At 55.4% G+C, this 576,716-nt stretch overlaps 1 long non-coding RNA gene across 2 annotated transcripts; it reads left to right on the top strand.

Annotated features, from left to right (window-relative positions):
• Positions 1 to 164,669: 164,669 nt before the first annotated feature.
• LOC308197140 lies at positions 164,670 to 549,614 on the top strand. 2 transcript variants are annotated; one of them, XR_013952625.1, is made up of 5 exons: positions 164,670 to 164,980; positions 322,046 to 322,205; positions 439,717 to 439,876; positions 529,203 to 529,362; positions 548,129 to 549,614. It is a non-coding gene; the product is annotated as an uncharacterized lncRNA (long non-coding RNA). The 2 variants fall into 2 exon arrangements; XR_013952626.1 differs by lacking the exon at positions 164,670 to 164,980 and having other exon boundaries at positions 321,509 to 322,205.
• The last annotated feature ends 27,102 nt before the right edge of the window (positions 549,615 to 576,716 follow it).

Below are 576,716 nucleotides of genomic sequence, written 5' to 3'. Positions count from 1 at the left end.
TCTGGACTCACTGCACTGCATCACCAGTGGTGCCAGTGCACTCTCTGCACTCACTGCACTGCATGTCCAGTGGTGCCAGTGCGCTCTCTGGAGTCACAGCACTGCATCCCCAGTGGTGCCAGTGCAATCTCTGGACTCACTGCACTGCATCCCCAGTGGTGCCAGTGCACTCTCTGGACTCACTGAAGTGCATCCCCATTGGTGCCATTGCACTCTCTGCACTCACTGCACTGCATCCCCAGTGGTGCCAGTGCACTCACTGGACTGACTACACTGCATCCCCAGTGGTGCCAGTGCGCTCTCCGGAGTCACAGCACTGCATCCCCAGTGGTGGCAGTGCACTCACTGGACACACTGTACTGCATCACAGGTGGTGCCAGTGCACTCTCTGCACTCACTGCACAGCATCCCCAGTGGTGCCAGTGCATTCACTGGACTCACTGGACTGCATCACCAGTGGTGCCAGTGCACTCTCTGGACTCACTGCAGTGCATCCCCAGTGGTGCCAGTGCACTCTCTGGACTCACTGCAGTGCATCCCCAGTGGTGCCAGTGCACTCTCTGGACTCACTGCAGTGCATCCCCAGTGGTGCCAGAGCACTCTCTGGACTCACTGCACTGCATCCCCAGTGGTGCCAGTGCACTCTCTGGACTCACTGCACCGCATCCCCAGTGGTGTCAGTGCACTCTCTGGACTCAGTGCACTGCATCCCCAGTGGTGCCAGTGCACTCTCTGGACTCAATGCACTGCATCCCCAGTGGTGCCAGTGCACTCTCTGGACTCACTGCACTGCATCTCCAGTGGTGCAAGTGCACTCTCTCGAGTCACTGCACTACATCCCCAGTGGTGCCAGTGCACTCTCTGGACTCACTGAAGTGCATCCCCAGTGGTGCCAGTGCACTCTCTGGACTCACTGCAGTGCATCCCCAGTGGTGCCAGTGAAGTCTCTGGACTCACTGCACTGCATCCCCAGTGGTGCCAGTGCAATCTCTGGACTCACTGCACTGCATCCCCAGTGGTGCCAGTGCACTCTCTGGACTCACTGCAGTGCATCCCCAGTGGTGCCAGTGCACTCTCTGGACTCACTGCACTGCATCCCCAGTGGTGCCAGTGCACTCTCTGGAGTCACAGCACTGCATCCCCAGTGGTGCCAGTGCACTCTCTGGACTCACTGCACTGCATCCCCAGTGGTGCCAGTGCACTCTCTGGACTCACTGCACTGCTTCCCCAGTGGTGCCAGTACACTCACTGGACTCACTGCACTGCATCCCCAGTGGTGCCAGTGCACTCTCTGGACTCATTAAACTTCATAACCAGTGGTGTCTCTGCACTCTCTGGACTCACTGCACTGCTTCCCCAGTGGTGCCAGTGCACTCTCTGGACTCACTGCAGTGCATCCCCAGTGGTGCCAGTGCACTCTCTGGACTCACTGCACTGCATCCCCAGTGGTGTCAGTGCACTCTCTGCACTCACTGCACTGCATCCCCAGTGGTGCCAGTGCAATCTCTGGTCTCACTGCACAGCATCCCCAGTGGTGCCAGTGCACTCTCTGGACTCACTGCACTGCATCCCCAGTGGTGCCAGTGCAATCTCTGGACTCTCTGTAGTGCATCCCCAGTGGTGCCAGTGCACTCTCTGGACTCACTGCACTGCATCCCCAGTGGTGCCAGTGCACTCTCTGGACTCACTGCACTGCATCACAGGTGGTGCCAGTGCACTCTCTGGACTCACTGCACTGCATCCCCAGTGGTGCCAGTGCACTCTCTGGACTCACTGCACTGCATCCCCAGTGGTGCCAGTGCACTCTCTGCACTCACTTCTCTGCATTCCCAGTGGTGCCAGTGAAGTCTCTGGACTCACTGCACTGCATCCCCAGTGGTGCCAGTGCAATCTCTGGACTCACTGCACTGCAGCCCCAGTGGTGCCAGTGCACTCTCTGGACTCACTGCACTGCATCCCCAGTGGTGTCAGTGCACTCTCTGGACTCACTGAAGTGCATCACCAGTGGTGCCAGTGCACTCTCTGCACTCACTGCACTGCATGTCCAGTGGTGCCAGTGCGCTCTCTGGAGTCACAGCACTGCATCCCCAGTGGTGCCAGTGCAATCTCTGGACTCACTGCACTGCATCCCCAGTGGTGCCAGTGCACTCTCTGGACTCACTGAAGTGCATCCCCATTGGTGCCATTGCACTCTCTGCACTCACTGCACTGCATCCCCAGTGGTGCCAGTGCACTCACTGGACTGACTACACTGCATCCCCAGTGGTGCCAGTGCGCTCTCCGGAGTCACAGCACTGCATCCCCAGTGGTGGCAGTGCACTCACTGGACACACTGTACTGCATCACAGGTGGTGCCAGTGCACTCTCTGCACTCACTGCACAGCATCCCCAGTGGTGCCAGTGCATTCACTGGACTCACTGGACTGCATCACCAGTGGTGCCAGTGCACTCTCTGGACTCACTGCAGTGCATCCCCAGTGGTGCCAGTGCACTCTCTGGACTCACTGCAGTGCATCCCCAGTGGTGCCAGTGCACTCTCTGGACTCACTGAAGTGCATCCCCAGTGGTGCCAGAGCACTCTCTGGACTCACTGCACTGCATCCCCAGTGGTGCCAGTGCACTCTCTGGACTCACTGCACCGCATCCCCAGTGGTGTCAGTGCACTCTCTGGACTCAGTGCACTGCATCCCCAGTGGTGCCAGTGCACTCTCTGGACTCACTGCAGTGCATCCCCAGTGGTGCCAGTGCGCTCTCCGGAGTCACAGCACTGCATCCCCAGTGGTGCCAGTGCACTCACTGGACACACTGTACTGCATCACAGGTGGTGCCAGTGCACTCTCTGCACTCACTGCACAGCATCCCCAGTGGTGCCAGTGCACTCTCTGGACTCACTGCAGTGCATCCCCAGTGGTGCCAGTGCACTCTCTGGACTCACTGCAGTGCATCCCCAGTGGCGCCAGTGCACTCTCTGGACTCACTGCACTGCATCCCCAGTGGTGCCAGTGCACTCTCTGCACTCACTGCACTGCATTCCCAGTGGTGCCAGTGAAGTCTCTGGACTCACTGCACTGCATCCCCAGTGGTGCCAGTGCACTCTCTGGACTCACTGCACTGCATCCCCACTGCTGCCAGTGCACTCTCTGGATTCACTGCACTGCATCCCCAGTGGTGCCAGTGCACTCTCTGGACTCACTGCACTGCATCCCCAGTGGTGCCAGTGCACTCTCTCGAGTCACTGCACTACATCCCCAGTAGTGCCAGTGCACTTCACTGGACTCACTGTACTGCATCATCGGTGCTGCCAGTGCACTCTCTGGACTCACTGCACTGCATCCCCAGTGGTGCCAGTGTACTCTCTGGACTCACTGCACTGCAGGCCCTGTGGTACCAGTGCACTCACTGGACTCACTGTACTGCATCACCAGTGGTGCCAGTGCACTCTCTGGACTCACTGCACTGCATCCCCAGTGGTTCCAGTGCATTCACTGGACTCACTGCACTGCATCCCCAGTGGTGCTAGTGCAGTCTCTGGACTCACTGCAGTGCATCCCCAGTGGTGCCAATGCACTCTCTGGACTCACTACACTGCATCCCCAGTGGTGCCAGTGCACTCTCTGCACTCACTGCACTGCATCCCCAGTGGTGCCAGTGCACTCTCTGGACTCACTGCACTGCATCCCCAGTGGTGCCACTGCACTCTCTGGACTCACTAAACTTCATCACCAGTGGTGTCTCTGCACTCTCTGGACTCACTGCACTGCTTCCCCAGTGGTGCCAGTGCACTCTCTGGACTCACTGCAGTGCATCCCCAGTGGTGCCAGTGCACTCTCTGGACTCACTGCAGTGCATCCCCAGTGGTGCCAGTGAACTCTCTGGACTCACTGCACTGCATCCCCAGTGGTGCCTGTGCACTCTCTGGAGTCACAGCACTGCATCCCCAGTGGTGCCAGTGCAATCTCTGGACTCACTGCACTGCATCCCCAGTGGTGCCAGTGCACTCTCTGGACTCACTGAAGTGCATCCCCAGTGGTGCCAGTGCAATCTCTGGACTCAATGCACTGCATCCCCAAGGGTGCCAGTGCACTCTCTGGACTCACTGCACTGCATCCCCAGTGGTGCCAGTGCAATCTCTGGACTCTCTGTAGTGCATCCCCAGTGGTGCCAGTGCACTCTCTGGACTCACTGCACTGCATCCCCAGTGGTGCCAGTGCACTCTCTGGACTCACTGCACTGCATCACAGGTGGTGCCAGTGCACTCTCTGGACTCACTGCACTGCATCCCCAGTGGTGCCAGTGCACTCTCTGGACTCACTGCACTGCATCCCCAGTGGTGCCAGTGCACTCTCTGCACTCACTTCTCTGCATTCCCAGTGGTGCCAGTGAAGTCTCTGGACTCACTGCACTGCATCCCCAGTGGTGCCAGTGCAATCTCTGGACTCACTGCAGTGCATCACCAGTGGTGCCAGTGCACTCTCTGGACTCACTGCACTGCATCCCCAGTGGTGCCAGTGCACTCTCTGGACTCACTGCAGTGCATCCCCAGTGGTGCCAGTGCACTCTCTGGACTCACTGCACTGCATCCCCAGTGGTGCAAGTGCACTCACTCGAGTCACTGCACTACATCCCCAGTGGTGCCAGTGCACTCTCTGGACTCACTGAAGTGCATCCCCATTGGTGCCAGTGCACTCTCTGCACTCACTTCTCTGCATTCCCAGTGGTGCCAGTGAAGTCTCTGGACTCACTGCACTGCATCCCCAGTGGTGCCAGTGCAATCTCTGGACTCACTGCACTGCAGCCCCAGTGGTGCCAGTGCACTCTCTGGACTCACTGCAGTGCATCCCCAGTGGTGCCAGTGCACTCTCTGGACTCACTGCACTGCATCCCCAGTGGTGTCAGTGCACTCTCTGGACTCACTGAAGTGCATCACCAGTGGTGCCAGTGCACTCTCTGCACTCACTGCACTGCATGTCCAGTGGTGCCAGTGCGCTCTCTGGAGTCACAGCAGTGCATCCCCAGTGGTGCCAGTGCAATCTCTGGACTTACTGCACTGCATCTCCAGTGGTGCCAGTGCACTCTCTGGACTCACTGAAGTGCATCCCCATTGGTGCCATTGCACTCTCTGCACTCACTGCACTGCATCCCCAGTGGTGCCAGTGCACTCACTGGACTGACTACACTGCATCCCCAGTGGTGCCAGTGCGCTCTCCGGAGTCACAGCACTGCATCCCCAGTGGTGCCAGTGCACTCACTGGACACACTGTACTGCATCACAGGTGGTGCCAGTGCACTCTCTGCACTCACTGCACTGCATCCCCAGTGGTGCCAGTGCATTCACTGGACTCACTGGACTGCATCACCAGTGGTGCCAGTGCACTCTCTGGACTCACTGCAGTGCATCCCCAGTGGTGCCAGTGCACTCTCTGGACTCACTGCAGTGCATCCCCAGTGGTGCCAGTGCAGTCTCTGGACTCACTGCACTGCATCCCCAGTGGTGCCAGAGCACTCTCTGGACTCACTGCACTGCATCCCCAGTGGTGCCAGTGCACTCTCTGGACTCACTGCACCGCATCCCCAGTGGTGTCAGTGCACTCTCTGGACTCAGTGCACTGCATCCCCAGTGGTGCCAGTGCACTCTCTGGACTCACTGCAGTGCATCCCCAGTGGTGCCAGTGCGCTCTCCGGAGTCACAGCACTGCATCCCCAGTGGTGCCAGTGCACTCACTGGACACACTGTACTGCATCACAGGTGGTGCCAGTGCACTCTCTGCACTCACTGCACAGCATCCCCAGTGGTGCCAGTGCACTCTCTGGACTCACTGCACTGCATCCCCAGTGGTGCCAGTGCACTCTCTGGACTCACTGCAGTGCATCCCCAGTGGTGCCAGTGCACTCTCTGGACTCACTGCACTGCATCCCCAGTGGTGCCAGTGCACTCTCTGCACTCACTGCACTGCATTCCCAGTGGTGCCAGTGAAGTCTCTGGACTCACTGCACTGCATCCCCAGTGGTGCCAGTGCACTCTCTGGACTCACTGCACTGCATCCCCACTGCTGCCAGTGCACTCTCTGGACTCACTGCACTGCATCCCCAGTGGTGCCAGTGCACTCTCTGGACTCACTGCACTGCATCCCCAGTGGTGCCAGTGCACTCTCTCGAGTCACTGCACTACATCCCCAGTAGTGCCAGTGCACTTCACTGGACTTACTGTACTGCATCATCGGTGCTGCCAGTGCACTCTCTGGACTCACTGCACTGCATCCCCAGTGGTGCCAGTGTACTCTCTGGACTCACTGCACTGCAGGCCCTGTGGTACCAGTGCACTCACTGGACTCACTGTACTGCATCACCAGTGGTGCCAGTGCACTCTCTGGACTCACTGCACTGCATCCCCAGTGGTTCCAGTGCATTCACTGGACTCACTGTACTGCATCTCCAGTGGTGCCAGTGCACTCTCTGGACTCACTGCACTGCATCCCCAATGGTGCCAGTGAGCTCTCTGGACTCACTGCACTGCATCCCCAGTGGTGCTAGTGCAGTCTCTGGACTCACTGCAGTGCATCCCCAGTGGTGCCAGTGCACTCTCTGGACTCACTGAAGTGCATCCCCAGTGGTGCCAGTACACTCACTGGACTCACTGCACTGCATCCCCAGTGGTGCCAGTGCACTCTCTGGACTCATTGCACTGCATCCCCTGTGGTGCCAGTGCACTCTCTGGACTCACTGTAGTGCATCCCCAGTGGTGCCAGTGCACTCTCTGGACTCACTGCAGTGCATCCCCAGTGGTGCCAGTGCAATCTCTGGACTCACTGCACTGCATCCCCAGTGGTGCCAGTGAAGTCTTTGGACTCACTGCACTGCATCCCCAGTGGTGCCAGTGCACTCTGTGGAGTCACTGAAGTGCATCCCCAGTGGTGCCAGTGCACTCTCTGGACTCACTGCACTGCATGTCCAGTGGTGCCAGTGCACTCTCTGGACTCACTGTACTGCATCCCCACTGGTGCCAGTGCACTATGTGGACTCACTGCAGTGCATCCCCAGTGGCGCCAGTGCACTCTCTGGACTCACTGCAGTGCATCCCCAGTGGTGCCAGTGCACTCTCTGGACTCACTGCACTGCATCCCCAGTGGTGCCTGTGCGCTCTCTGGAGTCACACCACTGCATCCCCAGTGGTGCCAGTGCAATCTCTGGACTCACTGCACTGCATCCCCAGTGGTGCCAGTGCACTCTCTGGACTCACTGAAGTGCATCCCCAGTGGTGCCAGTGCAATCTCTGGACTCTCTGTAGTGCATCCCCAGTGGTGCCAGTGCACTCTCTGGACTCACTGCACTGCATCCCCAGTGGTGCCAGTGCACTCTCTGGACTCACTGCACTGCATCACAGGTGGTGCCAGTGCACTCTCTGGACTCACTGCACTGCATCCCCAGTGGTGCCAGTGCACTCTCTGGACTCACTGCACTGCATCCCCAGTGGTGCCAGTGCACTCTCTGCACTCACTTCTCTGCATTCCCAGTGGTGCCAGTGAAGTCTCTGGACTCACTGCACTGCATCCCCAGTGGTGCCAGTGCAATCTCTGGACTCACTGCAGTGCATCACCAGTGGTGCCAGTGCACTCTCTGGACTCACTGCAGTGCATCCCCAGTGGTGCCAGTGCAGTCTCTGGACTCACTGCACTGCATCCCCAGTGGTGCCAGAGCACTCTCTGGACTCACTGCACTGCATCCCCAGTGGTGCCAGTGCACTCTCTGGACTCACTGCACCGCATCCCCAGTGGTGTCAGTGCACTCTCTGGACTCAGTGCACTGCATCCCCAGTGGTGCCAGTGCACTCTCTGGACTCACTGCAGTGCATCCCCAGTGGTGCCAGTGCGCTCTCCGGAGTCACAGCACTGCATCCCCAGTGGTGCCAGTGCACTCACTGGACACACTGTACTGCATCACAGGTGGTGCCAGTGCACTCTCTGCACTCACTGCACAGCATCCCCAGTGGTGCCAGTGCACTCTCTGGACTCACTGCACTGCATCCCCAGTGGTGCCAGTGCACTCTCTGGACTCACTGCAGTGCATCCCCAGTGGTGCCAGTGCACTCTCTGGACTCACTGCACTGCATCCCCAGTGGTGCCAGTGCACTCTCTGCACTCACTGCACTGCATTCCCAGTGGTGCCAGTGAAGTCTCTGGACTCACTGCACTGCATCCCCAGTGGTGCCAGTGCACTCTCTGGACTCACTGCACTGCATCCCCACTGCTGCCAGTGCACTCTCTGGACTCACTGCACTGCATCCCCAGTGGTGCCAGTGCACTCTCTGGACTCAGTGCACTGCATCCCCAGTGGTGCCAGTGCACTCTCTCGAGTCACTGCACTACATCCCCAGTAGTGCCAGTGCACTTCACTGGACTCACTGTACTGCATCATCGGTGCTGCCAGTGCACTCTCTGGACTCACTGCACTGCATCCCCAGTGGTGCCAGTGTACTCTCTGGACTCACTGCACTGCAGGCCCTGTGGTACCAGTGCACTCACTGGACTCACTGTACTGCATCACCAGTGGTGCCAGTGCACTCTCTGGACTCACTGCACTGCATCCCCAGTGGTTCCAGTGCATTCACTGGACTCACTGTACTGCATCTCCAGTGGTGCCAGTGCACTCTCTGGACTCACTGCACTGCATCCCCAATGGTGCCAGTGAGCTCTCTGGACTCACTGCACTGCATCCCCAGTGGTGCTAGTGCAGTCTCTGGACTCACTGCAGTGCATCCCCAGTGGTGCCAGTGCACTCTCTGGACTCACTGAAGTGCATCCCCAGTGGTGCCAGTACACTCACTGGACTCACTGCACTGCATCCCCAGTGGTGCCAGTGCACTCTCTGGACTCATTGCACTGCATCCCCAGTGGTGCCAGTGCACTCTCTGGACTCACTGTAGTGCATCCCCAGTGGTGCCAGTGCACTCTCTGGACTCACTGCAGTGCATCCCCAGTGGTGCCAGTGCAATCTCTGGACTCACTGCACTGCATCCCCAGTGGTGCCAGTGAAGTCTTTGGACTCACTGCACTGCATCCCCAGTGGTGCCAGTGCACTCTGTGGAGTCACTGAAGTGCATCCCCAGTGGTGCCAGTGCACTCTCTGGACTCACTGCACTGCATGTCCAGTGGTGCCAGTGCACTCTCTGGACTCACTGTACTGCATCCCCACTGGTGCCAGTGCACTATGTGGACTCACTGTACTGCATCCCCAGTGGTGCCAGTGCACTCTCTGGACTAACTGCAGTGCATCCCCAGTGGTGCCAGTGCACTCTCTGGACTCACTGCACTGCATCCCCAGTGGTGCCTGTGCGCTCTCTGGAGTCACAGCACTGCATCCCCAGTGGTGCCAGTGCAATCTCTGGACTCACTGCACTGCATCCCCAGTGGTGCCAGTGCACTCTCTGGACTCACTGAAGTGCATCCCCAGTGGTGCCAGTGCAATCTCTGGACTCAATGCACTGCATCCCCAGTGGTGCCAGTGCACTCTCTGGACTCACTGCACTGCATCCCCAGTGGTGCCAGTGCAATCTCTGGACTCTCTGTAGTGCATCCCCAGTGGTGCCAGTGCACTCTCTGGACTCACTGCACTGCATCCCCAGTGGTGCCAGTGCACTCTCTGGACTCACTGCACTGCATCACAGGTGGTGCCAGTGCACTCTCTGGACTCACTGCACTGCATCCCCAGTGGTGCCAGTGCACTCTCTGGACTCACTGCACTGCATCCCCAGTGGTGCCAGTGCACTCTCTGCACTCACTTCTCTGCATTCCCAGTGGTGCCAGTGAAGTCTCTGGACTCACTGCACTGCATCCCCAGTGGTGCCAGTGCAATCTCTGGACTCACTGCAGTGCATCACCAGTGGTGCCAGTGCACTCTCTGGACTCACTGCACTGCATCCCCAGTGGTGCCAGTGCACTCTCTGGACTCACTGCAGTGCATCCCCAGTGGTGCCAGTGCACTCTCTGGACTCACTGCACTGCATCCCCAGTGGTGCAAGTGCACTCACTCGAGTCACTGCACTACATCCCCAGTGGTGCCAGTGCACTCTCTGGACTCACTGAAGTGCATCCCCATTGGTGCCAGTGCACTCTCTGCACTCACTTCTCTGCATTCCCAGTGGTGCCAGTGAAGTCTCTGGACTCACTGCACTGCATCCCCAGTGGTGCCAGTGCAATCTCTGGACTCACTGCACTGCAGCCCCAGTGGTGCCAGTGCACTCTCTGGACTCACTGCAGTGCATCCCCAGTGGTGCCAGTGCACTCTCTGGACTCACTGCACTGCATCCCCAGTGGTGTCAGTGCACTCTCTGGACTCACTGCACTGCATCCCCAGTGGTGCCAGTGCACTCTGTGGAGTCACTGAAGTGCATACCCAGTGGTGCCAGTGCGCTCTCTGGAGTCACAGCACTGCATCCCCAGTGGTGCCAGTGCAATCTCTGGACTCACTGCACTGCATCCCCAGTGGTGCCAGTGCACTCTCTGGACTCACTGAAGTGCATCCCCATTGGTGCCATTGCACTCTCTGCACTCACTGCACTGCATCCCCAGTGGTGCCAGTGCACTCACTGGACTGACTACACTGCATCCCCAGTGGTGCCAGTGCGCTCTCCGGAGTCACAGCACTGCATCCCCAGTGGTGCCAGTGCACTCACTGGACACACTGTACTGCATCACAGGTGGTGCCAGTGCACTCTCTGCACTCACTGCACTGCATCCCCAGTGGTGCCAGTGCATTCACTGGACTCACTGGACTGCATCACCAGTGGTGCCAGTGCACTCTCTGGACTCACTGCAGTGCATCCCCAGTGGTGCCAGTGCACTCTCTGGACTCACTGCAGTGCATCCCCAGTGGTGCCAGTGCAGTCTCTGGACTCACTGCACTGCATCCCCAGTGGTGCCAGAGCACTCTCTGGACTCACTGCACTGCATCCCCAGTGGTGCCAGTGCACTCTCTGGACTCACTGCACCGCATCCCCAGTGGTGTCAGTGCACTCTCTGGACTCAGTGCACTGCATCCCCAGTGGTGCCAGTGCACTCTCTGGACTCACTGCAGTGCATCCCCAGTGGTGCCAGTGCGCTCTCCGGAGTCACAGCACTGCATCCCCAGTGGTGCCAGTGCACTCACTGGACACACTGTACTGCATCACAGGTGGTGCCAGTGCACTCTCTGCACTCACTGCACAGCATCCCCAGTGGTGCCAGTGCACTCTCTGGACTCACTGCACTGCATCCCCAGTGGTGCCAGTGCACTCTCTGGACTCACTGCAGTGCATCCCCAGTGGTGCCAGTGCACTCTCTGGACTCACTGCACTGCATCCCCAGTGGTGCCAGTGCACTCTCTGCACTCACTGCACTGCATTCCCAGTGGTGCCAGTGAAGTCTCTGGACTCACTGCACTGCATCCCCAGTGGTGCCAGTGCACTCTCTGGACTCACTGCACTGCATCCCCACTGCTGCCAGTGCACTCTCTGGACTCACTGCACTGCATCCCCAGTGGTGCCAGTGCACTCTCTGGACTCACTGCACTGCATCCCCAGTGGTGCCAGTGCACTCTCTCGAGTCACTGCACTACATCCCCAGTAGTGCCAGTGCACTTCACTGGACTCACTGTACTGCATCATCGGTGCTGCCAGTGCACTCTCTGGACTCACTGCACTGCATCCCCAGTGGTGCCAGTGTACTCTCTGGACTCACTGCACTGCAGGCCCTGTGGTACCAGTGCACTCACTGGACTCACTGTACTGCATCACCAGTGGTGCCAGTGCACTCTCTGGACTCACTGCACTGCATCCCCAGTGGTTCCAGTGCATTCACTGGACTCACTGTACTGCATCTCCAGTGGTGCCAGTGCACTCTCTGGACTCACTGCACTGCATCCCCAATGGTGCCAGTGAGCTCTCTGGACTCACTGCACTGCATCCCCAGTGGTGCTAGTGCAGTCTCTGGACTCACTGCAGTGCATCCCCAGTGGTGCCAGTGCACTCTCTGGACTCACTGAAGTGCATCCCCAGTGGTGCCAGTACACTCACTGGACTCACTGCACTGCATCCCCAGTGGTGCCAGTGCACTCTCTGGACTCATTGCACTGCATCCCCAGTGGTGCCAGTGCACTCTCTGGACTCACTGTAGTGCATCCCCAGTGGTGCCAGTGCACTCTCTGCACTCACTGCAGTGCATCCCCAGTGGTGCCAGTGCACTCTCTGGACTCACTGCACTGCATCCCCAGTGGTGCCAGTGAAGTCTTTGGACTCACTGCACTGCATCCCCAGTGGTGCCAGTGCACTCTGTGGAGTCACTGAAGTGCATCCCCAGTGGTGCCAGTGCACTCTCTGGACTCACTGCACTGCATGTCCAGTGGTGCCAGTGCACTCTCTGGACTCACTGTACTGCATCCCCACTGGTGCCAGTGCACTATGTGGACTCACTGTACTGCATCCCCAGTGGTGCCAGTGCACTCTCTGGACTAACTGCAGTGCATCCCCAGTGGTGCCAGTGCACTCTCTGGACTCACTGCACTGCATCCCCAGTGGTGCCAGTGCACTCTCTGGACTCACTGCAGTGCATCCCCAGTGGTTCCAGTGCACTCTCTGGACTCACTGCAGTGCATCCCCAGTGGCGCCAGTGCACTCTCTGGACTCACTGCACTGCATCCCCAGTGGTGTCAGTGCACTCTCTGCACTCACTGCACTGCATTCCCAGTGGTGCCAGTGAAGTCTCTGGACTCACTGCACTGCATCCCCAGTGGTTCCAGTGCACTCTCTGGACTCACTGCACTGCATCCCCACTGCTGCCAGTGCACTCTCTGGACTCACTGCACTGCATCCCCAGTGGTGCCACTGCAATCTCTGGAGTCACTGCACTGCATCCCCAGTGGTGCCAGTGCACTCTCTCGAGTCACTGCACTACATCCCCAGTAGTGCCAGTGCACTTCACTGGACTCACTGTACTGCATCATCGGTGGTGCCAGTGTACTCTCTGGACTCACTGCACTGCATCCCCACTGGTGCCAGTGTACTCTCTGGACTCACTGCAGTGCATCCCCAGTGGTACCAGTGCACTCACTGGACTCACTGTACTGCATCACCAGTGGTGCCAGTGCACTCTCTGGACTCACTGAGGTGCATTCTCAGTGGTGCCAGTGCACTCTCTGGGCTCACTGAAGTGCATTCTCAGTGGTGCCAGTGCACTCTCTGGGCTCACTGAAGTGCATCCCCAGTGGTGCCAGTACACTCACTGGACTCACTGCACTGCATCCCCAGTGGTGCCAGTGCACTCTCTGGACTCACTGTAGTGCATCCCCAGTTGTGCCAGTGCACTCTCTGGACTCACTGCAGTGCATCCCCAGTGGTGCCAGTGCACTCTCTGGACTCACTGCAGTGCATTCCCAGTGGTGCCAGTGAAGTCTTTGGACTCACTGCACTGCATGTCCAGTGGTGCCAGTGCACTCTGTGGAGTCACTGAAGTGCATCCCCAGTGGTGCCAGTGCACTCTCTGGACTCACTGCACTGCATGTCCAGTGGTGCCAGTGCACTCTCTGGACTCACTGTACTGCATCCCCACTGGTGCCAGTGCACTATGTGGACTCACTGTACTGCATCCCCAGTGGTGCCAGTGCACTCTCAGGACTCACTGCAGTGCATCCCCAGTGGTGCCAGTGCACTCTCTGGTCTCACTGCAGTGCATCCGCAGTGGTGCCAGTGCACTCTCTGGACTCACTGCACTGCATCCCCAGTGGTGCCAGTGCACTCTCAGGACTCACTGCAGTGCATCCCCAGTGGTGTCAGTGCACTCTCTGGACTCACTGTACTGCACCCCCAGTGGTGCCAGTGCACTCACTGGACTGACTGCACTGCATCCCCAGTGGTGCCAGTGCGCTCTCTGGAGTCACAGCACTGCATCCCCAGTGGTGCCAGTGCACTCTCTGGACTCACTGCAGTGCATTCCCAGTGGTGCCAGTGAAGTCTTTGGACTCACTGCACTGCATGTCCAGTGGTGCCAGTGCACTCTGTGGAGTCACTGAAGTGCATCCCCAGTGGTGCCAGTGCACTCTCTGGACTCACTGCACTGCATGTCCAGTGGTGCCAGTGCACTCTCTGGACTCACTGTACTGCATCCCCACTGGTGCCAGTGCACTCTCTGGACTAACTGCAGTGCATCCCCAGTGGTGCCAGTGCACTCACTGGACTCACTGCAGTGCATCCCCAGTGGTGCCAGTGCACTCTCTGGTCTCACTGCAGTGCATCCCCAGTGGTGCCAGTGCACTCTCTGGACTCACTGCACTGCATCCCCAGTGGTGCCAGTGCACTCTCAGGACTCACTGCAGTGCATCCCCAGTGGTGTCAGTGCACTCTCTGGACTCACTGTACTGCACCCCCAGTGGTGCCAGTGCAGTCACTGGACTGACTGCACTGCATCCCCAGTGGTGCCAGTGCGCTCTCTGGAGTCACAGCACTGCATCCCCAGTGGTGCCAGTGCACTCACTGGACTCACTGCACTGCATCACAGGTGGTGCCAGTGCACTCTCTGGACTCACTGCAGTGAATCCCCGGTGGTGCCAGTGTACTCTCTGCAGTCACTGCACTGCATCCCCAGTGGTGCCAGTGCACTCACTGGACTGCATCCCCAGTGGTGCCAGTGCACTCTCTGGACTCACTGCACTGCATCCCCAGTGGTGCCAGTGTACTCTCTGGACTCACTGCAGTGCATCCCCAGTGGTGCCAGAGCACTCTCTGGACTCACTGCACTGCATCCCCAGTGGTGCCAGTGCACTCTCTGGACTCACTGCACTGCATCCCCAGTGGTGTCAGTGCACTCTCTGGACTCACTGAAGTGCATACCCAGTTGTGCCAGTGCACTCTCTGGACTCAATGCACTGCATCCCCAGTGGTGCCAGTGCACTCTCTGGACTCAGTGCACTGCATCCCCAGTGGTGCCAGTGCAATCTCTGGACTCACTGTAGTGCATCCCAGGTGGTGCCAGTGCACTCTCTGGAGTGACTGCAGTGCATCCCCAGTGGTGCCAGTGCACTCTCTGGACTCACTGTACTGCATCACCAGTGGTGCCAGTGCACTCTCTGGACTCACTGCACTGCATCCCCAGTGGTGCCAGTGAACTCTCTGGAGTCACTGAAGTGCATCCCCAGTGGTGCCAGTGCACTCTCTGGACTCACTGCACTGCATGCCCAGTGGTGCCAGTGCACTCTCTGGACTCACTGTACTGCATCCCCACTGGTACCAGTGCACTCTGTGGACTCACTGTACTGCATCCCCAGTGGTGACAGTGCACTCTCTGGACTCACTGCAGTGCATCCCCAGTGGTGCCAGTGCACTCTCTGGACTCACTGCAGTGCATCCCCAGTGGTGCCAGTGCACTCTCTGGACTCACTGCACTGCATCCCCAGTGGTGCCAGTGCACTCTCTGGACTCACTGCAGTGCATCCACAGTGGTGCCAGTGCACTCACTGGACTCACTGCAGTGCATTCCCTCTGGTGCCAGTGCACTCTCTGGACTCACTGCACTGCATCCCCAGTGGTGCCAGTGCACTCTCTGGACTCACTGCACTGCATGCCCAGTGGTGCCAGTGCACTCTCTGGACTCACTGTACTGCATCCCCACTGGTACCAGTGCACTCTGTGGACTCACTGTACTGCATCCCCAGTGGTGACAGTGCACTCTCTGGACTCACTGCAGTGCATCCCCAGTGGTGCCAGTGCACTCTCTGGACTCACTGCAGTGCATCCCCAGTGGTGCCAGTGCACTCTCTGGACTCACTGCACTGCATCCCCAGTGGTGCCAGTGCACTCTCTGGACTCACTGCAGTGCATCCACAGTGGTGCCAGTGCACTCACTGGAGTAACTGCAGTGTATCCCCAGTGGTGCCAGTGCACTCTCTGGACTCACTGAACTGCATCCCCAGTGGTGCCAGTGCACTCTCTGGAGTCACTGAAGTGCATCCCCAGTGGTGCCAGTGCACTCTCTGGAGTAACTGCAGTGTATCCCCAGTGGTGCCAGTGCACTCTCTGGACTCACTGAACTGCATCCCCAGTGGTGCCAGTGCACTCTCTGGACTCACTGCATGCATCCCCAGTGCTGCCAGTGCACTCTCTGGACTCACTGCACTGCATCCCTAGTGGTGCCACTGCACTCTCTGGACTCACTGCACTGCTTCCCCAGTGGTGCCAGTGCACTCTCTGGACTCACTGCACTGCATCCCCAGTGGTGCCAGTGCACTCACTGGACTCACTGCAGTGCATCCCCACTGGTGCCAGTGCACTCTCTGGACTCACTGCACTGCATCCCCAGTGGTGCCAGTGCACTCTCTGGACTCACTGCACTGCATCCCCAGGGGTTCCAGCGCACTCTCTGGACTCACTGCACTGCATCCCCAGTGGTGCTAGTGCACTCTGTGGACTCACTGCAGTGCATCCCCAGTGGTGCCAGTGCGCTCTCCGGAGTCACAGCACTGCATCCCCAGTGGTGCCAGTGCACTCACTGGACACACTGTACTGCATCACAGGTGGTGCCAGTGCACTCTCTGCACTCACTGCACAGCATCCCCAGTGGTGCCAGTGCACTCTCTGGACTCACTGCAGTGCATCCCCAGTGGTGCCAGTGCACTCTCTGGACTCACTGCAGTGCATCCCCAGTGGTGCCAGTGCACTCTCTGGACTCACTGCACTGCATCCCCAGTGGTGCCAGTGCACTCTCTGCACTCACTGCACTGCATTCCCAGTGGTGCCAGTGAAGTCTCTGGACTCACTGCACTGCATCCCCAGTGGTGCCAGTGCACTCTCTGGACTCACTGCACTGCATCCCCACTGCTGCCAGTGCACTCTCTGGACTCACTGCACTGCATCCCCAGTGGTGCCAGTGCACTCTCTGGACTCACTGCACTGCATCCCCAGTGGTGCCAGTGCACTTCACTGGACTCACTGTACTGCATCATCGGTGCTGCCAGTGCACTCTCTGGACTCACTGCACTGCATCCCCAGTGGTGCCAGTGTACTCTCTGGACTCACTGCACTGCAGGTTCTGTGGTACCAGTGCACTCACTGGACTCACTGTACTGCATCACCAGTGGTGCCAGTGCACTCTCTGGACTCACTGCACTGCATCCCCAGTGGTTCCAGTGCATTCACTGGACTCACTGTACTGCATCTCCAGTGGTGCCAGTGCACTCTCTGGACTCACTGCACTGCATCCCCAGTGGTGCCAGTGAGCTCTCTGGACTCACTGCACTGCATCCCCAGTGGTGCTAGTGCAGTCTCTGGACTCACTGCAGTGCATCCCCAGTGGTGCCAGTGCACTCTCTGGACTCACTGAAGTGCATCCCCAGTGGTGCCAGTACACTCACTGGACTCACTGCACTGCATCCCCAGTGGTGCCAGTGCACTCTCTGGACTCATTGCACTGCATCCCCAGTGGTGCCAGTGCACTCTCTGGACTCACTGTAGTGCATCCCCAGTGGTGCCAGTGCACTCTCTGGACTCACTGCAGTGCATCCCCAGTGGTGCCAGTGCACTCTCTGGACTCACTGCACTGCATCCCCAGTGGTGCCAGTGAAGTCTTTGGACTCACTGCACTGCATCCCCAGTGGTGCCAGTGCACTCTGTGGAGTCACTGAAGTGCATCCCCAGTGGTGCCAGTGCACTCTCTGGACTCACTGCACTGCATGTCCAGTGGTGCCAGTGCACTCTCTGGACTCACTGTACTGCATCCCCACTGGTGCCAGTGCACTATGTGGACTCACTGTACTGCATCCCCAGTGGTGCCAGTGCACTCTCTGGACTAACTGCAGTGCATCCCCAGTGGTGCCAGTGCACTCTCTGGACTCACTGCAGTGCATCCCCAGTGGTGCCAGTGCACTCTCTGGACTCACTGCAGTGCATCCCCAGTGGTGCCAGTGCACTCTCTGGACTCACTGCAGTGCATCCCCAGTGGCGCCAGTGCACTCTCTGGACTCACTGCACTGCATCCCCAGTGGTGCCAGTGCACTCTCTGCACTCACTGCACTGCATTCCCAGTGGTGCCAGTGAAGTCTCTGGACTCACTGCACTGCATCCCCAGTGGTTCCAGTGCACTCTCTGGACTCACTGCACTGCATCCCCACTGCTGCCAGTGCACTCTCTGGACTCACTGCACTGCATCCCCAGTGGTGCCAGTGCACTCTCTCGAGTCACTGCACTACATCCCCAGTAGTGCCAGTGCACTTCACTGGACTCACTGTACTGCATCATCGGTGGTGCCAGTGTACTCTCTGGACTCACTGCACTGCATCCCCACTGGTGCCAGTGTACTCTCTGGACTCACTACACTGCAGGCCCAGTGGTACCAGTGCACTCACTGGACTCACTGTACTGCATCACCAGTGGTGCCAGTGCACTCTCTGGACTCACTGCACTGCATCCCCAGTGGTTCCAGTGCATTCACTGGACTCACTGTACTGCATCTCCAGTGGTGCCAGTGCACTCTCTGGGCTCACTGAAGTGCATTCTCAGTGGTGCCAGTGCACTCTCTGGGCTCACTGAAGTGCATCCCCAGTGGTGCCAGTACACTCACTGGACTCACTGCACTGCATCCCCAGTGGTGCCAGTGCACTCTCTGGACTCACTGCAGTGCATCCCCAGTGGTGCCAGTGCACTCTCTGGACTCACTGCAGTGCATTCCCAGTGGTGCCAGTGAAGTCTTTGGACTCACTGCACTGCAACCCCAGTGGTGCCAGTGCACTCTGTGGAGTCAATGAAGTGCATCCCCAGTGGTGCCAGTGCACTCTCTGGACTCACTGCACTGCATGTCCAGTGGTGCCAGTGCACTCTCTGGACTCACTGTACTGCATCCCCACTGGTGCCAGTGCACTATGTGGACTCACTGTACTGCATCCCCAGTGGTGACAGTGCACTCTCTGGACTAACTGCAGTGCATCCCCAGTGGTGCCAGTGCACTCACTGGACTCACTGCAGTGCATCCCCAGTGGTGCCAGTGCACTCTCTGGGCTCACTGCAGTGCATCCCCAGTGGTGCCAGTGCACTCTCTGGACTCACTGCACTGCATCCCCAGTGGTGCCAGTGCACTCTCAGGACTCACTGCAGTGCTTCCCCAGTGGTGTCAGTGCACTCTCTGGACTCACTGTACTGCACCCCCAGTGGTGCCAGTGCACTCACTGGACTGACTGCACTGCATCCCCAGTGGTGCCAGTGCGCTCTCTGGAGTCACAGCACTGCATCCCCAGTGGTGCCAGTGCACTCACTGGACTCACTGCACTGCATCACAGGTGGTGCCAGTGCACTCTCTGGACTCACTGCAGTGAATCCCCGGTGGTGCCAGTGTACTCTCTGCAGTCACTGCACTGCATCCCCAGTGGTGCCAGTGCACTCACTGGACTGCATCCCCAGTGGTGCCAGTGCACTCTCTGGACTCACTGCACTGCATCCCCAGTGGTGCCAGTGTACTCTCTGGACTCACTGCAGTGCATCCCCAGTGGTGCCAGAGCACTCTCTGGACTCACTGCACTGCATCCCCAGTGGTGCCAGTGCACTCTCAGGACTCACTGCACTGCATCCCCAGTGGTGTCAGTGCACTCTCTGGACTCACTGAAGTGCATACCCAGTTGTGCCCGTGCACTCTCTGGACTCAATGCACTGCATCCCCAGTGGTGCCAGTGCACTCTCTGGACTCAGTGCACTGCATCCCCAGTGGTGCCAGTGCAATCTCTGGACTCACTGTAGTGCATCCCCAGTGGTGCCAGTGCACTCTCTGGAGTGACTGCAGTGCATCCCCAGTGGTGCCAGTGCACTCTCTGGACTCACTGTACTGCATCACCAGTGGTGCCAGTGCACTCTCTGGACTCACTGCACTGCATCCCCAGTGGTGCCAGTGCACTCTCTGGAGTCACTGAAGTGCATCCCCAGTGGTGCCAGTGCACTCTCTGGACTCACTGCACTGCATGCCCAGTGGTGCCAGTGCACTCTCTGGACTCACTGTACTGCATCCCCACTGGTACCAGTGCACTCTGTGGACTCACTGTACTGCATCCCCAGTGGTGACAGTGCACTCTCTGGACTCACTGCAGTGCATCCCCAGTGGTGCCAGTGCACTCTCTGGACTCACTGCAGTGCATCCCCAGTGGTGCCAGTGCACTCTCTGGACTCACTGCACTGCATCCCCAGTGGTGCCAGTGCACTCTCTGGACTCACTGCAGTGCATCCACAGTGGTGCCAGTGCACTCACTGGACTCACTGCAGTGCATTCCCTCTGGTGCCAGTGCACTCTCTGGACTCACTGCACTGCATCCCCAGTGGTGCCAGTGCACTCTCTGGACTCACTGCAGTGAATCCCCGGTGGTGCCAGTGTACTCTCTGCAGTCACTGCACTGCATCCCCAGTGGTGCCAGTGCACTCACTGGACTGCATCCCCAGTGGTGCCAGTGCACTCTCTGGACTCACTGCACTGCATCCCCAGTGGTGCCAGTGTACTCTCTGGACTCACTGCAGTGCATCCCCAGTGGTGCCAGAGCACTCTCTGGACTCACTGCACTGCATCCCCAGTGGTGCCAGTGCACTCTCTGGACTCACTGCACTGCATCCCCAGTGGTGTCAGTGCACTCTCTGGACTCACTGAAGTGCATACCCAGTTGTGCCCGTGCACTCTCTGGACTCAATGCACTGCATCCCCAGTGGTGCCAGTGCACTCTCTGGACTCAGTGCACTGCATCCCCAGTGGTGCCAGTGCAATCTCTGGACTCACTGTAGTGCATCCCCAGTGGTGCCAGTGCACTCTCTGGAGTGACTGCAGTGCATCCCCAGTGGTGCCAGTGCACTCTCTGGACTCACTGTACTGCATCACCAGTGGTGCCAGTGCACTCTCTGGACTCACTGCACTGCATCCCCAGTGGTGCCAGTGCACTCTCTGGAGTCACTGAAGTGCATCCCCAGTGGTGCCAGTGCACTCTCTGGACTCACTGCACTGCATGCCCAGTGGTGCCAGTGCACTCTCTGGACTCACTGTACTGCATCCCCACTGGTACCAGTGCACTCTGTGGACTCACTGTACTGCATCCCCAGTGGTGACAGTGCACTCTCTGGACTCACTGCAGTGCATCCCCAGTGGTGCCAGTGCACTCTCTGGACTCACTGCAGTGCATCCCCAGTGGTGCCAGTGCACTCTCTGGACTCACTGCACTGCATCCCCAGTGGTGCCAGTGCACTCTCTGGACTCACTGCAGTGCATCCACAGTGGTGCCAGTGCACTCACTGGACTCACTGCAGTGCATTCCCTCTGGTGCCAGTGCACTCTCTGGACTCACTGCACTGCATCCCCAGTGGTGCCAGTGCACTCTCTGGACTCACTGCACTGCATCCCCAGTGGTGCGAGCGCATTCTCTGGACTCACCGGGGTGCATCACCAGTGGTGCCAGTGCACTCTCTGGACTCACTGAGGTGCATCCCCAGTGGTGCCAGTGCACTCTCTGGAGTCACTGAAGTGCATCCCCAGTGGTGCCAGTGCACTCTCTGGAGTAACTGCTGTGTATCCCCAGTGGTGCCAGTGCACTCTCTGGACTCACTGAACTGCATCCCCAGTGGTGCCAGTGCACTCTCTGGACTCACTGCATGCATCCCCAGTGATGCCAGTGCACTCTCTGGACTCACTGCACTGCATCCCTAGTGGTGCCACTGCACTCTCTGGACTCACTGCACTGCTTCCCCAGTGGTGCCAGTGCACTCTCTGGACTCACTGCACTGCATCCCCAGTGGTGCCAGTGCACTCACTGGACTCACTGCAGTGCATCCCCACTGGTGCCAGTGCACTCTCTGGACTCACTGCACTGCATCCCCAGTGGTGCTAGTGCACTCTCTGGACTCACTGCACTGCATCCCCAGGGGTTCCAGCGCACTCTCTGGACTCACTGCACTGCATCCCCAGTGGTGCTAGTGCACTCTGTGGACTCACTGCAGTGCATACCCAGTGGTGCCAGTGCACTCTCTGGACTCACTGAAGTGCATTCTCAGTGGTGCCAGTGCACTCTCTGGACTCACTTCAGTGCATCCCCAGTGGTGCCAGTGCACTCTCTGGACTCACTGCAGTGCATCCCCAGTGGAACCAGTGCACTCTCTGGACTCACTGCAGTGCATCCGCAGTGGTGCCATTGCACTCTCTGGACTCACTGCACAGCATCTCCAGTGGTGCCAGTGCACTCTCTGGACTCACTGCACTGCATCCGCAGTGGTGCCAGTGCACTCTCTTGAGTCACTGCACTGCATCCCCTGTGGTGCAAGAGCACTCTCTGGACTCACAGCAGTGCTCACCAGAAGTGCCAGTGCACTCTCTGGACTCATTGCACTGCATCCCCAGTGGTGCCAGTGCACTCTCTGGACTCACTGCACTGCATCCCCAGTGGTGCTAGTGCACTGTGTGGACTCACTGTACTGCATCCCCAGTGGTGTCAGTGCAATCTCTGGACTCACTGCAGTGCATACCCTGTGGTGCCAGTGCACTCTCTGGACTCACTGCACTGCATCCCCAGTGGTGCCAGTGCACTCTCTGGACTCACTGCACTGCATCCCCAGTAGTGACAGTGCACTCTCTGGACTCACTGCACTGCATCCCCAGTGGTGCCAGTGCACTCACTGGATTCACTGCACTGCATCCCCAGTGGTGCCAGTGCACTCTCTGGACTCACTGCACTGCATCCCCAGTGGTGCCAGTGCACTCTGTGGACTCACTGTACTGCATCCCCAGTGGTGACAGTGCACTCTCTGGACTCACTGCAGTGTATCCCCAGTGGTGCCAGTGCGCTCTCTGGACTCACTGCAGTGCATCCCCACTGGTGCCAGTGCACTCTCTGGACTCACTGCACTGCATCCCCAGTGGTGCCAGTGCAGTCTCTGGAGTAACTGCACTGCATCCCCACTGGTGCCAAAGCACTCTCTGGACTCAGTGCAGTGCATCCCCAGTGGTGCCACTGCACTCTCTGGACTCACTGCAGTGTATCCCCAGTGGTGCCAGTGCACTCTCTGGACTCATTGAAGTGCATTCTCAGTGGTGCCTGTGCACTCTCTGGACTCACTGCACTGCATCCCCAGTGGTGCCAGTACACTCACTGGACTCACTGCACTGCATCCCCAGTGGTGCCAGTGCACTCTCTGGACTCACTAAACTGCATCACCAGTGGTACCACTGCACTCTCTGGACTCACTGCACTGCTTCCCCAGTGGTGCCAGTGCACTCACTGGACTCACTGCAGTGAATCCCCACTGGTGCCAGTGCACTCTCTGGGCTCACTGCAGTGCATCCCCAGTGGTGACAGTGTACTCTCTGGACTCACTGCACTGCATCCCCAGTGGTGCCAGTGCGCTCTCTGGAGTCACAGCACTGCATCCCCAGTGGTTCCAGTGCAATCTCTGGACTCAGTGCACTGCATCCCCAGTGGTGCCAGTGCACTCTCTGGACTCACTGCACTGCATCCCCGGTGGTGCCAGTGCAGTCTCTGGAGTAACTGCACTGCATCCCAACTGGTGCCAAAGCACTCTCTGGACTTCCAGCACCGCATCCCCAGTGGTGCCAGTGCACTCTCTGGACTCACTGCACTGCATGCCCAGTGGTGCCAGTGCACTCTCTGGACTCACTGTACTGCATACCCACTGGTGCCAGTGCACTCTGTGGACTCACTGTACTGCATCCCCAGTGGTGCCAGTGCACTCTCTGGACTCACTGCAGTGCATCCCCAGTGGTGCCAGTGCACTCTCTGGACTCACTGCAGTGCATCCCCAGTGGTGACAGTGCACTCTCTGGACTCACTGCACTGAAGCCCCAGTGGTGCCAGTGCACTCTCTGGACTCACTGCACTGCATCCCCAGTGGTGCCAGTGCACTCTCTGGACTCACTGCACTGCATCCCCACTGGTGACAGTGCACTCTCTGGGCTCACTTCAGGGCATCCCCAGTGGTGCCAGTGCACTGTCTGGACTCACTGCAGTGCATCCCCAGTGGTGCCAGTGCACTATCTGGACTCAAAGTACTGCACCCCCAGTGGTGCCAGTGCACTCACTGGACTGACTGCACTGCATCCCCAGTGGTGCCAGTGCACTCTCTGGACTCACTGCACTGCATCCCCACTGGTGCCAGTGTACTCTCTGGACTCACTGCACTGCATCCCCAGTGGTGCCAGTGCACTCACTGGACTCACTGGACACATCCCCAGTGGTGCCAGTGCACTCTCTGGACTCACTGCAGTGCATCCCCAGTGGTGCCAGTGCACTCTCTGGACTCACTGCACTGCATCCCCACTGGTGCCAGTACACTCTCTAGACTCACTGCAGTGCATCCCCAGTGGTGCCAGGGCACTCTCTGGACTCACTGCACTGCATCCCCACTGGTGCCAGTGCACTCTCTGGACTCACTGCACTGCATCCCCAGTGGTGCCAGTGCAATCTCTGGACTCACTGTAGTGCATCCCCAGTGGTGCCAGTGCACTCTCTGGACTCACTGCAGTGCATCCCCAGTGGTGCCAGTGCACTCTCTGGACTCACTGTACTGCATCCCCAGTGGTGCCAGTGCACTCTCTGGACTCACTGCAGTGCATTCCCAGTGGTGCCAGTGCACTCTTTGGACTCACTGCACTGCAGCCCCATTGGTGCCAGTGCACTCTCTGGACTCACTGCACTGCATCACAGGTGGTGCCAGTGCACTCTCTGGACTCACTGCACTGCATCCCCAGTGGTGCCAGTGCACTCTCTGGACTCACTGCACTGCATCCCCAGTGGTGCCAGTGCAATCTCTGGACTCACTTCTCTGCATCACCAGTGGTGCCAGTGCACTCTCTGGACTCACTGCACTGCATCCCCAGTGGTGCCAGTGCACTCTCTGGAGTAACTGCAGTGCATCCCCAGTGGTGCCAGTGCACTCTCTGGACTCACTGCACTGCATCCCCAGTGGTGCAAGTGCACTCTCTCGAGTAACTGCACTGCATCCCCAGTGGTGCAAGTGCACTCTCTCGAGTCACTGCACTACATCCCCAGTGGTGCCAGTGCACTCTCTGGACTCACTGCAGTGCATCCCCAGTGGTGCCAGTGCACTCTCTGGACTCACTGCAGTGCATCCCCAGTGGTGCCAGTGAAGTCTCTGGACTCACTGCACTGCATCCCCAGTGGTGCCAGTGCAATCTCTGGACTCACTGCACTGCATCCCCAGTGGTGCCAGTGCACTCTCTGGACTCACTGCAGTGCATCCCCAGTGGTGCCAGTGCACTCTCTGGACTCACTGCACTGCATCCCCAGTGGTGCCAGTGCACTCGCTGGAGTCACAGCACTGCATCCCCAGTGGTGCCAGTGCACTCTCTGGACTCACTGAAGTGCATCCCCAGTGGTGCCAGTGCACTCTCTGGACTCACTGCACTGCATCCCCAGTGGTGCCACTGCACTCTCTGGACTCACTGCACTGCTTCCCCAGTGGTGCCAGTACACTCACTGGACTCACTGCACTGCATCCCCAGTGGTGCCAGTGCACTCTCTGGACTCACTAAACTGCATCACCAGTGGTGTCTCTGCACTCTCTGGACTCACTGCACTGCATCCCCAGTGGTGCCAGTGCACTCTCTGGACTCACTGCACTGCATCCCCAGTGGCGCCAGTGCACTCTCTGGACTCACTGCACTGCATCCCCAGTCGCGCCAGTGCACTCTCTGGACTCACTGCACTGCATCACCACTGCTGCCAGTGCACTCTGTGGACTCACTGAAGTGCATCCCCAGTGGTGCCAGTGCACTCTCTGGACTCACTGCAGTGCATCCCCAGTGGTGTCAGTGCACTCTCTGGACTCACTGAAGTGCATCACCAGTGGTGCCAGTGCACTCTCTGCACTCACTGCACTGCATGTCAAGTATTTCCAGTGCGCTCTCTGGAGTCACAGCACTGCATCCCCAGTGGTGCCAGTGCAATCTCTGGACTCACTGCACTGCATCCCCAGTGGTGCCAGTGCACTCTCTGGACTCACTGAAGTGCATCCCCATTGGTGCCATTGCACTCTCTGCACTCACTGCACTGCATCCCCAGTGGTGCCAGTGCACTCACTGGACTGACTACACTGCATCCCCAGTGGTGCCAGTGCGCTCTCCGGAGTCACAGCACTGCATCCCCAGTGGTGCCAGTGCACTCACTGGACACACTGTACTGCATCACAGGTGGTGCCAGTGCACTCTCTGCACTCACTGCACAGCATCCCCAGTGGTGCCAGTGCATTCACTGGACTCACTGGACTGCATCACCAGTGGTGCCAGTGCACTCTCTGGACTCACTGCAGTGCATCCCCAGTGGTGCCAGTGCACTCTGTGGACTCACTGCAGTGCATCCCCAGTGGTGCCAGTGCAGTCTCTGGACTCACTGCACTGCATCCCCAGTGGTGCCAGAGCACTCTCTGGACTCACTGCACTGCATCCCCAGTGGTGCCAGTGCACTCTCTGGACTCACTGCACCGCATCCCCAGTGGTGTCAGTGCACTCTCTGGACTCACTGAACTGCATCCCCAGTGGCGCCAGTGCACTCTCTGGACTCACTGCACTGCATCCCCAGTGGTGCCAGTGCACTCTCTGCACTCACTGCACTGCATTCCCAGTGGTGCCAGTGAAGTCTCTGGACTCACTGCACTGCATCCCCAGTGGTGCCAGTGCACTCTCTGGACTCACTGCACTGCATCCCCACTGCTGCCAGTGCACTCTCTGGACTCACTGCACTGCATCCCCAGTGGTGCCAGTGCACTCTCTGTACTCACTGCACTGCATCCCCAGTGGTGCCAGTGCACTCTCTCGAGTCACTGCACTACATCCCCAGTAGTGCCAGTGCACTTCACTGGACTCACTGTACTGCATCATCGGTGCTGCCAGTGCACTCTCTGGACTCACTGCACTGCATCCCCAGTGGTGCCAGTGTACTCTCTGGACTCACTGCACTGCAGGCCCTGTGGTACCAGTGCACTCACTGGACTCACTGTACTGCATCACCAGTGGTGCCAGTGCACTCTCTGGACTCACTGCACTGCATCCCCAGTGGTTCCAGTGCATTCACTGGACTCACTGTACTGCATCTCCAGTGGTGCCAGTGCACTCTCTGGACTCACTGCACTGCATCCCCAGTGGTGCCAGTGAGCTCTCTGGACTCACTGCACTGCATCCCCAGTGGTGCTAGTGCAGTCTCTGGACTCACTGCAGTGCATCCCCAGTGGTGCCAGTGCACTCTCTGGACTCACTGAAGTGCATCCCCAGTGGTGCCAGTGCACTCTCTGGACTCACTGAAGTGCATCCCCAGTGGTGCCAGTGCACTCTCTGCACTCACTGCACTGCATGTCAAGTGGTTCCAGTGCGCTCTCTGGAGTCACAGCACTGCATCCCCAGTGGTGCCAGTGCAATCTCTGGACTCACTGCACTGCATCCCCAGTGGTGCCAGTGCACTCTCTGGACTCACTGAAGTGCATCCCCATTGGTGCCATTGCACTCTCTGCACTCACTGCACTGCATCCCCAGTGGTGCCAGTGCACTCACTGGACTGACTACACTGCATCCCCAGTGGTGCCAGTGCGCTCTCCGGAGTCACAGCACTGCATCCCCAGTGGTGCCAGTGCACTCACTGGACACACTGTACTGCATCACAGGTGGTGCCAGTGCACTCTCTGCACTCACTGCACAGCATCCCCAGTGGTGCCAGTGCATTCACTGGACTCACTGGACTGCATCACCAGTGGTGCCAGTGCACTCTCTGGACTCACTGCAGTGCATCCCCAGTGGTGCCAGTGCACTCTGTGGACTCACTGCAGTGCATCCCCAGTGGTGCCAGTGCAGTCTCTGGACTCACTGCACTGCATCCCCAGTGGTGCCAGAGCACTCTCTGGACTCACTGCACTGCATCCCCAGTGGTGCCAGTGCACTCTCTGGACTCACTGCACCGCATCCCCAGTGGTGTCAGTGCACTCTCTGGACTCAGTGCACTGCATCCCCAGTGGTGACAGTGCACTCTCTGGACTCACTGCAGTGCATCCCCAGTGGTGCCAGTGCACTCTCTGGACTCACTGCACTGCATCCCCAGTGGTGCCAGTGCAATCTCTGGACTCACTGTAGTGCATCCCCAGTGGTGCCAGTGCACTCTCTGGACTCACTGCAGTGGATCCCCAGTGGTGCCAGTGCACTCTCTGGACTCACTGCAGTGCATCCCCAGTGGTGCCAGTGCACTCTCTGGACTCACTGAACTGCATCCCCAGTGGCGCCAGTGCACTCTCTGGACTCACTGCACTGCATCCCCAGTGGTGCCAGTGCACTCTCTGCACTCACTGCACTGCATTCCCAGTGGTGCCAGTGAAGTCTCTGGACTCACTGCACTGCATCCCCAGTGGTGCCAGTGCACTCTCTGGACTCACTGCACTGCATCCCCACTGCTGCCAGTGCACTCTCTGGACTCACTACACTGCATCCCCAGTGGTGCCAGTGCACTCTCTGGACTCACTGCACTGCATCCCCAGTGGTGCCAGTGCACTCTCTCGAGTCACTGCACTACATCCCCAGTAGTGCCAGTGCACTTCACTGGACTCACTGTACTGCATCATCGGTGCTGCCAGTGCACTCTCTGGACTCACTGCACTGCATCCCCAGTGGTGCCAGTGTACTCTCTGGACTCACTGCACTGCAGGCCCTGTGGTACCAGTGCACTCACTGGACTCACTGTACTGCATCACCAGTGGTGCCAGTGCACTCTCTGGACTCACTGCACTGCATCCCCAGTGGTTCCAGTGCATTCACTGGACTCACTGTACTGCATCTCCAGTGGTGCCAGTGCACTCTCTGGACTCACTGCACTGCATCCCCAGTGGTGCCAGTGAGCTCTCTGGACTCACTGCACTGCATCCCCAGTGGTGCTAGTGCAGTCTCTGGACTCACTGCAGTGCATCCCCAGTGGTGCCAGTGCACTCTCTGGACTCACTGAAGTGCATCCCCAGTGGTGCCAGTGCACTCTCTGGACACACTGCACTGCATCCCCAGTGGTGCCAGTGCACTCTCTGCACTCACTGCACTGCATTCCCAGTGGTGCCAGTGAAGTCTCTGGACTCACTGCACTGCATCACCAGTGGTGCCAGTGCACTCTGTGGACTCACTGAAGTGCATCCCCAGTGGTGCCAGTGCACTCTCTGGACTCACTGAAGTGCATTCTCAGTGGTGCCAGTGAACTCTCTGGACTCACTGCACTGCATCCCCAGTGGTGCCAGTGCACTCTCTGGACTCACTGCACTGCATCCCCAGTGGTGCAAGTGCACTCTCTCGAGTCACTGCACTACATCCCCAGTGGTGCCAGTGCACTCTCTGGACTCACTGCAGTGCATCCCCATTGGTGCCAGTGCACTCTCTGCATTCACTTCTCTGCATTCCCAGTGGTGCCAGTGAAGTCTCTGGACTCACTGCACTGCATCCCCAGTGGTGCCAGTGCAATCTCTGGACTCACTGCACTGCATCCCCAGTGGTGCCAGTGCACTCTCTGGACTCACTGCAGTGCATCCCCAGTGGTGCCAGTGCACTCTCTGGACTCACTGCAGTGCATCCCCAGTGGTGTCAGTGCACTCTCTGGACTCACTGAAGTGCATCACCAGTGGTGCCAGTGCACTCTCTGCACTCACTGCACTGCATGTCCAGTGGTGCCAGTGCGCTCTCTGGAGTCACAGCACTGCATCCCCAGTGGTGCCAGTGCAATCTCTGGACTCACTGCACTGCATCCCCAGTGGTGCCAGTGCACTCTCTGGACTCACTGAAGTGCATCCCCATTGGTGCCATTGCACTCTCTGCACTCACTGCACTGCATCCCCAGTGGTGCCAGTGCACTCACTGGACTGACTACACTGCATCCCCAGTGGTGCCAGTGCGCTCTCCGGAGTCACAGCACTGCATCCCCAGTGGTGCCAGTGCACTCACTGGACACACTGTACTGCATCACAGGTGGTGCCAGTGCACTCTCTGCACTCACTGCACAGCATCCCCAGTGGTGCCAGTGCATTCACTGGACTCACTGGACTGCATCACCAGTGGTGCCAGTGCACTCTCTGGACTCACTGCACTGCATCCCCAGTGGTTCCAGTGCATTCACTGGACTCACTGTACTGCATCTCCAGTGGTGCCAGTGCACTCTCTGGACTCACTGCACTCCATCCCCAGTGGTGCCAGTGAGCTCTCTGGACTCACTGCACTGCATCCCCAGTGGTGCTAGTGCAGTCTCTGGACTCACTGCAGTGCATCCCCAGTGGTGCCAGTGCACTCTCTGGACTCACTGAAGTGCATCCCCAGTGGTGCCAGTACACTCACTGGACTCACTGCACTGCATCCCCAGTGGTGCCAGTGCACTCTCTGGACTCATTGCACTGCATCCCCAGTGGTGCCAGTGCACTCTCTGGACTCACTGTAGTGCATCCCCAGTGGTGCCAGTGCACTCTCTGGACTCACTGCAGTGCATCCCCAGTGGTGCCAGTGCACTCTCTGGACTCACTGCACTGCATCCCCAGTGGTGCCAGTGCACTCTGTGGAGTCACTGAAGTGCATCCCCAGTGGTGCCAGTGCACTCTCTGGACTCACTGCACTGCATGTCCAGTGGTGCCAGTGCACTCTCTGGACTCACTGTACTGCATCCCCACTGGTGCCAGTGCACTATGTGGACTCACTGTACTGCATCCCCAGTGGTGCCAGTGCACTCTCTGGACTAACTGCAGTGCATCCCCAGTGGTGCCAGTGCACTCTCTGGACTCACTGCACTGCATCCCCAGTGGTGCCAGTGCACTCTCTGGACTCACTGCATTGCATCCCCAGTGGTTCCAGTGCACTCTCTGGACTCACTGCAGTGCATCCCCAGTGGCGCCAGTGCACTCTCTGGACTCACTGCACTGCATCCCCAGTGGTGCCAGTGCACTCTCTGCACTCACTGCACTGCATTCCCAGTGGTGCCAGTGAAGTCTCTGGACTCACTGCACTGCATCCCCAGTGGTTCCAGTGCACTCTCTGGACTCACTGCACTGCATCCCCACTGCTGCCAGTGCACTCTCTGGACTCACTGCACTGCATCCCCAGTGGTGCCAGTGCACTCTCTGGACTCACTGCACTGCATCCCCAGTGGTGCCAGTGCACTCTCTCGAGTCACTGCACTACATCCCCAGTAGTGCCAGTGCACTTCACTGGACTCACTGTACTGCATCATCGGTGGTGCCAGTGTACTCTCTGGACTCACTGCACTGCATCCCCAGTGGTGCCAGTGTACTCTCTGGACTCACTACACTGCAGGCCCAGTGTTACCAGTGCACTCACTGGACTCACTGTACTGCATCACCAGTGGTGCCAGTGCACTCTCTGGACTCACTGCACTGCATCCCCAGTGGTTCCAGTGCATTCACTGGACTCACTGTACTGCATCTCCAGTGGTGCCAGTGCACTCTCTGGACTCACTGAGGTGCATTCTCAGTGGTGCCAGTGCACTCTCTGGGCTCACTGAAGTGCATTCTCAGTGGTGCCAGTGCACTCTCTGGGCTCACTGAAGTGCATCCCCAGTGGTGCCAGTACACTCACTGGAGTCACTGCACTGCATCCCCAGTGGTGCCAGTGCACTCTCTGGACTCACTGTAGTGCATCCCCAGTGGTGCCAGTGCACTCTCTGGACTCCCTGCAGTGCATCCCCAGTGGTGCCAGTGCACTCTCTGGACTCACTGCACTGCATCCCCAGTGGTGCCAGTGAAGTCTTTGGACTCACTGCACTGCATCCCCAGTGGTGCCAGTGCACTCTGTGGAGTCACTGAAGTGCATCCCCAGTGGTGCCAGTGCACTCTCTGGACTCACTGCACTGCATGTCCAGTGGTGCCAGTGCACTCTCTGGACTCACTGTACTGCATCCCCACTGGTGCCAGTGCACTATGTGGACTCACTGTACTGCATCCCCAGTGGTGACAGTGCACTCTCTGGACTAACTGCAGTGCATCCCCAGTGGTGCCAGTGCACTCACTGGACTCACTGCACTGCATCCCCAGTGGTGCCAGTGCACTCTCTGGTCTCACTGCAGTGCATCCGCAGTGGTGCCAGTGCACTCTCTGGACTCACTGCACTGCATCCCCAGTGGTGCCAGTGCACTCTCAGGACTCACTGCAGTGCATCCCCAGTGGTGTCAGTGCACTCTCTGGACTCACTGTACTGCACCCCCAGTGGTGCCAGTGCACTCACTGGACTGACTGCACTGCATCCCCAGTGGTGCCAGTGCGCTCTCTGGAGTCACAGCACTGCATCCCCAGTGGTGCCAGTGCACTCACTGGACTCACTGCACTGCATCACAGGTGGTACCAGTGCACTCTCTGGACTCACTGCAGTGAATCCCCGGTGGTGCCAGTGTACTCTCTGCAGTCACTGCACTGCATCCCCAGTGGTGCCAGTGCACTCACTGGACTGCATCCCCAGTGGTGCCAGTGCACTCTCTGGACTCACTGCACTGCATCCCCAGTGGTGCCAGTGTACTCTCTGGACTCACTGCAGTGCATCCCCAGTGGTGCCAGAGCACTCTCTGGACTCACTGCACTGCATCCCCAGTGGTGCCAGTGCACTCTCTGGACTCACTGCACTGCATCCCCAGTGGTGTCAGTGCACTCTCTGGACTCACTGAAGTGCATACCCAGTTGTGCCAGTGCACTCTCTGGACTCAATGCACTGCATCCCCAGTGGTGCCAGTGCACTCTCTGGACTCAGTGCACTGCATCCCCAGTGGTGCCAGTGCAATCTCTGGACTCACTGTAGTGCATCCCCAGTGGTGCCAGTGCACTCTCTGGAGTGACTGCAGTGCATCCCCAGTGGTGCCAGTGCACTCTCTGGACTCACTGTACTGCATCACCAGTGGTGCCAGTGCACTCTCTGGACTCACTGCACTGCATCCCCAGTGGTGCCAGTGCACTCTCTGGAGTCACTGAAGTGCATCCCCAGTGGTGCCAGTGCACTCTCTGGACTCACTGCACTGCATGCCCAGTGGTGCCAGTGCACTCTCTGGACTCACTGTACTGCATCCCCACTGGTACCAGTGCACTCTGTGGACTCACTGTACTGCATCCCCAGTGGTGACAGTGCACTCTCTGGACTCACTGCAGTGCATCCCCAGTGGTGCCAGTGCACTCTCTGGACTCACTGCAGTGCATCCCCAGTGGTGCCAGTGCACTCTCTGGACTCACTGCACTGCATCCCCAGTGGTGCCAGTGCACTCTCTGGACTCACTGCAGTGCATCCACAGTGGTGCCAGTGCACTCACTGGACTCACTGCAGTGCATTCCCTCTGGTGCCAGTGCACTCTCTGGACTCACTGCACTGCATCCCCAGTGGTGCCAGTGCACTCTCTGGACTCACTGCACTGCATCCCCAGTGGTGCGAGTGCATTCTCTGGACTCACCGGGGTGCATCACCAGTGGTGCCAGTGCACTCTCTGGACTCACTGAGGTGCATCCCCAGTGGTGCCAGTGCACTCTCTGGAGTCACTGAACAGCATCACCAGTGGTGCCAGTGCACTCTATGGACTCACTGCACTGCATCCCCAGTGGTGCCAGTGCACTCTCTGGACTCACTGCACTGCATCCCCAGTGGTGCCAGTGCACTCTCTGGACTCACTGCATGCATCCCCAGTGCTGCCAGTGCACTCTCTGGACTCACTGCACTGCATCCCTAGTGGTGCCACTGCACTCTCTGGACTCACTGCACTGCTTCCCCAGTGGTGCCAGTGCACTCTCTGGACTCACTGCACTGCATCCCCAGTGGTGCCAGTGCACTCACTGGACTCACTGCAGTGCATCCCCACTGGTGCCAGTGCACTCTCTGGACTCACTGCACTGCATCCCCAGTGGTGCCAGTGCACTCTCTGGACTCACTGCACTGCATCCCCAGGGGTTCCAGCGCACTCTCTGGACTCACTGCACTGCATCCCCAGTGGTGCTAGTGCACTCTGTGGACTCACTGCAGTGCATCCCCAGTGGTGCCAGTGCACTCTCTGGACGCACTGAAGTGCATTCTCAGTGGTGCCAGTGCACTCTCTGGACTCACTGCAGTGCATCCCCAGTGGTGCCAGTGCACTCTCTGGACTCACTGCAGTGCATCCCCAGTGGAGCCAGTGCACTCTCTGGACTCACTGCAGTGCATCCGCAGTGGTGCCATTGCACTCTCTGGACTCACTGCACTGCATCTCCAGTGGTGCCAGTGCACTCTCTGGACTCACTGCACTGCATCCCCAGTGCTGCCAGTGCACTCTCTTGAGTCACTGCACTGCATCCCCTGTAGTGCAAGAGCAGTCTCTGGACTCACAGCAGTGCTCACCAGTGGTGCCAGTGCACTCTCTGGACTCACTGCACTGCATCCCCAGTGGTGCCAGTGCACTCTCTGGACTCACTGCACTGCATCCCCAGTGGTGCTAGTGCACTGTGTGGACTCACTGTACTGCATCCCCAGTGGTGTCAGTGCAATCTCTGGACTCACTGCAGTGCATACCCTGTGGTGCCAGTGCACTCTCTGGACTCACTGAAGTGCATCCCCAGTGGTGCCACTGCACTCTCTGGACTCACTGCACTGCATCCCCAGTAGTGACAGTGCACTCTCTGGACTCACTGCACTGCATCCCCAGTGGTGCCAGTGCACTCACTGGATTCACTGCACTGCATCCCCAGTGGTGCCAGTGCACTCTCTGGACTCACTGCACTGCATCCCCAGTGGTGCCAGTGCACTCTGTGGACTCACTGTACTGCATCCCCAGTGGTGACAGTGCACTCTCTGGACTCACTGCAGTGCATCCCCAGTGGTGCCAGTGCACTCTCTGGACTCACTGCAGTGCATCCCCACTGGTGCCAGTGCACTCTCTGGACTCACTGCACTGCATCCCCAGTGGTGCCAGTGCAGTCTCTGGAGTAACTGCACTGCATCCCCACTGGTGCCAAAGCACTCTCTGGACTCATTGCAGTGCATCCCCAGTGGTGCCACTGCACTCTTTGGACTCACTGCAGTGTATCCCCAGTGGTGCCAGTGCACTCTCTGGACTCATTGAAGTGCATTCTCAGTGGTGCCTGTGCACTCTCTGGACTCACTGCACTGCATCCCCAGTGGTGCCAGTACACTCACTGGACTCACTGCACTGCATCCCCAGTGGTGCCAGTGCACTCTCTGGACTCACTAAACTGCATCACCAGTGGTGCCACTGCACTCTCTGGACTCACTGCACTGCTTCCCCAGTGGTGCCAGTGCACTCACTGGACTCACTGCAGTGCATCCCCACTGGTGCCAGTGCACTCTCTGGACTCACTGCACTGCATCCCCAGTGGTGCCAGTGCACTCTCTGGACTCACTGCACTGCATCCCCAGTGGTGCCAGTGCGCTCTCTGGAGTCACAGCACTGCATCCCCAGTGGTTCCAGTGCAATCTCTGGACTCAGTGCACTGCATCCCCAGTGGTGCCAGTGCACTCTCTGGACTCACTGCACTGCATCCCCGGTGGTGCCAGTGCAGTCTCTGGAGTAACTGCACTGCATCCCCACTGGTGCCAAAGCACTCTCTGGACTTCCAGCACCGCATCCCCAGTGGTGCCAGTGCACTCTCTGGACTCACTGCACTGCATGCCCAGTGGTGCCAGTGCACTCTCTGGACTCACTGTACTGCATCCCCGCTGGTGCCAGTGCACTCTGTGGACTCACTGTACTGCATCCCCAGTGGTGCCAGTGCACTCTCTGGACTCACTGCAGTGCATCCCCAGTGGTGCCAGTGCACTCTCTGGACTCACTGCAGTGCATCCCCAGTGGTGACAGTGCACTCTCTGGACTCACTGCACTGAAGCCCCAGTGGTGCCAGTGCACTCTCTGGACTCACTGCACTGCATCCCCAGTGGTGCCAGTGCACTCTCTGGACTCACTGCACTGCATCCCCAGTGGTGCCAGTGCACTCTCTGGACTCACTGCAGTGCATCCCCAGTGGTGCCAGTGCACGGTCTGGACTCACTGCAGTGCATCCCCAGTGGTGCCAGTGCACTCACTGGACTCACTGGACACATCCCCAGTGGTGCCAGTGCACTCTCTGGACTCACTGCAGTGCATCCCCAGTGGTGCCAGTGCACTCTCTGGACTCACTGCAGTGCATCCCCAGTGGTGACAGTGCACTCTCTGGACTCACTGCACTGAAGCCCCAGTGGTGCCAGTGCACTATCTGGACTCAAAGTACTGCACCCCCAGTGGTGCCAGTGCACTCTCTGGACTGACTGCACTGCATCCCCAGTGGTGCCAGTGCAATCTCTGGACTCACTGCACTGCATCCCCACTGGTGCCAGTGTACTCTCTGGACTCACTGCACTGCATCCCCAGTGGTGCCAGTGCACTCACTGGACTCACTGGACACATCCCCAGTGGTGCCAGTGCACTCTCTGGACTCACTGCAGTGCATCCCCAGTGGTGCCAGTGCACTCTCTGGACTCACTGCACTGCATCCCCACTGGTGCCAGTGTACTCTCTGGACTCACTGCAGTGCATCCCCAGTGGTGCCAGGGCACTCTCTGGACTCACTGCACTGCATCCCCACTGGTGCCAGTGCACTCTCTGGACTCACTGCACTGCATCCCCAGTGGTGCCAGTGCAATCTCTGGACTCACTGTAGTGCATCCCCAGTGGTGCCAGTGCACTCTCTGGACTCACTGCAGTGCATCCCCAGTGGTGCCAGTGCACTCTCTGGACTCACTGTACTGCATCACCAGTGGTGCCAGTGCACTCTCTGGACTCACTGCAGTGCATTCCCAGTGGTGCCAGTGCACTCTTTGGACTCACTGCACTGCAGCCCCATTGGTGCCAGTGCACTCTCTGTACTCACTGCACTGCATCACAGGTGGTGCCAGTGCACTCTCTGGACTCACTGCACTGCATCCCCAGTGCTGCCAGTGCAATCTCTGGACTCACTTCTCTGCATCACCAGTGGTGCCAGTGCACTCTCTGGACTCACTGCACTGCATCCCCAGTGGTGCCAGTGCACTCTCTGGAGTAACTGCAGTGCATCCCCAGTGGTGCCAGTGCACTCTCTGGACTCACTGCACTGCATCCCCAGTGGTGCAAGTGCACTCTCTCGAGTCACTGCACTGCATCCCCAGTGGTGCAAATGCACTCTCTCGAGTCACTGCACTACATCCCCAGTGGTGCCAGTGCACTCTCTGGACTCACTGCAGTGCATCCCCAGTGGTGCCAGTGCACTCTCTGGACTCACTGCACTGCATCCCCAGTGGTGCCAGTGAAGTCTCTGGACTCACTGCACTGCATCCCCAGTGGTGCCAGTGCAATCTCTGGACTCACTGCACTGCATCCCCAGTGGTGCCAGTGCACTCTCTGGACTCACTGCAGTGCATCCCCAGTGGTGCCAGTGCACTCTCTGGACTCACTGCACTGCATCCCCAGTGGTGCCAGTGCACTCGCTGGAGTCACAGCACTGCATCCCCAGTGGTGCCAGTGCACTCTCTGGACTCACTGAAGTGCATCCCCAGTGGTGCCAGTGCACTCTCTGGACTCACTGCACTGCATCCCCAGTGGTTCCACTGCACTCTCTGGACTCACTGCACTGCTTCCCCAGTGGTGCCAGTACACTCACTGGACTCACTGCACTGCATCCCCAGTGGTGCCAGTGCACTCTCTGGACTCACTAAACTGCATCACCAGTGGTGTCTCTGCACTCTCTGGACTCACTGCACTGCTTCCCCAGTGGTGCCAGTGCACTCACTGGACTCACTGCAGTGCATCCCCAGTGGTGCCAGTGCACTCTCTGGACTCACTGCAGTGCATCCCCAGTGGTGCCAGTGCACTCTCTGGACTCACTGCACTGCATCCCCAGTGGTGCCTGTGCGCTCTCTGGAGTCACAGCACTGCATCCCCAGTAGTGCCAGTGTACTCTCTGGACTCACTACACTGCAGGCCCAGTGTTACCAGTGCACTCACTGGACTCACTGTACTGCATCACCAGTGGTGCCAGTGCACTCTCTGGACTCACTGCACTGCATCCCCAGTGGTTCCAGTGCATTCACTGGACTCACTGTACTGCATCTCCAGTGGTGCCAGTGCACTCTCTGGACTCACTGAGGTGCATTCTCAGTGGTGCCAGTGCACTCTCTGGGCTCACTGAAGTGCATTCTCAGTGGTGCCAGTGCACTCTCTGGGCTCACTGAAGTGCATCCCCAGTGGTGCCAGTACACTCACTGGAGTCACTGCACTGCATCCCCAGTGGTGCCAGTGCACTCTCTGGACTCACTGTAGTGCATCCCCAGTGGTGCCAGTGCACTCTCTGGACTCCCTGCAGTGCATCCCCAGTGGTGCCAGTGCACTCTCTGGACTCACTGCACTGCATCCCCAGTGGTGCCAGTGAAGTCTTTGGACTCACTGCACTGCATCCCCAGTGGTGCCAGTGCACTCTGTGGAGTCACTGCAGTGCATCCCCAGTGGTGCCAGTGCACTCTCTGGACTCACTGCACTGCATGTCCAGTGGTGCCAGTGCACTCTCTGGACTCACTGTACTGCATCCCCACTGGTGCCAGTGCACTATGTGGACTCACTAAACTGCATCCCCAGTGGTGACAGTGCACTCTCTGGACTAACTGCAGTGCATCCCCAGTGGTGCCAGTGCACTCACTGGACTCACTGCACTGCATCCCCAGTGGTGCCAGTGCACTCTCTGGTCTCACTGCAGTGCATCCGCAGTGGTGCCAGTGCACTCTCTGGACTCACTGCACTGCATCCCCAGTGGTGCCAGTGCACTCTCAGGACTCACTGCAGTGCATCCCCAGTGGTGTCAGTGCACTCTCTGGACTCACTGTACTGCACCCCCAGTGGTGCCAGTGCACTCACTGGACTGACTGCACTGCATCCCCAGTGGTGCCAGTGCGCTCTCTGGAGTCACAGCACTGCATCCCCAGTGGTGCCAGTGCACTCACTGGACTCACTGCACTGCATCACAGGTGGTGCCAGTGCACTCTCTGGACTCACTGCAGTGAATCCCCGGTGGTGCCAGTGTACTCTCTGCAGTCACTGCACTGCATCCCCAGTGGTGCCAGTGCACTCACTGGACTGCATCCCCAGTGGTGCCAGTGCACTCTCTGGACTCACTGCACTGCATCCCCAGTGGTGCCAGTGTACTCTCTGGACTCACTGCAGTGCATCCCCAGTGGTGCCAGAGCACTCTCTGGACTCACTGCACTGCATCCCCAGTGGTGCCAGTGCACTCTCTGGACTCACTGCACTGCATCCCCAGTGGTGTCAGTGCACTCTCTGGACTCACTGAAGTGCATACCCAGTTGTGCCAGTGCACTCTCTGGACTCAATGCACTGCATCCCCAGTGGTGCCAGTGCACTCTCTGGACTCAGTGCACTGCATCCCCAGTGGTGCCAGTGCAATCTCTGGACTCACTGTAGTGCATCCCCAGTGGTGCCAGTGCACTCTCTGGAGTGACTGCAGTGCATCCCCAGTGGTGCCAGTGCACTCTCTGGACTCACTGTACTGCATCACCAGTGGTGCCAGTGCACTCTCTGGACTCACTGCACTGCATCCCCAGTGGTGCCAGTGCACTCTCTGGAGTCACTGAAGTGCATCCCCAGTGGTGCCAGTGCACTCTCTGGACTCACTGCACTGCATGCCCAGTGGTGCCAGTGCACTCTCTGGACTCACTGTACTGCATCCCCACTGGTACCAGTGCACTCTGTGGACTCACTGTACTGCATCCCCAGTGGTGACAGTGCACTCTCTGGACTCACTGCAGTGCATCCCCAGTGGTGCCAGTGCACTCTCTGGACTCACTGCAGTGCATCCCCAGTGGTGCCAGTGCACTCTCTGGACTCACTGCACTGCATCCCCAGTGGTGCCAGTGCACTCTCTGGACTCACTGCAGTGCATCCACAGTGGTGCCAGTGCACTCACTGGACTCACTGCAGTGCATTCCCTCTGGTGCCAGTGCACTCTCTGGACTCACTGCACTGCATCCCCAGTGGTGCCAGTGCACTCTCTGGACTCACTGCACTGCATCCCCAGTGGTGCGAGTGCATTCTCTGGACTCACCGGGGTGCATCACCAGTGGTGCCAGTGCACTCTCTGGACTCACTGAGGTGCATCCCCAGTGGTGCCAGTGCACTCTCTGGAGTCACTGAACTGCATCACCAGTGGTGCCAGTGCACTCTCTGGACTCACTGCACTGCATCCCCAGTGGTGCCAGTGCACTCTCTGGACTCACTGCACTGCATCCCCAGTGGTGCCAGTGCACTCTCTGGACTCACTGCATGCATCCCCAGTGCTGCCAGTGCACTCTCTGGACTCACTGCACTGCATCCCTAGTGGTGCCACTGCACTCTCTGGACTCATTGCACTGCTTCCCCAGTGGTGCCAGTGCACTCTCTGGACTCACTGCACTGCATCCCCGGTGGTGCCAGTGCACTCACTGGACTCACTGCAGTGCATCCCCACTGGTGCCAGTGCACTCTCTGGACTCACTGCACTGCATCCCCAGTGGTGCCAGTGCACTCTCTGGACTCACTGCACTGCATCCCCAGGGGTTCCAGCGCACTCTCTGGACTCACTGCACTGCATCCCCAGTGGTGCTAGTGCACTCTGTGGACTCACTGCAGTGCATCCCCAGTGGTGCCAGTGCACTCTCTGGACGCACTGAAGTGCATTCTCAGTGGTGCCAGTGCACTCTCTGGACTCACTTCAGTGCATCCCCAGTGGTGCCAGTGGACTCTCTGGACTCACTGCAGTGCATCCCCAGTGGAGCCAGTGCACTCTCTGGACTCACTGCAGTGCATCCGCAGTGGTGCCATTGCACTCTCTGGACTCACTGCACTGCATCTCCAGTGGTGCCAGTGCACTCTCTGGACTCACTGCACTGCATCCCCAGTGCTGCCAGTGCACTCTCTTGAGTCACTGCACTGCATCCCCAGTAGTGCAAGAGCAGTCTCTGGACTCACAGCAGTGCTCACCAGTGGTGCCAGTGCTCTCTCTGGACTCACTGCACTGCATCCCCAGTGGTGCCAGTGCACTCTCTGGACTCACTGCACTGCATCCCCAGTGGTGCTAGTGCACTGTGTGGACTCACTGTACTGCATCCCCAGTGGTGTCAGTGCAATCTCTGGACTCACTGCAGTGCATACCCTGTGGTGCCAGTGCACTCTCTGGACTCACTGAAGTGCATCCCCAGTGGTGCCAGTGCACTCTCTGGACTCACTGCACTGCATCCCCAGTAGTGACAGTGCACTCTCTGGACTCACTGCACTGCATCCCCAGTGGTGCCAGTGCACTCACTGGATTCACTGCACTGCATCCCCAGTGGTGCCAGTGCACTCTCTGGACTCACTGCACTGCATCCCCAGTGGTGCCAGTGCACTCTGTGGACTCACTGTACTGCATCCCCAGTGGTGACAGTGCACTCTCTGGACTCACTGCAGTGCATCCCCAGTGGTGCCAGTGCACTCTCTGGACTCACTGCAGTGCATCCCCACTGGTGCCAGTGCACTCTCTGGACTCACTGCACTGCATCCCCAGTGGTGCCAGTGCAGTCTCTGGAGTAACTGCACTGCATCCCCACTGGTGCCAAAGCACTCTCTGGACTCATTGCAGTGCATCCCCAGTGGTGCCACTGCACTCTTTGGACTCACTGCAGTGTATCCCCAGTGGTGCCAGTGCACTCTCTGGACTCATTGAAGTGCATTCTTAGTGGTGCCTGTGCACTCTCTGGACTCACTGCACTGCATCCCCAGTGGTGCCAGTACACTCACTGGACTCACTGCACTGCATCCCCAGTGGTGCCAGTGCACTCTCTGGACTCACTAAACTGCATCACCAGTGGTGCCACTGCACTCTCTGGACTCACTGCACTGCTTCCCCAGTGGTGCCAGTGCACTCACTGGACTCACTGCAGTGCATCCCCACTGGTGCCAGTGCACTCTCTGGACTCACTGCACTGCATCCCCAGTGGTGCCAGTGCACTCTCTGGACTCACTGCACTGCATCCCCAGTGGTGCCAGTGCGCTCTCTGGACTCACTGCACTGCATCCCCAGTGGTGCCAGTGCAATCTCTGGACTCAGTGCACTGCATCCCCAGTGGTGCCAGTGCACTCTCTGGACTCACTGCAGTGCATCCCCAGTGGTGCCAGTGCACGGTCTGGACTCACTGCAGTGCATCCCCAGTGGTGCCAGTGCACTATCTGGACTCAAAGTACTGCACCCCCAGTGGTGCCAGTGCACTCACTGGACTGACTGCACTGCATCCCCAGTGGTGCCAGTGCACTCTCTGGACTCACTGCACTGCATCCCCACTGGTGCCAGTGTACTCTCTGGACTCACTGCACTGCATCCCCAGTGGTGCCAGTGCACTCACTGGACTCACTGGACACATCCCCAGTGGTGCCAGTGCACTCTCTGGACTCACTGCAGTGCATCCCCAGTGGTGCCAGTGCACTCTCTGGACTCACTGCACTGCATCCCCACTGGTGCCAGTGTACTCTCTGGACTCACTGCAGTGCATCCCCAGTGGTGCCAGGGCACTCTCTGGACTCACTGCACTGCATCCCCACTGGTGCCAGTGCACTCTCTGGACTCACTGCACTGCATCCCCAGTGGTGCCAGTGCAATCTCTGGACTCACTGTAGTGCATCCCCAGTGGTGCCAGTGCACTCTCTGGACTCACTGCAGTGCATCCCCAGTGGTGCCAGTGCACTCTCTGGACTCACTGTACTGCATCACCAGTGGTGCCAGTGCACTCTCTGGACTCACTGCAGTGCATTCCCAGTGGTGCCAGTGCACTCTTTGGACTCACTGCACTGCAGCCCCATTGGTGCCAGTGCACTCTCTGGACTCACTGCACTGCATCACAGGTGGTGCCAGTGCACTCTCTGGACTCACTGCACTGCATCCCCAGTGGTGCCAGTGCACTCTCTGGACTCACTGCACTGCATCCCCAGTGCTGCCAGTGCAATCTCTGGACTCACTTCTCTGCATCACCAGTGGTGCCAGTGCACTCTCTGGACTCACTGCACTGCATCCCCAGTGGTGCCAGTGCACTCTCTGGAGTAACTGCAGTGCATCCCCAGTGGTGCCAGTGCACTCTATGGACTCACTGCACTGCATCCCCAGTGGTGCAAGTGCACTCTCTCGAGTCACTGCACTGCATCCCCAGTGGTGCAAATGCACTCTCTCGAGTCACTGCACTACATCCCCAGTGGTGCCAGTGCACTCTCTGGACTCACTGCAGTGCATCCCCAGTGGTGCCAGTGCACTCTCTGGACTCACTGCACTGCATCCCCAGTGGTGCCAGTGAAGTCTCTGGACTCACTGCACTGCATCCCCAGTGGTGCCAGTGCAATCTCTGGACTCACTGCACTGCATCCCCAGTGGTGCCAGTGCACTCTCTGGACTCACTGCAGTGCATCCCCAGTGGTGCCAGTGCACTCTCTGGACTCACTGCACTGCATCCCCAGTGGTGCCAGTGCACTCGCTGGAGTCACAGCACTGCATCCCCAGTGGTGCCAGTGCACTCTCTGGACTCACTGAAGTGCATCCCCAGTGGTGCCAGTGCACTCTCTGGACTCACTGCACTGCATCCCCAGTGGTTCCACTGCACTCTCTGGACTCACTGCACTGCTTCCCCAGTGGTGCCAGTACACTCACTGGACTCACTGCACTGCATCCCCAGTGGTGCCAGTGCACTCTCTGGACTCACTAAACTGCATCACCAGTGGTGTCTCTGCACTCTCTGGACTCACTGCACTGCTTCCCCAGTGGTGCCAGTGCACTCACTGGACTCACTGCAGTGCATCCCCAGTGGTGCCAGTGCACTCTCTGGACTCACTGCAGTGCATCCCCAGTGGTGCCAGTGCACTCTCTGGACTCACTGCACTGCATCCCCAGTGGTGCCTGTGCGCTCTCTGGAGTCACAGCACTGCATCCCCAGTGGTGCCAGTGCAATCTCTGGACTCACTGCACTGCATCCCCAGTGGTGCCAGTGCACTCTCTGGACTCACTGAAGTGCATCCCCAGTGGTGCCAGTGCAATCTCTGGACTCAATGCACTGCATCCCCAGTGGTGCCAGTGCACTCTCTGGACTCACTGCACTGCATCCCCAGTGGTGCCAGTGCAATCTCTGGACTCACTGCAGTGCATCCCCAGTGGTGCCAGTGCACTCTCTGGACTCACTGCAGTGCATCCCCAGTGGTGCCAGTGCACTCTCTGGACTCACTGCACTGCATCACAGGTGGTGCCAGTGCACTCTCTGGACTCACTGCACTGCATCCCCAGTGGTGCCAGTGAAGTCTCTGGACTCACTGCAGGGCATCCCCAGTGGTGCCAGTGCACTCTCTGGACTCACTGTACTGCATCCCCACTGGTGCCAGTGCACTATGTGGACTCACTGTACTGCATCCCCAGTGGTGACAGTGCACTCTCTGGACTCATTGCAGTGCATCCCCAGTGGTGCCAGTGCACTCTCTGGACTCACTGCAGTGCATCCCCAGTGGTGCCAGTGCACTCTCTGGACTCACTGCAGTGCATCCCCAGTGGCGCCAGTGCACTCTCTGGACTCACTGCACTGCATCCCCAGTGGGGCCAGTGCACTCTCTGCACTCACTGCACTGCATTCCCAGTGGTGCCAGTACACTCACTGGACTCACTGCACTGCATCCCCAGTGGTGCCAGTGCACTCTCTGGACTCACTAAACTGCATCACCAGTGGTGTCTCTGCACTCTCTGGACTCACTGCACTGCTTCCCCAGTGGTGCCAGTGCACTCACTGGACTCACTGCAGTGCATCCCCAGTGGTGCCAGTGCACTCTCTGGACTCACTGCAGTGCATCCCCTGTGGTGCCAGTGCACTCTCTGGACTCACTGCACTGCATCCCCAGTGGTGCCTGTGCACTCTCTGGAGTCACAGCACTGCATCCCCAGTGGTGCCAGTGCAATTTCTGGACTCACTGCACTGCATCCCCAGTGGTGCCAGTGCACTCTCTGGACTCACTGAAGTGCATTCTCAGTGGTGCCAGTGCACTCTCTGGACTCACTGCACTGCATCCCCAGTGGTGCCAGTGCACTCTCTGGACTCACTAAACTGCATCACCAGTGGTGTCTCTGCACTCTCTGGACTCACTGCACTGCTTCCCCAGTGGTGCCAGTGCACTCACTGGACTCACTGCAGTGCATCCCCAGTGGTGCCAGTGCACTCTCTGGACTCACTGCAGTGCATCCCCAGTGGTGCCAGTGCACTCTCTGGACTCACTGCACTGCATCCCCAGTGGTGCCTGTGCGCTCTCTGGAGTCACAGCACTGCATCCCCAGTGGTGCCAGTGTACTCTCTGGACTCACTACACTGCAGGCCCAGTGTTACCAGTGCACTCACTGGACTCACTGTACTGCATCACCAGTGGTGCCAGTGCACTCTCTGGACTCACTGCACTGCATCCCCAGTGGTTCCAGTGCATTCACTGGACTCACTGTACTGCATCTCCAGTGGTGCCAGTGCACTCTCTGGACTCACTGAGGTGCATTCTCAGTGGTGCCAGTGCACTCTCTGGGCTCACTGAAGTGCATTCTCAGTGGTGCCAGTGCACTCTCTGGGCTCACTGAAGTGCATCCCCAGTGGTGCCAGTACACTCACTGGAGTCACTGCACTGCATCCCCAGTGGTGCCAGTGCACTCTCTGGACTCACTGTAGTGCATCCCCAGTGGTGCCAGTGCACTCTCTGGACTCCCTGCAGTGCATCCCCAGTGGTGCCAGTGCACTCTCTGGACTCACTGCACTGCATCCCCAGTGGTGCCAGTGAAGTCTTTGGACTCACTGCACTGCATCCCCAGTGGTGCCAGTGCACTCTGTGGAGTCACTGAAGTGCATCCCCAGTGGTGCCAGTGCACTCTCTGGACTCACTGCACTGCATGTCCAGTGGTGCCAGTGCACTCTCTGGACTCACTGTACTGCATCCCCACTGGTGCCAGTGCACTATGTGGACTCACTGTACTGCATCCCCAGTGGTGACAGTGCACTCTCTGGACTAACTGCAGTGCATCCCCAGTGGTGCCAGTGCACTCACTGGACTCACTGCACTGCATGTCCAGTGGTGCCAGTGCACTCTCTGGTCTCACTGCAGTGCATCCGCAGTGGTGCCAGTGCACTCTCTGGACTCACTGCACTGCATCCCCAGTGGTGCCAGTGCACTCTCAGGACTCACTGCAGTGCATCCCCAGTGGTGTCAGTGCACTCTCTGGACTCACTGTACTGCACCCCCAGTGGTGCCAGTGCACTCACTGGACTGACTGCACTGCATCCCCAGTGGTGCCAGTGCGCTCTCTGGAGTCACAGCACTGCATCCCCAGTGGTGCCAGTGCACTCACTGGACTCACTGCACTGCATCACAGGTGGTGCCAGTGCACTCTCTGGACTCACTGCAGTGAATCCCCGGTGGTGCCAGTGTACTCTCTGCAGTCACTGCACTGCATCCCCAGTGGTGCCAGTGCACTCACTGGACTGCATCCCCAGTGGTGCCAGTGCACTCTCTGGACTCACTGCACTGCATCCCCAGTGGTGCCAGTGTACTCTCTGGACTCACTGCAGTGCATCCCCAGTGGTGCCAGAGCACTCTCTGGACTCACTGCACTGCATCCCCAGTGGTGCCAGTGCACTCTCTGGACTCACTGCACTGCATCCCCAGTGGTGTCAGTGCACTCTCTGGACTCACTGAAGTGCATACCCAGTTGTGCCAGTGCACTCTCTGGACTCAATGCACTGCATCCCCAGTGGTGCCAGTGCACTCTCTGGACTCAGTGCACTGCATCCCCAGTGGTGCCAGTGCAATCTCTGGACTCACTGTAGTGCATCCCCAGTGGTGCCAGTGCACTCTCTGGAGTGACTGCAGTGCATCCCCAGTGGTGCCAGTGCACTCTCTGGACTCACTGTACTGCATCACCAGTGGTGCCAGTGCACTCTCTGGACTCACTGCACTGCATCCCCAGTGGTGCCAGTGCACTCTCTGGAGTCACTGAAGTGCATCCCCAGTGGTGCCAGTGCACTCTCTGGACTCACTGCACTGCATGCCCAGTGGTGCCAGTGCACTCTCTGGACTCACTGTACTGCATCCCCACTGGTACCAGTGCACTCTGTGGACTCACTGTACTGCATCCCCAGTGGTGACAGTGCACTCTCTGGACTCACTGCAGTGCATCCCCAGTGGTGCCAGTGCACTCTCTGGACTCACTGCAGTGCATCCCCAGTGGTGCCAGTGCACTCTCTGGACTCACTGCACTGCATCCCCAGTGGTGCCAGTGCACTCTCTGGACTCACTGCAGTGCATCCACAGTGGTGCCAGTGCACTCACTGGACTCACTGCAGTGCATTCCCTCTGGTGCCAGTGCACTCTCTGGACTCACTGCACTGCATCCCCAGTGGTGCCAGTGCACTCTCTGGACTCACTGCACTGCATCCCCAGTGGTGCGAGTGCATTCTCTGGACTCACCGGGGTGCATCACCAGTGGTGCCAGTGCACTCTCTGGACTCACTGAGGTGCATCCCCAGTGGTGCCAGTGCACTCTCTGGAGTCACTGAACTGCATCACCAGTGGTGCCAGTGCACTCTCTGGACTCACTGCACTGCATCCCCAGTGGTGCCAGTGCACTCTCTGGACTCACTGCACTGCATCCCCAGTGGTGCCAGTGCACTCTCTGGACTCACTGCATGCATCCCCAGTGCTGCCAGTGCACTCTCTGGACTCACTGCACTGCATCCCTAGTGGTGCCACTGCACTCTCTGGACTCACTGCACTGCTTCCCCAGTGGTGCCAGTGCACTCTCTGGACTCACTGCACTGCATCCCCAGTGGTGCCAGTGCACTCACTGGACTCACTGCAGTGCATCCCCACTGGTGCCAGTGCACTCTCTGGACTCACTGCACTGCATCCCCAGTGGTGCCAGTGCACTCTCTGGACTCACTGCACTGCATCCCCAGGGGTTCCAGCGCACTCTCTGGACTCACTGCACTGCATCCCCAGTGGTGCTAGTGCACTCTGTGGACTCACTGCAGTGCATCCCCAGTGGTGCCAGTGCACTCTCTGGACGCACTGAAGTGCATTCTCAGTGGTGCCAGTGCACTCTCTGGACTCACTTCAGTGCATCCCCAGTGGTGCCAGTGCACTCTCTGGACTCACTGCAGTGCATCCCCAGTGGAGCCAGTGCACTCTCTGGACTCACTGCAGTGCATCCGCAGTGGTGCCATTGCACTCTCTGGACTCACTGCACTGCATCTCCAGTGGTGCCAGTGCACTCTCTGGACTCACTGCACTGCATCCCCAGTGCTGCCAGTGCACTCTCTTGAGTCAATGCACTGCATCCCCTGTAGTGCAAGAGCAGTCTCTGGACTCACAGCAGTGCTCACCAGTGGTGCCAGTGCACTCTCTGGACTCACTGCACTGCATCCCCAGTGGTGCCAGTGCACTCTCTGGACTCACTGCACTGCATCCCCAGTGGTGCTAGTGCACTGTGTGGACTCACTGTACTGCATCCCCAGTGGTGTCAGTGCAATCTCTGGACTCACTGCAGTGCATACCCTGTGGTGCCAGTGCACTCTCTGGACTCACTGAAGTGCATCCCCAGTGGTGCCACTGCACTCTCTGGACTCACTGCACTGCATCCCCAGTAGTGACAGTGCACTCTCTGGACTCACTGCACTGCATCCCCAGTGGTGCCAGTGCACTCACTGGATTCACTGCACTGCATCCCCAGTGGTGCCAGTGCACTCTCTGGACTCACTGCACTGCATCCCCAGTGGTGCCAGTGCACTCTGTGGACTCACTGTACTGCATCCCCAGTGGTGACAGTGCACTCTCTGGACTCACTGCAGTGCATCCCCAGTGGTGCCAGTGCACTCTCTGGACTCACTGCAGTGCATCCCCACTGGTGCCAGTGCACTCTCTGGACTCACTGCACTGCATCCCCAGTGGTGCCAGTGCAGTCTCTGGAGTAACTGCACTGCATCCCCACTGGTGCCAAAGCACTCTCTGGACTCATTGCAGTGCATCCCCAGTGGTGCCACTGCACTCTTTGGACTCACTGCAGTGTATCCCCAGTGGTGCCAGTGCACTCTCTGGACTCATTGAAGTGCATTCTCAGTGGTGCCTGTGCACTCTCTGGACTCACTGCACTGCATCCCCAGTGGTGCCAGTACACTCACTGGACTCACTGCACTGCATCCCCAGTGGTGCCAGTGCACTCTCTGGACTCACTAAACTGCATCACCAGTGGTGCCACTGCACTCTCTGGACTCACTGCACTGCTTCCCCAGTGGTGCCAGTGCACTCACTGGACTCACTGCAGTGCATCCCCACTGGTGCCAGTGCACTCTCTGGACTCACTGCACTGCATCCCCAGTGGTGCCAGTGCACTCTCTGGACTCACTGCACTGCATCCCCAGTGGTGCCAGTGCGCTCTCTGGAGTCACAGCACTGCATCCCCAGTGGTTCCAGTGCAATCTCTGGACTCAGTGCACTGCATCCCCAGTGGTGCCAGTGCACTCTCTGGACTCACTGCACTGCATCCCCGGTGGTGCCAGTGCAGTCTCTGGAGTAACTGCACTGCATCCCCACTGGTGCCAAAGCACTCTCTGGACTTCCAGCACCGCATCCCCAGTGGTGCCAGTGCACTCTCTGGACTCACTGCACTGCATGCCCAGTGGTGCCAGTGCACTCTCTGGACTCACTGTACTGCATCCCCGCTGGTGCCAGTGCACTCTGTGGACTCACTGTACTGCATCCCCAGTGGTGCCAGTGCACTCTCTGGACTCACTGCAGTGCATCCCCAGTGGTGCCAGTGCACTCTCTGGACTCACTGCAGTGCATCCCCAGTGGTGACAGTGCACTCTCTGGACTCACTGCACTGAAGCCCCAGTGGTGCCAGTGCACTCTCTGGACTCACTGCACTGCATCCCCAGTGGTGCCAGTGCACTCTCTGGACTCACTGCACTGCATCCCCAGTGGTGCCAGTGCACTCTCTGGACTCACTGCAGTGCATCCCCAGTGGTGCCAGTGCACGGTCTGGACTCACTGCAGTGCATCCCCAGTGGTGCCAGTGCACTATCTGGACTCAAAGTACTGCACCCCCAGTGGTGCCAGTGCACTCACTGGACTGACTGCACTGCATCCCCAGTGGTGCCAGTGCACTCTCTGGACTCACTGCACTGCATCCCCACTGGTGCCAGTGTACTCTCTGGACTCACTGCACTGCATCCCCAGTGGTGCCAGTGCACTCTCTGGACTCACTGGACACATCCCCAGTGGTGCCAGTGCACTCTCTGGACTCACTGCACTGCATCCCCAGTGGTGCCAGTGCACTCTCTGGACTCACTGCACTGCATCCCCACTGGTGCCAGTGTACTCTCTGGACTCACTGCAGTGCATCCCCAGTGGTGCCAGGGCACTCTCTGGACTCACTGCACTGCATCCCCACTGGTGCCAGTGCACTCTCTGGACTCACTGCACTGCATCCCCAGTGGTGCCAGTGCAATCTCTGGACTCACTGTAGTGCATCCCCAGTGGTGCCAGTGCACTCTCTGGACTCACTGCAGTGCATCCCCAGTGGTGCCAGTGCACTCTCTGGACTCACTGTACTGCATCACCAGTGGTGCCAGTGCACTCTCTGGACTCACTGCAGTGCATTCCCAGTGGTGCCAGTGCACTCTTTGGACTCACTGCACTGCAGCCCCATTGGTGCCAGTGCACTCTCTGGACTCACTGCACTGCATCACAGGTGGTGCCAGTGCACTCTCTGGACTCACTGCACTGCATCCCCAGTGGTGCCAGTGCACTCTCTGGACTCACTGCACTGCATCCCCAGTGCTGCCAGTGCAATCTCTGGACTCACTTCTCTGCATCACCAGTGGTGCCAGTGCACTCTCTGGACTCACTGCACTGCATCCCCAGTGGTGCCAGTGCACTCTCTGGAGTAACTGCTGTGCATCCCCAGTGGTGCCAGTGCACTCTCTGGACTCACTGCACTGCATCCCCAGTGGTGCAAGTGCACTCTCTCGAGTCACTGCACTGCATCCCCAGTGGTGCAAATGCACTCTCTCGAGTCACTGCACTACATCCCCAGTGGTGCCAGTGCACTCTCTGGACTCACTGCAGTGCATCCCCACTGGTGCCAGTGCACTCTCTGGACTCACTGCACTGCATCCCCAGTGGTGCCAGTGAAGTCTCTGGACTCACTGCACTGCATCCCCAGTGGTGCCAGTGCAATCTCTGGACTCACTGCACTGCATCCCCAGTGGTGCCAGTGCACTCTCTGGACTCACTGCAGTGCATCCCCAGTGGTGCCAGTGCACTCTCTGGACTCACTGCACTGCATCCCCAGTGGTGCCAGTGCACTCGCTGGAGTCACAGCACTGCATCCCCAGTGGTGCCAGTGCACTCTCTGGACTCACTGAAGTGCATCCCCAGTGGTGCCAGTGCACTCTCTGGACTCACTGCACTGCATCCCCAGTGGTTCCACTGCACTCTCTGGACTCACTGCACTGCTTCCCCAGTGGTGCCAGTACACTCACTGGACTCACTGCACTGCATCCCCAGTGGTGCCAGTGCACTCTCTGGACTCACTAAACTGCATCACCAGTGGTGTCTCTGCACTCTCTGGACTCACTGCACTGCTTCCCCAGTGGTGCCAGTGCACTCACTGGACTCACTGCAGTGCATCCCCAGTGGTGCCAGTGCACTCTCTGGACTCACTGCAGTGCATCCCCAGTGGTGCCAGTGCACTCTCTGGACTCACTGCACTGCATCCCCAGTGGTGCCTGTGCGCTCTCTGGAGTCACAGCACTGCATCCCCAGTGGTGCCAGTGCAATCTCTGGACTCACTGCACTGCATCCCCAGTGGTGCCAGTGCACTCTCTGGACTCACTGAAGTGCATCCCCAGTGGTGCCAGTGCACTCTCTGGAGTCACTGAAGTGCATCCCCAGTGGTGCCAGTGCACTCTCTGGACTCACTGCACTGCATCCCCAGTGGTGCCAGTGCAATCTCTGGACTCACTGTAGTGCATCCCCAGTGGTGCCAGTGCACTCTCTGGACTCACTGCAGTGCATCCCCAGTGGTGCCAGTGCACTCTCTGGACTCACTGCACTGCATCACAGGTGGTGCCAGTGCACTCTCTGGACTCACTGCACTGCATCCCCAGTGGTGCCAGTGAAGTCTCTGGACTCACTGCAGGGCATCCCCAGTGGTGCCAGTGCACTCTCTGGACTCACTGTACTGCATCCCCACTGGTGCCAGTGCACTATGTGGACTCACTGTACTGCATCCCCAGTGGTGACAGTGCACTCTCTGGACTCATTGCAGTGCATCCCCAGTGGTGCCAGTGCACTCTCTGGACTCACTGCAGTGCATCCCCAGTGGTGCCAGTGCACTCTCTGGACTCACTGCAGTGCATCCCCAGTGGCGCCAGTGCACTCTCTGGACTCACTGCACTGCATCCCCAGTGGGGCCAGTGCACTCTCTGCACTCACTGCACTGCATTCCCAGTGGTGCCAGTACACTCACTGGACTCACTGCACTGCATCCCCAGTGGTGCCAGTGCACTCTCTGGACTCACTAAACTGCATCACCAGTGGTGTCTCTGCACTCTCTGGACTCACTGCACTGCTTCCCCAGTGGTGCCAGTGCACTCTCTGGACTCACTGCAGTGCATCCCCAGTGGTGCCAGTGCACTCTCTGGACTCACTGCAGTGCATCCCCTGTGGTGCCAGTGCACTCTCTGGACTCACTGCACTGCATCCCCAGTGGTGCCTGTGCACTCTCTGGAGTCACAGCACTGCATCCCCAGTGGTGCCAGTGCAATCTCTGGACTCACTGCACTGCATCCCCAGTGGTGCCAGTGCACTCTCTGGACTCACTGAAGTGCATTCTCAGTGGTGCCAGTGCACTCTCTGGACTCACTGCACTGCATCCCCAGTGGTGCCAGTGCACTCTCTTGAGTCACCGCACTACATCCCCTGCGGTGCAAGAGCACTCTCTGGACTCACAGCAGTGCATCACCAGTGGTGCCAGTGCACTCTCTGGACTCACTGCACTGCATCCCCAGTGGTGCCAGTGCACTCTCTGGACTCACTGCACTGCATCCCCAGTGGTGCTAGTGCACTGTGTGGACTCACTGCACTGCATTCCCGGTGGTGCCAGTGCAATCTCTGGACTCACTGCACTGCATCCCCAGTGGTGCCAGTGCACTTTCTGGACTCACTGCACTGCATCCCCAGTGGTGCCTGTGCGCTCTCTGGAGTCACAGCACTGCATCCCCAGTGGTGCCAGTGCAATCTCTGGACTCACTGCACTGCATCCCCAGTGGTGCCAGTGCACTCTCTGGACTCACTGCACTGCATTCTCAGTGGTGCCAGTGCACTCTCTGGACTCACTGCACTGCATCCCCAGTGGTGCCAGTGCACTCTCTGGACTCACTGAACTGCATCCCCAGTGGTGCCAGTGCACTCACTTGAGTCACCGCACTGCATCCCCTGTGGTGCAAGAGCACTCTCTGGACTCACAGCAGTGCATCACCAGTGGTGCCAGTGCACTCTCTGGACTCACTGCACTGCATCCCCAGTGGTGCCAGTGCACTCTCTGGACTCACTGCACTGCATCCCCAGTGGTGCCTGTGCGCTCTCTGGAGTCACAGCACTGCATCCCCAGTGGTGCCAGTGCAATCTCTGGACTCACTGCACTGCATCCCCAGTGGTGCCAGTGCACTCTCTGGACTCACTGAAGTGCATCCCCAGTGGTGCCAGTGCACTCTCTGGACTCACTGAAGTGCATCCCCAGTGGTGCCAGTGCACTCTCTGGACTCACTGAACTGCATCCCCAGTGGTGCCAGTGCACTCTCTTGAGTCATCGCACTGCATCCCCTGTGGTGCAAGAGCACTCACTGGACTCACTGCAGTGCATCCCCAGTGGTGCCAGTGCACTCTCTGGACTCACTGCAGTGCATCCCCAGTGGTGCCAGTGCACTCTCTGGACTCACTGCACTGCACCCCCAGTGGTGCCTGTGCGCTCTCTGGAGTCACAGCACTGCATCCCCAGTGGTGCCAGTGCAATCTCTGGACTCACTGCACTGCATCGCCAGTGGTGCCAGTGCACTCTCTCGACTCACTGAAGTGCATTCTCTGTGGTGCCAATGCACTCTCTGGACTCACTGCACTGCATCTCCAGTGGTGCCAGTGCACTCTCTGGACTCACTGCACTGCATCCCCAGTGCTGCCAGTGCACTCTCTTGAGTCACCGCACTGCATCCCCTGTGGTGCAAGAGCACTCTCTGGACTCACAGCAGTGCATCACCAGTGGTGCCAGTGCACTCTCTGGACTCACTGCACTGCATCCCCAGTGGTGCCAGTGCACTCTCTGGACACACTGCACTGCATCCCCAGTGGTGCTAGTGCACTGTGTGGACTCACTGTACTGCATTCCCTCTGGTGCCAGTGCAATCTCTGGACTCACTGCAGTGCATCCCCAGTGGTGCCAGTGCACTCTCAGGACTCACTGCACTGCATCCCCAGTGGTGCCAGTGCACTCTCTGGACTCACTGCAGTGCATCCCCAGTGGTGCCAGTGCACTCTCTGGACTCACTGCACTGCATCCCCAGTGGTGCCAGTGCACTCTCTGGACTCACTGCACTGCATCCCCAGTGGTGCCAGTGCACTCAATGGATTCACTGCACTGCATCCCCAGTGGTGCCAGTGCACTCTGTGGACTCACTGCACTGCATCCCCAGTGGTGCCAGTGCACTCTCTGGACTCACTGAAGGGCATCCCCACTGGTGCCAGTGCACTCTCTGGACTCATTGAAGTGCATTCTCAGTGGTGCCAGTGCACTCTCTGGACTCACTGCAGTGCATCCCCAGTGGTGCCAGTACACTCACTGGACTCACTGCACTGCATCCCCAGTGGTGCCAGTGCACTCTCTGGACTCACTAAACTGCATCCCCAGTGGTGCCACTGCACTCTCTGGACTCACTGCACTGCTTCCCCAGTGGTGCCAGTGCACTCACTGGACTCACTGCAGTGCATCCCCACTGGTGCCAGTGCACTCTCTGGGCTCACTGCAGTGCATCCCCAGTGGTGCCAGTGCACTCTCTGGACTCACTGCACTGCATCCCCAGTGGTGCCAGTGCGCTCTTTGGAGTCACAGCACTGCATCCCCAGTGGTGCCAGTGCAATCTCTGGACTCACTGCACTGCATCCCCACTGGTGCCAAAGCACTCTCTGGACTCCCAGCACCGCATCCCCAGTGGTGCCAGTGCACTCTCTGGACTCACTGCACTGCATCCCCAGTGGTGCCAGTGCACTCTCTGGACTCACTGCACTGCATCCCCAGTGGTGCCAGTGCACTCTCTGGACTCACTGCAGTGCATCCCCAGTGGTGTCACTGCACTCTCTGGACTCACTGCAGTGCATCCCCAGTGGTGCCAGTGCACTCTCTGGACTCACTGAAGTGCATTCTCAGTGGTGCCAGTGCACTCTCTGGACTCACTGCAGTGCATCCCCAGTGGTGCCAGTACACTCACTGGACTCACTGCACTGCATCCCCAGTGGTGCCAGTGCACTCTCTGGAGTCACAGCACTGCATCCCCAGTGGTGCCAGTGCACTCTCTGGACTCACTGAAGTGCATTCTCAGTGGTGCCAGTGCACTCTCTGGACTCACTGCAGTGCATCCCCAGTGGTGCCAGTACACTCACTGGACTCACTGCACTGCATCCCCAGTGGTGCCAGTGCACTCGCTGGAGTCACAGCACTGCATCCCCAGTGGTGCCAGTGCACTCTCTGGACTCACTGAAGTGCATCCCCAGTTGTGCCAGTGCACTCTCTGGACTCACTGCACTGCATCCCCAGTGGTGCCACTGCACTCTCTGGACTCACTGCACTGCTTCCCCAGTGGTGCCAGTACACTCACTGGACTCACTGCACTGCATCCCCAGTGGTGCCAGTGCACTCTCTGGACTCACTAAACTGCATCACCAGTGGTGTCTCTGCACTCTCTGGACTCACTGCACTGCTTCCCCAGTGGTGCCAGTGCACTCACTGGACTCACTGCAGTGCATCCCCAGTGGTGCCAGTGCACTCTCTGGACTCACTGCAGTGCATCCCCAGTGGTGCCAGTGCACTCTCTGGACTCACTGCACTGCATCCCCAGTGGTGCCTGTGCGCTCTCTGGAGTCACAGCACTGCATCCCCAGTGGTGCCAGTGCAATCTCTGGACTCACTGCACTGCATCCCCAGTGGTGCCAGTGCACTCTCTGGACTCAATGCACTGCATCCCCAAGGGTGCCAGTGCACTCTCTGGACTCACTGCAGTGCATCCCCAGTGGTGCCAGTACACTCACTGGACTCACTGCACTGCATCCCCAGTGGTGCCAGTGCACTCGCTGGAGTCACAGCACTGCATCCCCAGTGGTGCCAGTGCACTCTCTGGACTCACTGAAGTGCATCCCCAGTTGTGCCAGTGCACTCTCTGGACTCACTGCACTGCATCCCCAGTGGTGCCACTGCACTCTCTGGACTCACTGCACTGCTTCCCCAGTGGTGCCAGTACACTCACTGGACTCACTGCACTGCATCCCCAGTGGTGCCAGTGCACTCTCTGGACTCACTAAACTGCATCACCAGTGGTGTCTCTGCACTCTCTGGACTCACTGCACTGCTTCCCCAGTGGTGCCAGTGCACTCACTGGACTCACTGCAGTGCATCCCCAGTGGTGCCAGTGCACTCTCTGGACTCACTGCAGTGCATCCCCAGTGGTGCCAGTGCACTCTCTGGACTCACTGCACTGCATCCCCAGTGGTGCCTGTGCGCTCTCTGGAGTCACAGCACTGCATCCCCAGTGGTGCCAGTGCAATCTCTGGACTCACTGCACTGCATCCCCAGTGGTGCCAGTGCACTCTCTGGACTCACTGAAGTGCATCCCCAGTGGTGCCAGTGCAATCTCTGGACTCACTGCACTGCATCCCCTGTGGTGCCAGTGCAATCTCTGGACTCACTGTAGTGCATCCCCAGTGGTGCCAGTGCACTCTCTGGACTCACTGCAGTGCATCCCCAGTGGTGCCAGTGCACTCTCTGGACTCACTGCACTGCATCACAGGTGGTGCCAGTGCACTCTCTGGACTCACTGCACTGCATCCCCAGTGGTGCCAGTGCACTCTCTGGACTCACTGCACTGCATCCCCAGTGGTGCCAGTGCACTCTCTGGACTCACTGCAGTGCATCCCCAGTGGCGCCAGTGCACTCTCTGGACTCACTGCACTGCATCCCCAGTGGTGCCAGTGCAATCTCTGCACTCACTGCACTGCATTCCCAGTGGTGCCAGTGAAGTCTCTGGACTCACTGCACTGCATCACCAGTGGTGCCAGTGCACTCTCTGGACTCACTGCACTGCATCCCCACTGCTGCCAGTGCACTCTGTGGACTCACTGAAGTGCATCCCCAGTGGTGCCAGTGCACTCTCTGGACTCACTGAAGTGCATTATCAGTGGTGCCAGTGCACTCTCTGGACTCACTGCAGTGCATCCCCAGTGGTGCCAGTACACTCACTGGACTCACTGCACTGCATCCCCAGTGGTGCCAGTGCACTCTCTGGACTCACTAAACTGCATCACCAGTGGTGTCTCTGCACTCTCTGGACTCACTGCACTGCTTCCCCAGTGGTGCCAGTGCACTCACTGGACTCACTGCAGTGCATCCCCAGTGGTGCCAGTGCACTCTCTGGACTCACTGCAGTGCATCCCCTGTGGTGCCAGTGCACTCTCTGGACTCACTGCACTGCATCCCCAGTGGTGCCTGTGCGCTCTCTGGAGTCACAGCACTGCATCCCCAGTGGTGCCAGTGCAATCTCTGGACTCACTGCACTGCATCCCCAGTGGTGCCAGTGCACTCTCTGGACTCACTGAAGTGCATTCTCAGTGGTGCCAGTGCACTCTCTGGACTCACTGCACTGCATCCCCAGTGGTGCCAGTGCACTCTCTTGAGTCACCGCACTACATCCCCTGCGGTGCAAGAGCACTCTCTGGACTCACAGCAGTGCATCACCAGTGGTGCCAGTGCACTCTCTGGACTCACTGCACTGCATCCCCAGTGGTGCCAGTGCACTCTCTGGACTCACTGCACTGCATCCCCAGTGGTGCTAGTGCACTGTGTGGACTCACTGTACTGCATTCCCGGTGGTGCCAGTGCAATCTCTGGACTCACTGCACTGCATCCCCAGTGGTGCCAGTGCACTTTCTGGACTCACTGCACTGCATCCCCAGTGGTGCCTGTGCGCTCTCTGGAGTCACAGCACTGCATCCCCAGTGGTGCCAGTGCAATCTCTGGACTCACTGCACGGAATCCCCAGTGGTGCCAGTGCACTCTCTGGACTCACTGCACTGCATTCTCAGTGGTGCCAGTGCACTCTCTGGACTCACTGCACTGCATCCCCAGTGGTGCCAGTGCACTCTCTGGACTCACTGAACTGCATCCCCAGTGGTGCCAGTGCACTCTCTTGAGTCACCGCACTGCATCCCCTGTGGTGCAAGAGCACTCTCTGGACTCACAGCAGTGCATCACCAGTGGTGCCAGTGCACTCTCAGGACTCACTGCACTGCATCCCCAGTGGTGCCAGTGCACTCTCTGGACTCACTGCACTGCATCCCCAGTGGTGCTAGTGCACTGTGTGGATGCACTGTACTGCATTCCCGGTGGTGCCAGTGCAATCTCTGGACTCACTGCACTGCATCCCCAGTGGTGCCAGTGCACTCTCTGGACTCACTGCACTGCATCCCCAGTGGTGCCTGTGCGCTCTCTGGAGTCACAGCACTGCATCCCCAGTGGTGCCAGTGCAATCTCTGGACTCACTGCACTGCATCCCCAGTGGTGCCAGTGCACTCTCTGGACTCACTGAAGTGCATCCCCAGTGGTGCCAGTGCACTCTCTGGACTCACTGAAGTGCATCCCCAGTGGTGCCAGTGCACTCTCTGGACTCACTGAACTGCATCCCCAGTGGTGCCAGTGCACTCTCTTGAGTCATCGCACTGCATCCCCTGTGGTGCAAGAGCACTCACTGGACTCACTGCAGTGCATCCCCAGTGGTGCCAGTGCACTCTCTGGACTCACTGCAGTGCATCCCCAGTGGTGCCAGTGCACTCTCTGGACTCACTGCACTGCATCCCCAGTGGTGCCTGTGCGCTCTCTGGAGTCACAGCACTGCATCCCCAGTGGTGCCAGTGCAATCTCTGGACTCACTGCACTGCATCCCCAGTGGTGCCAGTGCACTCTCTGGACTCACTGAAGTGCATTCTCAGTGGTGCCAATGCACTCTCTGGACTCACTGCACTGCATCTCCAGTGGTGCCAGTGCACTCTCTGGACTCACTGCACTGCATCCCCAGTGCTGCCAGTGCACTCTCTTGAGTCACCGCACTGCATCCCCTGTGGTGCAAGAGCACTCTCTGGACTCACAGCAGTGCATCACCAGTGGTGCCAGTGCACTCTCTGGACTCACTGCACTGCATCCCCAGTGGTGCCAGTGCACTCTCTGGACACACTGCACTGCATCCCCAGTGGTGCTAGTGCACTGTGTGGACTCACTGTACTGCATTCCCTCTGGTGCCAGTGCAATCTCTGGACTCACTGCAGTGCATCCCAAGTGGTGCCAGTGCACTCTCAGGACTCACTGCACTGCATCCCCAGTGGTGCCAGTGCACTCTCTGGACTCACTGCAGTGCATCCCCAGTGGTGCCAGTGCACTCTCTGGACTCACTGCACTGCATCCCCAGTAGTGCCAGTGCACTCTCTGGACTCACTGCACTGCATCCCCAGTGGTGCCAGTGCACTCAATGGATTCACTGCACTGCATCCCCAGTGGTGCCAGTGCACTCTCTGGACTCACTGCAGTGCATCCCCAGTGGTGCCAGTGCACTCTCTGGACTCACAGAAGGGCATCCCCACTGGTGCCAGTGCACTCTCTGGACTCATTGAAGTGCATTCTCAGTGGTGCCAGTGCACTCTCTGGACTCACTGAAGTGCATCCCCAGTGTAGCCAGTACACTCACTGGACTCACTGCACTGCATCCCCAGTGGTGCCAGTGCACTCTCTGGACTCACTAAACTGCATCCCCAGTGGTGCCAGTGCACTCTCTGGACTCACTGCATTGCTTCCCCAGTGGTGCCAGTGCACTCACTGGACTCACTGCAGTGCATCCCCACTGGTGCCAGTGCACTCTCTGGGCTCACTGCAGTGCATCCCCAGTGGTGCCAGTGCACTCTCTGGACTCACTGCACTGCATCCCCAGTGGTGCCAGTGCGCTCTTTGGAGTCACAGCACTGCATCCCCAGTGGTGCCAGTGCAATCTCTGGACTCACTGCACTGCATCCCCACTGGTGCCAAAGCACTCTCTGGACTCCCAGCACCGCATCCCCAGTGGTGCCAGTGCACTCTCTGGACTCACTGCACTGCATCCCCAGTGGTGCCAGTGCACTCTCTGGACTCACTGCACTGCATCCCCAGTGGTGCCAGTGCACTCTCTGGACTCACTGCAGTGCATCCCCAGTGGTGTCACTGCACTCTCTGGACTCACTGCAGTGCATCCCCAGTGGTGCCAGTACACTCTCTGGACTCACTGAAGTGCATTCTCAGTGGTGCCAGTGCACTCTCTGGACTCACTGCAGTGCATCCCCAGTGGTGCCAGTACACTCACTGGACTCACTGCACTGCATCCCCAGTGGTGCCAGTGGACTCTCTGGACTCACTAAACTGCATCACCAGTGGTGCCACTGCACTCTCTGGACTCACTGCACTGCTTTCTCAGTGGTGCCAGTGCACTCACTGGACTGACTGCAGTGCATCCCCACTGGTGCCAGTGCACTCTCTGGGCTCACTGCAGTGCATCCCCAGTGGTGCCAGTGCACTCTCTGGACTCACTGCACTGCATCCCCAGTGGTGCCTGTGCGCTCTCTGGAGTCACAGCACTGCATTCTCAGTGGTGCCAGTGCACTCTCTGGACTCACTGCACTGCATCCCCAGTGGTGCCAGTGCACTCTCTGGACTCACTGCACTGCATCCCCAGTGGTGCCAGTGCACTCTCTGGAGTCACTGCACTGCATCTCCAGTGGTGCCACTGCACTCTCTGGACTCACTGCACTGCATCCCCAGTGGTTCCAGCGCACTCTCTGGACTCACTGCACTGCATCCCCAGTAGTGCTAGTGCACTCTGTGGACTCACTGCAGTGCATCCCCAGTGGTGCCAGTGCACTCTCTGGACTCGCTGCAGTGCATCCCCAGTGGAGCCAGTGCACTTTCTGGACTCACTGCACTGCATCCCCAGTGGTGCCAGTGCACTCTCTGGACTCACTGCACTGCATCCCCAGTGGTGCCAGTGCACTCTCTGGACTCACTGCACTGCATCCCCAGTGCTGCCAGTGCACTCTCTTGAGTCACTGCACTGCATCCCCTGTGGTGCAAGAGCACTCTCTGGACTCACAGCAGTGCATCACCAGTGGTGCCAGTGCACTCTCTGGACTCACTGCACTGCATCCCCTGTGGTGCCAGTGCACTCTCTGGACTCACTGCACTGCATCCCCAGTGGTGCTAGTGCACTGTGTGGACTCACTGTACTGCATCCCCAGTGGTGCCAGTGCAATCTCTGGACTCACTGCAGTGCATCCCCAGTGGTGCCAGTGCACTCTCTGGACTCACTGAAGTGCATTCTCAGTGGTGCCAGTGCACTCTCTGGACTCAATGAACTGCATCCCCAGTAGTGACAGTGCACTCTCTGGACTCACTGCAGTGCATCCCCAGTGGTGCCAGTGCACTCTCTGGACTCACTGCACTGCTTCCCCAGTGGTGCCAGTGCACTCTTTCGAGTCACTGCAGTGCATCCCCAGTGGTGCCAGTGCACTCTCTGGACTCACTGCAGTGCATCCCCAGTGGTGCCAGTGCACTCTCTGGAGTCACAGCACTGCATCCCCAGTGGTGCCAGTGCAATCTCTGCACTCACTGCACTGCATCCCCAGTGGTGCCAGTGCACTCTCTGGACTCACTGAAGTGCATTCTCAGTGGTGCCAGTGCACTCTCTGGACTCACTGCACTGCATCCCCAGTGGTGCCAGTGCACTCTCTGGACTCACTGAACTGCATCCCCAGTGGTGCCAGTGCAATCTCTGGACTCACTGCAGTGCATCCCCAGTGGTGCCAGTGCACTCTCTGGACTCACTGAAGTGCATTATCAGTGGTGCCAGTGCACTCTCTGGAGTCACTGCACTGCATCCCCAGTAGTGACAGTGCACTCTCTGGACTCACTGCAGTGCATCCCCCGTGGGGCCAGTGCACTCTCTGGACTCACTGCGCTGCATCCCCAGTGGTGCCAGTGCACTCTCTGGATTCACTGCACTGCATCCCCAGTGCACTCTCTGGACTCACTGCAGGGCATCCCCGGTGGAGCCAGTGTACTCTCAGGACTCACTGCAGTGCATCCCCAGTGGTGCCAGTGCACTCTCTGGACTCACTGCACTGCATCCCCAGTGGTGCCAGTGTACTCTCAGGACTCACTGCACCGCATCCCCAGTGGTGCCAGTGCACTCTCTAGAGTCACTACGCTGCATCCCCAGTGGTGCCAGTGCACTCTCTGGACTCACTGTACTGCATCCCCAGTGGTGCCAAAGCACTCTCTGGACTCCCGCCACCGCATCCCCAGTGGTTCCAGTGCACTCTCTGGACTCACTGCACTGCATCCCCAGTGGTGCCAGTGCAATCTCTGGACTCACTGCACCGCATCCCCAGTGGTGCCAGTGCACTCTCTGGACTCACTGCACTGCATCCCCAGTGGTGCAGGTGCACTCTCTGGACTCACTGCAGTGCATCCCCCGTGGTGCTAATGCACTCTGGACTCACTGCACTGCATCCCCTGTGCTGCCAGTGCTCTCTCTGGACTCACTGCACTGCATCCCCAGTGGTGCCAGTGCACTCTCTGGACTCACTAAACTGCATCACCAGTGGTGTCTCTGCACTCTCTGGACTCACTGCACTGCTTCCCCAGTGGTGCCAGTGCACTCACTGGACTCACTGCAGTGCATCCCCAGTGGTGCCAGTGCACTCTCTGGACTCACTGCAGTGCATCCCCTGTGGTGCCAGTGCACTCTCTGGACTCACTGCACTGCATCCCCAGTGGTGCCTGTGCGCTCTCTGGAGTCACAGCACTGCATCCCCAGTGGTGCCAGTGCAATCTCTGGACTCACTGCACTGCATCCCCAGTGGTGCCAGTGCACTCTCTGGACTCACTGAAGTGCATTCTCAGTGGTGCCAGTGCACTCTCTGGACTCACTGCACTGCATCCCCAGTGGTGCCAGTGCACTCTCTTGAGTCACCGCACTACATCCCCTGCGGTGCAAGAGCACTCTCTGGACTCACAGCAGTGCATCACCAGTGGTGCCAGTGCACTCTCTGGACTCACTGCACTGCATCCCCAGTGGTGCCAGTGCACTCTCTGGACTCACTGCACTGCATCCCCAGTGGTGCTAGTGCACTGTGTGGACTCACTGTACTGCATTCCCGGTGGTGCCAGTGCAATCTCTGGACTCACTGCACTGCATCCCCAGTGGTGTCAGTGCACTTTCTGGACTCACTGCACTGCATCCCCAGTGGTGCCTGTGCGCTCTCTGGAGTCACAGCACTGCATCCCCAGTGGTGCCAGTGCAATCTCTGGACTCACTGCACTGCATCCCCAGTGGTGCCAGTGCACTCTCTGGACTCACTGCACTGCATTCTCAGTGGTGCCAGTGCACTCTCTGGACTCACTGCACTGCATCCCCAGTGGTGCCAGTGCACTCTCTGGACTCACTGAACTGCATCCCCAGTGGTGCCAGTGCACTCTCTTGAGTCACCGCACTGCATCCCCTGTGGTGCAAGAGCACTCTCTGGACTCACAGCAGTGCATCACCAGTGGTGCCAGTGCACTCTCAGGACTCACTGCACTGCATCCCCAGTGGTGCCAGTGCACTCTCTGGACTCACTGCACTGCATCCCCAGTGGTGCTAGTGCACTGTGTGGATGCACTGTACTGCATTCCCGGTGGTGCCGGTGCAATCTCTGGACTCACTGCAGTGCATCCCCAGTGGTGCCAGTGCACTCTCTGGACTCACTGCACTGCATCCCCAGTGGTGCCTGTGCGCTCTCTGGAGTCACAGCACTGCATCCCCAGTGGTGCCAGTGCAATCTCTGGACTCACTGCACTGCATCCCCAGTGGTGCCAGTGCACTCTCTGGACTCACTGAAGTGCATCCCCAGTGGTGCCAGTGCACTCTCTGGACTCACTGAAGTGCATCCCCAGTGGTGCCAGTGCACTCTCTGGACTCACTGAACTGCATCCCCAGTGGTGCCAGTGCACTCTCTTGAGTCATCGCACTACATCCCCTGTGGTGCAAGAGCACTCACTGGACTCACTGCAGTGCATCCCCAGTGGTGCCAGTGCACTCTCTGGACTCACTGCAGTGCATCCCCAGTGGTGCCAGTGCACTCTCTGGACTCACTGCACTGCATCCCCAGTGGTGCCTGTGCGCTCTCTGGAGTCACAGCACTGCATCCCCAGTGGTGCCAGTGCAATCTCTGGACTCACTGCACTGCATCCCCAGTGGTGCCAGTGCACTCTCTGGACTCACTGAAGTGCATTCTCAGTGGTGCCAATGCACTCTCTGGACTCACTGCACTGCATCTCCAGTGGTGCCAGTGCACTCTCTGGACTCACTGCACTGCATCCCCAGTGCTGCCAGTGCACTCTCTTGAGTCACCGCACTGCATCCCCTGTGGTGCAAGAGCACTCTCTGGACTCACAGCAGTGCATCACCAGTGGTGCCAGTGCACTCTCTGGACTCACTGCACTGCATCCCCAGTGGTGCCAGTGCACTCTCTGGACACACTGCACTGCATCCCCAGTGGTGCTAGTGCACTGTGTGGACTCACTGTACTGCATTCCCTCTGGTGCCAGTGCAATCTCTGGACTCACTGCAGTGCATCCCCAGTGGTGCCAGTGCACTCTCAGGACTCACTGCACTGCATCCCCAGTGGTGCCAGTGCACTCTCTGGACTCACTGCAGTGCATCCCCAGTGGTGCCAGTGCACTCTCTGGACTCACTGCACTGCATTCCCAGTAGTGCCAGTGCACTCTCTGGACTCACTGCACTGCATCCCCAGTGGTGCCAGTGCACTCAATGGATTCACTGCACTGCATCCCCAGTGGTGCCAGTGCACTCTCTGGACTCACTGCAGTGCATCCCCAGTGGTGCCAGTGCACTCTCTGGACTCACTGAAGGGCATCCCCACTGGTGCCAGTGCACTCTCTGGACTCATTGAAGTGCATTCTCAGTGGTGCCAGTGCACTCTCTGGACTCACTGCAGTGCATCCCCAGTGGTGCCAGTACACTCACTGGACTCACTGCACTGCATCCCCAGTGGTGCCAGTGCACTCTCTGGACTCACTAAACTGCATCCCCAGTGGTGCCAGTGCACTCTCTGGACTCACTGCACTGCTTCCCAGTGGTGCAGGTGCACTCACTGGACTCACTGCAGTGCATCCCCACTGGTGCCAGTGCACTCTCTGGGCTCACTGCAGTGCATCCCCAGTGGTGCCAGTGCACTCTCTGGACTCACTGCACTGCATCCCCAGTGGTGCCAGTGCGCTCTTTGGAGTCACAGCACTGCATCCCCAGTGGTGCCAGTGCAATCTCTGGACTCACTGCACTGCATCCCCACTGGTGCCAAAGCACTCTCTGGACTCCCAGCACCGCATCCCCAGTGGTGTCAGTGCACTCTCTGGACTCACTGAAGTGCATACCCAGTTGTGCCAGTGCACTCTCTGGACTCAATGCACTGCATCCCCAGTGGTGCCAGTGCACTCTCTGGACTCAGTGCACTGCATCCCCAGTGGTGCCAGTGCAATCTCTGGACTCACTGTAGTGCATCCCCAGTGGTGCCAGTGCACTCTCTGGATTGACTGCAGTGCATCCCCAGTGGTGCCAGTGCACTCTCTGGACTCACTGCACTGCTTCCCCAGTGGTGCAGGTGCACTCACTGGACTCACTGCAGTGCATTCCCTCTGGTGCCAGTGCACTCTCTGGACTCACTGCACTGCATCCCCAGTGGTGCCAGTGCACTCTCTGGACTCACTGCACTGCATCCCCAGTGGTGCGAGTGCATTCTCTGGACTCACCGGGGTGCATCACCAGTGGTGCCAGTGCACTCTCTGGACTCACTGAGGTGCATCCCCAGTGGTGCCAGTGCACTCTCTGGAGTCACTGAACTGCATCACCAGTGGTGCCAGTGCACTCTCTGGACTCACTGCACTGCATCCCCAGTGGTGCCAGTGCACTCTCTGGACTCACTGCATGCATCCCCAGTGCTGCCAGTGCACTCTCTGGACTCACTGCACTGCATCCCTAGTGGTGCCACTGCACTCTCTGGACTCACTGCACTGCTTCCCCAGTGGTGCCAGTGCACTCTCTGGACTCACTGCACTGCATCCCCAGTGGTGCCAGTGCACTCACTGGACTCACTGCAGTGCATCCCCAGTGGTGCCAGTGCACTCTCTGGACTCACTGCACTGCATCCCCAGTGGTGCCAGTGCACTCTCTGGACTCACTGCACTGCATCCCCAGGGGTTCCAGCGCACTCTCTGGACTCACTGCACTGCATCCCCAGTGGTGCTAGTGCACTCTGTGGACTCACTGCAGTGCATCCCCAGTGGTGCCAGTGCACTCTCTGGACGCACTGAAGTGCATTCTCAGTGGTGCCAGTGCACTCTCTGGACTCACTTCAGTGCATCCCCAGTGGTGCCCGTGCACTCTCTGGACTCACTGCAGTGCATCCCCAGTGGAGCCAGTGCACTCTCTGGACTCACTGCAGTGCATCCGCAGTGGTGCCATTGCACTCTCTGGACTCACTGCACTGCATCTCCAGTGGTGCCAGTGCACTCTCTGGACTCACTGCACTGCATCCCCAGTGCTGCCAGTGCACTCTCTTGAGTCACTGCACTGCATCCCCTGTGGTGCAAGAGCAGTCTCTGGACTCACAGCAGTGCTCACCAGTGGTGCCAGTGCACTCTCTGGACTCACTGCACTGCATCCCCAGTGGTGCCAGTGCACTCTCTGGACTCACTGCACTGCATCCCCAGTGGTGCTAGTGCACTGTGTGGACTCACTGTACTGCATCCCCAGTGGTGTCAGTGCAATCTCTGGACTCACTGCAGTGCATACCCTGTGGTGCCAGTGCACTCTCTGGACTCACTGAAGTGCATCCCCAGTGGTGCCAGTGCACTCTCTGGACTCACTGCACTGCATCCCCAGTAGTGACAGTGCACTCTCTGGACTCACTGCACTGCATCCCCAGTGGTGCCAGTGCACTCACTGGATTCACTGCACTGCATCCCCAGTGGTGCCAGTGCACTCTCTGGACTCACTGCACTGCATCCCCAGTGGTGCCAGTGCACTCTGTGGACTCACTGTACTGCATCCCCAGTGGTGACAGTGCACTCTCTGGACTCACTGCAGTGCATCCCCAGTGGTGCCAGTGCACTCTCTGGACTCACTGCAGTGCATCCCCACTGGTGCCAGTGCACTCTCTGGACTCACTGCACTGCATCCCCAGTGGTGCCAGTGCAGTCTCTGGAGTAACTGCACTGCATCCCCACTGGTGCCAAAGCACTCTCTGGACTCATTGCAGTGCATCCCCAGTGGTGCCACTGCACTCTTTGGACTCACTGCAGTGTATCCCCAGTGGTGCCAGTGCACTCTCTGGACTCATTGAAGTGCATTCTCAGTGGTGCCTGTGCACTCTCTGGACTCACTGCACTGCATCCCCAGTGGTGCCAGTACACTCACTGGACTCACTGCACTGCATCCCCAGTGGTGCCAGTGCACTCTCTGGACTCACTAAACTGCATCACCTGTGGTGCCACTGCACTCTCCGGACTCACTGCACTGCTTCCCCAGTGGTGCCAGTGCACTCTCTGGACTCACTGCACTGCATCCCCGGTGGTGCCAGTGCAGTCTCTGGAGTAACTGCACTGCATCCCCACTGGTGCCAAAGCACTCTCTGGACTTCCAGCACCGCATCCCCAGTGGTGCCAGTGCACTCTCTGGACTCACTGCACTGCATGCCCAGTGGTGCCAGTGCACTCTCTGGACTCACTGTACTGCATCCCCGCTGGTGCCAGTGCACTCTGTGGACTCACTGTACTGCATCCCCAGTGGTGCCAGTGCACTCTCTGGACTCACTGCAGTGCATCCCCAGTGGTGCCAGTGCACTCTCTGGACTCACTGCAGTGCATCCCCAGTGGTGACAGTGCACTCTCTGGACTCACTGCACTGAAGCCCCAGTGGTGCCAGTGCACTCTCTGGACTCACTGCACTGCATCCCCAGTGGTGCCAGTGCACGGTCTGGACTCACTGCAGTGCATCCCCAGTGGTGCCAGTGCACTATCTGGACTCAAAGTACTGCACCCCCAGTGGTGCCAGTGCACTCACTGGACTGACTGCACTGCATCCCCAGTGGTGCCAGTGCACTCTCTGGACTCACTGCAGTGCATCCCCAGTGGTGCCAGTGCACGGTCTGGACTCACTGCAGTGCATCCCCAGTGGTGCCAGTGCACTATCTGGACTCAAAGTACTGCACCCCCAGTGGTGCCAGTGCACTCACTGGACTGACTGCACTGCATCCCCAGTGGTGCCAGTGCACTCTCTGGACTCACTGCACTGCATCCCCACTGGTGCCAGTGTACTCTCTGGACTCACTGCACTGCATCCCCAGTGGTGCCAGTGCACTCTGTGGACTCACTGCAGTGCATCCCCAGTGGTGCCAGTGCACTCTCTGGACTCACTGCAGTGCATCCCCAGTGGTGCCAGTGCACTCTCTGGACTCACTGCAGTGCATCCCCAGTGGTGCCAGGGCACTCTCTGGACTCACTGCACTGGATCCCCACTGGTGCCAGTGCACTCTCTGGACTCACTGCACTGCATCCCCAGTGGTGCCAGTGCAATCTCTGGACTCACTGTAGTGCATCCCCAGTGGTGCCAGTGCACTCTCTGGACTCACTGCAGTGCATCCCCAGTGGTGCCAGTGCACTCTCTGGACTCACTGTACTGCATCACCAGTGGTGCCAGTGCACTCTCTGGACTCACTGCAGTGCATTCCCAGTGGTGCCAGTGCACTCTTTGGACTCACTGCACTGCAGCCCCATTGGTGCCAGTGCACTCTCTGGACTCACTGCACTGCATCACAGGTGGTGCCAGTGCACTCTCTGGACTCACTGCACTGCACCCCCAGTGGTGCCAGTGCACTCTCTGGACTCACTGCACTGCATCCCCAGTGCTGCCAGTGCAATCTCTGGACTCACTTCTCTGCATCACCAGTGGTGCCAGTGCACTCTCTGGACTCACTGCACTGCATCCCCAGTGGTGCCAGTGCACTCTCTGGAGTAACTGCAGTGCATCCCCAGTGGTGCCAGTGCACTCTCTGGACTCACTGCACTGCATCCCCAGTGGTGCAAGTGCACTCTCTCGAGTCACTGCACTGCATCCCCAGTGGTGCAAATGCACTCTCTCGAGTCACTGCACTACATCCCCAGTGGTGCCAGTGCACTCTCTGGACTCACTGCAGTGCATCCCCAGTGGTGCCAGTGCACTCTCTGGACTCACTGCACTGCATCCCCAGTGGTGCCAGTGAAGTCTCTGGACTCACTGCACTGCATCCCCAGTGGTGCCAGTGCAATCTCTGGACTCACTGCACTGCATCCCCAGTGGTGCCAGTGCACTCTCTGGACTCACTGCACTACATCCCCAGTGGTGCCAGTGCACTCTCTGGACTCACTGCAGTGCATCCCCAGTGGTGCCAGTGCACTCTCTGGACTCACTGCACTGCATCCCCAGTGGTGCCAGTGAAGTCTCTGGACTCACTGCACTGCATCCCCAGTGGTGCCAGTGCACTCTCTGGACTCACTGCACTGCATCCCCAGTGGTGCGAGTGCATTCTCTGGACTCACCGGGGTGCATCACCAGTGGTGCCAGTGCACTCTCTGGACTCACTGAGGTGCATCCCCAGTGGTGCCAGTGCACTCTCTGGAGTCACTGAACTGCATCACCAGTGGTGCCAGTGCACTCTCTGGACTCACTGCACTGCATCCCCAGTGGTGCCAGTGCACTCTCTGGACTCACTGCACTGCATCCCCAGTGGTGCCAGTGCACTCTCTGGACTCACTGCATGCATCCCCAGTGCTGCCAGTGCACTCTCTGGACTCACTGCACTGCATCCCTAGTGGTGCCACTGCACTCTCTGGACTCACTGCACTGCTTCCCCAGTGGTGCCAGTGCACTCTCTGGACTCACTGCACTGCATCCCCAGTGGTGCCAGTGCACTCACTGGACTCACTGCAGTGCATCCCCACTGGTGCCAGTGCACTCTCTGGACTCACTGCACTGCATCCCCAGTGGTGCCAGTGCACTCTCTGGACTCACTGCACTGCATCCCCAGGGGTTCCAGCGCACTCTCTGGACTCACTGCACTGCATCCCCAGTGGTGCTAGTGCACTCTGTGGACTCACTGCAGTGCATCCCCAGTGGTGCCAGTGCACTCTCTGGACGCACTGAAGTGCATTCTCAGTGGTGCCAGTGCACTCTCTGGACTCACTTCAGTGCATCCCCAGTGGTGCCCGTGCACTCTCTGGACTCACTGCAGTGCATCCCCAGTGGAGCCAGTGCACTCTCTGGACTCACTGCAGTGCATCCGCAGTGGTGCCATTGCACTCTCTGGACTCACTGCACTGCATCTCCAGTGGTGCCAGTGCACTCTCTGGACTCACTGCACTGCATCCCCAGTGCTGCCAGTGCACTCTCTTGAGTCACTGCACTGCATCCCCTGTGGTGCAAGAGCAGTCTCTGGACTCACAGCAGTGCTCACCAGTGGTGCCAGTGCACTCTCTGGACTCACTGCACTGCATCCCCAGTGGTGCCAGTGCACTCTCTGGACTCACTGCACTGCATCCCCAGTGGTGCTAGTGCACTGTGTGGACTCACTGTACTGCATCCCCAGTGGTGTCAGTGCAATCTCTGGACTCACTGCAGTGCATACCCTGTGGTGCCAGTGCACTCTCTGGACTCACTGAAGTGCATCCCCAGTGGTGCCAGTGCACTCTCTGGACTCACTGCACTGCATCCCCAGTAGTGACAGTGCACTCTCTGGACTCACTGCACTGCATCCCCAGTGGTGCCAGTGCACTCACTGGATTCACTGCACTGCATCCCCAGTGGTGCCAGTGCACTCTCTGGACTCACTGCACTGCATCCCCAGTGGTGCCAGTGCACTCTGTGGACTCACTGTACTGCATCCCCAGTGGTGACAGTGCACTCTCTGGACTCACTGCAGTGCATCCCCAGTGGTGCCAGTGCACTCTCTGGACTCACTGCAGTGCATCCCCACTGGTGCCAGTGCACTCTCTGGACTCACTGCACTGCATCCCCAGTGGTGCCAGTGCAGTCTCTGGAGTAACTGCACTGCATCCCCACTGGTGCCAAAGCACTCTCTGGACTCATTGCAGTGCATCCCCAGTGGTGCCACTGCACTCTTTGGACTCACTGCAGTGTATCCCCAGTGGTGCCAGTGCACTCTCTGGACTCATTGAAGTGCATTCTCAGTGGTGCCTGTGCACTCTCTGGACTCACTGCACTGCATCCCCAGTGGTGCCAGTACACTCACTGGACTCACTGCACTGCATCCCCAGTGGTGCCAGTGCACTCTCTGGACTCACTAAACTGCATCACCAGTGGTGCCACTGCACTCTCCGGACTCACTGCACTGCTTCCCCAGTGGTGCCAGTGCACTCTCTGGACTCACTGCACTGCATCCCCGGTGGTGCCAGTGCAGTCTCTGGAGTAACTGCACTGCATCCCCACTGGTGCCAAAGCACTCTCTGGACTTCCAGCACCGCATCCCCAGTGGTGCCAGTGCACTCTCTGGACTCACTGCACTGCATGCCCAGTGGTGCCAGTGCACTCTCTGGACTCACTGTACTGCATCCCCGCTGGTGCCAGTGCACTCTGTGGACTCACTGTACTGCATCCCCAGTGGTGCCAGTGCACTCTCTGGACTCACTGCAGTGCATCCCCAGTGGTGCCAGTGCACTCTCTGGACTCACTGCAGTGCATCCCCAGTGGTGACAGTGCACTCTCTGGACTCACTGCACTGAAGCCCCAGTGGTGCCAGTGCACTCTCTGGACTCACTGCACTGCATCCCCAGTGGTGCCAGTGCACGGTCTGGACTCACTGCAGTGCATCCCCAGTGGTGCCAGTGCACTATCTGGACTCAAAGTACTGCACCCCCAGTGGTGCCAGTGCACTCACTGGACTGACTGCACTGCATCCCCAGTGGTGCCAGTGCACTCTCTGGACTCACTGCAGTGCATCCCCAGTGGTGCCAGTGCACGGTCTGGACTCACTGCAGTGCATCCCCAGTGGTGCCAGTGCACTATCTGGACTCAAAGTACTGCACCCCCAGTGGTGCCAGTGCACTCACTGGACTGACTGCACTGCATCCCCAGTGGTGCCAGTGCACTCTCTGGACTCACTGCACTGCATCCCCACTGGTGCCAGTGTACTCTCTGGACTCACTGCACTGCATCCCCAGTGGTGCCAGTGCACTCTGTGGACTCACTGCAGTGCATCCCCAGTGGTGCCAGTGCACTCTCTGGACTCACTGCAGTGCATCCCCAGTGGTGCCAGTGCACTCTCTGGACTCACTGCAGTGCATCCCCAGTGGTGCCAGGGCACTCTCTGGACTCACTGCACTGCATCCCCACTGGTGCCAGTGCACTCTCTGGACTCACTGCACTGCATCCCCAGTGGTGCCAGTGCAATCTCTGGACTCACTGTAGTGCATCCCCAGTGGTGCCAGTGCACTCTCTGGACTCACTGCAGTGCATCCCCAGTGGTGCCAGTGCACTCTCTGGACTCACTGTACTGCATCACCAGTGGTGCCAGTGCACTCTCTGGACTCACTGCAGTGCATTCCCAGTGGTGCCAGTGCACTCTTTGGACTCACTGCACTGCAGCCCCATTGGTGCCAGTGCACTCTCTGGACTCACTGCACTGCATCACAGGTGGTGCCAGTGCACTCTCTGGACTCACTGCACTGCACCCCCAGTGGTGCCAGTGCACTCTCTGGACTCACTGCACTGCATCCCCAGTGCTGCCAGTGCAATCTCTGGACTCACTTCTCTGCATCACCAGTGGTGCCAGTGCACTCTCTGGACTCACTGCACTGCATCCCCAGTGGTGCCAGTGCACTCTCTGGAGTAACTGCAGTGCATCCCCAGTGGTGCCAGTGCACTCTCTGGACTCACTGCACTGCATCCCCAGTGGTGCAAGTGCACTCTCTCGAGTCACTGCACTGCATCCCCAGTGGTGCAAATGCACTCTCTCGAGTCACTGCACTACATCCCCAGTGGTGCCAGTGCACTCTCTGGACTCACTGCAGTGCATCCCCAGTGGTGCCAGTGCACTCTCTGGACTCACTGCACTGCATCCCCAGTGGTGCCAGTGAAGTCTCTGGACTCACTGCACTGCATCCCCAGTGGTGCCAGTGCAATCTCTGGACTCACTGCACTGCATCCCCAGTGGTGCCAGTGCACTCTCTGGACTCACTGCAGTGCATCCCCAGTGGTGCCAGTGCACTCTCTGGACTCACTGCACTGCATCCCCAGTGGTGCCAGTGCACTCGCTGGAGTCACAGCACTGCATCCCCAGTGGTGCCAGTGCACTCTCTGGACTCACTGAAGTGCATCCCCAGTGGTGCCAGTGCACTCTCTGGACTCACTGCACTGCATCCCCAGTGGTTCCACTGCACTCTCTGGACTCACTGCACTGCTTCCCCAGTGGTGCCAGTACACTCACTGGACTCACTGCACTGCATCCCCAGTGGTGCCAGTGCACTCTCTGGACTCACTAAACTGCATCACCAGTGGTGTCTCTGCACTCTCTGGACTCACTGCACTGCTTCCCCAGTGGTGCCAGTGCACTCACTGGACTCACTGCAGTGCATCCCCAGTGGTGCCAGTGCACTCTCTGGACTCACTGCAGTGCATCCCCAGTGGTGCCAGTGCACTCTCTGGACTCACTGCACTGCATCCCCAGTGGTGCCTGTGCGCTCTCTGGAGTCACAGCACTGCATCCCCAGTGGTGCCAGTGCAATCTCTGGACTCACTGCACTGCATCCCTAGTGGTGCCAGTGCACTCTCTGGACTCACTGAAGTGCATCCCCAGTGGTGCCAGTGCAATCTCTGGACTCAATGCACTGCATCCCCAGTGGTGCCAGTGCACTCTCTGGACTCACTGCACTGCATCCCCAGTGGTGCCAGTGCAATCTCTGGACTCACTGTAGTGCATCCCCAGTGGTGCCAGTGCACTCTCTGGACTCACTGCAGTGCATCCCCAGTGGTGCCAGTGCACTCTCTGGACTCACTGCACTGCATCACAGGTGGTGCCAGTGCACTCTCTGGACTCACTGCACTGCATCCCCAGTGGTGCCAGTGAAGTCTCTGGACTCACTGCAGGGCATCCCCAGTGGTGCCAGTGCACTCTCTGGACTCACTGTACTGCATCCCCACTGGTGCCAGTGCACTATGTGGACTCACTGTACTGCATCCCCAGTGGTGACAGTGCACTCTCTGGACTCATTGCAGTGCATCCCCAGTGGTGCCAGTGCACTCTCTGGACTCACTGCAGTGCATCCCCAGTGGTGCCAGTGCACTCTCTGGACTCACTGCAGTGCATCCCCAGTGGCGCCAGTGCACTCTCTGGACTCACTGCACTGCATCCCCAGTGGGGCCAGTGCACTCTCTGCACTCACTGCACTGCATTCCCAGTGGTGCCAGTACACTCACTGGACTCACTGCACTGCATCCCCAGTGGTGCCAGTGCACTCTCTGGACTCACTAAACTGCATCACCAGTGGTGTCTCTGCACTCTCTGGACTCACTGCACTGCTTCCCCAGTGGTGCCAGTGCACTCACTGGACTCACTGCAGTGCATCCCCAGTGGTGCCAGTGCACTCTCTGGACTCACTGCAGTGCATCCCCTGTGGTGCCAGTGCACTCTCTGGACTCACTGCACTGCATCCCCAGTGGTGCCTGTGCACTCTCTGGAGTCACAGCACTGCATCCCCAGTGGTGCCAGTGTAATCTCTGGACTCACTGCACTGCATCCCCAGTGGTGCCAGTGCACTCTCTGGACTCACTGAAGTGCATTCTCAGTGGTGCCAGTGCACTCTCTGGACTCACTGCACTGCATCCCCAGTGGTGCCAGTGCACTCTCTTGAGTCACCGCACTACATCCCCTGTGGTGCAAGAGCACTCTCTGGACTCACAGCAGTGCATCACCAGTGGTGCCAGTGCACTCTCTGGACTCACTGCACTGCATCCCCAGTGGTGCCAGTGCACTCTCTGGACTCACTGCACTGCATCCCCAGTGGTGCTAGTGCACTGTGTGGACTCACTGCACTGCATTCCCGGTGGTGCCAGTGCATTCTCTGGACTCACTGCACTGCATCCCCAGTGGTGCCAGTGCACTTTCTGGACTCACTGCACTGCATCCCCAGTGGTGCCTGTGCGCTCTCTGGAGTCACAGCACTGCATCCCCAGTGGTGCCAGTGCAATCTCTGGACTCACTGCACTGCATCCCCAGTGGTGCCAGTGCACTCTCTGGACTCACTGCACTGCATTCTCAGTGGTGCCAGTGCACTCTCTGGACTCACTGCACTGCATCCCCAGTGGTGCCAGTGCACTCTCTGGACTCACTGAACTGCATCCCCAGTGGTGCCAGTGCACTCACTTGAGTCACCGCACTGCATCCCCTGTGGTGCAAGAGCACTCTCTGGACTCACAGCAGTGCATCACCAGTGGTGCCAGTGCACTCTCAGGACTCACTGCACTGCATCCCCAGTGGTGCCAGTGCACTCTCTGGACTCACTGCACTGCATCCCCAGTGGTGCCTGTGCACTCTCTGGACACACTGCACTGCATCCCCAGTGGTGCCAGTGCAATCTCTGGACTCACTGCACTGCATCCCCAGTGGTGCCAGTGCACTCTCTGGACTCACTGAAGTGCATCCCCAGTGGTGCCAGTGCACTCTCTGGACTCACTGAAGTGCATCCCCAGTGGTGCCAGTGCACTCTCTGGACTCACTGAACTGCATCCCCAGTGGTGCCAGTGCACTCTCTTGAGTCATCGCACTGCATCCCCTGTGGTGCAAGAGCACTCACTGGACTCACTGCACTGCATCCCCAGTGGTGCCAGTGCACTCTCTGGACTCACTGCAGTGCATCCCCAGTGGTGCCAGTGCACTCTCTGGACTCACTGCACTGCATCCCCAGTGGTGCCTGTGCGCTCTCTGGAGTCACAGCACTGCATCCCCAGTGGTGCCAGTGCAATCTCTGGACTCACTGCACTGCATCCCCAGTGGTGCCAGTGCACTCTCTCGACTCACTGAAGTGCATTCTCAGTGGTGCCAATGCACTCTCTGGACTCACTGCACTGCATCTCCAGTGGTGCCAGTGCACTCTCTGGACTCACTGCACTGCATCCCCAGTGCTGCCAGTGCACTCTCTTGAGTCACCGCACTGCATCCCCTGTGGTGCAAGAGCACTCTCTGGACTCACAGCAGTGCATCACCAGTGGTGCCAGTGCACTCTCTGGACTCACTGCACTGCATCCCCAGTGGTGCCAGTGCACTCTCTGGACACACTGCACTGCATCCCCAGTGGTGCTAGTGCACTGTGTGGACTCACTGTACTGCATTCCCTCTGGTGCCAGTGCAATCTCTGGACTCACTGCAGTGCATCCCCAGTGGTGCCAGTGCACTCTCAGGACTCACTGCACTGCATCCCCAGTGGTGCCAGTGCACTCTCTGGACTCACTGCAGTGCATCCCCAGTGGTGCCAGTGCACTCTCTGGACTCACTGCACTGCATCCCCAGTGGTGCCAGTGCACTCTCTGGACTCACTGCACTGCATCCCCAGTGGTGCCAGTGCACTCAATGGATTCACTGCACTGCATCCCCAGTGGTGCCAGTGCACTCTCTGGACTCACTGCACTGCATCCCCAGTGGTGCCAGTGCACTCTCTGGACTCACTGAAGGGCATCCCCACTGGTGCCAGTGCACTCTCTGGACTCATTGAAGTGCATTCTCAGTGGTGCCAGTGCACTCTCTGGACTCACTGCAGTGCATCCCCAGTGGTGCCAGTACACTCACTGGACTCACTGCACTGCATCCCCAGTGGTGCCAGTGCACTCTCTGGACTCACTAAACTGCATCCCCAGTGGTGCCACTGCACTCTCTGGACTCACTGCACTGCTTCCCCAGTGGTGCCAGTGCACTCACTGGACTCACTGCAGTGCATCCCCACTGGTGCCAGTGCACTCTCTGGGCTCACTGCAGTGCATCCCCAGTGGTGCCAGTGCACTCTCTGGACTCACTGCACTGCATCCCCAGTGGTGCCAGTGCGCTCTTTGGAGTCACAGCACTGCATCCCCAGTGGTGCCAGTGCAATCTCTGGACTCACTGCACTGCATCCCCACTGGTGCCAAAGCACTCTCTGGACTCCCAGCACCGCATCCCCAGTGGTGCCAGTGCACTCTCTGGACTCACTAAACTGCATCCCCAGTGGTGCCAGTGCACTCTCTGGACTCACTGCACTGCATCCCCAGTGGTGCCAGTGCACTCTCTGGACTCACTGCAGTGCATCCCCAGTGGTGTCACTGCACTCTCTGGACTCACTGCAGTGCATCCCCAGTGGTGCCAGTGCACTCTCTGGACTCACTGAAGTGCATTCTCAGTGGTGCCAGTGCACTCTCTGGACTCACTGCACTGCATCCCCAGTGGTGCCAGTACACTCACTGGACTCACTGCACTGCATCCCCAGTGGTGCCAGTGCACTCTCTGGAGTCACAGCACTGCATCCCCAGTGGTGCCAGTGCACTCTCTGGACTCACTGAAGTGCATTCTCAGTGGTGCCAGTGCACTCTCTGGACTCACTGCAGTGCATCCCCAGTGGTGCCAGTACACTCACTGGACTCACTGCACTGCATCCCCAGTGGTGCCAGTGCACTCGCTGGAGTCACAGCACTGCATCCCCAGTGGTGCCAGTGCACACTCTGGACTCACTGAAGTGCATCCCCAGTTGTGCCAGTGCACTCTCTGGACTCACTGCACTGCATCCCCAGTGGTGCCACTGCACTCTCTGGACTCACTGCACTGCTTCCCCAGTGGTGCCAGTACACTCACTGGACTCACTGCACTGCATCCCCAGTGGTGCCAGTGCACTCTCTGGACTCACTAAACTGCATCACCAGTGGTGTCTCTGCACTCTCTGGACTCACTGCACTGCTTCCCCAGTGGTGCCAGTGCACTCACTGGACTCACTGCAGTGCATCCCCAGTGGTGCCAGTGCACTCTCTGGACTCACTGCAGTGCATCCCCAGTGGTGCCAGTGCACTCTCTGGACTCACTGCACTGCATCCCCAGTGGTGCCTGTGCGCTCTCTGGAGTCACAGCACTGCATCCCCAGTGGTGCCAGTGCAATCTCTGGACTCACTGCACTGCATCCCCAGTGGTGCCAGTGCACTCTCTGGACTCACTGAAGTGCATCCCCAGTGGTGCCAGTGCAATCTCTGGACTCAATGCACTGCATCCCCAGTGGTGCCAGTGCACTCTCTGGACTCACTGCACTGCATCCCCTGTGGTGCCAGTGCAATCTCTGGACTCACTGTAGTGCATCCCCAGTGGTGCCAGTGCACTCTCTGGACTCACTGCAGTGCATCCCCAGTGGTGCCAGTGCACTCTCTGGACTCACTGCACTGCATCACAGGTGGTGCCAGTGCACTCTCTGGACTCACTGCACTGCATCCCCAGTGGTGCCAGTGCACTCTCTGGACTCACTGAAGTGCATCCCCAGTGGTGCCAGTGCACTCTCTGGACTCACTGCAGTGCATCCCCAGTGGCGCCAGTGCACTCTCTGGACTCACTGCACTGCATCCCCAGTGGTGCCAGTGCACTCTCTGCACTCACTGCACTGCATTCCCAGTGGTGCCAGTGAAGTCTCTGGACTCACTGCACTGCATCCCCAGTGGTGCCAGTGCACTCTCTGGACTCACTGCACTGCATCCCCACTGCTGCCAGTGCACTCTGTGGACTCACTGAAGTGCATCCCCAGTGGTGCCAGTGCACTCTCTGGACTCACTGAAGTGCATTCTCAGTGGTGCCAGTGCACTCTCTGGACTCACTGCAGTGCATCCCCAGTGGTGCCAGTACACTCACTGGACTCACTGCACTGCATCCCCAGTGGTGCCAGTGCACTCTCTGGACTCACTAAACTGCATCACCAGTGGTGTCTCTGCACTCTCTGGACTCACTGCACTGCTTCCCCAGTGGTGCCAGTGCACTCACTGGACTCACTGCAGTGCATCCCCAGTGGTGCCAGTGCACTCTCTGGACTCACTGCAGTGCATCCCCTGTGGTGCCAGTGCACTCTCTGGACTCACTGCACTGCATCCCCAGTGGTGCCTCTGCGCTCTCTGGAGTCACAGCACTGCATCCCCAGTGGTGCCAGTGCAATCTCTGGACTCACTGCACTGCATCCCCAGTGGTGCCAGTGCACTCTCTGGACTCACTGAAGTGCATTCTCAGTGGTGCCAGTGCACTCTCTGGACTCACTGCACTGCATCCCCAGTGGTGCCAGTGCACTCTCTTGAGTCACCGCACTACATCCCCTGCGGTGCAAGAGCACTCTCTGGACTCACAGCAGTGCATCACCAGTGGTGCCAGTGCACTCTCTGGACTCACTGCACTGCATCCCCAGTGGTGCCAGTGCACTCTCTGGACTCACTGCACTGCATCCCCAGTGGTGCTAGTGCACTGTGTGGACTCACTGTACTGCATTCCCGGTGGTGCCAGTGCAATCTCTGGACTCACTGCACTGCATCCCCAGTGGTGCCAGTGCACTTTCTGGACTCACTGCACTGCATCCCCAGTGGTGCCTGTGCGCTCTCTGGAGTCACAGCACTGCATCCCCAGTGGTGCCAGTGCAATCTCTGGACTCACTGCACTGCATCCCCAGTGGTGCCAGTGCACTCTCTGGACTCACTGCACTGCATTCTCAGTGGTGCCAGTGCACTCTCTGGACTCACTGCACTGCATCCCCAGTGGTGCCAGTGCACTCTCTGGACTCACTGAACTGCATCCCCAGTGGTGCCAGTGCACTCTCTTGAGTCACCGCACTGCATCCCCTGTGGTGCAAGAGCACTCTCTGGACTCACAGCAGTGCATCACCAGTGGTGCCAGTGCACTCTCAGGACTCACTGCACTGCATCCCCAGTGGTGCCAGTGCACTCTCTGGACTCACTGCACTGCATCCCCAGTGGTGCTAGTGCACTGTGTGGATGCACTGTACTGCATTCCCGGTGGTGCCAGTGCAATCTCTGGACTCACTGCACTGCATCCCCAGTGGTGCCAGTGCACTCTCTGGACTCACTGCACTGCATCCCCAGTGGTGCCTGTGCGCTCTCTGGAGTCACAGCACTGCATCCCCAGTGGTGCCAGTGCAATCTCTGGACTCACTGCACTGCATCCCCAGTGGTGCCAGTGCACTCTCTGGACTCACTGAAGTGCATCCCCAGTGGTGCCAGTGCACTCTCTGGACTCACTGAAGTGCATCCCCAGTGGTGCCAGTGCACTCTCTGGACTCACTGAACTGCATCCCCAGTGGAGCCAGTGCACTCTCTTGAGTCATCGCACTGCATCCCCTGTGGTGCAAGAGCACTCACTGGACTCACTGCAGTGCATCCCCAGTGGTGCCAGTGCACTCTCTGGACTCACTGCAGTGCATCCCCAGTGGTGCCAGTGCACTCTCTGGACTCACTGCACTGCATCCCCAGTGGTGCCTGTGCGCTCTCTGGAGTCACAGCACTGCATCCCCAGTGGTGCCAGTGCAATCTCTGGACTCACTGCACTGCATCCCCAGTGGTGCCAGTGCACTCTCTGGACTCACTGAAGTGCATTCTCAGTGGTGCCAATGCACTCTCTGGACTCACTGCACTGCATCTCCAGTGGTGCCAGTGCACTCTCTGGACTCACTGCACTGCATCCCCAGTGCTGCCAGTGCACTCTCTTGAGTCACCGCACTGCATCCCCTGTGGTGCAAGAGCACTCTCTGGACTCACAGCAGTGCATCACCAGTGGTGCCAGTGCACTCTCTGGACTCACTGCACTGCATCCCCAGTGGTGCCAGTGCACTCTCTGGACACACTGCACTGCATCCCCAGTGGTGCTAGTGCACTGTGTGGACTCACTGTACTGCATTCCCTCTGGTGCCAGTGCAATCTATGGACTCACTGCAGTGCATCCCAAGTGGTGCCAGTGCACTCTCAGGACTCACTGCACTGCATCCCCAGTGGTGCCAGTGCACTCTCTGGACTCACTGCAGTGCATCCCCAGTGGTGCCAGTGCACTCTCTGGACTCACTGCACTGCATCCCCAGTAGTGCCAGTGCACTCTCTGGACTCACTGCACTGCATCCCCAGTGGTGCCAGTGCACTCAATGGATTCACTGCACTGCATCCCCAGTGGTGCCAGTGCACTCTCTGGACTCACTGCAGTGCATCCCCAGTGGTGCCAGTGCACTCTCTGGACTCACTGAAGGGCATCCCCACTGGTGCCAGTGCACTCTCTGGACTCATTGAAGTGCATTCTCAGTGGTGCCAGTGCACTCTCTGGACTCACTGCAGTGCATCCCCAGTGGAGCCAGTACACTCACTGGACTCACTGCACTTCATCCCCAGTGGTGCCAGTGCACTCTCTGGACTCACTAAACTGCATCCCCAGTGGTGCCACTGCACTCTCTGGACTCACTGCACTGCTTCCCCAGTGGTGCCAGTGCACTCACTGGACTCACTGCAGTGCATCCCCACTGGTGCCAGTGCACTCTCTGGGCTCACTGCAGTGCATCCCCAGTGGTGCCAGTGCACTCTCTGGACTCACTGCACTGCATCCCCAGTGGTGCCAGTGCGCTCTTTGGACTCACAGCACTGCATCCCCAGTGGTGCCAGTGCAATCTCTGGACTCACTGCACTGCATCCCCACTGGTGCCAAAGCACTCTCTGGACTCCCAGCACCTCATCCCCAGTAGTGCCAGTGCACTCTCTGGACTCACTGCACTGCATCCCCAGTGGTGCCAGTGCACTCTCTGGACTCACTGCACTGCATCCCCAGTGGTGCCAGTGCACTCTCTGGACTCACTGCAGTGCATCCCCAGTGGTGTCACTGCACTCTCTGGACTCACTGCAGTGCATCCCCAGTGGTGCCAGTACACTCTCTGGACTCACTGAAGTGCATTCTCAGTGGTGCCAGTGCACTCTCTGGACTCACTGCAGTGCATCCCCAGTGGTGCCAGTACACTCACTGGACTCACTGCACTGCATCCCCAGTGGTGCCAGTGGACTCTCTGGACTCACTAAACTGCATCACCAGTGGTGCCACTGCACTCTCTGGACTCACTGCACTGCTTTCTCAGTGGTGCCAGTGCACTCACTGGACTGACTGCAGTGCATCCCCACTGGTGCCAGTGCACTCTCTGGGCTCACTGCAGTGCATCCCCAGTGGTGCCAGTGCACTCTCTGGACTCACTGCACTGCATCCCCAGTGGTGCCTGTGCGCTCTCTGGAGTCACAGCACTGCATTCTCAGTGGTGCCAGTGCACTCTCTGGACTCACTGCACTGCATCCCCAGTGGTGCCAGTGCACTCTCTGGACTCACTGCACTGCATCCCCAGTGGTGCCAGTGCACTCTCTGGAGTCACTGCACTGCATCTCCAGTGGTGCCACTGCACTCTCTGGACTCACTGCACTGCATCCCCAGTGGTTCCAGCGCACTCTCTGGACTCACTGCACTGCATCCCCAGTAGTGCTAGTGCACTCTGTGGACTCACTGCAGTGCATCCCCAGTGGTGCCAGTGCACTCTCTGGACTCGCTGCAGTGCATCCCCAGTGGAGCCAGTGCACTTTCTGGACTCACTGCACTGCATCCCCAGTGGTGCCAGTGCACTCTCTGGACTCACTGCACTGCATCCCCAGTGGTGCCAGTGCACTCTCTGGACTCACTGCACTGCATCCCCAGTGCTGCCAGTGCACTCTCTTGAGTCACTGCACTGCATCCCCTGTGGTGCAAGAGCACTCTCTGGACTCACAGCAGTGCATCACCAGTGGTGCCAGTGCACTCTCTGGACTCACTGCACTGCATCCCCTGTGGTGCCAGTGCACTCTCTGGACTCACTGCACTGCATCCCCAGTGGTGCTAGTGCACTGTGTGGACTCACTGTACTGCATCCCCAGTGGTGCCAGTGCAATCTCTGGACTCACTGCAGTGCATCCCCAGTGGTGCCAGTGCACTCTCTGGACTCACTGAAGTGCATTCTCAGTGGTGCCAGTGCACTCTCTGGACTCAATGAACTGCATCCCCAGTAGTGACAGTGCACTCTCTGGACTCACTGCAGTGCATCCCCAGTGGTGCCAGTGCACTCTCTGGACTCACTGCACTGCTTCCCCAGTGGTGCCAGTGCACTCTTTCGAGTCACTGCAGTGCATCCCCAGTGGTGCCAGTGCACTCTCTGGACTCACTGCAGTGCATCCCCAGTGGTGCCAGTGCACTCTCTGGACTCACTGCAGTGCATCCCCAGTGGTGCCAGTGCACTCTCTGGAGTCACAGCACTGCATCCCCAGTGGTGCCAGTGCAATCTCTGCACTCACTGCACTGCATCCCCAGTGGTGCCAGTGCACTCTCTGGACTCACTGAAGTGCATTCTCAGTGGTGCCAGTGCACTCTCTGGACTCACTGCACTGCATCCCCAGTGGTGCCAGTGCACTCTCTGGACTCACTGAACTGCATCCCCAGTGGTGCCAGTGCAATCTCTGGACTCACTGCAGTGCATCCCCAGTGGTGCCAGTGCACTCTCTGGACTCACTGAAGTGCATTATCAGTGGTGCCAGTGCACTCTCTGGAGTCACTGCACTGCATCCCCAGTAGTGACAGTGCACTCTCTGGACTCACTGCAGTGCATCTCCCGTGGGGCCAGTGCACTCTCTGGACTCACTGCGCTGCATCCCCAGTGGTGCCAGTGCACTCTCTGGATTCACTGCACTGCATCGCCAGTGCACTCTCTGGACTCACTGCAGGGCATCCCCGGTGGAGCCAGTGTACTCTCAGGACTCACTGCAGTGCATCCCCAGTGGTGCCAGTGCACTCTCTGGACTCACTGCACTGCATCCCCAGTGGTGCCAGTGTACTCTCAGGACTCACTGCACCGCATCCCCAGTGGTGCCAGTGCACTCTCTAGAGTCACTACGCTGCATCCCCAGTGGTGCCAGTGCACTCTCTGGACTCACTGTACTGCATCCCCAGTGGTGCCAAAGCACTCTCTGGACTCCCGCCACCGCATCCCCAGTGGTTCCAGTGCACTCTCTGGACTCACTGCACTGCATCCCCAGTGGTGCCAGTGCAATCTCTGGACTCACTGCACCGCATCCCCAGTGGTGCCAGTGCACTCTCTGGACTCACTGCACTGCATCCCCAGTGGTGCAGGTGCACTCTCTGGACTCACTGCAGTGCATCCCCCGTGGTGCTAATGCACTCTGGACTCACTGCACTGCATCCCCTGTGCTGCCAGGGCTCTCTCTGGACTCACTGCACTGCATCCCCAGTGGTGCCAGTGCACTCTCTGGACTCACTAAACTGCATCACCAGTGGTGTCTCTGCACTCTCTGGACTCACTGCAGTGCATCCCCTGTGGTGCCAGTGCACTCTCTGGACTCACTGCACTGCATCCCCAGTGGTGCCTGTGCGCTCTCTGGAGTCACAGCACTGCATCCCCTGTGGTGCCAGTGCAATCTCTGGACTCACTGCACTGCATCCCCAGTGGTGCCAGTGCACTCTCTGGACTCACTGAAGTGCATTCTCAGTGGTGCCAGTGCACTCTCTGGACTCACTGCACTGCATCCCCAGTGGTGCCAGTGCACTCTCTTGAGTCACCGCACTACATCCCCTGCGGTGCAAGAGCACTCTCTGGACTCACAGCAGTGCATCACCAGTGGTGCCAGTGCACTCTCTGGACTCACTGCACTGCATCCCCAGTGGTGCCAGTGCACTCTCTGGACTCACTGCACTGCATCCCCAGTGGTGCTAGTGCACTCTCTGGTCTCACTGAACTGCATCCCCAGTGGTGCCAGTGCACTCTCTTGAGTCATCGCACTACATCCCCTGTGGTGCAAGAGCACTCACTGGACTCACTGCAGTGCATCCCCAGTGGTGCCAGTGCACTCTCTGGACTCACTGCAGTGCATCCCCAGTGGTGCCAGTGCACTCTCTGGACTCACTGCACTGCATCCCCAGTGGTGCCTGTGCGCTCTCTGGAGTCACAGCACTGCATCCCCAGTGGTGCCAGTGTAATCTCTGGACTCACTGCACTGCATCCCCAGTGGTGCCAGTGCACTCTCTGGACTCACTGAAGTGCATTCTCAGTGGTGCCAATGCACTCTCTGGACTCACTGCACTGCATCTCCAGTGGTGCCAGTGCACTCTCTGGACTCACTGCACTGCATCCCCAGTGCTGCCAGTGCACTCTCTTGAGTCACCGCACTGCATCCCCTGTGGTGCAAGAGCACTCTCTGGACTCACAGCAGTGCATCCCCAGTGGTGCCAGTGCACTCTCTGGACTCACTGCACTGCATTCCCAGTAGTGCCAGTGCACTCTCTGGACTCACTGCACTGCATCCCCAGTGGTGCCAGTGCACTCAATGGATTCACTGCACTGCATCCCCAGTGGTGCCAGTGCACTCTCTGGACTCACTGCAGTGCATCTCCAGTGGTGCCAGTGCACTCTCTGGACTCACTGAAGGGCATCCCCACTGGTGCCAGTGCACTCTCTGGACTCATTGAAGTGCATTCTCAGTGGTGCCAGTGCACTCTCTGGACTCACTGCAGTGCATCCCCAGTGGTGCCAGTACACTCACTGGACTCACTGCACTGCATCCCCAGTGGTGCCAGTGCACTCTCTGGACTCACTAAACTGCATCCCCAGTGGTGCCACTGCACTCTCTGGACTCACTGCACTGCTTCCCCAGTGGTGCAGGTGCACTCACTGGACTCACTGCAGTGCATCCCCACTGGTGCCAGTGCACTCTCTGGGCTCACTGCAGTGCATCCCCAGTGGTGCCAGTGCACTCTCTGGACTCACTGCACTGCATCCCCAGTGGTGCCAGTGCGCTCTTTGGACTCACAGCACTGCATCCCCAGTGGTGCCAGTGCAATCTCTGGACTCACTGCACTGCATCCCCACTGGTGCCAAAGCACTCTCTGGACTCCCAGCACCGCATCCCCAGTGGTGCCAGTGCACTCTCTGGACTCACTGCACTGCATCCCCAGTGGTGCCAGTGCACTCTCTGGACTCACTGCACTGCATCCCCAGTGGTGCCAGTGCACTCTCTGGACTCACTGCAGTGCATCCCCAGTGGTGTCACTGCACTCTCTGGACTCACTGCAGTGCATCCCCAGTGGTGCCAGTGCACTCTCTGGACTCACTGAAGTGCATTCTCAGTGGTGACAGTGTACTCTCTGGACTCACTGCAGTGCATCCCCAGTGGTGCCAGTACACTCACTGGACTCACTGCACTGCATCCCCAGTGGTGCCAGTGCACTCTCTGGAGTCACAGCACTGCATCCCCAGTGGTGCCAGTGCACTCTCTGGACTCACTGAAGTGCATTCTCAGTGGTGCCAGTGCACTCTCTGGACTCACTGCAGTGCATCCCCAGTGGTGCCAGTACACTCACTGGACTCACTGCACTGCATCCCCAGTGGTGCCAGTGCACTCGCTGGAGTCACAGCACTGCATCCCCAGTGGTGCCAGTGCACTCTCTGGACTCACTGAAGTGCATCCCCAGTGGTGCCAGTGCACTCTCTGGACTCACTGCACTGCATCCCCAGTGGTGCCACTGCACTCTCTGGACTCACTGCACTGCTTCCCCAGTGGTGCCAGTACACTCACTGGACTCACTGCACTGCATCCCCAGTGGTGCCAGTGCACTCTCTGGACTCACTAAACTGCATCACCAGTGGTGTCTCTGCACTCTCTGGACTCACTGCACTGCTTCCCCAGTGGTGCCAGTGCACTCACAGGACTCACTGCAGTGCATCCCCAGTGGTGCCAGTGCACTCTCTGGACTCACTGCAGTGCATCCCCAGTGGTGCCAGTGCACTCTCTGGACTCACTGCACTGCATCCCCAGTGGTGCCTGTGCGCTCTCTGGAGTCACAGCACTGCATCCCCAGTGGTGCCAGTGCAATCTCTGGACTCACTGCACTGCATCCCCAGTGGTGCCAGTGCACTCTCTGGACTCACTGAAGTGCATCCCCAGTGGTGCCAGTGCAATCTCTGGACTCACTGTAGTGCATCCCCAGTGGTGCCAGTGCTTTCTCTGGACTCACTGCAGTGCATCCCCAGTGGTGCCAGTGCTTTCTCTGGACTCACTGCAGTGCATCCCCAGTGGTGCCAGTGCACTCTCTGGACTCACTGCACTGCATCACAGGTGGTGCCAGTGCACTCTCTGGACTCACTGCACTGCATCCCCAGTGGTGCCAGTGCACTGTGTGGACTCACTGCACTGCATCCCCAGTGGTGCCAGTGCACTCTCTGGACTCACTGCAGTGCATCCCCAGTGGCGCCAGTGCACTCTCTGGACTCACTGCACTGCATCCCCAGTGGTGCCAGTGCACTCTCTGCACTCACTGCACTGCATTCCCAGTGGTGCCAGTGAAGTCTCTGGACTCACTGCACTGCATCACCAGTGGTGCCAGTGCACTCTCTGGACTCACTGAAGTGCATTCTCAGTGGTGCCAGTGCACTCTCTGGACTCACTGCAGTGCATCCCCAGTGGTGCCAGTACACTCACTGGACTCACTGCACTGCATCCCCAGTGGTGCCAGTGCACTCTCTGGACTCACTAAACTGCATCACCAGTGGTGTCTCTGCACTCTCTGGACTCACTGCACTGCTTCCCCAGTGGTGCCAGTGCACTCACTGGACTCACTGCAGTGCATCCCCAGTGGTGCCAGTGCACTCTCTGGACTCACTGCAGTGCATCCCCTGTGGTGCCAGTGCACTCTCTGGACTCACTGCAGTGCATCCCCAGTGGTGTCACTGCACTCTCTGGACTCACTGCAGTGCATTCCCAGTGGTGCCAGTGCACTCTCTGGACTCACTGAAGTGCATTCTCAGTGGTGCCAGTGCACTCTCTGGACTCACTGCAGTGCATCCCCAGTGGTGCCAGTACACTCACTGGACTCACTGCACTGCATCCCCAGTGGTGCCAGTGCACTCTCTGGACTCACTAAACTGCATCACCAGTGGTGCCACTGCACTCTCTGGACTCACTGCACTGCTTTCTCAGTGGTGCCAGTGCACTCTCTGGACTGACTGCAGTGCATCCCCAGTGGTGCCAGTGCACTCTCTGGGCTCACTGCAGTGCATCCCCAGTGGTGCCAGTGCACTCTCTGGACTCAATGCACTGCATCCCCAGTGGTGCCAGTGCACTCTCTGGACTCACTGCACTGCATCCCCAGTGGTGCCAGTGCACTCTCTGGACTCACTGCACTGCATCCCCAGTGGTGCCAGTGCACTCTCTGGAGTCACTGCACTGCATCCCCAGTGGTGCCACTGCACTCTCTGGACTCACTGCACTGCATCCCCAGTGGTTCCAGCGCACTCTCTGGACTCACTGCACTGCATCCCCAGTGGTGCCTGTGCGCTCTCTGGAGTCACAGCACTGCATCCCCAGTGGTGCCAGTGCAATCTCTGGACTCACTGCACTGCATCCCCAGTGGTGCCAGTGCACTCTCTGGACTCACTGAAGTGCATTCTCAGTGGTGCCAGTGCACTCTCTGGACTCACTGCACTGCATCCCCAGTGGTGCCAGTGCACTCTCTTGAGTCACCGCACTACATCCCCTGCGGTGCAAGAGCACTCTCTGGACTCACAGCAGTGCATCACCAGTGGTGCCAGTGCACTCTCTGGACTCACTGCACTGCATCCCCAGTGGTGCCAGTGCACTCTCTGGACTCACTGCACTGCATCCCCAGTGGTGCTAGTGGACTGTGTGGACTCACTGTACTGCATTCCCGGTGGTGCCAGTGCAATCTCTGGACTCACTGCACTGCATCCCCAGTGGTGCCAGTGCACTTTCTGGACTCACTGCACTGCATCCCCAGTGGTGCCTGTGCGCTCTCTGGAGTCAAAGCACTGCATCCCCAGTGGTGCCAGTGCAATCTCTGGACTCACTGCACTGCATCCCCAGTGGTGCCAGTGCACTCTCTGGACTCACTGCACTGCATCCCCAGTGGTGCCAGTGCACTCTCTGGACTCACTGCACTGCATCCCCAGTGGTGCCAGTGCACTCTCTGGACTCACTGAACTGCATCCCCAGTGGTGCCAGTGCACTCTCTTGAGTCACCGCACTGCATCCCCTGTGGTGCAAGAGCACTCTCTGGACTCACAGCAGTGCATCACCAGTGGTGCCAGTGCACTCTCAGGACTCACTGCACTGCATCCCCAGTGGTGCCAGTGCACTCTCTGGACTCACTGCACTGCATCCCCAGTGGTGCTAGTGCACTGTGTGGATGCACTGTACTGCATTCCCGGTGGTGCCAGTGCAATCTCTGGACTCACTGCAGTGCATCCCCAGTGGTGCCAGTGCACTCTCTGGACTCACTGCACTGCATCCCCAGTGGTGCCAGTGCAATCTCTGCACTCACTGCACTGCATCCCCAGTGGTGCCAGTGCAATCTCTGGACTCACTGCACTGCATCCCCAGTGGTGCCAGTGCACTCTCTGGACTCACTGAAGTGCATCCCCAGTGGTGCCAGTGCACTCTCTGGACTCACTGAAGTGCATCCCCAGTGGTGCCAGTGCACTCTCTGGACTCACTGAACTGCATCCCCAGTGGTGCCAGTGCACTCTCTTGAGTCATCGCACTGCATCCCCTGTGGTGCAAGAGCACTCACTGGACTCACTGCAGTGCATCCCCAGTGGTGCCAGTGCACTCTCTGGACTCACTGCAGTGCATCCCCAGTGGTGCCAGTGCACTCTCTGGACTCACTGCACTGCATCCCCAGTGGTGCCTGTGCGCTCTCTGGACTCACTGCACTGCATCCCCAGTGGTGCCAGTGCACTCTCTGGACTCACTGCACTGCATCCCCAGTGGTGCTAGTGCACTGTGTGGACTCACTGTACTGCATTCCCGGTGGTGCCAGTGCAATCTCTGGACTCACTGCACTGCATCCCCAGTGGTGCCAGTGCACTTTCTGGACTCACTGCACTGCATCCCCAGTGGTGCCTGTGCGCTCTCTGGAGTCACAGCACTGCATCCCCAGTGGTGCCAGTGCAATCTCTGGACTCACTGCACTGCATCCCCAGTGGTGCCAGTGCACTCTCTGGACTCACTGCACTGCATCCCCAGTGGTGCCAGTGCACTCTCTGGACTCACTGCACTGCATCCCCAGTGGTGCCAGTGCACTCTCTGGACTCACTGAACTGCATCCCCAGTGGTGCCAGTGCACTCTCTTGAGTCACCGCACTGCATCCCCTGTGGTGCAAGAGCACTCTCTGGACTCACAGCAGTGCATCACCAGTGGTGCCAGTGCACTCTCAGGACTCACTGCACTGCATCCCCAGTGGTGCCAGTGCACTCTCTGGACTCACTGCACTGCATCCCCAGTGGTGCTAGTGCACTGTGTGGATGCACTGTACTGCATTCCCGGTGGTGCCAGTGCAATCTCTGGACTCACTGCAGTGCATCCCCAGTGGTGCCAGTGCACTCTCTGGACTCACTGCACTGCATCCCCAGTGGTGCCAGTGCAATCTCTGCACTCACTGCACTGCATCCCCAGTGGTGCCAGTGCAATCTCTGGACTCACTGCACTGCATCCCCAGTGGTGCCAGTGCACTCTCTGGACTCACTGAAGTGCATCCCCAGTGGTGCCAGTGCACTCTCTGGACTCACTGAAGTGCATCCCCAGTGGTGCCAGTGCACTCTCTGGACTCACTGAACTGCATCCCCAGTGGTGCCAGTGCACTCTCTTGAGTCATCGCACTGCATCCCCTGTGGTGCAAGAGCACTCACTGGACTCACTGCAGTGCATCCCCAGTGGTGCCAGTGCACTCTCTGGACTCACTGCAGTGCATCCCCAGTGGTGCCAGTGCACTCTCTGGACTCACTGCACTGCATCCCCAGTGGTGCCTGTGCGCTCTCTGGAGTCACAGCACTGCATCCCCAGTGGTGCCAGTGCAATCTCTGGACTCACTGCACTGCATCCCCAGTGGTGCCAGTGCACTCTCTGGACTCACTGAAGTGCATTCTCAGTGGTGCCAATGCACTCTCTGGACTCACTGCACTGCATCCCCAGTGCTGCCAGTGCACTCTCTTGAGTCACCGCACTGCATCCCCTGTGGTGCAAGAGCACTCTCTGGACTCACAGCAGTGCATCACCAGTGGTGCCAGTGCACTCTCTGGACTCTATGCACTGCATCCCCAGTGGTGCCAGTGCACTCCCTGGACACACTGCACTGCATCCCCAGTGGTGCTAGTGCACTGTGTGGACTCACTGTACTGCATTCCCTCTGGTGCCAGTGCAATCTCTGGACTCACTGCAGTGCATCCCAAGTGGTGCCAGTGCACTCTCAGGACTCACTGCACTGCATCCCCAGTGGTGCCAGTGCACTCTCTGGACTCACTGCAGTGCATCCCCAGTGGTGCCAGTGCACTCTCTGGACTCACTGCACTGCATCCCCAGTAGTGCCAGTGCACTCTCTGGACTCACTGCACTGCATCCCCAGTGGTGCCAGTGCACTCAATGGATTCACTGCACTGCATCCCCAGTGGTGCCAGTGCACTCTCTGGACTCACTGCAGTGCATCACCAGTGGTGCCAGTGCACTCTCTGGACTCACTGAAGGGCATCCCCACTGGTGCCAGTGCACTCTCTGGACTCATTGAAGTGCATTCTCAGTGGTGCCAGTGCACTCTCTGGACTCACTGCAGTGCATCCCCACTGGTGCCAAAGCACTCTCTGGACTCCCAGCACCGCATCCCCAGTGGTGCCAGTGCACTCTCTGGACTCACTGCACTGCATCCCCAGTGGTGCCAGTGCACTCTCTGGACTCACTGCACTGCATCCCCAGTGGTGCCAGTGCACTCCCTGGACTCACTGAAGTGCATTCTCAGTGGTGCCAGTGCACTCTCTGGACTCACTGCAGTGCATCCCCAGTGGTGCCAGTACACTCACTGGACTCACTGCACTGCATCCCCAGTGGTGCCAGTGCACTCTCTGGACTCACTAAACTGCATCACCAGTGGTGTCTCTGCACTCTCTGGACTCACTGCACTGCTTCCCCAGTGGTGCCAGTGCACTCACTGGACTCACTGCAGTGCATCCCCAGTGGTGCCAGTGCACTCTCTGGACTCACTGCAGTGCATCCCCTGTGGTGCCAGTGCACTCTCTGGACTCACTGCACTGCATCCCCAGTGGTGCCTGTGCGCTCTCTGGAGTCACAGCACTGCATCCCCAGTGGTGCCAGTGCAATCTCTGGACTCACTGCACTGCATCCCCAGTGGTGCCAGTGCACTCTCTGGACTCACTGAAGTGCATTCTCAGTGGTGCCAGTGCACTCTCTGGACTCACTGCACTGCATCCCCAGTGGTGCCAGTGCACTCTCTTGAGTCACCGCACTACATCCCCTGCGGTGCAAGAGCACTCTCTGGACTCACAGCAGTGCATCACCAGTGGTGCCAGTGCACTCTCTGGACTCACTGCACTGCATCCCCAGTGGTGCCAGTGCACTCTCTGGACTCACTGCACTGCATCCCCAGTGGTGCTAGTGCACTGTGTGGACTCACTGTACTGCATTCCCGGTGGTGCCAGTGCAATCTCTGGACTCACTGCACTGCATCCCCAGTGGTGCCAGTGCACTTTCTGGACTCACTGCACTGCATCCCCAGTGGTGCCTGTGCGCTCTCTGGAGTCACAGCACTGCATCCCCAGTGGTGCCAGTGCAATCTCTGGACTCACTGCACTGCATCCCCAGTGGTGCCAGTGCACTCTCTGGACTCACTGCACTGCATTCTCAGTGGTGCCAGTGCACTCTCTGGACTCACTGCACTGCATCCCCAGTGGTGCCAGTGCACTCTCTGGACTCACTGAACTGCATCCCCAGTGGTGCCAGTGCACTCTCTTGAGTCACCGCACTGCATCCCCTGTGGTGCAAGAGCACTCTCTGGACTCACAGCAGTGCATCACCAGTGGTGCCAGTGCACTCTCAGGACTCACTGCACTGCATCCCCAGTGGTGCCAGTGCACTCTCTGGACTCACTGCACTGCATCTCCAGTGGTGCTAGTGCACTGTGTGGATGCACTGTACTGCATTCCCGGTGGTGCCAGTGCAATCTCTGGACTCACTGCAGTGCATCCCCAGTGGTGCCAGTGCACTCTCTGGACTCACTGCACTGCATCCCCAGTGGTGCCTGTGCGCTCTCTGGAGTCACAGCACTGCATCCCCAGTGGTGCCAGTGCAATCTCTGGACTCACTGCACTGCATCCCCAGTGGTGCCAGTGCACTCTCTGGACTCACTGAAGTGCATCCCCAGTGGTGCCAGTGCACTCTCTGGACTCACTGAAGTGCATCCCCAGTGGTGCCAGTGCACTCTCTGGACTCACTGAACTGCATCCCCAGTGGTGCCAGTGCACTCTCTTGAGTCATCGCACTGCATCCCCTGTGGTGCAAGAGAACTCACTGGACTCACTGCAGTGCATCCCCAGTGGTGCCAGTGCACTCTCTGGACTCACTGCAGTGCATCCCCAGTGGTGCCAGTGCACTCTCTGGACTCACTGCACTGCATCCCCAGTGGTGCCTGTGCGCTCTCTGGAGTCACAGCACTGCATCCCCAGTGGTGCCAGTGCAATCTCTGGACTCACTGCACTGCATCCCCAGTGGTGCCAGTGCACTCTCTGGACTCACTGAAGTGCATTCTCAGTGGTGCCAATGCACTCTCTGGACTCACTGCACTGCATCCCCAGTGCTGCCAGTGCACTCTCTTGAGTCACCGCACTGCATCCCCTGTGGTGCAAGAGCACTCTCTGGACTCACAGCAGTGCATCACCAGTGGTGCTAGTGCACTCTCTGGACTCTATGCACTGCATCCCCAGTGGTGCCAGTGCACTCCCTGGACACACTGCACTGCATCCCCAGTGGTGCTAGTGCACTGTGTGGACTCACTGTACTGCATTCCCTCTGGTGCCAGTGCAATCTCTGGACTCACTGCAGTGCATCCCAAGTGGTGCCAGTGCACTCTCAGGACTCACTGCACTGCATCCCCAGTGGTGCCAGTGCACTCTCTGGACTCACTGCAGTGCATCCCCAGTGGTGCCAGTGCACTCTCTGGACTCACTGCACTGCATCCCCAGTAGTGCCAGTGCACTCTCTGGACTCACTGCACTGCATCCCCAGTGGTGCCAGTGCACTCAATGGATTCACTGCACTGCATCCCCAGTGGTGCCAGTGCACTCTCTGGACTCACTGCAGTGCATCCCCAGTGGTGCCAGTGCACTCTCTGGACTCACTGAAGGGCATCCCCACTGGTGCCAGTGCACTCTCTGGACTCACTGCAGTGCATTCTCAGTGGTGCCAGTGCACTCTCTGGACTCACTGCAGTGCATCCCCAGTGGTGCCAGTACACTCACTGGACTCACTGCACTGCATCCCCAGTGGTGCCAGTGCACTCTCTGGACTCACTAAACTGCATCCCCAGTGGTGCCACTGCACTCTCTGGACTCACTGCACTGCTTCCCCAGTGGTGCCAGTGCACTCACTGGACTCACTGCAGTGCATCCCCACTGGTGCCAGTGCACTCTCTGGGCTCACTGCAGTGCATCCCCAGTGGTGCCAGTGCACTCTCTGGACTCACTGCACTGCATCCCCAGTGGTGCCAGTGCGCTCTTTGGAGTCACAGCACTGCATCCCCAGTGGTGCCAGTGCAATCTCTGGACTCACTGCACTGCATCCCCACTGGTGCCAAAGCACTCTCTGGACTCCCAGCACCGCATCCCCAGTGGTGCCAGTGCACTCTCTGGACTCACTGCACTGCATCCCCAGTGGTGCCAGTGCACTCTCTGGACTCACTGCACTGCATCCCCAGTGGTGCCAGTGCACTCTCTGGACTCACTGCAGTGCATCCCCAGTGGTGTCACTGCACTCTCTGGACTCACTGCAGTGCATTCCCAGTGGTGCCAGTGCACTCTCTGGACTCACTGAAGTGCATTCTCAGTGGTGCCAGTGCACTCTCTGGACTCACTGCAGTGCATCCCCAGTGGTGCCAGTGCACTCTCTGGACTCAATGCACTGCATCCCCAGTGGTGCCAGTGCACTCTCTGGACTCACTGCACTGCATCCCCAGTGGTGCCAGTGCACTCTCTGGACTCACTGCACTGCATCCCCAGTGGTGCCAGTGCACTCTCTGGAGTCACTGCACTGCATCCCCAGTGGTGCCACTGCACTCTCTGGACTCACTGCACTGCATCCCCAGTGGTTCCAGCGCACTCTCTGGACTCACTGCACTGCATCCCCAGTAGTGCTAGTGCACTCTGTGGACTCACTGCAGTGCATCCCCAGTGGTGCCAGTGCACTCTCTGGACTCACTGCAGTGCATCCCCAGTGGAGCCAGTGCACTTTCTGGACTCACTGCACTGCATCCCCAGTGGTGCCAGTGCACTCTCTGGACTCACTGCACTGCATCCCCAGTGGTGCCAGTGCACTCTCTGGACTCACTGCACTGCATCCCCAGTGCTGCCAGTGCACTCTCTTGAGTCACTGCACTGCATTCCTTGTGGTGCAAGAGCACTCTCTGGACTCACAGCAGTGCATCACCAGTGGTGCCAGTGCACTCTCTGGACTCACTGCACTGCATCCCCTGTGGTGCCAGTGCACTCTCTGGACTCACTGCACTGCATCCCCACTGGTGCTAGTGCACTGTGTGGACTCACTGTACTGCATCCCCAGTGGTGCCAGTGCAATCTCTGGACTCACTGCAGTGCATCCCCAGTGGTGCCAGTGCACTCTCTGGACTCAATGAACTGCATCCCCAGTAGTGACAGTGCACTCTCTGGACTCACTGCAGTGCATCCCCAGTGGTGCCAGTGCACTCTCTGGACTCACTGCACTGCATCCCCAGTGGTGCCAGTGCACTCTCTGGACTCACTGAAGTGCATTCTCAGTGGTGCCAGTGCACTCTCTGGACTCACTGCAGTGCATCCCCAGTGGTGCCAGTGCACTCTCTGGACTCACTGCAGTGCATCCCCAGTGGTGCCAGTGCACTCTCTGGAGTCACAGCACTGCATCCCCAGTGGTGCCAGTGCAATCTCTGGACTCACTGCACTGCATCCCCAGTGGTGCCAGTGCACTCTCTGGACTCACTGAAGTGCATTCTCAGTGGTGCCAGTGCACTCTCTGGACTCACTGCACTGCATCCCCAGTGGTGCCAGTGCACTCTCTGGACTCACTGAACTGCATCCCCAGTGGTGCCAGTGCAATCTCTGGACTCACTGCAGTGCATCCCCAGTGGTGCCAGTGCACTCTCTGGACTCACTGAAGTGCATTATCAGTGGTGCCAGTGCACTCTCTGGAGTCACTGCACTGCATCCCCAGTAGTGACAGTGCACTCTCTGGACTCACTGCAGTGCATCCCCAGTGGGGCCAGTGCACTCTCTGGACTCACTGCGCTGCATCCCCAGTGGTGCCAGTGCACTCTCTGGATTCACTGCACTGCATCGCCAGTGCACTCTCTGGACTCACTGCAGGGCATCCCCGGTGGAGCCAGTGTACTCTCAGGACTCACTGCAGTGCATCCCCAGTGGTGCCAGTGCACTCTCTGGACTCACTGCACTGCATCCCCAGTGGTGCCAGTGTACTCTCAGGACTCACTGCACTGCATCCCCAGTGGTGCCAGTGCACTCTCTAGAGTCACTGCGCTGCATCCCCAGTGGTGCCAGTGCACTCTCTGGACTCACTGTACTGCATCCCCAGTGGTGCCAAAGCACTCTCTGGACTCCCGCCACCGCATCCCCAGTGGTTCCAGTGCACTCTCTGGACTCACTGCACTGCATCCCCAGTGGTGCCAGTGCAATCTCTGGACTCACTGCACCGCATCCCCAGTGGTGCCAGTGCACTCTCTGGACTCACTGCAGTGCATCCCCAGTGGTGCAGGTGCACTCTCTGGACTCACTGCAGTGCATCCCCCGTGGTGCTAATGCACTCTGGACTCACTGCACTGCATCCCCTGTGCTGCCAGTGCTCTCTCTGGACTCACTGCACTGCATCCACAGTGGTGCCAGTACACTCTCTGGACTCACTGAAGTGCATCCCCAGTGGTGCCAGTGCACTCTCTGGACTCACTGAAGTGCATCCCCAGTGGTGCCAGTGCACTCTCTGGACTCACTGAACTGCATCCCCAGTGGTGCCAGTGCACTCTCTTGAGTCATCGCACTGCATCCCCTGTGGTGCAAGAGCACTCACTGGACTCACTGCAGTGCTTCCCCAGTGGTGCCAGTGCACTCTCTGGACTCACTGCAGTGCATCCCCAGTGGTGCCAGTGCACTCTCTGGACTCACTGCACTGCATACCCAGTGGTGCCTGTGCGCTATCTGGAGTCACAGCACTGCATCCCCAGTGGTGCCAGTGCAATCTCTGGACTCACTGCACTGCATCCCCAGTGGTGCCAGTGCACTCTCTGGACTCACTGAAGTGCATTCTCAGTGGTGCCAATGCACTCTCTGGACTCACTGCACTGCATCCCCAGTGCTGCCAGTGCACTCTCTTGAGTCACCGCACTGCATCCCCTGTGGTGCAAGAGCACTCTCTGGACTCACAGCAGTGCATCACCAGTGGTGCCAGTGCACTCTCTGGACTCACTGCACTGCATCCCCAGTGGTGCCAGTGCACTCTCTGGACACACTGCACTGCATCCCCAGTGGTGCTAGTGCACTGTGTGGACTCACTGTACTGCATTCCCTCTGGTGCCAGTGCAATCTCTGGACTCACTGCAGTGCATCCCAAGTGGTGCCAGTGCACTCTCAGGACTCACTGCACTGCATCCCCAGTGGTGCCAGTGCACTCTCTGGACTCACTGCACTGCATCCCCAGTAGTGCCAGTGCACTCTCTGGACTCACTGCAGTGCATCCCCAGTGGTGTCACTGCACTCTCTGGACTCACTGCAGTGCATTCCCAGTGGTGCCAGTGCACTCTCTGGACTCACTGAAGTGCATTCTCAGTGGTGCCAGTGCACTCTCTGGACTCACTGCAGTGCATCCCCAGTGGTGCCAGTGCACTCTCTGGACTCAATGCACTGCATCCCCAGTGGTGCCAGTGCACTCTCTGGACTCACTGCACTGCATCCCCAGTGGTGCCAGTGCACTCTCTGGACTCACTGCACTGCATCCCCAGTGGTGCCAGTGCACTCTCTGGAGTCACTGCACTGCATCCCCAGTGGTGCCACTGCACTCTCTGGACTCACTGCACTGCATCCCCAGTGGTTCCAGCGCACTCTCTGGACTCACTGCACTGCATCCCCAGTAGTGCTAGTGCACTCTGTGGACTCACTGCAGTGCATCCCCAGTGGTGCCAGTGCACTCTCTGGACTCACTGCAGTGCATCCCCAGTGGAGCCAGTGCACTTTCTGGACTCACTGCACTGCATCCCCAGTGGTGCCAGTGCACTCTCTGGACTCACTGCACTGCATCCCCAGTGGTGCCAGTGCACTCTCTGGACTCACTGCACTGCATCCCCAGTGCTGCCAGTGCACTCTCTTGAGTCACTGCACTGCATTCCTTGTGGTGCAAGAGCACTCTCTGGACTCACAGCAGTGCATCACCAGTGGTGCCAGTGCACTCTCTGGACTCACTGCACTGCATCCCCTGTGGTGCCAGTGCACTCTCTGGACTCACTGCACTGCATCCCCACTGGTGCTAGTGCACTGTGTGGACTCACTGTACTGCATCCCCAGTGGTGCCAGTGCAATCTCTGGACTCACTGCAGTGCATCCCCAGTGGTGCCAGTGCACTCTCTGGACTCAATGAACTGCATCCCCAGTAGTGACAGTGCACTCTCTGGACTCACTGCAGTGCATCCCCAGTGGTGCCAGTGCACTCTCTGGACTCACTGCACTGCATCCCCAGTGGTGCCAGTGCACTCTCTGGACTCACTGAAGTGCATTCTCAGTGGTGCCAGTGCACTCTCTGGACTCACTGCAGTGCATCCCCAGTGGTGCCAGTGCACTCTCTGGACTCACTGCAGTGCATCCCCAGTGGTGCCAGTGCACTCTCTGGAGTCACAGCACTGCATCCCCAGTGGTGCCAGTGCAATCTCTGGACTCACTGCACTGCATCCCCAGTGGTGCCAGTGCACTCTCTGGACTCACTGAAGTGCATTCTCAGTGGTGCCAGTGCACTCTCTGGACTCACTGCACTGCATCCCCAGTGGTGCCAGTGCACTCTCTGGACTCACTGAACTGCATCCCCAGTGGTGCCAGTGCAATCTCTGGACTCACTGCAGTGCATCCCCAGTGGTGCCAGTGCACTCTCTGGACTCACTGAAGTGCATTATCAGTGGTGCCAGTGCACTCTCTGGAGTCACTGCACTGCATCCCCAGTAGTGACAGTGCACTCTCTGGACTCACTGCAGTGCATCCCCAGTGGGGCCAGTGCACTCTCTGGACTCACTGCGCTGCATCCCCAGTGGTGCCAGTGCACTCTCTGGATTCACTGCACTGCATCGCCAGTGCACTCTCTGGACTCACTGCAGGGCATCCCCGGTGGAGCCAGTGTACTCTCAGGACTCACTGCAGTGCATCCCCAGTGGTGCCAGTGCACTCTCTGGACTCACTGCACTGCATCCCCAGTGGTGCCAGTGTACTCTCAGGACTCACTGCACTGCATCCCCAGTGGTGCCAGTGCACTCTCTAGAGTCACTGCGCTGCATCCCCAGTGGTGCCAGTGCACTCTCTGGACTCACTGTACTGCATCCCCAGTGGTGCCAAAGCACTCTCTGGACTCCCGCCACCGCATCCCCAGTGGTTCCAGTGCACTCTCTGGACTCACTGCACTGCATCCCCAGTGGTGCCAGTGCAATCTCTGGACTCACTGCACCGCATCCCCAGTGGTGCCAGTGCACTCTCTGGACTCACTGCAGTGCATCCCCAGTGGTGCAGGTGCACTCTCTGGACTCACTGCAGTGCATCCCCCGTGGTGCTAATGCACTCTGGACTCACTGCACTGCATCCCCTGTGCTGCCAGTGCTCTCTCTGGACTCACTGCACTGCATCCACAGTGGTGCCAGTACACTCTCTGGACTCACTGAAGTGCATCCCCAGTGGTGCCAGTGCACTCTCTGGACTCACTGAAGTGCATCCCCAGTGGTGCCAGTGCACTCTCTGGACTCACTGAACTGCATCCCCAGTGGTGCCAGTGCACTCTCTTGAGTCATCGCACTGCATCCCCTGTGGTGCAAGAGCACTCACTGGACTCACTGCAGTGCTTCCCCAGTGGTGCCAGTGCACTCTCTGGACTCACTGCAGTGCATCCCCAGTGGTGCCAGTGCACTCTCTGGACTCACTGCACTGCATACCCAGTGGTGCCTGTGCGCTATCTGGAGTCACAGCACTGCATCCCCAGTGGTGCCAGTGCAATCTCTGGACTCACTGCACTGCATCCCCAGTGGTGCCAGTGCACTCTCTGGACTCACTGAAGTGCATTCTCAGTGGTGCCAATGCACTCTCTGGACTCACTGCACTGCATCCCCAGTGCTGCCAGTGCACTCTCTTGAGTCACCGCACTGCATCCCCTGTGGTGCAAGAGCACTCTCTGGACTCACAGCAGTGCATCACCAGTGGTGCCAGTGCACTCTCTGGACTCACTGCACTGCATCCCCAGTGGTGCCAGTGCACTCTCTGGACACACTGCACTGCATCCCCAGTGGTGCCAGTGCACTCAATGGATTCACTGCACTGCATCCCCAGTGGTGCCAGTGCACTCTCTGGACTCACTGCAGTGCATCCCCAGTGGTGCCAGTGCACTCTCTGGACTCACTGAAGGGCATCCCCACTGGTGCCAGTGCACTCTCTGGACTCATTGAAGTGCATTCTCAGTGGTGCCAGTGCACTCTCTGGACTCACTGCAGTGCATCCCCAGTGGTGCCAGTACACTCACTGGACTCACTGCACTGCATCCCCAGTGGTGCCAGTGCACTCTCTGGACTCACTAAACTGCATCCCCAGTGGTGCCACTGCACTCTCTGGACTCACTGCACTGCTTCCCCAGTGGTGCCAGTGCACTCACTGGACTCACTGCAGTGCATCCCCACTGGTGCCAGTGCACTCTCTGGGCTCACTGCAGTGCATCCCCAGTGGTGCCAGTGCACTCTCTGGACTCACTGCACTGCATCCCCAGTGGTGCCAGTGCGCTCTTTGGAGTCACAGCACTGCATCCCCAGTGGTGCCAGTGCAATCTCTGGACTCACTGCACTGCATCCCCACTGGTGCCAAAGCACTCTCTGGACTCCCAGCACCGCATCCCCAGTGGTGCCAGTGCACTCTCTGGACTCACTGCACTGCATCCCCAGTGGTGCCAGTGCACTCTCTGGACTCACTGCACTGCATCCCCAGTGGTGCCAGTGCACTCTCTGGAGTCACTGCACTGCATCCCCAGTGGTGCCACTGCACTCTCTGGACTCACTGCACTGCATCCCCAGTGGTTCCAGCGCACTCTCTGGACTCACTGCACTGCATCCCCAGTAGTGCTAGTGCACTCTGTGGACTCACTGCAGTGCATCCCCAGTGGTGCCAGTGCACTCTCTGGACTCACTGCAGTGCATCCCCAGTGGAGCCAGTGCACTTTCTGGTATCACTGCACTGCATCCCCAGTGGTGCCAGTGCACTCTCTGGACTCACTGCACTGCATCCCCAGTGCTGCCAGTGCACTCTCTTGAGTCACTGCACTGCATCCCCTGTGGTGCAAGAGCACTCTCTGGACTCACAGCAGTGCATCCCCAGTGGTGCCAGTGCACTCTCTGGACTCACTGCACTGCATCCCCTGTGGTGCCAGTGCACTCTCTGGACTGACTGCACTGCATCCCCAGTGGTGCTAGTGCACTGTGTGGACTCACTGTACTGCATCCCCAGTGGTGCCAGTGCAATCTCTGGACTCACTGAAGTGCATTCTCAGTGGTGCCAGTGCACTCTCTGGACTCAATGAACTGCATCCCCAGTAGTGACAGTGCACTCTCTGGACTCACTGCAGTGCATCCCCAGTGGTGCCAGTGCACTCTCTGGACTCACTGCACTGCATCCCCTGTGGTGCCAGTGCACTCTCTGGACTGACTGCACTGCATCCCCAGTGGTGCTAGTGCACTGTGTGGACTCACTGTACTGCATCCCCAGTGGTGCCAGTGCACTCTCTGGACTCACTGAAGTGCATTCTCAGTGGTGCCAGTGCACTCTCTGGACTCAATGAACTGCATCCCCAGTAGTGACAGTGCACTCTCTGGACTCACTGCAGTGCATCCCCAGTGGTGCCAGTGCACTCTCTTGACTCACTGCACTGCTTCCCCAGTGGTGCCAGTGCACTCTTTCGAGTCACTGCAGTGCATCCCCAGTGGTGCCAGTGCACTCTCTGGACTCACTGCAGTGCATCCCCAGTGGTGCCAGTGCACTCTCTGGACTCACTGCAGTGCATCCCCAGTGGTGCCAGTGCACTCTCTGGAGTCACAGCACTGCATCCCCATTGGTGCCAGTGCAATCTCTGGACTCACTGCACTGCATCCCCAGTGGTGCCAGTGCACTCTCTGGACTCACTGAAGTGCATTCTCAGTGGTGCCAGTGCACTCTCTGGACTCACTGCACTGCATCCCCAGTGGTGCCAGTGCACTCTCTGGACTCACTGAACTGCATCCCCAGTGGTGCCAGTGCAATCTCTGGACTCACTGCAGTGCATCCCCAGTGGTGCCAGTGCACTCTCTGGACTCACTGAAGTGCATTATCAGTGGTGCCAGTGCACTCTCTGGAGTCACTGCACTGCATCCCCAGTAGTGACAGTGCACTCTCTGGACTCACTGCAGTGCATCCCCAGTGGGGCCAGTGCACTCTCTGGACTCACTGCGCTGCATCCCCAGTGGTGCCAGTGCACTCTCTGGATTCACTGCACTGCATCGCCAGTGCACTCTCTGGACTCACTGCAGGGCATCCCCGGTGGAGCCAGTGTACTCTCAGGACTCACTGAAGTGCATCCCCAGTGGTGCCAGTGCACTCTCTGGACTCACTGCACTGCATCCCCAGTGGTGCCAGTGTACTCTCAGGACTCACTGCACCGCATCCCCAGTGGTGCCAGTGCACTCTCTAGAGTCACTGCGCTGCATCCCCAGTGGTGCCAGTGCACTCTCTGGACTCACTGTACTGCATCCCCAGTGGTGCCAAAGCACTCTCTGGACTCCCGCCACCGCATCCCCAGTGGTTCCAGTGCACTCTCTGGACTCACTGCACTGCATCCCCAGTGGTGCAGGTGCACTCTCTGGACTCACTGCAGTGCATCCCCCGTGGTGCTAATGCACTCTGGACTCACTGCACTGCATCCCCTGTGCTGCCAGTGCTCTCTCTGGACTCACTGCACTGCATCCACAGTGGTGCCAGTACACTCTCTGGACACACTGAAGTGCATTCTCAGTGGTGCCAGTGCACTCTCTGGACTCACTGCGCTGCATCCCCAGTGGTGCCGGTACACTCACTGGACTCACTGCACTGCATCCCTCGTTGTGCCAGGGCACTCTCTGCAGACACTGCAGTGCATCCCCAAAGGTGACAGTGCACTCTCTGGACTCACTGCACTGCATCCCCAGTGGTGCCAGTGCACTCTCTGGACTCACTGCACTACTCCAGCCGCGGCAGTCGCTCCAGCCGCGGTAGCCCTCCAGCCTCGGCAGCCGCGGCAGCCGCGGCAGCCGCTCCAGCCGCGGCAGCCGCTCCGTCCGCGGCATACGCGGCAGACTCTCCAACCGCGGCAGCCGCACCAGCCGCGGAAGCCGCGGCAGCCGCTCCAAACGCGGCAGGCGCTCCACTCGGTAGCGGCTGGAGCGGCTGCCGCGGCTAGAGCGGCTGGAGCGGCTGCCGCGGCTGGAGCTCCTGCCGCGTTTGGAGCGGTTACCGCGGCTGGAGCGGCTGGAGCGGCTGCCGCGGCTGGAGCGGCTGGAGCGGCTGGAGGGGCTAACGCGGCTGGAGAGGCTGACGCGGTTGAAGCGTCTAGAGCGTCTGCCGCGGCTGGAGGGGCTACCGCAGCTGGAGCGGATGACGCGGCTGGAGCGGAAACCGAGGCTTGAGCGCCACTCTCTGGACTCACTGCACTGCATCACCAGTGGTGCCAGTGCACTCTCTGGACTCACTGCACTGCATCCACAGTGGTGCCAGTGCACTCTCTGGACTCACTGCACTGCATCCCCAGTGGTGCCAGTGCACTCTCTGGACACACTGAAGTGCATTTTCAGTGGTGCCAGTGCACTCTCTGGACTCACTGCAGTGCATCCCCAGTGGTGCCAGTGCACTCTCTGGACACACTGAAGTGCATTTTCAGTGGTGCCAGTGCACTCTCTGGACTCACTGCAGTGCATCCCCAGTGGTGCCAGTGAACTCTCTGGACTCACTGCACTGCATCCCCAGTGGTGCCAGTGCACTCTCTGGACTCACGGCAGGGCATCCCCAGTGGTGCCAGTGCGCTCTCTGGACTCACTGCAGGGCATCCCCGGTGGAGCCAGTGTACTCTCAGGACTCACTGCACTGCATCCCCAGTGGTGCCAGTGCACTCTCTGGACTCACTGCAATGCATCCCCAGTGGTGCCAGTGCACTCTGTGGACTCACTGCACCGCATCCTCAGTGGTGCCAGTACACTCTCTAGAGTCACTGCGCTGCATCCCCAGTTGTGCCAGTGCACTCTCTGGACTAACTGCAGCGCATCCCCATTGGTGCCAGTGCACTCTCTGGAGTGACTGCAGTGCATCCCCAGTGGTGTCAGTGCACTCTCTGGACTCACTGAAGTGCATTCTCAGTGGAGCCAGTGCACTCTCTGGACTCACTGCAGTGCATCCCCAGTTGTGCCAGTACACTCACTGGACTGACTGAAGTGCATCCCCAGTGGTGTCAGTGCACTCTCTGGAGTCACTGCGCTGCATCCCCAGTGGTGCCAGTGCACTCCCTGGACTCACTGCACTTTCAGCCGCGGCAGCCGCTCCAGCCGCGGTAGCCCTCCAGCCGTGGCAGCCGCTCCACTCGGTAGCGGCTGGAGCGGCTGCCGAGCTGGAGCGGCTGGAGCGGCTGCCGCGGCTGGAGCGGCTGCCGCGGATGGAGAGTCTGGCGCGGATGGAGCGGCTGGAGCGGCTGCCGCGGCTGGAGCGGCTCGAGCGGCTGCCGCGGCTGGAGCGTCTGCCGCGGCTGGAGGGGCTACCGCGGGGTTGACTCGGCTGGAGCGGATGCCGAGGCTGGAGCGGCACTCTCTGGACTCACTGAAATGCATTCTCAGTGGTGCCAGTGCACTCTCTGGACTCACTGCTCTGCATCCCCAGTGGTGCTAGTGCACTCTGGACTCACTGCAGTGCATCCCCAGTGGTGTCATTGCACTCTCTGGACTCACTGCACCGCATTCCCACTGGTGTCAGTGCACTCTGTGGACTCACTGCACTGCATCCCCAGTGGTGCCAAAGCACTCTCTGGACTCCAGGCACCGCATCCCCAGTGGTGTCAGTGCACTCTCTGGACTCCCGGCACCGTATCACCAGTGGTGCCAGTGCATTCTCTGGACTCACTGCACTGCATCCCCAGTGGTGCCAGTGCACTCTCTGGACTCACTGCAGTGCATTCCCAGTGTTGCCGGTGCCCTCTCTGGACTCACAGCACTGCATGCCCAGTGGTGCCAGTGCACTCTCTGGACTCACTGCATTGCATCCCCAGTGGTGCCAGTGCACTCTCTGGACTCACTGCACTGCATCCCCAGTGGTGCCAGTGCACTCTCTGGACTCACTGCACTGCATCCCCAATGGTGCCAGTGCACTCTCTTTACTCACTGCACTGCATCCCCAAGGTGCCAGTGCACTCTCTGGACTCACTGCACTGCTCCAGCCGCGGCAGCCTCTCCAGCCGGACCAGGCGCGGCATCCCCTCCAGCCTCGGCATCCGCTCTAGCCGCGTTAACCGCTCCAGCCGCGGTAGCTCCTCCAGCCGCGCCAGCCGCTCCAGCCGCGGCAGCCGCTCCAGCCGCTCCAGCCGCGGCAGCCGCTCCAACCGCGGCAGCCGCTCCAGCCGCGGCAGCCGCTCCAGCCGCTCCAGCCGCGGCAGCCGCTCCAGCCGCTACCGAGTGGAGCGGCTGCCACGGCTGGAGGGCTACCGCGGCTGGAGCGGCTGCCGCGCTGGAGCAGTGCAGTGAGTCCAGGGAGTGCAAAGGCACCAGTGGGGATGGAGTGTAGTGAGTCCAAAGACTTCACTGTCACCACTGGGAATGCAGTGCAGTGAGTCCAGAGAGTGCACTGGCACCACTGGCGATGCAGTGAAGTGAGTGCAGAGAGTGCAATGGCACTACTGGGGATGCACTGCAGTGAGTCCAGAGAGTGCACTGGCACCACTGGGGATGCAGTGCAGTGAGTCCAGAGAGTGCACTGGCACCACTGGGGATGCCCTGCAGTGAGTCCAGAGAGTGCACTGGCACCACTGGGGATGCACTACAGTGAGTCCAGGGATAGCACTGGCACCACTGGGGATGCAGTGCAGTGAGTCCAGAGAGTGCACTGGCACCACTGGGGATGCCCTGCAGTGAGCCCAGAGAGTGCACTGGCACCACTGGGGATGCAGTGCAGTGAGTCCAGAGAGTGCACTGGCACCACTGGGGATGCACTGCAGTGAGTCCAGAGAGTGCACTGGCACCACTGGGGATGCACTTCAGTGAGTCCAGAGAGTGCACTGGCACCACTGGGGATGCACTGCAGTGAGTCCAGAGAGTGCACTGGCACCACTGGGGATGCAGTGCAGTGAGTCCAGAGAGTGCACTGGCACCAGTGGGGATGCAGTGCAGTGAGTCAAGAGAGTGCACTGGCAGGACTGGGGATGCAGTGCAGTGAGTCCAGAGAGTGCACTGGCACCACAGGTGATGCACTCCAGTGAGTCCAGAGAGTGCACTTGCACCACGGGGGATGCACTGCAGTGAGTCCAGAGAGCGCACTGGCACCACTGGGGATGCACTGCAGTGAGTCCACAGAGTGCACTGGCACCACTGGGGATGCAGTGCAGTGAGTCCAGAGAGTGCACTGGCACCACTGAAAATGCACTACAGTGTGTCCAGAGAGTGCACTGGCACCACTGGGGATGCACTGCAGTGAGTCCAGAGAGTGCACTAGCGCCACTGGGGATGCAGTGCAGTGAGTCCAGAGAGTGCACTGGCACCACTGGGGATGCACTGCAGTGAGTCCAGTGAGTGCACTGGCACCACTGGTGATGCAGTGCAGTGAGTCCAGAGAGTGCACTGGCACCAATGGTGATGCAGTACAGTGAGTCCAGAGAGTGGCGCTCCAGCCTCGGTTTCCGCTCCAGCCGCGTCAACCGCTCCAGCCGCGGTAGCCCCTCTAGCCGCGGCAGGCGCTCCAGCCGCGGCAGCCGCTCCAGCCGCTCCAGCCGCGGTAACCGCTCCAAACGCGGCAGGAGCTCCAGCCGCGGCAGCCGCTCCAGCCGCTCTAGCCGCGGCAGCCGCTCCAGCCGCTACCGAGTGGAGCCGCTGCCACGGCTGGAGCGATTGCCGCGGTTGGAGCGCCTGCCTCGTTTGGAGCGGCTGCCGCGGCTTCCGCGGCTGGTGCGGCTGCCGCGGTTGGAGAGTCTGCCGCTTATGCCGCGGACGGAGCGGCTGCCGCGTCTGGAGCGGCTGCCGCGGCTGCCGCGGCTGCCGAGGCTGGAGGGCTACCGCGGCTGGAGCGACTGCCGCGGCTGGAGTAGTGCAGTGAGTCCAGAGAGTGCACTGGCACCACTGGGGATGCAGTGCAGTGTCTGCAGAGAGTGCCATGGCACCACAAGGGATGCATTGCAGTGAGTCCAGAGAGTGCACTGGCACCACTGGGGATGCAGTGCAGTGAGTCCAGAGAGTTCACTGGCACCACTGGAGATGCACTTCAGTGAGTGTAGAGACTGCACTGGCACCACTGGGGATGCAGCGCAAAGAGTCCAGTGAGTGTATTGGCACCACTGGGGACGCAGCGCAGTGAGTCCAGAGAGTGCACTGGCACCAATGAGAATGCACTTCAGTGTGTCCAGAGAGTGCACTGGCACCACTGAGGATGCACTGCAGTGAGTCCACAGAGTGCACTGGCACCACTGGGGATGCGGTGCAGTGAGTCCAGAGAGTGCACTGGCACCACTGAGAATGCAGTGCAGTGAGTCCAGAGAGTGCACTGGCACCACTGGGGATGCAGTGCGGTGAGTCCAGAGAGTGCACTGGCACCACTGGGGATGCAGTACAGTGAGTCCAGAGAGTGCACTGGCACCACTGGGGATGCAGTGCAGTGAGTCCAGAGAGTGCACTGGCACCACTGGGGTGCACTGCAATGAGTCCAGAGTGCACTAGCACCACTGGGGATGCACTGCAGTGAGTCCAGAGCGTGCACTGGCTCCACCGGGAATGCACTGCAGTGAGTCCAGAGAGTGCACTGGCACGACTGGGGATGCACTTCAGTGAGTCCAGAGAGTGCACTGGCACCACTGGGGATGCAGTGACGCGAGTCCAGAGAGTGCACTGGCACCACTGGGGATGCAGTGACGCGAGTCCAGAGAGTGCACTGGCACCACTGGGGATGCACTGTAGTCACTCCAGAGAGTGCACTGGCACCAATGGGGATGCACTGCAGTGAGTCCAGAGAGTGCACTGGCACAACTGGGGATGCAGCGCAGTGACTCTAGAGAGTGCACTGGCACCACTGCGGATGCGGTGCAGTGAGTCCAGAGAGTGCACTGGCACCACAGGTGATGCAGTGCAGTGAGTCCAGAGAGTGCACTGGCATCACTGGGGATGCAGTGCAGTGAGTCCAGAGAGTGCACTGGCACCACAGGTGATGCACTCCAGTGAGTCCAGAGAGTGCACTTGCACCGCGGGGGATGCAGTGCAGTGACGCCAGAGAGTGCACTGGCAGCATTGGGGATGCAGTGCAGTGAGTCCAGAGAGTGCACTGGCACCACTGGGGATGCAGTGCAGTGAGTCCAGAGAGTGCACTGGCACCACTGGGAATGCACTGCAGTGAGTCCTGAGAGTACACTGGCTCCACCGGGGATGCCCTGCAGTGAGTCCAGAGAGTGCACTGGCAGCACTGGGGATGCAGTGCAGTGAGTCCAGAGAGTGCACTGGCACCACTGGGGATGCACTGCAGTCACTCCAGAGAGTGCACTGGCACCACTGGGGATGCGGTGCAGTGAGTCCAGAGAGTGCACTGGCTCCACTGGGGATGCAGTGCAGTGAGTCCAGAGAGTGCACTGGAAACACTGGGGATGCGGTGGCGGGAGTCCAGAGAGTGCTTTGGCACCACTGGGGATGCCCTTCAGTGAGTCCAGAGAGTGCACTGGCACCACTCAGGTTGCAGTGCGGTGAGTCCAGAGAGTGCACTGGCACCACTGGGGATGCAGTACAGTGAGTCCAGAGAGTGCACTGGCACCACTGGGGATGCACTGCAGTGAGTCCAGAGAGTGCACTGGCACCACTGGGGATGCACTGCAGTGAGTCCAGAGTGCACTAGCACCACTGGGGATGCACTGCAGTGAGTCCAGAGAGTGCACTGGCACCACCGGGAATGCACTGCAGTGAGTCCAGAGAGTGCACTGGCACCACTGGGGATGCAGTGACGCGAGTCCAGAGAGTGCACTGGCACCACTGGGGATGCAGTGACGCGAGTCCAGAGAGTGCACTGGCACCACTGGGGATGCACTGTAGTCACTCCAGAGAGTGCACTGGCACCAATGGGGATGCACTGCAGTGAGTCCAGAGAGTGCACTGGCACAACTGGGGATGCAGCGCAGTGACTCTAGAGAGTGCACTGGCACCACTGCGGATGCGGTGCAGTGAGTCCAGAGAGTGCACTGGCACCACAGGTGATGCAGTGCAGTGAGTCCAGAGAGTGCACTGGCAGCACTGGGGATGCAGTGCAGTGAGTCCAGAGAGTGCACTGGCACCACAGGTGATGCACTCCAGTGAGTCCAGAGAGTGCACTTGCACCGCGGGGGATGCAGTGCAGTGACGCCAGAGAGTGCACTGGCAGCATCGGGGTGCAGTGCAGTGAGTCCAGAGAGTGCACTGGCACCACTGGGGATGCAGTGCAGTGAGTCCAGAGAGTGCATTGGCACCACTGGGCATGCACTGCAGTGAGTCCTGAGAGTACACTGGCTCCACCGGGGATGCCCTGCAGTGAGTCCAGAGAGTGCACTGGCAGCACTGGGGATGCAGTGCAGTGAGTCCAGAGAGTGCACTGGCACCACTGGGGATGCACTGCAGTCACTCCAGAGAGTGCACTGGCACCACTGGGGATGCGGTGCAGTGAGTCCAGAGAGTGCACTGGCACCACTGGGGATGCAGTGCAGTGAGTCCAGAGAGTGCACTGGAAACACTGGGGATGCGGTGGCGGGAGTCCAGAGAGTGCTTTGGCACCACTGGGGATGCGGTGCAGTGAGTCCAGAGAGTGCACTGGCACCACTCAGGTTGCAGTGCGGTGAGTCCAGAGAGTGCACTGGCACCACTGGGGATGCACTGCAGTGAGTCCAGAGAGTGCACTGGCACCACTGGGGATGCACTTCAGTGAGTCCAGAGTGCACTAGCACCACTGGGGATGCACTGCAGTGAGTCCAGAGAGTGCACTGGCACCACCGGGAATGCACTGCAGTGAGTCCAGAGAGTGCACTGGGGATGCACTTCAGTGAGTCCAGAGAGTGCACTGGCACCACTGGGGATGCAGTGACGCGACTCCAGAGAGTGCACTGGCACCACTGGGGATGCAGTGATGCGAGTCCAGAGAGTGCACTGGCACCACTGGGGATGCACTGCAGTCACTCCAGAGAGTGCACTGGCACCACTGGGGATGCACTGCAGTGAGTCCAGAGAGTGCACTGGCACAACTGGGGATGCAGCGCAGTGACTCTAGAGAGTGCACTGGCAGCACTGCGGATGCGGTGCAGTGAGTCCAGAGAGTGCACTGGCACCACAGGTGATGCAGTGCAGTGAGTCCAGAGAGTGCACTGGCAGCACTGGGGATGCAGTGCAGTGAGTCCAGAGAGTGCACTGGCACCACAGGTGATGCACTCCAGTGAGTCCAGAGAGTGCACTTGCACCACGGGGGATGCAGTGCAGTGAGTCCAGAGAGTGCACTGGCACCACTGGGGATGCACTGCAGTGAGTCCAGAGAGTACACTGGCTCCACCGGGGATGCCCTGCAGTGAGTCCAGAGAGTGCACTGTCACTACTGGGGATGCAGTGCAGTGAGTCCAGAGAGTGCACTGGCACCACTGGGGATGCAGCGCAGTGAGTCCAGAGAGTGCACTGGCACCACTGGGGATGCCCTGCAGTGAGTCCAGAGAGTGCACTGGCACCACTGGGGATGCACTACAGTGAGTCCAGGGATAGCACTGGCACCACTGGGGATGCAGTGCAGTGAGTCCAGAGAGTGCTCTGGCACCACTGGGGATGCCCTGCAGTGAGCCCAGAGAGTGCACTGGCACCACTGGGGATGCACTGCAGTGAGTCCAGAGAGTGCACTGGCACCACTGGGGATGCACTACAGTGAGTCCAGGGATAGCACTGGCACCACTGGGGATGCAGTGCAGTGAGTCCAGAGAGTGCACTGGCACCACTGGGGATGCAGTGCAGTGAGTCCAGAGAGTGCACTGGCACCACTGATGATGCAGTACAGTGAGTCCAGTGAGTGCACTGGCACAACTGGGGATGTAGTGCAGTGACTCGAGAGAGTGCACTGGAAACACTGGGGATGCAGTGCCGCGAGTCCAGAGAGTGCACTGGCTCCACTGGGGATGCGGTGCCGGAGGTCCAGAGAGTGCATTGGCACCACTGGGGATGCAGTGCAGTGACTCCAGAGAGTGCACTGGCACCACTGGGGATGCAGTGCAGTGAGCCCAGAGAGTGCACTGGCACCACTGGGGATGCGGTGCCGGGAGTCCAGAGAGTGGTTTGGCACCGCTGGGGATGCACTGCAGTTACTCCAGAGAGTGCACAGGCACCACTGGGGATGCACATCAGTGAGTCCACAGAGTGCACTGGCACCACTGGGGATGCAGTGCAGTGAGTCCAGAGAGTGCACTGGCACCAATGGGGATGCACAGCAGTGAGTCCACAGAGTGCACTGGCACCACTGGGGATGCAGCGCAGTGAGTCCAGAGAGTGCTCTGGCACCACTGGAGATGCAGTGCAGTGAGTCCAGAGAGTGCACTAGCACCACTGGGGATGCAGTGCAGTCAGTCCAGTGAGTGTACTGGCACCACTGGGACTGCCCTTCAGTGAGCCCAGAGAGTGCACTGGCACCACTGGGGATGCACTGCAGTGAGTCCACAGAGTGCACGGGCTCCACAGGGGAAGCACTGCAGTGAGTCCACAGAGTGCACTGGCACCACTGGGGATGCCCTGCAGTGAGTACAGAGAGTGCACTGGCACCACTGGGGATGCAGTGCAGTGAGTCCGGAGAGTGCTCTGGCACCACTGGGGATGCTGTGCAGTGAGTCCAGAGAGTGCAGTGGCACCACTGGTGATGCACTGCAGTTACTCCAGAGAGTGCACTGGCACCACTGGGGATGCGGTGCGGTGAGTCCAGAGAGTGCACTGGCACCACTGGGGATGCAGTGCAGTGAGTCCAGAGAGTGCACTGGCACCACTGAGAATGCCCTTCAGTGAGTCCAGAGAGTGCACTGGCACCAATGGTGATGCAGTGCAGTGAGTCCAGAGAGCGCACTGGCACCACTGGGGATGGAGTGCAGTGAGTCCAGAGAGTGCACTGGCACCACTGAGAATGCACTTCAGTGAGTCCAAAGAGTGCACTGGCACCACTGGGGATGCACTGCAGTGAGTGCAGAGAGTGCACTGGCACCACTGGGGATGCAGTGCAGTGAGTCCAGAGAGTGCACGGGCTCCACTGGGGATGCAGTGCAGTGAGTCCAGAGAGTGCACTGGCAACACTGGGGATGCATTGCAGTGAGTCCAGAGAGTGCACTGGCACCACTGGGGATGCAGTGCAGCAAGTCCAGAGAGTGCACTGGCACCACTGGGGATGCAGTGCAGTGAGTCCAGAGAGTGCACTGGCACCAATGGGGATGCAGTGCAGTGAGTCCAGAGAGTGCACTGGCACCACTGGGGATGCAGTACAGTGAGTCCAGAGAGTGCACTGGCACCACTGGGGATGCACAGCAGTGAGTCCAGAGAGTGCATTGGCACCACTGGGGATGCAGTGCAGTGAGTCCAGAGAGTGCACTGGCACCATTGGAGATGCAGTGCAGTGAGTCCAGAGAGTGCACTGGCACCACTGGGGATGCAGTGCAGTGAGTCCGGAGAGTGCACTGGCACCACTGGGGATGCAGTGCAGTGAGTCCAGAGAGTGCACTGGCACCACTGGGGATGCACTGCAGTGAGTCCAGAGAGATCACTGGCACCACTGGAGATGCACTTCAGTGAGTGCAGATACTGCACTGGCACCACTGGGGATGCAGTGCAGTGAGTCCAGTGAGTGTACTGGCACCACTGGGGATGCACTACAGTGAGTCCAGAGAGTGCATTGGCACCACTTGGGATGCACTGCAGTGAGTCCAGAGAGTGCACTGGCACCACTGGGGATGCACTGCAGTGAGCCCAGAGAGTGCACTGGCACCACTGGGGATGCGGTGCCGGGAGTCCAGAGAGTGCTTTGGCACCGCTGGGGATGCACTGCAGTTACTCCAGAGAGTGCACAGGCACCACTGGGGATGCACATCAGTGAGTCCAGAGAGTGCACTGGCACCACAGGGGATGCAGTGCAGCAAGTCCAGAGAGTTCACTGGCACCACTGGCGATTCAGTGCAGTGAGTCCAGTGAGTGTACTGGCACCACTGGGGATGCACTGTAGTGAGTCCAGAGAGTGCATTGGCACCACTGGGGATGCACTGCAGTGAGTCCAGAGAGCGCACTGGCACCACTGGGGATGCACTGCAGTGAGTCCACAGAGTGCACTGGCACCACTGGGGATGCAGTGCAGTGAGTCCAGAGAGTGCACTGGCACCAATGGGGATGCACAGCAGTGAGTCCACAGAGTGCACTGGCACCACTGGGGATGCAGCGCAGTGAGTCCAGAGAGTGCTCTGGCACCACTGGAGATGCAGTGCAGTGAGTCCAGAGAGTGCACTAGCACCACTGGGGATGCAGTGCAGTCAGTCCAGTGAGTGTACTGGCACCACTGGGACTGCCCTTCATTGAGTCCAGAGAGTGCACTGGCACCATTGGGGATGCACTGCAGTGAGTCCACAGAGTGCACGGGCTCCACAGGGGAAGCACTGCAGTGAGTCCACAGAGTGCACTGGCACCACTGGGGATGCAGTGCAGTGAGTCCAGAGACTGCACTGGCTCCACTGGGGATGCAGTGCAGTGAGTCCAGAGAGTGCTCTGGCACCACTGGGGATGCAGTGCAGTGAGTCCAGAGAGTGCACTGGCACTACTGGGGATGCAGTGCAGTGAGTCCAGAGAGTGCACTGGCAGCACCACTGGGGATGCTGTGCAGTGAGTCCAGAGAGTGCAGTGGCACCACTGGTGATGCACTGCAGTTACTCCAGAGAGTGCACTGGCACCACAGGGGATGCACAGCAGTGAGTCCACAGAGTGCACTGGCACCACTGGGGATGCAGTGCAGTGAGTCCAGAGAGTGCACTGGCACCACTGGGGATGCAGTACAGTGAGTCCAGAGATTGCACTGGCACCACTGGGGATGCACAGCAGTGAGTCCAGAGAGTGCATTGGCACCACTGGGGATGCAGTGCAGTGAGTCCAGAGAGTGCACTGGCACCATTGGAGATGCAGTGCAGTGAGTCCAGAGAGTGCACTGGCACCACTGGGGATGCAGTGCAGTGAGTCCAGAGAGTGCACTGGCATCACTGGGGATGCAGTGCAGTGAGTCCAGAGAGTGCACTGGCACCACAGGTGATGCACTCCAGTGAGTCCAGAGAGTGCACTTGCACCGCGGGGGATGCAGTGCAGTGACGCCAGAGAGTGCACTGGCAGCATTGGGGATGCAGTGCAGTGAGTCCAGAGAGTGCACTGGCACCACTGGGGATGCAGTGCAGTGAGTCCAGAGAGTGCACTGGCACCACTGGGAATGCACTGCAGTGAGTCCTGAGAGTACACTGGCTCCACCGGGGATGCCCTGCAGTGAGTCCAGAGAGTGCACTGGCAGCACTGGGGATGCAGTGCAGTGAGTCCAGAGAGTGCACTGGCACCACTGGGGATGCACTGCAGTCACTCCAGAGAGTGCACTGGCACCACTGGGGATGCGGTGCAGTGAGTCCAGAGAGTGCACTGGCTCCACTGGGGATGCAGTGCAGTGAGTCCAGAGAGTGCACTGGAAACACTGGGGATGCGGTGGCGGGAGTCCAGAGAGTGCTTTGGCACCACTGGGGATGCCCTTCAGTGAGTCCAGAGAGTGCACTGGCACCACTCAGGTTGCAGTGCGGTGAGTCCAGAGAGTGCACTGGCACCACTGGGGATGCAGTAAAGTGAGTCCAGAGAGTGCACTGGCACCACTGGGGATGCACTGCAGTGAGTCCAGAGAGTGCACTGGCACCACTGGGGATGCACTGCAGTGAGTCCAGAGTGCACTAGCACCACTGGGGATGCACTGCAGTGAGTCCAGAGAGTGCACTGGCACCACCGGGAATGCACTGCAGTGAGTCCAGAGAGTGCACTGGGGATGCACTTCAGTGAGTCCAGAGAGTGCACTGGCACCACTGGGGATGCAGTGACGCGACTCCAGAGAGTGCACTGGCACCACTGGGGATGCAGTGATGCGAGTCCAGAGAGTGCACTGGCACCACTGGGGATGCACTGCAGTCACTCCAGAGAGTGCACTGGCACCACTGGGGATGCACTGCAGTGAGTCCAGAGAGTGCACTGGCACAACTGGGGATGCAGCGCAGTGACTCTAGAGAGTGCACTGGCAGCACTGCGGATGCGGTGCAGTGAGTCCAGAGAGTGCACTGGCACCACAGGTGATGCAGTGCAGTGAGTCCAGAGAGTGCACTGGCAGCACTGGGGATGCAGTGCAGTGAGTCCAGAGAGTGCACTGGCACCACAGGTGATGCACTCCAGTGAGTCCAGAGAGTGCACTTGCACCACGGGGGATGCAGTGCAGTGAGTCCAGAGAGTGCACTGGCACCACTGGGGATGCACTGCAGTGAGTCCAGAGAGTACACTGGCTCCACCGGGGATGCCCTGCAGTGAGTCCAGAGAGTGCACTGGCAGCACTGGGGATGCAGTGCAGTGAGTCCAGAGAGTGCACTGGCACCACTGGGGATGCAGCGCAGTGAGTCCAGAGAGTGCACTGGCACCACTGGGGATGCCCTGCAGTGAGTCCAGAGAGTGCACTGGCACCACTGGGGATGCACTACAGTGAGTCCAGGGATAGCACTGGCACCACTGGGGATGCAGTGCAGTGAGTCCAGAGAGTGCTCTGGCACCACTGGGGATGCCCTGCAGTGAGCCCAGAGAGTGCACTGGCACCACTGGGGATGCACTGCAGTGAGTCCAGAGAGTGCACTGGCACCACTGGGGATGCACTACAGTGAGTCCAGGGATAGCACTGGCACCACTGGGGATGCAGTGCAGTGAGTCCAGAGAGTGCACTGGCACCACTGGGGATGCAGTGCAGTGAGTCCAGAGAGTGCACTGGCACCACTGATGATGCAGTACAGTGAGTCCAGTGAGTGCACTGGCACAACTGGGGATGTAGTGCAGTGACTCGAGAGAGTGCACTGGAAACACTGGGGATGCAGTGCCGCGAGTCCAGAGAGTGCACTGGCTCCACTGGGGATGCGGTGCCGGAGGTCCAGAGAGTGCATTGGCACCACTGGGGATGCAGTGCAGTGACTCCAGAGAGTGCACTGGCACCACTGGGGATGCGGTGCCGGGAGTCCAGAGAGTGGTTTGGCACCGCTGGGGATGCACTGCAGTTACTCCAGAGAGTGCACAGGCACCACTGGGGATGCACATCAGTGAGTCCACAGAGTGCACTGGCACCACTGGGGATGCAGTGCAGTGAGTCCAGAGAGTGCACTGGCACCAATGGGGATGCACAGCAGTGAGTCCACAGAGTGCACTGGCACCACTGGGGATGCAGCGCAGTGAGTCCAGAGAGTGCTCTGGCACCACTGGAGATGCAGTGCAGTGAGTCCAGAGAGTGCACTAGCACCACTGGGGATGCAGTGCAGTCAGTCCAGTGAGTGTACTGGCACCACTGGGACTGCCCTTCAGTGAGCCCAGAGAGTGCACTGGCACCACTGGGGATGCACTGCAGTGAGTCCACAGAGTGCACGGGCTCCACAGGGGAAGCACTGCAGTGAGTCCACAGAGTGCACTGGCACCACTGGGGATGCCCTGCAGTGAGTACAGAGAGTGCACTGGCACCACTGGGGATGCAGTGCAGTGAGTCCGGAGAGTGCTCTGGCACCACTGGGGATGCTGTGCAGTGAGTCCAGAGAGTGCAGTGGCACCACTGGTGATGCACTGCAGTTACTCCAGAGAGTGCACTGGCACCACTGGGGATGCGGTGCGGTGAGTCCAGAGAGTGCACTGGCACCACTGGGGATGCAGTGCAGTGAGTCCAGAGAGTGCACTGGCACCACTGAGAATGCCCTTCAGTGAGTCCAGAGAGTGCACTGGCACCAATGGTGATGCAGTGCAGTGAGTCCAGAGAGCGCACTGGCACCACTGGGGATGGAGTGCAGTGAGTCCAGAGAGTGCACTGGCACCACTGAGAATGCACTTCAGTGAGTCCAAAGAGTGCACTGGCACCACTGGGGATGCACTGCAGTGAGTGCAGAGAGTGCACTGGCACCACTGGGGATGCAGTGCAGTGAGTCCAGAGAGTGCACGGGCTCCACTGGGGATGCAGTGCAGTGAGTCCAGAGAGTGCACTGGCAACACTGGGGATGCATTGCAGTGAGTCCAGAGAGTGCACTGGCACCACTGGGGATGCAGTGCAGCAAGTCCAGAGAGTGCACTGGCACCACTGGGGATGCAGTGCAGTGAGTCCAGAGAGTGCACTGGCACCAATGGGGATGCAGTGCAGTGAGTCCAGAGAGTGCACTGGCACCACTGGGGATGCAGTACAGTGAGTCCAGAGAGTGCACTGGCACCACTGGGGATGCACAGCAGTGAGTCCAGAGAGTGCATTGGCACCACTGGGGATGCAGTGCAGTGAGTCCAGAGAGTGCACTGGCACCATTGGAGATGCAGTGCAGTGAGTCCAGAGAGTGCACTGGCACCACTGGGGATGCAGTGCAGTGAGTCCAGAGAGTGCACTGGCACCACTGGGGATGCAGTGCAGTGAGTCCAGAGAGTGCACTGGCACCACTGGGGATGCACTGCAGTGAGTCCAGAGAGATCACTGGCACCACTGGAGATGCACTTCAGTGAGTGCAGAGAGTGCACTGACACCACTGGGGATGCAGTGCAGTGAGTCCAGTGAGTGTACTGGCACCACTGGGGATGCACTACAGTGAGTCCAGAGAGTGCATTGGCACCACTTGGGATGCACTGCAGTGAGTCCAGAGAGTGCACTGGCACCACTGGGGATGCACTGCAGTGAGCCCAGAGAGTGCACTGGCACCACTGGGGATGCGGTGCCGGGAGTCCAGAGAGTGCTTTGGCACCGCTGGGGATGCACTGCAGTTACTCCAGAGAGTGCACAGGCACCACTGGGGATGCACATCAGTGAGTCCAGAGAGTGCACTGGCACCACAGGGGATGCAGTGCAGCAAGTCCAGAGAGTTCACTGGCACCACTGGGGATGCAGTGCAGTGAGTCCAGTGAGTGTACTGGCACCACTGGGGATGCACTGTAGTGAGTCCAGAGAGTGCATTGGCACCACTGGGGATGCACTGCAGTGAGTCCAGAGAGCGCACTGGCACCACTGGGGATGCACTGCAGTGAGTCCACAGAGTGCACTGGCACCACTGGGGATGCAGTGCAGTGAGTCCAGAGAGTGCACTGGCACCAATGGGGATGCACAGCAGTGAGTCCACAGAGTGCACTGGCACCACTGGGGATGCAGCGCAGTGAGTCCAGAGAGTGCTCTGGCACCACTGGAGATGCAGTGCAGTGAGTCCAGAGAGTGCACTAGCACCACTGGGGATGCAGTGCAGTCAGTCCAGTGAGTGTACTGGCACCACTGGGACTGCCCTTCAGTGAGTCCAGAGAGTGCACTGGCACCATTGGGGATGCACTGCAGTGAGTCCACAGAGTGCACGGGCTCCACAGGGGAAGCACTGCAGTGAGTCCACAGAGTGCACTGGCACCACTGGGGATGCAGTGCAGTGAGTCCAGAGATCGCACTGGCTCCACTGGGGATGCAGTGCAGTGAGTCCAGAGAGTGCTCTGGCACCACTGGGGATGCAGTGCAGTGAGTCCAGAGAGTGCACTGGCACTGCTGGGGATGCAGTGCAGTGAGTCCAGAGAGTGCACTGGCAGCACCACTGGGGATGCTGTGCAGTGAGTCCAGAGAGTGCAGTGGCACCACTGGTGATGCACTGCAGTTACTCCAGAGAGTGCACTGGCACCACTGGGGATGCACAGCAGTGAGTCCACAGAGTGCACTGGCACCACTGGGGATGCAGTGCAGTGAGTCCAGAGAGTGCACTGGCACCACTGGGGATGCAGTACAGTGAGTCCAGAGATTGCACTGGCACCACTGGGGATGCACAGCAGTGAGTCCAGAGAGTGCATTGGCACCACTGGGGATGCAGTGCAGTGAGTCCAGAGAGTGCACTGGCACCATTGGAGATGCAGTGCAGTGAGTCCAGAGAGTGCACTGGCACCACTGGGGATGCAGTGCAGTGAGTCCAGAGAGTGCACTGGCACCACTGGGGATGCAGTGCAGTGAGTCCAGAGAGTTCACTGGCACCACAGGAGATGCACTTCTGTGAGTGCAGAGACTGCACTGGAACCACTGGGGATGCAGTGCAGTGAGTCCAGTGAGTGTACTGGCACCACTGGGGATGCAGCGCAGTGAGTCCAGAGAGTGCACTGGCACCACTGTGGATGCAGTGCAGTGAGTCCAGAGAGTGCACTGGCAACACTGGGGATGCAGTGCAGTGAGTCCAGAGAGTGCACTGGCACCACTGGGGATGCAGTGCAGTGAGTCCAGAGTGTGCACTGGCACCACTGGGAATGCAGTGCAGTGAGTCCAGAGATCGCACTGGCACCACGGGGGATGCACTTCAGTGAGTCCAGAGAGTGCACTGGCACCACTGGGGATGCACTGGAGTGAGTCCAGAGAGTGCACTGGCACCACTGGGGATGCACTGCAGTGAGTCCAGAGAGTGCACTGGCACCACTGGGGATGCAGTGCAGTGAGTGCAGGGAGTGCACTGGCACCACTGGGGATGCAGTGCAGTGAGTCCAGAGAGTGCAGTGGCACCACTGGGGATGCAGTGCAGTGAGTCCAGAGAGTGCACAGGCAGCACTGGGGATGCAGTGCAGTGAGTCCAGAGAGTGCACTGGCACCACTGGGGATGCAGTGCAGTGAGTCCAGAGAGTGCACTGGCACCACTGGGGAAGCAGTGCAGTGAGTCCAGAGAGTGCACTGGCACCACTGGGGATGCAGTGCAGTTACTCCAGAGAGTGCACTGGCACCACTGGGGATGCGGTGCAGTGAGTCCAGAGAGTGCACTGGCACCACTGGGGATGCACTGCAGTGAGTCCAGAGAGTGCACTGGCACCACTGAGAATGCCCTTCAGTGAGTCCAGAGAGTGCACTGGCACCACTGGGGATGCACTGCAGTGAGTCCACAGAGTGCACTAGCACCACTGGGGATGCAGTGCAGTGAGTCCAGAGAGTGTACTGGCACCACTGGGGATGCAATGCAGTGAGTCCAGAGAGTGCACTGGCACCACTGGGGATGCACAGCAGTGAGTCCAGAGAGTGCATTGGCACCACTGGGGATGCAGTGCAGTGAGTCCAGAGAGTGCACTGGCACCATTGGAGATGCAGTGCAGTGAGTCCAGAGAGTGCACTGGCACCACTGGGGATGCAGTGCAGTGAGTCCAGAGAGTGCACTGGCACCACTGGGGATGCACTGCAGTGAGTCCAGAGAGATCACTGGCACCACTGGAGATGCACTTCAGTGAGTGCAGAGACTGCACTGGCACCACTGGGGATGCAGTGCAGTGAGTCCAGTGAGTGTACTGGCACCACTGGGGATGCACTGCAGTGAGTCCAGAGAGTGCATTGGCACCACTTGGGATGCACTGCAGTGAGTCCAGAGAGTGCACTGGCACCACTGGGGATGCACTGCAGTGAGCCCAGAGAGTGCACTGGCACCACTGGGGATGCGGTGCCGGGAGTCCAGAGAGTGCTTTGGCACCGCTGGGGATGCACTGCAGTTACTCCAGAGAGTGCACAGGCACCACTGGGGATGCACATCAGTGAGTCCAGAGAGTGCACTGGCACCACAGGGGATGCAGTGCAGCAAGTCCAGAGAGTTCACTGGCACCACTGGGGATGCAGTGCAGTGAGTCCAGTGAGTGTACTGGCACCACTGGGGATGCACTGCAGTGAGTCCAGAGAGTGCATTGGCACCACTGGGGATGCACTGCAGTGAGTCCAGAGAGCGCACTGGCACCACTGGGGATGCACTGCAGTGAGTCCACAGAGTGCACTGGCACCACTGGGGATGCAGTGCAGTGAGTCCAGAGAGTGCACTGGCACCAATGGGGATGCACAGCAGTGAGTCCACAGAGTGCACTGGCACCACTGGGGATGCAGCGCAGTGAGTCCAGAGAGTGCTCTGGCACCACTGGAGATGCAGTGCAGTGAGTCCAGAGAGTGCACTAGCACCACTGGGGATGCAGTGCAGTCAGTCCAGTGAGTGTACTGGCACCACTGGGACTGCCCTTCAGTGAGTCCAGAGAGTGCACTGGCACCATTGGGGATGCACTGCAGTGAGTCCACTTAGTGCACGGGCTCCACAGGGGAAGCACTGCAGTGAGTCCACAGAGTGCACTGGCACCACTGGGGATGCAGTGCAGTGAGTCCAGAGATCGCACTGGCTCCACTGGGGATGCAGTGCAGTGAGTCCAGAGAGTTCTCTGGCACCACTGGGGATGCAGTGCAGTGAGTCCAGAGAGTGCACTGGCACTACTGGGGATGCAGTGCAGTGAGTCCAGAGAGTGCTCTGGCACCACTGGGGATGCTGTGCAGTGAGTCCAGAGAGTGCAGTGGCACCACTGGTGATGCACTGCAGTTACTCCAGAGAGTGCACTGGCACCACTGGGGATGCGGTGCGGTGAGTCCAGAGAGTGCACTGGCACCACTGGGGATGCAGTGCAGTGAGTCCAGAGAGTGCACTTGCACCACTGAGAATGCACTTCAGTGAGTCCAAAGAGTGCACTGGCACCACTGGGGATGCACTGCAGTGAGTCCAGAGAGTGCACTGGCACCACTGGGGATGCAGTGCAGTGAGTCCAGAGAGTGCACTGGCACCACTGGGGATGCGGTGCAGTGAGTCCAGAGATTGCACTGGCACCACTGGGGATGCAGTGCAGTGAGTCCAGAGAGTGCACTGGCACCACTGGGGATGCAGTGCAGCAAGTCCAGAGAGTGCACTGGCACCACTGGGGATGCAGTGCAGTGAGTCCAGAGAGTGCACTGGCACCAATGGGGATGCAGTGCAGTGAGTCCAGAGAGTGCACTGGCACCACAGGGGATGCAGTACAGTGAGTCCAGAGAGTGCACTGGCACCATTGGAGATGCAGTGCAGTGAGTCCAGAGAGTGCACTGGCACCACTGGGGATGCAGTGCAGTGAGTCCAGAGAGTGCACTGGCACCACTGGGGATGCACAGCAGTGAGTCCAGAGAGTGCATTGGCACCACTGGGGATGCAGTGCAGTGAGTCCAGAGATTGCACTGGCACCATTGGAGATGCAGTGCAGTGAGTCCAGAGAGTGCACTGGCACCACTGGGGATGCAGTGCAGTGAGTCCAGAGAGTGCACTGGCACCACTGGGGATGCAGTGCAGTGAGTCCAGAGAGTGCACTGGCACCACTGGGGATGCACTGCAGTGAGTCCAGAGAGATCACTGGCACCACTGGAGATGCACTTCAGTGAGTGCAGAGACTGCACTGGCACCACTGGGGATGCAGTGCAGTGAGTCCAGTGAGTGGACTGGCACCACTGGGAATGCAGTGCAGTGAGTCCAGAGAGTGCATTGGCACCACTTGGGATGCACTGCAGTGAGTCTAGAGAGTGCACTTGCACGACTGGGGATGCAGTGCAGTGAGTCCAGAGAGTGCACTGACACCACTGGGGATGCACTGCAGTGAGTCCAGAGAGTGCACTGGCACCAGTGGGGATGCACTGCAGTGAGTCCACAGAGTGCACTGGCACCACTGGGGATGCAGTGCAGTGAGTCCAGAGAGTGCACTGGCACCACTGGGGATGCAGTACAGTGAGTCCAGAGATTGCACTGGCACCACTGGGGATGCACAGCAGTGAGTCCAGAGAGTGCATTGGCACCACTGGGGATGCAGTGCAGTGAGTCCAGAGAGTGCACTGGCACCATTGGAGATGCAGTGCAGTGAGTCCAGAGAGTGCACTGGCACCACTGGGGATGAGTGCAGTGAGTCCAGAGAGTGCACTGGCACCACTGGGGATGCAGTGCAGTGAGTCCAGAGAGTGCACTGGCACCACTGGGGATGCAGTGCAGTGAGTCCAGAGAGTTCACTGGCACCACTGGAGAAGCACTTCAGTGAGTGCAGAGACTGCACTGGCACCACTGGGGATGCAGTGCAGTGAGTCCAGTGAGTGTACTGGCACCACTTGGGATGCAGCGCAGTGAGTCCAGAGAGTGCACTGGCACCACTGTGGATGCAGTGCAGTGAGTCCAGAGAGTGCACTGGCAACACTGGGGATGCACTGCAGTGAGTCCAGAGAGTGCACTGGCACCACTGGGGATGCAGTGCAGTGAGTCCAGAGTGTGCACTGGCACCACTGGGAATGCAGTGCAGTGAGTCCAGAGAGTGCACTGGCACCACTGGGGATGCAGTGCAGTGAGTCCAGAGAGTGCACTGGCACCACTGGGGATGCAGTGCAGTGAGTCCAGAGAGTGCACTGGCACCACTGGGGATGCACTGCAGTGAGTCCAGAGAGTGCACTGGCACCACTGGGGATGCAGTGCAGTGAGTGCAGGGAGTGCACTGGCACCACTGGTGATGCAGTGCAGTGAGTCCAGAGAGTGCAGTGGCACCACTGTGGATGCAGTGCAGTGAGTCCAGAGAGTGCACAGGCAGCACTGGGGATGCAGTGCAGTGAGTCCAGAGAGTGCTCTGGCACCACTGGGGATGCAGTGCAGTGAGTCCAGAGAGTGCACTGGCACCACTGGGGAAGCAGTGCAGTGAGTCCAGAGAGTGCACTGGCACCACTGGTGATGCAGTGCAGTGAGTCCAGAGAGTGCGCTGGCACCACTGGGGATGCGGTGCGGTGAGTCCAGAGAGTGCACTGGTACCACTGGTGATGCACTGCAGTGAGTCCAGAGAGTGCACTGGCACCACTGAGAATGCCCTTCAGTGAGTCCAGAGAGTGCACTGGCACCACTGGGGATGCACTGCAGTGAGTCCACAGAGTGCACTAGCACCACTGGGGATGCAGTGCAGTGAGTCCAGAGAGTGTACTGGCACCACTGGGGATGCAATGCAGTGAGTCCAGAGAGTGCACTGGCACCACTGAGAATGCACTTCAGTGAGTCCAGAGAGCGCACTGGCACCACTGGGGATGCAGTGCAGTGAGTCCAGAGAGTGCACTGGCACCACTGAGAATGCACTTCAGTGAGTCCAAAGAGTGCACTGGCACCACTGGGGATGCACTGCAGTGAGTCCAGAGAGTGCACTAGCACCACTGGGAATGTAGTGCAGTGAATCCAGTGAGTGCACTGGCACCAGTGGGGATGCACTGCAGTGAGTCCAGAGAGTGCACTGGCACCACTGGGGATGCACTGCAGTGAGCCCAGAGAGTGCACTGGCACCACTGGAGATGCAGTACAGTGAGTCCAGTGAATGCACTGGCAACACTGGGGATGCAGTGCAGTGAGTCCAGAGAGTGCACTGGCACCACTGGTGATGCAGTATAGTGAGTCCAGTGAGTGCACTGGCACCACTGGGGATGCAGTGCAGTGAGTCCAGAGAGTGCACTGGCACCACTGGGGATGCACTGCAGTGAGTCCAGAGAGTGCACTGGCACCACTGATGATGCAGTACAGTGAGTCCAGTGAGTGCACTGGCACCACTGGGGATGTAGTGCAGTGACTCGAGAGAGTGCACTGGCACCACTGGGGATGCAGTGCAGTGACTCCAGAGAGTGCACTGGCACCACTGGGGATGCACTGCTGTGAGTCCACAGAGTGCACTGGCACCACTGGGGATGCAGTGCAGTGAGTCCAGAGAGTGCACTGGCACCACAGGGATGCACAGCAGTGAGTCCACAGAGTGCACTGGCACCACTGGGGATGCAGCGCAGTGAGTCCAGAGAGTGCTCTGGCACCACTGGGGATGCACTGCAGTGAGTCCAGAGAGTGCACTAGCACCACTGGGGATGCAGTGCAGTCAGTCCAGTGAGTGTACTGGCACCACTGGGACTGCCCTTCAGTGAGTCCAGAGAGTGCACTGGCACCACTGGGGATGCACTGCAGTGAGTCCACAGAGTGCACGGGCTCCACAGGGGAAGCACTGCAGTGAGTCCACAGAGTGCACTGGCACCACTGGGGATGCAGTGCAGTGAGTCCAGAGATCGCACTGGCTCCACTGGGGATGCAGTGCAGTGAGTCCAGAGAGTGCTCTGGCACCACTGGGGATGCAGTGCAGTGAGTCCAGAGAGTGCACTGGCACCACTGGGGATGCAGTGCAGTGAGTCCAGAGTGTGCACTGGCACCACTGGGAATGCAGTGCAGTGAGTCCAGAGATCGCACTGGCACCACGGGGGATGCACTTCAGTGAGTCCAGAGAGTGCACTGGCACCACTGGGGATGCACTGGAGTGAGTCCAGAGAGTGCACTGGCACCACTGGGGATGCACTGCAGTGAGTCCAGAGAGTGCACTGGCACCACTGGGGATGCAGTGCAGTCAGTGCAGGGAGTGCACTGGCACCACTCGGGATGCAGTGCAGTGAGTCCAGAGAGTGCAGTGGCACCACTGGGGATGCAGTGCAGTGAGTCCAGAGAGTGCTCTGGCACCACTGGGGATGCAGTGCAGTGAGTCCAGAGAGTGCACTGGCACCACTGGGGATGTAGTGCAGTGACTCGAGAGAGTGCACTGGCACCACTGGGGATGCAGTGCAGTGACTCCAGAGAGTGCACTGGCACCACTGGGGATGCAGTGCAGTGAGTCCAGAGAGTGCACTGGCACCACTGGGGATGCAGTGCAGTGAGTCTAGAGAGTGCACTGGCACCACTGGGGATGCAGTGCAGTGAGTCCAGAGAGTGCACTAGCACCACTGGGGATGCAGTGCAGTCAGTCCAGTGAGTGTACTGGCACCACTGGGACTGCCCTTCAGTGAGTCCAGAGAGTGCACTGGCACCACTGGGGATGCACTGCAGTGAGTCCACAGAGTACACGCGCTCCACAGGGGAAGCACTGCAGTGAGTCCACAGAGTGCACTGGCACCACTGGGGATGCAGTGCAGTGAGTCCAGAGATCGCACTGGCTCCACTGGGGATGCAGTGCAGTGAGTCCAGAGAGTGCACTGGCACCACTGGGGATGCTGTGCAGTGAGTCCAGAGAGTGCAGTGGCACCACTGGTGATGCACTGCAGTTACTCCAGAGAGTGCACTGGCACCACTGGGGATGCGGTGCGGTGACTCCAGAGAGTGCACTGGCACCACTGGGGATGCAGTGCAGTGAGTCCAGAGAGTGCACTGGCACCACTGAGAATGCCCTTCAGTGAGTCCAGAGAGTGTACTGGCACCACTGGGGATGCACTTCAGTGAGTCCAGAGAGCGCACTGGCACCACTGGGGATGCAGTGCAGTGAGTCCAGAGAGTGCACTTGCACCACTGAGAATGCACTTCAGTGAGTCCAAAGAGTGCACTGGCACCACTGGGGATGCACTGCAGTGAGTCCAGAGAGTGCACTGGCACCACTGGGGATGCAGTGCAGTGAGTCCAGAGAGTGCACGGGCTCCACTGGGGATGCAGTGCAGTGAGTCCAGAGAGTGCACTGGCAACACTGGGGATGCAGTGCAGTGAGTCCAGAGAGTGCACTGGCACCACTGGGGATGCAGTGCAGCAAGTCCAGAGAGTGCACTGGCACCACTGGGGATGCAGTGCAGTGAGTCCAGAGAGTGCACTGGCACCAATGGGGATGCAGTGCAGTGAGTCCAGAGAGTGCACTGGCACCACTGGGGATGCAGTACAGTGAGTCCAGAGAGTGCACTGGCACCACTGGGGATGCACAGCAGTGAGTCCAGAGAGTGCATTGGCACCACTGGGGATGCAGTGCAGTGAGTCCAGAGAGTGCACTGGCACCATTGGAGATGCAGTGCAGTGAGTCCAGAGAGTGCACTGGCACCACTGGGGATGCAGTGCAGTGAGTCCAGAGAGTGCACTGGCACCACTGGGGATGCAGTGCAGTGAGTCCAGAGAGTGCACTGGCACCACTGGGGATGCACTGCAGTGAGTCCAGAGAGATCACTGGCACCACTGGAGATGCACTTCAGTGAGTGCAGAGACTGCACTGGCACCACTGGGGATGCAGTGCAGTGAGTCCAGTGAGTGTACTGGCACCACTGGGGATGCACTGCAGTGAGTCCAGAGAGTGCATTGGCACCACTGGGGATGCACTGCAGTGAGTCCAGAGAGTGCACTGGCACCACTGGGGATGCACAGCAGTGAGTCCACAGAGTGCACTGGCACCACTGGGGATGCAGTGCAGTGAGTCCAGAGAGTGCACTGGCACCACTGGGGATGCAGTACAGTGAGTCCAGAGATTGCACTGGCACCACTGGGGATGCACAGCAGTGAGTCCAGAGAGTGCATTGGCACCACTGGGGATGCAGTGCAGTGAGTCCAGAGAGTGCACTGGCACCATTGGAGATGCAGTGCAGTGAGTCCAGAGAGTGCACTGGCACCACTGGGGATGCAGTGCAGTGAGTCCAGAGAGTGCACTGGCACCACTGGGGATGCAGTGTAATGAGTCCAGTGAGTGTACTGGCACCACTGGGGATGCAGCGCAGTGAGTCCAGAGAGTGCACTGGCACCACTGAGAATGCACTTCAGTGTGTCCAGAGAGTGTACTGGCACCACTGGTGATGCACTGCAGTGAGTCCAGAGAGTGCACTGGCACCACTGTGGATGCAGTGCAGTGAGTCCAGAGAGTGCACTGGCAACACTGGGGATGCAGTGCAGTGAGTCCAGAGAGTGCACTGGCACCACTGGGGATGCAGTGCAGTGAGTCCAGAGTGTGCACTGGCACCACTGGGAATGCAGTGCAGTGAGTCCAGAGATCGCACTGGCACCACGGGGGATGCACTTCAGTGAGTCCAGAGAGTGCACTGGCACCACTGGGGATGCACTGGAGTGAGTCCAGAGAGTGCACTGGCACCACTGGGGATGCACTGCAGTGAGTCCAGAGAGTGCACTGGCACCACAGGGGATGCAGTGCAGTGAGTGCAGGGAGTGCACTGGCACCACTGGGGATGCAGTGCAGTGAGTCCAGAGAGTGCAGTGGCACCACTGGGGATGCAGTGCAGTGAGTCCAGAGAGTGCACAGGCAGCACTGGGGATGCAGTGCAGTGAGTCCAGAGAGTGCTCTGGCACCACTGGGGATGCAGTGCAGTGAGTCCAGAGAGTGCACTGGCACCACTGGGGATGCGGTGCGGTGAGTCCAGAGAGTGCACTGGCACCACTGGTGATGCAGTGCAGTGAGTCCAGAGAGTGCACTGGCACCACTGGGAATGCCCTTCAGTGAGTCCAGAGAGTGCACTGGCACCACTGGGGATGCACTGCAGTGAGTCCACAGAGTGCACTAGCACCACTGGGGATGCAGTGCAGTGAGTCCAGAGAGTGTACTGGCACCACTGGGGATGCACTGCAGTGAGTCCAGAGAGTGCACTGGCACCACTGAGAATGCACTTCAGTGAGTCCAGAGAGCGCACTGGCACCACTGGGGATGCAGTGCAGTGAGTCCAGAGAGTGCACTGGCACCACTGAGAATGCACTTCAGTGAGTCCAGAGAGTGCACTGGCACCACTGGGGATGCACTGCAGTGAGTCCAGAGAGTGCACTAGCACCACTGGGAATGTAGTGCAGTGAATCCAGTGAGTGCACTGGCACCAGTGGGGATGCACTGCAGTGAGTCCAGAGAGTGCACTGGCACCACTGGGGATGCACTGCAGTGAGTCCAGAGAGTGCACTGGCACCACTGGAGATGCAGTACAGTGAGTCCAGTGAATGCACTGGCAACACTGGGGATGCAGTGCAGTGAGTCCAGAGAGTGCACTGGCACCACTGGTGATGCAGTATAGTGAGTCCAGTGAGTGCACTGGCACCACTGGGGATGCAGTGCAGTGAGTCCAGAGAGTGCACTGGCACCACTGGGGATGCACTGCAGTGAGTCCAGAGAGTGCACTGGCACCACTGATAATGCAGTACAGTGAGTCCAGTGAGTGCACTGGCACCACTGGGGATGTAGTGCAGTGACTCGAGAGAGTGCACTGGCACCACTGGGGATGCAGTGCAGTGACTCCAGAGAGTGCACTGGCACCACTTGGGATGCAGTGCAGTTAGTCCAGAGAGTGCACTGGCACCACTGGGGATGCACTGCAGTGAGTCCAGAGAGTGCATTGGCACCACTGGGGATGCAGTGCAGTGAGTCCAGAGAGTGCACTGGCACCACTGGGGATGCACTGCAGTGAGTCCACAGAGTGCACTGGTACCACTGGGGATGCAGTGCAGTGAGTCCAGAGAGTGCACTGGCACCACTGGGGATGCACTGCAGTGAGTCCAGAGAGTGCACTGGCACCACTGGGGATGCAGTGCAGTAAGTCCAGAGAGTGCACTGGCACCACTGGGGATGCACTGCAGTGAGTCCAGAGAGTGCACTGGCACCACTGGGGATGCAGTGCAGTGAGTCCAGAGAGTGCACTGGCACCAGTGGGGATGCAGAGCAGTGAGTCCACAGAGTGCACTGGCACCACTGGGGATGCAGTGCAGTGAGTCCAGAGAGTGCACTGGCAACACTGGGGATGCAGTACAGTGACTCCAGAGATTGCACTGGCACCACTGGGGATGCACAGCAGTGAGTCCAGAGAGTGCATTGGCACCACTGGGGATGCAGTGCAGTGAGTCCAGAGAGTGCACTGGCACCATTGGAGATGCAGTGCAGTGAGTCCAGAGAGTGCACTGGCACCACTGGGGATGCAGTGCAGTGAGTCCAGAGAGTGCACTGGCACCACTGGGGATGCGGTGCAGTGAGTCCAGAGAGTGCACTGGCACCACTGGGGATGCAGTGCAGTGAGTCCAGAGAGTTCACTGGCACCACTGGAGATGCACTTCAGTGAGTGCAGAGACTGCACTGGCACCACTGGGGATGCAGTGCAGTGAGTCCAGTGAGTGTACTGGCACCACTGGGGATGCAGCGCAGTGAGTCCAGAGAGTGCACTGGCACCACTGAGAATGCACTTCAGTGTGTCCAGAGAGTGTACTGGCACCACTGGTGATGCACTGCAGTGAGTCCAGAGAGTGCACTGGCACCACTGTGGATGCAGTGCAGTGAGTCCAGAGAGTGCACTGGCAACACTGGGGATGCACTGCAGTGAGTCCAGAGAGTGCACTGGCACCACTGGGGATGCAGTGCAGTGAGTCCAGAGAGTGCACTGGCACCACTGGGAATGCAGTGCAGTGAGTCCAGAGATCGCACTGGCACCACGGGGGATGCACTTCAGTGAGTCCAGAGAGTGCACTGGCACCACTGGGGATGCACTGGAGTGAGTCCAGAGAGTGCACTGGCACCACTGGGGATGCACTGCAGTGAGTCCAGAGAGTGCACTGGCACCACAGGGGATGCAGTGCAGTGAGTGCAGGGAGTGCACTGGCACCACTGGGGATGCAGTGCAGTGAGTCCAGAGAGTGCAGTGGCACCACTGGGGATGCAGTGCAGTGAGTCCAGAGAGTGCACAGGCAGCACTGGGGATGCAGTGCAGTGAGTCCAGAGAGTGCTCTGGCACCACTGGGGATGCAGTGCAGTGAGTCCAGAGAGTGCACTGGCACCACTGGGGATGCGGTGCGGTGAGTCCAGAGAGTGCACTGGCACCACTGGTGATGCAGTGCAGTGAGTCCAGAGAGTGCACTGGCACCACTGGGAATGCCCTTCAGTGAGTCCAGAGAGTGCACTGGCACCACTGGGGATGCACTGCAGTGAGTCCAGAGAGTGCACTAGCACCACTGGGGATGCAGTGCAGTGAGTCCAGAGAGTGTACTGGCACCACTGGGGATGCAGTGCAGTGAGTCCAGAGAGTGCACTGGCACCACTGGGGATGCAGTGCAGTGAGTCCAGAGAGTGCACTGGCACCACTGAGAATGCACTTCAGTGAGTCCAAAGAGTGCACTGGCACCACTGGGGATGCAGTGCAGTGAGTCCAGAGAGTGCACTAGCACCACTGGGAATGTAGTGCAGTGAATCCAGTGAGTGCACTGGCACCAGTGGGGATGCACTGCAGTGAGTCCAGAGAGTGCACTGGCACCACTGGGGATGCACTGCAGTGAGCCCAGAGAGTGCACTGGCACCACTGGAGATGCAGTACAGTGAGTCGAGTGAATGCACTGGCAACACTGGGGATGCAGTGCAGTGAGTCCAGAGAGTGCACTGGCACCACTGGTGATGCAGTATAGTGAGTCCAGTGAGTGCACTGGCACCACTGGGGATGCAGTGCAGTGAGTCCAGAGAGTGCACTGGCACCACTGAGAATGCACTTCAGTGAGTCCAAAGAGTGCACTGGCACCACTGGGGATGCACTGCAGTGAGTCCAGAGAGTGCACTAGCACCACTGGGAATGTAGTGCAGTGAATCCAGTGAGTGCACTGGCACCAGTGGGGATGCACTGCAGTGAGTCCAGAGAGTGCACTGGCACCACTGGGGATGCAGTACAGTGAGTCCAGTGAATGCACTGGCAACACTGGGGATGCAGTGCAGTGAGTCCAGAGAGTGCACTGGCACCACTGGTGATGCAGTATAGTGAGTCCAGTGAGTGCACTGGCACCACTGGGGATGCAGTGCAGTGAGTCCAGAGAGTGCACTGGCACCACTGGGGTTGCACTGCAGTGAGTCCAGAGAGTGCACTGGCACCACTGATGATGCAGAACAGTGAGTCCAGTGAGTGCACTGGCACCACTGGGGATGTAGTGCAGTGACTCGAGAGAGTGCACTGGCACCACTGGGGATGCAGTCCAGTGAGTCCAGAGAGTGCACTGGCACCACTTGGGATGCAGTGCAGTTAGTCCAGAGAGTGCACTGGCACCACTGGGGATGCACTGCAGTGAGTCCAGAGAGTGCATTGGCACCACTGGGGATGCAGTGCAGTGAGTCCAGAGAGTGCACTGGCACCACTGGGGATGCACTGCAGTGAGTCCAGAGAGTGCACTGGCACCACTGGGGATGCACTGCAGTGAGTCCAGAGAGTGCACTGGCACCACTGGGGATGCAGTGCAGTAAGTCCAGAGAGTGCACTGGCACCACTGGGGATGCAGTGCAGTGAGTCCAGAGAGTGCACTGGCACCACTGGGGATGCACTGCAGTGAGTCCAGAGAGCGCACTGGCACCACTGGGGATGCACTGCAGTGAGTCCACAGAGTGCACTGGCACCATTGAGAATGCACTTCAGTGAGTCCAGAGAGTGCACTGGTACCACTGGGGATGCACTGCAGTGAGTCCAGAGAGTGCACTAGCACCACTGGGGATGCAGTGCAGTGAATCAAGTGAGTGCACTGGCACCACTGGGGATGCAGTGCAGTGAGTCAAGAGAGTGCACTCGCACCACTGGGGATGCACTGCAGTGAGCCCAGAGAGTGCACTGGCACCACTGGGGATGCGGTGCCGGGAGTCCAGAGAGTGCACTAGCACCACTGGGGATGCAGTGCAGTGAGTCCAGAGAGTGCACCGGCACCACTGGGGATGCAGTGCAGTGAGTCCAGAGAGTGCACTGGCACCACTGGGGATGCAGTGCAGTGAGTCCAGAGAGTGCACTGGCACCACTGGGGATGCGGTGCGGTGAGTCCAGAGAGAGCACTGGCACCACTGGGGATGCAGTGCAGTCAGTCCAGTGAGTGTACTGGCACCAATGGGGATGCAGTGCAGTGAGTCCAGAGAGTGCACTGGCACCACTGAGAATGCCCTTCAGTGAGTCCAGAGAGTGCACTGGCACCACTGGGGATTCACTGCAGTGAGTCCAGAGAGTGCACTAGCACCACTGGGGATGCAGTGCAGTGAGTCCAGAGAGTGCACTGGCACCACTGGGGAAGCAGTGCAGTGAGTCCAGAGAGTGCACTGGCACCACTGGTGATGCAGTGCAGTGAGTCCAGAGAGTGCGCTGGCACCACTGGGGATGCGGTGCGGTGAGTCCAGAGAGTGCACTGGTACCACTGGTGATGCACTGCAGTGAGTCCAGAGAGTGCACTGGCACCACTGAGAATGCCCTTCAGTGAGTCCAGAGAGTGCACTGGCACCACTGGGGATGCACTGCAGTGAGTCCACAGAGTGCACTAGCACCACTGGGGATGCAGTGCAGTGAGTCCAGAGAGTGTACTGGCACCACTGGGGATGCAATGCAGTGAGTCCAGAGAGTGCACTGGCACCACTGAGAATGCACTTCAGTGAGTCCAGAGAGCGCACTGGCACCACTGGGGATGCAGTGCAGTGAGTCCAGAGAGTGCACTGGCACCACTGAGAATGCACTTCAGTGAGTCCAAAGAGTGCACTGGCACCACTGGGGATGCACTGCAGTGAGTCCAGAGAGTGCACTAGCACCACTGGGAATGTAGTGCAGTGAATCCAGTGAGTGCACTGGCACCAGTGGGGATGCACTGCAGTGAGTCCAGAGAGTGCACTGGCACCACTGGGGATGCACTGCAGTGAGCCCAGAGAGTGCACTGGCACCACTGGAGATGCAGTACAGTGAGTCCAGTGAATGCACTGGCAACACTGGGGATGCAGTGCAGTGAGTCCAGAGAGTGCACTGGCACCACTGGTGATGCAGTATAGTGAGTCCAGTGAGTGCACTGGCACCACTGGGGATGCAGTGCAGTGAGTCCAGAGAGTGCACTGGCACCACTGGGGATGCACTGCAGTGAGTCCAGAGAGTGCACTGGCACCACTGATGATGCAGTACAGTGAGTCCAGTGAGTGCACTGGCACCACTGGGGATGTAGTGCAGTGACTCGAGAGAGTGCACTGGCACCACTGGGGATGCAGTGCAGTGACTCCAGAGAGTGCACTGGCACCACTGGGGATGCACTGCTGTGAGTCCACAGAGTGCACTGGCACCACTGGGGATGCAGTGCAGTGAGTCCAGAGAGTGCACTGGCACCACAGGGATGCACAGCAGTGAGTCCACAGAGTGCACTGGCACCACTGGGGATGCAGCGCAGTGAGTCCAGAGAGTGCTCTGGCACCACTGGGGATGCACTGCAGTGAGTCCAGAGAGTGCACTAGCACCACTGGGGATGCAGTGCAGTCAGTCCAGTGAGTGTACTGGCACCACTGGGACTGCCCTTCAGTGAGTCCAGAGAGTGCACTGGCACCACTGGGGATGCACTGCAGTGAGTCCACAGAGTGCACGGGCTCCACAGGGGAAGCACTGCAGTGAGTCCACAGAGTGCACTGGCACCACTGGGGATGCAGTGCAGTGAGTCCAGAGATCGCACTGGCTCCACTGGGGATGCAGTGCAGTGAGTCCAGAGAGTGCTCTGGCACCACTGGGGATGCAGTGCAGTGAGTCCAGAGAGTGCACTGGCACCACTGGGGATGCAGTGCAGTGAGTCCAGAGTGTGCACTGGCACCACTGGGAATGCAGTGCAGTGAGTCCAGAGATCGCACTGGCACCACGGGGGATGCACTTCAGTGAGTCCAGAGAGTGCACTGGCACCACTGGGGATGCACTGGAGTGAGTCCAGAGAGTGCACTGGCACCACTGGGGATGCACTGCAGTGAGTCCAGAGAGTGCACTGGCACCACTGGGGATGCAGTGCAGTCAGTGCAGGGAGTGCACTGGCACCACTCGGGATGCAGTGCAGTGAGTCCAGAGAGTGCAGTGGCACCACTGGGGATGCAGTGCAGTGAGTCCAGAGAGTGCTCTGGCACCACTGGGGATGCAGTGCAGTGAGTCCAGAGAGTGCACTGGCACCACTGGGGATGTAGTGCAGTGACTCGAGAGAGTGCACTGGCACCACTGGGGATGCAGTGCAGTGACTCCAGAGAGTGCACTGGCACCACTGGGGATGCAGTGCAGTGAGTCCAGAGAGTGCACTGGCACCACTGGGGATGCAGTGCAGTGAGTCTAGAGAGTGCACTGGCACCACTGGGGATGCAGTGCAGTGAGTCCAGAGAGTGCACTAGCACCACTGGGGATGCAGTGCAGTCAGTCCAGTGAGTGTACTGGCACCACTGGGACTGCCCTTCAGTGAGTCCAGAGAGTGCACTGGCACCACTGGGGATGCACTGCAGTGAGTCCACAGAGTACACGCGCTCCACAGGGGAAGCACTGCAGTGAGTCCACAGAGTGCACTGGCACCACTGGGGATGCAGTGCAGTGAGTCCAGAGATCGCACTGGCTCCACTGGGGATGCAGTGCAGTGAGTCCAGAGAGTGCACTGGCACCACTGGGGATGCTGTGCAGTGAGTCCAGAGAGTGCAGTGGCACCACTGGTGATGCACTGCAGTTACTCCAGAGAGTGCACTGGCACCACTGGGGATGCGGTGCGGTGACTCCAGAGAGTGCACTGGCACCACTGGGGATGCAGTGCAGTGAGTCCAGAGAGTGCACTGGCACCACTGAGAATGCCCTTCAGTGAGTCCAGAGAGTGTACTGGCACCACTGGGGATGCACTTCAGTGAGTCCAGAGAGCGCACTGGCACCACTGGGGATGCAGTGCAGTGAGTCCAGAGAGTGCACTTGCACCACTGAGAATGCACTTCAGTGAGTCCAAAGAGTGCACTGGCACCACTGGGGATGCACTGCAGTGAGTCCAGAGAGTGCACTGGCACCACTGGGGATGCAGTGCAGTGAGTCCAGAGAGTGCACGGGCTCCACTGGGGATGCAGTGCAGTGAGTCCAGAGAGTGCACTGGCAACACTGGGGATGCAGTGCAGTGAGTCCAGAGAGTGCACTGGCACCACTGGGGATGCAGTGCAGCAAGTCCAGAGAGTGCACTGGCACCACTGGGGATGCAGTGCAGTGAGTCCAGAGAGTGCACTGGCACCAATGGGGATGCAGTGCAGTGAGTCCAGAGAGTGCACTGGCACCACTGGGGATGCAGTACAGTGAGTCCAGAGAGTGCACTGGCACCACTGGGGATGCACAGCAGTGAGTCCAGAGAGTGCATTGGCACCACTGGGGATGCAGTGCAGTGAGTCCAGAGAGTGCACTGGCACCATTGGAGATGCAGTGCAGTGAGTCCAGAGAGTGCACTGGCACCACTGGGGATGCAGTGCAGTGAGTCCAGAGAGTGCACTGGCACCACTGGGGATGCAGTGCAGTGAGTCCAGAGAGTGCACTGGCACCACTGGGGATGCACTGCAGTGAGTCCAGAGAGATCACTGGCACCACTGGAGATGCACTTCAGTGAGTGCAGAGACTGCACTGGCACCACTGGGGATGCAGTGCAGTGAGTCCAGTGAGTGTACTGGCACCACTGGGGATGCACTGCAGTGAGTCCAGAGAGTGCATTGGCACCACTGGGGATGCACTGCAGTGAGTCCAGAGAGTGCACTGGCACCACTGGGGATGCACAGCAGTGAGTCCACAGAGTGCACTGGCACCACTGGGGATGCAGTGCAGTGAGTCCAGAGAGTGCACTGGCACCACTGGGGATGCAGTACAGTGAGTCCAGAGATTGCACTGGCACCACTGGGGATGCACAGCAGTGAGTCCAGAGAGTGCATTGGCACCACTGGGGATGCAGTGCAGTGAGTCCAGAGAGTGCACTGGCACCATTGGAGATGCAGTGCAGTGAGTCCAGAGAGTGCACTGGCACCACTGGGGATGCAGTGCAGTGAGTCCAGAGAGTGCACTGGCACCACTGGGGATGCAGTGTAATGAGTCCAGTGAGTGTACTGGCACCACTGGGGATGCAGCGCAGTGAGTCCAGAGAGTGCACTGGCACCACTGAGAATGCACTTCAGTGTGTCCAGAGAGTGTACTGGCACCACTGGTGATGCACTGCAGTGAGTCCAGAGAGTGCACTGGCACCACTGTGGATGCAGTGCAGTGAGTCCAGAGAGTGCACTGGCAACACTGGGGATGCAGTGCAGTGAGTCCAGAGAGTGCACTGGCACCACTGGGGATGCAGTGCAGTGAGTCCAGAGTGTGCACTGGCACCACTGGGAATGCAGTGCAGTGAGTCCAGAGATCGCACTGGCACCACGGGGGATGCACTTCAGTGAGTCCAGAGAGTGCACTGGCACCACTGGGGATGCACTGGAGTGAGTCCAGAGAGTGCACTGGCACCACTGGGGATGCACTGCAGTGAGTCCAGAGAGTGCACTGGCACCACAGGGGATGCAGTGCAGTGAGTGCAGGGAGTGCACTGGCACCACTGGGGATGCAGTGCAGTGAGTCCAGAGAGTGCAGTGGCACCACTGGGGATGCAGTGCAGTGAGTCCAGAGAGTGCACAGGCAGCACTGGGGATGCAGTGCAGTGAGTCCAGAGAGTGCTCTGGCACCACTGGGGATGCAGTGCAGTGAGTCCAGAGAGTGCACTGGCACCACTGGGGATGCGGTGCGGTGAGTCCAGAGAGTGCACTGGCACCACTGGTGATGCAGTGCAGTGAGTCCAGAGAGTGCACTGGCACCACTGGGAATGCCCTTCAGTGAGTCCAGAGAGTGCACTGGCACCACTGGGGATGCACTGCAGTGAGTCCACAGAGTGCACTAGCACCACTGGGGATGCAGTGCAGTGAGTCCAGAGAGTGTACTGGCACCACTGGGGATGCACTGCAGTGAGTCCAGAGAGTGCACTGGCACCACTGAGAATGCACTTCAGTGAGTCCAGAGAGCGCACTGGCACCACTGGGGATGCAGTGCAGTGAGTCCAGAGAGTGCACTGGCACCACTGAGAATGCACTTCAGTGAGTCCAGAGAGTGCACTGGCACCACTGGGGATGCACTGCAGTGAGTCCAGAGAGTGCACTAGCACCACTGGGAATGTAGTGCAGTGAATCCAGTGAGTGCACTGGCACCAGTGGGGATGCACTGCAGTGAGTCCAGAGAGTGCACTGGCACCACTGGGGATGCACTGCAGTGAGTCCAGAGAGTGCACTGGCACCACTGGAGATGCAGTACAGTGAGTCCAGTGAATGCACTGGCAACACTGGGGATGCAGTGCAGTGAGTCCAGAGAGTGCACTGGCACCACTGGTGATGCAGTATAGTGAGTCCAGTGAGTGCACTGGCACCACTGGGGATGCAGTGCAGTGAGTCCAGAGAGTGCACTGGCACCACTGGGGATGCACTGCAGTGAGTCCAGAGAGTGCACTGGCACCACTGATAATGCAGTACAGTGAGTCCAGTGAGTGCACTGGCACCACTGGGGATGTAGTGCAGTGACTCGAGAGAGTGCACTGGCACCACTGGGGATGCAGTGCAGTGACTCCAGAGAGTGCACTGGCACCACTTGGGATGCAGTGCAGTTAGTCCAGAGAGTGCACTGGCACCACTGGGGATGCACTGCAGTGAGTCCAGAGAGTGCATTGGCACCACTGGGGATGCAGTGCAGTGAGTCCAGAGAGTGCACTGGCACCACTGGGGATGCACTGCAGTGAGTCCACAGAGTGCACTGGTACCACTGGGGATGCAGTGCAGTGAGTCCAGAGAGTGCACTGGCACCACTGGGGATGCACTGCAGTGAGTCCAGAGAGTGCACTGGCACCACTGGGGATGCAGTGCAGTAAGTCCAGAGAGTGCACTGGCACCACTGGGGATGCACTGCAGTGAGTCCAGAGAGTGCACTGGCACCACTGGGGATGCAGTGCAGTGAGTCCAGAGAGTGCACTGGCACCAGTGGGGATGCAGAGCAGTGAGTCCACAGAGTGCACTGGCACCACTGGGGATGCAGTGCAGTGAGTCCAGAGAGTGCACTGGCAACACTGGGGATGCAGTACAGTGACTCCAGAGATTGCACTGGCACCACTGGGGATGCACAGCAGTGAGTCCAGAGAGTGCATTGGCACCACTGGGGATGCAGTGCAGTGAGTCCAGAGAGTGCACTGGCACCATTGGAGATGCAGTGCAGTGAGTCCAGAGAGTGCACTGGCACCACTGGGGATGCAGTGCAGTGAGTCCAGAGAGTGCACTGGCACCACTGGGGATGCGGTGCAGTGAGTCCAGAGAGTGCACTGGCACCACTGGGGATGCAGTGCAGTGAGTCCAGAGAGTTCACTGGCACCACTGGAGATGCACTTCAGTGAGTGCAGAGACTGCACTGGCACCACTGGGGATGCAGTGCAGTGAGTCCAGTGAGTGTACTGGCACCACTGGGGATGCAGCGCAGTGAGTCCAGAGAGTGCACTGGCACCACTGAGAATGCACTTCAGTGTGTCCAGAGAGTGTACTGGCACCACTGGTGATGCACTGCAGTGAGTCCAGAGAGTGCACTGGCACCACTGTGGATGCAGTGCAGTGAGTCCAGAGAGTGCACTGGCAACACTGGGGATGCACTGCAGTGAGTCCAGAGAGTGCACTGGCACCACTGGGGATGCAGTGCAGTGAGTCCAGAGAGTGCACTGGCACCACTGGGAATGCAGTGCAGTGAGTCCAGAGATCGCACTGGCACCACGGGGGATGCACTTCAGTGAGTCCAGAGAGTGCACTGGCACCACTGGGGATGCACTGGAGTGAGTCCAGAGAGTGCACTGGCACCACTGGGGATGCACTGCAGTGAGTCCAGAGAGTGCACTGGCACCACAGGGGATGCAGTGCAGTGAGTGCAGGGAGTGCACTGGCACCACTGGGGATGCAGTGCAGTGAGTCCAGAGAGTGCAGTGGCACCACTGGGGATGCAGTGCAGTGAGTCCAGAGAGTGCACAGGCAGCACTGGGGATGCAGTGCAGTGAGTCCAGAGAGTGCTCTGGCACCACTGGGGATGCAGTGCAGTGAGTCCAGAGAGTGCACTGGCACCACTGGGGATGCGGTGCGGTGAGTCCAGAGAGTGCACTGGCACCACTGGTGATGCAGTGCAGTGAGTCCAGAGAGTGCACTGGCACCACTGGGAATGCCCTTCAGTGAGTCCAGAGAGTGCACTGGCACCACTGGGGATGCACTGCAGTGAGTCCAGAGAGTGCACTAGCACCACTGGGGATGCAGTGCAGTGAGTCCAGAGAGTGTACTGGCACCACTGGGGATGCAGTGCAGTGAGTCCAGAGAGTGCACTGGCACCACTGGGGATGCAGTGCAGTGAGTCCAGAGAGTGCACTGGCACCACTGAGAATGCACTTCAGTGAGTCCAAAGAGTGCACTGGCACCACTGGGGATGCAGTGCAGTGAGTCCAGAGAGTGCACTAGCACCACTGGGAATGTAGTGCAGTGAATCCAGTGAGTGCACTGGCACCAGTGGGGATGCACTGCAGTGAGTCCAGAGAGTGCACTGGCACCACTGGGGATGCACTGCAGTGAGCCCAGAGAGTGCACTGGCACCACTGGAGATGCAGTACAGTGAGTCGAGTGAATGCACTGGCAACACTGGGGATGCAGTGCAGTGAGTCCAGAGAGTGCACTGGCACCACTGGTGATGCAGTATAGTGAGTCCAGTGAGTGCACTGGCACCACTGGGGATGCAGTGCAGTGAGTCCAGAGAGTGCACTGGCACCACTGAGAATGCACTTCAGTGAGTCCAAAGAGTGCACTGGCACCACTGGGGATGCACTGCAGTGAGTCCAGAGAGTGCACTAGCACCACTGGGAATGTAGTGCAGTGAATCCAGTGAGTGCACTGGCACCAGTGGGGATGCACTGCAGTGAGTCCAGAGAGTGCACTGGCACCACTGGGGATGCAGTACAGTGAGTCCAGTGAATGCACTGGCAACACTGGGGATGCAGTGCAGTGAGTCCAGAGAGTGCACTGGCACCACTGGTGATGCAGTATAGTGAGTCCAGTGAGTGCACTGGCACCACTGGGGATGCAGTGCAGTGAGTCCAGAGAGTGCACTGGCACCACTGGGGTTGCACTGCAGTGAGTCCAGAGAGTGCACTGGCACCACTGATGATGCAGAACAGTGAGTCCAGTGAGTGCACTGGCACCACTGGGGATGTAGTGCAGTGACTCGAGAGAGTGCACTGGCACCACTGGGGATGCAGTCCAGTGAGTCCAGAGAGTGCACTGGCACCACTTGGGATGCAGTGCAGTTAGTCCAGAGAGTGCACTGGCACCACTGGGGATGCACTGCAGTGAGTCCAGAGAGTGCATTGGCACCACTGGGGATGCAGTGCAGTGAGTCCAGAGAGTGCACTGGCACCACTGGGGATGCACTGCAGTGAGTCCAGAGAGTGCACTGGCACCACTGGGGATGCACTGCAGTGAGTCCAGAGAGTGCACTGGCACCACTGGGGATGCAGTGCAGTAAGTCCAGAGAGTGCACTGGCACCACTGGGGATGCAGTGCAGTGAGTCCAGAGAGTGCACTGGCACCACTGGGGATGCACTGCAGTGAGTCCAGAGAGCGCACTGGCACCACTGGGGATGCACTGCAGTGAGTCCACAGAGTGCACTGGCACCATTGAGAATGCACTTCAGTGAGTCCAGAGAGTGCACTGGTACCACTGGGGATGCACTGCAGTGAGTCCAGAGAGTGCACTAGCACCACTGGGGATGCAGTGCAGTGAATCAAGTGAGTGCACTGGCACCACTGGGGATGCAGTGCAGTGAGTCAAGAGAGTGCACTCGCACCACTGGGGATGCACTGCAGTGAGCCCAGAGAGTGCACTGGCACCACTGGGGATGCGGTGCCGGGAGTCCAGAGAGTGCACTAGCACCACTGGGGATGCAGTGCAGTGAGTCCAGAGAGTGCACCGGCACCACTGGGGATGCAGTGCAGTGAGTCCAGAGAGTGCACTGGCACCACTGGGGATGCAGTGCAGTGAGTCCAGAGAGTGCACTGGCACCACTGGGGATGCGGTGCGGTGAGTCCAGAGAGAGCACTGGCACCACTGGGGATGCAGTGCAGTCAGTCCAGTGAGTGTACTGGCACCAATGGGGATGCAGTGCAGTGAGTCCAGAGAGTGCACTGGCACCACTGAGAATGCCCTTCAGTGAGTCCAGAGAGTGCACTGGCACCACTGGGGATTCACTGCAGTGAGTCCAGAGAGTGCACTAGCACCACTGGGGATGCAGTGCAGTGACTCCAGAGAGTGCACTGGCACCACTGGGGATGCACTTCAGTGAGTCCAGAGAGTGCACTGGCACCACTGGGGATGCAGTGCAGTTAGTCCAGAGAGTGCATTGGCACCACTGGGGATGCAGTGCAGTGAGTCCAGAGAGTGCACTGGCACCACTGGGGATGCACTGCAGTGAGTGCACAGAGTGCACTGGTACCACTGGGGATGCAGTGCAGTGAGTCCAGAGAGTGCACTGGCACCACTGGGGATGCACTGCAGTGAGTCCAGAGAGTGCACTGGCACCACTGGGGATGCAGTGCAGTGAGTCCAGAGAGTGCACTGGCACCACTGGGGATGCACTGCAGTGAGTCCAGAGAGTGCACTGGCAGCACTGGGGATGCAGTGCAGTGAGTCCAGAGAGTGCACTGGCACCACTGGGGATGCACTGCAGTGAGTCCAGAGAGCGCACTGGCACCACTGGGGATGCACTGCAGTGAGTCCACAGAGTGCACTGGCACGACTGAGAATGCACTTCAGTGAGTCCAGAGAGTGCACTGGTACCACTGGGGATGCACTGCAGTGAGTCCAGAGAGTGCACTAGCACCACTGGGGATGCAGTGCAGTGAATCCAGTGAGTGCACTGGCACCACTGGGGATGCAGTGCAGTGAGTCAAGAGAGTGCACTGGCACCACTGGGGATGCACTGCAGTGAGCCCAGAGAGTGCACTGGCACCATTGGGGATGCGGTGCCGGGAGTCCAGAGAGTGCACTGGCACCACTGGGGATGCACTGCAGTGAGTCCAGAGAGTGCACTGGCACCACTGGGGATGCAGTGCAGTGAGTCCAGAGAGTGCACTGGCACCACTGGCGATGCACTGCAGTGAGTCCAGAGAGTGCTCTGGCACCACTGGGGATGCAGTGCAGTGAGTGCAGAGAGTGCACTGGCACCACTGGGGATGCAGTGCAGTGAGTCCAGAGAGTGCACTGGCACCACTGGTGATGCACTGCAGTTACTCCAGAGTGTGCACTGGCACCACTGGGGATGCGGTGCGGTGAGTCCAGAGAGTGCTCTGGCACCACTGGGGATGCAGTGCAGTGAGTCCAGAGAGTGCACTGGCACCACTGGCGATGCAGTGCAGTGAGTCCAGAGAGTGCACTGGCACCACTGGTGATGCACTGCAGTTACTCCGGAGAGTGCACTAACACCACTGGGGATGCAGTGCAGTGAATCCAGTGAGTGCACTGGCACCACTGGGGATGCAGTGCAGTGAGTCAAGAGAGTGCACTGGCACCACTGGGGATGCACTGCAGTGAGCCCAGAGAGTGCACTGGCACCACTGGGGATGCGGTGCCGGGAGTCCAGAGAGTGCACTGGCACCACTGGGGATGCAGTGCAGTGAGTCCAGAGAGTGCACTGGCACCACTGGGGATGCAGTGCAGTGAGTCCAGAGAGTGCACTGGCACCACTGGGGATGCAGTGCAGTCAGTCCAGTGAGTGTACTGGCACCACTGGGGATGCAGTGCAGTGAGTCCAGAGAGTGCACTGGCACCACTGGGGATGCCCTTCAGTGAGTCCAGAGAGTGCACTGGCACCACTGGGGATGCACTGCAGTGAGTCCACAGAGTGCACTAGCACCACTGGGGATGCAGTGCAGTGACTCCAGAGAGTGCACTGGCACCACTGGGGATGCACTTCAGTGAGTCCAGAGAGTGCACTGGCACCACTGGGGATGCACTGCAGTGAGTCCAGAGAGTGCATTGGCACCACTGGGGATGCAGTGCAGTGAGTCCAGAGAGTGCACTGGCACCACTGGGGATGCACTGCAGTGAGTCCACGGAGTGCACTGGTACCACTGGGGATGCAGTGCAGTGAGTCCAGAGAGTGCACTGGCACCACTGGGGATGCACTGCAGTGAGTCCAGAGAGTGCACTGGCACCACTGGGGATGCACTGCAGTGAGTCCACAGAGTGCACTGGCACGACTGAGAATGCACTTCAGTGAGTCCAGAGAGTGCACTGGTACCACTGGGGATGCACTGCAGTGAGTCCAGTGAGTGCACTAGCACCACTGGGGATGCAGTGCAGTGAATCCAGTGAGTGCACTGGCACCACTGGGGATGCAGTGCAGTGAGTCAAGAGAGTGCACTGGCACCACTGGGGATGCACTGCAGTGAGCCCAGAGAGTGCACTGGCACCATTGGGGATGCGGTGCCGGGAGTCCAGAGAGTGCACTGGCACCACTGGGGATGCAGTGCAGTGAGTCCAGAGAGTGCACTGGCACCACTGGGGATGCAGTGCAGTGAGTCCAGAGAGTGCACTGGCACCACTGGGGATGCACTGCAGTGAGTCCAGAGAGTGCTCTGGCACCACTGGGGATGCAGTGCAGTGAGTCCAGAGAGTGCACTGGCACCACTGGCGATGCAGTGCAGTGAGTCCAGAGAGTGCACTGGCACCACTGGTGATGCACTGCAGTTACTCCAGAGAGTGCACTGGCACCACTGGGGATGCGGTGCGGTGAGTCCAGAGAGTGCTCTGGCACCACTGGGGATGCAGTGCAGTGAGTCCAGAGAGTGCACTGGCACCACTGGCGATGCAGTGCAGTGAGTCCAGAGAGTGCACTGGCACCACTGGTGATGCACTGCAGTTACTCCGGAGAGTGCACTAGCACCACTGGTGATGCAGTGCAGTGAATCCAGTGAGTGCACTGGCACCACTGGGGATGCAGTGCAGTGAGTCAAGAGAGTGCACTGGCACCACTGGGGATGCACTGCAGTGAGCCCAGAGAGTGCACTGGCACCACTGGGGATGCGGTGCCGGGAGTCCAGAGAGTGCACTGGCACCACTGGGGATGCAGTGCAGTGAGTCCAGAGAGTGCACTGGCACCACTGGGGATGCAGTGCAGTGAGTCCAGAGAGTGCACTGGCACCACTGGGGATGCAGTGCAGTCAGTCCAGTGAGTGTACTGGCACCACTGGGGATGCAGTGCAGTGAGTCCAGAGAGTGCACTGGCATCACTGGGGATGCCCTTCAGTGAGTCCAGAGAGTGCACTGGCACCACTGGGGATGCACTGCAGTGAGTCCACAGAGTGCACTAGCACCACTGGGGATGCAGTGCAGTGACTCCAGAGAGTGCACTGGCACCACTGGGGATGCACTTCAGTGAGTCCAGAGAGTGCACTGGCACCACTGGGGATGCAGTGCAGTGAGTCCAGAGAGTGCATTGGCACCACTGGGGATGCAGTGCAGTGATTCCAGAGAGTGCACTGGCACCACTGGGGATGCACTGCAGTGAGTCCACAGAGTGCACTGGTACCACTGGGGATGCAGTGCAGTGAGTCCAGAGAGTGCACTGGCACCACTGGGGATGCACTGCAGTGAGTCCAGAGAGTGCACTGGCACCACTGGGGATGCAGTGCAGTGAGTCCAGAGAGTGCACTGGCACCACTGGGGATGCACTGCAGTGAGTCCAGAGAGTGCACTGGCAGTACTGGGGATGCAGTGCAGTGAGTCCAGAGAGTGCACTGGCACCACTGGGGATGCACTGCAGTGAGTCCAGAGAGCGCACTGGCACCACTGGGGATGCACTGCAGTGAGTCCACAGAGTGCACTGGCACCACTGAGAATGCACTTCAGTGAGTCCAGAGAGTGCACTGGTACCACTGGGGATGCACTGCAGTGAGTCCAGAGAGTGCACTGGCACCACTGGGGATGCAGTGCAGTGAATCCAGTGAGTGCACTGGCACCACTGGGGATGCAGTGCAGTGAGTCAAGAGAGTGCACTGGCACCACTGGGGATGCACTGCAGTGAGCCCAGAGAGTGCACTGGCACCACTGGGGATGCGGTGCCGGGAGTCCAGAGAGTGCACTGGCACCACTGGGGATGCAGTGCAGTGAGTCCAGAGAGTGCACTGGCACCACTGGGGATGCAGTGCAGTGAGTCCAGAGAGTGCACTGGCACCACTGGGGATGCACTGCAGTGAGTCCAGAGAGTGCTCTGGCACCACTGGGGATGCAGTGCAGTGAGTCCAGAGAGTGCACTGGCACCACTGGCGATGCAGTGCAGTGAGTCCAGAGAGTGCACTGGCACCACTGGTGATGCACTGCAGTTACTCCAGAGAGTGCACTGGCACCACTGGGGATGCGGTGCGGTGAGTCCAGAGAGTGCACTGGCACCACTGGGGATGCAGTGCAGTCAGTCCAGTGAGTGTACTGGCACCACTGGGGAAACACTGCAGTGAGTCCAGAGAGTGCACTGGCACCACTGAGAATGCCCTTCAGTGAGTCCAGAGAGTGCACTGGCACCACTGGGGATGCACTGCAGTGAGTCCACAGAGTGCACTAGCACCACTGGGGATGCAGTGCAGTGAGTCCAGAGAGTGCACTGGCACCACTGGGGATGCACTTCAGTGAGTCCAGAGAGTGCACGCGCTCCACTGGGGATGCAGTACAGTGAGTCCAGAGAGTGCACTGGCACCACTGGGGATGCAGTGCAGTGAGTCCAGAGAGTGCACTGGCACCACTGGGGATGCACTTCAGTGAGTCCAGAGAGTGCACTGGCACCACTGGGGATGCAGTGCTGTGACTCCAGAGAGCGCACTGGCACCACTGGGGATGCAGTGCAGTGAGTCCAGAGAGTGCACTGGCACCACTGGGGATGCACTTCAGTGAGTCCAGAGAGTGCACTGGCACCACTGGTGATGCACTGCAGTGAGTCCAGAGAGTGCACTGGCACCACTGGGGATGCACTGCAGTGAGTCCAGAGAGTGCACTGGCACCACTGGGGATGCAGTGCAGTGAGTCCAGAGAGTGCACTGGCACCAGAGGGAATGCATTGCAGTGAGTCCAGTGAGTGCACTGGCACCACTGGGGATGCAGTGCAGTGAGTCCAGAGAGTGCAGTGGCACCACTGGGGATGCAGTGCAGTGAGTCCAGAGAGTGCACTGGCAGCACTGGGGATGCAGTGCAGTGAGTCCAGAGAGTGCACTGGCAATACTGGGGATGCAGTACAGTGAGTCCAGAGAGTGCACTGGCACCACTGGGGCTGCAGTGCAGTGAGTCTAGAGAGTGCACTGGCACCACTGGGGATGCAGTGCAGTGAGTCCAGAGAGTGCTCTGGCACCACTGGTGATGCACTGAAGTGAGTCCAGAGAGTGCACTGGCACCACTGGGGATGCAGTGCAGTGAGTCCAGAGAGTGCACTGGCAACACTGGGGTTGCAGTGCAGTGAGTCCAGAGAGTGCACTGGCACCACTGGGGATGCAGTGCAGTGAGTCCAGAGTGTGCACTGTCACGACTGGGAATGCAGTGCAGTGAGTCCAGAGATTGCACTGGCACCACTGGGGATGCACTTCAGTGAGTCCAGAGAGTGCACTGGCACCACTGGGGATGCAGTGCAGTGAGTCCAGAGAGTGCACTGGCACCACTGGGGATGCACTGCAGTGACTCCAGAGAGTGCACTAGCACCACTGGGAATGCAGTACAGTGAGTCCAGAGAGTGCACTGGCACCACTGGGGATGTAGTGCAGTGACTCGAGAGAATGCACTGGCACCACTGGGGATGCAGTGCAGTGAGTCCAGAGAGTGCACTGGCACCACTTGGGATGCAGTGCAGTGAGTCCAGAGAGTGCACTGGCACCACTGGGGATGCACTTCAGTGAGTCCAGAGAGTGTACTGGCACCACTGGGGATGCAGTGCAGTGAGTCCAGAGAGTGCACTGGCACCACTGGGGATGCACTGCAGTCACTCCAGAGAGTGCACTGGCACCACTGATGATGCAGTACAGTGAGTCCAGTGAGCGCACTGGCACCACTGGGGATGTAGTGCAGTGACTCGAGAGAGTGCACTGGCACCACTGGGGATGCAGTGCAGTGAGTCCAGAGAGTGCACTGGCACCACTTGGGATGCAGTGCAGTGAGTCCAGAGAGTGCACAGGCAGCACTGGGGATGCAGTGCAGTGAGTCCAGAGAGTGCTCTGGCACCACTGGGGATGCACTGCAGTGAGTCCAGAGAGTGCACTGGCACCACAGGGGATGCAGTGCAGTGAGTGCAGGGAGTGCACTGGCACCACTGGGGATGCAGTGCAGTGAGTCCAGAGAGTGCAGTGGCACCACTGGGGATGCAGTGCAGTGAGTCCAGAGAGTGCACAGGCAGCACTGGGGATGCAGTGCAGTGAGTCCAGAGAGTGCTCTGGCACCACTGGGGATGCAGTGCAGTGAGTCCAGAGAGTGCACTGGCACCACTGGTGATGCAGTGCAGTGAGTCCAGAGAGTGCACTGGCACCACTGGGAATGCCGTTCAGTGAGTCCAGAGAGTGCACTGGCACCACTGGGGATGCACTGCAGTGAGTCCACAGAGTGCACTAGCACCACTGGGGATGCAGTGCAATGAGTCCAGAGAGTGTACTGGCACCACTGGGGATGCACTTCAGTGAGTCCAGAGAGCGCACTGGCACCACTGGGGATGCAGTGCAGTGAGTCCAGAGAGTGCACTGGCACCACTGGTGATGCAGTATAGTGAGTCCAGTGAGTGCACTGGCACCACTGGGGATGCAGTGCAGTGAGTCCAGAGAGTGCACTGGCACCACTGAGAATGCACTTCAGTGAGTCCAAAGAGTGCACTGGCACCACTGGGGATGCACTGCAGTGAGTCCAGAGAGTGCACTAGCACCACTGGGAATGTAGTGCAGTGAATCCAGTGAGTGCACTGGCACCAGTGGGGATGCACTGCAGTGAGTCCAGAGAGTGCACTGGCACCACTGGGGATGCACTGCAGTGAGCCCAGAGAGTGCACTGGCACCACTGGAGATGCAGTACAGTGAGTCCAGTGAATGCACTGGCAACACTGGGGATGCAGTGCAGTGAGTCCAGAGAGTGCACTGGCACCACTGGTGATGCAGTATAGTGAGTCCAGTGAGTGCACTGGCACCACTGGGGATGCAGTGCAGTGAGTCCAGAGAGTGCACTGGCACCACTGGGGATGCACTGCAGTGAGTCCAGAGAGTGCACTGGCACCACTGATGATGCAGTACAGTGAGTCCAGTGAGTGCACTGGCACCACTGGGGATGTAGTGCAGTGACTCGAGAGAGTGCACTGGCACCACTGGGGATGCAGTGCAGTGAGTCCAGAGAGTGCACTGGCACCACTTGGGATGCAGTGCAGTTAGTCCAGAGAGTGCACTGGCACCACTGGGGATGCACTGCAGTGAGTCCAGAGAGTGCATTGGCACCACTGGGGATGCAGTGCAGTGAGTCCAGAGAGTGCACTGGCACCACTGGGGATGCACTGCAGTGAGTCCACAGAGTGCACTGGTACCACTGGGGATGCAGTGCAGTGAGTCCAGAGAGTGCACTGGCACCACTGGGGATGCACTGCAGTGAGTCCAGAGAGTGCACTGGCACCACTGGGGATGCAGTGCAGTAAGTCCAGAGAGTGCACTGGCACCACTGGGGATGCAGTGCAGTAAGTCCAGAGAGTGCACTGGCACCACTGGGGATGCAGTGCAGTGAGTCCAGAGAGTGCACTGGCACCACTGGGGATGCACTGCAGTGAGTCCAGAGAGCGCACTGGCACCACTGGGGATGCACTGCAGTGAGTCCACAGAGTGCACTGGCACCATTGAGAATGCACTTCAGTGAGTCCAGAGAGTGCACTGGTACCACTGGGGATGCACTGCAGTGAGTCCAGAGAGTGCACTAGCACCACTGGGGATGCAGTGCAGTGAATCCAGTGAGTGCACTGGCACCACTGGGGATGCAGTGCAGTGAGTCAAGAGAGTGCACTCGCACCACTGGGGATGCACTGCAGTGAGCCCAGAGAGTGCACTGGCACCACTGGGGATGCGGTGCCGGGAGTCCAGAGAGTGCACTAGCACCACTGGGGATGCAGTGCAGTGAGTCCAGAGAGTGCACCGGCACCACTGGGGATGCAGTGCAGTGAGTCCAGAGAGTGCACTGGCACCACTGGGGATGCAGTGCAGTGAGTCCAGAGAGTGCACTGGCACCACTGGGGATGCGGTGCGGTGAGTCCAGAGAGAGCACTGGCACCACTGGGGATGCAGTGCAGTCAGTCCAGTGAGTGTACTGGCACCACTGGGGATGCAGTGCAGTGAGTCCAGAGAGTGCACTGGCACCACTGAGAATGCCCTTCAGTGAGTCCAGAGAGTGCACTGGCACCACTGGGGATGCACTGCAGTGAGTCCAGAGAGTGCACTAGCACCACTGGGGATGCAGTGCAGTGACTCCAGAGAGTGCACTGGCACCACTGGGGATGCACTTCAGTGAGTCCAGAGAGTGCACTGGCACCACTGGGGATGCAGTGCATTTAGTCCAGAGAGTGCATTGGCACCACTGGGGATGCAGTGCAGTGAGTCCAGAGAGTGCACTGGCACCACTGGGGATGCACTGCAGTGAGTGCACAGAGTGCACTGGTACCACTGGGGATGCAGTGCAGTGAGTCCAGAGAGTGCACTGGCACCACTGGGGATGCACTGCAGTGAGTCCAGAGAGTGCACTGGCACCACTGGGGATGCAGTGCAGTGAGTCCAGAGAGTGCACTGGCACCACTGGGGATGCACTGCAGTGAGTCCAGAGAGTGCACTGGCAGCACTGGGGATGCAGTGCAGTGAGTCCAGAGAGTGCACTGGCACCACTGGGGATGCACTGCAGTGAGTCCAGAGAGCGCACTGGCACCACTGGGGATGCACTGCAGTGAGTCCACAGAGTGCACTGGCACGACTGAGAATGCACTTCAGTGAGTCCAGAGAGTGCACTGGTACCACTGGGGATGCACTGCAGTGAGTCCAGAGAGTGCACTAGCACCACTGGGGATGCAGTGCAGTGAATCCAGTGAGTGCACTGGCACCACTGGGGATGCAGTGCAGTGAGTCAAGAGAGTGCACTGGCACCACTGGGGATGCACTGCAGTGAGTCCAGAGAGTGCACTGGCACCACTGGGGATGCAGTGCAGTGAGTCCAGAGAGTGCACTGGCACCACTGGCGATGCACTGCAGTGAGTCCAGAGAGTGCTCTGGCACCACTGGGGATGCAGTGCAGTGAGTCCAGAGAGTGCACTGGCACCACTGGCGATGCAGTGCAGTGAGTCCAGAGAGTGCACTGGCACCACTGGTGATGCACTGCAGTTACTCCAGAGAGTGCACTGGCACCACTGGGGATGCGGTGCGGTGAGTCCAGAGAGTGCTCTGGCACCACTGGGGATGCAGTGCAGTGAGTCCAGAGAGTGCACTGGCACCACTGGCGATGCAGTGCAGTGAGTCCAGAGAGTGCACTGGCACCACTGGTGATGCACTGCAGTTACTCCGGAGAGTGCACTAGCACCACTGGGGATGCAGTGCAGTGAATCCAGTGAGTGCACTGGCACCACTGGGGATGCAGTGCAGTGAGTGAAGAGAGTGCACTGGCACCACTGGGGATGCACTGCAGTGAGCCCAGAGAGTGCACTGGCACCACTGGGGATGCGGTGCCGGGAGTCCAGAGAGTGCACTGGCACCACTGGGGATGCAGTGCAGTGAGTCCAGAGAGTGCACTGGCACCACTGGGGATGCAGTGCAGTGAGTCCAGAGAGTGCACTGGCACCACTGGGGATGCAGTGCAGTCAGTCCAGTGAGTGTACTGGCACCACTGGGGATGCAGTGCAGTGAGTCCAGAGAGTGCACTGGCACCACTGGGGATGCAGTGCAGTGAGTCCAGAGAGCGCACTGGCACCACTGGGGATGCACTGCAGTGAGTCCACAGAGTGCACTAGCACCACTGGGGATGCAGTGCAGTGACTCCAGAGAGTGCACTGGCACCACTGGGGATGCACTTCAGTGAGTCCAGAGAGTGCACTGGCACCACTGGGGATGCAGTGCAGTGAGTCCAGAGAGTGCATTGGCACCACTGGGGATGCAGTGCAGTGAGTCCAGAGAGTGCACTGGCACCACTGGGGATGCACTGCAGTGAGTCCACGGAGTGCACTGGTACCACTGGGGATGCAATGCAGTGAGTCCAGAGAGTGCACTGGCACCACTGGGGATGCACTGCAGTGAGTCCAGAGAGTGCACTGGCACCACTGGGGATGCACTGCAGTGAGTCCACAGAGTGCACTGGCACGACTGAGAATGCACTTCAGTGAGTCCAGAGAGTGCACTGGTACCACTGGGGATGCACTGCAGTGAGTCCAGTGAGTGCACTAGCACCACTGGGGATGCAGTGCAGTGAATCCAGTGAGTGCACTGGCACCACTGGGGATGCAGTGCAGTGAGTCAAGAGAGTGCACTGGCACCACTGGGGATGCACTGCAGTGAGCCCAGAGAGTGCACTGGCACCATTGGGGATGCGGTGCCGGGAGTCCAGAGAGTGCACTGGCACCACTGGGGATGCAGTGCAGTGAGTCCAGAGAGTGCACTGGCACCACTGGGGATGCAGTGCAGTGAGTCCAGAGAGTGCACTGGCACCACTGGCGATGCACTGCAGTGAGTCCAGAGAGTGCTCTGGCACCACTGGGGATGCAGTGCAGTGAGTCCAGAGAGTGCACTGGCACCACTGGCGATGCAGTGCAGTGAGTCCAGAGAGTGCACTGGCACCACTGGTGATGCACTGCAGTTACTCCAGAGAGTGCACTGGCACCACTGGAGATGCGGTGCGGTGAGTCCAGAGAGTGCTCTGGCACCACTGGGAATGCAGTGCAGTGAGTCCAGAGAGTGCACTGGCACCACTGGCGATGCAGTGCAGTGAGTCCAGAGAGTGCACTGGCACCACTGGTGATGCACTACAGTTACTCCGGAGAGTGCACTAGCACCACTGGGGATGCAGTGCAGTGAATCCAGTGAGTGCACTGGCACCACTGGGGATGCAGTGCAGTGAGTCAAGAGAGTGCACTGGCACCACTGGGGATGCACTGCAGTGAGCCCAGAGAGTGCACTGGCACCACTGGGGATGCGGTGCCGGGAGTCCAGAGAGTGCACTGGCACCACTGGGGATGCAGTGCAGTGAGTCCAGAGAGTGCACTGGCACCACTGGGGATGCAGTGCAGTGAGTCCAGAGAGTGCACTGGCACCACTGGGGATGCAGTGCAGTCAGTCCAGCGAGTGTACTGGCACCACTGGGGATGCAGTGCAGTGAGTCCAGAGAGTGCACTGGCATCACTGGGGATGCCCTTCAGTGAGTCCAGAGAGTGCACTGGCACCACTGGGGATGCAGTGCAGTGAGTCCACAGAGTGCACTAGCACCACTGGGGATGCAGTGCAGTGACTCCAGAGAGTGCACTGGCACCACTGGGGATGCACTTCAGTGAGTCCAGAGAGTGCACTGGCACCACTGGGGATGCAGTGCAGTGAGTCCAGAGAGTGCATTGGCACCACTGGGGATGCAGTGCAGTGAGTCCAGAGAGTGCACTGGCACCACTGGGGATGCACTGCAGTGAGTCCACAGAGTGCACTGGTACCACTGGGGATGCAGTGCAGTGAGTCCAGAGAGTGCACTGGCACCACTGGGTATGCACTGCAGTGAGTCCAGAGAGTGCACTGGCACCACTGGGGATGCAGTGCAGTGAGTCCAGAGAGTGCACTGGCAGCACTGGGGATGCACTGCAGTGAGTCCAGAGAGTGCACTGGCAGTACTGGGGATGCAGTGCAGTGAGTCCAGAGAGTGCACTGGCACCACTGGGGATGCACTGCAGTGAGTCCAGAGAGCGCACTGGCACCACTGGGGATGCACTGCAGTGAGTCCACAGAGTGCACTGGCACCACTGAGAATGCACTTCAGTGAGTCCAGAGAGTGCACTGGTACCACTGGGGATGCACTGCAGTGAGTCCAGAGAGTGCACTAGCACCACTGGGGATGCAGTGCAGTGAATCCAGTGAGTGCACTGGCACCACTGGGGATGCAGTGCAGTGAGTCAAGAGAGTGCACTGGCACCACTGGGGATGCACTGCAGTGAGCCCAGAGAGTGCACTGGCACCACTGGGGATGCGGTGCCGGGAGTCCAGAGAGTGCACTGGCACCACTGGGGATGCAGTGCAGTGAGTCCAGAGAGTGCACTGGCACCACTGGGGATGCAGTGCAGTGAGTCCAGAGAGTGCACTGGCACCACTGGGGATGCACTGCAGTGAGTCCAGAGAGTGCTCTGGCACCACTGGGGATGCAGTGCAGTGAGTCCAGAGAGTGCACTGGCACCACTGGCGATGCAGTGCAGTGAGTCCAGAGAGTGCACTGGCACCACTGGTGATGAACTGCAGTTACTCCAGAGAGTGCACTGGCACCACTGGGGATGCGGTGCGGTGAGTCCAGAGAGTGCACTGGCACCACTGGGGATGCAGTGCAGTCAGTCCAGTGAGTGTACTGGCACCACTGGGGAAACACTGCAGTGAGTCCAGAGAGTGCACTGGCACCACTGAGAATGCCCTTCAGTGAGTCCAGAGAGTGCACTGGCACCACTGGGGATGCACTGCAGTGAGTCCACAGAGTGCACTAGCACCACTGGGGATGCAGTGCAGTGAGTCCAGAGAGTGCACTGGCACCACTGGGGATGCACTTCAGTGAGTCCAGAGAGTGCACGCGCTCCACTGGGGATGCAGTACAGTGAGTCCAGAGAGTGCACTGGCACCACTGGGGATGCAGTGCAGTGAGTCCAGAGAGTGCACTGGCAGCACAGAGGATGCAGTGCAGTGAGTCCAGAGAGTGCTCTGGCACCACTGGAGATGCAGTGCAGTGAGTCCAGAGAGTGCACTGGCACCACTGGGGATGCAGTGCAGTGAGTCCAGAGAGTGCACTGGCACCACTGGGGATGCACTTCAGTGAGTCCAGAGAGTGCACTGGCACCACTGGTGATGCACTGCAGTGAGTCCAGAGAGTGCACTGGCACCACTGGGGATGCACTGCAGTGAGTCCAGAGAGTGCACTGGCACCACTGGGGATGCAGTGCAGTGAGTCCAGAGAGTGCACTGGCACCAGAGGGAATGCATTGCAGTGAGTCCAGTGAGTGCACTGGCACCACTGGGGATGCAGTGCAGTGAGTGCAGAGAGTGCACTGGCACCACTGGACATGCAGTGCAGTGAGTCCAGAGAGTGCAGTGGCACCACTGGGGATGCAGTGCAGTGAGTCCAGAGAGTGCACTGGCAGAACTGGGGATGCAGTGCAGTGAGTCCAGAGAGTGCACTGGCAATACTGGGGATGCAGTACAGTGAGTACAGAGAGTGCACTGGCACCACTGGGGCTGCAGTGCAGTGAGTCCAGAGAGTGCACTGGCACCACTGGGGATGCAGTGCAGTGAGTCCAGAGAGTGCTCTGGCACCACTGGTGATGCACTGAAGTGAGTCCAGAGAGTGCACTGGCACCACTGGGGATGCAGTGCAGTGAGTCCAGAGAGTGCACTGGCAACACTGGGGTTGCAGTGCAGTGAGTCCAGAGAGTGCACTGGCACCACTGGGGATGCAGTGCAGTGAGTCCAGAGTGTGCACTGTCACGACTGGGAATGCAGTGCAGTGAGTCCAGAGATTGCAGTGGCACCACTGGGGATGCACTGCAGTGAGTCCAGAGAGTGCACTGGCACCACTGGGGATGCAGTGCAGTGAGTCCAGAGAGTGCACTGGCACCACTGGGGATGCACTGCAGTGACTCCAGAGAGTGCACTAGCACCACTGGGAATGCAGTACAGTGAGTCCAGAGAGTGCACTGGCACCACTGGGGATGTAGTGCAGTGACTCGAGAGAATGCACTGGCACCACTGGGGATGCAGTGCAGTGAGTCCAGAGAGTGCACTGGTACCACTTGGGATGCAGTGCAGTGAGTCCAGAGAGTGCACTGGCACCACTGGGGATGCACTTCAGTGAGTCCAGAGAGTGTACTGGCACCACTGGTGATGCAGTGCAGTGAGTCCAGAGAGTGCACTGGCACCACTGGGGATGCACTGCAGTCACTCCAGAGAGTGCACTGGCACCACTGATGATGCAGTACAGTGAGTCCAGTGAGCGCACTGGCACCACTGGGGATGCACTGCAGTGACTCGAGAGAGTGCACTGGCACCACTGGGGATGCAGTGCAGTGAGTCCAGAGAGTGCACTGGCACCACTTGGGATGCAGTGCAGTGAGTCCAGAGAGTGCACTGGCACCACTGGGGATGCAGTGCAGTGAGTCCAGAGAGTGCATTGGCACCACTGGGGATGCAGTGCAGTGAGTCCAGAGAGTGCACTGGCACCACTGGGGATGCAATGCTGTGAGTCCAGAGAGTGCACTGGCAGCAGTGGGGATGCACTGCAGTGAGTCCAGAGAGTGCACTGGCACCACTGGGGATGCACTGCAGTGAGTCCAGAGAGTGCAGTGGCACCACTGGGGATGCAGTGCAGTGAGTCCAGAGAGTGCACTGGCACCACTGGGGATGCACTGCAGTGAGTCCAGAGAGTGCACTGGCAGCACTGGGGATGCAGTGCAGTGAGTCCAGAGAGTGCACTGGCACCACTGGGAATGCACTGCAGTGAGTCCAGAGAGCGCTCTGGCACCGCTGGGGATGCACTGCAGTGAGTCCACAGAGTGCACTGGAACCACTGAGAATGCACTTCAGTGAGTCCAGAGAGTGCACTGGCACCACTGGGGATGCACTGCAGTGAGTCCAGAGAGTGCACTAGCACCACTGGGGAATGCAGTGCAGTGAGTCCAGTGAGTACACTGGCACCACTGGGAATGCAGTGCAGTGAGTCAAGAGAGTGCACTGGCACCACTGGGGATGCACTGCAGTGAGCCCAGAGAGTGCACTGGCACCACTGGGGATGCGGTGCCGGGAGTCCAGAGAGTGCTTTGGCACCACTGGGGATGCACTGCAGTTACTCCAGAGAGTGCACTGGCAACACTGGGGATGCAGTACAGTGAGTCCAGAGAGTGCTCTGGCACCACTGGTGATGCACTGAAGTGAGTCCAGAGAGTGCACTGGCACCACTGGGGATGCAGTGCAGTGAGTCCAGAGAGTGCACTGGCAACACTGGGGTTGCAGTGCAGTGAGTCCAGAGAGTGCACTGGCACCACTGGGGATGCAGTGCAGTGAGTCCAGAGTGTGCACTGTCACGACTGGGAATGCAGTGCAGTGAGTCCAGAGATTGCACTGGCACCACTGGGGATGCACTTCAGTGAGTCCAGGGAGTGCACTGGCACCACTGGGGATGCAGTGCAGTGAGTCCAGAGAGTGCACTGGCACCACTGGGGATGCACTGCAGTGACTCCAGAGAGTGCACTAGCACCACTGGGAATGCAGTACAGTGAGTCCAGAGAGTGCACTGGCACCACTGGGAATGTAGTGCAGTGACTCGAGAGAATGCACTGGCACCACTGGGGATGCAGTGCAGTGAGTCCAGAGAGTGCACTGGTACCACTTGGGATGCAGTGCAGTGAGTCCAGAGAGTGCACTGGCACCACTGGGGATGCACTTCAGTGAGTCCAGAGAGTGTACTGGCACCACTGGGGATGCAGTGCAGTGAGTCCAGAGAGTGCACTGGCACCACTGGGGATGCACTGCAGTCACTCCAGAGAGTGCACTGGCACCACTGATGATGCAGTACAGTGAGTCCAGTGAGCGCACTGGCACCACTGGGGATGTAGTGCAGTGACTCGAGAGAGTGCACTGGCACCACTGGGGATGCAGTGCAGTGAGTCCAGAGAGTGCACTGGCACCACTTGGGATGCAGTGCAGTGAGTCCAGAGAGTGCACTGGCACCACTTGGGATGCAGTGCAGTGAGTCCAGAGAGTGCACTGGCACCACTGGGGATGCAGTGCAGTGAGTCCAGAGAGTGCATTGGCACCACTGGGGATGCAGTGCAGTGAGTCCAGAGAGTGCACTGGCACCACTGGGGATGCAATGCTGTGAGTCCAGAGAGTGCACTGGCAGCAGTGGGGATGCACTGCAGTGAGTCCAGAGAGTGCACTGGCACCACTGGGGATGCACTGCAGTGAGTCCAGAGAGTGCACTGGCACCACTGGGGATGCACTGCAGTGAGTCCAGAGAGTGCACTGGCACCACTGGGGATGCAGTGCAGTGAGTCCAGAGAGTGCACTGGCACCACTGGGGATGCACTGCAGTGAGTCCAGAGAGCGCTCTGGCACCGCTGGGGATGCACTGCAGTGAGTCCACAGAGTGCACTGGAACCACTGAGAATGCACTTCAGTGAGTCCAGAGAGTGCACTGGCACCACTGGGGATGCAGTGCAGTGAGTCCAGAGAGTGCACTAGCACCACTGGGGAATGCAGTGCAGTGAGTCCAGTGAGTACACTGGCACCACTGGGAATGCAGTGCAGTGAGTCAAGAGAGTGCACTGGCACCACTGGGGATGCACTGCAGTGAGCCCAGAGAGTGCACTGGCACCACTGGGGATGCGGTGCCGGGAGTCCAGAGAGTGCTTTGGCACCACTGGGGATGCACTGCAGTTACTCCAGAGAGTGCACTGGCAACACTGGGGATGCAGTACAGTGAGTCCAGAGAGTGCACTGGCACCACTGGGGATGCACTGCAGTGAGTCCAGAGAGTGCACTGGCACCACTCAGGGTGCAGTGCGGTGAGTCCAGAGAATGCACTGGCACCAATGGGGATGCAGTGCAGTGAGTCCAGAGAGCGCACTGGCTCCACTGGGGATGCAGTGCAGTCAGTCCTGTGAGTGTACTGGCACCACTGGGGATGCAGTGCAGTGAGTCCAGAGAGTGCACTGGCACCACTGAGAATGCACTTCAGTGAGTCCAGAGATTGCACTGGCACCACTGGGGATGCACTGCAGCGAGTCCAGAGAGTGCACTGGCACCACTGGGGATGCAGTGCAGTGAGTCCAGAGAGTGCACTGTCACCACTGGGGATGCACTTCAGTGAGTCCAGAGAGTGCACGGGCTCCACTGGGGATGCAGTGCAGTGAGTCCAGAGAGTGCACTGGCACCACTGGGGATGCAGTGCAGTGAGTCCAGAGAGTGCACTGACACCACTGGGGATGCAGTGCAGTGAGTCCACAGAGTGCACTGGCACCACTGGGGATGCAGTGCAGTGAGTCCAGAGAGTGCACTGGCACCACTGGGGATGCAGTGTAGTGAGTGCAGAGAGTGCACTGTGAACACTGGGGATGCAGTGCAGTGAGTCCACAGAGTGCACTGGCACCACTGGGGATGCAGTGCAGTGAGTCCAGAGTGTGCACTGGCACCACTGGGGATGCACTGCAGTGAGTCCAGAGATTGCACTGCCACCACTGGGGATGCACCTCAGTGAGTCCAGAGAGTGCACTGGCACCACTGGTGATGCACTGCAGTGAGTCCAGAGAGTGCACTGGCACCACTGGGGATGCACTGCAGTGAGTCCAGAGAGTGCACTGGCACCACTGGTGATGCAGTACAGTGAGTCCAGAGAGTGCACTGGCACCACTGGGGATGCACTGCAGTGAGTCCAGAGAGTGCACTGGCACCACTGGGGATGCACTACAGTGAGTCCAGAGATTGCACTGGCACCACTGGGGATGCAGTGCAGTGAGTCCAGAGAGTGCACTGGCACCACTGGGGATGCACTGCATTGAGTCCAGAGAGTGCACTGGCACAACTGGGGATGCACTTCAGTGAGTCCAGAGAGTGCACTGACACCACTGGGGATGCAGTGCAGTGAGTCCAGAGAGTGCACTGGCACCACTGGGGATGCAGTGCAGTGAGTCCAGAGAGTGCTTTGGCACCACTGGGGATGCACTGCAGTGAGTCCAGAGAGTACACTGGCACCACTGGGCATGCAGTGCAGTGAGTCCAGAGATTGCACTGGCACCTCTGGGGATGCAGTGCAGTGAGTCCAGAGAGTGCACTGGCACCACTGGGGATGCAGTGCAGTGAGTCCAGAGTGTGCACTGGCACCACTGGGGATGCACTGCAGTGAGTCCAGAGATTGCACTGGCACCACTGGGGATGCACCTCAGTGAGTCCAGAGAGTGCACTGGCACCACTGGTGATGCACTGCAGTGAGTCCAGAGAGTGCACTGGCACCACTGGGGATGCACTGCAGTGAGTCCAGAGAGTGCACTGGCACCACTGGTGATGCAGTACAGTGAGTCCAGAGAGTGCACTGGCACCACTGGGGATGCACTGCAGTGAGTCCAGAGAGTGCACTGGCACCACTGGGGATGCACTACAGTGAGTCCAGAGATTGCACTGGCACCACTGGGGATGCACTGCATTGAGTCCAGAGAGTGCACTGGCACAACTGGGGATGCACTTCAGTGAGTCCAGAGAGTGCACTGACACCACTGGGGATGCAGTGCTGTGACTCCAGAGAGTGCACTGGCACCACTGGGGATGCAGTGCAGTGAGTCCAGAGAGTGCACTGGCACCACTGGGGATGGAGTGCAGTGAGTCCAGAGAGTGCACTGGCACCACTGGGGATGCACTGCAGTGAGTCCAGAGAGTGCACTGGCACCACTGGGGATGCACTGCAGTGAGTCCAGAGATTGCACTGGCACCACTGGGGATGCAGTGCAGTGAGTCCAGAGAGTGCACTGGCACCACTGGGGATGCACTACAGTGAGTCCACAGAGTGCACTGGCACCACTGGGGATGCTCTGCAGTGAGTCCAGAGATTGCACTGGCACCACTGGGGATGCAGTGCAGTGAGTGCAGAGAGTGCACTGGCACCACTGGGGATGCAGTGCAGTGAGTCCAGAGAGTGCACTTGCACCACTGGGGATGGGTTTCAAGCCAACTGCATTAACCGCTCATGCTTCTTTCTTATGAGATGTTAGTAAACCAATTACATAGCCTTGTCAAGACTAAATCACAGGTAAAAATCCTGTACATCTCATGTGGCCAACCACTCCCAACTAGGATTCCAAGAACCAGGAGGTTCGGTGAAAATAGGGCTAGTGCTATTAGAGGGGTGATTATTAGGGTAAGCCGTAAGCTGTCTTTAATGGAGAAGTATGGGTGGAATGGGATTTTGTCGCAGTCTGATACGATTCCTAGTGGGTTATTTGAGCCTGATTCGTGTAGGAAGGTTAGGTGGACTAGGGTGATTCCTGCAATTAGGAAGGGCAGTAGGAAGTGGATGGCGAAGAATCGGGTTAAGGTTGGATTGTCTACTGAGAATCCTCCTCAGGCTCATTCTACTAGAGTTTGCCCAATGTACGGGATGGCTGAGAATAGGTTGGTGATTACGGTGGCCCCTCAGAATGACATTTGTCCTCATGGTAGGACATACCCTACGAAGGCAGTTGCTATTAGGGTGAGTAGGAGGATTACTCCTGTGTTTCAGGTTTCTTTGTATAGGTAGGAGCCGTAGTAGAGGCCTCGTCCGATGTGTAAGTAGATGCAGATAAAGAAGAGCGAAGCACCGTTGGCGTGGAGGTTGCGGATGAGCCATCCGTACTGGACGTCTCGGCATGTGTGAGCTACTGAGGAGAAGGCGAGTGAAGTGTCTGCGGTGTAGTGTATGGCTAGTAGCAGGCCTGTTAGGATTTGTGTGGCTAAGCAGATGGCTAGAAGGGAGCCGAAGTTTCATCAGGCAGAGATGTTGGAGGGGGCGGGTAGGTCGATTAGGGAGTTGTTGATTATTTTTAGTAGGGGATGGGATTTGCGGATGTTAGGGGCCATTAGTGAGTCTGTGTGTTATTAGGATTATTACCAGGATGGAGAGGGCGAAGGATCCTAGGTAGGCCTTAATTAGCCCTGTGTGTATTGAGGTTGCGGCTTTGCTTGCGGCTACTTGTAGTTCAGCAAGGCCCTCTGGCCCTATTTTTTTGAGTCAGGAGAGGTCGATCAAGTGTAGGGCAATGTTTTGTCCCTTTTCTAGTAGGTTTTTGGAGAAGAATCGGTGTACTAGGGGGTTGAAGTACCCTAATGCAGAGGAGAAGTTTATGAGGGGGTTTGGTTTGGGGTGAGTGAGGGTGTGTGTTATGTTCGATAGTTCTAGGGCTAGGATGATTCCTAGGATTGTTATGAGGATGGCAGCGGTTTTGGTGATAAGGGGTATGGTTATTGGGGGGGTTTTGGTTGGTGTGATGAAAGAGGTAATGATTATTCCTGCTGTAATGCTGCCTAGGGCGAGTCGGGTTAGGGGGGCGGTGATTAGTGGGTTGTTTTCGTTTATTGATACTATTGGGGGGATTCGGGTTTGTCCAGCTTGGACTAGGATGGTTATGCGGATGCTGTAGGTTGCGGTGAATGCTGTGGCTATAAGGGTTAGGAGTAGGGCTCAAGTATTTAGGTATGATGTGTTTAAGCTTTCGATGATGAGGTCTTTTGAGTAGAATCCGGCTAGGAATGGGGTTCCTATCAGCGCCAGGTTTCCGATGGTTAGGCAGGAAGTAGTGACTGGGAGTATTTTCTGTAGGCCTCCTATCTTTCGGATATCTTGTTCTCCGTTTAGGTTGTGGATGATAGACCCTGAGCATAGGAATAGTATGGCTTTAAAGAAGGCATGGGTTGAGATGTGTAGGAAGGCTAGTTGTGGGAGGTTTAGTCCGATAGTGACTATTATTAGTCCTAGTTGGCTGGATGTTGAGAAAGCAATGATTTTTTTGATGTCATTTTGGGTTAGGGCGCATGTGGCAGCGAATAGGGTTGATAGAGCACCTAGGCATAGGCAGGCAGTTAGGGCTGTCTGGTTGGTGGCTAGCAGGGGGTGCATGCGGATGAGCAGGAAGATTCCGGCTACTACTATGGTACTGGAGTGCAGTAGGGCTGATACTGGGGTGGGGCCTTCTATTGCTGCGGGCAGTCATGGGTGGAGTCCAAATTGGGCGGATTTTCCTGCGGCTGCGAGGATTAATCCTATGAGGGGGAGGATTGGGGTTTGGTGGGGGTGTACGGCTTGTTGGATCTCTCAGGTGTTGAATGTTGAAGCTAGTCATGCTATGCTCAGGATCAGTCCGATGTCTCCGATTCGGTTGTAGATTACGGCTCGTAGGGCGGCGGTGTTGGCATCTGCTCGGCCTTGTCATCAGCCGATGAGAAGGAAGGACATGATTCGTACTCCTTCCCAGCCTACGAATAGGAGGAATATGTTGTTTGCGGTTGTTAGGAGGAGTATGGCGACTAGGAATGTCAGTAGGTAGGTGAAAAATTTTGTTACGTATGGCTCTGAGGCCATGTATCATATGGCGAATTGTAGGATTGATCATGTTACAAATAGGGCGATTGGAAGAAATGTTATTGAGTATTGGTCTATTTTTAGGCTCAGGGGGATTTTAAAGTTTATAATGAATTTTCACTCCCAGTGGCAGGTGACAGATTCTACTCCCGAGTAGATGAATGCGGTTGTAGGGGCTAGGCTAATTAGGAATGCGGTTTTAACAGCGCGGGTGGTGGCTTGTGGGGTGTTTTTAAAGTTTTTAAATAGAAATGGCAGGATGATTGGGGTTAGGAGGATTGTCAGCGTGAGTAGTGTGAGGGAGTTGATTAGTAGTGTGGGGTTCACTCCTTTTACTTGGATTTGCACCAAGATGGGTGGTTCCTAAGACCAGTGGATTGCTGTTATCCTTTAAAAGTAAGGGGGCTGAGGTTTTAGGCTCAGATGTAAGAGTTAGCAGCTCTTGTTGGTTAAACCCTCCCCTCGGCAGGTAAGAAGGTTTGAACTTCTATTCTTAGAATCACAGTCTAATGTTTGGTTTAAACTATACTTGCATGAGGGGATTCCGGAGATCAGTTCGGGTTTGAGGATTAGGAGGAATATTGGGATAATGTGGAGTGTTATGAGCAGGTGTTCTCGCGTGGTTGAGTTTTGCATAGATGTGATGTGGGAGGGGATTGAGCCTCGTTGGGTCATTAGTAGTATGAATAAGGTGTAGGAGGCGGTTAGTAGGGTTGCGATTCCTGTTAGGATGATCGTGAAGGCAGATCAGTTGAATAAGGTGATTATAATGGTTAGCTCTGCTATGAGGTTTGTTGTTGGGGGTAAGGCTATGTTTGTTAGATTGGCCAGCAATCATCAGGTAGCTATGAGTGGTAGGAGAGGTTGTAGGCCTCGTGTGAGTAGTAGAATTCGGCTGTGCGTACGTTCATAGTTTGTGTTGGCTAGGCAGAATAGTATGGAGGAAGTTAGTCCATGGGAAATTATTAGGATCATTGCCCCTGAGAATGATCAGTGGGTTTGGATTATTCCTGCGGCGATAACTAGGCCTATGTGGCTAACGGATGAATAAGCGATTAGTGATTTTAGGTCTGTCTGTCGTAGGCAGATTGAGCTAGTCATTAGGGCGCCTCATAGGGCCAGGGTTAGGAAGGGGTAGTGCAGGAGGTTGGACAGTGGGCCCATAAATAGAGTGACTCGTATAATTCCGTATCCTCCTAGCTTTAGTAGTAGGGCGGCGAGGAGTATTGAGCCTGCGATGGGTGCTTCTACGTGGGCTTTTGGCAGTCAGAGGTGTAGGCCGTATAGTGGGGCTTTTACTATGAATGCTATGAGCAGTGCTAGACCTGATAGTATTCCTGTCCATGAGGTGGATAGGGTTGGGTGGGTTAGTTGTAGGGTTGGCAGGTGCAGGGTGCCAATTTTCACGTATAGGTGTATGATTGTGATTAGCAGGGGTAGAGAGCTTACTGGCGTGTAGAATAGCAGGTAGATGCCAGCGCTTAGGCGTTCTGGTTGGTTCCCCCATCGGGTGATTAAGATTAGGGTGGGAATGAGGGTTGCTTCAAATGAGATGTAAAATAGTGCTAGTTCTGTGGTGGAAAAGGCTAGTAGGATGAATGGCTGGACTGCGACTAAGGTTGAGATAAAGATTCGTTTGCGTTGTAGGGGTTCTTGTTGCAGGTGGTTTTGGCTTGCTATGATTATGAGTGGGAGTAGTCAGCAGGATAGTACTAGGAGGGGGGATGAGATTTGGTCAATTCCTGTTCAGTTGGATAAAAATTTGTAGGGGTAGTAGGTTGGGATTAATCACTGTAGGCTTAGGGCAGCGATTAGGAGGCTGTATAAGGTGGTGTTAGTCCATAGAAATTTTGGTGGAGACAGCAGGGCTGTTGGAAGAAGTATGATTGTGGGTAGGATGATTTTTAGCATTGCAGGAGGTTTAGGTTGTGTAGATGGTCGGAGCCATGTGTGCGGGTGGAGGCTACTAGGATGGCCAGGCCTGTGCCCGCCTCACACGCTGAGAAGGTTAGCATGAGAATTGGTACCATGGTGAATGAGGAGACTTGGTTTTCGATGGATCATATTGATAGGCCTACGAATATCGATAATATTATGCTTTCAAGGCATAGTAGGGCGGATACTAGGTGGGTTCGGTGGAAGGCTAGTCCTAGTCCGCTGAAAATGAAGGCTGAGTAGAAGCTTAAATGTAGGGGCGACATAAGAAAGTTACAGGGTTGGCTGTAATCTGCTGGGTCGAAACCAGCTATCTTTTTGGTTAGACTAACTTTCTGTTATTCTGCTCATTCTAGGCCCCCTTGAATTCACTCGTAGGCCAGTCCGAGTGTTAGGAGAAGGAGGATCACTACAGTTCAGGTGAGGGTCATTAGGGGGGATTGGAGTTGGACGGCTCATGGCAGGGGGAGTAGGAGGGCGATTTCTAGGTCGAATAGGACGAACAGGATGGCTACTGAGGAAGAATCGGACTGAGAATGGTAATCGAGCAGATCCAAGAGGGTCGAATCCACATTCGTACGGTGAGAGTTTCTCTGAGTCGGGGTTTATTTGGGCGAGTCAGAAGTTTAATGCGGTTAGGGCGGCGCTTAGGATTGATGATAGGGCGAATATGAACATGAGTGCGTTCATTGCTCTCCTCTGGGTTTATACCAGATTCTAGAGATTGGAAGTCAATTGTAATTAATATACTAGAAGAGCAAGATCCTCATCAGTAGATGGTTATGTAGAGGAATAGTCAGATGACGTCTACGAAGTGTCAGTATCAGGCTGCTGCCTCGAATCCGAAGTGGTGGTCTGATGTAAAGTGGAACTTGATCAGTCGGAAGAGGCAGACGGTCAGGAAGGAGGATCCGATGATTACGTGGAGTCCGTGGAATCCAGTGGCAACGAAGAAGGTAGATCCGTAGACGCTATCGGCGATTGAGAATGGGGCTTCGTGGTATTCTATTGCTTGTAGGGCTGTGAAGTAGAATCCCAGGAGGATCGTTAGGGTTAGGGCGTGGATGGCGTGTTTTCGGTTTCCTTCTGTGATGCTGTGATGGGCTCACGTTACGGTAACGCCTGAGGCTAGTAGGATGGCTGTGTTTAGTAGGGGGACTTCTATCGGGTTGAGTGGTTTAATTCCTGTTGGGGGTCATTGGCCTCCTAGTTCTGGGGTTGGGGCCAGGCTCGAGTGGAAGAACGCTCAGAAGAACCCTAAGAAGAAGAATGCTTCGGATGTGATGAAAAGGATTATGCCGTATCGTAGGCCTTTTTGGACTGTGGGAGTGTGATGGCCTTGGAAGGTGCTTTCTCGTACAATGTCTCGTCATCATTGGAGTATTACTAGGAGTATTGAGATGAGGCCTAGGGTTAGTAGTATGGATGAGTTGTAGTGGAATCACATGATTAATCCTGAGGTTGTGAGTAGGGCGGCGGCTGCCCCGAAGATTGGTCAAGGGCTTGGGTCAACTATGTGGTATGAGTGTGCTTGGTGTGCCATTAGATGTTTTCTTGTAAGTATAGGCTTAGAAGGAGCACGAAGACGTAGGCCTGGATTATGGCTACTGCTACTTCTAGGATGGTTAGGAGTAGTAGGATGATTATTGTTAGGATGGATACTGCAGGAAGGGTGGGTATTAATGCAATGGAGGCTGTAGAGATGAGTTGGATGAGTAAGTGTCCTGCTGTAAGGTTGGCTGTAAGGCGGACTCCGAGGGCTAGGGGGCGGATTAGTAGGCTGGTTGTTTCGATCAGGATTAGTGCGGGGATTAGGGGTGTAGGGGTACCTTCGGGTAATAGGTGGGCTAAAGAGGCTGATGGTTGGTTTCGTAGGCCTGTTAGTAGTGTGGCGAGCCATAGTGGGAAGGCTAGGGCTATGTTCATAGATAGTTGGGTGGTTGGGGTGAATGTATATGGAAGGAGGCCTAGAAGGTTGATTGTAAGAAGTATGATTATTAGGGATGTAAATATTATGGCTCATTTGTGGCCATTTTTGTTGAGTGGGACTATTAGTTGTTTTGTGATTAGGTGAAGGAGTCATGTTTGGATAGTAGAAAGGCGGTTGTTGATTCATGGGTTGTTTGGGGACGGGAATAGTAGGGCTGGGAAGAGTAGGGATAGTAGGATTAAGGGGATGCCAAATAGATTGGGGCTGGAAAATTGGTCAAAGAAGCTTAGGTTCATGGTCAGGATCATGGTGTGGGTTTGGTAGTGAGGGAGGTCTTATTTGATGGGGGGTTGGTTGTGGTGAAGGCTAGTAGTTTTGGTTGGATGAGGAGTGCTAGGGTTAATCAGGTTATAATTATGATTGAAAATCATGGTGCGGGGTTAAGCTGTGGCATATCATTAAGGAGGGGGAAGTCCCTCTTTGGCTAGCTTAAAAGGCTAGTGCTGTTGCATAGCTTCTTAATGATTAGGATGATGATAGAAGGGACGATCAGGCCTCGAAATGTGGGAGTGGGGTTGATTCTACTACAATGGGTATGTAGCTGTGATTAGCCCCGCAAATTTCTGAGCATTGTCCGTAAAAAATCCCAGGCCGGGTGGTAATGAATGAAGTTTGGTTTAGTCGGCCTGGGATTGCGTCTGTTTTAACTCCGAGCGTTGGGACTGCTCAGGAGTGGAGTACGTCTCCTGCAGTAATGATCACGCGGATGGGGGATTCTATTGGGATAACTATGCGGTGGTCAACTTCTAGCAGTCGGAAGTGGCCGTTGGGTAAGTCTGGGGTGGGCACTATGTAGGAGTCGAATGATAGGTCTTTGAAGTCTGTGTATTCGTAGCTTCAGTATCATTGGTGGCCGATGGCTTTTAGGGTGAGGTCTGGTTCATCGATTTTGTCCATTATGTAGAGGATTTGTAGGGATGGGAGGGCGAGGAGTACCAGGACGATAGCAGGTAGGATTGTCCAGATCAGCTCTACTTCTTGGGCGTCTACAGCATTGGACGAGAGTTTTTCTGTTAGTATGTGGGCTAAAAGGTAGAGAACTAGGCTGCAGATAGCTAGGGCAACGATTAGGGCGTGGTCGTGGAATTCAACGAGTTCTTCTATGATGGGTGATGAGGCGTCTTGGAATCCTAGTTGGGAGTGGTTGGCCACATGAGATGTACAGGATTTTTACCTGTGATTTAGTCTTGACAAGGCTATGTAATTGGTTTACTAACGTCTCATAAGAAAGAAGCATGAGCGGTTAATGCAGTTGGCTTGAAACCAGCATGTGAGGGTTCGATTCCTTCCTTTCTTGTACTTGGACGAAGGCCGGTTCCTCGAAAGTATGGTATGGGGGAGGGCAGCCGTGGATTCATTCAACGTTTGTGGTAGTTAGTTCTGGTTGTAGGACTTTTCGTTTGGCCGGAAAGGCTTCTCAGATGATGAATATTAGTATGATTACGGCTACTATTGAGATTAGGGAGCCGATGGAGGAAATGGTGTTTCATAGTGTGTAGGCGTCGGGATAGTCCGAGTATCGTCGGGGTATTCCTGCTAGGCCTAGGAAGTGCTGGGGGAAGAACGTTAGGTTTACTCCTGTAAATATTACCCCGAAGTGGGCTTTTGCTCATGTTTGGTGTAGGGTAAACCCAGTGAGTAGTGGGAATCAGTGAGTAAATCCTGCTAGAGGCCATCCTAGTATAGGTAGAAGGTAAGTAAGGCCAATTTGGGGCTGTAAACTAGGATGATGGCGATTCAGCCTAAGTGGGAGATGGACGAGAAGGCTAGGATTTTGCGTGTTTGTGTTTGGTTCAGTCCTATTCAGCCTCCTAGTGCTGTTGAGGCTAGGGCCATGGCGGTGAGTAGAGCTGGGTCGAGGGATTTGGATGTTAGTAGGAGCAGGGTTAGTGGGGGGAATTTTATGAGGGTCGAGAGTAGCAGGGCTGTTATTAGTGGCGATCCTTGTAGTACTTCTGGGAATCAGAAGTGAAATGGCACTAGGCCCAGTTTAATAGCGATTGCTGCTGTCAGTAGTAGACAGGAGGTTGGGTGGTTTATTTGTGTGATGTCTCATTGGCCGGTGACTCAGGCATTGGTTATGCTAGAGAATAGGACCAGGGCGGAAGCAGCTGCTTGGGTTAGGAAGTATTTCGTTGCGGCTTCTACTGCTCGTGGGTGGTGGGATTTGGCAATTAGGGGAATGATGGCTAGTGCGTTGATCTCCAGTCCTGTCCAGGCCAGAACTCAGTGGTTGCTGGAAATTGTGATTGTGGTGCCCAAGATGAGGCTGAAGGTTATGATTGGGGTCGCGTAAGGGTTCATTAGTAGAGGAGGGGGTTAAACCATCATTTTCGGGGTATGGGCCCGATAGCTTGATTAGCTGACTCTACTAGAAAATAATATAAGGGAAGTATGGAGAATTTTGATTTCTCTTGTGTGGGTTCAATTCCTACTTTTCTAAGGTCAACAGGAAATGAGAGGGCTGTTATACCTCTATGTTCACTTTATCATAGTGACCCTTTGTAGTTCAGGCACATTTCCTTATGTAAGGAGGTAGGCCTGCATAGCAGATAGGTATGCTGATGTGTCAGAGGCACAGAGCTAGTGTGAGGGGTAGGAAGTTTTTTCATAGTAGGTGCATTAGTTGGTCATATCGGAATCGTGGGTATGAAGCTCGGACCCATAAGAAACCAGAAGATAGTAGGAGGACTTTTGTGGCTAGGATGACGGGGAATAGTTCTGTGGGTGGCCCTAGGGCGCTTGGGTTTAGGAATATGATGGCTGTAAGTGTATTTATTAGCATAATGTTCGCATATTCAGCTAGGAAGAATAAGGCGAAGGGTCCTGCGGCGTATTCAACGTTAAACCCTGAGACTAGCTCAGATTCACCCTCTGTGAGGTCAAAAGGAGCTCGGTTTGTCTCTGCTAGGGTGGATACGTATCATATTATTGCTAGGGGTCATGAGGAGAAAATGAAGTATAGAGGCTCCTGTGCGACGGCAAAGGAGCTGAGTGTGTAGCTTCCGCTTAGTATGATTATTGATAGCAGGATTATGGCCAGTGTCACTTCGTATGAAATGGTCTGTGCTACTGCCCGTAGGGCTCCGATTAGTGCGTATTTTGAGTTCGAGGCTCAGCCTGATCATAGGACTGAGTAGACGGCTAGGCTTGACATGGCTATTAGGAAGAGAACTCCGAGGTTTAGATCTGCTAGGGGAAATGGGAGTGGTAGTGGTGCTCAAGTGGTGAGGGCTAGGACAAGGGCTAGTATTGGTATCAGAATGAATAGAAGTGGGGAAGAGGTAGAGGGTCGGATGGGCTCTTTGGTAAATAGTTTCAGTCCGTCCGCAAATGGTTGAAGTAGGCCAAAAGGCCCGACAACGTTAGGGCCTTTGCGGGATTGTATGTAGCTTAGGATTTTCCGTTCTACTAGGGTTAGGAAGGCTACGGCAATCAGGATTGGGATGATGTATAGGAGGGATATAATGAGGCAGCTTAGTGTTGTTATTTGAATCATGGGTGAAGCTAGGGAGAGGATTTGAACCTCTGGGGAAAGGGCTTAAGCCTTCTGCACTTGCAGGGCTCTGCCACTCTAGCTGGTCCTTTTCTAGGATTGAAAGTGGTGGGGGAAGGCCCTCTTCACGGTTTAGTTGGTTTCACTGCTTAGAGGGGGGGGGCGTGCTTGTGGTATTGGCCCCACTTTCCCGGTCCTTTCGTACTGGGGAGAGTGTGTCATAGATAGAAACCGACCTGGATTGCTCCGGTCTGAACTCAGATCACGTAGGACTGTTAATCGTTGAACAAACGAACCCTTAATAGCGGCTGCACCATTAGGATGTCCTGATCCAACATCGAGGTCGTAAACCCCCCTGTCGATATGGGCTCTTGAGGGGGATTGCGCTGTTATCCCTGGGGTAGCTTGGTCCATTAATCAATTATATTGGGTCTGGTCACTGTTAGCACTTTGAGGGGTAGCTCTAGGTAAAGAGGTATGGTCTTGTTTTTGGAGGATTTGTTCTCCTCCAAGGTCGCCCCAACCGAAAAATATCGACCAGGCTCTGCGATGGTAGTGGCCCCAGTGGGGTTGATTGAGGATTCGCGGTGGTCGTTGATTTTTAAGTTCCACAGGGTCTTCTCGTCTTATGTTCACATCCCCGCTTTTGCACGGGGAGATCAATTTCACTGATTATCTGTGAGAGACAGTTAAGACCTCGTTTAGCCATTCATACAAGTCTCGATTTATGGGACAATTGATTGCGCTACCTTTGCACGGTTAGGATACCGCGGCCGTTAAACCTAAGTCACCGGGCAGGCATCACCTTCAATACTTGTTTAATTTGCTGAAGGCTATGTTTTTGGTAAACAGTCGGGCCTTATTAATTTGCCGAGTTCCTTTCACAGATTTTAATCGCTCTTATAGGCGCTCCTGAGTCGGGTTAACAGGGTTAGTTAATACGTGGTCTTGTAGGGGTTTTTGTATCTGTCTAGGTCTGTTAATAATGTTTCTATGTAAGCTTGCGCCGTTAGAGGGGTGTGGCCCTGAGTTACTTATTTTAGCATTAATTCTCCTATATTCATAGGTTGACCTGTTTGTGATAAGGGAATCATCTTATTTTGGTATTTTTAGGTGGTGGAGCTTTGACGCACTCTTTTTTGATGGCTGCTTTAGGGCCCACGGTAGGATCAGTAGTAAGAATTATCCGCTAGTCGAGGTTGTGTCCTTTTTTAATGGAGCTGTCCCTCCATTAAATAGCTCTTAATCATCTCATTAGGGTTCAGGATGTCCGGTAGGGAGGATTAAGGGGGAACTTAGATTCGTTTCACAGGTAACCAGCTATCACCCAGCTCGGTTGGCTTTTCACCTCTACTGACAAGTCATCCCACTCTTTTGCAACAGAGACGGGTTCGCTCTCTTTAACTGCTTGAAAGTAGCTCGCTTGGGTTTCGGGGGGGCAAACTTTAGTTCACTTTGCTTGGTTGTTCTCGCTAAACCATGATGCAAAAGGTACAAGGGTTGATCTTTGCTGTCTGTCGCTTTGATTGTTTCACTGCTATTTCATCTTTCCCTTACGGTACTGGGGTCTCTATCGCGTCTAAGTGTCTTTTCTATTGCCTATACTAAGACTGTAAAATGCTTTAGTTTAATTAGTTTAGTAAATTCTTTAGTTTTGGTGTACTATTTGTGCGGTTGAGCTAGAGGGGGGGCTTCAAGACGATCCGGTCTAGTAGATATCTTTCAGGTGTAAGCTGAGTGCTTTGGTGTTATAGCTACGTCTTGATATTCTAAGTACACCTTCCGGTACACTTACCTTGTTACGACTTACCTCATCTTCAGCGTATTTATGGTATTAGTTATGTGGGATGTGGCTTTTGAGGAGGGTGACGGGCGGTATGTACGTGCCCCAGGGCCGGCTTAAAGTAGGCTCTATTGTCCCACTTTACTGCTAAATCCGCCTTCCAGAAGTGGTTTCACGCTTCTTTCCGTGTGCCCTATGAATAGGGAATGTAGCCCATTTCTTCCACTCCATAGGCTATACCTTGACCTGTCTTATTAGCGGGGTGCTATTGTGTCCACTGTTGTGCTCTCATTCGAGGTGGGCTGGCGACGGCGGTATGTAGGCTGTGTTGGCAAGGGGTGGTTGGGTTAATCGGGGATTATCGATTGTAGAACAGGCTCCTCTAGGTGGGTTTGGGGCACCGCCAAGTCCTTAGAGTTTTAAGCGTTTGTGCTCGTAGTTCTCTGGCGGATACTTCGGTAAAGTAAGTATCAAGATTTAGGGCCAGGCATAGTGGGGTATCTAATCCCAGTTTGGGCCCTGGCTTTCGTGGGTTTAAATCAGTCGTTAGTTCCTAAGATCATCTTGATGGTGTGTTTAGGTGCATCTTGGGCTTATGACAGCTCAGTTGCATTTTGATCTTAGTTAGCTAGGATAGGCATTTTACCACTCTTTACGCCGTGTCAATAGGACGGTTGATTTGGGTTTCTTGTATGACCGCGGTGGCTGGCACAAGATTTACCAACCCTTGAAGTTAGGCTGTTGCTATAACTAAGTCAAGTTTGCACTCATTGCTTAATGTTAATTACTGCTGAATACCCGTGGGGGCGTGGCTTAGCGAGGCGTCTTGGGCTACTACTTGGGTGTGCCTGATACCCGCTCCTCAAGGCCTGTATGGGGGTAGGTGGTCGAGGGCGTTTACACTGGGGCGCGGATACTTGCATGTATATATTTAGCAAAAACCAACCGTAAGGTTAGGACTAAGTCTTTTGTCCGCAGGCATGTTTTATGCCATCTTGGCAACTTCAGTGCCATGCTTTGTGTTAAGCTATGTGGACGGGGGTGTGGTTAGCTGATAGTTGAGTGGTGAGTGAGAGTGAAGTATATGAAATTATTGCTTGTGTTTACTATTTTTAGTACTGGAGTTTCTCTAATAAGTTTAAGTTATTTTGTATGTGTTTGTGTGTATATGTACATCGTTCCGATGATGTCATGGAAGGGATGATTAATGGAGTTTTAGAGGTAGTTTGCTGGGATTGGGCGATGAAGGTTTATGCTACATGGTGGTTAGCGAAAGTTTACTGGTTTAGTTTGTGAAGCGCAGGGGTTGCGCTTAATGATTTGTTGTTTTGTGCTATGTCCAACGAGCATTCATCCAATAGCCCCATTTAACCCGGAGGGTGGAGGTAACATTAACTGAATGTGGTCAAAGTGCATCAGTGTCAGGATGATTCCCCATATACGCCAACCGTCTCATCGAGGGACCCTTGAAATATAGGATAGGCCGTGAGGCAGGTGTGTCCAGGCTTAGATTGTGGGACCCCCGAGATCACTGGGAATAGCCACCTGTGAGGTAACCCCGGAAAAAATAAGAGGAACCAGAGGCGCCAAAAAGCTGGAACATGCCGCGATTACGCATTGAGAAGGTGAAAGTACTCACAGATGCCACTTTGAAGGGCAAGGAGGGGTGAGTGAACCCAATGGATGGCCCTGACCGAGGAACCAGAGGCGCAAAAATGTGAGGAGGGCGAGGGGTTTAGGGGGAACGTATGGGCCTGAAGCTAGTCATACCGGACATTATGTGCAACGGGTTGCTGATTTCACGTGAGGAGTACGATTAATAAATCCGTCTGATACGAACTGCATGAGATATGTGGTGGAGAGTTGTTGTTGGAGCATGTCCTGTGAGCATTCATTAAAATGGGGTCTTGTTATGCGCTTGAGTGGAGTTGTATTGGGTGTTGTGGGGTATGGTCCTAGAACATTCATGCCGGGTGGTTTGGTAGGAGTGTGTTTAAGGGTTTAATGGCCGTGTACATGTATGGGTTTAGCACCTGCTTATAAGATAGTCCGTATATAATGTATATTACTGGTACTATAGTATGTATGTATATGGGGTATATAAATTTATGCACGAATATGCATAACCAAATACCCCCGCCTCGGGGGGGGAGGGGGGGGGGGTTAAGCATAATGGCATAGATGGGGTAGAATTATTGGGGGCTTGCGGTTAGTTCCTGTAGTTGAGAACAATGGCGGCTTTTCGAGCCGCAGGCCTCGGGTAGTGTCCGGGCAGGAATAATGACTTATTTTATGTTTTTTTTAGGGATTTGCTTTGCGGTGGGTGTTTTGGGTGTGGCGTCGAATCCTTCGCCGTATTATGGGGTTGTTGGTTTGGTGTTAGCGTCTGTGGCGGGGTGCGGGTGGTTGCTGGGCCTTGGGGTTTCGTTCGTGGCTTTAGTGCTGTTTATGGTGTATTTGGGGGGTATGCTGGTGGTGTTTGTTTATTCAGTAGCTTTAGCAGCGGAGCCTTTCCCTGGGGCTTGGGGGGATTGACGGGTGATTGGATGTGCAGTAGCGTTTGTGGCAATTGTTTTTGGGGGGTTGGTGTTTGGGGGGTTTATGGGGGCTTGGAAGTTCGGGGTTTCTACTGTGAATAATGTTGGGGTGTTTGTTGTTCGGTCGGATTTTAGTGGAGTTTCCATGTTTTATTCACATGGGGCAGGGATGTTTTTAGTGGCGGGTTGGGGGCTGTTGTTGACTTTGTTTGTTGTATTGGAGCTTGTGCGGGGGTTGTCGCGGGGTGCTATTCGGGCGGTTTAGGGGTTAGGGTCAGAGAATAGTTTATTGAAAATGCCAGCTTTGGGAGCTGGAGATAAAGGTTTGAGTCCTTTTTTTCTGAGTTTGGGGTACTCTAAGAAGTGGTAAGTCTTCAATCTTTGGTTTACAAGACCAATGTTTTTATAAACTATTAGAGTATTTAGCAGTTGAGTATTTTGTTTTCTAGGGCGCTTGCGGCGGGGAGGAGAAATAGGAGGATAGTGAAGTAGGCGATTGAAGCGAGTTGGCCGATGATGATGAATGGGTGTTCGACGGGTTGGCTTCCTACTCATGTTAGGACGAGGAGGTCGGCGACTAGTACTCAGAATAGGAGCTGGGAGAGTGGTCGGAATGTTATTGCTCGTTGTTTTGATTTGTGCAGGAATGGGATTAGGAATAGGATCAGTACGGAGGCGGCCAGTGCTAATACGCCTCCTAGTTTATTTGGGATTGAACGTAGGATGGCGTAGGCGAATAGGAAGTATCATTCTGGCTTGATGTGTGGTGGGGTTACTAGCGGGTTTGCTGGGGTGAAGTTTTCTGGGTCTCCCAGGAGGTTAACCGCTCATGCTTCTTTCTTATGAGACGTTAGTAAACCAATTACATAGCCTTGTCAAGACTAAATCACAGGTAAAAATCCTGTACATCTCATGTGGCCAACCACTCCCAACTAGGATTCCAAGACGCCTCATCACCCATCATAGAAGAACTCGTTGAATTCCACGACCACGCCCTAATCGTTGCCCTAGCTATCTGCAGCCTAGTTCTCTACCTTTTAGCCCACATACTAACAGAAAAACTCTCGTCCAATGCTGTAGACGCCCAAGAAGTAGAGCTGATCTGGACAATCCTACCTGCTATCGTCCTGGTACTCCTCGCCCTCCCATCCCTACAAATCCTCTACATAATGGACAAAATCGACGAACCAGACCTCACCCTAAAAGCCATCGGCCACCAATGATACTGAAGCTACGAATACACAGACTTCAAAGACCTATCATTCGACTCCTACATAGTGCCCACCCCAGACTTACCCAACGGCCACTTCCGACTGCTAGAAGTTGACCACCGCATAGTTATCCCAATAGAATCCCCCATCCGCGTGATCATTACTGCAGGAGACGTACTCCACTCCTGAGCAGTCCCAACGCTCGGAGTTAAAACAGACGCAATCCCAGGCCGACTAAACCAAACTTCATTCATTACCACCCGGCCTGGGATTTTTTACGGACAATGCTCAGAAATTTGCGGGGCTAATCACAGCTACATACCTACTGTAGTAGAATCAACCCCACTCCCACATTTCGAGGCCTGATCGTCCCTTCTATCATCATCCTAATCATTAAGAAGCTATGCAACAGCACTAGCCTTTTAAGCTAGCCAAAGAGGGACTTCCCCCTCCTTAATGATATGCCACAGCTTAACCCCGCACCATGATTTTCAATCATAATTATAACCTGATTAACCCTAGCACTCCTCATCCAACCAAAACTACTAGCCTTCACCACAACCAACCCCCCATCAAATAAGACCTCCCTCACTACCAAACCCACACCATGATCCTGACCATGAACCTAAGCTTCTTTGACCAATTTTCCAGCCCCAATCTATTTGGCATCCCCTTAATCCTACTATCCCTACTCTTCCCAGCCCTACTATTCCCGTCCCCAAACAACCGATGAATCAACAACCGCCTTTCTACTATCCAAACATGACTCCTTCACCTAATCACAAAACAACTAATAGTCCCACTCAACAAAAATGGCCACAAATGAGCCATAATATTTACATCCCTAATAATCATACTTCTTACAATCAACCTTCTAGGCCTCCTTCCATATACATTCACCCCAACCACCCAACTATCTATGAACATAGCCCTAGCCTTCCCACTATGGCTCGCCACACTACTAACAGGCATGTTTAACCATGTACGTGCCCCAGGGCCGGCTTAAAGTAGGCTCTATTGTCCCACTTTACTGCTAAATCCGCCTTCCAGAAGTGGTTTCACGCTTCTTTCCGTGTGCCCTATGAATAGGGAATGTAGCCCATTTCTTCCACTCCATAGGCTATACCTTGACCTGTCTTATTAGCGGGGTGCTATTGTGTCCACTGTTGTGCTCTCATTCGAGGTGGGCTGGCGACGGCGGTATGTAGGCTGTGTTGGCAAGGGGTGGTTGGGTTAATCGGGGATTATCGATTGTAGAACAGGCTCCTCTAGGTGGGTTTGGGGCACCGCCAAGTCCTTAGAGTTTTAAGCGTTTGTGCTCGTAGTTCTCTGGCGGATACTTCGGTAAAGTAAGTATCAAGATTTAGGGCCAGGCATAGTGGGGTATCTAATCCCAGTTTGGGCCCTGGCTTTCGTGGGTTTAAATCAGTCGTTAGTTCCTAAGATCATCTTGATGGTGTGTTTAGGTGCATCTTGGGCTTATGACAGCTTAGTTGCATTTTGATCTTAGTTAGCTAGGATAGGCATTTTACCACTCTTTACGCCGTGTCAATAGGACGGTTGATTTGGGTTTCTTGTATGACCGCGGTGGCTGGCACAAGATTTACCAACCCTTGAAGTTAGGCTGTTGCTATAACTAAGTCAAGTTTGCACTCATTGCTTAATGTTAATTACTGCTGAATACCCGTGGGGGCGTGGCTTAGCGAGGCGTCTTGGGCTACTACTTGGGTGTGCCTGATACCCGCTCCTCAAGGCCTGTATGGGGGTAGGTGGTCGAGGGCGTTTACACTGGGGCGCGGATACTTGCATGTATATATTTAGCAAAAACCAACCGTAAGGTTAGGACTAAGTCTTTTGTCCGCAGGCATGTTTTATGCCATCTTGGCAACTTCAGTGCCATGCTTTGTGTTAAGCTATGTGGACGGGGGTGTGGTTAGCTGATAGTTGAGTGGTGAGTGAGAGTGAAGTATATGAAATTATTGCTTGTGTTTACTATTTTTAGTACTGGAGTTTCTCTAAGTCCTAGGACTAGGAGGAAATGGTGTTTCATAGTGTGTAGGCGTCGGGATAGTCCGAGTATCGTCGGGGTATTCCTGCTAGGCCTAGGAAGTGCTGGGGGAAGAACGTTAGGTTTACTCCTGTAAATATTACCCCGAAGTGGGCTTTTGCTCATGTTTGGTGTAGGGTAAACCCAGTGAGTAGTGGGAATCAGTGAGTAAATCCTGCTAGAATGGCAAAGACGGCGCCTATGGATAGGACGTAGTGGAAGTGGGCAACTACGTAGTACGTGTCGTGCAGGGCGATGTCTAGGGAAGAGTTTGCAAGAACGATTCCTGTTAATCCTCCGATGGTAAATAGGAAGATAAATCCTAGAGCTCATAGTATTGGGGGGGGTCTCATTTGATTGTTCCTCCGTGCAGGGTGGCTAGTCAGCTAAATACTTTGATTCCGGTAGGGATGGCAATGATTATAGTGGCTGATGTAAAGTAGGCTCGGGTATCAACGTCTATTCCTACTGTAAACATGTGGTGAGCTCAGACAATGAATCCTAGGAAGCCGATGGATAGTATGGCTCAGACTATTCCCATGTAGCCGAAGGGCTCCTTTTTGCCTGAGTAGTACGTGACTACGTGTGAGATGATTCCGAACCCCGGTAGGATCAGAATATAGACTTCTGGGTGTCCGAAGAATCAGAATAGGTGTTGGTACAGGATTGGGTCTCCTCCTCCAGCGGGGTCGAAGAATGTGGTGTTTAGGTTTCGATCAGTTAGTAATATTGTAATACCGGCGGCGAGTACGGGGAGTGATAGAAGGAGTAGGATGGCGGTAATTAGTACGGATCAGACAAATAGTGGGGTTTGGTATTGTGAGAGTGCGGGGGGTTTTATGTTGATGGCTGTGGTGATAAAGTTGATGGCCCCAAGGATGGAGGAGATACCGGCTAAGTGGAGTGAGAAGATAGCCAGGTCTACTGAAGCTCCGGCGTGGGCAAGGTCACCTGCTAGGGGAGGGTAGACAGTTCAGCCTGTGCCGGCGCCAGCTTCTACAGTGGATGAGGCTAGTAGGAGGAGGAATGATGGGGGGAGGAGTCAAAAGCTTATGTTGTTTATTCGCGGGAATGCTATGTCGGGGGCACCGATTATGAGGGGGACTAATCAGTTGCCGAATCCTCCGATCATGATGGGTATGACTATAAAGAAGCTTATTACAAAGGCGTGAGCGGTAACGATTACATTGTAAATTTGGTCGTCGCCTAGGAGAGTTCCTGGTTGTCCTAGTTCTGCGCGGATTAATAGGCTGAGTGCGGTGCCGACTATTCCTGCTCATGCCCCGAAGATGAGGTACAGGGTGCCAATATCCTTATGGTTAGTGGAAAATAGTCATCGGTTGATGAAGGTGACGGGTAAGATGGCTGAGTGTTGAAGCATTAGGCTGTAGTCCTTTTTACAGAGGTTTAATTCCTCTTCTTATCGGCTCTGTAGTGAAATTCATGTTGAGTTGCAAGCTCATCGATGCGCACTAGGGTGCGTCAGGGTCTTTGTAGGCAGAAGCCAATTGGTTTAGGCATTTAGCTGTTAACTAGAGTTTTGTGGGATCGAAGCCCATCTGTCTAGGGAGGCTTTAGCTTAATTAAAGCGTCTGACTTGCATTCAGAAGATACAGGTTAATATTCTGTAAGTCTTAATGTGCAGAAACTAAGAGGGTTTAACTCTTATTTAAGGCTTTGAAGGCCTTCGGTTTGGGGTGTTATCCTAAGTTTCTAGACAATGGCATGTATTATTGGGGACAGGGGAAGTAAGAGGATTGATAGTGAGGCAAGGACCGCAGTAGGTGTGCTTGGGGCTTTGCTAGTGTATCATTGTTTTATGTGGTTAGAGGAGTTGGGGGGAAGGGTAATTGTTGAGTGGTATGCGAGGCGTAGGTAGAAGAAGAGGCTGAGCAGTGATAGCATGGCAATTGCCATGGCTGCTGGTGTTATTTCCTGTTTAGTTAGTTCTTGGATGATAAGTCACTTTGGTATAAAGCCTGTTAATGGGGGGAGGCCTGCTAGGGATAAAAGTACTAGTATTAGGGTGGCGTTTAGCACTGGGGTTTTTGTTCATGAGGTTGTGATCATGGATAGGTTAAGGGCTTTGATTTTGTTAAGGGCTAGGAATACGGCTGATGTTATGATTGTGTATAGGTAGAAGGTAAGTAAGGCCAATTTGGGGCTGTAAACTAGGATGATGGCGATTCAGCCTAAGTGGGAGATGGACGAGAAGGCTAGGATTTTGCGTGTTTGTGTTTGGTTCAGTCCTATTCAGCCTCCTAGTGCTGTTGAGGCTAGGGCCATGGCGGTGAGTAGAGCTGGGTCGAGGGATTTGGATGTTAGTAGGAGCAGGGTTAGTGGGGGGAATTTTATGAGGGTCGAGAGTAGCAGGGCTGTTATTAGTGGCGATCCTTGTAGTACTTCTGGGAATCAGAAGTGAAATGGCACTAGGCCCAGTTTAATAGCGATTGCTGCTGTCAGTAGTAGACAGGAGGTTGGGTGGTTTATTTGTGTGATGTCTCATTGGCCGGTGACTCAGGCATTGGTTATGCTAGAGAATAGGACCAGGGCGGAAGCAGCTGCTTGGGTTAGGAAGTATTTCGTTGCGGCTTCTACTGCTCGTGGGTGGTGGGATTTGGCAATTAGGGGAATGATGGCTAGTGCGTTGATCTCCAGTCCTGTCCAGGCCAGAACTCAGTGGTTGCTGGAAATTGTGATTGTGGTGCCCAAGATGAGGCTGAAGGTTATGATTGGGGTCGCGTAAGGGTTCATTAGTAGAGGAGGGGGTTAAACCATCATTTTCGGGGTATGGGCCCGATAGCTTGATTAGCTGACTCTACTAGAAAATAATATAAGGGAAGTATGGAGAATTTTGATTTCTCTTGTGTGGGTTCAATTCCTACTTTTCTAAGGTCAACAGGAAATGAGAGGGCTGTTATACCTCTATGTTCACTTTATCATAGTGACCCTTTGTAGTTCAGGCACATTTCCTTATGTAAGGAGGTAGGCCTGCATAGCAGATAGGTATGCTGATGTGTCAGAGGCACAGAGCTAGTGTGAGGGGTAGGAAGTTTTTTCATAGTAGGTGCATTAGTTGGTCATATCGGAATCGTGGGTATGAAGCTCGGACCCATAAGAAACCAGAAGATAGTAGGAGGACTTTTGTGGCTAGGATGACGGGGAATAGTTCTGTGGGTGGCCCTAGGGCGCTTGGGTTTAGGAATATGATGGCTGTAAGTGTATTTATTAGCATAATGTTCGCATATTCAGCTAGGAAGAATAAGGCGAAGGGTCCTGCGGCGTATTCAACGTTAAACCCTGAGACTAGCTCAGATTCACCCTCTGTGAGGTCAAAAGGAGCTCGGTTTGTCTCTGCTAGGGTGGATACGTATCATATTATTGCTAGGGGTCATGAGGAGAAAATGAAGTATAGAGGCTCCTGTGCGACGGCAAAGGAGCTGAGTGTGTAGCTTCCGCTTAGTATGATTATTGATAGCAGGATTATGGCCAGTGTCACTTCGTATGAAATGGTCTGTGCTACTGCCCGTAGGGCTCCGATTAGTGCGTATTTTGAGTTCGAGGCTCAGCCTGATCATAGGACTGAGTAGACGGCTAGGCTTGACATGGCTATTAGGAAGAGAACTCCGAGGTTTAGATCTGCTAGGGGAAATGGGAGTGGTAGTGGTGCTCAAGTGGTGAGGGCTAGGACAAGGGCTAGTATTGGTATCAGAATGAATAGAAGTGGGGAAGAGGTAGAGGGTCGGATGGGCTCTTTGGTAAATAGTTTCAGTCCGTCCGCAAATGGTTGAAGTAGGCCAAAAGGCCCGACAACGTTAGGGCCTTTGCGGGATTGTATGTAGCTTAGGATTTTCCGTTCTACTAGGGTTAGGAAGGCTACGGCAATCAGGATTGGGATGATGTATAGGAGGGATATAATGAGGCAGCTTAGTGTTGTTATTTGAATCATGGGTGAAGCTAGGGAGAGGATTTGAACCTCTGGGGAAAGGGCTTAAGCCTTCTGCACTTGCTGGGCTCTGCCACTCTAGCTGGTCCTTTTCTAGGATTGAAAGTGGTGGGGGAAGGCCCTCTTCACGGTTTAGTTGGTTTCACTGCTTAGAGGGGGGGGGCGTGCTTGTGGTATTGGCCCCACTTTCCCGGTCCTTTCGTACTGGGGAGAGTGTGTCATAGATAGAAACCGACCTGGATTGCTCCGGTCTGAACTCAGATCACGTAGGACTGTTAATCGTTGAACAAACGAACCCTTAATAGCGGCTGCACCATTAGGATGTCCTGATCCAACATCGAGGTCGTAAACCCCCCTGTCGATATGGGCTCTTGAGGGGGATTGCGCTGTTATCCCTGGGGTAGCTTGGTCCATTAATCAATTATATTGGGTCTGGTCACTGTTAGCACTTTGAGGGGTAGCTCTAGGTAAAGAGGTATGGTCTTGTTTTTGGAGGATTTGTTCTCCTCCAAGGTCGCCCCAACCGAAAAATATCGACCAGGCTCTGCGATGGTAGTGGCCCCAGTGGGGTTGATTGAGGATTCGCGGTGGTCGTTGATTTTTAAGTTCCACAGGGTCTTCTCGTCTTATGTTCACATCCCCGCTTTTGCACGGGGAGATCAATTTCACTGATTATCTGTGAGAGACAGTTAAGACCTCGTTTAGCCATTCATACAAGTCTCGATTTATGGGACAATTGATTGCGCTACCTTTGCACGGTTAGGATACCGCGGCCGTTAAACCTAAGTCACCGGGCAGGCATCACCTTCAATACTTGTTTAATTTGCTGAAGGCTATGTTTTTGGTAAACAGTCGGGCCTTATTAATTTGCCGAGTTCCTTTCACAGATTTTAATCGCTCTTATAGGCGCTCCTGAGTCGGGTTAACAGGGTTAGTTAATACGTGGTCTTGTAGGGGTTTTTGTATCTGTCTAGGTCTGTTAATAATGTTTCTATGTAAGCTTGCGCCGTTAGAGGGGTGTGGCCCTGAGTTACTTATTTTAGCATTAATTCTCCTATATTCATAGGTTGACCTGTTTGTGATAAGGGAATCATCTTATTTTGGTATTTTTAGGTGGTGGAGCTTTGACGCACTCTTTTTTGATGGCTGCTTTAGGGCCCACGGTAGGATCAGTAGTAAGAATTATCCGCTAGTCGAGGTTGTGTCCTTTTTTAATGGAGCTGTCCCTCCATTAAATAGCTCTTAATCATCTCATTAGGGTTCAGGATGTCCGGTAGGGAGGATTAAGGGGGAACTTAGATTCGTTTCACAGGTAACCAGCTATCACCCAGCTCGGTTGGCTTTTCACCTCTACTGACAAGTCATCCCACTCTTTTGCAACAGAGACGGGTTCGCTCTCTTTAACTGCTTGAAAGTAGCTCGCTTGGGTTTCGGGGGGGCAAACTTTAGTTCACTTTGCTTGGTTGTTCTCGCTAAACCATGATGCAAAAGGTACAAGGGTTGATCTTTGCTGTCTGTCGCTTTGATTGTTTCACTGCTATTTCATCTTTCCCTTACGGTACTGGGGTCTCTATCGCATCTAAGTGTCTTTTCTATCGCCTATACTAAGACTGTAAAATGCTTTAGTTTAATTAGTTTAGTAAATTCTTTAGTTTTGGTGTACTATTTGTGTGGTTGAGCTAGAGGGGGGGCTTCAAGACGATCCGGTCTAGTAGATATCTTTCAGGTGTAAGCTGAGTGCTTTGGTGTTATAGCTACGTCTTGATATTCTAAGTACACCTTCCGGTACACTTACCTTGTTACGACTTACCTCATCTTCAGCGTATTTATGGTATTAGTTATGTGGGATGTGGCTTTTGAGGAGGGTGACGGGCGGTATGTACGTGCCCCAGGGCCGGCTTAAAGTAGGCTCTATTGTCCCACTTTACTGCTAAATCCGCCTTCCAGAAGTGGTTTCACGCTTCTTTCCGTGTGCCCTATGAATAGGGAATGTAGCCCATTTCTTCCACTCCATAGGCTATACCTTGACCTGTCTTATTAGCGGGGTGCTATTGTGTCCACTGTTGTGCTCTCATTCGAGGTGGGCTGGCGACGGCGGTATGTAGGCTGTGTTGGCAAGGGGTGGTTGGGTTAATCGGGGATTATCGATTGTAGAACAGGCTCCTCTAGGTGGGTTTGGGGCACCACCAAGTCCTTAGAGTTTTAAGCGTTTGTGCTCGTAGTTCTCTGGCGGATACTTCGGTAAAGTAAGTATCAAGATTTAGGGCCAGGCATAGTGGGGTATCTAATCCCAGTTTGGGCCCTGGCTTTCGTGGGTTTAAATCAGTCGTTAGTTCCTAAGATCATCTTAATGGTGTGTTTAGGTGCATCTTGGGCTTATGACAGCTCAGTTGCATTTTGATCTTAGTTAGCTAGGATAGGCATTTTACCACTCTTTACGCCGTGTCAATAGGACGGTTGATTTGGGTTTCTTGTATGACCGCGGTGGCTGGCACAAGATTTACCAACCCTTGAAGTTAGGCTGTTGCTATAACTAAGTCAAGTTTGCACTCATTGCTTAATGTTAATTACTGCTGAATACCCGTGGGGGCGTGGCTTAGCGAGGCGTCTTGGGCTACTACTTGGGTGTGCCTGATACCCGCTCCTCAAGGCCTGTATGGGGGTAGGTGGTCGAGGGCGTTTACACTGGGGCGCGGATACTTGCATGTATATATTTAGCAAAAACCAACCGTAAGGTTAGGACTAAGTCTTTTGTCCGCAGGCATGTTTTATGCCATCTTGGCAACTTCAGTGCCATGCTTTGTGTTAAGCTATGTGGACGGGGGTGTGGTTAGCTGATAGTTGAGTGGTGAGTGAGAGTGAAGTATATGAAATTATTGCTTGTGTTTACTATTTTTAGTACTGGAGTTTCTCTAATAAGTTTAAGTTATTTTGTATGTGTTTGTGTGTATATGTACATCGTTCCGATGATGTCATGGAAGGGATGATTAATGGAGTTTTAGAGGTAGTTTGCTGGGATTGGGCGATGAAGGTTTATGCTACATGGTGGTTAGCGAAAGTTTACTGGTTTAGTTTGTGAAGCGCAGGGGTTGCGCTTAATGATTTGTTGTTTTGTGCTATGTCCAACGAGCATTCATCCAATAGCCCCATTTAACCCGGAGGGTGGAGGTAACATTAACTGAATGTGGTCAAAGTGCATCAGTGTCAGGATGATTCCCCATATACGCCAACCGTCTCATCGAGGGACCCTTGAAATATAGGATAGGCCGTGAGGCAGGTGTGTCCAGGCTTAGATTGTGGGACCCCCGAGATCACTGGGAATAGCCACCTGTGAGGTAACCCCGGAAAAAATAAGAGGAACCAGAGGCGCCAAAAAGCTGGAACATGCCGCGATTACGCATTGAGAAGGTGAAAGTACTCACAGATGCCACTTTGAAGGGCAAGGAGGGGTGAGTGAACCCAATGGATGGCCCTGACCGAGGAACCAGAGGCGCAAAAATGTGAGGAGGGCGAGGGGTTTAGGGGGAACGTATGGGCCTGAAGCTAGTCATACCGGACATTATGTGCAACGGGTTGCTGATTTCACGTGAGGAGTACGATTAATAAATCCGTCTGATACGAACTGCATGAGATATGTGGTGGAGAGTTGTTGTTGGAGCATGTCCTGTGAGCATTCATTAAAATGGGGTCTTGTTATGCGCTTGAGTGGAGTTGTATTGGGTGTTGTGGGGTATGGTCCTAGAACATTCATGCCGGGTGGTTTGGTAGGAGTGTGTTTAAGGGTTTAATGGCCGTGTACATGTATGGGTTTAGCACCTGCTTATAAGATAGTCCGTATATAATGTATATTACTGGTACTATAGTATGTATGTATATGGGGTATATAAATTTATGCACGAATATGCATAACCAAATACCCCCGCCTCGGGGGGGGAGGGGGGGGGGGTTAAGCATAATGGCATAGATGGGGTAGAATTATTGGGGGCTTGCGGTTAGTTCCTGTAGTTGAGAACAATGGCGGCTTTTCGAGCCGCAGGCCTCGGGTAGTGTCCGGGCAGGAATAATGACTTATTTTATGTTTTTTTTAGGGATTTGCTTTGCGGTGGGTGTTTTGGGTGTGGCGTCGAATCCTTCGCCGTATTATGGGGTTGTTGGTTTGGTGTTAGCGTCTGTGGCGGGGTGCGGGTGGTTGCTGGGCCTTGGGGTTTCGTTCGTGGCTTTAGTGCTGTTTATGGTGTATTTGGGGGGTATGCTGGTGGTGTTTGTTTATTCAGTAGCTTTAGCAGCGGAGCCTTTCCCTGGGGCTTGGGGGGATTGACGGGTGATTGGATGTGCAGTAGCGTTTGTGGCAATTGTTTTTGGGGGGTTGGTGTTTGGGGGGTTTATGGGGGCTTGGAAGTTCGGGGTTTCTACTGTGAATAATGTTGGGGTGTTTGTTGTTCGGTCGGATTTTAGTGGAGTTTCCATGTTTTATTCACATGGGGCAGGGATGTTTTTAGTGGCGGGTTGGGGGCTGTTGTTGACTTTGTTTGTTGTATTGGAGCTTGTGCGGGGGTTGTCGCGGGGTGCTATTCGGGCGGTTTAGGGGTTAGGGTCAGAGAATAGTTTATTGAAAATGCCAGCTTTGGGAGCTGGAGATAAAGGTTTGAGTCCTTTTTTTCTGAGTTTGGGGTACTCTAAGAAGTGGTAAGTCTTCAATCTTTGGTTTACAAGACCAATGTTTTTATAAACTATTAGAGTATTTAGCAGTTGAGTATTTTGTTTTCTAGGGCGCTTGCGGCGGGGAGGAGAAATAGGAGGATAGTGAAGTAGGCGATTGAAGCGAGTTGGCCGATGATGATGAATGGGTGTTCGACGGGTTGGCTTCCTACTCATGTTAGGACGAGGAGGTCGGCGACTAGTACTCAGAATAGGAGCTGGGAGAGTGGTCGGAATGTTATTGCTCGTTGTTTTGATTTGTGCAGGAATGGGATTAGGAATAGGATCAGTACGGAGGCGGCCAGTGCTAATACGCCTCCTAGTTTATTTGGGATTGAACGTAGGATGGCGTAGGCGAATAGGAAGTATCATTCTGGCTTGATGTGTGGTGGGGTTACTAGCGGGTTTGCTGGGGTGAAGTTTTCTGGGTCTCCCAGGAGGTTAACCGCTCATGCTTCTTTCTTATGAGACGTTAGTAAACCAATTACATAGCCTTGTCAAGACTAAATCACAGGTAAAAATCCTGTACATCTCATGTGGCCAACCACTCCCAACTAGGATTCCAAGACGCCTCATCACCCATCATAGAAGAACTCGTTGAATTCCACGACCACGCCCTAATCGTTGCCCTAGCTATCTGCAGCCTAGTTCTCTACCTTTTAGCCCACATACTAACAGAAAAACTCTCGTCCAATGCTGTAGACGCCCAAGAAGTAGAGCTGATCTGGACAATCCTACCTGCTATCGTCCTGGTACTCCTCGCCCTCCCATCCCTACAAATCCTCTACATAATGGACAAAATCGACGAACCAGACCTCACCCTAAAAGCCATCGGCCACCAATGATACTGAAGCTACGAATACACAGACTTCAAAGACCTATCATTCGACTCCTACATAGTGCCCACCCCAGACTTACCCAACGGCCACTTCCGACTGCTAGAAGTTGACCACCGCGTAGTTATCCCAATAGAATCCCCCATCCGCGTGATCATTACTGCAGGAGACGTACTCCACTCCTGAGCAGTCCCAACGCTCGGAGTTAAAACAGACGCAATCCCAGGCCGACTAAACCAAACTTCATTCATTACCACCCGGCCTGGGATTTTTTACGGACAATGCTCAGAAATTTGCGGGGCTAATCACAGCTACATACCTACTGTAGTAGAATCAACCCCACTCCCACATTTCGAGGCCTGATCGTCCCTTCTATCATCATCCTAATCATTAAGAAGCTATGCAACAGCACTAGCCTTTTAAGCTAGCCAAAGAGGGACTTCCCCCTCCTTAATGATATGCCACAGCTTAACCCCGCACCATGATTTTCAATCATAATTATAACCTGATTAACCCTAGCACTCCTCATCCAACCAAAACTACTAGCCTTCACCACAACCAACCCCCCATCAAATAAGACCTCCCTCACTACCAAACCCACACCATGATCCTGACCATGAACCTAAGCTTCTTTGACCAATTTTCCAGCCCCAATCTATTTGGCATCCCCTTAATCCTACTATCCCTACTCTTCCCAGCCCTACTATTCCCGTCCCCAAACAACCGATGAATCAACAACCGCCTTTCTACTATCCAAACATGACTCCTTCACCTAATCACAAAACAACTAATAGTCCCACTCAACAAAAATGGCCACAAATGAGCCATAATATTTACATCCCTAATAATCATACTTCTTACAATCAACCTTCTAGGCCTCCTTCCATATACATTCACCCCAACCACCCAACTATCTATGAACATAGCCCTAGCCTTCCCACTATGGCTCGCCACACTACTAACAGGCATGTTTAACCATGTACGTGCCCCAGGGCCGGCTTAAAGTAGGCTCTATTGTCCCACTTTACTGCTAAATCCGCCTTCCAGAAGTGGTTTCACGCTTCTTTCCGTGTGCCCTATGAATAGGGAATGTAGCCCATTTCTTCCACTCCATAGGCTATACCTTGACCTGTCTTATTAGCGGGGTGCTATTGTGTCCACTGTTGTGCTCTCATTCGAGGTGGGCTGGCGAAGGCGGTATGTAGGCTGTGTTGGCAAGGGGTGGTTGGGTTAATCGGGGATTATCGATTGTAGAACAGGCTCCTCTAGGTGGGTTTGGGGCACCGCCAAGTCCTTAGAGTTTTAAGCGTTTGTGCTCGTAGTTCTCTGGCGGATACTTCGGTAAAGTAAGTATCAAGATTTAGGGCCAGGCATAGTGGGGTATCTAATCCCAGTTTGGGCCCTGGCTTTCGTGGGTTTAAATCAGTCGTTAGTTCCTAAGATCATCTTAATGGTGTGTTTAGGTGCATCTTGGGCTTATGACAGCTCAGTTGCATTTTGATCTTAGTTAGCTAGGATAGGCATTTTACCACTCTTTACGCCGTGTCAATAGGACGGTTGATTTGGGTTTCTTGTATGACCGCGGTGGCTGGCACAAGATTTACCAACCCTTGAAGTTAGGCTGTTGCTATAACTAAGTCAAGTTTGCACTCATTGCTTAATGTTAATTACTGCTGAATACCCGTGGGGGCGTGGCTTAGCGAGGCGTCTTGGGCTACTACTTGGGTGTGCCTGATACCCGCTCCTCAAGGCCTGTATGGGGGTAGGTGGTCGAGGGCGTTTACACTGGGGCGCGGATACTTGCATGTATATATTTAGCAAAAACCAACCGTAAGGTTAGGACTAAGTCTTTTGTCCGCAGGCATGTTTTATGCCATCTTGGCAACTTCAGTGCCATGCTTTGTGTTAAGCTATGTGGACGGGGGTGTGGTTAGCTGATAGTTGAGTGGTGAGTGAGAGTGAAGTATATGAAATTATTGCTTGTGTTTACTATTTTTAGTACTGGAGTTTCTCTAATAAGTTTAAGTTATTTTGTATGTGTTTGTGTGTATATGTACATCGTTCCGATGATGTCATGGAAGGGATGATTAATGGAGTTTTAGAGGTAGTTTGCTGGGATTGGGCGATGAAGGTTTATGCTACATGGTGGTTAGCGAAAGTTTACTGGTTTAGTTTGTGAAGCGCAGGGGTTGCGCTTAATGATTTGTTGTTTTGTGCTATGTCCAACGAGCATTCATCCATGCCTTCTTTAAAGCCATACTATTCCTATGCTCAGGGTCTATCATCCACAACCTAAACGGAGAACAAGATATCCGAAAGATAGGAGGCCTACAGAAAATACTCCCAGTCACTACTTCCTGCCTAACCATCGGAAACCTGGCGCTGATAGGAACCCCATTCCTAGCCGGATTCTACTCAAAAGACCTCATCATCGAAAGCTTAAACACATCATACCTAAATACTTGAGCCCTACTCCTAACCCTTATAGCCACAGCATTCACCGCAACCTACAGCATCCGCATAACCATCCTAGTCCAAGCTGGACAAACCCGAATCCCCCCAATAGTATCAATAAACGAAAACAACCCACTAATCACCGCCCCCCTAACCCGACTCGCCCTAGGCAGCATTACAGCAGGAATAATCATTACCTCTTTCATCACACCAACCAAACCCCCCCCAATAACCATACCCCTTATCACCAAAACCGCTGCCATCCTCATAACAATCCTAGGAATCATCCTAGGCCCCTCATGTACAGGGCCACACCCCTCTAACGGCGCAAGCTTACATAGAAACATTATTAACAGACCTAGACAGATACAAAAACCCCTACAAGACCACGTATTAACTAACCCTGTTAACCCGACTCAGGAGCGCCTATAAGAGCGATTAAAATCTGTGAAAGGAACTCGGCAAATTAATAAGGCCCGACTGTTTACCAAAAACATAGCCTTCAGCAAATTAAACAAGTATTGAAGGTGATGCCTGCCCGGTGACTTAGGTTTAACGGCCGCGGTATCCTAACCGTGCAAAGGTAGCGCAATCAATTGTCCCATAAATCGAGACTTGTATGAATGGCTAAACGAGGTCTTAACTGTCTCTCACAGATAATCAGTGAAATTGATCTCCCCGTGCAAAAGCGGGGATGTGAACATAAGACGAGAAGACCCTGTGGAACTTAAAAATCAACGACCACCGCGAATCCTCAATCAACCCCACTGGGGCCACTACCATCGCAGAGCCTGGTCGATATTTTTCGGTTGGGGCGACCTTGGAGGAGAACAAATCCTCCAAAAACAAGACCATACCTCTTTACCTAGAGCTACCCCTCAAAGTGCTAACAGTGACCAGACCCAATATAATTGATTAATGGACCAAGCTACCCCAGGGATAACAGCGCAATCCCCCTCAAGAGCCCATATCGACAGGGGGGTTTACGACCTCGATGTTGGATCAGGACATCCTAATGGTGCAGCCGCTATTAAGGGTTCGTTTGTTCAACGATTAACAGTCCTACGTGATCTGAGTTCAGACCGGAGCAATCCAGGTCGGTTTCTATCTATGACACACTCTCCCCAGTACGAAAGGACCGGGAAAGTGGGGCCAATACCACAAGCACGCCCCCCCCCTCTAAGCAGTGAAACCAACTAAACCGTGAAGAGGGCCTTCCCCCACCACTTTCAATCCTAGAAAAGGACCAGCTAGAGTGGCAGAGCCCGGCAAGTGCAGAAGGCTTAAGCCCTTTCCCCAGAGGTTCAAATCCTCTCCCTAGCTTCACCCATGATTCAAATAACAACACTAAGCTGCCTCGTTATATCCCTCCTATACATCATCCCAATCCTGATTGCCGTAGCCTTCCTAACCCTAGTAGAATGGAAAATCCTAAGCTACATACAATCCCGCAAAGGCCCTAACGTTGTCGGGCCTTTTGGCCTACTTCAACCATTTGCGGACGGACTGAAACTATTTACCAAAGAGCCCATCCGACCCTCTACCTCTTCCCCACTTCTATTCATTCTGATACCAATACTAGCCCTTGTCCTAGCCCTCACCACTTGAGCACCACTACCACTCCCATTTCCCCTAGCAGATCTAAACCTCGGAGTTCTCTTCCTAATAGCCATGTCAAGCCTAGCCGTCTACTCAGTCCTATGATCAGGCTGAGCCTCGAACTCAAAATACGCACTAATCGGAGCCCTACGGGCAGTAGCACAGACCATTTCATACGAAGTGACACTGGCCATAATCCTGCTATCAATAATCATACTAAGCGGAAGCTACACACTCAGCTCCTTTGCCGTCGCACAGGAGCCTCTATACTTCATTTTCTCCTCATGACCCCTAGCAATAATATGATACGTATCCACCCTAGCAGAGACAAACCGAGCTCCTTTTGACCTCACAGAGGGTGAATCTGAGCTAGTCTCAGGGTTTAACGTTGAATACGCCGCAGGACCCTTCGCCTTATTCTTCCTAGCTGAATATGCGAACATTATGCTAATAAATACACTTACAGCCATCATATTCCTAAACCCAAGCGCCCTAGGGCCACCCACAGAACTATTCCCCGTCATCCTAGCCACAAAAGTCCTCCTACTATCTTCTGGTTTCTTATGGGTCCGAGCTTCATACCCACGATTCCGATATGACCAACTAATGCACCTACTATGAAAAAACTTCCTACCCCTCACACTAGCTCTGTGCCTCTGACACATCAGCATACCTATCTGCTATGCAGGCCTACCTCCTTACATAAGGAAATGTGCCTGAACTACAAAGGGTCACTATGATAAAGTGAACATAGAGGTATAACAGCCCTCTCATTTCCTGTTGACCTTAGAAAAGTAGGAATTGAACCCACACAAGAGAAATCAAAATTCTCCATACTTCCCTTATATTATTTTCTAGTAGAGTCAGCTAATCAAGCTATCGGGCCCATACCCCGAAAATGATGGTTTAACCCCCTCCTCTACTAATGAACCCTTACGCGACCCCAATCATAACCTTCAGCCTCATCTTGGGCACCACAATCACAATTTCCAGCAACCACTGAGTTCTGGCCTGGACAGGACTGGAGATCAACGCACTAGCCATCATTCCCCTAATTGCCAAATCCCACCACCCACGAGCAGTAGAAGCCGCAACGAAATACTTCCTAACCCAAGCAGCTGCTTCCGCCCTGGTCCTATTCTCTAGCATAACCAATGCCTGAGTCACCGGCCAATGAGACATCACACAAATAAACCACCCAACCTCCTGTCTACTACTGACAGCAGCAATCGCTATTAAACTGGGCCTAGTGCCATTTCACTTCTGATTCCCAGAAGTACTACAAGGATCGCCACTAATAACAGCCCTGCTACTCTCGACCCTCATAAAATTCCCCCCACTAACCCTGCTCCTACTAACATCCAAATCCCTCGACCCAGCTCTACTCACCGCCATGGCCCTAGCCTCAACAGCACTAGGAGGCTGAATAGGACTGAACCAAACACAAACACGCAAAATCCTAGCCTTCTCGTCCATCTCCCACTTAGGCTGAATCGCCATCATCCTAGTTTACAGCCCCAAATTGGCCTTACTTACCTTCTACCTATACACAATCATAACATCAGCCGTATTCCTAGCCCTTAACAAAATCAAAGCCCTTAACCTATCCATGATCACAACCTCATGAACAAAAACCCCAGTGCTAAACGCCACCCTAATACTAGTACTTTTATCCCTAGCAGGCCTCCCCCCATTAACAGGCTTTATACCAAAGTGACTTATCATCCAAGAACTAACTAAACAGGAAATAACACCAGCAGCCATGGCAATTGCCATGCTATCACTGCTCAGCCTCTTCTTCTACCTACGCCTCGCATACCACTCAACAATTACCCTTCCCCCCAACTCCTCTAACCACATAAAACAATGATACACTAGCAAAGCCCCAAGCACACCTACTGCGGTCCTTGCCTCACTATCAATCCTCTTACTTCCCCTGTCCCCAATAATACATGCCATTGTCTAGAAACTTAGGATAACACCCCAAACCGAAGGCCTTCAAAGCCTTAAATAAGAGTTAAACCCTCTTAGTTTCTGCACATTAAGACTTACAGAATATTAACCTGTATCTTCTGAATGCAAGTCAGACGCTTTAATTAAGCTAAAGCCTCCCTAGACAGATGGGCTTCGATCCCACAAAACTCTAGTTAACAGCTAAATGCCTAAACCAATTGGCTTCTGCCTACAAAGACCCTGACGCACCCTAGTGCGCATCGATGAGCTTGCAACTCAACATGAATTTCACTACAGAGCCGATAAGAAGAGGAATTAAACCTCTGTAAAAAGGACTACAGCCTAATGCTTCAACACTCAGCCATCTTACCCGTCACCTTCATCAACCGATGACTATTTTCCACTAACCATAAGGATATTGGCACCCTGTACCTCATCTTCGGGGCATGAGCAGGAATAGTCGGCACCGCACTCAGCCTATTAATCCGCGCAGAACTAGGACAACCAGGAACTCTCCTAGGCGACGACCAAATTTACAATGTAATCGTTACCGCTCACGCCTTTGTAATAAGCTTCTTTATAGTCATACCCATCATGATCGGAGGATTCGGCAACTGATTAGTCCCCCTCATAATCGGTGCCCCCGACATAGCATTCCCGCGAATAAACAACATAAGCTTTTGACTCCTCCCCCCATCATTCCTCCTCCTACTAGCCTCATCCACTGTAGAAGCTGGCGCCGGCACAGGCTGAACTGTCTACCCTCCCCTAGCAGGTGACCTTGCCCACGCCGGAGCTTCAGTAGACCTGGCTATCTTCTCACTCCACTTAGCCGGTATCTCCTCCATCCTTGGGGCCATCAACTTTATCACCACAGCCATCAACATAAAACCCCCCGCACTCTCACAATACCAAACCCCACTATTTGTCTGATCCGTACTAATTACCGCCATCCTACTCCTTCTATCACTCCCCGTACTCGCCGCCGGTATTACAATATTACTAACTGATCGAAACCTAAACACCACATTCTTCGACCCCGCTGGAGGAGGAGACCCAATCCTGTACCAACACCTATTCTGATTCTTCGGACACCCAGAAGTCTATATTCTGATCCTACCGGGGTTCGGAATCATCTCACACGTAGTCACGTACTACTCAGGCAAAAAGGAGCCCTTCGGCTACATGGGAATAGTCTGAGCCATACTATCCATCGGCTTCCTAGGATTCATCGTCTGAGCTCACCACATGTTTACAGTAGGAATAGACGTTGATACCCGAGCCTACTTTACATCAGCCACTATAATCATTGCCATCCCTACCGGAATCAAAGTATTTAGCTGACTAGCCACCCTGCACGGAGGAACAATCAAATGAGACCCCCCCCAATACTATGAGCTCTAGGATTTATCTTCCTATTTACCATCGGAGGATTAACAGGAATCGTTCTTGCAAACTCTTCCCTAGACATCGCCCTGCACGACACGTACTACGTAGTTGCCCACTTCCACTACGTCCTATCCATAGGCGCCGTCTTTGCCATTCTAGCAGGATTTACTCACTGATTCCCACTACTCACTGGGTTTACCCTACACCAAACATGAGCAAAAGCCCACTTCGGGGTAATATTTACAGGAGTAAACCTAACGTTCTTCCCCCAGCACTTCCTAGGCCTAGCAGGAATACCCCGACGATACTCGGACTATCCCGACGCCTACACACTATGAAACACCATTTCCTCCTAGTCCTAGGACTTAGAGAAACTCCAGTACTAAAAATAGTAAACACAAGCAATAATTTCATATACTTCACTCTCACTCACCACTCAACTATCAGCTAACCACACCCCCGTCCACATAGCTTAACACAAAGCATGGCACTGAAGTTGCCAAGATGGCATAAAACATGCCTGCGGACAAAAGACTTAGTCCTAACCTTACGGTTGGTTTTTGCTAAATATATACATGCAAGTATCCGCGCCCCAGTGTAAACGCCCTCGACCACCTACCCCCATACAGGCCTTGAGGAGCGGGTATCAGGCACACCCAAGTAGTAGCCCAAGACGCCTCGCTAAGCCACGCCCCCACGGGTATTCAGCAGTAATTAACATTAAGCAATGAGTGCAAACTTGACTTAGTTATAGCAACAGCCTAACTTCAAGGGTTGGTAAATCTTGTGCCAGCCACCGCGGTCATACAAGAAACCCAAATCAACCGTCCTATTGACACGGCGTAAAGAGTGGTAAAATGCCTATCCTAGCTAACTAAGATCAAAATGCAACTAAGCTGTCATAAGCCCAAGATGCACCTAAACACACCATTAAGATGATCTTAGGAACTAACGACTGATTTAAACCCACGAAAGCCAGGGCCCAAACTGGGATTAGATACCCCACTATGCCTGGCCCTAAATCTTGATACTTACTTTACCGAAGTATCCGCCAGAGAACTACGAGCACAAACGCTTAAAACTCTAAGGACTTGGCGGTGCCCCAAACCCACCTAGAGGAGCCTGTTCTACAATCGATAATCCCCGATTAACCCAACCACCCCTTGCCAACACAGCCTACATACCGCCGTCGCCAGCCCACCTCGAATGAGAGCACAACAGTGGACACAATAGCACCCCGCTAATAAGACAGGTCAAGGTATAGCCTATGGAGTGGAAGAAATGGGCTACATTCCCTATTCATAGGGCACACGGAAAGAAGCGTGAAACCACTTCTGGAAGGCGGATTTAGCAGTAAAGTGGGACAATAGAGCCTACTTTAAGCCGGCCCTGGGGCACGTACATGGTTAAACATGCCTGTTAGTAGTGTGGCGAGCCATAGTGGGAAGGCTAGGGCTATGTTCATAGATAGTTGGGTGGTTGGGGTGAATGTATATGGAAGGAGGCCTAGAAGGTTGATTGTAAGAAGTATGATTATTAGGGATGTAAATATTATGGCTCATTTGTGGCCATTTTTGTTGAGTGGGACTATTAGTTGTTTTGTGATTAGGTGAAGGAGTCATGTTTGGATAGTAGAAAGGCGGTTGTTGATTCATCGGTTGTTTGGGGACGGGAATAGTAGGGCTGGGAAGAGTAGGGATAGTAGGATTAAGGGGATGCCAAATAGATTGGGGCTGGAAAATTGGTCAAAGAAGCTTAGGTTCATGGTCAGGATCATGGTGTGGGTTTGGTAGTGAGGGAGGTCTTATTTGATGGGGGGTTGGTTGTGGTGAAGGCTAGTAGTTTTGGTTGGATGAGGAGTGCTAGGGTTAATCAGGTTATAATTATGATTGAAAATCATGGTGCGGGGTTAAGCTGTGGCATATCATTAAGGAGGGGGAAGTCCCTCTTTGGCTAGCTTAAAAGGCTAGTGCTGTTGCATAGCTTCTTAATGATTAGGATGATGATAGAAGGGACGATCAGGCCTCGAAATGTGGGAGTGGGGTTGATTCTACTACAGTAGGTATGTAGCTGTGATTAGCCCCGCAAATTTCTGAGCATTGTCCGTAAAAAATCCCAGGCCGGGTGGTAATGAATGAAGTTTGGTTTAGTCGGCCTGGGATTGAGTCTGTTTTAACTCCGAGCGTTGGGACTGCTCAGGAGTGGAGTACGTCTCCTGCAGTAATGATCACGCGGATGGGGGATTCTATTGGGATAACTACGCGGTGGTCAACTTCTAGCAGTCGGAAGTGGCCGTTGGGTAAGTCTGGGGTGGGCACTATGTAGGAGTCGAATGATAGGTCTTTGAAGTCTGTGTATTCGTAGCTTCAGTATCATTGGTGGCCGATGGCTTTTAGGGTGAGGTCTGGTTCGTCGATTTTGTCCATTATGTAGAGGATTTGTAGGGATGGGAGGGCGAGGAGTACCAGGACGATAGCAGGTAGGATTGTCCAGATCAGCTCTACTTCTTGGGCATCTACAGCATTGGACGAGAGTTTTTCTGTTAGTATGTGGGCTAAAAGGTAGAGAACTAGGCTGCAGATAGCTAGGGCAACGATTAGGGCGTGGTCGTGGAATTCAACGAGTTCTTCTATGATGGGTGATGAGGCGTCTTGGAATCCTAGTTGGGAGTGGTTGGCCACATGAGATGTACAGGATTTTTACCTGTGATTTAGTCTTGACAAGGCTATGTAATTGGTTTACTAACGTCTCATAAGAAAGAAGCATGAGCGGTTAACCTCCTGGGAGACCCAGAAAACTTCACCCCAGCAAACCCGCTAGTAACCCCACCACACATCAAGCCAGAATGATACTTCCTATTCGCCTACGCCATCCTACGTTCAATCCCAAATAAACTAGGAGGCGTATTAGCACTGGCCGCCTCCGTACTGATCCTATTCCTAATCCCATTCCTGCACAAATCAAAACAACGAGCAATAACATTCCGACCACTCTCCCAGCTCCTATTCTGAGTACTAGTCGCCGACCTCCTCGTCCTAACATGAGTAGGAAGCCAACCCGTCGAACACCCATTCATCATCATCGGCCAACTCGCTTCAATCGCCTACTTCACTATCCTCCTATTTCTCCTCCCCGCCGCAAGCGCCCTAGAAAACAAAATACTCAACTGCTAAATACTCTAATAGTTTATAAAAACATTGGTCTTGTAAACCAAAGATTGAAGACTTACCACTTCTTAGAGTACCCCAAACTCAGAAAAAAAGGACTCAAACCTTTATCTCCAGCTCCCAAAGCTGGCATTTTCAATAAACTATTCTCTGACCCTAACCCCTAAACCGCCCGAATAGCACCCCGCGACAACCCCCGCACAAGCTCCAATACAACAAACAAAGTCAACAACAGCCCCCAACCCGCCACTAAAAACATCCCTGCCCCATGTGAATAAAACATGGAAACTCCACTAAAATCCGACCGAACAACAAACACCCCAACATTATTCACAGTAGAAACCCCGAACTTCCAAGCCCCCATAAACCCCCCAAACACCAACCCCCCAAAAACAATTGCCACAAACGCTACTGCACATCCAATCACCCGTCAATCCCCCCAAGCCCCAGGGAAAGGCTCCGCTGCTAAAGCTACTGAATAAACAAACACCACCAGCATACCCCCCAAATACACCATAAACAGCACTAAAGCCACGAACGAAACCCCAAGGCCCAGCAACCACCCGCACCCCGCCACAGACGCTAACACCAAACCAACAACCCCATAATACGGCGAAGGATTCGACGCCACACCCAAAACACCCACCGCAAAGCAAATCCCTAAAAAAAACATAAAATAAGTCATTATTCCTGCCCGGACACTACCCGAGGCCTGCGGCTCGAAAAGCCGCCATTGTTCTCAACTACAGGAACTAACCGCAAGCCCCCAATAATTCTACCCCATCTATGCCATTATGCTTAACCCCCCCCCCCCCCCCCCCCGAGGCGGGGGTATTTGGTTATGCATATTCGTGCATAAATTTATATACCCCATATACATACATACTATAGTACCAGTAATATACATTATATACGGACTATCTTATAAGCAGGTGCTAAACCCATACATGTACACGGCCATTAAACCCTTAAACACACTCCTACCAAACCACCCGGCATGAATGTTCTAGGACCATACCCCACAACACCCAATACAACTCCACTCAAGCGCATAACAGACCCCATTTTAATGAATGCTCACAGGACATGCTCCAACAACAACTCTCCACCACATATCTCATGCAGTTCGTATCAGACGGATTTATTAATCGTACTCCTCACGTGAAATCAGCAACCCGTTGCACATAATGTCCGGTATGACTAGCTTCAGGCCCATACGTTCCCCCTAAACCCCTCGCCCTCCTCACATTTTTGCGCCTCTGGTTCCTCGGTCAGGGCCATCCATTGGGTTCACTCACCCCTCCTTGCCCTTCAAAGTGGCATCTGTGAGTACTTTCACCTTCTCAATGCGTAATCGCGGCATGTTCCAGCTTTTTGGCGCCTCTGGTTCCTCTTATTTTTTCCGGGGTTACCTCACAGGTGGCTATTCCCAGTGATCTCGGGGGTCCCACAATCTAAGCCTGGACACACCTGCCTCACGGCCTATCCTATATTTCAAGGGTCCCTCGATGAGACGGTTGGCGTATATGGGGAATCATCCTGACACTGATGCACTTTGACCACATTCAGTTAATGTTACCTCCACCCTCCGGGTTAAATGGGGCTATTGGATGAATGCTCGTTGGACATAGCACAAAACAACAAATCATTAAGCGCAACCCCTGCGCTTCACAAACTAAACCAGTAAACTTTCGCTAACCACCATGTAGCATAAACCTTCATCGCCCAATCCCAGCAAACTACCTCTAAAACTCCATTAATCATCCCTTCCATGACATCATCGGAACGATGTACATATACACACAAACACATACAAAATAACTTAAACTTATTAGAGAAACTCCAGTACTAAAAATAGTAAACACAAGCAATAATTTCATATACTTCACTCTCACTCACCACTCAACTATCAGCTAACCACACCCCCGTCCACATAGCTTAACACAAAGCATGGCACTGAAGTTGCCAAGATGGCATAAAACATGCCTGCGGACAAAAGACTTAGTCCTAACCTTACGGTTGGTTTTTGCTAAATATATACATGCAAGTATCCGCGCCCCAGTGTAAACGCCCTCGACCACCTACCCCCATACAGGCCTTGAGGAGCGGGTATCAGGCACACCCAAGTAGTAGCCCAAGACGCCTCGCTAAGCCACGCCCCCACGGGTATTCAGCAGTAATTAACATTAAGCAATGAGTGCAAACTTGACTTAGTTATAGCAACAGCCTAACTTCAAGGGTTGGTAAATCTTGTGCCAGCCACCGCGGTCATACAAGAAACCCAAATCAACCGTCCTATTGACACGGCGTAAAGAGTGGTAAAATGCCTATCCTAGCTAACTAAGATCAAAATGCAACTGAGCTGTCATAAGCCCAAGATGCACCTAAACACACCATTAAGATGATCTTAGGAACTAACGACTGATTTAAACCCACGAAAGCCAGGGCCCAAACTGGGATTAGATACCCCACTATGCCTGGCCCTAAATCTTGATACTTACTTTACCGAAGTATCCGCCAGAGAACTACGAGCACAAACGCTTAAAACTCTAAGGACTTGGCGGTGCCCCAAACCCGCCTAGAGGAGCCTGTTCTACAATCGATAATCCCCGATTAACCCAACCACCCCTTGCCAACACAGCCTACATACCGCCGTCGCCAGCCCACCTCGAATGAGAGCACAACAGTGGACACAATAGCACCCCGCTAATAAGACAGGTCAAGGTATAGCCTATGGAGTGGAAGAAATGGGCTACATTCCCTATTCATAGGGCACACGGAAAGAAGCGTGAAACCACTTCTGGAAGGCGGATTTAGCAGTAAAGTGGGACAATAGAGCCTACTTTAAGCCGGCCCTGGGGCACGTACATACCGCCCGTCACCCTCCTCAAAAGCCACATCCCACATAACTAATACCATAAATACGCTGAAGATGAGGTAAGTCGTAACAAGGTAAGTGTACCGGAAGGTGTACTTAGAATATCAAGACGTAGCTATAACACCAAAGCACTCAGCTTACACCTGAAAGATATCTACTAGACCGGATCGTCTTGAAGCCCCCCCTCTAGCTCAACCACACAAATAGTACACCAAAACTAAAGAATTTACTAAACTAATTAAACTAAAGCATTTTACAGTCTTAGTATAGGCGATAGAAAAGACACTTAGATGCGATAGAGACCCCAGTACCGTAAGGGAAAGATGAAATAGCAGTGAAACAATCAAAGCGACAGACAGCAAAGATCAACCCTTGTACCTTTTGCATCATGGTTTAGCGAGAACAACCAAGCAAAGTGAACTAAAGTTTGCCCCCCCGAAACCCAAGCGAGCTACTTTCAAGCAGTTAAAGAGAGCGAACCCGTCTCTGTTGCAAAAGAGTGGGATGACTTGTCAGTAGAGGTGAAAAGCCAACCGAGCTGGGTGATAGCTGGTTACCTGTGAAACGAATCTAAGTTCCCCCTTAATCCTCCCTACCGGACATCCTGAACCCTAATGAGATGATTAAGAGCTATTTAATGGAGGGACAGCTCCATTAAAAAAGGACACAACCTCGACTAGCGGATAATTCTTACTACTGATCCTACCGTGGGCCCTAAAGCAGCCATCAAAAAAGAGTGCGTCAAAGCTCCACCACCTAAAAATACCAAAATAAGATGATTCCCTTATCACAAACAGGTCAACCTATGAATATAGGAGAATTAATGCTAAAATAAGTAACTCAGGGCCACACCCCTCTAACGGCGCAAGCTTACATAGAAACATTATTAACAGACCTAGACAGATACAAAAACCCCTACAAGACCACGTATTAACTAACCCTGTTAACCCGACTCAGGAGCGCCTATAAGAGCGATTAAAATCTGTGAAAGGAACTCGGCAAATTAATAAGGCCCGACTGTTTACCAAAAACATAGCCTTCAGCAAATTAAACAAGTATTGAAGGTGATGCCTGCCCGGTGACTTAGGTTTAACGGCCGCGGTATCCTAACCGTGCAAAGGTAGCGCAATCAATTGCCTCGGGGGGGGAGGGGGGGGGGGGTTAAGCATAATGGCATAGATGGGGTAGAATTATTGGGGGCTTGCGGTTAGTTCCTGTAGTTGAGAACAATGGCGGCTTTTCGAGCCGCAGGCCTCGGGTAGTGTCCGGGCAGGAATAATGACTTATTTTATGTTTTTTTTAGGGATTTGCTTTGCGGTGGGTGTTTTGGGTGTGGCGTCGAATCCTTCGCCGTATTATGGGGTTGTTGGTTTGGTGTTAGCGTCTGTGGCGGGGTGCGGGTGGTTGCTGGGCCTTGGGGTTTCGTTCGTGGCTTTAGTGCTGTTTATGGTGTATTTGGGGGGTATGCTGGTGGTGTTTGTTTATTCAGTAGCTTTAGCAGCGGAGCCTTTCCCTGGGGCTTGGGGGGATTGACGGGTGATTGGATGTGCAGTAGCGTTTGTGGCAATTGTTTTTGGGGGGTTGGTGTTTGGGGGGTTTATGGGGGCTTGGAAGTTCGGGGTTTCTACTGTGAATAATGTTGGGGTGTTTGTTGTTCGGTCGGATTTTAGTGGAGTTTCCATGTTTTATTCACATGGGGCAGGGATGTTTTTAGTGGCGGGTTGGGGGCTGTTGTTGACTTTGTTTGTTGTATTGGAGCTTGTGCGGGGGTTGTCGCGGGGTGCTATTCGGGCGGTTTAGGGGTTAGGGTCAGAGAATAGTTTATTGAAAATGCCAGCTTTGGGAGCTGGAGATAAAGGTTTGAGTCCTTTTTTTCTGAGTTTGGGGTACTCTAAGAAGTGGTAAGTCTTCAATCTTTGGTTTACAAGACCAATGTTTTTATAAACTATTAGAGTATTTAGCAGTTGAGTATTTTGTTTTCTAGGGCGCTTGCGGCGGGGAGGAGAAATAGGAGGATAGTGAAGTAGGCGATTGAAGCGAGTTGGCCGATGATGATGAATGGGTGTTCGACGGGTTGGCTTCCTACTCATGTTAGGACGAGGAGGTCGGCGACTAGTACTCAGAATAGGAGCTGGGAGAGTGGTCGGAATGTTATTGCTCGTTGTTTTGATTTGTGCAGGAATGGGATTAGGAATAGGATCAGTACGGAGGCGGCCAGTGCTAATACGCCTCCTAGTTTATTTGGGATTGAACGTAGGATGGCGTAGGCGAATAGGAAGTATCATTCTGGCTTGATGTGTGGTGGGGTTACTAGCGGGTTTGCTGGGGTGAAGTTTTCTGGGTCTCCCAGGAGGTTAACCGCTCATGCTTCTTTCTTATGAGACGTTAGTAAACCAATTACATAGCCTTGTCAAGACTAAATCACAGGTAAAAATCCTGTACATCTCATGTGGCCAACCACTCCCAACTAGGATTCCAAGACGCCTCATCACCCATCATAGAAGAACTCGTTGAATTCCACGACCACGCCCTAATCGTTGCCCTAGCTATCTGCAGCCTAGTTCTCTACCTTTTAGCCCACATACTAACAGAAAAACTCTCGTCCAATGCTGTAGACGCCCAAGAAGTAGAGCTGATCTGGACAATCCTACCTGCTATCGTCCTGGTACTCCTCGCCCTCCCATCCCTACAAATCCTCTACATAATGGACAAAATCGACGAACCAGACCTCACCCTAAAAGCCATCGGCCACCAATGATACTGAAGCTACGAATACACAGACTTCAAAGACCTATCATTCGACTCCTACATAGTGCCCACCCCAGACTTACCCAACGGCCACTTCCGACTGCTAGAAGTTGACCACCGCATAGTTATCCCAATAGAATCCCCCATCCGCGTGATCATTACTGCAGGAGACGTACTCCACTCCTGAGCAGTCCCAACGCTCGGAGTTAAAACAGACGCAATCCCAGGCCGACTAAACCAAACTTCATTCATTACCACCCGGCCTGGGATTTTTTACGGACAATGCTCAGAAATTTGCGGGGCTAATCACAGCTACATACCTACTGTAGTAGAATCAACCCCACTCCCACATTTCGAGGCCTGATCGTCCCTTCTATCATCATCCTAATCATTAAGAAGCTATGCAACAGCACTAGCCTTTTAAGCTAGCCAAAGAGGGACTTCCCCCTCCTTAATGATATGCCACAGCTTAACCCCGCACCATGATTTTCAATCATAATTATAACCTGATTAACCCTAGCACTCCTCATCCAACCAAAACTACTAGCCTTCACCACAACCAACCCCCCATCAAATAAGACCTCCCTCACTACCAAACCCACACCATGATCCTGACCATGAACCTAAGCTTCTTTGACCAATTTTCCAGCCCCAATCTATTTGGCATCCCCTTAATCCTACTATCCCTACTCTTCCCAGCCCTACTATTCCCGTCCCCAAACAACCGATGAATCAACAACCGCCTTTCTACTATCCAAACATGACTCCTTCACCTAATCACAAAACAACTAATAGTCCCACTCAACAAAAATGGCCACAAATGAGCCATAATATTTACATCCCTAATAATCATACTTCTTACAATCAACCTTCTAGGCCTCCTTCCATATACATTCACCCCAACCACCCAACTATCTATGAACATAGCCCTAGCCTTCCCACTATGGCTCGCCACACTACTAACAGGCATGTTTAACCATGTACGTGCCCCAGGGCCGGCTTAAAGTAGGCTCTATTGTCCCACTTTACTGCTAAATCCGCCTTCCAGAAGTGGTTTCACGCTTCTTTCCGTGTGCCCTATGAATAGGGAATGTAGCCCATTTCTTCCACTCCATAGGCTATACCTTGACCTGTCTTATTAGCGGGGTGCTATTGTGTCCACTGTTGTGCTCTCATTCGAGGTGGGCTGGCGACGGCGGTATGTAGGCTGTGTTGGCAAGGGGTGGTTGGGTTAATCGGGGATTATCGATTGTAGAACAGGCTCCTCTAGGTGGGTTTGGGGCACCGCCAAGTCCTTAGAGTTTTAAGCGTTTGTGCTCGTAGTTCTCTGGCGGATACTTCGGTAAAGTAAGTATCAAGATTTAGGGCCAGGCATAGTGGGGTATCTAATCCCAGTTTGGGCCCTGGCTTTCGTGGGTTTAAATCAGTCGTTAGTTCCTAAGATCATCTTAATGGTGTGTTTAGGTGCATCTTGGGCTTATGACAGCTCAGTTGCATTTTGATCTTAGTTAGCTAGGATAGGCATTTTACCACTCTTTACGCCGTGTCAATAGGACGGTTGATTTGGGTTTCTTGTATGACCGCGGTGGCTGGCACAAGATTTACCAACCCTTGAAGTTAGGCTGTTGCTATAACTAAGTCAAGTTTGCACTCATTGCTTAATGTTAATTACTGCTGAATACCCGTGGGGGCGTGGCTTAGCGAGGCGTCTTGGGCTACTACTTGGGTGTGCCTGATACCCGCTCCTCAAGGCCTGTATGGGGGTAGGTGGTCGAGGGCGTTTACACTGGGGCGCGGATACTTGCATGTATATATTTAGCAAAAACCAACCGTAAGGTTAGGACTAAGTCTTTTGTCCGCAGGCATGTTTTATGCCATCTTGGCAACTTCAGTGCCATGCTTTGTGTTAAGCTATGTGGACGGGGGTGTGGTTAGCTGATAGTTGAGTGGTGAGTGAGAGTGAAGTATATGAAATTATTGCTTGTGTTTACTATTTTTAGTACTGGAGTTTCTCTAATAAGTTTAAGTTATTTTGTATGTGTTTGTGTGTATATGTACATCGTTCCGATGATGTCATGGAAGGAATGATTAATGGAGTTTTAGAGGTAGTTTGCTGGGATTGGGCGATGAAGGTTTATGCTACATGGTGGTTAGCGAAAGTTTACTGGTTTAGTTTGTGAAGCGCAGGGGTTGCGCTTAATGATTTGTTGTTTTGTGCTATGTCCAACGAGCATTCATCCATGCCTTCTTTAAAGCCATACTATTCCTATGCTCAGGGTCTATCATCCACAACCTAAACGGAGAACAAGATATCCGAAAGATAGGAGGCCTACAGAAAATACTCCCAGTCACTACTTCCTGCCTAACCATCGGAAACCTGGCGCTGATAGGAACCCCATTCCTAGCCGGATTCTACTCAAAAGACCTCATCATCGAAAGCTTAAACACATCATACCTAAATTCTTGAGCCCTACTCCTAACCCTTATAGCCACAGCATTCACCGCAACCTACAGCATCCGCATAACCATCCTAGTCCAAGCTGGACAAACCCGAATCCCCCCAATAGTATCAATAAACGAAAACAACCCACTAATCACCGCCCCCCTAACCCGACTCGCCCTAGGCAGCATTACAGCAGGAATAATCATTACCTCTTTCATCACACCAACCAAACCCCCCCCAATAACCATACCCCTTATCACCAAAACCGCTGCCATCCTCATAACAATCCTAGGAATCATCCTAGGCCCCTCATGTACAGGGCCACACCCCTCTAACGGCGCAAGCTTACATAGAAACATTATTAACAGACCTAGACAGATACAAAAACCCCTACAAGACCACGTATTAACTAACCCTGTTAACCCGACTCAGGAGCGCCTATAAGAGCGATTAAAATCTGTGAAAGGAACTCGGCAAATTAATAAGGCCCGACTGTTTACCAAAAACATAGCCTTCAGCAAATTAAACAAGTATTGAAGGTGATGCCTGCCCGGTGACTTAGGTTTAACGGCCGCGGTATCCTAACCGTGCAAAGGTAGCGCAATCAATTGTCCCATAAATCGAGACTTGTATGAATGGCTAAACGAGGTCTTAACTGTCTCTCACAGATAATCAGTGAAATTGATCTCCCCGTGCAAAAGCGGGGATGTGAACATAAGACGAGAAGACCCTGTGGAACTTAAAAATCAACGACCACCGCGAATCCTCAATCAACCCCACTGGGGCCACTACCATCGCAGAGCCTGGTCGATATTTTTCGGTTGGGGCGACCTTGGAGGAGAACAAATCCTCCAAAAACAAGACCATACCTCTTTACCTAGAGCTACCCCTCAAAGTGCTAACAGTGACCAGACCCAATATAATTGATTAATGGACCAAGCTACCCCAGGGATAACAGCGCAATCCCCCTCAAGAGCCCATATCGACAGGGGGGTTTACGACCTCGATGTTGGATCAGGACATCCTAATGGTGCAGCCGCTATTAAGGGTTCGTTTGTTCAACGATTAACAGTCCTACGTGATCTGAGTTCAGACCGGAGCAATCCAGGTCGGTTTCTATCTATGACACACTCTCCCCAGTACGAAAGGACCGGGAAAGTGGGGCCAATACCACAAGCACGCCCCCCCCCTCTAAGCAGTGAAACCAACTAAACCGTGAAGAGGGCCTTCCCCCACCACTTTCAATCCTAGAAAAGGACCAGCTAGAGTGGCAGAGCCCGGCAAGTGCAGAAGGCTTAAGCCCTTTCCCCAGAGGTTCAAATCCTCTCCCTAGCTTCACCCATGATTCAAATAACAACACTAAGCTGCCTCGTTATATCCCTCCTATACATCATCCCAATCCTGATTGCCGTAGCCTTCCTAACCCTAGTAGAATGGAAAATCCTAAGCTACATACAATCCCGCAAAGGCCCTAACGTTGTCGGGCCTTTTGGCCTACTTCAACCATTTGCGGACGGACTGAAACTATTTACCAAAGAGCCCATCCGACCCTCTACCTCTTCCCCACTTCTATTCATTCTGATACCAATACTAGCCCTTGTCCTAGCCCTCACCACTTGAGCACCACTACCACTCCCATTTCCCCTAGCAGATCTAAACCTCGGAGTTCTCTTCCTAATAGCCATGTCAAGCCTAGCCGTCTACTCAGTCCTATGATCAGGCTGAGCCTCGAACTCAAAATACGCACTAATCGGAGCCCTACGGGCAGTAGCACAGACCATTTCATACGAAGTGACACTGGCCATAATCCTGCTATCAATAATCATACTAAGCGGAAGCTACACACTCAGCTCCTTTGCCGTCGCACAGGAGCCTCTATACTTCATTTTCTCCTCATGACCCCTAGCAATAATATGATACGTATCCACCCTAGCAGAGACAAACCGAGCTCCTTTTGACCTCACAGAGGGTGAATCTGAGCTAGTCTCAGGGTTTAACGTTGAATACGCCGCAGGACCCTTCGCCTTATTCTTCCTAGCTGAATATGCGAACATTATGCTAATAAATACACTTACAGCCATCATATTCCTAAACCCAAGCGCCCTAGGGCCACCCACAGAACTATTCCCCGTCATCCTAGCCACAAAAGTCCTCCTACTATCTTCTGGTTTCTTATGGGTCCGAGCTTCATACCCACGATTCCGATATGACCAACTAATGCACCTACTATGAAAAAACTTCCTACCCCTCACACTAGCTCTGTGCCTCTGACACATCAGCATACCTATCTGCTATGCAGGCCTACCTCCTTACATAAGGAAATGTGCCTGAACTACAAAGGGTCACTATGATAAAGTGAACATAGAGGTATAACAGCCCTCTCATTTCCTGTTGACCTTAGAAAAGTAGGAATTGAACCCACACAAGAGAAATCAAAATTCTCCATACTTCCCTTATATTATTTTCTAGTAGAGTCAGCTAATCAAGCTATCGGGCCCATACCCCGAAAATGATGGTTTAACCCCCTCCTCTACTAATGAACCCTTACGCGACCCCAATCATAACCTTCAGCCTCATCTTGGGCACCACAATCACAATTTCCAGCAACCACTGAGTTCTGGCCTGGACAGGACTGGAGATCAACGCACTAGCCATCATTCCCCTAATTGCCAAATCCCACCACCCACGAGCAGTAGAAGCCGCAACGAAATACTTCCTAACCCAAGCAGCTGCTTCCGCCCTGGTCCTATTCTCTAGCATAACCAATGCCTGAGTCACCGGCCAATGAGACATCACACAAATAAACCACCCAACCTCCTGTCTACTACTGACAGCAGCAATCGCTATTAAACTGGGCCTAGTGCCATTTCACTTCTGATTCCCAGAAGTACTACAAGGATCGCCACTAATAACAGCCCTGCTACTCTCGACCCTCATAAAATTCCCCCCACTAACCCTGCTCCTACTAACATCCAAATCCCTCGACCCAGCTCTACTCACCGCCATGGCCCTAGCCTCAACAGCACTAGGAGGCTGAATAGGACTGAACCAAACACAAACACGCAAAATCCTAGCCTTCTCGTCCATCTCCCACTTAGGCTGAATCGCCATCATCCTAGTTTACAGCCCCAAATTGGCCTTACTTACCTTCTACCTATACACAATCATAACATCAGCCGTATTCCTAGCCCTTAACAAAATCAAAGCCCTTAACCTATCCATGATCACAACCTCATGAACAAAAACCCCAGTGCTAAACGCCACCCTAATACTAGTACTTTTATCCCTAGCAGGCCTCCCCCCATTAACAGGCTTTATACCAAAGTGACTTATCATCCAAGAACTAACTAAACAGGAAATAACACCAGCAGCCATGGCAATTGCCATGCTATCACTGCTCAGCCTCTTCTTCTACCTACGCCTCGCATACCACTCAACAATTACCCTTCCCCCCAACTCCTCTAACCACATAAAACAATGATACACTAGCAAAGCCCCAAGCACACCTACTGCGGTCCTTGCCTCACTATCAATCCTCTTACTTCCCCTGTCCCCAATAATACATGCCATTGTCTAGAAACTTAGGATAACACCCCAAACCGAAGGCCTTCAAAGCCTTAAATAAGAGTTAAACCCTCTTAGTTTCTGCACATTAAGACTTACAGAATATTAACCTGTATCTTCTGAATGCAAGTCAGACGCTTTAATTAAGCTAAAGCCTCCCTAGACAGATGGGCTTCGATCCCACAAAACTCTAGTTAACAGCTAAATGCCTAAACCAATTGGCTTCTGCCTACAAAGACCCTGACGCACCCTAGTGCGCATCGATGAGCTTGCAACTCAACATGAATTTCACTACAGAGCCGATAAGAAGAGGAATTAAACCTCTGTAAAAAGGACTACAGCCTAACGCTTCAACACTCAGCCATCTTACCCGTCACCTTCATCAACCGATGACTATTTTCCACTAACCATAAGGATATTGGCACCCTGTACCTCATCTTCGGGGCATGAGCAGGAATAGTCGGCACCGCACTCAGCCTATTAATCCGCGCAGAACTAGGACAACCAGGAACTCTCCTAGGCGACGACCAAATTTACAATGTAATCGTTACCGCTCACGCCTTTGTAATAAGCTTCTTTATAGTCATACCCATCATGATCGGAGGATTCGGCAACTGATTAGTCCCCCTCATAATCGGTGCCCCCGACATAGCATTCCCGCGAATAAACAACATAAGCTTTTGACTCCTCCCCCCATCATTCCTCCTCCTACTAGCCTCATCCACTGTAGAAGCTGGCGCCGGCACAGGCTGAACTGTCTACCCTCCCCTAGCAGGTGACCTTGCCCACGCCGGAGCTTCAGTAGACCTGGCTATCTTCTCACTCCACTTAGCCGGTATCTCCTCCATCCTTGGGGCCATCAACTTTATCACCACAGCCATCAACATAAAACCCCCCGCACTCTCACAATACCAAACCCCACTATTTGTCTGATCCGTACTAATTACCGCCATCCTACTCCTTCTATCACTCCCCGTACTCGCCGCCGGTATTACAATATTACTAACTGATCGAAACCTAAACACCACATTCTTCGACCCCGCTGGAGGAGGAGACCCAATCCTGTACCAACACCTATTCTGATTCTTCGGACACCCAGAAGTCTATATTCTGATCCTACCGGGGTTCGGAATCATCTCACACGTAGTCACGTACTACTCAGGCAAAAAGGAGCCCTTCGGCTACATGGGAATAGTCTGAGCCATACTATCCATCGGCTTCCTAGGATTCATCGTCTGAGCTCACCACATGTTTACAGTAGGAATAGACGTTGATACCCGAGCCTACTTTACATCAGCCACTATAATCATTGCCATCCCTACCGGAATCAAAGTATTTAGCTGACTAGCCACCCTGCACGGAGGAACAATCAAATGAGACCCCCCCCAATACTATGAGCTCTAGGATTTATCTTCCTATTTACCATCGGAGGATTAACAGGAATCGTTCTTGCAAACTCTTCCCTAGACATCGCCCTGCACGACACGTACTACGTAGTTGCCCACTTCCACTACGTCCTATCCATAGGCGCCGTCTTTGCCATTCTAGCAGGATTTACTCACTGATTCCCACTACTCACTGGGTTTACCCTACACCAAACATGAGCAAAAGCCCACTTCGGGGTAATATTTACAGGAGTAAACCTAACGTTCTTCCCCCAGCACTTCCTAGGCCTAGCAGGAATACCCCGACGATACTCGGACTATCCCGACGCCTACACACTATGAAACACCATTTCCTCCTAGTCCTAGGACTTAGAGAAACTCCAGTACTAAAAATAGTAAACACAAGCAATAATTTCATATACTTCACTCTCACTCACCACTCAACTATCAGCTAACCACACCCCCGTCCACATAGCTTAACACAAAGCATGGCACTGAAGTTGCCAAGATGGCATAAAACATGCCTGCGGACAAAAGACTTAGTCCTAACCTTACGGTTGGTTTTTGCTAAATATATACATGCAAGTATCCGCGCCCCAGTGTAAACGCCCTCGACCACCTACCCCCATACAGGCCTTGAGGAGCGGGTATCAGGCACACCCAAGTAGTAGCCCAAGACGCCTCGCTAAGCCACGCCCCCACGGGTATTCAGCAGTAATTAACATTAAGCAATGAGTGCAAACTTGACTTAGTTATAGCAACAGCCTAACTTCAAGGGTTGGTAAATCTTGTGCCAGCCACCGCGGTCATACAAGAAACCCAAATCAACCGTCCTATTGACACGGCGTAAAGAGTGGTAAAATGCCTATCCTAGCTAACTAAGATCAAAATGCAACTAAGCTGTCATAAGCCCAAGATGCACCTAAACACACCATTAAGATGATCTTAGGAACTAACGACTGATTTAAACCCACGAAAGCCAGGGCCCAAACTGGGATTAGATACCCCACTATGCCTGGCCCTAAATCTTGATACTTACTTTACCGAAGTATCCGCCAGAGAACTACGAGCACAAACGCTTAAAACTCTAAGGACTTGGCGGTGCCCCAAACCCACCTAGAGGAGCCTGTTCTACAATCGATAATCCCCGATTAACCCAACCACCCCTTGCCAACACAGCCTACATACCGCCGTCGCCAGCCCACCTCGAATGAGAGCACAACAGTGGACACAATAGCACCCCGCTAATAAGACAGGTCAAGGTATAGCCTATGGAGTGGAAGAAATGGGCTACATTCCCTATTCATAGGGCACACGGAAAGAAGCGTGAAACCACTTCTGGAAGGCGGATTTAGCAGTAAAGTGGGACAATAGAGCCTACTTTAAGCCGGCCCTGGGGCACGTACATGGTTAAACATGCCTGTTAGTAGTGTGGCGAGCCATAGTGGGAAGGCTAGGGCTATGTTCATAGATAGTTGGGTGGTTGGGGTGAATGTATATGGAAGGAGGCCTAGAAGGTTGATTGTAAGAAGTATGATTATTAGGGATGTAAATATTATGGCTCATTTGTGGCCATTTTTGTTGAGTGGGACTATTAGTTGTTTTGTGATTAGGTGAAGGAGTCATGTTTGGATAGTAGAAAGGCGGTTGTTGATTCATCGGTTGTTTGGGGACGGGAATAGTAGGGCTGGGAAGAGTAGGGATAGTAGGATTAAGGGGATGCCAAATAGATTGGGGCTGGAAAATTGGTCAAAGAAGCTTAGGTTCATGGTCAGGATCATGGTGTGGGTTTGGTAGTGAGGGAGGTCTTATTTGATGGGGGGTTGGTTGTGGTGAAGGCTAGTAGTTTTGGTTGGATGAGGAGTGCTAGGGTTAATCAGGTTATAATTATGATTGAAAATCATGGTGCGGGGTTAAGCTGTGGCATATCATTAAGGAGGGGGAAGTCCCTCTTTGGCTAGCTTAAAAGGCTAGTGCTGTTGCATAGCTTCTTAATGATTAGGATGATGATAGAAGGGACGATCAGGCCTCGAAATGTGGGAGTGGGGTTGATTCTACTACAGTAGGTATGTAGCTGTGATTAGCCCCGCAAATTTCTGAGCATTGTCCGTAAAAAATCCCAGGCCGGGTGGTAATGAATGAAGTTTGGTTTAGTCGGCCTGGGATTGCGTCTGTTTTAACTCCGAGCGTTGGGACTGCTCAGGAGTGGAGTACGTCTCCTGCAGTAATGATCACGCGGATGGGGGATTCTATTGGGATAACTATGCGGTGGTCAACTTCTAGCAGTCGGAAGTGGCCGTTGGGTAAGTCTGGGGTGGGCACTATGTAGGAGTCGAATGATAGGTCTTTGAAGTCTGTGTATTCGTAGCTTCAGTATCATTGGTGGCCGATGGCTTTTAGGGTGAGGTCTGGTTCGTCGATTTTGTCCATTATGTAGAGGATTTGTAGGGATGGGAGGGCGAGGAGTACCAGGACGATAGCAGGTAGGATTGTCCAGATCAGCTCTACTTCTTGGGCGTCTACAGCATTGGACGAGAGTTTTTCTGTTAGTATGTGGGCTAAAAGGTAGAGAACTAGGCTGCAGATAGCTAGGGCAACGATTAGGGCGTGGTCGTGGAATTCAACGAGTTCTTCTATGATGGGTGATGAGGCGTCTTGGAATCCTAGTTGGGAGTGGTTGGCCACATGAGATGTACAGGATTTTTACCTGTGATTTAGTCTTGACAAGGCTATGTAATTGGTTTACTAACGTCTCATAAGAAAGAAGCATGAGCGGTTAACCTCCTGGGAGACCCAGAAAACTTCACCCCAGCAAACCCGCTAGTAACCCCACCACACATCAAGCCAGAATGATACTTCCTATTCGCCTACGCCATCCTACGTTCAATCCCAAATAAACTAGGAGGCGTATTAGCACTGGCCGCCTCCGTACTGATCCTATTCCTAATCCCATTCCTGCACAAATCAAAACAACGAGCAATAACATTCCGACCACTCTCCCAGCTCCTATTCTGAGTACTAGTCGCCGACCTCCTCGTCCTAACATGAGTAGGAAGCCAACCCGTCGAACACCCATTCATCATCATCGGCCAACTCGCTTCAATCGCCTACTTCACTATCCTCCTATTTCTCCTCCCCGCCGCAAGCGCCCTAGAAAACAAAATACTCAACTGCTAAATACTCTAATAGTTTATAAAAACATTGGTCTTGTAAACCAAAGATTGAAGACTTACCACTTCTTAGAGTACCCCAAACTCAGAAAAAAAGGACTCAAACCTTTATCTCCAGCTCCCAAAGCTGGCATTTTCAATAAACTATTCTCTGACCCTAACCCCTAAACCGCCCGAATAGCACCCCGCGACAACCCCCGCACAAGCTCCAATACAACAAACAAAGTCAACAACAGCCCCCAACCCGCCACTAAAAACATCCCTGCCCCATGTGAATAAAACATGGAAACTCCACTAAAATCCGACCGAACAACAAACACCCCAACATTATTCACAGTAGAAACCCCGAACTTCCAAGCCCCCATAAACCCCCCAAACACCAACCCCCCAAAAACAATTGCCACAAACGCTACTGCACATCCAATCACCCGTCAATCCCCCCAAGCCCCAGGGAAAGGCTCCGCTGCTAAAGCTACTGAATAAACAAACACCACCAGCATACCCCCCAAATACACCATAAACAGCACTAAAGCCACGAACGAAACCCCAAGGCCCAGCAACCACCCGCACCCCGCCACAGACGCTAACACCAAACCAACAACCCCATAATACGGCGAAGGATTCGACGCCACACCCAAAACACCCACCGCAAAGCAAATCCCTAAAAAAAACATAAAATAAGTCATTATTCCTGCCCGGACACTACCCGAGGCCTGCGGCTCGAAAAGCCGCCATTGTTCTCAACTACAGGAACTAACCGCAAGCCCCCAATAATTCTACCCCATCTATGCCATTATGCTTAACCCCCCCCCCCCCCCCCCCCCGAGGCGGGGGTATTTGGTTATGCATATTCGTGCATAAATTTATATACCCCATATACATACATACTATAGTACCAGTAATATACATTATATACGGACTATCTTATAAGCAGGTGCTAAACCCATACATGTACACGGCCATTAAACCCTTAAACACACTCCTACCAAACCACCCGGCATGAATGTTCTAGGACCATACCCCACAACACCCAATACAACTCCACTCAAGCGCATAACAAGACCCCATTTTAATGAATGCTCACAGGACATGCTCCAACAACAACTCTCCACCACATATCTCATGCAGTTCGTATCAGACGGATTTATTAATCGTACTCCTCACGTGAAATCAGCAACCCGTTGCACATAATGTCCGGTATGACTAGCTTCAGGCCCATACGTTCCCCCTAAACCCCTCGCCCTCCTCACATTTTTGCGCCTCTGGTTCCTCGGTCAGGGCCATCCATTGGGTTCACTCACCCCTCCTTGCCCTTCAAAGTGGCATCTGTGAGTACTTTCACCTTCTCAATGCGTAATCGCGGCATGTTCCAGCTTTTTGGCGCCTCTGGTTCCTCTTATTTTTTCCGGGGTTACCTCACAGGTGGCTATTCCCAGTGATCTCGGGGGTCCCACAATCTAAGCCTGGACACACCTGCCTCACGGCCTATCCTATATTTCAAGGGTCCCTCGATGAGACGGTTGGCGTATATGGGGAATCATCCTGACACTGATGCACTTTGACCACATTCAGTTAATGTTACCTCCACCCTCCGGGTTAAATGGGGCTATTGGATGAATGCTCGTTGGACATAGCACAAAACAACAAATCATTAAGCGCAACCCCTGCGCTTCACAAACTAAACCAGTAAACTTTCGCTAACCACCATGTAGCATAAACCTTCATCGCCCAATCCCAGCAAACTACCTCTAAAACTCCATTAATCATCCCTTCCATGACATCATCGGAACGATGTACATATACACACAAACACATACAAAATAACTTAAACTTATTAGAGAAACTCCAGTACTAAAAATAGTAAACACAAGCAATAATTTCATATACTTCACTCTCACTCACCACTCAACTATCAGCTAACCACACCCCCGTCCACATAGCTTAACACAAAGCATGGCACTGAAGTTGCCAAGATGGCATAAAACATGCCTGCGGACAAAAGACTTAGTCCTAACCTTACGGTTGGTTTTTGCTAAATATATACATGCAAGTATCCGCGCCCCAGTGTAAACGCCCTCGACCACCTACCCCCATACAGGCCTTGAGGAGCGGGTATCAGGCACACCCAAGTAGTAGCCCAAGACGCCTCGCTAAGCCACGCCCCCACGGGTATTCAGCAGTAATTAACATTAAGCAATGAGTGCAAACTTGACTTAGTTATAGCAACAGCCTAACTTCAAGGGTTGGTAAATCTTGTGCCAGCCACCGCGGTCATACAAGAAACCCAAATCAACCGTCCTATTGACACGGCGTAAAGAGTGGTAAAATGCCTATCCTAGCTAACTAAGATCAAAATGCAACTGAGCTGTCATAAGCCCAAGATGCACCTAAACACACCATTAAGATGATCTTAGGAACTAACGACTGATTTAAACCCACGAAAGCCAGGGCCCAAACTGGGATTAGATACCCCACTATGCCTGGCCCTAAATCTTGATACTTACTTTACCGAAGTATCCGCCAGAGAACTACGAGCACAAACGCTTAAAACTCTAAGGACTTGGCGGTGCCCCAAACCCACCTAGAGGAGCCTGTTCTACAATCGATAATCCCCGATTAACCCAACCACCCCTTGCCAACACAGCCTACATACCGCCGTCGCCAGCCCACCTCGAATGAGAGCACAACAGTGGACACAATAGCACCCCGCTAATAAGACAGGTCAAGGTATAGCCTATGGAGTGGAAGAAATGGGCTACATTCCCTATTCATAGGGCACACGGAAAGAAGCGTGAAACCACTTCTGGAAGGCGGATTTAGCAGTAAAGTGGGACAATAGAGCCTACTTTAAGCCGGCCCTGGGGCACGTACATACCGCCCGTCACCCTCCTCAAAAGCCACATCCCACATAACTAATACCATAAATACGCTGTAGATGAGGTAAGTCGTAACAAGGTAAGTGTACCGGAAGGTGTACTTAGAATATCAAGACGTAGCTATAACACCAAAGCACTCAGCTTACACCTGAAAGATATCTACTAGACCGGATCGTCTTGAAGCCCCCCCTCTAGCTCAACCACACAAATAGTACACCAAAACTAAAGAATTTACTAAACTAATTAAACTAAAGCATTTTACAGTCTTAGTATAGGCGATAGAAAAGACACTTAGACGCGATAGAGACCCCAGTACCGTAAGGGAAAGATGAAATAGCAGTGAAACAATCAAAGCGACAGACAGCAAAGATCAACCCTTGTACCTTTTGCATCATGGTTTAGCGAGAACAACCAAGCAAAGTGAACTAAAGTTTGCCCCCCCGAAACCCAAGCGAGCTACTTTCAAGCAGTTAAAGAGAGCGAACCCGTCTCTGTTGCAAAAGAGTGGGATGACTTGTCAGTAGAGGTGAAAAGCCAACCGAGCTGGGTGATAGCTGGTTACCTGTGAAACGAATCTAAGTTCCCCCTTAATCCTCCCTACCGGACATCCTGAACCCTAATGAGATGATTAAGAGCTATTTAATGGAGGGACAGCTCCATTAAAAAAGGACACAACCTCGACTAGCGGATAATTCTTACTACTGATCCTACCGTGGGCCCTAAAGCAGCCATCAAAAAAGAGTGCGTCAAAGCTCCACCACCTAAAAATACCAAAATAAGATGATTCCCTTATCACAAACAGGTCAACCTATGAATATAGGAGAATTAATGCTAAAATAAGTAACTCAGGGCCACACCCCTCTAACGGCGCAAGCTTACATAGAAACATTATTAACAGACCTAGACAGATACAAAAACCCCTACAAGACCACGTATTAACTAACCCTGTTAACCCGACTCAGGAGCGCCTATAAGAGCGATTAAAATCTGTGAAAGGAACTCGGCAAATTAATAAGGCCCGACTGTTTACCAAAAACATAGCCTTCAGCAAATTAAACAAGTATTGAAGGTGATGCCTGCCCGGTGACTTAGGTTTAACGGCCGCGGTATCCTAACCGTGCAAAGGTAGCGCAATCAATTGTCCCATAAATCGAGACTTGTATGAATGGCTAAACGAGGTCTTAACTGTCTCTCACAGATAATCAGTGAAATTGATCTCCCCGTGCAAAAGCGGGGATGTGAACATAAGACGAGAAGACCCTGTGGAACTTAAAAATCAACGACCACCGCGAATCCTCAATCAACCCCACTGGGGCCACTACCATCGCAGAGCCTGGTCGATATTTTTCGGTTGGGGCGACCTTGGAGGAGAACAAATCCTCCAAAAACAAGACCATACCTCTTTACCTAGAGCTACCCCTCAAAGTGCTAACAGTGACCAGACCCAATATAATTGATTAATGGACCAAGCTACCCCAGGGATAACAGCGCAATCCCCCTCAAGAGCCCATATCGACAGGGGGGTTTACGACCTCGATGTTGGATCAGGACATCCTAATGGTGCAGCCGCTATTAAGGGTTCGTTTGTTCAACGATTAACAGTCCTACGTGATCTGAGTTCAGACCGGAGCAATCCAGGTCGGTTTCTATCTATGACACACTCTCCCCAGTACGAAAGGACCGGGAAAGTGGGGCCAATACCACAAGCACGCCCCCCCCCTCTAAGCAGTGAAACCAACTAAACCGTGAAGAGGGCCTTCCCCCACCACTTTCAATCCTAGAAAAGGACCAGGCAGAGCCCTGCAAGTGCAGAAGGCTTAAGCCCTTTCCCCAGAGGTTCAAATCCTCTCCCTAGCTTCACCCATGATTCAAATAACAACACTAAGCTGCCTCATTATATCCCTCCTATACATCATCCCAATCCTGATTGCCGTAGCCTTCCTAACCCTAGTAGAACGGAAAATCCTAAGCTACATACAATCCCGCAAAGGCCCTAACGTTGTCGGGCCTTTTGGCCTACTTCAACCATTTGCGGACGGACTGAAACTATTTACCAAAGAGCCCATCCGACCCTCTACCTCTTCCCCACTTCTATTCATTCTGATACCAATACTAGCCCTTGTCCTAGCCCTCACCACTTGAGCACCACTACCACTCCCATTTCCCCTAGCAGATCTAAACCTCGGAGTTCTCTTCCTAATAGCCATGTCAAGCCTAGCCGTCTACTCAGTCCTATGATCAGGCTGAGCCTCGAACTCAAAATACGCACTAATCGGAGCCCTACAGGCAGTAGCACAGACCATTTCATACGAAGTGACACTGGCCATAATCCTGCTATCAATAATCATACTAAGCGGAAGCTACACACTCAGCTCCTTTGCCGTCGCACAGGAGCCTCTATACTTCATTTTCTCCTCATGACCCCTAGCAATAATATGATACGTATCCACCCTAGCAGAGACAAACCGAGCTCCTTTTGACCTCACAGAGGGTGAATCTGAGCTAGTCTCAGGGTTTAACGTTGAATACGCCGCAGGACCCTTCGCCTTATTCTTCCTAGCTGAATATGCGAACATTATGCTAATAAATACACTTACAGCCATCATATTCCTAAACCCAAGCGCCCTAGGGCCACCCACAGAACTATTCCCCGTCATCCTAGCCACAAAAGTCCTCCTACTATCTTCTGGTTTCTTATGGGTCCGAGCTTCATACCCACGATTCCGATATGACCAACTAATGCACCTACTATGAAAAAACTTCCTACCCCTCACACTAGCTCTGTGCCTCTGACACATCAGCATAACTATCTGCTATGCAGGCCTACCTCCTTACATAAGGAAATGTGCCTGAACTACAAAGGGTCACTATGATAAAGTGAACATAGAGGTATAACAGCCCTCTCATTTCCTGTTGACCTTAGAAAAGTAGGAATTGAACCCACACAAGAGAAATCAAAATTCTCCATACTTCCCTTATATTATTTTCTAGTAGAGTCAGCTAATCAAGCTATCGGGCCCATACCCCGAAAATGATGGTTTAACCCCCTCCTCTACTAATGAACCCTTACGCGACCCCAATCATAACCTTCAGCCTCATCTTGGGCACCACAATCACAATTTCCAGCAACCACTGAGTTCTGGCCTGGACAGGACTGGAGATCAACACACTAGCCATCATTCCCCTAATTGCCAAATCCCACCACCCACGAGCAGTAGAAGCCGCAACGAAATACTTCCTAACCCAAGCAGCTGCTTCCGCCCTGGTCCTATTCTCTAGCATAACCAATGCCTGAGTCACTGGCCAATGAGACATCACACAAATAAACCACCCAACCTCCTGTCTACTACTGACAGCAGCAATCGCTATTAAACTGGGCCTAGTGCCATTTCACTTCTGATTCCCAGAAGTACTACAAGGATCGCCACTAATAACAGCCCTGCTACTCTCGACCCTCATAAAATTCCCCCCACTAACCCTGCTCCTACTAACATCCAAATCCCTCGACCCAGCTCTACTCACCGCCATGGCCCTAGCCTCAACAGCACTAGGAGGCTGAATAGGACTGAACCAAACACAAACACGCAAAATCCTAGCCTTCTCGTCCATCTCCCACTTAGGCTGAATCGCCATCATCCTAGTTTACAGCCCCAAATTGGCCTTACTTACCTTCTACCTATACTAGGATGGCCTCTAGCAGGATTTACTCACTGATTCCCACTACTCACTGGGTTTACCCTACACCAAACATGAGCAAAAGCCCACTTCGGGGTAATATTTACAGGAGTAAACCTAACGTTCTTCCCCCAGCACTTCCTAGGCCTAGCAGGAATACCCCGACGATACTCGGACTATCCCGACGCCTACACACTATGAAACACCATTTCCTCCATCGGCTCCCTAATCTCAATAGTAGCCGTAATCATACTAATATTCATCATCTGAGAAGCCTTTCCGGCCAAACGAAAAGTCCTACAACCAGAACTAACTACCACAAACGTTGAATGAATCCACGGCTGCCCTCCCCCATACCATACTTTCGAGGAACCGGCCTTCGTCCAAGTACAAGAAAGGAAGGAATCGAACCCTCACATGCTGGTTTCAAGCCAACTGCATTAACCGCTCATGCTTCTTTCTTATGAGACGTTAGTAAACCAATTACATAGCCTTGTCAAGACTAAATCACAGGTAAAAATCCTGTACATCTCATGTGGCCAACCACTCCCAACTAGGATTCCAAGACGCCTCATCACCCATCATAGAAGAACTCGTTGAATTCCACGACCACGCCCTAATCGTTGCCCTAGCTATCTGCAGCCTAGTTCTCTACCTTTTAGCCCACATACTAACAGAAAAACTCTCGTCCAATGCTGTAGACGCCCAAGAAGTAGAGCTGATCTGGACAATCCTACCTGCTATCGTCCTGGTACTCCTCGCCCTCCCATCCCTACAAATCCTCTACATAATGGACAAAATCGATGAACCAGACCTCACCCTAAAAGCCATCGGCCACCAATGATACTGAAGCTACGAATACACAGACTTCAAAGACCTATCATTCGACTCCTACATAGTGCCCACCCCAGACTTACCCAACGGCCACTTCCGACTGCTAGAAGTTGACCACCGCGTAGTTATCCCAATAGAATCCCCCATCCGCGTGATCATTACTGCAGGAGACGTACTCCACTCCTGAGCAGTCCCAACGCTCGGAGTTAAAACAGACGCAATCCCAGGCCGACTAAACCAAACTTCATTCATTACCACCCGGCCTGGGATTTTTTACGGACAATGCTCAGAAATTTGCGGGGCTAATCACAGCTACATACCCATTGTAGTAGAATCAACCCCACTCCCACATTTCGAGGCCTGATCGTCCCTTCTATCATCATCCTAATCATTAAGAAGCTATGCAACAGCACTAGCCTTTTAAGCTAGCCAAAGAGGGACTTCCCCCTCCTTAATGATATGCCACAGCTTAACCCCGCACCATGATTTTCAATCATAATTATAACCTGATTAACCCTAGCACTCCTCATCCAACCAAAACTACTAGCCTTCACCACAACCAACCCCCCATCAAATAAGACCTCCCTCACTACCAAACCCACACCATGATCCTGACCATGAACCTAAGCTTCTTTGACCAATTTTCCAGCCCCAATCTATTTGGCATCCCCTTAATCCTACTATCCCTACTCTTCCCAGCCCTACTATTCCCGTCCCCAAACAACCGATGAATCAACAACCGCCTTTCTACTATCCAAACATGACTCCTTCACCTAATCACAAAACAACTAATAGTCCCACTCAACAAAAATGGCCACAAATGAGCCATAATATTTACATCCCTAATAATCATACTTCTTACAATCAACCTTCTAGGCCTCCTTCCATATACATTCACCCCAACCACCCAACTATCTATGAACATAGCCCTAGCCTTCCCACTATGGCTCGCCACACTACTAACAGGCCTACGAAACCAACCATCAGCCTCTTTAGCCCACCTATTACCCGAAGGTACCCCTACACCCCTAATCCCCGCACTAATCCTGATCGAAACAACCAGCCTACTAATCCGCCCCCTAGCCCTCGGAGTCCGCCTTACAGCCAACCTTACAGCAGGACACTTACTCATCCAACTCATCTCTACAGCCTCCATTGCATTAATACCCACCCTTCCTGCAGTATCCATCCTAACAATAATCATCCTACTACTCCTAACCATCCTAGAAGTAGCAGTAGCCATAATCCAGGCCTACGTCTTCGTGCTCCTTCTAAGCCTATACTTACAAGAAAACATCTAATGGCACACCAAGCACACTCATACCACATAGTTGACCCAAGCCCTTGACCAATCTTCGGGGCAGCCGCCGCCCTACTCACAACCTCAGGATTAATCATGTGATTCCACTACAACTCATCCATACTACTAACCCTAGGCCTCATCTCAATACTCCTAGTAATACTCCAATGATGACGAGACATTGTACGAGAAAGCACCTTCCAAGGCCATCACACTCCCACAGTCCAAAAAGGCCTACGATACGGCATAATCCTTTTCATCACATCCGAAGCATTCTTCTTCTTAGGGTTCTTCTGAGCGTTCTTCCACTCGAGCCTGGCCCCAACCCCAGAACTAGGAGGCCAATGACCCCCAACAGGAATTAAACCACTCAACCCGATAGAAGTCCCCCTACTAAACACAGCCATCCTACTAGCCTCAGGCGTTACCGTAACGTGAGCCCATCACAGCATCACAGAAGGAAACCGAAAACACGCCATCCACGCCCTAACCCTAACGATCCTCCTGGGATTCTACTTCACAGCCCTACAAGCAATAGAATACCACGAAGCCCCATTCTCAATCGCCGATAGCGTCTACGGATCTACCTTCTTCGTTGCCACTGGATTCCACGGACTCCACGTAATCATCGGATCCTCCTTCCTGACCGTCTGCCTCTTCCGACTGATCAAGTTCCACTTTACATCAGACCACCACTTCGGATTCGAGGCAGCAGCCTGATACTGACACTTCGTAGACGTCATCTGACTATTCCTCTACATAACCATCTACTGATGAGGATCTTGCTCTTCTAGTATATTAATTACAATTGACTTCCAATCTCTAGAATCTGGTATAAACCCAGAGGAGAGCAATGAACGCACTCATGTTCATATTCGCCCTATCATCAATCCTAAGCGCCGCCCTAACCGCATTAAACTTCTGACTCGCCCAAATAAACCCCGACTCAGAGAAACTCTCACCGTACGAATGTGGATTCGACCCACTTGGATCTGCTCGATTACCATTCTCAGTCCGATTCTTCCTCAGTAGCCATCCTGTTCATCCTATTCGACCTAGAAATCGCCCTCCTACTCCCCCTGCCATGAGCCGTCCAACTCCAATCCCCCCTAATGACCCTCACCTGAACTGTAGTGATCCTCCTTCTCCTAACACTCGGACTGGCCTACGAGTGAATTCAAGGGGGCCTAGAATGAGCAGAATAACAGAAAGTTAGTCTAACCAAAAAGATAGCTGGTTTCGACCCAGCAGATTACAGCCAACCCTGTAACTTTCTTATGTCGCCCCTACATTTAAGCTTCTACTCAGCCTTCATTTTCAGCGGACTAGGACTAGCCTTCCACCGAACCCACCTAGTATCCGCCCTACTATGCCTTGAAAGCATAATATTATCGATATTCGTAGGCCTATCAATATGATCCATCGAAAACCAAGTCTCCTCATTCACCATGGTACCAATTCTCATGCTAACCTTCTCAGCGTGTGAGGCGGGCACAGGCCTGGCCATCCTAGTAGCCTCCACCCGCACACATGGCTCCGACCATCTACACAACCTAAACCTCCTGCAATGCTAAAAATCATCCTACCCACAATCATACTTCTTCCAACAGCCCTGCTGTCTCCACCAAAATTTCTATGGACTAACACCACCTTATACAGCCTCCTAATCGCTGCCCTAAGCCTACAGTGATTAATCCCAACCTACTACCCCTACAAATTTTTATCCAACTGAACAGGAATTGACCAAATCTCATCCCCCCTCCTAGTACTATCCTGCTGACTACTCCCACTCATAATCATAGCAAGCCAAAACCACCTGCAACAAGAACCCCTACAACGCAAACGAATCTTTATCTCAACCTTAGTCGCAGTCCAGCCATTCATCCTACTAGCCTTTTCCACCACAGAACTAGCACTATTTTACATCTCATTTGAAGCAACCCTCATTCCCACCCTAATCTTAATCACCCGATGGGGGAACCAACCAGAACGCCTAAGCGCTGGCATCTACCTGCTATTCTACACGCTAGTAAGCTCTCTACCCCTGCTAATCACAATCATACACCTATACGTGAAAATTGGCACCCTGCACCTGCCAACCCTACAACTAACCCACCCAACCCTATCCACCTCATGGACAGGAATACTATCAGGTCTAGCACTGCTCATAGCATTCATAGTAAAAGCCCCACTATACGGCCTACACCTCTGACTGCCAAAAGCCCACGTAGAAGCACCCATCGCAGGCTCAATACTCCTCGCCGCCCTACTACTAAAGCTAGGAGGATACGGAATTATACGAGTCACTCTATTTATGGGCCCACTGTCCAACCTCCTGCACTACCCCTTCCTAACCCTGGCCCTATGAGGCGCCCTAATGACTAGCTCAATCTGCCTACGACAGACAGACCTAAAATCACTAATCGCTTATTCATCCGTTAGCCACATAGGCCTAGTTATCGCCGCAGGAATAATCCAAACCCACTGATCATTCTCAGGGGCAATGATCCTAATAATTTCCCATGGACTAACTTCCTCCATACTATTCTGCCTAGCCAACACAAACTATGAACGTACGCACAGCCGAATTCTACTACTCACACGAGGCCTACAACCTCTCCTACCACTCATAGCTACCTGATGATTGCTGGCCAATCTAACAAACATAGCCTTACCCCCAACAACAAACCTCATAGCAGAGCTAACCATTATAATCACCTTATTCAACTGATCTGCCTTCACGATCATCCTAACAGGAATCGCAACCCTACTAACCGCCTCCTACACCTTATTCATACTACTAATGACCCAACGAGGCTCAATCCCCTCCCACATCACATCTATGCAAAACTCAACCACGCGAGAACACCTGCTCATAACACTCCACATTATCCCAATATTCCTCCTAATCCTCAAACCCGAACTGATCTCCGGAATCCCCTCATGCAAGTATAGTTTAAACCAAACATTAGACTGTGATTCTAAGAATAGAAGTTCAAACCTTCTTACCTGCCGAGGGGAGGGTTTAACCAACAAGAGCTGCTAACTCTTACATCTGAGCCTAAAACCTCAGCCCCCTTACTTTTAAAGGATAACAGCAATCCACTGGTCTTAGGAACCACCCATCTTGGTGCAAATCCAAGTAAAAGGAGTGAACCCCACACTACTAATCAACTCCCTCACACTACTCACGCTGACAATCCTCCTAACCCCAATCATCCTGCCATTTCTATTTAAAAACTTTAAAAACACCCCACAAGCCACCACCCGCGCTGTTAAAACCGCATTCCTAATTAGCCTAGCCCCTACAACCGCATTCATCTACTCGGGAATAGAATCTGTCACCTGCCACTGGGAGTGAAAATTCATTATAAACTTTAAAATCCCCCTGAGCCTAAAAATAGACCAATACTCAATAACATTTCTTCCAATCGCCCTATTTGTAACATGATCAATCCTACAATTCGCCATATGATACATGGCCTCAGAGCCATACGTAACAAAATTTTTCACCTACCTACTGACATTCCTAGTCGCCATACTCCTCCTAACAACCGCAAACAACATATTCCTCCTATTCGTAGGCTGGGAAGGAGTACGAATCATGTCCTTCCTTCTCATCGGCTGATGACAAGGCCGAGCAGATGCCAACACCGCCGCCCTACAAGCCGTAATCTACAACCGAATCGGAGACGTCGGACTGACCCTGAGCATAGCATGACTAGCTTCAACATTCAACACCTGAGAGATCCAACAAGCCGTACACCCCCACCAAACCCCAATCCTCCCCCTCATAGGATTAATCCTCGCAGCCGCAGGAAAATCCGCCCAATTTGGACTCCACCCATGACTGCCCGCAGCAATAGAAGGCCCCACCCCAGTATCAGCCCTACTGCACTCCAGTACCATAGTAGTAGCCGGAATCTTCCTGCTCATCCGCATGCACCCCCTGCTAGCCACCAACCAGACAGCCCTAACTGCCTGCCTATGCCTAGGTGCTCTATCAACCCTATTCGCTGCCACATGCGCCCTAACCCAAAATGACATCAAAAAAATCATTGCTTTCTCAACATCCAGCCAACTAGGACTAATAATAGTCACTATCGGACTAAACCTCCCACAACTAGCCTTCCTACACATCTCAACCCATGCCTTCTTTAAAGCCATACTATTCCTATGCTCAGGGTCTATCATCCACAACCTAAACGGAGAACAAGATATCCGAAAGATAGGAGGCCTACAGAAAATACTCCCAGTCACTACTTCCTGCCTAACCATCGGAAACCTGGCGCTGATAGGAACCCCATTCCTAGCCGGATTCTACTCAAAAGACCTCATCATCGAAAGCTTAAACACATCATACCTAAATACTTGAGCCCTACTCCTAACCCTTATAGCCACAGCATTCACCGCAACCTACAGCATCCGCATAACCATCCTAGTCCAAGCTGGACAAACCCGAATCCCCCCAATAGTATCAATAAACGAAAACAACCCACTAATCACCGCCCCCCTAACCCGACTCGCCCTAGGCAGCATTACAGCAGGAATAATCATTACCTCTTTCATCACACCAACCAAAACCCCCCCAATAACCATACCCCTTATCACCAAAACCGCTGCCATCCTCATAACAATCCTAGGAATCATCCTAGCCCTAGAACTATCGAACATAACACACACCCTCACTCACCCCAAACCAAACCCCCTCATAAACTTCTCCTCTGCATTAGGGTACTTCAACCCCCTAGTACACCGATTCTTCTCCAAAAACCTACTAGAAAAGGGACAAAACATTGCCCTACACTTGATCGACCTCTCCTGACTCAAAAAAATAGGGCCAGAGGGCCTTGCTGAACTACAAGTAGCCGCAAGCAAAGCCGCAACCTCAATACACACAGGGCTAATTAAGGCCTACCTAGGATCCTTCGCCCTCTCCATCCTGGTAATAATCCTAATAACACACAGACTCACTAATGGCCCCTAACATCCGCAAATCCCATCCCCTACTAAAAATAATCAACAACTCCCTAATCGACCTACCCGCCCCCTCCAACATCTCTGCCTGATGAAACTTCGGCTCCCTTCTAGCCATCTGCTTAGCCACACAAATCCTAACAGGCCTGCTACTAGCCATACACTACACCGCAGACACTTCACTCGCCTTCTCCTCAGTAGCTCACACATGCCGAGACGTCCAGTACGGATGGCTCATCCGCAACCTCCACGCCAACGGTGCTTCGCTCTTCTTTATCTGCATCTACTTACACATCGGACGAGGCCTCTACTACGGCTCCTACCTATACAAAGAAACCTGAAACACAGGAGTAATCCTCCTACTCACCCTAATAGCAACTGCCTTCGTAGGGTATGTCCTACCATGAGGACAAATGTCATTCTGAGGGGCCACCGTAATCACCGACCTATTCTCAGCCATCCCGTACATTGGGCAAACTCTAGTAGAATGAGCCTGAGGAGGATTCTCAGTAGACAATCCAACCTTAACCCGATTCTTCGCCATCCACTTCCTACTGCCCTTCCTAATTGCAGGAATCACCCTAGTCCACCTAACCTTCCTACACGAATCAGGCTCAAATAACCCACTAGGAATCGTATCAGACTGCGACAAAATCCCATTCCACCCATACTTCTCCATTAAAGACAGCTTAGGGCTTACCCTAATAATCACCCCTCTAATAGCACTAGCCCTATTTTCACCGAACCTCCTGGTTCTTGGAATCCTAGTTGGGAGTGGTTGGCCACATGAGATGTACAGGATTTTTACCTGCGATTTAGTCTTGACAAGGCTATGTAATTGGTTTACTAACGTCTCATAAGAAAGAAGCATGAGCGGTTAATGCAGTTGGCTTGAAACCCATCCCCAGTGGTGCCAGTGCACTCTCTGAATTCACTGAAGTGCATCCCAATGGTGGTGCCAGTGCACTCTCTGCACTCACTGCACTGCATCCCCAGTGGTGCCAGTGCGCTCTCTGGAGTCACAGCACTGCATCCCCAGTGGTGCCAGTGCACTCGCTGGACTCACTGCAGTGCATCCCCAGTGGTGCCAGTGCACTCTCTGGACTCACTGCACTGCATCCCCAGTGGTGCCAGTGCACTCTCTGGACTCACTGCAGTGCATCCCCAGTGGTGCCAGTGCACTCTCTGGACTCACTGCAGTGCATCCCCAGTGGTGCCAGTGCACTCTCTGGACTCACTGCACTCCATCCCCAGTGGTGCCAGTGCACTCTCTGGACTCACTGAAGTGCATCCCCAGTGGTGCCAGTGCACTCTCTGCACTCACTGCACTGCATCCCCAGTGGTGCCAGTGCACTCACTGGACTGACTGCACTGCATCCCCAGTGGTGCCAGTGCGCTCTCCGGAGTCACAGCACTGCATCCCCAGTGGTGCCAGTGCACTCACTGGACACACTGTACTGCAACACAGGTGGTGCCAGTGCACTCTCTGCACTCACTGCACAGCATCCCCAGTGGTGCCAGTGCATTCACTGGACTCACTGGACTGCATCACCAGTGGTGCCAGTGCACTCTCTGGACTCAATGCACTACATCCCCTGTGGTGCCAGTGCACTCTCTGGACTCACTGCACTGCATCCCCAGTGGAGCCAGTGTACTCTCTGGACTCACTGCACTGCATCCCCAGTGGTGCCAGAGCACTCTCTGGACTCACTGCACTGCATCCCCAGTGGTGCCAGTGCACTCTCTGGACTCACTGCACTGTATCCGCAGTGGTGTCAGTGCACTCTCTGTACTCACTGAAGTGCATCCCCAGTGGTGCCAGTGCACTCTCTGCACTCACTGCACTGCATCCCCAGTGGTGCCAGTGCACTCTCTGGACTCACTGCACTGCATCCCCAGTGGTGCCAGTGCAATCTCTGGACTCACTGTAGTGCATCCCCAGTGGTGCCAGTGAAGTCTCTGGACTCACTGCAGTGCTTCCCCTGTGGAGCCCGTGCACTCTCTGGACTCACTGCAGTGCATCCCCAATGGTGCCAGTGCACTCTCTGGACTCACTGCACTGCATCCCCAGTGGTGCCAGTGCACTCTCTCGAGTCACTGCACTACATCCCCAGTGGTGCCAGTGCACTCACTGGACTCACTGTACTGCATCATCGGTGGTGCCAGTGCACTCTCTGGACTCACTGCACTGCATCCCCAGTGGTGCCAGTGCACTCTCTGGACTCACTGCACTGCAGGCCCAGTGGTACCAGTGCACTCACTGGACTCACTGTACTGCATCACCAGTGGTGCCAGTGCACTCTCTGGACTCACTGCAGTGCATCCCCAGTGGTGCCAGTGCACTCTCTGGACTCACTGTACTGCATCTCCAGTGGTGCCAGTGCACTCTCTGGACTCACTGCACTGCATCCCCAGTGGTGCCAGTGAGCTCTCTGGACTCACTGCACTGCATCCCCAGTGGTGCCAGTGTACTCACAGGATTCACTGCACTGCATCCCCAGTGGTGCTAGTGCACTCTCTGGACTCACTGCAGTGCATCCCCAGTGGTGCCAGTGCACTCTCTGGACTCACTGAAGTGCATTCTCAGTGGTGCCAGTGCACTCTCTGGGCTCACTGAAGTGCATCCCCAGTGGTGCCAGTACACTCACTGGACTCACTGCACTGCATCCCCAGTGGTGCCAGTGCACTCTCTGGACTCACTGCACTGCATCCCCAGTGGTGCCAGTGCACTCTCTGGACTCACTGTAGTGCATCCCCAGTGGTGCCAGTGCACTCTCTGGACTCACTGCAGTGCATCCCCAGTGGTGCCAGTGCACTCTCTGCACTCACTTCACTGCATCCCCAGTGGTTCCAGTGCACTCTCTGGACTCACTGCACTGCATCCCCAGTGGTGCCAGTGAAGTCTTTGGACTCACTGCACTGCATCCCCAGTGGTGCCAGTGCACTCTCTGGAGTCACTGAAGTGCATCCCCAGTGGTGCCAGTGCACTCTCTGGACTCACTGCACTGCATGTCCAGTGGTGCCAGTGCACTCTGTGGACTCACTGTACTGCATCCCCACTGGTGCCAGTGCACTCTCTGGACTCACTGTACTGCATCCCCAGTGGTGACAGTGCACTCTCTGGACTCACTGCAGTGCATCCGCAGTGGTGCCATTGCACTCTCTGGACTCACTGCAGTGCATCCCCAGTGGTGCCAGTGCACTCTCTGGACTCACTGCACTGCATCACCAGTGGTGCCAGTGCACTCTCTGGACTCACTGCACTGCATGCCCAGTGGTGCCAGTGCACTCTCTGGACTCACTGCACTGCATCCCCAGTGGTGTCAGTGCACTCTCTGGACTCACTGTACTGCACCCCCAGTGGTGCCAGTGCACTCACTGGACTGACTGCACTGCATCCCCAGTGGTGCCAGTGCGCTCTCTGGAGTCACAGCACTGCATCCCCAGTGGTGCCAGTGCACTCACTGGACTCACTGCACTGCATCACAGGTGGTGCCAGTGCACTCTCTGGACTCACTGTAGTGAATCCCCGGTGGTGCCAGTGTACTCTCTGCAGTCACTGCCCTGCATCCCCAGTGGTGCCAGTGCACTCACTGGACTCACTGGACTGCATCCCCAGTGGTGCCAGTGCACTCTCTGGACTCACTGCACTGCATCCCCAGTGGTGCCAGTGCACTCTCTGGACTCACTGCACTGCATCCCCAGTGGTGCCAGAGCACTCTCTGGACTCACTGCACTGCATCCCCAGTGGTGCCAGTGCACTCTCTGGACTCACTGCACTGCATCCCCTGTCGTGTCAGTGCACTCTCTGGACTCACTGAAGTGCATCCCCAGTTGTGCCAGTGCACTCTCTGGACTCAATGCACTGCATCCCCAGTGGTGCCAGTGCACTCTCTGGACTCAGTGCACTGCATCCCCAGTGGTGCCAGTGCAATCTCTGGACTCACTGAAGTGCATCCCCAGTGGTGCCAGTCCACTCTCTGGACTCACTGCAGTGCATCCCCAGTGGTGCCAGTGCACTCTCTGGACTCACTGTACTGCATCACCAGTGGTGCCAGTGCACTCTCTGGACTCACTGCAGTGCATTCCCAGTGGTGCCAGTGCACTCTTTGGACTCACTGCACTGCAGCCCCATTGGTGCCAGTGCACTCTCTGGACTCACTGCACTGCATCACAGGTGGTGCCAGTGCACTCTCTGGATTCACTGCACTGCATCCCCAGTGGTGCCAGTGCACTCTCTGGACTCACTGCACTGCATCACAGGTGGTGCCAGTGCACTCTCTGGATTCACTGCACTGCAGCCCCAGTGGTGCCAGTGCACTCTCTGGACTCACTGCACTGCATCACAGGTGGTGCCAGTGCACTCTCTGGATTCACTGCACTGCATCCCCAGTGGTGCCAGTGCACTCTCTGGACTCACAGCAGTGCATCCCCAGTGGTGCCAGTGCACTCTCTGCACTCACTTCTCTGCATTCCCAGTGGTGCCAGTGAAGTCTCTGGACTCACTGCACTGCATCCCCACTGGTGCCAGTGTACTCTCTGGACTCACTGCACTGCATCCCCAGTGGTGCCAGTGCACTCACTGGACTCACTGGACACATCCCCAGTGGAGCCAGTGCAATCTCTGGACTCACTGCAGTGCATCCCCAGTGGTGCCAGTGCACTCTCTGGACTCACTGCACTGCATCCCCACTGGTGCCAGTGTACTCTCTGGACTCACTGCAGTGCATCCCCAGTGCTGCCAGTGCACTCTCTGGACTCACTGCACTGCATCCCCAGTGGTGTCAGTGCACTCTCTGGACTCACTGAAGTGCATCCCCAGTTGTGCCAGTGCACTCTCTGGACTCACTGCACTGCATCCCCAGTGGTGCCAGTGCACTCTCTGGAGTCACTGAAGTGCATCCCCAGTGGTGCCAGTGCACTCTCTGGACTCACTGCAGTGCATTCCCAGTGGTGCCAGTGCACTCTTTGGACTCACTGCACTGCAGCCCCATTGGTGCCAGTGCACTCTCTGGACTCACTGCACTGCATCACAGGTGGTGCCAGTGCACTCTCTGGATTCACTGCACTGCATCCCCAGTGGTGCCAGTGCACTCTCTGGACTCACCGCACTGCATCCCCAGTGGTGCCAGTGCACTCTCTGCACTCACTTCTCTGCATTCCCAGTGGTGCCAGTGAAGTCTCTGGACTCACTGCACTGCATCCACAGTGGTGCCAGTGCAATCTCTGGACTCACTGCAGTGCATCCCCAGTGGTGCCAGTGCACTCTCTGGACTCACTGCAGTGCATCCCCAGTGGTGCCAGTGCACTCTCTGGACTCACTGCAGTGCATCCCCAGTGGTGCCAGTGCACTCTCTGGACTCACTGCACTGCATCCCCAGTGGTGCCAGTGCACTCTCTGGACTCACTGCAATGCATCCCCAGTGGTGCCAGTGCACTCTCTGGACTCACTGCACTGCATCCCCAGTGGTGCCAGTGCACTCACTGGATTCACTGCACTGTATCCCCAGTGGTGCCAGTGCACTCTCTGGACTCACTGCACTGCATCCCCAGTGGTGCAAGTGCACTCTCTCGAGTCACTGCACTACATCCCCAGTGGTGCCAGTGCACTCACTGGACGCACTGTACTGCATCATCTGTGGTGCCAGTGCACTCTCTGGACTCACTGCAATGCATCCCCAGTGGTGCCAGTGCACTCTCTGGACTCACTGCAATGCATCCCCAGTGGTGCCAGTGCACTCCCTGGACTCACTGCACTGTATCCCCAGTGGTGCCAGTGCACTCACTGGATTCACTGCAGTGCATCCCCAGTGGTGCCAGTGCACTCTCTGGACTCACTGCACTGCATCCCCAGTGGTGCCAGTGCACTCTGTGGACTCACTGCACTGCATCCCCAGTGGTGACAGTGCACTCTCTGGACTCACTGCAGTGCATCCCCAGTGGTGACAGTGCACTCTCTGGACTCACTGAAGTGCATCCCCAGTGGTGCCAGTGCACTCTCTGGACTCACTGCACTGCATCCCCAGTGGTGCCAGTGCACTCTCTGGAGTAACTGCACTGCATCCCCACTGGTGCCAAAGCACTCTCTGGACTCCCGGCACCGCATCCCCAGTGGTGCCAGTGCACTCTCTGGACTCACTGCACTGCATCCCCAGTGGTGCCAGTGCACTCTCTGGAGTCACAGCACTGCATCCCCAGTGGTGCCAGTGCACTCTCTGGACTCACTGCAGTGCATCCCCAGTGGTGCCAGTGCACTCTCTGGACTCACTGAAGTGCATCCCCAGTGGTGCCAGTACACTCTCTGGACTCACTGCAGTGCATCCCCAGTGGTGCCAGTACACTCACTGGACTCACTGCACTGCATCCCCAGTGGTGCCAGTGCACTCTCTGGACTCACTAAACTGCATCACCAGTGGTGCCTCTGCACTCTCTGGACTCACTGCACTGCTTCCCCAGTGGTGCCAGTGCACTCACTGGACTCACTGCAGTGCATCACCAGTGGTGCCAGTGCACTCTCTGGGCTCACTGCAGTGCATCCCCAGTGGTGCCAGTGCACTCTCTGGACTCACTGCACTGCATCCCCAGTGGTGCCTGTGCGCTCTCTGGAGTCACAGCACTGCATCCCCAGTGGTGCCAGTGCAATCTCTGGACTCACTGCACTGCATCCCCAGTGGTGCCAGTGCACTCTCTGGACTCACTGAAGTGCATTCTCAGTGGTGCCAGTGCACTCTCTGGACTCACTGCACTGCATCCCCAGTGGTGCCGGTGCACTCTCTGGACTCACTGAACTGCATCCCCAGTGGTGCCAGTGCACTCTCTGGACTCACTGCACTGCATCCCCAGTGCTGCCAGTGCACTCTCTGGACTCACTGCACTGCATCCCTAGTGGTGCCACTGCACTCTCTGGACTCACTGCACTGCTTCCCCAGTGGTGCTAGTGCACTCTCTGGACTCACTGCACTGCATCCCCAGTGGTGCCAGTGCACTCACTGGACTCACTGAAGTGCATCCCCAGTTGTGCCAGTGCACTCTCTGGACTCAATGCACTGCATCCCCAGTGGTGCCAGTGCACTCTCTGGACTCAGTGCACTGCATCCCCAGTGGTGCCAGTGCAATCTCTGGACTCACTGAAGTGCATCCCCAGTGGTGCCAGTCCACTCTCTGGACTCACTGCAGTGCATCCGCAGTGGTGCCAGTGCACTCTCTGGACTCACTGTACTGCATCACCAGTGGTGCCAGTGCACTCTCTGGACTCACTGCAGTGCATTCCCAGTGGTGCCAGTGCACTCTTTGGACTCACTGCACTGCAGCCCCATTGGTGCCAGTGCACTCTCTGGACTCACTGCACTGCATCACAGGTGGTGCCAGTGCACTCTCTGGATTCACTGCACTGCATCCCCAGTGGTGCCAGTGCACTCTCTGGACTCACTGCACTGCATCACAGGTGGTGCCAGTGCACTCTCTGGATTCACTGCACTGCAGCCCCAGTGGTGCCAGTGCACTCTCTGGACTCACTGCACTGCATCACAGGTGGTGCCAGTGCACTCTCTGGATTCACTGCACTGCATCCCCAGTGGTGCCAGTGCACTCTCTGGACTCACAGCAGTGCATCCCCAGTGGTGCCAGTGCACTCTCTGCACTCACTTCTCTGCATTCCCAGTGGTGCCAGTGAAGTCTCTGGACTCACTGCACTGCATCCCCACTGGTGCCAGTGTACTCTCTGGACTCACTGCACTGCATCCCCAGTGGTGCCAGTGCACTCACTGGACTCACTGGACACATCCCCAGTGGAGCCAGTGCAATCTCTGGACTCACTGCAGTGCATCCCCAGTGGTGCCAGTGCACTCTCTGGACTCACTGCACTGCATCCCCACTGGTGCCAGTGTACTCTCTGGACTCACTGCAGTGCATCCCCAGTGCTGCCAGTGCACTCTCTGGACTCACTGCACTGCATCCCCAGTGGTGTCAGTGCACTCTCTGGACTCACTGAAGTGCATCCCCAGTTGTGCCAGTGCACTCTCTGGACTCACTGCACTGCATCCCCAGTGGTGCCAGTGCACTCTCTGGAGTCACTGAAGTGCATCCCCAGTGGTGCCAGTGCACTCTCTGGACTCACTGCAGTGCATTCCCAGTGGTGCCAGTGCACTCTTTGGACTCACTGCACTGCAGCCCCATTGGTGCCAGTGCACTCTCTGGACTCACTGCACTGCATCACAGGTGGTGCCAGTGCACTCTCTGGATTCACTGCACTGCATCCCCAGTGGTGCCAGTGCACTCTCTGGACTCACCGCACTGCATCCCCAGTGGTGCCAGTGCACTCTCTGCACTCACTTCTCTGCATTCCCAGTGGTGCCAGTGAAGTCTCTGGACTCACTGCACTGCATCCACAGTGGTGCCAGTGCAATCTCTGGACTCACTGCAGTGCATCCCCAGTGGTGCCAGTGCACTCTCTGGACTCACTGCAGTGCATCCCCAGTGGTGCCAGTGCACTCTCTGGACTCACTGCACTGCATCCCCAGTGGTGCCAGTGCACTCTCTGGAGTAACTGCACTGCATCCCCACTGGTGCCAAAGCACTCTCTGGACTCCCGGCACCGCATCCCCAGTGGTGCCAGTGCACTCTCTGGACTCACTGCACTGCATCCCCAGTGGTGCCAGTGCACTCTCTGGAGTCACAGCACTGCATCCCCAGTGGTGCCAGTGCACTCTCTGGACTCACTGCAGTGCATCCCCAGTGGTGCCAGTGCACTCTCTGGACTCACTGAAGTGCATCCCCAGTGGTGCCAGTACACTCTCTGGACTCACTGCAGTGCATCCCCAGTGGTGCCAGTACACTCACTGGACTCACTGCACTGCATCCCCAGTGGTGCCAGTGCACTCTCTGGACTCACTAAACTGCATCACCAGTGGTGCCTCTGCACTCTCTGGACTCACTGCACTGCTTCCCCAGTGGTGCCAGTGCACTCACTGGACTCACTGCAGTGCATCACCAGTGGTGCCAGTGCACTCTCTGGGCTCACTGCAGTGCATCCCCAGTGGTGCCAGTGCACTCTCTGGACTCACTGCACTGCATCCCCAGTGGTGCCTGTGCGCTCTCTGGAGTCACAGCACTGCATCCCCAGTGGTGCCAGTGCAATCTCTGGACTCACTGCACTGCATCCCCAGTGGTGCCAGTGCACTCTCTGGACTCACTGAAGTGCATTCTCAGTGGTGCCAGTGCACTCTCTGGACTCACTGCACTGCATCCCCAGTGGTGCCGGTGCACTCTCTGGACTCACTGAACTGCATCCCCAGTGGTGCCAGTGCACTCTCTGGACTCACTGCACTGCATCCCCAGTGCTGCCAGTGCACTCTCTGGACTCACTGCACTGCATCCCTAGTGGTGCCACTGCACTCTCTGGACTCACTGCACTGCTTCCCCAGTGGTGCTAGTGCACTCTCTGGACTCACTGCACTGCATCCCCAGTGGTGCCAGTGCACTCACTGGACTCACTGAAGTGCATCCCCAGTTGTGCCAGTGCACTCTCTGGACTCAATGCACTGCATCCCCAGTGGTGCCAGTGCACTCTCTGGACTCAGTGCACTGCATCCCCAGTGGTGCCAGTGCAATCTCTGGACTCACTGAAGTGCATCCCCAGTGGTGCCAGTCCACTCTCTGGACTCACTGCAGTGCATCCGCAGTGGTGCCAGTGCACTCTCTGGACTCACTGTACTGCATCACCAGTGGTGCCAGTGCACTCTCTGGACTCACTGCAGTGCATTCCCAGTGGTGCCAGTGCACTCTTTGGACTCACTGCACTGCAGCCCCATTGGTGCCAGTGCACTCTCTGGACTCACTGCACTGCATCACAGGTGGTGCCAGTGCACTCTCTGGATTCACTGCACTGCATCCCCAGTGGTGCCAGTGCACTCTCTGGACTCACTGCACTGCATCACAGGTGGTGCCAGTGCACTCTCTGGATTCACTGCACTGCAGCCCCAGTGGTGCCAGTGCACTCTCTGGACTCACTGCACTGCATCACAGGTGGTGCCAGTGCACTCTCTGGATTCACTGCACTGCATCCCCAGTGGTGCCAGTGCACTCTCTGGACTCACAGCAGTGCATCCCCAGTGGTGCCAGTGCACTCTCTGCACTCACTTCTCTGCATTCCCAGTGGTGCCAGTGAAGTCTCTGGACTCACTGCACTGCATCCCCACTGGTGCCAGTGTACTCTCTGGACTCACTGCACTGCATCCCCAGTGGTGCCAGTGCACTCACTGGACTCACTGGACACATCCCCAGTGGAGCCAGTGCAATCTCTGGACTCACTGCAGTGCATCCCCAGTGGTGCCAGTGCACTCTCTGGACTCACTGCACTGCATCCCCACTGGTGCCAGTGTACTCTCTGGACTCACTGCAGTGCATCCCCAGTGCTGCCAGTGCACTCTCTGGACTCACTGCACTGCATCCCCAGTGGTGTCAGTGCACTCTCTGGACTCACTGAAGTGCATCCCCAGTTGTGCCAGTGCACTCTCTGGACTCACTGCACTGCATCCCCAGTGGTGCCAGTGCACTCTCTGGAGTCACTGAAGTGCATCCCCAGTGGTGCCAGTGCACTCTCTGGACTCACTGCAGTGCATTCCCAGTGGTGCCAGTGCACTCTTTGGACTCACTGCACTGCAGCCCCATTGGTGCCAGTGCACTCTCTGGACTCACTGCACTGCATCACAGGTGGTGCCAGTGCACTCTCTGGATTCACTGCACTGCATCCCCAGTGGTGCCAGTGCACTCTCTGGACTCACCGCACTGCATCCCCAGTGGTGCCAGTGCACTCTCTGCACTCACTTCTCTGCATTCCCAGTGGTGCCAGTGAAGTCTCTGGACTCACTGCACTGCATCCACAGTGGTGCCAGTGCAATCTCTGGACTCACTGCAGTGCATCCCCAGTGGTGCCAGTGCACTCTCTGGACTCACTGCAGTGCATCCCCAGTGGTGCCAGTGCACTCTCTGGACTCACTGCAGTGCATCCCCAGTGGTGCCAGTGCACTCTCTGGACTCACTGCACTGCATCCCCAGTGGTGCCAGTGCACTCTCTGGACTCACTGCAATGCATCCCCAGTGGTGCCAGTGCACTCTCTGGACTCACTGCACTGCATCCCCAGTGGTGCCAGTGCACTCACTGGATTCACTGCACTGTATCCCCAGTGGTGCCAGTGCACTCTCTGGACTCACTGCACTGCATCCCCAGTGGTGCAAGTGCACTCTCTCGAGTCACTGCACTACATCCCCAGTGGTGCCAGTGCACTCACTGGACGCACTGTACTGCATCATCTGTGGTGCCAGTGCACTCTCTGGACTCACTGCAATGCATCCCCAGTGGTGCCAGTGCACTCTCTGGACTCACTGCAATGCATCCCCAGTGGTGCCAGTGCACTCCCTGGACTCACTGCACTGTATCCCCAGTGGTGCCAGTGCACTCACTGGATTCACTGCAGTGCATCCCCAGTGGTGCCAGTGCACTCTCTGGACTCACTGCACTGCATCCCCAGTGGTGCCAGTGCACTCTGTGGACTCACTGCACTGCATCCCCAGTGGTGACAGTGCACTCTCTGGACTCACTGCAGTGCATCCCCAGTGGTGACAGTGCACTCTCTGGACTCACTGAAGTGCATCCCCAGTGGTGCCAGTGCACTCTCTGGACTCACTGCACTGCATCCCCAGTGGTGCCAGTGCACTCTCTGGAGTAACTGCACTGCATCCCCACTGGTGCCAAAGCACTCTCTGGACTCCCGGCACCGCATCCCCAGTGGTGCCAGTGCACTCTCTGGACTCACTGCACTGCATCCCCAGTGGTGCCAGTGCACTCTCTGGAGTCACAGCACTGCATCCCCAGTGGTGCCAGTGCACTCTCTGGACTCACTGCAGTGCATCCCCAGTGGTGCCAGTGCACTCTCTGGACTCACTGAAGTGCATCCCCAGTGGTGCCAGTACACTCTCTGGACTCACTGCAGTGCATCCCCAGTGGTGCCAGTACACTCACTGGACTCACTGCACTGCATCCCCAGTGGTGCCAGTGCACTCTCTGGACTCACTAAACTGCATCACCAGTGGTGCCTCTGCACTCTCTGGACTCACTGCACTGCTTCCCCAGTGGTGCCAGTGCACTCACTGGACTCACTGCAGTGCATCACCAGTGGTGCCAGTGCACTCTCTGGGCTCACTGCAGTGCATCCCCAGTGGTGCCAGTGCACTCTCTGGACTCACTGCACTGCATCCCCAGTGGTGCCTGTGCGCTCTCTGGAGTCACAGCACTGCATCCCCAGTGGTGCCAGTGCAATCTCTGGACTCACTGCACTGCATCCCCAGTGGTGCCAGTGCACTCTCTGGACTCACTGAAGTGCATTCTCAGTGGTGCCAGTGCACTCTCTGGACTCACTGCACTGCATCCCCAGTGGTGCCGGTGCACTCTCTGGACTCACTGAACTGCATCCCCAGTGGTGCCAGTGCACTCTCTGGACTCACTGCACTGCATCCCCAGTGCTGCCAGTGCACTCTCTGGACTCACTGCACTGCATCCCTAGTGGTGCCACTGCACTCTCTGGACTCACTGCACTGCTTCCACAGTGGTGCTAGTGCACTCTCTGGACTCACTGCACTGCATCCCCAGTGGTGCCAGTGCACTCACTGGACTCACTGCAGTGCATCCCCACTGGTGCCAGTGCACTCTCTGGACTCACTGCACTGCATCCGCAGTGGTGCCAGTGCACTCTCTGGACTCACTGCACTGCATCCCCAGTGGTTCCAGCGCACTCTCTGGACTCACTGCACTGCATCCCCAGTGGTGCTAGTGCACTCTGTGGACTCACTGCAGTGCATCCCCATTGGTGCCAGTGCACTCTCTGGACTCACTGTACTGCACCACAAGTGGTGCCAGTGCACTCACTGGACTTACTGCACTGCATCCCCAGTGGTGCCAGTGCACTCTCTGGACTCACTGCACTGCATCCCCAGTGGTGCCAGTGCACTCTCTGGACTCACTGCACTGCATCCCCAGTGGTGCCAGTGCACTCACTGGACTCACTGCAGTGCATCCCCAGTGGTGCCAGTGCACTCTCTGGACTCACTGCACTGCATCACCCTGGTGCCAGTGTACTCTCTGGACTCACTGCAGTGCATCCCCAGTGGTGCCAGTGCACTCTCTGGACTCACTGCACTGCATCACCCTGGTGCCAGTGTACTCTCTGGACTCAATGCACTGCATCCCCAGTGGTGCCAGTGCACTCTCTGGACTCACTGCACTGCATCCCCAGTGGTGCCAGTGCAATCTCTGGACTCACTGAAGTGCATCCCCAGTGGTGCCAGTGCACTCTCTGGACTCACTGCAGTGCATCCCCAGTGGTGCCAGTGCACTCTCTGGACTCACTGTAGTGCATCCCCAGTGGTGCCAGTGCACTCTCTGGACTCACTGCACTGTATCCCCAGTGGTGCCAGTGCACTCACTGGATTCACTGCAGTGCATCCCCAGTGGTGCCAGTGCACTCTCTGGACTCACTGCACTGCATCCCCAGTGGTGCCAGTGCACTCTGTGGACTCACTGCACTGCATCCCCAGTGGTGACAGTGCACTCTCTGGACTCACTGCAGTGCATCCCCAGTGGTGACAGTGCACTCTCTGGACTCACTGCAGTGCATCCCCAGTGGTGCCAGTGCACTCTCTGGACTCACTGCACTGCATCCCCAGTGGTGCCAGTGCACTCTCTGGAGTAACTGCAGTGCATCCCCACTGGTGCCAAAGCACTCTCTGGACTCACTGCACTGCATCCCCAGTGGTGCCAGTGCACTCTCTGGAGTAACTGCAGTGCATCCCCACTGGTGCCAAAGCACTCTCTGGACTCACTGCACTGCATCCCCAGTGGTGCCAGTGCACCTTCTGGAGTCACAGCACTGCATCCCCAGTGGTGCCAGTGCACTCTCTGGACTCACTGAAGTGCATCCCCAGTGGTGCCAGTGCACTCTCTGGACTCACTGAAGTGCATTCTCAGTGGTGCCAGTGCACTCTCTGGACTCACTGCAGTGCATCCCCAGTGGTGCCAGTACACTCACTGGACTCACTGCACTGCATCCCCAGTGGTGTCAGTGCACTCTCTGGACCCACTGCACTGCATCACTAGTGGTGCCTCTGCACTCTCTGGACTCACTGCACTGCTTCCCCAGTGGTGCCAGTGCACTCACTGGACTCACTGAAGTGCATTCTCAGTGGTGCCAGTGCACTCTCTGGACTCACTGCACTGCATCCCCAGTGGTGCCAGTGCACTCTCTGGACTCACTGAACTGCATCCCCAGTGGTGCCAGTGCACTCTCTGGACTCACTGCACTGCATCCCCAGTGCTGCCAGTGCACTCTCTGGACTCACTGCACTGCATCCCTAGTGGTGCCACTGCACTCTCTGGACTCACTGCACTGCTTCCCCAGTGGTGCCAGTGCACTCTCTGGACTCACTGCACTGCATCCCCAGTGGTGCCAGTGCACTCACTGGACTCACTGCAGTGCATCCCCACTGGTGCCAGTGCACTCTCTGGACTCACTGCACTGCATCCCCAGTGGTGCCAGTGCACTCACTGGATTCACTGCACTGTATCCCCAGTGGTGCCAGTGCACTCTCTGGACTCACTTCAGTGCATCCCCAGTGGTGCTAGTACACTCTCTGGACTCACTGCAGTGCATCCCCAGTGGAGCCAGTGCACTCTCTGGACTCACTGCAGTGCATCCGCAGTGGTGCCATTGCACTCTCTGGACTCACTGCACTGCATCCCCAGTGCTGCCAGTGCACTCTCTTGAGTCACTGCACTGCATCCCCTGTGGTGCAAGAGCACTCTCTGGACTCACAGCAGTGCATGCCCAGTGGTGCCAGTGCACTCTCTGGACTCACTGCACTGCATCCCCAGTGGTGCCAGTGCACTCTCTGGACTCACTGCACTGCATCCCCAGTGGTGCTAGTGCACTGTGTGGACTCACTGTACTGCATCCCCAGTGGTGCCAGTGCAATCTCTGGACTCACTGCAGTGCATCCCCAGTGGTGCCAGTGCACTCTCAGGACTCACTGCACTGCATCCCCAGTGGGGCCAGTGCACTCTCTGGACTGACTGCACTGCATCCGCAGTAGTGACAGTGCACTCTCTGGACTCAATGCAGTGCATGCCCAGTGGTGCCAGTGCACTCTCTGGACTCACTGCACTGCATCCCCAGTAGTGCCAGTGCACTCTCTGGACTCACTGCACTGCATCTCCAGTGGTGCCAGTGCACTCTGTGGACTCACTGTACTGCATCCCCAGTGGTGACAGTGCACTCTCTGGACTTACTGCAGTGCATCCCCACTGGTGCCAGTGCACTCTCTGGACTCACTGCAGTGCATCCCCAGTGGTGCCAGTGCAGTCTCTGGACTCACTGCACTGCATCCCCAGTGGTGCCAGTGCACTCACTGGACTCACTGCAGTGCATCCCCACTGGTGCCAGTGCACTCTCTGGACTCACTGCACTGCATCCCCAGTGGTGCCAGTGCACTCACTGGATTCACTGCGCTGTATCCCCAGTGGTGCCAGTGCACTCTCTGGACTCACTGCAGTGCATCCCCAGTGGTGCCAGTACACTCACTGGACTCACTGCACTGCATCCCCAGTGGTGCCAGTGCACTCTCTGGACTCACTAAACTGCATCCCCAGTGGTGCCACTGCACTCTCTGGACACACTGCACTGCTTCCCCAGTGGTGCCAGTGCACTCTCTGGACTCACTGCAGTGCATCCCCACTGGTGCCAGTGCACTCTCTGGGCTCACTGCAGTGCATCCCCAGTGGTGCCAGTGCAATCTCTGGACTCACTGAAGTGCATCCCCAGTGGTGCCAGTGCACTCTCTGGACTCACTGCAGTGCATCCCCAGTGGTGCCAGTGCACTCTCTGGACTCACTGTAGTGCATCCCCAGTGGTGCCAGTGCACTCTCTGGACTCACTGCACTGTATCCCCAGTGGTGCCAGTGCACTCACTGGATTCACTGCAGTGCATCCCCAGTGGTGCCAGTGCACTCTCTGGACTCACTGCACTGCATCCCCAGTGGTGCCAGTGCACTCTGTGGACTCACTGCACTGCATCCCCAGTGGTGACAGTGCACTCTCTGGACTCACTGCAGTGCATCCCCAGTGGTGACAGTGCACTCTCTGGACTCACTGCAGTGCATCCCCAGTGGTGCCAGTGCACTCTCTGGACTCACTGCACTGCATCCCCAGTGGTGCCAGTGCACTCTCTGGAGTAACTGCAGTGCATCCCCACTGGTGCCAAAGCACTCTCTGGACTCGCGGCACCGCATCCCCAGTGGTGCCAGTGCACTCTCTGGACTCACTGCACTGCATCCCCAGTGGTGCCAGTGCACCTTCTGGAGTCACAGCACTGCATCCCCAGTGGTGCCAGTGCACTCTCTGGACTCACTGAAGTGCATCCCCAGTGGTGCCAGTGCACTCTCTGGACTCACTGAAGTGCATTCTCAGTGGTGCCAGTGCACTCTCTGGACTCACTGCAGTGCATCCCCAGTGGTGCCAGTACACTCACTGGACTCACTGCACTGCATCCCCAGTGGTGTCAGTGCACTCTCTGGACTCACTGCACTGCATCACTAGTGGTGCCTCTGCACTCTCTGGACTCACTGCACTGCTTCCCCAGTGGTGCCAGTGCACTCACTGGACTCACTGCAGTGCATCCCCACTGGTGCCAGTGCACTCTCTGGGCTCACTGCAGTGCATCCCCAGTGGTGCCAGTGCACTCTCTGGACTCACTGCAGTGCATCCCCAGTGGTGCCTGTGCGCTCTCTGGAGTCACAGCACTGCATCCCCGGTGGTGCCAGTGCAATCTCTGGACTCACTGCACTGCATCCCCAGTGGTGCCAGTGCACTCTCTGGACTCACTGAAGTGCATTCTCAGTGGTGCCAGTGCACTCTCTGGACTCACTGCACTGCATCCCCAGTGGTGCCAGTGCACTCTCTGGACTCACTGAACTGCATCCCCAGTGGTGCCAGTGCACTCTCTGGACTCACTGCACTGCATCCCCAGTGCTGCCAGTGCACTCTCTGGACTCACTGCACTGCATCCCTAGTGGTGCCACTGCACTCTCTGGACTCACTGCACTGCTTCCCCAGTGGTGCCAGTGCACTCTCTGGACTCACTGCACTGCATCCCCAGTGGTGCCAGTGCACTCACTGGACTCACTGCAGTGCATCCCCACTGGTGCCAGTGCACTCTCTGGACTCACTGCACTGCATCCCCAGTGGTGCCAGTGCACTCACTGGATTCACTGCACTGTATCCCCAGTGGTGCCAGTGCACTCTCTGGACTCACTTCAGTGCATCCCCAGTGGTGCTAGTACACTCTCTGGACTCACTGCAGTGCATCCCCAGTGGAGCCAGTGCACTCTCTGGACTCACTGCAGTGCATCCGCAGTGGTGCCATTGCACTCTCTGGACTCACTGCACTGCATCCCCAGTGCTGCCAGTGCACTCTCTTGAGTCACTGCACTGCATCCCCTGTGGTGCAAGAGCACTCTCTGGACTCACAGCAGTGCATGCCCAGTGGTGCCAGTGCACTCTCTGGACTCACTGCACTGCATCCCCAGTGGTGCCAGTGCACTCTCTGGACTCACTGCACTGCATCCCCAGTGGTGCTAGTGCACTGTGTGGACTCACTGTACTGCATCCCCAGTGGTGCCAGTGCAATCTCTGGACTCACTGCAGTGCATCCCCAGTGGTGCCAGTGCACTCTCAGGACTCACTGCACTGCATCCCCAGTGGGGCCAGTGCACTCTCTGGACTGACTGCACTGCATCCGCAGTAGTGGCAGTGCACTCTCTGGACTCAATGCAGTGCATCCCCAGTGGTGCCAGTGCACTCTCTGGACTCACTGCACTGCATCCCCAGTAGTGCCAGTGCACTCTCTGGACTCACTGCACTGCATCTCCAGTGGTGCCAGTGCACTCTGTGGACTCACTGTACTGCATCCCCAGTGGTGACAGTGCACTCTCTGGACTCACTGCAGTGCATCCCCAGTGGTGCCAGTGCACTCTCTGGACTTACTGCAGTGCATCCCCACTGGTGCCAGTGCACTCTCTGGACTCACTGCAGTGCATCCCCAGTGGTGCCAGTGCAGTCTCTGGACTCACTGCACTGCATCCCCAGTGGTGCCAGTGCACTCACTGGACTCACTGCAGTGCATCCCCACTGGTGCCAGTGCACTCTCTGGACTCACTGCACTGCATCCCCAGTGGTGCCAGTGCACTCACTGGATTCACTGCACTGTATCCCCAGTGGTGCCAGTGCACTCTCTGGACTCACTGCAGTGCATCCCCAGTGGTGCCAGTACACTCACTGGACTCACTGCACTGCATCCCCAGTGGTGCCAGTGCACTCTCTGGACTCACTAAACTGCATCCCCAGTGGTGCCACTGCACTCTCTGGACACACTGCACTGCTTCCCCAGTGGTGCCAGTGCACTCTCTGGACTCACTGCAGTGCATCCCCACTGGTGCCAGTGCACTCTCTGGGCTCACTGCAGTGCATCCCCAGTGGTGCCAGTGCACTCTCTGGACTCACTGAAGTGCATTCTCAGTGGTGCCAGTGCACTCTCTGGACTCACTGCAGTGCATCCCCAGTGGTGCCAGTACACTCACTGGACTCACTGCACTGCATCCCCAGTGGTGCCAGTGCGCTCTCTGGAGTCACAGCACTGCATCCCCAGTGGTGCCAGTGCAATCTCTGGACTCACTGCACTGAATCCCCAGTGGTGCCAGTGCACTCTCTGGACTCACTGCACTGCATCCCCGGTGGTGCCAGTGCAGTCTCTGGAGTAACTGCACTGCATCCCCACTGGTGCCAAAGCACTCTCTGGACTCACTGCACTGCATCCCCAGTGGTGCCAGTGCACTCTCTGGACTCACTGCACTGCATGCCCAGTGGTGCCAGTGCACTCTCTGGACTCACTGTACTGCATACCCACTGGTGCCAGTGCACTCTGTGGACTCACTGTACTGCATCCCCAGTGGTGACAGTGCACTCACTGGACTCACTGCAGTGCATCCCCAGTGGTGCCAGTGCACTCTCTGGACTCACTGCAGTGCATCCCCAGTGGTGCCAGTGCACTCTCTGGACTCACTGCACTGCATCCCCACTGGTGCCAGTGTACTCTCTGGACTCACTGCAGTGCATCCCCAGTGGTGCCAGTGCACTCTCTGGACTCACTGCACTGCATCCCCACTGGTGCCAGTGCACTCTCTGGACTCACTGCACTGCATCCCCAGTTGTGCCAGTGCACTCTCTGGACTCAATGCACTGCATCCCCAATGGTGTCAGTGCACTCTCTGGACTCACTGCACTGCATCCCCAGTGGTGCCAGTGCAATCTCTGGACTCACTGTAGTGCATTCCCAGTGGTGCCAGTGCACTCTCTGGACTCACTGCAGTGCATCCCCAGTGGTGCCAGTGCACTCACTGGACTCACTGCACTGCATCCCCACTGGAGCCAGTGCACTCTCTGGACTCAATGCAGTGCATCCCCAGTGGTGCCAGTGCACTCTCTAGACTCACTGCACTGCAGCCCCATTGGTGCCAGTGCACTCTCTGGACTCACTGCACTGCATCACAGGTAGTGCCAGTGCACTCTCTGGACTCACTGCACTGCATCCCCAGTGGTGCCAGTGCACTCTCTGGACTCACTGCACTGCATCCCCAGTGGTGCCAGTGCACTCTCTGCACTCACTTCTCTGCATTCCCAGTGGTGCCAGTGAAGTCTCTGGACTCACTGCACTGCATCCCCAGTGGTGCCAGTGCAATCTCTGGACTCACTGCAGTGCATCACCAGTGGTGCCAGTGCACTCTCTGGACTCACTGCACTGCATCCCCAGTGGTGCCACTGCACTCTCTGGACTCACTGCAGTGCATCCCCAGTGGTGCCAGTGCACTCTCTGGACTCACTGCAGTGCATCCCCAGTGGTGCAAGTGCACTCTCTCGAGTCACTGCACTACATCCCCAGTGGTGCCAGTGCACTCACTGGACTCACTGTACTGCATCATCTGTGGTGCCAGTGCACTCTCTGGACTCACTGCAATGCATCCCCAGTGGTGCCAGTGCACTCTCTGGACTCACTGCACTGCATCCCCTCTGGTGCCAGTGCACTCTCTGGACTCACTGCACTGTATCCCCAGTGGTGCCAGTGCACTCACTGGATTCACTGCAGTGCATCCCCAGTGGTGCCAGTGCACTCTCTGGACTCACTGCACTGCATCCCCAGTGGTGCCAGTGCACTCTTTGGAGTCACAGCACTGCATCCCCAGTGGTGCCAGTGCACTCTCTGGACTCACTGAAGTGCATCCCCAGTGGTGCCAGTGCACTCTCTGGACTCACTGAAGTGCATTCTCAGTGGTGCCAGTGCACTCTCTGGACTCACTGCAGTGCATCCCCAGTGGTGCCAGTACACTCACTGGACTCACTGCACTGCATCCCCAGTGGTGCCAGTGCACTCTCTGGACTCACTAAACTGCATCACCAGTGGTGCCTCTGCACTCTCTGGACTCACTGCACTGCTTCCCCGGAGGTGCCAGTGCACTCACTGGACTCACTGCAGTGCATCCCCACTGGTGCCAGTGCACTCGTTGGGCTCACTGAAGTGCATCCCCAGTGGTGCCAGTGCACTCTCTGGACTCACTGCACTGCATCCCCAGTGGTGCCTGTGCGCTCTCTGGAGTCACAGCACTGCATCCCCAGTGGTGCCAGTGCAATCTCTGGACTCACTGCACTGCATCCCCAGTGGTGCCAGTGCACTCTCTGGACTCACTGAAGTGCATTCTCAGTGGTGCCAGTGCACTCTCTGGACTCACTGCAGTGCATCCCCAGTGGTGCCAGTGCACTCTCTGGACTCACTGAACTGCATCCCCAGTGGTGCCAGTGCACTCTCTGGACTCACTGCACTGCATCCCCAGTGGTGCCAGTGCACTCTCTGGACTCACTACACTGCATCCCTAGTGGTGCCACTGCACTCTCTGGACTCACTGCACTGCTTCCCCAGTGGTGCCAGTGCACTCTCTGGACTCACTGCACTGCATCCCCACTGGTGCCAGTGCACTCTGTGGACTCACTGCACTGCATCCCCAGTGGTGCTAGTGCACTCTCTGGACTCACTGCACTGCATCCACAGTGGTTCGAGCGCACTCTCTGGACTCACTGAACTGCATCCCCAGTGGTGCCAGTACACTCTCTGGACTCACTGCAGCGCATCCCCAGTGGTGCCAGTGCACTCTCTGGACTCACTGCACTGCATCCCCAGTGCAGCCAGTGCACTCTCTGGACTCACTGCAGTGCATCTGCAGTGGTGCCATTGCACTCTCTGGACTCACTGCACTGCATCTCCAGTGGTGCCAGTGCACTCTCTGGACTCACTGCACTGCATCCCCAGTGCTGGCAGTGCACTCTCTTGAGTCACTGCACTGCATCCCCTGTGGTGCAAGAGCACTCTCTGGACTCACAGCAGTGCATCACCAGTGGTGCCAGTGCACTCTCTGGACTCACTGCACTGCATCCCCAGTGGTGCCAGTGCACTCTCTGGACTCACTGAAGTGCATCCCCAGTGGTGCCTGTGCGCTCTCTGGAGTCACAGCACTGCATCCCCAGTGGTGCCAGTGCAATCTCTGGACTCACTGCACTGCATCCCCAGTGGTGCCAGTTCACTCTCTGGACTCACTGAAGTGCATTCTCAGTGGTGCCAGTGCACTCTCTGGACTCACTGCACTGCATCCCCAGTGGCGCCAGTGCACTCTCTGGACTCACTGAACTGCATCCCCAGTGGTGCCAGTGCACTCTCTGGACTCACTGCACTGCATCCCCAGTGCTGCCAGTGCACTCTCTGGACTCACTGCACTGCATCCCTAGTGGTGCCACTGCACTCTCTGGACTCACTGCACTGCTTCCCCAGTGGTGCCAGTGCACTCTCTGGACTCACTGCACTGCATCCCCAGTGGTGCCAGGGCACTCACTGGACTCACTGCAGTGCATCCCCAGTGGTGCCAGTGCACTCTGTGGACTCACTGCAGTGCATCCCCAGTGGTGCCAGTGCACTCTCTGGACTCACTGAAGTGCATTCTCAGTGGTGCCAGTGCACTCTCTGGACTCACTGCAGTGCATCCCCAGTGGTGCCAGTACACTCTCTGGACTCACTGCAGTGCATCCCCAGTGGTGCCAGTGCACTCTCTGGACTCACTGCAGTGCATCCCCAGTGCAGCCAGTGCACTCTCTGGACTCACTGCACTGCATCCCCAGTGGTGCCAGTGCACTCTCTGGACTCACTGCACTGCATCTCCAGTGGTGCCAGTGCACTCTCTGGACTCACTGCACTGCATCCCCAGTGCTGCCAGTGCACTCTCTTGAGTCACTGCACTGCATCCCCTGTGGTGCAAGAGCACTCTCTGGACTCACAGCAGTGCATCACCAGTGGTGCCAGTGCACTCTCTGGACTCACTGCACTGCATCCCCAGTGGTGCCAGTGCACTCTCTGGACTCACTGCACTTCATCCCCAGTGGTGCTAGTGCACTGTGTGGACTCACTGTACTGCATCCCCAGTGGTGCCAGTGCAATCTCTGGACTCACTGCAGTGCATCCCCAGTGGTGCCAGTGCACTCTCAGGACTCACTGCACTGCATCCCCAGTGGGGCCAGTGCACTCTCTGGACTCACTGCACTGCATCCCCAGTAGTGACAGTGCACTCTCTGGACTCACTGCACTGCATCCCCAGTGGTGCCAGTGCACTCTCTGGACTCACTGCACTGCATCCCCAGTAGTGCCAGTGCACTCTCTGGACTCACTGCACTGCATCCCCAGTGGTGCCAGTGCACTCTCTGGACTCACTAAACTGCATCACCAGTGGTGCCTCTGCACTCTCTGGACTCACTGCACTGCTTCCCCAGTGGTGCCAGTGCACTCACTGGACTCACTGCAGTGCATCCCCACTGGTGCCAGTGCACTCTCTGGGCTCACTGCAGTGCATCCCCAGTGGTGCCAGTGCACTCTCTGGACTCACTGCACTGCATCCCCAGTGGTGCCTGTGCGCTCTCTGGAGTCACAGCACTGCATCTCCAGTGGTGCCAGTGCAATCTCTGGACTCACTGCACTGCATCCCCAGTGGTGCCAGTGCACTCTCTGGACTCACTGAAGTGCATTCTCAGTGGTGCCAGTGCACTCTCTGGACTCACTGCACTGCATCCCCAGTGGTGCCAGTGCACTCTCTGGACTCACTGAACTGCATCCCCAGTGGTGCCAGTGCACTCTCTGGACTCACTGCAGTGCATCCCCAGTGCTGCCAGTGCACTCTCTGGACTCACTGCACTGCATCCCCAGTGGTGCCAGTGCACTCACTGGACTCACTGCAGTGCATCCCCACTGGTGCCAGTGCACTCTCTGGACTCACTGCAGTGCATCCCCAGTGGTGCCAGTGCACTCTCTGGACTCACTGCACTGCATCCCCAGTGGTTCCAGCGCACTCTCTGGACTCACTGCACTGCATCCCCAGTGGTGCTAGTGCACTCTGTGGACTCACTGCAGTGCATCCCCAGTGGTGCCAGTGCACTCTCTGGACTCACTGAAGTGCATTCTCAGTGGTGCCAGTGCACTCTCTGGACTCACTTCAGTGCATCCCCAGTGGTGCCAGTACACTCTCTGGACTCACTGCAGTGCATCCCCAGTGGTGCCAGTGCACTCTCTGGACTCACTGCAGTGCATCCCCAGTGCAGCCAGTGCACTCTCTGGACTCACTGCAGTGCATCACCAGTGGTGCCAGTGAAGTCTCTGGACTCACTGCACTGCATCCCCAGTGTTGCAAGTGCACTCTCTGGACTCACTGCACTGCATCCCCAGTGGTGCTAGTGCACTGTGTGGACTCACAGTACTGCATACCCAGTGGTGCCAGTGCAATCTCTGGACTCACTGCAGTGCATCCCCAGTGGTGCCAGTGCACTCTCTGGACTCACTGCACTGCATCCCCAGTGGTGCCAGTGCACTCTCTGGACTCACTGCACTGCATCCCCAATAGTGACAGTGCACTCTCTGGACTCACTGCAGTGCATCCCCAGTGGTGCCAGTGCACTCTCTGGACTCACTGCACTGCATCCCCAGTAGTGCCAGTGCACTCTCTGGACTCACTGCACTGCATCCCCAGTGCTGCCAGTGCACTCACTGGATTCACTGCACTGCATCCCCAGTGGTGCCAGTGCACTCTGTGGACTCACTGTACTACATCCGCAGTGGTGCCAGTGCACTCTCTGGACTCACTGTACTGCATCCCCAGTGGTGACAGTGCACTCTCTGGACTCACTGTGCTGCATCCCCAGTGGTGCCAGTGCACTCTCTGGACTCACTGCAGTGCACCCCCACTGGTGCCAGTGCACTCTCTGGACTCACTGCAGTGCATCCCCAGTGGTGCCAGTGCAGTCTCTGGACTCACTGCAGTGCATCCCCACTGGTGCCAAAGCACTCTCTGGACTCACTGCAGTGCATCCCCAGTGGTGCCACTGCACTCTCTGGACTCACTGCAGTGCATCCCCAGTGGTGCCAGTGCACTCTCTGGACTCATTGAAGTGCATTCTCAGTGGTGCCAGTGCACTCTCTGGACTCACTGCAGTGCATCCCCAGTGGTGCCAGTGCACTCTCTGGACTCACTAAACTGCATCCCCAGTGGTGCCACTGCACTCTCTGGACTCACTGCAGTGCATCCCCAGTGGTGCCAGTGCACTCACTGGACTCACTGCAGTGCATCCCCACTGGTGCCAGTGCACTCTCTGGGCTCACTGCAGTGCATCCCCAGTGGTGCCAGTGCACTCTCTGGACTCACTGCACTGCATCCCCAGTGGTGCCAGTGCGCTCTCTGGAGTCACAGCACTGCATCCCCAGTGGTGCCAGTGCAATCTCTGGACTCACTGCACTGCATCCCCGGTGGTGCCAGTGCAGTCTCTGGAGTAACTGCACTGCATCCCCACTGGTGCCAAAGCACTCTCTGGACTCCCAGCACCGCATCCCCAGTGGTGCCAGTGCACTCTCTGGACTCACTGCACTGCATCACCAGTGGTGCCACTGCACTCTCTGGACTCACTGCACTGCTTCCCCAGTGGTGCCAGTGCACTCACTGGACTGACTGCAGTGCATCCCCACTGGTGCCAGTGCACTCTCTGGGCTCACTGCAGTGCATCCCCAGTGGTGCCAGTGCACTCTCTGGACTCACTGCACTGCATCCCCAGTGGTGCCTGTGCGCTCTCTGGAGTCACAGCACTGCATTCTCAGTGGTGCCAGTGCACTCTCTGGACTCACTGCACCTCATCCCCAGTGGTGCCAGTGCACTCTCTGGACTCACTGAACTGCATCCCCAGTGGTGCCAGTGCACTCTCTGGACTCACTGCACTGCATCCCCAGTGGTGCCAGTGCACTCTCTGGACTCACTGTACTGCATCTCCAGTGGTGCCACTGCACTCTCTGGACTCACTGCACTGCTTCCCCAGTGGTGCCAGTGCACTCTCTGGACTCACTGCACTGCATCCCCAGTGGTGCCAGTGCACTCACTGGACTCACTGCAGTGCATCCCCAGTGGTGCCAGTGCACTCTCTGGAGTCACTGCACTGCATCCCCAGTGGTGCCAGTGCACTCACTGGACTCACTGCAGTGCATCCCCAGTGGTGCCAGTGCACTCTCTGGACTCACTGCACTGCATCCCCAGTGGTTCCAGCGCACTCTCTGGACTCACTGCACTGCATCCCCTATAGTGCTAGTGCACTCTGTGGACTCACTGCACTGCATCCCCAGTGGTGCCAGTGCACTCTCTGGACTCACTGCAGTGCATCCCCACTGGTGCCAGTGCACTCTCTGGACTCACTGCAGTGCATCCCCAGTGGTGCCAGTGCAGTCTCTGGAGTAACTGCAGTGCATCCCCACTGGTGCCAAAGCACTCTCTGGACTCACTGCAGTGCATCCCCAGTGGTGCCACTGCACTCTCTGGACTCACTGCAGTGCATCCCCAGTGGTGCCAGTGCACTCTCTGGACTCACTGCAGTGCATCCCCAGTGGTGCCAGTGCACTCTCTGGACTCACTAAACTGCATCCCCAGTGGTGCCACTGCACTCTCTGGACTCACTGCACTGCATCCCCAGTGGTGCCTCTGCACTCTCTGGACTCACTGCACTGCTTCCCCAGTGGTGCCAGTGCACTCACTGGACTCACTGCAGTGCATCCCCACTGGTGCCAGTGCACTCTCTGGGCTCACTGCAGTGCATCCCCAGTGGTGCCAGTGCACTCTCTGGACTCACTTCACTGCATCCCCAGTGGTGCCAGTGCACTCTCTGGAGTCACAGCACTGCATCCCCAGTGGTGCCAGTGCAATCTCTGGACTCACTGCACTGCATCCCCGGTGGTGCCAGTGCAGTCTCTGGAGTAACTGCACTGCATCCCCACTGGTGCCAAAGCACTCTCTGGACTCCCAGCACCGCATCCCCAGTGGTGCCAGTGCACTCTCTGGACTCACTGCACTGCATCACCAGTGGTGCCACTGCACTCTCTGGACTCACTGCACTGCTTCCCCAGTGGTGCCAGTGCACTCACTGGACTGACTGCAGTGCATCCCCACTGGTGCCAGTGCACTCTCTGGGCTCACTGCAGTGCATCCCCAGTGGTGCCAGTGCACTCTCTGGACTCACTGCACTGCATCCCCAGTGGTGCCTGTGCGCTCTCTGGAGTCACAGCACTGCATTCTCAGTGGTGCCAGTGCACTCTCTGGACTCACTGCACCTCATCCCCAGTGGTGCCAGTGCACTCTCTGGACTCACTGTACTGCATCCCCAGTGGTGCCACTGCACTCTCTGGACTCACTGCACTGCTTCCCCAGTGGTGCCAGTGCACTCTCTGGACTCACTGCACTGCATCCCCAGTGGTGCCAGTGCACTCACTGGACTCACTGCAGTGCATCCCCAGTGGTGCCAGTGCACTCTCTGGAGTCACTGCACTGCATCCCCAGTGGTGCCAGTGCACTCACTGGACTCACTGCAGTGCATCCCCAGTGGTGCCAGTGCACTCTCTGGACTCACTGCACTGCATCCCCAGTGGTTCCAGCGCACTCTCTGGACTCACTGCACTGCATCCCCTATAGTGCTAGTGCACTCTGTGGACTCACTGCACTGCATCCCCAGTGGTGCCAGTGCACTCTCTGGACTCACTGCAGTGCATCCCCACTGGTGCCAGTGCACTCTCTGGACTCACTGCAGTGCATCCCCAGTGGTGCCAGTGCAGTCTCTGGAGTAACTGCAGTGCATCCCCACTGGTGCCAAAGCACTCTCTGGACTCACTGCAGTGCATCCCCAGTGGTGCCACTGCACTCTCTGGACTCACTGCAGTGCATCCCCAGTGGTGCCAGTGCACTCTCTGGACTCACTGCAGTGCATCCCCAGTGGTGCCAGTGCACTCTCTGGACTCACTAAACTGCATCCCCAGTGGTGCCACTGCACTCTCTGGAGTCACAGCACTGCATCCCCAGTGGTGCCTCTGCACTCTCTGGACTCACTGCACTGCTTCCCCAGTGGTGCCAGTGCACTCACTGGACTCACTGCAGTGCATCCCCACTGGTGCCAGTGCACTCTCTGGGCTCACTGCAGTGCATCCCCAGTGGTGCCAGTGCACTCTCTGGACTCACTTCACTGCATCCCCAGTGGTGCCAGTGCACTCTCTGGAGTCACAGCACTGCATCCCCAGTGGTGCCAGTGCAATCTCTGGACTCACTGCACTGCATCCCCGGTGGTGCCAGTGCAGTCTCTGGAGTAACTGCACTGCATCCCCACTGGTGCCAAAGCACTCTCTGGACTCCCAGCACCGCATCCCCAGTGGTGCCAGTGCACTCTCTGGACTCACTGCACTGCATCACCAGTGGTGCCACTGCACTCTCTGGACTCACTGCACTGCTTCCCCAGTGGTGCCAGTGCACTCACTGGACTGACTGCAGTGCATCCCCACTGGTGCCAGTGCACTCTCTGGGCTCACTGCAGTGCATCCCCAGTGGTGCCAGTGCACTCTCTGGACTCACTGCACTGCATCCCCAGTGGTGCCTGTGCGCTCTCTGGAGTCACAGCACTGCATTCTCAGTGGTGCCAGTGCACTCTCTGGACTCACTGCACCTCATCCCCAGTGGTGCCAGTGCACTCTCTGGACTCACTGAACTGCATCCCCAGTGGTGCCAGTGCACTCTCTGGACTCACTGCACTGCATCCCCAGTGGTGCCAGTGCACTCTCTGGACTCACTGCACTGCATCCCCAGTGGTGCCACTGCACTCTCTGGACTCACTGCACTGCTTCCCCAGTGGTGCCAGTGCACTCTCTGGACTCACTGCACTGCATCCCCAGTGGTGCCAGTGCTCTCACTGGACTCACTGCAGTGCATCCCCAGTGGTGCCAGTGCACTCTCTGGAGTCACTGCACTGCATCCCCAGTGGTGCCAGTGCACTCTCTGGACTCACTGCACTGCATCTCCAGTGGTTCCAGCGCACTCTCTGGACTCACTGCACTGCATCCCCAGTAGTGCTAGTGCACTCTGTGGACTCACTGCACTGCATCCCCAGTGGTGCCAGTGCACTCTCTGGACTCACTGAAGTGCATTCTCAGTGGTGCCACTGCACTCTCTGGACTCACTTCAGTGCATCCCCAGTGGTGCCAGTGCACTCTCTGGACTCACTGCAGTGCATCCCCAGTGGTGCCAGTGCACTCTCTGGACTCACTGCACTGCATCCCCAGTGGAGCCAGTGCACTCTCTGGACTCACTGCAGTGCATCCGCAGTGGTGCCATTGCACTCTCTGGACTCATCGCACTGCATCCCCAGTGGTGCCAGTGCACTCTCTGGACTCACTGCACTGCATCCCCAGTGCTGCCAGTGCACTCTCTTGACTCACTGCGCTGCATCCCCTGTGGTGCAAGAGCACTCTCTGGACTCACAGCAGTGCATCACCAGTGGTGCCAGTGCACTCTCTGGACTCACTGCAGTGCATCCCCAGTGGAGCCAGTGCACTCTCTGGACTCACTGCACTGCATCCCCAGTGGTGCTAGTGCACTGTGTGGACTCACTGTACTGCATCCCCAGTGGTGCCAGTGCAATCTCTGGACTCACTGCAGTGCATCCCCAGTGGTGCCAGTGCACTCTCTGGACTCACTGAAGTGCATTCTCAGTGGTGCCAGTGCACTCTCTGGACTCACTGCACTGCATCCCCAGTAGTGACAGTGCACTCTCTGGACTCACAGCAGTGCATCCCCAGTGGTGCCAGTGCACTCTCTGGACTCACTGCACTGCTTCCCCAGTGGTGCCAGTGCACTCTTTCGAGTCACTGCAGTGCATCCCCAGTGGTGCCAGTGCACTCTCTGTACTCACTGCAGTGCATCCCCAGTGGTGCCAGTGCGCTCTCTGGAGTCACAGCACTGCATCCCCAGTGGTGCCAGTGCAATCTCTGGACTCACTGCACTGCATCCCCAGTGGTGCCAGTGCACTCTCTGGACTCACTGAAGTGCATTCTCAGTGGTGCCAGTGCACTCTCTGGACTCACTGCACTGCATCCCCAGTGGTGCCAGTGCACTCTCTGGACTCACTGCACTGCATCCCCAGTGGTGCCAGTGCAATCTCTGGACTCACTGCAGTGCATCCCCAGTGGTGCCAGTGCACTCTCTGGACTCACTGAAGTGCATTATCAGTGGTGCCAGTGCACTCTCTGGACTCACTGCACTGCATCCCCAGTAGTGACAGTGTACTCTCTGGACTCACTGCAGTGCATCCCCAGTGGGGCCAGTGCACTCTCTGGACTCACTGCACTGCATCCCCAGTGGTGCCAGTGCACTCTCTGGACTCACTAAACTGCATCACCAGTGGTGCCTCTGCACTCTCTGGACTCACTGCAGTGCATCCCCAGTGGTGCCAGTGCACTCTCTGGACTCATTGAAGTGCATTCTCAGTGGTGCCAGTGCACTCTCTGGACTCACTGCAGTGCATCCCCAGTGGTGCCAGTGCACTCTCTGGACTCACTAAACTGCATCCCCAGTGGTGCCACTGCACTCTCTGGACTCACTGCACTGCTTCCCCAGTGCTGCCAGTGCACTCACTGGACTCACTGCAGTGCATCCCCACTGGTGCCAGTGCACTCTCTGGGCTCACTGCAGTGCATCCCCAGTGGTGCCAGTGCACTCTCTGGACTCACTGCACTGCTTCCCCAGTGGTGCCAGTGCGCTCTCTGGAGTCACAGCACTGCATCCCCAGTGGTGCCAGTGCAATCTCTGGACTCACTGCACTGCATCCCCGGTGGTGCCAGTGCAGTCTCTGGAGTAACTGCACTGCATCCCCACTGGTGCCAAAGCACTCTCTGGACTCCCAGCACCGCATCCCCAGTGGTGCCAGTGCAATCTCTGGACTCACTGCACTGCATCACCAGTGGTGCCACTGCACTCTCTGGACTCACTGCACTGCTTCCCCAGTGGTGCCAGTGCACTCACTGGACTGACTGCAGTGCATCCCCACTGGTGCCAGTGCACTCTCTGGGCTCACTGCAGTGCATCCCCAGTGGTGCCAGTGCACTCTCTGGACTCACTGCACTGCATCACCAGTGGTGCCTGTGTGCTCTCTGGAGTCACAGCACTGCATTCTACGTGGTGCCAGTGCACTCTCTGGACTCACTGCACCTCATCCCCAGTGGTGCCAGTGCACTCTCTGGACTCACTGAACTGCATCCCCAGTGGTGCCAGTGCACTCTCTGGACTCACTGCACTGCATCCCCAGTGCTGCCAGTGCACTCTCTGGACTCACTGCACTGCATCCCCAGTGGTGCCACTGCACTCTCTGGACTCACTGCACTGCTTCCCCAGTGGTGCCAGTGCACTCTCTGGACTCACTGCACTGCATCCCCAGTGGTGCCAGTGCACTCACTGGACTCACTGCAGTGCATCCCCAGTGGTGCCAGTGCACTCTCTGGAGTCACTGCACTGCATCCCCAGTGGTGCCAGTGCACTCTCTGGACTCACTACACTGCATCCCCAGTGGTTCCAGCGCACTCTCTGGACTCACTGCACTGCATCCCCAGTAGTGCTAGTGCACTCTGTGGACTCACTTCACTGCATCCCCAGTGGTGCCAGTGCACTCTCTGGACTCACTGAAGTGCATTCTCAGTGGTGCCACTGCACTCTCTGGACTCACTTCAGTGCATCCCCAGTGGAGCCAGTACACTCTCTGGACTCACTGCAGTGCATCCCCAGTGGTGCCAGTGCACTCTCTGGACTCACTGCACTGCATCCCCAGTGGAGCCAGTGCACTCTCTGGACTCACTGCAGTGCATCCGCAGTGGTGCCATTGCACTCTCTGGACTCATCGCACTGCATCCCCAGTGGTGCCAGTGCACTCTCTGGACTCACTGCACTGCATCCCCAGTGCTGCCAGTGCACTCTCTTGAGTCACTGCGCTGCATCCCCTGTGGTGCAAGAGCACTCTCTGGACTCACAGCAGTGCATCACCAGTGGTGCCAGTGCACTCTCTGGACTCACTGCAGTGCATCCCCAGTGGAGACAGTGCACTCTCTGGACTCACTGCACTGCATCCCCAGTGGTGCTAGTGCACTGTGTGGACTCACTGTACTGCATCCCCAGTGGTGCCAGTGCAATCTCTGGACTCACTGCAGTGCATCCCCAGTGGTGCCAGTGCACTCTCTGGACTCACTGAAGTGCATTCTCAGTGGTGCCAGTGCACTCTCTGGACTCACTGCACTGCATCCCCAGTAGTGACAGTGCACTCTCTGGACTCACTGCAGTGCATCCCCAGTGGTGCCAGTGCACTCTCTGGACTCACTGCACTGCTTCCCCAGTGGTGCCAGTGCACTCTTTCGAGTCACTGCAGTGCATCCCCAGTGGTGCCAGTGCACTCTCTGTACTCACTGCAGTGCATCCCCAGTGGTGCCAGTGCGCTCTCTGGAGTCACAGCACTGCATCCCCAGTGGTGCCAGTGCAATCTCTGGACTCACTGCACTGCATCCCCAGTGGTGCCAGTGCACTCTCTGGACTCACTGAAGTGCATCCCCAGTGGTGCCAGTGCACTCTCTGGACTCACTGCACTGCATCCCCAGTGGTGCCAGTGCACTCTCTGGACTCACTGTACTGCATTCCCAGTGGTGCCACTGCACTCTCTGGACTCACTGCACTGCTTCCCCAGTGGTGCCAGTGCACTCTCTGGACTCACTGCACTGCATCCCCAGTGGTGCCAGTGCACTCACTGGACTCACTGCAGTGCATCCCCAGTGGTGCCAGTGCACTCTCTGGAGTCACTGCACTGCATCCCCAGTGGTGCCAGTGCACTCTCTGGACTCACTGCACTGCATCCCCAGTGGTTCCAGCGCACTCTCTGGACTCACTGCACTGCATCCCCTGTAGTGCTAGTGCACTCTGTGGACTCACTGCACTGCATCCCCAGTGGTGCCAGTGCACTCTCTGGACTCACTGCAGTGCATCCCCACTGGTGCCAGTGCACTCTCTGGACTCACTGCAGTGCATCCCCAGTGGTGCCAGTGCAGTCTCTGGAGTAACTGCAGTGCATCCCCACTGGTGCCAAAGCACTCTCTGGACTCAGTGCAGTGCATCCCCAGTGGTGCCACTGCACTCTCTGGACTCACTGCAGTGCATCCCCAGTGGTGCCAGTGCACTCTCTGGACTCACTGCAGTGCATCCCCAGTGGTGCCAGTGCACTCTCTGGACTCACTAAACTGCATCCCCAGTGGTGCCACTGCACTCTCTGGACTCACTGCACTGCATCCCCAGTGGTGCCTCTGCACTCTCTGGACTCACTGCACTGCTTCCCCAGTGGTGCCAGTGCACTCACTGGACTCACTGCAGTGCATCCCCACTGGTGCCAGTGCACTCTCTGGGCTCACTGCAGTGCATCCCCAGTGGTGCCAGTGCACTCTCTGGACTCACTTCACTGCATCCCCAGTGGTGCCAGTGCGCTCTCTGGAGTCACAGCACTGCATCCCCAGTGGTGCCAGTGCAATCTCTGGACTCACTGCACTGCATCCCCGGTGGTGCCAGTGCAGTCTCTGGAGTAACTGCACTGCATCCCCATTGGTGCCAAAGCACTCTCTGGACTCCCAGCACCGCATCCCCAGTGGTGCCAGTGCACTCTCTGGACTCACTGCACTGCATCACCAGTGGTGCCACTGCACTCTCTGGACTCACTGCACTGCTTCCCCAGTGGTGCCAGTGCACTCACTGGACTCACTGCAGTGCATCCCCACTGGTGCCAGTGCACTCTCTGGGCTCACTGCAGTGCATCCCCAGTGGTGCCAGTGCACTCTCTGGACTCACTGCACTGCATCCCCAGTGGTGCCTGTGCGCTCTCTGGAGTCACAGCACTGCATTCTCAGTGGTGCCAGTGCACTCTCTGGACTCACTGCACCTCATCCCCAGTGGTGCCAGTGCACTCTCTGGACTCACTTCACTGCATCCCCAGTGGTGCCAGTGCACTCTCTGGACTCACTGCACTGCATCCCCAGTGGTGCCAGTGCACTCTCTGGACTCACTGCACTGCATCCCCAGTGGTGCCACTGCACTCTCTGGACTCACTGCACTGCTTCCCCAGTGGTGCCAGTGCACTCTCTGGACTCACTGCACTGCATCCCCAGTGGTGCCAGTGCACTCACTGGACTCACTGCAGTGCATCCCCAGTGGTGCCAGTGCACTCTCTGGAGTCACTGCACTGCATCCCCAGTGGTGCCAGTGCACTCTCTGGACTCACTGCACTGCATCCCCAGTGGTTCCAGCGCACTCTCTGGACTCACTGCACTGCATCCCCAGTAGTGCTAGTGCACTCTGTGGACTCACTGCACTGCATCCCCAGTGGTGCCAGTGCACTCTCTGGACTCACTGAAGTGCATTCTCAGTGGTGCCACTGCACTCTCTGGACTCACTTCAGTGCATCCCCAGTGGTGCCAGTGCACTCTCTGGACTCACTGCAGTGCATCCCCAGTGGTGCCAGTGCACTCTCTGGACTCACTGCACTGCATCCCCAGTGGAGCCAGTGCACTCTCTGGACTCACTGCAGTGCATCCGCAGTGGTGCCATTGCACTCTCTGGACTCATCGCACTGCATCCCCAGTGGTGCCAGTGCACTCTCTGGACTCACTGCACTGCATCCCCAGTGCTGCCAGTGCACTCTCTTGAGTCACTGCGCTGCATCCCCTGTGGTGCAAGAGCACTCTCTGGACTCACAGCAGTGCATCACCAGTGGTGCCAGTGCACTCTCTGGACTCACTGCAGTGCATCACCAGTGGAGCCAGTGCACTCTCTGGACTCACTGCACTGCATCCCCAGTGGTGCTAGTGCACTGTGTGGACTCACTGTACTGCATCCCCAGTGGTGCCAGTGCAATCTCTGGACTCACTGCAGTGCATCCCCAGTGGTGCCAGTGCACTCTCTGGACTCACTGAAGTGCATTCTCAGTGGTGCCAGTGCACTCTCTGGACTCACTGCACTGCATCCCCAGTAGTGACAGTGCACTCTCTGGACTCACAGCAGTGCATTCCCAGTGGTGCCAGTGCACTCTCTGGACTCACTGCACTGCTTCCCCAGTGGTGACAGTGCACTCTTTCGAGTCACTGCAGTGCATCCCCAGTGGTGCCAGTGCACTCTCTGTACTCACTGCAGTGCATCCCCAGTGGTGCCAGTGCGCTCTCTGGAGTCACAGCACTGCATCCCCAGTGGTGCCAGTGCAATCTCTGGACTCACTGCACTGCATCCCCAGTGGTGCCAGTGCACTCTCTGGACTCACTGAAGTGCATTCTCAGTGGGGCCAGTGCACTCTCTGGACTCACTGCACTGCATCCCCAGTGGTGCCAGTGCACTCTCTGGACTCACTGAACTGCATCCCCAGTGGTGCCAGTGCAATCTCTGGACTCACTGCAGTGCATCCCCAGTGGTGCCAGTGCACTCTCTGGACTCACTGAAGTGCATTATCAGTGGTGCCAGTGCACTCTCTGGACTCACTGCACTGCATTCCCAGTAGTGACAGTGTACTCTCTGGACTCACTGCAGTGCATCCCCAGTGGGGCCAGTGCACTCTCTGGACTCACTGCACTGCATCCCCAGTGGTGCCAGTGCACTCTCTGGACTCACTAAACTGCATTCTCAGTGGTGCCTCTGCACTCTCTGGACTCACTGCAGTGCATCCCCAGTGGTGCCAGTGCACTCTCTGGACTCACTAAACTGCATCCCCAGTGGTGCCACTGCACTCTCTGGACTCACTGCACTGCTTCCCCAGTGCTGCCAGTGCACTCACTGGACTCACTGCAGTGCATCCCCACTGGTGCCAGTGCACTCTCTGGGCTCACTGCAGTGCATCCCCAGTGGTGCCAGTGCACTCTCTGGACTCACTGCACTGCATCCCCAGTGGTGCCAGTGCACTCTCTGGACTCACTGCACTGCATCCCCAGTGGTGCCAGTGCAATCTCTGGACTCACTGCACTGCATCCCCGGTGGTGCCAGTGCAGTCTCTGGAGTAACTGCACTGCATCCCCACTGGTGCCAAAGCACTCTCTGGACTCCCAGCACCGCATCCCCAGTGGTGCCAGTGCAATCTCTGGACTCACTGCACTGCATCACCAGTGGTGCCACTGCACTCTCTGGACTCACTGCACTGCTTCCCCAGTGGTGCCAGTGCACTCACTGGACTGACTGCAGTGCATCCCCACTGGTGCCAGTGCACTCTCTGGGCTCACTGCAGTGCATCCCCAGTGGTGCCAGTGCACTCTCTGGACTCACTGCACTGCATCACCAGTGGTGCCTGTGCGCTCTCTGGAGTCACAGCACTGCATTCTCAGTGGTGCCAGTGCACTCTCTGGACTCACTGCACCTCATCCCCAGTGGTGCCAGTGCACTCTCTGGACTCACTGAACTGCATCCCCAGTGGTGCCAGTGCACTCTCTGGACTCACTGCACTGCAGCCCCAGTGCTGCCAGTGCACTCTCTGGACTCACTGCACTGCATCCCCAGTGGTGCCACTGATCTCTCTGGACTCACTGCACTGCTTCCCCAGTGGTGCCAGTGCACTCTCTGGACTCACTGCACTGCATCCCCAGTGGTGCCAGTGCACTCACTGGACTCACTGCAGTGCATCCCCAGTGGTGCCAGTGCACTCTCTGGAGTCACTGCACTGCATCCCCAGTGGTGCCAGTGCACTCTCTGGACTCACTGCACTGCATCCCCAGTGGTTCCAGCGCACTCTCTGGACTCACTGCACTGCATCCCCAGTAGTGCTAGTGCACTCTGTGGACTCACTTCACTGCATCCCCAGTGGTGCCAGTGCACTCTGTGGACTCACTGAAGTGCATTCTCAGTGGTGCCACTGCACTCTCTGGACTCACTTCAGTGCATCCCCAGTGGAGCCAGTACACTCTCTGGACTCACTGCAGTGCATCCCCAGTGGTGCCAGTGCACTCTCTGGACTCACTGCACTGCATCCCCAGTGGAGCCAGTGCACTCTCTGGACTCACTGCAGTGCATCCGCAGTGGTGCCATTGCACTCTCTGGACTCATCGCACTACATCCCCAGTGGTGCCAGTGCACTCTCTGGACTCACTGCACTGCATCCCCAGTGGTGCCAGTGCACTCTCTTGAGTCACTGCGCTGCATCCCCTGTGGTGCAAGAGCACTCTCTGGACTCACAGCAGTGCATCACCAGTGGTGCCAGTGCACTCTCTGGACTCACTGCAGTGCATCCCCAGTGGAGACAGTGCACTCTCTGGACTCACTGCACTGCATCCCCAGTGGTGCTAGTGCACTGTGTGGACTCACTGTACTGCATCCCCAGTGGTGCCAGTGCAATCTCTGGACTCACTGCAGTGCATCCCCAGTGGTGCCAGTGCACTCTCTGGACTCACTGAGGTGCATTCTCAGTGGTGCCAGTGCACTCTCTGGACTCACTGCAGTGCATCCCCAGTAGTGACAGTGCACTCTCTGGACTCACTGCAGTGCATCCCCAGTGGTGCCAGTGCACTCTCTGGACTCACTGCACTGCTTCCCCAGTGGTGCCAGTGCACTCTTTCGAGTCACTGCAGTGCATCCCCAGTGGTGCCAGTGCACTCTCTGTACTCACTGCAGTGCATCCCCAGTGGTGCCAGTGCGCTCTCTGGAGTCACAGCACTGCATCCCCAGTGGTGCCAGTGCAATCTCTGGACTCACTGCACTGCATCCCCAGTGGTGCCAGTGCACTCTCTGGACTCACTGAAGTGCATCCCCAGTGGTGCCAGTGCACTCTCTGGACTCACTGCACTGCATCCCCAGTGGTGCCAGTGCACTCTCTGGACTCACTGAACTGCATCCCCAGTGGTGCCAGTGCAATCTCTGGACTCACTGCAGTGCATCCCCAGTGGTGCCAGTGCACTCTCTGGACTCACTGAAGTGCATTATCAATGGTGCCAGTGCACTCTCTGGACTCACTGCACTGCATCCCCAGTAGTGACAGTGCACTCTCTGGACTCACTGCAGTGCATCTCCAGTGGGGCCAGTGCACTCTCTGGACTCACTGCACTGCATCCCCAGTGGTGCTAGTGCACTGTGTTGACTCACTGTACTGCATCCCCAGTGGTGCCAGTGCAATCTCTGGACTCACTGCAGTGCATCCCCAGTGGTGCCAGTGCACTCTCAGGACTCACTGCACTGCATCCCCAGTGGGGCCAGTGCACTCTCTGGACTCACTGCACTGCATCCCCAGTAGTGACAGTGCACTCTCTGGACTCACTGCAGTGCATCCCCAGTGGTGCCAGTGCACTCTCTGGACTCACTGCACTGCATCCCCAGTAGTGCCAGTGCACTCTCTGGACTCACTGCACTGCATCCCCAGTGGTGCCAGTGCACTCTCTGGACTCACTAAACTGCATCACCAGTGGTGCCTCTGCACTCTCTGGACTCACTGCACTGCTTCCCCAGTAGTGACAGTGCACTCTCTGGACTCACTGCAGTGCATCCCCAGTGGTGCCAGTGCACTCTCTGGACTCACTGCACTGCATCCCCAGTAGTGCCAGTGCACTCTCTGGACTCACTGCAGTGCATCCCCACTGGTGCCAGTGCACTCTCTGGGCTGACTGCAGTGCATCCCACGTGGTGACAGTGCACTCTCTGGACTCACTGCACTGCATCCCCAGTGGTGCCTGTGCGCTCTCTGGAGTCACAGCACTGCATCCCCAGTGGTGCCAGTGCAATCTCTGGACTCACTGCACTGCATCCCCAGTGGTTCCAGTGCACTCTCTGGACTCACTGAAGTGCATTCTCAGTGGTGCCAGTGCACTCTCTGGACTCACTGCACTGTATCCCCAGTGGTGCCAGTGCACTCTCTGGACTCACTGAACTGCATCCCCAGTGGTGCCAGTGCACTCTCTGGACTCACTGCAGTGCATCCCCAGTGCTGCCAGTGCACTCTCTGGACTCACTGCACTGCATCCCTAGTGGTGCCACTGCACTCTCTGGACTCACTGCACTGCTTCCCCAGTGGTGCCAGTGCACTCTCTGGACTCACTGCACTGCATCCCCAGTGGTGCCAGTGCACTCACTGGACTCACTGCAGTGCATCCCCACTGGTGCCAGTGCACTCTCTGGACTCACTGCACTGCATCCCCAGTGGTGCCAGTGCACTCTCTGGACTCACTGCACTGCATCCCCAGTGGTTCCAGCGCACTCTCTGGACTCACTGCACTGCATCCCCAGAGGTGCTAGTGCACTCTGTGGACTCACTGCAGTGCATCCCCAGTGGTGCCAGTGCACTCTCTGGACTCACTGAAGTGCATTCTCAGTGGTGCCAGTGCACTCTCTGGACTCACTTCAGTGCATCCCCAGTGGTGCCAGTACACTCTCTGGACTCACTGCAGTGTATCCCCAGTGGTGCCAGTGCACTCTCTGGACTCACTGCAGTGCATCCCCAGTGCAGCCAGTGCACTCTCTGGACTCACTGCAGTGCATCCGCAGTGGTGCCATTGCACTCTCTGGACTCACTGCACTGCATCTCCAGTGGTGCCAGTGCACTCTCTGGACTCACTGCACTGCATCCCCAGTGCTACCAGTGCACTCTCTTGAGTCACTGCACTGCATCCCCTGTGGTGCAAGAGCACTCTCTGGACTCACAGCAGTGCATCACCAGTGGTGCCAGTGCACTCTCTGGACTCACTGCACTGCATCCCCAGTGGTGCCAGTGCACTCTGTGGACTCACTGCACTGCATCCCCAGTGGTGCTAGTGCACTGTGTGGACTCACTGTACTGCATCCCCAGTGGTGCCAGTGCAATCTCTGGACTCACTGCAGTGCATCCCCAGTGGTGCCAGTGCACTCTCATTACTCACTGCACTGCATCCCCAGTGGGGCCAGTGCACTCTCTGGACTCACTGCACTGCATCCCCAGTAGTGCTAGTGCACTCTGTGGACTCACTGCACTGCATCCCCAGTGGTGCCAGTGCACTCTCTGGACTCACTGCACTGCATCCCCAGTGGTGCCAGTGCACTCTCTGGACTCACTGCACTGCATCCCCAGTGCTGCCAGTGCACTCACTGGATTCACTGCACTGCATCCCCAGTGGTGCCAGTGCACTCTCTGGACTCACTGCACTGCATCACCAGTGGTGCCAGTGCACTCTGTGGACTCACTGTACTGCATCCCCAGTGGTGACAGTGCACTCTCTGGACTCACTAAACTGCATCCCCAGTGGTGCCAGTGCACTCTCTGGACTCACTGCAGTGCATCCCCAGTGGTGCTAGTGCACTGTGTGGACTCACTGTACTGCATCCCCAGTGGTGCCAGTAGAATCTCTGGACTCACTGCAGTGCATCCCCAGTGGTGCCAGTGCACTCTCTGGACTCACTGAAGTGCATTCTCAGTGGTGCCAGTGCACTCTCTGGACTCACTGCACTGCATCCCCAGTAGTGACAGTGCACTCTCTGGACTCACTGCAGTGCATCCCCAGTGGTGCCAGTGCACTCTCTGGACTCACTGCACTGCTTCCCCATTGGTGCCAGTGCACTCTTTCGAGTCACTGCAGTGCATCCCCAGTGGTGCCAGTGCACTCTCTGTACTCACTGCAGAGCATCCCCAGTGGTGCCAGTGCGCTCTCTGGAGTCACAGCACTGCATCCCCAGTGGTGCCAGTGCAATCTCTGGACTCACTGCACTGCATCCCCAGTGGTGCCAGTGCACTCTCTGGACTCACTGCAGTGCATCCCCAGTGGTGCCAGTGCACTCTCTGGACTCACTGCACTGCATCCCCAGTGGTGCCAGTGCACTCTCTGGACTCACTGAACTGCATCCCCAGTGGTGCCAGTGGAATCTCTGGACTCACTGCAGTGCATCCCCAGTGGTGCCAGGGCACTCTCTGGACTCACTGCACTGCATCCCCAGTAGTGACAGTGCACTCTCTGGACTCACTGCAGTGTATCCCCAGTGGTGCCAGTGCACTCTCTGGACTCACTGCAGTGCATCCCCAGTGCAGCCAGTGCACTCTCTGGACTCACTGCAGTGCATCCGCAGTGGTGCCATTGCACTCTCTGGACTCACTGCACTGCATCTCCAGTGGTGCCAGTGCACTCTCTGGACTCACTGCACTGCATCCCCAGTGCTACCAGTGCACTCTCTTGAGTCACTGCACTGCATCCCCTGTGGTGCAAGAGCACTCTCTGGACTCACAGCAGTGCATCACCAGTGGTGCCAGTGCACTCTCTGGACTCACTGCACTGCATCCCCAGTGGTGCCAGTGCACTCTGTGGACTCACTGCACTGCATCCCCAGTGGTGCTAGTGCACTGTGTGGACTCACTGTACTGCATCCCCAGTGGTGCCAGTGCAATCTCTGGACTCACTGCAGTGCATCCCCAGTGGTGCCAGTGCACTCTCAGGACTCACTGCACTGCATCCCCAGTGGGGCCAGTGCACTCTCTGGACTCACTGCACTGCATCCCCAGTAGTGACAGTGCACTCTCTGGACTCACTGCAGTGCATCCCCAGTGGTGCCAGTGCACTCTCTGGACTCACTGCACTGCATCCCCAGTGGTGCCAGTGCACTCTCTGGACTCACTGCACTGCATCCCCAGTGCTGCCAGTGCACTCACTGGATTCACTGCACTGCATCCCCAGTGGTGCCAGTGCACTCTCTGGACTCACTGCACTGCATCTCCAGTGGTGCCAGTGCACTCTGTGGACTCACTGTACTGCATCCCCAGTGGTGACAGTGCACTCTCTGGACTCACTAAACTGCATCCCCAGTGGTGCCAGTGCACTCTCTGGACTCACTGCAGTGCATCCCCAGTGGTGCCAGTGCACTCTCTGGACTCACTGCAGTGCATCCCCAGTGGTGCCAGTGCAGTCTCTGGAGTAACTACAGTGCATCTCCACTGGTGCCAAAGCACTCTCTGGACTCACTGCAGTGCATCCCCAGTGGTGCCACTGCACTCTCTGGACTCACTGCAGTGCATCCCCAGTGGTGCCAGTGCACTCTCTGGACTCATTGAAGTGCATTCTCAGTGGTGCCAGTGCACTCTCTGGACTCACTGCAGTGCATCCCAGTGGTCCCAGTACACTCACTGGACTCACTGCACCGCATCCCCAGTGGTGCCAGTGCACTCTCTGGACTCACTGCACTGCATCCCCAGTGGTGCTACTGCACTCTCTGGACTCACAGCACTGCTTCCCCAGTGGTGCCAGTGCACTCACTGGACTCACTGCAGTGCATCCCCACTGGTGCAAGTGCACTCTCTGGGCTCACTGCACTGCATCCCCAGTGGTGCCTGTGCGCTCTCTGGAGTCACAGCACTGCATTCTCAGTGGTGCCAGTGCACTCTTTGGACTCACTGCACTGCATCCCCAGTGGTGCCAGTGCACTCTCTGGACTCACTGAACTGCATCCCCAGTGGTGCCAGTGCACTCTCTGGACTCACTGCAGTGCATCCCCAGTGGTGCCAGTGCACTCTCTGGACTCACTGCACTGCATCCCCAGTGGTGCCACTGCACTCTCTGGACTCACTGCACTGCTTCCCCAGTGGTGCCAGTGCACTCTCTGGACTCACTGCACTGCATCCCCAGTGGTGCCAGTGCACTCACTGGACTCACTGCAGTGCATCCCCAGTGGTGCCAGTGCACTCTCTGGAGTCACTGCACTGCATCCCCAGTGGTGCCAGTGCACTCTCTGGACTCACTGCACTGCATCCCCAGTGGTTCCAGCGCACTCTCTGGACTCACTGCACTGCATCCCCAGTAGTGCTAGTGCACTCTGTGGACTCACTGCACTGCATCCCCAGTGGTGCCAGTGCACTCTCTGGACTCACTGAAGTGCATTCTCAGTGGTGCCACTGCACTCTCTGGACTCACTTCACTGCATCCCCAGTGGTGCCAGTGCACTCTCTGGACTCACTGAAGTGCATTCTCAGTGGTGCCAGTGCACTCTCTGGACTCACTGCACTGCATCCCCAGTAGTGACAGTGCACTCTCTGGACTCACTGCAGTGCATCCCCAGTGGTGCCAGTGCACTCTCTGGACTCACTGCACTGCTTCCCCAGTGGTGCCAGTGCACTCTTTCGAGTCACTTCAGTGCATCCCCAGTGGTGCCAGTGCACTCTCTGTACTCACTGCAGTGCATCCCCAGTGGTGCCAGTGCGCTCTCTGGAGTCACAGCACTGCATCCCCAGTGGTGCCAGTGCAATCTCTGGACTCGCTGCACTGCATCCCCAGTGGTGCCAGTGCACTCTCTGGACTCACTGCAGTGCATCCCCAGTGGTGCCAGTGCACTCTCTGGACTCACTGCACTGCATCCCCAGTGGTGCCAGTGCACTCTCTGGACTCACTGAACTGCATCCCCAGTGGTGCCAGTGGAATCTCTGGACTCACTGCAGTGCATCCCCAGTGGTGCCAGGGCACTCTCTGGACTCACTGAAGTGCATTATCAGTGGTGCCAGTGCACTCTCTGGACTCACTGCACTGCATCCCAAGTAGTGACAGTGCACTCTCTGGACTCACTGCAGTGCATCCCCCGTGGTGCCAGTGCACTCTCTGGACTCACTGCGCTGCATCCCCAGTGGTGCCAGTGCACTCTCTGGACTAACTGCACTGCACCCCAATGCTGCCAGTGCACTCTCTGGCGTCACTGCACTGCATCCCCCGTGGTGCAAGTGCACTCTCTGGACTCACTGGAGTGCATCACCTGTGGTGCCAGTGCACTCTCTGGACTCACTGCACTGCATCCCCAGTGCTGCCAGTGCACTCTCTGGACTCACTGCACTGCATCACCTGTGGTGCCAGTGCACTCTCTTGACTCACTGCACCGCATCCGCAGTGGTGCCAGTGCACTCTATAGAGTCACTGCGCTGCATCCCCAGTTGTGCCAGTGCACTCTCTGGACTCACTGCAGCGCATCCCCAGTGGTGCCAGTGCACTCTCTGGAGTGACTGCAGTGCATCCCCAGTGGTGCCAGTGCACTCTCTGGACTCGCGTCACTCCATCCCCAGTGGTGCCAGTGCACTCTCTGGACTCACTGAAGTGCATCCCCAGTGGTGCCAGTGCACTCTCTGGACTCACTGCAGTGCATTCCCGTTGGTGCCAGTGCACTCTCTGGACTCACTGCAGTGCATCCCCAGTGGTGCTAGTGCACTCTGGACTCACTGCAGTGCATCCCCAGTGGTGACAGTGCACTCTCTGGACTCACTGCACTGCATACCCAGTGGTGCCAGTGCACTCTCTAGAGTCACTGTACTGCATCCCCAGTGGTGCCAGTGCACTCTCTGGACTCACCGCACTGCACCCTGAGTGGTGCCAGTGCACTCTCAGGACTCACTGCACCGCATCCCCAGTGGTGCCAGTGCACTCTCTAGAGTCACTGCGCTGCATCCCCAGTGGTGCCAGTGCACTCTCTGGACTCACTGTACTGCATCCCCAGTGGTGCCAAAGCACTCTCTGGACTCCCGCCACCGCATCCCCAGTGGTTCCAGTGCACTCTCTGGACTCACTGCACTGCATCCCCAGTGGTGCCAGTGCACTCTCTGGACTCACTGCACCGCATCCCCAGTGGTGCCAGTGCACTCTCTGGAGTGACTGCAGTGCATCCCCAGTGGTGCCAGTGCACTCTCTGGACTCGCGTCAATGCATCCCCATTGGTGCTAATGCACTCTGGACTCACTGCACTGCATCCCGAATGGTGCCAGTGCACTCTCTGGACTCACTGCACTGCATCCCCAGTGGTGCCAGTGCACTCTCTGGACTCACTGCAGTGCATCCCTAGTGGTGCCAGTGCACTCTCTGGACTCACTGCACTGCATCCCCTGTGCTGCCAGTGCTCTCTCTGGACTCACTGCACTGCATCCACAGTGGTGCCAGTGCACTCTCTGGACTCACTGCAGTGCATCACCAGTGGTGCCAGTACACTCTCTGGACACACTGAAGTGCATTCTCAGTGGTGCCAGTGCACTCTCTGGACTCACTGCGCTGCACCCCAGTGGTGCCAGTACACTCACTGGACTCACTGCACTGCATCCCTCATGGTGCCAGGGCACTCTCTGCAGACACTGCAGTGCATCCCCAAGTGGTGACAGTGCACTCTCTGGACTCACTGCACTGCATCCCCAGTGGTGCCAGTGCACTCTCTGGACTCACTGCACTACTCCAGCCGCGGCAGTCGCTCCAGCCGCGGTAGCCCTCCAGCCTCGGCTGCCGCGGCAGCCGCTCAAGCCGCTCAAGCCGCGGCAGCGGCTCCGTCCGCGGCATACGCGGCAGACTCTCCAACCGCGGCAACCGCACCAGCCGCGGAAGCCTCGGCAGCCGCTCCAAACGCGGCAGGCGCTCAAACCGCTCCAGCCGTGGCAGCCGCTCCACTCGGTAGCGGCTGGAGCGGCTGCCGCGGCTGGAGCTCCTGAGGCGTTTGGAGCGGTTACCGCGGATGGAGCGGCTGGAGCGGCTGGAGCGGCTGGAGGGGCTAACGCGGCTGGAGAGGCTGACGCGGTTGAAGCGTCTAGAGCGTCTGCCGCGGCTGGAGGGGCTACCGCGGCTGGAGCGGTTGACGCGGATGGAGCGGAAACCGAGGCTGGAGAGCCACTCTCTGGACTCACTGCACTGCATCACCAGTGGTGCCAGTGCACTCTCTGGACTCACTGCACTGCATCACCAGTGGTGCCAGTGCACTCTCTGGACTCACTGCACTGCATCCCCAGTGGCGCTAGTGCACTCTCTGGACTCACTGCAGTGCATCCCCAGTGGTGCCAGTGCACTCTCTGGACACACTGAAGTGCATTTTCAGTGGTGCCAGTGCACTCTCTGGACTCACTGCACTGCATCCACAGTGGTGTCAGTGCACTCTCTGGACTCACTGCACTGCATCCCCAGTGGTGCCAGTGCACTCTCTGGACTCACTGCAGTGCATCCCCAGTGGTGCCAGTGCACTCTCTGGACTCACTGCACTGCATCCCCAGTGCTGCCAGTGCACTCTCTTGAGTCACTGCGCTGCATCCCCTGTGGTGCAAGAGCACTCTCTGGACTCACAGCAGTGCATCACCAGTGGTGCCAGTGCACTCTCTGGACTCACTGCAGTGCATCCCCAGTGGAGACAGTGCACTCTCTGGACTCACTGCACTGCATCCCCAGTGGTGCTAGTGCACTGTGTGGACTCACTGTACTGCATCCCCAGTGGTGCCAGTGCAATCTCTGGACTCACTGCAGTGCATCCCCAGTGGTGCCAGAGCACTCTCTGGACTCACTGAAGTGCATTCTCAGTGGTGCCAGTGCACTCTCTGGACTCACTGCACTGCATCCCCAGTGGTGCCAGTGCACTCTCTGGACTCACTGCAGTGCATCCCCAGTGGTGCCAGTGCACTCTCTGGACTCACTGCACTGCTTCCCCAGTGGTGCCAGTGCACTCTTTCGAGTCACTGCAGTGCATCCCCAGTGGTGCCAGTGCACTCTCTGTACTCACTGCAGTGCATCCCCAGTGGTGCCAGTGCGCTCTCTGGAGTCACAGCACTGCATCCCCAGTGGTGCCAGTGCAATCTCTGGACTCACTGCACTGCATCCCCAGTGGTGCCAGTGCACTCTCTGGACTCACTGAAGTGCATTCTCAGTGGTGCCAGTGCACTCTCTGGACTCACTGCACTGCATCCCCAGTGGTGCCAGTGCACTCTCTGGACTCACTGAACTGCATCCCCAGTGGTGCCAGTGCAATCTCTGGACTCACTGCAGTGCATCCCCAGTGGTGCCAGTGCACTCTCTGGACTCACTGAAGTGCATTATTAATGGTGCCAGTGCACTCTCTGGACTCACTGCACTGCATCCCCAGTAGTGACAGTGCACTCTCTGGACTCACTGCAGTGCATCCCCAGTGGGGCCAGTGCACTCTCTGGACTCACTGCACTGCATCCCCAGTGGTGCTAGTGCACTGTGTTGACTCACTGTACTGCATCCCCAGTGGTGCCAGTGCAATCTCTGGACTCACTGCACTGCATCCCCAGTGGTGCCCGTGCACTCTCAGGACTCACTGCACTGCATCCCCAGTGGGGCCAGTGCACTCTCTGGACTCACTGCACTGCATCCCCAGAAGTGACAGTGCACTCTCTGGACTCACTGCAGTGCATCCCCAGTGGTGCCAGTGCACTCTCTGGACTCACTGCACTGCATCCCCAGTAGTGCCAGTGCACTCTCTGGACTCACTGCACTGCATCCCCAGTGGTGCCAGTGCACTCTCTGGACTCACTAAACTGCATCACCAGTGGTGCCTCTGCACTCTCTGGACTCACTGCACTGCTTCCCCAGTGGTGCCAGTGCACTCACTAGACTCACTGCAGTGCATCCTCACTGGTGCCAGTGCACTCTCTGGGCTGACTGCAGTGCATCCCACGTGGTGACAGTGCACTCTCTGGACTCACTGCACTGCATCCCCAGTGGTGCCTGTGCGCTCTCTGGAGTCACAGCACTGCATCCCCAGTGGTGCCAGTGCAATCTCTGGACTCACTGCACTGCATCCCCAGTGGTGCCAGTGCACTCTCTGGACTCACTGAAGTGCATTCTCAGTGGTGCCAGTGCACTCTCTGGACTCACTGCACTGCATCCCCAGTGGTGCCAGTGCACTCTCTGGACTCACTGCAGTGCATCCCCAGTGGTGCCAGTGCACTCTCTGGACTCACTGCAGTGCATCCCCAGTGCTGCCAGTGCACTCTCTGGACTCACTGCACTGCATCCCTAGTGGTGCCACTGCACTCTCTGGACTCACTGCACTGCTTCCCCAGTGGTGCCAGTGCACTCTCTGGACTCACTGCACTGCATCCCCAGTGGTGCCAGTGCACTCTCTGGACTCACTGAACTGCATCCCCAGTGGTTCCAGCGCACTCTCTGGACTCACTGCACTGCATCCCCAGAGGTGCTAGTGCACTCTGTGGACTCACTGCAGTGCATCCCCAGTGGTGCCAGTGCACTCTCTGGACTCACTTCAGTGCATCCCCAGTGGTGCCAGTACACTCTCTGGACTCACTGCAGTGCATCCCCAGTGCAGCCAGTGCACTCTCTGGACTCACTGCAGTGCATCCGCAGTGGTGCCATTGCACTCTCTGGACTCACTGCACTGCATCTCCAGTGGTGCCAGTGCACTCTCTGGACTCACTGCACTGCATCCCCAGTGCTACCAGTGCACTCTCTTGAGTCACTGCACTGCATCCCCTGTGGTGCAAGAGCACTCTCTGGACTCACAGCAGTGCATCACCAGTGGTGCCAGTGCACTCTCTGGACTCACTGCACTGCATCCCCAGTGGTGCCAGTGCACTCTGTGGACTCACTGCACTGCATCCCCAGTGGTGCTAGTGCACTGTGTGGACTCACTGCAGTGCATCCCCAGTGGTGCCAGTGCACTCTCAGGACTCACTGCACTGCATCCCCAGTGGGGCCAGTGCACTCTCTGGACTCACTGCACTGCATCCCCAGTAGTGCCAGTGCACTCTCTGGACTCACTGCACTGCATCCCCAGTGGTGCCAGTGCACTCTCTGGACTCACTGCACTGCATCCCCAGTGCTGCCAGTGCACTCACTGGATTCACTGCACTGCATCCCCAGTGGTGCCAGTGCACTCTCTGGACTCACTGCACTGCATCCCCAGTGGTGCCAGTGCACTCTGTGGACTCACTGTACTGCATCCCCAGTGGTGACAGTGCACTCTCTGGACTCACTGCAGTGCATCCCCAGTGGTGCCAGTGCACTCTGTGGACTCACTGCACTGCATCCCCAGTGGTGCCAGTGCACTCTCTGGACTCACTGCAGTGCATCCCCAGTGGTGCCAGTGCAGTCTCTGGAGTAACTGCAGTGCATCTCCACTGGTGCCAAAGCACTCTCTGGACTCACTGCAGTGCATCCCCAGTGGTGCCACTGCACTCTCTGGACTCACTGCAGTGCATCCCCAGTGGTGCCAGTGCACTCTCTGGACTCATTGAAGTGCATTCTCAGTGGTGCCATTGCACTCTCTGGACTCACTGCAGTGCATCCCCAGTGGTGCCAGTACACTCACTGGACTCACTGCACTGCATCCCCAGTGGTGCCAGTGCACTCTCTGGACTCACTAAACTGCATCCCCAGTGGTGCCACTGCACTCTCTGGACTCACTGCACTGCTTCCCCAGTGGTGCCAGTGCACTCACTGGACTCACTGCAGTGCATCCCCACTGGTGCCAGTGCACTCTCTGGGCTGACTGCAGTGCATCCCCAGTGGTGCCAGTGCACTCTCTGGACTCACTGCACTGCATCCCCAGTGGTGCCAGTGCGCTCTCTGGAGTCACAGCACTGCATCCCCAGTGGTGCCAAAGCACTCTCTGGACTCCCAGCACCGCATCCCCAGTGGTGCCAGTGCACTCTCTGGACTCACTGCACTGCATCCCCAGTGGTGCTACTGCACTCTCTGGACTCACTGCACTGCTTCCCCAGTGGTGCCAGTGCACTCACTGGACTGACTGCAGTGCATCCCCAGTGGTGCCAGTGCACTCTCTGGGCTCACTGCACTGCATCCCCAGTGGTGCCTGTGCGCTCTCTGGAGTCACAGCACTGCATTCTCAGTGGTGCCAGTGCACTCTTTGGACTCACTGCACTGCATCCCCAGTGGTGCCAGTGCACTCTCTGGACTCACTGAACTGCATCCCCAGTGGTGCCAGTGCACTCTCTGGACTCACTGCACTGCATCCCCAGTGCTGCCAGTGCACTCTCTGGACTCACTGCACTGCATCCCCAGTGGTGCCACTGCACTCTCTGGACTCACTGCACTGCTTCCCCAGTGGTGCCAGAGCACTCTCTGGACTCACTGCACTGCATCCCCAGTGGTGCCAGTGCACTCACTGGACTCACTGCAGTGCATCCCCAGTGGTGCCAGTGCACTCTCTGGAGTCACTGCACTGCATCCCCAGTGGTGCCAGTGCACTCTCTGGACTCACTGCACTGCATCCCCAGTGGTTCCAGCGCACTCTCTGGACTCACTGCACTGCATCCCCAGTAGTGCTAGTGCACTCTGTGGACTCACTGCACTGCATCCCCAGTGGTGCCAGTGCACTCTCTGGACTCACTGAAGTGCATTCTCAGTGGTGCCACTGCACTCTCTGGACTCACTTCAGTGCATCCCCAGTGGTGCCAGTACACTCTCTGGAATCACTGCAATGAATCCCCAGTGGTGCCAGTGCACTCTCTGGACTCACTGCACTGCATCCCCAGTGGAGCCAGTGCACTCTCTGGACTCACTGCAGTGCATCCGCAGTGGTGCCATTGCACTCTCTGGACTCACTGCACTGCATCACCAGTGGCGCCAGTGCACTCCCTGGACTCACTGCACTGCATCCCCAGTGGAGCCAGTGCACTCTCTGGACTCACTGCAGTGCATCCCCAGTGGTGCTAGTGCACTGTGTGGACTCACTGTACTGCATCCCCAGTGGTGCCAGTAGAATCTCTGGACTCACTGCAGTGCATCCCCAGTGGTGCCAGTGCACTCTCTGGACTCACTGAAGTGCATTCTCAGTGGTGCCAGTGCACTCTCTGGACTCACTGCACTACATCCCCAGTAGTGACAGTGCACTCTCTGGACTCACTGTAGTGCATCCCCAGTGGTGCCAGTGCACTCTCTGGACTCACTGCACTGCTTCCCCAGTGGTGCCAGTGCACTCTTTCGAGTCACTGCAGTGCATCCCCAGTGGTGCCAGTGCACTCTCTGTACTCACTGCAGTGCATCCCCAGTGGTGCCAGTGCGCTCTCTGGAGTCACTGCAGTGCATCCCCAGTGGTGCCAGTGCAATCTCTGGTCTCACTGCACTGCATCCCCAGTGGTGCCAGTGCACTCTCTGGACTCACTGCAGTGCATCCCCAGTGGTGCCAGTGCACTCTCTGGACTCACTGCACTGCATCCCCAGTGGTGCCAGTGCACTCTCTGGACTCACTGAACTGCATCCCCAGTGGTGCCAGTGGAATCTCTGGACTCACTGCAGTGCATCCCCAGTGGTGCCAGGGCACTCTCTGGACTCACTGAAGTGCATTATCAGTGGTGCCAGTGCACTCTCTGGACTCACTGCACTGCATCCCCAGTAGTGACAGTGCACTCTCTGGACTCACTGCAGTGCATCCCCAGTGGTGCCAGTGCACTCTCTGGACTCACTGCGCTGCATCCCCAGTGGTGCCAGTGCACTCTCTGGACTCACTGCACTGCACCCCAATGCTGCCAGTGCACTCTCTGGCGTCACTGCACTGCATCCCCCGTGGTGCAAGTGCACTCTCTGGACTCACTGGAGTGCATCACCTGTGGTGCCAGTGCACTCTCTGGACTCACTGCACTGCATCCCCAGTGCTGCCAGTGCACTCTCTGGACTCACTGCACTGCATCACCTGTGGTGCCAGTGCACTCTCTGGACTTACTGCACCGCATCCGCAGTGGTGCCAGTGCACTCTCTAGAGTCACTGCGCTGCATTCCCAGTTGTGCCAGTGCACTCTCTGGACTCACTGCAGCGCATCCCCAGTGGTGCCAGTGCACTCTCTGGACTCACTGCAGTGCATCCCCAGTGGTGCCAGTGCACTCTCTGGACTCGCGTCACTGCATCCCCAGTGGAGCCAGTGCACTCTCTGGAGTGACTGCAGTGCATCCCCAGTGGTGCCAGTGCACTCTCTGGACTCACTGCAGTGCATTCCCGTTGGTTCCAGTGCACTCTCTGGACTCACTGCAGTGCATCCCCAGTGGTGCTAGTGCACTCTGGACTCACTGCAGTGCATCCCCAGTGGTGACAGTGCACTCTCTGGACTCACTGCACTGCATACCCAGTGGTGCCAGTGCACTCTCTAGAGTCACTGTACTGCATCCCCAGTGGTGCCAGTGCACTCTCTGGACTCACCGCACTGCACCCTGAGTGGTGCCAGTGCACTCTCAGGACTCACTGCACCGCATCCCCAGTGGTGCCAGTGCACTCTCTAGAGTCACTGCGCTGCATCCCCAGTGGTGCCAGTGCACTCTCTGTACTCACTGTACTGCATCCCCAGTGGTGCCAAAGCACTCTCTGGACTCCCGCCACCGCATCCCCAGTGGTTCCAGTGCACTCTCTGGACTCACTGCACTGCATCCCCAGTGGTGCCAGTGCACTCTCTGGACTCACTGCACCGCATCCCCAGTGGTGCCAGTGCACTCTCTGGAGTGACTGCAGTGCATCCCCAGTGGTGCCAGTGCACTCTCTGGACTCGCGTCAATGCATCCCCATTGGTGCTAATGCACTCTGGACTCACTGCACTGCATCCCGAATGGTGCCAGTGCACTCTCTGGACTCACTGCACTGCATCCCCAGTGGTGCCAGTGCACTCTCTGGACTCACTGCAGTGCATCCCTAGTGGTGCCAGTGCACTCTCTGGACTCACTGCACTGCATCCCCTGTGCTGCCAGTGCTCTCTCTGGACTCACTGCACTGCATCCACAGTGGTGCCAGTGCACTTTCTGGACTCACTGCAGTGCATCACCAGTGGTGCCAGTACACTCTCTGGACACACTGAAGTGCATTCTCAGTGGTGCCAGTGCACTCTCTGGACTCACTGCGCTGCACCCCAGTGGTGCCAGTACACTCACTGGACTCACTGCACTGCATCCCTCGTGGTGCCAGGGCACTCTCTGCAGACACTGCAGTGCATCCCCAGTGGTGACAGTGCACTCTCTGGACTCACTGCACTGCATCCCCAGTGGTGCCAGTGCACTCTCTGGACTCACTGCACTACTCCAGCCGCGGCAGTCGCTCCAGCCGCGGTAGCCCTCCAGCCTCGGCTGCCGCGGCAGCCGCGGCAGCCGCTCCAGCCGCGGCAGCGGCTCCGTCCGCGGCATACGCGGCAGACTCTCCAACCGCGGCAGCCGCACCAGCCGCGGAAGCCGCGGCAGCCGCTCCAAACGCGGCAGGCGCTCCAACCGCTCCAGCCGTGGCAGCCGCTCCACTCGGTAGCGGCTGGAGCGGCTGCCGCGGCTGGAGCTCCTGCCGCGTTTGGAGCGGTTACCGCGGCTGGAGCGGCTGGAGCGGCTGGAGGGGCTAACGCGGCTGGAGAGGCTGACGCGGTTGAAGCGTCTAGAGCGTCTGCCGCGGCTGGAGGGGCTACCGCGGCTGGAGCGGTTGACGCGGCTGGAGCGGAAACCGAGGCTGGAGCGCCACTCTCTGGACTCACTGCACTGCATCACCAGTGGTGCCAGTGCACTCACTGGACTCACTGCACTGCATCACCAGTGGTGCCAGTGCACTCTCTGGACTCACTGCACTGCATCCCCAGTGGCGCTAGTGCACTCTCTGGACTCACTGCAGTGCATCCCCAGTGGTGCCAGTGCACTCTCTGGACACACTGAAGTGCATTTTCAGTGGTGCCAGTGCACTCTCTGGACTCACTGCACTGCATCCCCAGTGGTGCCAGTGCACTCTCTGGACTCACTGCAGTGCATCCCCAGTGGTGCCAGTGCACTCTGTGGACTCACTGCAGTGCATCCCCAGTGGTGCCAGTGCACTCTGTGGACTCACTGCAGTGCATCCCCAGTGGTGCCAGTGCGCTCTCTGGACTCACTGCAGTGCATCACCTGTGGTGCCAGTGCACTCTCTGGACTGACTGCACTGCATCCCCAGTGCTGCCAGTGCACTCTCTGGACTCACTGCACAGCATCCCCAGTGGTGCCAGTGCACTCTCTGGACTCACTGCAGGGCATCCCCAGTGGTGCCAGTGCGCTCTCTGGACTCACTGCAGGGCATCCCCAGTGGTGCCAGTGCACTCTCTGGACTCACTGCACTGCATCCCCAGTCCTGCCAGTGCACTCTCTTGACTCACTGCACTGCATCCTCAGTGGTGCCAGTACACTCACTGGACTGACTGAAGTGCATCCCCAGTGGTGCCAGTGCACTCTCTGGACTCACTGCACTGCATCCCCAGTGGTGCCAGTGCACTCTCTGGACTCACTGCACTGCATCCCCAGTGGTGCCAGTGCACTCTCTGGACTCACTGCACTGCATCCCCAGTGGTGCTAGTGCTCTCTGGACTCACTGCACTGCATCCCCAGTGGTGCCATTGCACTCTCTGGACTCACTGCACCGCATTCCCACTGGTGTCAGTGCACTCTGTGGACTCACTGCACTGCATCCCCAGTGGTGCCAAAGCACTCTCTGGACTCCAGGCACCGCATCCCCAGTGGTGTCAGTGCACTCTCTGGACTCCCGGCACCGTATCCCCAGTGGTGCCAGTGCATTCTCTGGACTCACGGCACTGCATCCCCAGTGGTGCCAGTGCACTCTCTGGACTAACTGCAGTGCATTCCCAGTGTTGCCGGGGCACTCTCTGGACTCACAGCACTGCATGCCCAGTTGTGCCAGTGCACTCTCTGGACTCACTGCACTGCATCCCCAGTGGTGCCAGTGCACTCTCTGGACTCACTGCACTGCATCCCCAGTGGTGCCAGTGCTCTCTCTGGACTCACTGCACTGCATCCCCAATGGTGCCAGTGCACTCTCTTTACTCACTGCACTGCATCCCCAAGGTGCCAGTGCACTCTCTGGACTCACTGCACTGCTCCAGCCGCGGCACCCTCTGCAGCCGCACCAGCCGCGGCATCCGCTCCAGCCTCGGCATCCGCTCCAGCCGCGTTAACCGCTCCAGCCGCGGTAGCTCCTCCAGCCGCGCCAGCCGCTCCAGCCGCGGCAGCCGCTCCAGCCGCTCCAGCCGCGGCAGCCGCTCCAGCCGCTCCAGCCGCGGCAGCCGCTCCAACCGCGGCAGCCGCTCCAGCCGCGGCAGCCGCTCCAGCCGCTCCAGCCGCGGCAGCCGCTCCAGCCGCTACCGAGTGGAGCGGCTGCCACGGCTGGAGGGCTACCGCGGCTGGAGCGGCTGCCGCGGCTGGAGCAGTGCAGTGAGTCCAGGGAGTGCAAAGGCACCAGTGGGGATGGAGTGCAGTGAGTCCAAAGACTTCACTGTCACCACTGGGAATGCAGTGCAGTGAGTCCAGAGAGAGCACTGGCACCACTGGCGATGCAGTGAAGTGACTGCAGAGAGTGCAATGGCACTACTGGGGATGCACTGCAGTGAGTCCAGAGAGTGCACTGGCACCACTGGGGATGCAGTGCACTGAGTCCAGAGAGTGCACTGGCACCACAGGGGATGCCCTGCAGTGAGTCCAGAGAGTGCACTGGCACCACTGGGGATGCACTACAGTGAGTCCAGGGATAGCACTGGCACCACTGGGGATGCAGTGCAGTGAGTCCAGAGAGTGCACTGGCACCACTGGGGATGCCCTGCAGTGAGTCCACAGAGTGCACTGGCACCACTGGGGATGCAGTACAGTGAGTCCAGTGAGTGCACTGGCACCACTGGGGATGCAGTGCAGTGAGTCCAGAGAGTGCACTGGCACCAGTGAGAATGCACTTCAGTGAGTCCAGAGAGTGCACTGGCACCACTGGGGATGCACTTCAGTGAGTCCAGAGAGTGCACTGGCACCACAGGGGATGCACTACAGTGAGTCCAGGGATAGCACTGGCACCACTGGGGATGCAGTGCAGTGAGTCCAGAGAGTACACTGGCACCACTGGGGATGCAGTGCAGTGAGTCCAGAGAGTGCACTTGCACCACGGGGGATGCACTGCAGTGAGTCCAGAGAGTGCACTTGCACCACGGGGGATGCAGTGCAGTGAGTCCAGAGAGTGCACTGGCACCACTGGGGATGCACTGCAGTGAGTCCACAGAGTGCACTGGCACCACTGGGGATGCAGTGCAGTGAGTCCAGAGAGTGCACTGGCACCACTGAAAATGCACTTCAGTGTGTCCAGAGAGTGCACTGGCACCACTGGGGATGCACTGCAGTGAGTCCAGAGAGTGCACTAGCGCCACTGGGGATGCAGTGCAGTGAGTCCAGAGAGTGCACTGGCACCACTGGGGATGCACTGCAGTGAGTCCAGTGAGTGCACTGGCACCACTGGTGATGCAGTGCAGTGAGTCCAGAGAGTGGCGCTCCAGCCTCGGTTTCCGCTCCAGCCGCGTCAACCGCTCCAGCCGCGGTAGCCCCTCCAGCCGCGGCAGACGCTCTAGACGCTCCAACCGCGTCAGCCTCTCCAGCCGCGTTAGCCCCTCCAGCCGCGGCAGCCGCTCCAGCCGCGGCAGCCGCTCCAGCCGCTCCAGCCGCGGTAACCGCTCCAAACGCGGCAGGAGCTCCAGCCGCTACCGAGTGGAGCGGCTGCCACGGCTGGAGCGGTTGCCGCGGTTTGAGCGCCTGCCGCGTTTGGAGCGGCTGCCGCGGCTGGAGCGGCTGGAGCGGCTGCCGCGGTTGGAGAGTCTGCCGCGTATGCCGCGGACGGAGCGGCTGCGGCGGCTGGAGCGGCTGCCGCGGCTGCCGCGGCTGCCGAGGCTGGAGGGCTACCGCGGCTGGAGCGACTGCCGCGGCTGGAGTAGTGCAGTGAGTCCAGAGAGTGCACTGGCACCACTGGGGATGCAGTGCAGTGAGTCCAGAGAGTGCACTGGCAGCACTGGGGATGCATTGCAGTGAGTCCAGAGAGTTCACTGGCACCACTGGAGATGCACTTCAGTGAGTGTAGAGACTGCACTGGCACCACTGGGGATGCAGTGCAGTGAGTCCAGTGAGTGTACTGGCACCACTGGGGATGCAGCGCAGTGAGTCCAGAGAGTGCAATGGCACCACTGAGAATGCACTTCAGTGTGTCCAGAGAGTGCACTGGCATCACTGGTGATGCACTGCAGTGAGTCCAGAGAGTGCACTGGCACCACTGTGGATGCAGTGCAGTGAGTCCAGAGAGAGCACTGGCAGCACTGGGGATGCAGTGCAGTGAGTCCAGAGAGTGCACTGGCACCACTAGGGATGCAGTGCAGTGAGTCCAGAGAGTGCACTGGCACCACTGGGGATGCACTGCAGTGAGTCCAGAGAGTGCACTGGCACCACTCGGGATGCAGTGCAGTGAGTCCAGAGAGTGCATTAGCACCACTGGGGATGCATTGACGCGAGTCCAGAGAGTGCACTGGCACCACTGGGGATGCACTGCAGTCACTCCAGAGAGTGCACTGGCACCACCGGAGATGCGGTGCAGTGAGTCCAGAGAGTGCACTGGAACCACTGGGGATGCGGTGGCGGGAGTCCAGAGAGTGCTTTGGCACCACTGGGGATGCAGTACAGTGAGTCCAGAGAGTGCACTGGCACCACTGGGGATGCAGTGCAGTGACTCTAGAGAGTGCACTGGCACCACTGGGGATGCGGTGCAGTAAGTCCAGAGAGTGCACTGGCACCACTCAGGCTGCAGTGCGGTGAGTCCAGAGAGTGCACTGGCACCACTGGGGATGCAGTACAGTGAGTCCAGAGAGTGCACTGGCACCACTGGGGATGCAGTGCAGTGAGTCCAGAGAGTGCACTGGCACCACTGGGGATGCACTGCAGTGAGTCCAGAGTGCACTAGCACCACTGGGGATGCACTGCAGTGAGTCCAGAGAGTGCACTGGCACCACCGGGAATGCACTGCAGTGAGTCCAGAGAGTGCACTGGCACCACTGGGGAAACACTGCAGTGAGTCCAGAGAGTGCACTGGCACCACTGGGGATGCACTGCAGTGAGTCCAGAGTGCACTAGCACCACTGGGGATGCACTGCAGTGAGTCCAGAGAGTGCACTGGCACCACCGGGAATGCACTGCAGTGAGTCCAGAGAGTGCACTGGCACCACTGGGGATGCACTTCAGTGAGTCCAGAGAGTGCACTGGCACCACTGGGGATGCAGTGACGCGAGTCCAGAGAGTGCACTGGCTCCACTGGGGATGCAGTGACGCGAGTCCAGAGAGTGCACTGGCACCACTGGGGATGCACTGCAGTCACTCCAGAGAGTGCACTGGCACAACTGGGGATGCAGCGCAGTGACTCTAGAGAGTGCACTGGCACCACTGCGGATGCGGTGCAGTGAGTCCAGAGAGTGCACTTGCACCACAGGTGATGCAGTGCAGTGAGTCCAGAGAGTGCACTGGCAGCACTGGGGATGCAGTGCAGTGAGTCCAGAGAGTGCACTGGCACCACAGGTGATGCACTCCAGTGAGTCCAGAGAGTGCACTTGCACCACGGGGGATGCAGTGCAGTGACGCCAGAGAGTGCACTGGCACCACTGGGGATGCATTGCAGTGAGTCCAGAGAGTGCACTGGCACCACTGGGGATGCACTGCAGTGAGTCCTGAGAGTACACTGGCTCCACCGGGGATGCCCTGCAGTGAGTCCAGAGAGTGCACTGGCAGCACTGGGGGTGCAGTGCAGTGAGTCCAGAGAGTGCACTGGCACCACTGGGGATGCAGCGCAGTGAGTCCAGAGAGTGCACTGGCACCACTGGGGATGCCCTGCAGTGAGTCCAGAGAGTGCACTGGCACCACTGGGGATGCACTACAGTGAGTCCAGGGATAGCACTGGCACCACTGGGGATGCAGTGCAGTGAGTCCAGAGAGTGCTCTGGCACCACTGGGGATGCACTTCAGTGAGTCCAGAGAGTGCACTGGCACCACTGGGGATGCACTGCAGTGAGTCCAGAGAGTGCACTGGCACCACTGGGGATGCACTACAGTGAGTCCAGGGATAGCACTGGCACCACTGGGGATGCAGTGCAGTGAGTCCAGAGAGTGCACTGGCACCACTGGGGATGCGGTGCAGTGAGTCCAGTGAGTGCACTGGCACAACTGGGGATGTAGTGCAGTGACTCGAGAGAGTGCACTGGAACCACTGGGGATGCATTGCCGCGAGTCCAGAGAGTGCACTGGCTCCACTGGGGATGCGGTGCCGGAGGTCCAGAGAGTGCATTGGCACCACTGGGGATGCAGTGCAGTGACTCCAGAGAGTGCACTGGCACCACTGGGGATGCAGTGCAGTGAGCCCAGAGAGTGCTCTGGCACCACTGGGGATGCGGTGCCGGGAGTCCAGAGAGTGCACTGGCACCGCTGGGGATGAACTGCTGTTACTCCAGAGAGTGCACAGGCACCACTGGGGATGCAGTGCAGCAAGTCCAGAGAGTTCACTGGCACCACTGGGGATGCAGTGCAGTGAGTCCAGTGAGGGTACTGGCACCACTGGGGATGCACTGCAGTGAGTCCAGAGAGTGCATTGGCACCACTTGGGATGCACTGCAGTGAGTCCAGAGAGTGCACTTGCACCCCTGGGGATGCACTGCAGTGAGTCCACAGAGTGCACTGGCACCACTGGGGATGCAGTGCAGTGAGTCCAGAGAGTGCACTGGCACCACTGGGGATGCAGTGCAGTGAGTCCACAGAGTGCACTGGCACCACTGGGGATGCAGCGCAGTGAGTCCAGAGAGTGCTCTGGCACCACTGGAGATGCAGTGCAGTGAGTCCAGAGAGTGCACTAGCACCACTGGGGATGCAGTGCAGTCAGTCCAGTGAGTGTACTGGCACCACTGGGGATGCCCTTCAGTGAGTCCAGAGAGTGCACTGGCACCATTGGGGATGCACTGCAGTGAGTCCACAGAGTGCACGGGCTCCACTGGGGATGCACTGCAGTGAGTCCACAGAGTGCACTGGCACCACTGGGGATGCAGTGCAGTGAGTCCAGAGATCGCACTGGCTCCACTGGGGATGCAGTGCAGTGAGTCCAGAGAGTGCAGTGGCACCACTGGGGATGCAGTGCAGTGAGTCCAGAGAGTGCTCTGACACCACTGGGGATGCTGTGCAGTGAGTCCAGAGAGTGCAGTGGCACCACTGGTGATGCACTGCAGTTATTCCAGAGAGTGCACTGGCACCACTGGGGATGCGGTGCGGTGACTCCAGAGAGTGCACTGGCACCACTGGGGATGCACTGCAGTAAGTCCAGAGAGTGCATTGGCACCACTGAGAATGCCCTTCAGTGAGTCCAGAGAGTGTACTGGCACCACTGGGGATGCACTTCAGTTAGTCCAGAGAGCGCACTGGCACCACTAGGGATGCAGTGCAGTGAGTCCAGAGAGTGCACTTGCACCACTGAGAATGCACTTCAGTGAGTCCAAAGACTGCACTGGCACCACTGGGGATGCAGTGCAGTGAGTCCAGAGAGTGCACTGGCACCACTGGGGATGCAGTGCAGCAAGTCCAGAGAGTGCACTGGCACCACTGGGGATGCACTGCAGTGAGTCCAGAGAGTGCACTGGCACCAATGGGGATGCAGTGCAGTGAGTCCAGAGAGTGCACTGGCAGCAGTGGGGATGCAGTGCAGTGAGTCCAGAGAGTGCACTGGCACCACTGGGGATGCACAGCAGTGAGTCCAGAGAGTGCATTGGCACCACTGGGGATGCAGTGCAGTGAGTACAGAGAGTGCACTGGCACCATTGGAGATGCAGTGCAGTGAGTCCAGAGAGTGCACTGGCACCACTGGGGATGCAGTGCAGTGAGTCCAGAGAGTGCACTGGCACCACTGGGGATGCAGTGCAGTGAGTCCAGATAGTGCACTGGCACCACTGGGGATGCACTGCAGTGAGTCCAGAGAGTTCACTGGCACCACTGGAGATGCACTTCAGTGAGTGCAGAGACTGCACTGGCACCACTGGGGATGCAGTGCAGTGAGTCCAGTGAGTGTACTGGCACCACTGGCGATGCACTGCAGTGAGTCCAGAGAGTGCATTGGCACCAATTGGGATGCACTGCAGTGAGTCCAGAGAGTGCACTGGCAGCACTGGGGATGCAGTGCAGTGAGTCCACAGAGTGCACTGGCACCACTGGGGATGCAGTGCAGTGAGTCCAGAGAGTGCACTGGCACCAATGGGGATGCACAGCAGTGAGTCCACAGAGTGCACTGGCACCACTGGGGATGCAGTGCAGTGAGTCCAGAGAGTGCACTGGCACCACTGGGGATGCAGTGCAGTGAGTCCAGAGAGTGCACTGGCACCACTGGGGATGCACAGCAGTGAGTCCAGAGAGTGCATTGGCACCACTGGGGATGCAGTGCAGTGAGTCCAGAGAGTGCACTGGCACCATTGGAGATGCAGTGCAGTGAGTCCAGAGAGTGCACTGGCACCACTGGGGATGCAGTGCAGTGAGTCCAGAGAGTGCACTGGCACCACTGGGGATGCAGTGCAGTGAGTGCAGAGACTGCACTGGCACCAATGGGGATGCAGTGCAGTGAGTCCAGTGAGTGTACTGGCACCACTGGGGATGCACTGCAGTGAGTCCAGAGAGTGCATTGGCACCACTTGGGATGCACTGCAGTGAGTCCAGAGAGTGCACTTGCACCACTGGGGATGCAGTGCAGTGAGTCCAGAGAGTGCACTGGCACCAATGGGGATGCACAGCAGTGAGTCCACAGAGTGCACTGGCACCACTGGGGATGCAGTGCAGTGAGTCCAGAGAGTGCACTGGCACCACTGGGGATGCAGTGCAGTGAGTCCAGAGAGTGCACTGGCACCACTGGGGATGCACAGCAGTGAGTCTAGAGAGTGCATTGACACCACTGGGGATGCAGTGCAGTGAGTCCAGAGAGTGCACTGGCACCATTGGAGATGCAGTGCAGTGAGTCCAGAGAGTGCACTGGCACCACTGGGGATGCAGTGCAGTGAGTCCAGAGAGTGCACTGGCACCACTGGGGATGCAGTGCAGTGAGTCCAGAGAGTGCACTGGCACCACTGGGGATGCACTGCAGTGAGTCCAGAGAGTTCACTGGCACCACTGGAGATGCACTTCAGTGAGTGCAGAGACTGCACTGGCACCAATGGGGATGCAGTGCAGTGAGTCCAGTGAGTGTACTGGCACCACTGGGGATGCACTGCAGTGAGTCCAGAGAGTGCATTGGCACCACTTCGGATGCACTGCAGTGAGTCCAGAGAGTGCACTTGCACCACTGGGGATGCAGTGCAGTGAGTCCAGAGAGTGCACTGGCACCACTGGGGATGCAGTGCAGTGAGTCCAGAGAGTGCACTGGCACCAATGGGGATGCACTTCAGTGAGTCCAGAGAGTGCACTGGCACCACTGGGGATGCAGTGCAGTGAGTCCAGAGAGTGCACTGGCACCATTGGAGATGCAGTGCAGTGAGTCTAGAGAGTGCACTGGCACCACTGGGGATGCAGTGCAGTGAGTCCAGAGAGTGTACTGGCTGCACTGGGGATGCACTGCAGTGAGTCCAGAGAGTGCACTGGCACCACTGAGAATGCACTTCAGTGAGTCCAGAGAGTGCACTGGCACCACTGGGGATGCAGTGCAGTGAGTCCAGAGAGTGCACTGGCACCACTGAGAATGCACTTCAGTGAGTCCAAAGAGTGCACTGGCACCACTGGGGATGCACTGCAGTGAGTCCAGAGAGTGCACTAGCACCACTGGGAATGTAGTGCAGTGAATCCAGTGAGTGCACTGGCACCAGTGGGGATGCATTGCAGTGAGTCCAGAGAGTGCACTGGCACCACTGGGGATGCACTGCAGTGAGCCCAGAGAGTGCACTGGCACCACTGGAGATGCAGTACAGTGAGTCCAGTGAATGCACTGGCACCACTGGGGATGCAGTGCAGTGAGTCCAGAGAGTGCACTGGCACCACTGGTGATGCAGTATAGTGAGTCCAGTGAGTGCACTGGCACCACTGGGGATGCAGTGCAGTGAGTCCAGAGAGTTCACTGCCACCACTGGGGATGCACTGCAGTGAGTCCAGAGAGTGCACTGGCACCACTGGGGATGCACTGCAGTGAGTCCAGTGAGTGCACTGGCACCACTGGGTATGTAGTGCAGTGACTCGGGAGAGTGCACTGGCACCACTGGGGATGCAGTGCAGTGACTCCAGAGAGTGCACTGGCACCACTTGGGATGCAGTGCATTGAGTCCAGAGAGTGCACTGGCACCACTGGGGATGCAGTGCAGTGAGTCCAGAGAGTGCATTGGCACCACTGGGGATGCAGTGCACTGAGTCCAGAGAGTGCACTGGCACCACTGGTGATGCACTGCAGTTACTCCAGAGAGTGCACTGGCACCACTGGGGATGCGGTGCGGTGAGTCCAGAGAGTGCACTGGCACCAGTGGGGATGCAGTGCAGTCAGTCCAGTGAGTGTACTGGCACCACTGGGGATGCACTGCAGTGAGTCCAGAGAGTGCACTAGCACCACTGAGAATGCCCTTCAGTGAGTCCAGAGAGTGCACTGGCACCACTGGGGATGCACTGCAGTGAGTCCACAGAGTGCACTAGCACCACTGGGAATGCAGTGCAGTGACTCCAGAGAGTGCACTGGCACCACTGGGGATGCACTTCAGTGAGTCCAGAGAGTGCACTGGCACCACTGGGGATGCAGTGCAGTGAGTCCAGAGAGTGCATTGGCACCACTGGGGATGCAGTGCAGTGAGTCCAGAGAGTGCACTGGCACTACAGGGGATGCACTGCAGTGAGTCCACAGAGTGCACTGGTACCACTGGGGATGCAGTGCAGTGAGTCCAGAGAGTGCACTGGCACCACTGGGGATGCACTGCAGTGAGTCCAGAGAGTGCACTGGCAGCACTGGGGAATGCAGTGCAGTGAGTCCAGAGAGTGCACTGGCACCACTGGGGATGCACTGCAGTGAGTCCAGAGAGCGCACTGGCACCACTGGGGATGCACTGCAGTGAGTCCACAGAGTGCACTGGCACCACTGAGAATGCACTTCAGTGAGTCCAGAGATTGCACTGGCACCACTGGGGATGCACTGCAGTGAGTCCAGAGAGTGCACTAGCACCACTGGGGATGCAGTGCAGTGAATCCAGTGAGTGCACTGGCACCACTGGGGATGCAGTGCAGTGAGTCAAGAGAGTGCACTGGCACCACTGGGGATGCACTGCAGTGAGCCCAGAGAGTGCACTGGCACCACTGGGGATGCGGTGCCGGGAGTCCAGAGAGTGCACTGGCACCACTGGGGATGCAGTGCAGTGAGTCCAGAGAGTGCACTGGCACCACTGGGGATGCACTGCAGTGAGTCCAGAGAGTGCACTGGCACCACTGGTGATGCACTGCAGTGAGTCCAGAGAGTGCACTGGCACCACTGGGGATGCGGTGCGGTGAGTCCAGAGAGTGCACTGGCACCACTGGGGATGCAGTGCAGTCAGTCCAGTGAGTGTACTGGCACCACTGGGGAAACACTGCAGTGAGTCCAGAGAGTGCACTGGCACCACTGAGAATGCCCTTCAGTGAGTCCAGAGAGTGCACTGGCACCACTGGGGATGCAGTGCAGTGAGTCCACAGAGTGCACTAGCACCACTGGGGATGCAGTGCAGTGAGTCCAGAGAGTGCACTGGCACCACTGGGGATGCACTTCAGTGTGTCCAGAGAGTGCACGCGCTCCACTGGGGATGCAGTGCAGTGAGTCCACAGAGTGCCCTGGTACCACTGGGGATGCAGTGCAGTGAGTCCAGAGAGTGCACTGGCACCACTGGGGATGCACTGCAGTGAGTCCACAGAGTGCACTAGCACCACTGGGGATGCAGTGCAGTGAGTCCAGAGAGTGCACTAGCACCACTGGGGATGCAGTGCAGTGAGTCCAGAGAGTGCACTGGCACCACTGGGGATGCACTGCAGTGAGTCCACAGAGTGCCCTGGTACCACTGGGGATGCAGTGCAGTGAGTCCAGAGAGTGCACTGGCACCACTGGGGATGCACTGCAGTGAGTCCAGAGAGTGCACTGGCACCACTGGGGATGCAGTGCAGTGAGTCCAGAGAGTGCACTGGCAGCACTGGGGATGCAGTGCAGTGAGTCCAGAGAGTGCACTGGCACCACTGGGGATGCACTGCAGTGAGTCCAGAGAGCGCACTGGCACCACTGGGGATGCACTGCAGTGAGTCCACAGAGTGCACTGGCACCACTGAGAATGCACTTCAGTGAGTCCAGAGAGTGCACTGGTACCACTGGGGATGCAGTGCAGTGAGTCCAGAGAGTGCACTGGCACCACTGGGGATGCAGTGCAGTGAGTCCAGAGAGTGCACTGACACCACAGGGGATGCAGTGCAGTGAGTCCAGAGAGTGCACTGGCACCAATGGGGATGCACAGCAGTGAGTCCACAGAGTGCACTGGCACCACTGGGGATGCAGTGCAGTGAGTCCAGAGAGTGCACTGGCACCACTGGGGATGCAGTGCAGTGAGTCCAGAGAGTGCACTGGCACTACTGGGGATGCACAGCAGTGAGTCCAGAGAGTGCATTGGCACCACTGGGGATGCAGTGCAGTGAGTCCAGAGAGTGCACTGGCACCATTGGAGATGCAGTGCAGTGAGTCCAGAGAGTGCACTGGCACCACTGGGGATGCAGTGCAGTGAGTCCAGAGAGTGCACTGGCACCACTGGGGATGCAGTGCAGTGAGTCCAGAGAGTGCACTGGCACCAATGGGGATGCACTTCAGTGAGTCCACAGAGTGCACTGGCACCACTGCGGATGCAGTGCAGTGAGTCCAGAGAGTGCTCTGGCACCACTGGCGCTGCAGTGCAGTGAGTCCAGAGAGTGCACTGGCACCACTGGGGATGCAGTGCAGTGAGTCCAGAGAGTGCACTGGCACCACTGGTGATGCACTGCAGTTACTCCAGAGAGTGCACTGGCACCACTGGGGATGCGGTGCGGTGAGTCCAGAGAGTGCACTGGCACCACTGGGGATGCAGTGCAGTCAGTCCAGTGAGTGTACTGGCACCACTGGGGAAACACTGCAGTGAGTCCAGAGAGTGCACTGGCACCACTGAGAATGCCCTTCAGTGAGTCCAGAGAGTGCACTGGCACCACTGGGGATGCAGTGCAGTGAGTCCACAGAGTGCACTAGCACCACTGGGGATGCAGTGCAGTGAGTCCAGAGAGTGCACTAGCACCACTGGGGATGCAGTGCAGTGAGTCCAGAGAGTGCACTGGCACCACTGGGGATGCACTGCAGTGAGTCCACAGAGTGCCTTGGTACCACTGGGGATGCAGTGCAGTGAGTCCAGAGAGTGCACTGGCAGCACTGGGGATGCAGTGCAGTGAGTCCAGAGAGTGCACTGGCACCACTGGGATTGCACTGCAGTGAGTCCAGAGAGCGCACTGGCACCACTGGGGATGCACTGCAGTGAGTCCACAGAGTGCACTGGCACCACTGAGAATGCACTTCAGTGAGTCCAGAGAGTGCACTGGTACCACTGGGGATGCAGTGCAGTGAGTCCAGAGAGTGCACTGGCACCACTGGGGATGCAGTGCAGTGAGTCCAGAGAGTGCACTGACACCACAGGGGATGCAGTGCAGTGAGTCCAGAGAGTGCACTGGCACCACTGGGGATGCAGTGCAGTGAGTCCAGAGAGTGCACTGGCAGCACTGGGGATGCAGTGCAGTGAGTCCAGAGAGTGCACTGGCACCACTGGGATTGCACTGCAGTGAGTCCAGAGAGCGCACTGGCACCACTGGGGATGCACTGCAGTGAGTCCACAGAGTGCACTGGCACCACTGAGAATGCACTTCAGTGAGTCCAGAGAGTGCACTGGTACCACTGGGGATGCAGTGCAGTGAGTCCAGAGAGTGCACTGGCACCACTGGGGATGCAGTGCAGTGAGTCCAGAGAGTGCACTGACACCACAGGGGATGCAGTGCAGTGAGTCCAGAGAGTGCACTGGCACCACTGGGGATGCACTGCAGTGAGTCCACAGAGTGCACTGGCACCACTGGGGATGCAGTGCAGTGAGTCCAGAGAGTGCACTGGCACCACTGGGGATGCAGTGCAGTGAGTCCAGAGAGTGCACTGGCACCACTGGGGATGCACAGCAGTGAGTCCAGAGAGTGCATTGGCACCACTGGGGATGCAGTGCAGTGAGTCCAGAGAGTGCACTGGCACCATTCGAGATGCAGTGCAGTGAGTCCAGAGAGTGCACTGGCACCACTGGGGATGCAGTGCAGTGAGTCCAGAGAGTGCACTGGCACCACTGGGGATGCAGTGCAGTGAGTCCAGAGAGTGCACTGGCACCACTGGGGATGCACTGCAGTGAGTCCAGAGAGTTCACTGGCACCACTGGAGATGCACTTCAGTGAGTGCAGAGACTGCACTGGCACCACTGGGGATGCAGTGCAGTGAGTCCAGTGAGTGTACTGGCACCACTGGGGATGCACTGCAGTGAGTCCAGAGAGTGCATTGGCACCACTTGGGATGCACTGCAGTGAGTCCAGAGAGTGCACTTGCACCACTGGGGATGCAGTGCAGTGAGTCCAGAGAGTGCACTGGCACCATTGGAGATGCAGTGCAGTGAGTCCAGAGAGTGCACTGGCACCACTGGGGATGCAGTGCAGTGAGTCCAGAGAGTGTACTGGCAGCACAGGTGATGCACTGCAGTGAGTCCAGAGAGTGCACTGGCACCACTGAGAATGCACTTCAGTGAGTCCAGAGAGCGCACTGGCACCACTGGGGATGCAGTGCAGTGAGTCCAGAGAGTGCACTGGCACCACTGAGAATGCCCTTCAGTGAGTCCAAAGAGTGCACTGGCACCACTGGGGATGCAGTTCAGTGAGTCCAGAGAGTGCACTAGCACCACTGGGAATGTAGTGCAGTGAATCCAGTGAGTGCACTGGCACCAGTGGGGATGCACTGCAGTGAGTCCAGAGAGTGCACTGGCACCACTGGGGATGCACTGCAGTGAGCCCAGAGAGTGCACTGGCACCACTGGAGATGCAGTACAGTGAGTCCAGTGAATGCACTGGCAACACTGGGGATGCAGTGCAGTGAGTCCAGAGAGTGCACTGGCACCACTGGTGATGCAGTATAGTGAGTCCAGTGAGTGCACTGGCACCACTGGTGATGCAGTGCAGTGAGTCCAGAGAGTGCACTGGCACCACTGGGGATGCACTGCAGTGAGTCCAGAGAGTGCACTGGCACCACTGATGATGCAGTACAGTGAGTCCAGTGAGTGCACTGGCACCACTGGGGATGTAGTGCAGTGACTCGAGAGAGTGCACTGGCACCACTGGGGATGCAGTGCAGTGACTCCAGAGAGTGCACTGGCACCACTTGGGATGCAGTGCATTGAGTCCAGAGAGTGCACTGGCACCACTGGGGATGCAGTGCAGTGAGTCCAGAGAGTGCACTGGCACCACTGGGGATGCAGTGCAGTGAGTCCAGAGAGTGCACTGGCACCAATGGGGATGCACTTCAGTGAGTCCACAGAGTGCACTGGCACCACTGGGGATGCAGTGCAGTGAGTCCAGAGAGTGCACTGGCACCATTGGAGATGCAGTGCAGTGAGTCCAGAGAGTGCACTGGCACCACTGGGGATGCAGTGCAGTGAGTCCAGAGAGTGTACTGGCAGCACAGGTGATGCAGTGCAGTGAGTCAAGAGAGTGCACTGGCACCACTGGGGATGCACTGCAGTGAGCCCAGAGAGTGCACTGGCACCACTGGGGATGCGGTGCCGGGAGTCCAGAGAGTGCTTTGGCACCACTGGGGATGCACTGCAGTTACTCCAGAGAGTGCACTGGCAACACTGGGGATGCAGTACAGTGAGTCCAGAGAGTGCACGGGCTCCACTGGGGATGCAGTACAGTGAGTCCAGAGAGTGCACTGGCACCACTGGGGATGCACATCAGTGAGTCCAGAGAGTGCACTGACACCACCGGGGATGCAGTGCAGTGAGTCCACAGAGTGCACTGGCACCACTGGGGATGCAGTGCAGTGAGTCCAGAGAGTGCACTGGCACCACTGGGGATGCAGTGTAGTGAGTGCAGAGAGTGCACTGGCACCACTGGGGATGCAGTGCAGTGAGTCCAGAGAGTGCACTGGCACCACTGGGGATGCAGTGCAGTGAGTCCAGAGTGTGCAGTGGCACCACTGGGGATGCACTGCAGTGAGTCCAGAGATTGCAGTGGCACCACTGGGGACGCACTGCAGTGAGTCCAGAGAATGCACTGGCACCACTGGGGATGCAGTGCAGTGAGTCCAGAGAGTGCACTGGCACCACTGGGGATGCAGTGCAGTGAGTCCAGAGAGTGCACTGGCACCAGAGGGAATGCACTGCAGTGAGTCCAGTGAGTGCACTGGCACCACTGTGGATGCACTGCAGTGAGTCCAGAGAGTGCACTGGCACCACTGGGGATGCAGTGCAGTGAGTCCAGAGAGTGCACTGGCACCACTGGGGATGCACTGCAGTGAGTCCAGAGAGTGCACTGGCACCACTGGGGATGCAGTGCAGTGAGTCCAGAGAGTGCACTGTCACCACTGGGGATGCAGTACAGTGAGTCCACAGAGTGCACTGGTACCAGTGGGGATGCAGTACAGTGAGTCCAGAGAGTGCACTGGCACCACTGGGCATGCAGTGCAGTGAGTCCAGAGAGTGCACTGGCACCACTGGAGATGCAGTGCAGTGAGTCCAGAGAGTGCACTGGCACCACTGGGGATGCAGTGCAGTGAGTCCAGAGAGTGCACTGGCACCACTGGTGATGCAGTACAGTGAGTCCAGAGAGTGCACTGGCACCACTGGGGATGCACTGCAGTGAGTCCAGAGAGTGCACTGGCACCACTGGGGATGCACTACAGTGAGTCCAGAGATTACACTGGCACCACTGGGGATGCAGTGCACTGAGTCCAGAGAGTGCACTGGCACCACTGGGGATGCAGTGCATTGAGTCCAGAGAGTGCACTGGCACAACTGGGGATGCACTTCAGTGAGTCCAGAGAGTGCACTGACACCACTGGGGATGCAGTGCAGTGAGTCCAGAGAGTGCACTGGCACCACTGGGGATGCAGTGCAGTGAGTCCAGAGAGTTCACTGGCACCACTGGGGATGCAGTCCAGTGAGTCCAGAGAGTTCACTGGCACCACTGGGGATGCAGTGCAGTGACTGCAGAGAGTACACTGGCACCACTGGGGATGCACTGCAGTGAGTCCAGAGAGTGCACTGGCACCACTGGGGATGCAGTGCAGTGAGTCCAGAGAGTTCACTGGCACCACTGGAGATGCACTTCATTGAGTGTAGAGACTGCACTGGCACCACTGGGGATGCAGTGCAGTGAGTCCAGTGAGTGTACTGGCACCACTGGGGATGCAGCGCAGTGAGTCCAGAGAGTGCAATGGCACCACTGAGAATGCACTTGAGTGTGTCCAGAGAGTGCACTGGCATCACTGGTGATGCACTGCAGTGAGTCCAGAGAGTGCACTGGCACCACTGTGGATGCAGTGCAGTGAGTCCAGAGAGAGCACTGGCAGCACAGGGGATGCAGTGTAGTGAGTCCAGAGAGTGCACTGGCACCACTAGGGATGCAGTGCAGTGAGTCCAGAGAGTGCACTGGCACCACTGGGGATGCACTGCAGTGAGTCCAGAGAGTGCACTGGCACCACTCGGGATGCAGTGCAGTGAGTCCAGAGAGTGCATTAGCACCACTGGGGATGCATTGACGCGAGTCCAGAGAGTGCACTGGCACCACTGGGGATGCACTGCAGTCACTCCAGAGAGTGCACTGGCACCACCGGAGATGCGGTGCAGTGAGTCCAGAGAGTGCACTGGAACCACTGGGGATGCGGTGGCGGGAGTCCAGAGAGTGCTTTGGCACCACTGGGGATGCAGTACAGTGAGTCCAGAGAGTGCACTGGCACCACAGGGGATGCAGTGCAGTGACTCTAGAGAGTGCACTGGCACCACTGGGGATGCGGTGCAGTAAGTCCAGAGAGTGCACTGGCACCACTCAGGGTGCAGTGCGGTGAGTCCAGAGAGTGCACTGGCACCACTGGGGATGCAGTACAGTGAGTCCAGAGAGTGCACTGGCACCACTGGGGATGCAGTGCAGTGAGTCCAGAGAGTGCACTGGCACCACTGGGGATGCACTGCAGTGAGTCCAGAGTGCACTAGCACCACTGGGGATGCACTGCAGTGAGTCCAGAGAGTGCACTGGCACCACCGGGAATGCACTGCAGTGAGTCCAGAGAGTGCACTGGCACCACTGGGGAAACACTGCAGTGAGTCCAGAGAGTGCACTGGCACCACTGGGGATGCACTGCAGTGAGTCCAGAGTGCACTAGCACCACTGGGGATGCACTGCAGTGAGTCCAGAGAGTGCACTGGCACCACCGGGAATGCACTGCAGTGAGTCCAGAGAGTGCACTGGCACCACTGGGGATGCACTTCAGTGAGTCCAGAGAGTGCACTGGCACCACTGGGGATGCAGTGACGCGAGTCCAGAGAGTGCACTGGCTCCACTGGGGATGCAGTGACGCGAGTCCAGAGAGTGCACTGGCACCACTGGGGATGCACTGCAGTCACTCCAGAGAGTGCACTGGCACCACTGGGGATGCACTGCAGTGAGTCCAGAGAGTGCACTGGCACAACTGGGGATGCAGCGCAGTGACTCTAGAGAGTGCACTGGCACCACTGCGGATGCGGTGCAGTGAGTCCAGAGAGTGCACTGGCACCACAGGTGATGCAGTGCAGTGAGTCCAGAGAGTGCACTGGCAGCACTGGGGATGCAGTGCAGTGAGTCCAGAGAGTGCACTGGCACCACAGGTGATGCACTCCAGTGAGTCCAGAGAGTGCACTTGCACCACGGGGGATGCAGTGCAGTGACGCCAGAGAGTGCACTGGCACCACTGGGGATGCATTGCAGTGAGTCCAGAGAGTGCACTGGCACCACTGGGGATGCACTGCAGTGAGTCCTGAGAGTACACTGGCTCCACCGGGGATGCCCTGCAGTGAGTCCAGAGAGTGCACTGGCAGCACTGGGGGTGCAGTGCAGTGAGTCCAGAGAGTGCACTGGCACCACTGGGGATGCAGCGCAGTGAGTCCAGAGAGTGCACTGGCACCACTGGGGATGCCCTGCAGTGAGTCCAGAGAGTGCACTGGCACCACTGGGGATGCACTACAGTGAGTCCAGGGATAGCACTGGCACCACTGGGGATGCAGTGCAGTGAGTCCAGAGAGTGCTCTGGCACCACTGGGGATGCACTTCAGTGAGTCCAGAGAGTGCACTGGCACCACTGGGGATGCACTGCAGTGAGTCCAGAGAGTGCACTGGCACCACTGGGGATGCACTACAGTGAGTCCAGGGATAGCACTGGCACCACTGGGGATGCAGTGCAGTGAGTCCAGAGAGTGCACTGGCACCACTGGGGATGCAGTGCAGTGAGTCCAGTGAGTGCACTGGCACAACTGGGGATGTAGTGCAGTGACTCGAGAGAGTGCACTGGTACCACTGGGGATGCATTGCCGCGAGTCCAGAGAGTACACTGGCTCCACTGGGGATGCGGTGCCGGAGGTCCAGAGAGTGCATTGGCACCACTGTGGATGCAGTGCAGTGACTCCAGAGAGTGCACTGGCACCACTGGGGATGCACTGCAGTGAGCCCAGAGAGTGCTCTGGCACCACTGGGGATGCGGTGCCGGGAGTCCAGAGAGTGCTTTGGCACCGCTGGGGATGAACTGCTGTTACTCCAGAGAGTGCACAGGCACCACTGGGGATGCAGTGCAGCAAGTCCAGAGAGTTCACTGGCACCACTGGGGATGCAGTGCAGTGAGTCCAGTGAGTGTACTGGCACCACTGGGGATGCACTGCAGTGAGTCCAGAGAGTGCATTGGCACCACTTGGGATGCACTGCAGTGAGTCCAGAGAGTGCACTTGCACCCCTGGGGATGCACTGCAGTGAGTCCACAGAGTGCACTGGCACCACTGGGGATGCAGTGCAGTGAGTCCACAGAGTGCACTGGCACCACTGGGGATGCAGCGCAGTGAGTCCAGAGAGTGCTCTGGCACCACTGGAGATGCAGTGCAGTGAGTCCAGAGAGTGCACTAGCACCACTGGGGATGCAGTGCAGTCAGTCCAGTGAGTGTACTGGCACCACTGGGGATGCCCTTCAGTGAGTCCAGAGAGTGCACTGGCACCATTGGGGATGCACTGCAGTGAGTCCACAGAGTGCACGGGCTCCACTGGGGATGCACTGCAGTGAGTCCACAGAGTGCACTGGCACCACTGGGGATGCAGTGCAGTGAGTCCAGAGATCGCACTGGCTCCACTGGGGATGCAGTGCAGTGAGTCCAGAGAGTGCAGTGGCACCACTGGGGATGCAGTGCAGTGAGTCCAGAGAGTGCTCTGGCACCACTGGGGATGCTGTGCAGTGAGTCCAGAGAGTGCAGTGGCACCACTGGTGATGCACTGCAGTTATTCCAGAGAGTGCACTGGCACCACTGGGGATGCGGTGCGGTGAGTCCAGAGAGTGCACTGGCACCACTGGGGATGCACTGCAGTGAGTCCAGAGAGTGCATTGGCACCACTGAGAATGCCCTTCAGTGAGTCCAGAGAGTGTACTGGCACCACTGGGGATGCACTTCAGTTAGTCCAGAGAGCGCACTGGCACCACTGGGGATGCAGTGCAGTGAGTCCAGAGAGTGCACTTGCACCAACGAGAATGCACTTCAGTGAGTCCAAAGACTGCACTGGCACCACTGGGGATGCAGTGCAGTGAGTCCAGAGAGTGCACTGGCACCACTGGGGATGCAGTGCAGCAAGTCCATAGATTGCACTGGCACCACTGGGGATGCACTGCAGTGAGTCCAGAGAGTGCACTGGCACCAATGGGGATGCAGTGCAGTGAGTCCAGAGAGTGCACTGGCACCACTGGGGATGCAGTACAGTGAGTCCAGAGAGTGCACTGGCACCACTGGGGATGCACAGCAGTGAGTCCAGAGAGTGCATTGGCACCACTGGGGATGCAGTGCAGTGAGTACAGAGAGTGCACTGGCACCATTGGAGATGCAGTGCAGTGAGTCCAGAGAGTGCACTGGCACCACTGGGGATGCAGTGCAGTGAGTCCAGAGAGTGCACTGGCACCACTGGGGATGCAGTGCAGTGAGTCCAGATAGTGCACTGGCACCACTGGGGATGCACTGCAGTGAGTCCAGAGAGTTCACTGGCACCACTGGAGATGCACTTCAGTGAGTGCAGAGACTGCACTGGCACCACAGGGGATGCAGTGCAGTGAGTCCAGTGAGTGTACTGGCACCACTGGGGATGCACTGCAGTGAGTCCAGAGAGTGCATTGGCACCAATTGGGATGCACTGCAGTGAGTCCAGAGAGTGCACTGGCACCACTGGGGATGCAGTGCAGTGAGTCCACAGAGTGCACTGGCACCACTGGGGATGCAGTGCAGTGAGTCCAGAGAGTGCACTGGCACCAATGGGGATGCACAGCAGTGAGTCCACAGAGTGCACTGGCACCACTGGGGATGCAGTGCAGTGAGTCCAGAGAGTGCACTGGCACCACTGGGGATGCAGTGCAGTGAGTCCAGAGAGTGCACTGGCACCACTGGGGATGCACAGCAGTGAGTCCAGAGAGTGCACTGGCACCACTGGGGATGCAGTGCAGTGAGTCCAGAGAGTGCACTGGCACCATTGGAGATGCAGTGCAGTGAGTCCAGAGAGTGCACTGGCACCACTGGGGATGCAGTGCAGTGAGTCCAGAGAGTGCACTGGCACCACTGGGGATGCAGTGCAGTGAGTCCAGAGAGTGCACTGGCACCACTGGGGATGCAGTGCAGTGAGTCCAGAGAGTTCACTGGCACCACTGGAGATGCACTTCAGTGAGTGCAGAGACTGCACTGGCACCAATGGGGATGCAGTGCAGTGAGTCCAGTGAGTGTACTGGCACCACTGGGGATGCACTGCAGTGAGTCCAGAGAGTGCATTGGCACCACTTGGGATGCACTGCAGTGAGTCCAGAGAGTGCACTTGCACCACTGGGGATGCAGTGCAGTGAGTCCAGAGAGTGCACTGGCACCACTGGGGATGCGGTGCAGTGAGTCCAGAGAGTGCACTGGCACCAATGGGGATGCACTTCAGTGAGTCCACAGAGTGCACTGGCAGCACTGGGGATGCAGTGCAGTGAGTCCAGAGAGTGCACTGGCACCATTGGAGATGCAGTGCAGTGAGTCCAGAGAGTGCACTGGCACCACTGGGTATGCAGTGCAGTGAGTCCAGAGAGTGTACTGGCAGCACTGGGAATGCACTGCAGTGAGTCCAGAGAGTGCACTGGCACCACTGAGAATGCACTTCAGTGAGTCCAGAGAGCGCACTGGCACCACTGGGGATGCAGTGCAGTGAGTCCAGAGAGTGCACTGGCACCACTGAGAATGCACTTCAGTGAGTCCAAAGAGTGCACTGGCACCACTGGGGATGCACTGCAGTGAGTCCAGAGAGTGCACTAGCACCACTGGGAATGTAGTGCAGTGAATCCAGTGAGTGCACTGGCACCAGTGGGGAGGCATTGCAGTGAGTCCAGAGAGTGCACTGGCACCACTGGGGATGCACTGCAGTGAGCCCAGAGAGTGCACTGGCACCACTGCAGATGCAGTACAGTGAGTCCAGTGAATGCACTGGCAACACTGGGGATGCAGTGCAGTGAGTCCAGAGAGTGCACTGGCACCACTGGTGATGCAGTATAGTGAGTCCAGTGAGTGCACTGGCACCACTGGGGATGCAGTGCAGTGAGTCCAGAGAGTGCACTGCCACCATTGGGGATGCACTGCAGTGAGTCCAGAGAGTGCACTGGCACCACTGGAGATGCACTGCAGTGAGTCCAGTGAGTGCACTGGCACCACTGGGTATGTAGTGCAGTGACTCGGGAGAGTGCACTGGCACCACTGGGGATGCAGTGCAGTGACTCCAGAGAGTGCACTGGCACCACTGGGGATGCAGTGCATTGAGTCCAGAGAGTGCACTGGCACCACTGGGGATGCAGTGCAGTGAGTCCAGAGAGTGCATTGGCACCACTGGGGATGCAGTGCACTGAGTCCAGAGAGTGCACTGGCACCACTGGTGATGCACTGCAGTTACTCCAGAGAGTGCACTGGCACCACTGGGGATGCGGTGCGGTGAGTCCAGAGAGTGCACTGGCACCACTGGGGATGCAGTGCAGTCCGTCCAGTGAGTGTACTGGCACCACTGGGGATGCACTGCAGTGAGTCCAGAGAGTGCACTGGCACCACTGAGAATGCCCTTCAGTGAGTCCAGAGAGTGCACTGGCACCACTGGGGATGCACTGCAGTGAGTCCACAGAGTGCACTAGCACCACTGGGAATGCAGTGCAGTGAGTCCAGAGAGTGCACTGGTACCACTGGGGATGCAGTGCAGTGAGTCCAGAGAGTGCACTGGCACCACTGGGGATGCAGTGCAGTGAGTCCAGAGAGTGCACTGACACCACAGGGGATGCAGTGCAGTGAGTCCAGAGAGTGCACTGGCACCAATGGGGATGCACAGCAGTGAGTCCACAGAGTGCACTGGCACCACTGGGGATGCAGTGCAGTGAGTCCAGAGAGTGCACTGGCACCACTGGGGATGCAGTGCAGTGAGTCCAGAGAGTGCACTGGCACCACTGGGGATGCACAGCAGTGAGTCCAGAGAGTGCATTGGCACCACTGGGGATGCAGTGCAGTGAGTCCAGAGAGTGCACTGGCACCATTGGAGATGCAGTGCAGTGAGTCCAGAGAGTGCACTGGCACCACTGGGGATGCAGTGCAGTGAGTCCAGAGAGTGCACTGGCACCACTGGGGATGCAGTGCAGTGAGTCCAGAGAGTGCACTGGCACCACTGGGGATGCACTGCAGTGGGTCCAGAGAGTTCACTGGCACCACTGGAGATGCACTTCAGTGAGTGCAGAGACTGCACTGGCACCACTGGGGATGCAGTGCAGTGAGTCCAGTGAGTGTACTGGCACCACTGGGGATGCACTGCAGTGAGTCCAGAGAGTGCATTGGCACCACTTGGGATGCACTGCAGTGAGTCCAGAGAGTGCACTTGCACCACTGGGGATGCAGTGCAGTGAGTCCAGAGAGTGCACTGGCACCACTGGGGATGCAGTGCAGTGAGTCCAGAGAGTGCACAAGCACCAATGGGGATGCACTTCAGTGAGTCCACAGAGTGCACTGGCACCACTGCGGATGCAGTGCAGTGAGTCCAGAGAGTGCTCTGGCACCACTGGGGCTGCAGTGCAGTGAGTCCAGAGAGTGCACTGGCACCACTGGGGATGCAGTGCAGTGAGTCCAGAGAGTGCACTGGCACCACTGGTGATGCACTGCAGTTACTCCAGAGAGTGCACTGGCACCACTGGGGATGCGGTGCGGTGAGTCCAGAGAGTGCACTGGCACCACTGGGGATGCAGTGCAGTCAGTCCAGTGAGTGTACTGGCACCACTGGGGAAACACTGCAGTGAGTCCAGAGAGTGCACTGGCACCACTGAGAATGCCCTTCAGTGAGTCCAGAGAGTGCACTGGCACCACTGGGGATGCAGTGCAGTGAGTCCACAGAGTGCACTAGCACCACTGGGGATGCAGTGCAGTGAGTCCAGAGAGTGCACTGGCACCACTGGGGATGCACTTCAGTGTGTCCAGAGAGTGCACGCGCTCCACTGGGGATGCAGTGCAGTGAGTCCACAGAGTGCCCTGGTACCACTGGGGATGCAGTGCAGTGAGTCCAGAGAGTGCACTGGCACCACTGGGGATGCACTGCAGTGAGTCCACAGAGTGCACTAGCACCACTGGGGATGCAGTGCAGTGAGTCCAGAGAGTGCACTGGCACCACTGGGGATGCAGTGCAGTGAGTCCAGAGAGTGCACTGGCACCACTGGGGATGCACTGCAGTGAGTCCAGAGAGTGCTCTGGCACCACTGGGGATGCAGTGCAGTGAGTCCAGAGAGTGCACTGGCACCACTGGGGATGCACTGCAGTGAGTCCAGAGAGTGCACTGGCACCACTGGTGATGCACTGCAGTTACTCCAGAGAGTGCACTGGCACCACTGGGGATGCGGTGCGGTGAGTCCAGAGAGTGCACTGGCACCACTGGGGATGCAGTGCAGTCAGTCCAGTGAGTGTACTGGCACCACTGGGGAAACACTGCAGTGAGTCCAGAGAGTGCACTGGCACCACTGAGAATGCCCTTCAGTGAGTCCAGAGAGTGCACTGGCACCACTGGGGATGCAGTGCAGTGAGTCCACAGAGTGCACTAGCACCACTGGGGATGCAGTGCAGTGAGTCCAGAGAGTGCACTGGCACCACTGGGGATGCACTTCAGTGTGTCCAGAGAGTGCACGCGCTCCACTGGGGATGCAGTGCAGTGAGTCCACAGAGTGCCCTAGTACCACTGGGGATGCAGTGCAGTGAGTCCAGAGAGTGCACTGGCACCACTGCGGATGCACTGCAGTGAGTCCACAGAGTGCACTAGCACCACTGGGGATGCAGTGCAGTGAGTCCAGAGAGTGCACTAGCACCACTGGGGATGCAGTGCAGTGAGTCCAGAGAGTGCACTGGCACCACTGGGGATGCACTGCAGTGAGTCCACAGAGTGCCCTGGTACCACTGGGGATGCAGTGCAGTGAGTCCAGAGAGTGCACTGGCACCACTGGGGATGCACTGCAGTGAGTCCAGAGAGTGCACTGGCACCACTGGGGATGCAGTGCAGTGAGTCCAGAGAGTGCACTGGCAGCACTGGGGATGCAGTGCAGTGAGTCCAGAGAGTGCACTGGCAGCACTGGGGATGCAGTGCAGTGAGTCCAGAGAGCGCACTGGCACCACTGGGGATGCACTGCAGTGAGTCCACAGAGTGCACTGGCACCACTGAGAATGCACTTCAGTGAGTCCAGAGAGTGCACTGGTACCACTGGGGATGCAGTGCAGTGAGTCCAGAGAGTGCACTGGCACCACTGGGGATGCAGTGCAGTGAGTCCAGAGAGTGCACTGACACCACAGGGGATGCAGTGCAGAGAGTCCAGAGAGTGCACTGGCAGCACTGGGGATGCAGTGCAGTGAGTCCAGAGAGTGCACTGGCAGCACTGGGGATGCAGTGCAGTGAGTCCAGAGAGCGCACTGGCACCACTGGGGATGCACTGCAGTGAGTCCAGAGAGTGCACTGGCACCAATGGGGATGCACAGCAGTGAGTCCACAGAGTGCACTGGCACCACTGGGGATGCAGTGCAGTGAGTCCAGAGAGTGCACTGGCACCACTGGGGATGCACAGCAGTGAGTCCAGAGAGTGCATTGGCACCACTGGGGATGCAGTGCAGTGAGTCCAGAGAGTGCACTGGCACCATTGGAGATGCAGTGCAGTGAGTCCAGAGAGTGCACTGGCACCACTGGGGATGCAGTGCAGTGAGTCCAGAGAGTGCACTGGCACCACTGGGGATGCAGTGCAGTGAGTCCAGAGAGTGCACTGGCACCACTGGGGATGCACTGCAGTGGGTCCAGAGAGTTCACTGGCACCACTGGAGATGCACTTCAGTGAGTGCAGAGACTGCACTGGCACCACTGGGGATGCAGTGCAGTGAGTCCAGTGAGTGTACAGGCACCACTGGGGATGCACTGCAGTGAGTCCAGAGAGTGCATTGGCACCACTTGGGATGCACTGCAGTGAGTCCAGAGAGTGCACTTGCACCACTGGGGATGCAGTGCAGTGAGTCCAGAGAGTGCACTGGCACCACTGGGGATGCAGTGCAGTGAGTCCAGAGAGTGCACAAGCACCAATGGGGATGCACTTCAGTGAGTCCACAGAGTGCACTGGCACCACTGCGGATGCAGTGCAGTGAGTCCAGAGAGTGCTCTGGCACCACTGGGGCTGCAGTGCAGTGAGTCCAGAGAGTGCACTGGCACCACTGGGGATGCAGTGCAGTGAGTCCAGAGAGTGCACTGGCACCACTGGTGATGCACTGCAGTTACTCCAGAGAGTGCACTGGCACCACTGGGGATGCGGTGCGGTGAGTCCAGAGAGTGCACTGGCACCACTGGGGATGCAGTGCAGTCAGTTCAGTGAGTGTACTGGCACCACTGGGGAAACACTGCAGTGAGTCCAGATAGTGCACTGGCACCACTGAGAATGCCCTTCAGTGAGTCCAGAGAGTGCACTGGCACCACTGGGGATGCAGTGCAGTGAGTCCACAGAGTGCACTAGCACCACTGGGGATGCAGTGCAGTGAGTCCAGAGAGTGCACTGGCACCACTGGGGATGCACTTCAGTGTGTCCAGAGAGTGCACGCGCTCCACTGGGGATGCAGTGCAGTGAGTCCACAGAGTGCCCTGGTACCACTGGGGATGCAGTGCAGTGAGTCCAGAGAGTGCACTGGCACCACTGGGGATGCACTGCAGTGAGTCCACAGAGTGCACTAGCACCACTGGGGATGCAGTGCAGTGAGTCCAGAGAGTGCACTAGCACCACTGGGGATGCAGTGCAGTGAGTCCAGAGAGTGCACTGGCACCACTGGGGATGCACTGCAGTGAGTCCACAGAGTGCCCTGGTACCACTGGGGATGCAGTGCAGTGAGTCCAGAGAGTGCACTGGCACCACTGGGGATGCACTACAGTGAGTCCAGAGAGTGCACTGGCACCACTGGGTATGCAGTGCAGTGAGTCCAGAGAGTGCACTGACACCACAGGGGATGCAGTGCAGTGAGTCCAGAGAGTGCACTGGCACCAATGGGGATGCACAGCAGTGAGTCCACAGAGTGCCCTGGCACCACTGGGGATGCAGTGCAGTGAGTCCAGAGAGTGCACTGGCACCACTGGGGATGCAGTGCAGTGAGTCCAGAGAGTGCACTGGCACCACTGGGGATGCACAGCAGTGAGTCCAGAGAGTGCACTGGCACCACTGGGGATGCAGTGCAGTGAGTCCAGAGAGTGCACTGGCACCATTGGAGATGCAGTGCAGTGAGTCCAGAGAGTGCACTGGCACCACTGGGGATGCAGTGCAGTGAGTCCAGAGAGTGCACTGGCACCACTGGGGATGCAGTGCAGTGAGTCCAGAGAGTGCACTGGCACCACTGGGGATGCACTGCAGTGGGTCCAGAGAGTTCACTGGCACCACTGGAGATGCACTTCAGTGAGTGCAGAGACTGCACTGGCACCACTGGGGATGCAGTGCAGTGAGTCCAGTGAGTGTACTGGCACCACTGGGGATGCACTGCAGTGAGTCCAGAGAGTGCATTGGCACCACTTGGGATGCACTGCAGTGAGTCCAGAGAGTGCACTTGCACCACTGGGGATGCACTGCAGTGAGTCCAGAGAGTGCACTGGCACCACTGGGGATGCAGTGCAGTGAGTCCAGAGAGTGCACAAGCACCAATGGGGATGCACTTCAGTGAGTCCACAGAGTGCACTGGCACCACTGCGGATGCAGTGCAGTGAGTCCAGAGAGTGCTCTGGCACCACTGGGGCTGCAGTGCAGTGAGTCCAGAGAGTGCACTGGCACCACTGGGGATGCAGTGCAGTGAGTCCAGAGAGTGCACTGGCACCACTGGTGATGCACTGCAGTTACTCCAGAGAGTGCACTGGCACCACTGGGGATGCGGTGCGGTGAGTCCAGAGAGTGCACTGGCACCACTGGGGATGCAGTGCAGTCAGTCCAGTGAGTGTACTGGCACCACTGGGGAAACACTGCAGTGAGTCCAGAGAGTGCACTGGCACCACTGAGAATGCCCTTCAGTGAGTCCAGAGAGTGCACTGGCACCACTGGGGATGCAGTGCAGTGAGTCCACAGAGTGCACTAGCACCACTGGGGATGCAGTGCAGTGAGTCCAGAGAGTGCACTGGCACCACTGGGGATGCACTTCAGTGTGTCCAGAGAGTGCACGCGCTCCACTGGGGATGCAGTGCAGTGAGTCCACAGAGTGCCCTGGTACCACTGGGGATGCAGTGCAGTGAGTCCAGAGAGTGCACTGGCACCACTGGGGATGCACTGCAGTGAGTCCAGAGAGTGCACTAGCACCACTGGGGATGCAGTGCAGTGAGTCCAGAGAGTGCACTGGCACCACTGGGGATGCACTGCAGTGAGTCCAGAGAGTGCTCTGGCACCACTGGGGATGCAGTGCAGTGAGTCCAGAGAGTGCACTGGCACCACTGGGGATGCACTGCAGTGAGTCCAGAGAGTGCACTGGCACCACTGGTGATGCACTGCAGTTACTCCAGAGAGTGCACTGGCACCACTGGGGATGCGGTGCGGTGAGTCCAGAGAGTGCACTGGCACCACTGGGGATGCAGTGCAGTCAGTCCAGTGAGTGTACTGGCACCACTGGGGAAACACTGCAGTGAGTCCAGAGAGTGCACTGGCACCACTGAGAATGCCCTTCAGTGAGTCCAGAGAGTGCACTGGCACCACTGGGGATGCAGTGCAGTGAGTCCACAGAGTGCACTAGCACCACTGGGGATGCAGTGCAGTGAGTCCAGAGAGTGCACTGGCACCACTGGGGATGCACTTCAGTGTGTCCAGAGAGTGCACGCGCTCCACTGGGGATGCAGTGCAGTGAGTCCACAGAGTGCCCTGGTACCACTGGGGATGCAGTGCAGTGAGTCCAGAGAGTGCACTGGCACCACTGCGGATGCACTGCAGTGAGTCCACAGAGTGCACTAGCACCACTGGGGATGCAGTGCAGTGAGTCCAGAGAGTGCACTAGCACCACTGGGGATGCAGTGCAGTGAGTCCAGAGAGTGCACTGGCACCACTGGGGATGCACTGCAGTGAGTCCACAGAGTGCCCTGGTACCACTGGGGATGCAGTGCAGTGAGTCCAGAGAGTGCACTGGCACCACTGGGGATGCACTGCAGTGAGTCCAGAGAGTGCACTGGCACCACTGGGGATGCAGTGCAGTGAGTCCAGAGAGTGCACTGGCAGCACTGGGGATGCAGTGCAGTGAGTCCAGAGAGTGCACTGGCAGCACTGGGGATGCACTGCAGTGAGTCCAGAGAGCGCACTGGCACCACTGGGGATGCACTGCAGTGAGTCCACAGAGTGCACTGGCACCACTGAGAATGCACTTCAGTGAGTCCAGAGAGTGCACTGGTACCACTGGGGATGCAGTGCAGTGAGTCCAGAGAGTGCACTGGCACCACTGGGGATGCAGTGCAGTGAGTCCAGAGAGTGCACTGACACCACAGGGGATGCAGTGCAGTGAGTCCAGAGAGTGCACTGGCACCAATGGGGATGCACAGCAGTGAGTCCACAGAGTGCACTGGCACCACTGGGGATGCAGTGCAGTGAGTCCAGAGAGTGCACTGGCACCACTGGGGATGCAGTGCAGTGAGTCCAGAGAGTGCACTGGCACCACTGGGGATGCACAGCAGTGAGTCCAGAGAGTGCATTGGCACCACTGGGGATGCAGTGCAGTGAGTCCAGAGAGTGCACTGGCACCATTGGAGATGCAGTGCAGTGAGTCCAGAGAGTGCACTGGCACCACTGGGGATGCAGTGCAGTGAGTCCAGAGAGTGCACTGGCACCACTGGGGATGCAGTGCAGTGAGTCCAGAGAGTGCACTGGCACCACTGGGGATGCACTGCAGTGGGTCCAGAGAGTTCACTGGCACCACTGGAGATGCACTTCAGTGAGTGCAGAGACTGCACTGGCACCACTGGGGATGCAGTGCAGTGAGTCCAGTGAGTGTACTGGCACCACTGGGGATGCACTGCAGTGAGTCCAGAGAGTGCATTGGCACCACTTGGGATGCACTGCAGTGAGTCCAGAGAGTGCACTTGCACCACTGGGGATGCAGTGCAGTGAGTCCAGAGAGTGCACTGGCACCACTGGGGATGCAGTGCAGTGAGTCCAGAGAGTGCACAAGCACCAATGGGGATGCACTTCAGTGAGTCCACAGAGTGCACTGGCACCACTGCGGATGCAGTGCAGTGAGTCCAGAGAGTGCTCTGGCACCACTGGGGCTGCAGTGCAGTGAGTCCAGAGAGTGCACTGGCACCACTGGGGATGCAGTGCAGTGAGTCCAGAGAGTGCACTGGCACCACTGGTGATGCACTGCAGTTACTCCAGAGAGTGCACTGGCACCACTGGGGATGCGGTGCGGTGAGTCCAGAGAGTGCACTGGCACCACTGGGGATGCAGTGCAGTCAGTCCAGTGAGTGTACTGGCACCACTGGGGAAACACTGCAGTGAGTCCAGAGAGTGCACTGGCACCACTGAGAATGCCCTTCAGTGAGTCCAGAGAGTGCACTGGCACCACTGGGGATGCAGTGCAGTGAGTCCACAGAGTGCACTAGCACCACTGGGGATGCAGTGCAGTGAGTCCAGAGAGTGCACTGGCACCACTGGGGATGCACTTCAGTGTGTCCAGAGAGTGCACGCGCTCCACTGGGGATGCAGTGCAGTGAGTCCACAGAGTGCCCTGGTACCACTGGGGATGCAGTGCAGTGAGTCCAGAGAGTGCACTGGCACCACTGGGGATGCACTGCAGTGAGTCCACAGAGTGCACTAGCACCACTGGGGATGCAGTGCAGTGAGTCCAGAGAGTGCACTAGCACCACTGGGGATGCAGTGCAGTGAGTCCAGAGAGTGCACTGGCACCACTGGGGATGCACTGCAGTGAGTCCACAGAGTGCCCTGGTACCACTGGGGATGCAGTGCAGTGAGTCCAGAGAGTGCACTGGCACCACTGGGGATGCACTACAGTGAGTCCAGAGAGTGCAATGGCACCACTGGGGATGCAGTGCAGTGAGTCCAGAGAGTGCACTGGCAGCACCACTGGGGATGCAGTGCAGTGAGTCCAGAGAGTGCACTGGCACCACTGGGGATGCACTGCAGTGAGTCCAGAGAGCGCACTGGCACCACTGGGGATGCACTGCAGTGAGTCCACAGAGTGCACTGGCACCACTGAGAATGCACTTCAGTGAGTCCAGAGAGTGCACTGGTACCACTGGGGATGCAGTGCAGTGAGTCCAGAGAGTGCACTGGCACCACTGGGGATGCAGTGCAGTGAGTCCAGAGAGTGCACTGACACCACAGGGGATGCAGTGCAGTGAGTCCAGAGAGTGCACTGGCACCAATGGGGATGCACAGCAGTGAGTCCACAGAGTGCACTGGCACCACTGGGGATGCAGTGCAGTGAGTCCAGAGAGTGCACTGGCACCACTGGGGATGCAGTGCAGTGAGTCCAGAGAGTGCACTGGCACCACTGGGGATGCACAGCAGTGAGTCCAGAGAGTGCATTGGCACCACTGGGGATGCAGTGCAGTGAGTCCAGAGAGTGCACTGGCACCATTGGAGATGCAGTGCAGTGAGTCCAGAGAGTGCACTGGCACCACTGGGGATGCAGTGCAGTGAGTCCAGAGAGTGCACTGGCACCACTGGGGATGCAGTGCAGTGAGTCCAGAGAGTGCACTGGCACCACTGGGGATGCACTGCAGTGAGTCCAGAGAGTTCACTGGCACCACTGGAGATGCACTTCAGTGAGTGCAGAGACTGCACTGGCACCACTGGGGATGCAGTGCAGTGAGTCCAGTGAGTGTACTGGCACCACTGGGGATGCACTGCAGTGAGTCCAGAGAGTGCATTGGCACCACTTGGGATGCACTGCAGTGAGTCCAGAGAGTGCACTTGCACCACTGGGGATGCAGTGCAGTGAGTCCAGAGAGTGCACTGGCACCACTGGGGATGCAGTGCAGTGAGTCCAGAGAGTGCACTGGCACCAATGGGGATGCACTGCAGTGAGTCCAGAGAGTGCACTGGCACCACTGGGGATGCAGTGCAGTGAGTCCAGAGAGTGCACTGGCACCATTGGAGATGCAGTGCAGTGAGTCCAGAGAGTGCACTGGCACCACTGGGGATGCAGTGCAGTGAGTCCAGAGAGTGTACTGGCAGCACAGGTGATGCACTGCAGTGAGTCCAGAGAGTGCACTGGCACCACTGAGAATGCACTTCAGTGAGTCCAGAGAGTGCACTGGCACCACTGGGGATGCAGTGCAGTGAGTCCAGAGAGTGCACTGGCACCACTGAGAATGCCCTTCAGTGAGTCCAAAGAGTGCACTGGCACCACTGGGGATGCAGTGCAGTGAGTCCAGAGAGTGCACTAGCACCACTGGGAATGTAGTGCAGTGAATCCAGTGAGTGCACTGGCACCAGTGGGGATGCACTGCAGTGAGTCCAGAGAGTGCACTGGCACCCTTGGGGATGCACTGCAGTGAGCCCAGAGAGTGCACTGGCACCACTGGAGATGCAGTACAGTGAGTCCAGTGAATGCACTGGCAACACTGGGGATGCAGTGCAGTGAGTCCAGAGAGTGCACTGGCACCACTGGTGATGCAGTATAGTGAGTCCAGCGAGTGCACTGGCACCACTGGTGATGCAGTGCAGTGAGTCCAGAGAGTGCACTGGCACCACTGGGGATGCAGTGCAGTGAGTCCAGAGAGTGCACTGGCACCACTGGGGATGCAGTACAGTGAGTCCAGTGAGTGCACTGGCACCACTGGGGATGTAGTGCAGTGACTCGAGAGAGTGCACTGGCACCACTGGGGATGCAGTGCAGTGACTCCAGAGAGTGCACTGGCACCACTTGGGATGCAGTGCATTGAGTCCAGAGAGTGCACTGGCACCACTGGGGATGCAGTGCAGTGAGTCCAGAGAGTGCACTGGCACCAATGGGGATGCACTTCAGTGAGTCCACAGAGTGCACTGGCACCACTGGGGATGCAGTGCAGTGAGTCCAGAGAGTGCACTGGCACCACTGGGGATGCAGTGCAGTGAGTCCAGAGAGTGTACTGGCAGCACAGGTGATGCAGTGCAGTGAGTCAAGAGAGTGCACTGACACCACTGGGGATGCACTGCAGTGAGCCCAGAGAGTGCACTGGCACCACTGGGGATGCGGTGCCGGGAGTCCAGAGAGTGCTTTGGCACCACTGGGGATGCACTGCAGTTACTCCAGAGAGTGCACTGGCAACACTGGGGATGCAGTACAGTGAGTCCAGAGAGTGCACGGGCTCCACTGGGGATGCAGTACAGTGAGTCCAGAGAGTGCACTGGCACCACTGGGGATGCACATCAGTGAGTCCAGAGAGTGCACTGACACCACCGGGGATGCAGTGCAGTGAGTCCACAGAGTGCACTGGCACCACTGGGGATGCAGTGCAGTGAGTCCAGAGAGTGCACTGGCACCACTGGGGATGCAGTGTAGTGAGTGCAGAGAGTGCACTGTGAACACTGGGGATGCAGTGCAGTGAGTCCAGAGAGTGCACTGGCACCACTGGGGATGCAGTGCAGTGAGTCCAGAGTGTGCAGTGGCACCACTGGGGATGCACTGCAGTGAGTCCAGAGATTGCAGTGGCACCACTGGGGACGCACTGCAGTGAGTCCAGAGAATGCACTGGCACCACTGGGGATGCAGTGCAGTGAGTCCAGAGAGTGCACTGGCACCACTGGGAATGCAGTGCAGTGAGTCCAGAGAGTGCACTGGCACCAGAGGGAATGCACTGCAGTGAGTCCAGTGAGTGCACTGGCACCACTGTGGATGCACTGCAGTGAGTCCAGAGAGTGCACTGGCACCACTGGGTATGCAGTGCAGTGAGTCCAGAGAGTGCACTGGCACCACTGGGGATGCACTGCAGTGAGTCCAGAGAGTGCACTGGCACCACTGGGGATGCAGTGCAGTGAGTCCAGAGAGTGCACTGGCACCACTGGGGATGCACTGCAGTGAGTCCACAGAGTGCACTGGTACCAGTGGGGATGCAGTACAGTTAGTCCAGAGAGTGCACTGGCACCACTGGGCATGCAGTGCAGTGAGTCCAGAGAGTGCACTGGCACCACTGGGGATGCAGTGCAGTGAGTCCAGAGAGTGCACTGGCACCACTGGGGATGCAGTGCAGTGAGTCCAAAGACTTCACTGGCAAAACTGGAGATGCAGTGCAGTGAGTCCAGAGAGTGCACTGGCACCACTGGGGATGCAGTGCAGTGAGTCCAGAGAGTGCACTGGCACCACTGGGGATGCAGTACAGTGAGTCCAGAGAGTGCACTGGCACCACTGGGGATGCAGTGCAGTGAGTCCAGAGAGTGCACTGGCACCACTGGGGATGCAGTGCTGTGACTCCAGAGAGCGCACTGGCACCACTGGGGATGCAGTGCAGTCAGTCCAGTGAGTGCACTGGCACCACTGGGGGTGCAGTACAGTGAGTCCAGAGAGTGCACTGACACCACTGGGGATGCACTGCAGTGAGTCCAGACAGTGCACTGGCACCACTGGGGATGCAGTGCAGTGAGTCCAGAGACTGCACTGGCACCACTGGGGATGCAGTGCAGTGAGACCAGAGAGTGCACTGGCACCACTGGGGATGCACTGCAGTGAGTCCAGAGAGTGCACTGGCACCACTGGGGATGCACTGCAGTTAGTCCAGAGAGTGCACTATCACCACTGGGGATGCAGTACAGTGAGTCCACATAGTGCACTGGCATCAGTGGGGATGCAGTACAGTGAGTCCAGAGAGTGCACTGGCACCACTGGACATGCAGTGCAGTGAGTCCAGAGAGTGCACTGGCACCACTGGGGATGCACTTGAGTGACTCCACAGAGTGCACTGGCAACACTGGGGATGCAGTGCAGTGAGTCCAAAGACTTCACTGGCACCACTGGGGATGCAGTGCAGTGAGTCCAGAGAGTGCACTGGCACCACTGGGGATGCAGTGAAGTGAGTGCAGAGAGTGCACTGGCACCACTGGGGATGCACTGCAGTGAGTCCAGAGAGTGCACTGGCACCACTGGGGATGCACTACAGTGAGTCCAGAGAGTGCACTGGCACCACTGGGGATGCAGTGCAGTGAGTCCAGAGAGTGCACTGGCACCACTGGGGATGCAGTGCAGTGAGTCCAGTGAGTGCACTGGCACCACTGGGGATGCACTACAGTGAGTCCAGAGAGTGCACTGGCACCACTGGGGATGCAGTGCAGTGAGTCCAGAGAGTGCACTGTCACCACTGTGGATGCAGTACAGTGAGTCCAGTGAGTGCACTGGTACCACTGGGCCTGCAGTGCAGTGAGTCCAGAGAGTGCACTGGCACCACTGGGGATGCAGTGAAGTGAGTCCAGAGAGTGCACTGGCACCACCGATGATGCAGTACAGTAAGTCCAGTGAGTGCACTGGCACTACTGGGGATGTAGTGCAGTGACTCGAGAGAGTGCACTGGCACCACTGGGGATGCAGTGCAGTGAGTCCAGAGAGTGCACTGGCACCACTGGGGATGCAGTGCAGTGAGTCCAGAGAGTGCACTGGCAGCAGTGGGGATGCAGTGCAGTGAGTCCAGAGAGTGCACTGGCACCACTGGGGATGCAGTGCAGTGAGTCCAGAGACTGCACTGGCACCACTGGGAATGCAGTGCAGTGAGTGCAGAGAGTGCACTGGCACCACTGGGGATGCAGTGCAGTGAGTCCAGAGAGTGCACTGGCACCACTGGGGATGCACTGCAGTGAGTCCAGAGAGTGCACTGGCACCACTGGGGATGCACTGCAGTGAGTCCAGAGAGTGCACTGGCACCACTGGGGATGCACTACAGTGAGTCCAGAGATTGCACTGGCACCACTGGGGATGCAGTGCAGTGAGTCCAGAGAGTGCACTGGCACCACTGGTGATGCAGTTTAGTGAGTCCAGAGAGTGCACTGGCACCACTGGGGATGCACTTCAGTGAGTCCAGAGAGTGTACTGACACCACTGGGGATGCGGTGCAGTGAGTCCAGAGAGTGCACTGGCACCACTGGGGATGCAGTGCAGTGTGTCCAGAGAGTGCTCTGGCACCACTGGGGATGCACTGCAGTGAGTCCAGAGACTGCACTGGCACCACTGGGGATGCAGTGCAGTGAGTCCAGAGAGTGCACTGGCACCACTGGGGATGCAGTGCAGTGAGTCCAGAGATTGCACTGGCACCACTGGTGATGCAGTCCAGTGAGTCCAGTGAATGCACTGGCACCACTGGGGATGCACTGCAGTGAGTGCAGAGAGTGCACTGGCACCACCTGTGATGCAGTACAGTGTGTCCAGTGAGTGCACTGGCACCACTGGGAATGCAGTGCTGTGACTCCGGAGAGCGCACTGGCACCACTGGGGATGCAGTGCAGTCAGTCCAGTGAGTGCACTGGCACCACTGGGGATGCAGTGCAGTGAGTGCAGAGAGTTCAATGGCACCAATGGGGATGCACTTCAGTGAGTCCAGAGAGTGCACTGGCACCACTGGGGATGCAGTGCAGTGAGTCCAGAGATTGCACTGGCACCACTGGGGATGCAGTGCTGTGACTCCAGAGAGCGCACTGGCACCACTGGGGATGCAGTGCAGTGAGTCCAGTGAGTACACTGGCACCACTGGGGATGCACTGCAGTGAGTCAAGAGAGTGCACTGGCACCACTGGGGATGCACTGCAGTGAGCCCAGAGAGTGCACTGGCACCACTGGGGCTGCAGTGCAGTGAGTCCAGAGAGTGCACTGGCACCACTGGGGATGCACTGCAGTGAGTCCAGAGATTGCACTGGCACCACTGGGGATGCAGTGCAGTGAGTCCAGAGAGTGCACTGGCACCACTGGGGATGCACTACAGTGAGTCCACAGAGTGCACTGGCACCACTGGGGATGCTCTGCAGTGAGTCCAGAGATTGCACTGGCACCACTGGGGATGCAGTGCAGTGAGTCCAGAGAGTGCACTGGCACCACTGGGGATGCACTTCAGTGAGTTCAGAGAGTGCACTTGCACCACTGGGGATGGGTTTCAAGCCAACTGCATTAACTGCTCATGCTTCTTTCTTATGAGACGTTAGTAAACCAATTACATAGCCTTGTCAAGACTAAATCACAGGTAAAAATCCTGTACATCTCATGTGGCCAACCACTCCCAACTAGGATTCCAAGAACCAGGAGGTTCGGTGAAAATAGGGCTAGTGCTATTAGAGGGGTGATTATTAGGGTAAGCCCTAAGCTGTCTTTAATGGAGAAGTATGGGTGGAATGGGATTTTGTCGCAGTCTGATACGATTCCTAGTGGGTTATTTGAGCCTGATTCGTGTAGGAAGGTTAGGTGGACTAGGGTGATTCCTGCAATTAGGAAGGGCAGTAGGAAGTGGATGGCGAAGAATCGGGTTAAGGTTGGATTGTCTACTGAGAATCCTCCTCAGGCTCATTCTACTAGAGTTTGCCCAATGTACGGGATGGCTGAGAATAGGTTGGTGATTACGGTGGCCCCTCAGAATGACATTTGTCCTCATGGGAGGACATACCCTACGAAGGCAGTTGCTATTAGGGTGAGTAGGAGGATTACTCCTGTGTTTCAGGTTTCTTTGTATAGGTAGGAGCCGTAGTAGAGGCCTCGTCCGATGTGTAAGTAGATGCAGATAAAGAAGAGCGAAGCACCGTTGGCGTGGAGGTTGCGGATGAGCCATCCGTACTGGACGTCTCGGCATGTGTGAGCTACTGAGGAGAAGGCGAGTGAAGTGTCTGCGGTGTAGTGTATGGCTAGTAGCAGGCCTGTTAGGATTTGTGTGGCTAAGCAGATGGCTAGAAGGGAGCCGAAGTTTCATCAGGCAGAGATGTTGGAGGGGGCGGGTAGGTCGATTAGGGAGTTGTTGATTATTTTTAGTAGGGGATGGGATTTGCGGATGTTAGGGGCCATTAGTGAGTCTGTGTGTTATTAGGATTATTACCAGGATGGAGAGGGCGAAGGATCCTAGGTAGGCCTTAATTAGCCCTGTGTGTATTGAGGTTGCGGCTTTGCTTGCGGCTACTTGTAGTTCAGCAAGGCCCTCTGGCCCTATTTTTTCGAGTCAGGAGAGGTCGATCAAGTGTAGGGCAATGTTTTGTCCCTTTTCTAGTAGGTTTTTGGAGAAGAATCGGTGTACTAGGGGGTTGAAGTACCCTAATGCAGAGGAGAAGTTTATGAGGGGGTTTGGTTTGGGGTGAGTGAGGGTGTGTGTTATGTTCGATAGTTCTAGGGCTAGGATGATTCCTAGGATTGTTATGAGGATGGCAGCGGTTTTGGTGATAAGGGGTATGGTTATTGGGGGGGTTTTGGTTGGTGTGATGAAAGAGGTAATGATTATTCCTGCTGTAATGCTGCCTAGGGCGAGTCGGGTTAGGGGGGCGGTGATTAGTGGGTTGTTTTCGTTTATTGATACTATTGGGGGGATTCGGGTTTGTCCAGCTTGGACTAGGATGGTTATGCGGATGCTGTAGGTTGCGGTGAATGCTGTGGCTATAAGGGTTAGGAGTAGGGCTCAAGTATTTAGGTATGATGTGTTTAAGCTTTCGATGATGAGGTCTTTTGAGTAGAATCCGGCTAGGAATGGGGTTCCTATCAGCGCCAGGTTTCCGATGGTTAGGCAGGAAGTAGTGACTGGGAGTATTTTCTGTAGGCCTCCTATCTTTCGGATATCTTGTTCTCCGTTTAGGTTGTGGATGATAGACCCTGAGCATAGGAATAGTATGGCTTTAAAGAAGGCATGGGTTGAGATGTGTAGGAAGGCTAGTTGTGGGAGGTTTAGTCCGATAGTGACTATTATTAGTCCTAGTTGGCTGGATGTTGAGAAAGCAATGATTTTTTTGATGTCATTTTGGGTTAGGGCGCATGTGGCAGCGAATAGGGTTGATAGAGCACCTAGGCATAGGCAGGCAGTTAGGGCTGTCTGGTTGGTGGCTAGCAGGGGGTGCATGCGGATGAGCAGGAAGATTCCGGCTACTACTATGGTACTGGAGTGCAGTAGGGCTGATACTGGGGTGGGGCCTTCTATTGCTGCGGGCAGTCATGGGTGGAGTCCAAATTGGGCGGATTTTCCTGCGGCTGCGAGGATTAATCCTATGAGGGGGAGGATTGGGGTTTGGTGGGGGTGTACGGCTTGTTGGATCTCTCAGGTGTTGAATGTTGAAGCTAGTCATGCTATGCGCAGGATCAGTCCGACGTCTCCGATTCGGTTGTAGATTACGGCTTGTAGGGCGGCGGTGTTGGCATCTGCTCGGCCTTGTCATCAGCCGATGAGAAGGAAGGACATGATTCGTACTCCTTCCCAGCCTACGAATAGGAGGAATATGTTGTTTGCGGTTGTTAGGAGGAGTATGGCGACTAGGAATGTCAGTAGGTAGGTGAAAAATTTTGTTACGTATGGCTCTGAGGCCATGTATCATATGGCGAATTGTAGGATTGATCATGTTACAAATAGGGCGATTGGAAGAAATGTTATTGAGTATTGGTCTATTTTTAGGCTCAGGGGGATTTTAAAGTTTATAATGAATTTTCACTCCCAGTGGCAGGTGACAGATTCTATTCCCGAGTAGATGAATGCGGTTGTAGGGGCTAGGCTAATTAGGAATGCGGTTTTAACAGCGCGGGTGGTGGCTTGTGGGGTGTTTTTAAAGTTTTTAAATAGAAATGGCAGGATGATTGGGGTTAGGAGGATTGTCAGCGTGAGTAGTGTGAGGGAGTTGATTAGTAGTGTGGGGTTCACTACTTTTACTTGGATTTGCACCAAGATGGGTGGTTCCTAAGACCAGTGGATTGCTGTTATCCTTTAAAAGTAAGGGGGCTGAGGTTTTAGGCTCAGATGTAAGAGTTAGCAGCTCTTGTTGGTTAAACCCTCCCCTCGGCAGGTAAGAAGGTTTGAACTTCTATTCTTAGAATCACAGTCTAATGTTTGGTTTAAACTATACTTGCATGAGGGGATTCCGGAGATCAGTTTGGGTTTGAGGATTAGGAGGAATATTGGGATAATGTGGAGTGTTATGAGCAGGTGTTCTCGCGTGGTTGAGTTTTGCATAGATGTGATGTGGGAGGGGATTGAGCCTCGTTGGGTCATTAGTAGTATGAATAAGGTGTAGGAGGCGGTTAGTAGGGTTGCGATTCCTGTTAGGATGATCGTGAAGGCAGATCAGTTGAATAAGGTGATTATAATGGTTAGCTCTGCTATGAGGTTTGTTGTTGGGGGTAAGGCTATGTTTGTTAGATTGGCCAGCAATCATCAGGTAGCTATGAGTGGTAGGAGAGGTTGTAGGCCTCGTGTGAGTAGTAGAATTCGGCTGTGCGTACGTTCATAGTTTGTGTTGGCTAGGCAGAATAGTATGGAGGAAGTTAGTCCATGGGAAATTATTAGGATCATTGCCCCTGAGAATGATCAGTGGGTTTGGATTATTCCTGCGGCGATAACTAGGCCTATGTGGCTAACGGATGAATAAGCGATTAGTGATTTTAGGTCTGTCTGTCGTAGGCAGATTGAGCTAGTCATTAGGGCGCCTCATAGGGCCAGGGTTAGGAAGGGGTAGTGCAGGAGGTTGGACAGCGGGCCCATAAATAGAGTGACTCGTATAATTCCGTATCCTCCTAGCTTTAGTAGTAGGGCGGCGAGGAGTATTGAGCCTGCGATGGGTGCTTCTACGTGGGCTTTTGGCAGTCAGAGGTGTAGGCCGTATAGTGGGGCTTTTACTATGAATGCTATGAGCAGTGCTAGACCTGATAGTATTCCTGTCCATGAGGTGGATAGGGTTGGGTGGGTTAGTTGTAGGGTTGGCAGGTGCAGGGTGCCAATTTTCACGTATAGGTGTATGATTGTGATTAGCAGGGGTAGAGAGCTTACTGGCGTGTAGAATAGCAGGTAGATGCCAGCGCTTAGGCGTTCTGGTTGGTTCCCCCATCGGGTGATTAAGATTAGGGTGGGAATGAGGGTTGCTTCAAATGAGATGTAAAATAGTGCTAGTTCTGTGGTGGAAAAGGCTAGTAGGATGAATGGCTGGACTGCGACTAAGGTTGAGATAAAGATTCGTTTGCGTTGTAGGGGTTCTTGTTGCAGGTGGTTTTGGCTTGCTATGATTATGAGTGGGAGTAGTCAGCAGGATAGTACTAGGAGGGGGGATGAGATTTGGTCAATTCCTGTTCAGTTGGATAAAAATTTGTAGGGGTAGTAGGTTGGGATTAATCACTGTAGGCTTAGGGCAGCGATTAGGAGGCTGTATAAGGTGGTGTTAGTCCATAGAAATTTTGGTGGAGACAGCAGGGCTGTTGGAAGAAGTATGATTGTGGGTAGGATGATTTTTAGCATTGCAGGAGGTTTAGGTTGTGTAGATGGTCGGAGCCATGTGTGCGGGTGGAGGCTACTAGGATGGCCAGGCCTGTGCCCGCCTCACACGCTGAGAAGGTTAGCATGAGAATTGGTACCATGGTGAATGAGGAGACTTGGTTTTCGATGGATCATATTGATAGGCCTACGAATATCGATAATATTATGCTTTCAAGGCATAGTAGGGCGGATACTAGGTGGGTTCGGTGGAAGGCTAGTCCTAGTCCGCTGAAAATGAAGGCTGAGTAGAAGCTTAAATGTAGGGGTGACATAAGAAAGTTACAGGGTTGGCTGTAATCTGCTGGGTCGAAACCAGCTATCTTTTTGGTTAGACTAACTTTCTGTTATTCTGCTCATTCTAGGCCCCCTTGAATTCACTCGTAGGCCAGTCCGAGTGTTAGGAGAAGGAGGATCACTACAGTTCAGGTGAGGGTCATTAGGGGGGATTGGAGTTGGACGGCTCATGGCAGGGGGAGTAGGAGGGCGATTTCTAGGTCGAATAGGACGAACAGGATGGCTACTGAGGAAGAATCGGACTGAGAATGGTAATCGAGCAGATCCAAGTGGGTCGAATCCACATTCGTACGGTGAGAGTTTCTCTGAGTCGGGGTTTATTTGGGCGAGTCAGAAGTTTAATGCGGTTAGGGCGGCGCTTAGGATTGATGATAGGGCGAATATGAACATGAGTGCGTTCATTGCTCTCCTCTGGGTTTATACCAGATTCTAGAGATTGGAAGTCAATTGTAATTAATATACTAGAAGAGCAAGATCCTCATCAGTAGATGGTTATGTAGAGGAATAGTCAGATGACGTCTACGAAGTGTCAGTATCAGGCTGCTGCCTCGAATCCGAAGTGGTGGTCTGATGTAAAGTGGAACTTGATCAGTCGGAAGAGGCAGACGGTCAGGAAGGAGGATCCGATGATTACGTGGAGTCCGTGGAATCCAGTGGCAACGAAGAAGGTAGATCCGTAGACGCTATCGGCGATTGAGAATGGGGCTTCGTGGTATTCTATTGCTTGTAGGGCTGTGAAGTAGAATCCCAGGAGGATCGTTAGGGTTAGGGCGTGGATGGCGTGTTTTCGGTTTCCTTCTGTGATGCTGTGATGGGCTCACGTTACGGTAACGCCTGAGGCTAGTAGGATGGCTGTGTTTAGTAGGGGGACTTCTATCGGGTTGAGTGGTTTAATTCCTGTTGGGGGTCATTGGCCTCCTAGTTCTGGGGTTGGGGCCAGGCTCGAGTGGAAGAACGCTCAGAAGAACCCTAAGAAGAAGAATGCTTCGGATGTGATGAAAAGGATTATGCCGTATCGTAGGCCTTTTTGGACTGTGGGAGTGTGATGGCCTTGGAAGGTGCTTTCTCGTACAATGTCTCGTCATCATTGGAGTATTACTAGGAGTATTGAGATGAGGCCTAGGGTTAGTAGTATGGATGAGTTGTAGTGGAATCACATGATTAATCCTGAGGTTGTGAGTAGGGCGGCGGCTGCCCCGAAGATTGGTCAAGGGCTTGGGTCAACTATGTGGTATGAGTGTGCTTGGTGTGCCATTAGATGTTTTCTTGTAAGTATAGGCTTAGAAGGAGCACGAAGACGTAGGCCTGGATTATGGCTACTGCTACTTCTAGGATGGTTAGGAGTAGTAGGATGATTATTGTTAGGATGGATACTGCAGGAAGGGTGGGTATTAATGCAATGGAGGCTGTAGAGATGAGTTGGATGAGTAAGTGTCCTGCTGTAAGGTTGGCTGTAAGGCGGACTCCGAGGGCTAGGGGGCGGATTAGTAGGCTGGTTGTTTCGATCAGGATTAGTGCGGGGATTAGGGGTGTAGGGGTACCTTCGGGTAATAGGTGGGCTAAAGAGGCTGATGGTTGGTTTCGTAGGCCTGTTAGTAGTGTGGCGAGCCATAGTGGGAAGGCTAGGGCTATGTTCATAGATAGTTGGGTGGTTGGGGTGAATGTATATGGAAGGAGGCCTAGAAGGTTGATTGTAAGAAGTATGATTATTAGGGATGTAAATATTATGGCTCATTTGTGGCCATTTTTGTTGAGTGGGACTATTAGTTGTTTTGTGATTAGGTGAAGGAGTCATGTTTGGATAGTAGAAAGGCGGTTGTTGATTCATCGGTTGTTTGGGGACGGGAATAGTAGGGCTGGGAAGAGTAGGGATAGTAGGATTAAGGGGATGCCAAATAGATTGGGGCTGGAAAATTGGTCAAAGAAGCTTAGGTTCATGGTCAGGATCATGGTGTGGGTTTGGTAGTGAGGGAGGTCTTATTTGATGGGGGGTTGGTTGTGGTGAAGGCTAGTAGTTTTGGTTGGATGAGGAGTGCTAGGGTTAATCAGGTTATAATTATGATTGAAAATCATGGTGCGGGGTTAAGCTGTGGCATATCATTAAGGAGGGGGAAGTCCCTCTTTGGCTAGCTTAAAAGGCTAGTGCTGTTGCATAGCTTCTTAATGATTAGGATGATGATAGAAGGGACGATCAGGCCTCGAAATGTGGGAGTGGGGTTGATTCTACTACAATGGGTATGTAGCTGTGATTAGCCCCGCAAATTTCTGAGCATTGTCCGTAAAAAATCCCAGGCCGGGTGGTAATGAATGAAGTTTGGTTTAGTCGGCCTGGGATTGCGTCTGTTTTAACTCCGAGCGTTGGGACTGCTCAGGAGTGGAGTACGTCTCCTGCAGTAATGATCACGCGGATGGGGGATTCTATTGGGATAACTACGCGGTGGTCAACTTCTAGCAGTCGGAAGTGGCCGTTGGGTAAGTCTGGGGTGGGCACTATGTAGGAGTCGAATGATAGGTCTTTGAAGTCTGTGTATTCGTAGCTTCAGTATCATTGGTGGCCGATGGCTTTTAGGGTGAGGTCTGGTTCATCGATTTTGTCCATTATGTAGAGGATTTGTAGGGATGGGAGGGCGAGGAGTACCAGGACGATAGCAGGTAGGATTGTCCAGATCAGCTCTACTTCTTGGGCGTCTACAGCATTGGACGAGAGTTTTTCTGTTAGTATGTGGGCTAAAAGGTAGAGAACTAGGCTGCAGATAGCTAGGGCAACGATTAGGGCGTGGTCGTGGAATTCAACGAGTTCTTCTATGATGGGTGATGAGGCGTCTTGGAATCCTAGTTGGGAGTGGTTGGCCACATGAGATGTACAGGATTTTTACCTGTGATTTAGTCTTGACAAGGCTATGTAATTGGTTTACTAACGTCTCATAAGAAAGAAGCATGAGCGGTTAATGCAGTTGGCTTGAAACCAGCATGTGAGGGTTCGATTCCTTCCTTTCTTGTACTTGGACGAAGGCCGGTTCCTCGAAAGTATGGTATGGGGGAGGGCAGCCGTGGATTCATTCAACGTTTGTGGTAGTTAGTTCTGGTTGTAGGACTTTTCGTTTGGCCGAAAAGGCTTCTCAGATGATGAATATTAGTATGATTACGGCTACTATTGAGATTAGGGAGCCGATGGAGGAAATGGTGTTTCATAGTGTGTAGGCGTCGGGATAGTCCGAGTATCGTCGGGGTATTCCTGCTAGGCCTAGGAAGTGCTGGGGGAAGAACGTTAGGTTTACTCTTGTAAATATTACCCCGAAGTGGGCTTTTGCTCATGTTTGGTGTAGGGTAAACCCAGTGAGTAGTGGGAATCAGTGAGTAAATCCTGCTAGAATGGCAAAGACGGCGCCTATGGATAGGACGTAGTGGAAGTGGGCAACTACGTAGTACGTGTCGTGCAGGGCGATGTCTAGGGAAGAGTTTGCAAGAACGATTCCTGTTAATCCTCCGATGGTAAATAGGAAGATAAATCCTAGAGCTCATAGTATTGGGGGGGTCTCATTTGATTGTTCCTCCGTGCAGGGTGGCTAGTCAGCTAAATACTTTGATTCCGGTAGGGATGGCAATGATTATAGTGGCTGATGTAAAGTAGGCTCGGGTATCAACGTCTATTCCTACTGTAAACATGTGGTGAGCTCAGACGATGAATCCTAGGAAGCCGATGGATAGTATGGCTCAGACTATTCCCATGTAGCCGAAGGGCTCCTTTTTGCCTGAGTAGTACGTGACTACGTGTGAGATGATTCCGAACCCCGGTAGGATCAGAATATAGACTTCTGGGTGTCCGAAGAATCAGAATAGGTGTTGGTACAGGATTGGGTCTCCTCCTCCAGCGGGGTCGAAGAATGTGGTGTTTAGGTTTCGATCAGTTAGTAATATTGTAATACCGGCGGCGAGTACGGGGAGTGATAGAAGGAGTAGGATGGCGGTAATTAGTACGGATCAGACAAATAGTGTCCACTTCCACTACGTCCTATCCATAGGCGCCGTCTTTGCCATTCTAGCAGGATTTACTCACTGATTCCCACTACTCACTGGGTTTACCCTACACCAAACATGAGCAAAAGCCCACTTCGGGGTAATATTTACAGGAGTAAACCTAACGTTCTTCCCCCAGCACTTCCTAGGCCTAGCAGGAATACCCCGACGATACTCGGACTATCCCGACGCCTACACACTATGAAACACCATTTCCTCCTAGTCCTAGGACTTAGAGAAACTCCAGTACTAAAAATAGTAAACACAAGCAATAATTTCATATACTTCACTCTCACTCACCACTCAACTATCAGCTAACCACACCCCCGTCCACATAGCTTAACACAAAGCATGGCACTGAACTTTCCAAGATGGCAGAAAACATGCCTGCGGACAAAAGACTTAGTCCTAACCTTACGGTTGGTTTTTGCTAAATATATACATGCAAGTATCCGTGCCCCAGTGTAAACGCCCTCGACCACCTACCCCCATACAGGCCTTGAGGAGCGGGTATCAGGCACACCCAAGTAGTAGCCCAAGACGCCTCGCTAAGCCACGCCCCCACGGGTATTCAGCAGTAATTAACATTAAGCAATGAGTGCAAACTTGACTTAGTTATAGCAACAGCCTAACTTCAAGGGTTGGTAAATCTTGTGCCAGCCACCGCGGTCATACAAGAAACCCAAATCAACCGTCCTATTGACACGGCGTAAAGAGTGGTAAAATGCCTATCCTAGCTAACTAAGATCAAAATGCAACTGAGCTGTCATAAGCCCAAGATGCACCTAAACACACCATTAAGATGATCTTAGGAACTAACGACTGATTTAAACCCACGAAAGCCAGGGCCCAAACTGGGATTAGATACCCCACTATGCCTGGCCCTAAATCTTGATACTTACTTTACCGAAGTATCCGCCAGAGAACTACGAGCACAAACGCTTAAAACTCTAAGGACTTGGCGGTGCCCCAAACCCACCTAGAGGAGCCTGTTCTACAATCGATAATCCCCGATTAACCCAACCACCCCTTGCCAACACAGCCTACATACCGCCGTCGCCAGCCCACCTCGAATGAGAGCACAACAGTGGACACAATAGCACCCCGCTAATAAGACAGGTCAAGGTATAGCCTATGGAGTGGAAGAAATGGGCTACATTCCCTATTCATAGGGCACACGGAAAGAAGCGTGAAACCACTTCTGGAAGGCGGATTTAGCAGTAAAGTGGGACAATAGAGCCTACTTTAAGCCGGCCCTGGGGCACGTACATACCGCCCGTCACCCTCCTCAAAAGCCACATCCCACATAACTAATACCATAAATACGCTGAAGATGAGGTAAGTCGTAACAAGGTAAGTGTACCGGAAGGTGTACTTAGAATATCAAGACGTAGCTATAACACCAAAGCACTCAGCTTACACCTGAAAGATATCTACTAGACCGGATCGTCTTGAAGCCCCCCCTCTAGCTCAACCACACAAATAGTACACCAAAACTAAAGAATTTACTAAACTAATTAAACTAAAGCATTTTACAGTCTTAGTATAGGCGATAGAAAAGACACTTAGACGCGATAGAGACCCCAGTACCGTAAGGGAAAGATGAAATAGCAGTGAAACAATCAAAGCGACAGACAGCAAAGATCAACCCTTGTACCTTTTGCATCATGGTTTAGCGAGAACAACCAAGCAAAGTGAACTAAAGTTTGCCCCCCCGAAACCCAAGCGAGCTACTTTCAAGCAGTTAAAGAGAGCGAACCCGTCTCTGTTGCAAAAGAGTGGGATGACTTGTCAGTAGAGGTGAAAAGCCAACCGAGCTGGGTGATAGCTGGTTACCTGTGAAACGAATCTAAGTTCCCCCTTAATCCTCCCTACCGGACATCCTGAACCCTAATGAGATGATTAAGAGCTATTTAATGGAGGGACAGCTCCATTAAAAAAGGACACAACCTCGACTAGCGGATAATTCTTACTACTGATCCTACCGTGGGCCCTAAAACAGCCATCAAAAAAGAGTGCGTCAAAGCTCCACCACCTAAAAATACCAAAATAAGATGATTCCCTTATCACAAACAGGTCAACCTATGAATATAGGAGAATTAATGCTAAAATAAGTAACTCAGGGCCACACCCCTCTAACGGCGCAAGCTTACATAGAAACATTATTAACAGACCTAGACAGATACAAAAACCCCTACAAGACCACGTATTAACTAACCCTGTTAACCCGACTCAGGAGCGCCTATAAGAGCGATTAAAATCTGTGAAAGGAACTCGGCAAATTAATAAGGCCCGACTGTTTACCAAAAACATAGCCTTCAGCAAATTAAACAAGTATTGAAGGTGATGCCTGCCCGGTGACTTAGGTTTAACGGCCGCGGTATCCTAACCGTGCAAAGGTAGCGCAATCAATTGTCCCATAAATCGAGACTTGTATGAATGGCTAAACGAGGTCTTAACTGTCTCTCACAGATAATCAGTGAAATTGATCTCCCCGTGCAAAAGCGGGGATGTGAACATAAGACGAGAAGACCCTGTGGAACTTAAAAATCAACGACCACCGCGAATCCTCAATCAACCCCACTGGGGCCACTACCATCGCAGAGCCTGGTCGATATTTTTCGGTTGGGGCGACCTTGGAGGAGAACAAATCCTCCAAAAACAAGACCATACCTCTTTACCTAGAGCTACCCCTCAAAGTGCTAACAGTGACCAGACCCAATATAATTGATTAATGGACCAAGCTACCCCAGGGATAACAGCGCAATCCCCCTCAAGAGCCCATATCGACAGGGGGGTTTACGACCTCGATGTTGGATCAGGACATCCTAATGGTGCAGCCGCTATTAAGGGTTCGTTTGTTCAACGATTAACAGTCCTACGTGATCTGAGTTCAGACCGGAGCAATCCAGGTCGGTTTCTATCTATGACACACTCTCCCCAGTACGAAAGGACCGGGAAAGTGGGGCCAATACCACAAGCACGCCCCCCCCCTCTAAGCAGTGAAACCAACTAAACCGTGAAGAGGGCCTTCCCCCACCACTTTCAATCCTAGAAAAGGACCAGCTAGAGTGGCAGAGCCCGGCAAGTGCAGAAGGCTTAAGCCCTTTCCCCAGAGGTTCAAATCCTCTCCCTAGCTTCACCCATGATTCAAATAACAACACTAAGCTGCCTCGTTATATCCCTCCTATACATCATCCCAATCCTGATTGCCGTAGCCTTCCTAACCCTAGTAGAACGGAAAATCCTAAGCTACATACAATCCCGCAAAGGCCCTAACGTTGTCGGGCCTTTTGGCCTACTTCAACCATTTGCGGACGGACTGAAACTATTTACCAAAGAGCCCATCCGACCCTCTACCTCTTCCCCACTTCTATTCATTCTGATACCAATACTAGCCCTTGTCCTAGCCCTCACCACTTGAGCACCACTACCACTCCCATTTCCCCTAGCAGATCTAAACCTCGGAGTTCTCTTCCTAATAGCCATGTCAAGCCTAGCCGTCTACTCAGTCCTATGATCAGGCTGAGCCTCGAACTCAAAATACGCACTAATCGGAGCCCTACGGGCAGTAGCACAGACCATTTCATACGAAGTGACACTGGCCATAATCCTGCTATCAATAATCATACTAAGCGGAAGCTACACACTCAGCTCCTTTGCCGTCGCACAGGAGCCTCTGTACTTCATTTTCTCCTCATGACCCCTAGCAATAATATGATACGTATCCACCCTAGCAGAGACAAACCGAGCTCCTTTTGACCTCACAGAGGGTGAATCTGAGCTAGTCTCAGGGTTTAACGTTGAATACGCCGCAGGACCCTTCGCCTTATTCTTCCTAGCTGAATATGCGAACATTATGCTAATAAATACACTTACAGCCATCATATTCCTAAACCCAAGCGCCCTAGGGCCACCCACAGAACTATTCCCCGTCATCCTAGCCACAAAAGTCCTCCTACTATCTTCTGGTTTCTTATGGGTCCGAGCTTCATACCCACGATTCCGATATGACCAACTAATGCACCTACTATGAAAAAACTTCCTACCCCTCACACTAGCTCTGTGCCTCTGACACATCAGCATACCTATCTGCTATGCAGGCCTACCTCCTTACATAAGGAAATGTGCCTGAACTACAAAGGGTCACTATGATAAAGTGAACATAGAGGTATAACAGCCCTCTCATTTCCTGTTGACCTTAGAAAAGTAGGAATTGAACCCACACAAGAGAAATCAAAATTCTCCATACTTCCCTTATATTATTTTCTAGTAGAGTCAGCTAATCAAGCTATCGGGCCCATACCCCGAAAATGATGGTTTAACCCCCTCCTCTACTAATGAACCCTTACGCGACCCCAATCATAACCTTCAGCCTCATCTTGGGCACCACAATCACAATTTCCAGCAACCACTGAGTTCTGGCCTGGACAGGACTGGAGATCAACGCACTAGCCATCATTCCCCTAATTGCCAAATCCCACCACCCACGAGCAGTAGAAGCCGCAACGAAATACTTCCTAACCCAAGCAGCTGCTTCCGCCCTGGTCCTATTCTCTAGCATAACCAATGCCTGAGTCACCGGCCAATGAGACATCACACAAATAAACCACCCAACCTCCTGTCTACTACTGACAGCAGCAATCGCTATTAAACTGGGCCTAGTGCCATTTCACTTCTGATTCCCAGAAGTACTACAAGGATCGCCACTAATAACAGCCCTGCTACTCTCGACCCTCATAAAATTCCCCCCACTAACCCTGCTCCTACTAACATCCAAATCCCTCGACCCAGCTCTACTCACCGCCATGGCCCTAGCCTCAACAGCACTAGGAGGCTGAATAGGACTGAACCAAACACAAACACGCAAAATCCTAGCCTTCTCGTCCATCTCCCACTTAGGCTGAATCGCCATCATCCTAGTTTACAGCCCCAAATTGGCCTTACTTACCTTCTACCTATACACAATCATAACATCAGCCGTATTCCTAGCCCTTAACAAAATCAAAGCCCTTAACCTATCCATGATCACAACCTCATGAACAAAAACCCCAGTGCTAAACGCCACCCTAATACTAGTACTTTTATCCCTAGCAGGCCTCCCCCCATTAACAGGCTTTATACCAAAGTGACTTATCATCCAAGAACTAACTAAACAGGAAATAACACCAGCAGCCATGGCAATTGCCATGCTATCACTGCTCAGCCTCTTCTTCTACCTACGCCTCGCATACCACTCAACAATTACCCTTCCCCCCAACTCCTCTAACCACATAAAACAATGATACACTAGCAAAGCCCCAAGCACACCTACTGCGGTCCTTGCCTCACTATCAATCCTCTTACTTCCCCTGTCCCCAATAATACATGCCATTGTCTAGAAACTTAGGATAACACCCCAAACCGAAGGCCTTCAAAGCCTTAAATAAGAGTTAAACCCTCTTAGTTTCTGCACATTAAGACTTACAGAATATTAACCTGTATCTTCTGAATGCAAGTCAGACGCTTTAATTAAGCTAAAGCCTCCCTAGACAGATGGGCTTCGATCCCACAAAACTCTAGTTAACAGCTAAATGCCTAAACCAATTGGCTTCTGCCTACAAAGACCCTGACGCACCCTAGTGCGCATCGATGAGCTTGCAACTCAACATGAATTTCACTACAGAGCCGATAAGAAGAGGAATTAAACCTCTGTAAAAAGGACTACAGCCTAACGCTTCAACACTCAGCCATCTTACCCGTCACCTTCATCAACCGATGACTATTTTCCACTAACCATAAGGATATTGGCACCCTGTACCTCATCTTCGGGGCATGAGCAGGAATAGTCGGCACCGCACTCAGCCTATTAATCCGCGCAGAACTAGGACAACCAGGAACTCTCCTAGGCGACGACCAAATTTACAATGTAATCGTTACCGCTCACGCCTTTGTAATAAGCTTCTTTATAGTCATACCCATCATGATCGGAGGATTCGGCAACTGATTAGTCCCCCTCATAATCGGTGCCCCCGACATAGCATTCCCGCGAATAAACAACATAAGCTTTTGACTCCTCCCCCCATCATTCCTCCTCCTACTAGCCTCATCCACTGTAGAAGCTGGCGCCGGCACAGGCTGAACTGTCTACCCTCCCCTAGCAGGTGACCTTGCCCACGCCGGAGCTTCAGTAGACCTGGCTATCTTCTCACTCCACTTAGCCGGTATCTCCTCCATCCTTGGGGCCATCAACTTTATCACCACAGCCATCAACATAAAACCCCCCGCACTCTCACAATACCAAACCCCACTATTTGTCTGATCCGTACTAATTACCGCCATCCTACTCCTTCTATCACTCCCCGTACTCGCCGCCGGTATTACAATATTACTAACTGATTGAAACCTAAACACCACATTCTTCGACCCCGCTGGAGGAGGAGACCCAATCCTGTACCAACACCTATTCTGATTCTTCGGACACCCAGAAGTCTATATTCTGATCCTACCGGGGTTTGGAATCATCTCACACGTAGTCACGTACTACTCAGGCAAAAAGGAGCCCTTCGGCTACATGGGAATAGTCTGAGCCATACTATCCATCGGCTTCCTAGGATTCATCGTCTGAGCTCACCACATGTTTACAGTAGGAATAGACGTTGATACCCGAGCCTACTTTACATCAGCCACTATAATCATTGCCATCCCTACCGGAATCAAAGTATTTAGCTGACTAGCCACCCTGCACGGAGGAACAATCAAATGAGACCCCCCCAATACTATGAGCTCTAGGATTTATCTTCCTATTTACCATCGGAGGATTAACAGGAATCGTTCTTGCAAACTCTTCCCTAGACATCGCCCTGCACGACACGTACTACGTAGTTGCCCACTTCCACTACGTCCTATCCATAGGCGCCGTCTTTGCCATTCTAGCAGGATTTACTCACTGATTCCCACTACTCACTGGGTTTACCCTACACCAAACATGAGCAAAAGCCCACTTCGGGGTAATATTTACAGGAGTAAACCTAACGTTCTTCCCCCAGCACTTCCTAGGCCTAGCAGGAATACCCCGACGATACTCGGACTATCCCGACGCCTACACACTATGAAACACCATTTCCTCCATCGGCTCCCTAATCTCAATAGTAGCCGTAATCATACTAATATTCATCATCTGAGAAGCCTTTCCGGCCAAACGAAAAGTCCTACAACCAGAACTAACTACCACAAACGTTGAATGAATCCACGGCTGCCCTCCCCCATACCATACTTTCGAGGAACCGGCCTTCGTCCAAGTACAAGAAAGGAAGGAATCGAACCCTCGCATGCTGGTTTCAAGCCAACTGCATTAACCGCTCATGCTTCTTTCTTATGAGACGTTAGTAAACCAATTACATAGCCTTGTCAAGACTAAATCACAGGTAAAAATCCTGTACATCTCATGTGGCCAACCACTCCCAACTAGGATTCCAAGACGCCTCATCACCCATCATAGAAGAACTCGTTGAATTCCACGACCACGCCCTAATCGTTGCCCTAGCTATCTGCAGCCTAGTTCTCTACCTTTTAGCCCACATACTAACAGAAAAAACTCTCGTCCAATGCTGTAGACGCCCAAGAAGTAGAGCTGATCTGGACAATCCTACCTGCTATCGTCCTGGTACTCCTCGCCCTCCCATCCCTACAAATCCTCTACATAATGGACAAAATCGACGAACCAGACCTCACCCTAAAAGCCATCGGCCACCAATGATACTGAAGCTACGAATACACAGACTTCAAAGACCTATCATTCGACTCCTACATAGTGCCCACCCCAGACTTACCCAACGGCCACTTCCGACTGCTAGAAGTTGACCACCGCGTAGTTATCCCAATAGAATCCCCCATCCGCGTGATCATTACTGCAGGAGACGTACTCCACTCCTGAGCAGTCCCAACGCTCGGAGTTAAAACAGACGCAATCCCAGGCCGACTAAACCAAACTTCATTCATTACCACCCGGCCTGGGATTTTTTACGGACAATGCTCAGAAATTTGCGGGGCTAATCACAGCTACATACCCATTGTAGTAGAATCAACCCCACTCCCACATTTCGAGGCCTGATCGTCCCTTCTATCATCATCCTAATCATTAAGAAGCTATGCAACAGCACTAGCCTTTTAAGCTAGCCAAAGAGGGACTTCCCCCTCCTTAATGATATGCCACAGCTTAACCCCGCACCATGATTTTCAATCATAATTATAACCTGATTAACCCTAGCACTCCTCATCCAACCAAAACTACTAGCCTTCACCACAACCAACCCCCCATCAAATAAGACCTCCCTCACTACCAAACCCACACCATGATCCTGACCATGAACCTAAGCTTCTTTGACCAATTTTCCAGCCCCAATCTATTTGGCATCCCCTTAATCCTACTATCCCTACTCTTCCCAGCCCTACTATTCCCGTCCCCAAACAACCGATGAATCAACAACCGCCTTTCTACTATCCAAACATGACTCCTTCACCTAATCACAAAACAACTAATAGTCCCACTCAACAAAAATGGCCACAAATGAGCCATAATATTTACATCCCTAATAATCATACTTCTTACAATCAACCTTCTAGGCCTCCTTCCATATACATTCACCCCAACCACCCAACTATCTATGAACATAGCCCTAGCCTTCCCACTATGGCTCGCCACACTACTAACAGGCCTACGAAACCAACCATCAGCCTCTTTAGCCCACCTATTACCCGAAGGTACCCCTACACCCCTAATCCCCGCACTAATCCTGATCGAAACAACCAGCCTACTAATCCGCCCCCTAGCCCTCGGAGTCCGCCTTACAGCCAACCTTACAGCAGGACACTTACTCATCCAACTCATCTCTACAGCCTCCATTGCATTAATACCCACCCTTCCTGCAGTATCCATCCTAACAATAATCATCCTACTACTCCTAACCATCCTAGAAGTAGCAGTAGCCATAATCCAGGCCTACGTCTTCGTGCTCCTTCTAAGCCTATACTTACAAGAAAACATCTAATGGCACACCAAGCACACTCATACCACATAGTTGACCCAAGCCCTTGACCAATCTTCGGGGCAGCCGCCGCCCTACTCACAACCTCAGGATTAATCATGTGATTCCACTACAACTCATCCATACTACTAACCCTAGGCCTCATCTCAATACTCCTAGTAATACTCCAATGATGACGAGACATTGTACGAGAAAGCACCTTCCAAGGCCATCACACTCCCACAGTCCAAAAAGGCCTACGATACGGCATAATCCTTTTCATCACATCCGAAGCATTCTTCTTCTTAGGGTTCTTCTGAGCGTTCTTCCACTCGAGCCTGGCCCCAACCCCAGAACTAGGAGGCCAATGACCCCCAACAGGAATTAAACCACTCAACCCGATAGAAGTCCCCCTACTAAACACAGCCATCCTACTAGCCTCAGGCGTTACCGTAACGTGAGCCCATCACAGCATCACAGAAGGAAACCGAAAACACGCCATCCACGCCCTAACCCTAACGATCCTCCTGGGATTCTACTTCACAGCCCTACAAGCAATAGAATACCACGAAGCCCCATTCTCAATCGCCGATAGCGTCTACGGATCTACCTTCTTCGTTGCCACTGGATTCCACGGACTCCACGTAATCATCGGATCCTCCTTCCTGACCGTCTGCCTCTTCCGACTGATCAAGTTCCACTTTACATCAGACCACCACTTCGGATTCGAGGCAGCAGCCTGATACTGACACTTCGTAGACGTCATCTGACTATTCCTCTACATAACCATCTACTGATGAGGATCTTGCTCTTCTAGTATATTAATTACAATTGACTTCCAATCTCTAGAATCTGGTATAAACCCAGAGGAGAGCAATGAACGCACTCATGTTCATATTCGCCCTATCATCAATCCTAAGCGCCGCCCTAACCGCATTAAACTTCTGACTCGCCCAAATAAACCCCGACTCAGAGAAACTCTCACCGTACGAATGTGGATTCGACCCACTTGGATCTGCTCGATTACCATTCTCAGTCCGATTCTTCCTCAGTAGCCATCCTGTTCGTCCTATTCGACCTAGAAATCGCCCTCCTACTCCCCCTGCCATGAGCCGTCCAACTCCAATCCCCCCTAATGACCCTCACCTGAACTGTAGTGATCCTCCTTCTCCTAACACTCGGACTGGCCTACGAGTGAATTCAAGGGGGCCTAGAATGAGCAGAATAACAGAAAGTTAGTCTAACCAAAAAGATAGCTGGTTTCGACCCAGCAGATTACAGCCAACCCTGTAACTTTCTTATGTCGCCCCTACATTTAAGCTTCTACTCAGCCTTCATTTTCAGCGGACTAGGACTAGCCTTCCACCGAACCCACCTAGTATCCGCCCTACTATGCCTTGAAAGCATAATATTATCGATATTCGTAGGCCTATCAATATGATCCATCGAAAACCAAGTCTCCTCATTCACCATGGTACCAATTCTCATGCTAACCTTCTCAGCGTGTGAGGCGGGCACAGGCCTGGCCATCCTAGTAGCCTCCACCCACACACATGGCTCCGACCATCTACACAACCTAAACCTCCTGCAATGCTAAAAATCATCCTACCCACAATCATACTTCTTCCAACAGCCCTGCTGTCTCCACCAAAATTTCTATGGACTAACACCACCTTATACAGCCTCCTAATCGCTGCCCTAAGCCTACAGTGATTAATCCCAACCTACTACCCCTACAAATTTTTATCCAACTGAACAGGAATTGACCAAATCTCATCCCCCCTCCTAGTACTATCCTGCTGACTACTCCCACTCATAATCATAGCAAGCCAAAACCACCTGCAACAAGAACCCCTACAACGCAAACGAATCTTTATCTCAACCTTAGTCGCAGTCCAGCCATTCATCCTACTAGCCTTTTCCACCACAGAACTAGCACTATTTTACATCTCATTTGAAGCAACCCTCATTCCCACCCTAATCTTAATCACCCGATGGGGGAACCAACCAGAACGCCTAAGCGCTGGCATCTACCTGCTATTCTACACGCCAGTAAGCTCTCTACCCCTGCTAATCACAATCATACACCTATACGTGAAAATTGGCACCCTGCACCTGCCAACCCTACAACTAACCCACCCAACCCTATCCACCTCATGGACAGGAATACTATCAGGTCTAGCACTGCTCATAGCATTCATAGTAAAAGCCCCACTATACGGCCTACACCTCTGACTGCCAAAAGCCCACGTAGAAGCACCCATCGCAGGCTCAATACTCCTCGCCGCCCTACTACTAAAGCTAGGAGGATACGGAATTATACGAGTCACTCTATTTATGGGCCCGCTGTCCAACCTCCTGCACTACCCCTTCCTAACCCTGGCCCTATGAGGCGCCCTAATGACTAGCTCAATCTGCCTACGACAGACAGACCTAAAATCACTAATCGCTTATTCATCCGTTAGCCACATAGGCCTAGTTATCGCCGCAGGAATAATCCAAACCCACTGATCATTCTCAGGGGCAATGATCCTAATAATTTCCCATGGACTAACTTCCTCCATACTATTCTGCCTAGCCAACACAAACTATGAACGTACGCACAGCCGAATTCTACTACTCACACGAGGCCTACAACCTCTCCTACCACTCATAGCTACCTGATGATTGCTGGCCAATCTAACAAACATAGCCTTACCCCCAACAACAAACCTCATAGCAGAGCTAACCATTATAATCACCTTATTCAACTGATCTGCCTTCACGATCATCCTAACAGGAATCGCAACCCTACTAACCGCCTCCTACACCTTATTCATACTACTAATGACCCAACGAGGCTCAATCCCCTCCCACATCACATCTATGCAAAACTCAACCACGCGAGAACACCTGCTCATAACACTCCACATTATCCCAATATTCCTCCTAATCCTCAAACCCGAACTGATCTCCGGAATCCCCTCATGCAAGTATAGTTTAAACCAAACATTAGACTGTGATTCTAAGAATAGAAGTTCAAACCTTCTTACCTGCCGAGGGGAGGGTTTAACCAACAAGAGCTGCTAACTCTTACATCTGAGCCTAAAACCTCAGCCCCCTTACTTTTAAAGGATAACAGCAATCCACTGGTCTTAGGAACCACCCATCTTGGTGCAAATCCAAGTAAAAGTAGTGAACCCCACACTACTAATCAACTCCCTCACACTACTCACGCTGACAATCCTCCTAACCCCAATCATCCTGCCATTTCTATTTAAAAACTTTAAAAACACCCCACAAGCCACCACCCGCGCTGTTAAAACCGCATTCCTAATTAGCCTAGCCCCTACAACCGCATTCATCTACTCGGGAATAGAATCTGTCACCTGCCACTGGGAGTGAAAATTCATTATAAACTTTAAAATCCCCCTGAGCCTAAAAATAGACCAATACTCAATAACATTTCTTCCAATCGCCCTATTTGTAACATGATCAATCCTACAATTCGCCATATGATACATGGCCTCAGAGCCATACGTAACAAAATTTTTCACCTACCTACTGACATTCCTAGTCGCCATACTCCTCCTAACAACCGCAAACAACATATTCCTCCTATTCGTAGGCTGGGAAGGAGTACGAATCATGTCCTTCCTTCTCATCGGCTGATGACAAGGCCGAGCAGATGCCAACACCGCCGCCCTACAAGCCGTAATCTACAACCGAATCGGAGACGTCGGACTGATCCTGAGCATAGCATGACTAGCTTCAACATTCAACACCTGAGAGATCCAACAAGCCGTACACCCCCACCAAACCCCAATCCTCCCCCTCATAGGATTAATCCTCGCAGCCGCAGGAAAATCCGCCCAATTTGGACTCCACCCATGACTGCCCGCAGCAATAGAAGGCCCCACCCCAGTATCAGCCCTACTGCACTCCAGTACCATAGTAGTAGCCGGAATCTTCCTGCTCATCCGCATGCACCCCCTGCTAGCCACCAACCAGACAGCCCTAACTGCCTGCCTATGCCTAGGTGCTCTATCAACCCTATTCGCTGCCACATGCGCCCTAACCCAAAATGACATCAAAAAAATCATTGCTTTCTCAACATCCAGCCAACTAGGACTAATAATAGTCACTATCGGACTAAACCTCCCACAACTAGCCTTCCTACACATCTCAACCCATGCCTTCTTTAAAGCCATACTATTCCTATGCTCAGGGTCTATCATCCACAACCTAAACGGAGAACAAGATATCCGAAAGATAGGAGGCCTACAGAAAATACTCCCAGTCACTACTTCCTGCCTAACCATCGGAAACCTGGCGCTGATAGGAACCCCATTCCTAGCCGGATTCTACTCAAAAGACCTCATCATCGAAAGCTTAAACACATCATACCTAAATACTTGAGCCCTACTCCTAACCCTTATAGCCACAGCATTCACCGCAACCTACAGCATCCGCATAACCATCCTAGTCCAAGCTGGACAAACCCGAATCCCCCCAATAGTATCAATAAACGAAAACAACCCACTAATCACCGCCCCCCTAACCCGACTCGCCCTAGGCAGCATTACAGCAGGAATAATCATTACCTCTTTCATCACACCAACCAAAACCCCCCCAATAACCATACCCCTTATCACCAAAACCGCTGCCATCCTCATAACAATCCTAGGAATCATCCTAGCCCTAGAACTATCGAACATAACACACACCCTCACTCACCCCAAACCAAACCCCCTCATAAACTTCTCCTCTGCATTAGGGTACTTCAACCCCCTAGTACACCGATTCTTCTCCAAAAACCTACTAGAAAAGGGACAAAACATTGCCCTACACTTGATCGACCTCTCCTGACTCGAAAAAATAGGGCCAGAGGGCCTTGCTGAACTACAAGTAGCCGCAAGCAAAGCCGCAACCTCAATACACACAGGGCTAATTAAGGCCTACCTAGGATCCTTCGCCCTCTCCATCCTGGTAATAATCCTAATAACACACAGACTCACTAATGGCCCCTAACATCCGCAAATCCCATCCCCTACTAAAAATAATCAACAACTCCCTAATCGACCTACCCGCCCCCTCCAACATCTCTGCCTGATGAAACTTCGGCTCCCTTCTAGCCATCTGCTTAGCCACACAAATCCTAACAGGCCTGCTACTAGCCATACACTACACCGCAGACACTTCACTCGCCTTCTCCTCAGTAGCTCACACATGCCGAGACGTCCAGTACGGATGGCTCATCCGCAACCTCCACGCCAACGGTGCTTCGCTCTTCTTTATCTGCATCTACTTACACATCGGACGAGGCCTCTACTACGGCTCCTACCTATACAAAGAAACCTGAAACACAGGAGTAATCCTCCTACTCACCCTAATAGCAACTGCCTTCGTAGGGTATGTCCTCCCATGAGGACAAATGTCATTCTGAGGGGCCACCGTAATCACCAACCTATTCTCAGCCATCCCGTACATTGGGCAAACTCTAGTAGAATGAGCCTGAGGAGGATTCTCAGTAGACAATCCAACCTTAACCCGATTCTTCGCCATCCACTTCCTACTGCCCTTCCTAATTGCAGGAATCACCCTAGTCCACCTAACCTTCCTACACGAATCAGGCTCAAATAACCCACTAGGAATCGTATCAGACTGCGACAAAATCCCATTCCACCCATACTTCTCCATTAAAGACAGCTTAGGGCTTACCCTAATAATCACCCCTCTAATAGCACTAGCCCTATTTTCACCGAACCTCCTGGTTCTTGGAATCCTAGTTGGGAGTGGTTGGCCACATGAGATGTACAGGATTTTTACCTGTGATTTAGTCTTGACAAGGCTATGTAATTGGTTTACTAACGTCTCATAAGAAAGAAGCATGAGCAGTTAATGCAGTTGGCTTGAAACCCATCCCCAGTGGTGCAAGTGCACTCTCTGAACTCACTGAAGTGCATCCCCAGTGGTGCCAGTGCACTCTCTGCACTCACTGCACTGCATCCCCAGTGGTGCCAGTGCAATCACTGGACTCACTGCAGAGCATCCCCAGTGGTGCCAGTGCACTCTGTGGACTCACTGTAGTGCATCCCCAGTGGTGCCAGTGCACTCTCTGGACTCACTGCACTGCATCCCCAGTGGTGCCAGTGCAATCTCTGGACTCACTGCAGTGCATCCCCAGTGGTGCCAGTGCACTCTCTGGACTCACTGCACTGCAGCCCCAGTGGTGCCAGTGCACTCTCTGGGCTCACTGCAGTGCATCCCCAGTGGTGCCAGTGCACTCTCTTGACTCACTGCACTGCATCCCCAGTGGTGCCAGTGTACTCACTGGACTCACTGCACTGCATCCCCAGTGGTGCCAGTGCGCTCTCTGGAGTCACAGCACTGCATCCCCAGTGGTGCCAGTGCAATCTCTGGACTCACTGCACTGCATCCCCAGTGGTGCCAGTGCACTCTCTGGACTCACTGAAGTGCATCCCCATTGGTGCCATTGAACTCTCTGCACTCACTGCACTGCATCCCCAGTGGTGCCAGTGCACTCACTGGACTGACTGCACTGCATCCCCAGTGGTGCCAGTGCGCTCTCCGGAGTCACAGCACTGCATTCCCAGTGGTGCCAGTGCACTCACTGGACACACTGTACTGCATCACAGGTGGTGCCAGTGCACTCTCTGCACTCACTGCAGTGCATCCCCAGTGGTGCCAGTGCATTCACTGGACTCACTGGACTGCATCACCAGTGGTGCCAGTGCAATCTCTGGACTCACTGCACTGCATCCCCAGTGGTGCCAGTGCACTCTCTGGACTCACTGCACTGCATCCCCAGTGGTGCCAGTGCAGTCTCTGGACTCACTGCAGTGCATCCCCAGTGGTGCCAGAGCACTCTCTGGACTCACTGCACTGCATCCCCAGTGGTGCCAGTGCACTCTCTGGACTCACTGCACCGCATCCCCAGTGGTGTCAGTACACTCTCTGGACTCACTGAAGTGCATCCCCAGTGGTGCCAGTGCACTCTCTGGACTCACTAAACTGCATCACCAGTGGTGCCAGTGCACTCTCTGGACTCACTGCACTGCATCCCCAGTGGTGCCAGTGCAATCTCTGGACTCACTGTAGTGCATCCCCAGTGGTGCCAGTGCACTCTCTGGACTCACTGCAGTGCATCCCCAGTGGTGCCAGTGCACTCTCTGGACTCACTGCAGTGCATCCCCAGTGGTGCCAGTGCACTCTCTGGACTCACTGCACTGCATCCCCAGTGGTGCCAGTGCACTCTCTGCACTCACTGCACTGCATTCCCAGTGGTGCCAGTGAAGTCTCTGGACTCACTGCACTGCATCCCCAGTGGTGCCAGTGCACTCTCTGGACTCACTGCACTGCATCCCCACTGCTGCCAGTGCACTCTCTGGACTCACTGCACTGCATCCCCAGTGGTGCCAGTGCACTCTCTGGACTCACTGCACTGCATCCCCAGTGGTGCCAGTGCACTCTCTCGAGTCACTGCACTACATCCCCAGTAGTGCCAGTGCACTCACTGGACTTACTGTACTGCATCATCGGTGGTGCCAGTGCACTCTCTGGACTCACTTCACTGCATCCCCAGTGGTGCCAGTGCACTCTCTGGACTCACTGCACTGCAGGCCCAGTGGTACCAGTGCACTCACTGGACTCACTGTACTGCATCACCAGTGGTGCCAGTGCACTCTCTGGACTCACTGCACTGCATCCCCAGTGGTGCCAGTGCACTCTCTGGACTCACTGTAGTGCATCCCCAGTGGTGCCAGTGCACTCACTGGACTCACTGCACTGCATCCCCAGTGGTGCCAGTGCACTCTCTGGACTCACTGCACTGCATCCCCAGTGGTGCCAGTGCACTCTCTGGACTCACTGTAGTGCATCCCCAGTGGTGCCAGTGCACTCTCTGGACTCACTGCAGTGCATCCCCAGTGGTGCCAGTGCACTCTCTGCACTCACTTCACTGCATCCCCAGTGGTGCCAGTGCACTCTCTGGACTCACTGCACTGCATCCCCAGTGGTGCCAGTGAAGTCTTTGGACTCACTGCACTGCATCCCCAGTGTTGCCAGTGCACTCTGTGGAGTCACTCAAGTGCATCCCCAGTGGTGCCAGTGCACTCTCTGGACTCACTGCACTGCATGTCCAGTGGTGCCAGTGCACTCTCTGGACTCACTGTACTGCATCCCCACTGATGCCAGTGCACTATGTGGACTCACTGTACTGCATCCCCAGTGGTGATAGTGCACTCTCTGGACTAACTGCAGTGCATCCCCAGTGGTGCCAGTGCACTCTCTGGACTCACTGCAGTGCATCCCCAGTGGTGCCAGTGCACTCTCTGGTCTCACTGCACTGCATCCCCAGTGGTGCCAGTGCAGTCTCTGGACTCACTGCACTGCATCCCCAGTGGTGCCAGTGCACTGTCTGGACTCACTGCAGTGCATCCCCAGTGGTGTCAGTGCACTCTCTGGACTCACTGTACTGCACCCCCAGTGGTGCCAGTGCACTCACTGGACTGACTGCACTGCATCCCCAGTGGTGCCAGTGCGCTCTCTGGAGTCACAGCACTGCATCCCCAGTGGTGCCAGTGCACTCTCTGGACTCACTGCAGTGCATCCCCAGTGGTGCCAGTGCACTCTCTGGACTCACTGTACTGCATCACCAGTGGTGCCAGTGCACTCTCTGGACTCACTGCACTGCATCCCCAGTGGTGCCAGTGCACTCTCTGGACTCACTGCACTGCATCTCCAGTTTTGCCCGTGAAGTCTTTGGACTCACTGCACTGCATCCCCAGTGGTGCCAGTGCACTCTCTGGACTCACTGCACTGCATCCCCAGTGGTGCCAGTGCACTCTCTGGACTCACTGCACTGCATGCCCAGTGGTGCCAGTGCACTCTCTGGACTAACTGTACTGCATCCCCACTGGTACCAGTGCACTCTGTGGACTCACTGTACTGCATCCCCAGTGGTGACAGTGCACTCTCTGGACTCACTGCACTGCATCCCCAGTGGTGCCAGTGCACTCTCTGGACTCACTGCAGTGCATCCCCAGTGGTGCCAGTGCACTCTCTGGACTCACTGCACTGCATACCCAGTGGTGCCAGTGCACTCTCTGGACTCACTGCAGTGCATCCACAGTGGTGCCAGTGCACTCACTGGACTCACTGCAGTGCATTCCATCTGGTGCCAGTGCACTCTCTGGACTCACTGCACTGCATTCCCAGTGGTGCCAGTGCACTCTCTGGACTCACTGCACTGCATCCCCAGTGGTGCCAGTGCATTCTCTGGACTCACTGCAGTGCGTCCCCAGTGGTGCCACTGCAATCTCTGGACTCACTGCAGTGCATCCCCAGTGGTGCCACTGCACACTCTGGACTCACTGCACTGCATCCCCAGTGGTGCCAGTGCACTCTCTGGACTCACTGCACTGCATCCCCAGTGTTCACAGTGCACTCTCTGCACTCACTACACTGCATCCCCAGTGGTGCCAGTGCACTCTCTGGACTCACTGCACTGCATCCCCAGTGGTGCCAGTGCACTCTGTGGACTCACTGCACTGCATCCCCGGTGGTGTCAGTGCACTCTCTGGACTCACTGATGTGCATCCCCAGTGGTGCCAGTGCACTCTCTGGACTCACTGTACTGCATCCCCAGTGGAGCCCGTGCACTCTCTGGACTCACTGTACTGCATCCCCAGTGTTGCCAGTGCACTCTCTGGAGTAACTGCAGTGCATCCCCAGTGGTGCCAAAGCACTCTCTGGACTCCCGGCACCGCATCCCCAGTGGTGCCAGTGCACTCTCTGGGCTCACTGCAGTGCATCCCCAGTGGTGCCAGTGCACTCTCTTGACTCACTGCACTGCATCACCTGTGCTGCCAGTACACTCTCTGGACTCACTGCACTGCATCCCCAGTGGTGCCAGTGCACTCTCTGGACTCACTGCACTGCATCTCCAATGGTGCCAGTGCACTCTCTGGACTCACTGCACTGCATCCCCAGTGGTGCCAGTGCACTCTGTGGACTCACTGAAGTGCATCCCCATTGGTGCCAGTGCACTCTCTGGACTCACTGCACTGCATCCCCAGTGGTGCCAGTGCACTCTCTGGACTCAATGCACTGCATCCCAAGTGGTGCCAGTGCACTCTCTGGAGTCACTGCACTGCATCCCCAGTGGTGCCAGTGCACTCTCTCGAGTCACTGCACTACATCCCCAGTGGTGCCAGTGCACTCACTGGACTCACTGTACTGCATCATCAGTGGTGCCAGTGCACTCTCTGGACTCACTGCAGTGCATCCCCAGTGGTGCCAGTGCACTCTCTGGACTCACTGCACTGCATCACCAGTGGTGCCAGTGCACTCACTGGACTCACTATACTGCATCACCAGTGGTGCCAGTGCACTCTCTGGACTCACTGCACTGCATCCCCAGTGTTGCCAGTGCATTCACTGGACTCACTGTACTGCATCTCCAGTGGTGCCAGTGCACTCTCTGGGCTCACTGCAGTGCATCCCCAAGGGTGCCAGTGCACTCTCTGGACTCACTGCAGTGCATCCCCAGTGGTGCCAGTGCGCTCTCTGGAGTCACAGCACTGCATCCCCAGTGGTGCCAGTGCAATCTCTGGACTCACTGCACTGCATCCCCAGTGGTGCCAGTGCACTCTCTGGACTCACTGAAGTGCATTCTCAGTGGTGCCAGTGCACTCTCTGGACTCACTGCACTGCATCCCCAGTGGTGCCAGTGCACTCACTGGACTGACTACACTGCATCCCCAGTGGTGCCAGTGCGCTCTCCGGAGTCACAGCACTGCATCCCCAGTGGTGCCAGTGCACTCACTGGACACACTGTACTGCATCACAGGTGGTGCCAGTGCACTCTCTGCACTCACTGCACAGCATCCCCAGTGGTGCCAGTGCATTCACTGGACTCACTGCAGTGCATCCCCAGTGGTGCCAGTGCAGTCTCTGGACTCACTGCACCGCATCCCCAGTGGTGTCAGTGCACTCTCTGGACTCACTGAAGTGCATCCCCAGTGGTGCCAGTGCACTCTCTGGACTCACTGCAGTGCATCCCCAGTGGTGCCAGTGCACTCTCTGGACTCACTGCACTGCATCCCCAGTGGTGCCAGTGCAATCCCTGGACTCACTGTAGTGCATCCCCAGTGGTGCCAGTGCACTCTCTGGACTCACTGCAGTGCATCCCCAGTGGTGCCAGTGCACTCTCTGGACTCACTGTACTGCATCACCAGTGGTGCCAGTGCACTCTCTGGACTCACTGCAGTGCATTCCCAGTGGTTCCAGTGCACTCTCTGGACTCACTGCAGTGCATCCCCAGTGGCGCCAGTGCACTCTCTGGACTCACTGCACTGCATCCCCAGTGGTGTCAGTGCACTCTCTGCACTCACTGCACTGCATTCCCAGTGGTGCCAGTGAAGTCTCTGGACTCACTGCACTGCATCCCCAGTGGTGCCAGTGCACTCTCTGGACTCACTGCACTGCATCCCCACTGCTGCCAGTGCACTCTCTGGACTCACTGCACTGCATCCCCAGTGGTGCCAGTGCACTCTCTGGACTCACTGCACTGCACCCCAGTGGTGCCAGTGCACTCTCTCGAGTCACTGCACTACATCCCCAGTAGTGCCAGTGCACTTCACTGGACTCACTGTACTGCATCATCGGTGGTGCCAGTGCACTCTCTGGACTCACTGCAGTGCATCCCCAGTGGTGCCAGTGTACTCTCTGGACTCACTGCACTGCAGGCCCAGTGGTACCAGTGCACTCACTGGACTCACTGTACTGCATCCCCAGTGGTGCCAGTGCACTCTCTGGACTCACTGCACGGCATCCCCAGTGCTTCCAGTGCATTCACTGGACTCACTGTACTGCATCTCCACTGGTGCCAGTGCACTCTCTGGACTCACTGCACTGCATCCCCAGTGGTGCCAGTGCACTCTCTGGACTCACTGCACTGCATCCCCAGTGGTGCCAGTGTACTCACAGGATTCACTGCACTGCATCCCCAGTGGTGCTAGTGCAGTCTCTGGACTCACTGCAGTGCATCCCCAGTGGTGCCAGTGCACTCTCTGGACTCACTGTACTGCATCCCCACTGGTACCAGTGCACTCTGTGGACTCACTGTACTGCATCCCCAGTGGTGACAGTGCACTCTCTGGACTCACTGCAGTGCATCCCCAGTGGTGCCAGTGCACTCTCTGGACTCACTGCAGTGCATCCACAGTGGTGCCAGTGCACTCACTGGACTCACTGCAGTGCATTCCCTCTGGTGCCAGTGCACTCTCTGGACTCACTGCACTGCATCCCCAGTGGTGCCAGTGCACTCTCTGGACTCACTGCACTGCATCCCCAGTGGTGCCAGTGCACTCTCTGGACTCACTGCAGTGCATCACCAGTGGTGCCAGTGCACTCTCTGGACTCACTGAGGTGCATCCCCAGTGGTGCCAGTGCAATCTCTGGACTCACTGCACTGCATCACCAGTGGTGCCAGTGCACACTCTGGACTCACTGCACTGCATCCCCAGTGGTGCCAGTGCACTCTCTGGACTCACTGCACTGCATCCCCAGTGTTCCCAGTGCACTCTCTGCACTCACTGCACTGCATCCCCAGAGGTTCCAGTGCACTCTCTGGACTCACTGCACTGCATCCCCAGTGGTGCCAGTGCACTCTCTGGACTCACTGCACTGCATCCCCAGTGGTGCCAGTGCATTCACTGGACTCACTGCACTGCATCCCCAGTGGAGCCCGTGCACTCTCTGAACTCACTGCAGTGCATCCCCAGTGGTGCCAGTGCACTCTCTGGACTCACTGCAGTGCATCCCCAGTGGTGCCAGTGCACTCTCTGGACTCACTGCAGTGCATCCCCAGTGGTGCCACTGCACTCTCTGGACTCACTGAAGTGCATTCTCAGTGGTGCCAGTGCACTCTCTGGACTCACTGCACTGCATCCCCAGTGGTGCCAGTGCACTCTCTGGACTGACTGCACTGCATCCCCAGTGGAGCCAGTGCGCTCTCTGGACTCACTGCAGTGCATCCCCAGTGGTGCCAGTGCACTCTCTGGACTCACTGCACTGCATCCCCAGTGGTGCCAGTGCACTCTCTGGACTCACTGCAGTGCATCCCCAGTGGTGCCAGTGCATTCTCTCGAGTCACTGCACTACATCCCCAGTAGTGCCAGTGCACTCACTGGACTCACTGTACTGCATCCCCAGTGGTGCCAGTGCACTCTCTGGACTCACTGCACTGCATCCCCAGTGGTGCCAGTGAAGTCTTTGGACTCACTGCACTGCATCCCCAGTGGAGCCAGTGCACTCTGTGGAGTCACTGAAGTGCATCCCCAGTGGTGCCAGTGCACTCTCTGGACTCACTGCACTGCATCTCCAGTGGTGCCATTGAACTCTCTGCACTCACTGCACTGCATCCCCAGTGGTGCCAGTGCACTCACTGGACTGACTGCACTGCATCCCCAGTGGTGCCAGTGCGCTCTCCGGAGTCACAGCACTGCATTCCCAGTGGTGCCAGTGCACTCACTGGACACACTGTACTGCATCACAGGTGGTGCCAGTGCACTCTCTGCACTCACTGCAGTGCATCCCCAGTTGTGCCAGTGCATTCACTGGACTCACTGGACTGCATCACCAGTGGTGCCAGTGCAATCTCTGGACTCACTGCACTGCATCCCCAGTGGTGCCAGTGCACTCTCTGGACTCACTGCACTGCATCCCCAGTGGTGCCAGTGCAGTCTCTGGACTCACTGCAGTGCATCCCCAGTGGTGCCAGAGCACTCTCTGGACTCACTGCACTGCATCCCCAGTGGTGCCAGTGCACTCTCTGGACTCACTGCACCGCATCCCCAGTGGTGTCAGTACACTCTCTGGACTCACTGAAGTGCATCCCCAGTGGTGCCAGTGCACTCTCTGGACTCACTAAACTGCATCACCAGTGGTGCCAGTGCACTCTCTGGACTCACTGCACTGCATCCCCAGTGGTGCCAGTGCAATCTCTGGACTCACTGTAGTGCATCCCCAGTGGTGCCAGTGCACTCTCTGGACTCACTGCAGTGCATCCCCAGTGGTGCCAGTGCACTCTCTGGACTCACTGCAGTGCATCCCCAGTGGTGCCAGTGCACTCTCTGGACTCACTGCACTGCATCCCCAGTGGTGCCAGTGCACTCTCTGCACTCACTGCACTGCATTCCCAGTGGTGCCAGTGAAGTCTCTGGACTCACTGCACTGCATCCCCAGTGGTGCCAGTGCACTCTCTGGACTCACTGCACTGCATCCCCACTGCTGCCAGTGCACTCTCTGGACTCACTGCACTGCATCCCCAGTGGTGCCAGTGCACTCTCTGGACTCACTGCACTGCATCCCCAGTGGTGCCAGTGCACTCTCTCGAGTCACTGCACTACATCCCCAGTAGTGCCAGTGCACTCACTGGACTTACTGTACTGCATCATCGGTGGTGCCAGTGCACTCTCTGGACTCACTTCACTGCATCCCCAGTGGTGCCAGTGCACTCTCTGGACTCACTGCACTGCAGGCCCAGTGGTACCAGTGCACTCACTGGACTCACTGTACTGCATCACCAGTGGTGCCAGTGCACTCTCTGGACTCACTGCACTGCATCCCCAGTGGTGCCAGTGCACTCTCTGGACTCACTGTAGTGCATCCCCAGTGGTGCCAGTGCACTCACTGGACTCACTGCACTGCATCCCCAGTGGTGCCAGTGCACTCTCTGGACTCACTGCACTGCATCCCCAGTGGTGCCAGTGCACTCTCTGGACTCACTGTAGTGCATCCCCAGTGGTGCCAGTGCACTCTCTGGACTCACTGCAGTGCATCCCCAGTGGTGCCAGTGCACTCTCTGCACTCACTTCACTGCATCCCCAGTGGTGCCAGTGCACTCTCTGGACTCACTGCACTGCATCCCCAGTGGTGCCAGTGAAGTCTTTGGACTCACTGCACTGCATCCCCAGTGTTGCCAGTGCACTCTGTGGAGTCACTCAAGTGCATCCCCAGTGGTGCCAGTGCACTCTCTGGACTCACTGCACTGCATGTCCAGTGGTGCCAGTGCACTCTCTGGACTCACTGTACTGCATCCCCACTGATGCCAGTGCACTGTGTGGACTCACTGTACTGCATCCCCAGTGGTGATAGTGCACTCTCTGGACTAACTGCAGTGCATCCCCAGTGGTGCCAGTGCACTCTCTGGACTCACTGCAGTGCATCCCCAGTGGTGCCAGTGCACTCTCTGGTCTCACTGCACTGCATCCCCAGTGGTGCCAGTGCAGTCTCTGGACTCACTGCACTGCATCCCCAGTGGTGCCAGTGCACTGTCTGGACTCACTGCAGTGCATCCCCAGTGGTGTCAGTGCACTCTCTGGACTCACTGTACTGCACCCCCAGTGGTGCCAGTGCACTCACTGGACTGACTGCACTGCATCCCCAGTTGTGCCAGTGCGCTCTCTGGAGTCACAGCACTGCATCCCCAGTGGTGCCAGTGCACTCTCTGGACTCACTGCAGTGCATCCCCAGTGGTGCCAGTGCACTCTCTGGACTCACTGTACTGCATCACCAGTGGTGCCAGTGCACTCTCTGGACTCACTGCACTGCATCCCCAGTGGTGCCAGTGCACTCTCTGGACTCACTGCACTGCATCTCCAGTTTTGCCAGTGAAGTCTTTGGACTCACTGCACTGCATCCCCAGTGGTGCCAGTGCACTCTCTGGACTCACTGCACTGCATCCCCAGTGGTGCCAGTGCACTCTCTGGACTCACTGCACTGCATGCCCAGTGGTGCCAGTGCACTCTCTGGACTAACTGTACTGCATCCCCACTGGTACCAGTGCACTCTGTGGACTCACTGTACTGCATCCCCAGTGGTGACAGTGCACTCTCTGGACTCACTGCACTGCATCCCCAGTGGTGCCAGTGCACTCTCTGGACTCACTGCAGTGCATCCCCAGTGGTGCCAGTGCACTCTCTGGACTCACTGCACTGCATACCCAGTGGTGCCAGTGCACTCTCTGGACTCACTGCAGTGCATCCACAGTGGTGCCAGTGCACTCACTGGACTCACTGCAGTGCATTCCCTCTGGTGCCAGTGCACTCTCTGGACTCACTGCACTGCATTCCCAGTGGTGCCAGTGCACTCTCTGGACTCACTGCACTGCATCCCCAGTGGTGCCAGTGCATTCTCTGGACTCACTGCAGTGCGTCCCCAGTGGTGCCACTGCAATCTCTGGACTCACTGCAGTGCATCCCCAGTGGTGCCACTGCACACTCTGGACTCACTGCACTGCATCCCCAGTGGTGCCAGTGCACTCTCTGGACTCACTGCACTGCATCCCCAGTGTTCACAGTGCACTCTCTGCACTCACTACACTGCATCCCCAGTGGTGCCAGTGCACTCTCTGGACTCACTGCACTGCATCCCCAGTGGTGCCAGTGCACTCTGTGGACTCACTGCACTGCATCCCCGGTGGTGTCAGTGCACTCTCTGGACTCACTAATGTGCATCCCCAGTGGTGCCAGTGCACTCTCTGGACTCACTGTACTGCATCCCCAGTGGAGCCCGTGCACTCTCTGGACTCACTGTACTGCATCCCCAGTGTTGCCAGTGCACTCTCTGGAGTAACTGCAGTGCATCCCCAGTGGTGCCAAAGCACTCTCTGGACTCCCGGCACCGCATCCCCAGTGGTGCCAGTGCACTCTCTGGGCTCACTGCAGTGCATCCCCAGTGGTGCCAGTGCACTCTCTTGACTCACTGCACTGCATCACCTGTGCTGCCAGTACACTCTCTGGACTCACTGCACTGCATCCCCAGTGGTGCCAGTGCACTCTCTGGACTCACTGCACTGCATCTCCAATGGTGCCAGTGCACTCTCTGGACTCACTGCACTGCATCCCCAGTGGTGCCAGTGCACTCTGTGGACTCACTGAAGTGCATCCCCATTGGTGCCAGTGCACTCTCTGGACTCACTGCACTGCATCCCCAGTGGTGCCAGTGCACTCTCTGGACTCAATGCACTGCATCCCAAGTGGTGCCAGTGCACTCTCTGGAGTCACTGCACTGCATCCCCAGTGGTGCCAGTGCACTCTCTCGAGTCACTGCACTACATCCCCAGTGGTGCCAGTGCACTCACTGGACTAACTGTACTGCATCATCAGTGGTGCCAGTGCACTCTCTGGACTCACTGCAGTGCATCCCCAGTGGTGCCAGTGCACTCTCTGGACTCACTGCACTGCATCACCAGTGGTGCCAGTGCACTCACTGGACTCACTATACTGCATCACCAGTGGTGCCAGTGCACTCTCTGGACTCACTGCACTGCATCCCCAGTGTTGCCAGTGCATTCACTGGACTCACTGTACTGCATCTCCAGTGGTGCCAGTGCACTCTCTGGGCTCACTGCAGTGCATCCCCAAGGGTGCCAGTGCACTCTCTGGACTCACTGCAGTGCATCCCCAGTGGTGCCAGTGCGCTCTCTGGAGTCACAGCACTGCATCCCCAGTGGTGCCAGTGCAATCTCTGGACTCACTGCACTGCATCCCCAGTGGTGCCAGTGCACTCTCTGGACTCACTGAAGTGCATTCTCAGTGGTGCCAGTGCACTCTCTGGACTCACTGCACTGCATCCCCAGTGGTGCCAGTGCACTCACTGGACTGACTACACTGCATCCCCAGTGGTGCCAGTGCGCTCTCCGGAGTCACAGCACTGCATCCCCAGTGGTGCCAGTGCACTCACTGGACACACTGTACTGCATCACAGGTGGTGCCAGTGCACTCTCTGCACTCACTGCACAGCATCCCCAGTGGTGCCAGTGCATTCACTGGACTCACTGCAGTGCATCCCCAGTGGTGCCAGTGCAGTCTCTGGACTCACTGCACCGCATCCCCAGTGGTGTCAGTGCACTCTCTGGACTCACTGAAGTGCATCCCCAGTGGTGCCAGTGCACTCTCTGGACTCACTGCAGTGCATCCCCAGTGGTGCCAGTGCACTCTCTGGACTCACTGCACTGCATCCCCAGTGGTGCCAGTGCAATCCCTGGACTCACTGTAGTGCATCCCCAGTGGTGCCAGTGCACTCTCTGGACTCACTGCAGTGCATCCCCAGTGGTGCCAGTGCACTCTCTGGACTCACTGTACTGCATCACCAGTGGTGCCAGTGCACTCTCTGGACTCACTGCAGTGCATTCCCAGTGGTTCCAGTGCACTCTCTGGACTCACTGCAGTGCATCCCCAGTGGCGCCAGTGCACTCTCTGGACTCACTGCACTGCATCCCCAGTGGTGTCAGTGCACTCTCTGCACTCACTGCACTGCATTCCCAGTGGTGCCAGTGAAGTCTCTGGACTCACTGCACTGCATCCCCAGTGGTGCCAGTGCACTCTCTGGACTCACTGCACTGCATCCCCACTGCTGCCAGTGCACTCTCTGGACTCACTGCACTGCATCCCCAGTGGTGCCAGTGCACTCTCTGGACTCACTGCACTGCATCCCCAGTGGTGCCAGTGCACTCTCTCGAGTCACTGCACTACATCCCCAGTAGTGCCAGTGCACTTCACTGGACTCACTGTACTGCATCATCGGTGGTGCCAGTGCACTCTCTGGACTCACTGCACTGCATCCCCAGTGGTGCCAGTGTACTCTCTGGACTCACTGCACTGCAGGCCCAGTGGTACCAGTGCACTCACTGGACTCACTGTACTGCATCCCCAGTGGTGCCAGTGCACTCTCTGGACTCACTGCACGGCATCCCCAGTGCTTCCAGTGCATTCACTGGACTCACTGTACTGCATCTCCACTGGTGCCAGTGCACTCTCTGGACTCACTGCACTGCATCCCCAGTGGTGCCAGTGCACTCTCTGGACTCACTGCACTGCATCCCCAGTGGTGCCAGTGTACTCACAGGATTCACTGCACTGCATCCCCAGTGGTGCTAGTGCACTCTCTGGACTCACTGCAGTGCATCCCCAGTGGTGCCAGTGCACTCTCTGGACTCACTGTACTGCATCCCCACTGGTACCAGTGCACTCTGTGGACTCACTGTACTGCATCCCCAGTGGTGACAGTGCACTCTCTGGACTCACTGCAGTGCATCCCCAGTGGTGCCAGTGCACTCTCTGGACTCACTGCAGTGCATCCACAGTGGTGCCAGTGCACTCACTGGACTCACTGCAGTGCATTCCCTCTGGTGCCAGTGCACTCTCTGGACTCACTGCACTGCATCCCCAGTGGTGCCAGTGCACTCTCTGGACTCACTGCACTGCATCCCCAGTGGTGCCAGTGCACTCTCTGGACTCACTGCAGTGCATCACCAGTGGTGCCAGTGCACTCTCTGGACTCACTGAGGTGCATCCCCAGTGGTGCCAGTGCAATCTCTGGACTCACTGCACTGCATCACCAGTGGTGCCAGTGCACACTCTGGACTCACTGCACTGCATCCCCAGTGGTGCCAGTGCACTCTCTGGACTCACTGCACTGCATCCCCAGTGTTCCCAGTGCACTCTCTGCACTCACTGCACTGCATCCCCAGAGGTTCCAGTGCACTCTCTGGACTCACTGCACTGCATCCCCAGTGGTGCCAGTGCACTCTCTGGACTCACTGCACTGCATCCCCAGTGGTGCCAGTGCATTCACTGGACTCACTGCACTGCATCCCCAGTGGAGCCCGTGCACTCTCTGAACTCACTGCAGTGCATCCCCAGTGGTGCCAGTGCACTCTCTGGACTCACTGCAGTGCATCCCCAGTGGTGCCAGTGCACTCTCTGGACTCACTGCAGTGCATCCCCAGTGGTGCCACTGCACTCTCTGGACTCACTGAAGTGCATTCTCAGTGGTGCCAGTGCACTCTCTGGACTCACTGCACTGCATCCCCAGTGGTGCCAGTGCACTCTCTGGACTGACTGCACTGCATCCCCAGTGGAGCCAGTGCGCTCTCTGGACTCACTGCAGTGCATCCCCAGTGGTGCCAGTGCACTCTCTGGACTCACTGCACTGCATCCCCAGTGGTGCCAGTGCACTCTCTGGACTCACTGCAGTGCATCCCCAGTGGTGCCAGTGCATTCTCTCGAGTCACTGCACTACATCCCCAGTAGTGCCAGTGCACTCACTGGACTCACTGTACTGCATCCCCAGTGGTGCCAGTGCACTCTCTGGACTCACTGCACTGCATCCCCAGTGGTGCCAGTGAAGTCTTTGGACTCACTGCACTGCATCCCCAGTGGAGCCAGTGCACTCTGTGGAGTCACTGAAGTGCATCCCCAGTGGTGCCAGTGCACTCTCTGGACTCACTGCACTGCATCCCCAGTGGTGCCAGTGCACTCTCTGGACTCACTGCAGTGCATCCCCAGTGGTGCCAGTGCACTCTCTGGTCTCACTGCAGTGCATCCCCAGTGGTGCCAGTGCAGTCTCTGGACTCACTGCACTGCATCCCCAGTGGTGCCAGTGCACTTTCTGGACTCACTGCAGTGCATCCCCAGTGGTGTCAGTGCACTCTCTGGACTCACTGTACTGCACCCCCAGTGGTGCCAGTGCACTCACTGGACTGACTGCACTGCATCCCCAGTGGTGCCAGTGCGCTCTCTGGAGTCACAGCACTGCATCCCCAGTGGTGCCAGTGCACTCACTGGACTCACTGCACTGCATTACAGGTGGTGCCAGTGCACTCTCTGGACTCACTGCAGTGAATCCCCGGTGGTGCCAGTGTACTTTCTGCAGTCACTGCACTGCATCCCCAGTGGTGCCAGTGCACTCACTGGACTAACTGGACTGCATCCCCAGTGGTGCCAGTGCACTCTCTGGACTCACTGCAGTGCATCCCCAGTGGTGCCAGTGTACTCTCTGGACTCACTGCAGTGCATCCCCAGTGGTGCCAGAGCACTCTCTGGACTCACTGCACTGCATCCCCAGTGGTGCCAGTGCACTCTCTGGACTCACTGCACTGCATCCCCAGTGGTGCCAGTGCACTCTCTGGACTCACTGCACTGCATCCCCAGTTGTGCCAGTGCACTCTCTGGACTCACTGCACTGCATCCCCAGTGTTCCCAGTGCACTCTCTGGACTCAGTGCACTGCATCCCCAGTGGTGCCAGTGCAATCTCTGGACTCACTGTAGTGCATCCCCAGTGGTGCCAGTGCACTCTCTGGACTCACTGCACTGCATCCCCAGTGGTGCCAGTGCACTCTCTGGACTCACTGTACTGCATCACCAGTGGTGCCAGTGCACTCTCTGGACTCACTGCAGTGCATCCCCAGTGGTGCCAGTGCACTCTCTGGACTCACTGCACTGCAGCCCCGGTGGTGCCAGTGCAATCTCTGGACTCACTGCACTGCATCCCCAGTGGTGCCAGTGCACTCTCTGGACTTCAATCTTTGGTTTACAAGACCAATGTTTTTATAAACTATTAGAGTATTTAGCAGTTGAGTATTTTGTTTTCTAGGGCGCTTGCGGCGGGGAGGAGAAATAGGAGCATAGTGAAGTAGGCGATTGAAGCGAGTTGGCCGATGATGATGAATGGGTGTTCGACGGGTTGGCTTCCTACTCATGTTAGGACGAGGAGGTCGGCGACTAGTACTCAGAATAGGAGCTGGGAGAGTGGTCGGAATGTTATTGCTCGTTGTTTTGATTTGTGCAGGAATGGGATTAGGAATAGGATCAGTACGGAGGCGGCCAGTGCTAATACGCCTCCTAGTTTATTTGGGATTGAACGTAGGATGGCGTAGGCGAATAGGAAGTATCATTCTGGCTTGATGTGTGGTGGGGTTACTAGCGGGTTTGCTGGGGTGAAGTTTTCTGGGTCTCCCAGGAGGTTAACCGCTCATGCTTCTTTCTTATGAGACGTTAGTAAACCAATTACATAGCCTTGTCAAGACTAAATCACAGGTAAAAATCCTGTACATCTCATGTGGCCAACCACTCCCAACTAGGATTCCAAGACGCCTCATCACCCATCATAGAAGAACTCGTTGAATTCCACGACCACGCCCTAATCGTTGCCCTAGCTATCTGCAGCCTAGTTCTCTACCTTTTAGCCCACATACTAACAGAAAAACTCTCGTCCAATGCTGTAGACGCCCAAGAAGTAGAGCTGATCTGGACAATCCTACCTGCTATCGTCCTGGTACTCCTCGCCCTCCCATCCCTACAAATCCTCTACATAATGGACGAAATCGACGAACCAGACCTCACCCTAAAAGCCATCGGCCACCAATGATACTGAAGCTACGAATACACAGACTTCAAAGACCTATCATTCGACTCCTACATAGTGCCCACCCCAGACTTACCCAACGGCCACTTCCGACTGCTAGAAGTTGACCACCGCATAGTTATCCCAATAGAATCCCCCATCCGCGTGATCATTACTGCAGGAGACGTACTCCACTCCTGAGCAGTCCCAACGCTCGGAGTTAAAACAGACGCAATCCCAGGCCGACTAAACCAAACTTCATTCATTACCACCCGGCCTGGGATTTTTTACGGACAATGCTCAGAAATTTGCGGGGCTAATCACAGCTACATACCCATTGTAGTAGAATCAACCCCACTCCCACATTTCGAGGCCTGATCGTCCCTTCTATCATCATCCTAATCATTAAGAAGCTATGCAACAGCACTAGCCTTTTAAGCTAGCCAAAGAGGGACTTCCCCCTCCTTAATGATATGCCACAGCTTAACCCCGCACCATGATTTTCAATCATAATTATAACCTGATTAACCCTAGCACTCCTCATCCAACCAAAACTACTAGCCTTCACCACAACCAACCCCCCATCAAATAAGACCTCCCTCACTACCAAACCCACACCATGATCCTGACCATGAACCTAAGCTTCTTTGACCAATTTTCCAGCCCCAATCTATTTGGCATCCCCTTAATCCTACTATCCCTACTCTTCCCAGCCCTACTATTCCCGTCCCCAAACAACCGATGAATCAACAACCGCCTTTCTACTATCCAAACATGACTCCTTCACCTAATCACAAAACAACTAATAGTCCCACTCAACAAAAATGGCCACAAATGAGCCATAATATTTACATCCCTAATAATCATACTTCTTACAATCAACCTTCTAGGCCTCCTTCCATATACGTTCACCCCAACCACCCAACTATCTATGAACATAGCCCTAGCCTTCCCACTATGGCTCGCCACACTACTAACAGGCATGTTTAACCATTTACGTGCCCCAGGGCCGGCTTAAAGTAGGCTCTATTGTCCCACTTTACTGCTAAATCCGCCTTCCAGAAGTGGTTTCACGCTTCTTTCCGTGTGCCCTATGAATAGGGAATGTAGCCCATTTCTTCCACTCCATAGGCTATACCTTGACCTGTCTTATTAGCGGGGTGCTATTGTGTCCACTGTTGTGCTCTCATTCGAGGTGGGCTGGCGACGGCGGTATGTAGGCTGTGTTGGCAAGGGGTGGTTGGGTTAATCGGGGATTATCGATTGTAGAACAGGCTCCTCTAGGTGGGTTTGGGGCACCGCCAAGTCCTTAGAGTTTTAAGCGTTTGTGCTCGTAGTTCTCTGGCGGATACTTCGGTAAAGTAAGTATCAAGATTTAGGGCCAGGCATAGTGGGGTATCTAATCCCAGTTTGGGCCCTGGCTTTCGTGGGTTTAAATCAGTCGTTAGTTCCTAAGATCATCTTAATGGTGTGTTTAGGTGCATCTTGGGCTTATGACAGCTCAGTTGCATTTTGATCTTAGTTAGCTAGGATAGGCATTTTACCACTCTTTACGCCGTGTCAATAGGACGGTTGATTTGGGTTTCTTGTATGACCGCGGTGGCTGGCACAAGATTTACCAACCCTTGAAGTTAGGCTGTTGCTATAACTAAGTCAAGTTTGCACTCATTGCTTAATGTTAATTACTGCTGAATACCCGTGGGGGCGTGGCTTAGCGAGGCGTCTTGGGCTACTACTTGGGTGTGCCTGATACCCGCTCCTCAAGGCCTGTATGGGGGTAGGTGGTCGAGGGCGTTTACACTGGGGCGCGGATACTTGCATGTATATATTTAGCAAAAACCAACCGTAAGGTTAGGACTAAGTCTTTTGTCCGCAGGCATGTTTTATGCCATCTTGGCAACTTCAGTGCCATGCTTTGTGTTAAGCTATGTGGACGGGGGTGTGGTTAGCTGATAGTTGAGTGGTGAGTGAGAGTGAAGTATATGAAATTATTGCTTGTGTTTACTATTTTTAGTACTGGAGTTTCTCTAAGTCCTAGGACTAGGAGGAAATGGTGTTTCATAGTGTGTAGGCGTCGGGATAGTCCGAGTATCGTCGGGGTATTCCTGCTAGGCCTAGGAAGTGCTGGGGGAAGAACGTTAGGTTTACTCCTGTAAATATTACCCCGAAGTGGGCTTTTGCTCATGTTTGGTGTAGGGTAAACCCAGTGAGTAGTGGGAATCAGTGAGTAAATCCTGCTAGAATGGCAAAGACGGCGCCTATGGATAGGACGTAGTGGAAGTGGGCAACTACGTAGTACGTGTCGTGCAGGGCGATGTCTAGGGAAGAGTTTGCAAGAACGATTCCTGTTAATCCTCCGATGGTAAATAGGAAGATAAATCCTAGAGCTCATAGTATTGGGGGGGGTCTCATTTGATTGTTCCTCCGTGCAGGGTGGCTAGTCAGCTAAATACTTTGATTCCGGTAGGGATGGCAATGATTATAGTGGCTGATGTAAAGTAGGCTCGGGTATCAACGTCTATTCCTACTGTAAACATGTGGTGAGCTCAGACGATGAATCCTAGGAAGCCGATGGATAGTATGGCTCAGACTATTCCCATGTAGCCGAAGGGCTCCTTTTTGCCTGAGTAGTACGTGACTACGTGTGAGATGATTCCGAACCCCGGTAGGATCAGAATATAGACTTCTGGGTGTCCGAAGAATCAGAATAGGTGTTGGTACAGGATTGGGTCTCCTCCTCCAGTGGGGTCGAAGAATGTGGTGTTTAGGTTTCGATCAGTTAGTAATATTGTAATACCGGCGGCGAGTACGGGGAGTGATAGAAGGAGTAGGATGGCGGTAATTAGTACGGATCAGACAAATAGTGGGGTTTGGTATTGTGAGAGTGCGGGGGGTTTTATGTTGATGGCTGTGGTGATAAAGTTGATGGCCCCAAGGATGGAGGAGATACCGGCTAAGTGGAGTGAGAAGATAGCCAGGTCTACTGAAGCTCCGGCGTGGGCAAGGTCACCTGCTAGGGGAGGGTAGACAGTTCAGCCTGTGCCGGCGCCAGCTTCTACAGTGGATGAGGCTAGTAGGAGGAGGAATGATGGGGGGAGGAGTCAAAAGCTTATGTTGTTTATTCGCGGGAATGCTATGTCGGGGGCACCGATTATGAGGGGGACTAATCAGTTGCCGAATCCTCCGATCATGATGGGTATGACTATAAAGAAGCTTATTACAAAGGCGTGAGCGGTAACGATTACATTGTAAATTTGGTCGTCGCCTAGGAGAGTTCCTGGTTGTCCTAGTTCTGCGCGGATTAATAGGCTGAGTGCGGTGCCGACTATTCCTGCTCATGCCCCGAAGATGAGGTACAGGGTGCCAATATCCTTATGGTTAGTGGAAAATAGTCATCGGTTGATGAAGGTGACGGGTAAGATGGCTGAGTGTTGAAGCGTTAGGCTGTAGTCCTTTTTACAGAGGTTTAATTCCTCTTCTTATCGGCTCTGTAGTGAAATTCATGTTGAGTTGCAAGCTCATCGATGCGCACTAGGGTGCGTCAGGGTCTTTGTAGGCAGAAGCCAATTGGTTTAGGCATTTAGCTGTTAACTAGAGTTTTGTGGGATCGAAGCCCATCTGTCTAGGGAGGCTTTAGCTTAATTAAAGCGTCTGACTTGCATTCAGAAGATACAGGTTAATATTCTGTAAGTCTTAATGTGCAGAAACTAAGAGGGTTTAACTCTTATTTAAGGCTTTGAAGGCCTTCGGTTTGGGGTGTTATCCTAAGTTTCTAGACAATGGCATGTATTATTGGGGACAGGGGAAGTAAGAGGATTGATAGTGAGGCAAGGACCGCAGTAGGTGTGCTTGGGGCTTTGCTAGTGTATCATTGTTTTATGTGGTTAGAGGAGTTGGGGGGAAGGGTAATTGTTGAGTGGTATGCGAGGCGTAGGTAGAAGAAGAGGCTGAGCAGTGATAGCATGGCAATTGCCATGGCTGCTGGTGTTATTTCCTGTTTAGTTAGTTCTTGGATGATAAGTCACTTTGGTATAAAGCCTGTTAATGGGGGGAGGCCTGCTAGGGATAAAAGTACTAGTATTAGGGTGGCGTTTAGCACTGGGGTTTTTGTTCATGAGGTTGTGATCATGGATAGGTTAAGGGCTTTGATTTTGTTAAGGGCTAGGAATACGGCTGATGTTATGATTGTGTATAGGTAGAAGGTAAGTAAGGCCAATTTGGGGCTGTAAACTAGGATGATGGCGATTCAGCCTAAGTGGGAGATGGACGAGAAGGCTAGGATTTTGCGTGTTTGTGTTTGGTTCAGTCCTATTCAGCCTCCTAGTGCTGTTGAGGCTAGGGCCATGGCGGTGAGTAGAGCTGGGTCGAGGGATTTGGATGTTAGTAGGAGCAGGGTTAGTGGGGGGAATTTTATGAGGGTCGAGAGTAGCAGGGCTGTTATTAGTGGCGATCCTTGTAGTACTTCTGGGAATCAGAAGTGAAATGGCACTAGGCCCAGTTTAATAGCGATTGCTGCTGTCAGTAGTAGACAGGAGGTTGGGTGGTTTATTTGTGTGATGTCTCATTGGCCGGTGACTCAGGCATTGGTTATGCTAGAGAATAGGACCAGGGCGGAAGCAGCTGCTTGGGTTAGGAAGTATTTCGTTGCGGCTTCTACTGCTCGTGGGTGGTGGGATTTGGCAATTAGGGGAATGATGGCTAGTGCGTTGATCTCCAGTCCTGTCCAGGCCAGAACTCAGTGGTTGCTGGAAATTGTGATTGTGGTGCCCAAGATGAGGCTGAAGGTTATGATTGGGGTCGCGTAAGGGTTCATTAGTAGAGGAGGGGGTTAAACCATCATTTTCGGGGTATGGGCCCGATAGCTTGATTAGCTGACTCTACTAGAAAATAATATAAGGGAAGTATGGAGAATTTTGATTTCTCTTGTGTGGGTTCAATTCCTACTTTTCTAAGGTCAACAGGAAATGAGAGGGCTGTTATACCTCTATGTTCACTTTATCATAGTGACCCTTTGTAGTTCAGGCACATTTCCTTATGTAAGGAGGTAGGCCTGCATAGCAGATAGGTATGCTGATGTGTCAGAGGCACAGAGCTAGTGTGAGGGGTAGGAAGTTTTTTCATAGTAGGTGCATTAGTTGGTCATATCGGAATCGTGGGTATGAAGCTCGGACCCATAAGAAACCAGAAGATAGTAGGAGGACTTTTGTGGCTAGGATGACGGGGGATAGTTCTGTGGGTGGCCCTAGGGCGCTTGGGTTTAGGAATATGATGGCTGTAAGTGTATTTATTAGCATAATGTTCGCATATTCAGCTAGGAAGAATAAGGCGAAGGGTCCTGCGGCGTATTCAACGTTAAACCCTGAGACTAGCTCAGATTCACCCTCTGTGAGGTCAAAAGGAGCTCGGTTTGTCTCTGCTAGGGTGGATACGTATCATATTATTGCTAGGGGTCATGAGGAGAAAATGAAGTACAGAGGCTCCTGTGCGACGGCAAAGGAGCTGAGTGTGTAGCTTCCGCTTAGTATGATTATTGATAGCAGGATTATGGCCAGTGTCACTTCGTATGAAATGGTCTGTGCTACTGCCCGTAGGGCTCCGATTAGTGCGTATTTTGAGTTCGAGGCTCAGCCTGATCATAGGACTGAGTAGACGGCTAGGCTTGACATGGCTATTAGGAAGAGAACTCCGAGGTTTAGATCTGCTAGGGGAAATGGGAGTGGTAGTGGTGCTCAAGTGGTGAGGGCTAGGACAAGGGCTAGTATTGGTATCAGAATGAATAGAAGTGGGGAAGAGGTAGAGGGTCGGATGGGCTCTTTGGTAAATAGTTTCAGTCCGTCCGCAAATGGTTGAAGTAGGCCAAAAGGCCCGACAACGTTAGGGCCTTTGCGGGATTGTATGTAGCTTAGGATTTTCCGTTCTACTAGGGTTAGGAAGGCTACGGCAATCAGGATTGGGATGATGTATAGGAGGGATATAACGAGGCAGCTTAGTGTTGTTATTTGAATCATGGGTGAAGCTAGGGAGAGGATTTGAACCTCTGGGGAAAGGGCTTAAGCCTTCTGCACTTGCCGGGCTCTGCCACTCTAGCTGGTCCTTTTCTAGGATTGAAAGTGGTGGGGGAAGGCCCTCTTCACGGTTTAGTTGGTTTCACTGCTTAGAGGGGGGGGGCGTGCTTGTGGTATTGGCCCCACTTTCCCGGTCCTTTCGTACTGGGGAGAGTGTGTCATAGATAGAAACCGACCTGGATTGCTCCGGTCTGAACTCAGATCACGTAGGACTGTTAATCGTTGAACAAACGAACCCTTAATAGCGGCTGCACCATTAGGATGTCCTGATCCAACATCGAGGTCGTAAACCCCCCTGTCGATATGGGCTCTTGAGGGGGATTGCGCTGTTATCCCTGGGGTAGCTTGGTCCATTAATCAATTATATTGGGTCTGGTCACTGTTAGCACTTTGAGGGGTAGCTCTAGGTAAAGAGGTATGGTCTTGTTTTTGGAGGATTTGTTCTCCTCCAAGGTCGCCCCAACCGAAAAATATCGACCAGGCTCTGCGATGGTAGTGGCCCCAGTGGGGTTGATTGAGGATTCGCGGTGGTCGTTGATTTTTAAGTTCCACAGGGTCTTCTCGTCTTATGTTCACATCCCCGCTTTTGCACGGGGAGATCAATTTCACTGATTATCTGTGAGAGACAGTTAAGACCTCGTTTAGCCATTCATACAAGTCTCGATTTATGGGACAATTGATTGCGCTACCTTTGCACGGTTAGGATACCGCGGCCGTTAAACCTAAGTCACCGGGCAGGCATCACCTTCAATACTTGTTTAATTTGCTGAAGGCTATGTTTTTGGTAAACAGTCGGGCCTTATTAATTTGCCGAGTTCCTTTCACAGATTTTAATCGCTCTTATAGGCGCTCCTGAGTCGGGTTAACAGGGTTAGTTAATACGTGGTCTTGTAGGGGTTTTTGTATCTGTCTAGGTCTGTTAATAATGTTTCTATGTAAGCTTGCGCCGTTAGAGGGGTGTGGCCCTGAGTTACTTATTTTAGCATTAATTCTCCTATATTCATAGGTTGACCTGTTTGTGATAAGGGAATCATCTTATTTTGGTATTTTTAGGTGGTGGAGCTTTGACGCACTCTTTTTTGATGGCTGCTTTAGGGCCCACGGTAGGATCAGTAGTAAGAATTATCCGCTAGTCGAGGTTGTGTCCTTTTTTAATGGAGCTGTCCCTCCATTAAATAGCTCTTAATCATCTCATTAGGGTTCAGGATGTCCGGTAGGGAGGATTAAGGGGGAACTTAGATTCGTTTCACAGGTAACCAGCTATCACCCAGCTCGGTTGGCTTTTCACCTCTACTGACAAGTCATCCCACTCTTTTGCAACAGAGACGGGTTCGCTCTCTTTAACTGCTTGAAAGTAGCTCGCTTGGGTTTCGGGGGGGCAAACTTTAGTTCACTTTGCTTGGTTGTTCTCGCTAAACCATGATGCAAAAGGTACAAGGGTTGATCTTTGCTGTCTGTCGCTTTGATTGTTTCACTGCTATTTCATCTTTCCCTTACGGTACTGGGGTCTCTATCGCGTCTAAGTGTCTTTTCTATCGCCTATACTAAGACTGTAAAATGCTTTAGTTTAATTAGTTTAGTAAATTCTTTAGTTTTGGTGTACTATTTGTGTGGTTGAGCTAGAGGGGGGGCTTCAAGACGATCCGGTCTAGTAGATATCTTTCAGGTGTAAGCTGAGTGCTTTGGTGTTATAGCTACGTCTTGATATTCTAAGTACACCTTCCGGTACACTTACCTTGTTACGACTTACCTCATCTTCAGCGTATTTATGGTATTAGTTATGTGGGATGTGGCTTTTGAGGAGGGTGACGGGCGGTATGTACGTGCCCCAGGGCCGGCTTAAAGTAGGCTCTATTGTCCCACTTTACTGCTAAATCCGCCTTCCAGAAGTGGTTTCACGCTTCTTTCCGTGTGCCCTATGAATAGGGAATGTAGCCCATTTCTTCCACTCCATAGGCTATACCTTGACCTGTCTTATTAGCGGGGTGCTATTGTGTCCACTGTTGTGCTCTCATTCGAGGTGGGCTGGCGACGGCGGTATGTAGGCTGTGTTGGCAAGGGGTGGTTGGGTTAATCGGGGATTATCGATTGTAGAACAGGCTCCTCTAGGTGGGTTTGGGGCACCGCCAAGTCCTTAGAGTTTTAAGCGTTTGTGCTCGTAGTTCTCTGGCGGATACTTCGGTAAAGTAAGTATCAAGATTTAGGGCCAGGCATAGTGGGGTATCTAATCCCAGTTTGGGCCCTGGCTTTCGTGGGTTTAAATCAGTCGTTAGTTCCTAAGATCATCTTAATGGTGTGTTTAGGTGCATCTTGGGCTTATGACAGCTCAGTTGCATTTTGATCTTAGTTAGCTAGGATAGGCATTTTACCACTCTTTACGCCGTGTCAATAGGACGGTTGATTTGGGTTTCTTGTATGACCGCGGTGGCTGGCACAAGATTTACCAACCCTTGAAGTTAGGCTGTTGCTATAACTAAGTCAAGTTTGCACTCATTGCTTAATGTTAATTACTGCTGAATACCCGTGGGGGCGTGGCTTAGCGAGGCGTCTTGGGCTACTACTTGGGTGTGCCTGATACCCGCTCCTCAAGGCCTGTATGGGGGTAGGTGGTCGAGGGCGTTTACACTGGGGCACGGATACTTGCATGTATATATTTAGCAAAAACCAACCGTAAGGTTAGGACTAAGTCTTTTGTCCGCAGGCATGTTTTCTGCCATCTTGGAAAGTTCAGTGCCATGCTTTGTGTTAAGCTATGTGGACGGGGGTGTGGTTAGCTGATAGTTGAGTGGTGAGTGAGAGTGAAGTATATGAAATTATTGCTTGTGTTTACTATTTTTAGTACTGGAGTTTCTCTAAGTCCTAGGACTAGGAGGAAATGGTGTTTCATAGTGTGTAGGCGTCGGGATAGTCCGAGTATCGTCGGGGTATTCCTGCTAGGCCTAGGAAGTGCTGGGGGAAGAACGTTAGGTTTACTCCTGTAAATATTACCCCGAAGTGGGCTTTTGCTCATGTTTGGTGTAGGGTAAACCCAGTGAGTAGTGGGAATCAGTGAGTAAATCCTGCTAGAATGGCAAAGACGGCGCCTATGGATAGGACGTAGTGGAAGTGGACACTATTTGTCTGATCCGTACTAATTACCGCCATCCTACTCCTTCTATCACTCCCCGTACTCGCCGCCGGTATTACAATATTACTAACTGATCGAAACCTAAACACCACATTCTTCGACCCCGCTGGAGGAGGAGACCCAATCCTGTACCAACACCTATTCTGATTCTTCGGACACCCAGAAGTCTATATTCTGATCCTACCGGGGTTCGGAATCATCTCACACGTAGTCACGTACTACTCAGGCAAAAAGGAGCCCTTCGGCTACATGGGAATAGTCTGAGCCATACTATCCATCGGCTTCCTAGGATTCATCGTCTGAGCTCACCACATGTTTACAGTAGGAATAGACGTTGATACCCGAGCCTACTTTACATCAGCCACTATAATCATTGCCATCCCTACCGGAATCAAAGTATTTAGCTGACTAGCCACCCTGCACGGAGGAACAATCAAATGAGACCCCCCCAATACTATGAGCTCTAGGATTTATCTTCCTATTTACCATCGGAGGATTAACAGGAATCGTTCTTGCAAACTCTTCCCTAGACATCGCCCTGCACGACACGTACTACGTAGTTGCCCACTTCCACTACGTCCTATCCATAGGCGCCGTCTTTGCCATTCTAGCAGGATTTACTCACTGATTCCCACTACTCACTGGGTTTACCCTACACCAAACATGAGCAAAAGCCCACTTCGGGGTAATATTTACAAGAGTAAACCTAACGTTCTTCCCCCAGCACTTCCTAGGCCTAGCAGGAATACCCCGACGATACTCGGACTATCCCGACGCCTACACACTATGAAACACCATTTCCTCCATCGGCTCCCTAATCTCAATAGTAGCCGTAATCATACTAATATTCATCATCTGAGAAGCCTTTTCGGCCAAACGAAAAGTCCTACAACCAGAACTAACTACCACAAACGTTGAATGAATCCACGGCTGCCCTCCCCCATACCATACTTTCGAGGAACCGGCCTTCGTCCAAGTACAAGAAAGGAAGGAATCGAACCCTCACATGCTGGTTTCAAGCCAACTGCATTAACCGCTCATGCTTCTTTCTTATGAGACGTTAGTAAACCAATTACATAGCCTTGTCAAGACTAAATCACAGGTAAAAATCCTGTACATCTCATGTGGCCAACCACTCCCAACTAGGATTCCAAGACGCCTCATCACCCATCATAGAAGAACTCGTTGAATTCCACGACCACGCCCTAATCGTTGCCCTAGCTATCTGCAGCCTAGTTCTCTACCTTTTAGCCCACATACTAACAGAAAAACTCTCGTCCAATGCTGTAGACGCCCAAGAAGTAGAGCTGATCTGGACAATCCTACCTGCTATCGTCCTGGTACTCCTCGCCCTCCCATCCCTACAAATCCTCTACATAATGGACAAAATCGATGAACCAGACCTCACCCTAAAAGCCATCGGCCACCAATGATACTGAAGCTACGAATACACAGACTTCAAAGACCTATCATTCGACTCCTACATAGTGCCCACCCCAGACTTACCCAACGGCCACTTCCGACTGCTAGAAGTTGACCACCGCGTAGTTATCCCAATAGAATCCCCCATCCGCGTGATCATTACTGCAGGAGACGTACTCCACTCCTGAGCAGTCCCAACGCTCGGAGTTAAAACAGACGCAATCCCAGGCCGACTAAACCAAACTTCATTCATTACCACCCGGCCTGGGATTTTTTACGGACAATGCTCAGAAATTTGCGGGGCTAATCACAGCTACATACCCATTGTAGTAGAATCAACCCCACTCCCACATTTCGAGGCCTGATCGTCCCTTCTATCATCATCCTAATCATTAAGAAGCTATGCAACAGCACTAGCCTTTTAAGCTAGCCAAAGAGGGACTTCCCCCTCCTTAATGATATGCCACAGCTTAACCCCGCACCATGATTTTCAATCATAATTATAACCTGATTAACCCTAGCACTCCTCATCCAACAAAAACTACTAGCCTTCACCACAACCAACCCCCCATCAAATAAGACCTCCCTCACTACCAAACCCACACCATGATCCTGACCATGAACCTAAGCTTCTTTGACCAATTTTCCAGCCCCAATCTATTCGGCATCCCCTTAATCCTACTATCCCTACTCTTCCCAGCCCTACTATTCCCGTCCCCAAACAACCGATGAATCAACAACCGCCTTTCTACTATCCAAACATGACTCCTTCACCTAATCACAAAACAACTAATAGTCCCACTCAACAAAAATGGCCACAAATGAGCCATAATATTTACATCCCTAATAATCATACTTCTTACAATCAACCTTCTAGGCCTCCTTCCATATACATTCACCCCAACCACCCAACTATCTATGAACATAGCCCTAGCCTTCCCACTATGGCTCGCCACACTACTAACAGGCCTACGAAACCAACCATCAGCCTCTTTAGCCCACCTATTACCCGAAGGTACCCCTACACCCCTAATCCCCGCACTAATCCTGATCGAAACAACCAGCCTACTAATCCGCCCCCTAGCCCTCGGAGTCCGCCTTACAGCCAACCTTACAGCAGGACACTTACTCATCCAACTCATCTCTACAGCCTCCATTGCATTAATACCCACCCTTCCTGCAGTATCCATCCTAACAATAATCATCCTACTACTCCTAACCATCCTAGAAGTAGCAGTAGCCATAATCCAGGCCTACGTCTTCGTGCTCCTTCTAAGCCTATACTTACAAGAAAACATCTAATGGCACACCAAGCACACTCATACCACATAGTTGACCCAAGCCCTTGACCAATCTTCGGGGCAGCCGCCGCCCTACTCACAACCTCAGGATTAATCATGTGATTCCACTACAACTCATCCATACTACTAACCCTAGGCCTCATCTCAATACTCCTAGTAATACTCCAATGATGACGAGACATTGTACGAGAAAGCACCTTCCAAGGCCATCACACTCCCACAGTCCAAAAAGGCCTACGATACGGCATAATCCTTTTCATCACATCCGAAGCATTCTTCTTCTTAGGGTTCTTCTGAGCGTTCTTCCACTCGAGCCTGGCCCCAACCCCAGAACTAGGAGGCCAATGACCCCCAACAGGAATTAAACCACTCAACCCGATAGAAGTCCCCCTACTAAACACAGCCATCCTACTAGCCTCAGGCGTTACCGTAACGTGAGCCCATCACAGCATCACAGAAGGAAACCGAAAACACGCCATCCACGCCCTAACCCTAACGATCCTCCTGGGATTCTACTTCACAGCCCTACAAGCAATAGAATACCACGAAGCCCCATTCTCAATCGCCGATAGCGTCTACGGATCTACCTTCTTCGTTGCCACTGGATTCCACGGACTCCACGTAATCATCGGATCCTCCTTCCTGACCGTCTGCCTCTTCCGACTGATCAAGTTCCACTTTACATCAGACCACCACTTCGGATTCGAGGCAGCAGCCTGATACTGACACTTCGTAGACGTCATCTGACTATTCCTCTACATAACCATCTACTGATGAGGATCTTGCTCTTCTAGTATATTAATTACAATTGACTTCCAATCTCTAGAATCTGGTATAAACCCAGAGGAGAGCAATGAACGCACTCATGTTCATATTCGCCCTATCATCAATCCTAAGCGCCGCCCTAACCGCATTAAACTTCTGACTCGCCCAAATAAACCCCGACTCAGAGAAACTCTCACCGTACGAATGTGGATTCGACCCACTTGGATCTGCTCGATTACCATTCTCAGTCCGATTCTTCCTCAGTAGCCATCCTGTTCGTCCTATTCGACCTAGAAATCGCCCTCCTACTCCCCCTGCCATGAGCCGTCCAACTCCAATCCCCCCTAATGACCCTCACCTGAACTGTAGTGATCCTCCTTCTCCTAACACTCGGACTGGCCTACGAGTGAATTCAAGGGGGCCTAGAATGAGCAGAATAACAGAAAGTTAGTCTAACCAAAAAGATAGCTGGTTTCGACCCAGCAGATTACAGCCAACCCTGTAACTTTCTTATGTCGCCCCTACATTTAAGCTTCTACTCAGCCTTCATTTTCAGCGGACTAGGACTAGCCTTCCACCGAACCCACCTAGTATCCGCCCTACTATGCCTTGAAAGCATAATATTATCGATATTCGTAGGCCTATCAATATGATCCATCGAAAACCAAGTCTCCTCATTCACCATGGTACCAATTCTCATGCTAACCTTCTCAGCGTGTGAGGCGGGCACAGGCCTGGCCATCCTAGTAGCCTCCACCCGCACACATGGCTCCGACCATCTACACAACCTAAACCTCCTGCAATGCTAAAAATCATCCTACCCACAATCATACTTCTTCCAACAGCCCTGCTGTCTCCACCAAAATTTCTATGGACTAACACCACCTTATACAGCCTCCTAATCGCTGCCCTAAGCCTACAGTGATTAATCCCAACCTACTACCCCTACAAATTTTTATCCAACTGAACAGGAATTGACCAAATCTCATCCCCCCTCCTAGTACTATCCTGCTGACTACTCCCACTCATAATCATAGCAAGCCAAAACCACCTGCAACAAGAACCCCTACAACGCAAACGAATCTTTATCTCAACCTTAGTCGCAGTCCAGCCATTCATCCTACTAGCCTTTTCCACCACAGAACTAGCACTATTTTACATCTCATTTGAAGCAACCCTCATTCCCACCCTAATCTTAATCACCCGATGGGGGAACCAACCAGAACGCCTAAGCGCTGGCATCTACCTGCTATTCTACACGCCAGTAAGCTCTCTACCCCTGCTAATCACAATCATACACCTATACGTGAAAATTGGCACCCTGCACCTGCCAACCCTACAACTAACCCACCCAACCCTATCCACCTCATGGACAGGAATACTATCAGGTCTAGCACTGCTCATAGCATTCATAGTAAAAGCCCCACTATACGGCCTACACCTCTGACTGCCAAAAGCCCACGTAGAAGCACCCATCGCAGGCTCAATACTCCTCGCCGCCCTACTACTAAAGCTAGGAGGATACGGAATTATACGAGTCACTCTATTTATGGGCCCGCTGTCCAACCTCCTGCACTACCCCTTCCTAACCCTGGCCCTATGAGGCGCCCTAATGACTAGCTCAATCTGCCTACGACAGACAGACCTAAAATCACTAATCGCTTATTCATCCGTTAGCCACATAGGCCTAGTTATCGCCGCAGGAATAATCCAAACCCACTGATCATTCTCAGGGGCAATGATCCTAATAATTTCCCATGGACTAACTTCCTCCATACTATTCTGCCTAGCCAACACAAACTATGAACGTACGCACAGCCGAATTCTACTACTCACACGAGGCCTACAACCTCTCCTACCACTCATAGCTACCTGATGATTGCTGGCCAATCTAACAAACATAGCCTTACCCCCAACAACAAACCTCATAGCAGAGCTAACCATTATAATCACCTTATTCAACTGATCTGCCTTCACGATCATCCTAACAGGAATCGCAACCCTACTAACCGCCTCCTACACCTTATTCATACTACTAATGACCCAACGAGGCTCAATCCCCTCCCACATCACATCTATGCAAAACTCAACCACGCGAGAACACCTGCTCATAACACTCCACATTATCCCAATATTCCTCCTAATCCTCAAACCCGAACTGATCTCCGGAATCCCCTCATGCAAGTATAGTTTAAACCAAACATTAGACTGTGATTCTAAGAATAGAAGTTCAAACCTTCTTACCTGCCGAGGGGAGGGTTTAACCAACAAGAGCTGCTAACTCTTACATCTGAGCCTAAAACCTCAGCCCCCTTACTTTTAAAGGATAACAGCAATCCACTGGTCTTAGGAACCACCCATCTTGGTGCAAATCCAAGTAAAAGTAGTGAACCCCACACTACTAATCAACTCCCTCACACTACTCACGCTGACAATCCTCCTAACCCCAATCATCCTGCCATTTCTATTTAAAAACTTTAAAAACACCCCACAAGCCACCACCCGCGCTGTTAAAACCGCATTCCTAATTAGCCTAGCCCCTACAACCGCATTCATCTACTCGGGAATAGAATCTGTCACCTGCCACTGGGAGTGAAAATTCATTATAAACTTTAAAATCCCCCTGAGCCTAAAAATAGACCAATACTCAATAACATTTCTTCCAATCGCCCTATTTGTAACATGATCAATCCTACAATTCGCCATATGATACATGGCCTCAGAGCCATACGTAACAAAATTTTTCACCTACCTACTGACATTCCTAGTCGCCATACTCCTCCTAACAACCGCAAACAACATATTCCTCCTATTCGTAGGCTGGGAAGGAGTACGAATCATGTCCTTCCTTCTCATCGGCTGATGACAAGGCCGAGCAGATGCCAACACCGCCGCCCTACAAGCCGTAATCTACAACCGAATCGGAGACGTCGGACTGATCCTGAGCATAGCATGACTAGCTTCAACATTCAACACCTGAGAGATCCAACAAGCCGTACACCCCCACCAAACCCCAATCCTCCCCCTCATAGGATTAATCCTCGCAGCCGCAGGAAAATCCGCCCAATTTGGACTCCACCCATGACTGCCCGCAGCAATAGAAGGCCCCACCCCAGTATCAGCCCTACTGCACTCCAGTACCATAGTAGTAGCCGGAATCTTCCTGCTCATCCGCATGCACCCCCTGCTAGCCACCAACCAGACAGCCCTAACTGCCTGCCTATGCCTAGGTGCTCTATCAACCCTATTCGCTGCCACATGCGCCCTAACCCAAAATGACATCAAAAAAATCATTGCTTTCTCAACATCCAGCCAACTAGGACTAATAATAGTCACTATCGGACTAAACCTCCCACAACTAGCCTTCCTACACATCTCAACCCATGCCTTCTTTAAAGCCATACTATTCCTATGCTCAGGGTCTATCATCCACAACCTAAACGGAGAACAAGATATCCGAAAGATAGGAGGCCTACAGAAAATACTCCCAGTCACTACTTCCTGCCTAACCATCGGAAACCTGGCGCTGATAGGAACCCCATTCCTAGCCGGATTCTACTCAAAAGACCTCATCATCGAAAGCTTAAACACATCATACCTAAATACTTGAGCCCTACTCCTAACCCTTATAGCCACAGCATTCACCGCAACCTACAGCATCCACATAACCATCCTAGTCCAAGCTGGACAAACCCGAATCCCCCCAATAGTATCAATAAACGAAAACAACCCACTAATCACCGCCCCCCTAACCCGACTCGCCCTAGGCAGCATTACAGCAGGAATAATCATTACCTCTTTCATCACACCAACCAAAACCCCCCCAATAACCATACCCCTTATCACCAAAACCGCTGCCATCCTCATAACAATCCTAGGAATCATCCTAGCCCTAGAACTATCGAACATAACACACACCCTCACTCACCCCAAACCAAACCCCCTCATAAACTTCTCCTCTGCATTAGGGTACTTCAACCCCCTAGTACACCGATTCTTCTCCAAAAACCTACTAGAAAAGGGACAAAACATTGCCCTACACTTGATCGACCTCTCCTGACTCAAAAAAATAGGGCCAGAGGGCCTTGCTGAACTACAAGTAGCCGCAAGCAAAGCCGCAACCTCAATACACACAGGGCTAATTAAGGCCTACCTAGGATCCTTCGCCCTCTCCATCCTGGTAATAATCCTAATAACACACAGACTCACTAATGGCCCCTAACATCCGCAAATCCCATCCCCTACTAAAAATAATCAACAACTCCCTAATCGACCTACCCGCCCCCTCCAACATCTCTGCCTGATGAAACTTCGGCTCCCTTCTAGCCATCTGCTTAGCCACACAAATCCTAACAGGCCTGCTACTAGCCATACACTACACCGCAGACACTTCACTCGCCTTCTCCTCAGTAGCTCACACATGCCGAGACGTCCAGTACGGATGGCTCATCCACAACCTCCACGCCAACGGTGCTTCGCTCTTCTTTATCTGCATCTACTTACACATCGGACGAGGCCTCTACTACGGCTCCTACCTATACAAAGAAACCTGAAACACAGGAGTAATCCTCCTACTCACCCTAATAGCAACTGCCTTCGTAGGGTATGTCCTCCCATGAGGACAAATGTCATTCTGAGGGGCCACCGTAATCACCGACCTATTCTCAGCCATCCCGTACATTGGGCAAACTCTAGTAGAATGAGCCTGAGGAGGATTCTCAGTAGACAATCCAACCTTAACCCGATTCTTCGCCATCCACTTCCTACTGCCCTTCCTAATTGCAGGAATCACCCTAGTCCACCTAACCTTCCTACACGAATCAGGCTCAAATAACCCACTAGGAATCGTATCAGACTGCGACAAAATCCCATTCCACCCATACTTCTCCATTAAAGACAGCTTAGGGCTTACCCTAATAATCACCCCTCTAATAGCACTAGCCCTATTTTCACCGAACCTCCTGGTTCTTGGAATCCTAGTTGGGAGTGGTTGGCCACATGAGATGTACAGGATTTTTACCTGTGATTTAGTCTTGACAAGGCTATGTAATTGGTTTACTAACGTCTCATAAGAAAGAAGCATGAGCGGTTAATGCAGTTGGCTTGAAACCCATCCCCAGTGGTGCAAGTGCACTCTCTGGACTCACTGCAGTGCATTCCCAGTGGTGCCAGTGCACTCTCTGGACTCACTGCACTGCAGCCCCAGTGGTGCCAGTGCACTCTCTGGACTCACTGCAGTGCATGCCCAGTGGTGCCAGTGCACTCTGTGGACTCACTGTAGTGCATCCCCAGTGGTGCCAGTGCACTCTCTGGACTCACTGCACTGCATCCCCAGTGGTGCCAGTGCACTCTCTGGACAAACTGAAGTGCATCACCAGTGGTGCCAGTGCACTCTCTGCACTCACTGCAGTGCATCCCCAGTGGTGCCAGTGCGCTCTCTGGAGTCACAGCACTGCATCCCCAGTGGTGCCAGTGCAATCTCTGGACTCACTGCACTGCATCCCCAGTGGTGCCAGTGCACTCTCTGGACTCACTGAAGTGCATTCTCAGTGGTGCCAGTGCACTCTCTGGACTCACTGCACTGCATCCCCAGTGGTGCCAGTGCACTCACTGGACTGACTACACTGCATCCCCAGTGGTGCCAGTGCGCTCTCCGGAGTCACAGCACTGCATCCCCAGTGGTGCCAGTGCACTCACTGGACACACTGTACTGCATCACAGGTGGTGCCAGTGCACTCTCTGCACTCACTGCACAGCATCCCCAGTGGTGCCAGTGCATTCACTGGACTCACTGCAGTGCATCCCCAGTGGTGCCAGTGCAGTCTCTGGACTCACTGCACCGCATCCCCAGTGGTGTCAGTGCACTCTCTGGACTCACTGAAGTGCATCCCCAGTGGTGCCAGTGCACTCTCTGGACTCACTGCAGTGCATCCCCAGTGGTGCCAGTGCACTCTCTGGACTCACTGCACTGCATCCCCAGTGGTGCCAGTGCAATCCCTGGACTCACTGTAGTGCATCCCCAGTGGTGCCAGTGCACTCTCTGGACTCACTGCAGTGCATCCCCAGTGGTGCCAGTGCACTCTCTGGACTCACTGTACTGCATCACCAGTGGTGCCAGTGCACTCTCTGGACTCACTGTAGTGCATTCCCAGTGGTTCCAGTGCACTCTCTGGACTCACTGCAGTGCATCCCCAGTGGCGCCAGTGCACTCTCTGGACTCACTGCACTGCATCCCCAGTGGTGTCAGTGCACTCTCTGCACTCACTGCACTGCATTCCCAGTGGTGCCAGTGAAGTCTCTGGACTCACTGCACTGCATCCCCAGTGGTGCCAGTGCACTCTCTGGACTCACTGCACTGCATCCCCACTGCTGCCAGTGCACTCTCTGGACTCACTGCACTGCATCCCCAGTGGTGCCAGTGCACTCTCTGGACTCACTGCACTGCATCCCCAGTGGTGCCAGTGCACTCTCTCGAGTCACTGCACTACATCCCCAGTAGTGCCAGTGCACTTCACTGGACTCACTGTACTGCATCATCGGTGGTGCCAGTGCACTCTCTGGACTCACTGCAGTGCATCCCCAGTGGTGCCAGTGTACTCTCTGGACTCACTGCACTGCAGGCCCAGTGGTACCAGTGCACTCACTGGACTCACTGTACTGCATCCCCAGTGGTGCCAGTGCACTCTCTGGACTCACTGCACGGCATCCCCAGTGCTTCCAGTGCATTCACTGGACTCACTGTACTGCATCTCCAGTGGTGCCAGTGCACTCTCTGGACTCACTGCACTGCATCCCCAGTGGTGCCAGTGCACTCTCTGGACTCACTGCACTGCATCCCCAGTGGTGCCAGTGTACTCACAGGATTCACTGCACTGCATCCCCAGTGGTGCTAGTGCAGTCTCTGGACTCACTGCAGTGCATCCCCAGTGGTGCCAGTGCACTCTCTGGACTCACTGTACTGCATCCCCACTGGTACCAGTGCACTCTGTGGACTCACTGTACTGCATCCCCAGTGGTGACAGTGCACTCTCTGGACTCACTGCAGTGCATCCCCAGTGGTGCCAGTGCACTCTCTGGACTGACTGCAGTGCATCCACAGTGGTGCCAGTGCACTCACTGGACTCACTGCAGTGCATTCCCTCTGGTGCCAGTGCACTCTCTGGACTCACTGCACTGCATCCCCAGTGGTGCCAGTGCACTCTCTGGACTCACTGCACTGCATCCCCAGTGGTGCCAGTGCACTCTCTGGACTCACTGCAGTGCATCACCAGTGGTGCCAGTGCACTCTCTGGACTCACTGAGGTGCATCCCCAGTGGTGCCAGTGCAATCTCTGGACTCACTGCACTGCATCACCAGTGGTGCCAGTGCACACTCTGGACTCACTGCACTGCATCCCCAGTGGTGCCAGTGCACTCTCTGGACTCACTGCACTGCATCCCCAGTGTTCCCAGTGCACTCTCTGCACTCACTGCACTGCATCCCCAGAGGTTCCAGTGCACTCTCTGGACTCACTGCACTGCATCCCCAGTGGTGCCAGTGCACTCTCTGGACTCACTGCACTGCATCCCCAGTGGTGCCAGTGCATTCACTGGACTCACTGCACTGCATCCCCAGTGGAGCCCGTGCACTCTCTGAACTCACTGCAGTGCATCCCCAGTGGTGCCAGTGCACTCTCTGGACTCACTGCAGTGCATCCCCAGTGGTGCCAGTGCACTCTCTGGACTCACTGAAGTGCATTCTCAGTGGTGCCAGTGCACTCTCTGGACTCACTGCACTGCATCCCCAGTGGTGCCAGTGCACTCTCTGGACTGACTGCACTGCATCCCCAGTGGAGCCAGTGCGCTCTCTGGACTCACTGCAGTGCATCCCCAGTGGTGCCAGTGCACTCTCTGGACTCACTGCACTGCATCCCCAGTGGTGCCAGTGCACTCTCTGGACTCACTGCAGTGCATCCCCAGTGGTGCCAGTGCATTCTCTCGAGTCACTGCACTACATCCCCAGTAGTGCCAGTGCACTCACTGGACTCACTGTACTGCATCCCCAGTGGTGCCAGTGCACTCTCTGGACTCACTGCACTGCATCCCCAGTGGTGCCAGTGAAGTCTTTGGACTCACTGCACTGCATCCCCAGTGGAGCCAGTGCACTCTGTGGAGTCACTGAAGTGCATCCCCAGTGGTGCCAGTGCACTCTCTGGACTCACTGCACTGCATCCCCAGTGGTGCCAGTGCACTCTCTGGACTCACTGCAGTGCATCCCCAGTGGTGCCAGTGCACTCTCTGGTCTCACTGCAGTGCATCCCCAGTGGTGCCAGTGCAGTCTCTGGACTCACTGCACTGCATCCCCAGTGGTGCCAGTGCACTTTCTGGACTCACTGCAGTGCATCCCCAGTGGTGTCAGTGCACTCTCTGGACTCACTGTACTGCACCCCCAGTGGTGCCAGTGCACTCACTGGACTGACTGCACTGCATCCCCAGTGGTGCCAGTGCGCTCTCTGGAGTCACAGCACTGCATCCCCAGTGGTGCCAGTGCACTCACTGGACTCACTGCACTGCATTACAGGTGGTGCCAGTGCACTCTCTGGACTCACTGCAGTGAATCCCCGGTGGTGCCAGTGTACTCTCTGCAGTCACTGCACTGCATCCCCAGTGGTGCCAGTGCACTCACTGGACTAACTGGACTGCATCCCCAGTGGTGCCAGTGCACTCTCTGGACTCACTGCAGTGCATCCCCAGTGGTGCCAGTGTACTCTCTGGACTCACTGCACTGCATCCCCAGTGGTGCCAGAGCACTCTCTGGACTCACTGCACTGCATCCCCAGTGGTGCCAGTGCACTCTCTGGACTCACTGCACTGCATCCCCAGTGGTGCCAGTGCACTCTCTGGACTCACTGCACTGCATCCCCAGTTGTGCCAGTGCACTCTCTGGACTCACTGCACTGCATCCCCAGTGGTGCCAGTGCACTCTCTGGACTCAGTGCGCTGCATCCCCAGTGGTGCCAGTGCAATCTCTGGACTCACTGTAGTGCATCCCCAGTGGTGCCAGTGCACTCTCTGGACTCACTGCACTGCATCCCCAGTGGTGCCAGTGCACTCTCTGGACTCACTGTACTGCATCCCCAGTGGTGCCAGTGCACTCTCTGGACTCACTGCAGTGCATCCCCAGTGGTGCCAGTGCACTCTCTGGACTCACTGCACTGCAGCCCCGGTGGTGCCAGTGCAATCTCTGGACTCACTGCACTGCATCCCCAGTGGTGCCAGTGCACTCTCTGGACTTCAATCTTTGGTTTACAAGACCAATGTTTTTATAAACTATTAGAGTATTTAGCAGTTGAGTATTTTGTTTTCTAGGGCGCTTGCGGCGGGGAGGAGAAATAGGAGCATAGTGAAGTAGGCGATTGAAGCGAGTTGGCCGATGATGATGAATGGGTGTTCGACGGGTTGGCTTCCTACTCATGTTAGGACGAGGAGGTCGGCGACTAGTACTCAGAATAGGAGCTGGGAGAGTGGTCGGAATGTTATTGCTCGTTGTTTTGATTTGTGCAGGAATGGGATTAGGAATAGGATCAGTACGGAGGCGGCCAGTGCTAATACGCCTCCTAGTTTATTTGGGATTGAACGTAGGATGGCGTAGGCGAATAGGAAGTATCATTCTGGCTTGATGTGTGGTGGGGTTACTAGCGGGTTTGCTGGGGTGAAGTTTTCTGGGTCTCCCAGGAGGTTAACCGCTCATGCTTCTTTCTTATGAGACGTTAGTAAACCAATTACATAGCCTTGTCAAGACTAAATCACAGGTAAAAATCCTGTACATCTCATGTGGCCAACCACTCCCAACTAGGATTCCAAGACGCCTCATCACCCATCATAGAAGAACTCGTTGAATTCCACGACCACGCCCTAATCGTTGCCCTAGCTATCTGCAGCCTAGTTCTCTACCTTTTAGCCCACATACTAACAGAAAAACTCTCGTCCAATGCTGTAGACGCCCAAGAAGTAGAGCTGATCTGGACAATCCTACCTGCTATCGTCCTGGTACTCCTCGCCCTCCCATCCCTACAAATCCTCTACATAATGGACGAAATCGACGAACCAGACCTCACCCTAAAAGCCATCGGCCACCAATGATACTGAAGCTACGAATACACAGACTTCAAAGACCTATCATTCGACTCCTACATAGTGCCCACCCCAGACTTACCCAACGGCCACTTCCGACTGCTAGAAGTTGACCACCGCATAGTTATCCCAATAGAATCCCCCATCCGCGTGATCATTACTGCAGGAGACGTACTCCACTCCTGAGCAGTCCCAACGCTCGGAGTTAAAACAGACGCAATCCCAGGCCGACTAAACCAAACTTCATTCATTACCACCCGGCCTGGGATTTTTTACGGACAATGCTCAGAAATTTGCGGGGCTAATCACAGCTACATACCCATTGTAGTAGAATCAACCCCACTCCCACATTTCGAGGCCTGATCGTCCCTTCTATCATCATCCTAATCATTAAGAAGCTATGCAACAGCACTAGCCTTTTAAGCTAGCCAAAGAGGGACTTCCCCCTCCTTAATGATATGCCACAGCTTAACCCCGCACCATGATTTTCAATCATAATTATAACCTGATTAACCCTAGCACTCCTCATCCAACCAAAACTACTAGCCTTCACCACAACCAACCCCCCATCAAATAAGACCTCCCTCACTACCAAACCCACACCATGATCCTGACCATGAACCTAAGCTTCTTTGACCAATTTTCCAGCCCCAATCTATTTGGCATCCCCTTAATCCTACTATCCCTACTCTTCCCAGCCCTACTATTCCCGTCCCCAAACAACCGATGAATCAACAACCGCCTTTCTACTATCCAAACATGACTCCTTCACCTAATCACAAAACAACTAATAGTCCCACTCAACAAAAATGGCCACAAATGAGCCATACTATTTACATCCCTAATAATCATACTTCTTACAATCAACCTTCTAGGCCTCCTTCCATATACATTCACCCCAACCACCCAACTATCTATGAACATAGCCCTAGCCTTCCCACTATGGCTCGCCACACTACTAACAGGCATGTTTAACCATGTACGTGCCCCAGGGCCGGCTTAAAGTAGGCTCTATTGTCCCACTTTACTGCTAAATCCGCCTTCCAGAAGTGGTTTCACGCTTCTTTCCGTGTGCCCTATGAATAGGGAATGTAGCCCATTTCTTCCACTCCATAGGCTATACCTTGACCTGTCTTATTAGCGGGGTGCTATTGTGTCCACTGTTGTGCTCTCATTCGAGGTGGGCTGGCGACGGCGGTATGTAGGCTGTGTTGGCAAGGGGTGGTTGGGTTAATCGGGGATTATCGATTGTAGAACAGGCTCCTCTAGGTGGGTTTGGGGCACCGCCAAGTCCTTAGAGTTTTAAGCGTTTGTGCTCGTAGTTCTCTGGCGGATACTTCGGTAAAGTAAGTATCAAGATTTAGGGCCAGGCATAGTGGGGTATCTAATCCCAGTTTGGGCCCTGGCTTTCGTGGGTTTAAATCAGTCGTTAGTTCCTAAGATCATCTTAATGGTGTGTTTAGGTGCATCTTGGGCTTATGACAGCTCAGTTGCATTTTGATCTTAGTTAGCTAGGATAGGCATTTTACCACTCTTTACGCCGTGTCAATAGGACGGTTGATTTGGGTTTCTTGTATGACCGCGGTGGCTGGCACAAGATTTACCAACCCTTGAAGTTAGGCTGTTGCTATAACTAAGTCAAGTTTGCACTCATTGCTTAATGTTAATTACTGCTGAATACCCGTGGGGGCGTGGCTTAGCGAGGCGTCTTGGGCTACTACTTGGGTGTGCCTGATACCCGCTCCTCAAGGCCTGTATGGGGGTAGGTGGTCGAGGGCGTTTACACTGGGGCGCGGATACTTGCATGTATATATTTAGCAAAAACCAACCGTAAGGTTAGGACTAAGTCTTTTGTCCGCAGGCATGTTTTATGCCATCTTGGCAACTTCAGTGCCATGCTTTGTGTTAAGCTATGTGGACGGGGGTGTGGTTAGCTGATAGTTGAGTGGTGAGTGAGAGTGAAGTATATGAAATTATTGCTTGTGTTTACTATTTTTAGTACTGGAGTTTCTCTAAGTCCTAGGACTAGGAGGAAATGGTGTTTCATAGTGTGTAGGCGTCGGGATAGTCCGAGTATCGTCGGGGTATTCCTGCTAGGCCTAGGAAGTGCTGGGGGAAGAACGTTAGGTTTACTCCTGTAAATATTACCCCGAAGTGGGCTTTTGCTCATGTTTGGTGTAGGGTAAACCCAGTGAGTAGTGGGAATCAGTGAGTAAATCCTGCTAGAATGGCAAAGACAGCGCCTATGGATAGGACGTAGTGGAAGTGGGCAACTACGTAGTACGTGTCGTGCAGGGCGATGTCTAGGGAAGAGTTTGCAAGAATGATTCCTGTTAATCCTCCGATGGTAAATAGGAAGATAAATCCTAGAGCTCATAGTATTGGGGGGGTCTCATTTGATTGTTCCTCCGTGCAGGGTGGCTAGTCAGCTAAATACTTTGATTCCGGTAGGGATGGCAATGATTATAGTGGCTGATGTAAAGTAGGCTCGGGTATCAACGTCTATTCCTACTGTAAACATGTGGTGAGCTCAGACGATGAATCCTAGGAAGCCGATGGATAGTATGGCTCAGACTATTCCCATGTAGCCGAAGGGCTCCTTTTTGCCTGAGTAGTACGTGACTACGTGTGAGATGATTCCGAACCCCGGTAGGATCAGAATATAGACTTCTGGGTGTCCGAAGAATCAGAATAGGTGTTGGTACAGGATTGGGTCTCCTCCTCCAGTGGGGTCGAAGAATGTGGTGTTTAGGTTTCGATCAGTTAGTAATATTGTAATACCGGCGGCGAGTACGGGGAGTGATAGAAGGAGTAGGATGGCGGTAATTAGTACGGATCAGACAAATAGTGGGGTTTGGTATTGTGAGAGTGCGGGGGGTTTTATGTTGATGGCTGTGGTGATAAAGTTGATGGCCCCAAGGATGGAGGAGATACCGGCTAAGTGGAGTGAGAAGATAGCCAGGTCTACTGAAGCTCCGGCGTGGGCAAAGTCACCTGCTAGGGGAGGGTAGACAGTTCAGCCTGTGCCGGCGCCAGCTTCTACAGTGGATGAGGCTAGTAGGAGGAGGAATGATGGGGGGAGGAGTCAAAAGCTTATGTTGTTTATTCGCGGGAATGCTATGTCGGGGGCACCGATTATGAGGGGGACTAATCAGTTGCCGAATCCTCCGATCATGATGGGTATGACTATAAAGAAGCTTATTACAAAGGCGTGAGCGGTAACGATTACATTGTAAATTTGGTCGTCGCCTAGGAGAGTTCCTGGTTGTCCTAGTTCTGCGCGGATTAATAGGCTGAGTGCGGTGCCGACTATTCCTGCTCATGCCCCGAAGATGAGGTACAGGGTGCCAATATCCTTATGGTTAGTGGAAAATAGTCATCGGTTGATGAAGGTGACGGGTAAGATGGCTGAGTGTTGAAGCGTTAGGCTGTAGTCCTTTTTACAGAGGTTTAATTCCTCTTCTTATCGGCTCTGTAGTGAAATTCATGTTGAGTTGCAAGCTCATCGATGCGCACTAGGGTGCGTCAGGGTCTTTGTAGGCAGAAGCCAATTGGTTTAGGCATTTAGCTGTTAACTAGAGTTTTGTGGGATCGAAGCCCATCTGTCTAGGGAGGCTTTAGCTTAATTAAAGCGTCTGACTTGCATTCAGAAGATACAGGTTAATATTCTGTAAGTCTTAATGTGCAGAAACTAAGAGGGTTTAACTCTTATTTAAGGCTTTGAAGGCCTTCGGTTTGGGGTGTTATCCTAAGTTTCTAGACAATGGCATGTATTATTGGGGACAGGGGAAGTAAGAGGATTGATAGTGAGGCAAGGACCGCAGTAGGTGTGCTTGGGGCTTTGCTAGTGTATCATTGTTTTATGTGGTTAGAGGAGTTGGGGGGAAGGGTAATTGTTGAGTGGTATGCGAGGCGTAGGTAGAAGAAGAGGCTGAGCAGTGATAGCATGGCAATTGCCATGGCTGCTGGTGTTATTTCCTGTTTAGTTAGTTCTTGGATGATAAGTCACTTTGGTATAAAGCCTGTTAATGGGGGGAGGCCTGCTAGGGATAAAAGTACTAGTATTAGGGTGGCGTTTAGCACTGGGGTTTTTGTTCATGAGGTTGTGATCATGGATAGGTTAAGGGCTTTGATTTTGTTAAGGGCTAGGAATACGGCTGATGTTATGATTGTGTATAGGTAGAAGGTAAGTAAGGCCAATTTGGGGCTGTAAACTAGGATGATGGCGATTCAGCCTAAGTGGGAGATGGACGAGAAGGCTAGGATTTTGCGTGTTTGTGTTTGGTTCAGTCCTATTCAGCCTCCTAGTGCTGTTGAGGCTAGGGCCATGGCGGTGAGTAGAGCTGGGTCGAGGGATTTGGATGTTAGTAGGAGCAGGGTTAGTGGGGGGAATTTTATGAGGGTCGAGAGTAGCAGGGCTGTTATTAGTGGCGATCCTTGTAGTACTTCTGGGAATCAGAAGTGAAATGGCACTAGGCCCAGTTTAATAGCGATTGCTGCTGTCAGTAGTAGACAGGAGGTTGGGTGGTTTATTTGTGTGATGTCTCATTGGCCGGTGACTCAGGCATTGGTTATGCTAGAGAATAGGACCAGGGCGGAAGCAGCTGCTTGGGTTAGGAAGTATTTCGTTGCGGCTTCTACTGCTCGTGGGTGGTGGGATTTGGCAATTAGGGGAATGATGGCTAGTGCGTTGATCTCCAGTCCTGTCCAGGCCAGAACTCAGTGGTTGCTGGAAATTGTGATTGTGGTGCCCAAGATGAGGCTGAAGGTTATGATTGGGGTCGCGTAAGGGTTCATTAGTAGAGGAGGGGGTTAAACCATCATTTTCGGGGTATGGGCCCGATAGCTTGATTAGCTGACTCTACTAGAAAATAATATAAGGGAAGTATGGAGAATTTTGATTTCTCTTGTGTGGGTTCAATTCCTACTTTTCTAAGGTCAACAGGAAATGAGAGGGCTGTTATACCTCTATGTTCACTTTATCATAGTGACCCTTTGTAGTTCAGGCACATTTCCTTATGTAAGGAGGTAGGCCTGCATAGCAGATAGGTATGCTGATGTGTCAGAGGCACAGAGCTAGTGTGAGGGGTAGGAAGTTTTTTCATAGTAGGTGCATTAGTTGGTCATATCGGAATCGTGGGTATGAAGCTCGGACCCATAAGAAACCAGAAGATAGTAGGAGGACTTTTGTGGCTAGGATGACGGGGGATAGTTCTGTGGGTGGCCCTAGGGCGCTTGGGTTTAGGAATATGATGGCTGTAAGTGTATTTATTAGCATAATGTTCGCATATTCAGCTAGGAAGAATAAGGCGAAGGGTCCTGCGGCGTATTCAACGTTAAACCCTGAGACTAGCTCAGATTCACCCTCTGTGAGGTCAAAAGGAGCTCGGTTTGTCTCTGCTAGGGTGGATACGTATCATATTATTGCTAGGGGTCATGAGGAGAAAATGAAGTACAGAGGCTCCTGTGCGACGGCAAAGGAGCTGAGTGTGTAGCTTCCGCTTAGTATGATTATTGATAGCAGGATTATGGCCAGTGTCACTTCGTATGAAATGGTCTGTGCTACTGCCCGTAGGGCTCCGATTAGTGCGTATTTTGAGTTCGAGGCTCAGCCTGATCATAGGACTGAGTAGACGGCTAGGCTTGACATGGCTATTAGGAAGAGAACTCCGAGGTTTAGATCTGCTAGGGGAAATGGGAGTGGTAGTGGTGCTCAAGTGGTGAGGGCTAGGACAAGGGCTAGTATTGGTATCAGAATGAATAGAAGTGGGGAAGAGGTAGAGGGTCGGATGGGCTCTTTGGTAAATAGTTTCAGTCCGTCCGCAAATGGTTGAAGTAGGCCAAAAGGCCCGACAACGTTAGGGCCTTTGCGGGATTGTATGTAGCTTAGGATTTTCCGTTCTACTAGGGTTAGGAAGGCTACGGCAATCAGGATTGGGATGATGTATAGGAGGGATATAATGAGGCAGCTTAGTGTTGTTATTTGAATCATGGGTGAAGCTAGGGAGAGGATTTGAACCTCTGGGGAAAGGGCTTAAGCCTTCTGCACTTGCCGGGCTCTGCCACTCTAGCTGGTCCTTTTCTAGGATTGAAAGTGGTGGGGGAAGGCCCTCTTCACGGTTTAGTTGGTTTCACTGCTTAGAGGGGGGGGGCGTGTTTGTGGTATTGGCCCCACTTTCCCGGTCCTTTCGTACTGGGGAGAGTGTGTCATAGATAGAAACCGACCTGGATTGCTCCGGTCTGAACTCAGATCACGTAGGACTGTTAATCGTTGAACAAACGAACCCTTAATAGCGGCTGCACCATTAGGATGTCCTGATCCAACATCGAGGTCGTAAACCCCCCTGTCGATATGGGCTCTTGAGGGGGATTGCGCTGTTATCCCTGGGGTAGCTTGGTCCATTAATCAATTATATTGGGTCTGGTCACTGTTAGCACTTTGAGGGGTAGCTCTAGGTAAAGAGGTATGGTCTTGTTTTTGGAGGATTTGTTCTCCTCCAAGGTCGCCCCAACCGAAAAATATCGACCAGGCTCTGCGATGGTAGTGGCCCCAGTGGGGTTGATTGAGGATTCGCGGTGGTCGTTGATTTTTAAGTTCCACAGGGTCTTCTCGTCTTATGTTCACATCCCCGCTTTTGCACGGGGAGATCAATTTCACTGATTATCTGTGAGAGACAGTTAAGACCTCGTTTAGCCATTCATACAAGTCTCGATTTATGGGACAATTGATTGCGCTACCTTTGCACGGTTAGGATACCGCGGCCGTTAAACCTAAGTCACCGGGCAGGCATCACCTTCAATACTTGTTTAATTTGCTGAAGGCTATGTTTTTGGTAAACAGTCGGGCCTTATTAATTTGCCGAGTTCCTTTCACAGATTTTAATCGCTCTTATAGGCGCTCCTGAGTCGGGTTAACAGGGTTAGTTAATACGTGGTCTTGTAGGGGTTTTTGTATCTGTCTAGGTCTGTTAATAATGTTTCTATGTAAGCTTGCGCCGTTAGAGGGGTGTGGCCCTGAGTTACTTATTTTAGCATTAATTCTCCTATATTCATAGGTTGACCTGTTTGTGATAAGGGAATCATCTTATTTTGGTATTTTTAGGTGGTGGAGCTTTGACGCACTCTTTTTTGATGGCTGCTTTAGGGCCCACGGTAGGATCAGTAGTAAGAATTATCCGCTAGTCGAGGTTGTGTCCTTTTTTAATGGAGCTGTCCCTCCATTAAATAGCTCTTAATCATCTCATTAGGGTTCAGGATGTCCGGTAGGGAGGATTAAGGGGGAACTTAGATTCGTTTCACAGGTAACCAGCTATCACCCAGCTCGGTTGGCTTTTCACCTCTACTGACAAGTCATCCCACTCTTTTGCAACAGAGACGGGTTCGCTCTCTTTAACTGCTTGAAAGTAGCTCGCTTGGGTTTCGGGGGGGCAAACTTTAGTTCACTTTGCTTGGTTGTTCTCGCTAAACCATGATGCAAAAGGTACAAGGGTTGATCTTTGCTGTCTGTCGCTTTGATTGTTTCACTGCTATTTCATCTTTCCCTTACGGTACTGGGGTCTCTATCGCGTCTAAGTGTCTTTTCTATCACCTATACTAAGACTGTAAAATGCTTTAGTTTAATTAGTTTAGTAAATTCTTTAGTTTTGGTGTACTATTTGTGTGGTTGAGCTAGAGGGGGGGCTTCAAGACGATCCGGTCTAGTAGATATCTTTCAGGTGTAAGCTGAACTGGAGGGGAGGTGTAAGCTGGACTGACTGCACTGCATCCCCAGTGGTGCCAGTGCACTCTCTGGACTCACTGCACTGCATCCCCACTGGTGCCAGTGTACTCTCTGGACTCACTGCACTGCATCCCCAGTGGTGCCAGTGCACTCACTGGACTCACTGGACACATCCCCAGTGGTGCCAGTGCAATCTCTGGACTCACTGCAGTGCATCACCAGTGGTGCCAGTGCACTCTCTGGACTCACTGCACTGCATCCCCACTGGTGCCAGTGTACTCTCTGGACTCACTGCAGTGCATCCCCAGTGGTGCCAGTGCACTCTCTGGACTCACTGCACTGCATCACCATTGGTGCCAGTGCACTCTCTGGACTCACTGCAGTGCATTCCCAGTGGTGCCAGTGCACTCTTTGGACTCACTGCACTGCAGCCCCATTGGTGCCAGTGCACTCTCTGGACTCACTGCACTGCATCACATGTGGTGCCAGTGCACTCTCTGGATTCACTGCAGTGCATCCCCACTGGTGCCAGTGCACTCTCTGGACTCACTGCACTGCATCCCCAGTGGTGCCAGTGCACTCTCTGCACTCACTTCTCTGCATTCCCAGTGGTGCCAGTGAAGTCTCTGGACTCACTGCACTGCATCCACAGTGGTGCCAGTGCAATCTCTGGACTCACTGCAGTGCATCACCGGTGGTGCCAGTGCACTCTCTGGACTCACTGCAGTGCATCCACAGTGGTGCCAGTGCACTCTCTGGACTCACTGCAGTGCATCCCCAGTGGTGCCAGTGCACTCTCTGGACTCACTGCACTGCATCCCCAGTGGTGCCAGTGCACTCTCTGGACTCACTGCACTGCATCCCCAGTGGTGCCAGTGCACTCACTGGATTCACTGCACTGTATACCCAGTGGTGCCAGTGCACTCTCTGGACTCACTGCACTGCATCCCCAGTGGTGCAAGTGCACTCTCTCGAGTCACTGCACTACATCCCCAGTGGTGCCAGTGCACTCACTGGACTCACTGTACTGCATCATCTGTGGTGCCAGTGCACTCTCTGGACTCACTGCAATGCATCCCCAGTGGTGCCAGTGCACTCTCTGGACTCACTGCAATGCATCCCCAGTGGTGCCAGTGCACTCTCTGGACTCACTGCAATGCATCCCCAGTGGTGCCAGTGCACTCTCTGGACTCACTGCACTGTATCCCCAGTGGTGCCAGTGCACTCACTGGATTCACTGCAGTGCATCCCCAGTGGTGCCAGTGCACTCTCTGGACTCACTGCACTGCATCCCCAGTGGTGCCAGTGCACTCTGTGGACTCACTGCACTGCATCCCCAGTGGTGCCAGTGCACTCTCTGGACTCACTGCAGTGCATCCCCAGTGGTGACAGTGCACTCTCTGGACTCACTGCAGTGCATCCCCAGTGGTGCCAGTGCACTCTCTGGACTCACTGCACTGCATCCCCAGTGGTGCCAGTGCACTCTCTGGAGTAACTGCAGTGCATCCCCACTGGTGCCAAAGCACTCTCTGGACTCCCGGCACCGCATCCCCAGTGGTGCCAGTGCACTCTCTGGACTCACTGCAGGGCATCCCCAGTGGTGCCAGTGCACTGTCTGGACTCACTGCAGTGCATCCCCAGTGGTGCCAGTGCACTCTCTGGACTCACTGCACTGCATCCCCAGTGGTGCCAGTGCACTCTCTGGACTCACTGTACTGCATCCCCAGTGGTGCCAGTGCACTCTCTGGACTCACTGCAGTGCATCCCCAGTGGTGCCAGTGCACTCTTTGGACTCACTGCACTGCAGCCCCATTGGTGCCAGTGCACTCTCTGGACTCACTGCACTGCATCCCCAGTGGTGCCAGTGCACTCTCTGGACTCACTGCACTGCATCCCCAGTGGTGCCAGTGCACTCTCTGGACTCACTGCACTGCATCCCCAGTGGTGCCAGTGCACTCTCTGCACTCACTTCTCTGCATTCCCAGTGGTGCCAGTGAAGTCTCTGGACTCACTGAACTGCATCCACAGTGGTGCCAGTGCAATCTCTGGACTCACTGCAGTGCATCACCAGTGGTGCCAGTGCACTCTCTGGACTCACTGCACTGCATCCCCAGTGGTGCCAGTGCACTCTCTGGACTCACTGCAGTGCATCCCCAGTGGTGCCAGTGCACTCTCTGGACTCACTGCACTGCATCCCCAGTGGTGCAAGTGCACTCTCTCGAGTCACGGCACTACATCCCCAGTGGTGCCAGTGCACTCACTGGACTCACTGTACTGCATCCCCATTGGTGCCAGTGCACTCTCTGGACTCACTGCAATGCATCCCCAGTGGTGCCAGTGCACTCTCTGGACTCACTGCACTGCATCCCCAGTGGTGCCAGTGCACTCTCTGGACTCACTGCACTGTATCCCCAGTGGTGCCAGTGCACTCACTGGATTCACTGCAGTGCATCCCCAGTGGTGCCAGTGCACTCTCTGGACTCACTGCACTGCATCCCCAGTGGTGCCAGTGCACTCTCTGGACTCACTGCACTGCATCCCCAGTGGTGACAGTACACTCTCTGGACTCACTGCACTGCATCCCCAGTGGTGCCAGTGCACTCTCTGGACTCACTGCAGTGCATCCCCAGTGGTGCCAGTGCACTCTCTGGACTCACTGCACTGCATGCCCAGTGGTGCCAGTGCACTCTCTGGAGTAACTGCAGTGCATCCCCACTGGTGCCAAAGCACTCTCTGGACTCCCGGCACCGCATCCCCAGTGGTGCCAGTGCACTCTCTGGACTCACTGCACTGCATCCCCAGTGGTGCCAGTGCACTCTCTGGACTCACTGCACTGCATCCCCACTGCTGCCAGTGCACTCTCTGGACTCACTGCAGTGCATCCCCAGTGGTGCCAGTGCACTCTCTGGACTCACTGAAGTGCATCCCCAGTGGTGCCAGTGCACTCTCTGGACTCACAGCACTGCATCCCCAGTGGTGCCAGTGCACTCTCTGGACTCACTGCAGTGCATCCCCAGTGGTGCCAGTAAACTCACTGGACTCACTGCACTGCATCCCCAGTGGTGCCAGTGCACTCTCTGGACTCACTGCACTGCATCACCAGTGGTGCCTCTGCACTCTCTGGACTCACTGCACTGCTTCCCCAGTGGTGCCAGTGCACTCACTGGACTCACTGCAGTGCATCCCCACTGGTGCCAGTGCACTCTCTGGGCTCACTGCAGTGCATCCCCAGTGGTGCCAGTGCACTCTCTGGACTCACTGCACTGCATCCCCAGTGGTGCCTGTGCGCTCTCTGGACTCACAGCACTGCATCCCCAGTGGTGCCAGTGCAATCTCTGGACTCACTGCACTGCATCCCCAGTGGTGCCAGTGCACTCTCTGGACTCACTGAAGTGCATTCTCAGTGGTGCCAGTGCACTCTCTGGACTCACTGCACTGCATCCCCAGTGGTGCCAGTGCACTCTCTGGACTCACTGAACTGCATCCCCAGTGGTGCCAGTGCACTCTCTGGACTCACTGCACTGCATCCCCAGTGCTGCCAGTTCACTCTCTGGACTCACTGCACTGCATCCCTAGTGGTGCCACTGCACTCTCTGGACTCACTGCACTGCTTCCCCAGTGCTGCCAGTGCAGTCTCTGGAGTAACTGCACTGCATCCCCACTGGTGCCAAAGCACTCTCTGGACTCACTGCACTGCATCCCCAGTGCTGCCAGTGCACTCTCTGGACTCACTGCACTGCATGCCCAGTGGTGCCAGTGCACTCTCTGGACTCACTGTACTGCATACCGACTGGTGCCAGTGCACTCTGTGGACTCACTGTACTGCATCCCCAGTGGTGACAGTGCACTCTCTGGACTCACTGCAGTGCATCCCCAGTGGTGCCAGTGCACTCTCTGGACTCACTGCACTGCATCCCCAGTGGTGCCAGTGCACTCTCTGGACTCACTGCAGTGCATCCCCAGTGGCGCCAGTGCACTCTCTGGACTCACTGCACTGCATCCCCAGTGGTGCCAGTGCACTCTCTGGACTCACTGCACTGCATCCCCAGTGGTGCCAGTGCACTATCTGGACTCACTGCAGGGCATCCCCAGTGGTGCCAGTGCACTGTCTGGACTCACTGCAGTGCATCCCCAGTGGTGCCAGTGCACTCTCTGGACTCACTGTACTGCACCCCCAGTGGTGCCAGTGCACTCACTGGACTGACTGCACTGCATCCCCAGTGGTGCCAGTGCACTCTCTGGACTCACTGCACTGCATCCCCACTGGTGCCAGTGTACTCTCTGGACTCACTGCACTGCATCCCCAGTGGTGCCAGTGCACTCACTGGACTCACTGGACACATCCCCAGTGGTGCCAGTGCACTCTCTGGACTCACTGCAGTGCATCCCCAGTGGTGCCAGTGCACTCTCTGGACTCACTGCACTGCATCCCCACTGGTGCCAGTGTACTCTCTGGACTCACTGCAGTGCATCCCCAGTGGTGCCAGTGCACTCTCTGGACTCACTGAAGTGCATCCCCAGTTGTGCCAGTGCACTCTCTGGACTCAATGCACTGCATCCCCAGTGGTGCCAGTGCACTCTCTGGACTCACTGCACTGCATCCCCAGTGGTGCCAGTGCACTCTCTGGACTCACTGTAGTGCATCCCCAGTGGTGCCAGTGCACTCACTGGACTCACTGCAGTGCATCCCCACTGGTGCCAGTGCACTCTCTGGACTCACTGCACTGCATCCCCAGTGGTGCCAGTGCACTCTCTGGACTCACTGCACTGCAGCCCCATTGGTGCCAGTGCACTCTCTGGACTCACTGCACTGCATCACAGGTAGTGCCAGTGCACTCTCTGGACTCACTGCACTGCATCCCCAGTGGTGCCAGTGCACTCTCTGGACTCACTGCACTGCTTCCCCAGTGGTGCCAGTGCACTCTCTGCACTCACTTCTCTGCATTCCCAGTGGTGCCAGTGAAGTCTCTGGACTCACTGCACTGCATCCCCAGTGGTGCCAGTGCAATCTCTGGACTCACTGCAGTGCATCACCAGTGGTGCCAGTGCACTCTCTGGACTCACTGCACTGCATCCCCAGTGGTGCCAGTGCACTCTCTGGACTCACTGCAGTGCATCCCCAGTGGTGCCAGTGCACTCTCTGGACTCACTGCACTGCATCCCCAGTGGTGCAAGTGCACTCTCTCGAGTCACTGCACTACATCCCCAGTGGTGCCAGTGCACTCACTGGACTCACTGTACTGCATCATCTGTGGTGCCAGTGCACTCTCTGGACTCACTGCAATGCATCCCCAGTGGTGCCAGTGCACTCTCTGGACTCACTGCACTGCATTCCCAGTGGTGCCAGTGCACTCTCTGGACTCACTGCACTGTATCCCCAGTGGTGCCAGTGCACTCACTGGATTCACTGCAGTGCATCCCCAGTGGTGCCAGTGCACTCTCTGGACTCACTGCACTGCATCCCCAGTGGTGCAAGTGCACTCTGTGGACTCACTGAACTGCATCCCCAGTGGTGACAGTGCACTCTCTGGACTCACTGCAGTGCATCCCCAGTGGTGACAGTGCACTCTCTGGACTCACTGCAGTGCATCCCCAGTGGTGCCAGTGCACTCTCTGGACTCACTGCACTGCATCCCCAGTGGTGCCAGTGCAGTCTCTGGAGTAACTGCAGTGCATCCCCACGGGTCCCAAAGCACTCTCTGGACTCCCGGCACCGCATCCCCAGTGGTGCCAGTGCACTCTCTGGACTCACTGCACTGCATCCCCAGTGGTGCCAGTGCACTCTCTGGAGTCAAAGCACTGCATCCCCAGTGGTGCCAGTGCACTCTCTGGACTCACTGAAGTGCATTCTCAGTGGTGCCAGTGCACTCTCTGGACTCACTGCAGTGCATCCCCAGTGGTGCCAGTACACTCACTGGACTCACTGCACTGCATCCCCAGTGGTGCCAGTGCAGTCTCTGGAGTAACTGCAGTGCATCCCCACGGGTCCCAAAGCACTCTCTGGACTCCCGGCACCGCATCCCCAGTGGTGCCAGTGCACTCTCTGGACTCACTGCACTGCATCCCCAGTGGTGCCTGTGCGCTCTCTGGAGTCACAGCACTGCATCCCCAGTGGTGCCTGTGCAATCTCTGGACTCACTGCACTGCATCCCCAGTGGTGCCATTGCACTCTCTGGACTCACTGAAGTGCATTCTCAGTGGTGCCAGTGCAGTCTCTGGACTCACTGCACTGCATCCCCAGTGGTGCCAGTGCAATCTCTGGACTCACTGCAGTGCATCACCAGTGGTGCCAGTGCACTCTCTGGACTCACTGCACTGCATCCCCAGTGGTGCCAGTGCACTCTCTGGACTCACTGCAGTGCATCCCCAGTGGTGTCAGTGCACTCTCTGGACTCACTGCACTGCATCCCCAGTGGTGCAAGTGCACTCTCTCGAGTCACTGCACTACATCCCCAGTGGTGCCAGTGCACTCACTGGACTCACTGTACTGCATCATCTGTGGTGCCAGTGCACTCTCTGGACTCACTGCAATGCATCCCCAGTGGTGCCAGTGCACTCTCTGGACTCACTGCACTGCATTCCCAGTGGTGCCAGTGCACTCTCTGGACTCACTGCACTCTATCCCCAGTGGTGCCAGTGCACTCACTGGATTCACTGCAGTGCATCCCCAGTGGTGCCAGTGCACTCTCTGGACTCACTGCACTGCATCCCCAGTGGTGCCAGTGCACTCTGTGGACTCACTGCACTGCATCCCCAGTGGTGACAGTGCACTCTCTGGACTCACTGCAGTGCATCCCCAGTGGTGACAGTGCACTCTCTGGACTCACTGCAGTGCATCCCCAGTGGTGCCAGTGCACTCTCTGGACTCACTGCACTGCATCCCCAGTGGTGCCAGTGCAGTCTCTGGAGTAACTGCAGTGCATCCCCACGGGTCCCAAAGCACTCTCTGGACTCCCGGCACCGCATCCCCAGTGGTGCCAGTGCACTCTCTGGACTCACTGCACTGCATCCCCAGTGGTGCCAGTGCACTCTCTGGAGTCAAAGCACTGCATCCCCAGTGGTGCCAGTGCACTCTCTGGACTCACTGAAGTGCATTCTCAGTGGTGCCAGTGCACTCTCTGGACTCACTGCAGTGCATCCCCAGTGGTGCCAGTACACTCACTGGACTCACTGCAGTGCATCCCCAGTGGTGCCAGTGCACTCTCTGGACTCACTGCACTGCATCCCCAGTGGTGCAAGTGCACTCTCTCGAGTCACTGCACTACATCCCCAGTGGTGCCAGTGCACTCACTGGACTCACTGTACTGCATCATCTGTGGTGCCAGTGCACTCTCTGGACTCACTGCAGTGCATCCCCAGTGGTGCCAGTGCACTCTCTGGACTCACTGCACTGCATTCCCAGTGGTGCCAGTGCACTCTCTGGACTCACTGCACTGTATCCCCAGTGGTGCCAGTGCACTCACTGGATTCACTGCAGTGCATCCCCAGTGGTGCCAGTGCACTCTCTGGACTCACTGCACTGCATCCCCAGTGGTGCCAGTGCACTCTGTGGACTCACTGCACTGCATCCCCAGTGGTGACAGTGCACTCTCTGGACTCACTGCAGTGCATCCCCAGTGGTGACAGTGCACTCTCTGGACTCACTGCAGTGCATCCCCAGTGGTGCCAGTGCACTCTCTGGACTCACTGCACTGCATCCCCAGTGGTGCCAGTGCAGTCTCTGGAGTAACTGCAGTGCATCCCCACGGGTCCCAAAGCACTCTCTGGACTCCCGGCACCGCATCCCCAGTGGTGCCAGTGCACTCTCTGGACTCACTGCACTGCATCCCCAGTGGTGCCTGTGCGCTCTCTGGAGTCACAGCACTGCATCCCCAGTGGTGCCTGTGCAATCTCTGGACTCACTGCACTGCATCCCCAGTGGTGCCATTGCACTCTCTGGACTCACTGAAGTGCATTCTCAGTGGTGCCAGTGCACTCTCTGGACTCACTGCACTGCATCCCCAGTGCTGCCAGTGCACTCTCTGGACTCACTGCACTGTATCCCCAGTGGTGCCAGTGCACTCACTGGATTCACTGCAGTGCATCCCCAGTGGTGCCAGTGCACTCTCTGGACTCACTGCACTGCATCCCCAGTGGTGCCAGTGCACTCTGTGGACTCACTGCACTGCATCCCCAGTGGTGACAGTGCACTCTCTGGACTCACTGCAGTGCATCCCCAGTGGTGACAGTGCACTCTCTGGACTCACTGCAGTGCATCCCCAGTGGTGCCAGTGCACTCTCTGGACTCACTGCACTGCATCCCCAGTGGTGCCAGTGCAGTCTCTGGAGTAACTGCAGTGCATCCCCACGGGTCCCAAAGCACTCTCTGGACTCCCGGCACCGCATCCCCAGTGGTGCCAGTGCACTCTCTGGACTCACTGCACTGCATCCCCAGTGGTGCCAGAGCACTCTCTGGACTCACTGCACTGCATCCCCAGTGGTGCCTGTGCAATCTCTGGACTCACTGCACTGCATCCCCAGTGGTGCCATTGCACTCTCTGGACTCACTGAAGTGCATTCTCAGTGGTGCCAGTGCAGTCTCTGGACTCACTGCACTGCATCCCCAGTGGTGCCAGTGCACTCTCTGGACTCACTGAACTGCATCCCCAGTGGTGCCAGTGCACTCTCTGGACTCACTGCACTGCATCCCCAGTGCTGCCAGTGCACTCTCTGGACTCACTGCACTGCATCCCTAGTGGTGCCACTGCACTCTCTGGACTCACTGCACTGCTTCCCCAGTGGTGCCAGTGCACTCTCTGGACTCACTAAACTGCATCACCAGTGGTGCCTCTGCACTCTCTGGACTCACTGCACTGCTTCCCCAGTGGTGCCAGTGCACTCACTGGACTCACTGCAGTGCATCCCCACTGGTGCCAGTGCACTCTCTGGGCTCACTGCAGTGCATCCCCAGTGGTGCCAGTGCACTCTCTGGACTCACTGCACTGCATCCCCAGTGGTGCCTGTGCGCTCTCTGGAGTCACAGCACTGCATCCCCAGTGGTGCCTGTGCAATCTCTGGACTCACAGCACTGCATCCCCAGTGGTGCCATTGCACTCTCTGGACTCACTGAAGTGCATTCTCAGTGGTGCCAGTGCAGTCTCTGGACTCACTGCACTGCATCCCCAGTGGTGCCAGTGCACTCTCTGGACTCACTGAACTGCATCCCCAGTGGTGCCAGTGCACTCTCTGGACTCACTGCACTGCATCCCCAGTGCTGCCAGTGCACTCTCTGGACTCACTGCACTGCATCCCTAGTGGTGCCACTGCACTCTCTGGACTCACTGCACTGCTTCCCCAGTGGTGCCAGTGCACTCTCTGGACTCACTGCACTGCATCCCCAGTGGTGCCAGTGCACTCACTGGACTCACTGCAGTGCATCCCCACTGGTGCCAGTGCACTCTCTGGACTCCCTGCACTGCATCCCCAGTGGTGCCAGTGCACTCTCTGGACTCACTGCACTGCATCCCCAGTGGTTCCAGCGCACTCTCTGGACTCACTGCACTGTATCCCCAGTGGTGCCAGTACACTCTCTGTACTCACTGCAGTGCATCCCCAGTGGTGCCAGTGCACTCTCTGGACTCACTGCAGTGCATCCCCAGTGCAGCCAGTGCACTCTCTGGACTCACTGCAGTGCATCCGCAGTGGTGCCATTGCACTCTCTGGACTCACTGCACTGCATCTCCAGTGGTGCCAGTGCACTCTCTGGACTCACTGCACTGCATCCCCAGTGGTGACAGTGCACTCTCTGGACTCACTGCAGTGCATCCCCAGTGGTGACAGTGCACTCTCTGGACTCACTGCACTGCATCACCAGTGGTGCCTCTGCACTCTCTGGACTCACTGCACTGCTTCCCCAGTGGTGCCAGTGCACTCACTGGACTCACTGCAGTGCATCCCCACTGGTGCCAGTGCACTCTCTGGGCTCACTGCAGTGCATCCCCAGTGGTGCCAGTGCACTCTCTGGACTCACTGCACTGCATCCCCAGTGGTGCCTGTGCGCTCTCTGGAGTCACAGCACTGCATCCCCAGTGGTGCCAGTGCAATCTCTGGACTCACTGCACTGCATCCCCAGTGGTGCCAGTGCACTCTCTGGACTCACTGAAGTGCATTCTCAGTGGTGCCAGTGCACTCTCTGGACTCACTGCACTGCATCCCCAGTGGTGCCAGTGCACTCTCTGGACTCACTGAACTGCATCCCCAGTGGTGCCAGTGCACTCTCTGGACTCACTGCACTGCATCCCCAGTGCTGCCAGTTCACTCTCTGGACTCACTGCACTGCATCCCTAGTGGTGCCACTGCACTCTCTGGACTCACTGCACTGCTTCCCCAGTGGTGCCAGTGCAGTCTCTGGAGTAACTGCACTGCATCCCCACTGGTGCCAAAGCACTCTCTGGACTCACTGCACTGCATCCCCAGTGCTGCCAGTGCACTCTCTGGACTCACTGCACTGCATGCCCAGTGGTGCCAGTGCACTCTCTGGACTCACTGCACTGCATCCCCAGTGGTGCCAGTGCACTCTGTGGACTCACTGCACTGCATCCCCACTGCTGCCAGTGCACTCTCTGGACTCACTGCAGTGCATCCCCAGTGGTGCCAGTGCACTCTCTGGACTCACTGCACTGCATCCCCAGTGGTGCCAGTGCACTCTCTGGACTCACTGCAGTGCATCCCCAGTGGCGCCAGTGCACTCTCTGGACTCACTGCACTGCATCCCCAGTGGTGCCAGTGCACTCTCTGGACTCACTGCACTGCATCCCCAGTGGTGCCAGTGCACTATCTGGACTCACTGCAGGGCATCCCCAGTGGTGCCAGTGCACTGTCTGGACTCACTGCAGTGCATCCCCAGTGGTGCCAGTGCACTCTCTGGACTCACTGTACTGCACCCCCAGTGGTGCCAGTGCACTCACTGGACTGACTGCACTGCATCCCCAGTGGTGCCAGTGCACTCTCTGGACTCACTGCACTGCATCCCCACTGGTGCCAGTGTACTCTCTGGACTCACTGCACTGCATCCCCAGTGGTGCCAGTGCACTCACTGGACTCACTGGACACATCCCCAGTGGTGCCAGTGCACTCTCTGGACTCACTGCAGTGCATCCCCAGTGGTGCCAGTGCACTCTCTGGACTCACTGCACTGCATCCCCACTGGTGCCAGTGTACTCTCTGGACTCACTGCAGTGCATCCCCAGTGGTGCCAGTGCACTCTCTGGACTCACTGAAGTGCATCCCCAGTTGTGCCAGTGCACTCTCTGGACTCAATGCACTGCATCCCCAGTGGTGCCAGTGCACTCTCTGGACTCACTGCACTGCATCCCCAGTGGTGCCAGTGCACTCTCTGGACTCACTGTAGTGCATCCCCAGTGGTGCCAGTGCACTCACTGGACTCACTGCAGTGCATCCCCACTGGTGCCAGTGCACTCTCTGGACTCACTGCACTGCATCCCCAGTGGTGCCAGTGCACTCTCTGGACTCACTGCACTGCAGCCCCATTGGTGCCAGTGCACTCTCTGGACTCACTGCACTGTATCACAGGTAGTGCCAGTGCACTCTCTGGACTCACTGCACTGCATCCCCAGTGGTGCCAGTGCACTCTCTGGACTCACTGCACTGCTTCCCCAGTGGTGCCAGTGCACTCTCTGCACTCACTTCTCTGCATTCCCAGTGGTGCCAGTGAAGTCTCTGGACTCACTGCACTGCATCCCCAGTGGTGCCAGTGCACTCTCTGGACTCACTGCAGTGCATCCCCAGTGGTGCCAGTGCACTCTCTGGACTCACTGCACTGCATCCCCAGTGGTGCAAGTGCACTCTCTCGAGTCACTGCACTACATCCCCAGTGGTGCCAGTGCACTCACTGGACTCACTGTACTGCATCATCTGTGGTGCCAGTGCACTCTCTGGACTCACTGCAATGCATCCCCAGTGGTGCCAGTGCACTCTCTGGACTCACTGCACTGCATTCCCAGTGGTGCCAGTGCACTCTCTGGACTCACTGCACTGTATCCCCAGTGGTGCCAGTGCACTCACTGGATTCACTGCAGTGCATCCCCAGTGGTGCCAGTGCACTCTCTGGACTCACTGCACTGCATCCCCAGTGGTGCCAGTGCACTCTGTGGACTCACTGAACTGCATCCCCAGTGGTGACAGTGCACTCTCTGGACTCACTGCAGTGCATCCCCAGTGGTGACAGTGCACTCTCTGGACTCACTGCAGTGCATCCCCAGTGGTGCCAGTGCACTCTCTGGACTCACTGCACTGCATCCCCAGTGGTGCCAGTGCAGTCTCTGGAGTAACTGCAGTGCATCCCCACGGGTCCCAAAGCACTCTCTGGACTCCCGGCACCGCATCCCCAGTGGTGCCAGTGCACTCTCTGGACTCACTGCACTGCATCCCCAGTGGTGCCAGTGCACTCTCTGGAGTCAAAGCACTGCATCCCCAGTGGTGCCAGTGCACTCTCTGGACTCACTGAAGTGCATTCTCAGTGGTGCCAGTGCACTCTCTGGACTCACTGCAGTGCATCCCCAGTGGTGCCAGTACACTCACTGGACTCACTGCACTGCATCCCCAGTGGTGCCAGTGCAGTCTCTGGAGTAACTGCAGTGCATCCCCACGGGTCCCAAAGCACTCTCTGGACTCCCGGCACCGCATCCCCAGTGGTGCCAGTGCACTCTCTGGACTCACTGCACTGCATCCCCAGTGGTGCCTGTGCGCTCTCTGGAGTCACAGCACTGCATCCCCAGTGGTGCCTGTGCAATCTCTGGACTCACTGCACTGCATCCCCAGTGGTGCCATTGCACTCTCTGGACTCACTGAAGTGCATTCTCAGTGGTGCCAGTGCAGTCTCTGGACTCACTGCACTGCATCCCCAGTGGTGCCAGTGCAATCTCTGGACTCACTGCAGTGCATCACCAGTGGTGCCAGTGCACTCTCTGGACTCACTGCACTGCATCCCCAGTGGTGCCAGTGCACTCTCTGGACTCACTGCAGTGCATCCCCAGTGGTGTCAGTGCACTCTCTGGACTCACTGCACTGCATCCCCAGTGGTGCAAGTGCACTCTCTCGAGTCACTGCACTACATCCCCAGTGGTGCCAGTGCACTCACTGGACTCACTGTACTGCATCATCTGTGGTGCCAGTGCACTCTCTGGACTCACTGCAATGCATCCCCAGTGGTGCCAGTGCACTCTCTGGACTCACTGCACTGCATTCCCAGTGGTGCCAGTGCACTCTCTGGACTCACTGCACTGTATCCCCAGTGGTGCCAGTGCACTCACTGGATTCACTGCAGTGCATCCCCAGTGGTGCCAGTGCACTCTCTGGACTCACTGCACTGCATCCCCAGTGGTGCCAGTGCACTCTGTGGACTCACTGCACTGCATCCCCAGTGGTGACAGTGCACTCTCTGGACTCACTGCAGTGCATCCCCAGTGGTGACAGTGCACTCTCTGGACTCACTGCAGTGCATCCCCAGTGGTGCCAGTGCACTCTCTGGACTCACTGCACTGCATCCCCAGTGGTGCCAGTGCAGTCTCTGGAGTAACTGCAGTGCATCCCCACGGGTCCCAAAGCACTCTCTGGACTCCCGGCACCGCATCCCCAGTGGTGCCAGTGCACTCTCTGGACTCACTGCACTGCATCCCCAGTGGTGCCAGTGCACTCTCTGGAGTCAAAGCACTGCATCCCCAGTGGTGCCAGTGCACTCTCTGGACTCACTGAAGTGCATTCTCAGTGGTGCCAGTGCACTCTCTGGACTCACTGCAGTGCATCCCCAGTGGTGCCAGTACACTCACTGGACTCACTGCAGTGCATCCCCAGTGGTGCCAGTGCACTCTCTGGACTCACTGCACTGCATCCCCAGTGGTGCAAGTGCACTCTCTCGAGTCACTGCACTACATCCCCAGTGGTGCCAGTGCACTCACTGGACTCACTGTACTGCATCATCTGTGGTGCCAGTGCACTCTCTGGACTCACTGCAGTGCATCACCAGTGGTGCCAGTGCACTCTCTGGACTCACTGCACTGCATCCCCAGTGGTGCCAGTGCACTCTCTGGACTCACTGCAGTGCATCCCCAGTGGTGTCAGTGCACTCTCTGGACTCACTGCACTGCATCCCCAGTGGTGCAAGTGCACTCTCTCGAGTCACTGCACTACATCCCCAGTGGTGCCAGTGCACTCACTGGACTCACTGTACTGCATCATCTGTGGTGCCAGTGCACTCTCTGGACTCACTGCAATGCATCCCCAGTGGTGCCAGTGCACTCTCTGGACTCACTGCACTGCATTCCCAGTGGTGCCAGTGCACTCTCTGGACTCACTGCACTGTATCCCCAGTGGTGCCAGTGCACTCACTGGATTCACTGCAGTGCATCCCCAGTGGTGCCAGTGCACTCTCTGGACTCACTGCACTGCATCCCCAGTGGTGCCAGTGCACTCTGTGGACTCACTGCACTGCATCCCCAGTGGTGACAGTGCACTCTCTGGACTCACTGCAGTGCATCCCCAGTGGTGACAGTGCACTCTCTGGACTCACTGCAGTGCATCCCCAGTGGTGCCAGTGCACTCTCTGGACTCACTGCACTGCATCCCCAGTGGTGCCAGTGCAGTCTCTGGAGTAACTGCAGTGCATCCCCACGGGTCCCAAAGCACTCTCTGGACTCCCGGCACCGCATCCCCAGTGGTGCCAGTGCACTCTCTGGACTCACTGCACTGCATCCCCAGTGGTGCCAGTGCACTCTCTGGAGTCAAAGCACTGCATCCCCAGTGGTGCCAGTGCACTCTCTGGACTCACTGAAGTGCATTCTCAGTGGTGCCAGTGCACTCTCTGGACTCACTGCAGTGCATCCCCAGTGGTGCCAGTACACTCACTGGACTCACTGCAGTGCATCCCCAGTGGTGCCAGTGCACTCTCTGGACTCACTGCACTGCATCCCCAGTGGTGCAAGTGCACTCTCTCGAGTCACTGCACTACATCCCCAGTGGTGCCAGTGCACTCACTGGACTCACTGTACTGCATCATCTGTGGTGCCAGTGCACTCTCTGGACTCACTGCAGTGCATCCCCAGTGGTGCCAGTGCACTCTCTGGACTCACTGCACTGCATTCCCAGTGGTGCCAGTGCACTCTCTGGACTCACTGCACTGTATCCCCAGTGGTGCCAGTGCACTCACTGGATTCACTGCAGTGCATCCCCAGTGGTGCCAGTGCACTCTCTGGACTCACTGCACTGCATCCCCAGTGGTGCCAGTGCACTCTGTGGACTCACTGCACTGCATCCCCAGTGGTGACAGTGCACTCTCTGGACTCACTGCAGTGCATCCCCAGTGGTGACAGTGCACTCTCTGGACTCACTGCAGTGCATCCCCAGTGGTGCCAGTGCACTCTCTGGACTCACTGCACTGCATCCCCAGTGGTGCCAGTGCAGTCTCTGGAGTAACTGCAGTGCATCCCCACGGGTCCCAAAGCACTCTCTGGACTCCCGGCACCGCATCCCCAGTGGTGCCAGTGCACTCTCTGGACTCACTGCACTGCATCCCCAGTGGTGCCTGTGCGCTCTCTGGAGTCACAGCACTGCATCCCCAGTGGTGCCTGTGCAATCTCTGGACTCACTGCACTGCATCCCCAGTGGTGCCATTGCACTCTCTGGACTCACTGAAGTGCATTCTCAGTGGTGCCAGTGCACTCTCTGGACTCACTGCACTGCATCCCCAGTGCTGCCAGTGCACTCTCTGGACTCACTGCACTGTATCCCCAGTGGTGCCAGTGCACTCACTGGATTCACTGCAGTGCATCCCCAGTGGTGCCAGTGCACTCTCTGGACTCACTGCACTGCATCCCCAGTGGTGCCAGTGCACTCTGTGGACTCACTGCACTGCATCCCCAGTGGTGACAGTGCACTCTCTGGACTCACTGCAGTGCATCCCCAGTGGTGACAGTGCACTCTCTGGACTCACTGCAGTGCATCCCCAGTGGTGCCAGTGCACTCTCTGGACTCACTGCACTGCATCCCCAGTGGTGCCAGTGCAGTCTCTGGAGTAACTGCAGTGCATCCCCACGGGTCCCAAAGCACTCTCTGGACTCCCGGCACCGCATCCCCAGTGGTGCCAGTGCACTCTCTGGACTCACTGCACTGCATCCCCAGTGGTGCCAGAGCACTCTCTGGACTCACTGCACTGCATCCCCAGTGGTGCCTGTGCAATCTCTGGACTCACTGCACTGCATCCCCAGTGGTGCCATTGCACTCTCTGGACTCACTGAAGTGCATTCTCAGTGGTGCCAGTGCAGTCTCTGGACTCACTGCACTGCATCCCCAGTGGTGCCAGTGCACTCTCTGGACTCACTGAACTGCATCCCCAGTGGTGCCAGTGCACTCTCTGGACTCACTGCACTGCATCCCCAGTGCTGCCAGTGCACTCTCTGGACTCACTGCACTGCATCCCTAGTGGTGCCACTGCACTCTCTGGACTCACTGCACTGCTTCCCCAGTGGTGCCAGTGCACTCTCTGGACTCACTAAACTGCGTCACCAGTGGTGCCTCTGCACTCTCTGGACTCACTGCACTGCTTCCCCAGTGGTGCCAGTGCACTCACTGGACTCACTGCAGTGCATCCCCACTGGTGCCAGTGCACTCTCTGGGCTCACTGCAGTGCATCCCCAGTGGTGCCAGTGCACTCTCTGGACTCACTGCACTGCATCCCCAGTGGTGCCTGTGCGCTCTCTGGAGTCACAGCACTGCATCCCCAGTGGTGCCTGTGCAATCTCTGGACTCACAGCACTGCATCCCCAGTGGTGCCATTGCACTCTCTGGACTCACTGAAGTGCATTCTCAGTGGTGCCAGTGCAGTCTCTGGACTCACTGCACTGCATCCCCAGTGGTGCCAGTGCACTCTCTGGACTCACTGAACTGCATCCCCAGTGGTGCCAGTGCACTCTCTGGACTCACTGCACTGCATCCCCAGTGCTGCCAGTGCACTCTCTGGACTCACTGCACTGCATCCCTAGTGGTGCCACTGCACTCTCTGGACTCACTGCACTGCTTCCCCAGTGGTGCCAGTGCACTCTCTGGACTCACTGCACTGCATCCCCAGTGGTGCCAGTGCACTCACTGGACTCACTGCAGTGCATCCCCACTGGTGCCAGTGCACTCTCTGGACTCCCTGCACTGCATCCCCAGTGGTGCCAGTGCACTCTCTGGACTCACTGCACTGCATCCTCAGTGGTTCCAGCGCACTCTCTGGACTCACTGCACTGTATCCCCAGTGGTGCCAGTACACTCTCTGTACTCACTGCAGTGCATCCCCAGTGGTGCCAGTGCACTCTCTGGACTCACTGCAGTGCATCCCCAGTGCAGCCAGTGCACTCTCTGGACTCACTGCAGTGCATCCGCAGTGGTGCCATTGCACTCTCTGGACTCACTGCACTGCATCTCCAGTGGTGCCAGTGCACTCTCTGGACTCACTGTACTGCATCCCCAGTGCTGCCAGTGCACTCTCTTGAGTCACTGCACTGCATCCCCTGTGGTGCAAGAGCACTCTCTGGACTCACAGCAGTGCATCACCAGTGGTGCCAGTGCACTCTCTGGACTCACTGCACTGCATCCCCAGTGGTGCCAGTGCACTCTCTGGACTCACTGAAGTGCATCCCCAGTGGTGCCTGTGCGCTCTCTGGAGTCACAGCACTGCATCCCCAGTGGTGCCAGTGCAATCTCTGGACTCACTGCACTGCATCCCCAGTGGTGCCAGTGCACTCTCTGGACTCACTGAAGTGCATCCCCAGTGGTGCCTGTGCGCTCTCTGGAGTCACAGCACTGCATCCCCAGTGGTGCCAGTGCAATCTCTGGACTCACTGCACTGCATCCTCAGCGGTGCCAGTGCACTCTCTGGACTCACTGAAGTGCATTCTCAGTGGTGCCAGTGCACTCTCTGGAATCACTGCACTGCATCCCCAGTGGTGCCAGTGCACTCTCTGGACTCACTGAACTGCATCCCCAGTGGTGCCAGTGCACTCTCTGGACTCACTACACTGCATCCCCAGTGCTGCCAGTGCACTCTCTGGACCCACTGCACTGCATCCCCAGTGGTGCCACTGCACTCTCTGGACTCACTGCACTGCTTCCCCAGTGGTGCCAGTGCACTCTCTGGACTCACTGCACTGCATCCCCAGTGGTGCCAGTGCACTCACTGGACTCACTGCAGTGCATCCCCACTGGTGCCAGTGCACTCTGTGGACTCACTGCAGTGCATCCCCAGTGGTGCCAGTGCACTCTCTGGACTCACTGCACTGCATCCCCAGTGGTGCCAGTGCACTCTGTGGACTCACTGCACTGCATCCCCAGTGGTGACAGTGCACTCTCTGGACTCACTGCAGTGCATCCCCAGTGGTGACAGTGCACTCTCTGGACTCACTGCAGTGCATCCCCAGTGGTGCCAGTGCACTCTCTGGACTCACTGCACTGCATCCCCAGTGGTGCCAGTGCAGTCTCTGGAGTAACTGCAGTGCATCCCCACGGGTCCCAAAGCACTCTCTGGACTCCCGGCACCGCATCCCCAGTGGTGCCAGTGCACTCTCTGGACTCACTGCACTGCATCCCCAGTGGTGCCAGTGCACTCTCTGGAGTCAAAGCACTGCATCCCCAGTGGTGCCAGTGCACTCTCTGGACTCACTGAAGTGCATTCTCAGTGGTGCCAGTGCACTCTCTGGACTCACTGCAGTGCATCCCCAGTGGTGCCAGTACACTCACTGGACTCACTGCAGTGCATCCCCAGTGGTGCCAGTGCACTCTCTGGACTCACTGCACTGCATCCCCAGTGGTGCAAGTGCACTCTCTCGAGTCACTGCACTACATCCCCAGTGGTGCCAGTGCACTCACTGGACTCACTGTACTGCATCATCTGTGGTGCCAGTGCACTCTCTGGACTCACTGCAGTGCATCCCCAGTGGTGCCAGTGCACTCTCTGGACTCACTGCACTGCATTCCCAGTGGTGCCAGTGCACTCTCTGGACTCACTGCACTGTATCCCCAGTGGTGCCAGTGCACTCACTGGATTCACTGCAGTGCATCCCCAGTGGTGCCAGTGCACTCTCTGGACTCACTGCACTGCATCCCCAGTGGTGCCAGTGCACTCTGTGGACTCACTGCACTGCATCCCCAGTGGTGACAGTGCACTCTCTGGACTCACTGCAGTGCATCCCCAGTGGTGACAGTGCACTCTCTGGACTCACTGCAGTGCATCCCCAGTGGTGCCAGTGCACTCTCTGGACTCACTGCACTGCATCCCCAGTGGTGCCAGTGCAGTCTCTGGAGTAACTGCAGTGCATCCCCACGGGTCCCAAAGCACTCTCTGGACTCCCGGCACCGCATCCCCAGTGGTGCCAGTGCACTCTCTGGACTCACTGCACTGCATCCCCAGTGGTGCCTGTGCGCTCTCTGGAGTCACAGCACTGCATCCCCAGTGGTGCCTGTGCAATCTCTGGACTCACTGCACTGCATCCCCAGTGGTGCCATTGCACTCTCTGGACTCACTGAAGTGCATTCTCAGTGGTGCCAGTGCACTCTCTGGACTCACTGCACTGCATCCCCAGTGCTGCCAGTGCACTCTCTGGACTCACTGCACTGTATCCCCAGTGGTGCCAGTGCACTCACTGGATTCACTGCAGTGCATCCCCAGTGGTGCCAGTGCACTCTCTGGACTCACTGCACTGCATCCCCAGTGGTGCCAGTGCACTCTGTGGACTCACTGCACTGCATCCCCAGTGGTGACAGTGCACTCTCTGGACTCACTGCAGTGCATCCCCAGTGGTGACAGTGCACTCTCTGGACTCACTGCAGTGCATCCCCAGTGGTGCCAGTGCACTCTCTGGACTCACTGCACTGCATCCCCAGTGGTGCCAGTGCAGTCTCTGGAGTAACTGCAGTGCATCCCCACGGGTCCCAAAGCACTCTCTGGACTCCCGGCACCGCATCCCCAGTGGTGCCAGTGCACTCTCTGGACTCACTGCACTGCATCCCCAGTGGTGCCAGAGCACTCTCTGGACTCACTGCACTGCATCCCCAGTGGTGCCTGTGCAATCTCTGGACTCACTGCACTGCATCCCCAGTGGTGCCATTGCACTCTCTGGACTCACTGAAGTGCATTCTCAGTGGTGCCAGTGCAGTCTCTGGACTCACTGCACTGCATCCCCAGTGGTGCCAGTGCACTCTCTGGACTCACTGAACTGCATCCCCAGTGGTGCCAGTGCACTCTCTGGACTCACTGCACTGCATCCCCAGTGCTGCCAGTGCACTCTCTGGACTCACTGCACTGCATCCCTAGTGGTGCCACTGCACTCTCTGGACTCACTGCACTGCTTCCCCAGTGGTGCCAGTGCACTCTCTGGACTCACTAAACTGCGTCACCAGTGGTGCCTCTGCACTCTCTGGACTCACTGCACTGCTTCCCCAGTGGTGCCAGTGCACTCACTGGACTCACTGCAGTGCATCCCCACTGGTGCCAGTGCACTCTCTGGGCTCACTGCAGTGCATCCCCAGTGGTGCCAGTGCACTCTCTGGACTCACTGCACTGCATCCCCAGTGGTGCCTGTGCGCTCTCTGGAGTCACAGCACTGCATCCCCAGTGGTGCCTGTGCAATCTCTGGACTCACAGCACTGCATCCCCAGTGGTGCCATTGCACTCTCTGGACTCACTGAAGTGCATTCTCAGTGGTGCCAGTGCAGTCTCTGGACTCACTGCACTGCATCCCCAGTGGTGCCAGTGCACTCTCTGGACTCACTGAACTGCATCCCCAGTGGTGCCAGTGCACTCTCTGGACTCACTGCACTGCATCCCCAGTGCTGCCAGTGCACTCTCTGGACTCACTGCACTGCATCCCTAGTGGTGCCACTGCACTCTCTGGACTCACTGCACTGCTTCCCCAGTGGTGCCAGTGCACTCTCTGGACTCACTGCACTGCATCCCCAGTGGTGCCAGTGCACTCACTGGACTCACTGCAGTGCATCCCCACTGGTGCCAGTGCACTCTCTGGACTCCCTGCACTGCATCCCCAGTGGTGCCAGTGCACTCTCTGGACTCACTGCACTGCATCCTCAGTGGTTCCAGCGCACTCTCTGGACTCACTGCACTGTATCCCCAGTGGTGCCAGTACACTCTCTGTACTCACTGCAGTGCATCCCCAGTGGTGCCAGTGCACTCTCTGGACTCACTGCAGTGCATCCCCAGTGCAGCCAGTGCACTCTCTGGACTCACTGCAGTGCATCCGCAGTGGTGCCATTGCACTCTCTGGACTCACTGCACTGCATCTCCAGTGGTGCCAGTGCACTCTCTGGACTCACTGTACTGCATCCCCAGTGCTGCCAGTGCACTCTCTTGAGTCACTGCACTGCATCCCCTGTGGTGCAAGAGCACTCTCTGGACTCACAGCAGTGCATCACCAGTGGTGCCAGTGCACTCTCTGGACTCACTGCACTGCATCCCCAGTGGTGCCAGTGCACTCTCTGGACTCACTGAAGTGCATCCCCAGTGGTGCCTGTGCGCTCTCTGGAGTCACAGCACTGCATCCCCAGTGGTGCCAGTGCAATCTCTGGACTCACTGCACTGCATCCCCAGTGGTGCCAGTGCACTCTCTGGACTCACTGAAGTGCATCCCCAGTGGTGCCTGTGCGCTCTCTGGAGTCACAGCACTGCATCCCCAGTGGTGCCAGTGCAATCTCTGGACTCACTGCACTGCATCCTCAGCGGTGCCAGTGCACTCTCTGGACTCACTGAAGTGCATTCTCAGTGGTGCCAGTGCACTCTCTGGAATCACTGCACTGCATCCCCAGTGGTGCCAGTGCACTCTCTGGACTCACTGAACTGCATCCCCAGTGGTGCCAGTGCACTCTCTGGACTCACTACACTGCATCCCCAGTGCTGCCAGTGCACTCTCTGGACCCACTGCACTGCATCCCCAGTGGTGCCACTGCACTCTCTGGACTCACTGCACTGCTTCCCCAGTGGTGCCAGTGCACTCTCTGGACTCACTGCACTGCATCCCCAGTGGTGCCAGTGCACTCACTGGACTCACTGCAGTGCATCCCCACTGGTGCCAGTGCACTCTGTGGACTCACTGCAGTGCATCCCCAGTGGTGCCAGTGCACTCTCTGGACTCACTGAAGTGCATTCTCAGTGGTGCCAGTGCACTCTCTGGACTCACTTCAGTGCATCCCCAGTGGTGCCAGTACACTCTCTGGACTCACTGCAGTGCATCCACAGTGGTGCCAGTGCACTCTCTGGACTCACTGCAGTGCATCCCCAGTGCAGCCAGTGCACTCTCTGGACTCACTGCAGTGCATCCGCAGTGGTGCCATTGCACTCTCTGGACTCACTGCACTGCATCTCCAGTGGTGCCAGTGCACTCTCTGGACTCACTGCACTGCATCCCCAGTGCTGCCAGTGCACTCTCTTGAGTCACTGCACTGCATCCCCTGTGGTGCAAGAGCACTCTCTGGACTCACAGCAGTGCATCACCAGTGGTGCCAGTGCACTCTCTGGACTCACTGCACTGCATCCCCAGTGGTGCCAGTGCACTCTCTGGACTCACTGCACTGCATCCCCAGTGGTGCTAGTGCACTGTGTGGACTCACTGTACTGCATCCCCAGTGGTGCCAGTGCAATCTCTGGACTCACTGCAGTGCATCCCCAGTGGTGCCAGTGCACTCTCAGGACTCACTGCACTGCATCCCCAGTGGGGCCTGTGCACTCTCTGGACTCACTGCACTGCATCCCCAGTAGTGACAGTGCACTCTCTGGACTCACTGCAGTGCATCCCCAGTGGTGCCAGTGCACTCTCTGGACTCACTGCACTGCATCCCCAGTAGTGCCAGTGCACTCTCTGGACTCACTGCACTGCATCCCCAGTGGTGCCAGTGCACTCTCTGCACTCACTAAACTGCATCACCAGTGGTGCCTCTGCACTCTCTGGACTCACTGCACTGCTTCCCCAGTGGTGCCAGTGCACTCACTGGACTCACTGTAGTGCATCCCCACTGGTGCCAGTGCACTCTCTGGGCTCACTGCAGTGCATCCCCAGTCCTGCCAGTGCACTCTCTGGACTCACTGCACTGCATCCCCAGTGGTGCCTGTGCGCTCTCTGGAGTCACTGCAGTGCATCCGCAGTGGTGCCATTGCAATCTCTGGACTCACTGCACTGCATCCCCAGTGGTGCCAGTGCACTCTCTGGACTCACTGAAGTGCATTCTCAGTGGTGCCAGTGCACTCTCTGGACTCACTGCACTGCATCCCCAGTGGTGCCAGTGCACTCTCTGGACTCACTGAACTGCATCCCCAGTGGTGCCAGTGCACTCTCTGGACTCACTGCACTGCATCCCCAGTGGTGCCAGTGCACTCACTGGACTCACTGCACTGCATCCACAGTGGTGCCAGTGCACTCTCTGGACTCACTGCACTGCATCCCCAGTGGTGCCAGTGCACTCTCTGGACTCACTGCACTGCATCCCCAGTGGTTCCAGCGCACTCTCTGGACTCACTGCACTGCATCCCCAGTGGTGCTAGTGCACTCTGTGGACTCACTGCAGTGCATCCCCAGTGGTGCCAGTGCACTCTCTGGACTCACTGAAGTGCATTCTCAGTGGTGCCAGTGCACTCTCTGGACTCACTTCAGTGCATACCCAGTGGTGCCAGTACACTCTCTGGACTCACTGCAGTGCATCCCCAGTGGTGCCAGTGCACTCTGTGGACTCACTGCACTGCATCCCCAGTGGTGCCAGTGCGCTCTCTGGACTCACTGCAGTGCATCCCCAGTGGTGCAAGTGCACTCTCTGGACTCACTGGAGTGCATCACCTGTGGTGCCAGTGCACTCTCTGGACTGACTGCACTGCATCCCCAGTGGTGCCAGTGCACTCTCTGGACTCACTGCACTGCATCCCCAGTGGTGCCAGTGCACTCTCTGGACTCACTGCAGGGCATCCCCAGTGGTGCCAGTGCACTCTCTGGACTCACTGCACTGCATCCCCAGTGCTGCCAGTGCACTCTCTTGAGTCACTGCACTGCATCCCCAGTGGTGCTAGTGCACTGTGTGGACTCACTGTACTGCATCCCCAGTGGTGCCAGTGCAATCTCTGGACTCACTGCAGTGCATCCCCAGTGGTGCCAGTGCACTCTCAGGACTCACTGCACTGCATCCCCAGTGGGGCCAGTGCACTCTCTGGACTCACTGCACTGCATCCCCAGTAGTGACAGTGCACTCTCTGGACTCACTGCACTGCATCCCCAGTGGTGCCAGTGCACTCTCTGGACTCACTGCACTGCATCCCCAGTAGTGCCAGTGCACTCTCTGGACTCACTGCACTGCATCCCCTGTGCTGCCAGTGCACTCACTGGATTCACTGCACTGCATCCCCAGTGGTGCCAGTGCACTCTCTGGACTCACTGCACTGCATCCCCAGTGGTGCCAGTGCACTCTGTGGACTCACTGTACTGCATCCCCAGTGGTGACAGTGCACTCTCTGGACTCACTGCAGTGCATCCCCAGTGGTGCCAGTGCACTCTCTGGACTCACTGCAGTGCATCCCCACTGGTGCCAGTGCACTCTCTGGACTCACTGCACTGCATCCCCAGTGGTGCCAGTGCACTCTCTGGACTCACTGAAGTGCATCCCCAGTGGTGCCTGTGCGCTCTCTGGAGTCACTGCACTGCATCCCCAGTGGTGCCAGTGCAATCTCTGGACTCACTGCACTGCATCCTCAGCGGTGCCAGTGCACTCTCTGGACTCACTGAAGTGCATTCTCAGTGGTGCCAGTGCACTCTCTGGACTCACTGCACTGCATCCCCAGTGGTGCCAGTGCACTCTGTGGACTCACTGCAGTGCATCCCCAGTGGTGCCAGTGCACTCTCTGGACTCACTGCACTGCATCCCCAGTGCTGCCAGTGCACTCTCTGGACTCACTGCACTGCATCCCTAGTGGTGCCACTGCACTCTCTGGACTCACTGCACTGCTTCCCCAGTGGTGCCAAAGCACTCTCTGGACTCACTGCACTGCATCCCCAGTGGTGCCAGTGCACTCACTGGACTCACTGCAGTGCATCCCCAGTGGTGACAGTGCACTCTCTGGACTCACTGCAGTGCATCCCCAGTGGTGCCAGTGCACTCTCTGGACTCACTGAAGTGCATTCTCAGTGGTGCCAGTGCACTCTCTGGACTCACTGAAGTGCATCCCCAGTGGTGCCAGTGCACTCTCTGGACTCACTGCAGTGCATCCCCAGTGGTGCCAGTGCACTCTCTGGACTCACTGCAGTGCATCCCCAGTGCAGCCAGTGCACTCTCTGGACTCAGTGCAGTGCATCCGCAGTGGTGCCATTGCACTCTCTGGACTCACTGCACTGCATCTCCAGTGGTGCCAGTGCACTCTCTGGACTCACTGCACTGCATCCCCAGTGCTGCCAGTGCACTCACTTGAGTCACTGCACTGCATCCCCTGTGGTGCAAGAGCACTCTCTGGATTCACAGCAGTGCATCACCAGTGGTGCCAGTGCACTCTCTGGACTCACTGCACTGCATCCCCAGTGGTGCCAGTGCACTCTCTGGACTCACTGCACTGCATCCCCAGTGGTGCTAGTGCACTGTGTGGACTCACTGTACTGCATCCCCAGTGGTGCCAGTGCAATCTCTGGACTCACTGCAGTGCATCCCCAGTGGTGCCAGTGCACTCTCAGGACTCACTGCACTGCATCCCCAGTGGGGCCAGTGCACTCTCTGGACTCACTGCACTGCATCCCCAGTAGTGACAGTGCACTCTCTGGACTCACTGCAGTGCATCCCCAGTGGTGCCAGTGCACTCTCTGGACTCACTGCACTGCATCCCCAGTAGTGCCAGTGCACTCTCTGGACTCACTGCACTGCATCCCCAGTGGTGCCAGTGCACTCTCTGGACTCACTGAACTGCATCACCAGTGGTGCCTCTGCACTCTCTGGACTCACTGCACTGCTTCCCCAGTGGTGCCAGTGCACTCACTGGACTCACTGTAGTGCATCCCCACTGGTGCCAGTGCACTCTCTGGGCTCACTGCAGTGCATCCCCAGTGGTGCCAGTGCACTCTCTGGACTCACTGCACTGCATCCTAAGTGGTGCCTGTGCGCTCTCTGGAGTCACTGCAGTGCATCCGCAGTGGTGCCATTGCAATCTCTGGACTCACTGCACTGCATCCCCAGTGGTGCCAGTGCACTCTCTGGACTCACTGAAGTGCATTCTCAGTGGTGCCAGTGCACTCTCTGGACTCACTGCACTGCATCCCCAGTGGTGCCAGTGCACTCTCTGGACTCACTGAACTGCATCCCCAGTGGTGCCAGTGCACTCTCTGGACTCACTGCACTGCATCCCCAGTGGTGCCAGTGCACTCACTGGACTCACTGCAGTGCATCCCCACTGGTGCCAGTGCACTCTCTGGACTCACTGCACTGCATCCCCAGTGGTGCCAGTGCACTCTCTGGACACACTGCACTGCATCCCCAGTGGTTCCAGCGCTCTCTCTGGACTCACTGCACTGCATCCACAGTGGTGCTAGTGCACTCTGTGGACTCACTGCAGTGCATCCCCAGTGGTGCCAGTGCACTCTCTGGACTCACTGAAGTGCATTCTCAGTGGTGCCAGTGCACTCTCTGGACTCACTTCAGTGCATACCCAGTGGTGCCAGTACACTCTCTGGACTCACTGCAGTGCATCCCCAGTGGTGCCAGTGCACTCTGTGGACTCACTGCAGTGCATCCCCAGTGGTGCCAGTGCGCTCTCTGGACTCACAGCAATGCATCCCCAGTGGTGCAAGTGCACTCTCTGGACTCACTGGAGTGCATCCCCAGTGGTGCCAGTGCACTCTCTGGACTGACTGCACTGCATCCCCAGTGCTGCCAGTGCACTCTCTGGACTCACTGCACTGCATCCCCAGTGGTGCCAGTGCACTCTCTGGACTCACTGCAGGGCATCCCCAGTGGTGCCAGTGCACTCTCTGGACTCACTGCACTGCATCCCCAGTGGTGCCAGTGCACTCTCTGGAGTCACTGCACTGCATCCCCAGTGGTGCTAGTGCACTGTGTGGACTCACTGTACTGCATCCCCAGTGGTGCCAGTGCAATCTCTGGACTCACTGCAGTGCATCCCCAGTGGTGCCAGTGCACTCTCAGGACTCACTGCACTGCATCCCCAGTGGGGCCAGTGCACTCTCTGGACTCACTGCACTGCATCCCCAGTAGTGACAGTGCACTCCTGGACTCACTGCACTGCATCCCCAGTGGTGCCAGTGCACTCTCTGGACTCACTGCACTGCATCCCCAGTGCTGCCAGTGCACTCACTGGATTCACTGCACTGCATCCCCAGTGGTGCCAGTGCACTCTCTGGACTCACTGCACTGCATCCCCAGTGGTGCCAGTGCACTCTTTGGACTCACTGTACTGCATCCCCAGTGGTGACAGTGCACTCTCTGGACTCACTGCAGTGCATCCCCAGTGGTGCCAGTGCACTCTCTGGACTCACAGCAGTGCATCCCCACTGGTGCCAGTGCACTCTCTGGACTCACTGCAGTGCATCCCCAGTGGTGCCAGTGCAGTCTCTGGAGTAACTGCAGTGCATCCCCACTGGTGCCAAAGCACTCTCTGGACTCACTGCAGTGCATCCCCAGTGGTGCCACTGCACTCTCTGGACTCACTGCAGTGCATCCCCAGTGGTGCCAGTGCACTCTCTGGACTCATTGAAGTGCATTCTCAGTGGTGCCAGTGCACTCTCTGGACTCACTGCAGTGCATCCCCAGTGGTGCCAGTACACTCACTGGACTCACTGCACTGCATCCCCAGTGGTGCCAGTGCACTCTCTGGACTCACTAAACTGCATCCCCAGTGGTGCCACTGCACTCTCTGGACTCACTGCACTGCTTCCCCAGTGGTGCCAGTGCACTCACTGGACTCACTGCAGTGCATCCCCACTGGTGCCAGTGCACTCTCTGGACTCACTGCAGTGCATCCCCAGTGGTGCCAGTGCACTCTCTGGACTCACTGCACTGCATCCCCAGAGGTGCCAGTGCGCTCTCTGGAGTCACAGCACTGCATCCCCAGTGGTGCCAGTGCAATCTCTGGACTCACTGCACTGCATCCCCAGTGGTGCCAGTGCACTCTCTGGACTCACTGCACTGCATCCCCGGTGGTGCCAGTGCACTCTGTGGACTCACTGCACTGCATCCCCACTGGTGCCAAAGCACTCTCTGGACTCCCAGCACCGCATCCCCAGTGGTGCCAGTGCACTCTCTGGACTCACTGCACTGCTTCCCCAGTGGTGCCAGTGCACTCACTGGACTGACTGCAGTGCATCCCCACTGGTGCCAGTGCACTCTCTGGGCTCACTGCAGTGCATCCCCAGTGGTGCCAGTGCACTCTCTGGACTCACTGCACTGCATCCCCAGTGGTGCCTGTGCGCTCTCTGGAGTCACAGCACTGCATTCTCAGTGGTGCCAGTGCACTCTCTGGACTCACTGCACTGCATCCCCAGTGGTGCCAGTGCACTCTCTGGATTCACTGAACTGCATCCCCAGTGGTGCCAGTGCACTCTCTGGACTCACTGCACTGCATCCCCAGTGCTGCCAGTGCACTCTCTGGACTCACTGCACTGCATCCCCAGTGGTGCCACTGCACTCTCTGGACTCACTGCACTGCTTCCCCAGTGGAGCCAGTGCACTCTCTGCACTCACTGCACTGCATTCCCAGTAGTGCTAGTGCACTCTGTGGACTCACTGCACTGCATCCCCAGTGGTGCCAGTGCACTCTCTGGACTCACTGATGTGCATTCTCAGTGGTGCCACTGCGCTCTCTGGACTCACTTCAGTGCATCCCCAGTGGTTCCAGCGCACTCTGTGGACTCACTGCAGTGCATCGCCAGTGGTGCCAGTGCACTCTCTGGACTCACTGAAGTGCATTCTCAGTGGTGCCAGTGCACTCTCTGGACTCACTGCACTGCATCCCCAGTGGTGCCATTGCACTCTCTGGACTCACTGCACTGCATCTCCAGTGGTGCCAGTGCACTCTCTGGACTCACTGCACTGCATCCCCAGTGCTGCCAGTGCACTCTCTTGAGTCACTGCACTGCATCCCCTGTGGTGCAAGAGCACTCTCTGGACTCACAGCAGTGCATCACCAGTGGTGCCAGTGCACTCTCTGGAGTAACTGCACTGCATCCCCAGTGGTGCCAGTGCACTCTCTGGACTCACTGCACTGCATCCCCAGTGGTGCTAGTGCACTGTGTGGACTCACTGTACTGCATCCCCAGTGGTGCCAGTGCAATCTCTGGACTCACTGCAGTGCATCCCCATTGGTGCCAGTGCACTCTCAGGACTCACTGCACTGCATCCCCAGTGGGGCCAGTGCACTCTCTGGACTCACTGCACTGCATCCCCAGTAGTGACAGTGCACTCTCTGGACTCACTGCAGTGCATCCCCAGTGGTGCCAGTGCACTCTCTGGACTCACTGCACTGCATCCCCAGTAGTGCCAGTGCACTCTGTGGACTCACTGCACTGCATCCCCAGTGGTGCCAGTGCACTCACTGGATTCACTGCACTGCATCCCCAGTGGTGCCAGTGCACTCTCTGGACTCACTGCACTGCATCCCCAGTGGTGCCAGTGCACTCTCTGGACTCACTGCAGTGCATCCCCACTGGTGCCAGTGCACTCTCTGGACTCACTGCAGTGCATCCCCAGTGGTGCCAGTGCAGTCTCTGGAGTAACTGCAGTGCATCCCCACTGGTGCCAAAGCACTCTCTGGACTCACTGCAGTGCATCCCCAGTGGTGCCACTGCACTCTCTGGACTCACTGCACTGCATCCCCAGTGGTGCCTGTGCGCTCTCTGGAGTCACAGCACTGCATTCTCAGTGGTGCCAGTGCACTCTCTGGACTCACTGCACTGCATCCCCAGTGGTGCCACTGCACTCTCTGGACTCACTGAACTGCATCCCCAGTGGTGCCAGTGCACTCTCTGCACTCACTTCACTGCATCCCCAGTGGTGCCAGTGCACTCTCTGGACTCACTGCAGTGCATCCCCAGTGGTGCCACTGCACTCTCTGGACTCACTGCACTGCTTCCCCAGTGGTGCCAGTGCAATCTCTGGACTCACTGAAGTGCATCCCCAGTGGTGCCAGTGCACTCACTGGACTCACTGCAGTGCATCCCCAGTGGTTCCAGCGCACTCTCTGGACTCACTGCACTGCATCCCCACTGGTGCCAGTGCACTCTCTGGACTCACTGCACTGCATCCCCAGTGGTGCCAGTGCGCTCTCTGGAGTCACAGCACTGCATCCCCAGTGGTGCCAGTGCAATCTCTGGACTCACTGCACTGCATCCCCAGTGGTGCCAGTGCACTCTCTGGACTCACTGCACTGCATCCCCGGTGGTGACAGTGCAGTCTCTGGAGTAACTGCACTGCATCCCCACTGGTGCCAAAGCACTCTCTGGACTCCCGGCACCGCATCCCCAGTGGTGCCAGTGCACTCTCTGGACTCACTGCACTGCATCCCCAGTGGTGCCAGTGCAGTCTCTGGAGTAACTGCAGTGCATCCCCACTGGTGCCAAAGCACTCTCTGGACTCAATGCAGTGCATCCCCAGTGGTGCCACTGCACTCTCTGGACTCACTGCAGTGCATCCCCAGTGGTGCCAGTGCACTCTCTGGACTCATTGAAGTGCATTCTCAGTGGTGCCAGTGCACTCTCTGGACTCACTGCAGTGCATCCCCAGTGGTGCCAGTACACTCACTGGACTCACTGCACTGCATCCCCAGTGGTGCCAGTGCACTCTCTGGACTCACTAAACTGCATCCCCAGTGGTGCCACTGCACTCTCTGGACTCACTGCACTGCTTCCCCAGTGGTGCCAGTGCACTCACTGGACTCACTGCAGTGCATCCCCACTGGTGCCAGTGCACTCTCTGGACTCACTGCAGTGCATCCCCAGTGGTGCCAGTGCACTCTCTGGACTCACTGCACTGCATCCCCAGAGGTGCCAGTGCGCTCTCTGGAGTCACAGCACTGCATCCCCAGTGGTGCCAGTGCAATCTCTGGACTCACTGCACTGCATCCCCAGTGGTGCCAGTGCACTCTCTGGACTCACTGCACTGCATCCCCGGTGGTGCCAGTGCACTCTGTGGACTCACTGCACTGCATCCCCACTGGTGCCAAAGCACTCTCTGGACTCCCAGCACCGCATCCCCAGTGGTGCCAGTGCACTCTCTGGACTCACTGCACTGCATCGCCAGTGGTGCAAGAGCACTCTCTGGACTCACAGCAGTGCATCACCAGTGGTGCCAGTGCACTCTCTGGAGTAACTGCACTGCATCCCCAGTGGTGCCAGTGCACTCTCTGGACTCACTGCACTGCATCCCCAGTGGTGCTAGTGCACTGTGTGGACTCACTGTACTGCATCCCCAGTGGTGCCAGTGCAATCTCTGGACTCACTGCAGTGCATCCCCATTGGTGCCAGTGCACTCTCAGGACTCACTGCACTGCATCCCCAGTGGGGCCAGTGCACTCTCTGGACTCACTGCACTGCATCCCCAGTGGTGCCAGTGCACTCTCTGGACTCACTGCAGTGCATCCCCAGTGGTGCCAGTGCACTCTCTGGACTCACTGCACTGCATCCCCAGTAGTGCCAGTGCACTTTCTGGACTCACTGCACTGCATCCCCAGTGGTGCCAGTGCACTCACTGGATTCACTGCACTGCATCCCCAGTGGTGCCAGTGCACTCTCTGGACTCACTGCACTGCATCCCCAGTGGTGCCAGTGCACTCTCTGGACTCACTGCAGTGCATCCCCACTGGTGCCAGTGCACTCTCTGGACTCACTGCAGTGCATCCCCAGTGGTGCCAGTGCAGTCTCTGGAGTAACTGCAGTGCATCCCCACTGGTGCCAAAGCACTCTCTGGACTCACTGCAGTGCATCCCCAGTGGTGCCACTGCACTCTCTGGACTCACTGCACTGCATCCCCAGTGGTGCCTGTGCGCTCTCTGGAGTCACAGCACTGCATTCTCAGTGGTGCCAGTGCACTCTCTGGACTCACTGCACTGCATCCCCAGTGGTGCCACTGAACTCTCTGGACTCACTGAACTGCATCCCCAGTGGTGCCAGTGCACTCTCTGGACTCACTTCACTGCATCCCCAGTGGTGCCAGTGCACTCTCTGGACTCACTGCACTGCATCCCCAGTGGTGCCACTGCACTCTCTGGACTCACTGCACTGCTTCCCCAGTGGTGCCAGTGCAATCTCTGGACTCACTGAAGTGCATCCCCAGTGGTGCCAGTGCACTCACTGGACTCACTGCAGTGCATCCCCAGTGGTGCCAGTGCACTCTCTGGAGTCACTGCACTGCATCCCCAGTGGTGCCAGTGCACTCTCTGGACTCACTGCACTGCATCCCCAGTGGTTCCAGCGCACTCTCTGGACTCACTGCACTGCATCCCCACTGGTGCCAGTGCACTCTCTGGGCTCACTGCAGTGCATCCCCAGTGGTGCCAGTGCACTCTCTGGACTCACTGCACTGCATCCCCAGTGGTGCCAGTGCGCTCTCTGGAGTCACAGCACTGCATCCCCAGTGGTGCCAGTGCAATCTCTGGACTCACTGCACTGCATCCCCAGTGGTGCCAGTGCACTCTCTGGACTCACTGCACTGCATCCCCGGTGGTGACAGTGCAGTCTCTGGAGTAACTGCACTGCATCCCCACTGGTGCCAAAGCACTCTCTGGACTCCCGGCACCGCATCCCCAGTGGTGCCAGTGCACTCTCTGGACTCACTGCACTGCATCACCAGTGGTGCCAGTGCACTCTCTGGACTCACTGCACTGCTTCCCCAGTGGTGCCAGTGCACTCACTGGACTGACTGCAGTGCATCCCCACTGGTGCCAGTGCACTCTCTGGGCTCACTGCAGTGCATCCCCACTGGTGCCAGTGCACTCCCTGGACTAACTGCACTGCATCCCCAGTGGTGCCTGTGCGCTCTCTGGAGTCACAGCACTGCATTCTCAGTGGTGCCAGTGCACTCTCTGGACTCACTGCACTGCATCCCCAGTGGTGCCAGTGCACTCTCTGGACTCACTGAACTGCATCCCCAGTGGTGCCAGTGCACTCTCTGGACTCACTGCACTGCATCCCCAGTGCTGCCAGTGCACTCTCTGGACTCACTGCACTGCATCCCCAGTGGTGCCACTGCACTCTCTGGACTCACTGCACTGCTTCCCCAGTGGTGCCAGTGCACTCTCTGGACTCACTGCACTGCATCCCCAGTGGTGCCAGTGCACTCTCTGGACTCACTGCAGTGCATCCCCAGTGGTGCCAGTGCACTCTCTGGAGTCACTGCACTGCATCCCCAGTGGTGCCAGTGCACTCTCTGGACTCACTGCACTGCATCCCCAGTGGTGCCAGTGCACTCTCTGGACTCACTGAAGTGCATTCTCAGTGGTGCCACTGCACTCTCTGGACTCACTGAAGTGCATCCCCAGTGGTGCCAGTACACTCTCTGGACTCACTGCAGTGCATCCCCAGTGGTGCCAGTGCACTCTCTGGACTCACTGCACTGCATCCCCAGTGGTGCCAGTGCACTCTCTGGACTCACTGCAGTGCATCCCCAGTGGTGCCAGTGCACTCTCTGGACTCACTGCACTGCATCCCCAGTGGAGCCAGTGCACTCTCTGGACTCACTGCAGTGCATCCGCAGTGGTGCCATTGCACTCTCTGGACTCATCGCACTGCATCCCCAGTGGTGCCAGTGCACTCTCTGGACTCACTGCACTGCATCCCCAGTGCTGCCAGTGCACTCTCTTGAGTCACTGCGCTGCATCCCCTGTGGTGCAAGAGCACTCTCTGGACTCACAGCAGTGCATCACCAGTGGTGCCAGTGCACTCTCTGGACTCACTGCACTGCATCCCCATTGGAGCCAGTGCACTCTCTGGACTCACTGCACTGCATCCCCAGTGGTGCTAGTGCACTGTGTGGACTCACTGTACTGCATCCCCATTGGTGCCAGTGCACTCTCTGGACTCACTGCACTGCATCCCCAGTGGTGCCAGTGCACTCTCTGGACTCACTGAAGTGCATTCTCAGTGGTGCCAGTGCACTCTCTGGACTCACTGCACTGCATCCCCAGTGGTGCCAGTGCACTCTCTGGACTCACTGAACTGCATCCCCAGTGGTGCCAGTGCAATCTCTGGACTCACTGCAGTGCATCCCCAGTGGTGCCAGTGCACTCTCTGGACTCACTGAAGTGCATTATCAGTGGTGCCAGTGCACTCTCTGGACTCACTGCACTGCATCCCCAGTAGTGACAGTGCACTCTCTGGACTCACTGCAGTGCATCCCCAGTGGGGCCAGTGCACTCTCTGGACTCACTGCGCTGCATCCCCAGTGGTGCCAGTGCACTCTCTGGACTCACTGCACTGCATCGCCAGTGCACTCTCTGGACTCACTGCAGGGCATCCCCGGTGGAGCCAGTGTACTCTCAGGACTCACTGCAGTGCATCCCCAGTGGTGCCAGTGCACTCTCTGGACTCACTGCACTGCACCCCAATGCTGCCAGTGCACTCTCTGGCGTCACTGCATAGCATCCCCCGTGGTGCAAGTGCACTCTCTGGACTCACTGGAGTGCATCACCTGTGGTGCCAGTGCACTCTCTGGACTCACTGCACTGCATCCCCAGTGCTGCCAGTGCACTCTCTGGACTCACTGCACTGCATCACCTGTGGGGCCAGTGCACTCTCTGGACTCACTGCACCGCATCCGCAGTTGTGCCAGTGCACTCTCTAGAGTCAGTGCGCTGCATCCCCAGTTGTGCCAGTGCACTCTCTGGACTCACTGCAGCGCATCCCCAGTGGTGCCAGTGCACTCTCTGGACTCACTGAAGTGCATCCCCAGTGGTGCTAGTGCACTCTCTGGACTCACTGCAGTGCATTCCCGGTGGTGCCAGTGCACTCTCTGGACTCACTGCAGTGCATCCCCAGTGGTGCTACTGCACTCTGGACTCACTGCAGTGCATCCCCAGTGGTGCCAGTGCACTCTCTGGACTCACTGCAGTGCATCCCAAGTGGTGCCAGTGCACTCTCTGGACTCACTGCACTGCATCCCCAGTGGAGCCAGTGCACTCTCTGGACTCACTGCAGTGCATCCGCAGTGGTGCCATTGCACTCTCTGGACTCATCGCACTGCATCCCCAGTGGTGCCAGTGCACTCTCTGGACTCACTGCACTGCATCCCCAGTGCTGCCAGTGCACTCTCTTGAGTCACTGCGCTGCATCCCCTGTGGTGCAAGAGCACTCTCTGGACTCACAGCAGTGCATCACCAGTGGTGCCAGTGCACTCTCTGGACTCACTGCACTGCATCCCCATTGGAGCCAGTGCACTCTCTGGACTCACTGCACTGCATCCCCAGTGGTGCTAGTGCACTGTGTGGACTCACTGTACTGCATCCCCATTGGTGCCAGTGCACTCTCTGGACTCACTGCACTGCATCCCCAGTGGTGCCAGTGCACTCTCTGGACTCACTGAAGTGCATTCTCAGTGGTGCCAGTGCACTCTCTGGACTCACTGCACTGCATCCCCAGTGGTGCCAGTGCACTCTCTGGACTCACTGAACTGCATCCCCAGTGGTGCCAGTGCAATCTCTGGACTCACTGCACTGCTTCCCCAGTGGTGCCAGTGCACTCTTTCGAGTCACTGCAGTGCATCTCCAGTGGTGCCAGTGCACTCTCTGTACTCACTGCAGTGCATCACCAGTGGTGCCAGTGCGCTCTCTGGAGTCACAGCACTGCATCCCCAGTGGTGCCAGCGCAATCTCTGGACTCACTGCACTGCATCCCCAGTGGTGCCAGTGCACTCTCTGGACTCACTGAAGTGCATTCTCAGTGGTGCCAGTGCACTCTCTGGACTCACTGCACTGCATCCCCAGTGGTGCCAGTGCACTCTCTGGACTCACTGAACTGCATCCCCAGTGGTGCCAGTGCAATCTCTGGACTCACTGCAGTGCATCCCCAGTGGTGCCAGTGCACTCTCTGGACTCACTGAAGTGCATTATCAGTGGTGCCAGTGCACTCTCTGGACTCACTGCACTGCATCCCCAGTAGTGACAGTGCACTCTCTGGACTCACTGCAGTGCATCCCCAGTGGGGCCAGTGCACTCTCTGGACTCACTGCGCTGCATCCCCAGTGGTGCCAGTGCACTCTCTGGACTCACTGCACTGCATCGCCAGTGCACTCTCTGGACTCACTGCAGGGCATCCCCGGTGGAGCCAGTGTACTCTCAGGACTCACTGCAGTGCATCCCCAGTGGTGCCAGTGCACTCTCTGGACTCACTGCACTGCACCCCAATGCTGCCAGTGCACTCTCTGGCGTCACTGCATAGCATCCCCCGTGGTGCAAGTGCACTCTCTGGACTCACTGGAGTGCATCACCTGTGGTGCCAGTGCACTCTCTGGACTCACTGCACTGCATCCCCAGTGCTGCCAGTGCACTCTCTGGACTCACTGCACTGCATCACCTGTGGGGCCAGTGCACTCTCTGGACTCACTGCACCGCATCCGCAGTTGTGCCAGTGCACTCTCTAGAGTCAGTGCGCTGCATCCCCAGTTGTGCCAGTGCACTCTCTGGACTCACTGCAGCGCATCCCCAGTGGTGCCAGTGCACTCTCTGGACTCACTGAAGTGCATCCCCAGTGGTGCTAGTGCACTCTCTGGACTCACTGCAGTGCATTCCCGGTGGTGCCAGTGCACTCTCTGGACTCACTGCAGTGCATCCCCAGTGGTGCTACTGCACTCTGGACTCACTGCAGTGCATCCCCAGTGGTGCCAGTGCACTCTCTGGACTCACTGCAGTGCATCCCCAGTGGTGCCAGTGCACTCTCTGGATTCGCGTCACTGCATCCCCAGTGGTGCCAGTGCACTCTCTGGACTCGCGTCACTGCATCCCCAGTGGTGCCAGTGCACTCTCTGGACTCACTGAAGTGCATCCCCAGTGGTGCTAGTGCACTCTCTGGACTCACTGCAGTGCATTCCCGGTGGTGCCAGTGCACTCTCTGGACTCACTGCAGTGCATCCCCAGTGGTGCTACTGCACTCTGGACTCACTGCAGTGCATCCCCAGTGGTGCCAGTGCACTCTCTGGACTCACTGTACTGCCTCCCCAGTGGTGCCAAAGCACTCTCTGGACTCCCGCCACCGCATCCCCAGTGGTTCCAGTGCACTCTCTGGACTCACTGCACTGCATCCCCAGTGGTGCCAGTGCACTCTCTGGACTCACTGCACCGCATCCCCTGTGGTGCCAGTGCACTCTCTGGAGTGACTGCAGTGCATCCCCAGTGGTGCCAGTGCACTCTCTGGACTCACTGCACTGCATCCCCAGTGGTGCCAGAGCACTCTCTGGACTCACTGCACTGCATCCCCAGTGGTGCCAGAGCACTCTCTGGACTCACTGCAGTGCATCCCTAGTGGTGCCAGTGCACTCTCTGGACTCACTGCACTGCATCCCCTGTGCTGCCAGTGCTCTCTCTGGACTCACTGCACTGCATCCCCAGTGGTGCCAGTGCACTCTCTGGACTCACTGCAGTGCATCACCAGTGGTGCCAGTACACTCTCTGGACACACTGAAGTGCATTCTCAGTGGTGCCAGTGCACTCTCTGGACTCACTGCGCTGCATCCCCAGTGGTGCCAGTACACTCACTGTACTCACTGCACTGCATCCCTCGTGGTGCCAGGGCACTCTCTGCAGATACTGCAGTGCATCCCCAAAGGTGACAGTGCACTCTCTGGACTCTCTGCACTGCATCCCCAGTGGTGCCTGTGCACTCTCTGGACTCACTGCACTACTCCAGCCGCGGCAGTCGCTCCAGCCGCGGTAGCCCTCCAGCCTCGGCAGCCGCGGCAGCCGCGGCAGCCGCTCCAGCCGCGGCAGCCGCTCCGTCCGCGGCATACGCGGCAGACTCTCCAACCGCGTCAGCCGCACCAGCTGCGGAAGCCGCGGCAGCCGCTCCAAACGCGGCAGGCGCTCCAACCGCGGCAACCGCTCCAGCCCTGGCAGCCGCTCCACTCGGTAGCGGCTGGAGCGGCTGCCGCGGCTAGAGCGGCTGGAGCGGCTGCCGCGGCTGGAGCTCCTGCCGCGTTTGGAGCGGTTACCGCGTCTGGAGCGGCTGGAGCGGCTGCCGCGGCTGGAGCGGCTGCCGCGGCTGGAGGGGCTAACGCGGCTGGAGAGGCTGACGCGGTTGAAGCGTCTAGAGCGTCTGCCGCGGCTGGAGGGGCTACCGCGGCTGGAGCGGTTGACGCGGCTGGAGCGGAAACCGAGGCTGGAGCGCCACTCTCTGGACTCTACTGCACTGCATCACCAGTGGTGCCAGTGCACTCACTGGACTCACTGCAGTGCATCCCCAGTGGTGCCAGTGCACTCTCTGGACTCACTGCAGTGCTTCCCCAGTGGCGCCAGTGCACTCTCTGGACTCACTGCAGTGCATCCCCAGTGGTGCCAGTGCACTCTCTGGACACACTGAAGTGCATTTTCAGTGGTGCCAGTGCACTCTCTGGACTCACTGCACTGCATCCACAGTGGTGCCAGTGCACTCTCTGGACTCACTGCACTGCATCCCCAGTGGTGCCAGTGCACTCTCTGGACTCACTGCAGTTGCATCCCCAGTGGTGCCAGTGCACTCTGTGGACTCACTGCAGTGCATCCCCAGTGGTGCCAGTGCGCTCTCTGGACTCACTGCAGTGCATCCCCCGTGGTGCAAGTGCACTCTCTGGACTCACTGGAGTGCATCACCTGTGGTGCCAGTGCACTCTCTGGACTCACTGAACTGCATCCCCAGTGGTGCCAGTGCAATCTCTGGACTCACTGCACTGCTTCCCCAGTGGTGCCAGTGCACTCTTTCGAGTCACTGCAGTGCATCTCCAGTGGTGCCAGTGCACTCTCTGTACTCACTGCAGTGCATCACCAGTGGTGCCAGTGCGCTCTCTGGAGTCACAGCACTGCATCCCCAGTGGTGCCAGCGCAATCTCTGGACTCACTGCACTGCATCCCCAGTGGTGCCAGTGCACTCTCTGGACTCACTGAAGTGCATTCTCAGTGGTGCCAGTGCACTCTCTGGACTCACTGCACTGCATCCCCAGTGGTGCCAGTGCACTCTCTGGACTCACTGAACTGCATCCCCAGTGGTGCCAGTGCAATCTCTGGACTCACTGCAGTGCATCCCCAGTGGTGCCAGTGCACTCTCTGGACTCACTGAAGTGCATTATCAGTGGTGCCAGTGCACTCTCTGGACTCACTGCACTGCATCCCCAGTAGTGACAGTGCACTCTCTGGACTCACTGCAGTGCATCCCCAGTGGGGCCAGTGCACTCTCTGGACTCACTGCGCTGCATCCCCAGTGGTGCCAGTGCACTCTCTGGACTCACTGCACTGCATCGCCAGTGCACTCTCTGGACTCACTGCAGGGCATCCCCGGTGGAGCCAGTGTACTCTCAGGACTCACTGCAGTGCATCCCCAGTGGTGCCAGTGCACTCTCTGGACTCACTGCACTGCACCCCAATGCTGCCAGTGCACTCTCTGGCGTCACTGCATAGCATCCCCCGTGGTGCAAGTGCACTCTCTGGACTCACTGGAGTGCATCACCTGTGGTGCCAGTGCACTCTCTGGACTCACTGCACTGCATCCCCAGTGCTGCCAGTGCACTCTCTGGACTCACTGCACTGCATCACCTGTGGGGCCAGTGCACTCTCTGGACTCACTGCACCGCATCCGCAGTTGTGCCAGTGCACTCTCTAGAGTCAGTGCGCTGCATCCCCAGTTGTGCCAGTGCACTCTCTGGACTCACTGCAGCGCATCCCCAGTGGTGCCAGTGCACTCTCTGGACTCACTGAAGTGCATCCCCAGTGGTGCTAGTGCACTCTCTGGACTCACTGCAGTGCATTCCCGGTGGTGCCAGTGCACTCTCTGGACTCACTGCAGTGCATCCCCAGTGGTGCTACTGCACTCTGGACTCACTGCAGTGCATCCCCAGTGGTGCCAGTGCACTCTCTGGACTCACTGCAGTGCATCCCCAGTGGTGCCAGTGCACTCTCTGGATTCGCGTCACTGCATCCCCAGTGGTGCCAGTGCACTCTCTGGACTCGCGTCACTGCATCCCCAGTGGTGCCAGTGCACTCTCTGGACTCACTGAAGTGCATCCCCAGTGGTGCTAGTGCACTCTCTGGACTCAGTGCAGTGCATTCCCGGTGGTGCCAGTGCACTCTCTGGACTCACTGCAGTGCATCCCCAGTGGTGCTACTGCACTCTGGACTCACTGCAGTGCATCCCCAGTGGTGCCAGTGCACTCTCTGGACTCACTGTACTGCCTCCCCAGTGGTGCCAAAGCACTCTCTGGACTCCCGCCACCGCATCCCCAGTGGTTCCAGTGCACTCTCTGGACTCACTGCACTGCATCCCCAGTGGTGCCAGTGCACTCTCTGGACTCACTGCACCGCATCCCCTGTGGTGCCAGTGCACTCTCTGGAGTGACTGCAGTGCATCCCCAGTGGTGCCAGTGCACTCTCTGGACTCACTGCACTGCATCCCCAGTGGTGCCAGAGCACTCTCTGGACTCACTGCACTGCATCCCCAGTGGTGCCAGAGCACTCTCTGGACTCACTGCAGTGCATCCCTAGTGGTGCCAGTGCACTCTCTGGACTCACTGCACTGCATCCCCTGTGCTGCCAGTGCTCTCTCTGGACTCACTGCACTGCATCCCCAGTGGTGCCAGTGCACTCTCTGGACTCACTGCAGTGCATCACCAGTGGTGCCAGTACACTCTCTGGACACACTGAAGTGCATTCTCAGTGGTGCCAGTGCACTCTCTGGACTCACTGCGCTGCATCCCCAGTGGTGCCAGTACACTCACTGTACTCACTGCACTGCATCCCTCGTGGTGCCAGGGCACTCTCTGCAGATACTGCAGTGCATCCCCAAAGGTGACAGTGCACTCTCTGGACTCTCTGCACTGCATCCCCAGTGGTGCCTGTGCACTCTCTGGACTCACTGCACTACTCCAGCCGCGGCAGTCGCTCCAGCCGCGGTAGCCCTCCAGCCTCGGCAGCCGCGGCAGCCGCGGCAGCCGCTCCAGCCGCGGCAGCCGCTCCGTCCGCGGCATACGCGGCAGACTCTCCAACCGCGTCAGCCGCACCAGCTGCGGAAGCCGCGGCAGCCGCTCCAAACGCGGCAGGCGCTCCAACCGCGGCAACCGCTCCAGCCCTGGCAGCCGCTCCACTCGGTAGCGGCTGGAGCGGCTGCCGCGGCTAGAGCGGCTGGAGCGGCTGCCGCGGCTGGAGCTCCTGCCGCGTTTGGAGCGGTTACCGCGTCTGGAGCGGCTGGAGCGGCTGCCGCGGCTGGAGCGGCTGCCGCGGCTGGAGGGGCTAACGCGGCTGGAGAGGCTGACGCGGTTGAAGCGTCTAGAGCGTCTGCCGCGGCTGGAGGGGCTACCGCGGCTGGAGCGGTTGACGCGGCTGGAGCGGAAACCGAGGCTGGAGCGCCACTCTCTGGACTCTACTGCACTGCATCACCAGTGGTGCCAGTGCACTCACTGGACTCACTGCAGTGCATCCCCAGTGGTGCCAGTGCACTCTCTGGACTCACTGCAGTGCTTCCCCAGTGGCGCCAGTGCACTCTCTGGACTCACTGCAGTGCATCCCCAGTGGTGCCAGTGCACTCTCTGGACACACTGAAGTGCATTTTCAGTGGTGCCAGTGCACTCTCTGGACTCACTGCACTGCATCCACAGTGGTGCCAGTGCACTCTCTGGACTCACTGCACTGCATCCCCAGTGGTGCCAGTGCACTCTCTGGACTCACTGCAGTTGCATCCCCAGTGGTGCCAGTGCACTCTGTGGACTCACTGCAGTGCATCCCCAGTGGTGCCAGTGCGCTCTCTGGACTCACTGCAGTGCATCCCCCGTGGTGCAAGTGCACTCTCTGGACTCACTGGAGTGCATCACCTGTGGTGCCAGTGCACTCTCTGGACTCACTGCACTGCATCCCCAGTGCTGCCAGTGCACTCTCTGGACTCACTGAAGTGCATCCCCAGTGGTGCCAGTGCACTCTCTGGATTCACTGCATGGCATCCCCAGTGGTGCCAGTGCGCTCTCTGGACTCACTGCACTGCATCCCCAGGGGTGCCAGTGCACTCTCTGGACTCACTGAAGTGCATTCTCAGTGGAGCCAGTGCACTCTCTTGACTCACCGCACTGCATCCCCAGTGGTGCCAGTACACTCACTGGACTGACTGAAGTGCATCCCCAGTGGTGTCAGTGCACTCTCTGGACTCAAAGCAGTGCATCCCCAGTGGTGCCAGTGCACTCCCTGGACTCACTGCACTGCTACAGCCGCGGCAGCCGCTCCAGCCGCGGTAGCCCTCCAGCCGTGGCAGCCGCTCCACTCGGTAGCGGCTGGAGCGGCTGCCGCGGCTGGAGCGGCTGGAGCGTCTGCCGCGGCTGGAGCGGCTGCCGCGGATGGAGAGGCTGGCGCGGCTGGAGGGGCTGGAGCGGCTGCCGCGGCTGGAGCGGCTGGAGCGGCTGCCGCGGCTGGAGCGTCTACCGCGGCTGGAGGGGCTACCGCGGGGTTGACTCGGATGGAGCGGATGCAGAGGCTGGAGCGGCACTCTCTGGACTCACTGAAATGCATTCTCAGTGGTGCCAGTGCACTCTCTGGACTCACTGCTCTGCATCCCCAGTGGTGCTAGTGCACTCTGGACTCACTGCAGTGCATCCCCAGTGGTGCCATTGCACTCTCTGGACTCACTGCACCGCATTCCCACTGGTGTCAGTGCACTCTGTGGACTCACTGCACTGCATCCCCAGTGGTGCCAAAGCACTCTCTGGACTCCAGGCACCGCATCCCCAGTGGTGCCAGTGCACTCTCTGGACTCCCGGCACCGTATCCCCAGTGGTGCCAGTGCAGTCTCTGGACTCACGGCACTGCATCCCCAGTGGTGCCAGTGCACTCTCTGGACTAACTGCAGTGCATTCCCAGTGTTGCCGGGGCACTCTCTGGACTCACAGCACTGCATGCCCAGTGGTGCCAGTGCACTCTCTGGACTCACTGCATTGCATCCCCAGTGGTGCCAGTGCACTCTCTGGACTCACTGCACTGCATCCCCAGTGGTGCCAGTGCACTCTCTGGACTCACTGAACTGCATCCCCAATGGTGCCAGTGCACTCTCTTTACTCACTGCACTGCATCCCCAAGGTGCCAGTGCACTCTCTGGACTCACTGCACTGCTCCATCCGCGGCAGCCTCTCCAGCCGCACCAGCCGCGGCATCCGCTCCAGCCTCGGCATCCGCTCCAGCCGCGTTAACCGCTCCAGCCGCGGTAGCTCCTCCAGCCGCGCCAGCCGCTCCAGCCGCGGCAGCCGCTCCAGCCGCTCCAGCCGCGCCAGCCGCTCCAACCGCGGCAGCCGCTCCAGCCGCGGCAGCCGCTCCAGCCGCTCCAGCCGCGGCAGCCGCTCCAGCCGCTAACGAGTGGAGCGGCTGCCACGGCTGGAGGGCTACCGCGGCTAAAGCGGCTGCCGCGGCTGGAGCAGTGCAGTGAGTCCAGGGAGTGCAAAGGCACCAGTGGGGATGGAGTGCAGTGAGTCCAAGACTTCACTGTCACCACTGGGAATGCAGTGCAGTGAGTCCAGACAGTGCACTGGCACCACTGGCGATGCAGTGAAGTGAGTGCAGAGAGTGCAATGGCACTACTGGGGATGCACTGCAGTGAGTCCAGAGAGTGCACTGGCACCACTGGGGATGCAGTGCAGTGAGTCCAGAGAGTGCACTGGCACCACTGGGGATGCCCTGCAGTGAGTCCAGAGAGTGCACTGGCACCACTGGGAATGCACTACAGTGAGTCCAGGGATAGCACTGGCACCACTGGGGATGCAGTGCAGTGAGTCCAGAGAGTGCACTGGCACCACTGGGGATGCCCTGCAGTGAGCCCAGAGAGTGCACTGGCACCACCGATGATGCAGTGCAGTGAGTCCAGAGAGTGCACTGGCACCACTGCGGATGCGGTGCAGTGAGTCCAGAGAGTGCACTGGCACCACTGAGAATGCAGTGCAGTGAGTCCAGAGAGTGCACTGGCACCACTGGGGATGCACTCCAGTGAGTCCAGAGACTGCACTGGCACCACTGGGGATGCAGTGCAGTGAGTCCAGAGACTGCACTGGCACCACTGGGGATGCACTGCAGTGAGTCCACAGAGTGCACTGGCACCACTGGGGATGCACTACAGTGAGTCCAGGGATAGCACTGGCACCACTGGGGATGCAGTGCAGTGAGTCCAGAGAGTGCACTGGCACCACTGGGGATGCAGTGCAGTGAGTCCAGAGAGTGCACTGGCTCCACTGAGAATGCACTTCAGTGAGTCCAGAGAGTGCACTGGCACCACTGGGGATGCAGTGCAGTGAGTCAAGAGAGTGCACTGGCAGGACTGGGGATGCAGTGCAGTGAGTCCAGAGAGTGCACTGGCACCACTGGGGATGCAGTGCAGTGAGTCAAGAGAGTGCACTGGCAGGACTGGGGATGCAGTGCAGTGTGTCCAGATAGTGCACTGGCACCACTGGGGATGCCCTGCAGTGAGTCCAGAGAGCGCACTGGCACCACTGGGGATGCCCTGCAGTGAGTCCAGAGAGTGCACTGGCACCACTGGGGATGCAATGCAGTGAGTCCAGAGAGTGCACTGGCAGCACTGGGGATGCAGTGCAGTGAGTCCAGAGAGTGCACTGGCACCACAGGTGATGCACTCCAGTGAGTCCAGAGAGTGCACTTGCACCACCGGGGATGCACTGCAGTGAGTCCAGAGAGCGCACTGGCACCACTGGGGATGCACTGCAGTGAGTCCACAGAGTGCACTGGCACCACTGGGGATGCAGAGCAGTGAGTCCAGAGAGTGCACTGGCACCACTGGGGATGCACTGCCGTGAGTCCAGAGAGTGCACTGGCACCACTGGGGCTTCAGTGCAGTGAGTCCAGAGAGTGCACTGGCACCACTGGGGATGCAGTTCAGTGAGTCCAGAGAGTGCAATGGCACCACTGAAAATGCACTTCAGTGTGTCCAGAGAGTGCACTGGCACCACTGGGGATGCACTGCAGTGAGTCCAGAGAGTGCACTAGCGCCACTGGGGATGCAATGCAGTGAGTCCAGAGAGTGCACTGGCACCACTGGGGATGCACTGCAGTGAGTCCAGTGAGTGCACTGGCACCACTGGTGATGCTGTGCAGTGAGTCCAGAGAGTGCACTGGCACCACTGGTGATGCAGTGCAGTGAGTCCAGAGAGTGCACTGGCACCACTGGGGATGCAGTGCAGTGAGTCCAGAGAGTGCACTGGCTCCACTGAGAATGCACTTCAGTGAGTCCAGAGAGTGCACTGGCACCACTGGGGATGCAGTGCAGTGAGTCAAGAGAGTGCACTGGCACCACTGGTGATGCAGTGCAGTGAGTCCAGAGAGTGCACTGGCTCCACTGAGAATGCACTTCAGTGAGTCCAGAGAGTGCACTGGCACCACTGGAGATGCAGTACAGTGAGTCCAGTGAATGCACTGGAACCACTGGGGATGCAGTGCAGTGAGTCCAGAGAGTGCACTGGCACCACTGGTGTTGCAGTACAGTGAGTCCAGTGAGTGCACTGGTACCACTGGGCGTGCAGTGCAGTGAGTCCAGAGAGTGCACTGGCACCACTGGGGATGCAGTGAAGTGAGTCCAGAGAGTGCACTGGCACCACCGATGATGCAGTACAGTGAGTCCAGTGAGTGTACTGGCACCACTGGGGATGCAGTGCAGTGAGTCCAGAGAGTGCACTGGCAGCAGTGGGGATGCAGTGCAGTGAGTCCAGAGAGTGCACTGGCACCACTGGGGATGCAGTGCAGTGAGTCCAGACAGTGCACTGGCACCACTGGGAATGCAGTGCAGTGAGTGCAGAGAGTGCACTGGTACCACTGGGGATGCAGTGCAGTGAGTCCAGAGAGTGCACTGTCACCACTGGGGATGCACTGCAGTGAGTCCAGAGAGTGCACTGGCACCACTGGGGATGCAGTGCAGTGAGTCCAGAGAGTGCACTGGCACCACTGGGGATGCACTACAGTGAGTCCAGAGATTGCACTGGCACCACTGGGGATGCAGTGCAGTGAGTCCAGAGAGTGCACTGGCACCACTGGTGATGCAGTTTAGTGAGTCCAGAGAGTACACTGGCACCACTGGGGATGCACTTCAGTGAGTCCAGAGAGTGTACTGACACCACTGGGGATGCGGTGCAGTGAGTCCAGAGAGTGCACTGGCACCACTGGGGATGCAGTGCAGTGAGTCCAGAGAGTGCTCTGGCACCACTGGGGATGCACTGCAGTGAGTCCAGAGACTGCACTGGCACCACTGGGGATGCAGTGCAGTGAGTCCAGAGAGTGCACTGGCACCACTGGGGATGCAGTGCAGTGAGTCCAGAGAGTGCACTGGCACCACTGGTGATGCAGTCCAGTGAGTCCAGTGAATGCACTGGCACCACTGGGGATGCTGTGCAGTGAGTGCAGAGAGTGCACTGGCACCACCTGTGATGCAGTACAGTGTGTCCAGTGAGTGCACTGGCACCACTGGGGATGCAGTGCTGTGACTCCGGAGAGCGCACTGGCACCACTGGGGATGCAGTGCAGTCAGTCCAGTGAGTGCACTGGCACCACTGGGGATGCAGTGCAGTGAGTGCAGAGAGTGCAATGGCACCAATGGGGATGCACTTCAGTGAGTCCAGAGAGTGCACTGGCACCACTGGGGATGCACTGCAGTGAGTCCAGAGATTGCACTGGCACCACTGGGGATGCAGTGCTGTGACTCCAGAGAGTGCACTGGCACCACTGGGGATGCAGTGCAGTGAGTCCAGAGAGTGCACTGGCACCACTGGGGATGGAGTGCAGTGAGTCCAGAGAGTGCACTGGCACCAGTGGGGATGCACTGCAGTGAGTCCAGAGAGTGCACTGGCACCACTGGGGATGCACTGCAGTGAGTCCAGAGATTGCACTGGCACCACTGGGGATGCAGTGCAGTGAGTCCAGAGAGTGCACTGGCACCACTGGGGATGCACTACAGTGAGACCACAGAGTGCACTGGCACCACTGGGGATGCTCTGCAGTGAGTCCAGAGATTGCACTGGCACCACTGGGGATGCAGTGCAGTGAGTGCAGAGAGTGCACTGGCACCACTGGGGATGCACTTCAGTGAGTTCAGAGAGTGCACTTGCACCACTGGGGATGGGTTTCAAGCCAACTGCATTAACCGCTCATGCTTCTTTCTTATGAGACGTTAGTAAACCAATTACATAGCCTTGTCAAGACTAAATCACAGGTAAAAATCCTGTACATCTCATGTGGCCAACCACTCCCAACTAGGATTCCAAGAACCAGGAGGTTCGGTGAAAATAGGGCTAGTGCTATTAGAGGGGTGATTATTAGGGTAAGCCCTAAGCTGTCTTTAATGGAGAAGTATGGGTGGAATGGGATTTTGTCGCAGTCTGATACGATTCCTAGTGGGTTATTTGAGCCTGATTCGTGTAGGAAGGTTAGGTGGACTAGGGTGATTCCTGCAATTAGGAAGGGCAGTAGGAAGTGGATGGCGAAGAATCGGGTTAAGGTTGGATTGTCTACTGAGAATCCTCCTCAGGCTCATTCTACTAGAGTTTGCCCAATGTACGGGATGGCTGAGAATAGGTTGGTGATTACGGTGGCCCCTCAGAATGACATTTGTCCTCATGGTAGGACATACCCTACGAAGGCAGTTGCTATTAGGGTGAGTAGGAGGATTACTCCTGTGTTTCAGGTTTCTTTGTATAGGTAGGAGCCGTAGTAGAGGCCTCGTCCGATGTGTAAGTAGATGCAGATAAAGAAGAGCGAAGCACCGTTGGCGTGGAGGTTGCGGATGAGCCATCCGTACTGGACGTCTCGGCATGTGTGAGCTACTGAGGAGAAGGCGAGTGAAGTGTCTGCGGTGTAGTGTATGGCTAGTAGCAGGCCTGTTAGGATTTGTGTGGCTAAGCAGATGGCTAGAAGGGAGCCGAAGTTTCATCAGGCAGAGATGTTGGAGGGGGCGGGTAGGTCGATTAGGGAGTTGTTGATTATTTTTAGTAGGGGATGGGATTTGCGGATGTTAGGGGCCATTAGTGAGTCTGTGTGTTATTAGGATTATTACCAGGATGGAGAGGGCGAAGGATCCTAGGTAGGCCTTAATTAGCCCTGTGTGTATTGAGGTTGCGGCTTTGCTTGCGGCTACTTGTAGTTCAGCAAGGCCCTCTGGCCCTATTTTTTTGAGTCAGGAGAGGTCGATCAAGTGTAGGGCAATGTTTTGTCCCTTTTCTAGTAGGTTTTTGGAGAAGAATCGGTGTACTAGGGGGTTGAAGTACCCTAATGCAGAGGAGAAGTTTATGAGGGGGTTTGGTTTGGGGTGAGTGAGGGTGTGTGTTATGTTCGATAGTTCTAGGGCTAGGATGATTCCTAGGATTGTTATGAGGATGGCAGCGGTTTTGGTGATAAGGGGTATGGTTATTGGGGGGGTTTTGGTTGGTGTGATGAAAGAGGTAATGATTATTCCTGCTGTAATGCTGCCTAGGGCGAGTCGGGTTAGGGGGGCGGTGATTAGTGGGATGTTTTCGTTTATTGATACTATTGGGGGGATTCGGGTTTGTCCAGCTTGGACTAGGATGGTTATGCGGATGCTGTAGGTTGCGGTGAATGCTGTGGCTATAAGGGTTAGGAGTAGGGCTCAAGTATTTAGGTATGATGTGTTTAAGCTTTCGATGATGAGGTCTTTTGAGTAGAATCCGGCTAGGAATGGGGTTCCTATCAGCGCCAGGTTTCCGATGGTTAGGCAGGAAGTAGTGACTGGGAGTATTTTCTGTAGGCCTCCTATCTTTCGGATATCTTGTTCTCCGTTTAGGTTGTGGATGATAGACCCTGAGCATAGGAATAGTATGGCTTTAAAGAAGGCATGGGTTGAGATGTGTAGGAAGGCTAGTTGTGGGAGGTTTAGTCCGATAGTGACTATTATTAGTCCTAGTTGGCTGGATGTTGAGAAAGCAATGATTTTTTTGATGTCATTTTGGGTTAGGGCGCATGTGGCAGCGAATAGGGTTGATAGAGCACCTAGGCATAGGCAGGCAGTTAGGGCTGTCTGGTTGGTGGCTAGCAGGGGGTGCATGCGGATGAGCAGGAAGATTCCGGCTACTACTATGGTACTGGAGTGCAGTAGGGCTGATACTGGGGTGGGGCCTTCTATTGCTGCGGGCAGTCATGGGTGGAGTCCAAATTGGGCGGATTTTCCTGCGGCTGCGAGGATTAATCCTATGAGGGGGAGGATTGGGGTTTGGTGGGGGTGTACGGCTTGTTGGATCTCTCAGGTGTTGAATGTTGAAGCTAGTCATGCTATGCTCAGGATCAGTCTGATGTCTCCGATTCGGTTGTAGATTACGGCTCGTAGGGCGGCGGTGTTGGCATCTGCTCGGCCTTGTCATCAGCCGATGAGAAGGAAGGACATGATTCGTACTCCTTCCCAGCCTACGAATAGGAGGAATATGTTGTTTGCGGTTGTTAGGAGGAGTATGGCGACTAGGAATGTCAGTAGGTAGGTGAAAAATTTTGTTACGTATGGCTCTGAGGCCATGTATCATATGGCGAATTGTAGGATTGATCATGTTACAAATAGGGCGATTGGAAGAAATGTTATTGAGTATTGGTCTATTTTTAGGCTCAGGGGGATTTTAAAGTTTATAATGAATTTTCACTCCCAGTGGCAGGTGACAGATTCTACTCCCGAGTAGATGAATGCGGTTGTAGGGGCTAGGCTAATTAGGAATGCGGTTTTAACAGCGCGGGTGGTGGCTTGTGGGGTGTTTTTAAAGTTTTTAAATAGAAATGGCAGGATGATTGGGGTTAGGAGGATTGTCAGCGTGAGTAGTGTGAGGGAGTTGATTAGTAGTGTGGGGTTCACTACTTTTACTTGGATTTGCACCAAGATGGGTGGTTCCTAAGACCAGTGGATTGCTGTTATCCTTTAAAAGTAAGGGGGCTGAGGTTTTAGGCTCAGATGTAAGAGTTAGCAGCTCTTGTTGGTTAAACCCTCCCCTCGGCAGGTAAGAAGGTTTGAACTTCTATTCTTAGAATCACAGTCTAATGTTTGGTTTAAACTATACTTGCATGAGGGGATTCCGGAGATCAGTTTGGGTTTGAGGATTAGGAGGAATATTGGGATAATGTGGAGTGTTATGAGCAGGTGTTCTCGCGTGGTTGAGTTTTGCATAGATGTGATGTGGGAGGGGATTGAGCCTCGTTGGGTCATTAGTAGTATGAATAAGGTGTAGGAGGCGGTTAGTAGGGTTGCGATTCCTGTTAGGATGATCGTGAAGGCAGATCAGTTGAATAAGGTGATTATAATGGTTAGCTCTGCTATGAGGTTTGTTGTTGGGGGTAAGGCTATGTTTGTTAGATTGGCCAGCAATCATCAGGTAGCTATGAGTGGTAGGAGAGGTTGTAGGCCTCGTGTGAGTAGTAGAATTCGGCTGTGCGTACGTTCATAGTTTGTGTTGGCTAGGCAGAATAGTATGGAGGAAGTTAGTCCATGGGAAATTATTAGGATCATTGCCCCTGAGAATGATCAGTGGGTTTGGATTATTCCTGCGGCGATAACTAGGCCTATGTGGCTAACGGATGAATAAGCGATTAGTGATTTTAGGTCTGTCTGTCGTAGGCAGATTGAGCTAGTCATTAGGGCGCCTCATAGGGCCAGGGTTAGGAAGGGGTAGTGCAGGAGGTTGGACAGTGGGCCCATAAATAGAGTGACTCGTATAATTCCGTATCCTCCTAGCTTTAGTAGTAGGGCGGCGAGGAGTATTGAGCCTGCGATGGGTGCTTCTACGTGGGCTTTTGGCAGTCAGAGGTGTAGGCCGTATAGTGGGGCTTTTACTATGAATGCTATGAGCAGTGCTAGACCTGATAGTATTCCTGTCCATGAGGTGGATAGGGTTGGGTGGGTTAGTTGTAGGGTTGGCAGGTGCAGGGTGCCAATTTTCACGTATAGGTGTATGATTGTGATTAGCAGGGGTAGAGAGCTTACTGGCGTGTAGAATAGCAGGTAGATGCCAGCGCTTAGGCGTTCTGGTTGGTTCCCCCATCGGGTGATTAAGATTAGGGTGGGAATGAGGGTTGCTTCAAATGAGATGTAAAATAGTGCTAGTTCTGTGGTGGAAAAGGCTAGTAGGATGAATGGCTGGACTGCGACTAAGGTTGAGATAAAGATTCGTTTGCGTTGTAGGGGTTCTTGTTGCAGGTGGTTTTGGCTTGCTATGATTATGAGTGGGAGTAGTCAGCAGGATAGTACTAGGAGGGGGGATGAGATTTGGTCAATTCCTGTTCAGTTGGATAAAAATTTGTAGGGGTAGTAGGTTGGGATTAATCACTGTAGGCTTAGGGCAGCGATTAGGAGGCTGTATAAGGTGGTGTTAGTCCATAGAAATTTTGGTGGAGACAGCAGGGCTGTTGGAAGAAGTATGATTGTGGGTAGGATGATTTTTAGCATTGCAGGAGGTTTAGGTTGTGTAGATGGTCGGAGCCATGTGTGTGGGTGGAGGCTACTAGGATGGCCAGGCCTGTGCCCGCCTCACACGCTGAGAAGGTTAGCATGAGAATTGGTACCATGGTGAATGAGGAGACTTGGTTTTCGATGGATCATATTGATAGGCCTACGAATATCGATAATATTATGCTTTCAAGGCATAGTAGGGCGGATACTAGGTGGGTTCGGTGGAAGGCTAGTCCTAGTCCGCTGAAAATGAAGGCTGAGTAGAAGCTTAAATGTAGGGGCGACATAAGAAAGTTACAGGGTTGGCTGTAATCTGCTGGGTCGAAACCAGCTATCTTTTTGGTTAGACTAACTTTCTGTTATTCTGCTCATTCTAGGCCCCCTTGAATTCACTCGTAGGCCAGTCCGAGTGTTAGGAGAAGGAGGATCACTACAGTTCAGGTGAGGGTCATTAGGGGGGATTGGAGTTGGACGGCTCATGGCAGGGGGAGTAGGAGGGCGATTTCTAGGTCGAATAGGACGAACAGGATGGCTACTGAGGAAGAATCGGACTGAGAATGGTAATCGAGCAGATCCAAGTGGGTCGAATCCACATTCGTACGGTGAGAGTTTCTCTGAGTCGGGGTTTATTTGGGCGAGTCAGAAGTTTAATGCGGTTAGGGCGGCGCTTAGGATTGATGATAGGGCGAATATGAACATGAGTGCGTTCATTGCTCTCCTCTGGGTTTATACCAGATTCTAGAGATTGGAAGTCAATTGTAATTAATATACTAGAAGAGCAAGATCCTCATCAGTAGATGGTTATGTAGAGGAATAGTCAGATGACGTCTACGAAGTGTCAGTATCAGGCTGCTGCCTCGAATCCGAAGTGGTGGTCTGATGTAAAGTGGAACTTGATCAGTCGGAAGAGGCAGACGGTCAGGAAGGAGGATCCGATGATTACGTGGAGTCCGTGGAATCCAGTGGCAACGAAGAAGGTAGATCCGTAGACGCTATCGGCGATTGAGAATGGGGCTTCGTGGTATTCTATTGCTTGTAGGGCTGTGAAGTAGAATCCCAGGAGGATCGTTAGGGTTAGGGCGTGGATGGCGTGTTTTCGGTTTCCTTCTGTGATGCTGTGATGGGCTCACGTTACGGTAACGCCTGAGGCTAGTAGGATGGCTGTGTTTAGTAGGGGGACTTCTATCGGGTTGAGTGGTTTAATTCCTGTTGGGGGTCATTGGCCTCCTAGTTCTGGGGTTGGGGCCAGGCTCGAGTGGAAGAACGCTCAGAAGAACCCTAAGAAGAAGAATGCTTCGGATGTGATGAAAAGGATTATGCCGTATCGTAGGCCTTTTTGGACTGTGGGAGTGTGATGGCCTTGGAAGGTGCTTTCTCGTACAATGTCTCGTCATCATTGGAGTATTACTAGGAGTATTGAGATGAGGCCTAGGGTTAGTAGTATGGATGAGTTGTAGTGGAATCACATGATTAATCCTGAGGTTGTGAGTAGGGCGGCGGCTGCCCCGAAGATTGGTCAAGGGCTTGGGTCAACTATGTGGTATGAGTGTGCTTGGTGTGCCATTAGATGTTTTCTTGTAAGTATAGGCTTAGAAGGAGCACGAAGACGTAGGCCTGGATTATGGCTACTGCTACTTCTAGGATGGTTAGGAGTAGTAGGATGATTATTGTTAGGATGGATACTGCAGGAAGGGTGGGTATTAATGCAATGGAGGCTGTAGAGATGAGTTGGATGAGTAAGTGTCCTGCTGTAAGGTTGGCTGTAAGGCGGACTCCGAGGGCTAGGGGGCGGATTAGTAGGCTGGTTGTTTCGATCAGGATTAGTGCGGGGATTAGGGGTGTAGGGGTACCTTCGGGTAATAGGTGGGCTAAAGAGGCTGATGGTTGGTTTCGTAGGCCTGTTAGTAGTGTGGCGAGCCATAGTGGGAAGGCTAGGGCTATGTTCATAGATAGTTGGGTGGTTGGGGTGAATGTATATGGAAGGAGGCCTAGAAGGTTGATTGTAAGAAGTATGATTATTAGGGATGTAAATATTATGGCTCATTTGTGGCCATTTTTGTTGAGTGGGACTATTAGTTGTTTTGTGATTAGGTGAAGGAGTCATGTTTGGATAGTAGAAAGGCGGTTGTTGATTCATCGGTTGTTTGGGGACGGGAATAGTAGGGCTGGGAAGAGTAGGGATAGTAGGATTAAGGGGATGCCAAATAGATTGGGGCTGGAAAATTGGTCAAAGAAGCTTAGGTTCATGGTCAGGATCATGGTGTGGGTTTGGTAGTGAGGGAGGTCTTATTTGATGGGGGGTTGGTTGTGGTGAAGGCTAGTAGTTTTGGTTGGATGAGGAGTGCTAGGGTTAATCAGGTTATAATTATGATTGAAAATCATGGTGCGGGGTTAAGCTGTGGCATATCATTAAGGAGGGGGAAGTCCCTCTTTGGCTAGCTTAAAAGGCTAGTGCTGTTGCATAGCTTCTTAATGATTAGGATGATGATAGAAGGGACGATCAGGCCTCGAAATGTGGGAGTGGGGTTGATTCTACTACAATGGGTATGTAGCTGTGATTAGCCCCGCAAATTTCTGAGCATTGTCCGTAAAAAATCCCAGGCCGGGTGGTAATGAATGAAGTTTGGTTTAGTCGGCCTGGGATTGCGTCTGTTTTAACTCCGAGCGTTGGGACTGCTCAGGAGTGGAGTACGTCTCCTGCAGTAATGATCACGCGGATGGGGGATTCTATTGGGATAACTACGCGGTGGTCAACTTCTAGCAGTCGGAAGTGGCCGTTGGGTAAGTCTGGGGTGGGCACTATGTAGGAGTCGAATGATAGGTCTTTGAAGTCTGTGTATTCGTAGCTTCAGTATCATTGGTGGCCGATGGCTTTTAGGGTGAGGTCTGGTTCATCGATTTTGTCCATTATGTAGAGGATTTGTAGGGATGGGAGGGCGAGGAGTACCAGGACGATAGCAGGTAGGATTGTCCAGATCAGCTCTACTTCTTGGGCATCTACAGCATTGGACGAGAGTTTTTCTGTTAGTATGTGGGCTAAAAGGTAGAGAACTAGGCTGCAGATAGCTAGGGCAACGATTAGGGCGTGGTCGTGGAATTCAACGAGTTCTTCTATGATGGGTGATGAGGCGTCTTGGAATCCTAGTTGGGAGTGGTTGGCCACATGAGATGTACAGGATTTTTACCTGTGATTTAGTCTTGACAAGGCTATGTAATTGGTTTACTAACGTCTCATAAGAAAGAAGCATGAGCGGTTAATGCAGTTGGCTTGAAACCAGCATGTGAGGGTTCGATTCCTTCCTTTCTTGTACTTGGACGAAGGCCGGTTCCTCGAAAGTATGGTATGGGGGAGGGCAGCCGTGGATTCATTCAACGTTTGTGGTAGTTAGTTCTGGTTGTAGGACTTTTCGTTTGGCCGAAAAGGCTTCTCAGATGATGAATATTAGTATGATTACGGCTACTATTGAGATTAGGGAGCCGATGGAGGAAATGGTGTTTCATAGTGTGTAGGCGTCGGGATAGTCCGAGTATCGTCGGGGTATTCCTGCTAGGCCTAGGAAGTGCTGGGGGAAGAACGTTAGGTTTACTCCTGTAAATATTACCCCGAAGTGGGCTTTTGCTCATGTTTGGTGTAGGGTAAACCCAGTGAGTAGTGGGAATCAGTGAGTAAATCCTGCTAGAATGGCAAAGACGGCGCCTATGGATAGGACGTAGTGGAAGTGGGCAACTACGTAGTACGTGTCGTGCAGGGCGATGTCTAGGGAAGAGTTTGCAAGAACGATTCCTGTTAATCCTCCGATGGTAAATAGGAAGATAAATCCTAGAGCTCATAGTATTGGGGGGGTCTCATTTGATTGTTCCTCCGTGCAGGGTGGCTAGTCAGCTAAATACTTTGATTCCGGTAGGGATGGCAATGATTATAGTGGCTGATGTAAAGTAGGCTCGGGTATCAACGTCTATTCCTACTGTAAACATGTGGTGAGCTCAGACGATGAATCCTAGGAAGCCGATGAATAGTATGGCTCAGACTATTCCCATGTAGCCGAAGGGCTCCTTTTTGCCTGAGTAGTACGTGACTACGTGTGAGATGATTCCGAACCCCGGTAGGATCAGAATATAGACTTCTGGGTGTCCGAAGAATCAGAATAGGTGTTGGTACAGGATTGGGTCTCCTCCTCCAGCGGGGTCGAAGAATGTGGTGTTTAGGTTTCGATCAGTTAGTAATATTGTAATACCGGCGGCGAGTACGGGGAGTGATAGAAGGAGTAGGATGGCGGTAATTAGTACGGATCAGACAAATAGTGTCCACTTCCACTACGTCCTATCCATAGGCGCCGTCTTTGCCATTCTAGCAGGATTTACTCACTGATTCCCACTACTCACTGGGTTTACCCTACACCAAACATGAGCAAAAGCCCACTTCGGGGTAATATTTACAGGAGTAAACCTAACGTTCTTCCCCCAGCACTTCCTAGGCCTAGCAGGAATACCCCGACGATACTCGGACTATCCCGACGCCTACACACTATGAAACACCATTTCCTCCTAGTCCTAGGACTTAGAGAAACTCCAGTACTAAAAATAGTAAACACAAGCAATAATTTCATATACTTCACTCTCACTCACCACTCAACTATCAGCTAACCACACCCCCGTCCACATAGCTTAACACAAAGCATGGCACTGAAGTTGCCAAGATGGCATAAAACATGCCTGCGGACAAAAGACTTAGTCCTAACCTTACGGTTGGTTTTTGCTAAATATATACATGCAAGTATCCGCGCCCCAGTGTAAACGCCCTCGACCACCTACCCCCATACAGGCCTTGAGGAGCGGGTATCAGGCACACCCAAGTAGTAGCCCAAGACGCCTCGCTAAGCCACGCCCCCACGGGTATTCAGCAGTAATTAACATTAAGCAATGAGTGCAAACTTGACTTAGTTATAGCAACAGCCTAACTTCAAGGGTTGGTAAATCTTGTGCCAGCCACCGCGGTCATACAAGAAACCCAAATCAACCGTCCTATTGACACGGCGTAAAGAGTGGTAAAATGCCTATCCTAGCTAACTAAGATCAAAATGCAACTGAGCTGTCATAAGCCCAAGATGCACCTAAACACACCATTAAGATGATCTTAGGAACTAACGACTGATTTAAACCCACGAAAGCCAGGGCCCAAACTGGGATTAGATACCCCACTATGCCTGGCCCTAAATCTTGATACTTACTTTACCGAAGTATCCGCCAGAGAACTACGAGCACAAACGCTTAAAACTCTAAGGACTTGGCGGTGCCCCAAACCCACCTAGAGGAGCCTGTTCTACAATCGATAATCCCCGATTAACCCAACCACCCCTTGCCAACACAGCCTACATACCGCCGTCGCCAGCCCACCTCGAATGAGAGCACAACAGTGGACACAATAGCACCCCGCTAATAAGACAGGTCAAGGTATAGCCTATGGAGTGGAAGAAATGGGCTACATTCCCTATTCATAGGGCACACGGAAAGAAGCGTGAAACCACTTCTGGAAGGCGGATTTAGCAGTAAAGTGGGACAATAGAGCCTACTTTAAGCCGGCCCTGGGGCACGTACATACCGCCCGTCACCCTCCTCAAAAGCCACATCCCACATAACTAATACCATAAATACGCTGAAGATGAGGTAAGTCGTAACAAGGTAAGTGTACCGGAAGGTGTACTTAGAATATCAAGACGTAGCTATAACACCAAAGCACTCAGCTTACACCTGAAAGATATCTACTAGACCGGATCGTCTTGAAGCCCCCCCTCTAGCTCAACCACACAAATAGTACACCAAAACTAAAGAATTTACTAAACTAATTAAACTAAAGCATTTTACAGTCTTAGTATAGGCGATAGAAAAGACACTTAGACGCGATAGAGACCCCAGTACCGTAAGGGAAAGATGAAATAGCAGTGAAACAATCAAAGCGACAGACAGCAAAGATCAACCCTTGTACCTTTTGCATCATGGTTTAGCGAGAACAACCAAGCAAAGTGAACTAAAGTTTGCCCCCCCGAAACCCAAGCGAGCTACTTTCAAGCAGTTAAAGAGAGCGAACCCGTCTCTGTTGCAAAAGAGTGGGATGACTTGTCAGTAGAGGTGAAAAGCCAACCGAGCTGGGTGATAGCTGGTTACCTGTGAAACGAATCTAAGTTCCCCCTTAATCCTCCCTACCGGACATCCTGAACCCTAATGAGATGATTAAGAGCTATTTAATGGAGGGACAGCTCCATTAAAAAAGGACACAACCTCGACTAGCGGATAATTCTTACTACTGATCCTACCGTGGGCCCTAAAGCAGCCATCAAAAAAGAGTGCGTCAAAGCTCCACCACCTAAAAATACCAAAATAAGATGATTCCCTTATCACAAACAGGTCAACCTATGAATATAGGAGAATTAATGCTAAAATAAGTAACTCAGGGCCACACCCCTCTAACGGCGCAAGCTTACATAGAAACATTATTAACAGACCTAGACAGATACAAAAACCCCTACAAGACCACGTATTAACTAACCCTGTTAACCCGACTCAGGAGCGCCTATAAGAGCGATTAAAATCTGTGAAAGGAACTCGGCAAATTAATAAGGCCCGACTGTTTACCAAAAACATAGCCTTCAGCAAATTAAACAAGTATTGAAGGTGATGCCTGCCCGGTGACTTAGGTTTAACGGCCGCGGTATCCTAACCGTGCAAAGGTAGCGCAATCAATTGTCCCATAAATCGAGACTTGTATGAATGGCTAAACGAGGTCTTAACTGTCTCTCACAGATAATCAGTGAAATTGATCTCCCCGTGCAAAAGCGGGGATGTGAACATAAGACGAGAAGACCCTGTGGAACTTAAAAATCAACGACCACCGCGAATCCTCAATCAACCCCACTGGGGCCACTACCATCGCAGAGCCTGGTCGATATTTTTCGGTTGGGGCGACCTTGGAGGAGAACAAATCCTCCAAAAACAAGACCATACCTCTTTACCTAGAGCTACCCCTCAAAGTGCTAACAGTGACCAGACCCAATATAATTGATTAATGGACCAAGCTACCCCAGGGATAACAGCGCAATCCCCCTCAAGAGCCCATATCGACAGGGGGGTTTACGACCTCGATGTTGGATCAGGACATCCTAATGGTGCAGCCGCTATTAAGGGTTCGTTTGTTCAACGATTAACAGTCCTACGTGATCTGAGTTCAGACCGGAGCAATCCAGGTCGGTTTCTATCTATGACACACTCTCCCCAGTACGAAAGGACCGGGAAAGTGGGGCCAATACCACAAGCACGCCCCCCCCCTCTAAGCAGTGAAACCAACTAAACCGTGAAGAGGGCCTTCCCCCACCACTTTCAATCCTAGAAAAGGACCAGCTAGAGTGGCAGAGCCCGGCAAGTGCAGAAGGCTTAAGCCCTTTCCCCAGAGGTTCAAATCCTCTCCCTAGCTTCACCCATGATTCAAATAACAACACTAAGCTGCCTCATTATATCCCTCCTATACATCATCCCAATCCTGATTGCCGTAGCCTTCCTAACCCTAGTAGAACGGAAAATCCTAAGCTACATACAATCCCGCAAAGGCCCTAACGTTGTCGGGCCTTTTGGCCTACTTCAACCATTTGCGGACGGACTGAAACTATTTACCAAAGAGCCCATCCGACCCTCTACCTCTTCCCCACTTCTATTCATTCTGATACCAATACTAGCCCTTGTCCTAGCCCTCACCACTTGAGCACCACTACCACTCCCATTTCCCCTAGCAGATCTAAACCTCGGAGTTCTCTTCCTAATAGCCATGTCAAGCCTAGCCGTCTACTCAGTCCTATGATCAGGCTGAGCCTCGAACTCAAAATACGCACTAATCGGAGCCCTACGGGCAGTAGCACAGACCATTTCATACGAAGTGACACTGGCCATAATCCTGCTATCAATAATCATACTAAGCGGAAGCTACACACTCAGCTCCTTTGCCGTCGCACAGGAGCCTCTATACTTCATTTTCTCCTCATGACCCCTAGCAATAATATGATACGTATCCACCCTAGCAGAGACAAACCGAGCTCCTTTTGACCTCACAGAGGGTGAATCTGAGCTAGTCTCAGGGTTTAACGTTGAATACGCCGCAGGACCCTTCGCCTTATTCTTCCTAGCTGAATATGCGAACATTATGCTAATAAATACACTTACAGCCATCATATTCCTAAACCCAAGCGCCCTAGGGCCACCCACAGAACTATTCCCCGTCATCCTAGCCACAAAAGTCCTCCTACTATCTTCTGGTTTCTTATGGGTCCGAGCTTCATACCCACGATTCCGATATGACCAACTAATGCACCTACTATGAAAAAACTTCCTACCCCTCACACTAGCTCTGTGCCTCTGACACATCAGCATACCTATCTGCTATGCAGGCCTACCTCCTTACATAAGGAAATGTGCCTGAACTACAAAGGGTCACTATGATAAAGTGAACATAGAGGTATAACAGCCCTCTCATTTCCTGTTGACCTTAGAAAAGTAGGAATTGAACCCACACAAGAGAAATCAAAATTCTCCATACTTCCCTTATATTATTTTCTAGTAGAGTCAGCTAATCAAGCTATCGGGCCCATACCCCGAAAATGATGGTTTAACCCCCTCCTCTACTAATGAACCCTTACGCGACCCCAATCATAACCTTCAGCCTCATCTTGGGCACCACAATCACAATTTCCAGCAACCACTGAGTTCTGGCCTGGACAGGACTGGAGATCAACGCACTAGCCATCATTCCCCTAATTGCCAAATCCCACCACCCACGAGCAGTAGAAGCCGCAACGAAATACTTCCTAACCCAAGCAGCTGCTTCCGCCCTGGTCCTATTCTCTAGCATAACCAATGCCTGAGTCACCGGCCAATGAGACATCACACAAATAAACCACCCAACCTCCTGTCTACTACTGACAGCAGCAATCGCTATTAAACTGGGCCTAGTGCCATTTCACTTCTGATTCCCAGAAGTACTACAAGGATCGCCACTAATAACAGCCCTGCTACTCTCGACCCTCATAAAATTCCCCCCACTAACCCTGCTCCTACTAACATCCAAATCCCTCGACCCAGCTCTACTCACCGCCATGGCCCTAGCCTCAACAGCACTAGGAGGCTGAATAGGACTGAACCAAACACAAACACGCAAAATCCTAGCCTTCTCGTCCATCTCCCACTTAGGCTGAATCGCCATCATCCTAGTTTACAGCCCCAAATTGGCCTTACTTACCTTCTACCTATACACAATCATAACATCAGCCGTATTCCTAGCCCTTAACAAAATCAAAGCCCTTAACCTATCCATGATCACAACCTCATGAACAAAAACCCCAGTGCTAAACGCCACCCTAATACTAGTACTTTTATCCCTAGCAGGCCTCCCCCCATTAACAGGCTTTATACCAAAGTGACTTATCATCCAAGAACTAACTAAACAGGAAATAACACCAGCAGCCATGGCAATTGCCATGCTATCACTGCTCAGCCTCTTCTTCTACCTACGCCTCGCATACCACTCAACAATTACCCTTCCCCCCAACTCCTCTAACCACATAAAACAATGATACACTAGCAAAGCCCCAAGCACACCTACTGCGGTCCTTGCCTCACTATCAATCCTCTTACTTCCCCTGTCCCCAATAATACATGCCATTGTCTAGAAACTTAGGATAACACCCCAAACCGAAGGCCTTCAAAGCCTTAAATAAGAGTTAAACCCTCTTAGTTTCTGCACATTAAGACTTACAGAATATTAACCTGTATCTTCTGAATGCAAGTCAGACGCTTTAATTAAGCTAAAGCCTCCCTAGACAGATGGGCTTCGATCCCACAAAACTCTAGTTAACAGCTAAATGCCTAAACCAATTGGCTTCTGCCTACAAAGACCCTGACGCACCCTAGTGCGCATCGATGAGCTTGCAACTCAACATGAATTTCACTACAGAGCCGATAAGAAGAGGAATTAAACCTCTGTAAAAAGGACTACAGCCTAACGCTTCAACACTCAGCCATCTTACCCGTCACCTTCATCAACCGATGACTATTTTCCACTAACCATAAGGATATTGGCACCCTGTACCTCATCTTCGGGGCATGAGCAGGAATAGTCGGCACCGCACTCAGCCTATTAATCCGCGCAGAACTAGGACAACCAGGAACTCTCCTAGGCGACGACCAAATTTACAATGTAATCGTTACCGCTCACGCCTTTGTAATAAGCTTCTTTATAGTCATACCCATCATGATCGGAGGATTCGGCAACTGATTAGTCCCCCTCATAATCGGTGCCCCCGACATAGCATTCCCGCGAATAAACAACATAAGCTTTTGACTCCTCCCCCCATCATTCCTCCTCCTACTAGCCTCATCCACTGTAGAAGCTGGCGCCGGCACAGGCTGAACTGTCTACCCTCCCCTAGCAGGTAACCTTGCCCACGCCGGAGCTTCAGTAGACCTGGCTATCTTCTCACTCCACTTAGCCGGTATCTCCTCCATCCTTGGGGCCATCAACTTTATCACCACAGCCATCAACATAAAACCCCCCGCACTCTCACAATACCAAACCCCACTATTTGTCTGATCCGTACTAATTACCGCCATCCTACTCCTTCTATCACTCCCCGTACTCGCCGCCGGTATTACAATATTACTAACTGATCGAAACCTAAACACCACATTCTTCGACCCCGCTGGAGGAGGAGACCCAATCCTGTACCAACACCTATTCTGATTCTTCGGACACCCAGAAGTCTATATTCTGATCCTACCGGGGTTTGGAATCATCTCACACGTAGTCACGTACTACTCAGGCAAAAAGGAGCCCTTCGGCTACATGGGAATAGTCTGAGCCATACTATCCATCGGCTTCCTAGGATTCATCGTCTGAGCTCACCACATGTTTACAGTAGGAATAGACGTTGATACCCGAGCCTACTTTACATCAGCCACTATAATCATTGCCATCCCTACCGGAATCAAAGTATTTAGCTGACTAGCCACCCTGCACGGAAGAACAATCAAATGAGACCCCCCCAATACTATGAGCTCTAGGATTTATCTTCCTATTTACCATCGGAGGATTAACAGGAATCGTTCTTGCAAACTCTTCCCTAGACATCGCCCTGCACGACACGTACTACGTAGTTGCCCACTTCCACTACGTCCTATCCATAGGCGCCGTCTTTGCCATTCTAGCAGGATTTACTCACTGATTCCCACTACTCACTGGGTTTACCCTACACCAAACATGAGCAAAAGCCCACTTCGGGGTAATATTTACAGGAGTAAACCTAACGTTCTTCCCCCAGCACTTCCTAGGCCTAGCAGGAATACCCCGACGATACTCAGACTATCCCGACGCCTACACACTATGAAACACCATTTCCTCCATCGGCTCCCTAATCTCAATAGTAGCCGTAATCATACTAATATTCATCATCTGAGAAGCCTTTTCGGCCAAACGAAAAGTCCTACAACCAGAACTAACTACCACAAACGTTGAATGAATCCACGGCTGCCCTCCCCCATACCATACTTTCGAGGAACCGGCCTTCGTCCAAGTACAAGAAAGGAAGGAATCGAACCCTCACATGCTGGTTTCAAGCCAACTGCATTAACCGCTCATGCTTCTTTCTTATGAGACGTTAGTAAACCAATTACATAGCCTTGTCAAGACTAAATCACAGGTAAAAATCCTGTACATCTCATGTGGCCAACCACTCCCAACTAGGATTCCAAGACGCCTCATCACCCATCATAGAAGAACTCGTTGAATTCCACGACCACGCCCTAATCGTTGCCCTAGCTATCTGCAGCCTAGTTCTCTACCTTTTAGCCCACATACTAACAGAAAAACTCTCGTCCAATGCTGTAGACGCCCAAGAAGTAGAGCTGATCTGGACAATCCTACCTGCTATCGTCCTGGTACTCCTCGCCCTCCCATCCCTACAAATCCTCTACATAATGGACAAAATCGATGAACCAGACCTCACCCTAAAAGCCATCGGCCACCAATGATACTGAAGCTACGAATACACAGACTTCAAAGACCTATCATTCGACTCCTACATAGTGCCCACCCCAGACTTACCCAACGGCCACTTCCGACTGCTAGAAGTTGACCACCGCGTAGTTATCCCAATAGAATCCCCCATCCGCGTGATCATTACTGCAGGAGACGTACTCCACTCCTGAGCAGTCCCAACGCTCGGAGTTAAAACAGACGCAATCCCAGGCCGACTAAACCAAACTTCATTCATTACCACCCGGCCTGGGATTTTTTACGGACAATGCTCAGAAATTTGCGGGGCTAATCACAGCTACATACCCATTGTAGTAGAATCAACCCCACTCCCACATTTCGAGGCCTGATCGTCCCTTCTATCATCATCCTAATCATTAAGAAGCTATGCAACAGCACTAGCCTTTTAAGCTAGCCAAAGAGGGACTTCCCCCTCCTTAATGATATGCCACAGCTTAACCCCGCACCATGATTTTCAATCATAATTATAACCTGATTAACCCTAGCACTCCTCATCCAACCAAAACTACTAGCCTTCACCACAACCAACCCCCCATCAAATAAGACCTCCCTCACTACCAAACCCACACCATGATCCTGACCATGAACCTAAGCTTCTTTGACCAATTTTCCAGCCCCAATCTATTTGGCATCCCCTTAATCCTACTATCCCTACTCTTCCCAGCCCTACTATTCCCGTCCCCAAACAACCGATGAATCAACAACCGCCTTTCTACTATCCAAACATGACTCCTTCACCTAATCACAAAACAACTAATAGTCCCACTCAACAAAAATGGCCACAAATGAGCCATAATATTTACATCCCTAATAATCATACTTCTTACAATCAACCTTCTAGGCCTCCTTCCATATACATTCACCCCAACCACCCAACTATCTATGAACATAGCCCTAGCCTTCCCACTATGGCTCGCCACACTACTAACAGGCCTACGAAACCAACCATCAGCCTCTTTAGCCCACCTATTACCCGAAGGTACCCCTACACCCCTAATCCCCGCACTAATCCTGATCGAAACAACCAGCCTACTAATCCGCCCCCTAGCCCTCGGAGTCCGCCTTACAGCCAACCTTACAGCAGGACACTTACTCATCCAACTCATCTCTACAGCCTCCATTGCATTAATACCCACCCTTCCTGCAGTATCCATCCTAACAATAATCATCCTACTACTCCTAACCATCCTAGAAGTAGCAGTAGCCATAATCCAGGCCTACGTCTTCGTGCTCCTTCTAAGCCTATACTTACAAGAAAACATCTAATGGCACACCAAGCACACTCATACCACATAGTTGACCCAAGCCCTTGACCAATCTTCGGGGCAGCCGCCGCCCTACTCACAACCTCAGGATTAATCATGTGATTCCACTACAACTCATCCATACTACTAACCCTAGGCCTCATCTCAATACTCCTAGTAATACTCCAATGATGACGAGACATTGTACGAGAAAGCACCTTCCAAGGCCATCACACTCCCACAGTCCAAAAAGGCCTACGATACGGCATAATCCTTTTCATCACATCCGAAGCATTCTTCTTCTTAGGGTTCTTCTGAGCGTTCTTCCACTCGAGCCTGGCCCCAACCCCAGAACTAGGAGGCCAATGACCCCCAACAGGAATTAAACCACTCAACCCGATAGAAGTCCCCCTACTAAACACAGCCATCCTACTAGCCTCAGGCGTTACCGTAACGTGAGCCCATCACAGCATCACAGAAGGAAACCGAAAACACGCCATCCACGCCCTAACCCTAACGATCCTCCTGGGATTCTACTTCACAGCCCTACAAGCAATAGAATACCACGAAGCCCCATTCTCAATCGCCGATAGCGTCTACGGATCTACCTTCTTCGTTGCCACTGGATTCCACGGACTCCACGTAATCATCGGATCCTCCTTCCTGACCGTCTGCCTCTTCCGACTGATCAAGTTCCACTTTACATCAGACCACCACTTCGGATTCGAGGCAGCAGCCTGATACTGACACTTCGTAGACGTCATCTGACTATTCCTCTACATAACCATCTACTGATGAGGATCTTGCTCTTCTAGTATATTAATTACAATTGACTTCCAATCTCTAGAATCTGGTATAAACCCAGAGGAGAGCAATGAACGCACTCATGTTCATATTCGCCCTATCATCAATCCTAAGCGCCGCCCTAACCGCATTAAACTTCTGACTCGCCCAAATAAACCCCGACTCAGAGAAACTCTCACCGTACGAATGTGGATTCGACCCACTTGGATCTGCTCGATTACCATTCTCAGTCCGATTCTTCCTCAGTAGCCATCCTGTTCGTCCTATTCGACCTAGAAATCGCCCTCCTACTCCCCCTGCCATGAGCCGTCCAACTCCAATCCCCCCTAATGACCCTCACCTGAACTGTAGCGATCCTCCTTCTCCTAACACTCGGACTGGCCTACGAGTGAATTCAAGGGGGCCTAGAATGAGCAGAATAACAGAAAGTTAGTCTAACCAAAAAGATAGCTGGTTTCGACCCAGCAGATTACAGCCAACCCTGTAACTTTCTTATGTCGCCCCTACATTTAAGCTTCTACTCAGCCTTCATTTTCAGCGGACTAGGACTAGCCTTCCACCGAACCCACCTAGTATCCGCCCTACTATGCCTTGAAAGCATAATATTATCGATATTCGTAGGCCTATCAATATGATCCATCGAAAACCAAGTCTCCTCATTCACCATGGTACCAATTCTCATGCTAACCTTCTCAGCGTGTGAGGCGGGCACAGGCCTGGCCATCCTAGTAGCCTCCACCCACACACATGGCTCCGACCATCTACACAACCTAAACCTCCTGCAATGCTAAAAATCATCCTACCCACAATCATACTTCTTCCAACAGCCCTGCTGTCTCCACCAAAATTTCTATGGACTAACACCACCTTATACAGCCTCCTAATCGCTGCCCTAAGCCTACAGTGATTAATCCCAACCTACTACCCCTACAAATTTTTATCCAACTGAACAGGAATTGACCAAATCTCATCCCCCCTCCTAGTACTATCCTGCTGACTACTCCCACTCATAATCATAGCAAGCCAAAACCACCTGCAACAAGAACCCCTACAAACGAATCTTTATCTCAACCTTAGTCGCAGTCCAGCCATTCATCCTACTAGCCTTTTCCACCACAGAACTAGCACTATTTTACATCTCATTTGAAGCAACCCTCATTCCCACCCTAATCTTAATCACCCGATGGGGGAACCAACCAGAACGCCTAAGCGCTGGCATCTACCTGCTATTCTACACGCCAGTAAGCTCTCTACCCCTGCTAATCACAATCATACACCTATACGTGAAAATTGGCACCCTGCACCTGCCAACCCTACAACTAACCCACCCAACCCTATCCACCTCATGGACAGGAATACTATCAGGTCTAGCACTGCTCATAGCATTCATAGTAAAAGCCCCACTATACGGCCTACACCTCTGACTGCCAAAAGCCCACGTAGAAGCACCCATCGCAGGCTCAATACTCCTCGCCGCCCTACTACTAAAGCTAGGAGGATACGGAATTATACGAGTCACTCTATTTATGGGCCCACTGTCCAACCTCCTGCACTACCCCTTCCTAACCCTGGCCCTATGAGGCGCCAAAATGACTAGCTCAATCTGCCTACGACAGACAGACCTAAAATCACTAATCGCTTATTCATCCGTTAGCCACATAGGCCTAGTTATCGCCGCAGGAATAATCCAAACCCACTGATCATTCTCAGGGGCAATGATCCTAATAATTTCCCATGGACTAACTTCCTCCATACTATTCTGCCTAGCCAACACAAACTATGAACGTACGCACAGCCGAATTCTACTACTCACACGAGGCCTACAACCTCTCCTACCACTCATAGCTACCTGATGATTGCTGGCCAATCTAACAAACATAGCCTTACCCCCAACAACAAACCTCATAGCAGAGCTAACCATTATAATCACCTTATTCAACTGATCTGCCTTCACGATCATCCTAACAGGAATCGCAACCCTACTAACCGCCTCCTACACCTTATTCATACTACTAATGACCCAACGAGGCTCAATCCCCTCCCACATCACATCTATGCAAAACTCAACCACGCGAGAACACCTGCTCATAACACTCCACATTATCCCAATATTCCTCCTAATCCTCAAACCCGAACTGATCTCCGGAATCCCCTCATGCAAGTATAGTTTAAACCAAACATTAGACTGTGATTCTAAGAATAGAAGTTCAAACCTTCTTACCTGCCGAGGGGAGGGTTTAACCAACAAGAGCTGCTAACTCTTACATCTGAGCCTAAAACCTCAGCCCCCTTACTTTTAAAGGATAACAGCAATCCACTGGTCTTAGGAACCACCCATCTTGGTGCAAATCCAAGTAAAAGGAGTGAACCCCACACTACTAATCAACTCCCTCACACTACTCACGCTGACAATCCTCCTAACCCCAATCATCCTGCCATTTCTATTTAAAAACTTTAAAAACACCCCACAAGCCACCACCCGCGCTGTTAAAACCGCATTCCTAATTAGCCTAGCCCCTACAACCGCATTCATCTACTCGGGAGTAGAATCTGTCACCTGCCACTGGGAGTGAAAATTCATTATAAACTTTAAAATCCCCCTGAGCCTAAAAATAGACCAATACTCAATAACATTTCTTCCAATCGCCCTATTTGTAACATGATCAATCCTACAATTCGCCATATGATACATGGCCTCAGAGCCATACGTAACAAAATTTTTCACCTACCTACTGACATTCCTAGTCGCCATACTCCTCCTAACAACCGCAAACAACATATTCCTCCTATTCGTAGGCTGGGAAGGAGTACGAATCATGTCCTTCCTTCTCATCGGCTGATGACAAGGCCGAGCAGATGCCAACACCGCCGCCCTACGAGCCGTAATCTACAACCGAATCGGAGACATCGGACTGATCCTGAGCATAGCATGACTAGCTTCAACATTCAACACCTGAGAGATCCAACAAGCCGTACACCCCCACCAAACCCCAATCCTCCCCCTCATAGGATTAATCCTCGCAGCCGCAGGAAAATCCGCCCAATTTGGACTCCACCCATGACTGCCCGCAGCAATAGAAGGCCCCACCCCAGTATCAGCCCTACTGCACTCCAGTACCATAGTAGTAGCCGGAATCTTCCTGCTCATCCGCATGCACCCCCTGCTAGCCACCAACCAGACAGCCCTAACTGCCTGCCTATGCCTAGGTGCTCTATCAACCCTATTCGCTGCCACATGCGCCCTAACCCAAAATGACATCAAAAAAATCATTGCTTTCTCAACATCCAGCCAACTAGGACTAATAATAGTCACTATCGGACTAAACCTCCCACAACTAGCCTTCCTACACATCTCAACCCATGCCTTCTTTAAAGCCATACTATTCCTATGCTCAGGGTCTATCATCCACAACCTAAACGGAGAACAAGATATCCGAAAGATAGGAGGCCTACAGAAAATACTCCCAGTCACTACTTCCTGCCTAACCATCGGAAACCTGGCGCTGATAGGAACCCCATTCCTAGCCGGATTCTACTCAAAAGACCTCATCATCGAAAGCTTAAACACATCATACCTAAATACTTGAGCCCTACTCCTAACCCTTATAGCCACAGCATTCACCGCAACCTACAGCATCCGCATAACCATCCTAGTCCAAGCTGGACAAACCCGAATCCCCCCAATAGTATCAATAAACGAAAACATCCCACTAATCACCGCCCCCCTAACCCGACTCGCCCTAGGCAGCATTACAGCAGGAATAATCATTACCTCTTTCATCACACCAACCAAAACCCCCCCAATAACCATACCCCTTATCACCAAAACCGCTGCCATCCTCATAACAATCCTAGGAATCATCCTAGCCCTAGAACTATCGAACATAACACACACCCTCACTCACCCCAAACCAAACCCCCTCATAAACTTCTCCTCTGCATTAGGGTACTTCAACCCCCTAGTACACCGATTCTTCTCCAAAAACCTACTAGAAAAGGGACAAAACATTGCCCTACACTTGATCGACCTCTCCTGACTCAAAAAAATAGGGCCAGAGGGCCTTGCTGAACTACAAGTAGCCGCAAGCAAAGCCGCAACCTCAATACACACAGGGCTAATTAAGGCCTACCTAGGATCCTTCGCCCTCTCCATCCTGGTAATAATCCTAATAACACACAGACTCACTAATGGCCCCTAACATCCGCAAATCCCATCCCCTACTAAAAATAATCAACAACTCCCTAATCGACCTACCCGCCCCCTCCAACATCTCTGCCTGATGAAACTTCGGCTCCCTTCTAGCCATCTGCTTAGCCACACAAATCCTAACAGGCCTGCTACTAGCCATACACTACACCGCAGACACTTCACTCGCCTTCTCCTCAGTAGCTCACACATGCCGAGACGTCCAGTACGGATGGCTCATCCGCAACCTCCACGCCAACGGTGCTTCGCTCTTCTTTATCTGCATCTACTTACACATCGGACGAGGCCTCTACTACGGCTCCTACCTATACAAAGAAACCTGAAACACAGGAGTAATCCTCCTACTCACCCTAATAGCAACTGCCTTCGTAGGGTATGTCCTACCATGAGGACAAATGTCATTCTGAGGGGCCACCGTAATCACCAACCTATTCTCAGCCATCCCGTACATTGGGCAAACTCTAGTAGAATGAGCCTGAGGAGGATTCTCAGTAGACAATCCAACCTTAACCCGATTCTTCGCCATCCACTTCCTACTGCCCTTCCTAATTGCAGGAATCACCCTAGTCCACCTAACCTTCCTACACGAATCAGGCTCAAATAACCCACTAGGAATCGTATCAGACTGCGACAAAATCCCATTCCACCCATACTTCTCCATTAAAGACAGCTTAGGGCTTACCCTAATAATCACCCCTCTAATAGCACTAGCCCTATTTTCACCGAACCTCCTGGTTCTTGGAATCCTAGTTGGGAGTGGTTGGCCACATGAGATGTACAGGATTTTTACCTGTGATTTAGTCTTGACAAGGCTATGTAATTGGTTTACTAACGTCTCATAAGAAAGAAGCATGAGCGGTTAATGCAGTTGGCTTGAAACCCATCCCCAGTGGTGCAAGTGCACTCTCTGAACTCACTGAAGTGCATTCCCAGTGGTGCCAGTGCACTCTCTGCACTCACTGCACTGCATCCCCAGTGGTGCCAGAGCAATCTCTGGACTCACTGCAGAGCATCCCCAGTGGTGCCAGTGCACTCTGTGGACTCACTGTAGTGCATCCCCAGTGGTGCCAGTGCACTCTCTGGACTCACTGTACTGCATCCCCAGTGGTGTCAGTGCAATCTCTGGACTCACTGCAGTGCATCCCCAGTGGTGCCAGTCCACTCTCTGGACTCACTGCACTGCAGCCCCAGTGGTGCCAGTGCACTCTCTGGACTCACTGCAGTGCATCCCCAGTGGTGCCAGTGCACTCTCTGGACTCACTGCAGTGCATCCCCAGTGGTGCCAGTGCACTCTCTGGACTCACTGCACTGCATCCCCAGTGGTGCCAGTGCACTCTCTGGACAAACTGAAGTGCATCACCAGTGGTGCCAGTGCACTCTCTGCACTCACTGCACTGCATCCCCAGTGGTGCCAGTGCACTCTCTGGACTCACTGAAGTGCATCCCCATTGGTGCCATTGCACTCTCTGCACTCACTGCACTGCATCCCCAGTGGTGCCAGTGCACTCACTGGACACACTGTACTGCATCACAGGTGGTGCCAGTGCACTCTCTGCACTCACTGCACAGCATCCCCAGTGGTGCCAGTGCATTCACTGGACTCACTGGACTGCATCACCAGTGGTGCCAGTGCACTCTCTGGACTCACTGCACTGCATCCCCAGTGGTGCCGGTGCACTCTCTGGACTCACTGCACTGCATCCCCAGTGGTTCCAGTGCAGTCTCTGGACTCACTGCACTGCATCCCCAGTGGTGCCAGAGCACTCTCTGGACTCACTGCACTGCATCCCCAGTGGTGCCAGTGCACTCTCTGGACTCACTGCACCGCATCCCCAGTGGTGTCAGTGCACTCTCTGGACTCAGTGCACTGCATCCCCAGTGGTGCCAGTGCACTCTCTGGACTCACTGCAGTGCATCCCCAGTGGTGACAGTGCACTCTCTGGACTCACTGCACTGCAGCCCCAGTGGTGCCAGTGCAATCTCTGGACTCACTGTAGTGCATCCCCAGTGGTGCCAGTGCACTCTCTGGACTCACTGCAGTGCATCCCCAGTGGTGCCAGTGCACTTTCTGGACTCACTGCAGTGCATCCCCAGTGGTGCCAGTGCACTCTCTGGACTCACTGCAGTGCATCCACAGTGGCTCCAGTGCACTCTCTGGACTCACTGCACTGCATCCCCAGTGGTGCCAGTGCACTCTCTGCACTCACTGCAGTGCATTCCCAGTGGTGCCAGTGAAGTCTCTGGACTCACTGCACTGCATCCCCAGTGGTGCCAGTGCACTCTCTGGACTCACTGCACTGCATCCCCACTGCTGCCAGTGCACTCTCTGGACTCACTGCAGTGCATCCCCAGTGGTGCCAGTGCACTCTCTGGACTCACTGCACTGCATCCCCAGTGGTGCCAGTGCACTCTCTCGAGTCGCTGCACTACATCCCCAGTAGTGCCAGTGCACATCACTGGACTCACTGTACTGCATCATCAGTGGTGCCAGTGCACTCTCTGGACTCACTGCACTGCATCCCCAGTGGTGCCAGTGTACTCTCTGGACTCACTGCACTGCAGGCCCAGTGGTACCAGTGCACTCACTGGACTCACTGTACTGCATCCCCAGTGGTGCCAGTGCACTCTCTGGACTCACTGCACTGCATCCCCAGTGGTTCCAGTGCATTCACTGGACTCACTGTACTGCATCTCCAGTGGTGCCAGTGTACTCTCTGGACTCACTGCACTGCATTCCCAGTGGTGCCAGTGAGCTCTCTGGACTCACTGCACTGCATCCCCAGTGGTGCCAGTGTACTCACAGGATTCACTGCACTGCATCCCCAGTGGTGCTAGTGCAGTCTCTGGACTCACTGCAGTGCATCCCCAGTGGTGCCAGTGCACTCTCTGGACTCACTGAAGTGCATTCTCAGTGGTGCCAGTGCACTCTCTGGGCTCACTGAAGTCCATCCCCAGTGGTGCCAGTACACTCACTGGACTCACTGCACTGCATCCCCAGTGGTGCCAGTGCACTCTCTGGACTCACTGCACTGCATCCCCAGTGGTGCCAGTGCACTCTCTGGACTCACTGTAGTGCATCCCCAGTGGTGCCAGTGCACTCTCTGGACTCACTGCACTGCATGTCCAGTGGTGCCAGTGCACTCTCTGGACTCACTGCACTGCATCCCCAGTGGTGCCAGTGAAGTCTTTGGACTCACTGCAGTGCATCCCCAGTGGTGCCAGTGCACTCTGTGGAGTCACTGAAGTGCATCCCCAGTGGTGCCAGTGCACTCTCTGGACTCACTGCACTGCATGTCCAGTGGTGCCAGTGCACTCTCTGGACTCACTGTACTGCATCCCCACTGGTGCCAGTGCACTATGTGGACTCACTGTACTGCATCCCCAGTGGTGACAGTGCACTCTCTGGACTAACTGCAGTGCATCCCCAGTGGTGCCAGTGCACTCTCTGGACTCACTGCAGTGCATCCCCAGTGGTGCCAGTGCACTCTCTGGACTCACTAAACTGCATCACCAGTGGTGACAGTGCACTCTCTGGACTCACTGCAGTGCATCCCCAGTGGTGCCAGTGCACTCTCTGGACTCACTGCAGTGCATCCCCAGTGGCGCCAGTGGACTCTCTGGACTCACTGCACTGCATCCCCAGTGGTGCCAGTGCACTCTCTGCACTCACTGCACTGCATTCCCAGTGGTGCCAGTGAAGTCTCTGGACTCACTGCACTGCATCCCCAGTGGTGCCAGTGCACTCTCTGGACTCACTGCACTGCATCCCCACTGCTGCCAGTGCACTCTCTGGACTCACTGCACTGCATCCCCAGTGGTGCCAGTGCACTCTCTGGACTCACTGCACTGCATCCCCAGTGGTGCCAGTGCACTCTCTCGAGTCACTGCACTACATCCCCAGTAGTGACAGTGCACTTCACTGGACTCACTGTACTGCATCATCGGTGGTGCCAGTGCACTCTCTGGACTCACTGCACTGCATCCCCAGTGGTGCCAGTGTACTCTCTGGACTCACTGCACTGCAGGCCCAGTGGTACCAGTGCACTCACTGGACTCAATGTACTGCATCACCAGTGGTGCCAGTGCACTCTCTGGACTCACTGCACTGCATCCCCAGTGGTTCCAGTGCATTCACTGTACTCACTGTACTGCATCTCCAGTGGTGCCAGTGCACTCTCTGGACTCACTGCACTGCATCCCCAGTGGTGCCAGTGAGCTCTCTGGACTCACTGCACTGCATCCCCAGTGGTGCCAGTGTACTCACAGGATTCACTGCACTGCATCCCCAGTGGTGCCAGTGCACTCTCTGGACTCACTGAAGTGCATTCTCAGTGGTGCCAGTGCACTCTCTGGGCTCACTGAAGTGCATCCCCAGTGGTGCCAGTACACTCACTGGACTCACTGCACTGCATCCCCAGTGGTGCCAGTGCACTCTCTGGAGTCACAGCACTGCATCCCCAGTGGTGCCAGTGCACTCTCTGGAGTCACAGCACTGCATCCCCAGTGGTGCCAGTGCACTCACTGGACTGCATCCCCAGTGGTGCCATTGCACTCTCTGGACTCACTGCACTGCATCCCCAGTGGTGCCAGTGTACTCTCTGGACTCACTGCAGTGCATCCCCAGTGGTGCCAGAGCACTCTCTGGACTCACTGCAGTGCATCCCCACTGGTGCCAGTGCACTCTCTGGACTCACTGCACTGCATCCCCAGTGGTGCCATTGCACTCTCTGGACTCACTGCACTGCATCCCCAGTGGTGCCAGTGTACTCTCTGGACTCACTGCACTGCATCCCCAGTGGTGCCAGTGTACTCTCTGGACTCACTGCAGTGCATCCCCAGTGGTGCCAGTGCACTCTCTGGACTCACTGCACTGCATCCCCACTGCTGCCAGTGCACTCTCTGGACTCACTGTACTGCATCCCCAGTGGTTCCAGCGCACTCTCTGGACTCACTGCACTGCATCCCCAGTGGTGCTAGTGCAATCTGTGGACTCACTGCAGTGCATCCCCAGTGGTGCCAGTGCACTCTCTGGACTCACTGAAGTGCATTCTAAGTGGTGCCAGTGCACTCTCTGGACTCACTTCAGTGCATCCCCAGTGGTGCCAGTGCACTCTCTGGACTCACTGCAGTGCATCCCCAGTGGAGCCAGTGCACTCTCTGGACTCACTGCAGTGCATCCGCAGTGGTGCCATTGCACTCTCTGGACTCACTGCACTGCATCTCCAGTGGTGCCAGTGCACTCTCTGGACTCACTGCACTGCATCCCCAGTGCTGCCAGTGACTCTCTTGAGTCACTGCACTGCATCACCTGTGGTGCAAGAGCACTCTCTGGACTCACAGCAGTGCTCACCAGTGGTGCCAGTGCACTCTCTGGACTCACTGCACTGCATCCCCAGTGGTGCCAGTGCACTCTCTGGACTCACTGCACTGCATCCCCAGTGGTGCTAGTGCACTGTGTGGACTCACTGTACTGCATCCCCAGTGGTGTCAGTGCAATCTCTGGACTCACTGCAGTGTATCCCCAGTGGTGCCAGTGCACTCTCAGGACTCACTGCACTGCATCCCCAGTGGTGCCAGTGTACTCTCTGGACTCACTGCACTGCAGGCCCAGTGGTACCAGTGCACTCACTGGACTCACTGTACTGCATCCCCAGTGGTGCCAGTGCACTCTCTGGACTCACTGCACTGCATCCCCAGTGGTTCCAGTGCATTCACTGGACTCACTGTACTGCATCTCCAGTGGTGCCAGTGTACTCTCTGGACTCACTGCACTGCATTCCCAGTGGTGCCAGTGAGCTCTCTGGACTCACTGCACTGCATCCCCAGTGGTGCCAGTGTACTCACAGGATTCACTGCACTGCATCCCCAGTGGTGCTAGTGCAGTCTCTGGACTCACTGCAGTGCATCCCCAGTGGTGCCAGTGCACTCTCTGGACTCACTGAAGTGCATTCTCAGTGGTGCCAGTGCACTCTCTGGGCTCACTGAAGTCCATCCCCAGTGGTGCCAGTACACTCACTGGACTCACTGCACTGCATCCCCAGTGGTGCCAGTGCACTCTCTGGACTCACTGCACTGCATCCCCAGTGGTGCCAGTGCACTCTCTGGACTCACTGTAGTGCATCCCCAGTGGTGCCAGTGCACTCTCTGGACTCACTGCACTGCATGTCCAGTGGTGCCAGTGCACTCTCTGGACTCACTGCACTGCATCCCCAGTGGTGCCAGTGAAGTCTTTGGACTCACTGCAGTGCATCCCCAGTGGTGCCAGTGCACTCTGTGGAGTCACTGAAGTGCATCCCCAGTGGTGCCAGTGCACTCTCTGGACTCACTGCACTGCATGTCCAGTGGTGCCAGTGCACTCTCTGGACTCACTGTACTGCATCCCCACTGGTGCCAGTGCACTATGTGGACTCACTGTACTGCATCCCCAGTGGTGACAGTGCACTCTCTGGACTAACTGCAGTGCATCCCCAGTGGTGCCAGTGCACTCTCTGGACTCACTGCAGTGCATCCCCAGTGGTGCCAGTGCACTCTCTGGACTCACTGTACTGCATCACCAGTGGTGCCAGTGCACTCTCTGGACTCACTGCAGTGCATCCCCAGTGGTGCCAGTGCACTCTCTGGACTCACTGCAGTGCATCCCCAGTGGCGCCAGTGGACTCTCTGGACTCACTGCACTGCATCCCCAGTGGTGCCAGTGCACTCTCTGCACTCACTGCACTGCATTCCCAGTGGTGCCAGTGCACTCTCTGGACTCACTGCACTGCATCCCCAGTGGTGCCAGTGCACTCTCTGGACTCACTGCACTGCATCCCCACTGCTGCCAGTGCACTCTCTGGACTCACTGCACTGCATCCCCAGTGGTGCCAGTGCACTCTCTGGACTCACTGCACTGCATCCCCAGTGGTGCCAGTGCACTCTCTCGAGTCACTGCACTACATCCCCAGTAGTGACAGTGCACTTCACTGGACTCACTGTACTGCATCATCGGTGGTGCCAGTGCACTCTCTGGACTCACTGCACTGCATCCCCAGTGGTGCCAGTGTACTCTCTGGACTCACTGCACTGCAGGCCCAGTGGTACCAGTGCACTCACTGGACTCAATGTACTGCATCACCAGTGGTGCCAGTGCACTCTCTGGACTCACTGCACTGCATCCCCAGTGGTTCCAGTGCATTCACTGTACTCACTGTACTGCATCTCCAGTGGTGCCAGTGCACTCTCTGGACTCACTGCACTGCATCCCCAGTGGTGCCAGTGAGCTCTCTGGACTCACTGCACTGCATCCCCAGTGGTGCCAGTGTACTCACAGGATTCACTGCACTGCATCCCCAGTGGTGCCAGTGCACTCTCTGGACTCACTGAAGTGCATTCTCAGTGGTGCCAGTGCACTCTCTGGGCTCACTGAAGTGCATCCCCAGTGGTGCCAGTACACTCACTGGACTCACTGCACTGCATCCCCAGTGGTGCCAGTGCACTCTCTGGAGTCACAGCACTGCATCCCCAGTGGTGCCAGTGCACTCTCTGGAGTCACAGCACTGCATCCCCAGTGGTGCCAGTGCACTCACTGGACTGCATCCCCAGTGGTGCCATTGCACTCTCTGGACTCACTGCACTGCATCCCCAGTGGTGCCAGTGTACTCTCTGGACTCACTGCAGTGCATCCCCAGTGGTGCCAGAGCACTCTCTGGACTCACTGCAGTGCATCCCCACTGGTGCCAGTGCACTCTCTGGACTCACTGCACTGCATCCCCAGTGGTGCCATTGCACTCTCTGGACTCACTGCACTGCATCCCCAGTGGTGCCAGTGTACTCTCTGGACTCACTGCACTGCATCCCCAGTGGTGCCAGTGTACTCTCTGGACTCACTGCAGTGCATCCCCAGTGGTGCCAGTGCACTCTCTGGACTCACTGCACTGCATCCCCACTGCTGCCAGTGCACTCTCTGGACTCACTGTACTGCATCCCCAGTGGTTCCAGCGCACTCTCTGGACTCACTGCACTGCATCCCCAGTGGTGCTAGTGCAATCTGTGGACTCACTGCAGTGCATCCCCAGTGGTGCCAGTGCACTCTCTGGACTCACTGAAGTGCATTCTAAGTGGTGCCAGTGCACTCTCTGGACTCACTTCAGTGCATCCCCAGTGGTGCCAGTGCACTCTCTGGACTCACTGCAGTGCATCCCCAGTGGAGCCAGTGCACTCTCTGGACTCACTGCAGTGCATCCGCAGTGGTGCCATTGCACTCTCTGGACTCACTGCACTGCATCTCCAGTGGTGCCAGTGCACTCTCTGGACTCACTGCACTGCATCCCCAGTGCTGCCAGTGACTCTCTTGAGTCACTGCACTGCATCACCTGTGGTGCAAGAGCACTCTCTGGACTCACAGCAGTGCTCACCAGTGGTGCCAGTGCACTCTCTGGACTCACTGCACTGCATCCCCAGTGGTGCCAGTGCACTCTCTGGACTCACTGCACTGCATCCCCAGTGGTGCTAGTGCACTGTGTGGACTCACTGTACTGCATCCCCAGTGGTGTCAGTGCAATCTCTGGACTCACTGCAGTGTATCCCCAGTGGTGCCAGTGCACTCTCAGGACTCACTGCACTGCATCCCCAGTGGTGCCAGTGCACTCTCTGGACTCACTGCACTGCATCCCCAGTAGTGACAGTGCACTCTCCGGACTCACTGCACTGCATCCCCAGTGGTGCCAGTGCACTCTCTGGACTCACTGCACTGCATCCCCAGTGGTGCCAGTGCATTCACTGGACTCACTGGACTGCATCCCCAGTGGTGCCAGTGCACTCTCTGGACTCACTGCACTGCATCCCCAGTGGTGCCAGTGCACTCTCTGGACTCACTGCACTGCATCCCCACTGGTGCCAGTGTACTCTCTGGACTCACTGCACTTCATCCCCAGTGGTGCCAGTGCACTCACTGGACTCACTGGACACATCCCCAGTGGTGCCAGTGCACTCTCTGGACTCACTGCAGTGCATCCCCAGTGGTGCCAGTGCACTCTCTGGACTCACTGCACTGCATCCCCACTGGTGCCAGTGTACTCTCTGGACTCACTGCAGTGTATCCCCAGTGGTGCCAGTGCACTCTCTGGACTCACTGCACTGCATCCCCACTGGTGCCAGTGCACTCTCTGGACTCACTGAAGTGCATCCCCAGTTGTGCCAGTGCACTCTCTGGACTCAATGCACTGCATCCCCAGTGGTGCCAGTGCACTCTCTGGACTCACTGCACTGCATCTCCAATGGTGCCAGTGCAATCTCTGGACTCACTGTAGTGCATCCCCAGTGGTGCCAGTGCACTCTCTGGACTCACTGCAGTGCATCCCCAGTGGTGCCAGTGCACTCACTGGACTCACTGCAGTGCATCCCCACTGGTGCCAGTGCACTCTCTGGACTAACTGCACTGCATCCCCAGTGGTGCCAGTGCACTCTCTGGACTCACTGCACTGCATCCCCAGTGGTGCCAGTGCACTCTCTGGACTCACTGCACTGCATCCCCAGTGGTGCCAGTGCACTCTCTGCACTCACTTCTCTGCATTCCCAGTGGTGCCAGAGAAGTCTCTGGACTCACTGCACTGCATCCCCAGTGGTGCCAGTGCACTCTCTGGACTCACTGCAGTGCATCCCCAGTGGTGACAGTGCACTCTCTGGACTCACTGCAGTGCATCCCCAGTGGTGACAGTGCACTCTCTGGACTCACTGCAGTGCATCCCCAGTGGTGCCAGTGCACTCTCTGGACTCACTGCACTGCATCCCCAGTGGTGCCAGTGCACTCTCTGGACTCACTGCACTGCATCACCAGTGGTGCCTCTGCACTCTCTGGACTCCCGGCACCGCATCCCCAGTGGTGCCAGTGCACTCTCTGGACTCACTGCACTGCATCCCCAGTGGTGCCAGTGCACTCTCTGGAGTCACAGCACTGCATCCCCAGTGGTGCCAGTGCACTCTCTGGACTCACTGAAGTGCATCCCCAGTGGTGCCAGTGCACTCTCTGGACTCACTGAAGTGCATTCTCAGTGGTGCCAGTGCACTCTCTGGACTCACTGCAGTGCATCCCCAGTGGTGCCAGTACACTCACTGGACTCACTGCAGTGCATCCCCAGTGGTGCCAGTGCACTCTCTGGACTCACTAAACTGCATCCCCAGTGGTGCCAGTGCACTCTCTGGACTCACTGTACTGCTTCCCCAGTGGTGCCAGTGCACTCACTGGACTCACTGCAGTGCATCCCCACTGGTGCCAGTGCACTCTCTGGACTCACTGCAGTGCATCCCCAGTGGTGCCAGTGCACTCTCTGGACTCACTGCACTGCATCCCCAGTGGTGCCTGTGCGCTCTCTGGAGTCACAGCACTGCATCCCCAGTGGTGCCAGTGCAATCTCTGGACTCACTGCACTGCATCCCCAGTGGTGCCTGTGCGCTCTCTGGAGTCACAGCACTGCATTCTCAGTGGTGCCAGTGCACTCTCTGGACTCACTGCACTGCATCCCCAGTGGTGCCAGTGCACTCTCTGGACTCACTGAACTGCATCCCCAGTGGTGCCAGTGCACTCTCTGGACTCACTGCACTGCATCCCCAGTGCTGCCAGTGCACTCTCTGGACTCACTGCACTGCATCCCTAGTGGTGCCACTGCACTCTGTGGACTCACTGCACTGCTTCCCCAGTGGTGCCAGTGCACTCTCTGGACTCACTGCACTGCATCCCCAGTGGTGCCAGTGCACTCACTGGACTCACTGCAGTGCATCCCCACTGGTGCCAGTGCACTCTCTGGACTCACTGCACTGCATCCCCAGTGGTGCCAGTGCACTCTCTGGGCTCACTGCACTGCAGCCCCAGTGGTTCCAGCGCACTCTCTGGACTCACTGCACTGCATCCCCAGTGGTGCTAGTGCACTCTGTGGACTCACTGCAGTGCATCCCCAGTGGTGCCAGTGCACTCTCTGGACTCACTGAAGTGCATTCTCAGTGGTGCCAGTGCAGTCTCTGGACTCACTTCAGTGCATCCCCAGTGGTGCCAGTGCGCTCTCTGGACTCACTGCAGTGCATCCCCAGTGGTGCCAGTGCACTCTCTGGACTCACTGCAGTGCATCCCCAGTACAGCCAGTGCACTCTCTGTACTCACTGCAGTGCATCCGCAGTGGTGCCATTGCACTCTCTGGACTCACTGCACTGCATCTCCAGTGGTGCCAGTGCACTCTCTGGACTCACTGCACTGCATCCCCAGTGCTGCCAGTGCACTCTCTTGAGTCACTGCACTGCATCCCCTGTGGTGCAAGAGCACTCTCTGGACTCACAGCAGTGCATCACCAGTGGTGCCAGTGCACTCTCTGGACTCACTGCACTGCATCCCCAGTGGTGCCAGTGCACTCTCTGGACTCACTGCACTGCATCCCCAGTGGTGCTAGTGCACTGTGTGGACTCACTGTACTGCATCCCCAGTGGTGCCAGTGCAATCTCTGTACTCACTGCAGTGCATCCCCAGTGGTGCCAGTGCACTCTGTGGACTCACTGCACTGCATCCCCAGTGGTGCCAGTGCACTCTCTGGACTCACTGCACTGCATCCCCAGTAGTGACAGTGCACTCTCTGGACTCACTGCAGTGCATCCCCAGTGGTGCCAGTGCACTCTCTGGACTCACTGCACTGCATCCCCAGTAGTGCCAGTGCAGTCTCTGGACTCACTGCACTGCATCCCCAGTGCTGCCAGTGCACTCACTGGATTCACTGCACTGCATCCCCAGTGGTGCCAGTGCACTCTCTGGACTCACTGCACTGCATCCCAAGTGGTGCCAGTGCACTCTGGACTCACTGTACTGCATTCCCAGTGGTGACAGTGCACTCTCTGGACTCACTGCAGTGCATCCCCAGTGGTGCCAGTGCACTCTCTGGACTCACTGCAGTGCATCCCCACTGGTGCCAGTGCACTCTCTGGACTCACTGCAGTGCATCCCCAGTGGTGCCAGTGCAGTCTCTGGAGTAACTGCATTGCATCCCCACTGGTGCCAAAGCACTCTCTGGACTCACTGCAGTGCATCCCCAGTGGTGCCACTGCACTCTCTGGACTCACTGCAGTGCATCCCCAGTGGTGCCAGTGCACTCTCTGGACTCATTGAAGTGCATTCTCAGTGGTGCCAGTGCACTCTCTGGTCTCACTGCAGTGCATCCCCAGTGGTGCCAGTACACTCACTGGACTCACTGCACTGCATCCCCAGTGGTGCCAGTGCAATCTCTGGACTCACTAAACTGCATCCCCAGTGGTGCCACTGCACTCTCTGGACTCACTGCACTGCTTCCCCAGTGGTGCCAGTGCACTCACTGGACTCACTGCACTGCATCCCCAGTGGTGCCAGTGCACTCTCTGGACTCACTGCACTGCATCCCCAGTGGTGCCAGTGCGCTCTCTGGAGTCACAGCACTGCATCCCCAGTGGTGCCAGTGCACTCTCTGGACTCACTGCACTGCATCCCCAGTGGTGCCAGTGCACTCTCTGGACTCACTGCACTGCATCCCCGGTGGTGCCAGTGCAGTCTCTGGAGTAACTGCACTGCATCCCCACTGGTGCCAAAGCACTCTCTGGACTCACTGCAGTGCATCCCCAGTGGTGCCAGTGCGCTCTCTGGACTCACTGAACTGCATCCCCAGTGCTGCCAGTGCACTCTCTGTACTCACTGCACTGCATCCCCAGTGGTGCCACTGCACTCTCTGGACTCACTGCACTGCTTCCCCAGTGGTGCCAGTGCACTCTCTGGACTCACTGCACTGCATCCCCAGTGGTGCCAGTGCACCCACTGGACTCACTGCAGTGCATCCCCAGTGGTGCCAGTGCACTCTCTGGAGTCACTGCACTGCATCCCCAGTGGTGCCAGTGCACTCTCTGGACTCACTGCACTGCATCCCCAGTGGTTCCAGCGCACTCTCTGGACTCACTGCACTGCATCCCCAGTGGTGCCAGTGCACTCTCTGGACTCACTGAAGTGCATTCTCAGTGGTGCCACTGCACTCTCTGGACTCACTTCAGTGCATCCCCAGTGGTGCCAGTACACTCTCTGGACTCACTGCAGTGCATCACCCGTGGTGCCAGTGCACTCTCTGGACTCACTGCACTGCATCCCCAGTGGAGCCAGTGCACTCTCTGGACTCACTGCAGTGCATCCGCAGTGGTGCCATTGCACTCTCTGGACTCACTGCACTGCATCCCCAGTGGTGCCAGTGCACTCTCTGGACTCACTGCACTGCATCCCCAGTGCTGCCAGTGCACTCTCTTGAGTCACTGCACTGCATCCCCAGTGGTGCTAGTGCACTGTGTGGACTCACTGTACTGCATCCCCAGTGGTGCCAGTGCAATCTCTGGACTCACTGCATTGCATCCCCAGTGGTGTCAGTGCACTCTCTGGACTCCCGGCACCGTATCCCCAGTGGTGCCAGTGCATTCTCTGGACTCACGGCACTGCATCCCCAGTGGTGCCAGTGCACTCTCTGGACTAACTGCAGTGCATTCCCAGTGTTGCCGGGGCACTCTCTGGACTCACAGCACTGCATGCCCAGTGGTGCCAGTGCACTCTCTGGTCTCACTGCACTGCATCCCCAGTATTGCCAGTGCACTCTCTGGACTCACTGCACTGCATCCCCAGTGGTGCCAGTGCACTCTCTGGACTCACTGCACTGCATCCCCAATGGTGCCAGTGCACTCTCTTTACTCACTGCACTGCATCCCCAAGGTGCCAGTGCACTCTCTGGACTCACTGCACTGCTCCAGCCGCGGCAGCCTCTCCAGCCGCACCAGCCGCGGCATCCGCTCCAGCCTCGGCATCCGCTCCAGCCGCGTTAACCGCTCCAGGCGCGGTAGCTCCTCCAGCCGCGCCAGCCGCTCCAGCCGCGGCAGCCGCTCCAGCCGCTCCAGCCGCGGCATTCGCTCCAGCCGCTCCAGCCGCGGCAGCCACTCCAACCGCGGCAGCCGCTCCAGCCGCGGCAGCCGCTCCAGCCGCTCCAGCCGCGGCAGCCGCTCCAGCCGCTCCCGAGTGGAGCGGCTGCCACGGCTGGAGGGCTACCGCGGCTGGAGCGGCTGCCGCGGCTGGAGCAGTGCAGTGAGTCCAGGGAGTGCAAAGGCACCAGTGGGGATGGAGTGCAGTGAGTCCAAAGACTTCACTGTCACCACTGGGGATGCAGTGCAGTGAGTCCAGAGAGTGCACTGGCACCACTGGGGATGCACTACAGTGAGTCCAGGGATAGCACTGGCACCACTGGGGATGCAGTGCAGTGAGTCCAGAGAGTGCACTGGCACCACTGGGGATGCAGTGCAGTGAGTCAAGAGAGTGCACTGGCAGGACTGGGGATGCAGTGCAGTGAGTCCAGAGAGTGCACTGGCACCACTGGGGATGCAGTGCAGTGAGTCAAGAGAGTGCACTGGCAGGACTGGGGATGCAGTGCAGTGAGTCCAGAGAGTGCACTGGCACCACTGGGGATGCCCTGCAGTGAGTCCAGAGAGTGCACTGGCACCACTGGGGATGCAGTGCAGTGAGTCCAGAGAGTGCACTGGCAGCACTGGGGATGCAGTGCAGTGAGTCCAGAGAGTGCACTGGCACCACAGGTGATGCACTCCAGTGAGTCCAGAGAGTGCACTTGCACCACGGGGGATGCACTGCAGTGAGTCCAGAGAGCGCACTGGCACCACTGGGGATGCACTGCAGTGAGTCCAGAGAGTGCACTGGCACCACTGGGGATGCAGTGCAGTGAGTCCAGAGAGTGCACTGGCACCACTGGGGATGCACTGCAGTGAGTCCAGAGAGTGCACTGGCACCAGAGGGAATGCACTGCAGTGAGTCCAGAGAGTGCACTGGCACCACTGGGTATGCAGTGCAGTGCGTGCAGAGAGTGCACTGGCACAACTGGGGATGCAGTGCAGTGAGTCCAGAGAGTGCAGTGACACCACTGGGGATGCAGTGCAGTGAGTCCAGAGAGTGCACTGGCACCACTGGGGATGCAGTGCAGTGAGTCCAGAGAGTGCACTGGCACCACTGGAGATGCAGTGCAGTGAGTCCAGTGAGTGTACTGGCACCACTGGGGATGCACTGCAGTGAGTCCAGAGAGTGCACTGGCACCACTGAGAATGCACTTCAGTGAGTCCAGAGAGTGCACTGGCACCACTGGGGATGCAGTGCAGTGAGTCCAGAGAGTGCACTGGCACTACTGAGAATGCACTTCAGTGAGTCCAAAGAGTGCACTGGCACCACTGGGGATGCACTGCAGTGAGTCCAGAATGCACTAGCACCACTGGGGATGCACTGCAGTGAGTCCAGAGAGTGCACTGGCAGCACTGTGGATGCAGTGCAGTGAGTCCAGAGAGTGCACTGGTACCACTGGGGATGCACTGCAGTCACTCCAGAGAGTGCACTGGCACCACCGGGGATGCGGTGCAGTGAGTCCAGAGAGGTCACTGGCACCACTGGGGATGCAGTGCAGTGAGTCCAGAGAGTGCACGGGAACCACTGGGGATGCGGTGGCGGGAGTCCAGAGAGTGCTTTGGCACCACTGGGGATGCAGTACAGTGAGTCCAGAGAGTGCACTGGCACCACTGGGGATGCAGTGCAGTGACTCTAGAGAGTGCACTGGCACCACTGGGGATGCGGTGCAGTGAGTCCAGAGAGTGCACTGGCACCACTCAGGGTGCAGTGCGGTGAGTCCAGAGAGTGCACTGGCACCACTGGGGATGCAGTACAGTGAGTCCAGAGAGTGCAGAGGCTCCACTGGGGATGCAGTGCTGTGACTCCAGAGAGTGCACTGGCACCACTGGGGATGCACTGCAGTGAGTCCAGAGTGCACTAGCACCACTGGGGATGCACTGCAGTGAGTCCAGAGAGTGCACTGGCACCACTGGGGATGCAGTGCAGTGAGTCCAGAGAGTGCACTGGCACCACTGGGGATGCACTGCAGTGAGTCCAGAGTGCACTAGCACCACTGGGGATGCACTGCAGTGAGTCCAGAGAGTGCACTGGCACCACCGGGAATGCACTGCAGTGAGTCCAGAGAGTGCACTGGCACCACTGGGGATGCAGTTCAGTGAGTCCAGAGAGTGCACTGGCACCACTGGGGATGCAGTGACGCGAGTCCAGAGACTGCACTGGCTCCACTGGGGATGCAGTGACGCGAGTCCAGAGAGTGCACTGGCACCACTGGGGATGCACTGCAGTGAGTCCAGAGAGTGCACTGGCACCACCGGGAATGCACTGCAGTGAGTCCAGAGAGTGCACTGGCACCACTGGGGATGCACTTCAGTGAGTCCAGAGAGTGCACTGGCACCACTGGGGATGCAGTGACGCGAGTCCAGAGAGTGCACTGGCTCCACTGGGGATGCAGTGACGCGAGTCCAGTGAGTGTACTGGCACCACTGGGGATGCACTGCAGTGAGTCCAGAGAGTGCACTGGCACCACTGAGAATGCACTTCAGTGAGTCCAGAGAGTGCACTGGCACCACTGGGGATGCAGTGCAGTGAGTCCAGAGAGTGCACTGGCACTACTGAGAATGCACTTCAGTGAGTCCAAAGAGTGCACTGGCACCACTGGGGATGCACTGCAGTGAGTCCAGAATGCACTAGCACCACTGGGGATGCACTGCAGTGAGTCCAGAGAGTGCACTGGCAGCACTGTGGATGCAGTGCAGTGAGTCCAGAGAGTGCACTGGTACCACTGGGGATGCACTGCAGTCACTCCAGAGAGTGCACTGGCACCACCGGGGATGCGGTGCAGTGAGTCCAGAGAGGTCACTGGCACCACTGGGGATGCAGTGCAGTGAGTCCAGAGAGTGCACGGGAACCACTGGGGATGCGGTGGCGGGAGTCCAGAGAGTGCTTTGGCACCACTGGGGATGCAGTACAGTGAGTCCAGAGAGTGCACTGGCACCACTGGGGATGCAGTGCAGTGACTCTAGAGAGTGCACTGGCACCACTGGGGATGCGGTGCAGTGAGTCCAGAGAGTGCACTGGCACCACTCAGGGTGCAGTGCGGTGAGTCCAGAGAGTGCACTGGCACCACTGGGGATGCAGTACAGTGAGTCCAGAGAGTGCAGAGGCTCCACTGGGGATGCAGTGCTGTGACTCCAGAGAGTGCACTGGCACCACTGGGGATGCACTGCAGTGAGTCCAGAGTGCACTAGCACCACTGGGGATGCACTGCAGTGAGTCCAGAGAGTGCACTGGCACCACTGGGGATGCAGTGCAGTGAGTCCAGAGAGTGCACTGGCACCACTGGGGATGCACTGCAGTGAGTCCAGAGTGCACTAGCACCACTGGGGATGCACTGCAGTGAGTCCAGAGAGTGCACTGGCACCACCGGGAATGCACTGCAGTGAGTCCAGAGAGTGCACTGGCACCACTGGGGATGCAGTTCAGTGAGTCCAGAGAGTGCACTGGCACCACTGGGGATGCAGTGACGCGAGTCCAGAGACTGCACTGGCTCCACTGGGGATGCAGTGACGCGAGTCCAGAGAGTGCACTGGCACCACTGGGGATGCACTGCAGTGAGTCCAGAGTGCACTAGCACCACTGGGGATGCACTGCAGTGAGTCCAGAGAGTGCACTGGCACCACCGGGAATGCACTGCAGTGAGTCCAGAGAGTGCACTGGCACCACTGGGGATGCACTTCAGTGAGTCCAGAGAGTGCACTGGCACCACTGGGGATGCAGTGACGCGAGTCCAGAGAGTGCACTGGCTCCACTGGGGATGCAGTGACGCGAGTCCAGAGAGTGCACTGGCACCACTGGGGATGCACTGCAGTGAGTCCAGAGAGTGCACTGGCACAACTGGTGATGCAGCGCAGTGACTCTAGAGAGTGCACTGGCACCACTGGGGATGCAGTGCAGTGAGCCCAGAGAGTGCACTGGCACCACTGGGGATGCAGTGCAGTCAGTCCAGTGAGTGCACTGGCACCACTGGGGATGCACTGCAGTGAGTCCAGAGAGTGCACTGGCACCACAGAGTATGCACTTCAGTGAGTCCAGAGAGTGCACTGGCACCACTGGGGATGCACTGCAGTGAGCCCAGAGAGTGCACTGGCACCACTGGGGATGCACTACAGTGAGTCCAGGGATAGCACTGGCACCACTGGGGAAGCAGTGCAGTGAGTCCAGAGAGTGCACTGGCACCACTGGGGATGCACTGCAGTGAGTCCAGAGAGTGCACTGGCACCACTGATGATGCAGTACAGTGAGTCCAGTGAGTGCACAGGCAAAACTGGGGATGTAGTGCAGTGACTCGAGAGAGTGCACTGGAACCACTGGGGATGCAGTGCCGCGAGTCCAGAGAGTGCACTGGGTCCACTGGGGATGCGGTGCCGGAGGTCCAGAGAGTGCATTGGCACCACTGGGGATGCAGTGCAGTGACTCCAGAGAGTGCACTGGCACCACTGGGGATGCACTGCAGTGAGCCCAGAGAGTGCACTGGCACCACTGGGGATGCGGTGCCGGGAGTCCAGAGAGTGCACTGGCACCGCTGGGGATGCACTGCAGTTACTCCAGAGAGTGCACAGGCACCACTGGGGATGCAGTGCAGTGAGTCCAGAGAGTGCACTGGCACCACTGGGGATGCAGTGCAGCAAGTCCAGAGAGTTCACTGGCACCACTGGGGATGCAGTGCAGTGAGTCCAGTGAGTGTACTGGCACCACTGGGTATGCACTGCAGTGAGTCCAGAGAGTGCATTGGCACCACTTGGGATGCACTGCAGTGAGTCCAGAGAGTGCACTTGCACCACTGGGGATGCACTGCAGTGAGTCCACAGAGTGCACTGGCACCACTGGGGATGCAGTGCAGTGAGTCCAGAGAGTGCACTGGCACCAATGGGGATGCACAGCAGTGAGTCCAGAGAGTGCTCTGGCACGAATGGAGATGCAGTGCAGTGAGTCCAGCGAGTGCACTAGCACCACTGGGGATGCAGTGCAGTCAGTCCAGTGAGTGTACTGGCACCACTGGGGATGCCCTTCAGTGAGTCCAGAGAGTGCACTGGCACCACTGGGGATGCACTGCAGTGAGTCCAGAGATCGCACTGGCTCCACTGGGGATGCAGTGCAGTGAGTCCAGAGAGTGCACGGGCTCCACTGGGGATGCAGTGCAGTGAGTCCAGAGAGTGCAATGGCACCACTGGGGATGCACTGCAGTGAGTCCAGAGATCGCACTGGCACCACTGGGGATGCAGTGCAGTGAGTCCAGAGAGTGCAGTGGCAACACTGGGGATGCAGTGCAGTTACTCCAGAGAGTGCACTGGCACCACTGGGGATGCGGTGCGGTGAGTCCAGAGAGTGCACTGGCACCACTGGGGATGCAGTGCAGTGAGTCCAGAGAGTGCACTGGCTCCACTGGGGATGCAGTGCAGTGAGTCCAGAGAGTGCAGTGGCAACACTGGGGATGCAGTGCAGTGAGTCCAGAGAGTGCACTGGCACCACTGGGGATGCAGTGCAGCAAGTCCAGAGAGTGCACTGGCACCACTGGGGATGCAGTGCAGTGAGTCCAGAGAGTGCACTGGCACCAGTGGGGATGCAGTGCAGTGAGTCCAGAGAGTGCACTGGCACCACGGGTGATGCAGTACAGTGAGTCCAGAGAGTGCACTGGCACCACTGGGGATGCACAGCAGTGAGTCCAGAGAGTGCATTGGCACCACTGGAGTGCAGTGCAGTGAGTCCAGAGAGTGCACTGGCACCATTGGAGATGCAGTGCAGTGAGTCCAGAGAGTGCACTGGCACCACTGGGGATGCAGTGCAGTGAGTCCAGAGAGTGCACTGGCACCACTGGGGATGCAGTGCAGTGAGTCCAGAGAGTTCACTGGCACCACTGGGGATGCACTTCAGTGAGTGCAGAGACTGCACTGGCACCACTGGGGATGCAGTGCAGTGAGTCCAGTGAGTGTACTGGCACCACTGGGGATGCACTGCAGTGAGTCCAGAGAGTGCATTGGCACCACTTGGGATGCATTGCAGTGAGTCCAGAGAGTGCACTTGCACCACTGGGGATGCAGTGCAGTGAGTCCAGAGAGTGTACTGAAACCACTGGTGATGCAGTGCAGTGAGTCCAGAGAGTGCACTGGCACCAATGGGGATGCACAACAGTGAGTCCAGAGAGTGCACTGGCACCACTGGGGATGCAGTGCAGTGAGTCCAGAGAGTGCAGTGGCACCACTGGGGATGCAGTGCAGTGAGTCCAGAGAGTGCACTGGCACCACTGGGGATGCAGTGCAGTGAATCCAGTGAGTGCACTGGCAGCACTGGGGATGCAGTGCAGTGAGTCCAGAGAGTGCACTGGCACCATTGGAGATGCACTGCAGTGAGTCCAGAGAGTGCACTGGCACCACTGGGGATGAACTTCAGTGAGTCCAGAGAGTGCACTGGCACCACTGGGGATGCACTGCAGTGAGTCCAGAGAGTTCACTGGCACCACTGGGGATGCATTGATGCGAGTCCAGAGAGTGCACTGGCACCACTGGGGATGCAGTGCAGTGAGTCCAGTGAGTGTACTGGCACCACTGGGGATGCATTGCAGTGAGTCCAGAGAGTGCATTGACACCACTTGGGTTGCACTGCAGTGAGTCCAGAGAGTGCACTTGCACCACTGGGGATGCAGTGCAGTGAGTCCAGAGAGTGCACTGGCACCACTGGGGATGCAGTGCAGTGAGTCCAGAGAGTGCACTGGCACCAATGGGGATGCACTTCAGTGAGTCCACAGAGTGCACTGGCACCACTGGGGATGCAGTGCAGTGAGTCCAGAGAGTGCACTGGCACCATTGGAGATGCAGTGCAGTGAGTCCAGAGAGTGCACTGGCACCACTGGGGATGCAGTGCAGTGAGTCCAGAGAGTGCACTGGCACCACTGGGGATGCAGTGCAGTGAGTCCAGAGAGTGCACTGTCACCACTGGGGATGCAGTGCAGTGAGTCCACAGAGTGCACTGGCACCACTGGGGATGCAGTGCAGTGAGTCCAGAGAGTGCACTGGCACCAATGGGGATGCACAGCAGTGAGTCCAGAGAGTGCACTGGCACCACTGCGGATGCAGTACAGTGAGTCCAGAGAGTGCACTGGCACCACTGGGGATGCACTGCAGTGAGTCCAGAGAGTGCTCTTGCACCACTGGCGATGCAGTGCAGTGAGTCCAGAGAGTGCACTAGCACCACTGGGGATGCAGTGCAGTCAGTCCAATGAGTGTACTGGCACCACTGGGGATGCACTGCAGTGAGTCCAGAGAGTGCACTGGCACCACTGAGAATGCACTTCAGTGAGTCCAGAGAGTGCACTGGCACCACTGGGGATGCACTGCAGTGAGTCCACAGAGTGCACTGGCACCACTGGGGATGCAGTGCAGTGAGTCCAGAGAGTGCACTGGCACCACTGGGGATGCACTTCACTGAGTCCAGAGAGTGCACGGGCTCCACTGGGGATGCACTGCAGTGAGTCCACAGAGTGCACTGGCACCACTGGGGATGCAGTGCAGTGAGTCCAGAGAGTGCACTGACACCACTGGGGATGCAGTGCAGTGAGTCCAGAGAGTGCTCCGGCACCACTGGGGATGCAGTGCAGTGAGTCCACAGAGTGCACTAGCACCACTGGGGATGCAGTGCAGTGAGTCCAGAGAGTGCACTGGCAACACTGGGGATGCCCTGCAGTGAGTCCAGAGAGTTCACTGGCACCACTGGAGATGCACTTCAGTGAGTGCAGAGACTGCACTGGCACCACTGGGGATGCAGTGCAGTGAGTCCAGTGAGTGTACTGGCACCACTGGGGATGCACTGCAGTGAGTCCAGAGAGTGCATTGGCACCACTTGGGATGCACTGCAGTGAGTCCAGAGAGTGCACTTGCACCACTGGGGATGCAGTGCAGTGAGTCCAGAGAGTGCACTGACACCACTGGGGATGCAGTGCAGTGAGTCCAGAGGCTGCACTGGCACCAATGGGGATGCACAGCAGTGAGTCCACAGAGTGCACTGGCACCACTGGGGATGCAGTGCAGTGAGTCCAGAGAGTGCACTGGCACCACTGGGGATGCAGTGCAGTGAGTCCAGAGAATGCACTGGCACCACTGGGGATGCAGTGCAGTGAATCCAGTGAGTACACTGGCAGCACTGGGGATGCAGTGCAGTGAGTCCAGAGAGTGCACTGGCACCATTGGAGATGCACTGCAGTGAGTCCAGAGAGTGCACTGGCAGCACTGGGGATGCAGTGCAGTGAGTCCAGAGAGTGCACTGGCACCACTGGGGATGCAGTGCAGTGAGTCCAGAGAGTGCACTGGCACCACTGGGGATGCACTGCAGTGAGTCCAGAGAGTTCACTGGCACCACTGGAGATGCACTTCAGTGAGTGCAGAGACTGCACTGGCACCACTGGGGATGCAGTGCAGTGAGTCCAGTGAGTGTACTGGCACCACTGGGGATGCATTGCAGTGAGTCCAGAGAGTGCATTGACACCACTTGGGTTGCACTGCAGTGAGTCCAGAGAGTGCACTTGCACCACTGGGGATGCAGTGCAGTGAGTCCAGAGAGTGCACTGGCACCACTGGGGATGCAGTGCAGTGAGTCCAGAGAGTGCACTGGCACCAATGGGGATGCACTTCAGTGAGTCCACAGAGTGCACTGGCACCACTGGGGATGCAGTGCAGTGAGTCCAGAGAGTGCACTGGCACCATTGGAGATGCAGTGCAGTGAGTCCAGAGAGTGCACTGGCACAACTGGGGATGCAGTGCAGTGAGTCCAGAGAGTGCACTTGCACCACTGGGGATGCAGTGCAGTGAGTCCAGTGAGTGTACTGGCACCACTGGGGATGCACTGCAGTGAGTCCAGAGAGTGCATTGGCACCACTTGGGATGCACTGCAGTGAGTCCAGAGAGTGCACTTGCACCACTGCGGATGCAGTGCAGTGAGTCCAGAGAGTGCACTGGCACCACTGGGGATGCAGTGCAGTGAGTCCAGAGAGTGCACTGGCACCAATGGGGATGCACAGCAGTGAGTCCACAGAGTGCACTGGCACCACTGGGGATGCAGTACAGTGAGTCCAGAGAGTGCACTGGCACCACTGGGGATGCACTGCAGTGAGTCCAGAGAGTGCTCTTGCACCACTGGCGATGCAGTGCAGTGAGTCCAGAGAGTGCACTAGCACCACTGGGGATGCAGTGCAGTCAGTCCAAAGAGTGTACTGGCACCACTGGGGATGCACTGCAGTGAGTCCAGAGAGTGCACTGGCACCACTGAGAATGCACTTAAGTGAGTCCAGAGAGTGCACTGGCACCACTGGGGATGCACTGCAGTGAGTCCACACAGTGCACTGGCACCACTGGGGATGCAGTGCAGTGAGTCCAGAGAGTGCACTGGCACCACTGGGGATGCACTTCACTGAGTCCAGAGAGTGCACGGGCTCCACTGGGGATGCACTGCAGTGAGTCCACAGAGTGCACTGGCACCACTGGGGATGCAGTGCAGTGAGTCCAGAGAGTGCACTGGCACCACTGGGGATGCAGTGCAGTGAGTCCAGAGAGTGCACTGGCACCACTGGGGATGCAGTGCAGTGAGTCCAGAGAGTGCACTGGCACCACTGGGGATGCAGTGCAGTGAGTCCAGAGAGTGCTCTGGCACCACTGGGGATGCACTGCAGTGAGTCCAGAGAGTGCACTGGCACCACTGGGGATGCAGTGCAGTGAGTCCAGAGAGTGCACTGGCACCACTGGTGATGCACTGCAGTTACTCCAGAGAGTGCACTGGCACCACTGGGGATGCTGTGCGGTGAGTCCAGAGAGTGCACTGGCACCACTGGGTATGCAGTGCAGTGCGTGCAGAGAGTGCACTGGCACAACTGGGGATGCAGTGCAGTGAGTCCAGAGAGTGCAGTGACACCACTGGGGATGCAGTGCAGTGAGTCCAGAGAGTGCACTGGCACCACTGGGGATGCAGTGCCGGGAGTCCAGAGAGTGCACTGGCACCACTGGGGATGCACTGCAGTGAGTCCACAGAGTGCACTAGCACCACTGGGGATGCAGTGCAGTGAGTCCAGAGAGTGCGCTGGAACCACTGGGGATGCAGTGCAGTGAGTCCAGAGAGTGCACTGGCACCACTGGGGATGCAGTGCAGTGAGTCCAGAGAGTGCAGTGACACCACTGGGGATGCAGTGCAGTGAGTCCAGAGAGTGCACTGGCACCACTGAGAATTCAGTGCAGTGAGTCCAGAGAGTGCACTGGCACCACTGGGGATGCACTGCAGTGAGTCCACAGAGTGCACTGGTACCACTGGGGATGCAGTGCAGTGAGTCCAGAGAGCGCACGGGCACCACTGGGGATGCGGTGCAGTGAGTCCAGAGAGTGCACTGGCACCACTGGGGATGCGGTGCCGGGAGTCCAGAGAGTGCACTGGCACCACTGGGGATGCAGTGCAGTGAGTCCAGAGACTGCACTGGCACCACTGGGGATTCAGTGCAGTGAGTCCAGAGAGTGCACTGGCACCACTGGGGATGCAGTGCAGTGAGTCCAGAGAGTGCACTGGCACCACTGGGGATGCAGTGCAGTGAGTCCAGAGAGTGCACTGGCACCACTGGGGATGCAGTGCAGTGAGTCCAGAGAGTGCACTGGCACCACTGGGGATGCAGTGCAGTGAGTCCAGAGAGCGCACGGGCACCACTGGGGATGCACTGCAGTGAGCCCAGAGAGTGCACTGGCACCACTGGGGATGCGGTGCCGGGAGTCCAGAGAGTGCACTGGCACCACTGGGGATGCAGTGCAGTGAGTCCAGAGACTGCACTGGCACCACTGAGAATGCAGTGCAGTGAGTCCAGAGAGTGCACTGGCACCACTGGGGATGCACTGCAGTGAGTCCACAGAGTGCACTAGCACCACTGGGGATGCAGTGCAGTGAGTCCAGAGAGTGCGCTGGAACCACTGGGGATGCAGTGCAGTGAGTCCAGAGAGTGCACTGGCACCACTGGGGATGCAGTGCAGTGAGTCCAGAGAGTGCACTGGCACCAGTGGGGATGCACTGCAGTGAGTCCAGAGAGTGCACTGGCAGCACTGGGGATGCAGTGCAGTGAGTGCAGAGAGTGCACTGGCACCACTGGACATGCAGTGCAGTGAGTCCAGAGAGTGCAGTGGCACCACTGGGGATGCAGTGCAGTGAGTCCAGAGAGTGCACTGGCAGCACTGGGGATGCAGTGCAGTGAGTCCAGAGAGTGCACTGGCAATACTGGGGATGCAGTGCAGTGAGTCCAGAGAGTGCACTGGCACCACTGGGGATGCAGTGCAGTGAGTCCAGAGAGTGCACTGGCAGCACAGAGGATGCAGTGCAGTGAGTCCAGAGAGTGCTCTGGCACCACTGGGGATGCAGTGCAGTGAGTCCAGAGAGTGCACTGGCACCACTGGGGATGCAGTGCAGTGAGTCCAGAGAGTGCACTGGCACCACTGGGGATGCACTTCAGTGAGTCCAGAGAGTGCACTGTCACCACTGGTGATGCACTGCAGTGAGTCCAGAGAGTGCACTGGCACCACTGGGGATGCACTGCAGTGAGTCCAGAGAGTGCACTGGCACCACTGGGGATGCACTGCAGTGAGTCCAGAGAGTGCACTGGCTCCAGAGGGAATGCACTGCAGTGAGTCCAGTGAGTGCACTGGCAGCACTGGGGATGCAGTGCAGTGAGTGCAGAGAGTACACTGGCACCACTGGACATGCAGTGCAGTGAGTCCAGAGAGTGCAGTGGCACCACTGGGGATGCAGTGCAGTGAGTCCAGAGAGTGCACTGGCACCACTGGGGATGCAGTGCAGTGAGTCCAGAGAGTGCACTGGCAATACTGGGGATGCAGTGCAGTGAGTCCAGAGAGTGCACTGGCACCACTGGGGCTGCAGTGCAGTGAGTCCAGAGAGTGCACTGGCACCACTGGGGATGCACTTCAGTGAGTCCAGAGAGTGCTCTGGCACCACTGGGGATGCACTGAAGTGAGTCCAGAGAGTGCACTGGCACCACTGGGGATGCAGTGCAGTGAGTCCAGAGAGTGCACTGGCAACACTGGGGTTGCAGTGCAGTGAGTGCAGAGAGTGCACTGGCACCACTGGGGATGCAGTGCTGTGAGTCCAGAGTGTGCACTGGCACCACTGGGGCTGCAGTGCAGTGAGTCCAGAGAGTGCACTGGCACCACTGGGGATGCACTTCAGTGAGTCCAGAGAGTGCACTGGCACCAGTGGGGATGCACTGAAGTGAGTCCAGAGAGTGCACTGGCACCACTGGGGATGCAGTGCAGTGAGTCCAGAGAGTGCACTGGCAACACTGGGGTTGCAGTGCAGTGAGTCCAGAGAGTGCACTGGCACCACTGGGGATGCAGTGCAGTGAGTCCAGAGTGTGCACTGGCACGACTGGGAATGCACTGCTGTGAGTCCAGAGATTGCACTGGTACCACTGGGGATGCACTTCAGTGAGTCCAGAGAGTGCACTGGCACCATTGGAGATGCACTGCAGTGAGTCCAGAGAGTGCACTGGCACCACTGGGGATGCACTGCAGTGAGTCCAGAGAGTGCACTAGCACCACTGGGGATGCAGTGCAGTGAATCCAGTGAGTGCACTGGCACCACTGGGGATGCAGTGCAGTGAGTCAAGAGAGTGCACTGGCACCACTGGGGATGCACTGCTGTGAGTCCAGAGAGTGCACTGGCACCACTGGGGATGCGGTGCCGGGAGTCCAGAGAGTGCAGTGACACCACTGGGGATGCAGTGCAGTGAGTCCAGAGAGTGCACTGGCACCACTGGGGATGCAGTGCCGGGAGTCCAGAGAGTGCACTGGCACCACTGGGGATGCAGTGCAGTGAGTCCAGTGAGTGTACTGGCACCACTGGGGATGCACTGCAGTGAGTCCAGAGAGTGCACTGGCACCACTGAGAATGCACTTCAGTGAGTCCAGAGAGTGCACTGGCACCACTGGGGATGCAGTGCAGTGAGTCCAGAGAGTGCACTGGCACCACTGAGAATGCACTTCAGTGAGTCCAAAGAGTGCACTGGCACCACTGGGGATGCACTGCAGTGAGTCCAGAGAGTGCACTAGCACCACTGGGAATGCAGTACAGTGAGTCCAGTGAGTGCACTGGCACCACTGGGGATGTAGTGCAGTGACTCGAGAGAGTGCACTGGCACCACTGGGGATGCAGTGCAGTAAGTCCAGCGAGTGCACTGGTACCACTGGGGATGCAGTGCAGTGAGTCCAGAGAGTGCACTGGCACCACTGGGGATGCAGTGCAGTGAGTCCAGAGAGTGCATTGGCACCACTGGGGATGCAGTGCAGTGAGTCCAGAGAGTGCACTGGCACCACTGGGGATGCACTGCAGTCACTCCAGAGAGTGCACTGGCACCACTGATGATGCAGTACAGTGATCCAGTGAGCGCACTGGCACCACTGGGGATGTAGTGCAGTGACTCGAGAGAGTGCACTGGCACCACTGGGGATGCACTGCTGTGAGTCCAGAGAGTACACTGGCAGCAGTGGGGATGCACTGCAGTGAGTCCAGAGAGTGCACTGGCACCACTGGGGATGCACTGCAGTGAGTCCAGAGAGTGCAGTGGCACCACTGGGGATGCAGTGCAGTGAGTCCAGAGAGTGCACTGGCACCACTGGGGATGCACTGCAGTGAGTCCAGAGAGTGCACTGGCACCACTGGGGATGCAGTGCAGTGAGTCCAGAGAGTGCACTGGCAGCACTGGGGATGCAGTGCAGTGAGTCCAGAGAGTGCACTGGCACCACTGGGGATGCACTGCAGTGAGTCCAGAGAGCGCACTGGCACCACTGGGGATGCACTGCAGTGAGTCCACAGAGTGCACTGCAACCACTGAGAATGCACTTCAGTGAGTCCAGAGAGTTCACTGGCACCACTGGGGATGCACTGCAGTGAGTCCAGAGAGTGCACTAGCACCACTGTGGAATGCAGTGCAGTGAGTCCAGTGAGTACACTGGCACCACTGGGGATGCAGTGCAGTGAGTCAAGAGAGTGCACTGGCACCACTGGGGATGCACTGCAGTGAGCCCAGAGAGTGCACTGGCACCACTGGGGATGCGGTGCCGGGAGTCCAGAGAGTGCTTTGGCACCACTGGGGATGCACTGCAGTTACTCCAGAGAGTGCACTGGCAACACTGGGGATGCAGTACAGTGAGTCCAGAGAGTGCACGGGCTCCACTGGGGATGCAGTGCAGTGAGTCCAGAGAGTGCACTGGCACCACTGGGGATGCAGTGCAGTGAGTCCAGAGAGTGCACTGACACCACTGGGGATGCAGTGCAGTGAGTCCACAGAGTGCACTGGCACCACTGGGGATGCAGTGCAGTGAGTCCAGAGAGTGCACTGGCACCACTGGGGATGCAGTGTAGTGAGTGCAGAGAGTGCACTGTGAACACTGGGGATGCAGTGCAGTGAGTCCAGAGAGTGCACTGGCACCACTGGGGATGCAGTGCAGTGAGTCCAGAGTGTGCACTGGCACCACTGGGGATGCACTGCAGTGAGTCCAGAGATTGCACTGGCACCACTGGGGATGCACTGCAGTGAGTCCAGAGAATGCACTGGCACCACTGGGGATGCAGTGCAGTGAGTCCAGAGAGTGCACTGTCACCACTGGGGATGCACTGCAGTTAGTCCAGAGAGTGCACTGTCACCACTGGGGATGCAGTACAGTGAGTTCAGAGAGTGCACTGGCACCAGTGGGGATGCAGTACAGTGAGTCCACAGAGTGCACTGGCACCACTGGACATGCAGTGCAGTGAGTCCAGAGAGTGCACTGGCACCACTGGGGATGCACTTCAGTGACTCCAGAGAGTGCACTGGCACCACTGGGGATGCAGTGCAGTGAGTCCAAAGACTTCACTGGCACCACTGGGGATGCAGTGCAGTGAGTCCAGAGAGTGCACTGGCACCACTGGGGATGCACTTCAGTGACTCCAGAGAGTGCACTGGCACCACTGGGGATGCAGTGCAGTGAGTCCAAAGACTTCACTGGCACCACTGGGGATGCAATGCAGTGAGTCCAGAGATTGCACTGGCACCACCTGGGATGCAGTACAGTGAGTCCACACAGTGCACTAGCACCACTGGGGATGCAGTGCAGTGAGTCCAGAGAGTGCACTGGCACCACTGGGGATGCAGTGCAGTGAGTCCAGAGAGTGCACTGGCACGAGTGGGGATGCAGTACAGTGAGTCCAGAGAGTGCTCTTGCACCACAGGGGATGCAGTGCAGTGAGTCCAGAGAGTGCACTGGCACCACTGGGGATGCAATGCAGTGAGTCCAGAGATTGCACTGGCACCACTGGGGATGCAGTACAGTGAGTCCACACAGTGCACTAGCACCACTGGGGATGCAGTGCAGTGACTCAAGAGAGTGCACTGGCAGCACTGGGGATGCAGTGCAGTGAGTCCAGAGAGTGCACTGGCACCACTGGGGATGCAGTGCAGTGAGTCCAGAGAGTGCAATGGCACCACTGCGGATGCACTGCAGTGAGTCCAGAGAGTGCACTGGCTCCACTGGGGATGCAGTGCAGTGAGTCCAGAGAGTGCGCTGGAACCACTGGGGATGCAGTGCAGTGAGTCCAGAGAGTGCACTGGCACCACTGGGGATGCACTGCAGTGAGTCCAGAGAGTGCACTGGCACCACTGGGGATGCACTGCAGTGAGTCCAGAGAGTGCACTGGCTCCAGAGGGAATGCACTGCAGTGAGTCCAGTGAGTGCACTGGCAGCACTGGGGATGCAGTGCAGTGAGTGCAGAGAGTGCACTGGCACCACTGGACATGCAGTGCAGTGAGTCAAGAGAGTGCAGTGGCACCACTGGGGATGCAGTGCAGTGAGTCCAGAGAGTGCACTGGCACCACTGGGGATGCAGTGCAGTGAGTCCAGAGAGTGCACTGGCAATACTGGGGATGCAGTGCAGTGAGTCCAGAGAGTGCACTGGCACCACTGGGGATGCAGTGCAGTGAGTCCAGAGAGTGCACTGGCACCACTGGGGATGCACTTCAGTGAGTCCAGAGAGTGCTCTGGCACCACTGGGGATGCACTGAAGTGAGTCCAGAGAGTGCACTGGCACCACTGGGGATGCAGTGCAGTGAGTCCAGAGAGTGCATTGGCAACACTGGGGTTGCAGTGCAGTGAGTCCAGAGAGTGCACTGGCACCACTGGGGATGCAGTGCTGTGAGTCCAGAGTGTGCACTGGCACCACTGGGGCTGCAGTGCAGTGAGTCCAGAGAGTGCACTGGCACCACTGGGGATGCACTTCAGTGAGTCCAGAGAGTGCTCTGGCACCACTGGGGATGCACTGAAGTGAGTCCAGAGAGTGCACTGGCAGCACTGGGGATGCAGTGCAGTGAGTCCAGAGAGTGCACTGGCAACACTGGGGTTGCAGTGCAGTGAGTCCAGAGAGTGCACTGGCACCACTGGGGATGCAGTGCAGTGAGTCCAGAGTGTGCACTGGCACGACTGGGAATGCACTGCTGTGAGTCCAGAGATTGCACTGGTACCACTGGGGATGCACTTCAGTGAGTCCAGAGAGTGCACTGGCACCACAGGTGATGCACTGCAGTGAGTCCAGAGAGTGCACTGGCACCACTGGGGATGCAGTGCAGTGAGTCCAGAGAGTGCACTGGCACCACTGGGGATGCACTGCAGTGAGTCCAGAGAGTGCACTGGCACCAGAGGGAATGCACTGCAGTGAGTCCAGAGAGTGCACTGGCACCACTGGGTATGCAGTGCAGTGCGTGCAGAGAGTGCACTGGCACAACTGGGGATGCAGTGCAGTGAGTCCAGAGAGTGCAGTGACACCACTGGGGATGCAGTGCAGTGAGTCCAGAGAGTGCACTGGCACCACTGGGGATGCAGTGCCGGGAGTCCAGAGAGTGCACTGGCACCACTGGGGATGCAGTGCAGTGAGTCCAGTGAGTGTACTGGCACCACTGGGGATGCACTGCAGTGAGTCCAGAGAGTGCACTGGCACCACTGAGAATGCACTTCAGTGAGTCCAGAGAGTGCACTGGCACCACTGGGGATGCAGTGCAGTGAGTCCAGAGAGTGCACTGGCACCACTGAGAATGCACTTCAGTGAGTCCAAAGAGTGCACTGGCACCACTGGGGATGCAGTGCAGTGAGTCCTGAGAGTGCACTGGCACCACTGGGAATGCAGTACAGTGAGTCCAGTGAGTGCACTGGCACCACTGGGGATGTAGTGCAGTGACTCGAGAGAGTGCACTGGCACCACTGGGGATGCAGTGCAGTAAGTCCAGAGAGTGCACTGGTACCACTGGGGATGCAGTGCAGTGAGTCCAGTGAGTGCACTGGCACCACTGGGGATGCAGTGCAGTGAGTCCAGAGAGTGCATTGGCACCACTGGGGATGCAGTGCAGTGAGTCCAGAGAGTGCACTGGCACCACTGGGGATGCACTGCAGTCACTCCAGAGAGTGCACTGGCACCACTGATGATGCAGTACAGTGATCCAGTGAGCGCACTGGCACCACTGGGGATGTAGTGCAGTGACTCGAGAGAGTGCACTGGCACCACTGGGGATGCAGTACAGTGAGTCCAGAGAGTGCACTGGCACCACTTTGGATGTAGTGCAGTGAGTCCAGAGAGTGCACTGGCACCACTGGTGATGCAGTGCAGTGAGTCCAGAGAGTGCATTGGCACCACTGGGGATGCAGTGCAGTGAGTCCAGAGAGTGCACTGGCACCACTGGGGATGCACTGCTGTGAGTCCAGAGAGTGCACTGGCAGCAGTGGGGATGCAGTGCAGTGAGTCCAGAGAGTGCACTGGCACCACTGGGGATGCACTGCAGTGAGTCCAGAGAGTGCAGTGGCACCACTGGGGATGCACTGCAGTGAGTCCAGAGAGTGCACTGGCACCACTGGGGATGCACTGCAGTGAGTCCAGAGAGTGCACTGGCACCACTGGGGATGCAGTGCAGTGAGTCCAGAGAGTGCACTGGCAGCACTGGGGATGCAGTGCAGTGAGTCCAGAGAGTGCACTGGCACCACAGGGGATGCACTGCAGTGAGTCCAGAGAGCGCACTGGCACCACTGGGGATGCACTGCAGTGAGTCCACAGAGTGCACTGGAACCACTGAGAATGCACTTCAGTGAGTCCAGAGAGTTCACTGGCACCACTGGGGATGCACTGCAGTGAGTCCAGAGAGTGCACTAGCACCACTGGGGAATGCAGTGCAGTGAGTCCAGTGAGTACACTGGCACCACTGGGGATGCAGTGCAGTGAGTCAAGAGAGTGCACTGGCACCACTGGGGATGCACTGCAGTGAGCCCAGAGAGTGCACTGGAACCACTGGGGATGCGGTGCCGGGAGTCCAGAGAGTGCTTTGGCACCACTGGGGATGCACTGCAGTTACTCCAGAGAGTGCACTGGCAACACTGGGGATGCAGTACAGTGAGTCCAGAGAGTGCACGGGCTCCACTGGGGATGCAGTGCAGTGAGTCCAGAGAGTGCACTGGCACCACTGGGGATGCAGTGCAGTGAGTCCAGAGAGTGCACTGACACCACTGGGGATGCAGTGCAGTGAGTCCACAGAGTGCACTGGCACCACTGGGGATGCAGTGCAGTGAGTCCAGAGAGTGCACTGGCACCACCGGGGCTGCAGTGCAGTGAGTCCAGAGAGTGCACTGTGAACACTGGGGATGCAGTGCAGTGAGTCCAGAGAGTGCACTGGCACCACTGGGGATGCACTGCAGTGAGTCCAGAGATTGCACTGGCACCACTGGGGATGCACTGCAGTGAGTCCAGAGAATGCACTGGCACCACTGGGGATGCAGTGCAGTGAGTCCAGAGAGTGCACTGTCACCACTGGGGATGCACTGCAGTTAGTCCAGAGAGTGCACTGTCACCACTGGGGATGCAGTACAGTGAGTTCAGAGAGTGCACTGGCACCAGTGGGGATGCAGTACAGTGAGTCCACAGAGTGCACTGGCACCACTGGACATGCAGTGCAGTGAGTCCAGAGAGTGCACTGGCACCACTGGGGATGCACTTCAGTGACTCCAGAGAGTGCACTGGCACCACTGGGGATGCACTGCAGTGAGTCCAAAGACTTCACTGGCACCACTGGGGATGCAGTGTAGTGAGTCCAGAGAGTGCACTGGCACCACTGGGGATGCACTGCAGTGAGTCCAGAGAGTGGCGCTCCAGCCTCGGTTTCCGCTCCAGCCGCGTCAACCGCTCCAGCCGCGGCAGCCGCTCCAGCCGCTACCGAGTGGAGCGGCTGCCACGGCTGGAGCGGCTGCCGCGGCTGCCGCGGCTGCCGAGGCTGGAGGGCTACCGCGGCTGGAGCGACTGCCGCGGCTGGAGTAGTGCAGTGAGTCCAGAGAGTGCACTGTCACCTTTGGGGATGCACTGCAGTGTCTGCAGAGAGTGCCCTGGCACCACGAGGGATGCAGTGCAGTGAGTCCAGTGAGTGTACTGGCACCACTGGGGATGCAGTGCAGTGAGTCCAGAGAGTGCACTGGCACCACTGGGGATGCACTGCAGTGAGTCCAGAGAGTGCACTGGCACCACTGGGGATGCCCTTCAGTGAGTCCAGAGAGTGCACTGGCACCACTCGGGATGCAGTGCAGTGAGTCCAGAGTGCATTAGCACCACTGGGGATGCATTGATGCGAGTCCAGAGAGTGCACTGGCACCACTGGGGATGCACTGCAGTCACTCCAGAGAGTGCACTGGCACCACTGGGGATGCGGTGCAGTGAGTCCAGAGAGTGCACTGGCACCACTGGGGATGCAGTGCAGTGAGTCCAGAGAGTGCTCTGGAACCACTGGGGATGCGGTGGCGGGAGTCCAGAGAGTACTTTGGCACCACTGGGGATGCAGTACAGTGAGTCCAGAGAGTGCACTGGCACCACTGGGGATGCAGCGCAGTGACTCGAGAGAGTGCACTGGCACCACTGGGGAAGCGGTGCAGTGAGTCCAGAGAGTGCACTGGCACCACTCAGGGTGCAGTGCGGTGAGTCCAGAGAGTGCACTGGCACCTCTGGGGATGCAGTACAGTGACTCTAGAGAGTGCACTGGCACCACTGGGGATGCACTGCAGTGAGTCCAGAGTGCACTAGCACCACTGGGGATGCACTGCAGTGAGTCCAGAGAGTGCACTGGCACCACTGGGGATGCAGTCCAGTGAGTCCAGAGAGTGCACTGACACCACTGAGAATGCACTTCAGTGAGTCCAGAGAGTGCACTGGCACCACTGGGGATGCAATGCAGTGAGTCCAGAGATTGCACTGGCACCACCTGGGATGCAGTACAGTGAGTCCACACAGTGCACTAGCACCACTGGGGATGCAGTGCAGTGAGTCCAGAGAGTGCACTGGCACCACTGGGGATGCAGTGCAGTGAGTCCAGAGAGTGCACTGGCACCAGTGGGGATGCAGTACAGTGAGTCCAGAGAGTGCTCTTGCACCACAGGGGATGCAGTGCAGTGAGTCCAGAGAGTGCACTGGCACCACTGGGGATGCAATGCAGTGAGTCCAGAGATTGCACTGGCACCACTGGGGATGCAGTACAGTGAGTCCACACAGTGCACTAGCACCACTGGGGATGCAGTGCAGTGACTCAAGAGAGTGCACTGGCAGCACTGGGGATGCAGTGCAGTGAGTCCAGAGAGTGCACTGGCACCACTGGGGATGCAGTGCAGTGAGTCCAGAGAGTGCAATGGCACCACTGCGGATGCACTGCAGTGAGTCCAGAGAGTGCACTGGCTCCACTGGGGATGCAGTGCAGTGAGTCCAGAGAGTGCACTGGCACCACGGGTGATGCACTGCAGTGAGTCCAGAGAGTGTACTGGCACCACTGGGGATGCACTGAAGTGAGTCCAGAGAGTGCAGTGGCACCACTGAGAATGCACTTCAGTGAGTCCAGAGAGTGCACTGGCACCACTGGGGATGCAGTGCAGTGAGTCCAGAGAGTGCGCTGGAAGCACTGGGGATGCAGTGCAGTGAGTCCAGAGAGTGCACTGGCACCACTGGGGATGCAGTGTAGTGACTCCAGAGAGTGCACTGGCACCACTGGGGATGCACTGCAGTGAGTCCAGTGAGTGCACTGGCACCACTGGGGATGCAGTGCAGTGAGTCCAGAGAGTGCACTGGCACCACTGGGGAAGCAGTGCAGTGAGTCCAGAGAGTGCAGTGGCACCACTGGGGATGCAGTGCAGTGAGTACAGAGAGTGCACTGGCAGCACTGGGGATGCAGTGCAGTGAGTCCAGAGAGCGCACAGGCACCACTGGGGATGCAGTGCAGTGAGTCCAGAGAGTGCACTGGCACCACTGAGAATGCAGTGCTGTGACTCCAGAGAGCGCACAGGCACCACTGGGGATGCAGTGCAGTGAGTCCAGAGAGTGCACTGGCACCACTGGGGATGCACTGCAGTGAGCCCAGAGAGTGCACTGGCACCAGTGGGGATGCACTGCAGTCAGTCCAGTGAGTGCACTGGCACCACTGGGGATGCAGTGCAGTGAGTCCAGAGAGTGCACTGGCACCACTGGGGATGCAGTGCAGTGAGTCCAGAGAGTGCACTGGCACCACTGGGGATGCACTGCAGTCACTCCAGAGAGTGCACTGGCACCAGTGGGGATGCAGTGCAGTGAGTCCAGTGAGTGCACTGGCACCACTGGGGATGCACTGCAGTGAGTCCAGAGAGTGCACTGGCACCACTGGGGATGCACTACAGTGAGTCCAGAGATTGCACTGGCACCACTGGGGATGCAGTGCAGTGAGTCCAGAGAGTGCACTGGCAACACTGGGGATGCCCTGCAGTGAGTCCAGAGAGTGCACTGGCACAACTGGGGATGCACTTCAGTGAGTCCAGAGAGTGCACTGGCACCAGTGGGGATGCAGTGCAGTGAGTCCAGAGAGTGCACTGGCACCACTGGGGATGCACTGCAGTGAGTCCAGAGAGTACACTGGCACCACTGGTGATGCAGTGCAGTGAGTCCAGAGAGTGCACTGGCACCACTGGGGATGCACTGCAGTGAGTCCAGAGAGTGCACTGGCACCACTGGGGATGTGTCCAGTGAGTCCAGTGAGTGCACTGGCACCACTGGGGATGCAGTGCAGTGAGTCCAGAGAGTACACTGGCACCAGTGGGGATGCAGTGCAGTGAGTCCAGAGAGTGCACTGGCACCACTGGGGATGCAGTGCAGTGAGTCCAGAGAGTGCACTGGCACCACTGGGGATGCAGTCCAGTGAGTCCAGTGAATGCACTGGCACCACTGGGGATGCAGTGCAGTGAGTCCAGAGAGTGCACTGGCACCACTGGGGATGCAGTGCAGTGAGTCCGGAGAGTGCACTGTCACTACTGGGGATGCAGTGCAGTGAGTCCAGAGAGTGCACTGGCACCACTGGGGATGCAGTGCAGTGAGTCCTGAGAGTGCACTGGCACCACTGGGGATGCACTGCAGTGAGTCCAGAGATTGCACTGACACCACTGGGGATGCAGTACAGTGAGTCCACACAGTGCACTAGCACCACTGGGGATGCAGTGCAGTGAGTCCAGAGAGTGCACTGGCACCACTGGGGATGCAGTGCAGTAAGTCCAGAGAGTGCACTGGCACCACTGGTGAGCACTGCTGTGAGTCCAGAGAGTGCTCTTGCACCACAGGTGATGCAGTGCAGTGACTCAAGAGAGTGCACTGGCAGCACTGGGGATGCAGTGCAGTGAGTCCAGAGAGTGCACTGGCACCACTGGAGATGCAGTGCAGTGAGTCCAGAGAGTGCAATGGCACCACTGCGGATGCACTGCAGTGAGTCCAGAGAGTGCACTGGCTCCACTGGGGATGCAGTGCAGTGAGTCCAGAGAGTGCACTGGCACCACTGGGGATGCACTGAAGTGAGTCCAGAGAGTGCACTGGCACCACTGAGAATGCACTTCAGTGAGTCCAGAGAGTGCACTGGCACCACTGGGGATGCACTGCAGTGAGTCCACAGAGTGCACTAGCACCACTGGGGATGCAGTGCAGTGAGTCCAGAGAGTGCGCTGGAACCACTGGGGATGCAGTGCAGTGAGTCCAGAGAGTGCACTGGCAGCAGTGGGGATGCAGTGCAGTGAGTCCAGAGAGTGCACTGGCACCAGTGGGGATGCACTGCAGTGAGTCCAGAGAGTACACTGGCACCACTGGGGATGCAGTGCAGTGAGTCCAGAGAGTACACTGGCACCACTGGGGATGCAGTGCAGTGAGTCCAGAGAGTGCAATGGCACCACTGGGGATGCAGTGCAGTGAGTCCAGAGAGTGCACTGGCACCAGTGGGGATGCACTGCAGTGAGTCCAGAGAGTGCTCTGGCACCACTGGGGATGCACTGCAGTGAGTCCAGAGAGTACACTGGCACCACTAAGGATGCAGTGCAGTGAGTCCAGAGAGTGCAATGGCACCACTGGGGATGCAGTCCAGTGAGTGCACTGGCACCACTGGGGATGCAGTGCAGTGACTGCAGAGAGTACACTGGCACCACTGGGGATGCAGTGCAGTGAGTCCAGTGAGTGTACTGGCACCACTGGGGATGCACTTCAGTGAGCCCAGAGAGTGCACTGGCACCACTGAGAATGCACTTCAGTGAGTCCAGAGAGTGCACTGGCACCACTGGGGATGCAGTGCAGTGAATCCTGTGAGTACACTGGCACCACTGGGGATGCAGTGCAGTGAGTCCAGAGAGCTCACTGGCACCACTGGGGATGCAGTGCAGTGAGTCCAGAGAGTGCACTGGCACCACTGGAGATGCAGTACAGTGAGTCCAGTGAATGCACTGGAACCACTGGGGATGCAGTGCAGTGAGTCCAGAGAGTGCACTGGCACCACTGGTGATGCAGTACATTGAGTCCAGTGAGTGCACTGGTACCACTGGGCCTGCAGTGCAGTGAGTCCAGAGAGTACACTGGCACCACTGGGGATGCAGTGCAGTGAGTCCAGAGAGTGCACTGGCACCACCGATGATGCAGTACAGTGAGTCCAGTGAAGTGCACTGGCACTTCTGGGGATGTAGTGCAGTGACTCGAGAGAGTGCACTGGCACCACTGGGGATGCAGTGCAGGGAGTCCAGAGAGTGCACTGGCACCACTGGGGATGCAGTGCAGTGAGTCCAGAGAGTGCACTGGCAGCAGTGGGGATGCAGTGCAGTGAGTCCAGAGAGTGCACTGGCACCACTGGGGATGCAGTGCAGTGAGTCCAGAGACTTCACTGGCACCACTGGGAATGCAGTGCAGTGAGTCCAGAGAGTGCACTGGCACCACTGGGGATGCAGTGCAGTGAGTCCAGAGAGTGCACTGGCGCCACTGGGGATGCACTGCAGTGAGTCCAGAGAGTGCACTGGCACCACTGGGGATGCAGTGCAGTGAGTCCAGAGAGTGCACTGGCACCACTGGTGATGCAGTACAGTGAGTCCAGAGAGTGCACTGGCACCACTGGGGATGCACTGCAGTGAGTCCAGAGAGTGCACTGGCACCACTGGGGATGCACTGCAGTTAGTCCAGAGAGTGCACTGTCACCACTGGGGATGCAGTACAGTGAGTCCACATAGTGCACTGGCACCAGTGGGGATGCAGTACAGTGAGTCCAGAGAGTGCACTGGCACCACTGGACATGCAGTGCAGTGAGTCCAGAGAGTGCACTGGCACCACTGGGGATGCACTTCAGTGACTCCACAGAGTGCACTTGCACCACTGGGGATGCAGTGCAGTGAGTCCAAAGACTTCACTGGCACCACTGGGGATGCAGTGCAGTGAGTCCAGAGAGTGCACTGGCACCACTGGACATGCAGTGCAGTGAGTCCAGAGAGTGCACTGGCACCACTGGGGATGCACTACAGTGAGTCCAGAGAGTGCACTGGCACCACTGGGGATGCAGTGCAGTGAGTCCAGAGAGTGCACTGGCACCACTGGGGATGCAGTGCAGTGAGTCCAGTGAGTGTACTGGCACCACTGGGGATGGACTTCAGTGAGCCCAGAGAGTGCACTGGCACCACTGAGAATGCACTTCAGTGAGTCCAGAGAGTGCACTGGCACCACTGGGGATGCACTGCAGTGAGTCCAGAGACTGCACTAGCACCACTGGGGATGCAGTGCAGTGAATCCTGTGAGTACACTGGCACCACTGGGGATGCAGTGCAGTGAGTCCAGAGAGCTCACTGGCACCACTGGGGATGCAGTGCAGTGAGTCCAGAGAGTACATTGGCACCACTGGAGATGCAGTACAGTGAGTCCAGTGAATGCACTGGAACCACTGGGGATGCAGTGCAGTGAGTCCAGAGAGTGCACTGGCACCACTGGGGATGCAGTACAGTGAGTCCAGTGAGTGCACTGGTACCACTGGGCCTGAAGTGCAGTGAGTCCAGAGAGTACACTGGCACCACTGGGGATGCAGTGCAGTGAGTCCAGAGAGTGCACTGGCACCACCGATGATGCAGTACAGTGAGTCCAGTGATGTGCACTGGCACTACTGGGGATGTAGTGCACCGACTCGAGAGAGTGCACTGGCACCACTGGGGATGCAGTGCAGTGAGTCCAGAGAGTGCACTGGCACCACTGGGGATGCAGTGCAGTGAGTCCAGAGAGTGCACTGGCAGCAGTGGGGATGCAGTGCAGTGAGTCCAGAGAGTGCACTGGCACCACTGGGGATGCAGTGCAGTGAGTCCAGAGACTTCACTGGCACCACTGGGAATGCACTGCAGTGAGTGCAGAGAGTGCACTGGCACCACTGGGGATGCAGTGCAGTGAGTCCAGAGAGTGCACTGGAGCCACTGTGGATGCACTGCAGTGAGTCCAGAGAGTGCACTGGCACCACTGGGGATGCAGTGCAGTGAGTCCAGAGAGTGCACTGGCACCACTGGTGATGCACTGCAGTTACTCCAGAGAGTGCACTGGCACCACTGGGGATGCTGTGCGGTGAGTCCAGAGAGTGCACTGGCACCACTGGGGATGCAGTGCAGTCAGTCCAGTGAGTGTACTGGCACCACTGGGGATGCACTGCAGTGAGTCCAGAGAGTGCACTGGCACCACTGAGAATGCCCTTCAGTGAGTCCAGAGAGTGCACTGGCACCACTGGGGATGCACTGCAGTGAGTACACAGAGTGCACTAGCACCACTGGGGATGCAGTGCAGTGAGTCCAGAGAGTGCACTGGCACCACTGGGGATGCAGTGCAGTGAGTCCAGAGAGTGCATTGGCACCACTGGGGATGCAGTGCAGTGAGTCCAGAGAGTGCACTGGCACCACTGGGGATGCACTGCAGTGAGTCCACAGAGTGCACTGGTACCACTGGGGATGCAGTGCAGTGAGTCCAGAGAGCGCACGGGCACCACTGGGGATGCGGTGCAGTGAGTCCAGAGAGTGCACTGGCACCACTGGGGATGAAGTGCAGTGAGTCCAGAGAGTGCACTGGCACCACTGGGGATGCAGTGCAGTGAGTCCAGAGAGTGCACTGGCAGCACTGGGGATGCGGTGCAGTGAGTCCAGAGAGTGCACTGGCACCACTGGGGATGCACTGCAGTGAGTCCAGAGAGCGCACTGGCACCACTGAGAATGCACTTCAGTTAGTCCAGAGAGTGCACTGGTACCACTGGGGATGCACTGCAGTGAGTCCAGAGAGTGCACTAGCACCACTGGGGATGCAGTGCAGTGAATCCAGTGAGTGCACTGGCACCACTGGGGATGCAGTGCAGTGAGTCAAGAGAGTGCACTGGCACCACTGGGGATGCACTGCAGTGAGCCCAGAGAGTGCACTGGCACCACTGGGGATGCGGTGCCGGGAGTCCAGAGAGTGCACTGGCACCACTGGGGATGCAGTGCAGTGGGTCCAGAGAGTGCACTGGCACCACTGGGGATGCACTGCAGTTACTCCAGAGAGTGTACTGGCACCACTGGGGATGCGGTGCGGTGAGTCCAGAGAGTGCACTGGCACCACTGAGGATGCAGTGCAGTCAGTCCATTGAGTGTACTGGCACCACTGGGGAAACACTGCAGTGAGTCCAGAGAGTGCACTGGCACCACTGAGAATGCCCTTCAGTGAGTCCAGAGAGTGCACTGGCACCACTGGGGATGCACTGCAGTGAGTCCACAGAGTGCACTAGCACCACTGGGGATGCAGTGCAGTGAGTCCAGAGAGTGCACTGGCACCACTGGGGATGCACTTCAGTGAGTCCAGAGAGTGCACGCGCTCCACTGGGGATGCAGTACAGTGAGTCCAGAGAGTGCACTGGCACCACTGGGGATGCAGTGCAGTGAGTCCAGAGAGTGCACTGGCAGCACAGAGGATGCAGTGCAGTGAGTCCAGAGAGTGCTCTGGCACCACTGGGGATGCAGTGCAGTGAGTCCAGAGAGTGCACTGGCACCACTGGGGATGCAGTGCAGTGAGTCCAGAGAGTGCACTGGCACCACTGGGGATGCACTTCAGTGAGTCCAGAGAGTGCACTGGCACCACTGGGGATGCAGTGCAGTGAGTCCATTGAGTGTACTGGCACCACTGGGGAAACACTGCAGTGAGTCCAGAGAGTGCACTGGCACCACTGAGAATGCCCTTCAGTGAGTCCAGAGAGTGCACTGGCACCACTGGGGATGCACTGCAGTGAGTCCACAGAGTGCACTAGCACCACTGGGGATGCAGTGCAGTGAGTCCAGAGAGTGCACTGGCACCACTGGGGATGCACTTCAGTGAGTCCAGAGAGCGCACGGGCACCACTGGGGATGCGGTGCAGTGAGTCCAGAGAGTGCACTGGCACCACTGGGGATGAAGTGCAGTGAGTCCAGAGAGTGCACTGGCACTACTGGGGATGCAGTGCAGTGAGTCCAGAGAGTGCACTGGCAGCACTGGGGATGCGGTGCAGTGAGTCCAGAGAGTGCACTGGCACCACTGGGGATGCACTGCAGTGAGTCCAGAGAGCGCACTGGCACCACTGAGAATGCACTTCAGTTAGTCCAGAGAGTGCACTGGTACCACTGGGGATGCACTGCAGTGAGTCCAGAGAGTGCACTAGCACCACTGGGGATGCAGTGCAGTGAATCCAGTGAGTGCACTGGCACCACTGGGGATGCAGTGCAGTGAGTCAAGAGAGTGCACTGGCACCACTGGGGATGCACTGCAGTGAGCCCAGAGAGTGCACTGGCACCACTGGGGATGCGGTGCCGGGAGTCCAGAGAGTGCACTGGCACCACTGGGGATGCAGTGCAGTGGGTCCAGAGAGTGCACTGGCACCACTGGGGATGCACTGCAGTTACTCCAGAGAGTGCACTGGCACCACTGGGGATGCGGTGCGGTGAGTCCAGAGAGTGCACTGGCACCACTGAGGATGCAGTGCAGTCAGTCCATTGAGTGTACTGGCACCACTGGGGAAACACTGCAGTGAGTCCAGAGAGTGCACTGGCACCACTGAGAATGCCCTTCAGTGAGTCCAGAGAGTGCACTGGCACCACTGGGGATGCACTGCAGTGAGTCCACAGAGTGCACTAGCACCACTGGGGATGCAGTGCAGTGAGTCCAGAGAGTGCACTGGCACCACTGGGGATGCACTTCAGTGAGTCCAGAGAGTGCACGCGCTCCACTGGGGATGCAGTACAGTGAGTCCAGAGAGTGCACTGGCACCACTGGGGATGCAGTGCAGTGAGTCCAGAGAGTGCACTGGCAGCACAGAGGATGCAGTGCAGTGAGTCCAGAGAGTGCTCTGGCACCACTGGGGATGCAGTGCAGTGAGTCCAGAGAGTGCACTGGCACCACTGGGGATGCAGTGCAGTGAGTCCAGAGAGTGCACTGGCACCACTGGGGATGCACTTCAGTGAGTCCAGAGAGTGCACTGGCACCACTGGGGATGCAGTGCAGTGAGTCCAGAGACTTCACTGGCACCACTGGGAATGCACTGCAGTGAGTGCAGAGAGTGCACTGGCACCACTGGGGATGCAGTGCAGTGAGTCCAGAGAGTGCACTGGAGCCACTGTGGATGCACTGCAGTGAGTCCAGAGAGTGCACTGGCACCACTGGGGATGCAGTGCAGTGAGTCCAGAGAGTGCACTGGCACCACTGGTGATGCACTGCAGTTACTCCAGAGAGTGCACTGGCACCACTGGGGATGCTGTGCGGTGAGTCCAGAGAGTGCACTGGCACCACTGGGGATGCAGTGCAGTCAGTCCAGTGAGTGTACTGGCACCACTGGGGATGCACTGCAGTGAGTCCAGAGAGTGCACTGGCACCACTGAGAATGCCCTTCAGTGAGTCCAGAGAGTGCACTGGCACCACTGGGGATGCACTGCAGTGAGTCCACAGAGTGCACTAGCACCACTGGGGATGCAGTGCAGTGACTCCAGAGAGTGCACTGGCACCACTGGGGATGCACTTCAGTGAGTCCAGAGAGTGCACTGGCACCACTGGGGATGCAGTGCAGTGAGTCCACAGAGTGCTCTGGCACCACTGGGGATGCAGTGCAGTGAGTCCAGAGAGTGCACTGGCACCACTGGGGATGCACTGCAGTGAGTCCACAGAGTGCACTGGTACCACTGGGGATGCAGTGCAGTGAGTCCAGAGAGCGCACGGGCACCACTGGGGATGCGGTGCAGTGAGTCCAGAGAGTGCACTGGCACCACTGGGGATGAAGTGCAGTGAGTCCAGAGAGTGCACTGGCACCACTGGGGATGCAGTGCAGTGAGTCCTGAGAGTGCACTGGCAGCACTGGGGATGCGGTGCAGTGAGTCCAGAGAGTGCACTGGCACCACTGGGGATGCACTGCAGTGAGTCCAGAGAGCGCACTGGCACCACTGAGAATGCACTTCAGTTAGTCCAGAGAGTGCACTGGTACCACTGGGGATGCACTGCAGTGAGTCCAGAGAGTGCACTAGCACCACTGGGGATGCAGTGCAGTGAGTCCAGTGATGTGCACTGGCACTACTGGGGATGTAGTGCACCGACTCGAGAGAGTGCACTGGCACCACTGGGGATGCAGTGCAGTGAGTCCAGAGAGTGCACTGGCACCACTGGGGATGCAGTGCAGTGAGTCCAGAGAGTGCACTGGCAGCAGTGGGGATGCAGTGCAGTGAGTCCAGAGAGTGCACTGGCACCACTGGGGATGCAGTGCAGTGAGTCCAGAGACTTCACTGGCACCACTGGGAATGCACTGCAGTGAGTGCAGAGAGTGCACTGGCACCACTGGGGATGCAGTGCAGTGAGTCCAGAGAGTGCACTGGAGCCACTGTGGATGCACTGCAGTGAGTCCAGAGAGTGCACTGGCACCACTGGGGATGCAGTGCAGTGAGTCCAGAGAGTGCACTGGCACCACTGGTGATGCACTGCAGTTACTCCAGAGAGTGCACTGGCACCACTGGGGATGCTGTGCGGTGAGTCCAGAGAGTGCACTGGCACCACTGGGGATGCAGTGCAGTGAGTCCAGAGAGTGTACTGGCACCACTGGGGATGCACTGCAGTGAGTCCAGAGAGTGCACTGGCACCACTGAGAATGCCCTTCAGTGAGTCCAGAGAGTGCACTGGCACCACTGGGGATGCACTGCAGTGAGTACACAGAGTGCACTAGCACCACTGGGGATGCAGTGCAGTGAGTCCAGAGAGTGCACTGGCACCACTGGGGATGCAGTGCAGTGAGTCCAGAGAGTGCATTGGCACCACTGGGGATGCAGTGCAGTGAGTCCAGAGAGTGCACTGGCACCACTGGGGATGCACTGCAGTGAGTCCACAGAGTGCACTAGCACCACTGGGGATGCAGTGCAGTGAGTCCAGTGATGTGCACTGGCACTACTGGGGATGTAGTGCAGTGAGTCCAGAGAGTGCACTGGCACCACTGGGGATGAAGTGCAGTGAGTCCAGAGAGTGCACTGGCACCACTGGGGATGCAGTGCAGTGAGTCCAGAGAGTGCACTGGCAGCACCGGGGATGCGGTGCAGTGAGTCCAGAGAGTGCACTGGCACCACTGGGGATGCACTGCAGTGAGTCCAGAGAGCGCACTGGCACCACTGAGAATGCACTTCAGTTAGTCCAGAGAGTGCACTGGTACCACTGGGGATGCACTGCAGTGAGTCCAGAGAGTGCACTAGCACCACTGGGGATGCAGTGCAGTGAGTCCAGAGAGTGCACTGGCACCACTGGGGATGCAGTGCAGTGAGTCAAGAGAGTGCACTGGCACCACTGGGGATGCACTGCAGTGAGCCCAGAGAGTGCACTGGCACCACTGGGGATGCGGTGCCGGGAGTCCAGAGAGTGCACTGGCATCACTGGGGATGCAGTGCAGTGGGTCCAGAGAGTGCACTGGCACCACTGGGGATGCACTGCAGTTACTCCAGAGAGTGCACTGGCACCACTGGGGATGCGGTGCGGTGAGTCCAGAGAGTGCACTGGCACCGCTGAGGATGCAGTGCAGTCAGTCCAGTGAGTGTACTGGCACCACTGGGGAAACACTGCAGTGAGTCCAGAGAGTGCACTGGCACCACTGAGAATGCCCTTCAGTGAGTCCAGAGAGTGCACTGGCACCACTGGGGATGCACTGCAGTGAGTCCACAGAGTGCACTAGCACCACTGGGGATGCAGTGCAGTGAGTCCAGAGAGTGCACTGGCACCACTGGGGATGCACTTCAGTGAGTCCAGAGAGTGCACGCGCTCCACTGGGGATGCAGTACAGTGAGTCCAGAGAGTGCACTGGCACCACTGGGGATGCAGTGCAGTGAGTCCAGAGAGTGCACTGGCAGCACAGAGGATGCAGTGCAGTGAGTCCAGAGAGTGCTCTGGCACCACTGGGGATGCAGTGCAGTGAGTCCAGAGAGTGCACTGGCACCACTGGGGATGCAGTGCAGTGAGTCCAGAGAGTGCACTGGCACCACTGGGGATGCACTTCAGTGAGTCCAGAGAGTGCACTGGCACCACTGGGGATGCACTGCAGTGAGTCCAGAGACTTCACTGGCACCACTGGGAATGCACTGCAGTGAGTGCAGAGAGTGCACTGGCACCACTGGGGATGCAGTGCAGTGAGTCCAGAGAGTGCACTGGAGCCACTGTGGATGCACTGCAGTGAGTCCAGAGAGTGCACTGGCACCACTGGGGATGCAGTGCAGTGAGTCCAGAGAGTGCACTGGCACCATTGGTGATGCACTGCAGTTACTCCAGAGAGTGCACTGGCACCACTGGGGATGCTGTGCGGTGAGTCCAGAGAGTGCAATGGCACCACTGGGGATGCAGTGCAGTCAGTCCAGTGAGTGTACTGGCACCACTGGGGATGCACTGCAGTGAGTCCAGAGAGTGCACTGGCACCACTGAGAATGCCCTTCAGTGAGTCCAGAGAGTGCACTGGCACCACTGGGGATGCACTGCAGTGAGTCCACAGAGTGCACTAGCACCACTGGGGATGCAGTGCAGTGACTCCAGAGAGTGCACTGGCACCACTGGGGATGCACTTCAGTGAGTCCAGAGAGTGCACTGGCACCACTGGGGATGCAGTGCAGTGAGTCCACAGAGTGCTCTGGCACCACTGGGGATGCAGTGCAGTGAGTCCAGAGAGTGCACTGGCACCACTGGGGATGCACTGCAGTGAGTCCACAGAGTGCACTGGTACCACTGGGGATGCAGTGCAGTGAGTCCAGAGAGCGCACGGGCACCACTGGGGATGCGGTGCAGTGAGTCCAGAGAGTGCACTGGCACCACTGGGGATGAAGTGCAGTGAGTCCAGAGAGTGCACTGGCACCACTGGGGATGCAGTGCAGTGAGTCCAGAGAGTGCACTGGCAGCACTGGGGATGCGGTGCAGTGAGTCCAGAGAGTGCACTGGCACCACTGGGGATGCACTGCAGTGAGTCCAGAGAGCGCACTGGCACCACTGAGAATGCACTTCAGTTAGTCCAGAGAGTGCACTGGTACCACTGGGGATGCACTGCAGTGAGTCCAGAGAGTGCACTAGCACCACTGGGGATGCAGTGCAGTGAATCCAGTGAGTGCACTGGCACCACTGGGGATGCAGTACAGTGAGTCAAGAGAGTGCACTGGCACCACTGGGGATGCACTGCAGTGAGCCCAGAGAGTGCACTGGCACCACTGGGGATGCGGTGCCGGGAGTCCAGAGAGTGCACTGGCACCACTGGGGATGCAGTGCAGTGAGTCCAGAGAGTGCACTGGCACCACTGGGGATGCACTGCAGTTACTCCAGAGAGTGCACTGGCACCACTGGGGATGCGGTGCGGTGAGTCCAGAGAGTGCACTGGCACCACTGAGGATGCAGTGCAGTCAGTCCAGTGAGTGTACTGGCACCACTGGGGAAACACTGCAGTGAGTCCAGAGAGTGCACTGGCACCACTGAGAATGCCCTTCAGTGAGTCCAGAGAGTGCACTGGCACCACTGGGGATGCACTGCAGTGAGTCCACAGAGTGCACTAGCACCACTGGGGATGCAGTGCAGTGAGTCCAGAGAGTGCACTGGCACCACTGGGGATGCACTTCAGTGAGTCCAGAGAGTGCACGCGCTCCACTGGGGATGCAGTACAGTGAGTCCAGAGAGTGCACTGGCACCACTGGGGATGCAGTGCAGTGAGTCCAGAGAGTGCACTGGCAGCACAGAGGATGCAGTGCAGTGAGTCCAGAGAGTGCACTGGCACCACTGGGGATGCAGTGCAGTGAGTCCAGAGAGTGCACTGGCACCAGTGGGGATGCAGTGCAGTGAGTCCAGAGAGTGCACTGGCACCACTGGGGATGCACTTCAGTGAGTCCAGAGAGTGCACTGGCACCACTGGTGATGCACTGCAGTGAGTCCAGAGAGTGCACTGGCACCACTGGGGATGCACTGCAGTGAGTCCAGAGAGTGCACTGGCACCACTGGGGATGCACTGCAGTGAGTCCAGAGAGTGCACTGGCTCCAGAGGGAATGCACTGCAGTGAGTCCAGTGAGTGCACTGGCAGCACTGGGGATGCAGTGCAGTGAGTGCAGAGAGTGCACTGGCACCACTGGACATGCAGTGCAGTGAGTCCAGAGAGTGCAGTGGCACCACTGGGGATGCAGTGCAGTGAGTCCAGAGAGTGCACTGGCAGCACTGGGGATGCAGTGCAGTGAGTCCAGAGAGTGCACTGGCAATACTGGGGATGCAGTGCAGTGAGTCCAGAGAGTGCACTGGCACCACTGGGGATGCAGTGCAGTGAGTCCAGAGAGTGCACTGGCAGCACAGAGGATGCAGTGCAGTGAGTCCAGAGAGTGCTCTGGCACCACTGGGGATGCAGTGCAGTGAGTCCAGAGAGTGCACTGGCACCACTGGGGATGCAGTGCAGTGAGTCCAGAGAGTGCACTGGCACCACTGGGGATGCACTTCAGTGAGTCCAGAGAGTGCACTGGCACCACTGGTGATGCACTGCAGTGAGTCCAGACAGTGCACTGGCACCACTGGGGATGCACTGCAGTGAGTCCAGAGAGTGCACTGGCACCACTGGGGATGCACTGCAGTGAGTCCAGAGAGTGCACTGGCTCCAGAGGGAATGCACTGCAGTGAGTCCAGTGAGTGCACTGGCAGCACTGGGGATGCAGTGCAGTGAGTGCAGAGAGTGCACTGGCACCACTGGACATGCAGTGCAGTGAGTCCAGAGAGTGCAGTGGCACCACTGGGGATGCAGTGCAGTGAGTCCAGAGAGTGCACTGGCACCACTGGGGATGCAGTGCAGTGAGTCCAGAGAGTGCACTGGCAATACTGGGGATGCAGTGCAGTGAGTCCAGAGAGTGCACTGGCACCACTGGGGATGCAGTGCAGTGAGTCCAGAGAGTGCACTGGCACCACTGGGGATGCACTTCAGTGAGTCCAGAGAGTGCTCTGGCACCACTGGGGATGCACTGAAGTGAGTCCAGAGAGTGCACTGGCACCACTGGGGATGCAGTGCAGTGAGTCCAGAGAGTGCACTGGCAACACTGGGGTTGCAGTGCAGTGAGTCCAGAGAGTGCACTGGCACCACTGGGGATGCAGTGCTGTGAGTCCAGAGTGTGCACTGGCACGACTGGGAATGCACTGCTGTGAGTCCAGAGATTGCACTGGTACCACTGGGGATGCACTTCAGTGAGTCCAGAGAGTGCACTGGCACCACAGGTGATGCACTGCAGTGAGTCCAGAGAGTGCACTGGCACCACTGGGGATGCAGTGCAGTGAGTCCAGAGAGTGCACTGGCACCACTTGGGATGCACTGCAGTGAGTCCAGAGAGTGCACTGGCACCAGAGGGAATGCACTGCAGTGAGTCCAGAGAGTGCACTGGCACCACTGGGTATGCAGTGCAGTGCGTGCAGAGAGTGCACTGGCACAACTGGGGATGCAGTGCAGTGAGTCCAGAGAGTGCAGTGACACCACTGGGGATGCAGTGCAGTGAGTCCAGAGAGTGCACTGGCACCACTGGGGATGCAGTGCCGGGAGTCCAGAGAGTGCACTGGCACCACTGGGGATGCAGTGCAGTGAGTCCAGTGAGTGTACTGGCACCACTGGGGATGCACTGCAGTGAGTCCAGAGAGTGCACTGGCACCACTGAGAATGCACTTCAGTGAGTCCAGAGAGTGCACTGGCACCACTGGGGATGCAGTGCAGTGAGTCCAGAGAGTGCACTGGCACCACTGAGAATGCACTTCAGTGAGTCCAAAGAGTGCACTGGCACCACTGGGGATGCACTGCAGTGAGTCCAGAGAGTGCACTAGCACCACTGGGAATGCAGTACAGTGAGTCCAGTGAGTGCACTGGCACCACTGGGGATGTAGTGCAGTGACTCGAGAGAGTGCACTGGCACCACTGGGGATGCAGTGCAGTAAGTCCAGAGAGTGCACTGGTACCACTGGGGATGCAGTGCAGTGAGTCCAGTGAGTGCACTGGCACCACTGGGGATGCAGTGCAGTGAGTCCAGAGAGTGCATTGGCACCACTGGGGATGCAGTGCAGTGAGTCCAGAGAGTGCACTGGCACCACTGGGGATGCACTGCAGTCACTCCAGAGAGTGCACTGGCAGCAGTGGGGATGCACTGCAGTGAGTCCAGAGAGTGCACTGGCACCACTGGGGATGCACTGCAGTGAGTCCAGAGAGTGCAGTGGCACCACTGGGGATGCAGTGCAGTGAGTCCAGAGAGTGCACTGGCACCACTGGGGATGCACTGCAGTGAGTCCAGAGAGTGCACTGGCACCACTGGGGATGCAGTGCAGTGAGTCCAGAGAGTGCACTGGCAGCACTGGGGATGCAGTGCAGTGAGTCCAGAGAGTGCACTGGCAATACTGGGGATGCAGTGCAGTGAGTCCAGAGAGTGCACTGGCACCACTGGGGATGCAGTGCAGTGAGTCCAGAGAGTGCACTGGCAGCACAGAGGATGCAGTGCAGTGAGTCCAGAGAGTGCTCTGGCACCACTGGGGATGCAGTGCAGTGAGTCCAGAGAGTGCACTGGCACCACTGGGGATGCAGTGCAGTGAGTCCAGAGAGTGCACTGGCACCACTGGGGATGCACTTCAGTGAGTCCAGAGAGTGCACTGGCACCACTGGTGATGCACTGCAGTGAGTCCAGAGAGTGCACTGGCACCACTGGGGATGCACTGCAGTGAGTCCAGAGAGTGCACTGGCACCACTGGGGATGCATTGCAGTGAGTCCAGAGAGTGCACTGGCTCCAGAGGGAATGCACTGCAGTGAGTCCAGTGAGTGCACTGGCAGCACTGGGGATGCAGTGCAGTGAGTGCAGAGAGTGCACTGGCACCACTGGACATGCAGTGCAGTGAGTCCAGAGAGTGCAGTGGCACCACTGGGGATGCAGTGCAGTGAGTCCAGAGAGTGCACTGGCACCACTGGGGATGCAGTGCAGTGAGTCCAGAGAGTGCACTGGCAATACTGGGGATGCAGTGCAGTGAGTCCAGAGAGTGCACTGGCACCACTGGGGCTGCAGTGCAGTGAGTCCAGAGAGTGCACTGGCACCACTGGGGATGCACTTCAGTGAGTCCAGAGTGTGCTCTGGCACCACTGGGGATGCACTGAAGTGAGTCCAGAGAGTGCACTGGCACCACTGGGGATGCAGTGCAGTGAGTCCAGAGAGTGCACTGGCAACACTGGGGTTGCAGTGCAGTGAGTCCAGAGAGTGCACTGGCACCACTGGGGATGCAGTGCTGTGAGTCCAGAGTGTGCACTGGCACGACTGGGAATGCACTGCTGTGAGTCCAGAGATTGCACTGGTACCACTGGGGATGCACTTCAGTGAGTCCAGAGAGTGCACTGGCACCACAGGTGATGCACTGCAGTGAGTCCAGAGAGTGCACTGGCACCACTGGGGATGCAGTGCAGTGAGTCCAGAGAGTGCACTGGCACCACTTGGGATGCACTGCAGTGAGTCCAGAGAGTGCACTGGCACCAGAGGGAATGCACTGCAGTGAGTCCAGAGAGTGCACTGGCACCACTGGGTATGCAGTGCAGTGCTTGCAGAGAGTGCACTGGCACAACTGGGGATGCACTGCAGTGAGTCCAGAGAGTGCAGTGACACCACTGGGGATGCAGTGCAGTGAGTCCAGAGAGTGCACTGGCACCACTGGGGATGCAGTGCCGGGAGTCCAGAGAGTGCACTGGCACCACTGGGGATGCAGTGCAGTGAGTCCAGTGAGTGTACTGGCACCACTGGGGATGCACTGCAGTGAGTCCAGAGAGTGCACTGGCACCACTGAGAATGCACTTCAGTGAGTCCAGAGAGTGCACTGGCACCACTGGGGATGCAGTGCAGTGAGTCCAGAGAGTGCACTGGCACCACTGAGAATGCACTTCAGTGAGTCCAAAGAGTGCACTGGCACCACTGGGGATGCACTGCAGTGAGTCCAGAGAGTGCACTAGCACCACTGGGAATGCAGTACAGTGAGTCCAGTGAGTGCACTGGCACCACTGGGGATGTAGTGCAGTGACTCGAGAGAGTGCACTGGCACCACTGGGGATGCAGTGCAGTAAGTCCAGAGAGTGCACTGGTACCACTGGGGATGCAGTGCAGTGAGTCCAGTGAGTGCACTGGCACCACTGGGGATGCAGTGCAGTGAGTCCAGAGAGTGCATTGGCACCACTGGGGATGCAGTGCAGTGAGTCCAGAGAGTGCACTGGCACCACTGGGGATGCACTGCAGTCACTCCAGAGAGTGCACTGGCAGCAGTGGGGATGCACTGCAGTGAGTCCAGAGAGTGCACTGGCACCACTGGGGATGCACTGCAGTGAGTCCAGAGAGTGCAGTGGCACCACTGGGGATGCAGTGCAGTGAGTCCAGAGAGTGCACTGGCACCACTGGGGGTGCACTGCAGTGAGTCCAGAGAGTGCACTGGCACCACTGGGGATGCAGTGCAGTGAGTCCAGAGAGTGCACTGGCAGCACTGGGGATGCAGTGCAGTGAGTCCAGAGAGTGCACTGGCACCACTGGGGATGCACTGCAGTGAGTCCAGAGAGCGCACTGGCACCACTGGGGATGCACTGCAGTGAGTCCACAGAGTGCACTGGAACCACTGAGAATGCACTTCAGTGAGTCCAGAGAGTTCACTGGCACCACTGGGAATGCACTGCAGTGAGTGCAGAGAGTGCACTGGCACCACTGGGGATGCAGTGCAGTGAGTCCAGAGAGTGCACTGGAGCCACTGTGGATGCACTGCAGTGAGTCCAGAGAGTGCACTGGCACCACTGGGGATGCACTGCAGTGAGTCCAGAGAGTGCACTGGCACCACTGGGGATGCACTGCAGTGAGTCCAGAGAGTGCACTGGCACCACTGGGGATGCACTACAGTGAGTCCAGAGATTGCACAGGCACCACTGGGGATGCAGTGCAGTGAGTCCAGAGAGTGCACTGTCACCACTGGGGATGCACTGCAGTGAGTCCAGAGAGTGCACTGGCACCACTGGGGATGCAGTGCACTGAGTCCAGAGAGTGCACTGACACCACTGGGGATGCGGTGCAGTGAGTCCAGAGAGTGCACTGGCACCACTGGGGATGCAGTGCAGTGAGTCCAGAGAGTGCTCTGGCACCACTGGGGATGCAGTGCAGTGAGTCCAGAGACTGCACTGGCACCACTGGGGATGCAGTGCAGTGAGTCCAGAGAGTGCACTGGCACCACTGGGGATGCACTGCAGTGAGTCCAGAGAGTGCACTGGCACCACTGGTGATGCAGTTCAGTGAGTCCAGTGAATGCACTGGCACCACTGGGGATGCTGTGCAGTGAGTGCAGAGAGTGCACTGGCACCACCTGTGATGCAGTACAGTGTGTCCAGTGAGTGCACTGGCACCACTGGGGATGCAGTGCAGTGAGTCCAGAGAGTGCACTGTCACCATTGGGGATGCACTGCAGTTAGTCCAGAGAGTGCACTGTCACCACTGGGGATGCAGTACAGTGAGTTCAGAGAGTGCACTGGCACCAGTGGGGATGCAGTACAGTGAGTCCACAGAGTGCACTGGCACCACTGGACATGCAGTGCAGTGAGTCCAGAGAGTGCACTGGCACCACTGGGGATGCACTTCAGTGACTCCAGAGAGTGCACTGGCACCACTGGGGATGCAGTGCAGTGAGTCCAAAGACTTCACTGGCACCACTGGGGATGCAGTGCAGTGAGTCCAGAGAGTGCACTGGCACCACTGGGGATGCACTGCAGTGAGTCCAGAGAGTGCACTAGCGCCACTGGGGATGCAGTGCAGTGAGGCCAGAGAGTGCACTGGCACCACTGGTGATGCAGTGCAATGAGTCCAGTGAGTGCACTGGCACCACTGGTGATGCAGTGCAGTGAGTCCAGAGAGTGGCGCTCCAGCCTCGGTTTCCGCTCCAGCCGCGTCAACCGCTCCAGCCGCGGTAGCCCCTCCAGCCGCGGCAGACGCTCTAGACGCTTCAACCGCGTCAGCCTCTCCAGCCGCGTTAGCCCCTCCAGCCGCTCCAGCCGCTCCAGCCGCGGCAGCCGCTCCAGCCGCTGCAGCCGCGGTAACCGCTCCAAACGCGGCAGGAGCTCCTGCCGCGGCAGCCGCTCCAGCCGCGGCAGCCGCTCCAGCCGCTCTAGCCGCGGCAGCCGCTCCAGCCGCTACCGAGTGGAGCGGCTGCCACGGCTGGAGCGGTTGCCGCGGTTGGAGCGCCTGCCGCGTTTGGAGCGGCTGCCGCGGCTTCCGCGGCTGGTGCGGCTGCCGCGGTTGGAGAGTCTGCCGCGTATGCCGCGGACGGAGCGGCTGCCGCGGCTGGAGCGGCTGCCGCGGCTGCCGCGGCTGCCGAGGCTGGAGGGCTACCGCGGCTGGAGCGACTGCCGCGGCTGGAGTAGTGCAGTGAGTCCAGAGAGTGCACTGTCACCTTTGGGGATGCACTGCAGTGTCTGCAGAGAGTGCCCTGGCACCACGAGGGATGCAGTGCAGTGAGTCCAGTGAGTGTACTGGCACCACTGGGGATGCAGTGCAGTGAGTCCAGAGAGTGCACTGGCACCACTGGGGATGCACTGCAGTGAGTCTAGAGAGTGCACTGGCACCACTGGGGATGCAGTGCAGTGAGTCCAGAGAGTGCACTGGCACCACTCGGGATGCAGTGCAGTGAGTCCAGAGTGCATTAGCACCACTGGGGATGCATTGACGCGAGTCCAGAGAGTGCACTGGCACCACTGGGGATGCACTGCAGTCACTCCAGAGAGTGCACTGGCACCACTGGGGATGCGGTGCAGTGAGTCCAGAGAGTGCACTGGCACCACTGGGGATGCAGTGCAGTGAGTCCAGAGAGTGCTCTGGAACCACTGGGGATGCGGTGGCGGGAGTCCAGAGAGTGCTTTGGCACCACTGGGGATGCAGTACAGTGAGTCCAGAGAGTGCACTGGCACCACTGGGGATGCAGCGCAGTGACTCTAGAGAGTGCACTGGCACCACTGGGGAAGCGGTGCAGTGAGTCCAGAGAGTGCACTGGCACCACTCAGGGTGCAGTGCGGTGAGTCCAGAGAGTGCACTGGCACCTCTGGGGATGCAGTACAGTGACTCTAGAGAGTGCACTGGCACCACTGGGGATGCACTGCAGTGAGTCCAGAGTGCACTAGCACCACTGGGGATGCACTGCAGTGAGTCCAGAGAGTGCACTGGCACCATTGGGGATGCAGTCCAGTGAGTCCAGAGAGTGCACTGACACCACTGAGAATGCACTTCAGTGAGTCCAGAGAGTGCACTGGCACCACTGGGGATGCAATGCAGTGAGTCCAGAGATTGCACTGGCACCAACTGGGATGCAGTACAGTGAGTCCACACAGTGCACTAGCACCACTGGGGATGCAGTGCAGTGAGTCCAGAGAGTGCACTGGCACCACTGGGGATGCAGTGCAGTGAGTCCAGAGAGTGCACTGGCACCAGTGGGGATGCAGTACAGTGAGTCCAGAGAGTGCTCTTGCACCACAGGGGATGCAGTGCAGTGAGTCCAGAGAGTGCACTGGCACCACTGGGGATGCAATGCAGTGAGTCCAGAGATTGCACTGGCACCACTGGGGATGCAGTATAGTGAGTCCACACAGTGCACTAGCACCACTGGGGATGCAGTGCAGTGACTCAAGAGAGTGCACTGGCAGCACTGGGGATGCAGTGCAGTGAGTCCAGAGAGTGCACTGGCACCACTGGTGATGCAGTGCAGTGAGTCCAGAGAGTGCAATGGCACCACTGCGGATGCACTGCAGTGAGTCCAGAGAGTGCACTGGCTCCACTGGGGATGCAGTGCAGTGAGTCCAGAGAGTGCACTGGCACCACGGGTGATGCACTGCAGTGAGTCCAGAGAGTGTACTGGCACCACTGGGGATGCAGTGCAGTGAGTCCAGAGAGTGCGCTGGAACCACTGGGGATGCAGTGCAGTGAGTCCAGAGAGTGCACTGGCACCACTGGGGATGCAGTGCAGTGACTCCAGAGAGTGCACTGGCACCACTGGGGATGCACTTCAGTGAGTCCAGTGAGTGCACTGGCACCACTGGGGATGCAGTGCAGTGAGTCCAGAGAGTGCACTGGCACCACTGGGGAAGCAGTGCAGTGAGTCCAGAGAGTGCAGTGGCACCACTGGGGATGCAGTGCAGTGAGTACAGAGAGTGCACTGGCAGCACTGGGGATGCAGTGCAGTGAGTCCAGAGAGCGCACAGGCACCACTGGGGATGCAGTGCAGTGAGTCCAGAGAGTGCACTGGCACCACTGAGAATGCAGTGCTGTGACTCCAGAGAGCGCACAGGCACCACTGGGGATGCAGTGCAGTGAGTCCAGAGAGTGCACTGGCACCACTGGGGATGCACTGCAGTGAGCCCAGAGAGTGCACTGGCACCAGTGGGGATGCACTGCAGTCAGTCCAGTGAGTGCACTGGCACCACTGGGGAAGCAGTGCAGTGAGTCCAGAGAGTGCAGTGGCACCACTGGTGATGCAGTTTAGTGAGTCCAGAGAGTGCACTGGCACCACTGGGGATGCAGTGCAGTGAGTCCAGTGAGTGTACTGGCACCACTGGGGATGCACTGCAGTGAGTCCAGAGAGTGCACTGGCACCACTTAGAATGCACTTCAGTGAGTCCAGAGAGTGCACTGGCAGCACTGGGGATGCAGTGCAGTGAGTCCAGAGAGTGCACTGGCACCACTGGGGATGCACTGCAGTGAGTCCAGAGAGTGCTTTGGCACCAGTGGGGATGCAGTGCAGTTACTCCAGAGACTGCACTGGCACCACCGGGGATGCAGTGCAGTGAGTCCAGAGAGTGCACTGGCACCACTGGGGATGCAGTGCAGTGAGTCCAGAGAGTGCACTGGCACCACTGGGGATGCAGTGCTGTGACTCCAGAGATTGCACTGGCACCAACTGGGATGCAGTACAGTGAGTCCACACAGTGCACTAGCACCACTGGGGATGCAGTGCAGTGAGTCCAGAGAGTGCACTGGCACCACTGGGGATGCAGTGCAGTGAGTCCAGAGAGTGCACTGGCACCAGTGGGGATGCAGTACAGTGAGTCCAGAGAGTGCTCTTGCACCACAGGGGATGCAGTGCAGTGAGTCCAGAGAGTGCACTGGCACCACTGGGGATGCAATGCAGTGAGTCCAGAGATTGCACTGGCACCACTGGGGATGCAGTACAGTGAGTCCACACAGTGCACTAGCACCACTGGGGATGCAGTGCAGTGACTCAAGAGAGTGCACTGGCAGCACTGGGGATGCAGTGCAGTGAGTCCAGAGAGTGCACTGGCACCACTGGGGATGCAGTGCAGTGAGTCCAGAGAGTGCAATGGCACCACTGCGGATGCACTGCAGTGAGTCCAGAGAGTGCACTGGCTCCACTGGGGATGCAGTGCAGTGAGTCCAGAGAGTGCACTGGCACCACGGGTGATGCACTGCAGTGAGTCCAGAGAGTGTACTGGCACCACTGGGGATGCACTGAAGTGAGTCCAGAGAGTGCAGTGGCACCACTGAGAATGCACTTCAGTGAGTCCAGAGAGTGCACTGGCACCACTGGGGATGCAGTGCAGTGAGTCCAGAGAGTGCGCTGGAACCACTGGGGATGCAGTGCAGTGAGTCCAGAGAGTGCGCTGGCACCACTGGGGATGCAGTGCAGTGAGTCCAGAGAGTGCACTGGCACCACTGGGGATGCACTGCAGTGAGTCCAGTGAGTGCACTGGCACCACTGGGGATGCAGTGCAGTGAGTCCAGAGAGTGCACTGGCACCACTGGGGAAGCAGTGCAGTGAGTCCAGAGAGTGCAGTGGCACCACTGGGGATGCAGTGCAGTGAGTACAGAGAGTGCACTGGCAGCACTGGGGATGCAGTGCAGTGAGTCCAGAGAGCGCACAGGCACCACTGGGGATGCAGTGCAGTGAGTCCAGAGAGTGCACTGGCACCACTGAGAATGCAGTGCTGTGACTCCAGAGAGCGCACAGGCACCACTGGGGATGCAGTGCAGTGAGTCCAGAGAGTGCACTGGCACCACTGGGGATGCACTGCAGTGAGCCCAGAGAGTGCACTGGCACCAGTGGGGATGCACTGCAGTCAGTCCAGTGAGTGCACTGGCACCACTGGGGAAGCCGTGCAGTGAGTCCAGAGAGTGCAGTGGCACCACTGGTGATGCAGTTTAGTGAGTCCAGAGAGTGCACTGGCACCACTGGGGATGCAGTGCAGTGAGTCCAGTGAGTGTACTGGCACCACTGGGGATGCACTGCAGTGAGTCCAGAGAGTGCACTGGCACCACTTAGAATGCACTTCAGTGAGTCCAGAGAGTGCACTGGCAGCACTGGGGATGCAGTGCAGTGAGTCCAGAGAGTGCACTGGCACCACTGGGGATGCACTGCAGTGAGTCCAGAGAGTGCTTTGGCACCAGTGGGGATGCAGTGCAGTTACTCCAGAGACTGCACTGGCACCACCGGGGATGCAGTGCAGTGAGTCCAGAGAGTGCACTGGCACCACTGGGGATGCAGTGCAGTGAGTCCAGAGAGTGCACTGGCACCACTGGGGATGCAGTGCTGTGACTCCAGAGAGCGCACTGGCACCACTGGGGATGCAGTGCAGTGAGTCCAGAGAGTGCACTGGCACCACTGGGGATGCACTGCAGTGAGTCCAGTGAGTGCACTGGCACCACTGGGGAAGCAGTGCAGTGAGTCCAGAGAGTGCAGTGGCACCACTGGGGATGCAGTTTAGTGAGTCCAGAGAGTGCACTGGCACCACTGGGGATGCAGTGCAGTGAGTCCAGTGAGTGTACTGGCACCACTGGGGATGCACTGCAGTGAGTCCAGAGAGTGCACTGGCACCACTGAGAATGCACTTCAATGAGTCCAGAGAGTGCACTGGCACCACTGGGGATGCACTGCAGTGAGTCCAGAGAGTGCAGTGGCACCACTGGGGATGCACTGCAGTGAGTCCAGAGAGTGCTTTGGCACCAGTGGGGATGCAATGCAGTTACTCCAGAGACTGCACTGGCACCACTGGGGATGCACTGCAGTGAGTCCAGAGAGTGCACTGGCACCAGTGGGGATGCACTGCAGTGAGTCCAGAGAGTGCACTGGCACCACTGGGGATGCACTGCAGTGAGTCCAGAGAGTGCACTGTCACCACTGGGGATGCAGTACAGTGAGTCCAGAGTGCACTGGCACCACTGGGGATGCAGTGCAGTGAGTCCAGAGAGTGCACTGGCACCACTGGGGATGCAGTGCAGTGAATCCAGTGAGTGCACTGGCAGCACTGGGGATGCAGTGCAGTGAGTCCAGAGACTGCACTGGCACTACTGGGGATGCAGTGCAGTGAGTCCAGAGAGTGCACTGGCACCACTGGGGATGCACTGCAGTGAGTCCAGAGAGTGCACTGTCACTACTGGGGATGCAGTGCAGTGAGTCCAGAGAGTGCACTGGCACCACTGGGGATGCAGTGCAGTGAGTCCTGAGAGTGCACTGGCACCACTGGGGATGCACTGCAGTGAGTCCAGAGATTGCACTGGCACCACTGGGGATGCAGTACAGTGAGTCCACACAGTGCACTAGCACCACTGGGGATGCAGTGCAGTGAGTCCAGAGAGTGCACTGGCACCACTGGGGATGCAGTGCAGTGAGTCCAGAGAGTGCACTGGCACCACTGGTGATGCACTGCTGTGAGTCCAGAGAGTGCTCTTGCACCACAGGGGATGCAGTGCAGTGACTCAAGAGAGTGCACTGGCAGCACTAGGGATGCAGTGCAGTGAGTCCAGAGAGTGCACTGGCACCACTGGAGATGCAGTGCAGTGAGTCCAGAGAGTGCAATGGCACCACTGCGGATGCACTGCAGTGAGTACAGAGAGTGCACTGGCTGTACTGGGGATGCACTGCAGTGAGTCCAGAGAGTGCACTGGCACCACTGGGGATGCACTGCAGTGAGTCCAGAGAGTGTACTGGCACCACTGGGGATGCACTGAAGTGAGTCCAGAGACTGCACTGGCACCACTGAGAATGCACTTCAGTGAGTCCAGAGAGTGCACTGGCACCACTGGGGATGCAGTGCAGTGAGTCCAGAGAGTGCACTGGCACCAGTCGGGATGCACTGCAGTGAGTCCAGTGAGTGCACTGGCACCACTGGGGATGCAGTGCAGTGAGTCCAGAGAGTGCACTGGCACCACTGGGGAAGCAGTGCAGTGAGTCCACAGAGTGCAGTGGCACCACTAGGGATGCAGTGCAGTGAGTCCAGAGAGTGCACTGGCAGCACTGGGGATGCAGTGCAGTGAGTCCAGAGAGTGCACTGGCACCACTGGGAATGCAGTTCAGTGAGTCCAGAGAGTGCACTGGCACCACTGGGGATGCAGTGCAGTGAGTCCAGAGAGTGCACTGGCACCACTGAGAATGCAGTGCTGTGACTCCAGAGAGCGCACAGGCACCACTGGGGATGCAGTGCAGTGAGTCCAGAGATTGCACTGGCACCACTGGGGATGCAGTGCTGTGACTCCAGAGAGCGCACAGGCACCACTGGGGATGCAGTGCAGTGAGTCCAGAGAGTGCACTGGCACCACTGGGGATGCACTGCAGTGAGCCCAGAGAGTGCACTGGCACCAGTGGGGATGCACTGCAGTGAGTCCAGTGAGTGCACTGTCACCACTGGGGAAGCAGTACAGTGAGTCCAGAGAGTGCACTGGCACCACTGGGGATGCAGTTTAGTGAGTCCAGAGAGTGCACTGGCACCACTGGGGATGCAGTGCAGAGAGTCCAGAGAGTGTACTGGCACCACTGGGGATGCACTGCAGTGAGTCCAGAGAGTGCACTGGCACCACTGAGAATGCACTTCAGTGAGTCCAGAGAGTGCACTGGCACCACTGGGGATGCACTTCAGTGAGTCCAGAGAGTGCACTGGCACCACTGGGGATGCAGTGCTGTGACTCCAGAGAGTGCACTGGCACCACTGGGGATGCAGTGCAGTGAGTCCAGAGAGTGCACTGGCACCACTGGGGATGCGGTGCCGGGAGTCCAGAGAGTGCAGAGGCACCACTGGTGATGCAGTGCAGTGAGTCCAGAGAGTGCACTGGCACCACTGGGGATGCAGTGCAGTGAGTCCAGAGAGTGCACTGGCACCACTGGGGATGCACTGCAGTGAGTCCAGAGAGTGCACTGTCACCACTGGGGATGCACTGCAGTGAGTCCAGAGAGTGCACTGTCACCACTGGGGATGCACTGCGGTGAGTCCAGAGAGTGCACTGGCACCACTGGGGATGCACTGCAGTGAGTCCAGAGACTTCACTGGCACCACTGGGAATGCAGAGAAGTGAGTGCAGAGAGTGCACTGGCAGCAGTGGGGATGCAGTGCAGTGAGTCCAGAGAGTGCACTGGCACCACTGGGGATGCAGTGCAGTGAGTCCAGAGAGTGCACTGGCACCACTGGGGATGCAGTGCAGTGAGTCCAGAGAGTGCACTGGCACCAGTGGGGATGCAGTGCAGTGAGTCCAGTGAGTGCACTGGCACCACTGGGGATGCACTGCAGTGAGTCCAGAGAGTGCACTGGCACCACTGGGGATGCACTACAGTGAGTCCAGAGATTGCACTGGCACCACTGGGGATGCAGTGCAGTGAGTCCAGAGAGTGCACTGGCACCACTGGGGATGCAGTGCATTGAGTCCAGAGAGTGCACTGGCACAACTGGGGATGCACTTCAGTGAGTCCAGAGAGTGCACTGGCAGCACTGGGGATGCAGTGCAGTGAGTCCAGAGAGTGCACTGGCACCACTGGGGATGCACTGCAGTGAGTCCAGAGAGTACACTGGCACCAGTGGGGATGCAGTGCAGTGAGTCCAGAGAGTGCACTGGCACCACTGGGGATGCACTGCAGTGAGTCCAGAGAGTGCACTGGCACCACTGGGGATGTGTCCAGTGAGTCCAGTGAGTGCACTGGCACCACTGGGGATGCAGTGCAGTGAGTCCAGAGAGTACACTGGCACCACTGTGGATGCAGTGCAGTGAGTCCAGAGAGTGCACTGGCACCACTGGGGATGCAGTGCAGTGAGTCCAGAGAGTGCACTGGCACCACTGGGGATGCAGTCCAGTGAGTCCAGTGAATGCACTGGCACCACTGGTGATGCAGTGCAGTGAGTCCAGAGAGTGCACTGGCACCACTGGGGATGCAGTGCAGTGAGTCCGGAGAGTGCACTGTCACTACTGGGGATGCAGTGCAGTGAGTCCAGAGAGTGCACTGGCACCACTGGGGATGCAGTGCAGTGAGTCCTGAGAGTGCACTGGCACCACTGGGGATGCACTGCAGTGAGTCCAGAGATTGCACTGACACCACTGGGGATGCAGTACAGTGAGTCCACACAGTGCACTAGCACCACTGGGGATGCAGTGCAGTGAGTCCAGAGAGTGCACTGGCACCACTGGGGATGCAGTGCAGTGAGTCCAGAGAGTGCACTGGCACCACTGGTGAGCACTGCTGTGAGTCCAGAGAGTGCTCTTGCACCACAGGTGATGCAGTGCAGTGACTCAAGAGAGTGCACTGGCAGCACTGGGGATGCAGTGCAGTGAGTCCAGAGAGTGCACTGGCACCACTGGAGATGCAGTGCAGTGAGTCCAGAGAGTGCAATGGCACCACTGGGGATGCAGTGCAGTGAGTCCAGAGAGTGCACTGGCTCCACTGGGGATGCACTGCAGTGAGTCCAGAGAGTGCACTGGCACCACTGGGGATGCACTGAAGTGAGTCCAGAGAGTGCACTGGCACCACTGAGAATGCACTTCAGTGAGTCCAGAGAGTGCACTGGCACCACTGGGGATGCACTGCAGTGAGTCCACAGAGTGCACTAGCACCACTGGGGATGCAGTGCAGTGAGTCCAGAGAGTGCGCTGGAACCACTGGGGATGCAGTGCAGTGAGTCCAGAGATTGCACTGGCAGCAGTGGGGATGCAGTGCAGTGAGTCCAGAGAGTGCACTGGCACCAGTGGGGATGCACTGCCGTGAGTCCAGAGAGTACACTGGCACCACTGGGGATGCAGTGCAGTGAGTCCAGAGAGTACACTGGCACCACTGGGGATGCAGTGCAGTGAGTCCAGAGAGTGCAATGGCACCACTGGGGATGCAGTGCAGTGAGTCCAGAGAGTGCTCTGGCACCACTGGGGATGCACTGCAGTGAGTCCAGAGAGTACACTGGCACCACTGGGGATGCAGTGCAGTGAGTCCAGAGAGTGCAATGGCACCACTGGGGATGCAGTCCAGTGAGTGCACTGGCACCACTGGGGATGCAGTGCAGTGACTGCAGAGAGTACACTGGCACCACTGGGGATTCACTGCAGTGAGTCCAGAGAGTGCACTGGCACCACTTGTGATGCAGTGCAGTGAGTCCAGTGAGTGCACTGGCACCACTGGGGATGCAGTGCTGTGACTACAGAGAGTGCACTGGCACCACTGGGGATGCAGTGCAGTGAGTCCAGTGAGTGTACTGGCACCACTGGGGATGCACTTCAGTGAGCCCAGAGAGTGCACTGGCACCACTGAGAATGCACTTCAGTGAGTCCAGAGAGTGCACTGGCACCACTGGGGATGCAGTGCAGTGAATCCTGTGAGTACACTGGCACCACTGGGGATGCAGTGCAGTGAGTCCAGAGAGCTCACTGGCACCACTGGGGATGCAGTGCAGTGAGTCCAGAGAGTGCACTGGCACCACTGGAGATGCAGTACAGTGAGTCCAGTGAATGCACTGGAACCACTGGGGATGCAGTGCAGTGAGTCCAGAGAGTGCACTGGCACCACTGGTGATGCAGTACATTGAGTCCAGTGAGTGCACTGGTACCACTGGGCCTGCAGTGCAGTGAGTCCAGAGAGTACACTGGCACCACTGGGGATGCAGTGCAGTGAGTCCAGAGAGTGCACTGGCACCACTGGGGATGCAGTGCAGTGAGTCCAGAGAGTGCACTGGCACCACTGTGGATGCAGTGCAGTGAGTCCAGAGAGTGCACTGGCAGCAGTGGGGATGCAGTGCAGTGAGTCCAGAGAGTGCACTGGCACCACTGGGGATGCAGTGCAGTGAGTCCAGAGACTTCACTGGCACCACTGGGAATGCAGTGCAGTGAGTGCAGAGAGTGCACTGGCACCACTGGGGATGCAGTGCAGTGAGTCCAGAGAGTGCACTGGCGCCACTGGGGATGCACTGCAGTGAGTCCAGAGAGTGCACTGGCACCACTGGGGATGCACTGCAGTGAGTCCAGAGAGTGCACTGGCACCACTGGTGATGCAGTACAGTGAGTCCAGAGAGTGCACTGGCACCACTGGGGATGCACTGCAGTGAGTCCAGAGAGTGCACTGGCACCACTGGGGATGCACTGCAGTTAGTCCAGAGAGTGCACTGTCACCACTGGGGATGCAGTACAGTGAGTCCACATAGTGCACTGGCACCAGTGGGGATGCAGTACAGTGAGTCCAGAGAGTGCACTGGCACCACTGGACATGCAGTGCAGTGAGTCCAGAGAGTGCACTGGCACCACTGGGGATGCACTTCAGTGACTCCACAGAGTGCACTGGCACCACTGGGGATGCAGTGCAGTGAGTCCAAAGACTTCACTGGCACCACTGGTGATGCAGTGCAGTGAGTCCAGAGAGTGCACTGGCACCACTGGACATGCAGTGCAGTGAGTCCAGAGAGTGCACTGGCACCACTGGGGATGCACTACAGTGAGTCCAGAGAGTGCACTGGCACCACTGGGGATGCAGTGCAGTGAGTCCAGAGAGTGCACTGGCACCACTGGGGATGCAGTGCAGTGAGTCCAGTGAGTGTACTGGCACCACTGGGGATGGACTTCAGTGAGTCCAGAGAGTGCACTGGCACCACTGAGAATGCACTTCAGTGAGTCCAGAGAGTGCACTGGCACCACTGGGGATGCACTGCAGTGAGTCCAGAGACTGCACTAGCACCACTGGGGATGCAGTGCAGTGAATCCTGTGAGTACACTGGCACCACTGGGGATGCAGTGCAGTGAGTCCAGAGAGCTCACTGGCACCACTGGGGATGCAGTGCAGTGAGTCCAGAGAGTACACTGGCACCACTGGAGATGCAGTACAGTGAGTCCAGTGAATGCACTGGAACCACTGGGGATGCAGTGCAGTGAGTCCAGAGAGTGCACTGGCACCACTGGGGATGCAGTACAGTGAGTCCAGTGAGTGCACTGGTACCACTGGGCCTGCAGTGCAGTGAGTCCAGAGAGTGCACTGGCACCACCGATGATGCAGTACAGTGAGTCCAGTGATGTGCACTGGCACTACTGGGGATGTAGTGCAGCGACTCGAGAGAGTGCACTGGCACCACTGGGGATGCAGTGCAGTGAGTCCAGAGAGTGCTCTGGCACCACTGGGGATGCAGTGCAGTGAGTCCAGAGAGTGCACTGGCAGCAGTGGGGATGCAGTGCAGTGAGTCCAGAGAGTGCACTGGCACCACTGGGGATGCAGTGCAGTGAGTCCAGAGACTTCACTGGCACCACTGGGAATGCACTGCAGTGAGTGCAGAGAGTGCACTGGCACCACTGGGGATGCAGTGCAGTGAGTCCAGAGAGTGCACTGGAGCCACTGTGGATGCACTGCAGTGAGTCCAGAGAGTGCACTGGCACCACTGGGGATGCACTGCAGTGAGTCCAGAGAGTGCACTGGCACCACTGGGGATGCACTGCAGTGAGTCCAGAGAGTGCACTGGCACCACTGGGGATGCACTACAGTGAGTCCAGAGATTGCACAGGCACCACTGGGGATGCAGTGCAGTGAGTCCAGAGAGTGCACTGTCACCACTGGGGATGCACTGCAGTGAGTCCAGAGAGTGCACTGGCACCACTGGGGATGCAGTGCACTGAGTCCAGAGAGTGCACTGACACCACTGGGGATGCGGTGCAGTGAGTCCAGAGAGTGCACTGGCACCACTGGGGATGCAGTGCAGTGAGTCCAGAGAGTGCTCTGGCACCACTGGGGATGCAGTGCAGTGAGTCCAGAGACTGCACTGGCACCACTGGGGATGCAGTGCAGTGAGTCCAGAGAGTGCACTGGCACCACTGGGGATGCACTGCAGTGAGTCCAGAGAGTGCACTGGCACCACTGGTGATGCAGTTCAGTGAGTCCAGTGAATGCACTGGCACCACTGGGGATGCTGTGCAGTGAGTGCAGAGAGTGCACTGGCACCACCTGTGATGCAGTACAGTGTGTCCAGTGAGTGCACTGGCACCACTGGGGATGCAGTGCTGTGACTCCGGAGAGCGCACTGGCACCACTGGGGATGCAGTGTAGTCAGTCCAGTGAGTGCACTGGCACCACTGGGGATGCAGTGCAGTGAGTGCAGAGAGTGCAATGGCACCAATGGGGATGCACTTCAGTGAGTCCAGAGAGTGCACTGGCACCACTGGGGATGCAGTGCAGTGAGTCCAGAGATTGCACTGGCACCACTAGGGATGCAGTGCTGTGACTCCAGAGAGTGCACTGGCACCACTGGACATGCAGTGCAGTGAGTGCAGAGAGTGCACTGGCACCACTGGTGATGCACTTCAGTTTGTCCAGAGAGTGCACTGGCACCACTGGGGATGCAGTGCAGTGAGTCCAGAGAGTGCACTGGCACCACTGGGGATGCACTGCAGTGAGTCCAGAGAGTGCACTGGCACCACTGGGGCTGCAGTGCAGTGAGTCCAGAGAGTGCACTGGCACCACTGGGGCTGCACTGCAGTGAGTCCAGAGAGTGCACTGGCACCACTGGGGATGCACTGCAGTGAGTCCAGAGATTGCACTGACACCACTGGGGATGCAGTACAGTGAGTCCAGAGAGTGCACTGGCACCACTGGGGATGCACTACAGTGAGTCCACAGAGTGCACTGGCACCACTGGGGATGCTCTGCAGTGAGTCCAGAGATTGCACTGGCACCACTGGGGATGCAGTGCAGTGAGTGCAGAGAGTGCACTGGCACCACTGGGAATGCACTTCAGTGAGTTCAGAGAGTGCACTTGCACCACTGGGGATGGGTTTCAAGCCAACTGCATTAACCGCTCATGCTTCTTTCTTATGAGACGTTAGTAAACCAATTACATAGCCTTGTCAAGACTAAATCACAGGTAAAAATCCTGTACATCTCATGTGGCCAACCACTCCCAACTAGGATTCCAAGAACCAGGAGGTTCGGTGAAAATAGGGCTAGTGCTATTAGAGGGGTGATTATTAGGGTAAGCCCTAAGCTGTCTTTAATGGAGAAGTATGGGTGGAATGGGATTTTGTCGCAGTCTGATACGATTCCTAGTGGGTTATTTGAGCCTGATTCGTGTAGGAAGGTTAGGTGGACTAGGGTGATTCCTGCAATTAGGAAGGGCAGTAGGAAGTGGATGGCGAAGAATCGGGTTAAGGTTGGATTGTCTACTGAGAATCCTCCTCAGGCTCATTCTACTAGAGTTTGCCCAATGTACGGGATGGCTGAGAATAGGTTGGTGATTACGGTGGCCCCTCAGAATGACATTTGTCCTCATGGTAGGACATACCCTACGAAGGCAGTTGCTATTAGGGTGAGTAGGAGGATTACTCCTGTGTTTCAGGTTTCTTTGTATAGGTAGGAGCCGTAGTAGAGGCCTCGTCCGATGTGTAAGTAGATGCAGATAAAGAAGAGCGAAGCACCGTTGGCGTGGAGGTTGCGGATGAGCCATCCGTACTGGACGTCTCGGCATGTGTGAGCTACTGAGGAGAAGGCGAGTGAAGTGTCTGCGGTGTAGTGTATGGCTAGTAGCAGGCCTGTTAGGATTTGTGTGGCTAAGCAGATGGCTAGAAGGGAGCCGAAGTTTCATCAGGCAGAGATGTTGGAGGGGGCGGGTAGGTCGATTAGGGAGTTGTTGATTATTTTTAGTAGGGGATGGGATTTGCGGATGTTAGGGGCCATTAGTGAGTCTGTGTGTTATTAGGATTATTACCAGGATGGAGAGGGCGAAGGATCCTAGGTAGGCCTTAATTAGCCCTGTGTGTATTGAGGTTGCGGCTTTGCTTGCGGCTACTTGTAGTTCAGCAAGGCCCTCTGGCCCTATTTTTTTGAGTCAGGAGAGGTCGATCAAGTGTAGGGCAATGTTTTGTCCCTTTTCTAGTAGGTTTTTGGAGAAGAATCGGTGTACTAGGGGGTTGAAGTACCCTAATGCAGAGGAGAAGTTTATGAGGGGGTTTGGTTTGGGGTGAGTGAGGGTGTGTGTTATGTTCGATAGTTCTAGGGCTAGGATGATTCCTAGGATTGTTATGAGGATGGCAGCGGTTTTGGTGATAAGGGGTATGGTTATTGGGGGGGTTTTGGTTGGTGTGATGAAAGAGGTAATGATTATTCCTGCTGTAATGCTGCCTAGGGCGAGTCGGGTTAGGGGGGCGGTGATTAGTGGGTTGTTTTCGTTTATTGATACTATTGGGGGGATTCGGGTTTGTCCAGCTTGGACTAGGATGGTTATGCGGATGCTGTAGGTTGCGGTGAATGCTGTGGCTATAAGGGTTAGGAGTAGGGCTCAAGTATTTAGGTATGATGTGTTTAAGCTTTCGATGATGAGGTCTTTTGAGTAGAATCCGGCTAGGAATGGGGTTCCTATCAGCGCCAGGTTTCCGATGGTTAGGCAGGAAGTAGTGACTGGGAGTATTTTCTGTAGGCCTCCTATCTTTCGGATATCTTGTTCTCCGTTTAGGTTGTGGATGATAGACCCTGAGCATAGGAATAGTATGGCTTTAAAGAAGGCATGGGTTGAGATGTGTAGGAAGGCTAGTTGTGGGAGGTTTAGTCCGATAGTGACTATTATTAGTCCTAGTTGGCTGGATGTTGAGAAAGCAATGATTTTTTTGATGTCATTTTGGGTTAGGGCGCATGTGGCAGCGAATAGGGTTGATAGAGCACCTAGGCATAGGCAGGCAGTTAGGGCTGTCTGGTTGGTGGCTAGCAGGGGGTGCATGCGGATGAGCAGGAAGATTCCGGCTACTACTATGGTACTGGAGTGCAGTAGGGCTGATACTGGGGTGGGGCCTTCTATTGCTGCGGGCAGTCATGGGTGGAGTCCAAATTGGGCGGATTTTCCTGCGGCTGCGAGGATTAATCCTATGAGGGGGAGGATTGGGGTTTGGTGGGGGTGTACGGCTTGTTGGATCTCTCAGGTGTTGAATGTTGAAGCTAGTCATGCTATGCTCAGGATCAGTCCGATGTCTCCGATTCGGTTGTAGATTACGGCTCGTAGGGCGGCGGTGTTGGCATCTGCTCGGCCTTGTCATCAGCCGATGAGAAGGAAGGACATGATTCGTACTCCTTCCCAGCCTACGAATAGGAGGAATATGTTGTTTGCGGTTGTTAGGAGGAGTATGGCGACTAGGAATGTCAGTAGGTAGGTGAAAAATTTTGTTACGTATGGCTCTGAGGCCATGTATCATATGGCGAATTGTAGGATTGATCATGTTACAAATAGGGCGATTGGAAGAAATGTTATTGAGTATTGGTCTATTTTTAGGCTCAGGGGGATTTTAAAGTTTATAATGAATTTTCACTCCCAGTGGCAGGTGACAGATTCTACTCCCGAGTAGATGAATGCGGTTGTAGGGGCTAGGCTAATTAGGAATGCGGTTTTAACAGCGCGGGTGGTGGCTTGTGGGGTGTTTTTAAAGTTTTTAAATAGAAATGGCAGGATGATTGGGGTTAGGAGGATTGTCAGCGTGAGTAGTGTGAGGGAGTTGATTAGTAGTGTGGGGTTCACTCCTTTTACTTGGATTTGCACCAAGATGGGTGGTTCCTAAGACCAGTGGATTGCTGTTATCCTTTAAAAGTAAGGGGGCTGAGGTTTTAGGCTCAGATGTAAGAGTTAGCAGCTCTTGTTGGTTAAACCCTCCCCTCGGCAGGTAAGAAGGTTTGAACTTCTATTCTTAGAATCACAGTCTAATGTTTGGTTTAAACTATACTTGCATGAGGGGATTCCGGAGATCAGTTTGGGTTTGAGGATTAGGAGGAATATTGGGATAATGTGGAGTGTTATGAGCAGGTGTTCTCGCGTGGTTGAGTTTTGCATAGATGTGATGTGGGAGGGGATTGAGCCTCGTTGGGTCATTAGTAGTATGAATAAGGTGTAGGAGGCGGTTAGTAGGGTTGCGATTCCTGTTAGGATGATCGTGAAGGCAGATCAGTTGAATAAGGTGATTATAATGGTTAGCTCTGCTATGAGGTTTGTTGTTGGGGGTAAGGCTATGTTTGTTAGATTGGCCAGCAATCATCAGGTAGCTATGAGTGGTAGGAGAGGTTGTAGGCCTCGTGTGAGTAGTAGAATTCGGCTGTGCGTACGTTCATAGTTTGTGTTGGCTAGGCAGAATAGTATGGAGGAAGTTAGTCCATGGGAAATTATTAGGATCATTGCCCCTGAGAATGATCAGTGGGTTTGGATTATTCCTGCGGCGATAACTAGGCCTATGTGGCTAACGGATGAATAAGCGATTAGTGATTTTAGGTCTGTCTGTCGTAGGCAGATTGAGCTAGTCATTAGGGCGCCTCATAGGGCCAGGGTTAGGAAGGGGTAGTGCAGGAGGTTGGACAGTGGGCCCATAAATAGAGTGACTCGTATAATTCCGTATCCTCCTAGCTTTAGTAGTAGGGCGGCGAGGAGTATTGAGCCTGCGATGGGTGCTTCTACGTGGGCTTTTGGCAGTCAGAGGTGTAGGCCGTATAGTGGGGCTTTTACTATGAATGCTATGAGCAGTGCTAGACCTGATAGTATTCCTGTCCATGAGGTGGATAGGGTTGGGTGGGTTAGTTGTAGGGTTGGCAGGTGCAGGGTGCCAATTTTCACGTATAGGTGTATGATTGTGATTAGCAGGGGTAGAGAGCTTACTGGCGTGTAGAATAGCAGGTAGATGCCAGCGCTTAGGCGTTCTGGTTGGTTCCCCCATCGGGTGATTAAGATTAGGGTGGGAATGAGGGTTGCTTCAAATGAGATGTAAAATAGTGCTAGTTCTGTGGTGGAAAAGGCTAGTAGGATGAATGGCTGGACTGCGACTAAGGTTGAGATAAAGATTCGTTTGCGTTGTAGGGGTTCTTGTTGCAGGTGGTTTTGGCTTGCTATGATTATGAGTGGGAGTAGTCAGCAGGATAGTACTAGGAGGGGGGATGAGATTTGGTCAATTCCTGTTCAGTTGGATAAAAATTTGTAGGGGTAGTAGGTTGGGATTAATCACTGTAGGCTTAGGGCAGCGATTAGGAGGCTGTATAAGGTGGTGTTAGTCCATAGAAATTTTGGTGGAGACAGCAGGGCTGTTGGAAGAAGTATGATTGTGGGTAGGATGATTTTTAGCATTGCAGGAGGTTTAGGTTGTGTAGATGGTCGGAGCCATGTGTGCGGGTGGAGGCTACTAGGATGGCCAGGCCTGTGCCCGCCTCACACGCTGAGAAGGTTAGCATGAGAATTGGTACCATGGTGAATGAGGAGACTTGGTTTTCGATGGATCATATTGATAGGCCTACGAATATCGATAATATTATGCTTTCAAGGCATAGTAGGGCGGATACTAGGTGGGTTCGGTGGAAGGCTAGTCCTAGTCCGCTGAAAATGAAGGCTGAGTAGAAGCTTAAATGTAGGGGCGACATAAGAAAGTTACAGGGTTGGCTGTAATCTGCTGGGTCGAAACCAGCTATCTTTTTGGTTAGACTAACTTTCTGTTATTCTGCTCATTCTAGGCCCCCTTGAATTCACTCGTAGGCCAGTCCGAGTGTTAGGAGAAGGAGGATCGCTACAGTTCAGGTGAGGGTCATTAGGGGGGATTGGAGTTGGACGGCTCATGGCAGGGGGAGTAGGAGGGCGATTTCTAGGTCGAATAGGATGAACAGGATGGCTACTGAGGAAGAATCGGACTGAGAATGGTAATCGAGCAGATCCAAGTGGGTCGAATCCACATTCGTACGGTGAGAGTTTCTCTGAGTCGGGGTTTATTTGGGCGAGTCGGAAGTTTAATGCGGTTAGGGCGGCGCTTAGGATTGATGATAGGGCGAATATGAACATGAGTGCGTTCATTGCTCTCCTCTGGGTTTATACCAGATTCTAGAGATTGGAAGTCAATTGTAATTAATATACTAGAAGAGCAAGATCCTCATCAGTAGATGGTTATGTAGAGGAATAGTCAGATGACGTCTACGAAGTGTCAGTATCAGGCTGCTGCCTCGAATCCGAAGTGGTGGTCTGATGTAAAGTGGAACTTGATCAGTCGGAAGAGGCAGACGGTCAGGAAGGAGGATCCGATGATTACGTGGAGTCCGTGGAATCCAGTGGCAACGAAGAAGGTAGATCCGTAGACGCTATCGGCGATTGAGAATGGGGCTTCGTGGTATTCTATTGCTTGTAGGGCTGTGAAGTAGAATCCCAGGAGGATCGTTAGGGTTAGGGCGTGGATGGCGTGTTTTCGGTTTCCTTCTGTGATGCTGTGATGGGCTCACGTTACGGTAACGCCTGAGGCTAGTAGGATGGCTGTGTTTAGTAGGGGGACTTCTATCGGGTTGAGTGGTTTAATTCCTGTTGGGGGTCATTGGCCTCCTAGTTCTGGGGTTGGGGCCAGGCTCGAGTGGAAGAACGCTCAGAAGAACCCTAAGAAGAAGAATGCTTCGGATGTGATGAAAAGGATTATGCCGTATCGTAGGCCTTTTTGGACTGTGGGAGTGTGATGGCCTTGGAAGGTGCTTTCTCGTACAATGTCTCGTCATCATTGGAGTATTACTAGGAGTATTGAGATGAGGCCTAGGGTTAGTAGTATGGATGAGTTGTAGTGGAATCACATGATTAATCCTGAGGTTGTGAGTAGGGCGGCGGCTGCCCCGAAGATTGGTCAAGGGCTTGGGTCAACTATGTGGTATGAGTGTGCTTGGTGTGCCATTAGATGTTTTCTTGTAAGTATAGGCTTAGAAGGAGCACGAAGACGTAGGCCTGGATTATGGCTACTGCTACTTCTAGGATGGTTAGGAGTAGTAGGATGATTATTGTTAGGATGGATACTGCAGGAAGGGTGGGTATTAATGCAATGGAGGCTGTAGAGATGAGTTGGATGAGTAAGTGTCCTGCTGTAAGGTTGGCTGTAAGGCGGACTCCGAGGGCTAGGGGGCGGATTAGTAGGCTGGTTGTTTCGATCAGGATTAGTGCGGGGATTAGGGGTGTAGGGGTACCTTCGGGTAATAGGTGGGCTAAAGAGGCTGATGGTTGGTTTCGTAGGCCTGTTAGTAGTGTGGCGAGCCATAGTGGGAAGGCTAGGGCTATGTTCATAGATAGTTGGGTGGTTGGGGTGAATGTATATGGAAGGAGGCCTAGAAGGTTGATTGTAAGAAGTATGATTATTAGGGATGTAAATATTATGGCTCATTTGTGGCCATTTTTGTTGAGTGGGACTATTAGTTGTTTTGTGATTAGGTGAAGGAGTCATGTTTGGATAGTAGAAAGGCGGTTGTTGATTCATCGGTTGTTTGGGGACGGGAATAGTAGGGCTGGGAAGAGTAGGGATAGTAGGATTAAGGGGATGCCAAATAGATTGGGGCTGGAAAATTGGTCAAAGAAGCTTAGGTTCATGGTCAGGATCATGGTGTGGGTTTGGTAGTGAGGGAGGTCTTATTTGATGGGGGGTTGGTTGTGGTGAAGGCTAGTAGTTTTGGTTGGATGAGGAGTGCTAGGGTTAATCAGGTTATAATTATGATTGAAAATCATGGTGCGGGGTTAAGCTGTGGCATATCATTAAGGAGGGGGAAGTCCCTCTTTGGCTAGCTTAAAAGGCTAGTGCTGTTGCATAGCTTCTTAATGATTAGGATGATGATAGAAGGGACGATCAGGCCTCGAAATGTGGGAGTGGGGTTGATTCTACTACAATGGGTATGTAGCTGTGATTAGCCCCGCAAATTTCTGAGCATTGTCCGTAAAAAATCCCAGGCCGGGTGGTAATGAATGAAGTTTGGTTTAGTCGGCCTGGGATTGCGTCTGTTTTAACTCCGAGCGTTGGGACTGCTCAGGAGTGGAGTACGTCTCCTGCAGTAATGATCACGCGGATGGGGGATTCTATTGGGATAACTACGCGGTGGTCAACTTCTAGCAGTCGGAAGTGGCCGTTGGGTAAGTCTGGGGTGGGCACTATGTAGGAGTCGAATGATAGGTCTTTGAAGTCTGTGTATTCGTAGCTTCAGTATCATTGGTGGCCGATGGCTTTTAGGGTGAGGTCTGGTTCATCGATTTTGTCCATTATGTAGAGGATTTGTAGGGATGGGAGGGCGAGGAGTACCAGGACGATAGCAGGTAGGATTGTCCAGATCAGCTCTACTTCTTGGGCGTCTACAGCATTGGACGAGAGTTTTTCTGTTAGTATGTGGGCTAAAAGGTAGAGAACTAGGCTGCAGATAGCTAGGGCAACGATTAGGGCGTGGTCGTGGAATTCAACGAGTTCTTCTATGATGGGTGATGAGGCGTCTTGGAATCCTAGTTGGGAGTGGTTGGCCACATGAGATGTACAGGATTTTTACCTGTGATTTAGTCTTGACAAGGCTATGTAATTGGTTTACTAACGTCTCATAAGAAAGAAGCATGAGCGGTTAATGCAGTTGGCTTGAAACCAGCATGTGAGGGTTCGATTCCTTCCTTTCTTGTACTTGGACGAAGGCCGGTTCCTCGAAAGTATGGTATGGGGGAGGGCAGCCGTGGATTCATTCAACGTTTGTGGTAGTTAGTTCTGGTTGTAGGACTTTTCGTTTGGCCGGAAAGGCTTCTCAGATGATGAATATTAGTATGATTACGGCTACTATTGAGATTAGGGAGCCGATGGAGGAAATGGTGTTTCATAGTGTGTAGGCGTCGGGATAGTCCGAGTATCGTCGGGGTATTCCTGCTAGGCCTAGGAAGTGCTGGGGGAAGAACGTTAGGTTTACTCCTGTAAATATTACCCCGAAGTGGGCTTTTGCTCATGTTTGGTGTAGGGTAAACCCAGTGAGTAGTGGGAATCAGTGAGTAAATCCTGCTAGAATGGCAAAGACGGCGCCTATGGATAGGACGTAGTGGAAGTGGGCAACTACGTAGTACGTGTCGTGCAGGGCGATGTCTAGGGAAGAGTTTGCAAGAACGATTCCTGTTAATCCTCCGATGGTAAATAGGAAGATAAATCCTAGAGCTCATAGTATTGGGGGGGTCTCATTTGATTGTTCCTCCGTGCAGGGTGGCTAGTCAGCTAAATACTTTGATTCCGGTAGGGATGGCAATGATTATAGTGGCTGATGTAAAGTAGGCTCGGGTATCAACGTCTATTCCTACTGTAAACATGTGGTGAGCTCAGACGATGAATCCTAGGAAGCCGATGGATAGTATGGCTCAGACTATTCCCATGTAGCCGAAGGGCTCCTTTTTGCCTGAGTAGTACGTGACTACGTGTGAGATGATTCCGAACCCCGGTAGGATCAGAATATAGACTTCTGGGTGTCCGAAGAATCAGAATAGGTGTTGGTACAGGATTGGGTCTCCTCCTCCAGCGGGGTCGAAGAATGTGGTGTTTAGGTTTCGATCAGTTAGTAATATTGTAATACCGGCGGCGAGTACGGGGAGTGATAGAAGGAGTAGGATGGCGGTAATTAGTACGGATCAGACAAATAGTGGGGTTTGGTATTGTGAGAGTGCGGGGGGTTTTATGTTGATGGCTGTGGTGATAAAGTTGATGGCCCCAAGGATGGAGGAGATACCGGCTAAGTGGAGTGAGAAGATAGCCAGGTCTACTGAAGCTCCGGCGTGGGCAAGGTTACCTGCTAGGGGAGGGTAGACAGTTCAGCCTGTGCCGGCGCCAGCTTCTACAGTGGATGAGACTAGTAGTAGGAGGAATGATGGGGGGAGGAGTCAAAAGCTTATGTTGTTTATTCGCGGGAATGCTATGTCGGGGGCACCGATTATGAGGGGGACTACTCAGTTGCCGAATCCTCCGATCATGAGCGGATGCAGTGCAGTGAGTCCAGAGACTGCACTGGCACCACTGGGCATGCAGTGCAGTGAGTCCAGAGAGTGCACTGGCACCACTGGGGATGCACTTCAGTGACTCCAGAGAGTGCACTGGCACCACTGGGGATGCAGTGCAGTGAGTCCAAAGACTTCACTGGCAAAACTGGGGATGCAGTGCAGTGAGTCCAGAGAGTGCACTGGCACCACTGGGGATGCAGTGCAGTGAGTCCAGAGATTGCACTGGCACCACCGGGGCTGCAGTGCAGTGAGTCCAGAGAGTGCACTGGCACCACTGGGGATGCACTGCAGTGAGTCCAGAGAGTGCACTGGCACCACTGGTGATGCAGTACAGTGAGTCCAGAGAGTGCACTGGCACCACTGGGGATGCACTGCAGTGAGTCCAGAGAGTACACTGGCACCACTGGGGATGCACTACAGTGAGTCCAGAGAGTGCACTGGCACCACTGGGGATGCAGTGCACTGAGTCCAGAGAGTGCACTGGCACCAGTGGGGATGCAGTGCATTGAGTCCAGAGAGTGCACTGGCACAACTGGGGATTAACTGCAGTGAGTCCAGAGAGTGCACTGACACGACTGGGGATGCAGTGCAGTGAGTCCAGAGAGTGCACTGGCACCACTGGGGATGCAGTGCAGTGAGTCCAGAGAGTGCTCTGGCACCACTGGGGATGCAGTGCAGTGAGTCCAGAGAGTGCACTGGCACCACTGGGGATGCAGTCCAGTGAGTCCAGTGAGTGCACTGGCACCACTGGGGATGCAGCGCAGTGACTGCAGAGAGTACACTGGCACCACCGGGGATTCACTGCAGTGAGTCCAGAGAGTGCACTGGCACCACCTGTGATGCAGTGCAGTGAGTCCAGTGAGTGCACTGGCACCACTGGGGATGCAGTGCCGTGAGTCCAGAGAGTGCACTGGCACCCCTGGGGATGCAGTGCAGTGAGACCAGAGAGTGCACTGGCACCACTGGGGATGCACCCCGGTGAGTCCAGAGAGTGCACTGGCACCACTGGGGATGCAGTGCAGTGAGTCCAGAGAGTGCACTGGCACCACTGGGGATGCAGTGCAGTGAGACCAGAGAGTGCACTGGCACCACTGGGGATGCAGTGCAGTGAGTCCAGAGAGTGCACTGGCACCACTGGGGATGCACTGCAGTTAGTCCAGAGAGTGCACTGTCACCACTGGGGATGCAGTACAGTGAGTCCAGAGAGTGCACTGGCACCAGTGGGGATGCAGTACAGTGAGTCCACAGAGTGCACTGGCACCACTGGACATGCAGTGCAGTGAGTCCAGAGAGTGCACTGGCACCACTGGGGATGCACTTCAGTGACTCCAGAGAGTGCACTGGCACCACTGGGGATGCAGTGCAGTGAGTCCAAAGACTTCACTGGCACCACTGGGGATGCAGTGCAGTGAGTCCAGAGAGTGCACTGGCACCACTGGGGATGCAGTGCAGTGAGTCCAGAGAGTGCACTGGCAGCAGTGGGGATGCAGTGCAGTGAGTCCAGAGAGTGCACTGGCACCACTGGGGATGCAGTGCAGTGAGTCCAGTGAGTGTACTGGCACCACTGGGGATGCACTTCAGTGAGCCCAGAGAGTGCACTGGCACCACTGAGAATGCACTTCAGTGAGTCCAGAGAGTGCACTGGCACCACTGGGGATGCACTGCAGTGAGTCCAGAGAGTGCACTAGCACCACTGGGGATGCAGTGCAGTGAATCCTGTGAGTACACTGGCACCACTGGGGATGCAGTGCAGTGAGTCCAGAGAGCTCACTGGCACCCCTGGGGATGCAGTGCAGTGAGTCCAGAGAGTGCACTGGCACCACTGGGGATGCACTTCAGTGAGTCCAGAGAGTGCACTGGAACCACTGGGGATGCAGTGCAGTGAGTCCAGAGAGTGCACTGGCACCACTGGTGATGCAGTACAGTGAGTCCAGTGAGTGCACTGGTACCACTGGGCCTGCAGTGCAGTGAGTCCAGAGAGTGCACTGGCACCACTGGGGATGCAGTGCAGTGAGTCCAGAGAGTGCACTGGCACCACCGATGATGCAGTCCAGTGAGTCCAGTGAGTGCACTGGCACCACTGGGGATGTAGTGCAGTGACTCGAGAGAGTGCACTGGCACCACTGGGGATGCAGTGCAGTGAGTCCAGAGAGTGCACTGGCACCACTGGGGATGCAGTGCAGTGAGTCCAGAGAGTGCACTGGCGCCACTGGGGATGCACTGCAGTGAGTCCAGAGAGTGCACTGGCACCACTGGGGATGCAGTGCAGTGAGTCCAGAGAGTGCACTGGCACCACTGGGGATGCAGTCCAGTGAGTCCAGAGACTTCACTGGCACCACTGGGGATGCAGTGCAGTGAGTCCAGGGAGTGCATTGGCACCACTGGGGATGCAGTGCAGTGAGTCCAGAGAGTGCACTGGCACCACTGGGGATGCACTGCTGTGAGTCCAGAGAGTGCACTGGCACCACTGGTGATGCAGTACAGTGAGTCCAGAGAGTGCACTGGCACCACTGGGGATGCACTGCAGTGAGTCCAGAGAGTGCACTGGCACCACTGGGGATGCAGTACAGTGAGTCCAGAGAGTGCACTGGCACCACTGGGGATGCACTTCAGTGAGTACAGAGAGTGCACTGACACCACTGCGGATACAGTGCAGTGAGTCCAGAGAGTGCACTGGCACCACTGGGGATGCACTGCAGTGAGTCCAGAGAGTGCACTGGCACCACTGGGGATGCAGTGCAGTGAGTCCAAAGACTTCACTGGCACCACTGGGGATGCAGTGCAGTGACTCCAGAGAGTGCACTGGCACCACTGGGGATGCAGTGAAGTGAGTGCAGAGAGTGCACTGGCAGCAGTGGGGATGCAGTACAGTGTGTCCAGTGAGTGCACTGGCACCACTGGGGATGCAGTGCTGTGACTCCGGAGAGCGCACTGGCACCACTGGGGATGCAGTGCAGTCAGTCCAGTGAGTGCACTGGCACCACTGGGGATGCAGTGCAGTGAGTGCAGAGAGTGCACTGGCACCACCGATGATGCAGTCCAGTGAGTCCAGTGAGTGCACTGGCACCACTGGGGATGTAGTGCAGTGACTCGAGAGAGTGCACTGGCACCACTGGGGATGCAGTGCAGTGAGTCCAGAGAGTGCACTGGCACCACTGGGGATGCAGTGCAGTGAGTCCAGAGAGTGCACTGGCGCCACTGGGGATGCACTGCAGTGAGTCCAGAGAGTGCACTGGCACCACTGGGGATGCAGTGCAGTGAGTCCAGAGAGTGCACTGGCACCACTGGGGATGCAGTCCAGTGAGTCCAGAGACTTCACTGGCACCACTGGGGATGCAGTGCAGTGAGTCCAGGGAGTGCATTGGCACCACTGGGGATGCAGTGCAGTGAGTCCAGAGAGTGCACTGGCACCACTGGGGATGCACTGCTGTGAGTCCAGAGAGTGCACTGGCACCACTGGTGATGCAGTACAGTGAGTCCAGAGAGTGCACTGGCACCACTGGGGATGCACTGCAGTGAGTCCAGAGAGTGCACTGGCACCACTGGGGATGCAGTACAGTGAGTCCAGAGAGTGCACTGGCACCACTGGGGATGCACTTCAGTGAGTACAGAGAGTGCACTGACACCACTGCGGATACAGTGCAGTGAGTCCAGAGAGTGCACTGGCACCACTGGGGATGCACTGCAGTGAGTCCAGAGAGTGCACTGGCACCACTGGGGATGCAGTGCAGTGAGTCCAAAGACTTCACTGGCACCACTGGGGATGCAGTGCAGTGACTCCAGAGAGTGCACTGGCACCACTGGGGATGCAGTGAAGTGAGTGCAGAGAGTGCACTGGCAGCAGTGGGGATGCAGTACAGTGTGTCCAGAGAGTGCTCTGGCACCACTGGGGATGCAATGCAGTGAGTCCAGAGAGCGCACTGGCACCACTGGGGATGCAGTGCAGTCAGTCCAGTGAGTGCACTGGCACCACTGGGGGTGCAGTACAGTGAGTCCAGAGAGTGCACTGACACCACTGGGGATGCAGTGCAGTGAGTCCAGACAGTGCACTGGCACCACTGGGGATGCAGTGCAGTGAGTCCAGAGAGTGCACTGGCACCACTGGGGCTTCAGTACAGTGAGTCCAGAGAGTGCACTGGCACCACTGGGGATGCAGTGCAGTGAGTCCAGAGAGTGCACTGGCACCACTGGGGATGCACTACAGTGAGTCCAGAGAGTGCACTGTCACCACTGGGGATGCAGTACAGTGAGTCCAGAGAGTGCACTGGCACCAGTGGGGATGCAGTACAGTGAGTCCACAGAGTGCACTGGCACCACTGGACATGCAGTGCAGTGAGTCCAGAGAGTGCACTGGCACCACTGGGGATGCACTTCAGTGACTCCAGAGAGTGCACTGGCACCACTGGGGATGCAGTGCAGTGAGTCCAAAGACTTCACTGGCACCACTGGGGATGCAGTGCAGTGAGTCCAGAGAGTGCACTGGCACCACTGGGGATGCAGTGAAGTGAGTGCAGAGAGTGCACTGGCAGCAGTGGGGATGCAGTGCAGTGAGTCCAGAGAGTGCACTGGCACCACTGGGGATGCAGTGCAGTGAGTCCAGTGAGTGTACTGGCACCACTGGGGATGCACTTCAGTGAGCCCAGAGAGTGCACTGGCACCACTGAGAATGCACTTCAGTGAGTCCAGAGAGTGCACTGGCACCACTGGGGATGCACTGCAGTGAGTCCAGAGAGTGCACTAGCACCACTGGGGATGCAGTGCAGTGAATCCTGTGAGTACACTGGCACCACTGGGGATGCAGTGCAGTGAGTACAGAGAGCTCACTGGCACCACTGGGGATGCAGTGCAGTGAGTCCAGAGAGTGCACTGGCACCACTGGAGATGCAGTACAGTGAGTCCAGAGAGTGCACTGGAACCACTGGGGATGCACTGCAGTGAGTCCAGAGAGTGCACTGGCACCACTGGTGATGCAGTACAGTGAGTCCAGTGAGTGCACTGGTACCACTGGGCCTGCAGTGCAGTGAGTCCAGAGAGTGCACTGGCACCACTGGGGATGCAGTGCAGTGAGTCCAGAGAGTGCACTGGCACCACCGATGATGCAGTACAGTGAGTCCACAGAGTGCACTGGCACCACTGGGGATGTAGTGCAGTGACTCGAGAGAGTGCACTGGCACCACTGGGGATGCAGTGCAGTGAGTCCAGAGAGTGCACTGGCACCACTGGGGATGCAGTGCAGTGAGTCCAGAGACTTCACTGGCACCACTGGGGATGCAGTGCAGTGAGTCCAGAGAGTGCATTGGCACCACTGGGGATGCACTGCAGTGAGTCCAGAGAGTGCACTGGCACCACTGGGGATGCACTGCTGTGAGTCCAGAGAGTGCACTGGCACCACTGGTGATGCAGTACAGTGAGTCCAGAGAGTGCACTGGCACCACTTGGGATGCACTGCAGTGAGTCCAGAGAGTGCACTGGCACCACTGGGGATGCACTACAGTGAGTCCAGAGATTGCACTGGCACCACTGGGGATGCAGTGCAGTGAGTCCAGAGAGTGCACTGGCACCACTGGGGATGCACTTCAGTGAGTACAGAGAGTGCACTGACACCACTGCGGATACAGTGCAGTGAGTCCAGAGAGTGCACTGGCACCACTGGGGATGCAGTGCAGTGAGTCCAGAGAGTGCTCTGGCACCACTGGGGATGCAGTGCAGTGAGTCCAGAGAGTACACTGGCACCACTGGGGATGCAGTGCAGTGAGTCCAGAGAGTGCACTGGCACCACAGGGGATGTAGTGCATTGAGTCCAGATAGTGCACTGGCACCACTGGTGATGCAGTCCAGTGAGTCCAGTGAATGCACTGGCACCACTGGGGATGCTGTGCAGTGAGTGCAGAGAGTGCACTGGCACCACCTGTGTTGCAGTACAGTGTGTCCAGTGAGTGCACTGGCACCACTGGGGATGCAGTGCTGTGACTCCGGAGAGCGCACTGGCACCACTGGGGATGCAGTGCAGTCAGTCCAGTGAGTGCACTGGCACCACTGGGGATGCAGTGCAGTGAGTGCAGAGAGTGCAATGGCACCAATGGGGATGCACTTCAGTGAGTCCAGAGAGTGCACTGGCACCACTGGGGATGCAGTGCAGTGAGTCCAGAGATTGCACTGGCACCACTGGGGATGCAGTGCTGTGACTCCAGAGAGCGCACTGGCACCACTGTGGATGCAGTGCAGTGAGTGCAGAGAGTGCACTGGCACCACTGGGGATGCACTTCAGTGAGTCCAGAGAGTGCACTGGCACCACTGGGGATGGAGTGCAGTGAGTCCAGAGAGTGCACTGGCACCACTGGGGATGCACTGCAGTGAGTCCAGAGAGTGCACTGGCACCAGTGGTGATGCAGTGCAGTGAGTCCAGAGAGTGCACTGGCACCACTGGGGATGCAGTGCAGTGAGTCCAGAGAGTGCACTGGCACCACTGGGGATGCAGTGCAGTGAGTCCAGAGAGTGCACTGGCACCACTGGGGATGCAGTGCTGTGACTCCAGAGAGCGCACTGGCACCACTGGGGATGCAGTGCAGTGAGTGCAGAGAGTGCACTGGCACCACTGGGGATGCACTGCAGTGAGTCCAGAGATTGCACTGACACCACTGGGGATGCACTTCAGTGAGTTCAGAGAGTGCACTGACACCACTGCGGATACAGTGCAGTGAGTCCAGAGAGTGCACTGGCACCACTGGGGATGCACTGCAGTGAGTCCAGAGAGTGCACTGGCACCACTGGGGATGCACTGCAGTGAGTCCAGAGAGTGCACTGGCACCACTGGGGATGCAGTACAGTGAGTCCAGAGAGTGCACTGGCACCACTGGGGATGCACTTCAGTGAGTACAGAGAGTGCACTGACACCACTGCGGATACAGTGCAGTGAGTCCAGAGAGTGCACTGGCACCACTGGGGATGCACTGCAGTGAGTCCAGAGAGTGCACTGGCACCACTGGGGATGCAGTGCAGTGAGTCCAAAGACTTCACTGGCACCACTGGGGATGCAGTGCAGTGACTCCAGAGAGTGCACTGGCACCACTGGGGATGCAGTGAAGTGAGTGCAGAGAGTGCACTGGCAGCAGTGGGGATGCAGTACAGTGTGTCCAGAGAGTGCTCTGGCACCACTGGGGATGCAATGCAGTGAGTCCAGAGAGCGCACTGGCACCACTGGGGATGCAGTGCAGTCAGTCCAGTGAGTGCACTGGCACCACTGGGGGTGCAGTACAGTGAGTCCAGAGAGTGCACTGACACCACTGGGGATGCAGTGCAGTGAGTCCAGACAGTGCACTGGCACCACTGGGGATGCAGTGCAGTGAGTCCAGAGAGTGCACTGGCACCACTGGGGCTTCAGTACAGTGAGTCCAGAGAGTGCACTGGCACCACTGGGGATGCAGTGCAGTGAGTCCAGAGAGTGCACTGGCACCACTGGGGATGCACTACAGTGAGTCCAGAGAGTGCACTGTCACCACTGGGGATGCAGTACAGTGAGTCCAGAGAGTGCACTGGCACCAGTGGGGATGCAGTACAGTGAGTCCACAGAGTGCACTGGCACCACTGGACATGCAGTGCAGTGAGTCCAGAGAGTGCACTGGCACCACTGGGGATGCACTTCAGTGACTCCAGAGAGTGCACTGGCACCACTGGGGATGCAGTGCAGTGAGTCCAAAGACTTCACTGGCACCACTGGGGATGCAGTGCAGTGAGTCCAGAGAGTGCACTGGCACCACTGGGGATGCAGTGAAGTGAGTGCAGAGAGTGCACTGGCAGCAGTGGGGATGCAGTGCAGTGAGTCCAGAGAGTGCACTGGCACCACTGGGGATGCAGTGCAGTGAGTCCAGTGAGTGTACTGGCACCACTGGGGATGCACTTCAGTGAGCCCAGAGAGTGCACTGGCACCACTGAGAATGCACTTCAGTGAGTCCAGAGAGTGCACTGGCACCACTGGGGATGCACTGCAGTGAGTCCAGAGAGTGCACTAGCACCACTGGGGATGCAGTGCAGTGAATCCTGTGAGTACACTGGCACCACTGGGGATGCAGTGCAGTGAGTACAGAGAGCTCACTGGCACCACTGGGGATGCAGTGCAGTGAGTCCAGAGAGTGCACTGGCACCACTGGAGATGCAGTACAGTGAGTCCAGAGAGTGCACTGGAACCACTGGGGATGCACTGCAGTGAGTCCAGAGAGTGCACTGGCACCACTGGTGATGCAGTACAGTGAGTCCAGTGAGTGCACTGGTACCACTGGGCCTGCAGTGCAGTGAGTCCAGAGAGTGCACTGGCACCACTGGGGATGCAGTGCAGTGAGTCCAGAGAGTGCACTGGCACCACCGATGATGCAGTACAGTGAGTCCACAGAGTGCACTGGCACCACTGGGGATGTAGTGCAGTGACTCGAGAGAGTGCACTGGCACCACTGGGGATGCAGTGCAGTGAGTCCAGAGAGTGCACTGGCACCACTGGGGATGCAGTGCAGTGAGTCCAGAGACTTCACTGGCACCACTGGGGATGCAGTGCAGTGAGTCCAGAGAGTGCATTGGCACCACTGGGGATGCACTGCAGTGAGTCCAGAGAGTGCACTGGCACCACTGGGGATGCACTGCTGTGAGTCCAGAGAGTGCACTGGCACCACTGGTGATGCAGTACAGTGAGTCCAGAGAGTGCACTGGCACCACTTGGGATGCACTGCAGTGAGTCCAGAGAGTGCACTGGCACCACTGGGGATGCACTACAGTGAGTCCAGAGATTGCACTGGCACCACTGGGGATGCAGTGCAGTGAGTCCAGAGAGTGCACTGGCACCACTGGGGATGCACTTCAGTGAGTACAGAGAGTGCACTGACACCACTGCGGATACAGTGCAGTGAGTCCAGAGAGTGCACTGGCACCACTGGGGATGCAGTGCAGTGAGTCCAGAGAGTGCTCTGGCACCACTGGGGATGCAGTGCAGTGAGTCCAGAGAGTACACTGGCACCACTGGGGATGCAGTGCAGTGAGTCCAGAGAGTGCACTGGCACCACAGGGGATGTAGTGCATTGAGTCCAGATAGTGCACTGGCACCACTGGTGATGCAGTCCAGTGAGTCCAGTGAATGCACTGGCACCACTGGGGATGCTGTGCAGTGAGTGCAGAGAGTGCACTGGCACCACCTGTGTTGCAGTACAGTGTGTCCAGTGAGTGCACTGGCACCACTGGGGATGCAGTGCTGTGACTCCGGAGAGCGCACTGGCACCACTGGGGATGCAGTGCAGTCAGTCCAGTGAGTGCACTGGCACCACTGGGGATGCAGTGCAGTGAGTGCAGAGAGTGCAATGGCACCAATGGGGATGCACTTCAGTGAGTCCAGAGAGTGCACTGGCACCACTGGGGATGCAGTGCAGTGAGTCCAGAGATTGCACTGGCACCACTGGGGATGCAGTGCTGTGACTCCAGAGAGCGCACTGGCACCACTGTGGATGCAGTGCAGTGAGTGCAGAGAGTGCACTGGCACCACTGGGGATGCACTTCAGTGAGTCCAGAGAGTGCACTGGCACCACTGGGGATGGAGTGCAGTGAGTCCAGAGAGTGCACTGGCACCACTGGGGATGCACTGCAGTGAGTCCAGAGAGTGCACTGGCACCAGTGGTGATGCAGTGCAGTGAGTCCAGAGAGTGCACTGGCACCACTGGGGATGCAGTGCAGTGAGTCCAGAGAGTGCACTGGCACCACTGGGGATGCAGTGCAGTGAGTCCAGAGAGTGCACTGGCACCACTGGGGATGCAGTGCTGTGACTCCAGAGAGCGCACTGGCACCACTGGGGATGCAGTGCAGTGAGTGCAGAGAGTGCACTGGCACCACTGGGGATGCACTGCAGTGAGTCCAGAGATTGCACTGACACCACTGGGGATGCACTTCAGTGAGTTCAGAGAGTGCACTTGCACCACTGGGGATGGGTTTCAAGCCAACTGCATTAACCGCTCATGCTTCTTTCTTATGAGACGTTAGTAAACCAATTACATAGCCTTGTCAAGACTAAATCACAGGTAAAAATCCTGTACATCTCATGTGGCCAACCACTCCCAACTAGGATTCCAAGAACCAGGAGGTTCGGTGAAAATAGGGCTAGTGCTATTAGAGGGGTGATTATTAGGGTAAGCCCTAAGCTGTCTTTAATGGAGAAGTATGGGTGGAATGGGATTTTGTCGCAGTCTGATACGATTCCTAGTGGGTTATTTGAGCCTGATTCGTGTAGGAAGGTTAGGTGGACTAGGGTGATTCCTGCAATTAGGAAGGGCAGTAGGAAGTGGATGGCGAAGAATCGGGTTAAGGTTGGATTGTCTACTGAGAATCCTCCTCAGGCTCATTCTACTAGAGTTTGCCCAATGTACGGGATGGCTGAGAATAGGTTGGTGATTACGGTGGCCCCTCAGAATGACATTTGTCCTCATGGTAGGACATACCCTACGAAGGCAGTTGCTATTAGGGTGAGTAGGAGGATTACTCCTGTGTTTCAGGTTTCTTTGTATAGGTAGGAGCCGTAGTAGAGGCCTCGTCCGATGTGTAAGTAGATGCAGATAAAGAAGAGCGAAGCACCGTTGGCGTGGAGGTTGCGGATGAGCCATCCGTACTGGACGTCTCGGCATGTGTGAGCTACTGAGGAGAAGGCGAGTGAAGTGTCTGCGGTGTAGTGTATGGCTAGTAGCAGGCCTGTTAGGATTTGTGTGGCTAAGCAGATGGCTAGAAGGGAGCCGAAGTTTCATCAGGCAGAGATGTTGGAGGGGGCGGGTAGGTCGATTAGGGAGTTGTTGATTATTTTTAGTAGGGGATGGGATTTGCGGATGTTAGGGGCCATTAGTGAGTCTGTGTGTTATTAGGATTATTACCAGGATGGAGAGGGCGAAGGATCCTAGGTAGGCCTTAATTAGCCCTGTGTGTATTGAGGTTGCGGCTTTGCTTGCGGCTACTTGTAGTTCAGCAAGGCCCTCTGGCCCTATTTTTTTGAGTCAGGAGAGGTCGATCAAGTGTAGGGCAATGTTTTGTCCCTTTTCTAGTAGGTTTTTGGAGAAGAATCGGTGTACTAGGGGGTTGAAGTACCCTAATGCAGAGGAGAAGTTTATGAGGGGGTTTGGTTTGGGGTGAGTGAGGGTGTGTGTTATGTTCGATAGTTCTAGGGCTAGGATGATTCCTAGGATTGTTATGAGGATGGCAGCGGTTTTGGTGATAAGGGGTATGGTTATTGGGGGGGTTTTGGTTGGTGTGATGAAAGAGGTAATGATTATTCCTGCTGTAATGCTGCCTAGGGCGAGTCGGGTTAGGGGGGCGGTGATTAGTGGGTTGTTTTCGTTTATTGATACTATTGGGGGGATTCGGGTTTGTCCAGCTTGGACTAGGATGGTTATGCGGATGCTGTAGGTTGCGGTGAATGCTGTGGCTATAAGGGTTAGGAGTAGGGCTCAAGTATTTAGGTATGATGTGTTTAAGCTTTCGATGATGAGGTCTTTTGAGTAGAATCCGGCTAGGAATGGGGTTCCTATCAGCGCCAGGTTTCCGATGGTTAGGCAGGAAGTAGTGACTGGGAGTATTTTCTGTAGGCCTCCTATCTTTCGGATATCTTGTTCTCCGTTTAGGTTGTGGATGATAGACCCTGAGCATAGGAATAGTATGGCTTTAAAGAAGGCATGGGTTGAGATGTGTAGGAAGGCTAGTTGTGGGAGGTTTAGTCCGATAGTGACTATTATTAGTCCTAGTTGGCTGGATGTTGAGAAAGCAATGATTTTTTTGATGTCATTTTGGGTTAGGGCACATGTGGCAGCGAATAGGGTTGATAGAGCACCTAGGCATAGGCAGGCAGTTAGGGCTGTCTGGTTGGTGGCTAGCAGGGGGTGCATGCGGATGAGCAGGAAGATTCCGGCTACTACTATGGTACTGGAGTGCAGTAGGGCTGATACTGGGGTGGGGCCTTCTATTGCTGCGGGCAGTCATGGGTGGAGTCCAAATTGGGCGGATTTTCCTGCGGCTGCGAGGATTAATCCTATGAGGGGGAGGATTGGGGTTTGGTGGGGGTGTACGGCTTGTTGGATCTCTCAGGTGTTGAATGTTGAAGCTAGTCATGCTATGCTCAGGATCAGTCCGACGTCTCCGATTCAGTTGTAGATTACGGCTTGTAGGGCGGCGGTGTTGGCATCTGCTCGGCCTTGTCATCAGCCGATGAGAAGGAAGGACATGATTCGTACTCCTTCCCAGCCTACGAATAGGAGGAATATGTTGTTTGCGGTTGTTAGGAGGAGTATGGCGACTAGGAATGTCAGTAGGTAGGTGAAAAATTTTGTTACGTATGGCTCTGAGGCCATGTATCATATGGCGAATTGTAGGATTGATCATGTTACAAATAGGGCGATTGGAAGAAATGTTATTGAGTATTGGTCTATTTTTAGGCTCAGGGGGATTTTAAAGTTTATAATGAATTTTCACTCCCAGTGGCAGGTGACAGATTCTACTCCCGAGTAGATGAATGCGGTTGTAGGGGCTAGGCTAATTAGGAATGCGGTTTTAACAGCGCGGGTGGTGGCTTGTGGGGTGTTTTTAAAGTTTTTAAATAGAAATGGCAGGATGATTGGGGTTAGGAGGATTGTCAGCGTGAGTAGTGTGAGGGAGTTGATTAGTAGTGTGGGGTTCACTCCTTTTACTTGGATTTGCACCAAGATGGGTGGTTCCTAAGACCAGTGGATTGCTGTTATCCTTTAAAAGTAAGGGGGCTGAGGTTTTAGGCTCAGATGTAAGAGTTAGCAGCTCTTGTTGGTTAAACCCTCCCCTCGGCAGGTAAGAAGGTTTGAACTTCTATTCTTAGAATCACAGTCTAATGTTTGGTTTAAACTATACTTGCATGAGGGGATTCCGGAGATCAGTTTGGGTTTGAGGATTAGGAGGAATATTGGGATAATGTGGAGTGTTATGAGCAGGTGTTCTCGCGTGGTTGAGTTTTGCATAGATGTGATGTGGGAGGGGATTGAGCCTCATTGGGTCATTAGTAGTATGAATAAGGTGTAGGAGGCGGTTAGTAGGGTTGCGATTCCTGTTAGGATGATCGTGAAGGCAGATCAGTTGAATAAGGTGATTATAATGGTTAGCTCTGCTATGAGGTTTGTTGTTGGGGGTAAGGCTATGTTTGTTAGATTGGCCAGCAATCATCAGGTAGCTATGAGTGGTAGGAGAGGTTGTAGGCCTCGTGTGAGTAGTAGAATTCGGCTGTGCGTACGTTCATAGTTTGTGTTGGCTAGGCAGAATAGTATGGAGGAAGTTAGTCCATGGGAAATTATTAGGATCATTGCCCCTGAGAATGATCAGTGGGTTTGGATTATTCCTGCGGCGATAACTAGGCCTATGTGGCTAACGGATGAATAAGCGATTAGTGATTTTAGGTCTGTCTGTCGTAGGCAGATTGAGCTAGTCATTTTGGCGCCTCATAGGGCCAGGGTTAGGAAGGGGTAGTGCAGGAGGTTGGACAGTGGGCCCATAAATAGAGTGACTCGTATAATTCCGTATCCTCCTAGCTTTAGTAGTAGGGCGGCGAGGAGTATTGAGCCTGCGATGGGTGCTTCTACGTGGGCTTTTGGCAGTCAGAGGTGTAGGCCGTATAGTGGGGCTTTTACTATGAATGCTATGAGCAGTGCTAGACCTGATAGTATTCCTGTCCATGAGGTGGATAGGGTTGGGTGGGTTAGTTGTAGGGTTGGCAGGTGCAGGGTGCCAATTTTCACGTATAGGTGTATGATTGTGATTAGCAGGGGTAGAGAGCTTACTGGCGTGTAGAATAGCAGGTAGATGCCAGCGCTTAGGCGTTCTGGTTGGTTCCCCCATCGGGTGATTAAGATTAGGGTGGGAATGAGGGTTGCTTCAAATGAGATGTAAAATAGTGCTAGTTCTGTGGTGGAAAAGGCTAGTAGGATGAATGGCTGGACTGCGACTAAGGTTGAGATAAAGATTCGTTTGCGTTGTAGGGGTTCTTGTTGCAGGTGGTTTTGGCTTGCTATGATTATGAGTGGGAGTAGTCAGCAGGATAGTACTAGGAGGGGGGATGAGATTTGGTCAATTCCTGTTCAGTTGGATAAAAATTTGTAGGGGTAGTAGGTTGGGATTAATCACTGTAGGCTTAGGGCAGCGATTAGGAGGCTGTATAAGGTGGTGTTAGTCCATAGAAATTTTGGTGGAGACAGCAGGGCTGTTGGAAGAAGTATGATTGTGGGTAGGATGATTTTTAGCATTGCAGGAGGTTTAGGTTGTGTAGATGGTCGGAGCCATGTGTGCGGGTGGAGGCTACTAGGATGGCCAGGCCTGTGCCCGCCTCACACGCTGAGAAGGTTAGCATGAGAATTGGTACCATGGTGAATGAGGAGACTTGGTTTTCGATGGATCATATTGATAGGCCTACGAATATCGATAATATTATGCTTTCAAGGCATAGTAGGGCGGATACTAGGTGGGTTCGGTGGAAGGCTAGTCCTAGTCCGCTGAAAATGAAGGCTGAGTAGAAGCTTAAATGTAGGGGCGACATAAAAAAGTTACAGGGTTGGCTGTAATCTGCTGGGTCGAAACCAGCTATCTTTTTGGTTAGACTAACTTTCTGTTATTCTGCTCATTCTAGGCCCCCTTGAATTCACTCGTAGGCCAGTCCGAGTGTTAGGAGAAGGAGGATCGCTACAGTTCAGGTGAGGGTCATTAGGGGGGATTGGAGTTGGACGGCTCATGGCAGGGGGAGTAGGAGGGCGATTTCTAGGTCGAATAGGACGAACAGGATGGCTACTGAGGAAGAATCGGACTGAGAATGGTAATCGAGCAGATCCAAGTGGGTCGAATCCACATTCGTACGGTGAGAGTTTCTCTGAGTCGGGGTTTATTTGGGCGAGTCAGAAGTTTAATGCGGTTAGGGCGGCGCTTAGGATTGATGATAGGGCGAATATGAACATGAGTGCGTTCATTGCTCTCCTCTGGGTTTATACCAGATTCTAGAGATTGGAAGTCAATTGTAATTAATATACTAGAAGAGCAAGATCCTCATCAGTAGATGGTTATGTAGAGGAATAGTCAGATGACGTCTACGAAGTGTCAGTATCAGGCTGCTGCCTCGAATCCGAAGTGGTGGTCTGATGTAAAGTGGAACTTGATCAGTCGGAAGAGGCAGACGGTCAGGAAGGAGGATCCGATGATTACGTGGAGTCCGTGGAATCCAGTGGCAACGAAGAAGGTAGATCCGTAGACGCTATCGGCGATTGAGAATGGGGCTTCGTGGTATTCTATTGCTTGTAGGGCTGTGAAGTAGAATCCCAGGAGGATCGTTAGGGTTAGGGCGTGGATGGCGTGTTTTCGGTTTCCTTCTGTGATGCTGTGATGGGCTCACGTTACGGTAACGCCTGAGGCTAGTAGGATGGCTGTGTTTAGTAGGGGGACTTCTATCGGGTTGAGTGGTTTAATTCCTGTTGGGGGTCATTGGCCTCCTAGTTCTGGGGTTGGGGCCAGGCTCGAGTGGAAGAACGCTCAGAAGAACCCTAAGAAGAAGAATGCTTCGGATGTGATGAAAAGGATTATGCCGTATCGTAGGCCTTTTTGGACTGTGGGAGTGTGATGGCCTTGGAAGGTGCTTTCTCGTACAATGTCTCGTCATCATTGGAGTATTACTAGGAGTATTGAGATGAGGCCTAGGGTTAGTAGTATGGATGAGTTGTAGTGGAATCACATGATTAATCCTGAGGTTGTGAGTAGGGCGGCGGCTGCCCCGAAGATTGGTCAAGGGCTTGGGTCAACTATGTGGTATGAGTGTGCTTGGTGTGCCATTAGATGTTTTCTTGTAAGTATAGGCTTAGAAGGAGCACGAAGACGTAGGCCTGGATTATGGCTACTGCTACTTCTAGGATGGTTAGGAGTAGTAGGATGATTATTGTTAGGATGGATACTGCAGGAAGGGTGGGTATTAATGCAATGGAGGCTGTAGAGATGAGTTGGATGAGTAAGTGTCCTGCTGTAAGGTTGGCTGTAAGGCGGACTCCGAGGGCTAGGGGGCGGATTAGTAGGCTGGTTGTTTCGATCAGGATTAGTGCGGGGATTAGGGGTGTAGGGGTACCTTCGGGTAATAGGTGGGCTAAAGAGGCTGATGGTTGGTTTCGTAGGCCTGTTAGTAGTGTGGCGAGCCATAGTGGGAAGGCTAGGGCTATGTTCATAGATAGTTGGGTGGTTGGGGTGAATGTATATGGAAGGAGGCCTAGAAGGTTGATTGTAAGAAGTATGATTATTAGGGATGTAAATATTATGGCTCATTTGTGGCCATTTTTGTTGAGTGGGACTATTAGTTGTTTTGTGATTAGGTGAAGGAGTCATGTTTGGATAGTAGAAAGGCGGTTGTTGATTCATCGGTTGTTTGGGGACGGGAATAGTAGGGCTGGGAAGAGTAGGGATAGTAGGATTAAGGGGATGCCAAATAGATTGGGGCTGGAAAATTGGTCAAAGAAGCTTAGGTTCATGGTCAGGATCATGGTGTGGGTTTGGTAGTGAGGGAGGTCTTATTTGATGGGGGGTTGGTTGTGGTGAAGGCTAGTAGTTTTGGTTGGATGAGGAGTGCTAGGGTTAATCAGGTTATAATTATGATTGAAAATCATGGTGCGGGGTTAAGCTGTGGCATATCATTAAGGAGGGGGAAGTCCCTCTTTGGCTAGCTTAAAAGGCTAGTGCTGTTGCATAGCTTCTTAATGATTAGGATGATGATAGAAGGGACGATCAGGCCTCGAAATGTGGGAGTGGGGTTGATTCTACTACAATGGGTATGTAGCTGTGATTAGCCCCGCAAATTTCTGAGCATTGTCCGTAAAAAATCCCAGGCCGGGTGGTAATGAATGAAGTTTGGTTTAGTCGGCCTGGGATTGCGTCTGTTTTAACTCCGAGCGTTGGGACTGCTCAGGAGTGGAGTACGTCTCCTGCAGTAATGATCACGCGGATGGGGGATTCTATTGGGATAACTACGCGGTGGTCAACTTCTAGCAGTCGGAAGTGGCCGTTGGGTAAGTCTGGGGTGGGCACTATGTAGGAGTCGAATGATAGGTCTTTGAAGTCTGTGTATTCGTAGCTTCAGTATCATTGGTGGCCGATGGCTTTTAGGGTGAGGTCTGGTTCGTCGATTTTGTCCATTATGTAGAGGATTTGTAGGGATGGGAGGGCGAGGAGTACCAGGACGATAGCAGGTAGGATTGTCCAGATCAGCTCTACTTCTTGGGCGTCTACAGCATTGGACGAGAGTTTTTCTGTTAGTATGTGGGCTAAAAGGTAGAGAACTAGGCTGCAGATAGCTAGGGCAACGATTAGGGCGTGGTCGTGGAATTCAACGAGTTCTTCTATGATGGGTGATGAGGCGTCTTGGAATCCTAGTTGGGAGTGGTTGGCCACATGAGATGTACAGGATTTTTACCTGTGATTTAGTCTTGACAAGGCTATGTAATTGGTTTACTAACGTCTCATAAGAAAGAAGCATGAGCGGTTAATGCAGTTGGCTTGAAACCAGCATGTGAGGGTTCGATTCCTTCCTTTCTTGTACTTGGACGAAGGCCGGTTCCTCGAAAGTATGGTATGGGGGAGGGCAGCCGTGGATTCATTCAACGTTTGTGGTAGTTAGTTCTGGTTGTAGGACTTTTCGTTTGGCCGGAAAGGCTTCTCAGATGATGAATATTAGTATGATTACGGCTACTATTGAGATTAGGGAGCCGATGGAGGAAATGGTGTTTCATAGTGTGTAGGCGTCGGGATAGTCCGAGTATCGTCGGGGTATTCCTGCTAGGCCTAGGAAGTGCTGGGGGAAGAACGTTAGGTTTACTCCTGTAAATATTACCCCGAAGTGGGCTTTTGCTCATGTTTGGTGTAGGGTAAACCCAGTGAGTAGTGGGAATCAGTGAGTAAATCCTGCTAGAGGCCATCCTAGTATAGGTAGAAGGTAAGTAAGGCCAATTTGGGGCTGTAAACTAGGATGATGGCGATTCAGCCTAAGTGGGAGATGGACGAGAAGGCTAGGATTTTGCGTGTTTGTGTTTGGTTCAGTCCTATTCAGCCTCCTAGTGCTGTTGAGGCTAGGGCCATGGCGGTGAGTAGAGCTGGGTCGAGGGATTTGGATGTTAGTAGGAGCAGGGTTAGTGGGGGGAATTTTATGAGGGTCGAGAGTAGCAGGGCTGTTATTAGTGGCGATCCTTGTAGTACTGCTGGGAATCAGAAGTGAAATGGCACTAGGCCCAGTTTAATAGCGATTGCTGCTGTCAGTAGTAGACAGGAGGTTGGGTGGTTTATTTGTGTGATGTCTCATTGGCCAGTGACTCAGGCATTAGTTATGCTAGAGAATAGGACCAGGGCGGAAGCAGCTGCTTGGGTTAGGAAGTATTTCGTTGCGGCTTCTACTGCTCGTGGGTGGTGGGATTTGGCAATTAGGGGAATGATGGCTAGTGTGTTGATCTCCAGTCCTGTCCAGGCCAGAACTCAGTGGTTGCTGGAAATTGTGATTGTGGTGCCCAAGATGAGGCTGAAGGTTATGATTGGGGTCGCGTAAGGGTTCATTAGTAGAGGAGGGGGTTAAACCATCATTTTCGGGGTATGGGCCCGATAGCTTGATTAGCTGACTCTACTAGAAAATAATATAAGGGAAGTATGGAGAATTTTGATTTCTCTTGTGTGGGTTCAATTCCTACTTTTCTAAGGTCAACAGGAAATGAGAGGGCTGTTATACCTCTATGTTCACTTTATCATAGTGACCCTTTGTAGTTCAGGCACATTTCCTTATGTAAGGAGGTAGGCCTGCATAGCAGATAGGTATGCTGATGTGTCAGAGGCACAGAGCTAGTGTGAGGGGTAGGAAGTTTTTTCATAGTAGGTGCATTAGTTGGTCATATCGGAATCGTGGGTATGAAGCTCGGACCCATAAGAAACCAGAAGATAGTAGGAGGACTTTTGTGGCTAGGATGACGGGGAATAGTTCTGTGGGTGGCCCTAGGGCGCTTGGGTTTAGGAATATGATGGCTGTAAGTGTATTTATTAGCATAATGTTTGCATATTCAGCTAGGAAGAATAAGGCGAAGGGTCCTGCGGCGTATTCAACGTTAAACCCTGAGACTAGCTCAGATTCACCCTCTGTGAGGTCAAAAGGAGCTCGGTTTGTCTCTGCTAGGGTGGATACGTATCATATTATTGCTAGGGGTCATGAGGAGAAAATGAAGTATAGAGGCTCCTGTGCGACGGCAAAGGAGCTGAGTGTGTAGCTTCCGCTTAGTATGATTATTGATAGCAGGATTATGGCCAGTGTCACTTCGTATGAAATGGTCTGTGCTACTGCCCGTAGGGCTCCGATTAGTGCGTATTTTGAGTTCGAGGCTCAGCCTGATCATAGGACTGAGTAGACGGCTAGGCTTGACATGGCTATTAGGAAGAGAACTCCGAGGTTTAGATCTGCTAGGGGAAATGGGAGTGGTAGTGGTGCTCAAGTGGTGAGGGCTAGGACAAGGGCTAGTATTGGTATCAGAATGAATAGAAGTGGGGAAGAGGTAGAGGGTCGGATGGGCTCTTTGGTAAATAGTTTCAGTCCGTCCGCAAATGGTTGAAGTAGGCCAAAAGGCCCGACAACGTTAGGGCCTTTGCGGGATTGTATGTAGCTTAGGATTTTCCGTTCTACTAGGGTTAGGAAGGCTACGGCAATCAGGATTGGGATGATGTATAGGAGGGATATAATGAGGCAGCTTAGTGTTGTTATTTGAATCATGGGTGAAGCTAGGGAGAGGATTTGAACCTCTGGGGAAAGGGCTTAAGCCTTCTGCACTTGCCGGGCTCTGCCACTCTAGCTGGTCCTTTTCTAGGATTGAAAGTGGTGGGGGAAGGCCCTCTTCACGGTTTAGTTGGTTTCACTGCTTAGAGGGGGGGGGCGTGCTTGTGGTATTGGCCCCACTTTCCCGGTCCTTTCGTACTGGGGAGAGTGTGTCATAGATAGAAACCGACCTGGATTGCTCCGGTCTGAACTCAGATCACGTAGGACTGTTAATCGTTGAACAAACGAACCCTTAATAGCGGCTGCACCATTAGGATGTCCTGATCCAACATCGAGGTCGTAAACCCCCCTGTCGATATGGGCTCTTGAGGGGGATTGCGCTGTTATCCCTGGGGTAGCTTGGTCCATTAATCAATTATATTGGGTCTGGTCACTGTTAGCACTTTGAGGGGTAGCTCTAGGTAAAGAGGTATGGTCTTGTTTTTGGAGGATTTGTTCTCCTCCAAGGTCGCCCCAACCGAAAAATATCGACCAGGCTCTGCGATGGTAGTGGCCCCAGTGGGGTTGATTGAGGATTCGCGGTGGTCGTTGATTTTTAAGTTCCACAGGGTCTTCTCGTCTTATGTTCACATCCCCGCTTTTGCACGGGGAGATCAATTTCACTGATTATCTGTGAGAGACAGTTAAGACCTCGTTTAGCCATTCATACAAGTCTCGATTTATGGGACAATTGATTGCGCTACCTTTGCACGGTTAGGATACCGCGGCCGTTAAACCTAAGTCACCGGGCAGGCATCACCTTCAATACTTGTTTAATTTGCTGAAGGCTATGTTTTTGGTAAACAGTCGGGCCTTATTAATTTGCCGAGTTCCTTTCACAGATTTTAATCGCTCTTATAGGCGCTCCTGAGTCGGGTTAACAGGGTTAGTTAATACGTGGTCTTGTAGGGGTTTTTGTATCTGTCTAGGTCTGTTAATAATGTTTCTATGTAAGCTTGCGCCGTTAGAGGGGTGTGGCCCTGAGTTACTTATTTTAGCATTAATTCTCCTATATTCATAGGTTGACCTGTTTGTGATAAGGGAATCATCTTATTTTGGTATTTTTAGGTGGTGGAGCTTTGACGCACTCTTTTTTGATGGCTGCTTTAGGGCCCACGGTAGGATCAGTAGTAAGAATTATCCGCTAGTCGAGGTTGTGTCCTTTTTTAATGGAGCTGTCCCTCCATTAAATAGCTCTTAATCATCTCATTAGGGTTCAGGATGTCCGGTAGGGAGGATTAAGGGGGAACTTAGATTCGTTTCACAGGTAACCAGCTATCACCCAGCTCGGTTGGCTTTTCACCTCTACTGACAAGTCATCCCACTCTTTTGCAACAGAGACGGGTTCGCTCTCTTTAACTGCTTGAAAGTAGCTCGCTTGGGTTTCGGGGGGGCAAACTTTAGTTCACTTTGCTTGGTTGTTCTCGCTAAACCATGATGCAAAAGGTACAAGGGTTGATCTTTGCTGTCTGTCGCTTTGATTGTTTCACTGCTATTTCATCTTTCCCTTACGGTACTGGGGTCTCTATCGCGTCTAAGTGTCTTTTCTATCGCCTATACTAAGACTGTAAAATGCTTTAGTTTAATTAGTTTAGTAAATTCTTTAGTTTTGGTGTACTATTTGTGTGGTTGAGCTAGAGGGGGGGCTTCAAGACGATCCGGTCTAGTAGATATCTTTCAGGTGTAAGCTGAGTGCTTTGGTGTTATAGCTACGTCTTGATATTCTAAGTACACCTTCCGGTACACTTACCTTGTTACGACTTACCTCATCTTCAGCGTATTTATGGTATTAGTTATGTGGGATGTGGCTTTTGAGGAGGGTGACGGGCGGTATGTACGTGCCCCAGGGCCGGCTTAAAGTAGGCTCTATTGTCCCACTTTACTGCTAAATCCGCCTTCCAGAAGTGGTTTCACGCTTCTTTCCGTGTGCCCTATGAATAGGGAATGTAGCCCATTTCTTCCACTCCATAGGCTATACCTTGACCTGTCTTATTAGCGGGGTGCTATTGTGTCCACTGTTGTGCTCTCATTCGAGGTGGGCTGGCGACGGCGGTATGTAGGCTGTGTTGGCAAGGGGTGGTTGGGTTAATCGGGGATTATCGATTGTAGAACAGGCTCCTCTAGGTGGGTTTGGGGCACCGCCAAGTCCTTAGAGTTTTAAGCGTTTGTGCTCGTAGTTCTCTGGCGGATACTTCGGTAAAGTAAGTATCAAGATTTAGGGCCAGGCATAGTGGGGTATCTAATCCCAGTTTGGGCCCTGGCTTTCGTGGGTTTAAATCAGTCGTTAGTTCCTAAGATCATCTTAATGGTGTGTTTAGGTGCATCTTGGGCTTATGACAGCTCAGTTGCATTTTGATCTTAGTTAGCTAGGATAGGCATTTTACCACTCTTTACGCCGTGTCAATAGGACGGTTGATTTGGGTTTCTTGTATGACCGCGGTGGCTGGCACAAGATTTACCAACCCTTGAAGTTAGGCTGTTGCTATAACTAAGTCAAGTTTGCACTCATTGCTTAATGTTAATTACTGCTGAATACCCGTGGGGGCGTGGCTTAGCGAGGCGTCTTGGGCTACTACTTGGGTGTGCCTGATACCCGCTCCTCAAGGCCTGTATGGGGGTAGGTGGTCGAGGGCGTTTACACTGGGGCGCGGATACTTGCATGTATATATTTAGCAAAAACCAACCGTAAGGTTAGGACTAAGTCTTTTGTCCGCAGGCATGTTTTATGCCATCTTGGCAACTTCAGTGCCATGCTTTGTGTTAAGCTATGTGGACGGGGGTGTGGTTAGCTGATAGTTGAGTGGTGAGTGAGAGTGAAGTATATGAAATTATTGCTTGTGTTTACTATTTTTAGTACTGGAGTTTCTCTAATAAGTTTAAGTTATTTTGTATGTGTTTGTGTGTATATATACATCGTTCCGATGATGTCATGGAAGGGATGATTAATGGAGTTTTAGAGGTAGTTTGCTGGGATTGGGCGATGAAGGTTTATGCTACATGGTGGTTAGCGAAAGTTTACTGGTTTAGTTTGTGAAGCGCAGGGGTTGCGCTTAATGATTTGTTGTTTTGTGCTATGTCCAACGAGCATTCATCCAATAGCCCCATTTAACCCGGAGGGTGGAGGTAACATTAACTGAATGTGGTCAAAGTGCATCAGTGTCAGGATGATTCCCCATATACGCCAACCGTCTCATCGAGGGACCCTTGAAATATAGGATAGGCCGTGAGGCAGGTGTGTCCAGGCTTAGATTGTGGGACCCCCGAGATCACTGGGAATAGCCACCTGTGAGGTAACCCCGGAAAAAATAAGAGGAACCAGAGGCGCCAAAAAGCTGGAACATGCCGCGATTACGCATTGAGAAGGTGAAAGTACTCACAGATGCCACTTTGAAGGGCAAGGAGGGGTGAGTGAACCCAATGGATGGCCCTGACCGAGGAACCAGAGGCGCAAAAATGTGAGGAGGGCGAGGGGTTTAGGGGGAACGTATGGGCCTGAAGCTAGTCATACCGGACATTATGTGCAACGGGTTGCTGATTTCACGTGAGGAGTACGATTAATAAATCCGTCTGATACGAACTGCATGAGATATGTGGTGGAGAGTTGTTGTTGGAGCATGTCCTGTGAGCATTCATTAAAATGGGGTCTTGTTATGCGCTTGAGTGGAGTTGTATTGGGTGTTGTGCGGTATGGTCCTAGAACATTCATGCCGGGTGGTTTGGTAGGAGTGTGTTTAAGGGTTTAATGGCCGTGTACATGTATGGGTTTAGCACCTGCTTATAAGATAGTCCGTATATAATGTATATTACTGGTACTATAGTATGTATGTATATGGGGTATATAAATTTATGCACGAATATGCATAACCAAATACCCCCGCCTCGGGGGGGGAGGGGGGGGGGGTTAAGCATAATGGCATAGATGGGGTAGAATTATTGGGGGCTTGCGGTTAGTTCCTGTAGTTGAGAACAATGGCGGCTTTTCGAGCCGCAGGCCTCGGGTAGTGTCCGGGCAGGAATAATGACTTATTTTATGTTTTTTTTAGGGATTTGCTTTGCGGTGGGTGTTTTGGGTGTGGCGTCGAATCCTTCGCCGTATTATGGGGTTGTTGGTTTGGTGTTAGCGTCTGTGGCGGGGTGCGGGTGGTTGCTGGGCCTTGGGGTTTCGTTCGTGGCTTTAGTGCTGTTTATGGTGTATTTGGGGGGTATGCTGGTGTTGTTTGTTTATTCAGTAGCTTTAGCAGCGGAGCCTTTCCCTGGGGCTTGGGGGGATTGATGGGTGATTGGATGTGCAGTAGCGTTTGTGGCAATTGTTTTTGGGGGGTTGGTGTTTGGGGGGTTTATGGGGGCTTGGAAGTTCGGGGTTTCTACTGTGAATAATGTTGGGGTGTTTGTTGTTCGGTCGGATTTTAGTGGAGTTTCCATGTTTTATTCACATGGGGCAGGGATGTTTTTAGTGGCGGGTTGGGGGCTGTTGTTGACTTTGTTTGTTGTATTGGAGCTTGTGCGGGGGTTGTCGCGGGGTGCTATTCGGGCGGTTTAGGGGTTAGGGTCAGAGAATAGTTTATTGAAAATGCCAGCTTTGGGAGATGGAGATAAAGGTTTGAGTCCTTTTTTTCTGAGTTTGGGGTACTCTAAGAAGTGGTAAGTCTTCAATCTTTGGTTTACAAGACCAATGTTTTTATAAACTATTAGAGTATTTAGCAGTTGAGTATTTTGTTTTCTAGGGCGCTTGCGGCGGGGAGGAGAAATAGGAGGATAGTGAAGTAGGCGATTGAAGCGAGTTGGCCGATGATGATGAATGGGTGTTCGACGGGTTGGCTTCCTACTCATGTTAGGACGAGGAGGTCGGCGACTAGTACTCAGAATAGGAGCTGGGAGAGTGGTCGGAATGTTATTGCTCGTTGTTTTGATTTGTGCAGGAATGGGATTAGGAATAGGATCAGTACGGAGGCGGCCAGTGCTAATACGCCTCCTAGTTTATTTGGGATTGAACGTAGGATGGCGTAGGCGAATAGGAAGTATCATTCTGGTTTGATGTGTGGTGGGGTTACTAGTGGGTTTGCTGGGGTGAAGTTTTCTGGGTCTCCCAGGAGGTTAACCGCTCATGCTTCTTTCTTATGAGACGTTAGTAAACCAATTACATAGCCTTGTCAAGACTAAATCACAGGTAAAAATCCTGTACATCTCATGTGGCCAACCACTCCCAACTAGGATTCCAAGACGCCTCATCACCCATCATAGAAGAACTCGTTGAATTCCACGACCACGCCCTAATCGTTGCCCTAGCTATCTGCAGCCTAGTTCTCTACCTTTTAGCCCACATACTAACAGAAAAACTCTCGTCCAATGCTGTAGACGCCCAAGAAGTAGAGCTGATCTGGACAATCCTACCTGCTATCGTCCTGGTACTCCTCGCCCTCCCATCCCTACAAATCCTCTACATAATGGACAAAATCGACGAACCAGACCTCACCCTAAAAGCCATCGGCCACCAATGATACTGAAGCTACGAATACACAGACTTCAAAGACCTATCATTCGACTCCTACATAGTGCCCACCCCAGACTTACCCAACGGCCACTTCCGACTGCTAGAAGTTGACCACCGCGTAGTTATCCCAATAGAATCCCCCATCCGCGTGATCATTACTGCAGGAGACGTACTCCACTCCTGAGCAGTCCCAACGCTCGGAGTTAAAACAGACGCAATCCCAGGCCGACTAAACCAAACTTCATTCATTACCACCCGGCCTGGGATTTTTTACGGACAATGCTCAGAAATTTGCGGGGCTAATCACAGCTACATACCCATTGTAGTAGAATCAACCCCACTCCCACATTTCGAGGCCTGATCGTCCCTTCTATCATCATCCTAATCATTAAGAAGCTATGCAACAGCACTAGCCTTTTAAGCTAGCCAAAGAGGGACTTCCCCCTCCTTAATGATATGCCACAGCTTAACCCCGCACCATGATTTTCAATCATAATTATAACCTGATTAACCCTAGCACTCCTCATCCAACCAAAACTACTAGCCTTCACCACAACCAACCCCCCATCAAATAAGACCTCCCTCACTACCAAACCCACACCATGATCCTGACCATGAACCTAAGCTTCTTTGACCAATTTTCCAGCCCCAATCTATTTGGCATCCCCTTAATCCTACTATCCCTACTCTTCCCAGCCCTACTATTCCCGTCCCCAAACAACCGATGAATCAACAACCGCCTTTCTACTATCCAAACATGACTCCTTCACCTAATCACAAAACAACTAATAGTCCCACTCAACAAAAATGGCCACAAATGAGCCATAATATTTACATCCCTAATAATCATACTTCTTACAATCAACCTTCTAGGCCTCCTTCCATATACATTCACCCCAACCACCCAACTATCTATGAACATAGCCCTAGCCTTCCCACTATGGCTCGCCACACTACTAACAGGCATGTTTAACCATGTACGTGCCCCAGGGCCGGCTTAAAGTAGGCTCTATTGTCCCACTTTACTGCTAAATCCGCCTTCCAGAAGTGGTTTCACGCTTCTTTCCATGTGCCCTATGAATAGGGAATGTAGCCCATTTCTTCCACTCCATAGGCTATACCTTGACCTGTCTTATTAGCGGGGTGCTATTGTGTCCACTGTTGTGCTCTCATTCGAGGTGGGCTGGCGACGGCGGTATGTAGGCTGTGTTGGCAAGGGGTGGTTGGGTTAATCGGGGATTATCGATTGTAGAACAGGCTCCTCTAGGTGGGTTTGGGGCACCGCCAAGTCCTTAGAGTTTTAAGCGTTTGTGCTCGTAGTTCTCTGGCGGATACTTCGGTAAAGTAAGTATCAAGATTTAGGGCCAGGCATAGTGGGGTATCTAATCCCAGTTTGGGCCCTGGCTTTCGTGGGTTTAAATCAGTCGTTAGTTCCTAAGATCATCTTAATGGTGTGTTTAGGTGCATCTTGGGCTTATGACAGCTCAGTTGCATTTTGATCTTAGTTAGCTAGGATAGGCATTTTACCACTCTTTACGCCGTGTCAATAGGACGGTTGATTTGGGTTTCTTGTATGACCGCGGTGGCTGGCACAAGATTTACCAACCCTTGAAGTTAGGCTGTTGCTATAACTAAGTCAAGTTTGCACTCATTGCTTAATGTTAATTACTGCTGAATACCCGTGGGGGCGTGGCTTAGCGAGGCGTCTTGGGCTACTACTTGGGTGTGCCTGATACCCGCTCCTCAAGGCCTGTATGGGGGTAGGTGGTCGAGGGCGTTTACACTGGGGCGCGGATACTTGCATGTATATATTTAGCAAAAACCAACCGTAAGGTTAGGACTAAGTCTTTTGTCTGCAGGCATGTTTTATGCCATCTTGGCAACTTCAGTGCCATGCTTTGTGTTAAGCTATGTGGACGGGGGTGTGGTTAGCTGATAGTTGAGTGGTGAGTGAGAGTGAAGTATATGAAATTATTGCTTGTGTTTACTATTTTTAGTACTGGAGTTTCTCTAAGTCCTAGGACTAGGAGGAAATGGTGTTTCATAGTGTGTAGGCGTCGGGATAGTCCGAGTATCGTCGGGGTATTCCTGCTAGGCCTAGGAAGTGCTGGGGGAAGAACGTTAGGTTTACTCCTGTAAATATTACCCCGAAGTGGGCTTTTGCTCATGTTTGGTGTAGGGTAAACCCAGTGAGTAGTGGGAATCAGTGAGTAAATCCTGCTAGAATGGCAAAGACGGCGCCTATGGATAGGACGTAGTGGAAGTGGGCAACTACGTAGTACGTGTCGTGCAGGGCGATGTCTAGGGAAGAGTTTGCAAGAACGATTCCTGTTAATCCTCCGATGGTAAATAGGAAGATAAATCCTAGAGCTCATAGTATTGGGGGGGGTCTCATTTGATTGTTCCTCCGTGCAGGGTGGCTAGTCAGCTAAATACTTTGATTCCGGTAGGGATGGCAATGATTATAGTGGCTGATGTAAAGTAGGCTCGGGTATCAACGTCTATTCCTACTGTAAACATGTGGTGAGCTCAGACGATGAATCCTAGGAAGCCGATGGATAGTATGGCTCAGACTATTCCCATGTAGCCGAAGGGCTCCTTTTTGCCTGAGTAGTATGTGACTACGTGTGAGATGATTCCGAACCCCGGTAGGATCAGAATATAGACTTCTGGGTGTCCGAAGAATCAGAATAGGTGTTGGTACAGGATTGGGTCTCCTCCTCCAGCGGGGTCGAAGAATGTGGTGTTTAGGTTTCGATCAGTTAGTAATATTGTAATACCGGCGGCGAGTACGGGGAGTGATAGAAGGAGTAGGATGGCGGTAATTAGTACGGATCAGACAAATAGTGGGGTTTGGTATTGTGAGAGTGCGGGGGGTTTTATGTTGATGGCTGTGGTGATAAAGTTGATGGCCCCAAGGATGGAGGAGATACCGGCTAAGTGGAGTGAGAAGATAGCCAGGTCTACTGAAGCTCCGGCGTGGGCAAGGTCACCTGCTAGGGGAGGGTAGACAGTTCAGCCTGTGCCGGCGCCAGCTTCTACAGTGGATGAGGCTAGTAGGAGGAGGAATGATGGGGGGAGGAGTCAAAAGCTTATGTTGTTTATTCGCGGGAATGCTATGTCGGGGGCACCGATTATGAGGGGGACTAATCAGTTGCCGAATCCTCCGATCATGATGGGTATGACTATAAAGAAGCTTATTACAAAGGCGTGAGCGGTAACGATTACATTGTAAATTTGGTCGTCGCCTAGGAGAGTTCCTGGTTGTCCTAGTTCTGCGCGGATTAATAGGCTGAGTGCGGTGCCGACTATTCCTGCTCATGCCCCGAAGATGAGGTACAGGGTGCCAATATCCTTATGGTTAGTGGAAAATAGTCATCGGTTGATGAAGGTGACGGGTAAGATGGCTGAGTGTTGAAGCGTTAGGCTGTAGTCCTTTTTACAGCGGTTTAATTCCTCTTCTTATCGGCTCTGTAGTGAAATTCATGTTGAGTTGCAAGCTCATCGATGCGCACTAGGGTGCGTCAGGGTCTTTGTAGGCAGAAGCCAATTGGTTTAGGCATTTAGCTGTTAACTAGAGTTTTGTGGGATCGAAGCCCATCTGTCTAGGGAGGCTTTAGCTTAATTAAAGCGTCTGACTTGCATTCAGAAGATACAGGTTAATATTCTGTAAGTCTTAATGTGCAGAAACTAAGAGGGTTTAACTCTTATTTAAGGCTTTGAAGGCCTTCGGTTTGGGGTGTTATCCTAAGTTTCTAGACAATGGCATGTATTATTGGGGACAGGGGAAGTAAGAGGATTGATAGTGAGGCAAGGACCGCAGTAGGTGTGCTTGGGGCTTTGCTAGTGTATCATTGTTTTATGTGGTTAGAGGAGTTGGGGGGAAGGGTAATTGTTGAGTGGTATGCGAGGCGTAGGTAGAAGAAGAGGCTGAGCAGTGATAGCATGGCAATTGCCATGGCTGCTGGTGTTATTTCCTGTTTAGTTAGTTCTTGGATGATAAGTCACTTTGGTATAAAGCCTGTTAATGGGGGGAGGCCTGCTAGGGATAAAAGTACTAGTATTAGGGTGGCGTTTAGCACTGGGGTTTTTGTTCATGAGGTTGTGATCATGGATAGGTTAAGGGCTTTGATTTTGTTAAGGGCTAGGAATACGGCTGATGTTATGATTGTGTATAGGTAGAAGGTAAGTAAGGCCAATTTGGGGCTGTAAACTAGGATGATGGCGATTCAGCCTAAGTGGGAGATGGACGAGAAGGCTAGGATTTTGCGTGTTTGTGTTTGGTTCAGTCCTATTCAGCCTCCTAGTGCTGTTGAGGCTAGGGCCATGGCGGTGAGTAGAGCTGGGTCGAGGGATTTGGATGTTAGTAGGAGCAGGGTTAGTGGGGGGAATTTTATGAGGGTCGAGAGTAGCAGGGCTGTTATTAGTGGCGATCCTTGTAGTACTTCTGGGAATCAGAAGTGAAATGGCACTAGGCCCAGTTTAATAGCGATTGCTGCTGTCAGTAGTAGACAGGAGGTTGGGTGGTTTATTTGTGTGATGTCTCATTGGCCGGTGACTCAGGCATTAGTTATGCTAGAGAATAGGACCAGGGCGGAAGCAGCTGCTTGGGTTAGGAAGTATTTCGTTGCGGCTTCTACTGCTCGTGGGTGGTGGGATTTGGCAATTAGGGGAATGATGGCTAGTGCGTTGATCTCCAGTCCTGTCCAGGCCAGAACTCAGTGGTTGCTGGAAATTGTGATTGTGGTGCCCAAGATGAGGCTGAAGGTTATGATTGGGGTCGCGTAAGGGTTCATTAGTAGAGGAGGGGGTTAAACCATCATTTTCGGGGTATGGGCCCGATAGCTTGATTAGCTGACTCTACTAGAAAATAATATAAGGGAAGTATGGAGAATTTTGATTTCTCTTGTGTGGGTTCAATTCCTACTTTTCTAAGGTCAACAGGAAATGAGAGGGCTGTTATACCTCTATGTTCACTTTATCATAGTGACCCTTTGTAGTTCAGGCACATTTCCTTATGTAAGGAGGTAGGCCTGCATAGCAGATAGGTATGCTGATGTGTCAGAGGCACAGAGCTAGTGTGAGGGGTAGGAAGTTTTTTCATAGTAGGTGCATTAGTTGGTCATATCGGAATCGTGGGTATGAAGCTCGGACCCATAAGAAACCAGAAGATAGTAGGAGGACTTTTGTGGCTAGGATGACGGGGAATAGTTCTGTGGGTGGCCCTAGGGCGCTTGGGTTTAGGAATATGATGGCTGTAAGTGTATTTATTAGCATAATGTTTGCATATTCAGCTAGGAAGAATAAGGCGAAGGGTCCTGCGGCGTATTCAACGTTAAACCCTGAGACTAGCTCAGATTCACCCTCTGTGAGGTCAAAAGGAGCTCGGTTTGTCTCTGCTAGGGTGGATACGTATCATATTATTGCTAGGGGTCATGAGGAGAAAATGAAGTATAGAGGCTCCTGTGCGACGGCAAAGGAGCTGAGTGTGTAGCTTCCGCTTAGTATGATTATTGATAGCAGGATTATGGCCAGTGTCACTTCGTATGAAATGGTCTGTGCTACTGCCCGTAGGGCTCCGATTAGTGCGTATTTTGAGTTCGAGGCTCAGCCTGATCATAGGACTGAGTAGACGGCTAGGCTTGACATGGCTATTAGGAAGAGAACTCCGAGGTTTAGATCTGCTAGGGGAAATGGGAGTGGTAGTGGTGCTCAAGTGGTGAGGGCTAGGACAAGGGCTAGTATTGGTATCAGAATGAATAGAAGTGGGGAAGAGGTAGAGGGTCGGATGGGCTCTTTGGTAAATAGTTTCAGTCCGTCCGCAAATGGTTGAAGTAGGCCAAAAGGCCCGACAACGTTAGGGCCTTTGCGGGATTGTATGTAGCTTAGGATTTTCCGTTCTACTAGGGTTAGGAAAGCTACGGCAATCAGGATTGGGATGATGTATAGGAGGGATATAACGAGGCAGCTTAGTGTTGTTATTTGAATCATGGGTGAAGCTAGGGAGAGGATTTGAACCTCTGGGGAAAGGGCTTAAGCCTTCTGCACTTGCCGGGCTCTGCCACTCTAGCTGGTCCTTTTCTAGGATTGAAAGTGGTGGGGGAAGGCCCTCTTCACGGTTTAGTTGGTTTCACTGCTTAGAGGGGGGGGGCGTGCTTGTGGTATTGGCCCCACTTTCCCGGTCCTTTCGTACTGGGGAGAGTGTGTCATAGATAGAAACCGACCTGGATTGCTCCGGTCTGAACTCAGATCACGTAGGACTGTTAATCGTTGAACAAACGAACCCTTAATAGCGGCTGCACCATTAGGATGTCCTGATCCAACATCGAGGTCGTAAACCCCCCTGTCGATATGGGCTCTTGAGGGGGATTGCGCTGTTATCCCTGGGGTAGCTTGGTCCATTAATCAATTATATTGGGTCTGGTCACTGTTAGCACTTTGAGGGGTAGCTCTAGGTAAAGAGGTATGGTCTTGTTTTTGGAGGATTTGTTCTCCTCCAAGGTCGCCCCAACCGAAAAATATCGACCAGGCTCTGCGATGGTAGTGGCCCCAGTGGGGTTGATTGAGGATTCGCGGTGGTCGTTGATTTTTAAGTTCCACAGGGTCTTCTCGTCTTATGTTCACATCCCCGCTTTTGCACGGGGAGATCAATTTCACTGATTATCTGTGAGAGACAGTTAAGACCTCGTTTAGCCATTCATACAAGTCTCGATTTATGGGACAATTGATTGCGCTACCTTTGCACGGTTAGGATACCGCGGCCGTTAAACCTAAGTCACCGGGCAGGCATCACCTTCAATACTTGTTTAATTTGCTGAAGGCTATGTTTTTGGTAAACAGTCGGGCCTTATTAATTTGCCGAGTTCCTTTCACAGATTTTAATCGCTCTTATAGGCGCTCCTGAGTCGGGTTAACAGGGTTAGTTAATACGTGGTCTTGTAGGGGTTTTTGTATCTGTCTAGGTCTGTTAATAATGTTTCTATGTAAGCTTGCGCCGTTAGAGGGGTGTGGCCCTGAGTTACTTATTTTAGCATTAATTCTCCTATATTCATAGGTTGACCTGTTTGTGATAAGGGAATCATCTTATTTTGGTATTTTTAGGTGGTGGAGCTTTGACGCACTCTTTTTTGATGGCTGCTTTAGGGCCCACGGTAGGATCAGTAGTAAGAATTATCCGCTAGTCGAGGTTGTGTCCTTTTTTAATGGAGCTGTCCCTCCATTAAATAGCTCTTAATCATCTCATTAGGGTTCAGGATGTCCGGTAGGGAGGATTAAGGGGGAACTTAGATTCGTTTCACAGGTAACCAGCTATCACCCAGCTCGGTTGGCTTTTCACCTCTACTGACAAGTCATCCCACTCTTTTGCAACAGAGACGGGTTCGCTCTCTTTAACTGCTTGAAAGTAGCTCGCTTGGGTTTCGGGGGGGCAAACTTTAGTTCACTTTGCTTGGTTGTTCTCGCTAAACCATGATGCAAAAGGTACAAGGGTTGATCTTTGCTGTCTGTCGCTTTGATTGTTTCACTGCTATTTCATCTTTCCCTTACGGTACTGGGGTCTCTATCGCGTCTAAGTGTCTTTTCTATCGCCTATACTAAGACTGTAAAATGCTTTAGTTTAATTAGTTTAGTAAATTCTTTAGTTTTGGTGTACTATTTGTGTGGTTGAGCTAGAGGGGGGGCTTCAAGACGATCCGGTCTAGTAGATATCTTTCAGGTGTAAGCTGAGTGCTTTGGTGTTATAGCTACGTCTTGATATTCTAAGTACACCTTCCGGTACACTTACCTTGTTACGACTTACCTCATCTTCAGCGTATTTATGGTATTAGTTATGTGGGATGTGGCTTTTGAGGAGGGTGACGGGCGGTATGTACGTGCCCCAGGGCCGGCTTAAAGTAGGCTCTATTGTCCCACTTTACTGCTAAATCCGCCTTCCAGAAGTGGTTTCACGCTTCTTTCCGTGTGCCCTATGAATAGGGAATGTAGCCCATTTCTTCCACTCCATAGGCTATACCTTGACCTGTCTTATTAGCGGGGTGCTATTGTGTCCACTGTTGTGCTCTCATTCGAGGTGGGCTGGCGACGGCGGTATGTAGGCTGTGTTGGCAAGGGGTGGTTGGGTTAATCGGGGATTATCGATTGTAGAACAGGCTCCTCTAGGTGGGTTTGGGGCACCGCCAAGTCCTTAGAGTTTTAAGCGTTTGTGCTCGTAGTTCTCTGGCGGATACTTCGGTAAAGTAAGTATCAAGATTTAGGGCCAGGCATAGTGGGGTATCTAATCCCAGTTTGGGCCCTGGCTTTCGTGGGTTTAAATCAGTCGTTAGTTCCTAAGATCATCTTAATGGTGTGTTTAGGTGCATCTTGGGCTTATGACAGCTCAGTTGCATTTTGATCTTAGTTAGCTAGGATAGGCATTTTACCACTCTTTACGCCGTGTCAATAGGACGGTTGATTTGGGTTTCTTGTATGACCGCGGTGGCTGGCACAAGATTTACCAACCCTTGAAGTTAGGCTGTTGCTATAACTAAGTCAAGTTTGCACTCATTGCTTAATGTTAATTACTGCTGAATACCCGTGGGGGCGTGGCTTAGCGAGGCGTCTTGGGCTACTACTTGGGTGTGCCTGATACCCGCTCCTCAAGGCCTGTATGGGGGTAGGTGGTCGAGGGCGTTTACACTGGGGCGCGGATACTTGCATGTATATATTTAGCAAAAACCAACCGTAAGGTTAGGACTAAGTCTTTTGTCCGCAGGCATGTTTTATGCCATCTTGGCAACTTCAGTGCCATGCTTTGTGTTAAGCTATGTGGACGGGGGTGTGGTTAGCTGATAGTTGAGTGGTGAGTGAGAGTGAAGTATATGAAATTATTGCTTGTGTTTACTATTTTTAGTACTGGAGTTTCTCTAAGTCCTAGGACTAGGAGGAAATGGTGTTTCATAGTGTGTAGGCGTCGGGATAGTCCGAGTATCGTCGGGGTATTCCTGCTAGGCCTAGGAAGTGCTGGGGGAAGAACGTTAGGTTTACTCCTGTAAATATTACCCCGAAGTGGGCTTTTGCTCATGTTTGGTGTAGGGTAAACCCAGTGAGTAGTGGGAATCAGTGAGTAAATCCTGCTAGAATGGCAAAGACGGCGCCTATGGATAGGACGTAGTGGAAGTGGACACTATTTGTCTGATCCGTACTAATTACCGCCATCCTACTCCTTCTATCACTCCCCGTACTCGCCGCCGGTATTACAATATTACTAACTGATCGAAACCTAAACACCACATTCTTCGACCCCGCTGGAGGAGGAGACCCAATCCTGTACCAACACCTATTCTGATTCTTCGGACACCCAGAAGTCTATATTCTGATCCTACCGGGGTTCGGAATCATCTCACACGTAGTCACGTACTACTCAGGCAAAAAGGAGCCCTTCGGCTACATGGGAATAGTCTGAGCCATACTATCCATCGGCTTCCTAGGATTCATCGTCTGAGCTCACCACATGTTTACAGTAGGAATAGACGTTGATACCCGAGCCCACTTTACATCAGCCACTATAATCATTGCCATCCCTACCGGAATCAAAGTATTTAGCTGACTAGCCACCCTGCACGGAGGAACAATCAAATGAGACCCCCCCAATACTATGAGCTCTAGGATTTATCTTCCTATTTACCATCGGAGGATTAACAGGAATCGTTCTTGCAAACTCTTCCCTAGACATCGCCCTGCACGACACGTACTACGTAGTTGCCCACTTCCACTACGTCCTACTCTCTGGACTCACTGCACTGCATCCCCAGTGGTGCCAGTGCACTCTCTGCACTAACTTCACTGCATCCCCAGTGGTGCCAGTGCACTCTCTGGACTCACTGCAGTGCATCCCCAGTGGTGCCAGTGAAGTCTTTGGACTCACTGCACTGCATCCCCAGTGGTGCCAGTGCACTCTCTGGAGTCACTGAAGTGCATCCCCAGTGGTGCCAGTGCACTCTCTGGACTCACTGCACTGCATGTCCAGTGGTGCCAGTGCACTCTGTGGACTCACTGTACTGCATCCCCACTGGTGCCAGTGCACTCTCTGGACTCACTGTACTGCATCCCCAGTGGTGACAGTGCACTCTCTGGACTAACTGCAGTGCATCCCCAGTGGTGCCAGTGCACTCTCTGGACTCACTGCACTGCATCCCCAGTGGTGCCAGTGCACTCTCTGGACTCACTGCACTGAAGCCCCAGTGGTGCCAGTGCACTCTCTGGACTCACTGCACTGCATCCCCAGTGGTGCCAGTGCACTCTCTGGACTCACTGCACTGCATCCCCAGTGGTGTCAGTGCACTCTCTGGACTCACTGTACTGCACCCCCAGTGGTGCCAGTGCACTCACTGGACTGACTGCACTGCATCCCCAGTGGTGCCAGTGCGCTCTCTGGAGTCACAGCACTGCATCCCCAGTGGTGCCACTGCACTCACTGGACTCACTGCACTGCATCACAGGTGGTGCCAGTGCACTCTCTGGACTCACTGCAGTGAATCCCCGGTGGTGCCAGTGTACTCTCTGCAGTCACTGCGCTGCATCCCCAGTGGTGCCAGTGCACTCACTGGACTCACTGGACTGCATCCCCAGTGGTGCCAGTGCACTCTCTGGACTCACTGCACTGCATCCCCAGTGGTGCCAGAGCACTCTCTGGACTCACTGCACTGCATCCCCAGTGGTGCCAGTGCACTCTCTGGACTCACTGCACTGCATCCCCAGTCGTGTCAGTGCACTCTCTGGACTCACTGAAGTGCATCCCCAGTTGTGCCAGTGCACTCTCTGGACTCAATGCACTGCATCCCCAGTGGTGCCAGTGCACTCTCTGGACTCAGTGCACTGCATCCCCAGTGGTGCCAGTGCAATCTCTGGACTCACTGTAGTGCATCCCCAGTGGTGCCAGTGCACTCTCTGGACTCACTGCAGTGCATCCCCAGTGGTGCCAGTGCACTCTCTGGACTCACTGTACTGCATCAGCAGTGGTGCCAGTGCACTCTCTGGACTCACTGCAGTGCATCCCCTGTGGTGCCAGTGCACTCTCTGGACTCACTGCACTGCAGCCCCGGTGGTGCCAGTGCAATCTCTGGACTCACTGCACTGCATCCCCAGTGGTGCCAGTGCACTCTCTGGACTCACTGCACTGCATCCCCAGTTTTGCCAGTGAAGTCTTTGGACTCACTGCACTGCATCCCCAGTGGTGCCAGTGCACTCTCTGGAGTCACTGAAGTGCATCCCCAGTGGTGCCAGTGCACTCTCTGGACTCACTGCACTGCATGCCCAGTGGTGCCAGTGCACTCTCTGGACTCACTGCACTGCATCCGCTCATGATCGGAGGATTCGGCAACTGATTAGTCCCCCTCATAATCGGTGCCCCCGACATAGCATTCCCGCGAATAAACAACATAAGCTTTTGACTCCTCCCCCCATCATTCCTCCTACTACTAGTCTCATCCACTGTAGAAGCTGGCGCCGGCACAGGCTGAACTGTCTACCCTCCCCTAGCAGGTAACCTTGCCCACGCCGGAGCTTCAGTAGACCTGGCTATCTTCTCACTCCACTTAGCCGGTATCTCCTCCATCCTTGGGGCCATCAACTTTATCACCACAGCCATCAACATAAAACCCCCCGCACTCTCACAATACCAAACCCCACTATTTGTCTGATCCGTACTAATTACCGCCATCCTACTCCTTCTATCACTCCCCGTACTCGCCGCCGGTATTACAATATTACTAACTGATCGAAACCTAAACACCACATTCTTCGACCCCGCTGGAGGAGGAGACCCAATCCTGTACCAACACCTATTCTGATTCTTCGGACACCCAGAAGTCTATATTCTGATCCTACCGGGGTTCGGAATCATCTCACACGTAGTCACGTACTACTCAGGCAAAAAGGAGCCCTTCGGCTACATGGGAATAGTCTGAGCCATACTATCCATCGGCTTCCTAGGATTCATCGTCTGAGCTCACCACATGTTTACAGTAGGAATAGACGTTGATACCCGAGCCTACTTTACATCAGCCACTATAATCATTGCCATCCCTACCGGAATCAAAGTATTTAGCTGACTAGCCACCCTGCACGGAGGAACAATCAAATGAGACCCCCCCCAATACTATGAGCTCTAGGATTTATCTTCCTATTTACCATCGGAGGATTAACAGGAATCGTTCTTGCAAACTCTTCCCTAGACATCGCCCTGCACGACACGTACTACGTAGTTGCCCACTTCCACTACGTCCTATCCATAGGCGCCGTCTTTGCCATTCTAGCAGGATTTACTCACTGATTCCCACTACTCACTGGGTTTACCCTACACCAAACATGAGCAAAAGCCCACTTCGGGGTAATATTTACAAGAGTAAACCTAACGTTCTTCCCCCAGCACTTCCTAGGCCTAGCAGGAATACCCCGACGATACTCGGACTATCCCGACGCCTACACACTATGAAACACCATTTCCTCCATCGGCTCCCTAATCTCAATAGTAGCCGTAATCATACTAATATTCATCATCTGAGAAGCCTTTCCGGCCAAACGAAAAGTCCTACAACCAGAACTAACTACCACAAACGTTGAATGAATCCACGGCTGTCCTCCCCCATACCATACTTTCGAGGAACCGGCCTTCGTCCAAGTACAAGAAAGGAAGGAATCGAACCCTCACATGCTGGTTTCAAGCCAACTGCATTAACCGCTCATGCTTCTTTCTTATGAGGCGTTAGTAAACCAATTACATAGCCTTGTCAAGACTAAATCACAGGTAAAAATCCTGTACATCTCATGTGGCCAACCACTCCCAACTAGGATTCCAAGACGCCTCATCACCCATCATAGAAGAACTCGTTGAATTCCACGACCACGCCCTAATCGTTGCCCTAGCTATCTGCAGCCTAGTTCTCTACCTTTTAGCCCACATACTAACAGAAAAACTCTCGTCCAATGCTGTAGACGCCCAAGAAGTAGAGCTGATCTGGACAATCCTACCTGCTATCGTCCTGGTACTCCTCGCCCTCCCATCCCTACAAATCCTCTACATAATGGACAAAATCGACGAACCAGACCTCACCCTAAAAGCCATCGGCCACCAATGATACTGAAGCTACGAATACACAGACTTCAAAGACCTATCATTCGACTCCTACATAGTGCCCACCCCAGACTTACCCAACGGCCACTTCCGACTGCTAGAAGTTGACCACCGCGTAGTTATCCCAATAGAATCCCCCATCCGCGTGATCATTACTGCAGGAGACGTACTCCACTCCTGAGCAGTCCCAACGCTCGGAGTTAAAACAGACGCAATCCCAGGCCGACTAAACCAAACTTCATTCATTACCACCCGGCCTGGGATTTTTTACGGACAATGCTCAGAAATTTGCGGGGCTAATCACAGCTACATACCCATTGTAGTAGAATCAACCCCACTCCCACATTTCGAGGCCTGATCGTCCCTTCTATCATCATCCTAATCATTAAGAAGCTATGCAACAGCACTAGCCTTTTAAGCTAGCCAAAGAGGGACTTCCCCCTCCTTAATGATATGCCACAGCTTAACCCCGCACCATGATTTTCAATCATAATTATAACCTGATTAACCCTAGCACTCCTCATCCAACCAAAACTACTAGCCTTCACCACAACCAACCCCCCATCAAATAAGACCTCCCTCACTACCAAACCCACACCATGATCCTGACCATGAACCTAAGCTTCTTTGACCAATTTTCCAGCCCCAATCTATTTGGCATCCCCTTAATCCTACTATCCCTACTCTTCCCAGCCCTACTATTCCCGTCCCCAAACAACCGATGAATCAACAACCGCCTTTCTACTATCCAAACATGACTCCTTCACCTAATCACAAAACAACTAATAGTCCCACTCAACAAAAATGGCCACAAATGAGCCATAATATTTACATCCCTAATAATCATACTTCTTACAATCAACCTTCTAGGCCTCCTTCCATATACATTCACCCCAACCACCCAACTATCTATGAACATAGCCCTAGCCTTCCCACTATGGCTCGCCACACTACTAACAGGCCTACGAAACCAACCATCAGCCTCTTTAGCCCACCTATTACCCGAAGGTACCCCTACACCCCTAATCCCCGCACTAATCCTGATCGAAACAACCAGCCTACTAATCCGCCCCCTAGCCCTCGGAGTCCGCCTTACAGCCAACCTTACAGCAGGACACTTACTCATCCAACTCATCTCTACAGCCTCCATTGCATTAATACCCACCCTTCCTGCAGTATCCATCCTAACAATAATCATCCTACTACTCCTAACCATCCTAGAAGTAGCAGTAGCCATAATCCAGGCCTACGTCTTCGTGCTCCTTCTAAGCCTATACTTACAAGAAAACATCTAATGGCACACCAAGCACACTCATACCACATAGTTGACCCAAGCCCTTGACCAATCTTCGGGGCAGCCGCCGCCCTACTCACAACCTCAGGATTAATCATGTGATTCCACTACAACTCATCCATACTACTAACCCTAGGCCTCATCTCAATACTCCTAGTAATACTCCAATGATGACGAGACATTGTACGAGAAAGCACCTTCCAAGGCCATCACACTCCCACAGTCCAAAAAGGCCTACGATACGGCATAATCCTTTTCATCACATCCGAAGCATTCTTCTTCTTAGGGTTCTTCTGAGCGTTCTTCCACTCGAGCCTGGCCCCAACCCCAGAACTAGGAGGCCAATGACCCCCAACAGGAATTAAACCACTCAACCCGATAGAAGTCCCCCTACTAAACACAGCCATCCTACTAGCCTCAGGCGTTACCGTAACGTGAGCCCATCACAGCATCACAGAAGGAAACCGAAAACACGCCATCCACGCCCTAACCCTAACGATCCTCCTGGGATTCTACTTCACAGCCCTACAAGCAATAGAATACCACGAAGCCCCATTCTCAATCGCCGATAGCGTCTACGGATCTACCTTCTTCGTTGCCACTGGATTCCACGGACTCCACGTAATCATCGGATCCTCCTTCCTGACCGTCTGCCTCTTCCGACTGATCAAGTTCCACTTTACATCAGACCACCACTTCGGATTCGAGGCAGCAGCCTGATACTGACACTTCGTAGACGTCATCTGACTATTCCTCTACATAACCATCTACTGATGAGGATCTTGCTCTTCTAGTATATTAATTACAATTGACTTCCAATCTCTAGAATCTGGTATAAACCCAGAGGAGAGCAATGAACGCACTCATGTTCATATTCGCCCTATCATCAATCCTAAGCGCCGCCCTAACCGCATTAAACTTCTGACTCGCCCAAATAAACCCCGACTCAGAGAAACTCTCACCGTACGAATGTGGATTCGACCCACTTGGATCTGCTCGATTACCATTCTCAGTCCGATTCTTCCTCAGTAGCCATCCTGTTCGTCCTATTCGACCTAGAAATCGCCCTCCTACTCCCCCTGCCATGAGCCGTCCAACTCCAATCCCCCCTAATGACCCTCACCTGAACTGTAGCGATCCTCCTTCTCCTAACACTCGGACTGGCCTACGAGTGAATTCAAGGGGGCCTAGAATGAGCAGAATAACAGAAAGTTAGTCTAACCAAAAAGATAGCTGGTTTCGACCCAGCAGATTACAGCCAACCCTGTAACTTTTTTATGTCGCCCCTACATTTAAGCTTCTACTCAGCCTTCATTTTCAGCGGACTAGGACTAGCCTTCCACCGAACCCACCTAGTATCCGCCCTACTATGCCTTGAAAGCATAATATTATCGATATTCGTAGGCCTATCAATATGATCCATCGAAAACCAAGTCTCCTCATTCACCATGGTACCAATTCTCATGCTAACCTTCTCAGCGTGTGAGGCGGGCACAGGCCTGGCCATCCTAGTAGCCTCCACCCGCACACATGGCTCCGACCATCTACACAACCTAAACCTCCTGCAATGCTAAAAATCATCCTACCCACAATCATACTTCTTCCAACAGCCCTGCTGTCTCCACCAAAATTTCTATGGACTAACACCACCTTATACAGCCTCCTAATCGCTGCCCTAAGCCTACAGTGATTAATCCCAACCTACTACCCCTACAAATTTTTATCCAACTGAACAGGAATTGACCAAATCTCATCCCCCCTCCTAGTACTATCCTGCTGACTACTCCCACTCATAATCATAGCAAGCCAAAACCACCTGCAACAAGAACCCCTACAACGCAAACGAATCTTTATCTCAACCTTAGTCGCAGTCCAGCCATTCATCCTACTAGCCTTTTCCACCACAGAACTAGCACTATT

This window comes from Anser brachyrhynchus, assembly GCF_964034855.1.
Source record: "Anser brachyrhynchus genome assembly, chromosome: 6".
Classification (NCBI taxonomy): Eukaryota; Metazoa; Chordata; class Aves; order Anseriformes; family Anatidae; genus Anser; species Anser brachyrhynchus.
The sequence above is the reverse complement of the archived record's forward strand: the minus strand, read 5'-3'. Positions and strand labels throughout refer to the sequence as shown.